Source organism: Lemur catta, chromosome 16 (genome assembly GCF_020740605.2).
Source record: "Lemur catta isolate mLemCat1 chromosome 16, mLemCat1.pri, whole genome shotgun sequence".
Classification (NCBI taxonomy): domain Eukaryota; kingdom Metazoa; phylum Chordata; class Mammalia; order Primates; family Lemuridae; genus Lemur; species Lemur catta.
The window spans coordinates 41,298,203-41,828,374 of NC_059143.1; the positions used below are offsets into that span (position 1 = coordinate 41,298,203).

Consider the following 530,172-nt stretch of genomic DNA (forward strand, 5'->3'; position numbering starts at 1 on the left):
CCTGCTAGTGATTTTATTTTTCTTTTAGATATCACAGATGTTGTTTAGGGGAATGGTACAACACTGACAATCTAAAAACCTGAACTTTTAGAAATGTATACAAATTGGAACCGGTCACCACATAGAAAATATGTGAGTCAACTTACGTACCCACAAAACCTAAATGGAGAAAATAGTTACTAAAATCCAACTGGTCTTCAACATGGATGTTAGTGATGTTGCTCCGCATCCATATTATAAGGGGGTATGAGAGACAGAGAGAGAGAAAGAAAGAAACTGAGAGCCAATAAATACACAAATTGCCTCTTGCGTATCTACTTGCAAAAAAAATAAAGAACAGATTGTTTCCACTGTGTTGCAGTGAAAAAACAAAGATGAAATGTGAGCTATACTTTCAATGTCTAGAGTATGTCCTTGGTACAGAATACAACCAAATTAATTTTTTGTCTCCATGGAGTTGGAGAACACACCACAGGTTTTTCAGATTTGGAAGAATATAGCTTCTGTCAGCTCGTCTCTCTTTAACAGAAAACTTCCTAAGGAACATGGAAGTCAGGCGTGGCTATAACTTCTATTTAAATACACATGTGGACTTTTGAATGAATATAAACATCTTCACTTCATTGTCAAAGGAAAAGAACCCAAACTGTGTAAAATAATTTAAAGAGGTTTATTCTGACCCAAATTTGAGGACCATAGCCCAGAGCCATGCCCAAGAATCCTTAAGCAATTGGACTCGCTGTGGTTGGGTTACAGTTTGATTTTATACATTTCAAGGAGACAGGAATTAGCTAGAACTGGCTGCAAGATCTCCAGGTAGCCTATAATTGGTGATACCATAAACAAGGAGTTTATCTCAACATCAGTAGAAAAAGTTAGCAGGTTTAGAGTAGGCAGAAAAGAGGGATAGAGAGCTTGAGAGTTTCAACATTTTAACTCTATAGTGGTAGGTTGACCATTTGAGCTCTGAATTTTCCTTGATGTAATTTGCTCTTCAGTAAAAACTTGTGCACAAGAATTGGCCATAACCAGCAGGAGTCATAGAAAACCTCTGCCTTTGAACCTTTCCATTTACAAATACTTGCAAGTAGAGGTGCCATAAACCAACTGGGTGCCTGAAAGGGATAATTCTCCTTGTCTTTCCTCATTTATAAAGGATTTGTTTCCCATTCTTCTTTAAAAGAAGCAACTGAACTGTAGTTGAGGGTTTAGTGTAGTGGATCAGAGAATGTGGATTGTGGGTGGGACTCCAGTGTTTCACCAATGAGTCATTCCCACCCTCTTACGTGTCTCAGTTTCTCGATTTGGGGGTCTACTACCTCGAAGAGGGTTCAAAACGCTGAGTGACCAGCTGTTATATGAGTTTCCTGGACAAGCCTTCTCTTAGTTAATTTTGTGGGAGGGGGGTGTCCCTCTAGGGCCACTCAAGCCACGGGGAATTGCCCTAGGCTACTCCCACTTGGCCCCCCAGTCACTCAGGGGTGCCTTTCAGCTGGGAGGAGTAAAATGCCCTTTCTCTTTGGAGCTGATGAGCTCAGTCTCTCATTTATCTACAAACAAGCCAGTTTGGTTTTCTCTTTCGCAAAAGCACAGAAAAGCCAATTGAGATTAATTTTGGGAGGAAGAGACAATGGAGAAGACCCATTAGAATGCACCTCCAAGTCAAAATTAGGATCCCAAACAACACATTCCCAGAAAAAGAACCAACAGTTCAGAATAAAACAAGGACCATCAACCAAGAATGGAGGTCTGGAGCTCAGGAAGACTTACCAGTTCCACCCCAGGAGAAGCTGGGAGTTGGGGGGCCCAAAGTAGCCATGCTGGTACCTGGTGGTGAGTTCAGTCTACTCCTTCAGGGGGTCCTGAGTCTTCTCTGAGCCCCATGTTGGGTGCCATCTTGTCAACAGAAAAAAAGCCAAACTCTATAAAATAATTTAAAGGGGTTTATTCTGAGCCAAATTTGAGGACCGTGGCCCAGAGCACACCCAAGAATCCTTGAGCAAGTGGACTCGCTGTAGTTGGGTTACAGTTTGGTTTTATACATTTCAGGGAGACAGGAATTACATGTAAAGTCATAAATCAATACATGGAAGGCATACATTGGTTTGGCCCAAAAAGGTGGGACATCTCAAAGGGGGAGGGGCTCATAGGTTATCAGTGGGTTTAAATACTCTTTGATTTGCAATTGGTTAAAGAAATGAAGCTGTGTCTAAAGGCTTGGGATGTTTTAAGTAAAATAAAGAAGTCTGTTAATCAGAAACAAGCCACTGGCCATATACCCAGACTCAAGTGATTTGTTGCATAAATTGAAGACCTGTAACCTGTTAACAGTTATACAAGGGATACCTACAAGAAGGGAGAGGGCATGATGAGGCATGTCTGACCTCCCTTCTCATGGCCAGTAACTCAGTTGTAGGGGTATTCCCTTGGCCAAGAGGGGTCCATTCAGTCAGTTGGGGGGAGCTTAAGATTTTATTTTACTTCACATTTTGTTTTCCTCTTTTATTCTAGCTACTTCCACTTTCGTTTCAGGCTTCTCAGTGCCCAGTTGTGGGCAATCATTTGCGAAGTTAGTTAAAAGGCCTTTAGATTAAGCAGTAATTGAGATTAGAATAGTCTGTGGTGGTTTCCCACTACAACGCTGGAGAAGGAAAGACAACACATCACTTCTATAAACATTGGCTTCTCTGTTTCAAAAACTCCAGTGCATTTTAGGTGCCTCAAACCATGAATGTCCCAGAACTATAAAAATTGGATGGAAAATTAGATTAATTCCTTTTTTATATATTGTTCCCATTTTGGAAAATGAATAACTTCCCTTTTCTAAGACGGAAAGTATGCAAAAATGAGACATTAATGCATTTGAAGTTAAAATGTTTAAGTTTCCTGAGTCTATTTAGATGTACAAATAAGAGTCAAAATTGCCACCACCAATTTGTTCTTTTAAAAATCCTTAAATGAAAACTTCTCTTCCTGGCCTACTTCCCTAATATAATATTCATTTCTTTTTAGAGAGGTGGGAGTTGGGAGAGGTGGGAATTATGAAGACTTAAAAATTCTAGTCTCCCAGAAATGACCATGCAGTGGTTTAGTAGCATTCAGGAAATTGAACCCATTTAACCAAACGATGAATTGAGGAGCACTGCATGCCTCAAGACTATGTTAGTTACTACAAGAAATTCAAAGCTGTTTAAAGAGACAAAATTAACACAAATGCAAAGATTGGAGAATGGTGCGAGATTTGGTTATGTACTACATTGTGAGATGCTATTATAAGGGAGAAAATGAGAGTTTACTCTTATAAAAATTCAAGATTTTGTGTTAGAATCCTGATTCAGAATTCTTCTCTTTTACTTGGCTGAGAACAAATGGAAAACAGCATCATAGCGTGGAAAGGGGATAAGTTTGACATCTCAGGCACTAGATAAGTGAACTTGACAGAAGAATTTCTTAACTTCTGTAAGCCTCAGTATTTTGACTCATTATATAGAGATCAGAATACCCACCTCATAGTGTAGTGAGGATTAAAGAACCTGGCTAAAACTCACAGTTTGTAGCTCATAACAGAACACAGAGGAAGCAGTAGCTGTTGCCATTATTACAACATGATACAATCCTTCTCATCACTTGGCCTCATTTGCTTTGGACAAAGAATATTTTACTGCTCCAGCCACTGCTGTGGGTATCCAGCATGGGTCTGACTTTCTCCAGACTTTCCATTTTGAACATACATTTAATTTTTAAAGGAAGAATAACCTCTTACCATTGAATGGGCTGCCTGAATTTTCAAGGTATTCATATGCCTCCTCCCATTTCTTTCTTATCAAACCTGGTGAGAGAAGACCAACCTGCAGGGTAAGAACAATAAGGCACAGAGAGGTTTTATAACTTGCCTAAGGTCACAGCGTGAGACTTTATCAGAGCCTGGATAACAACCCAGTTCTTCTCACCTATGGTTTTGTGTGATTTCCCCCAAAATGTTGGACCTAGAGCTTATTGCAGTATTTCATTACTTTGCCTGGAAACCCTTAATTAACATCATAGCCTAATGCTGTACAGAACATACTGAACTAGCTGGCATTCATTCATTTACTCCCTCAATATATATTTATTGAGTACTAACTATGCACCAAGCACTCTTTTAGGCACTAAAAACAGCAGTAAACAAGAGATGATAATTTCTATCCTCATGTTCACATTCTACTGGGGAAGACAGACATTAAACAAATAGGCAAAATATTTGGGTTCTTAGATATTGATGGGGGGTAGAGAAGAGGGGTGGAAAGTGCCCCCCTTTCCATTAGGAGGGAATTTGTGTTGGTGTTGGTTGAGCTCGTGGTGGGGAGAGGGGTGCTGCAATTTTAGATGGGGTGGCCAGGAAGATGGCAGGGAGGAGGTGACACTGAGTCAAGACTGTGGCAGGAGAGGGCGCGAGGCTTTGAGCTGTCTGGGAGCAACAACAGCAAGCTCAAAGGCCCAGGGTCGGCACTGAACCTGGACTGATGGAGAAACGGCAGGTCAGCCAGGGTGACTAGCTGGGTGAGCCCAGTGAGTTGAAGAAAGGAACAGGAGACAAAGTGGAGGAGTAGGGGGTGGGGCCGAGAGCCAGATCAGGTGGGGCCTCGTGGAATCATTGTAAGAACTTTGCTTTCACCTGAGTAAACTGCAGAGCCACCGCAGGGCTTGGAGTGTGGCGTGTTAAATAACTTTAACAGCTGCTCCCTTGAATACAGGCTCCACGGGGCAGGGCAGGGTGGGAGCAGGGAGACAGTGAAAAGGCCAATGCACTAACCCAGGTGCTGGATGATGGTGAGCTGTACCCTTGCCTCGCGCCTATTCCATGATGAACCACGGAAAACTCAGGATGTTAATGAAGTCAAGGCTAAGGAATCTTGTGAGTATCCTATGGGCCAGTGAGTGGCCTGGAAGCCAAGCTGAGCTTCCAGACCTTTGAAAGCCCTCAGCTGCCTCCTACATTTCAATACTCTTCAAGCAAATCATCTGGAAGCCTGCTCAGGCTAAAACACTATAACGCTTTGCTTTGGGCTGCGCCAGCATCAACTCCAGGCTGAAATACTGGCTTTCTGTACTGATCAGAAGATTGAGGTTGATAGCAATACCTACCTGTCTGCAAAGTTTTCAGTAGGGAAATGAGTGAATACTTAACAAACGGGACTTGTTTAGTAGATCTAATCTTTCAAAACACTGTAGGGGACAGTTAATACATTCAGTCCTTGGTAGTAAAATAGTAAGAACTATGGCAGGAGGTGATGGCAACAGATCATATTCCACTCTCACCAGGCATCTGCGTTCTCGATTCCCTGGAGGGGCAGGGGAAGATGGGTGCAGGGCCTGGCACAGACATTTCTCTACGCTTCAGGTGCACACCCTTGGGGAAGCAGACAGGGTGCCGGACGGACAGTGAGCTGCCAGCCCGAAAAAGTCACTCTGGGACTCAGTTTTCTCATCTGTGGAATGATCACCCTGGCTCTAAGCATCTATGACACTGTGGGTGGTTTTGTCCATGGGGAATAGAGGAGAAATTAAATCATTTAACATCTGGTCAGAAATCCAGGTAAACAGCCCAGCACTTAACTCTTTTGCACACCTAGAAAATACAGTCAAACTTTTCACCATTGGTATTAGAAGGAAATAGTAAACCCATCTTACAGGCTAATTATATGGTATTTTACCAAACTCTGAGTTTAGAAAGGTGTTATAAACCCTGGCATTTGTTGAACATATTTGGATAGATTTTATCAAGCCATACCCACTGATATATATATTAGGGTCAGACACTGTAACTCAAGGTCTTGGATGTCCTTAAGTCATATCTCAGCTGCAGTCCTTTTTCTAAGAGCAAAAAGTATGTGGAAATACTTTGTTTTGTTTTTATCAATCTCTGGAGCTCACGTGATACACTTCAAGAGCCAGCCGTGCTCTGGGGCTTATCGTCTTGGCAGAAAAAGCAACTGTTAGGAGGTCAAACAAGGGCCCACATCCTCCCCTCCAGGCCAGCTGAGACCTTCCATTCCCAGCCTGAGTTTCATGCCTTTAGTTTAGCCTTACAGCTTTGTTCCCTAATAAAATGCAACATGTTGGGAAGATTGTCACCTAAGTTGCTCTCAGATTTACTTTTGAAGGATTGAGTTGAGGTCAACTTTTGATTAGAAGAGGAGGGCCAAGTAGAACATGTGCCCTCGGGAGTGAAGAGCTGTGTCCCTGGAATGGGGAGCATCCGGGAACCAGAGGCTACAAGCACCAAAGCCAGATGGTCCCCTCTGACCAGTTTTTCCCAGGCAGAGTCCCACAAACAGCACAACCATCACAATTCCCCTGTGTGGCTTCTTTAAGAACCTCATCTTCCTTGGTTTAGATAAACTCAAATGTTTCGTTTGTATTTACCTAAGCACACATTCTCAGTTCTTGCTGCCTTCTTGGTTGTTATATACTCGTCGTCAGAACGTAGAATCACGGAGCTGAGAATCTTGGAGGTGGCTCAGTCCCAGTTTCTACCCCAAATGGAGACTCTCTGTAGGATATGGCCCCCACTGAGGGCCACTCTGGGTGTTTGAACCTGTCCAGTAACAAAGACGCTGGTGCTTCATAAAGCACTGTGCTAAATAATGGACTGTTTTATTTTTAGGAAGTTCTTTTTGATTTAATGAAATCAAATTCTATCCCTCTAAACTCCACTCTATCACTTCTAGTCTCCCACAATTACTTGGATTAATGGATCTCAAAGTCTAAATTCAAACATTCTCATCTGATCGTCAAAGTCGTCTGCTTTATTGTTCCTTTCGCTGGTCTAGTTGTGTGAAAAATCCTATCAAGTGATTGTACATTTGACAATCCCATACCTGCTTCAAAAGGAAAGGAGAGCTGGGGTATCCTGAGCTAAAGTTTGCCGAGCAGACTTTAGCACAATTCTAATACTGCACTCGGCATATGATATTCTCCCGGTAGATACTCCCATGTGTAATAGGTTCAATTCCCAGCATCTAATAATTGATCACATTTTCTGAGAGTTTCTAATATAGTACTTGAAATTGGTCCATAATGAATATTTTGACACAAAACCCCAAAGGAAATAGCTTCCAATTCAAATTAACTACAAAATCAGGAAAAACTTTAAAAGTTTCTGTGCTAGACTATACCCAGACTGCCTGCTGTATTTAACTGGGCTCTTCATGACATCTAGTGGTAAAATCTGGAAGAGCTGCCAGCGCACTAAAAGCTATTGAAGGTGGGGGGGATCTTAATCCTATTTGATATTTGCTCTTTGAATATTTTATTTTGTAAAATTGTAAATTGAATTCATTTATCAATGAAATGAATTATAAGTATAATTCATTATAATTATATAGCCCTCTTTATTTTAGGTGTCTTTGTTGCTTTATACTTAAATCTGGGCTTACTTTGAAATCAATTATATCTATTTTTTCACAGATGTCAGAAAGAAACACCACCGGCCTTTAGAAAAAAATAACATTTTGGATGAGCATAAATAACTATATTTTGATCTGGACGCATACTACAAAAGTGTTTTGCATAAATGTATTCATCTTCAAATGTGGTTTTAAAACTTTCGATTCCCCGTGAAATCTCAGTCATTTATAGTTAACCTTGCATGTATTGTTATTCACAATTAGAAGCAGATAAATTTCACAGGCAGAGAAGCTGACAAGTCTTTAAGACTTCACACTTAGTTTTGCAGGAAGAGCTGAAGTTAATTAGAAGTGATTATACATACATTGCATGTGTGTGTGTGTATTTGTGTTGTTGCACACAGACACCACAAAGGCCTTAGGAAGGTTGGTTTTTTTTTTTTTATGTTTTAAAAATAAACATAATCTCCTTCCCATGTGTTGCTATAAGCCCAGTAAATCTAGGAAGCTCAGCAGGGTTGAACAAGGTCATTTCTTGTCAGGACTCCAAGGGGGAGCAGGAAGCAACCCTGTGCATCAGATGCTGGCATCCTAATCCCTGCTCAGCATGAGCTTCCCAGGCACGCGGGGCGGGTCGTGCCAACGCGACACACTGGCAGAGCGAGGCTCTGACGCGAGCCACGTTCCATATCAGCACTGCGGCTGTCTACCTACAGTGCCCCTGTAAAACGAAAATACATCCTCATCCTCGAGATAACCGCAGAATTCCAACCGAGTTTGCTCACTTGGTTCTGCTAAACAGGAAAGGAGTCAAGAAAAGATACATCTAATCACTACCTCAAAATCAAGGGGGCTTTATTGATTTGTTCTGGGGTTTTGTTGAATTTAAATATATATTAAATGAATATGTAAAAATAAATTTAAATATAAATTATGTTGTTGAATTTAATATATATTTAAACATTTGTTTAAAGTCAACAAAACCCAAAACAAATGGAAAATTATATACATATACACACACACACATATATATAGTGCTATAAAGAATAAACAGAACATACCCTAAAAGACATTATAATAACAAGTAGGTAGACAATAATCTCCAGAAGGATCAAGAGAAACAGGAAGTAGTGGTTCCCTGTGGGACAGACCTGGAGACTAGGGAATGGGTGCAGTGATATGCAGATAAGGAAATTGCTTTTCTCTGTACACTCAGACTCTTTGATAACTACCTGTATTACCTAGTAAGAGCTGTATTCTAATTTTAAGAACTGTAAATAATTTTGCCTAAAAGAAGTTGCCATCTCTTTGCTGTGAGGCTCAGAGAATTGGGATGGATTTGGCAGGATGAATGCCCCCAAAAGTACATTTAGCATAATACATTCAAGCATCAGAAAATCAAAGATAAAGAAAAATATCTTGAAAGAAATCAGAGGGGGTAACATACCTTACCTTACAGAAGAGCAAAGATAAGAATTACATTTGACTTCTCTTCAGAAACCATGAGAGCACAAAGACAGTGAAGTGGAATATTTGAAGTGTTGAGAGGAAAAAAAAACACCAGCTTAAAATTCTATACCCTGTGAAATTATCCTTCAAAAGTGAAGGGTAAATGAAGACTTTCTCAGACAAACAAAATCTGAGGGAATTTGTTGCCAGTAGACCTGCCTTTCAAGAAATGTTAAAAGAAGTTCCTCAGATTAAAAGAAAGTATAATATAGATCAGAAGCTCAAATATAAATAAAGAGGCCAGGCGTGGTGGCTCATGCCTGTAATCCTAGCACTCTGGGAGGCCGAGGCGGGAGGATGGCTCAGGGTCAGGAGTTCAAGACCAGCCTGAGCAAGAGCGAGACCCCGTCTCTACTAAAAAAAAAAATAGAAAGAAATGATCTGGGCAGCTAAAAATACATATAGAAAAAAATTAGCCAGGCATGGTGGCACATGCCTGTAGTCCCAGCTACTCGGGAGGCTGAGGCAGAAGGATTGCTTGAGCCCAGGAGTTTGAGGTTGCTGTGAGCTAGGCTGATGCCACGGCACTCTAGCCTGGGCAACAAAGTGAGACTCTGTCTCAAAAAATAATAATAATAATAATTAGGTTGAATAAAAGATGTCAGAATAGAGGAGTTCATACTGTATAATTTCATTTATATAAAATTCTAAACATGAAAACTACTCCATAGTGACGGAAAGCTGATCCGTGGGTGGCTGAGAGGGAGAGTAGCAAGGATTCTATTGGGCACAGGGAAATACTGGGTGTGGTGAATAATTCACTCTCTTCATTGACATCATGGTTTCACAAGGCATATAGAGAGTCTAAAGCATATCCAATTGTATATTAAATTTAATTAGTTCATTGTGTAAATTATACCCAAGTAGTTATTTAAAAGACCATTAAAAAGGACAAAAACATGGATAAAAATGAAAAGAAACAACAATCCATAGAAACAGACTCACAAGGACTCCAGGTAATTGAATCTTCACACACCCCACACAAACTTTATAACAGCTATATTCAGACTGCTTTATCCAGCTATGAAAAAGTCATTTCTGGCAAGCCAACACTCCCATGCAGATAACTAGAAAACTAGATAAAATGTGATGGCATCCACTTGGAGAGCTCTTGAGGCCACCAAGACTGGAGGAGCTAATTTCACAGAGGGAAGGGGCTGTGGAAAGGTGAGTCAATATTCTGCAGATGCATTTTCTCTCGCTGCATAAGGCTGGGAACTAGACAAAGGTTCCGGGCAAATGGCCACTAATAGAAAGCAAAGAAACCAGAGCACTTTTGGCCATCTCCCAGAACCAGACAGACAAAAATTGGAGACTTGAGGATCCAGGACTCCAGTGAGAAGAGAGGAGCAGGGAACAAATCATGACACATGGCTGGTTTTTTTCCTCAAGACATTTGCCAAATTATGAAGCTATGTCAGACAAGAGGTAGGATATGAAGAAAACTCGGAAAAGCAGAGTTGGTCGTCAGTCTCAGAATGTCAAGGAGATAAGAATTGAAGTTCAGTCTTCCAGGGAAGGGGCCTTGGTATATGCATTAGGCTGCCTGGACTCAGTGTAGTTTCTCATTGGGTAAGGTAATCTGCCCTACCGTCTACCTCTCAGGCAGAGTAAACCCACTCTGTAGGAAGATTATATTGCCCAGAGACTTTACAACTTCTCATACACAATGTCTGGCATGCACTAGATCTTAAATAAGTATTAATAAACTATATCAGGCATACCAAGAGATAGGACCAAATGGCCAAAATCCAAAAGAAGAAAGAAAAATAGGCAGTAGAAACAAACCTATAAGTGATTCAGATATTAGAGTTAGCAGAAAAGGACTTTAAAATAAGTAAAATCGCTATGTTGAAATGGACATGGAGATTTCTTTTAATTATATAAAAAGATGGAGAAAATCATCAGAGAATTGTACTCTATTGAAAAGAATCCAATAAAAATTCTAGCTACAAAAAATATAAATATTGAAATTAAGAACTTGATAGATATGTTTAACAGAAGATAAGAACACCAGCAGAAAGGATAAGAGAACTGAAAGATGTGTCAATAGAAAATATGTAGACTGCAATGCAAAAAGTAAAAGGATAGAAAATACAGAAGAAACAGTAAGACACAGAGAAAAGGACAGGGATGCATATAATTGGAATTTAAGAAGAAAAGGAGAGAGAAAATGGACAAATAATTTTTCACAACTATCAAAAGACAATAAGTAAAAATTATAATACTATATTGTGGGGTTTATAACATGTAAATTATAATATCACGTGACAACATTAGCACAAATTATGGAGGCTAACCATAACTGTAATGTTGCAAGTTTCCTATATTTTATGTAAAGCAGCATAATATGCTAAATCTAAGTGATATATTAAAGATACATAATGCATTCCACAGAGCAACCACTAAAAAAAGAGAAATTTAAATGGAATTATGAAAATTTTTGATAAACACTTAAGGACACAAGTAGAAAGGAACAGAAAAACTCAACACAGATGGGACAACTAGAAAACAAATAGCAAAATGATAGGCATAAACAAATCCTATCAATAATTACTCTAAATGTAAATAGAATAATTCCAATTAAAAAGCAGAGATTGTCACACTGGGTTAAAAAAGAAAGACCCACCTAAATGCTTTCCACAAGAGAATATTGTAAATACAAAGACACAGATATATTGAAAGTAAAAATATGGAAAGCCAGGTGCAGTGGCGCACACCTGTAGTCCCAGCTACTCCGGAAGCTGAGGCAGGAGCATAGAGAGACCCTGTCTCTTAAAAAAAAAAAAAAAAAAATCCCAAATTAACTTCAAGATACTGAGTATTACCATAAAGAGATATTTATGATTAAAGGATCAATTCATCAGAAAGACATAAGGTATATGTGCTTAAGCCAAATGTATTATGCAATCATAGTTGGAGTTATAACATTATTCTCAGAATTTGAAAGAATAACAAACAATAAAGTAAGGGTGTAGATCTGAGCAACATCATCAACCACCCTGATCCCACTTGATCTCACTGACATTTATGAAAACTAAACTCAAGTATAGAAAATACATTCTTTTGAAGTGCACACAGGAACATTCATCAAGATAGGCTATTATGCTGGGACATAAAACAAGTCTCAAAAATTTCCAAAAGATTGAAATCTTAGCATATATTCTCTTACAGAAATGGAATTGAATTAAAAATCAACAAAAATACACTAGAAGGTATATGAAGATAGTTCAGTGAGCACAGTGAAAGTTCTAGTTTATCTCAAAAATCATTTTGAAATCTATCATTCCAATATTCAGTGAAAGCTTTTAAAAAATTGGGAAAGGACTTAACTTTAAGAAGTTTACACACAACTATATTTTGAAGGTGTGGCCAGTTTCAGGTAGCCAGGGAACAACAACAGAACGTTGGACATGTCCGTAGCAATCCAAGCTAGATCACAAGACCAGAAATTTATTAAAGAGACGATCTCTGCCAGGCAGAAAATTATCAGTCCCACATATATTTACTTAATATAAAAACTATCATCACTCACCTTTTTTTGTTAAGGGTGTGTGTGTGTGTGTGTGTGTTTGTCTCTGTCTGTCTGAATAGCTTCAGTGCTGGTTTTGAATGTTGACCAAACATCACAGGCTACAGATAAAGCATTTATCTAATGAAAAAAACTTTTTTTCTTTTTTTTGAGACAGGATGCAGTGGCATAATCATAGCTCACTGCAGCCTTGAACTCCTGGGCTCGAGTGATCCCCTTGCCTCAGACTCCTGAGTAGCTGGAACTGCAAGCCGCGCACCACAACACTTGGCTGATTTTTTAATTTTTTGTAGAGACAGGGTCTCACTGTGTTGTCCAGGCTGGTCTCCAGTTCCTGGCCTCAAGCAATCCTCCCAAAGGATCCTCCCACAAGCCTGCCAAAGAACTAAGATTATAGACGTGAGCCACTGCACTCAGCCCAAAAATAAAAAATAAAAAAATAAAACTTTTTAGAAAGTATTCAATCACTTCATTTTAAGTTATATAGCAATTTAGAATCTGTTGTGGTAAAGCTCAAGACTGATAATTTTCTTTATGCCATTAGATTGAAAACAAATTTAGACCTATGTTCAAGGGACTTAGTTGTTGATTTGTAACATGCACATGTTATGATCAGTAATTGTAAAAAATATCATTTGTAATGAATTATTACAGTCATCTTCAAAAATATCATGCAAAAAACTGCATTAAATCATGAGTCTGTAGCTCAGATCCTCTGACTCATTTTTTCTGCATTTTCTCCCTTTAAGCAAAGATGTAGTCAACAAATTCTCATTCCTGAACTCTGTCTTGAAATCATTCGATTTTTTTTTGTACAATTTGATGCCCAAAATCCTAGAAAAAGGGCAGCAGGGGTTTGAACTACTTCAGCTCTGAAATTTAAGCATGCAGATATAAGACTCTCATTCTTAGGAGAATCAGCAATCTTTCTCACATCTGGCATGAAAAATGTAGTATTTCAAGCCATTGGTGCTTCAACATCTGTCAAAGCCATGTGCTTTTCCTAATTGTAGTATGAAAAAAGTAGTAATAATTGCATATATAAACCCCCTCCTTTTTTGTTGACTGTTGTTTCTTTACTTTTTAACCCCAAAGAGTATCTGTTTTGAATTCCACAGTTTAGTGATATCAAGGTATTGTTTTTGGCTTTCGAAGTAGAGTTAGTAGGTGATTACCAATAATGAATGAAGATCAACTAAGCAGTTAGATCAATCAGAGAGATTAAGAGAAAAAAGAGTTACCTTTACTTGGTTAAGGTGCAGTCTGCCTAGTTTACCTGTGAAATTAACAAGTTATTTGTGGAGGTGTATTTTGAGTTGTATAAATATCCTGTTTTTCATCAAACGTTCACTCACTAGGCTTAGCATCCGTTAATGATTTTCTAACTCCATCATTCCTTATACATGTATTAGTCCTCACTCGAAGGACTGAGACCATCTTTTTTTCCAGTAGGCATGAGCTAATCTTTATAATTTTATAGATAAGACCAGCTTATAGGGGGAATGGCGACTCTCCATTAAGTTAAAGTTTTTGGAAAACTAATTATTAGCCTGGGCAATACCAACATCCCATCTCTATAAAAAATAAAAAATTAGCTGGGCATGGTGGCACACTCCTGTAGTCCCAGCTACTAGTGAGGCTGAGGCAAGAAGATCCCTTGAGCCCAGCAGTTTGAAGTTGCAGTGAGCTATGGTGACAACACTGCACTTTAGCCCAGGCAACACAGCAAGACCCTGTCTCAAACAAACAAACAAAAACACCCTAAGTATTAAGGTAATTTTCTATCTGTAAATGTATTCTCCAAAGGAAGAGTAAAATATTCATTTGGCATGTAAAAGTTTTGTTCGAGAATTATTAATACAGATACTGATCTTTCATGAATACGTTCTACGTATGTGAACACTTCTAAAAATACAAATGAATTATAAATTACCCTGTGTTTAAACTAATCATTTTTTCTCTAATATAATGCCGTTCTCCCCTTCAAAACCCTTTAAAAGCAAAGAGGAGAAGGAATCTCTCGTATTTCATTGATTCTGAGATTTTATAGACTGCAAGAAGCCTGTTTTACGAATAACTAAAGAAACAACCCTGTCGATTCAACTGTGGCCACAAAAAATTAAAAGATGTATCCCAATTTTAAAGATATTAAAAGAGGGGGAGAAATTGCATCTTACAATAGATGACAACTTTAAGTGGCTTCAGAGTCTCTGAGCCAAAATATAAAGAACAAAATACTGTAATGTTAACTGATAACAAGCTCGCTTACTAGTCCTTAAAAAGACGGGAAAAAAAAAAAGCCAGAAAACGCCCTAACCTCCTTTCTTTAGCTAAATTATTCTTTACAGAATCTATATAAAATTTAAAGATTTTCATTTAACTGAAATTTTTTAATGAAAAATTCAAGTCTTATAATAGTAGAGCAAATTAAACACAGTGGAATTTCTGATTTTGGTTTATACGTGCCTTTTATCCCTGTGGGGGGTTGTGTGTGATCACAGAAGTAAACTCCAATTAGTTGGTCATCCATTCATGTAATGTTCATTGAACAAAGATTAAATAAAGATAAAAATTTCTTACATTTGCCTTATTTAAAAAACTCTTAAGTATGTAAAATTTTTAATTGAGTGTACAAGTGAACATTGGTAAAGTAGTTTTTGGTTTTTAACTCAGATAACATTGCAGACTGTCTCCTCCAAACTGCCTGTTACATTAAGATATATTTCTCTCTCTAGTTTACTATGACATTAATCATATGGTATATTTCTATAGTTTTTGTTTTTAATAGCTTTATTGAGATATAATTCACATACCCTACAGTTCACCCATTTAAAGTGTACAGTTCAATAGTATTTAGTATATTCACAGATATGTGCAATGATCACCACAGTAAATTTTAAAAGGTTTTCATCACCTCATAAAGAAACCCTATACCTTTTAGTTATCACCCTTTAGCCCGTACCCATTACCCTGCAGTCCTAAGCAACTAGTGATCTATTTTGTATTTGAATAGATTTCCAAATTCTGGACTTTCACATAATTGGAATCATATAGCAATGGTCTTTTGTGGCTGGCTTAGCATAATGTTTTCATGGCTCTTCCATGTTGTTGTATGTATCCGTACTTCATTCCTTGTTATGGCTGAATAGTATTTCATTGTATGTATGTACCACATTTTATTCATTTGTCCATCGATGAACATTTGGGTTGTTTCCACCTTTTGGCTACTATGAATAAGGCTGCTATAAACATTCAGGTATAAGTTTTTGTGTGGACACATTTTTATTTCTCTTGGGCATATAACTAGAAATGGAATTGCTGGGCCATAGAGTAACTGTGTTTCACCATGTAAGGAACTGTCAGACTGTCTTCCAAAGTGGCTGCACCATTTTACATTCCCACTAGCAGTGTCTGAGGGTTCCAACTTCTCCACATCCTTGTCAACACTTGCTGTTATGTGACTTTTTGATTCTTTTGATTCTTTTTTATCATTGAGGCCAGGAGTTCAAGACCAGCATGGGCAACATGGTGAGACCCTGTCTTTACAAAAAATAGAAAAATAAGCCAGGCTTGGTGGCACACGCTTACAGTACCAGAGCTACTGAGGAGGCTGAGGCAGGAGGATCCCTTGAGCCCAGGAGTTTGAAGTCTCAGTGAGCTATGATGACATCACTGCACTCTTGCCTGGGCAATAGAGCAAGACCCCATCTCAAAAAAAAAAAAAAAAAAAAAAAAAACCAAAATTTTTCACATTGCTCTAGGTAATTCTGAAAAGCAAGTACATTGAGCCAATGTTTTTAACATTTTCCGAGTTCAGTGGATTTTATATTTTGATTGATAAGAGGAAGCAATGAAGCAATTACATAAAATATGGGTTAGGAATGTTTAAATTCCAGGAAAATTTTTTTAAACGGTAAGAACTCAAACAAAAATTGTGAACATGCAAGTATCTTCCCATTAAAATTGCTAGATTCAAATAAAAATCAGATGAAGTGACATTTTTAATGAACACCTATTCACTTCTTTACAAGCCTATCCCAGTGGTTCCAGTTGACCTATGCGTTTACTCCCAGGCTCTCTGCCATTTTCTGTTTTGAATTAGATACTCATTTTTAAACTTTAAGGTCACCTGCAGTCAAGGATAAACACATGCAGCAGCATTCCTAATGCTGTCAATGTGTCAGCCACTCTGAGAGAATTATGTGGCCAAGGAAATGAAACTGTGCTACTATTTCTACTATCCTTGGTCACAGGGAGATTACAGAGATCTAATGAAGAAGTTCCTTATTAATGGAAAACCCAACAGATCAAGTATTAACAACTTACGCACTTGATACTGCCCAATAAAATTAGAACCCTTATCATTACAGAACCTAAATGGCCCACTCAGGACTCTGACAGAAGAATCATCTTTGTGAAATTAGAAACTTTTAAGAGAACAAAAGCAGTCATGAAAAAATGTTCTAGAATGACAGGGCAAAATTTATAATTACTAACAAAATACCAGAGAAAAAGCATTTGATTATAAGACTAAAGCCTTTAATGACAACTTCAGAGCAGTGCTTCATATTCTCTTATGGTATGTTGCTGTCAATCTCCATGCCTTGCTAATTGTTATATGAAACTGTGTTCAATGGTAGACTATAAAATGTTCTCAATTTTTTTGCCTGAAGGGTTTCAGAATTATTCTGTCTGCTGCTGCTGCTTTTCAACCAAAAGATTAATATAATCAATGATTTTCAAAATTAAGCACTGGATTGTTTCCGTAATTTCCTGGACTGACAATGGATATTCCAGCTAATCTCAATTTCAATATTTCTATCACATTTGATGACTACTCCCCTTCTTGAATTCATTAACACTACTGCATCACTACCTCCTGTTTTTTCCCAATTTCTGATTTACTACTCTGCTTTCCAGGCTCGTCTTCTGCCAATTCCTTAATATTTCTTAATATTCCCTAGCATTGGTTCCCTAGTTTCATTCTCCCCTTTCATATTGCCTCTGTTAAGTTCCCATCCATACACCTATTTCAGCTTTCATCTAAATAACTCCTAGTTCCCTGTTTCTAGCTCTAAGCTCTAAAATTATTCCTGCTTTGTACCTACTAGACATCATCACCTGAATGCTAAAACCACATTTAAGATACATTGCTCAGGGCAATGTATCCAAAACCATATTCATCTTCCCCTCTGAACTTGCTGCTTCTCCTAAGAACCATTTCTCCATCCAACTGTAAACGTGAGAAATGTATGAGTCATTATGGACTCCTCAACCATACCTCCTCCTCCCATAAATTAAGGATAAATAAATTCTGATCTCTTTCATATGGCAAGAGGAGCTTCATCTCCTCCCTCACCTCAGTAAGAAATCTCTTGTATCTAATTCTAGTCATTCTTTGAACACACCAGGCACTTTTCCATTACATCAGTTAAATTCTCTTCCTTACCTTGCTGAACTGTAAATTCTTAATCTCACAGACTAACCTCAAACATCTCCTCTTGGACCCTCAGAATTTGTTCAACATTATATTTAATGATGATAGAAATCAAAGAAACTGGTTTGGTACTAGAGACAAAATCCGTGATGTAGAGTTCACAATCTAGTAGGGCAAACAAGACTATAAATAATTACAAGCAGTTTGATGAATATCAACATGAAATAACCACATGGTGTTATGGCAGGCGAGGAGGCATACACAATGTTACGAGTGTTCCCTGTATCAGTTTTGCTTGGACTGAGCCTTGAAGATAAGTAGGAATCTGTCAGATGGACAAGTTAGGTCAGAGGAAGGCATAAGATACAACAGCACATTCTAGTCCCTGCTAATACAGTGCAGCAGAGAGAGGAAATGAGCAGGGGGAAGCTGGAGGGAGGATTATGTTACGAAGATCTCATAAAGGAAAGATAACTAGCAGCCACGGGGAGGATACATGAGAGGCCAGAACAGAAGCCAGGAGACAATTAAGCTACTACAGTACGCTGAGCAAGAAATGATGGTCTAAAAAGCAGTGGCAGTGAGATGAGCGAGCAGGGTACAGATGACTACTTATCCTTGTTCCAGATACAAAATAAGGCAATTTGATCTTTAAAACAAGTCTACGAGATAGATGTTCCTATTTTTACACACAAAGAAATTCAAACTCCAAAGGATGTTACCTGTTCAAGATGACACAGCTAACAAGTGGAGAAGCAGGGATGCACACTTCAGAGATCTTGCTCCTAGGCAGCATCATGAATCAATATTGTTTTCACAACTAATTTTGGCCTGTTCAACTTATCAGAATTAATTCCTACATAAAATTCCTCTTCCCAAGAGAAGCATAGTAAGGAGAAATACTCTAGCAGTTTTAAGGTTACATATCCTAAGATTTTAATATTATTCCAAGCTGTGCACAACTGTAGTATTCTATCCAAATTCTAAAGGTATCTAATTGTGTTATAAAGTTTTCTAGTTACACATTCTCCAATTAATAATATTGCATGGGCCACAAAGTTTACAAGTGATCTTATTAGCCTATAAAATCTCCACTGTCCACTTATTCCTACAGTGCTGGGCATATAAATATTCAATATTTTAAAATGTATTTATCTATCTAACTTGCTATATGTATATTATAAAGCATACACACTATGTTTGGAAAACTTTGTAAAATGCACAACACCTCTAACAACGAAGTGCTGAAGCTAAATAAACACATTATTCCATTAAAGATTTTCTTTAGCAGTTCAGTGGATTTCTAAGTTACTTTTCTTAAAAAAAAATAAAGTATCTAAGATCAGAAATGATCACTTCCAAAAGAGAAATATACCTACACAAAAATGAACCTACCAAATTAACTATATAAATAGCAATACAAACAACATGAACAAGCCCTACATTTCTTTCATTTTTTAAAGCTTACAAAGAAGAGGGTGTAACTAATTTACTCAACTCTGCTGCTTTATTCTTATTATGAGAGTAAAGGTTTTAGACATTAAGAGGGACAAGGGATGGTCTGAACTGTTTTAGGTAAAAAAAAAAAAAAAAAAGCCCCCCATGTCAGATATACGAGGTCTGTCGGGAAAGTGTCCAGCCATTGTTAATATAACGAAAATGGTTTGCCTGACATCGATGCAACCTGGCAGCCAAGGAGAGTGGACGAGGATGCACATGTGAAAAACGACTTCACTGTACTAGTCAGTGGGGCACTAGGTGCCGTGGAGTGAGCATGTGTACTGTGTGAGCATTGTATTCAAAATGACTAGGCAGTAGAGCAACAAATCTGCATTAAATTTTGCATTAAGCATGAACATTCCTCCATGGAAACCATTTGGATGATTCAGGATTTCAGGGATGATACGATGAGTGCAGTGCAAATAAAAGTGTAGCACAAATGCTTCAAAGATGGTTGAAAATCTGTTGAAAGTGATCCACATTCTGGAAGGCCTGCAACAAGCACACCACCTGAGAATGCTGAACCTGTACGGGTTAAAAGATGCTGTGTGAGGGAGAACTGTGTTTGAGGTCCCAAGGTGCCTACTTTGAAGGAGACTGAGGTGTCATTGTCCCATGTACAATGTTTCTTGTATCTTCTTCAATAAATGTCTCTATTTTTCATATTATATGGCTGAATACTTTCTGGACAGACCTTGTATTTACGGCAGCTGTAAATAAAATGCTAAGTCCAAATATACATTAACAGTATACTTATGAACACTGCAAAAAACATTATACGCATCCTCAAACACTGAGACAAGGATGGCAGACATGTTTAAACACTAATAGATTAAGTGCTGCCTCCAACACAATACTAAGATTGGGGACAATCTGGGGCTTAATGTCAAAGAGGGCTCAAATGGATTATAAAGACTTACCTTGGGCACAACAGTGCCCCTGCGACTCTTGCCCTCAGCCTTAAGCTGACAGACTTTGTACTACTGTTTAGCAAAAACAATACTTTATTGTTTCTACTATGAATAGGGTATTTGTGGTTTCTCATCAGATATGCATCCTGATGTGAAACTTAAGAAAATATGCACATAATGGAAAAGATTTTTTGGCTATGTATGACAAAACGAACAATAAATCTAATACTAGTTTTCTAAAAAGTCCTATCGAATGGATGGCTTCAGTTAAAATAACTAGGATTTGGCTGGGTGCAGTGGCTCACTGCCTGTAATCCTAGCCCTCTGGAAGGCCCAGGCAGGAGGACTGCTTGAGTTCAGGAGCTCCAGACCAGCCTGACAAAAAGTGAGACCCTACTAAAAACAGAAAAATTAGCTGGGTGTGGTAGCAGATGCCTGTAGTCCCAGCTACTCAGGAGGCTGAGGCAAGAGGATCACTTGAGACCAGGAGTTTGAGGTTGCAGTGAGCTATGATGACACCACTGCACTCTACCTGGGGCGACAGAATGAGACTGTCCCCCTCCCCCCCAAAACCAAAAAACAAACAAAAACAAAAAAACAAAAAAAAAAAACCCTAGTATTACATTTTTTCAAATGATCTTACTCATCTTAAAAATTCAATGTTATATATATATGTATATATATACATATATACATACTGTTTTACGAGAAAACATCAGCATTTCAGCTTGATATTTTAAATGTCAATTATGCATATTTATTTGTAATAGTAAAACTTCCCATAAGTGAAACCTGTTACAGTTACCTATAAACATTAATTTTTCACTATTTACAATTTGAATACTTATGGAATGTCTGTATATTGCAACCAAGTGAGTTACAGAAAAGTCACATAAACAATATAAATCTGATGCTCAAGCCTTTACAAATATGAAATTACTTTCACTGGGTTTTCAAACTGTCAAGTATAAATAGGACGAGGTCAGTAATACTCAAGATGAGGCACTTTAACAATTACCCAAAAAGGTTAAGTGTACAAAAGTGTAAAACAAAACCCTTAATATTAATCTTATCCTTAATTTCAGACATGATTAATCTGAGATGGTCTATATAAGGAGTGTTATAAACTTTTATTTTTTGTCCTTCTGCCTCCACTTGATCCAAGGCAACACAACTGTGAAATACATAAGATAAAGACAACATCACAGACCAGTTAATGTGCTCACATACGAATGAACTAAACATTATCTAATGACATTTGGGTTTCAGAAAGTGACTATTTGAACACTAAAAGTTCTGCATAATTTTTTCACAGACATGTATAAACACATTGGTCTCCCAAAGGCAAATGGTATCTCTACTGTATTCCTATATAAGAATGCCCTCAAATGTATTAACTGAATCACAATTTTACAGTCTTATGTGCTCTTTTAAAATACTGAATTTTAAAAATACTCAGAAATTTAAAAAGTAAATCTACCAATACTTTCTAGATTACAATTTTAAGATCAAAAAAAGTAATAATGAACAGATGTTTTCTTTTACCAACCTTTTGTGAAAGACCTTTTAAACATATACATTTGACCAACTAATTTTCAACTTTAAATCATGTTCTCCATGTATTTACACGTTTGGGTAGTTCAGATAATAAATAGTTCAGATTAAAGACAATAATTCCTATTGTTTTATGAACTTACTGTGCTGTATTCTTCCCAACTGTGATTTCCACATTCTTCTATCAGTAAAGAAAATGGCTGCTGACTCAAATTTTAAAGTTCATCCAGAAGAGATTAAAATCTTGAGGAAAAAAATCTATGAACCCATTTAGTTTTAGGTAGAAGTAGTTAAATCTCATTCTATCTGTTTATTTCTGGTGGTTTATAATATTTCTATAGCACAGATATCCAAATGTCCTTTGATAAAAATACAAGTCAGTACTCATTTAAACGTGGTTAGCTGTTCCAAGTCCATTCATCAAAATCACTTGCTCTGTGTGTGCACGCACGCATTCCTTAACTCCCTAAAATAGCTTTGCACTCCAAAACAGAGAAACTGGCTTTCAATCATTATGCTACCAGACACTTAAGTCTCTTCTAAAACCAGTAGCTGGCCAATTTTCAAATAAATGTTAAGAAAAAATTCTTATTCAGAATGACAAAAATTAAGCTTGGCAAAAGTAATGACTTTTATTTACAATTGCATGTATCAAGATTACAATAGAAACACTAGTGATACCATCTGAACAAAAGCAATGATTTATTGGTAATGGCAATGAATGAAACATTGACAGTCTCTGGCGAGAATCAAGCAATTATCCAGGAGCTGTAGATCTGATTGCAACATGGTCTTCCAGTGTCTTTTGTACCTTAGTGGCTTTCTCCTTTTTTGCCAACTACCTAGAAAACAAAAATAACTTTATATGTATATCTTATTGATTTAAAATTATGGGTTATTTTTTAAAATTCTAATATGGTAATCAGTTTAAAAACCTGGTATTAATTGTTATCCTTGAAACTTTTTTGGCATGCAGTGTATTTTCATTGTTGAAGCAAACTGTGACTCCCCGTTCCTGTCCCTCTCAGACACAAGAAATTAAAAATAAAACACATGCAGGCTATTTTTGGGTTCCCATACTGTTTTAAGAAAAAGAAATGCAATTTTTCAAAACCAGGTTGACAGTTTAGAGAAGTTAATAAGAAAGATGATGCTATATGAGTAAAACATACTTGGCATACTATTTTTAGGCAATTAGAAATCAAATGTCGATCACAAAATAATCTGGAATTAGAAGAGTATGCTAAACTCATGTCTTCATGCTCAAAATAGCAGGTTTCTAGACTTTTTCCTCAATATGTAGACATGCAGTGAAAACAGATTAAAAATGACTAATTTTTCCTGGTTTCTATTTTAATAAAAACTCTGGTTGCTATAAACGTACTATAAAAAAGGTAAAGAATAAATCTTATTTCTGTCAATAATTAGAAAAATCCTCTTTTGGAGGGTTTTTTTAAATGTCCTCGTTGCTATATATGTGGCAGCATACAAACATAAAGAATAAACTGTTTTCCACCAACAATTCTAGAAAACAAATTCTCTATGGGAGGGTTCTAAAACTATGTTCTAACTGAGTAATTTATTTCATACCTGAAGTTTATCATTAGATAATGTATTCTCATAGCAGAAATGCCTCCCTCTAAAGAAACCTACTTGCAAGATATTGAATGTCCGTTTGTATAGAAAGATTTCTATATAAATTTATAAATGTAATTTTCACATTTTAAATTGATTCTGTCCTAAATGGCACTATCTATACCAAGCAAAGATCATAAATGTAATCAGTACATATCTGGTCTAAAATATAACATAGCTGGGTCAATGTCATTCAATGAGAAGATTTAAAAACTCTTTATACTGAATTCCCCATCCCACAATACTAGAAATGCTTTTTTCCTCAGCCTAGGGAAAAACCACTTTTATTACTTTAAAGGAACTCCCCTCTGGTCCAAAGAAACCATATCAGAAAGCACAACAAGCCAGAGAGATGATAAAAAGATAGTTTCATAAAAGAGAACGTGGATTAAGAATAGGGAAATTCAGGTTTTAAGAGCCACTAGAAGGAAGGGGAGGGGGCACTATTTTTTTTAATCACAAATGAATTTAAGTGGATAAACACTAAGCATTATTGATCATTATATTACTTGGGAAATACAAACCACAAACTATTAGATTAAGCAAAAGAAAAAAACAATATTAAAAATTAAAATTTTAGCAGATGTGATACAGAAGACACAAATCTGCATACTGTTTCACAGGTTGATAACTCTCAACTTGCCAATGTGTATTTTCTGTAAAAAAGAAGAAATTCAACATTCCAATATGGATTCTCACCCCAAACGTAAAACTCTTTTATTCATTCTTAAGTCTTTATATTACACCTCAGACAAACAAAAGTCTAGGTACATCAAAATTAGATGTCCAAGATATTTATTCAGTAAAGAGTCCATTGATCTTTTATGTTAATATTTTAACCAAGCCTAACATTCAGTCCATAAGTCCTTTAACTGGCCTTGAGCTCACTTGGGTAGGCAGGAGCAGAGGACATGCCCACAATCAATCTTCAAAAAGACTTTGGGGCTAAGGCTCCAGTAAGAAAAGAAAACCCACACACTTCAACTAAAACTAATCAATATATTATACTAGCACTAATTTACGAACTTGATGAAACTGTTATATTTAATTCCCAAAATGTTTCTATAGTTCCTAAAAAATAAAATTTAAACTTTAGAATGGATTAAAACATTATTCGACAACTAGTTAGATCTGAAAAGCATTTATAACAATTTTAAGTTTTACTGCAATATTACTTCTCAAAATGTAGTACAAAATTAAATATGAAACAGTAGAAAGTAAAAAAAAAATAACAGAAGGTCTGATGAGCAACACAGTATAACAATGAATTAAAGCACCTAGTTGCAAGCCCAAAACAAAAACCAAAAAAAACAAAAGGCCAATTGAGAAACATGACTAGGATGAGATTTGAAGAAAGAGATGGTTGAGGAAATCTAGGTAACAAGAAGGCTGATCCAGACGATAGAAGCTGTAGAAATCTTGCACCAGCAATGGCGAGAACATGGGAAGGGTGAGAGCAGACAGGTGCTAGATGAGCAGAGAAGCAAGGAGGGGAGTAGAGTGAGACAATGTCAATCTTTATATTACTTCATTTTAAAATATCTTCTGTTTTTAGTTCATTTGAGTTGGATTAAAAAAGCTGAAAAATAAACAGACAGAAATGTTACAAAAATAGCTGATATGGTGAATGGCCAGTTTAGAAAAGTCTATTTTTATTATAGTGATAAAAATCTGCTCTGCTTTTCACATGCGCCTCATTCTCTAAGAAGCAGAAGCCCCTACAGTCTCATTTTTAGATGCTTATATTTTAATACTTTTGTATTAAAATAAAGCAATCCATATAAAAAGCATGTTTTAGCAAAGAAAACATCTACTTCCAATTAAGATGGCAAGCTTTTCATGCTGCAACACAAAGAATCCCTTTAAAACAACAAATAACCGAAGTATATATTAAAATCTGTGCATGATGCCTATACGAACCAAAAACAGACAAGTAGAAGGTGTATTCTAGCCTAACAAATCTTAAAAGTATAACTGTACAAAGCTGTAATAGCATGCAAGGTGGTCTAAGATTTCTATCCACACCCAAAATTCAATAGCATTACCTTAGCTTCTGTCATCTTAGCGACATAAGGAGATGGTCAGTAACAGTCTGAAAACTAAAATTATCTAGAAATAACTCACACAACATAAAAATGTAAACTGAAAATGCTAAATATTTAATCTATTTTATCATTCATTAAACCATTTTCTATAGCTTTCTTCATTATACAAAGAGGTTACCAAATTTTTCTTCCCTGTGCCTATAAAATATATGCCAATCTATTTTGAAATCTGAAATTCTGTTTACTATATATAACCGCTTTTAAATGTAGGCTGAGCAAACGAGTAAAGGGAAGGAAGCATCACACGTGACTTGGCCTTGAATGAATCCTGCACCTTCCCACTTTCATGTCCAAGTCCCTATTTTTCATTCTATCTAGGGTGCCCATCGCTGCCTTTTCCTTTGTTCAAATTCTATTCTCAAAACTTAGTTCAAGGCCCTCTTTCTCCACAAAGTATTCTCAGACTTCCCCAGTCATTACTGGTTAGAAGGAATGTCACCAGGTTGGGAAAGTCTGAGAATGTTTTATGGAGGAAAAGACCCTTGAACTAATTAAGCTTTGATTAACTTTCCTAGAAGAATATATAAGCTTGCTATAGACAAGGAACATAATTGTACATTAGTCCCTCTTTGTGCACAGTTTCAGTTACCTGTGGTACAGTACTATAAGATATTCTGGGGTGGGAGGAAGGGAGGGGAAAGAAACACCATATTCACATAACTTTTATTACAATGTATTGTTACAATTTTTCTATTTTATTATGAGTTATTATTGTTAATCTCTTACTGTGCATAATTTATAAATTATACTTTGTCAGAGGCAAGTATGTAAGATGATCCTCATCTTATGATAGGGTGACATCCTGATAAACCCATCATAAGTTGAAAACACTGTAAGTCAAAAATGAGTAATTGACTAGGAGATGCAGCTTGCTGCCACTGCCCAGCATCATGAGAGAAGAACAGTTTCTACATTGACTGCATATCGATTATGCACCATTGTAAAGTAGAACTATCAGTACACTGGGGACCATACAGGAAAAAAACATAATATATATAGGGTTTGGTACTGTACACTATTTCAGGCATCTACTGGGTGTCTAGGAACATATCCTCCGCGGAAAAGGAGGAATTACTGTACTAGCACAGTACTATAGGGACAAAACATACCATCCCATACATCTATTATTTCCTTCAATAAAAGCCAAACTCATCTGAAGGAAGAAGATAGCAGGAAAAACAAAAAACAAAAAACCAAACTCATCTGTAATTTTTAATAAGCAACTCTATCTACACAAGGACTAAACTAGCCACTTTCAGTTAAATATGAACCCTCTAATTTTTTTACTACATTGAAGCTGATGATTGCATAATATAAAAACAATGAAATACTAGCTTACTTTTAAGGACTAACCCTACAAGACAATGAATGACTACATAACAAATCTCATTCAGAAATATTCCAAGCGGCCAGGCGCGGTGGCTCACGCCTGTAATCCTAGCCCTCTGGGAGGCCGAGGCGGGTGGATCGCTCGAGGTCAGGAGTTCAAGACCAGCCTGAGCGAGACCTCATCTCTACTAAAAATAGAAATAAATTATCTGGACAACTAAAAATATATATAGAAAAAATTAGCCGGGCATGGTGGCGCATGCCTGTAGTCCCAGCTACTCGGGAGGCTGAGGCAGTAGGATTGCTTAAGCCCAGGAGTTTGAGGTTGCTGTGAGCGAGGCTGACGCCACGGCACTCACTTTAGCCCGGGCAACAAAGTGACACTCTGTCTCAAAAAAAAAAAAAAAAAGACATATTCCAAGGAAATGTAACATAATATACATAAGAAAGTCACTCAACCAATTAAAATTTATCAAACATTAAAAGCAAAGAGATAAGAAGCCCAGAATACCAACAAGGGAGTCTATTATGGTATTCAAATTATTCTCTCAGGGAGTCTGAGAGGTCAAAGCTATTTTCATAACAATGATAAATTGTTATTTGCCTTTTTAACTCTCATTCTCTCACAAGTGTACAGGAGAGTTTTCCAGAGGTGTGACACCATAGCTGACTGAATGCAGAAACAGATACAAGAATGAGAGGACTGTTAGGCCACACAGTAAAGAAATGCATAAAATTTAAAACAATGCTCCTCTTCTTAAATTTTTTCTTTTGGGAAAAAAATGCTTATTTTTAATTTTAAAATATTATTTTTATTAACATGTAATGGGTTCATTATTTGTAGGTAAATCTTTTTTAAATTTCCCAGTTTTAACTTTTAGTATGATAAGCATTAGATAAATACATCCCAAATAAACAAAAGTTCTTTTTGGTCCTCAACCATATTTTGTAGTACAAAGGGGTCCTGAGACCAAAAAGTTTGAGAACTGCTGCTCTACATTTAAATAAGGTAAAAAGAAGTTAAATGAATAAACAGCAGTTATAAAACACACACAAATACTCTCAAGCAAGAAAAGGCTAACACCTTTGCTATCCTAAAGACAGCTTCAAAAAAAGTAGTTTGACAGTCAAAAAAGAATAAAGACTAGGACAGAAGGGGTGGGAAGGGGATGTTAAAAACAATCACATGAAGACAGACACTTAGATGTACAATTAGTACTGCAAATTAGAAAAACTATAACTAAATGGCAGGATGGTAAGAAAATGGACAAGATAGAAAAGTAGTTACTTATAGAAAAATGGAAATCAAATAGCATAACCTGAGGTGAGAAACAGGAAACTAGAATTAATGGTATGAGTCAATAATAGGACTTACAGTAATAGATCTTATGAAAGAACTAAGCTACGAACTACAAAAGGAATAGTTCAAGCCAAGTCCAATGGCATTTAATTCCAATGGGCAAAGCAGCAAAGCAGGCAGCCAAAATGTCTTTGTTGCTCACACATTTCGCAGTAAAACATATTTTGTTAACATAAAAATGTAGATGTTTAATCTCTGCTTCTTCTGACCTGTCATTATACATATGTAAAACATCTAGACATGACAGGTCTAAGTACATAATTATTCCTACAGCTCCCAAAATTTAATTATGCTATGAGACAGGAAGATAGTAGTTGGAAAATGACCAGTTAAAACATCTATTGTCAAGGTATTCAATTTTGTAAACACAGCATACAATTTTATAACATCATCCATTGTTACGCAATTTAATGAATTTTTCTGTAATTGAATCAAAATCAGACCTGTAGATACCACTAAAAAGAATGAGTTTTCAAAATATTCTACATCTCCAACTCCCCAAAGAGGGGTCTGCTGGAAGCCTCTCCCTCCAGTAATTGGCAGCCCTAGGGAAACTCTTTCTCTCTTACAATTACCTCAAGTCCTACACTGCCTGCCAGATGCAATCATTGGAAACATACATCTTCTGTGCTGCCACACACTTGAACTGTATATATAGCAACTGCGGCTTAGGACTGATAAAGCTCTCAGCAGCACATCTATGATATTTAGTTGTACATTTAACAGCCACCCTTGGGAACTGTTACTAATTAGAAGTTATTCCAGTAATATACGAAAGGGATCAGTCCTCATTCCTAAAGGTCTCCTGTATCTTATAAATTCTTTATAAACCTTGGGGTAGTGTCCTTTAAAAAAAATTATACCCCTCCCCAAAAAGATGTATAGAAATATGAGAAAACCTGCCTGTTCACTGTAAACTTATTTGCTGAAATGTGCTTTCAGCACACAAACATGGTTTGGAAGGTTAACATGTCAATGTATTAAAACAGTCCATTCTTTTTAAATAAAATTATTCAAGTCATTTTAAATATGTTTTAATCAGAAACAATGATAAACAAAACCTTAGTATCAGCAAAGTTCTTAAAAATCTCACTACTACTTCCAAATAATGATTTACCTTATTCCTACTTTTCCATTATTCCTAACCACTTTCTATAACCAAATTGTTATTTTTACTCTTACTGAAATGTCATTCATTACAAGATACTGTATCAGTTAAGACTTACCATTTTTATTAGACTCCTTTTAGTTAGAGATCTAAAAATGTGATTAGATATTTTTGTTCTAGTTTAACCTTATAAAATTTCATGACATGATACGATTTTTGATCTTTATGGTTAAAAAGTATGACTATTGAAATAGATAAAATTATTCCTTCAAAATTATACTTTTACTTTCTCTAAATGTCATTTAAACAAACTTACTCGTTTGAAGTCATTCATATTTGTTGCCTGGACTGGAGTACCAATAAAAGTAAAATATGAAATTCTTGTTGTTTCTTCTTCACCTTGATTGGACTGAACAAATATCTACAGAAAAAAATTTTTTTACATTTATTATCACAATCCTTCTTTTATAAACATGCTTTAATCAATTTCTTCAGATTATTCATAAAAATACCCTCCATTCATCTAAGGATTAATCTAAATTATATAACATTTAGACTAGTACTCCTATAGGACTTAATTCTACTGTTTGCCCTGCTATTCTCACCTTCTCCAGGGAAGCCATGGCAAAACACCCATTTTTACAAGTTCCTGATAATTTAGCCTGGTATGGAGAAGTCATAATTAAATTCTTTACAGAGAATGCTGAAAAAGTATGAGCTTCATGATTACAATGGGACAGACTGCTGTTGGAAATTTTAGCAAAAATCATAGTTTCTCACTGAGGAAAATCTCTGCAGTTATATTCTTTCTTATATACATGCATCCATTCTATTTCCTAGAATATTAAGAGAAAAAATAGTATTGGAAATCAGCTCCTAAACTATACACACTATGCTTTCCATATTTTTTTAAGCTTGACTCTATACTTTCTATTTAGAAACTCCACTCAGCATGTTAAGAGATAGCTTTACTCATAGATCCTTTTTCAATATATTGGATTTTTAAAATTTGTTCCATTTCTAAAAATACAATATTCTAGATGTTATCTACTTTAAAATATTGCCCCCCTCTTTCTCTCTCTCTTTTTAGGAGATGAGGTCTTGCTATGTTGCCTAGACTGGCCTCAAACTCCTGGGCTCAAATACTCCCACTTCAGCCTCCTAAGTAGTTGAGGCCATAGGCACATGTCTTTGTGACCAGCTAAAATACTGCCTTTCTTGATTAAAACAACACACTTCTTTCATTCTGAGACGGTGCTCACTGGTCAATTTTTGTTGTTTTCACAGGCAACCATAAATTTATTTAAAAATGAAATTATCAATAATTTAAAAGATCTACAATAAATAGACTATTAAAAAACCAGCTCTCAGTTTATTTATTTGGAATGTATTTGCGCCCTTTTTTTTTTTTTTTGACACAGAGTCTCGCGTCTCTTTCTCTGTCGCTCGGGCTAGAGTGCCGTGGTGTCAGCCTAGCTTACAGCAACCTCAAACTCCTGGGCTCAAACAATCCTCCTGCCTCAGCCTCCCAAGTAGCTGAGACTACAGATGTATACCACAAAGCCTCACTAACTTTTTCTATTTTTAGTAGAGACGGGGGTCTCACTCTTGCTCAGGCTGGTCTCGAACTCCTAACCTCAAACGATCCTTCTGCCTCAGCCTCCCAGAGTGCTAGGATTATAGGTGTGAGCCACCGCACCCAGCCTGTATTTGTTCTTTGAATGTAAAGCACAACAGTTTATATTCATGACTCTTAAAATTCATCTACTTGCTTTGATTAGACTGATTAAAACTGTCACTGTAATTCTAATTTTATAACCAAAAAAGGTGAAATGCATGCCTTCTGTGTCACTGACTAAACTTTTGATTAAAAAAGGACACAGTATTAATACATAAAGACTTGAGTCTATCACAAGATAAAGTATCTTTGATGATTCCCAGTGACAGAGTTTACATTAAGATCTCTAGGTTAAAAGGGCTTTTTTCCATTAAGCAAATTCTTTCCTTCCCATCAATGAGTAAAACATAAGGTAGTATTAATTGGTGATATGTTACAAACATGAGTGAGGTCAGAAAAACATTTGATAACCTATGTTCTAAGTTTAATATAACCATTTTCTTTAATTTCATTTGGGTAGGATATTTCAAATACTTAAAACTCAACTTGATTATAATTCTTCATATTACTATGAAGGATATCCTGTAAAACTCCATTAAAAACCATTTAAAATGAACACATACTATAGCATTCTTCTAATTTACAAAAATATAATCATTCCATTAAAACAAATTATATCAGTTTGGCACGACTTGTTCTCAGTGATTGTGTGCTGGTTCCTACTTTCTTATTCAGGGAACTCTGCTATTCTTTTCTAACCCTCCAACTTCCTCCTCTGAATGACTGGAGGCAGGGGGAAGAAGTGTATGCTGGGTTTCAATATTAAAATACTCAAAAGCAACTAATAACTGCTAAAAAGTAGCTAACTTTAAGTGGTATTTCATTTTTAAGTAACATTTAAAATATATCACTTAAAATCATCTCAGGCACTATTCAATATTCAGATATATCTTAGGCCATCTTATAAAATATAAAACTATCTATTTAGGAAGTCATTTTTAAGCCAAGCATAGTGGTGTATGCCTGTAGTACCAGCTATTCAGGAGGCTAAGCGGGGAGGATCGCTTGAACCCAGAAGTCCAAGTCCAACTTGGGCAATACGGTGAGACCCCATCTCTAAAAAAATAAAATAAAATGTCATCTTTACTAAGACCATGACTTCCACACTATTAAAAACTCTATATTCTAGAAAAGTAAACTGGATTTTACAAATGTATCATCACTCATCCCCAGGTTTAAAGAATAAAGCCTATTTACCTTCAGTTTAACCATAAATGTTCTAGAATAAACTTAACAAAAGTTGCAATATATATAAATAAAATAAACTGAAAAAATCCACAAATACTTAAAAATAAACCTGTTCTTTCTCTCTAGGGTACACAGATAAATTAAAAAGAAGAAAATTTAATTAGCCCATCATACATTTTTACTCATATCAAATTGAGCGGACAAATACCATCTTAAACATTTAGAATCACCTAAGATACTGAAAACAACATTGTTACCCACAAACCTGTTAAATATATTTGAATGGAATACTACTTACAGTTACACTGTTAACATTCTGAAACTTAACATAACGAAGCGGAACAATGCCATCTTCTTTAATATCATCCTCTGTGAGTTCCAGAGCTTGAGTTGGTTCACTTCTTTCTGCCTCTTCAAAATCCATAGATCGGGGTAGGTTGATAAAAATTTTTACATATTTAGGACCTTGACCTATAAAATGGTAGAATTAAAGGAAATGCTTAAAAACCTCAAACACACTATACTTTCTTCCCTGTATCATTACACCTCATACTATACACACAGACACACACATAAGCACATACCTACACCTTGTAGACCTTCATAATTAGGACTTGTAAGAAAGTCTGAGAATTTTGATAGCCAATCTTTTTATTTTTTTCCCAATACACATTTACTGGTACCCTCTTGGCCTTGTCAGAACCATATTAAATATTATGACTATGAGATTAAAACAAATACACACATATGCACACATACACAGAGTCCCTGCTCTCACCAACAAAAGACATACTATGATAAATGTAATAATACTGCTGGTGAGGAGGTATAAAGAAAGCAACAATGGAGTCTGTTAGTATATAACAGGTTAACAAAAAGTTTCATAAAAGAAATAGCATTTGAGCTAGGTCTTACAGTTGCCAATAGTTGGTACATTTTGTTATTTAGGAAGAAAGCATTATCAGTGACATTCTGCCAAAAAGGAATTAATAATAAAAATTGCCAAATTTCGCCTTAAGGATTATATTAGCATGCACTCAGTGGTAAGACCACATGCACAGAATGCCTTAGTTCCCTTAACTTCAGTGCACAATTTAAAATCCATATTTTATGGTTGGTTAAGGAATATTAGACTCATTTCTATAGCATTCGCTTACATACTTTATATTTTCACAATAAAAGTACAATTTTATTAATAAAAAATTATTAACATGAAAATTTAGAGTAACAAATGATAAGGAAATGCCATCTGATAAATAAGGACTTGGCTGTACCTCCCCAAAAATAAAAAAAAATAAAATAGAACTCTAGTCTCCATTCCCTTACTCTCCTCCCATCAAAAAAAAAAAGCATAGGAGAAACACAAAAAAGGGGAGAGTAGATAAGGAAAATTCTTTATTTTACAGAGGAGAAATTCTAAGTCTGTACAATTATGTTTACATGCATAGATATAAAGATGATGATACTATTAATTGAGCACAAATAGGAGGATCTGGAGCCTAAGTTTTATCATTTATAAATAGGAGGGGTTTGAAATAAATCTCTCTCAGTTTTAATTCTAAAAGATGGCTGCTTAGAACCTAGAGTTTTAGAGTAATAGTTGGAAGAAAGGATTCAGCAGTTTTCAAATTAAGAGGAAACAATCAAATTTTAAAATAAGAAAGTTTAGAAATAAAATAAAGTTCCTTTTTTCTTGCTCTACATATTTCCCAGAAAAAAAGCTCCCTTTCTTGTTTTCAGAATCTAATAGTCTCATATTATTTACCCATTTATTTACTCTCATTGCTTTGTTCCAATAACAATTTCACTCCTTCCCAAAACAGGGAATATCTACCTCTATTTAATAAAAAGTTGTAAATATATGCTAATAGTTCTACAAAGCAGAAAGTTAGTTTAAAGAAGAGTTATCCTTTACTCACCATTATCTGGCCCTTGAAACTTCATGGAATAAAGCTTAACAGGTTGATTAAATGCCACAGTAATAAGTAGCTGGGGAGAAAATAGTATCATTTTAAAATGGCTATTGAACACCTCGAATACACAAACCACCAAAGCAGAATTAAAATAGAGGCAAAAAAAAATCTAATCCATGTAACAAAATCAATGTGATATGGAAAATCAGTGAGTTGAAAGTACTTGTTAAATCGACATTTAAGAAATATCACCATCAATTATTTATATAAGGGGATAGCAAAAAATATTTTAATGTAGTAAATACCAAAACTATGCATAAGAACCTACGGTCTTGTGACCTATAAAATGGCAAGCAACCTACTTTCTAACAAACAAAATTCCCAAATTAAAATAAAATTTAAACCATATATTTTAGCATATAGCTAACGTTTTATAAGATGGTTTGTCAAGTATCTAGCCACATCACTCAACAATTTGAAAGCAATACAGAAGTTATACAGAGAGATTAGCCCTAAAATGGATTCTGATCCAAAACTCAAAAGAATAGGACGACTCTTACAGCTCTACAATAACCTCCAAAACTCCATCCTACGCTTATCTGACTAACTGAATCTGGAAGGCCACAAAAGGGAACTGGGATACAAAACACTGTTAGAATGCCTATCTTTCAGAAACTGAGTTATCTGCTCAACCTTCTTTCCAGCCAAAATTGAATTTGAGGTAAGTACCTATGCTTCTACCCTGGAAGGAAGATTTCCCTGGCTGGAAAATGTCAGGGAGGTTGTAGCCAGTCCTGCTGACATGCATCATCACATTATTTTTAGGGCCCCATTTATAAGGAACATAATAAAGCTGTACAGTAAGGTGACTCTGGTAGAGCAAAGAAATACAGGGGTTGGATTTCAGAATAATAGTGTGGTCTGCCTGCCTAAGAAAATAACAACATTATTTTCTTTGGTTACACCAATACTTTTTATACTTGATCCATAATAGTGTGTCAAAAAATAACAGACATGATGTTTAGGGAACTGAACCACAATTGAAGAGCAGGAGATGAGACTGGAAAGCTAGAAATAGATCAAGTCACCCTCTTCTTGAAGCCAGTGAAGAACCATTTCACTCTCTTAAGAAAGACAAACATTCAAATTTACATTTTAGAAAAATAACTTTTTGATCATGTAGAAGATGAACGAAAATAGGGTCAAACCAGAGACAATGGAATACAAACTAAATTATGGAAAATTAAAGTCAACATGAAAATAAAGATGGCTTAAATAAGAAGGTAAGAACCTACTTCCACTGTGACAAGGGCAATGCAGGGAAGCATAAGGAATACAACATAGGTTTATATCTGGGGGCAAGGAGCCCCCATACAGGGAGTGCTCATCTAATTAGTTTCTATTTCTCAGACATAAACTTATGTGGTAGGGAAAAAAGTAAGGAAGGCAGGTCAAGGATGAACAAAAGGATCAAACAGTAGTTAACAGCTCAACTCAGCAGTGGAGCTAATCCAAGAGTTCTACGATTTTCCTTAGTACGCTTGGCAGCCCACAAAGAAGAACAGAGAAAAGAGGTGAGTATATATATCCAAAGGACAGAAGTCAAAGAAACTGAAAGCTATAAAAAGAAAAGGAAGAAGTGATCATTGGGGAAGGAGAGACATAAACAATGAGATGGGAACGAGAAAAACAAACAAGAGCAGGCATAAATAGTGATAGTACCCACACGCTTTAACTTAAGCATTCAATTACCTGTTCATCACAGTCAGATTCCAAGAAGCTCAGGTCTTTTCGTAAACAGTTGTCAAATCCATGCTCATCACTTTCATTAAGACATTCACAACCAGCTTTGTTAATAAAAGGCATTAAATCCATCTGAAGAAAATTAAATCAAAATTTCAGGCAAAGCATTTAGAATTGGTAAAAAAATGTTAATAAAAATTTAACTCTGTGATCCTCTCTAAATTAGGCAATTTTAAAGAAAACTTTGCTTTTAAAATAGTTCCTAAAACTTTTGTAACTGTCTTTTCGTTTGACTTTCTGAACGTCCACCACTAATTATTAATTAAAGCCAAACCTAGTCTTGGCCTACTCGATAAGGCATCAGAAACAAGTCTTTAAGTGAGATTATAACATATTGACATATATTTTTTATAGCAGTGTTTTACAATAGAAAATATGCAAATTAATGTATCTGTAAGATCCAAAGAAGTGCTATTTCCCTCTTCTGGCAGCCATGGACTCTTTAAACCTATAACCATTGAAGAGGTTAGATTTAAGATGAGTAACAAATAGGAACTCAAAATTTTTTTATTATGAAAAATTTTAAACATACATAAATAGAATAATATAGTAAACCCCATGTACCCAGCACCCCCAGCTACAATCATTATCAACTCACAGCCAATCTTGTTTCACCTTTACCCAAACGTATCCTAACCCTCCTAATTATTCTAAAGCAGATCTTAGATAGCTTTTCATTTCATTTTTGAACATTTCAGTTTGAGTTTCTAAGACATAAGAATTTTCTTAAAAAAGAACACATGCTAAATATCATTATTAAAACTAAAACAATAACACTTTAATACTATTAAATATCAGTGTTCAAATTTCCTTAACTGTCTCATAAATGTTTTAGAGTTGAAATGGTAACTTAGAATAAAGATCTCACAAAAGCATAAAAGTATATGGCTAATACATCTCTTAAATCTCTTTTAATCTATAGTCACTTAAGCTTGTAGATTTCTTAATACTTTGGCTTATACTTCCATACTTGCAATACAATGTCAAAGAGTTGTGGTGTTAGTGGTCATGCTCGTCTTGTTTCTGACTTTAGTAGAAATGCCTGTAAGTGTTCCCTATTTAGATTTAATTGAATGCTTTAGGAGTAAATGGGTGCTGAATTTTGTGAAATGCCTTTTCTGCATATTTGGAGATCATGATTTTCCTCCTTAGCTCTACTGATGTGGCAGATTATATAAGTGAACTTTCTAACATTAAACATTTCTTGCATGCTTGAAATAAACCCAATTTTGTTCATGATGGTCTTTTAATGTACTACTGAATTACTGAATTTTTTTTAGTGAAACGATATTTAGAATGTTTACACCAATATTCATAATCAATACTAACCAGCTACTATCCAGTAGCTTTCTTTACTGGTGCATACTTTGTCAGATTCTGGGACCAATGTCATATTTATTTCAAAATGAAATTTAGAAGTTTTGTGTTTTATTTATGGTCTTAAGTAGTAAGTAGTTGCAGTAACACTATTACCCGATCTTTAAAGATTTGGCAATATTTACTTGTGCAGTCATATGGGCTTTTATGGAAGAAATCCTTTACTATTTCCTCTATTTCTTTATGGTGATTGGCCTATTTAGGTGTTCTGCTTCTAACGGGGGTTTGGTAAATTATAATTTTCTAGAAAAGTATCCATTTCATCTACTAAACAGGGATTATTTTTAAAGTTTACCAAGTATTAGATTATCAGACCCATGTCCTATCACAAAAGTTCTTCATTATTTTTATAAAGACACTAATACATATGTACATAGTTCTGAAAGACTGAAGAAAACATTTTTACATGTCAAATAAATATCAAAATGTTAATAATCATTAGTATACACTTCTAATTATTCACAGAATACCCTCAACGCTTTTCAAAGCCAAAATGTTATACTAAATGTATTATTTAGGGTACCATATTTAGCCAATTCAAAAAGAGAGGAGGGAAGAAACAAAGGCTACAGGAGCAAAGTTCTACTGTAGTAGAATCATTCTGAGCATCGTGAACATTTGCCTTAAAACAGCAGTTTTGACAAAATCTTTTAAGTGTTTATGTCTTCCATCTTACCTAGATGCCACTTCAATACTATATCTAAGATTAAGACCCCAGGGATGAAGACATTACAGTCAGACTTCCAGTACCTTAATGATGAAAATAAGCTAAGTGGATAAATTCTTTAAAAAAATTATTTTTATTAATTGCAGAGCACACAAAACAAGTACCACATTTAAACAGCTGCATTAAAGTATTTTTTTTTCTTTTTCTTTTTTTTTCTGTGCTGTGTCCTATAAAGTATTTTCTTATACAACACTGTCTGGGACAAACTGCCATTACATTGGATATTTGAGATAATTGTGAACTGCCATACTCTGCAAACATTTGGTAAGAACTAATTGTCACTACCTATGTAATCAACTTGCCAAATATGAGGAAAGAATCATAAGAAAGCAATCAGATAAATCCAAATTGTGTGAGTCTATAAAACAGTCCAGACAGACTTGCACTGTTCAATGAGATAGCCATTAGCTGCATGTGGCAATTTAAAATTAAATTAAAATTAGATAAAATTAAAAATTCAGTTCCTCAATTGCACTAGTCATATAACTAATGTTCAACAGACACATGTGCCTAGTAACTACCATATTATTAGACTGGCACTGGATTAGACTTTCAAAAAGCACAATCATAAAAGAAAAAAAAAGCAGAGAAAAGTTTCCAGACTAAACATGAAAGAGAGCTGACAACTTAATACAGTGCATGATTCTTAATTTGATCCTACTATATGGGGAAGGACATTTTGGTAATAATTAAGACAATCTGAATGTAGGAAATTAGAGATATTGTATCAGTATTCAATTTGTTGGAGTGATAACAGTATCTTGGTTATATAGGAAAATATTCTTGTCCTTAGGAACTATATGCTTAAATATTTAAAGATGAACTATCACAATATACATCATGTACTTATAAATGATTCTGCAAAAGATAAAAGTAAATAGAATAAAAACAGCCAAATATTTACAATCGATGACCACAGGTGAGGGGTATACATGGTCTGTTATACTATTCTGTGGACTTTTTTAAAAAAATAAGTTTCATTCTGTTTTGTTGGGAGGGAAGAAAATCCAACATAAGAAACATAGGAGTTAGCAAAACCTTTCCAAGTTCGTGGCTCAGGAAAGGTTTGTCTTCTTACTGCACAAATTCAGGTTATATAATAAAGTTTGATTTTATTTTGATGAATGTTGACAAATTTGTAGACTAAAACCCATAGTTCAGAGGTCTAGTATGTTGAAATACACTAACAAGCCTAAAGATTCAGAAGACAAACCAGCATAAGTTCATTTCAAGAGTGGCAAGGATTCAAACTTTTAGAGAGAGGAAGACTTGATTTAGTGGGCATGGGGATGGGGGGCAGCTATGTGAAGCTGTATTATGTATGATCTACTCTTAGCAAATGTGGGTGAGAAAAGATATAATGTTTTAAATTTTTCCAAACTTCAATAAACATTTTTAAAAACTAAAAGTTCTTATGCATAGTAGGGTGACTACAATTAATAATTTATTATTTATTTCAAAATAGCTAGAAGGAAATGTTCTCAACACCAAGAAATAATAAATGTCTGACATGATGGATATCCCAAATCACTTCTCCTGATTTGGTCATCACACAGCATATGCATGTTATCAAAATACATATGTACCCCATAAATATGCACAATTATTATCAACAAAAAGTCACAGGCTATCACACACTCACTTCTGAATAATAATCTATTATGATTTTCTACCTTTTCAGTATCATACCTACATCTTTTGCAATATCTTAAACCCCCTAAACAGATACACATAGTTCTCTTTTTAAATTAGAGTGAATTCAAATTACTCACTCTTAAGAATTTTTAAAAGATTTCTCATACTTTCTTAATTTGGCCCCAGTCAAATCAAGAGTTTTAAAACAAAAGGATGTATAAAATCAATAATTACATAGCCTCTGGGTGTTAAAAAAAATAATGACTGAAACTCTTTATTCCAAAAAATCCACAATTTTATAAAAGATTGTCAACATATTTCTGCAATGCTTATAGTTAAATCTACTTAAGGCAAAGGTTTTCATCAAGTGACTCTTACTCCCATCAGGCTTCTACCTGTGTTCTAAGAACAATGATATTCTTGGGAAGACCTTATCAGTTTTAAATACTTAATAATGCTATAAGATGTAAACAGTTCTAAACTTTAACGTCTTGATGGACACCAGATGGAAAAAAATGTAAATGTTTTTATAACAGCTTTTCATATTTTATCCATAACATTTGCATGAAAGCTAAATTTTTATTTCTTAAAACTTCACATTTTCCTGCTTGTTTCCTACCTGAGGCCAAAACATTGATATCATTCTTAGCTGATGTATAAAGTATCCCTGTAGCTAAGCATCAAGACTGCTGTGCTCGTAACACATTTTCATGCAAAGACCCTCAGTAATAAAGGAAAAAAATGCAAAGATGCAAATGCAATAGTTTACATGCTAAATAATTTCCAAAATTTTCCAAAAGGTGCCACAACCCTGACTTAAATGACATGTCCATTCTTTCTAGTTGGATATAACAACTTCTAATTATAGGTCTATTTTAAATAAATACTAATTGTACTTCCCTAACTTTAATTAATGCCAGTGTCACATTATGACACTTTTTGACACCCCACTACCTATATATAAAAAGAATCTATTAACTATACTGTCATTTCTCTTTATCCAACATGAATTTAAAGGACTTACAGAAAGGATTTGTAGCCCCAAGACACAGATCTGCTTAATATATTTGATATATAGTGTTTAATATATTAGCTTTAATGTGAGGTAACATTTTTAAAAAATTCATTCTTTGATCTGCCAGTGCAATAACTTTTTAACCAGAAAAATTAAGAAATATGTGTATTTTAGTATGCAGGATTTACCAATTTGTATAAACAAACCTGCTACCATGAAATACTACTTCTGGATTTTGATTCCTTCCTGAATAGCTCTCAAATGATAAAGATGCTGCATTATAACTATTCATACTATGTAGTTTTCAAACACTATTCTTTAAGTTCTTAAGTCCTCAGGTTGTTATTTAGAATGATAACTTACTCTTAAAACTTAGGATAACACATGTGACACTAAAGTCACATTTGATTCTAAAAAACAAAATAATTAGACCTTTTCTTAAACATAGAGTACCAGAAAAGAGGGATACATTTAAAAAGATAAGAGAAAACTATAGGAAGTGAGTGGCAGCAAAGGGAGTTCAGTATATAATGGTGGTAACTAAAATTTACAAGTCAGGCGGGGAGTGGTGTGGCTCATGCCCATAATCCCAGCACTTTGGGAGGCTGAGGTGGGAGGATCACTTGAGCCAGGAGTTCAAGACCAACCTGGGCAACATAGCAAGACCCCATCTCTACAAAAATTTTTTTAAAAAATAGCTGGGCATGGTGGCACAAGCCTGTAGTCCTTGTTACTCAGTAGGCTGGGCAAGAGGACTGCTTGAGCCCAGGAGTTCAAGGCTGCAGTGAGCTATGATCTTGCCACTGCACTCCAGCCTGGGCAATAGAGCCAGACTCTGTCTCAAAAAAATAAATAAATGAAATTTACAAAATAAAATAAAATTTATAAGTTATTTTACATAATTATCAAACAGCAGAAAATTTTTCCAATGCACATTTCTTCACTTTTTATGAAAAAAAGTATAAAACAAGCACTTAAAAATGGCTATCAAAATCGTTCAAAAAGCAGATAAAAAACAAATGGCAAAGAAAATTAGAAAAAATTTAGAAAAAATGGGTTATGATATTACGATTAACACATACACACAACAAAACTCAACAGTCAGCTAATAAATTCAGTTTGAAAGTTCTTATTTGAAAGCATTCTGAACTAATAAGAGAAAAAAACATGAAAACATAATCAATTTCATTTTAACCAAATAATGACAGGTATAAAATATCATGATTTCACTTTTTAGTCTACATACATAGCCTTTTGGAATGTCTGTGTCCTCATTGCTTCCAGGGTCATTTTCTAAGTGCTGCTTGATTTTTTCTTCTAATCCCACAGCATCTGCTCCTTGATATTGATCAATTCTTACTTTGTTTCGGAAAAACAAAAACGTAGGTGTTGCAGATATATTATTGGTGGCAGCTGTTCCCTAGAATTGGCAAGTTAGACAGTATTATGAATTAAATCTTAAACCATTCTGAATATTCATTCTATACCTTTATGGAAGTTAAATATCACAAGCATGAACTAAATACATAAAATACTGTATTCTCAATTGTTATTTAAGAAAAAGCAGGCCTATTCCTAAGAGAGTTCCTATTGAGGCATAGATATATTTCCTTTATACCCACAATGAATATCCCCTACATTTTTATCAGTTTTACTGGTAAATACTCCATCCCATATAACAACTAGCTTCCAATATAGAAACTGCGCTTTATACTAGACAGCTTTCTCACAATTACAGAGTATTTCTCAGGAGTAACCAAGAAGGGTATTGATAAGTCAACACAAACCACTGCAATTAGGAAAAAGCATACATCTGAAAAACAGTAGCCAGTCTGCCAGTGAAAACTAGGTAGTATTTTCTGTACTGCAACCCTCACCCAATTTTTACTCTTACAGAAATAACATCTGGTCATCCATCAAATTCTGCCCTAGATCCACAATTTAATGAGACTAACTACTGAATGGAAATTACCTAATAACCATTGAGTATTCTGGTTTAAACTTTTCATGACAAGTATAAACAATAAAGTAAATGTGTCACCTTACATATTCATATACTATGAAAAGGCACAGCTATCTTGTTTAAAGAAAAAGAATGTAAAGATAACACAAGAATGTCTTCTCTAAGCCTCATAATTGAAAAAACTATGATTGACCTTTTAGAAAAGTGTTATCCAAAAGAAATATAATGTAAGACACATGTGAGCTACACACGCAATTTTAAATTTTCTAGTATTTGGCCTGGCATGGCGGCTCACACCTGTAATCCCAGTACTTTGGGAGGTTGAGACAGGAGGACTGCTTGAGTTTTGGAGTTTGAGAACAGCCTGGGCAACAAATAAGACCCCATCTCTAAAAAAAATTAAAAAAATTAGCCAGGTGTGGTGGTACATGCCTATAGTCCTGGGTACTTGGGAGGCAAAGGAGGAAGATTGCTTGAGCCCAGGAGTTTGAGGCTGCAGTGAGCTATAATGACGCCACTGCATTCTAGCCCAGGCAACAGAGCAAGACACTGTCTCACACACACTGCTGCCCTCTTAAAAAAAAAAAGTTTCTAGTAAAAAGAATGATTAAAATCAATTTTAGTAATACTAATGAACCTAATACATGCATTTTCAACATAACCAACATAGAAAGATAATGCAATATTTTACATTTTTTCTTTCATATTAAGACCTTAAAATCTGATGTGTATTTTATACTTTCAGCCTATCTCAATTTGGATTTGCCACATTTACAGTGCTCAGTGACCACATGTAGCTCCTGGCTACCATAACAGCCAGCAAAGCTACAGAAGAAAGTATTTTCAGATAAGAGATAGTGAATTTAAACTAAGGGCTAGTGATGCAGTCCAATAACATGTGACATAAGTACTGAAACATAAACATGTAATGAAGGGTTCACACCAAATCACCAAACTACTAACAAACTACATAATATTTTAAAACTTTTTCCACATTCAGAAATGTAACAAAGATCACATTTCTACATATGCAAATATAAAACTGTGACATACCATTTCACCTAAGTAATCTGGGCAATTTACCTATAACAGTGTGGCTAATCAACATTTTAAAGTTTCTGCTCAGTATGTAGCTTTGGAGATAAGATTATAAACCAATCAATTCAAAACAAACTATTACCAAGAATTCCTTGCCATGGCTCTACAATCAGCCAATGGCTCAGTAATATAAGATATAATTCTAAAGTTGCAAAAGATAAACAAAGAAAGTAAAACACAGAACTGCCAGGTGACCTATTAGTTAAACGTCACATTAATTTTATATCAGAAGGATATTAATACAAACCTGAAGCAATTAATAATGTGCTACCCTTCTTAACTAATGTAGCCATGACATCTGTAATAATCATGTCAACATAACACCTTCCTATCTTCAAAGGAATAAATACTATGTGCATAAAGACATAAATGAAGGATATTAATGTTAGATTTCAAAATGATCTGAAAGTAAATTAAAAAGAAAAAAAGGACTCCTCTCCCTTACTTGACACTGATGTACATCTACTTCCAAGAAAACAGCCTGTGGATATTTATTACTCATAGAACTGAATGCTGGGGCAATCCTCAAACATGGTCCGCACCTGTGAAAATGAGAAAAGAGACATTAAGTAAAATAACACCAAAGATTACACTAATTTAAACTCTAAAACATTTTTCAATTAAAACATAAAACACACACTGATACTCCTGGCTTTCAATTGTCCAGTCTTTTCCACTGGGTTATTTATATACACTTGTATCAAAACCACACTGCATTAATAAGTACACATATTATTAACATATTAAGTCAGGCTGGGCGCAGTGGCTCATGCCTGTAATCCTAGCACTCTGGGAGGCCGAGGCAGGAGGATTGCTTGAGCTCAGGAGTTCGAGACCCGTCTCTACTTAAAATAGAAAAATTAGCCAGGCGTCATGGTATGTGCCTATAGTCCCAGCTACTCTAGAAGCTGAGGCAGGAGGATTGCTTGAGAGCAGGAGTTTGAGGCTGCAGTGACCTACGTTGCACTCTACCTAGGGTGATAGAGTCAAACTCTGTCTCCAAAAAAAAAAAAAAAACAAAAACCAACCAAACAAACAAAAAAAAAAACAGTAAAAAAATACATATAATTTTAATATATTTTAATTTTAATGTTATATATAATTTATATGTATATAAAGTCTTCATGTCTGATAGTGTTAAGTCTTCCATCCTTGTTCTCATTGAGAGAAATTAAAGAAAACCTAAACAAATGGCAGGAATATGCTATGCCTATGGATTGGAAAACTCAGTGCTGCCAAGATATCAGTTCTCAATTTGATCTTTAACATGGATATAAAATCCCAGCAGGTTTTATTGTATAAAGTTACAAATTTAAATTGTAAAATTAATAGGGAAATACCAAGGAGACCCCAAGCCATTTTGAGAATCAAAGCTGAAGAAAATACGTTACCAGATATTAAGAACTATTACAAAACTTTATTAATTAGGAGTACATAGTACTGGTACAAGGATAAACAAACATGTAAAAAGAACAGTCCAGAAACAGCCCCACCCCACATACAGTATGCTGATTTATGAAAAACTTGACACAGCAGTGCAGTGGGGAAAGGGCAGTCTTTTCAATAACTAGTGCTGGATCAAATGGATGGTCATATATGAAAAAAATGCATCTTGTCCCCTACCTTATACCATACCAAAAAAAACCAATTCCAGGTGGATTGTAGAGCTAAATGTAAAAGGTAAAACAATAAGGGTTTTAGGAAAAGATACAGAACACACTTTCAAATACTTGAACTATGCAAAAATTTATTAAACAGAACACAAAACGCACTAAACCAAATGAAAAGGATTATCATATTAGAATATATTTTATAAACTAGATGATATTAAAATCTTTTATTTGTCAAATAATGCCATTAAAAGAGTGGGAAAAAAACATTTACAAAACAAAACATATCAAAGGATTTACACCTCTAATATGTAAAGAACTCCTAGAAATCATTAACAAGACTGAGACCCAGGCCTGGCGCAGTGGCTCATGCCTGTAATCCTAGCACTCTGGGAGGCCAAGGTGGGAGGATCGCTCAAGGTCAGGAGTTTGAGACCAGCCTAAACAAGAGTGAGACCCCGTCTCTACTAAAAAATAGAAAGAAATTATCTAAACAACTAAAAATACATAGAAAAAGTGAGCTGGGCAAGGTGGCGTATTCCTGTAGTCCCAGCTACTTGGGAGGCTGAGGCAGGAGGATCAGTTGAGCCCAGGAGTTTGAGGTTGCTGTGAGCTAGGCTGATGCCATGGCACTCTAGCCTAGGCAACAGAGTGAGACTCTGTCTCAAAAAAAAAAAAAAAAAAAGATTGAGACCCAAAAGAAAAATGGATAAACTCTTGAATAGGTACTTGACAAATGAGGTTATCCAGTCAATAAATAAGTAAATAGTCAAAAACTTTCTATGAAGTAGAAAAGGCATTCTACTTCATTAGTCACTAAGGAAACCAGGGAAGTGCAAATTAAAACCAACTCTACCAAAATAGTTAAAATAAGAAAATAAGAATGAAGTATTGTCAAGAATGTGGAGCAACTAAACTTTTATATACTGTTAGTGACAGTACACGCTGGTATAACCATTTTGGGGGAAAAAAAACGAACTGTGGTAAAGCTAGATCTATAGGAATTCCTGGGAGATACACCCAACAGAAATGTTCAACTTAAGGCATTTGAAAAAATATTAGTAGTAGTAATATTTCTAATAGTCAAAAACTAGAAATTAACCAAATTCTTATCAATAGAATGGGTAAATTAATTATGGTCATTCACATAATGAAACTATGTAGAATAAGGAAGTTCAATGTAACATGTTTATAATAGTAAAAAGTTAGAGATAATCTCAATGGCAATCAATGAAAAAATAGTTTTAAAAGTTATAACACATCCACACCAGGGGATAATTTGTAGTGTTTGGGAAAAGAGATCTCCTGATAAAATATTCTCCATGATCACACTTTAAAACTATGTATATATGTAAATGTATACTAAAAAGTTAGGCAGAGCTGAGCATGTAGTCTCAGCTACTTGGGAGGCTGAGGCCAGAGGATCACTTGAGCTCAGGAATTCAAGGTTGCACTGACCTATGATCACGCCAGTGAATAGCTACTGCACTCCAGCCTGGGCAACATAGCAAGATCACATCTCAAAAAAGGGGGCAGGGGGGTGGAGGTGGGAAACACATAGAAAAAACAAACAAAAGAAAGTCTGGCAGGACATAATAAACAGTTACCATTAATTACTTCTGCAAAGTGGGACTGGAAAAGGAAGAGAGCTTAGGGAAGACTTTTAAGTATCCTAATTCTGCATCCTTTGCTTTTTCATGATGGCAGGTATTTTTATTTAAAAATATTTAAATAAGTTAACAGTAGAGAATTTAACACTAACTGCATTTAAACAGGTGTCACAAATGACACAGGTATTTATGCTGTAATACAACATACTCACTCCTGAAAACCACCCTTCTGCAAAAGCATTCACTCAAAATAAAAGGATTTATGGGAAAAATAAGATTGAGGCAAACCACTTGAAACCAATGTAACTGTAACAGGATCACTAAGGAAAAAAAACAGTAACTAGGACTCAGGAAATAGATGGACATCGAAGCAGGTGGTTCAGATCTGGAGGCTACCTTAGGGGATAATTTGAATGAACAAAAACCATCAAGTGGAAATTATGCTTACAGGTGTTCTGACAATGCAGATGGAAGTGGCAATCTGAGCCAGTGGAGCTGTCATTAAGGTAGGGACAGGAGGAAATGCAATGATGAAAATGAACCCTTCTGGGGAACAAGTGCTAGTTGCTGGTGCTGATACTTAATTTTAATAAACTTTCTGAAAATAAACACAAAAGGGAATTCATCTGTGTGGCTCAGAGCTTTTCTCCTTCCAGCCAAAGGTCTTATTTCTATTTTTGATCTTCACTACCTAGGAAAAATCACATATGAACCAACAAAACTTCCACGTTATAATGATATCAACTCTCTATTCACCAACCACGAATGCATTAATTGATGTTAAAGAAACACATCTTGTAGCTGAACAGACTAAAATAACGATTACCTTGCAAATAACTGTTTCCTTTCAAGACATAACCTTATTTAGATCCTTAGTTTAATTAGCCAATATAGGTTGAAACTTTAGTCAAAAGTCAAAATAAGTCATTGAGCAGAGAAGCACAAACATATACAGCAGCATATTTTCACAATACAATCATTCAAATAAATTGATGTTATTTAAATAAGATGTTTACATTCCTTAACATTAACATGCAAGGGTAAACAAATTTCCATTAGCTGAGATCATGAACAAGTCACCTGATTTCTCTGTATAAAATGAGGACTAGATTCTCCAAAGATCTTTCCCAGCTCTAAAGTATTATGCACCTAGTTTCACAATTATACTTTTTTGATTGGCAGCCCTTAGAACAATACAGGATTTTGACCTTGTTGTAAATGAGTTCAGAGATCATCTAGTTCAGAAGTTTAGAAATGAACAAAAACCTACTCTGAACATTCTCTTTGGCTGAAAGTTTATCTTTTCAGCCCAATATACAAAATGGATATGTAAGAAGGATTTTGACCTTATGCTTTTTGAGAGAAAGAGAATACAGCAGGCAAACCCTTAGCCTTCTACAATACATAAAGAACTAAACCCACAGAACTGAAAGTTTAAAACTGATGTAACCTAACACAATTACCTGGTAAGAACTGAAGAACAGAAAAGTTAAATAACATGCCCCAGACAAAAAACCCTAGTTAGTGACACGGCTACAACCAGAATAGTCAATTCCTAAAGCTTTCTTTGAAAGCACTACATTAGGTTCTTATTAATAAATAAGATTTTTCTTTACAGTCATCATATAAATTCTATTTCATGAACTTGCTAACTGTTCCTATTTGCTACAGTAGCCAGTGTTCTATCTTGAACAATAACTTATATAAACACATACAGCTGGTAAATGGATAAAGGAAATGTGTTTTCTAAAGCCATAGTTAAAAGATTTTTTTTTTCCTGCATAGTATAACTTTAAAATAAGCAATTTCAACAGTTCATTTCTCCATCAGCTAGGAAACACGTCCTGAGGTTGACATATCTATCAAGGACAGTAACTACCATGGCTTCCAGTGCTTTGATGAAACCTCAAATATGTGGCCTTCTAGAGCATTTGTTGTATCCCTGGGGGATGCAGCTCTCTATAAGTTCATTGTGGCTGAACCAAGATAGAAGGCATATGTAGATTTCTACAGAAATTATGATTCCATGAAAGATTTTGAGGAGATGAGGAAGACTGGTATCTTTCAGAGTGCCAAGTGATTCTGAAATATTAACACAAAGAGTTTCTTTGGGTTGAAATACATAGAAGTTTGTCACTGACCTGTGTTCCTGAGCTATGAAACATGAATATGTGGGTTAAGGAATAGTTCCTCTTGATAACAAAAAATTAACAAATACTGTGGGGAAAAAAAAACAAGCAATTTTGAAATACTGTATTTACTAGTGGGCAGACATAATTATTAATATAACTGGTCCTATTACTTACATAAAATAGCTAGCATTCACTGGGCACCTACTACATGTTATGCATGCACAAAATCCTTAAACTCACGTCACCATATTTAAGCTTTATAACTTCCAAGAACAACTGAGTACTAAGTTAGAATTTGATCTAACAGTGATCTACACAGTGCCTTTCATTGTTATTTCTAAATTAATCACCAAAATTAAACTATTTATATGCTTTTGAAGGGCAGCCAGACAGACTACAATACTGTATGATTCTATTTGTATAAAGTACAAATCTAGGCAAACCTAATCTGTAGTGTTTGAACTCAAGAGTAATGCGAAGAAGCCAGGAAGCTGAGGAGAGATTGGGGTGCTGGTAATGATCTTATTTCTTGCATATTTTTGTATACATGTTTATAGTTCAATAAAAAGTTTACTTAAACAAAAGCTTCAACATGCCTCTCTCTTACAGCTACCTACTTCATTCACTATCTGCCTGGTTCCCACAAACTACTGGGCCTGCTAACTCTGTAATTCCATAAACCACCTTCAGTCCATGGCAATCTTGCAATATGTAATTAATGTTATGCAATTAATGTATTATTTGGACAAGCTCTAATAACTATCAGAATTCAATATCCTAATATACACTGACATCCTTCCAGGATGGTAACAATAACACCTAACCAACTACAAATGCCCGCTTTAAGAAAACTGAGTATGTGGTAACCATTATCTACAAAAATAAAACATTCATTAATTCAAGATTAAAATCACTCATACTGTTTAATGGGGGAGAAATGTATATTCTTTTAACAGTTTACCCACAAACCTTAACAACAAAACTGTCAGTGCTTATAACAATCGAGACGTATCTGGGCATATTTAAGAAGAAACAATTTGGAGACTCCTGTTTTAAAAATATTACTACAATATATAATTCACATATGTATATAATTTCATTCTCTAAACAATATGGATAAGTTACAAGTTATTAGTCCCATTTTATAGGTAGGAATAATAATACCAGAGTGAAGGGAATTCCAAAGAGAGCTATAGTTAAATCATTCAAGGCAACATGTATAAAAAATGGTCAGGTTCTGTGCAGATACAGAGATGAACCTGCATTTTCTTTCTCCTTAGGCTGGAAAGAGCGAGAACAGCATTTTACAATTCAAACAGTGCATTCACCAATGAGACCTTAAACAAGTTATTTAACATCTCTGTGACTCCATTTCCTCAATTGTAAAATGGGGATAATTTTTAGGGTTATTCTGAGGATCGAATGAGTCAATCTAAGTGCTTAAACAAGCCCCTCACACAGACTAAGCAATATATAAGTGCTGATTATTTCAATCCTTAAACAATACTCTGAACGGGTGGGGTGGCTCATGCTTATGTTAGGTAGATAACAAGGGACTCCGGGATTCTGGGTCTCCTAGGGATGAAAAGTGGGTGTCTTGCCTTGTTGCAATTGCCCCACCTGGGAAGGTGGTCAAGGGTAGACCCCAGGCCCCCATCTTGGTCACCGCCCCACCTTAATCCCTTCCTGAGCAACTGCCATACCTAGGCAGGTCAGGGGATGGGGGATACCCTATGAATCTGTCAATCAGCTGCAAAACAATGCAGAGGACTCTAGCCCAGGGGCCAAGCAGCATACAGTCCAGAGAGTGACCTAGAACCCACATGTGTAGTAGTCACGCAAGCCCAACTGTCCAATCAAAGTGGTTCCCACAGGGAGGTCCCAATCCAGGCACTATAAAGTAAGGTGCAGACCATAACCAGGCATTTTTTTTTTTGTCCTTCTTTTGCTCTCCCTTTGCTGTCACAATGGGTCCAGTCATCATCTGTGGCATATGTATCACACTCCGTAAACCTATACCTTGCTCTTGCTCTATAATCCTGTATTTATCTCCTCAATAAACCTCATTTTCGTGCTTGCCTTACTTTGGTGCATCTGGTCATTCTTTGGCCACAAGCGCCAAGCGCCCTAACAACCGACATTTCAGGCTGAAACCTGACACTTATAATCCCAGCTACCTGAAAGGCTGAGGTGGGAGGATCCCTTGAGCCCAGGAGGCTATAGAGAGCTATGATCATAACACTGCACTCCAGCCTGGAGGAAAAAAAAATACCCTGGAGAAGGGTGCCAATACCATTCAACGGGGAAAACACAGTTGTCAACCAGTGGTGCTGGAATAACTGGATAACCACATGCCAGAGAATGAACTGGACCCTACCTCACACCATATAACAAAATCAACTGTATTAAAAGAGATCAAACATCTAAACTTAAGAGCTAAAATTATAAAACTCCTTTAGATGGAAACATAGGAGGAAATCTTCATTGGATCTCACAATTTCTTGAATATGATAACAAAAGCACAGGCAACAAAAGAATACATAAATTGGACTTCATCAAAATTTAAAAATAGTGCATCAAAGAACACCATCAAGAAAGTGAAAACGCAACTCACATAATGAAAAAAAAATTTGCAAATTATATATGCTAATGAATTAATATCCAGAATATATAAACAACTCCTACAACTGAACAACACAGAAACCAACCACCTAATTCAAAAATGGACAAAAGACTTGAATAGACATTTCTCCAAAGAAAACACACAAATGACCAATACGTACATGGAAAGATGCTCAACAACCTTAGAGAAATGCAAATCAAAAACACAATGAGATTGCTTGATAGCTATTCAGATGGCTATTATCAAAAAAAATGGAAGATAGGTGTTGGCTAGGATGTGGAGAAAGTGGAACCCTCCTACATTCCTGGTGGGAATGTAAAATGGTACAGCCACCATGAAAAACAGTCTGCTAGTTCCTCAAATAGTTAAACATAGAATTACGACACAATTCAGCAATTCCTCTCCTAGGTATGGACCCAAAAGAATTAAAAGCGGAAACTCAGAAAGAGATCCCAGTAAAGTAGTGTCCATAGCAGCATTATTCACAATAGCCAAGGGTGGACACAACCTGAGTGCTCATTCACACATGAATAAACAAAATATGGTATATACATACAAAGAAATATTTTACACAGCCATAAAGAGGAATGAAATTTTGATACATGATACAATAAGGATGAACCTTGAAAACATTATGCTAAATGAAATAAGTCAAAAACAAAAGTACAAATATTGTTATTATTTCACTTGTATGAGGTGCCTAAAATCGGCAAATTCATAGAGACAGAAAGTAGAGTAGTGGTTACCCAGGAGGCAGGTGGGAAGGGGCAAGTTATTGTTTAACGCTGTGGTCCCCAACCCCTGGTCCAAGGACTGGTACCAGTCTGTGGCCTGTTGGGAACCAGGCAGCACAAGAGGTCGGAGAGCAAGAGAAGCTTCAGCTGTATTTACAGCCTCTCTCTGTCACTTGCATCACCTCCTGAGCTTCACCACCTGTACAATCAGCGGCAGCATTAGATTCTGCCATTATGGTGAGTTATATAATTATTTCATTATATATTACAATGTAATAATAAATAAAGGGCACAATAAATGTAAAGTGTTTGAATCATCCTGAAACCATCTCTCCTCCCCCAATCTGTGGAAAAATCGTCTTCATGTCACCGGTCACTGGTGCCAAAAAGGTTGGGTGGGGACTGCTGGTTTAATGGGTACAGTTTTGGCCCTCTGGAGAAGTGGGGATAGGGAGATTGTGTATAATGGATGCAGAGTTTCTGTCTGGGATGATGAAAAAGTTCTAGGAAATAGTGGTGATGGTAGCACAACATAATGAATGTACAGTCATCTCTTGGTATCCAAGGAGGACTGGTTCCAGGACTTCCAATGCTACCAAATTGTGCATATGCCCACAATGGCATAGTATTTGGGATACTAGGCATAGTAGGCATTTAGCCTACTTTAAATACTCTCTAGAACACTTATAATACCTAATACAACGTAAATGCTATGTAAATAGTTGTTGTATTGTTTAGGTAATAACTACAAGATGCTATGTAAATAGTTGTTGTATGGTACTGTTTAGGTAATACAGGGAATAAAGACAAGGAAAAAAGTCTGTACATGGTCAGTACAAATGCAATTTTTTTCCCCCAAATATTTTCGATCCACAGTTGATTGAATCCATAGGCACAGAACTGAGGGATACAGAGAGCTGACTATACTTAATACTAATGATTTGTATACCTAAAAATGGTTAAAATGGTCAATTTTATGTTACATCTATTTTTCTGGAGAGCCACTGAAGAGTCTTAAAAAGGAGAATAACAATCTATTTAATACATATTGCTTTAACAAAATTAATTTAGACTGAGGGTAGATAAGGTATGGAGGTTGCAAATAAGAAATAAGGCTTGAAACAGGGTTGGAAAAGAAGTGAAATAGGTGCTGGCGAAAACTATGCCCCTAGCCTAAAATGGGACAGTATTAACTCTGATCTACCAGGTTTCTTACAGGATTTTACTGGATATAGTTGTTTGCGGGTCTAATGCTGACCCCCATATATGTAAATCTGGGGTCCTGTTGACAATGAGTTCAGATGGGAACACATTAATGCCTAACATGTTCAAGAAACTTTAAAGGCAAATACAATCTGACCAGATTTATAAATGTAACCTAAATATGCTTTTGAACTTACAAGTTCTCTAAATCCAAATGTTAATTTTCCGCAAGTTTTTACAAAAATACAATTTTCATTCCATTAGAGTATCTTTTTAAATGTAAATAACACAGTTCTTTATCAGTCAATGTCTGTGATTATACCTTAATGACATCACACCATTAATGGAAAAGAGTTTCCTTGGTAGCAAAGTTTCCCCACTTTTCTCACTTCAATCAATAAATTATTAATCATCTATCATCTCTCCCTCTGCTATGGTAAGGGGGAAAATATATCATAACAATATAATCATCTATCCTCTGCAATTTAATAAATGTGAAAGTTCACATATAATATCAATACACTAACCCACCCTATTAAATCCAATATACTGTCTTTTCAACTCTGTTTAAGAGAAACTAGGTCCAAGAATAAGTCCCAATTTGTTTTCACCTCTGTCTGCACCCCTGAATCTGCTAATATTATCCAATCCTAATGCCACCATTTATATACCCAAAATTTACTGAATCATGTGCTAGGATTTACATTTTTTGCTCTGAGATTCAAAATATTGCCTTAATTTCTACAGTTACTTGGACAACAGAGCATGTTACATAAACAGTCGTATCAGTAGTAGGCTGCTACAAGTTGGCATATACGTAAATAGCGCCAGGGAGTCATGGTAAATCAGGTGGAGACCTCCAATCCTTCTAACCAGGTACCTACATACACAAGGGGAGATCTGTAAAAACACACTCGCGGAAATTTTGGTTTTCAATGCTGAGTTCCAACATATCGCTCTCACAAAACGTATAGCTCTGCGACCTATACATTTTGTTGGTTTGTTGTACCAAAAACAGCTAACATGTTTCAAGATCCCTGTTCTCTTAAATCACCAAATGAAAAACGGGGTCTGGTCAAACTCAGACGTCTGTCTACCTGTCCACCTGTGATATACCGTATACGTACCGTAATTTGTGTAATCAGATACAATAGCATACACGGGGGAGCCTAAGCTACAAAATTACTAACCAAAGGAGGAACAAATAGGTTAAAAAAATTAAAAAGCATCCTGACCTAACTAACTTAATTCAAAATGCATTCGCAGAAATTTAGGACTAAGCATTACGCAAGTAAGTTGGACAGCCCCATCTGAATCATCTAAAAGCTTTACAAAGATGTAGGTGGTGAAAATAATCAAACTGTTCCCTAAATTGAGCTTTCAGAGATCCTAAGATGCAAATGACAGCAGGCTCCCAGAAAGAAGGGGTCAGGAGCAAACAGAGGAGTCTGTGGGAGACACCCACAGACAGGAAGGAATAGGGGGCAGGCCACCCCCAAGAGCAGAGTTCGTCTGAGAATTCAAGAAGGGCAGATGGGGATCTCCTGAACTGGGCGAAGGGAGCCGGTCAGGCCTCCGTGCCCGCGAGGGAGCCCCCTGTGCATAAATGGGGGCTCACAACCGAGAGCTGAGGCCTAATTCTGGCAGCGGCCTGGGAGTTCGGCCAGCGGCGGACACTCTGGAGCAGGAGAAAGCAAGGGAACCTGGACCGGGAGAGAGTGAAAGGAAAGCACGGAAAGGCAGACGGGGCCGCCGGGGCTCGGGCTTGGCCTCACCCTCTCATGGTGAACTTGACCACGGTGAGTCTCGAGCCCGCGCCGCTGAGCTCTGGCTGGAAATCCGGGTCGCTCCCGACCGGCTTCACTCCCACCATCCTCACAGAGAGCCAGGTAGGGCGGCTGAGACGCCACTGGCTTCGAAATTGAAGGCGAAGACGACCCGGGAGAGGAAGGAGAGAAGCTCAGGAATGCTAAGGCCTGCACAGAGGAGGTGGCGACAGCAGCGTCTCCTAACCCGGACTCTCAGTGCCGAGTCACGCCAGGGAGCGGAGCGGCCGAGGAGGCGGGGATGAGAGGGGGGAGGGGAAAGGCGAGGAAAAGGAAGATGAGCAGGACCCAGCAGCCACCGCGCGGCAGGGCCGCCGGCGCTTGCGCGCCTCGACGTCATTTCCGCGCCGTCCGCTTTTGCTCCCGTCGCCCAATCCTAAAACGCGAAGCGTAGTCCCACCCACGACTGAGTTTCCTCGCGCTACCTTGAGCGGCGCAGGCGCAGATGTATAGCGGTCACAAGTGCAGGCGCAGACTGCGCTTCAAACGTTTCTGTATTCCTCCGCGTTTGCTAGGCCGCCCGCCGCTCCACCTCCGGCTTTTACCGAGTTTTTTGGGTTAGGACAGCGAAAAGGGGCCTTCTTTTTCCCCGGGGTTGATGGTTGCTGCCTAAAGTCAGAAGGCCCGCTCGGGAAGTACTTTGAGGGTGGTCTTGTCCTGAATTCCGAGCGGGTCATTGCGCACAAGTAAAATAGACTTTAGGAACGTTTATTTACAGATCTCATTATATCTCTCTGTGCAGTCGTTCAGAAAGTATCGTGTACCTGTCTTTAGGTTTTGCCCAAAAAGATAAAGGCATCATCCCTAATTTAGGAAGTTCACAGTCTAGTGACAGACGCAAACAACAGTTACAGTAACAAAGAAGTTTGAATAGGAAGCGGTGGAGACAAATGAGATGGGAGCGTGGAGCCGGGTAAACTTGCTGGGAATGTGAGCCCGGAGTTCAACCTTGAAAAGGAAGGAGTTAGATAGATGGTGAGAGATAATAGGGAAATTCCAAGCAAAGGTGTTAGCAGGTGCAAATACATGGGTTGAGAGGGCAGATAATAAGAATAGGTGATATTTAACACATTATGTTCCAGGCAAGATACAAGCTCTCTTTATATACTACCGCATTTACTTCTCACAACAACCCTGTGAAGTAGGTTCTGTTAATTATTTCAAGTCGAAGCAGGCTTTTCAAAATATCAGGCTAGTTTACAAATTATTTGGACTTAGCTGGGGAGATGAAATTTGAGAGGACGGTAGAGGTCAGATCATGACTAAGGCATTTTGATTTTATCATGAAGGCAGTGGAAAAATCACAGCAAGGCAATTCTGTGATTATAAGTGTCTTTAGAAAAAGCTGTAAGGTAGCAATGAGGAGGATGGAAGGCAGTGAGATCAGTTAAGGGGGCTACGGTGGTACTCCAGGAACTAAATTAGGAGAGCAGCTGCAGTGGAAGTGAAGAGGAAGGAACGTATTTGAGAAACAATTAGAAGATTAAAACCACTAAACCGTTGGTTTAGTGACCAGTTGGACCAATTTAGTGAGATGACAGAGAAAGGAGGTCTAGGATAACTCAAATATTTCAATCATAGCTTTTTTTTAATGAGTTAAGCTGCCTGTAGGACATCTGCGTGAAGTGTACAGTAGATAGTGGGAAGGATGGGTCTGAAACTAAAGAAAAAGGAGTAGGATAAAGTTACAGATTTGGAAGTCATCAGATTGGGTGATAGTTGAAGCCCAAGAAGTGTGAAAAGAGAAGGCTAAAAGTGCTGCAGAAACAAAATAATTATTCTTAACTGTACCCAGCCAGACGAGAGGCACAGTAATTATATTCCTTTCTCATGTAATATCAGCATAATGTAATGGCTTTCATAGACAAATAAAAATTCCCATAATGAATCTTTGTTACTTATAATTTATGGCAGTAACCTCTCTGAACTTCAGCTTCCTTGTCTGTGAGAATTAGATTAATAACACCTGCTTTCTAGGATTATGAGGGTTAAAGGTTATAGTGGATAATGTACATAAAGAGCCAAAACAGAAGGTACTCAATAAAAGATGTTTATAAACAATGATGTATTACTCAGCTAGGGCTGCTGTAACAGCAGAACACCACACACTGGGTGGCTTAAACAGCAGAAGTTTATTTGTCACAGTTCCAGAAACGGGAAGTCCAAAATCAAGGTGCTGGCAGGTTGGTTTCTCTTGAGGCCCCTCTCTTGGACTTTTAATTGCATGCTTTCTCACTGTGTCTTCACATGGCCTTTTCTCTGTGCACACATGTATGGACACACACATACACAAAGTACTGGTGTCTTCCTCTTCTCATAAGGATGCCAGAGACTATCTTCTCTTGTCTCTTTAGGCTTGAGAGTAGAAATCATTGCTGGCTGTTGGTGGCATGAGGGTATTGAGAAACTCTGGCCTGGCCACCTAGTCTACTGATGCTAGTGCAGACCTCACCAGACAAGAGAATCCTGACTTGGGCACTTCACATATGTGGCAGAGACAGGGGCCACTATAATCCCAAGGCAGGTACCCATAGGAAGCAGAGGTACTTGGAAGTCATAATTCCTACATGGACTTCCATGCTTATAGCATGAACTACCTCCAGCCACCTAGCACTAACCTAACTGGTAAGCCCAGACACTATCAACTAATTAGGAACACCCAGAGACTTCACTTTCCTAATACTAATAGAACTCTTTTGGTTTGAAAAACACTACCATTTTTCTCCTCCCCTACTCTTACCACCCAGAGCATAGTTGTGTGGTGTATCCAGTTCCCATCTCTACAGTAAACCTTTTCTACTCACTACTCAATCCTTGATGTATTTGTCTTTATTTTCTCTTTAACATCATCATCACTTTTTGATTCTCCAAAACTTTATCCACAGGTTTATTAATAGTCCCCTTACTAAATTATCCTCAATTACCCACTTTGTGCTTTTTCCTTTTGTGACTTTGCCTGATACAAAAATTTGAAAAATGGTTCAACACCTGGGAAATTGGAGGTTGGAAGATTAATATAGCAAGCTGCAGATAAATACATGAGAGTTGCCAGCATAGAAGTCATAGTTGATACCACTAAAGTAGGTGAGTTCATCAGGAAATGTACAGAAAAGCAAAAAGTTACAACAGAAATTTAAAGACAACCACAAATAGGGAGTACAATGAGAAGAGTTAGAAAAGAAGTAGAGAGGCAGGAGGAAAATCACAAAAGTTAAGGGTCAAAGACCAAAAGGTTGAAGACTGAGAAACGCTTTGGAATGTAGGAAAAGAGTCATTGGTTATTACTCAAGCAACCACTACCATTCGATGAAGTAAGACTGGAATCAGCTCACTGACAACCACAACAAATTGTTCAGGGCCTCCAGTGTGTCTGGCACTGGGTGAATACTCAGAAGTTAAAGGTGATTATTACATGTTCCTGTCCTTGGGGACACACACTCTTGTGAGAACTCCTCACAACCTGGAGATACAAGCAAGGTGATGGTTATTGGCCCTACTCTACTGATGAAAAGGCTGACATTCAGGTAAGTGTGTAATTGATTCAGAGCTATACAATTAAGCATCTGTGTAGCCTTCTCTGGGTCGCACTCGGCATTTTATAGAAATGAACTTTATATATGTGCATGGAAACATTTAGCAGATGATATCACAAGGTCAGAAGGCACAGGTGGGGGAAAAATCCTACACAAAAATTCTATAAAGAAGGTTCAGATAGGTAAAACAAAAATAGGCTAGGCATGGTGGCACATGCCTGCAGTCCCAGCTACTCCAGAGGCTGAGACAGGAGGATCCTTTGAGACCAGGAGTTCAAGACCAGCCTGGGCAAAAAAAGCAAGACCCCACCTCTTAAAAAAAGAAAATATTCACAGTTAACTAGTTCCCCTATGTTATTTAACTAATGCTTAATTTCATTAACTAAATTAAACTTTTTGGTGGATGAGATTTTCCCAAAACCCCATTTCCTAGAATTTCCATGAAAATTTTAGAAAAATCTTGGAGACTCAAAAACCTCTGCAAGGATTACTTATGATTATTCTTAGCAGCATGGGAAACACTCTTTCCATTCCTGAGATTAACATATTCAGAGATGCCAAACATGCTGCATATATACAGTCACAAACTGCCCCCGCCCCACAACTCCTTACTTGTTCATGGCAGGAACTGGATGCCATGGTTTCCCAAGGCATCTAGCTTCAGCCTCAGAATTCCATTCAGCATCACTCACTATGAGGGTCAGCACTCTAGATGAAACCTATTTGCCATTCTCATGCTTTTCTATGAAATTCATAGTTCTTATACTGTAGTAAGTTCCTCAAAAATGTAGGTTCCCACTTTCATACCTAGAGATTCTGAGTCAGTAGAGAAGGAGTGTGGACCGGAAATCTGAATTTTAATAAGCACCCAGGGCAGCTGATGCGAGGGATCCACATTTTGAGGAACACTATTTGATGATAACTAGTCTAGCATACACATAACATTTAAAATGCATTTAATATACAGAAAGTACTGTGATAATGCTTTGAAACACCTCTCCTCTGAGAACATCTGAAGCGCAGTAAGACACTTCTACAAATATGAGTTAAAAATAAGTGCCATAGCAAAAGTTCAGATTTAGTCCTATTGTGAAAAGGAAAAACAAAGTCAGTTTCTGATTTTTGAAAAACAAAAGCAAGAAAACAATGAGGGAAAGAACATTTCTTCTACACTCATAAATTCCACTGAGATATAATATACCTCTTTAAATAACTGAATTTGTATTTGTAGAAGCATAAGGATACAGATTTATTGATACCAAACTCTTGAAGAAAATAACATTTTATATTATTTTATATTATACCAGTTATACCAGTTAGCTCTGCTTAAACTGGGTAATTTATTTCTTTAAAAAAATAGTGTCAGATAATATTGCCAAGTTTTGTCTCATTCTTAAAGTTGCAAGGACAAAAATATGTAATTTATGCAATATAAATTTTAAATAAAAAGGAAGTTCTGCATCATAATTTCCAAACCTTTTCTATAATAGTTTCATGCTTTGAATTTGAAAATTGAATACCATTTTCCCCAGGTATCTCTAAGTGGTGCAATATCTTTTTAGTCAAAAGGGTGTCATTTCCCCTTGGACATCAAATCTTTCTTTAGATAATGACGTCATGTCACCAGATGGACCATTTTTCCCACTAACACTATATTCTTCAGTTTTGGACACTAGGCAGTGTCTTTAAGGAGAAGGTTTCCTAGGAACCCATAGAGTGATTTATCACTGTCACAAATCTCTTCCTCCTGGGACATACTAAAGAAACTCACTGGCAATTCTAAGAGTCAGTTTAAGTGTTTCCCAGACATATAAAGTACTATTTTCTTCTGAAATTTATATCTGAGGTCCAGAAGTCATTAAACGGCTTACAATTTCTATTAAGAAGCCCAGATATTTAGAAAAATATTTCAGATACCTCAGCCTCTGCAATAAAAATGCATATTTTTATTCAATTTTTTTGAAGAGTATATTGGGAGTTTGTCTTAGTCAGTTTGGGATGCTATAACAGAATACCATGGGGGGGGGGCTTAAACAATAAACATTTATTTCTCACAGTTCTGGGGGCTGGAAAGTCCAAGATCAAAGTGCTGGCAGATCCGATATCTGGTGAGGGCTCTCCTCCTGGTTTGCAAATGGCCATCTTGTTGTATCCTCACATGGGGGTGGTGGGGACAGAGAGAGAGAGTGAAACTTTCTCTTCTGTGTCTTCTTATAAGGGCACTAATCCATCATGAACATCCTGCCCTCATGACCTAATTACTTCCCAAAGGCCCCATCTCCAAATACCATCACATTGAGCGTTAGGGTTTAACATATGATTTTGGAGGGGGTGCACAAACGTTCAATCTATAACATTGTTGGACTTAACTCTTTGGAACTGAAAAAAGTACGCATAACTAAAAATCTATACTTTTACTTAATCACTGGTTATAAAAGAACACTTTTTGCCTGTGGTGTTATAGATATTGTTTAACTAAGAAGGGCAACCAGGGAAGGAAATGATAAAATTTTTAATAGAGGCTTTCAGTGTATTCGAGGCCTTCTCTCAGGTGTGCCCTTGAGCAAACACACATACACACACACACGCCCCATGCATTCACACCCTCATCATTCATTCCATTTTTGTGTAGCAGATATCTAAATATCTGAATATATCTGAGGGCCAGGTACTAAAAAAATTGACAAAAGTAAAATGTATGCTCGTGGCTTCTGTATAGTAAGGAAGCCGTTATTCACACAATGTTAAAAAATAATATTCCCATAAAATTCAGAATATTAGTACTGGAAGGGAAGAAGGAGGATCATACCCATTGGTAGAAAGTACCAAAGTACATGACTTCTCACAGTGGAGGATATATCTGTCTACCCGCCAGACTGTGAGCAATTTGACCACAAGAACCAAGTCTTTGCATTTGCTGTGTGCCCAGTTCAACATGGTGGCTAATGCTACTAGACGTTGAATAAGCAACTCTTTCCATCCTGACAAATTAAATTTAGGACAAGTAAAAGAAACTACTATTTCATGAAGATGGAATAAAGTTAAGGTACTTATTGGCATTGTCTCCCTTACCACAGATAATTTCATCCATAAATTTTTCAGCCTGCACATCTAGAAGATGAGGGAGGAATCCTGTAAGAAATCATAACCAAAATATCATTATCACATCTAATATGTTAACAGTGCTTCCCTAACATCCGTAAATATCCACTTGGTGTTAAAAACTCCCCATTTTTCTCTTAATTTATTTTATAACTTATTTGAATCAATATAAAAATAAGGTATATGCATTGTATTGGTTGATATGTCTCTTAAATCTCTTTTATCAAAATTTTATTTAATCTTTATTTCTTTTTTCCAACTTTTTATTTGAAAACACTGAAACTAAAAGAACAGTTGCAAAAGAAAGTATAATAAAAGGTCTAGATTTATCAATTGTTAAAATTGTGCCATGGTGCAGGTTGGGTTCTCTAAAAAGCTGACACTGAGATAGAGAGAGGTGTCCAAAAAGTTTACTGTGGAATAACAGCTGTGAGAGAAAAAGGGAGGAAGCAGGATTGTGCAGAAGAAGGGGAAAAGCAGACCTGACACAGTCTCTACTAACCCAACCTGGAGCTCTGAGACAAAGATTGCTTATTAAAAGAGTCCTTCGTGGGGCAGAAATAGCTATGCGTTAACATTGACAGGGGGCCTCTCCAAGAAGAGTATGCGCTTGACTTCCTTCACTTTACTCAGTCATTTATCAGGGGCTGCCCCAAGAATTATGTAACCTCAGCTGGAAAGGTGGGGTAACGCTGAAGAAGCTAATAGCAAGAACAGTGAGCAAACCACTCTCCTTGCAGCTGGGGAGTGGTTCTCTCTTGAAGTGGAATTGGGGTAGTCCATCTTTGTGTCTCCCACAGTCCACTATATATACTACAATGGGTCCCCTTCTCCCCACAGGTTTGGGGAACAATTCTTCCAGGCTTCTGGTTGTCCTCTCTTCCTCGTGGGAAACTTCTTAGGGAGGGTTAGTAGGATGATCTACAGTCCCTGTTGCTGCAGTTGGTGACTCCTTTACTATCTATTCTAATATCCCCTCGCTAATCTTTGGTGAGGGGCTCCCAAATCCTCATTTGTGAGGAGTTTTAGCACGCTGCAACCATATCTCCTTCATTCCTTCCTAAAAGGCCTGAGTATGGAGCAACTAGAGATATTTCTAGGAAGACATCTTGTTACTCGGAAAGAAATGGTCTGATTTACTGGCAGTCATGAGATAGGTAAAAAAGAGAAGTCTCACCAGTTGACATTAGTATCACATGAGAAAGTGCAAAGGGAAGCTCTTATTTACACAAGGGAGTTTTAATTACGCAAACATCATGCAAAGAACACTTATTATACTTCTAGACCTCCATGAAATCTAGTATGATTATCCTTCCTTACCCCAACCTAGAAAGAATTCATCTCTTTTCTCCCCTGCTCCTTACTTGTGTATTTCTCATTCTGTGCTGTATTATAGCTTGTATGTCTTGGTGGGCATTTGTCATTTTTTTCAGCCACCCAGCATCCAACATACTTTCCAATGTGCATGGAGTTCCCTCCCTCCTGAGTCTCAGTGGGAAGCAGTGCCTGCCTTCCTCCATACAAGCTGAATATTCCAGATTCTGCTTTCTCAGCTTCACCTTCAGCTAAGGCTCAATAAATATATGTTGAACTGAGTTTTTTGATTATTTAACTGTTTTAAGATTTCTGTATAATTCATCTGGATGAGAGGAATAGATAAATTATTTATTCATCTTACTGAAGACACAAATCTTAACTTTCAGGAAGGTTCTATATAAAACAGATATATGTGTGTGTATAAAAATGTGTGAATATTTCTGAACCAGGAGCATTTTATTCATTAATATTTAAATATTTATTTTAGCCCTGTTGCTCAGGAGATGTCACATACGTATATCGGCTTTGACAATAAATTTTATAAACGTGGTTCAGAGTGACCAGAGTGGTGATAGTCTGAAAGTTCCTCGTTAATCTTCGTATTAACCTTCTTAGGAAGGTATTTGGAACGTATAGTAAGCATCCAATTAATATTTGTTGGATAGCAGAGTCTTCATCTAGGAAAGCTATCCTATAGATTTCCTTCACAAACCAAACAATGTAGCCTAAAATTATCCTATGATAACCACTCTGTGCTTCCTATATTTCCAAAAAGTTCTTATAAATTATAGAGGGGATTATGAACTTAATGGTATAAATGTATTCATCATCACAACACAGGGAATGAGTATATTGAAGCCAACTGGCCAAGGAATTAATTTCTTCTATTTAACATTATTTTTCCCTTCTCTCATGTGATCGCAAGGCAGTTAGTCAAAAGTAGAAGAAAATCATAGAATTCCAATTTGCAGTACAAGACAATTTCAGGATTATTGATTACCAAGTGTTCTGTTGATTTTCCTGGTCAACATTATGACTTAGTTTTTCTCGGTATGGTGGCAGCAGAGCTGGTCTCTACAAATAAACAGAAACAGCAGATAAGAAACAACACCTGAGACCTGAAGTACAGTGCAGTAGCTGGATGCTAAGTGAAGGCACAAGAGGTATGTCACCCAGGACACTGATGGGCCTGTAATGTGTTGCTGGGGGAGGGGGTGGTGTAGATGTCTGTGCTGGGAAGAAGGGGAGGAAGAGGTTTGCCACTAGCAGAAACAATAAATTGTGGACAGAAAGCCTTTTGACCAGACCAATACTCAGCACACTTTTGCCAAATTAACACAGAAACTATTCTCTCCAAAGGAGCTGATTCTACCCTGTTCTGGTCCCCTTATCCCATGCTCCAGGCCCTGCATCCAATAGGATTTTGCTACTTAAGGTGTGTTACAAGGACTAGCAGCAATAAATGTTACCTGGAAGCTAGTTAGAAATGGAGAATCTCAGAACCCACCCCAGACCTACTGAATCAAAAACTTATTTTAACAAGATTCCCAGGTGACTTGTATATGTACATAGTTGGAGGACTGCAATAGGATTCTAGTGTGAACTAAAATAAAATTTTAAGGCTCACCCCCCAACTGGCTGACTAAATGGACCCTCTGGTGGCCAAAGGAATATCCTAAAACTAAATTGCCTGCTGGGAGGAAAGAGGTCTGACACGCCTTATCATGCCCCCATCCCTTCTTAGGGACATCCTTTATAACCCATTAACAGGCCTAAGGGTATGCAAGACACACCTACAGGTTCTCAATTTACACAACAAATATATGTCTGGTGGCTTATCTCAGATAAACAGCAACTATGTTAAAACATTCCAAGCCTTTAGACAAAGCTTCATGTCTTTAACCAATTACAAGCCAAAGAATCTTTAAACCCACCTATAACCTGTAAGTTCCCCCCCCCCTTTGAGATGGCTCACCTTTTCGGGCCAAACCAATGTATGCCTCCTACGTATAGATTTATGACTTTACCTGTAACCCCTGTCTCCCTGAAATGTATAAAACCAAACTGTAACCCAACCATAGCAAGTCCACTTACTCAAGGCTTCTTGGGCGTGGCTCCGGGTCATGGTCCTCAAATTTGGCTCAGAGTAAATCTCCTTAAAGTTATTTTACAGAGTTCGGCTTTTTTTCCCGTAGACACTAGTGTATCCTATATACCCATCTGTAAACGGAAGCCTATAAAGTGAGATTATAAAGGAAAAAAAAGCCATAAAATGAGTATTTTTTTGTATCTTTTTAACAGAACTGACCATTGGCCACAAGCATGGCATTAGTTTTCCCCTTCCCCATTTATTCATACAACCAACATTTGAGAGGAAGATGGGCAAGTATAAGTCATTAACGTTTATAGAGCTCGTTCAATTTCCTAGACATCCATGAGGGTATTATCCCTATTTTGCAAATGGGGGAATTGAGAAGAGAGAGAGAGGAAGCAACGTGCCTAAGAAGACACTAACAGTGCGCAGTGGAGGAACCGGGATAGGAATCCATGCCTCTCTGAACGCAAAGCCCACGCTCCATCACTCTGCCGCCCACACGGAGAGTGTATATTCATTCCCTCTCCTCTGCAGGAGTGTTGCACAAGGTCAGATTTCCTCCCCTCGAGTAGCAGAGTTCCTTCTCTGTCTGGCCCTCTGTGTCCTGGGCAACAGCTAAGTTCCGAGAAAAAAGGATATGGTAACGGACATTTTCCAGTCATCTGGGCTGAGTCGTGGGGGTAGAAGTGTAAACATGCGACGTCCTGGTCCCTGAAAAGACCTACACTTGCCATTTCACGCGTCCCTCCATCTTGGTCCTCCTAACCTGGGCGGCAGAGGCGAGAAGAGAGCCTAGACCTCACTTCCCATAACCAAAATGGCGGCCGTACCCTCCTTGCCCATAGTTGACCCTGGAGCCAACCTTCGGTCTCCATGGTAACGTGGCCGGCTCTTTCGGCGCCGGCTTAAGCTCCGGGTGTGGGGAAATGATAAGCATTTCCCTCCCTCTCATTTTTGCGACAGTTGCTGCGAAAGTCACGGCAGTGGAGGTTGGAGTCAGCTGATTTACTGCGGCGGCGGCGGCAGCAGCGGCAGCACCAGCACCTTGTGGTGTTGGTAGGGAGACGGCGGCTTGCTGGTGCTTGCAGTCCCGTCGGTTTTTCCCACTCGGATTGCACACCCCGCATCCTCCTTAGATACGCCCTCGCCTTGTCCTCCTTTGCTGGGGCGCCCACGGCTGGTCTGATACATGACATCTCGCTCGGCATGAGATGAAGCTGTGACAGGTAAGGGAGCTTTCAAGCCTCCCCTGGGGAAACCCCAGCGCGGGATGTACCCGCACTGTGGAGATCAGGGGTCGGGGGTTAAGGGTCATATGCCTGTTCCAGCCGGGGGTGGTGCCAGCTGTCACATCGCTGCTGCTGGACGCTCTGTTCCATGCTTCGCCTGCAGGTTCAGGCCCACAGCTAGCGCCTTTCCCAGGAACGTGGGGTCCCGCCGGGGGATCTGGGGGCTACCTTGCCTGGTGAGTGACATTTGCTTCTGGCGACCGTGGCTTTAGTCTTCAGGTGGGACTGGGATGAACTGGTTAGTGATGATAATGGGTGGTTATTGACAGAGCTTTTGGGTGATGTGCTTGCTTTTGGGTTTCATCTGGTCTTTCCTTACCTGTTGGTACTACTCTTTAATTTGCCCTTGCCCAGGTGCTGAGACCACTGTTAGAGTTTCATCTTTGAGATAGCACCTGCCAGTTCTCATTTCCTTGCCCTAGGACTTGTCTGAGTGGATACCTCCCGCTCTCGTTCACTTACTAATGAGTCCCAGCATTCGGAAGCTATGTTTGGAGTTAGTACTACCTTGCTTTTGATTCAAAAATTGTGTTTTATGTTGTGACCCTCTTACTATGCCAGTTTCTCAGATCTTAGGGAAAATTTGCTGGTTCTTATAGTATGAAACTATGGAAGATACAGTTCCATCACAAACTGCATTGATATTGTTGATGCTGCTCATTTTGGGATTTAGTCAGTGGCAGCTACAGCTTTCTTTTTCCGTAACATTTGTCAGGAGACACAAAAGGCAAACTCGTTTTTTCAGTTGTCTATTTCTTAGGATTTTATGGACCAGATTGCAAGAATTGCCTGTTGTAAGAAAGAAGTTGACTGAGTTTTTGACATTTTGTTGCACAAAAATTTAAGTTTGGGTCTGCTGCTTACTTTGTAAGCAAACCCATGAATGTCTAAGGGGGAGGGCAGCTTACAAGTGATAACAATGTGATGAAAATGCCTTTAATATTACGAAGAATCCAAAACTGCCTTGGTTTCATCCAGAACAACAAATCTTAGTTATTTTAAATTGGGAAAACAAACCACTATAAATATAGCAAATGTTTCATTGTTAATGTCAATTAGTGATTATGGTAGAGAAATTCATTTGTTTAAATATCTTATCTTTATTTTAAAAATGTTCCAGGGCCCTACTTAACAGAAGAATGAGAGTATACACTTTATTTTTTCTTGTTGCCACCTGTAGCTACATTTTAAAAGATCTCAGTGGCTACATGAATCAGTGACTAGGCTTTGCCTTGCTTGAATACCACGGTGGGAATTTAACTTACATTTTGGGGTAATGACCGCTGTATCTTACAGTTTCCTTTTATCTTGGATATAAGTGTTGTTTTGAAGTTTAAGGCTTCCATGTAATAGATGTAGCATTGAGAACCTTTAGTGAGCTTATTTTGTGCCTTCCTCCTGAGAAGGGAAGGATGACATTTAACTTTAGTGATGTGTTGTATGTGAGTTCTTAAAGTTTGCCTTTGACCTCAGGTGCAGAGGATTGAGTTAATCTTACTCAATGCAATGATCATCATTGGGCTGTTCAAGGCATCTCCACTGTTTTATCATTCATTGCCTTGTATTTTCAATTCGGCTCCATTCTCTTGCTCATCAACCGATTGGCACCCATTCTGTGTGATGGGTATCCTTCATTTTGTATGTGTTATCAAATGTGTATTGTTTTGGGTGCCCACATTTTTAATTTATAGAGAGGACATCATGCCGTATATTTCATTACAATTTTTTCCTCTCCCTACTATGTTTTGAAGATCTTTTTGTGTTCCTGTTCATTGCTTCTAATTGCTGCATGATATTTCAGAAGGTATCTCTGTCTGCTCTCTTATTTGTGGGTACCCATATTATCTTCATTTTCTTACCACTATAGATGATACTATGACAAACATACCTTTTAGCCCTCTGTGATACTTTCTTTGAGATATATATCCAGGAATGTGGTTTGCAGATCATTGAATATTAATAAAATATTAATATATTGTAATTGAAGTACTGCCATATTGTGTTCCAGAACAAGCTGCGATGGTCTGTATGCCTGTAGGCAGTTTGTGAGAGTTTCTATATCTTTGTATTCCCACCAATGTTTGGTGTTATTAAGCGCCCTGATTTTTCCAGACAGTAGATATAAAATAAAATCTCATTTTATATCACATTTCACTGTTACTAATGAATTTGAATGTTTTTCATTTGAATTTTATCTTTTTGGGTTTTTTCTTTTGTAAAATTGCCTGTTCATCGTTTTACTCACTTTTATTTTGGGGTTTCAGTCCTTTCTTATATTCCTAAATATTAGTCCTTTAAGTATTACAAGTGTATCTGTTCCTAATCCATTATTTGTCTATAATCTTTTTCATGATGTCCTTCATTGAATAGAAATCTTCGATTCTGATATAATTAAATCAATTTTTTTTTTGGTCTTATGGTTTGTGTTTTGGGGATTTTATTTCAGAAGTCTTTACCTAATTCTATGTCACACAGTTCCTCTCCTATGTTATATACTACTAAGTTCATGGTTTTCTTTTAAACTTAAAGGTCTTTAAATACATTGAGAGTCTACCTTTTTATATGTCACAAGTTTGTGATCCAGTTTGTTTTCCATATAGTGTGCCAGTTTTCCTAGTGTCATTCTTTCCTTTTCCCATAGATTGTGGTGCCACACATTGTATATTACATTGTCGTATAAACTTTGAATAACGGATCCTGTTGCTTTGGTTTGTTCTTACTCTAATACCATGCTACTTTAATACTATGGTTTTGTAGTATGTATTTTTCCCCTAAATGAATAATTCTTCCCATTTATTTTGTTTTAGATTTATTTTGATGTCATTATATATTCACAGGAAGTTGCAAAAATAGTGCATAGAGGTCTTGTTTTCCCCCACAGTTACACTTTATCCAGCTTTACCCAATTTCCTTCAATGGTTACATTTTGTACAACTGTAGTACAATATCAACACCAAGAAATTGACTTTGTACAATGCCTGTGTGGTATAGTTCTGTGCCATTTTATCACCTGTGTAGATTTCTGTAACCACCTCTGCCATCAAGGTACAGAACTATGCTATCACCACAAAGATATAGTTCTTGTTACCCCTTTCTAGTTACAGCTACCTCCTTTCCCCTTACCATCTCTACCTCTGGTAATCACTGATCAGTTTTCTGTCGCTATGATTTTGTCATTATGAGAATGCTACGTAAATGGAATCATATAGTGTGTAATCTTTCATGATTGAGATATCCAAATTGTTGCACAAATCAATAGTTTCTTTTATTTAGTTGTTATTATTCCGTGGTATTTATGTATCACAGTTGAACCATTCATCTGGATATCTGGGCTATTTCTAGTTTTTTGCTATTACAAATAACGCCGCTGTGAAAATTCTTGTACAGTTGTTTGTATGGATATAAATTTTCACTTTTTCTGGGATAAATGCCGAGGAATGAGATTGCTGGAGTGTATGGTAAGTGTATGTTTAGTTTTTGAAGCAACTGCCAACCTGTTTCCCAGAGTTCCTGTACTATTTTACATTCCTACCAACAACGTAAAGAGATCCCGTTTCTTTGTACCCTCACCAGCATTTGGTATTGTCACTATTTTTTATTTTAGTTCCAATAGGTGTGTGGCAATATCACATTGTGGTCTTGATTTGCATTTCCCAAATGGCTAGTGATGTTAAATATCCAGTAGGAAAGGTTCTCTCATCTGTATTTATTTTCAAAGTTGGCTCAACTATTTGCGGATATTTATTCTTTCCTATATATTTTAGAGTTAGTTTGTTTGAGTTTCTAAAAACAATACCACTAGAATTTTGATTGAGGATGCATTGGATTTATAGATTTGTTTTGGAGAGAATTGACATCTTTATGTAATAACATTAGGGTATCTTACCTGAGAGTATGGAATAGTCTTCCATTCATGACTTTGAGTAAAATTTTTTGTAGTTTATAAAGATATTGCAAATGGTGTGCTATTTTTAAGTAAATTAGTGCTGATAGAAGAAAATGCTATTGGTTTTCATATATTTACATTCTACCTTTTTGTCTTTGTATTCTGTTAGATAGAGATAAAAATCCATAGTATAAGTCTTGAAGTAATTTTAGTGTTTATAGAGTTAGGTCTGGAAATATGTAGTGCCTTTATTCCTGGGTTTATCTGTACATCTTTCTGTGACACTTTATTTATTTGGACAGATAAACTCAATGATTAGAATAGGCAGTTAGTGAGGTTTTTAAGTTCTGTTGCCATTTTGTATATTTATTAATAATTGCTGCACTTTTTAAAAGAATTAATAGTCCTACTACATATGTGCATGCCATTGATTGTGGGCTAAATCAACTGAGAGCTCCTGTCTTCAATAAGAGGACACCTTATGGTTTCACTTACAGATACTGTGATAGTAATATTAACTTAGAATTTTAATTTCATACATATGATCATTTGTTTTGATCTGTATCTGATGCCTAAAGCTACTTTGCTGAACACAAAAGATGTTGGAAGAAGAAATCCTACATCTTGACTGCCTTCAGAAAGTCCTTAAGGGTCCAATTGGAATTTTTATTTCCTTTTTATTAAAGAATATATGTCATATATATATAATATTAACTATTTTAAATAGAATTAGGTATTTTTCCCAAAATTTGTTGGTGATATTTAATGAAATTGCAGGGTTTTTGGCTGATGGTTGTTTGGGTTAGTGAGAGCCATAAAATGTTTAAACAAGGAAATGTTAGGGCACTGGTCAGTTCAGGGGAGATAAAATTTCTAAAGTGCTAAGGGTGATTCTGTGGGCTCTTTTAGAATAGAAAATTTCTGGCATTTTGTTTTTATGCTCAAAAGGTTGGGAGAGGTGCTTTTGGTGCTCTGCTGACTCATCTCATTGCTGTGGGGCAGCAGCTGGGCCCAGGAACACCCCTAGGTCTCCAACTCCATGGCCAGCTTCCTTTTTTAACTGCCTACCCTGTAAACCTCAAGCTTCCACATCTGACGTGAAGACAACAGCCTTACAGAGAAATTTCCATTTCCAAAGTGACAGCATAGAAGCAAGCTGGCTTCTCTCTCCCCCGCAAAAAGCCAAAAAAAAAAAAAAAAAATACACAGTGCTGAGATCTTCACCAGTAACAACCCAGAGCTCAAGTATGAGGATGAGACAGTTTCCAGGGCCACAGGGAAGTGGAAAAATGCTGAGCAGCTGGCAGGAAACCAGACTTCCACATCTCTTATGCTCCTCCCCACCTTCTGAGAGTCGCCAACCTTACAGAACATCTCCCCTCAACTCAGTTTCTACGCTGAAAAAAGTGAAAATGTGGTTAAACAGCTTCCCCATCTTCTTGCGTTTCCTGGAAAGAGACCTGTTGTTGCCTTAACCCACAGGTGGCATCATGTCTGTCTGAGGGAGAAATATTCCTGAGGACAGGCAGAAACAAATGGGGGAGGCAGGACTACCATCCCCAGCCTGGAAACTCTGCATTATATCTCTGCCAAAGGTGATGCTAAATAAGAATGGCTGTAGGAGGTATGTTCCCCAGGGCACAAACCCCATGCCAGCCTTCCCACACTGTCTAGAGAAGCCTTTTGGTGCTTCCTACATTTGGGTCAGGCAGTGCTCTGATCATTTACTAGAGCCAATGTAAGCCTGGGCTTAAGGCATCACTTAGAGCTGAAAAGGAGGCAGTGACATAGCAGTGAAGATTCACTGGGCAAATATATTTAATAAAAACCAAAACAAGCTTGACAGAGAAAACTGGAATAAATAACTAATCCTTCAAGGAAAAACATAGATGTATACCGATAAGAAGCAACAGCAAATAGGGAACCATGATCTCCCCAAAAGAACAAAGCAAAAATCCATTGACTGACCCTAATGAGATGGTGATTTGTGAGTTCTCTGACCAAGACTGCCTATAAGATATAGAAACTTACCTCAAAAGACCAAATCTAAGAATTAGTGAGTTTCAAGAGGGGGCTGAACAAGAGCAAGGGGTAGAAAGCTTATTCAAAGAAATAATAACAGGAAACTTTCCAAAACTTGAGAAAGATATAAATATCCAGGTATAGGAAGGTCTTAGAACACCAAACAGAACCCTAACAAGACTACCTCAAAGCATTTAATAATCTTACTCTCAAAGTTCAAAGACAAAGATAAGATTCTAAAAGCAATAAAAGATAAGAAGCACATAACATATCAAGGAGCTCCAATTGACTGGCAACAGAGTCTGCAGCAGAAACCCTGCAGGCCAGGAGGGAGTGGAAGGCCATTTTCTTCCTTTCTTTCTTTTTTTTGAATTTTAATAAAATATTTTACCAATTCAAACTTATTTATAATATTAACAGTTCAATGTGTAATCAGTATAAAAGAATTATTAGCTGAGTGCAGCTACTCAAGAGGCTGAGGTGTAGGAGGATTGCTTGCTTAGGAGTTTGAGACTGGCAGGAAGGCCATTTTCAAAGTGCTCAAAGAAAAGAACTACATTGAGTTCAAGTGGCATGATCATTGACACTTGTAATGAACTTGTAGCCCTGGGTTCCTCCCAGAACTACAGAAAAAAATATATTAAAAAACAAGAAAGAAAAAACTACAATCCAAGATTATTATATCCCGCAAACTTGTCATTCAAATTTGAAGGAGAGATAGGCTTTCACAGACCAGAAAAGCTTAGGGAATTCATCATTGTCAAAATGTCTTGTAAGAAATGCCAAAGGGAGTTCTTCAGTCTGAAAGAAAAAAAACACTAACAGGGGATGTGGGGGGGGGGACCTTTTCAAGATATAAAATGCATGGGTAAAATTAAGTACATGGACAAACTCAGAATACCCTATTGCTGTATTTGTGGTATGTGAAAAATCCACTCATGAATCTAGTATGAAGCCTAAAAGGCAAATCTCAAAAACAGTAATAGCTACAGCAACCTGTTAAGAGATAGATAATTTAAAAATGTGTACATTGAGACAACTAAAAGTCAAAATGCAGGGGAGGATGGAGTTAAAGTGTAGAATGTTTTGGTGGTTTTTTGTTGGTTTTTTTTGCCTTTTTTTCTATTACCATTCCAAGATAACTTGTCATTTCTTTAAAGTAACTTTTTATAGCTATAAAATGTTTTTTGTAAGCCTCATGCAAAACCTATAATAGATTCATTAAAAATAAAAAGCAACATATTAAAACATACTACCAGAGGCTGGCACAGTGGCTCATGCTTGTCATTCGAGCACTTTGGGAGGCTGAGGTGGGAGGATTGCTTAAGGCCTAAAGTTTGAAACTAACTTGGGCAACACAGTGAGAGCCTATCTCTAAAAAAGAAAAAATTCTTCAGGTGTGGTGGTGATACCTATAGTCCCACCTACTTGGGAGGCTGATGTGGGAAGATTGCTTGAGCCCCAGAGTTCAAGGCTGCAGTGAGGTATTAACCATGCTATTGCATTCTAGCCTGGGTTACAGAGTGCTACCCTGTCTCTAGAAGAAGAAAAAAACAAAACAAACAAAAAACATATTACAAGAGATATTCACTTCACTTCACTACAAAGGAATACAGTAAGAAAGGAAAAGTGGAGTCTCCAAAAAACCAGAAAATAAACAACAAAATGACAGTGGTAAGTCCTTACCTATAATAATAACACTAAAGGTAAATGGTCTCAGTTCTCCAATTAAGAAGCACAGAGTGGCTGAATGGATATAGAAATAAGACCCAACTATATGCTGTCTTCAGAAACCCACTTCGCCTGTAAAGACACACATGGACTGAAAGTAAATAGGTAGAAAAAGATATTCCATGCAACTGGAAACCAAAACACAGCAGGATTAGCTATATTCATACCAGATAAATTAGACTATAAATCAAAGACTATAAAAAAGACAAGGAAGGTCATGTATAATGATAAAAGGGTCAATTCAATAAGATAATTTAGCAAATAAAAATATCTATGCATTCAATACCAGAGCCCCTAAATATGTAAAGCAAACATTGATAGACCTAAAGGGTGAGATAGACTGAGATACAATAATAGAAGGGGACTTCAACACCCCACTCTCAGTAACTGACAGATCATCCAGACAGAGAATTAACAAACAAGCAGTGGAGTTTACCTACCCACTAGATCTAATAGGCCTAACTGATGTTTGCAGAACATTTTACCCAGCCGCTGCAGAATACACATTCTTTTCATCAATACATAGAAGGTTTTCTGGAATAGACCATATCTGAGGCCACAAAACAAGTCTGTACAAGTTTTAAAAAATAGAAATCATGTCAAGTATCTTCTATGACCGTAATGGTATAAAACTAGAAGTCATTAATAAGAGGAACCTTGGAAAATACATAGACACATGGAAATTAACATGCTCCTGAATGACCAATGGGTCAATGAAGAAATTAAGAAGAAAATTACAAAAGTTTTTGAAACAAATGAAATACAACAGCATTGTTGTAGTGAAGATGTTGAGGGCTAGTTGGATTCTGGATGTACTTTGATAGTATAGCCACTAGAGTTTGCTGATGGATTGGGATGTGGAATGTGTGAGTGAGAGAGGACTTACAGGTAATTCTAGAGTTTTGGTTTGTGGAGCTACAAAAATGGAGTTGGCATTAACTGAGATGGGAATGATTGTGGGAAGGGCAGGTTTGGGGAAGACCAGGGGCTTACTTTTAAGACATACCAAGTTTGAGAAGTTTATTTATTAGCTACCCAAAAGGAGATGTCGAGTAGGAAGCTGGATATGTAAGCCTCAAGCTATAAATTGGGGAATTGTCAGTGTAAAATCCAAAATCTGAAATGCTCTAAAATCTGAAACTTTTTGAGTACTGACCTGATGCCCATAGGAAATGCTCATTGGAGCATTTCAGATTTCAAATTTTTTTGATTAGGGATGCTCAACCTATTAAGTATAATGCAAATATTCCAACATTTAAAACAATCCAAAATCCAAAACACTTTGGTCCCAAGCCTTTCAAATAAGGGATTCTCAACCTGGAGATGGTATTTATAGTAAAACTGTGAGACTTGATGAGATCATTGAGGGAGGGAGTGTTGCCAGAGAAAAGTTCAAGCATTATGTTCTAGGTTTGTCAACATTTAAAGGTTAAAAAACAAACAAACAAATGAAAAACACACAAAAAAACTAAAGCCCGAGAAGTAGAAACAAAGTCAGGAAAATATGAAGACTTAAAGGCCAGGTAAGGAAGTTTCAAGGAGGGAATATGAACTATGTCAAATGCTGCTGCTAGGTCAATCAAGTAAGATGAGGTTCAGTACTTTACATTAGATTTAGCAATGATGAGGTCATTTATGACCTTGTCAAGAGCAGTTTTTGTGACATGCAGGGAACTTTTCTGTAGTCGATAAGGGGAGTAATGCTGTAAATGAGGACACTCTAACTTGGAGAGGTCACATATTCTCTCATAATTTAGAACTAGGAAATGGGGGAGCTGGGTTCTTTCCCAGACACCTTCACACTCACCCAGCGTATCTTACTGATTCCCAGAATATTGTGGCAATTTAGTTTCTAATTGGGGGAAACATGTTTGTTTCTCCTTCTTCTGGGTAGTTTAATTCAATTTATATACAATGAGTAACTTCAGTGTTCATTTTAGAGTTTTGATGGCAGTGTGAAAGGAAGAAGTTGGAATGATTGGAGATACTAGTGAGAATAGAGATGGGTGGCAGGAGAAAGTTGAAGTTGGTTCAACGGCATGGAATCTCTGTCCTCTAAAAAGTAAGGATTTGGTGGGCATGGTTTGTTTTCAGCTTAGTCAGTGACTCATGAAATTGATGTAGGTTGGTGATGAATAGAGCATAAGTAGAATAGTTTAGACATCTTAATGGCAGCTACAGAAATTTAAAACATGATTTATATGCCTCAAAATCTATGAATCACTATTAAAATTGTGATGTATTTTTGACCAGATAACTCTACAGTTCTTCAAAACCTGTCTTTCATGTGCTCAGAGCTGTTGCCATCTGCTCATTCCACGTGTTCTTTTGAAACTAAATAGTGGAACTTCTTTAACAAAGCAGCCCTAAAATGCCAGGTTCATTGAGGATACAGTATAATTCTTGCCACTCAAATAAGAAAGTATAATCTTGTCAGCTGCTTAAGTGTAAGGGACACAAGGTTGTGTCCCTTACAACTCATAAATTCCAGAAACCCTTTGTTGTAAGGAAGCAGCTGAGTAATTTCTTTAGTGCATTTTTATGACCTAGCTATCTTATTGCACCACAGTAAACAAAGTCTTCATTATCTGCTTCAGTTTTTTTCAAGTCTTCAATAAATTGGTGGCAAAGGCATAAGCACAAAGAACATTCATAATCTTAACGATCACTTCCATCACACTGTGATCTTGACTTGGACATGCTCTTTCAACAAATGATGTAGGAATGTTCTCTGAAAATTTGCATAAACCTTTACAAGTTTTTCTTCTTTCATTGCAGCTGTGGCAAGTACATTTAGCTACTTATGGTTTAGTCCTTGCTTCTCATATTCCCTATCGGTTGGTAGGTAGCTGAGGCCTGCTCTGGTTCATGTGTACACGTTCTCATGAGGGAAAATTTAAATTTGTTTTTGTCTGCAAGTCACAGGGGGCCTGCCTGGGCACAGGAAGTACACAGATTGAGAAGATATTGACTCTCCCGTGACAGTGCCTGTGTTCCTAGGATAGAAATACGTCTTGTGTTTGCATTTGAGAGTTAGAAAATAATGTGGAGAAATTAACATTGATCAGATGCTAGATTTTTCACAAATAATCTTAACTGTTTTATACCTTTTAGAAATCACATGTGATATTCACCAATATAACATGGGATCTTATGGAACAGGATGATTTTATCTGAGTATTGCTCCATAGGTCATTGATGGGTTAAACTGGAAATAATCTGGCAGTCACTACCTTAATCAAATGGTCAGAGGTAGCTTTATTGATAGTAGGACAATGTGACATTATATGCTTCCTGTGGTGACGCAGTGTGACGTATACAAAATCACCTATGGAGTATTCTTGCCAAAAATGTTGACTTGAGCCAAATGATGCCTTTAGATCCAAATTCCAGTTTATAGGAAAACAAGTGATTGAGGAAAAAGGTTAATGACATAAAAAAAATCTAAGATGTAGAACTTTTTATAAGCAATTGATTTGGTTTCGTTTCTTAAAATTAATATGAAAAAAATGAGATAGGATTGTTCTGGAACTAAAGAGACCAAAGAGATATCAATATAATAGCTGCTTTAGTCCGTTCAGGCTGCTGTACAAAGTACCACAAACTGGATGGCTTAAACAGCAGAAATTTATTTTCTCACAGTTCTGGAGGCTGAAAGTCCCAGATCAAGGTCAGCTGGGTTTATTGCTTGTGAGGGCTCTCTTCCCTGGCTTGCAGATGGCCGCCTTCTCACTGTGTGCTCCCAGTTGTAGGGAGGGAGAGAGCTCTTCTGCCTCCTCCCCTTCTTAGTAAGGGCACCAGCCCTATCACATTAGGGTCCTCCCCTTATGACCACATTTATCATCTTCTCACAGGCCTTGTGTCCAAATATAGTCACAATGGAGGTTAGTGCTTCAATATATGAATTTTGGGAGGACATAAACATTCAATCCATAACAACAATCACATATAGTAGATAAAACTTGAATTTTTTTTACGTATTTGGAAAACAATTTGTAAAAGACATTTCGTAGATAAAGTAGATAAAACTTGAATTTTTTTTACGTATTTGGAAAACAATTTGTAAAAGACATTTCGTAGATAAAGTAATTTGGATTGTAGATGTAGGCATTTTCTACCATATACTCCTTAGTCCTGAATCTATCTATTTGTGTTCTCTTTAAGCTAAGCAGCATGTGTGTTCTTTAATGCTCTATACATACTTACTTGAGAGAAATCGTCTTTGGTGATGTAATTTAAAACTGAATCTTGTCACCATGGAAAAATAAATTCCTTCTAGATTCACTTTTTGAAAAAGTCATTGTTGGATATGAGAACACGCTGTTCCAAGTTTATTAAAATTGGCTTATTGCTTAGTTTTATTCTCTAATATCAAATAGGAATCTGGAAATAATTGTTAGTGTCATGGTAGTTTATGAAATTATCATGAGACAAATAGGGTTTTATTAATAGGAAGTGAACTTTGATCTTTTTCTTTAAATGTATACCTTTTAGCAAAAAAAAGATGAGCTTTTGGGGGAAACAAATTGATGAAAACTATGCATTCTAATACAAAATAAAAGATGTAATATAGATTCTTTTTAGTAAGCATTCCAGTGTCACTCATAGTTTTTTACATGCTTCATTTTCTTTTCAGTGATGAGTTCTTTTGATTGGCCATCTGTTAGGCTTCAGGTGACCACCGATGTCTAATAAGGCCTAGAAGTCCTCTCTTCTGTGGAGCCCACTTTGACTATCCCAGTCTTTCTTTCTCTCTAACTTATCGGAACTCCTATTATTTAGGGCTTTAACCACACAGTTTATAACGTTTAAATATTGTTTACCAACTAGATTTTAATTTTGTTATGTGAAGGAATAATTCCTTACATTTGTGCTCTCCTGCAAGAGGTACACCCCATTATACACTGATTAATTGATTATCATCTCAAATTTAAATCCCTTCACCAGAAGCTACGTTTTTATTATGGAGAAATGAGTTTGAAAAGGAATTCTTTTTTCCGTCAAGTTTCAGAGTTCACAACAAACATTCATGACCTTTAGGCATAATAGGTTTGGAGTAAATGTGGTTGAATGAGTTTCTCACTGAACATACTTTTTTTAATGTTGAGCGCCGTGTGACACAGTACAGAGATTTTCTTTGACATTGGTATATATTACTGGTTTGGAGACTTAATGCTGTTTGGAGACCTCACTTGTCATTGTGAGGAATAATTGATATTATATATGTATTTGTATTTATATACACACAAAATGTTCAGAATTCCCAGGACTTAAGCAGTTCTTCATAATTATTGTCTAGTAGTAGTAGTACAGTCTATGTATACTGGACTTTGTGAGAGTAATTTTTATGTTTGACCTGTCTTTTTTTATGGAGGCAGACAACTTTGGATCAGAAGGTCAGAATTTGCATTTGGGTTTTATGACTTGTTAGTTCTGTGTCCCAGCTTATACCTCAATTTCTACTCTGCCAACCTCAAAAGACTATTTTGAGAATCAAAATGAAATAGTGCACGTAAAAGTGCTTTGAAAACTGTAAAGTGCTAAATAAATAGGAGGTACTAAAGTCATTGGCCTTTCATTAGTAAATTTTAAAAATTGTGAATGCCTGGGGGTTAAGACCTGTATCTTATTTTCTAAGCACCTGAATGTGAAAGTAGTTATGAAAAAATTTCTCATTTTGTAGGGGGGAACAATAAATATTTAAGTAGCTAAAATGTACTACAGGAATATATGCTTATTTCCAAATTGTACAAGTTGGCTTCATATGTAAAAGTGTATAACATGTTTTAGAAACACTGTGATATCTGATATAATTTTTATAACATTTTCAGGTTTGAAAACACAATGGCAGGAAACAGCCTTGTTCTACCCATCGTTCTTTGGGGTCGCAAAGCACCAACACATTGCATCTCAGCAGTACTTTTAACAGATGATGGGGCCACAATTGTAACAGGATGCCATGATGGACAAATATGTCTCTGGGATCTTTCAGTGGAACTGGAAGTGAGTATTTTAAATGCCTATTGTATATTTTAAATATAAGAAACTACTTATTGGAAGATAACACAGCCCCAGAATAATACTTGGGCTCATAATATATTTTTGACAAAATATGTTTTCACTAAAGTTGGTAGTATACAGATTGATTATTTACATTTTCCATCAGAGTTGACTTCTGCTGGCTTTGGCTATTTTGAAATATAGTATCTACCCTAAGTGGCTTAATATGTGTTATGTTTTAACAAATTCAAAAAATATGTATATGTTACATTTAAGATTTTTCAAAAGATAATAACCCATACTGAAGGAGGTTTCCAAAGAGGTATTAAAAAGCAGTTTAAAACATTTAAACCTTCTATGATAAATGCTTTGAAGAGGACATAACTTATATAAAGTTTTGTTGTATTGATATTTGAAATCACTATGTGTTTATTGTCATTCCTTACTACTGTGGAGTGCTCAGTGTGCTCTGCTTCTAGGCCTCTCAGTGGACAGAGCTAGGAAAATATGATTTGGGGACATGCACACACACACACACACACATGAATTCACACTGATACCTTCAGTTCTAATATAATACCACTGGGTGTATCCTACTTTACTTCTTTCCATATTTGTAATGTTACCAAGCAATAAATGGGTTCCCTACCCAATGCACATAAATAAAAGCCAATACCATGGCACCAGCCTTTGATAAAAGAGAAGCTTTACTGCAAGTCAACTGGCAAGGAGACAGGAGGGTTGTTTCTATTTTTGGCCTTTATGAATAATGCTGCTGTGAACATTTGTATACAAGTTTTTTTGTGGACATATGTTTTCATCGCTCTTAGCTATACATCCCAGCATAGAATTGCCAGATCAAATGATAACTCTGGGTTTAACCATTTGAGGAACTGCCAGACTGTTTTCCAAAGTGACTGTACCATTTTACATTCCTATCAGCAGTATATGAGGGTTCCAGTTTTTTCACATCTTTGTCAACAGTTGTTATTGTCTTTTTGATTCTAGCTATACTAATGGGTATAAAGTCATATCTCACTGTGGTTTTGGTTTGCATTTACCTGATCGCTAATGATGTTGAACATCTTTTCATGTTCTCTTTGACCATTTGTATATTTTTTCTGGTGAACTGTCTATTCAGAATCTTTGCCCATTTAAAAATTTTTTTAATTAAAAATCTTTTCCTTTGCCCATTTTAAAATTGAATTATTTTTCTTTTCATTTATGAGGATCGTTTATATATTCTGCATACAAATTTCTTAACAAATAAATGATTTACAAATATTTTCCCCCATTCTGTGGGCTGTCTTTTCACTTTCTTGGTAGTGTCCTTTGAAGCACAAAATATTTTAATGTAGATGAAGTGTAATTTATCTAGTTTTCCTTTGTTTGCTTGTACTTTTGTTGTCATACCTAAGAAACCACTGTCAAATCTAAGGTCACGAACACTTATCCTTGTGTTTTTTTCTAAGAGTTTTATGGCATCACCTCCTACGGTTAGGTCTGTGATCCATGTAAGTTAATTTTTATATGTGATATGAGATAGGGGTCTGACTTCATTCTTTTTCATGTGACTATGAAGTGATCCCAGCACTATTTGTTGAAAGGACTACTTGTTCCCCATTGAATGGTGGGTATTCTTGCCAAAAATCATTTGACTGTAGGTGCATGGGTTTCATTCTGAACTCTCAATTCTACTCCATTGTTCTGTATGTCTATTCTTGTCTCATATCACACCGTCTTAATTACCGTTGTTTTATATTAACTTCTGAAATTGGGACTGTGAATCCTCCAATATTACTTTTCTTTTTACAGTCCTTCCCTGGCTGTTGTCCAATATTTAGATATAATTTTTCATATATTTTTGTTCCATTTTTCTGGATTTTATGGTAGGAGTAAAGTCCAGTTCAAGTTACTCTAGTATGACTGAAAATGGAATTTTCCAGCAGACTCATGTACGTTGGGAATAAACTATTGGCAAATTTTGTTTTTTGGGATAAATTAAAGAATTGATCAAGAGTATTTTTTTCCAGTGGAAGAATACTGAATCTCTGTATAGAGTTGGGGTTGGATGTATAAGAAAATTTTGGATGTGTGGGAAGATTTTGTAGGTCTTTTCCAACTATGAACAATGATTGAGATTGCAAAACTCAAACTGAAGATGAGTTTGTCTCATCTTGATGGACAAGATGAATTTGTTTGGAAATATTTTTTGATCATCACATACCAGAGTCACAGAACAATCTCAGTACTCTTCCCATGAAATATTTAATTTTGAACAATTTAGCTTTCCTAGTATATTAGGATCGGTGGTTTGTGAGGTGGACACCATGAAGGGCACAGACGAGATGTAAAGATATTTGTCATATTCTGTTTCTTAAAATGTGTATTGGGTTTGTGGCTATTCAATTTATTTTTTATATCTTATATATGTTATAAATATTATTAATATTTGTATATGTTAAATATTTATTTAAAAATGTAGCCTCAAGTAGCCTGCAGTAACAGCATGTCATTTGGAACAAGGTAGTAAGTTTAGGAGCTGATTGCCAGGCCATTTTAGAATAGTGGGTCTTTTAAGCCAGCCTTTCTGTTAAGCACTATGTCGCTAAATCAGTGGCCTGTGAAGGTTATTAGTTCCTGACGGTTAACATTGATACCATCATTTGGGAGGGTACTGTCTTCTATTTTCTGTCTTTGGAGATGTGAATCCAGAGACTCTAAAATTGCTTTCAGATCAATGAAGTCATCATTTAAAAAAGAAGTGAGGCCAATTACTGTGTTTTATATACTAATTCAAATTCTTAACCTGGTGTCCGAGTATGCTAGAGCTTAGTGCTTAAGACTGCCTTGGTTTGAATCCTGACTCGCTCTCTGTCTGATATTGGGCAAGTAATGTCATCTCTTGCTCCAATTTCGACTTCAGAACCACTTGGGAAGGTGATTTGTGAGCATTAAATGGATTAGAATTCACTGTTTTACAGCTCTTAGTTTTTGTTCTTAGGTTTTAGTGTTCTGAGCAATTCTTTTCAAATTTATTTCTGTATATTTATATTGAATATCTACCAGGATATCTAATTAAAAGGTAAATTTTTAAATTTGGTACTCACACCAACATATTTTTGCATTTCTAGATTAATCCTCGTGCGCTGTTATTTGGTCATACAGCTTCAATCACTTGTTTATCTAAAGCTTGTGCTTCTAGTGACAAACAGTATATTGTGAGTGCATCTGAAAGTGGGTAAGTATTTTCTTATTTACTTTTTTTCTTAGTAAGTCTTTATAACTAGTACCAGCGTATTGTAAGTAGGGGGATTTTTTTTTCTTCTGGAGTATCTGCTAAATAAATGCTTTTCATTGTCTAAACCTAAAGGAAGATATTTAAAAATATGGTTTTAAGGATGTAAATTTTACCTCTGTTAATCGTTTTTTAATACTTTTATTGTAATTTATGCTCATGTCTTTTTTTCCTCTTTGTTTTTTGAGGAACTCAGAATATTGTAAAAGTTAAAGCATGATTATTATCCCCCTGGTATTTTTCTTGAGTTGGCAGACCACTTTGAGATTTCTTTGAAAACCTGAATGATGCTAGGCCAGTGTAAATTTGGAAGATGAAGCCATGCAAAATTCCATACAATTATATTGATATATTTTAGTACATCGACGTAAGAATTTGTGTTTCTAAGTCTCAGAATGTAGCTTGCTTTTGGAGAGGTAGGTCATTGATCAGTAGTTATAGGATAGAGTGTGAGGAATTTTTAAAACATTTTGATGCGTAGAAAATTGTATATTTATACAATATGCTATTGAAGAGAACTGGGGAACTTAAAGAGAATTATATAAGAAATTGAAGAAATTTCTCTCTCTCAAAGAGAACCTTGTGTAATTTTTTGGAAAAAGAAGAGACAACATTGGGTAAAAATATAGTACCTTTTGGTCACTTAAAGGATAATTCACATTAGAATGCATATTCTAAATTGAGTGTTCGTTGAAAAATTGTTTTATATCATGTGAGATACGGAAACTAACATCTTAAAGAAAACCCAAGTAATTTTAGGACCATTACATTTTATTAGTTACCCTAGTTTTCTTCTGTTAAATAAATCTTATTTCTTCAAAAGACAAGGCATATTGACATTTCTGATTTTCAACATTATATCTTTAGTTTGTTATTTTTTTTGTATACATTCAATAAAATTGCAATAAATACAGTATCAAAACTGGAATATTGTATTTAATTTGCAGAGGTTTAGAATTCAATTGACTTTAACTTTTATTTGTTTTTTTCAGCACTAAATTTTCTAGCTACCTTGACAAATCTCAGTAGTTTAAATTAAAAGTTTATTTCTTGTTTTTGTTACTTGCCTCTTGTGTATCACTTGGGGGGTCTGCTCTGCTTTGTTGCTTTCCTTACTTTGAAGTTCAGGGTGAGGGAGCACCCACTATCTGAAACAGCCAGTCTCTGGAACAGAGGCATAGAAGAGAGTTCTGGAGGGCCTTACATCAGTTCTGCCCAGAACTGCTTATAAGAATATACGAACCAAAAGGAAACCAGGAAGTGCAGTCCTACTATGGGCCCAGAAAGGATGGGGGTTGAGGTGGGGGGTTAGCAGGCTGGAGAGGGATTTGATGGTGGATAGGAGGACTGGAAACTTTGATGAACAGCAATAATGACTATCTACCACTTTTTCTGAAATATGTTAGTTTTAAAGGAAGGTTAATTTTAAGCCACTGTGACAAAGTTGAACAGTGCTTTTAAAAATCAGATTCAAAGCTAGCTATTATTTTGTTTTATAGAGAGATGTGCCTCTGGGATGTGAATGATGGCAGATGTATTGAATTTACAAAATTAGCATGCACACATACTGGCATACAGGTTAGTATCTATTTCTGTGACCAAACACAAACTATTACAACTGTACAATTGAAAGATATTTTTAAATCATTGAGCCAATATTTTCATATGAAAAATGGTGAGGAAAGGTAATAGAATAAGAATAGAATTGGAGTGGTAAAAGTATTCCTCTTAAGATGGTCCAGTTGGGAAGCTAAGAAGGAAGAGAAGATTGATGGAGAAAGATGTAGGGTGAGCCAATTGCTGCTTCTGCTGTCTTGAGCTCTCCTGGTTATCCAAGTGAGAGCCCCTTTACTACTTGTTAAAGTGCTCTAGATCTCCATTCCCCAACCCCTGGGCTGTGGCTGGGTACTGGTCCATGGCTTGTTAGGAACCGGGCTGTGCATCACCGCCTGAGCTTCTCCCCAGCACCTTCCCCCCGGCGCTGTGCATGGAAAATTGTCTTCCATGAAACCCAGCCCTGGTGCCAAAAAGGGTGGGGACTGCTGCAGATCCTACATAATTGAAATTCTTTCTTGCAAAAGCCTTTGTGATTTGCACAAGTTGACGTGCTTTTTGGACCATATCTTTTTCTTGCTCGTGCAGTTGGTCTTTGGGCACATTTTAAGACTTCCTAACTCTTCAGAAGAAATGTCCATTTCATGTGCCTGGCTTAATATGTAGACTTTTTCACAGGAATTTGTAGGTTTTGACTTACATTCTTGATATTCTTTCTTACTTTTTCATAGTTGTCAAATTCTCTGTGCTTCAGTTTACTCATTGTTTACTATGATGAGTGTTGGGAAAATTATGAATTTTATAGAAAATGTGATCAATTATGTTCTCATTGGGAAAGGAAAGGGAAGAGAACTCACATTTATTGAGCAAACACTGTGTAGGCATTTCTTGTATTGTGTTTCATATGTCCTCCCTGCACCCTTACGAATTAAGTAGGAATATATCATTTTACATATAAGGAAGCTGAGGCCCTGATTATAATATGTTTGAACATCAATCATCCTTCCAAATTATTTGGTCATAACTAGTAATTATAAGCCTATATTCACCTATTCCCATTTGTTTAAAATTCATATTATTTTTGTGACCCACCTGAGCTTCTCTTTTGATTTGATTTTTGAAACTGATTTTATTAAGCTGTTTTATTCATTTATTCAACAGTCCTGTTTTAGAAGCTAGAAGGGGATAAAAAAATTACCATATTCTGCTCCAAAAAAAGTTCAAAAATAAGGATAAAAAGTTAGGACAAGAATAATTTTTGTTAGATATTTAAACATATTAATATAACTTGATGTATATGTATATACAAACACATATATGCTATGCACCATAGAGTGAAAACCTGAAAATATTACTGAAGAAATTGTGCATTTAGGAGAATATCATCATAAACTTGGTGAATACATAATTAGTTAAGTATCTAAACTAAAAGAGAACATTTAAAAATCTCTTTCCTTTTGACGTCAATTTAGTTCTACCAGTTCTCTGTGGGAAATCAGCGAGAAGGAAGGCTTTTATGCCATGGACATTACCCTGAAATCCTCGTTGTGGATGCCACCAGCCTTGAGGTGTTATACTCCTTAGTATCAAAGATATCACCAGACTGGATTAGCTCCATGAGTATTATTCGATCCCACCGAACACAAGGTCAGTGTATTATGCACTGTAGGATCTTCAGCACCATGACTCAAGGTTTAATTCACTGTAGAGTTATTTATCATAAATTAATAATTTTGACTATGTTTTATTTAAAAATAACTGCTCTAAGAATTTATGGTCTTTCTCCTCCGTCATAAAGTGGTCTTTGATTTAATTAAGATTTAAAGTATTAGATTATCTCCATTCCGTGGGTTAGATCAGCCAGTAGCTTTTGGGTGATTTTCTGAAGTGGAGGAAGGATATCTTAACCCTTGGGGAAATGGTGGGGGGAACTGTAGTTTTACCTGTATATTTCTGGAGCCTGGTTTTGTCACTTGCTTAAGAGGTGTAGGAAGTGTTTCCATTTCATACAGAGATAATGAAAAGGGAGGAGATTATACACAATTAAAGTTAATGAAAGTTCCTGGTAAATGCCTGGTGTATAGTTGGCACTCTATTACTATCTTTTCTTCATTTCTGTTAAAACCTTTCAGTAACGACCATTAGAGCAAAAGTAAAATGGTTCAGGAAAAGAACAATAATTAATGCTGAACATTGAATGTACATTTTTACAAGTCTTTTTAAGAGCATTCTTTTTCTCCCAAGTGGCTTCATGGTTATGTTATGTGCTGTCCGTAAAGGGTGACTTGTAACTACTACAGCCACTACCACCACCACAAGGACTTCACTTATTGAATGCTCACGGTATCAGTTGCCATGCTAAGCAGTTACGTATGATCAATTCTCACAATACCCTGTGGAGTGGGTGCTGTCGTTATCTATCATATAGATGAGGAGACTGATGAGGTTTAGGGTTGTGGAGTCTTTGCCTAAGATCACAGAGTACGTATGTGGCTGAGTGGTGGCCGGATGGACTCCAGAGTTGTTACTTTAACCGTTGTGTTACCATTGTTTCCCATTAGCGAATTTTCTTCAACTTTATGGGAATTTTCCTTTGAAACCTCTTAGGGTTGGAAATCAGCTCATAGCTTTTTATTCAGTAGCCATTCAGCAACTATTTATTGAGTGCCTGCTATCTTCCAGGTGCAGGGGATTGAAAATACTTATGGGACTCAAATTCTAGTAAGGGAGAATGATGTATAACATAAACAAGTGACAGTTGAGGGTGTAAAGTGTGCAAGGTGGAGAAATAGGACAGAGAGGAAAGCAGTGAAGGGGCTTGAGGGCAGTAGGAAGGCTGCCCAGATCAGATGAAGTCTGATCTAGGATTTGGAAGATGAGGAGGAGTTTGTCTGGCAGACATGGGGATCAGGATGTTTCTGCCAGAGGAAAGAGTTATACAAAGGTGCAAAAGCATTAAAAAGTATAGGTATGTGTGAGAAACTATAAATTATCTTTTTCTGGGGCAAGAAGTATGAGAAGAGTGGTAGGACACGAGGCTGGCAAAGTTGGCAGGGGACAGGTCAGAAAGGCTCTTGTGTGTCAGGGAATTCACCCTGTGGCAGACTTGTACTGTGAAGGGCCAGGTATGAGGTGTTTTAGGCACTGTAGGCCACATGGTCAATGTTTCAACTACTCAACTCTGCTGTTGTAGCATAGCACAAAAGCAGCCATAGACAGTATGTAAGTGAATGAGCCTGGCTGTGTTCTAATAAAACCTCATTTACAAAAACAGCCAGTGGACTGGAGTTGACCCATTAGCTATAGCATGCTGGCTCCCAGTGTGGATGATGGGTGGCGTCTGGTAAGAATGCTGGAAGGGGCTGAGCATGGTGGCTCATGCCTGTAATCTTAGGACTCTGGGAGGCCAAGGCGGGAGGGTTGCTTGAAGCCAGGAGTTCAAGACCAGAATGAGCAAGAGCAAGACACTGTTTCTACTAAAAATAGAAAGAAAATTAGCTGGGTGTCATGGTGTGCACCCGTAGTTCCAGCTACTCCAGAGACTGAGGCAGGAGGATTGTTTGAGCCCAGGGGTTTGAGGTTGCAGTGAGCTATGATGATGCCACTGCACTCTATGCGGGGCGACAGAGCGAGACTCTGTCTCAAAAAAAAAAAAAAAAAGTTGTTTGTTAACATAGAAAGGAAAACCATTTGAAATTATTAAAAACCTGTTGATTAGAAGAAATAAAAAAAATAAATTCAAAATAGCTAGAAATAACTTTCTTTGAATTTTAAATTGTTAGTAATCTTTATTAACCTGTGTTTCAAAATCTATTTTCTATTTTAGGAAATAGAGAATTATGATTGTATGCAAATTATAAAACATCCAATTGTTTAATTTCATTTAAGTGAGCCATCTTAATGTTTAGAAAGAAAGCATTGTGTTCATAACCTGGGCTGCTTTTCTCTTCTTGGTTTAGAGGACACCGTGGTAGCACTCTCTGCGACAGGCATCTTAAAGGTGTGGATAGTTACCTCTGAAATAAGTGGCATGCAGGTAAGACAGGAGACTGGGAATGATATCACTGTTTTTATTCTTATGCAATAAAGTCTGAAAGTTTAATAATGATATGCCCCTCCCTTTTTTTAAGCAGAAGGAAAAAGCTATTCTTTTTCAATAGTTTTCTTATAGACGTAGTATAGAAGATCCATTAGTATGCCGACTGTGTGAGTGAATTATTTTTTTCACTTTTGATGGCAACATCTGTTCTATCGAGGATATAAAATAGAGAAACATATTGGACAGGATATGAGGAGGAACAACATAAAAGAGGTGGGGTTTTCCTCTACTGCTTCTGTTTAAACTAACTCAAAGGAAAAAAAACAATAAAACAAACCACCATAAAAAATATACAGAGCCATTTTTAGTCCTCTGTCTCATTTCTTGAATGACTTGTTATTTTTTATGAGTAGGAAAGATCAAGTTTCTGAAAATGATGCTACCCTCTTCAACTGGGAATTTTTAGGCATCGAATCTGGGAGAAGCTAGATGAATTGATTAGTTTTTTTTTTTTTTAATTTAAACAAAAGCACAAATAGCTGCAAAAATTAGGATTAACACACACTTTTATCATCTTCCGTTGCCAGTGATGACACTCTAATTCTCATCAGGATTGAAATCTTGGGAATCTTTGTAGCTATGATATGTGTGCCCAGCTGTTTCTAGGGTGTATTTTTGCTTTTTACTACCTTGGCTCTTACCTGAGGGGCTAAAATGATGAACACATCAAATGGTGCCTTTATTGCATTTTGTTGTCTTTATCATTGTGTGATAATTTTAATTGACAATTGAGATATTCATAAAGTTTTACAAATCTTTCTCTTTTCAGGATACTGAGCCAATATTTGAGGAGGAATCCAAACCAATTTATTGTCAGAATTGCCAAAGCATCTCTTTTTGTGCATTCACACAAAGGTCACTTTTGGTTGTGTGTTCCAAATATTGGAGGGTAAGATAACTACATAAATAAGAAGCTGTACCTTTTACCCTTTAAGATAATTGGTTTATGAGACTTTCAAAGATAATCGTAAGGAAGTGCTTGATGCAAGACTATTTTAGCCATTTAGAATTCATATCTGGTTTTGATACCGTATTTCAAAGAGTTGGGATGTGGCTATACATAGTTGTCTTATTTTCATTCATGGAATGATTCAGTTTGTGACTATATTTTATTGATCTTAATTTCTACTTTTTGCTACTGTTTTAGTCATGATTTTATCAGTATAACATAAGCAGTGGTAGTAAGTTCTCTGAAGGTTGGATGTTTCTTTGTAGGGTGTTATGATACCCAGTTGTCATTTTTTTTCCTGGTTTCTTGGAGTTGGGAAGGTCTTCCTTTGTCACTTCAGAGGTAATGATGGGCGAAGTATATTACTTCCACATTGCGAGACTTTAATATTTCGATAATAGGAAAATAGCATGTTTTGAGCAATTGTTCTCTGCCTAGCACTTTTTTAAAAACTTTGCATGTATTATTTCTTTTAATCCTCACAACTCTCTGAGGATAGGTATATTAGTTATTTAATCCTGCATAACAAATTATTTTCAAACTTAGCGATTTAAAACAACAAACATGAATTATCACCTATTTTCTATGAGTTGGGAATCTGGACAGGGCTTAGTTGGGTACCTGTAGCTCAGGATGTCTAACAAGGCTGCAATCAAGGTGTCTGCTGGGATTGCAGTCTTGTCTCCAGGCTCAACTCAGGGAGGATCTGCTTCCAACCTCCCTTATGTGGCATTGGCAGGCCTTGGGACCCCACTGACTGTTGGCTGGAGACAGCAATTCCTTGCTGTTCTTCCGCCGGGTAAGCAAGCAAGAGAAGGTGGACCCAAGACCCACCTAATCTTAGAATTGAGATCTTGCCAAGTCTGCCACATTCTATACTCTAGAGACAGTCACAAAATCCAGCCTGCACTCAAGAGCCGGGGGGAGAATTACACAAGGGTATGAATACCAGGATTTGGGATAAGTGGGGCCATCTTAGAGACTGCTTACCACAGTAGGAATTGTTACTTTTCCCATCTTACAAATGGGGAAACTGAGGCAGAGGGGACAGATAACTTGACAAAGTTTGTACAAGTAGTAGTGGAGTGGCTGAGTTACAACTCTGGTAGTCTGACTACAGCAGCTGCTCTCATTATTGCTCTGCTACATTGCCTCGCTCCGTGCCTAGAACATGGAGTACACTGGTTTCTTGAGCCTGCAGGACAAGGGACTGGGCCATACAGTGGAAGGACTTGACTAGGGAATAAGCATCTTAACCTTATCCTTGTCCCTGCTACTATTTTAGAATAAGTTTGGAGAGGAAAAGCTAGCAGCTGCTTGGTTAGAATAGGCTACACGGGGTCCTTCCTTTGTCTTAAAATTTAAAATATGTGCAAATAGTAACAAAAGACAGTGCAAAAGGATACAGTGAAAAATGTGCCTCCTGCATACCTTTATCCCCTGGTACTTCCTTTTCCTTCTTAGAGGTAGTATCTAGTACCAGTTTCTTGTGTGTCCGTTATAAGCCTTTTATAATTATGTGGGTAGCCTTTTTTTTCTTTCTTTTCAAAATGCATGTATAAGAGTGAAAAGGCAACCCATAGTGAGAGAAGATAGTTACAATGTACACATATTATAAAGGATTGTTCAGTATTATTTAAAAAACCCCTACAAATCAAGAAGAAAAATACAGACAACCCAATAGGAAAATGGACAGAAATATTTTATAAAAGAGGAAAGCCAGATGGCCAGTAAATATATAGGAAGGTGCTTAGCTTCATTAATCATCATATTAAAACAATACTGAGATAGTAGTACAACCCACCAGAATGACTTTTTTAGGTATTTATTGTTGTAAAGAAGCTTTCAATTTTCATATAGTCAAATTATCATGTTTTATTTATGGTTTCTAAAACAATTGTGACATGTTTTAAAAGGGCTTACCATAAGCTAAAATTTTTTTAAAAATTTGTCCTTTCCCCATTTTGTGTGGTTTTATCTTATATAGCTTTGAATCTTTAATCTGGAATTTATTTTATATAAATTGTGAGATGTAGATCCCACTTTATTTTTATTCCAGGTAGACCCTCCAGTTCTTTTTTTTTTTTTTTTTTTGAGTCAAAGTCTCACTTTGTTGCCCGGGCTAGAGTGAGTGCCGTGGCGTCAGCCTAGCTCACAGCAACCTCAAACTCCTGGGCTTAAGTGATCCTACTGCCTCAGCCTCCCGAGTAGCTGGGACTACAGGCATGTGCCACCATGCCCGGCTAATTTTTTCTATATATATTTTTAGTTGGCCAGATAATTTCTTTCTATTTTTAGTAGAGACGGGGTCTCGCTCAGGCTGGTCTCGAACTCCTGACCTTGAGCAATCCACCCGCCTCGGCCTCCCAGAGTGCTAGGATTACAGGCGTGAGCCACCGCGCCCGGCCGACCCTCCAGTTCTTGATGCCATTTGTTGAATAATTCATTTGTTGTTGTGCCTTGATAATATACTATATTCCTATATTACTGGAATCTGTTTCCAAACTTCTTGATTTGTCTGTCCATTCATGGATTCATATTGTATTGTTTTAACTTATATAGCTTTAGTTTGTTTTAGTATAGATAATAGGACTGGAGGCTGGTCTCCATTGTTCTTTGTTAGACTTTTCTTGGCTATTACTGTAGTGCTAATGTTATATACTGCTAAATATTATAGCAAATTATGTTAAATTCAGATAGCATTTGCTCTAACTTCAAGGCTTGATACAAACAGCTTCATTGTTTTCTTCAAAGAAAAGTAAAATAAAAACCAAGCCATTGAGGAATGAGGAATTACTCCTTCCTCCTGGGTAGATTTTCTAACAATATAGGATGGACTTTTATCAAATATTGAAAGTAATAGAAAGAAAAATTCTGTTACAAATTATAAGACTGGGGCTTTTAGTCCTAGCTTTATCACTTCCTGGACACATGACCTTGAGCAGTTGATAAATCCTTATTGGTGTCAGATTCCTGTCCATTAAATAGAGTAATAATACTGGCTGTCTATCGCCTGCAGTAATTCTAAGGGTCATATAAGATAATGATTGTAAAGGAGCTTTGTAAACTTTGATGTGCCTTTCAAATGCAAGGCCTGATAAGGTCAGTAGCTTTTGTTGCTGGTGACATTATAGGGATTAGACCAGGCATGGTGGCTCATGCCTGTAATCTCAGCACTTTGGGGGCCAAGGCAGGAGGATTGCTTGAGACCAGGAGTTCAAGACCAGCCTGAGCAACATAGTGAGAACTCGTCTCTACAAAAGAAAAATATATATAAAAAAATTAGCCGAGCATGGTAGTGCTTGCCCGTAGTACTAGCTCCTCGGGAGACTGAGTCAGGAGAATCGCTTGAGCCCAGGAGTTTGAAGTTACAGTGGGCTATGATTGCACCACTGCACTCCAGCCTGGGCAACAGAGTGAGACCTTGTCTCTCAAAAAGAAAAAAGAAAAATTGAAAGAAAATTATAGGACTTGACTTTTACATGTGAGAATTACCAAATAATAAAAGTGAGTCTCTTAATTTCTATTTGTAGTATTTTAGAACATTGACAAGATAAGGTAAAGCAAAGTAATTCCCTTATTAATAAGAGTTATTTTGATGTCAGAGTTTATTGTTAGAAATGTTTTTCCTGGACATAGAAATAAAACAGGACTCATAAGCCTTCATTCCAGAGGTTGATTCCTTATTGCCTTTCTTTGATAGAGTAACTTCTTCCCTCTAGGTAAGAAAGTCTAAGGATTACTGTCCCTGTGTAGAAGGGCACTCCAGCTCCACTTGTCATAGTCTGTTGCTTGTCCGTAGGCAGTTTGCACATAGCTGGGGCCTAATTTTGTTTTCCTTATTTAAGGTGACCACGCCCCAGGGCTCACTGATAAACCGTCTTCATTCAAAGCTGTGAAACTTTAAAGACCTGAGTTTGCTAAATATATTTCTGAAAGCTTTTAAAAAAAAAAAATTGAAATGTCCCTGTATCTTACTTAAATTACAACAACACGTAGTAGATTGTGAATTCTTATTCTTTGTAGGTATTCGATGCTGGAGACTATTCCCTGTTGTGTTCAGGTCCTAGTGAAAATGGACAGACGTGGACTGGAGGGGACTTTGTATCAGCAGATAAAGTAATCATTTGGACTGAAAATGGACAAAGTTATATTTATAAACTACCTGCCAGGTATGCGATGTCATAAATTAGGGCTTTCATCAAAAGGAAAAGATTCAGAATTTGGGATGAAATTATGCAAATGTATGTAGTATAAATATTTAATTTAGGCAAAAAACTAGAACTTGTTAAGTTAAATTTGTAATTCCAATTTAACTTTTAAGTACAAAAATTAGGTAGATTTTTATTTGAAGGAGAATATTTTTATATCATTATTTAATTTAAATGTTTACATTAAATTGACTATAATTAAAAACCCATTTTTTGTCCATTGGCATAAAATGTTGTCATATGGAATGATAAAATATTTAATGTATTTTTTCTTTTTTTTTTTTTTTTTTAGCTCCTTGCTTGGAAGAATTTGTCAGTATTTTAATTGAATGTTTTATTTTTTCCATTTTCAGTTGCCTTCCAGCTAGTGATTCATTCCGCAGTGATGTGGGAAAAGCCGTTGAAAATTTAATTCCTCCAGTACAACATAGCCTCTTGGATCGAAAAGATAAAGAGGTAAAATTCTTCAGGTATCATTTATAATTGATGGTTACATTGAAAATGTTTCACAACTGTATTTACTTATGTCTTTTGGTATGTAAGCATTTGAAAGATTTAATACAATTCAAGGCACTGTGTTAGATGTTGTAAAACATTTTGATATGGTCAATTATAAGTACATTTTAAAATTTGCTTATTTAAAAATAAATAATATACCTATAAAGTAGCATTCACCTTTCTTAAGAGTACTAGTGATCATATGCTGATTGCATATTGGAATTGACTTTCTAATAACATTCCTACAGTGGTCTAAATTTATTTTACACAATTATGCAATTATAAACATAGTGACAGATGTAATTTTAGAAAGGTAGAGGTAATTGTATAATAATGCTGACTTACAATAGTTCATTACTTGAATAAGGCATTGCAGTATCTCCCCAAAATCATGTAGCAATTTATGTCATTAGATAGTAGAAATGAAGAATAAAACATTTTTCTCTATAAAAAACAGAAGTTTATTGTCATTTCTAAAAACCTGCTTAACATACCTTTAATGTTGAAATGTGACATCACTTAGTATTGGGTTTTCAAGTCTATATTGGGCAGTAAGAAAGTGGCTTTGGTTTTGAAAGTAAAGTTTTCTTTACTTTAGTGATGTTCTGAGTTTCCACAACTTTATCATTCTGAACATTGTGTCCCATCTTTATGTGGTGGGATGGTGAAAGCAAGGGAATTTTTTCCACGAATATTTTGAATACACAGAATTTATACATCTCTCTATAGTTAAGATCCTTGATAGCCTGCCTTACCCTTTACTTTCTTCACTTAAACTTCTGCTTACTGCTCTTCAACTTAGTTACGTCCGGTTTAACCTAAGGGATAATGGCTTATATAAAAAAAAAATACATGAAACAAAGCAAAAACAATACGTATCATTTTTATTTAAATATGAGCTAATACATTTTAAATTAAAAAATATATATTATGTGGTATGATAGATACATTGAAATGTAGAATATTGGTTATTACAGTTGCTGTAGCAAATTCTCCTTGTTAAATGTGTAGTTTATCAATTAAAATTTTCAATAATTTTTAGACTTTAAGTAAAATCAAGCAGTTGGTTATGCTTTAGATATAGTTTCCATAGGCTAGTGCTTTTCATGAAACAACTAATACCAAATATAGTAATTAGATTACTTATTTACTATAATTGTCAAAACTGAAGTCTATTACTGCTTTTCAGGGTAAGATTCCATGCTTTAATATTCCAGTATTTGTGAATTAATTCTCTGACCTTTAATTTTAGTAGTCCACCACTATTTACTTTTTTTTTTCTTTTCTTTTTTTTTTTTTTTTGAGACAGAGTCTCACTCTGTTGCCTGGGCTAGAGTGAGTGCCGTGGCGTCAGCCTAGCTCACAGAAACCTCAAACTCCTGGGCTCAAGCGATCCTACTGCCTCAGCCTCCCGTATTTACTATTTTTAAATAGTGCCTCACTGAAGGCACAAGGTCTTAAGCTGAAAAATAATGTTTCAAAAATGAAAGTACACATAAGACCCTAATAAATGGTTGTTCCTAGTAGTTTATAGCTAACATAGGCTATGTTCAAATGGTTTATGTAAATGTGACCAAGTAAAATTTAGGCTATTAGTTGAAAATGTACTAATTTTTAAAAAGTGGTCCTCTAGTTACACAAGCTTGATAGTTTAATTTTGTTGCTATTCTTAGTGACTAATCAGGAGTGGGCAAAAAAGCTAGATTAGTGAAGTCCTCTCTTTTTGACCTTTTAAGTGGAGACTTTTGAGTAAAGAGTGTCATATCTCTATTAATTGTTTAATAACAGGCAATTAAATAAATTGCATTATTTTGGCTAGTAAGTTTCTATAAAGCAGAGAAAAAGTATAAATACTGATTTTAGAGAAAGACTGTAAATATGGTTCTTATTTTCTTTAATGTTTAATATACTAGATCTGAGCATTAGTTGACATGTACGTTAATGCTACAAATTACATTAAAATATTGTTGAATAATCATACTGTAAACACATTTTTAACTTGGCTACTGAGGCAAATTACCTAACAACTTTATTTGAAAAAATGTTAATGTGTGAGATATTTTGATTAAAAATGTAGCTAAAGATATTTAAATACTTTTTTTTTTGGCAGTTGCTAATTTGTCCTCCTGTTACTCGGTTCTTCTATGGATGCAGGGAATATTTACATAAACTATTAATTCAGGGTGATTCTTCTGGAAGATTGAATATTTGGAACATATCAGACACACCTGATAAACAGGAAGGTGGTGAAGGTAATAGTAAATGATGTGTAGCCATTTCTTAATTCTTTTAATTTAACATCTTAAATACTAACTACTGAATAACAAATTTATACTGTACATACATCATTTTCTTCTAAGAATTATACTTGACTAAAGTTTTGATTTTTCAACATATTACTGAATTAACAAATATTATTTTAATGTTTTAAATTTTTTTTAACATGGACCAATGTTTTTCTTTTATACAAAACAAAACCTCCAGGGCTGAAAATGACAACTTCTGTTAGTTTGCAAGAGGCATTTGATAAACTGAATCCTTGTCCTGCTGGAATTATAGATCAACTGAGTGTGATTCCTAATAGTAATGAACCTCTTAAAGTAACTGCCAGTGTGTACATACCAGCACACGGAAGACTTGTTTGTGGGCGTGAAGATGGAAGCATAGTCATTGTACCTGCCACACAGACGGCCATAGTACAGCTGTTGCAAGGGGAACACATGCTTAGAAGAGGTATACCGAAGATCTACACTTGTCTAAAGTGTTTTGAGAACTCTGTAACCCTGATAATGAAAATGTATCTGCTCTTTGTTTTTTACAAATACAATGAATCAGTATAGTAGTTAGTGTGCTATGTAGTTGATAGTTTAATGTGAAAATAATATAATATTCAATGCCTATTACTGGAATTAATACCATGTAATGATTGTAAATAAGGAAGTATCCAACATTATCTCTTTGATATATGTTAATAGTTATATCTATTATTAGTTATTTCTATGGATTACTAAATAATTACTATATTACCAGTAGTAGCTATAGTCTTCTAGAATAGTGCTGTCTAGAAGAAATCTAATGTGAATCACATATGTAACCATATATATAATTTTCTAATAGCTATGTTAAATGGAAAATGAAACAAGTGAAATTAACTATAATAATGTATGTTATATAACTTAATAGAGCAAAACTATTTTCATTTCAGCTTGTAATCAAAATGAAAATTACTAATGGAATATTTTACCTTTTTTGTACTAAGTCTTTAAAATTTCATGACTATTTTAAATTTACAGTACAATTGAGTCTGGAATAGCCCCATTTCAAATGCTTAGTAGTCTCATGTGGCTAGTAGCTACTGTATTGGATAGAGTAGATTTAGAAGTAACATCGGAAGCCTTTTATGTGATAAAATTTATAGCTATTTTGAAAATTCATGTTTGCTTTTACTTGTCAAAACTTTGTAAGTCTTTAATCTTCCCATTTTAAATCCAAAACCTTATTTACAGGTTGGCCACCTCACAGAACACTCCGTGGTCATCGGAACAAAGTCACATGTTTGCTATATCCTCATCAGGTCTCAGCTCGGTATGATCAAAGATATCTGATATCTGGAGGTGTGGATTTTTCGGTCATAATTTGGGACATATTTTCTGGAGAAATGAAACATATCTTCTGTGTTCATGGTGGTGAGATTACTCAACTTCTAGTTCCACCTGAAAACTGTAGTGTAAGTTGATTTATATAAAAGATTATTTCACTGTGGTAGACCCAAGTTATGTTGCTATCAGGCATATACATGGAATCTAGAGTAACTTAAAATGTGACAAGAGAATGAACAAAACTGTTTCAATTTTAAAACTAAAACAATAGTAACGTAATATTTAGGCATAGTTACGATCATTTACTATTGGACACATCGAAGATGGATATAGTGTCTTTTTCCTGTTACTATCTCCTGAATGGTGTAGCTTGTTCCTGAAACGTAGTAGCAGGTTTTACTGAATGAAGTTTCAATTTTATGTTATAAAATAATTTAACTATCTCCAGAGACACTCTACAATCTTACTATTATCTGAGTAAAAAGATAATGAATGTGTACTTTGGTAAAGGCAAAATAACTTTTAAGTACTACCAATAGAGGTTGTTTAAATAAAAAATTATTGTGACAAGGGAGAGAAAGTGTAAGAGTCACTGATTATGATTTTGGAAAATTTTGTCTGTACCTTTGTAGAAGCAGATTGCTTTCCTTGTGATGTGCTTTAAGATAGGCCATGATGTCAAATAAATAGCTAATACTTTAGAAATATGAAATTTTAGGAGAGCTTAGAAATGCTAACTGACGGATCCAGTAAGTTCTTTCTTTCTTTTTCTTTTTCTTTTTTTTTTTTTGGAGACAGAGTCTCACTCTCTTGCCCAAGCTAGAGTGCAGTGGCATCATCATAGCTCACTACAACTTCAAACTCTTGGGCTTAAGCCATCCTCTTGCCTCAGCCTCCTGAGTAGCTGGGAATACAGGCATGTGCCACCATGCCCAGCTAATTTTTCTGTTTTTGGTAGAGACGGGGTCTTGCTCTTGCTCAAGCTGGTCTTGAACTCCTGACCTCAAGTGATCTTCCCATCTCGGCCTCCCAGGGTGCTAGGGTTAACAGGCATGAGCCACCACACCTGGCCCCAGTAATTTCTTTTACTGTTTGTTAATCATGGAATTTGGTCATGTGATTAGCCACTTTGCTTGCAAAATCCCCTCACACACATTTATGTGCACACACGCAAATACACTGTGTCTTCTTGTACACGTATTTCATGCTTATAATAATCCAGTGTCACTACTTCTAGGCTTACTGAAATTGAAAACAGTCTTACTGGTGTATCTGATGCAATGTTCACAAGATGTCTTATTTTAAAATCCAAGAAATTTTCCTTGGCTTTTCTGCTTATTTATTTAATGCTCTTGTTAATATATTTAGTCAGCCATGTTCTGCCAGTGCTATGTATTTTGTTTGATTTGCTGTTGGTGGCTTTGTATGAAATCCTAGTACTAATGTCTCTCATTATTTTTCCTGCCATATTTGCAATTTTTTTTTATTCTTTTTCTTTCTTCCATTTTGATTGTTTCTTATCTTAATCACTGTGAAAAATTGCTATGCATTTATTTAAATAACTAATTTTATGTCATATTTTAGTGAAATAGATATCATAATTGTACTCATAAGTTTGAAGTGTTGTTACAACCCCTCCCCTAAACTTCGTTTTATAGTAGTTATGTCATATAGTGAAATGTGAGAATTTTCATCTCTAAGTACACATTTGGTGAATTATCTAATATTTCAATGCCAAAAATTGATTATTTTGATAATTCTATGCCAGTTTAGAACAACCATTTTTTATTTGATTGACATTTGTTTTTAAATTACAAATGTGATTAAAAGGAACATTTCGGATGGTTTATATAAGGTCATGTTCTCTGTTTGAATTACATTAATTATACTTTTTTTAGCTCATATATTTCTATGTAAGTGTTTTACAGTTTCTTTTTAAAAAATTTCAAGTGTGTATTTAATATAATAAAATGGTTTTGACCAATTCTATTTAAAATAATTGTAGCAAACAAAAAACTATCTAATAGACATATATGCAACTAAATAGAGAATGTTCTTGCTACTAGACTTGGGTAAGCCAAAAGCAGTAGTTACCTGAGTAATATGAAGAAAAGAGATACGGACAAGAAAGTCTAGTACTTGGAAAATAATGTATTTTTAATTTGTAATTTAGTTTTGATAAGCTTAACAATAGAAAATTTCTTGTTTTTATTCAAAATTGAGTAAGACAAAGATACTTGATTTTAACTATGTGATAATTTAACAAGTAAGTAATTACTGCATGATTAATAATAACCTGTTCAAACTAGCTGGTGGTTTTAGGCACATCAGCAAGTGAGTTTAAAGGTCAAAGAGCCTAAATAATTAATAAAAAGTGAAGCAGAATTTGATATTTGCTAAATGTTTAGAAAATGACTGTTTTCCTGAGATTAGAGTTAACCACATATGCTTGAATTCTCCCTCTCATAAATTGATCCAATGTCATATTCTTTTTATCAAAATTATATTTTTATTTTTATTTGAAAGTTTGGATTGGGTAATAAGTTAACAGCTACTTTTGTAGTTGAAATATTATAAATATTTACTAAAAGTAATGATTAAATATAAATAATGAAAAGTTTGTCATCTGTTTTTTTATCTGAATAGAGTTTTGAGGCTAGGCACGGTGGCTCATGCCTGTAATCCCACCACTTTTGGAAGCCAAGGCTGGAGGATCACTTGGGGCCAGGAGTTTGAGACCAGTCTGAGCAACATAGCAAGAAATGTCTACAAAAAATAAGAAAAATTAGCCAGGTATGGTGCTGCATGCCTATAGTCTGGCAGGCTGGGGCAGGTTGAGGCAGGAGGAGCACTTGAGCCCAGGAGTTCGAGGCTGCAGTGAGTTCTGATCATACCACTGTACTGCAGCCTGGGCAACAGAGCAAGACCCTGTCTCTAAAATAATAATAACAATAGAGTTTTGGGTTTTATCTCAGTTAAATGCAGAAAGAAGTTAAGTTTTGACTGCTTACAATTATTTTTTCAGGAAAAGAATGTTATAAAACAGAAATGTTAGTTGTGTTTTTCTTTTCTTTTCTTTCCTTCCTTTTTTTTTTTGAAGTGGGTTCTCACTATGTTACCCAGGCTAGTCTCAAACTCCTGGGCTCAAGTGATCCTCCCTGCCTCAGCCTCCTGAGTAGCTGGGACTATAGGCATAGGCTACTGTGCCTAGCTCAGCTGTGCTTAAAAATTAAACTGAATAAGAATGTAGGGCTGATGATTTTTTCCTTTCTTATTTTATAATCACATTTCATGTTTCCTAAAACATAAAGTTAGGAAAAAGTACTAAGGAAAATAATTCATTGTCTCCTAGCTTAGACAGACAGTGAAGAAAAAATGAAACCCTATCTGCTAGGTAGAGTAGATACTATAGCTAGAGATGAGGTCTGAAGACAAGACTCTATACCCTCTTTCCCAATGCCACATACATGTCAGTAGACAAATAGGATGTACTTATTTTCCTACTGTTCTAGATGTTTCTTTATCATCCTTTTTTTCTCCTTCATTTATTGGCATCTTTTTACCTAAAATCTTTCCACATTCCTATGATAGATTAGCATTCATTTAGTGCCAGACTCAATGGTTCTATTCACTTGATTTTTAATGAACTTTTTTTTTAATTCATAGTGGGAGTTTTAATATTTTAAAAATTTGACATGTTCATATATGATAAATATGGCCTAAATATAGCATTATGTAGAGTACCTAAATTAAATAGATTTTACTTTTATTTCATTTTAAAGGTTTTTTGTTTTTGTTTTTGTTTTCTTTTTTGAGATAGAGTTTCCCTCTGTTGCCCTGGCTTGAGTGTAGTGGTGTCATCATAGCTTACTGCAACCTCAAACTCCTGAGTTCAAGCTCCTGCCTCAGCCTCCCAAATAGCTGGAACTACAGGTGCATGACACCACGCCCGGCTAATTTTTCTATTCTTTGTAGAGACAGGGTCTTGCTCTTGCTCAGGCTGGTCTTGAACTCCTGGCCTCAAGCAATCCTCCTGCCTCGGCCTCCCAGAGTGCTCCGATTAAAGGTGTGAGCCACCATGCTCGGCCATTGGTTTTCATTTGTTAAAGGAATTTCATTTAATATTATTTTCCAAAATAGTAAAAGTTCATTTAGGAAAAGTGCTTTGAAATTGAGTGTTAATTCATTGAATAGTCTGGTTAACTGATACTTCAGAACTACAGAATGTTAATTGTCAAATTCTTTTAAGAAATATAAGCTTTAAAAAAAATATTTCTCATAATAAACCAAACAGATATGATTGGTATGAATGAAAACTCAGAAATTAAAAAATAACGCTAGTGACCCAGTAGAGATTTTCTGTTTATAGAATTGTGTATCTTGTATGGAGCTATCCACATTTTCTCGGTTGATGTTCCGTTATAGCAGATGGTTGGATTTAGAAGTACAGCCTGTGGCATGGAACATTTGTATGTGTAATACACTATGATATCATTTTTTACATTTAATAAACACAAATCCATACTGAATATTTATGGATACATATGTAGGTAGTAAAAGTATTAAAACTGAACTGGAAAGTTAGGTGCCAAATTCAGATTTTGGTTTGCTTTGGGGAGTGAGGGGAATGAGTATAAAAGGAGCAGAAAATGTAACTTCTTTAAGTGTCTTGTTTTATTTGTGTATTTAATATTTATTTCCCTCATTTGCATTGATGATTTAATTGTTAGAGCTGTTTTTCTGTTGTTAGAACTATTCAGAACAGAATTTTTGGAAAATGTTTTAAAATATTAATAAATTATTTAGTACCAATAATATGTTTCTGCCTGTGAACATATAGGCTAAGTTTTTTAATATGTTAGCTAAAAAATGATTACTTTTCATATATTACATTTTATTAAACTTTTATTGTCACATAATCTCCAGAAATACCCAGAAGGGGGCAGCATGGATTTGTGAAAACAGGAATGTCAGGTATCTAACCTGAAAATTAGTGTTCATGCCTTCAAGATTTGACAATATTAGCCTATTTCCTACAGACAGGTATGATAATATGAATGGTACATGTGAGTGCATGTATAGTAGTGTGGCTAATGTTCACAGTCAATAAGAGCAATTAAGAAATTAGGTTTTCTTCTTAATATATTGTACTTTTATTCTGACAAGTACTGAAAGCTTTTGTTAGAATTTCCTCTCATCTCAAGTTTTTGAATCTGGATTTTTGTTACCAATTTAATTTGAATATTACACTTAAAAACCAATGTCTGTAATTATAGTGTCTGAAACCAAGCAGTATACTAAACTTTTTAAATACAAATTAAGCAAAAGCAGGAAGCAGAACTGACATATTTAAAATATATTATAATGTACCTAATGTTCTATGACATTCCTTTTTCCTTTAACACATAATTCTTTTAGATCTTGAGACCATTTTCATATGTTTTCATGTATTCACCATCTTTTTGAAATTTTTTTTTTAAAAATACATATTAATAGGCAATACAGATATTTGCTAAAGATGGCCTGGTCATCTTTCTGTGTCACTAAGCATATTCTTACAACATCATTTTTAATGATATTCTGTAATTTATTTAATTTTTTTTACAGAGCCCATGCCTCTTCTGATGTACTCAATTTAATTTTATTGGACATTTTAGAATGTTGCTTTTTAAAAATGTTTTCATCTTATCAACAGTGGGTGTGAGAATTAGTATAGCTAAATATTTTTGCAATTCCAGAATGGTTTCTTAGGATAAATTCTTAGAATTGCTGTAGGAAAGGACATATTACTTTCTAAAGGCTTTTGAATAGATAATGCCAAATTACCCTTCAAAATATTAGAAATAGGTTTGTACAGCCACCATTTTACCCCCATAATTTTCCACCATCCTGTTTATAATCTTTTAAGTCTTACTAATTTTCAGGGCTTGTAAGTACCTGTGTGTGAAGTATATTTAAGTATAGCTGTCATTCTCATTTTAAAAACACAAATGTATTAATATACTGGCACTATATTAGATATGCATTCTGATTAGTTTATATTTTTTATAATTTTATGTTTTCCAGAGTTTACTACTATCATATACTATTGTGTTCAAGATAAAAAATTTTTTTCCTGCTATGAATGTTATCGATGTATTCATATCATAACATACTCAGTCTTTTGTGTAGGAAGCCAAAAATGTCAGAGCTATGCCAAGGGTCTGTCAGTAAGAGGTCCTTTTAGTAGTAATGAGAAAGACTGCATCCTTATTCTGACTGTGCTGATATTATACTAAACATTTTAAAAATTTAGAAATCCTTCTGTTTTGGAATGGTTCCTTTAGACCTTGAGTCATGTCGTTGATAGTAGAGAAGATTCCACTGGGCATGAAATTTATTTTTAGTAGTGGTCAGAAGTGATTTGATGCTAAACCTTGTGAATGAAGTAGTTGATTAAATTGACTTTTTTATTTTGGGCTGAACAGAAAGTATGACACAAAGACTTAATTTTTCTTGAATAATTTGATCAGTTTTAAAATGAGTTAAAATTCATTTTAAAATGGTAGAAATTGTTAGGAAAAAATGAATGACTTTTTAATAAGGTTATTATTCAGTTGGGTGTTTTTGATTAGACATTCATTCAGCAAATATCTGAGTGCCAACCATATTTCAGGTGCCTTCTAGGACCAGAAGACATAATAGTGGATAAGATATAGTCCCTATCTGATAGAATTTAGTCTAATGAGGGAGCCGGACTAGCAAACAGGGAATTATAATGCAGTATGGTAAATCTTATGGAAGGGGTTTTTTCAAGGCCCTTAGGGAGCACACACAAGGGGCACTTAGGAGGTCAGCTTTGGGTCATTTTGGAAGACTTTCAGGAAGGGCAGTATCTATGGTATTTGAATATATTAGTTTTGTGGGTATATATAAAACCATACATGGTACAGGGAAAACCTGTGTTTGCAGATGCACTTAGTCTTAGGCATGTTATGTGGAGGAGTTTGGAGCACTTGATAAGTTGTCTTGACTAGTATCTGATGGATTTGTCTGTAACTGATAAAGACTTGGGTTTAGGCAAAAGCTGGCAAGAATTTGACATGTGTACATTACTTTGAAAATAACAACCAAGAGATCAGAGTAATAGTCTTATATGTGCTGTAAGCTAGCTGTATGTGAGCATTAGGACATTTTTTTTCATCCTACTTAGGAAGGATGTTTGGAAGAAAAATGTTAAGATAATAAAATATGAATTGTACTGAAAGGTAAAATATGCAAGGTATTTGTCTAAAGAAAGATTTGACAAGCTAGTGAAGTGAAATGAAAATGGATGAGAAAAGGTTAGAAAGGAAGAATGTATACTAAAAACAAAAAAAAAGTTAGTTTTTATATGATGATTCTCTTTTTGGAGTCGTTATCATGGTTTTTCTTAGTCATTGATGAAGACTTTCAAAAGGAGTTGGAGAAAACACCCTGCTGTAGGCATGTGGAGCCTGAAATAATGGTTGGTCAGGTCAGTGAGAACAGGGCCTTAGAACCCTACAGATCTGGAGTTGTGTCTTCATCTTGGGTGGGCGTTAGCTGGTTACTTAACATCTCTGAGCCCTACCAACACTTTCTGTGACATGTTCGGTTAACATTTGAAAGTAATGCCTGGCCTGTGACAAGAGCTTATGAAATTATTGTTATTGTTGTTATTACTTCTATTTTCAGTTATTTACGTCCTTATTTGGATGATAAAGGCCTAAATCTGGGCAGTTTGTACAATTGTTTTCAGTGCTCAAATGACTTTATTGTAGATACACTTTATTCCTGTATCAGGAACTACTTTTTATTTCCTGGTGTCTCAACTATGGCCAGGTGGTTTTAGAATCTGCCCAAATTAGGGATGAGCCCCCTTTTTCTGATAGTCTACCTTTGCATCTTTTTATTTCATGAGCTAGAAGTTTCAAGACACCAAGAAATGGCAACTAGATAAAAGGGTTTTACTGATTCCTTGGAAAGTATGGCACTAAGTATTGCACCTTCCTGTTCATTGCCTGAATATTGGGGTTTTCAACTGTCTGAGAGGCCCAAGCTGTTCATTTTTATCTGGACATTTGTGGGTAGATTACAGCCTTTGCCAGAATGACCCCAGATGATCAAGGGGGGAGTTTGACTCCATTTATTGCTCTTCTTAGGGCATAAATTATGGGCTAGGCATAGTATTCTTGCCTAATGTGGACACTGAAGGTTAGGTTTCTCTGTTTTTGTTTGTTTTTTTTGTGTTTGTTTTTGTTTTTTGACTCAGGGTCTTGCTTTGCTGCCCAGGTTAGAGTGCAGCATCATCATAGCTCACTACAACCTCAAACTCCTGGGCTCAAGCTATCCTTTTTGCCTCAGCCTCCTGAGTAGCTGAGACTATAGGCATGTGCCACCACCCCTGGCCTCTCTATGGTTTTTTTTTTTCTTATGTAGACTTAAAAAGCAAGCCAGAATCTTTTTGAAACAAAGAGGTACTTTTAGCATATATGTTCTATTTATTAATTCACCAGTAGGAAAGAGATAAACAGATCCTTTCAGCATCTCCAGTTAGAATAATGGAGACAGTGTCTATTAACCCATGTGTTTCCATAAGAAAGGAAAAAAAATGTATTTTGTGGTTATATCAGAGGTGTGTAAATTCAGTGTTTATTTCTTGTAAGGAGATAAGTGTGATTGAGATAAATAGGTTAAGGCCAAATGGGCAGATTAAAAAATCACTAGACAGATTTCTTCTTGTCTTTTGCTCTTTCTTATTTTCTTCTTGGGGATATTAGGTTTTGTATGAGTTCTAAACTAAAATATTAAGCTTACGTGGCTTCTGTTATGGTTGGAATTTTCTTCTGGTTTATTATTTACTTTTGAAATTTTTTTAACCTACATATATTTTTGGTTTTTATGTAATCCAGTTTATCTTTTTTTTGTCTAGCTTCTTTCATATTTTTGAAGCTTGAAATCCTACTGCACCCAGAAATTTGATAAGTCTTGATTAAAAACAATGGCTGTTATAAAAACAAACATAAAATACTTTATGTGAAATTTATTTATGTGTGTGGGATAAGATAAGAATAAAAATGATCTGTTCTTCCCTAAGCTAACAAATTATTGCAATGTCATTGTTTTAAAGAAATCTTTTTTCTCTGATAGGCAATATCTTCTTAATCTTATTAAACTTTTCATATTTTTTGCTGTTTCACTCATAAGGAAGCAGTTGAAGAAAGAAAGAATTCTAATTAGCCCACTATTTCTTCATTTTTATCATCTGTATACAAGTGAATAAAATGTTAAAACTAGTTCCTAAAAGTATTATTGTTCATATAGAATGTAATTAACCAATTAGTTGGTTAATCAGTGTTTTGGTTGGACCACATGGTCTTATTTTCTAAAATAACCATTAAAGAAACAGCCCTCTACTTTTTTTTCTACTTTTTTTTTTTTTTTTTTTTTTTAGGAAGAATCCATTTCTGAAACTTTTTTTTAAATCTAGTTTTGTGAAAGTGTAGAAATGAAGTTAACATTTAATTTTATTTTTTCCCCTTCAGGTAGAATATTTAAAAGTGATAAATGATGCATCTTATCTCTACATTTATGTTCCATAGAAAGAGTTCTGGGAAGTACGAGATATAATGATTAAGAGAACGGTGGGATTGATTTATGAGCAAAAGAAGCTGGTCATTTATAGCTTGTCTAATGATGGGCATATTTAAAAGGAGAGACAATAGACAATAGAGTGTTCAAATATTTATTTAGAGACTATTTAGACAAAGGGAAAAATTGTTTTGGGCAAATAAGAGATTACTCCTGAAATGATATGAAGAAAAAGAGTAATTTAGTTGAGAAAACAAATTAGCAAACATAGAAAATAAAAAATACATATTATTTGCATTGGGAACTGTTATAAAGTGGAGTCATCTCCCCAGAGAGCTAGTAGATGGGCTAAACTAGCTATCTCTAATTTCTGTAATTCATGGCAGATGCTTAGGAACAGGTTACATAAGAGGTTTCTGGGAATGGTTTAAAATGAAGTCTTGTAAAATGCGTAAGGTCAGACTGGATGACCTAGGTGGTATATTCTGACTCTATCAGATTCTGTGATAGCTTGTGGCATTCTGCTGTTCAGCACTAATGTACTGTGAGGATTATTTACTGGCAAATTCAGTGAGCCTTTATTTGGTTTAGGATTAGAATTCTTTGAAAAATAATAATGGACCTGGGAATATACTTGTTTGGGCCCAGTATCTTTCTCCCTTTTCTTGCCCCAGTTATCTTAGTTTTTTCATCAAATAAAAATAGAGTTTTTACTTATATATTCTGTTGCTTACAGTTAACCTTTACTTTTGATTGATACTTGATATCACTGGTGCATATTGCTTCAAGGGCATAATTAGTATGGTGTTTGGAACATGAATTTGAATAATTTTCACCTGTAAAATACTAGCCAAGTTGATGAGATGCTCCATCCATGCTGCACAAGTTCTGTCCCACAACAATAAAATTTTTTAAATGGAATTTGTTTATACTCTTTAAGTCAGTTGATAGCAGTGGTTATTGAAGTGGAATATGTGAGACAGTCAATTGGGGTATGGGAAGAAAATATTAGAACTTTTATTTATTCACTTATTTTATTAAGAAATTGAGCATTATGAACATTTACTATAGGGAGGGACACTGGTGCCCTCATTGGTTTCACACATCCGATGGGCATGTATTGCCTGGGGCAAGAGTGGGCATGCCTCAAGCAGGGTGCCAGAGTTGCTTTGACCCCCTGTGCTTTCAGTTAAAATGTGTTTGCTTTTGCAGATTATATTGTATAGTTCTAAATGTAGCTCTCACAAAAGGGGCAAAGAAAATATGAATGAATATATTTCTAATGAAAAATAAATATTTGTTCATCATCCACATTATGAGTTTCAATGATTGTTGTGCAGTCTTGCAGGAGGACAGCCAAAAAATTCATAATTATATAAAATATGTATTCACATACACTATCATTAACAATGAAACCTTCCTAAGGATATATATTGTGCCTTGAGGTTTTGACTGATCTAACATGAAGGTACTAATATTAGTGAGACATTTAAGACAATTTTTCGTTTCATCTTAAATTTATTTATTTAAACTTTGAGTCCTCCTTTTAACGTATATATTTGTGCATGTTTTACAATGTACATGATATATTGGCACAGAAGTACATATATCTAATTTATAAATATAAATACATTAAGAGCACATTCCAAAATTTTTTAAGTGAATGGATGTGTGATCAAAAAAGTTTGGAGCATAGATGCTTTTCAAATAAGTTTAGTTCAAGATATCAGGTTTACATTTTTAATTGTATTTTTAATTATACAGTTTAAATGTTTTATACATTATCTTGTTATAATACCCTTGGTGTTCAATTATGTTTAGGTGACTTTTCAAGGTTGAAATGGAAAAAAGTGAAGTAGAATAGAATTAATCAAATTATAGAATTAGTCATTGTAGGTGAAGTGGGTGTTCAGTAACCCAGATCTCTAGAATTTAATAATGAAGGAACTGTGCTGAATTCAACTCATCTGGAGGAAGCTGGGTCTAAAAAGAAGAAAGAGGAGTTATAAAATATTCTTTAAGAAGTGCTTCTTTAATAATTTTGAGGACAGATAAGAGGAAACAAAGTTAATTGTGTTTAGCAAATCTTTTAAGTGCTTTCATTTAATGAATAGCTGAGAATTATTTATCATTACTCTGTTCATTGTTTGAATTAAAATTAATACCAAAGTGGCGCTTGAATGGTCTTTTTTCCTTTTACATTTAAATAGGCTAGACATTTGCTTTGTTTATACCATTAATTTGTTTTCACACAGGCTGCAAAGGTAACCATCAACTCAGAATTAATTAGTAGAATCAAAATTAATGAGGTTTTACTGTATTGGACCATTTCCACTTTAGGCCAGTTTTCTTTATACGAGTTGGAAGAGCATTTTTTCGAAAGAAGAAAAATTAGATTTATTTTAATCTATATTTAAAAAGCAGAGAACCATCTTTTCTTGTGAGTTAAGTACCTCTAATAACTATGCTTTCTTGGGCTTAGTAATATTGATTTTTTTTTTTTGTTTTCATTCTCGATTATTTTGGTTATTTCCAGTCTATTTCTTATTACAGTAAAGCTAAAGTTAACTCTTCAGATACTTATGATCATTTACAGGGATGGTATATAATTTTTATTTTGGACCAAATATTGTATTGTTGGTGGAGCATGTCGTTTGCCGATTTTCATTATTATTGCACCATGTGAAAGAGGAATAAAACTGCTTTTAAAAACATTTAGGTAAATATATGTGTTTGAAGAAAATACATCATGTGGAAATGAAAAGCTAGAATTTTTGGAGTTAAAGGTCTTTTCTTTTAACCTTCAGAAAATTACATCTCAATCTACTTTTTAAAGCAGATGCTATGCTATTATTTAATATTTGTTTTTTATGACCTTTATTTTGCTATATAAGAGTAATAACATGATGTAGAGCTTTTAAGTGTTCTTACGAAGATGGATTGCATTTTCTTGAATCTTTGAAATTGTCTGCTTGCATATCTATGGGGAGGGTGAAAGTTCTGACAGTGAAATTTCCAGGAGGGGTTGATAATGCCCAAGATCAAGTTGTTTATAGGAAGGGGAAAGCTTTTTTTGGTTTGTTTGCTTAATGGCTCTAGTCCTCTCTCTGCTAAATTATAAACTACAGTAAGGAGATATTTGACAGAAAGAGAGAGTGCATAGCTCAGTGGTTGTCAGTAGCTTTGCATCACCTCAGATACTGAGATCTCCAACAGATCATAATTTTGGGAACACCTAACATAGTAAAGAATATTGGCAAAACTTCATATTGAGTCATGCTTTGTTTTTTTCTGCTTTTTGAAAGAGTAACTAGAGTGTATCTGAACATTAATGAAATGACTTCGGACTTGGGGACTAGTAAGTACAATGGTCCCCAACCTTTTTGGCACCAGGGACCTGTGTCAAAGACACCGAAGACAATTTTTCCATGGACCAGTGGGGGTAGAGGAGTGGGGGTGGAAGGGGGAGGGAGATGTGTGTGTGTGTGTGTGTGTGTGTGTGTGTGTGTGTTTGCAGGGGTTGAGGGGTGATGCGGAGCTCAGGAGGCAACGCATGGCCCGTTCCTAAGAGGCCATGGACCAGTACCTGGCTCTGTGTGTGTGTGTGTGTGTGTGTGTGTGTGTGTGTGTGTGTGTGTTTGCAGGGGTTGAGGGGTGATGCGGAGCTCAGGAGGCAACGCATGGCCCGTTCCTAAGAGGCCATGGACCAGTACCTGGCTGGGGGTTGGGGATCACAGAGCAAGTAGGCCAGTTAGGTGTTTGGCACTAATTAAGGATTAGCTATTTTTAAAGAAGAGTTTGGAGAGCTCATGAGTTGAAGTAGTAGAATCAAGAGTAGTGATGAATATATAAATACTGTGGCTGACCAGTGCCTGATGAAAATATGTGAATAGATTAAAAGGAATGCTGTTTACGAATCATTCTTCTTAGTTATTCACATCCATAGAAAAAGATCACTGTTTCTCTGATGAGAGACATAAATAAAATGACTACGTTTTGGTAGATTGATGTGGCAAAATAGAAAATTGTTGTTAACCAGTAATGTAGCAACCATCCCTTTTTATAAAATGAATAATGGATATATTTGACAAGTCAGTACTAATGATAATCTGTAGGAATGCAAAGCATCCATTCTATTAAACTATCTATTGTTTTAAGTTAGCAATGTATTCCTGGTGCAATTGATAAATATGGATTGTGAAATAATTCAAAATAAAGACCTCATGGGGGTGTGTGTGCATGTGTGTATATTTTTTTATATTTGTGTGTGTATATATATTTACCTAGTTTTATTTTAACATTCCTAAATGTAATTTTTTTAATAGTTTGCCACTTTGTTTTGATTTATTCATTCATTATAAAACTAATTTTTCTGTCCCAGAAGTCAACTGCCCCTTGGTTCTTAATATGTCTTTTTAAAGAAAGAAATCACTTCCCTGGTAAGATTCAGTTGAATGCTTACCAGGAAAATGAGATAAGTAAGCTTAACAAATGCTTTAGAAAATTCTATATAATGTTTTAATAAAGGTTTATAACATCATTTTTCTGAACTTAGTTTTCTTAACCCTTAAAATTAGTAAACACCTGCTGTGCTGATAGTGTTTAAATTATTATTAATATGATACAAAAAGCACAAATAAAGCTAACAAAGAATGAAAGAATAAAACGTGAATTTAAGAACAAAGTAAATAGTCAAATCTTGCTATTATTTTTGTTTTGTTAATGCCCTGCTTCATTCAAAAATTGATTTTAGGTTTACAAAAATAAACTTTATCCAGTAAGATAAAAATAGAGCTAAATCATGGTGAAGAGAAAAAAATGAAAGAAGAAAGCAAATGAGACCACTGAGAGTCCACATTCAGATACGGATTCTCAAGATCCTGCACTGTTATAAATAGAAAATTGAGTCCTGAGTTTCTTAGCAGCCAAAACATGAAAGGAACCAGTTATAGCAGCTTTCCCCAAAGTGTGTTCCTCTAAAACTAGGTCTAATAAAATTACCATGATCAAACAAATTTAGAGATGAATGATGTTGGATCTCCTTGTAGGATAATTATGATCACAGCATTATAAATGTTCTTGGAAGTTCTGTGATTAAAACCAACAACTACTTAGCATCTGTGTTTCTCATGCATGTTTGGCCACCACCCTTTCCCCCTTTTATTCACCTAATCCCTGTTAACATTTCCCATTTGGGGAATTAGTGAGATACTGAGCTTTAGTTAAAAATGGTCTGTTTGCTTACGAGAAGGCCAGAGGGTGAGGGTTGACAGGTTTCTACTTTAGATCCCATATAAGGAGAAGTATATATGTAGTGCAGTGGGCCTCATCATCAATAAATAGCCACAGTATTTATTGCAGATGGCTGTTTGCATATGATTTCCCCCCGGATGACCTGAAAGCATAATCTAATAAGTCACTAAATAGTTAAGTTTTAAATTGCCTACAAATTGTCTTACAAAAATTTAAAAACTTTAATTTTTAATTTTGTAGGTTGTAGATTCTGTTACTAGTGAAAATCTTTACTGTATTTGATTATTTATATTCCATCTGGTTCAAGAAAGGAATTAATTGAAGGGCAAAATCTAGAGATGAGCAGAAAATACATAGCAGAATGTGTAATTGGCTATTGTTTGGTTAGTTGAGGTGATGCACCTGCTGACATTATAGACTGAAGCTGTGAAGGAGACAGGGCTGTGTACGTAGAGGTAATGCAACTAACTGTGGCTTCTAAGAAATGATTATGGCAGAGGGACAGCGAGGGTATTGTTTTTGAGCAAAGATGCAGGGAAGAGCGTGGATCCAAACGACAGAGTCACAGAAGGAAGCACTGCAGAAAGCAGCTCCAGCTGCAAACAAAGGAAAGTTCATAGTGTAGAAAGAGAACACCTAATAACAGATCAATTTTTTTCCCAGCTTTGCCTGCACAGATAGAGCAATCATTTTAGTAAGGTCATCTTCCAGTTTGAACAGCAGATATTCCAGGGCGTCTTGTACAATCTATAATGTAGGGTCAATTTAGTATTTTTAGAAGTGTTTTGATGATCTAACTGGGTGTTACGTATGATGTAAAGCAACACATTTTTCAACACCACCTAAAATTGTGGTTGGTTTTCAGTGGTAGTGAATGTATAATTAATTTTGGTTTAAATTATTGAGGACAGGATCCATTTTATTCTAAATTTAATCTAAATATAATTGGGGTTTATTCTTTTCAGGCAAGAGTGCAGCACTGCATCTGCTCTGTAGCCAGTGACCATTCAGTAGGACTTCTAAGTTTGCGGGAGAAAAAATGCATCATGTTGGCGTCTCGGCACCTTTTCCCTATTCAAGTGATCAAATGGAGGCCTTCTGATGATTACTTGGTAGTAGGATGTTCAGACGGCTCTGTGTATGTCTGGCAGATGGATACTGGTAAGAACAAGTGAAAATCAAATGTGTATATTTGATTTTCTAGAAATTAAAAATCTTTTCTATGAGGAAAAAAGCCCTACAATGTAAGAAGGTTACTACTTTTATTTCTAATTACTGCTTTTTCCAAACATGGTACTCTTAATTGTGGTACTGTGCCAAGTACTTGTAGAATAGTTCAGCAACCTTTGAAGGCATATAATTGAAGACAATATACGGATGAGGACAGACACACAGACGGCAAAGATAAGTGATTTCTGTATAATTCATGAAGTAAACTGTGAGCAAGAGGAAGAAAACATTTTGCCTTAGATTCGGGAACAATGGGATGTATACAACCCTCTTTTCTTTGAACAGCAGAAAAGTAATGCTGGGCAGTTAATTGTAGGAGGTAATTGAAGTGAAGGTTTCAAGTTCTAGAGAGAACACTTAAAATTTCACATTTCAGAAATGTTATGTATGCGTGGGTGCAATGTAGGGCAAGTAACGCTTAGCATAAAAGCACAGGCAATGATGTAACACAGACTGCCATGGTTTTCCGAGGAAATCTTTAAGTACATAACTAAATGTTCATTAGTTTAGGCTTTGGGGAAATACATTCTATCCTACTTTTACAATCTTCAATAATTATCTATCAGTGATTAAAACTTTTCTTTAGATTCCTAGTTGTACTGTATAATATTTCTACTAAATTTTTTTCCATTTCTTCATCTTTGTTTTAAATAGTCTTTTTTGAAGTCAGACTGTACACATAACTCTACTTGTACTGTTGGGCAATAGGGAATTCTCATAAGCCTTTTTGGAATAAGTAGCCATAATCTTTAGTAATGTTTTATTTATTTTCCTCATTTAAACTGGTAGTGCATAGGCAATCTTGACAAGAAGCAGCATTCTTGAAGTCTGTCAAACTTCTTTGCTTTTGCACTTAACTGTTCTTTCTCTTATCTGGTTGTAAAAGAGATTCATACTCTGTCAAATTTTAAAAGCACAAGAGCATTAGACGAGAAGGATGAACCCAAATCCCATTGCTCAGTGGTAAATGTTAACATTTTTGGCGTGTTTCTTTCTAGTCTGTTTCTGGGCATTTTAAAAAACAGAATTGCTATCATGCTATATATATAATTTTATATCTTCCTTTTGTATTACTTTATGTTATATCTTTTCTGCTGAATAGGATAGTCTTGTGTTTGCCTGTTTGCTCCTCCTCACAAAGTAAATACAGAGTGTTTGTCTTCAGCTGTGGAGTCATACTAGTTTGAATTGAGGATCGACCACTTGCTATCACTGTGCCTGTCCCAAGTCACTGGAATTTTGTCCCTCAGTTTCCTCATTTGCAAAATTAGGATGATAATATTTCCTATGTTACAGTGGTGCTGAGAGAATAAACTGAGATAATATTTCCCTGATATGTGGTAAACAGAATTTAAGTGTATATACATGTATGTATGTGTATGTACTTGTACATTTGTAATTATGTGTACATGCATGTGTGTGTAATTCCTATTGTTATTAAAGAAACATACTGCTTAACATTACTTCATTGAACTTGGGAGTATGATTTTACCTACATTTATACATAGTTTCTTTGGGAATTAGTATTAAAGAAAGTTCTTTTAGCAATAATGACGTTCATAAAACATTGCATTAAAATATGAATATTAAGTTGGTGTATCTTAAATAGAAAAGTATAGTAAAATTGTCTAGGATTTGTTTAAATATGATGAAGATAGTATCATTTTTCTAAATTTTTTTGATACTTAAATATATGATACTTGAATATTTAGGATACTTTAAATGTATTTATAAACAATATAGAATCAAATATGAAATTATTCACAAATGAGGCCTTACTGAAAGACACAGTTACTTTTCCAGTAATTATTATACAAGAAAATGACAAATAGGCCCTAACTACAGGGATATTGGAGGGTGTTATTCTTATAATCACTTTGGTATAATTAAGCTCAATTTAGATTAAACACAATATGTAATATTGAAATTTTACAAATTACTTTCTAAAGATTTGGGTAAACAGTAAGTCAATATGACATTCTGAAATCAAGATAAATACAATAGAGAAACTGAATTTATTTTGGATTTCAACCATAATAGGAGGTATACATTTTTTTTCTCCTTGCTGTTCAGGTTGTAGCTAGTGATATAAAGGTCTCTGGGGAGTCAGTAAGGTACATCCTGAAGGTATTGACATTATTTATTTATAAAATTTATTTATTTATTAAATAAATAAAAAATGAAGCTAGATAAATCAGATTCGGCCAGGGTTTGATGTATGAAATGTATTTAAACTCTGAGGAGGTACTTGATCCCCCTTCTTAGTGTTTTAGGAAGGTATTTTTAACAAATGAAGCCGTATTACACCATTGGGCAATTTTCTGTTTGCTGTTTTAAGTTATACTAATGTTTCTAGCTTAAAAAATACTTAAAATGTCTTTCCTTTATATATTTGTGCAGCATTTTTTTTAGGGTTTTTTTCCCCCTTCACATGGATAGTTTGTGTTTTCAGTGTATATTTCCTAATGAAATGAAGTTGAAGCTAGTAATATAAAATTTAGAGAGCTAGAGGTCCAAAATCTTTTATTCTTTTATTTTGACATCCTTATTACATGCAATAGCAATTTAATAGTGATGTAGAGGCCATGAAAATTATTCTTTCACGTCTCTATATAGTAAAGATTTGGCCAGATGAACTTCCTGACTCCTACTTAATGAGCTTATTAAAGGTGGGACACTGAGCTAGGTGGTGGCTGCTTCTACATGGAGCCCTTTATGTGCTTCAGGGGCCAATTGTCTCATTCTTCACATTTGATATTCCCAGTAAGTGTGCAGTGTCATTCCCACAGGCCTTTGACAAGGTCAGAATCCCGTTTGATTGGGAAACAGGTATGCTGAAAGTAATGACTGATGTTACAAAATGTTCTTGTTATCTAACTATTACCAAGCATAAACAGCATTCTTATCTGCCCCTTTGCTATGTACCAAAAGTGATTCCCACATCATATTTCCATGCCTGTAGATATAATTGTTAGGTGTTCTTGGACAAATGCAGATATCAGTAATGCTTCACAAATATTATTAGAAATTAGTGTATGAAATCTTTTCAGTTTACTTTGTTCTGTTAGTTTTTTCCTTTGTATTTATTTTCTGCCCTCCATGATTTCCCAATATTTCTGTTTTTGCATATGCTTCATGAAATATGTATTTGAGTCATCTTTTTGAACTTAAGTATCTAATAAAATATAGCAGAGAATTATGAATTAATGTATATTTATATGTCTATTGAAAAACATACATAAAGCATGGATAACCAAAAATGTATGTCGGGGCTCAGATTTTCATACAAGTAAAGTCTTATTGACTATGTTATTTTTCCTTAAGACTAATTTTAAAAAAACATTTTTATGCTTTTATTTTGATGTATTTAATGTTTTTGCTATGTTACTAAAATTGCTGAAGAGAATCAAGAGATAGTGTAGTAGTTAGTCTTTTGTTATTAGTAGTGGAAGGTTTTCGTAGCAAGTATTTTCTTCACATATTTGACTCTTTGCTGGCAGCATTTAATACAGTGGAGATTTGATTTTACATTTCTAGTTCATAATATATTGCCATTACATCATCAACTTTTCTATATCTTCTACGTGTTTGCTTTTCATTCTATTACAAAACATGCTATATGACGGAGAAGACACAAAAATGAATAGGTTAAGTAGAAAAAGGTACTTGATTAAAACCTTGGTAAAACCAAGTATAATCAGAGAGTTTCTTTTTTCTCTTGTGATAATTGACTCTAGAATATGAAATCTTACATATAGACCTGTGTAGTTACAATTTCTGATGCTTCTCACTTTGAAGGAAGAGGTTGTTAGAGTAGAGATAGGACTGTGCTCACTACTCCCTCTTCCCACATTCCTGCTATGCAGTTAATCACCAAGTCTTTCCATTAGGTCTCCCTCACCTCTTTTTTTTTTTTTTTAATGTACCATTCTAATTTATAGACATATATTCTCATACCTAGACTTTTGTTATTGGGTACTCTACCTATTCTTTCTACCTTTTAATCCATCCTGTACTCTGCTGGGTAACTAATCTTAGGAAACAAAACAACAGCAGCATCTGGGTTCATGTTACTATCCTAATAAATAAACCATAAACAATTTTAATTCATGAAGTCTTCAAGACAAGGTCTTTTACAATGTGGAACCTTCCTACCTTTCTGTCTTTACCTCTTACAATTGTTTTACACAGATCAGTTGCTCTAGTCAAGCATAATTGGGTCACTTCTTATTGCTTGTATCATCCATATTGTTCTCATGGTTATCACTCATTTGAACATTATTTTCTTTCTTACTGTTTTTTTTTGTTTGTTTTTGTTGTTTAAACAGTCTATTATATTTTAAGGAAATTTGAATAATAACAATGAAATCTAATATATTTACCTGTATAGTTACCATTTTCTTTACTCTTTATTGCTTTGTATAAATGCAGATTTCTGTCTGGAATAATTTTCCTTTTGTCTAAAATTTAGTTTATCTTATAGTGTAGATCCATAGGTGATAAATTCTTTTACCTTTTGCATATCTGAAAGAACTCTTTATTTCATTTTTATTTTTAAAAGATACTTTCTCTGAGTATAGAATTATAGATCAACAGTTTTTTTTCCTTTCAGTACTCCACTGTCTTCTGATTTGCATTATTTCCAGTGAGAAATCTCCTGTTATCTTTATCTTTCTTCTATATATAATGTCTGTTTTCTCTGGCTTCTTTTAAAATTTTTTCTTTATTGCTGGTTTTGAGCAATTTGATTGTAGTTTACTTCACATTTCTTATGCTTGAGGTTTGTTATGATTCTCGGATCTGTGGGTGTATAGTTTTCATCAAATTTGGAAATCTTATGGTCAGAATTTATTCAAATATATTTTCTGTCCTCTATTGTTTTTTCTTTCTTTCTTTCTTTCTTTTTTTTTTTTGAGACAGAGTCTCACTCTCTTGCCTAGGCTAGAGTGCCGTGGTATCAGCCTAGCTCACAGTAACCTCAAACTCCTGGGCTCAAGCAATCCTCCTGCCTCAGCCTCCCAGGTAGCTGGGACTACAGGCACTCACCACCATGCCCAGCTAATTTTTTCTATTTTTAGTGATTTGGCTAATTTCTATTTTTAGCAGAGACAGGGTCTCACTCTTGCTCAGGCTGGTCTTGAACTCCTGAGCTCAACCAATCGTTCCGCCTCTGCCTCCCAGAGTGCTAGGATTACAGGCATGAGCCACTGTGCCCGGCCCCTCCATTCTCTTTATTTATTTTAGAGATTCAATTATGTGTCTTTAGTATAGTTCTCTGTGTGTAGTATATGTTAGTGTATGTGTTTAGTATATGGTTCTCTGGGTGCAGTATATTCTTGTTTGTGAATTAATGATTCTGTTTGGGAAAATGAGCAGGGAGAGTTTCCATTAAACTACCACATTTGATAAAGAAGAGCTAGAACAGTAAATTCTAAATTTATTTCTGCTAAATTTTGAGATATCTAAAAGAATATCATAAATATTATTTTCAAAATCTAATTAATTTTCATTCACTTAAATTCTTTTTCTATAATATTTAAAGCCATAATACAAAAAGATTCATAAAAATTTGATGTATTATAAATCTTTATGTACAAGAATATGAAATTCCCTAGTAATTCAACCATGTAAATATATCCTGCTAACCATTAGTGTACATCTATTGAGAATTTTTTCAGTGACTGTAATATCCCTTTTACCCCTTTATATTATGGATGCTGTTCTCTAACTTGTTTTTTTTTTCATTTAATAGTATGTTGTGGCTTTTATGCCATGTTAATATGCATAACTGAGCTTCATTATTTTATTGTCTTTGTAACTTCACAGTATTTTTTTTTTTGGTGAATATATCATACTTTATTGAACCAGTCTACTAATGATAGATATTTAGGTTTAAAATTTTTTTCTATTATAGTTAAGACAATAATAGCCACACATACACACGCACACACATATATTTGTATATGTTATGATTATTTAACATAAATTTTAGAATGGAAACTTCTGTGTTAAAGGAAATGTGAGTTTTAAATTTAATAGAATTTATCAAAAAAAAAGAATTACTAATTTGTAATTGTACTAAAAATATATTACCAGTTTTCTTATACCCTTAAGGATAAGAGATGAATGGTGTTTCATAGTTACTTCAATTTTATTTCTTTGATTATTGATGAGGCTCATATCTTTTTGTATGATTATTATCCATTTGTATTTTTTTCTGGTTCATATCCTTTGAACATTATTCTCTTGGCTTATAATTTTTCCTCATACATTTGCTAGAACTCTGTATTTTAAAGCTGTTAACTCTCTTTCCATTTAATCAACACATAGTTACTGAGTGCCTCCTATGTGCCAGGCACTGTTCACTGTGCCAGGGGTACAACAGTGAACAGAACACGTACAATTCTCTAGCTCTTGTGTAGTTTATGTTGTGGGTAGGGAAAGGCAGGTGAAAAATCACAAAAAACTTTAAATATATAATATGTTAGCTGGTGATTAGTGTTATAGAGAAAATATAGTAGAAAAGGGAGAAATTGGTAAGATGACCAGGGAACAACTCATTGAAAATGTATCATTAGAACATAGGCCTGAAAGGTGGTGATGAAGGAGGTGATGAAGCTCCTGTTATCCAGGAGGAAGAGGTTTATGCTCTAACTTAGACAAGAACTGCATAGATGGAGATAAATGGAAAGGATGGCCAACTGGGGAAGTTTTGAAGTAATTGTAAGTAGCTATTTTCACAAACTTGTGGGGAAACATTTAGCTGGGGTGGCGAGAATAAGAGTCAAGAAATTTGCAGACAGGATGGAGAAGTTATAATATTTTTTCTGTTTTGTGGAAAAAGAGAAACTTTAGGAATTATTCAAGGAGAAAAAATACATTTTAGTAAGTTTTTTTTTGTTTAAGATTGATACACAAGTCAGAGGAAGGTCAAGTCATAGAATTTGATATTTGTAATAGTGTAATGGTGAGGGAGTAGTCAAGGAAACTGTCTGGGGAGTAGGAACAGAGTGGAAAAGCCTGGAGGAGGGAGGTTGCTGGAATCTTGGCTGTGAACTTGACCTTTTTTTAAGTTATGTTAGGGGCTTTATGGGAGAGGAAGTGATTGAGGTGATGATGCTACATGGGCGATCATTAGAGGAAGGAAGTACAAGAAGATATATCCAGGACACATTGATAAAATATATTCCTATTAATATATAACAGATTTTCATGCCACTTTTCTTTACTTGAAAATAATTTAAAACTTTTACAGTGTTATGTAATATTTGTGAATATATTTGTCTTGCAGGTGCATTGGATCGCTGCGTGATGGGGATCACAGCAGTAGAGATACTGAATGCTTGTGACGAAGCCGTTCCTGCTGCTGTTGATTCACTGAGTCATCCAGCAGTCAACCTGAAACAAGCCATGACAAGACGCAGTCTTGCTGCCCTTAAAAATATGGCACATCATAAGCTGCAAACCCTTGCAACTAACCTGTTGGCGTCTGAGGCATCTGACAAGGTAAGTTTGTTATGTGGGCTCATGAAGTATGTAGGTCCTGTTTAACTTCGTTTGGGTATATCTTTGGTATACGTTGGTATATCTTACAGAATAATTTTTGAGAGGTGGCAGTGTTGAAAAATAAGCTTCTGATTCTTATTGAGGTTTATATAACATAGTTTGAGTATTTCAAGTATTTGGGCATTTTGAAAAAGTAAATTATTCTTACTATTCAAATATTTTAAAATTATCCCTATTGAATTAAGTGACTTCACTTTCTGAAATTAGAGCAAACATGGATATATGATCTGTCTTTTTAACTTTTTAATAGTCTTTCTTTTAAGAGATTAAGCACACGCTAATGTCCCCAGCAGGGGAAAAAAATAATTTAGGGACAATTAAGACATCTATAATTGTGACATATCATTTGTTTTAAAATTAGGTTCTGATTTTAGTAAGGGTAAGCCATTATAAGGATTTAAGAAAATATTTGAGAATAAGTGTGATGGAGTTGCAGAAGGACTGCATTTTTTCTGTGAGACCCAAGCTCAGTGACACTTTCCTAACTGACACTTATAATCAAGGTATAAGTTACTTCTTTAATTAATAGAAGATTATCCTATTTTAAAAAAAAAGAAACAATCTCAATTCATTAATTGATTACTTATCTTCAGTTTTCTAGAGGCTAGCCACTATTTGGTTTGTGGTATTTGTGTAATGTGGTATTCCTAGAACTACTTTGTCTCTAGTAATGGGTAAATGAAACCTAGAGACAATCCTAGTATTTCATCTAAATCACTACTTAAAATTCTACTTCCATCTAAATATTCATTAGAGTTATTAATGGGTATCATAAACATTTTCATTCTTATTCTTGATTTTCATTTTTTAAAAATGAGTAGACATGTGAATAAATAGCAAAGGGGTTGAAAGGCTCATCTACAAAGTTAAAAATTAGCCGTGAGTCAGTGAGTGCTGATGACATATGAAATACTTTAGGCAGTTCCACTGACCCACATCCTCCAGTAATTGGCAGTAATATCACCCTTTGATCATTCTTTCCCTCAGAATATAAATGTTTTATCTGCTGTATTGCATATTTCAAAAATTGGAATTGTGAAATCCTTCTGCACTTTTTTCCTCTACGCTTTCAGTCACATGCTTGAAAAGAAATCACAACTTAAATGAATTTGCCATGCCTATAATTTCTTTCAAGGAATCACATAGCTGTCCCTAGGAATTCAGTAGCACATTTTGACATGCTATATAATTTTAATTTGGGGCAAATTTATAAAACAATATGTTTAAGAGCACGTATGTAGGTTATATAATTCTCAAATATATTCTTTTTCTTGATGGAATCCCCTAGAAGTAAAAATTTAGAAAAATAATTATATAACTGGAAAATTAAAGAAAAATAAGTGGTACAGTAACAGTTATGAATGGCTTTTGTAAGTGGTCATGGTCCATTATGTGATTTTTACAATCTTGTTTGTCCCTGTTTTAATAGCGTATTTTATAGTGCAATTAGTGATAAAAGCACCAGATATCAGAGACACTACACTTATGTATTGTAAAATGTATTGCTTGTAAACCTCCTTAGTCTTGTAGCAGTGGTAATTGTTGCCTGGCCTACAAGGAAAACAATTATAGAGGGGAGGAAAAAGGCTTAGGAAGCTGAAGCTGCAGGAGGATAATCACTTTATGAAAAATGTATGTTGGCTGGACCATTAGGGATTTCTCCAACTATTTTCTCATGTTGAGTTTGAGGCTCCTTCTGCAGGGAATACTTAAAGAGCTGTCCTCTGGATGGCTTTCTAACCTCATGAGAAATAAACCCACCCTAAGTTTAAAAGAAAAACCCAAAACATAACTAAGAGCCTCTGAGTGGTATAGGACTTACTGTAGGGTGTTGGATCGAATTTTCTACATGGGTCTTTCAATGGAAAGTAAAGTCTCTATTGGGATATTCTTTAGAAAGTGCCCTGCTTTGGCCTTGTTCAAATAGTGTTAGCAAACACTGGGAAGTAACTTATATTTTTCCTACTATGTTAATTATACTGGGCATACAAAACTTTGGAAATAAGGATTACTATCCTATGATTTTTTCCCTCTAGAAGATATGAAGGTATTAAGTAAAATTAGGCTTTATTACTGCATTGAATCTTTGCAAGGTTGTGTGTATTTCAACTCCTGTATATTTTTCTTATGACATATATCTTATTTTCCCTTATATCATGTTAACTTACATACTTATCTAATCCTCCCTATTAAAATCTTGTCATTTTAAAGGCAGGGATTTTGACTTATTTCTGTTTTCCCTGTGACATCTATCTAGTAGCAGCTTTGCAATAAATATATGTTGAGATGGATGATGTGGAACAGAAAATGCTGACAGGCTTTGCTTCAACTTCTTTGTCCATGTTTTCTTCATTCCCTCATAGTTGATTGTCTTGAGACCCCTGCTTTGCAGTCTCAAGTCTATCTCTGTTCACTAATAACTTTTGCCCTCTGTTCAGTTTTGCATTCTCTGGTGAGTAAAGTTGTCCAGACAGAACTCATTCTCTTTCCTTGCTGTCTTTGTATTGTCAGTGGTCCAGTACATCCTGGAATTAGCTCGACTTTATCCTTTCCTTTACTTCTGTTCCTTGTGGCTCTAGACCATGGTTGCTCGTTGGGGAACTAGTGACATTTTGGGATGAATAATTCTTTGTTGTTGGAGGACTGTACTCTCTGTAGGAGGATATTGAGCAGCATTTCTCCTCTACCCACATTATGCCAGTAGCACCCCTCTTTCTACAGTCGTGACAATCAAAGTCTTTATATATTGCCAAATTTACCCAGGAGGGCAAAATTGCCTCTGGTTTACATTAACACCACTCTTTTCTTTGTAGCATGCAATGGTAAAACAAAAACAAATTAATACCACTCTGAGGGAAAAGAAGATTGAAATAGTAGGAATCCTATACCCTATCCCTCTTTTGCTTCCCCCACCCCTGTTTCTTTACTCCCTTTCCTTTTTAGGATAATGAAGCCATTCCCAACCCTTAAGGCCCTCTACCCGCTCTGGCAGAATTAGTTAGTTCTTACATTCTTTTTATGCTCACATTTTCCTGTTTGTACCTTTCCTAAAACACTTCACTTTGTATGGGGTATTTTTTTTCCATTTATTTCTGTCTTCCCTACTAGCTTTTAGCTTCTTCAGGACAAGAATTGGGTTTTTCATCTTTTTATTTCCAGTGCTCAATGTAGTATAACTACATTACATTGTAGTCTAAGTACATACAATATGGTATATACTAGTGAAAACATAGTAAGTGCTCAAGAAACTTAGTAGGAAGTTAGTTTGGAGGTGTAGGTTGGAATCATGTTGTGGAAGAACTTAATGCAAAGCTGAGGACTTAATGGGTAATGACGTGATGTCAAATAGTTTTAAAAGGAGATTGTTGTTTAAGAAATGTTTTATCATGTCTAACATTTGTATGTAGGGTATTTATAAATATTTGTATGGGAAATGAATTGTGAGGCTACTGGAATGATCTGGTGAGAGGTAATAGAGACTGGAAATAGGCAGGGGAAATGTAGAAGAGGGGATGGCACGTAAGCTATTGTGTAAGTTGAATAAACAGGATTCACAAATGAGCAACAGATGAGTTTGACATTCACGATTATTTCAGAGACCCAAACCTGGCTGAAAGGAGAATGGCAGTGCAGTTAGTGGAAATGTGCAGGCCATGAAATAGGCTTCGAGGATGATTGTAATAGGAGACATTTGCCTCTTCTAGGTGGTGTTAGGAGATGGGGTATGTGTGTGTGAGGGGAGCAAAACATCTTTGAGAAAGAAGTGACACGGTGAGATAGAGTAGGGATGGGATTATTTTTTTCCCAAATAGATGCTGGAGTGTAGAGCCTGAATTAGACTGAAGCTCACTTTTTGAGGTGCCTGTTGTCATCATATTTTTCCAGATATGCTATCTTCCCAGGTGAGTTAGTTATTATGCCCCCAATTTGCAGATGATGCACCTAAAAGACAGTTGGATAGAACAACGATTGGCAAACTCTTTCTGTAGATGGCTAAATAATAAATATTTTAGGCTTTGAGGATTGTCTCTGTAATAGCGACTTCTGCATTAGTGTGAACGCAGCCACAGACAATATGTGAAAAAATGAACATGGCTGGATTCCAATAAAACTATTTACAAAAGCAGGTGGTGGGCTGGACTGTGACCCATCGGCCATAGTTTGCCGACCCCTGCATCAGAAGATGGCATAGTTAATATCAGCATTGTGGGTACTGTTCCCCCATGGAATGGGAATGGCCTTTGCTTTATTTTTAAAAAGCAGTTCAGAGGACTGGTTAAGAACCTGGGTTCTGGTGACAGGTATGTCTATGTTCAAATTAGACCTCTGTAACTTGCTGGCTGTGGGTGACCTTGGGCAAGTAACCTCGAGTGGCCTGTCATTTTTAAAACAAAATTCATACTTCTAACAGTGGCCTGTGAGGCTCTGTGTGATTGGACATATGCCTACTTCATTTTATTTTATTCTTAAGCCCTTGATTATTCCAGTTCTAGCCAACTGTTTTTAAAAAATGGATATTTGTTGAATAGATTAATGAATGAGAAAAATGAATGAGTAAACTTAGTACTTTGGACTGTTGGTAATACATTGCAAAAGCTTGGAATAGAATTATAAGATTGCAATTGAAAGTTGTGTGTAATGTTATCCTTTAAGAAATGTTTTTTAAGTCGTATCTTTCGATAATGTCATTGAGGGACAGAGTATGGAAATGGAAAAAAATTGAAGATGAAATGCTTATGTAGGTGGCAGGAAGATGATGAGCCAATGAGAGACAGAGAAGGAGAAATCATAAAGGCAGATTTTAGATCACACATATAATTGAAAACAAACCTTTGTAAAGGAAGTAAGGCTGGCAGTTGATCACAGAGTAAAATAACATTAAGTATTAGAGAACAAAAAAGTATTTAGATTTAGTAATTAGGAAAATCATTGGTGATCGTTAAGAGAACTGTTTGGTAGAATTAATTGTGTCAGTAATCAGAGTACAATGATCTGGGAATGTGTGTGAGATGAAGTGGAAGGAGAGAATGTGGAAGGAGAGAATGTGGAAGAAATTTGCTTTTGATGGAAAAAGAGGGTAGTAGCTTCAGTGGCTGGAGAGTTAACAGCAGGGTTTATACTTTGTTTAGATCACTGCACATTTGTGTTGGTGGAGAAGATAATTGGTGGAACAATGTAGGAGGACATGGTGTTGAGAACAGAGTTGGAGAGTTCACCCTTACTAGAAATTGTTTCCTTGTAACTGGTAATAACGAAAGGGAGGGAGTTGACTATATCAAGTTATTTGCAGTGGAAGGGGGTAAAAGTAGGCTGTTAACATCTGTTAAAAGGAACGAAGTGGTTATGATCCCTTGAAGATAGAGCCATTTTCTTCTTTTTCAACCCCCACAACACCTAGCATAAGCAGGGTACGGCATTAGTAGTTAGAAGATTTGTAAAATCTAAATAACTAGTCAGTCATGGATTGCATGTGGTAATATTTGGTGAATGCATAAATGAATGTTTTAAGAAGGTGATCTGAGCATACCAGGTGATCTTTTTGACAAATTTTCTCATAAAGCATTTGCCACAGACACAGTTTTTGGTGAGGTGATCTTGGGGGATGTCTTGGGCCAAAGGCATTTTATAAGTGAACTAGATAGAGAGCCGTTACTGCCATGAAATTCATTTCTTAGCACTAGTGTGAGTAATTTTCTGTTTAGCACCTTTATGTCTTGGGTATTGTTGTACCAGTCAGAATCATCCTACTTGGATAAATGACAAGGTTGAAGAAATTGAAAAATGACCAGGATGATTTCTCTTTTACCTTGCATTTCTCTTTCTGTTGTCTAATTAGTCAAAAGCCTGAAAAAAAAAATGGGCTAAATTTGCAAAGGTCAGTAGCTTTGTATTCTGTGTAACTAGGTGAGAGAATGGAATTTAGAAGTCAAATGTAACCTACGAAGAACATATTCTATGTTTTTTGCTTGCAGAGTTCACTGTGTAAAAAAATTTTGCACTGATTGAATTGACTTTATGATTCACTGTGAAAAGGGCACTGTAAGGTACACAAGCCAATGACATTGTGTACAGGATACCAGGCCTTGTCCGTTGGACTGTTTTTGTCCTTGGAAGAATTCTTATGATATGTATGACCTTTGAAGAATCAATTAAACTTGCTTAACATTCTACCTCAAAACTTTAATGAATATTTTAATAGAAAATATGAATATGTCGATTGTATATTTATTATATAAGTATATAAATTCAGTTTGGGTTTTTTCAAATGGTTACTAGGAAAAAATTTTAAAATACACTAATTGTTGTCTAGTCTTTAACAAATAAAGGTAAGAAGCCTTGGCGAAGCTGTCTAGTCTTAGGAAAACAAAGGAGTAAATGTCCGTTTCATTTGTCTCTATGAGGAGAAATACATTTCCTCAATCAAATAAAGAAAACATTTGTCACCTTCATTCTGTGAGAAGTACTGAGAGATATTAGAAGGAATATTATATTCCAATAAAAAAATAATCATGATCTTCTAACATGCAGGTACTTGTTTGTTATTTGCTTTGGTCATTATGTAATATAGAGATATTTTAATATTACATAATATTAAATATTGTCAGTCTCTGACATAATAACAGATGTGATACCTTGAAAGAATAATGTTTTGGATATCATAATAATTATTATACTCAGAATTTTGATTACTTTCTGAATGTTGGCACTTGTATACTGAGAACAATAGGGAATTTTTTTCTCTTCAGTGATTATTGGCGTATTAAAATAAGGACTTTGTGGATTCTCTGAAATGCCCAGACCATGTTGATAGCATAAAATCCTTTTTTTTTTTTTAAGTTTTTAAAGTATAACTTTTTGAATGGGAAACGTTATGCATTCCTAGCTTATAAAATAGGAGTATTGAATGTTAATTAAAATCTCTTTTCTGGTAACTCAGCGTGAACATCAGTTATGATATTGTATTCTAGGTTTAGCTATAGATAAAATATTGTATGCACATTTTTCTTACAAACTTTCCTAGATTGCTGAGTTTCTTTCTAAATTGCTTCTTTATAAACCTCCTCTCTCTGTTATTCTGTTGGCTAAGTACTGTGGACATTGCCAATCCCTGCTACTCTATTTCTGCTTTTCTCTGAAAATTGATATATTTGGGTTTAGATCTACTATCTTAACATTGAAATGTCATTTAACTCACCTGTTTCTATATTTTTTGGCTCTCTTCTAATCCGCTTTCAGATTAAACAAATATTTTTAAATTTTATTTTCCCTTCCATATACTTGTTAGCAATAGATGCTGTTAGTATTCTTTTAGTTTTTACCCTAGAGATTACAAATGCATCTTCCTCTTACTACCATTTAAGACAAATTATTACTGTATAATTTCTCTGATAGTGCTAGAGCCTTAGAACACTGTAACTCCATTTGCCCCCTTCTTCTATTTACAAGTTAGTTGTCATGCATTGTAATTTTACATACATTTTAAATTCTGTAAGACATTATTATTGTTTAGTCAATATTATTTAATATTTATTCTCATATTTGACCTTTCTGTGTTCTTTTTATGTTTTATATTTCCATATTTTCATCTAAGATCATTTTCCTTCTGCCTGAAGAACCACTTATTCAGTTTTTGATTATCTGAAAACATTCTCTATTTTTTTTACTCCTTTTTTTTTTTTTTTTTTTTAAAGGAAGACGGGGTCTCACTCTTGCTCAGGCTGGTCTCGAACTCCTGAGGTCAAACGATCTGCCCGCCTCGGCCTCCCAGAGTGCTAGGATTACAGGCGTGAGCCACCACACCCAGCCACATTCTCTATTTTTGAAGGATATGTTGGCTGATTATAGATTTTAGATTGGTGGTTATTTTCTTTTAGTACTTTAAAGATTGCATTATCTTATTTCTTTTTTTTTTTTTAAGGTTCTCTCTCTCTTTAATTTTAGCATTTTAAATATGAAGTTCCTAAGTGTGGGTTTCCTTGTATTTAGACTGCTTGGAGTTTTCATAGCTTCTTGAATCTGTGGGTTTGTGTCTTTCACTAGTGTAGGAAAATTTTTGGCTATCATCTTTTCAAATGTTGCTTCTGTTCCATCTTTCTCATCTCTCTTTCAGAAACTCCAATTACTTGTAAATTAGACTGCCTCCTTTCTCCATTTTTTAAATTTTATTTTTTTCATTTTAAAGTTAACAATTTTAGTAATGGGAAAAACAGGTATTTTTCTTTTTTTTAATTTCAAAATATTCAGGGGATACAAATGTTTTGTTACATGGATACCTTTCTCCGTTTTTTAAAAACTATGTTTTACTAGTTTTATGTTCTTCTCTGTATTTTTTTCTCTGTGTTTCAGCATGTGTATTTTCTATGTTCTACATCACTAATGTTTTCTGCCGTTTTCCCACAAACATCTATTGAGTTTTTACTTTTAGTTATTACTGTGTTTATTTCTAGAGTACTTATTTGATCCTTTTATTTAATAGATCTCAATTGTCTGGTGAAATTCTTTATCTTTTCATCTTCTTTGTCTACCATTTCCTATATTTTCTTGAACATATTAATCCTAGTTATTTTAAAGTCCTTGTCTGTCAACTGTGTCACCACTTATCACTGGTGAGTCTCTTTTAGTTGCCTGTATTTTCAGTCATGTGCTCTAATCTCTTGGCATATCTAGTAATTTTGATTAAACACCAGAGATTGTGGATAAAAAAATTCTAGTGTGTTCAGATGATATCGTCTTCTAGAGAAAGTTCACCCTTTCCCTGTTGTTCAGATAGAATAAAGGCTGATTAACTTAATATAATCAGAGACTAACCTAGTCAAGTCCAGGTTGCAGTATTTTAAATCTCTGCATACCTATCATTTTACTTCTACTTCTCTAGTGTAGCCTTTCCAGGCTTCCAACTAAGAGCCTTGATTGTTGATTACTGAGTCTAATCCTTATCTTCTTAGCATGACAATCCTGCCAAAAATTCCACTTTGAGGCCGGGCGTGGTGGCTCACGCCTGTAATCCTAGCCCTCTGGGAGGCTGAGGCGGGTGGATCGCTCGAGGTTAAGAGTTCGAGACCAGCCTGAGCGAGACCTCGTCTCTACTAAAAATAGAAATAAATTATCTGGACAACTAAGAGTATGTATAGAAAAGATTAGCCGGGCATGGTGGCGCATGCCTGTAGTCCCAGCTACTTGGGAGGCTGAGGCAGTAGGATCGCTTAAGCCCAGGAGTTTGAGGTTGCTGTGAGCTAGGCTGACGCCACGGCACTCACTCTAGCCAGGACAACAAAGTGACACTGTCTCAAAAAAAAAAAAAATTCCACTTTGAGTTCTAGAGGCATTCTACCTAGCTTCTTAGTCTCCTCATACAACTTCAGTATTTGGCACATGACTTGAGGGGAATGGCTCTGTGTCAGCTTGTTTTCTTCCCCTTCCTTCTCACTAGGACCTTGGTCTCTTGGACATTTAATTTTCTCTTGCTCTGCAAGAGTTTCAAAAACTCTGTTGCTTACTTTATTCCCAGTGATGGTCCCACTGCTTGCTTGATCTCCACTTTGATTTAGCCAAGGTGCTTAAAAATCAACATGTCTAAGGTTGAACTCATAATCATCTCCCTTAGAACATCCCATTCTTTAATATTCTCTACTACCTAGGGTCTGCAAACTGTGGCCTACAGGTCAACAGGCCCTTGAGGTAAGAATAGTTTTTACATTTCAAAAGCTTCTTAAAACACACAAGAGTATGTACTAGAAACCTTCTGTGGCCCTCACAGCTTATAATATTTGCTATATGACTCTTTACAGAAAAAGTTTACCAACACTTTCTCTATCCTAGTAAATGTCACCACTGTTTGTCCCATTGTAGTTATTAAAAATCATAGGTATTATTCAGCCCCTCTCCCTTGAAATCCAATCCAAAATGAACTTTTATCATTTTATCTCCTTCTAAAAGCAGTCTTTCCTCTGCCTCTGCCACCCTTGTAGTTCATCATCTTTCTCCAGATAAAACCTTATAATTGATCATTCTGCAATTAGCTCCCCTGCCCCCACAAATCTGATACCTGCTCCAAATTCTCCATTAAAATAAAATCCACTTTTGTAGGACTCTGACACACAGAGACAAGTACACTATATGTAGGTTGTGAGTGCACTTGCTCCTTTATGTGTAAATGTGTGTGTGCCTCATGTGTGTATATTTCAAAGAGTTTGGGATAAATACTTTCAAAATTTCCAACTCAAGTTAACTTTACACCAACTTTTCTCCAGTTTGAAGGAAATGAGTTTTAGGTTACCATGATTGCAATACCAACTATTACATTAAGGAATGAAATTGAACTTTCAAAGCTAGATATTTAATTTATATTTACTAAATTTTTTCATGATTACAGGGTTTTTGGTTTTTTTTCCTTTTTAAAGGATCCTTGAATTAGACATGACTGGATTTATTGTGGTGATTGCATAACACCATCAAATAACGACATATACAGGGGAACCTACCCTTCCTGAAACTTAATAAACCCCGAGGTTTTAGTGCCTTATTGACCTAGTGTTTTGCACATGATAGGTGTTCAATGGATCTGTGAATGGAATTCATAGTTCATACTAAATATAATTCATCATATTCTGAGCTAAGGAAAAGCGGCCTTGTTCTATGTTGGTTTTAAATTCAGAACAGTTTTGTTTTTCCTTGGAAATACATTAACAAAAACACACTGTATTGAGAAGAAATTAGATCATTTTGGAATGTATGTGAGATGCAGCAAAGGAGAAATTTCTTTTGCTATCTCACATAATAAATCAAATAGCAGACTGCTGAGAGAATAGGAGCACTAGGTAGATTAAACCTTATGACCTCAGCAGCTAGATCCTTTTAGCCTTTAAGTGTGATACTTCATATTTAACTCTTATTTAGGAACTCGAAGGTATTGTGAAGTAATTTGATAGAGGCATAAAGATTTGTGGCTAACGATTAATATTTTAGTACTTTGGGGGAAGAAATAATTTCTTCTCTTCTAATACGCTTGAAAATCTGCTCTTTATTAGACCATATAAAGGATTTTCAAACTTCTTGACTTTTATGGCCTCCCTTAGAAGATAATTGAATCAGTCAAGTTCAGTTAAACATTTATCGACTACTAGGTACTGTGTTAGGCCCTGGAGAGCCAAATGAATAAGACATGATATTTACCTTTAGGAAATATAAACAGATAAATACAACACAGTACAGTAAGTGGGATGGCTGAGAAATGCAGAAGGTATTGCAGAAACCTATCCTAGGTTGAAGTGAGATTGGTACCGGCTTCTTGCAGGAGAGGACGTTAAAGGATGGGTAGAATACAGTGTGGTGGTGGGTTGAGATGGGTTGCAGTGTGTTCTGGGAGAAGTGAACAGCCTACACAGAGAGGGCAGTGGGAAATACCACGCGCATTCAGGATTGCTGGAGATCAGCTGGGAGACAGGTGGCAAATGAGGCGAGTCGATTTAAGCACCATGTGAAGGTGCTTAAACCTTTTCTTTTACCTCAGGGGCATTCAAACTTTAAAAAAAATAGCTTTCGAATCCTTTCCTCAGAAGGAATTTTATATGAAAGCCAGTATGTAAAACGGGTAAGAGGGAATACAGAGGAGAGTTGAAATTCAAGAATCGTTTGAATTAGATTGGTGGGACCTAATGATTGATTAGGTATAGGTAGAAAGGAAGGTTGACGCACAGGCTTTCTGATCGGGCGATTAACAGAAAGTGGCTCCATCATGTGTGATATTGAATGTACGAGCAGGTTTTGAGGGGATGATGAGTTGCTGTGTTTATAGTGAGTATGAGAGGTTGCGATGGGATATCCATGTTGCCATGTCTGTCAGTTTAATTTAAGGAAGTAAAACTTGAAGCCGGGGTGTGGTGATGGGTTGTATGAAGTGAGGAATCTGCAACATACAGATGGGACTGGATACCGTGGAAGTGGGTGAGGTCCTTCAGAGCTAGACTCTTGGGGATACTAACTTTAAGGAGGCAGGAAGAGGAAATGATTAGAGGAGAATGTACAGACCTGCAAACAGGGAATGAAGAGTTTCAAGAGTGCTCACTTGTGTCAAGGGCAGATGTTGAGTATTAGAAGAATTGAAATGTGTTTGTCAAGGAGGTCATTAGTCTTCTTTTTCAAAACTGTTTTCCCAAGACTTGGGGGGCAGAACCTTGATACCGGTGTGTTAAGAAGTGAATCGGAAGTGTGGGAATAGAAATAGCAAGTACAGAATACTTTTAAAAAGCTTGTATGAGAAAGGAAGGAAGGAGAAAGAGAGTTAGCTAGAGGGAGATGTAGTTTTGAAGACAGTTGAGAATATTTGGGGCTGAGGATGAAGAGTGAGTAGAGAGAGGAAGACTCAAGCTCAGTTAGGGAGGGATTACTGATTGATGAAGATAGGCTCTCCACGGGATAAGAGAATGAGAGATTTCAAAGGCAGAGGGAAGGCAGTCGGCTTTGATGTGGAGGAGGAAAACCTTATTTCTGAAACTAAAGGGAAAGAGAACAGGCTGGGTGTCTGGATGGGCATATTCCTGTGGGTAGTGAATGGGAATTGAGGAGAGAACATTCCTAAAGCCTCATTTCTCCCAGAAGTTGGAGGTAAGATTGTCTCTGGGGGGAGGGAGGGAGCAAACATGTGAGTAGGGGACTTGAGCCCGGCAGATGTTGGGGAGGGAGAGAGGGAGCTGAGAACAAGTAAAAGGATTCACTGTGAATTTTTAGTTATAACAGGCTGTAAGAAGCTGGGGAAAGATGTAGGAAAAAAAATAGAGGGTACATTTTATCATTGTTTGAGAATTGCAGTTTTGTAATGCAGGGTTAAAAAGGAATGGGGAGCAGTTGTGAAAGATTGATTGATAGGATTAACCATGGGGTCCAGGCTGGATGGGGGAGGGAAGGGGAGGATGAGGCTGATGGTGTTTGAAGAAATTGTGGAATCCCAGGACTGAATGCCCCTGTGATGCTGGGTCCAAACCGTGCTGCGTATCGAAATCACCTGCAGATCTTTAAGAACTACTGGCACCTGGTTCTACCAGCGCACTCTCTGATTTAATTGCTATGGGGTGCAACCTGTGCTTTGGGCGGTGTCAGGTGAGGTCCCCAGGTGATTCCAGTTTGCAGCAGTTTGTGAGGCACTGGTCTAGGCGGTTGAAGAGCAGGTGTGGGGGGAGGTCTGGAACTGTAGATGGTTGGGAAGGGCGGGGAATATTAGCATTTAAGGTTTCAGAGGTGAGGACAGGAGGACCCAGTGTGCTTAACAGGGCAGTGGCTGGCTGAGGGTAGAGTGGAGAGGAAGTTGACTGGAGTTGAGGTAATGAAGGAGTTGCGAAGGTCACTGTGGCTCTCAGCCTTTGGTGACGCACTTTCCCAGTCTTTTCCCTTCCCACTGGATAAAGAGCCTTGCGGTAAGAGTATTCTGCTGTGTTGTCTGACGAGCTAATTTGGGAGCGGGGATTGAGTATATGATTTAACAATAGAACTGATACTTGCCTTATTCTAGTGTCTTGGAAAAACTTCATAGTTTAAAATGTTGTTGATGCAAATTAGAACCCTCAAAGAAACTAAATCATGAAACTAATAGGAACCTTATAATTGAAAAGCAAGCATAACAGCATTTCAAAGCCAGCACTTACAATGCACTGGTCTCAAAACATCCCTTTTGTGGGATATTGGGATATTCCTTGTATGCAATAAAATCTTTGTACCATTACTCCGCATTTCCTAATAGTATGGCATCTAATTAGAATACTGAGAGTCTCTAGAAAAGTATAGTCACCTGCTAATTTAAGATTGTAAGTAGCAAAATATAAAAATATCACCTGCAGCATAATTAGCAAATATAACCTTAGTAACTCACTTTGTTACTGAATGACTAGATGTTTAACATCATGTCATCTTCCCTCTTACTTTGAATCCTTTTACATCCTATAAGGAGTCCCCTTGACCACAAAGGGACTTATGACCCTAAGTTGAAAATCACTCACCTGTATGGATGGTGAAATTTCCTAGGATGATGGATGGCCAGCAAGGCTGTGAGCTAGTGACAATGATTTTGAGGTTTTAAAATTTTTCCAATGTGAAACTCATAAGATGATTTATATGACATGGTATTGCAGGCCCTAAAATTAACCTTGAATGGAAATATATTTGTCAGTTTTCTCAAAGAGGCAGTTCATTGCAGCATCCAAGGATAGGAAGTATAATTGGTATGCCGTGGTTGTGGTTGGAATTCTGTACAGTGCCCTCAGTAGACTGGAATGGGCAGAATATATCCAAAGATCTTTCCATTAATGTCTTCTACTTATTTCTCTCTCCTTATTTTGTATAAAAATACTTATTTTTCTTAATTACATTCATATCTCAATCATAGTCACACCCAGCAGCAATCAGCCTTGGTAAAAAGGATATTTTCTTAGGCAAATGGTTGGGTAGAAAAGGAGAGGTGGAAAAAAGAAGGGCAAAAGGGAGGGGATTTATTGCCGTAAATCAGGATTTTAGTTTTTTCAGTGTAACATAGCTTGGTTCTCCAATCTTCTTCACTTATATTTCAGTAAATGTCTTGCTATTTGCTGTGCCTGGAATGCCCTTGTCCTCTTCTTCACCTGGCTAGCTCCTGCTCATCTCACGCTCCTGAATTCTGTGACCACCGTCCCTGCTAAGGCTCCCGGAATTTATCAAGTAATACAGCCAAATCGGGCAGAGTCGAGTGGATTTTCCTCTGATCCTCTGGCACTTGGTTTATGTTTCTATCCTAGTACTTATTCTATTGTACCAATATATGTAAGCATGTAGATACATTTGTTTCCATGTCTGTTTCTCTATATCAGAGTTTCTCAGCCTCAGCACTATTGACATTTTGGGCCGGATAATTCTTTGTTCTGGACTGTCCTGTGCACTGTAGGATTTTTAGCCTCTACCCACGAGATGCTGTTATTACTCCCTCCCAATTGTCACTAATAAAATGTCTCCAGATGCTGCCAAATGTCACTTGCAGCTGGGGGAAAAATCACCCCTGGCTGAGAACCACTGCTCTTTGTCAGCCTAGGAGCTCCTCCAAGGACCATACGGTATTCCTCCTCGTATTTCCAGTGCCCAGCACAGTGTCCATGTAGTCATTGTAAATAACCTAGTATTTGAAGGTTGACTCACGTGCAATGGTTTCACCCTTTCCCATCTCTTAACATCTCTGCAGAACTAATGCTGAGAACCTCTTGATAGCTAGAATTATTCAAAACATGTAGGAAATGTCAGGCAGATATAGGAGGAACCTGGCTTTCTCCTATATTGTCACCATTGACTTGCTTTGTGACCCTGGGTGACTGACTCTTAAAACTTCAATTTGTTTTTAGCTTTAGAATTGGGATAATAGGGTTGTAATTAAGTCAAATGGGATAACATGTTTGAAAATATTTATTATCACAACAGGTGTTCAACACACACTAGCCTAATATTCTTGATTGATCGATTGATTCATGCATTCATTCAGCACATACTATAAGCTAGGCCCCAAGCTGGAACCAGTTGGAGAGTGCATTAGTTACATCTGTGCCCAGCGGGCCCTGGCATTGAGGAGTTGCTGCTCTGATGGAGGAGACAAGTGTGCAGTTTATAGGGGTTAAGCTTTATACCACTGAAGGTATAAAGTGGGAGAAAGCCCCCAGGAGACAACTGACCTGAAGAGTTGTTGGGACGGCTTTTCTGAAGAGAGGGAGGCTTGGCATCTAGGAAGACAGTGCGGAAGAACGTCCCAGGCAAAGCTAACAACCTATGCAGGTGCAGGTGGGAATGGTGAACTCTCATAGAGAGAATAGTGAAATGTGGGCCAAGTTGGGCAATGTTGAGAGAAAAGGGTTTAAAATAGGTTAGAATCTGGCTGGACATGGTGGCTCACACCTGTAATCCTAGCACTTTGGGAGGCTGAGGCAGGAGGATCGCTTGAGCCCAGGAGTTTGAGGTTGCAGTGAGCTATGATGACACCACTGCACTCTAGTCCAGGTGACAGAGAGAGACCCTGCCTCAAAAGAAAAAAAAAAAGGCTAGCCTCATATGAGTGTGAATATTTCTGAAATTAGGGCTTGCTCACCACAGTAACTCAAGGTAGATTGGAGAAGTTCTTTTTTCTTCTATCATTTTGTCTTTATTAGTCTTATCCTATTCTTTACCAAGTTGGCCTCCCAGAATCTCACCTTGTTTCCGTTCATTTACAAATGTGTTAAGGGTTTTGGCATATCCTGAAGGGTATATTACTATAGGAGAGATTTGGATTTTTACAATTTCTTTCCTTCAGTTGGTTTAAACAATTTTCATGTGTATCTTTAATGCATTCATTTGAGATAAAATAATCTGGGTTTATCTCTTACACCTGAAAGGAATACTGCTTGTGTTATCTATTAGCTGTTTACAACACCTGTCTGAGGTGGGCAGTCTTTTCTTTATTTGGAAGATAGAAGAATTGATACTAGGGAGTTAAAGGTCTATATGTGTATAAAGGTCTGTACAATGGAGGATCACTCCTCGTCTTGTTACTTTGGTAACTTGCCCCTTTGGGAAGAGTTGAAAATCAATCTCCTCTGTACTACTGTGGATACCATTTGGGTATTATTATTCAAGCATTATTATCCAGTAAGACATGGCCTATAGAAATATCTTTGGAAGATTTTTTTTATAAAAGGAATGATCTAAACATTTATATTTAATATTTATAATTTTTATTGAGTGATTTGTATTTTATGTTGTATAAATTATAGTATAAACCTTAAAACCCCTCAGCAGGTTAAGTATCTCTTTTTGTTAATGAAAACACATGAAAGGGAGATAACATGAACTCTGACTATATCCTCATTCATACATAATCATGAAATTTCATCCTATGCAAAATCCTATATTTAAGATAAGTAGATAGTATATTTTGTCTAATTCCAACATAAATGGATTCTCTGAAAAAAGAACTTATCTCACTTTGTTACCCTAACCATTAGTGTTAAGTAACAGCAAGACAACAGCAGGGGGCACCAAATATCCATGTCAGTCTTATACATTTTCTTGATATTTTCTAGTTTTTGTGCCTCCCTTTCCACTTCCCCCCCTCTCTCTTGCTTTCTCCTTAACCTTTTGTCCTTTTTCTTAACATTGCAAATAGTTCATATCGAAACTATATTGTGAATACTTTTTAGTAGGCAGTGAGATTTTCCCTTACCTAACTTTAGAATGTTTCAAAAGTACATTATGTCATCAATTTGTTTTTATTCAGTGAACCTTTTACATTTAACACTGTGCATCAGAATTTCAGAAATTCCTTTAAAGATTTTTATGCAATAACATATCCTATACAAAGTCAAGAGTAAAATTATTCTTTTAATTTATTTTGCCTACCAAATACTATTAGGTAATAAACCAGTTTTTTACACCATATTTAGGAAATTAAAAATTATTTAGAACATACAATGTAAATATGATACCCACATAATTTTGTAAAGCAGAATGTTAAGATTTTTCACATAAAAATTTTTTCTTCTATTTTAGTACTCAATTTTGATATTTATAGAAACGTGTGTGTGTGTATGGGCTAGATGTATAACATGTCCTAGCTTTGTTCTTAGTATCCTTAATCTGGTTTCAAAGCAGATTCTGCTTTTTTTCTTTTTAAATCATCAACTCTTCAGCTTTACACTTTAGCATGAAAATCAGCTGATGTTTATAATCGCTGTTATAAACTATTTTTAGGTAGAAATCTGAACCATCTGATATCACTGTGGGTTACACTCAGTGCTCACTCAAGAAAAATGATGTTAAATTATTTTATGAGAGTATTTAAAAATAGTCTTAAACTGTGATATTAAAACGCAATTCAGAAATAAGCTTTTAAATCAGGACTGTTGAAGTGAATAGTGTAAGAATAAAATTATTGCCAGTGTTTTAAATTTCTCTTAGTCATAAGATGAAATATACTTAAAATATCATTATAATACTGTTTTTAGGGAAAAAAGCTATCAGGTAACTTAGAATACATTCAAATATATAATAATGATAAATGTTAAAACATGGATACATCAACATTTTTTCCTCTGTAGATTCTAAGTTATTGCTTTTTTGTTGCTGGGGGCTACTGCATATAGTGTGTGTGTGTGTGTGTGTGTGTGTGTGTGTGTGTGTGTGTGTGTGTGCTGAAAAATATCCATGCTTAAATAAAGATTAATTTCATGATCATAGTTCTGTTATTTTCCTTGGGTTTTCACTGGAGACAATTTTACCTGCTCCCCTTAACATGATTGCCACAGGTTCACTTTCAGTGATGAGCAAGGAATCCAATAATTTTTTCCTGTGGTTGCATTTCTGTAATATTTTAAGTCAGGTTTCTTTTTTAAAATCTGAAATGGCTAAATATGTATTTTCCCTCACACAGAAAATACAAAGTTATAATAAGCTTGGTACTTACAATGAAAATGTCAAATGTATCTGTCTTACTAGCCCTTTTAAGTAAGTGTGTGTGTGTATGTATGTATTCTGCATTTTCGTTGAGTTTTACTAGCAAATTTGAGACCATTTCACTTGTATATACCTTATGATTTAACTTTCCTTGTTGGCCTTTTTCAAATACGGTTTTTAGCTATTGCTTCAAGGATAGAGGCTTTATTTTCTCCCAAGCATCTTGCACATAATAGGCACTCCACAAATATTTGTTGAATTGAATTTAATCTTCCTCCATGATAAGATAAAGGTGAGTTTGTGAGCACACATTTCAGATGTTCTTAATAAAGGTGGCAGAGGCTGCATACTAAGGTTGCTGTTAAAGTTTTCCTTGATCAGATAGCCTGTATTTGAAATTGTCAAGAATATAAGAAGATTTGAATGAGTGAGTTTGCTCTGGATATGTATATCTTATGATTAAGCCAAGAGACCCTTGGGTTTGATAGATGTTTTTGTTCCTTTTACTGTAGCTAATCTTAGTGTAACATACTAGAATATTAGACATGTTGGTGATTAACTCAGCAATCTCCATACATTTAGCCAAAATATTTTCCTCACAACTTTGCTGAATGTCTTATTTTGTTATAACAGGACTTGGTTAGGTTAAAGTAAAATCCATTGTCAAGGTATTATAGGTTATGCAGGACTTTGTGTGATGTCAAATTATAGCTCATTGACAGGACTTGGGGATGAGTCATTTTCTCTTTCATTCTCCCCGTTATCTTCTCATCTGTGTTTTTTTTTTTTTAATGTTTCATTTCTTTTTTTTTTTTTCTTCTGTGGATTGCTGTTAGGTACTATTTTTGTCACAATGACACAATCAGTGGCACTGAAGAGGTTGTGATAAGAGGAGTCACACACAGTCGCATCCAGATATCATAATACCAGACACTAGATGACCTTTCAGTTGTCCAAGCACGTGGGCTGTCTGCTGGTACACCTCCCAGGAAGAGACAGAAATATGGGCAGATCTGGGGGTGCTCAAAGGGGCACATGTGTGCTTGCCATCAGTTGAGAGAGCTTAAAAGTCTACCTTGTATCCCCTCACTTTTGCTTTCTTTTTTCTATCAGCCACTCTTGTTGCTTTAATAATTTCTTTATTAAACATGTCTGATTTTATAGTCTTTGGTAATAATGGTCTCTTTCTCCTAAAAGAATTTTGCACATCTTCGCTGGAAAGACAGTATCTGCTAAAGTACCATGGTGGGTGTTTAATATTGTTATTACCTATTCTGTCATACCTGGGGTCAGGTTTGCCTACCTACTATTGATATAAGATGATATTTTATCTTTTGCTGTGACATAACCAAGCCTAATACCTAGCATAGTGCCTGGGCCATAGCAACAGCTTTGTATGTGGTAGCTATCATTATTTATAATTTTCATATCAATAACATTACATATAATGTTATGTATCATTTACCCAAATTAGTGTTGATAGGTACAAAGCAGTAAACTTAGTGTCTGGCATTACACGTGCCATGTTTGAGAAAGCAAATATAATGCACAGTGCTGTGACAAATAAATGGGTAGTTTACACACATTCTTTAATTCATCCTATCTTCTATAATACATTCATGGTGCAATTGCATACTTTCATCTTCCCTCATCTGGGTGACTTCTCTTGCCTTCCGTCTCATATTCATGACTCTGCTCTTGCTCCTTTTCAGCCAACATTGCTGATGGGTAAGTGTTTATATGATTAAGTTTGATCATGTAACTCCCCTCATTAAAGTCTTTTAGACAGTAGTTCTCAAACTTTACTTGCAGAAGTCATCTGGGGCACTCATTAGACAGATTCTGGCACATTCCCAGAGATACTGATTCGGGTCTGATATCAGACCCAGGAACTTATATTTAACAAGCACCCCTGATGATTCTGAGAAAAGTACCGCTTTAGTGCTCCCAAGCCTGTAGGAGAAAGTTCAAAAGCCTTAGTGTGGCCCTCAGTGCTCTCCATGAACCATGACATTCTTCATCTTAGTCACCTGTGATTTCATCAACCTCCATCCTGTGGTGTTTCCTGCCTTTGTCCATTTTCACATCCTGCCATCTATCTGCCAGGAATGCTTTTTCATAGCTCAAGTTACACCTTCCATGAGGCTCTCTCTGGTCACCCAAGACAGAGTTGGTACTTTCTTTGTTGTGTCCCTTTGTAGTACCTTGCAGTCTCCCTTTATTTATAGCACTGTTCATATTATAATGACTGTTTTACACATCATTTATCTGTTAGTTTTGAGTTCCGTGGCTAGAAAAATCATTTTTTATTCACCATTGTATCTGTATCCTCAGTGCTTTGCACAAGGGACATAATAGGGGTTAGGTTAATGGTGGAATGATGAATGAAGTATAGGAATGAAACAAACACTCCCATGTACCCCATAAGTATATAAATTATTATATATCAATGAAAGAGTAAATGTAGGAATGATTTGTAACTTCATGTTTACTATTGTATAGTATAAATTTATATTATGCACCTGAGATTGTTTAACTCTGGAAATATTTAGAGTTTATACATAGGAAATAGTGATAAGATCTGCTTGAAGAAGTCTAAGTAATTTTTGAAAAAGGAGCCACTTGAGATAACTTCCTGAAGGATGGGGGTTTACATTTTATTCTAAAGTTTTATTTTCTAATTATGAAAATAATATATATTGATTATATACAACTTAACTATATAGAAATTCGAACAAAATGTTTTATAATTCTGTCACGAAAATGTAATTACTATTTTCATGTATTTTTTTCAGCCTTTTTGCCATGCTCATATATATATGTTTAAGCATTAAATAAATAAAATTGGAACCATGCCCAGGTGTGTGTGTGTGTGTGTGTGTGTGTGCATACGCATGTGTGTGTAATTTTACCTTAAAGTTGGAACATAAGCATTTTGCTATATGGTTAATTGTGCCCCAAAATCATGATTTGTAATGACTGCAATACTTTATTATATGGCTGTTCTGCAATTATTTGCCTATTTCTTTACTGTTAGATATTTAAGTTTTCTTTTAAAATAATTTATTTTTATTTATTGATTGAGTGAGTGAGTCAGGGTCTCGCTCTGTCACCTAGGCTGGAGTGCGGTGGTGCAATCATAGTGCAACTGCACTGGAACTCCTAGGCTGAAGTGATTCTCCTGCCTCAGCCTTCCGAGCAGGTGGGACTATAGGTGTGCCACAGTGCCAGGCTTATTCCTCATTCTTACTTGCTGTTTAACATTTTTTTTTTTACAGTAGTGAATTTTAAGTATAGTTAGGAAGTCTTTTCTCATCTCAAGATCAGATAGTCACCTATATTGTGATTTAGTGAAGAATTTTATATTTTCTATTTCTCTTAATAATCCACGATAATGGAAGTCTTTTGGTAGAAGAGTGACATGGTTACATTTGTGGTTTACATTAGAAATTAGTCTGGCTCTGTGGATGTCACACATGTTGGAGTAAGATGAGACTAGGGCGGTGAAAGCTGTCTTGAGGAATAAAGATAAGGATCCGAATTTCTGTCGTGACAGTGGGATAGAAAGGAAGAGGAATGATTTCCAACTGATTCAGGAGGTACTGCAGGTTAGTGAGAGGGCAGAGATGAGGACATGTTAAATGTAAGGTGGTGCTATGGGACATCCAGCTACAAAGAATTGGAAATACAGGATGACGGAAATTAAGGAGCCATCCACATATATGTGATAGTTTCTGTGTGGGAGGAAGAAGTTAGCACAGCTAAGAGAGAGGATGGTCAGAATTAGAGTACTCACCAGGAGGGTGTTTCCAGGATTCTGGAGAGGGGGCTTTTTATTCTTTTTGTTCCCCACCCCACTACCACCACTGTCTCTCAGCTAAAACAACAATGTCAGATACTGCAAAGAGATTAAGGAGGAGGGACTGAAGAGTTTCCATTGGCTTAGTCTACTGCTCTCAGTAACTTTGGCAATAGCGATAAAGGACGGTAGAGGCAGAGAGCAATAGAAAAGGGGACATGGTCAAAGGATAACACTTTTTTGGGGGCAGGGGAGAGATGAAGGTAAAATAGAATAAGGAGAGATTTGACAGTGCAAAACTTAAAAGAATCAGTAGCCATGATAAACAGATTATTCTTTCAGGTGGAACAGTAATTCATTCTCAGAGATAGAATTTGCTGATAAGTTACTGAAACAAATTTTAATCTGTTCTATGAATAAAAGACCCCTGCTTCAATAATAAACATTTTTTCCCTTGGTTTTTTAATTAATTGGCAATTTTTGATTGTTTCAGCATAAAGTTCTTCTAACTGTATATGCTTATGTTTTACATGCTGTTGATTGGCAAAGTTAATGTGTTACTTTTAATGCTATAGGTCCCTGAAAAGACAGCTTAATAAGCATTTGAATTGCTCTATTTATTGTTCATTAATGAGCATATGAAATTAAACACTTTGAATTATAACTATCTTTTTTAAAAATATTTATTTCAGGGGAATTTACCTAAATATTCTCATAACTCCCTGATGGTTCAAGCAATAAAGACAAACCTAACAGACCCGGACATACATGTGCTTTTCTTTGATGTGGAAGCGTTGATTATTCAACTCCTGACTGAAGAAGCCTCTAGGCCGAATACTGCGCTTATTTCCCCAGAGAATTTGCAAAAAGCATCTGGCAGTTCAGACAAAGGGGGATCTTTTCTAACTGGAAAACGAGCTGCAGTTCTCTTCCAACAAGTGAAAGAAACTATCAAAGAGAACATAAAGGAACACCTCCTTGATGATGAAGAGGAGGATGAGGAGATGATGAGGCAGAGAAGGGAAGAAAGTGATCCTGAATATCGGGCCAGCAAATCCAAGCCACTGACCCTGCTAGAATATAATTTAACTATGGACACTGCAAAGTTATTCATGTCCTGCCTTCACGCCTGGGGTTTGAATGAAGTCCTGGATGAAGTTTGCCTCGATCGCCTTGGAATGCTGAAACCCCATTGCACGGTGTCGTTTGGTCTCTTATCGAGGGGAGGCCATATGTCACTGATGCTTCCTGGTTATAATCAACCTGCTTGTAAACTGTCACATGGGAGAACAGAAGTAGGAAGGAAGCTGCCAGCAACTGAAGGAATAGGAAAGGGAACTTACGGAGTGTCCCGAGCCGTCACGACACAGCATCTCCTGTCTGTCATTTCTTTGGCAAATACCTTAATGAGTATGACCAATGCAACTTTTATTGGTGATCATATGAAGAAGGGCCCTACCAGGTGTGACCATGATAGTTTGATTTTTATTGTTAAGTTTCAAAAGAGAAATCTGTTTTATTTTTGAGGTTGTTTATCTTTTTTTTTTTTATTCTATGCACTTTAGCCTTTTCATGTCATCTCAGCGTTTTCTCTTTAAACTTTAAAAGGCAAGTCTTTAAAATGCCTGGTTTAAAACATCATAAAATTAAATGGTTTTATTGTATGTACATTGACATACTTAGTAGCTATTAAAAAATTTGGAATGAGGGAATTGGTCATATAGACTAGCTCTTGAGTAAGTATCATGGTAAAATTGGATCTACTTGAAGTTTGCATTAACATTCAACTCAAGATATGTGGTTAAAGTGCTGCTTCTTCTTGCTACTATATGTAATGAATGATATGTGTTCAGTGATTTGTCTTCAGAATTTTGTGAGAAGTATTGTCAGAATTTTTCAATAGGGAAAGAGAAAATAATTTTTAAATGCAGGAGAATATTATTTTAATATTTCTAGAATACTTAGCCTGAATTGCTATTTCCTATTTCCCAAAGTTATGAAGACATTTTTTTATTATATTCTCTATTGAGAGTGGGCCATATCAATAATTTTTTTTATCTGACAACTACTTATGTAGCTAGCATTTGCTTCATGTCAGTCTCTGTTGTAAGCACTTCACAAAAACTAACTCATTAGTGCTCTTAACCTTGTAAGGTAGACACTTTTATTATCCCTTCATTACGGATAAGAAAACTGCAACACAGAGAGATGAAGTAATTTGTCCAGCGTCACACAGTAGTTAGTAAATGGTAGAGCCAGAATTCAAAACTTAGACATTTGCCTCTAGTGTCCAAGATTTATTAATGCCTCATTAACTTTGTCAGGCTTTAGGGATGAATACTTTTAAACTCAGTGTGTCTTTGTGTGAATTCATTTGGACCGATGATATTTGGTAGGTAGGCTGAAATCCCAGCATGCTAATATTGAAGAATGAAGGACTAAGTATGATATTTATCTGTCAATGTAGTACATTGGAGTGTTCATAAATCTTTCTTAAACTACTATAAAGCATATAGTGTAGATGTAAAACTTTTAATTGCTACTTGTTAATCATTTACTTATTTTACCATATTCAAATTTGAAATGGAGAATGTTAATAGTTACGAAACCAAAAACCCCATCTTTTTAGAACAGTAAATTAAAAATGTTCTGTATGTGTTTCTTTTGTTATTCATTTGGAACAAGAAAATTTAATATTTTAAATAATTCTGGATATATGAAAATGTGAAAGTATATATACATGTGTTTTTTTTCTTCTTTTTGAAGGCCACCTAGACCAAGCACCCCAGACCTTTCTAAGGCAAGGGGTTCCCCTCCAACTGCCAGTAATATTGTGCAAGGACAGATTAAACAAGGTAAAACTAAATCTTATTAAGTAATTGACATGACATTTCGGTTCTAGAAACTGAGGAACCATAGCTAATGTATAATTATAACATTTTGTTTGTCTCAGATTATTAAAAGAGAGAAAAGTTGTTATATTCCAGATGTAAATATGGATAATTAAGATGTCAGTTAAAAATAAATCAGATTTATTTAGAAATTGATAAATGAGCATATTTCATATAATTTTATTGTGCTGTCTTTGGCCTAATCTTTTTGCATTAGAGGCACCTTAACTTGACAGCGCTAGTGTTTTAATTGTATGTCTCTTCAGTGTAAAAATTATACCTATCTTTTAACTACATTTAGGAATGTTTAAATTCATAGTTACATACCTTAGTTCGTCTCCTGCCATTTGCCAGCAGTTTATACATTGTGATTCACAAGTGGAAATCCTTGTTAAACAGTTTTTTTATCTTTTCTTTTTATTTAAATCATTATATACCTTAACTTTCATCTCTAGCTTTGTTTTTCATTAAAGGATAGAAGAGAATTTTTGTCTTATTTTATTTTTCTTAATTATTTACATATATTCCCAAGTGTAATTAGTATACTCAGGTATTTCTGCATATATCTTTTATACTCCTTTCAGACTGGCAAATGAGCTAATCACGAGAGTTGGGGAGTCTTGTCTGCTTAGAAAACTTTCCTTTAGGCCAAGAATTAATGCTGACTCTTACAGAATATGATAGACATAAAGAAGCAAGAGATGTGTTGGTGAAGGTTCTGCTTATAAGTGGTAACATCTTAGAGTTTTCCTTTTCCCTTTGTTTTTGTGTAAGTTTAAAAGAGTCAAAGAATAGTTCTACAACACTTGTTAGAAAAAATAGGCTCCCAACTTCATAGCTATAATTTTACCCTTCCCTAGGGATGAGTACTTTTATCTTTCATAGCTGATTATTTGGTTCTTACTTTAACATCCTCATTCGATATGCCTGATTTTCTGTGTTTGATGCTGTCTGTTTTCATCCTGGAAGATAAGCTCCCACACTGTGTGCCATTCCCATCCTTCATTTCCCACCCTCCATGGTCAGCCTTCTCATTTCCCTGTCCTCTAATTAAAGTTATATAATCATTATATAATATTTTATGTTAAACTATATAAAAGTTTTATAATAGTTTTGGTTAGATAACTTTCTATACTTATATGTGTAAAATACACAGAAAATTGCACAAAACAGAAATGTAGAGGGCGTTTATAAGCTGAACACCCTTGTAACTATGTCCCTGGACAAGGAATACAACATTATCAGCACTTCAGAAACATCCTGCATGTTCCTTCCCAGTCATCATAACTTCTCCTCCCAAAGGTAACTACTATCTATGGGTAATTTAGTAATGAGTTATTTAAATTTCCAAACATTCAGAGATTTTCCAAGGATCTTTCTGCTATTGATTTCTGTTTTATGGTCAGATATCATATTTTGCATGGTTTGAATCCTTTTGAATTTTTTCAGTTGATTGTATTTTATTTATTGACAAAATTGCATATAGTTATGGTGTCCAACATGATGTTTTGATATATGTATACATTGTGGAATGGCTAAATGAAGCTAACATATCCATTGCCTCACATGTATCTTTTTTGTATGTGTTAAGAACACTTAAAATCTCTTAGCAGTTTTCAAGAACATAATATATTGTTATAATTATGGTCACCATATTGTACAATATAAATCCATTTATATTTATCAAGACATATTTTATGGTCCAGAATATGGTATATCTTGGCAAATACACTATGTGTACTTCAGAAGAATGTGTATTCTTTTGTTGGGTGGGATATTTCATGAATGTCAGCTCAAGTTACTTGGCAGTGTTCAAGTTTAGTTGTATGCTTGCTGATTTTTCTGCTCACTTGGCTCTATCAATTAGGTGAGGGAATTGAAATCAGCAGCTATAATTATGGGTTTGTTTATTTGTTCTTGCATTTCTGTCAGTTTTTCTTCATGTATTTTAAGCTCTCTTAATAGGTGCATAAACTTTTGTAATTATTTTTTCCTTGATTATTTGACTTTTATTATTGTGAAATGACCTTCATCTTTGCTAATATCCTTTGCTTCGAAATCTACTTTGTTTATAATAATATAGTCAATTCAGCATTTTTGGCTACGTTATCATGATACATCTTTTCTCAGCCTTTTGTCTTTTCACTATTTGGGTCTTTATATAAGGTGTGTTACTTGTAGACAGCATATAGTTGGGTCTTGCTTTTCAATCCAATCTAACTTTTTAATTGGGGTATTTAAACCATTTACAGTTAATGTATTTGTTGATATGGTTAGGTTTGAGTCAGTCATCCTGATACTTTATTTTCTTTTTCTCATTTGTTCTTTGTTCTTCTCTTCCTTTTTCTGTTGTCTTTCAGATTAATAAAATATTTTTTATGATTCCATTTATCTCCTTTGTGGAGATATTATAAGTTAATTATTTGGTTATTTTATTGGTTATTTGAGAGTTTATAGTCTACATCTTTGACTTATTACAGTATACCTGCAAATGTTACTATACCATTTAACATTTAATGTAAAAACCTTACAATATTATACTTGTATTTCTCTCCTCCTCATTTTTATGCTATTGTTGTCCTGCATTTTATTTTTACATGATATAAACCTCACAAATCATTATGATTTGTGTTTAATAGTCAGTTATATTTTAATGAGATTTAAATCAGAAAAAACATACTTATGTACCCACATAGTTACCATTTTTGGTGCTCTTTATTTCTTTGTATAGATCCAGATTTCTATCTGGTATAGCTTTCCTTCTGCCTAAAGGACTTCCTTTAACACTTCTTGTACTGCGGATCTGCTGTTCTTTAAGTTTTTTTTTTTATGTCTGAAAACATTTTGTTTTTGAGATGGGATCTTGCTGTGTTGCCAAGGCTGGTCTCAAACTCCTGAGCTCAAGTAGTCCTCTTACCTCATCCTCCCAAGTAGCTGGAACTACAGGCGTGTGCCACTGTCTCCAGCCTGAAAACATATTTATTTGCCTTTGTTTGTGAAAGATATTTTTGTCTGGTATATAACTCTAAATTGACCGTTTTTATTTTTTAATACTTTAAAGATGATACTCCGTTGTCTTCTTTCTTGTCTTTCTAACAAGAAATCATATATAACAAGATGTTCTTATCTTTGTTCTTCTGTATGTAACATTATTACTCTTGCTGCTTTTAAGATTTTGGCTCAACTTAGGTTGTTTAAACTTGGAAGTAACAGATAGTCATCGTTAAATTATCTCAGGTAATATTTACATAAATTAACCAATAGTTTATCAACATCCTTTTCCAGGATCTGTAGCAAAAAAAAAAAAACCTAGACTTAACCTGGAGTACGTATGTCAGGTGAATGAATGAATTTGAGAATTCCCTAAAATTTTGTGTTTGAACTTATGTGCCTCTCTTTTTGTAAATTGGCTTATATAATAACTTTGATCTGCTGTGGAAGCTTATAGAACCGGGACACTTTTTCTGTTTTGTTCACTTATTTATTGCAAATTCTTGGAACAATGGCAGATACAGAGAAGGAGCTCGGTAAATATTTGTTAAATAAATGAATCTGTAGATACCCTCTCTTTATGCTTCTTTTTTTATTTTTTACTTTTTAAGTAATTAACATTTATTATATGAAAATTATACTTCAAATAAAGATGTTTAAAAATGAAAGAAAAAAATAACACCAATCTTACAAAAACTCTTCTAAAGAATAGAAAAAGACAAGCATAATCTTGATTATAATACTTGACAAAAATATTACAAGAAAGGAAAATCACTGGGCAGTGATCCTTATTAATATAAGTACAAATATCCAACACACAATATTAGCAACTAAATCAATTGAACACACAAAAAAATGTACCTCGACCAAGTTGGGTTTATTCCAGAAATGCAAGGCTAGTGTAACATTCTCAGGTTTCAATTGATATAATTCACCACACTTAGAACAAAAGAATAAAATCATATGATCTTTTTGATGCCAAAAGGTACATATATGATAAAATTCATCACTTATTCATGGTAGAAATTCTTAGCAAACTAGAAGTAGAAAGGAACTTCTTTGATAAAGAGTATCTTGTACACTGAAGGGTAAAATATTCATAACAGAAAGAATGTTCTCTCTCTCCACTTTAATATTGTATTGGAGATCCTAATCAGTATAATATAGTATAAGATACAATGAAACTGTCATATGCAGGCAACATGACTTAAGTGAAAATTAAAAAACAGATAAATTCATTTCTTAATTCTAATATTTTATCTATACGTTCAGTATAAGAGAAATATAGAGAAACTTCTTGTAATAATAAAGAATTATAATTTCCCAGATAAAACTTTCATGTGTGTAAGATGTGCTTCTTAGGGTTTATGGAGTTAGAGTTTCTTTTCATGGACTTCTTTCAGTTCTACTGTTTACCTCACACGTGCCTGATTGACATTATGATGCATTCGTGTGGAAATTATGAAAAAGTTGTTTTCATGCAGCTGTCCTGTCATCACAAAAGAACTTCACTGCATGAAAAGCAAACATATCATTCAGCAGACAATGCTTAATCTGTTCAGGAGCCCAAACCTATTGCTGTTCAATGACAGAAGAAAGGAGAGGGATTAATTTGAAGATGCTTGTGCATGACATATGGTAATTTCTCCATAGGAAGGAAGTGTCAAATGGTGACCTCTAAATCTTAACATTGACCTCCAGTTGTAGAATGTGTGTGCCATACGGTCCTTTTGCTTTTTCATATGATAATTTAAGCTGAAACATTTTCCTGGCAACATAACTTTTTTGGGGGGAGGGGAGAGAATTAGTGCATCTATTCTATAAGAATTATAAAATTCACAATAATTACTTTTAATATATAAAGCATTTGTATAATAATTTCTTAGACTTCAGTCAATGAAACAATGTAGGATTCTTTTAACAAGAGTTAAGCAAAGTATACATATTCTTTACAAGTTGGTATCTTTTAAATTGAATTTTTAATAAAATAGTGTGGAAAATTAAAATGATTTCAGTGAATATTGGTTTGTGATATTTAAAAATAATTTACACATAATGTCAGAAGAAATTATTAGAAAATGTAATTGACAAAATGAAGACCAGCATAAACTTTTTCATTATGAGAAATTTAAAAAATTGAATGACACTCTTGCTAATTTTTAATGTCATCAGTTTTTCATTATTGCCTTAGATGTTTTAGAGTTGTGTGTTGTGTTAGTCAACACATCACCCATCTATAATATTAAATAGATTTTGACTTTAAGAGGAATTTGAATTACACTGTGATTGCTATTCAATAAAATATATCATTTCCCTGCTGTAATCTTTAATGATCATGCCCTTCTGATTAAAACATCATGTTTCCGTTCTGCATTCACTATATTTTGCCAACTTTGTTTTTCATTCTTCACTAATACTAGGCTTTTTTTCAGAAACTGCTGTACCTCAATTCTCTCCTCCTCCTCTCTTCTCTTTTCCTCTGCAAGTCGCCGCACCTGTCGTTTCTGCGCGGTCTGCCGCTGACCACTCTGGTTCTGACCCTGCTTCTGCTCCTGCTTTACATACCTGTTTCTTAGTAAATGAAGGTATTCTCTCTCTACTTTCTAACCACTTCCTTTCAATCTGTGCTTTATTCTAACAGACATGTTCTTTTTATCTGATTTATACATCCATCTGCTTTGTTATATATGAGATCTAAAGTCTCTATAACTTTTTTGCTAATGTCAATGACAAGAGCCAGTTATAAAAATGTAATGTTACCGCTGGCTGGTATCAACCATGTTTCTTATGATCTAGAATGTTGTTAAACCAGTACAAAGATGCTAATCTTTGATGCGAAGTTGACGTTAAAGGTGGTTGGTTGGTTTTCATAATAACGTTTGCCATGCGATCTCTGACATTAAAGCTAATGAATTTATTTTATATGTGTCATTACTTTGATAGACACATTTTTGCTGTCTTTACACGACTGTGCCCTGGTTAGGGGGGAATATAAGAAAGTCCCTTAATTTACATTGTCATTTGGAAAGTCTTTAAATTGGTAGTTGGTACCAGTGATTATAGACTGATAGGAATTTACCCATTTATCCTCCTTACTATTTCTGTTTCAGGCTGAGGCAAAAATCTATAATTTCAATTTTTAAGATGTAGTTGGGCTACCATATTATCCCTGTGGAGTTACACAAATGGAAAGTGTTTTTGGAGCTCTGAAAATGTGCATGGGGTCTACAAAACTTTATTCCGTAAGACCTCTTTAGGATTATTTGTACTTCCTGGAAGCTTAATGGAATTTGTGAGCTCTGAGCTGTATCCAGTCTTTGTTGCAGCGTCAGTCTTTAGCAGTTTGTATAATATAAAAAGGAGGACATTTACGAAACCTGAACTATAACTCAGAATGATTCTGGTTCTTCACTAAAAAGTAATATCACTAGTCATTCAAACAGAAGGAATGTTGCAATGTCTGTGAGGTACAGAACATGGGTTGCAAGTTCCACTTCTTTGGAAAGAAGACATAGGAACTGAAAAGTGTAACTTCGTTTTTGGTTTCTCTCTCATAAAGCTATACTAAGATTTGTAAAGAATGGATTTTAGGAAGAATAATTACAGTCATATTTATTAAGCTGTAGTGAAAGATAGTCATTTGGTAATTTAAAAATAAACTATTAGTCTTCAGGCCTTGGTGAGAATTATACTAAAATTTAGTTCACAAATTTACTTCATATTTCTATGAAACATTAAAATTCTTTAAGAAATTAGGTAATTTGTACACACGTATATGTATATACATATATAAATAATAAATTATGTCTTCCTCTATTGTAAATTATCTAAAATGCATGTTCCTATCACCTTAATTAATGTAATTACATATATATTATCAGTTGGTGAGAATTTCCTTATTGAAAGGATGAATCTTTAGATAGGTGACTTGTCTGTCTGTCTCTCTCCCCCTCTTAATTCCAGTGATCATTTTGAATTTTATGGTAGGGTTTTGTCATTATTTTAGAAGACTACAGTTTAGATTATTTCAAAACATTGATTTGCAAAAATTCTATGTTCATAAATAACTCACCTTGTAACATGGTGTTAGACTTTTTTTTTGCGTGTATTCTTAATTATTTATATTTAAATGTTATCCCCGGGAAGTAATGTTAATTATTGTGGGTTAATAGTGGCCTCATACATCATTTGGCAAGAATGAGGCATTTATAGTGTATATGTTTTTCAGACACTTTTAAAATAGGGTTGAAATGATTATTCAAAAATGTCTGTATACTAGTACTTTTATGTATTACAGTGGTATACAATGTTTGTCTTTTTCATATAATCAAATTTCATATTGTGAATTCGAACTTTGGAAAAAGTAACTTTTATTCCCATAGATTAGAGTTAATGATGTTTTAAGATTTTGTAAATTTTTTCTAAGGTTTTTATTTTGTGGAACGTCTGCATTCATTTTTTTATCTCAAAATTGGTGTTATGTTACTTACAACAGTTATGATTGTGATTAAATATATGATGCATTTTGTAAGGAAAGGAATCAATAAATACCTTAATTAAAGGCCCTCTGACAGAAAAGGGAAGACATCTCTTTTGGCTTGATACAATGGCAACACAGATGGCCATGCTTTAAGTGACATGAACCTATTTTTAGATATCTGTGTGAATGCCCTTTTAACTGGCAGTGGTTTCAAATCTGTAGTTCTAGTACAGCTTTATTTTTATGCTTTACCATCCCTTAATATATGTTTTATTTTGGAGAGACTGTTTAGAATGTATTTTCCTTGTCAATCTGGATATACTTTATGTGGAAATTTATTTGTTTTAAAATATTGAGTTCTTATAGGTATCAAATACATTATTTAGGGATGAAATACATTGGGTGTAATTCTTTGTACAAAATGTCTCATATTAAGTTAAAATCATTGTTAACATAACTTAGCAGATCTGTCCTTTTTTTGGTTTGTTTTTGGTATACTTACATAAAGAAAAACTTGTGACTTTGGGAATGCCACAATATTTAAAGTATTTGTAATCTATTACATTTTAACAGGATGGAGCCAGTTAGCTGCTATGCACTGTGTTATGCTACCAGACCTGCTGGGATTGGATAAATTTAGGCCTCCACTTCTGGAGATGCTGGCCCGAAGATGGCAAGATCGATGCTTGGAGGTAATGTCAAGCTAAAAAAAATATATATTATAAAGGCATTGGTCAAATGTAAATTTGAAACAAAAATGGTTAATGTTTATCTAACTTATCACCTGTTTATTATGTCATAGAAAATTATGGATTCATGATTTCTATGTTTTTCTTTTTCAGTTTGTATACTAACCAGTAATGTTCCAGCTTGTTTATTCATCTTTTTTAATCCAGTGACTGTTTGATTAAAAAAAGTTTTATATACTTTATGGAACTGTGACATTTTGGTTTCTATACAGATCATACACACACGCACAAAGAAATACATAAACCCACCTCCCCTAAAATCAAACACTCAGTATAATCAGAACCATCAAATTCTAAGTGAATAGCTATAGTCCAGTGGAAGATACTGTGTTATTGTAAAAGAAAAAGATCTTAGAATTAGAAGAGACCTGAGTTTAAATAACGGTCCCACTAATTATTAACTTTGTGACCCTGGGCAATTTACTTAACCTATTTGAAGCTCATTTGTAAAGTGGGGATAATAATATATTCCTCATGGGATTGCTGTCAGGATCAAATAAGATAATGCAAGTGAAACAGTAAGTACAGAGTCTGACACGTGGTAGAAGCTCAATAAATGATAGTCATTATTTTGTGTTAATGGACTAATGCTATATTAGATATTACTCAGGATATAATATCACCAGGGATGAGGAAATGTTTTATAGAGATTTTCCTTATGATGGCATTTGCTCTGCGTAGCTATAGCAATTCTTATTATTTAAGATTTTAAATTTTTTAAATAATAATTTTCCAGTAAATACTAGTAACATATTTGCCCCTTTCCTGGTCTCTCTTTCCTCAACTCCAAGTGAGACTGCAGAATACTAAAATTTTCATGGGTTTGCATTGAGTAACATTTTGAATTCACTTCAAAAGTTATTTATGCTTAAAAACAACATTTTTACTCAAACATTTATTCAGATGCTACTGAGTTATCTTTTCAGCTAATAAATTGGTTAGTGTATCGCTCAGTATTGACTACCTTTGTTGACCTCATGCCTGTGGCACTTCTGCCAAAATCAAAATAAAACTAAACTAAAACTGCAAAATAAAAGGTATATGCCTCATTGAAAAAAATGGATATAATTTAGAAAAATGATTTCCTCCATAGAACTAAAATAGGTTATGCCATTACACAGGAATATATTCACCTATTTGTCAAAAACAAATTGTTTAAGCATGTCTTAGGTATGCATGAATCATATGAATTTATACATATTTGTGTAAATAATACCTATTTAGCATATATAGTATAAAGAAATTCAGTAGATAAGGTTGAATTTCTTCAGGCTAAAGGAGAAAATTTTAACAGTAATAGTGACAATTATATATTATTATAATAATAAAAATGTGGAAATTTTAAAATTCAAATGCTGCATTAAAGCTCAAGAATACTTAGGAAAATGAAGTTTTAAACCCAAAGCTGATTAAATATCCAAACATAATTCCATCTATTAATGTTAAAATATTTTTTAGTGAGATCATTAATTAAAATGCCCTTGATAATTTGCTAGCATTCAGTTTATTCCTCTTTAAGTACTTAATTCATTATTTGGTTAGTAGTTTTTCTCATGTAAATAAATACAGTTCTTATTTTTTCTAGCTTTATTTCATTATGAACTTTCTAGTTTATAAACACTCACCTCATCAACTGATCTGTTTTCTGTTTATACATTTGGATCTGTGATTTTCTCAGGTAAGAGAAGCCGCACAGGCCCTGCTTCTAGCAGAACTGAGAAGAATTGAACAGGCAGGACGGAAGGAAACCATCGATGCTTGGGCTCCTTATTTACCTCAATACATGGACCACGTCATATCACGTAAGAGTTCTCATGCTTTTCTACAACGTTTTTTTTGCAAGCATATGTGGAAAAATACCCAAACTCACAGATATGTATGCTACCACCTATCAACAAAAATGAGTGGTTAACCTTAAAGTGAATAGAAAAGATCCTCAAGTTCTGCCTTTTTATTTTCTGACTCTCTATAGTTTGGCATTTGGTAAAAAAAAAGAAAAGCAAAAGCTATCTAATATCAAAATACTCATTAACAAACTGACCCCTTATAAAATTAATTCCCAATCAAAAATCCTGTATTTAACACTAACATCTGTCTCTGCCCATTGCATTATTATACTTATGGATGCCAACTTGTTAGATATTGATCTGATGATATGCAAGTGCAAATATACGATCCCTTGCAAGTTGAAGCTGGAATTGTGAATTCTTTAAAAACAAAGATCTGGTACGGCTAGATCTGTGCATTATTGAAAAAGAGAAAAGTAGCAAGGATTTTAACTGATGGGTCTTCCAAAAGAGCATAATTTAAATATATTGGGAAAATTGTTGAAGTTTTTGAATATTTCTTGCAAAATAAAATCTTTGTAATCATACTGCTAGGTCAAATGTGCATTGGAAAAAAGTTATATTGTGTAATCAGTTTTTTTCTTCTCAGAAAAAGTGTGCCCATTCCCAATTCAGCATTTGACTAATTCTTTCTTCTATAAAATGTTTAGAAGTAAAATTTTAACCTAAGTTATATTGATTATAAGATAAATTAGTTTCAGTTTTTAAAGATTAAGTCTCAACAATATGTTTAAAAAAATGTTTACTGTGAAATTTAGCCTGGGTCTTAGGTGGATTCATTTTAAATGACCTTTTGCCAATACTGGTTATTCTTGGTAGTGAAATACTCATTACACATGTCAAGATAGACAGTATATGATTGTACAAGAAGGAAAATGGAAACAAAATTCAGAAAGGGTCATAACTGTTATAACTGGTCTGACTCTACCAGATGTTTGCCAGTGGTGACTATAGTGAATATTTATATAGGCATGTGACCTTGGGCACTTAAGTTTTCTTAGCCTTAGTTTTGTCACAGTAAAATGAAGATGATAGTAGGACTTTATAGGGTTATTATGCGTATGGAAAGAGTTAATCTTTGTAAGTACACAGGGCAATACCTAGCCCATAGTAAGCACTGTATTTGTTAAATAAACACTGTATAATCTATAAAAATTCAAATATATATTTAACATATAAAGATCACACATTAACAACTCTAGTTAAAATTCTTAACTGTTTGAGTAATAGAATGTGTACTCAGTGAATATTAGTTTTCCTTTGCTTACCAAGAATGTTTCTGTTTTAATAATATAAATAATTTTGAAAACCAGGCCTGTAGACATATGGACTCTATGTAAGGTATTAGGCTTATAATTCTTTTTTAAATATGTGCAGGTTTTAAAATAAATTTCCAGAATGTAAAAAAAATTTGAGGCCGGGCGCGGTGGCTCACGCCTGTAATCCTAGCACTCTGGGAGGCCGAGGTGGGCGGATTGTTTGAGCTCAGGAGTTCGAGACCAGCCTGAGCAAGAGCGAGACCCCGTCTCTACTAAAAATAGAAAAGAAATTATACGGAAAGCTAAAAACATATATATACACATATATATATATATATGTATATATATATATATATATGTGTATATATATAGAAAAAATTAGCCGGGCATGGTGGTACATGCCTGTAGTCCCAGCTACTCGGGAGGCTGAGGCAGGAGGATCGCTTGAGCCCCCAGCAGTTTGAGGTTGCTGTAAGCTAGGCTGATGCCACGGCACTCTAGCCCGGGCAATAGAGACTCTGTCTCAAGTGAGACTCTGTCTCAAAAAAAAAAAAAAAAAAAAAAATTGAAAACTAAGATTGGGGAAAAAGATCTGCTTGTGAGTATTTGACTAGATAGTCTGAAACAGTGTTTTTTGTTTATGACTTGTGGGCATCTGCTTTATAATATTTGAGAAAATATTACAGAGTTAGATGATCAGCTCATCATAAACCAGAGTTAAGTACAAACGATGAGTATGGTACTTTAGAGTTGGTTGAAGGTGAAACTAGAAAATTGCAAATCACTAGAGATTCTTTTAAAAGGAAAATGTTATTATGAAAATATTGAGAAACATTTTTTAAGACATCTTCATTTAGAGTGGTGGACTAGTGTGAAGTGAGTGAATGGATTAAAGTAAAATAAGTAGCTGGGGGGCTATTACAGAAGGGGATACGGGATCCAGACCTAAATGTAGATAAGGTAGAATTAAAGATAATTTCTAACCCTTGATTACTGATTGCATATAAAGGTCTAAGAAAAACACCACAGATTAGTACAGTGTTGTATTCTTGACAGTTTGGGAAGAGAGGGGCCATTAGCATTTGTAATGGATGCCATTTTATTTTGTTCCTGGAAAGGAGAGTATGAGTTAGTTAAGGGCATAATATAGCCACGAATTACTCCCTGAAGTAATGATAGAAAGGCCTCTGTTGCTAAGCAAGAGACCTGTTAGTGGGTATAGAGAGGATAAAGTATAAGTAAAATAATGATAATACCTACCATTAATTGGATACTTTCTCTGTGTCAGGCTTTTGCTAAGTACCTCGTCTTTGTTATTTCATTTAACCATTACAATAAACTTGGAAAGTAGGTGCTGTTGTCATCACCCTCCTCTATCTCCTACCTTTTTTGTTTTCTTTCAGGTGAGTTAACTGAGGTCAGGGGAGATTAAGAAACTTTCTGAAGGCCCCTTGGTTACTAAGTGGCTGTCAGACTCAAAACACTCATTCTCTTAACCACTATTTATTCTATCCTGCTTGCTCCGCCATCCTTAGAACTTAATTGGGTGTGGAAGAATGATTAGATATTGGGCTTAACTAATATTACTTTCAGACAGTGTCCTTTCCAGCCTTATTACATTTAACAACAACAAAATGGAGCAGAAAAATAATTGTTAGAATATTACTCTTTAATGGTTCTCATCATCACCGTTTAAACATAAGCTGGGTTGTTCTTAGGCCAAATTTAAACCTTTCTATTTATATAATTAAGTCCTTTGTATTTAATTATAGTATCTTGGAGTACTTCATTATTAACTAAATGCTGGCTTACTTAAGTATTAATCCTGTCAGTTACTGTAATTATTTTTTTAGCAAAAGAATAAACAAACATGCATTGCACATGTAACTAAAACATCACACACTAACAACTCTTGATATAATATGTTAATCTTTTCTGGAACTTTTGTACTGACTGAGTGTAAAATTAGTTTCAGTTTGCTTTACTGGGAGCTTTCTATTTTAATAAAAGGGTGTCAAGCTAAAGGAGTAGGGATTCTGAATGTATGAAAGGAAAAGAAAGCATACAACAAATGAGGAATGACCACATAGGGCTGTTGAACAGATTTGCTGTCCGAAGGGATCAAAAGGTTATGGAGCCAGCTGGTAGACAGCCCACACCTGCCACCCACATGCTTGTACTGAAATCCCCTCCACCATTGTCGTTAATGTTTGAGGAGATGATCATTGTAGCAAGTTACGTTATAAAGCATTGTTTTAGAAACTTAAAACCTGTTTCTAGCATAGGAATCTTCTTAATCACAAAGTAGGGAAAATATTTAAGCAATAGATCTGGTAAATATACCATTCATCAGATATTTTCTTATAATTTAATCTTTTGAAACATTTAAAAACTGCTGTAATTTCCTAAGAAATATTGGAAGCTCCTAATTTATGACTGAGCTTTGTCTCAGAGTGCCTTTATTAGATATTTGCCTAAAATTCAGAAAATGCTCTTACCCGAAAAGCAGAATGTCATAGAGGGCTGGTGGACTGTGATAGACCTTCATCTTAGAGACCTGGAGTCGGAGGTTTAAAGTGGGTAGTAACTTTCTCTGAGTTCGCAGTCAGTAAGTGTTTGGGTTAGGACTAAATGACAATTCAAGTCAACTCATCTTACTGACTGAGATCTTCTTCCATAGTTTATTTAGGTACATTATACAATAAAAAGCCTTTCACAGGTTTGAGAACCTAAGAAAAGTAATGAGTCAAAGCCAGTTGCTTCTCTCTCTCTTTCTCTCTTTAAAGAGATGGGGATCTTGCTATGTTGCCCAGGCTGGACTCAAACTCCTGGGCTCAAGGGATATTCCTGCCTTAGCCTCCTGAGTAGCTAAGACTACAAGTGTGTCACTGTGCCCTGGCTCTCAGGACTCTTGAGAGCATTAAATGAGAAACTTTGTAAAACTTCCAGCACAGTGCATAGTGCAAGCAGTGAATGTTGGTTAGCTGCCCCCCTTCTCTTTCCTATACTGGTTTCAATAGTTTTGTTCTCCTTATTGCTGCTGCCTCAGAATTCACTTTAATTTATGTGGCCCAGGGATTCTGGCAGTAGCCTGGAGATTACTAGGAAGAAAAAGGAGCAATGGTCTGCCTTAACTGAAAAGCCAATTCACAGATTTTTGTAAGTATCAAGTCCTAACTGAGTGATGTAAGAATTTTGCCTCAAGTAATGGAGCTCTGTCCTTGACCTAGTCAGGAAACATTTTATCCTGTAAAAATGTGAGTATATAAACTTTTGATGCCTAATTTCTGATAGAAAATTTGAGGATAAGTGCATTGTGATTCCTATTCTAATGGTAATAGGACACAAACAATACATACTACATACATTTTCGTAATACTGACTCATATAAATATTTCAGATCTTGCCTGAGTCCTCTTTAGCATGTATGTGTAATCACTTCTATGTTCCAAAACACTTTTTAAAAATTCTATTGATTATTCTTACTAAATAGGGATTAATGTTATTTTGTGAAACTGTTGTATTACAATTTGGATAAAGATAAATGTTATCAGTTGTCTCAGATTTACTTTGAAGTACAGATGTTGTACAGAACCCAATTTTATATATTTCTTATTTGTGACATTCTACATGTAGCATTTTGATAATTGACTTTTTTATGAGGTCAAGCACCTGCTGGTTTATGAAATACACTCGCACTTGCCCTTCATTTCTGTCAGTGACTACTCGGAGGTAAATGCTGATGGTTCCTGATTTCCTTTGGCCTGCGATGCAGAGTGACCTTATAGGGCATGAGGTCACAAGCGTAATTATTTCTCTCACATTGCATTCTGCTTGCTCACAGTGGCTCATCTCCTCTTTTAGTTTCAGAAACATTAAACACATAAAAGTCACTACCATTATATAAATCAAAATCTCTTCTGAAACGGGTGCCATTATAATTTTATGCAGTTATGGCCAATGTAGTATTAATTTGCAAATTTATCATCTCAGATATTGATAGAAGGATGTGTAACACATCGTGTTTAATACGTATTGATGTCATCAGAAAGCACAATCCTTTGTTCTTATCGAGTCCCTGCCTTTTTAGCTTCCTTTTGTGTTAAGGTTACCAGGGTTAGGCTCGTCTTTTTATTCCCCTTGGAAACAGAATAGGATTTCTTTGTTCAATGAAAGACCCTCCTAGTAAATGTTTTGGGTTTGACTTTCAACAAGCCACACTGTAGTACCTATTTTAACCTGGAATTGAAGTCACTTTTCTGATGATTATAAAGTAGTGGTCATTCTGAGCACAAATGTGGATGGACCAACAATATACAAGAAGGTAAGGAGGAACTATATATTATAGAGGTAGTGGAAAAGTATACTGTAGCTGGTAAAAATAATTTAAATATTAGTGCAGTCTTTGGTAGGCAGATATTTTCAGGGTTTATTGGTGGGAGGAGGATGGGGGGAACGGATAGGGAGCGGGTTTGATAAATATGATTTAAGTGAGTCTCCCTCCCCCCACAAAGGCCTTAAACTACACCACATTCTTCCTTCTTTCTTTTTTTATGTATGCCCCGGTTACTTGGAACTCTCTGAGGTGGTTGTTTTTAAGGAATGATTTTCTGGATAAGTAAGGGTTTGAAAAATCACTAGATGTTCAGATTATTTAAAAAAAATGTATCCAGTTTTTGTTGAAATATTTCAAAAAGTCTCTGGCTTTTTAAACTTCTCAGAAACCAGCGGTGTTGTTTTGGCCCATGCTGTAAAATTACCACCACTTGCTTGTGGAAGAGAGTGTACCTCTTCATCTGAATGAAAAAGCCCCCAGATTGATATGCCTCTTTCATTTCATATTGTATTTTTTATAATTTTCCGTCCTCCTCTTTTTATTGTCTAGTAATTGTTATCAATTTTTATTGCTCTTGGGCTATTTTGTCTCACCCCTGGTAGCTTCTGCCCTGATTTCTAGTTTGCTGTTTTCAGTGTCGTGGGAATGTAGACACCAGGTAACCATGTTTATTTGAATTAAATGTAAAATAAGAGTAAATTGGCTAAAAATAAGACTTTTCTGATGAAAAAATGCCTAAGCTTTCGTGTAAGCACTTTGCAGCGTCCCTGCTGGCTCCTCACTTTCTGCTTACTCCACTACTTGCTCGGGACTTTTGTGGCATTCTGGGTGTCTTTTCTTTTTGAGCAAGAACATTATAATTGCGGAAAGAAAGGGAAAGTCATTTGGTTGCTCACAAAGAACTGATAATTCTAAAATACCCCTTTTGTAAGGCCTGTTTTGTGAATCAGCTGAAATTAAAGCGTGAGGTTTCCTCCGAAATACTTGTAATAGTTGTCTTACGGTGTTCACAAAGCCAACTGGCAACGATTCTGCATTGTGATCAGAAAGGGAAAGTATTAAATTATGACTGAGTGATACAGTTTGAAAACTACTACTGTTCTTTGTGAATTTTAATATTGTGAGGCAGAAAGGGTTTGTCTTAAGACAAACGATATTATGCAAAACACACTGTATCTGTATCGTATCTGTTTGCAGTGTTTCATTGGGACCTAAGGGATTTGTTCCTCTTTTTTCTTCGGGAGTGTCAGAGATATTGAGCTTAATTTTAAGCACTCTAGACTGATCATGTATTTAACAGCATTGAACTGTTCTACTTATCTATATTTGGCCACTAACCTAATGGAATAACAATGAAATTTCGTAATCAGTCACAACTATCTAAAAGGAAAACCTGTTCCATGTGACTTGAGTTCTTTGAGGTCACATTTAATATTCTTGTGATTTTTCCTTATATCTTTTTAATAAGTCTTGGAAATTAGAATAGTAAAGTAGCAAATTAAAAATGAAAGCATTACTGGATAGATTGGTTATTTGGACTTTTATTTCTAAGTAATAAACAGAAAACTCTGTCATCAAGTAATGCTATAGGTTAGGAACTCCACTGGGGTAGGTCACTTCCTGCTGCCTGCGAACTCCTCCATATACCGGGTACTCTGACAATAGAGTCAACAGTCTGCTTTCACGTTGTCAACAGGAGCCCCATGACAGGTTGCCACTTTGTGGGACAAAGCAAGGAGTGAAGCATAAGGAAGTTCAGTCACTTGTTCCTTGTATAGCAGTGAGGACATGGGGTGATTCCATCAAGTGTGGCACTTGTCACCTGCTTCTCTCCATCTCTACCCTCTTAGGGGACGCTGGTAACATCTGGCCCCTGTAGGAAAGCTGTTGGGGCTGAAAGGCTTTGATATAATTTTAGTTATTTCTCTGTGTCCCCGTTTTCTCTTTCACGAGTCTCTTCCTGTCTCCATACTTTTAATGCAGAAATTTGTTATGTCTCATATAGTTGTAGTTGGTGGCAAGGCCCCTAGGAGGCATAACTGACATTCTTTGAGGTGTTTGTTCACTTACTGTCTGCTTTAAGAAGCTGAAGGTACTTAAGCCTATGCAGACTATTTTATAAAAGAAAAACACTCATTCAAGCTGTGACTCGTTCTTTTAAAAAAAATGGTGTTCAAATGGAAATGCCTGATATACCTTTAGCTGAGATTCTAGTGGCCTTTGCTATAATAAATGACCTAATATTAGTTGCTATGAAGAGTATGATATTGATTTGTGCCATTATTCTCTTGCTGATTTGCTGAAGAACAAAAATTTGTAATGCTAATGGAAATAAAGTACTTTACAAAACACTGCACATGAATACCGGAACATGTTTTTGTAATAGAACAAGTGTCTAGTAAGCTTTTAAATATAAATTTTCTTTATTCTGGTACAGATTATTCCAGTACAGATACTCAGAGTCCTGTTCAATTTGTTTTTACAGAACAAAAAGCCAAGTTGATAATCTTCTGGTGTCTTAACTCTTAGACACTGAATTTGCATGCAGAGATCCAATTATTTTTTTGGATTGTGAAGCATTTATAATTTTATGCTGTATTTCTGATTCTCTTATTTTTATGATTAATTGCATATTATATATATTTGCAGTGTTGTCTTATTTTAGTTTGGCCTTGTGATCTGCATGTGTCAGACTAGATCATGCGGTTTGGAAGGAAAACAGTGATTTAAAGTTATGGTAAGAAAATTATGTGAACCTATTTTACCTGTAATATTTTGATTATAATAGCTAGTGGTAGATTTTGTTCTAGTGTCATTTATAAATTCTGGGATTACAATGATCAAATTAAACCTAAACATCTTGCTTAATCCATTCTTCCTCTTGCTGCTTTTATTTGAAATATGGCATTTTATATTTTATTTTTCCCTAGTGATACCATCTTAATGATTTATTACATCAGCTATCTGTTTTTATTAAGCAGACTTTGATACAAATATATATTTTAAATATGTTTTAATATTTATAAATGGTTTCATTGTGCATGACATTTGCAGACTTGGTTAATATTTTAGCACCTCTAGTACACAAACATAAAGAAAAAAATTTGTTTTATTTGTTTGAGCACCCGAATTGACCCCAGCAAGATTGAGATTGATCTGGTTTCTTTCAGCCTGTTAAATGCCAATGCAGTCATCTGTAACAGTACTTAGTATTTTTGTAATTTTTCTGTACATATTTTCTGTGTTCTATAAAACTTACCTATCACTGGCAAAGATTTTCCTTGCTTGATTTAGAGATGAAAACAACCACAACCACCTATTTTATTGCTTGTTGTTTTAAAAAATTTTTTTCTACAGTCAACATCAGTGCTATATTCACTGTTCTTTTTTATAATTGTTATGAAAGGACTTTACATTTTACCAGGAAAAGATGAGACTTAAATTTGAAATGTGCATTTGGACGAAAGAATACACAGCTTTGGGGAATGAAAGTGGGAGAAGAGGAGCAGGGATAGTTCTTATTTTAAAATATATAATTAAATTACATCCTTGTCTAATAATTAAACATTACTAGACAAGTAGTGGCATAGCTTATAAGTACAAAGATATAAAGTAGCTTATTTTTGAGATACCTTTATATCTCAGGCATGAAGTAAAGGAGGCTTTTTCTTTACTCCCTGCTAGGGAGTGGCTAATGTCTTACTCAGGTTTTGTTTTGATTTTTATTTGTTTGGGTTTTTATTCCTTAAGCAAGGGTCAGACTTGAATGCAAATAGTATCAAGGTCAGAGAAACTAAACTAGAACCGAACCTCTGAATTTTGGGTATTGGATGGAGAATGGAGCATCAGTAGTCTTAATCTAAAGAGTTGTGGTGCTTTTCATAAAATATTAGGTTTTAAAGTGACCACTTAATATCAGATATCACCCATTTTTAAGGTGTGGTCAGGATTCTGAGATCATCCCGAGACCATCCCGAGCTTTTCCCATGCAGAACTGGATGGGTACTTGGGGCCAGGAGCCTTTGCTACTTCATTTCATCAATACCCAAGGAACTTTAGCACGGTGGTTCTCAAAGGTAAAGGTGAGAGGCAGGTGGGATGAGTTTCAGAACTCACCTCCACAACCAAGGCCCTGTATTTTTTCATTTCATAGTTTCCAAATCAGATGACAATAATTAGGGAGAAAAATATTATTTTGATTTAAAATATGCTAACCTGTCAGACATGGATTGACCACCTGTCTGGTTTTAGAACTTTGTTCTTTATGTAACTGTAATGTTGCATATGTATAATGTGAGTGTAGATTTCATATATACTCAGTCATCTTTTCATAGCCATGATCCATTTGGTAATCCTCCATAATAATCACTTTTTGCACATTTGACTTAATGAATTGCCGTTGGATGAGGTTAGATATGTTAATTTGGATATCCTTTTTCTTTTTTAAGGAATAATAAATACAGTGAAGTGTCTGTGACATGTTCTGTGTAGAATCAGTAAATCAATTTGTATGCCTTTCTAAAGCACACGCCTTGACTTTTGATTATTTTTCTTTTGCACTCAAAATTTAAAGCATATGCAAGACATTTTGTTTTAGATTAAATTTTTGGTTGAGGAATTCTAATGTAGTTAATTCTGCACATAACTTGCTACCTCTTTTTATCATTGGCTAAGCATGTGCTGTGCCCCTGTGGTTTGCATGAGATTATCATGGTGAACAGCAGAAGCTTTCATTCTTAAAGTTTATCATTCAAACACATGAATAGGATAACAGATATAAACTTTTTTTTTCTTTAACATTTGACCAATGCACATTTAAATGCTTCTTACAAAAGCAGACTTACCCCTTTCCTTTCTATTAATGTGCCAAACATCCTTAGTAGTGATTGGTGAGTTGGAGGGTAGGGTAGGGATTTGGGGAGAAAACATGTCAAACAGGGATCATTTCAAAGAAATTGTAATAACCTTTACTACTAATCAGTAAATCTTTATTTCTTATTCTGCTTAGAGTTGCTGCAGAGAGAATTTGGGATAGTTTGTTAAATGATCTGTTTGCCAAAGTATAACTTTATAGACTGGTTTTGGATTTAAAAAATATGTGCTTTTCTGTTCAGTTTTTAAAACTTTTTATCTTGGAATATTTCAGACATATTTAAAAGCAGAGTAATGTAATGACCTTCCACATACCTATTGCCTAGCTGGAATAGTTACTAACTGCTGGGCAGTCTTATGTTGTTAATACCCGTTCATCTTGTCCCCCACCCCATTATATTGGAGCAATTCTCAAACACAGTATTTCCTTCTCTATAAATATCTGTATCTTGAAAGGTAACCATCTTTAAAAAAAAACTTACAATACTCTTAGAATGCCAAAAAAATTAAAACCAAATTCTTAATATTATCTAATAACTCAGTGTTTATATTTTCCCAATAAGTCTCATAATTTTTTTAAAGTTTATTCAATTCAGAATTCAAAAAAAGTCCATATATTATTGTTGGTTGATATGTCTCTTAGATTTCTTTCAATCTATAGAATTTCTAGCCATCAATCAGTCAATCATCTACTTGTCTCCACCCCCTTCTTCCCCCTCCTTTTCTGTGTGATTTCTTTGTGGAATAAATTAGAAAGTTTGTACTGTGATGGTTTTTGCCAATTAGGGTAGGAAATCCTGATATTATAAATTCTAACATGCCTTCTTCATTTGTTAGCTAAACTACTTCTCTAAGGAGAATCTTACCCTCATTAACTATTTTATATCCTGAGTTGCACTTCAGAAAGGACAGAACAAAGACTCGAAGTTATTTTTTAAATATGAATTCTTTACTTAAGTATTAGTATGAATTCGTAGATTGAAACATGTTTAGATTTTGGTCTATTACAGTAATTGTTCTTATCATTGATTCAAATTGCCCCATCTGATCAGTGGGAGCCTCTTTAGTTGACTCCTGAATCCTTTTGGTAAGATGTCTTTGATGGCTTACTTGCTGACAAGATATTCTGTACTCACCTTGTACATTTCCTGACTTCAGCCTGATTCAATTCATGTAGGAGCCTTGGTCCTTTAGCGGGAAATGGTATTTTCAGATCACAAACTGACATGTTCCTTGCTATTTGGTTGCTCACTGGGAGATGTACCCTATAAAGATATACAACTATTATGTACCCATAATAATTAAAAAATTTAAAAAAAGCTACAGGGAGAACATGTTAAGGGGTTCATCCAATGTTTTGTTCATGGGACTGGTTACACCTCTTTCTCTTTCCCTTAGTTAAGGGCTTTCACGGTGGGGATATCTTTCTTCTTCACCTCCATTTGAAGATTTCTTCATCACCCCTCTCCCCACCTACTCACTCAGGTGGTCTCATGACTCTGGGGAAATTAATTTAGTTGATTTTGTGGAAATGAAGTGCCTTGAACAAGAGATCTATACTGATTATATATGTTTGTCGAGACTACTGATTTTAAACCCATCATTTTTAGAAAACTGAACAAAAAATCAACTGATATATAAAGATTTTTGCCTCAGTAACTATGATGGGATTTTACTTATAATGTGCTAATGTTTCTAAAAGTTAAATTTCCACCAAAAAAAACTTAATAGCATTTTACTACTAAAAATGAGGTATGATTATCTAACTGACCTGTCATTGAATTTGCAGGAGTTCAGTAATTATGTAAAATACAAAAGAAAAAAAATTTAATATCTCCTGAATCCACATACTGCAATAGGTTCTTTTACATTTTCTTTAATTTTATTAGATTAAGATGTGCTAATGAACAATGTAGAAGGGAATGCATGGAATGGAAAACAAAGGGGAAAGTCAAAAATCAAAATCATCTCCAAATTTTCTGCGATAGTACATTAAGCAGTTCAAAATGAGTTTTGTTCTGTTTTTGTTTTTTGATTAAAGAGGAAAGAAATCAAACTGCAATCCTAAGGACTGAAGAGTCTTCCCTTTGCTGGAACCTTAATAGTGGAACCCTATAAGGAGAAGAAAAAAATCATCTTGTAGTTCATTGAAGATAAATGGAAAATTTAGGAATTCATTCTCTGATTGATAGGTGATTAATTAGTTCCACACCACTGTTTGAAATATAAATGTCATAAAATAGATATAAGTAGGATATATAGGAAAAGGGGAAGAAGCAATTAATTCTGATTGAACACAAAGTTTGTTAAGATGTTCCAATTTCAGGTTGATGATCATGCTCGGAGTACCAGATCCCTTCATTAGAGTGATAGACTTCCCCATTCCCGAAGAAACAACCCCATCTTGTAGATTCATCAGAATAAACTTTTATCAATCTACCTAAAAAAAATGCCAGCTAAAACTTAAAAGCAACATTGTTGTTTAACCAAATTTTATTATGCACATACTTGGAACATAGCATTGTTCTAGATGCAAAATATGAACAGAAATGTGATCCCATTTAGTTCAGTCATCTTCACTTAGGTATTTGTAGGCACTTTAAACCTATCATCTTTACCTATAATGTTATATATATACCACTTTCTGTCACTACTGTCACTTTTATATATGCCCTAGGGAAATACTAATTTTGGAAATGTTTCTGTAATCTGTTATATGATTATTGATGATATATAAATGGACCAAAGACGATAATGTTTCCCTGGTTAAAAGCATTTTATTTTTAAAGGATATAATGGTTTTATATGCGTTTTATAATAGAACATTTAATCATAGTAACTAGATAATAATCACTATCTGCAGAAAGCATGTCGGTCTGCTTTGATGGGACAGCACATTTCTATCAATAATAGTGGTTACAGGGTGGGTGCAGAGGGAGTTGACTTTAATATGATCCCTTTGGGTAAAGTGTATCCCACCTTACTTGACTTGGAGAGTTTGCTTGTAGCTTTGAGACTTATCAGACCAGCTCAGTGTTTCTTAACCAGGCATGATTTTGCACACCATCCTGCCTAGACCCCAACCCCAACATTTGGCAATATCTGGAGACATTTTTGATTATCACAACTAGGGCAGAGTGTGCTGCTGGCATCTAGTGGATAGAGGCAGGGATGCTGCTAAACAGGACAGCCTGTGCCTCTGCCAACAAAGAATTATTCAACTCAAAATATCAGTGATGAGTTAAGAAACCTGGGTTACGGTAATTAAACATGATACATTTGTTGCCTTCTTTCCAATTACATTTCTAGGGGATAGTGTACTTATACTTATGTGATTGAGAGTGGGTTAAAAAATGAAAGTTTCTATTCTCTTTATACATTGTAGTATCTCTTCTATCTTGGTACTTGTCTGGCTCATTTTTCATTCTTTTTATAACTTTGTTTGCAAGTTAATTCTTTAAAAGCTCTGCCAGAGGCAATGATTGGTGCTCCCTTAGTTAATTCAACTTTTCATTCTCCTCTAAATCATTGGTTAGATATGAATAGTCTTTAAAATGAATTGTGAGATTTAATCAGTGTAATGTAGTGGAATAATGATGTGCTTCTATAGATGCATTGTGCTCATTACAGTGTATGAATGTTTGTATCTTCAGCAGTTTGATGCCACTTTGTCATGTTTCCAGGCTGAAGTAAATGTATTTCATGCACCTGCTTGCTTAGTTTTTTCTGAGGCTTACCATTTTACTTCTTTCTTTATATTCTATGTATAAATAATATATTTACATTTTGAGACATAGTTTGTATTTCGCTGTGATACTGAAGCCATGCAGTCTTCATAGAAAGAAATACATGTAGTAAGTACTCCTCTGAGATTTCCTCAGGGTCAAGATCCAGGACCTTATTTTTTTGTCACAAAGACCCAGCATTAAGCCCTTAGCAGGCTCATAATAACTATTTAAGGAATAGAACTTTTACAATGCTAATTTGTTGCTCAGATCATTCTAGCATTGGTCATAAGGAGCTCTTTAAGTTGGCTTCAGTGTCATTTTGATAGGGTCTCTTTTTTTTTTTTCTTAAAGCACTTCTTTATTTTCCAACACTTTCTTCCTGCTCATCTAGTGGTTTCTCTGCCCCAGTGCTAGAATTGGCCATTCTCTAGGGAGCCCTGGTTCCTTTTAACTAAGGCATTAGAAACTAAAATCTGGGTGCTAGGTGTGCTTGTTGCTACTGATGTTTCACTGCTTCTGGGTCCTCCTAGTGGACAGAACTGGGAAACGTGTAAGCATACTAACTTATGTTTACCCACATAGGTATAATTATTTCTGCGTCTGTCATTCTGTGTGTTTGCATATATATTAAAACAGGCATGAGTTTGTACTGATATCTCTCATTTTCATCCACCACCACAGATTTCATTCTAGTCTTCCTCTTTTGCTTGTTTGTAATTTTTCTCTGAATTTGAGAAACCTGAGTCTCACTATCTACAATAGATTTACTTGTATCTTCAAATCAACCCTAGTAGACATAAAAAGTAATTTAGAATTGCTAACTCATACCATGTGAAAAACCAGTTTACTGGCTATTAGTGTTTGTATACAGTCCTTTTTGTCTAGTGTTTCTTAGGTCAGCTCCTTTTTTCTTTACACCTTCAGTGAGGTTATGGTGTGCATTTGTAATACACTTAGATTCATTTGTCAGAATCTTCATTTCATCCTGGGTTTCCCTGGCATTATGGTTAATTCATTATTTTTTTAAAAATTTGCATATAATAAAATTTATTCTGTGTGGCATATAGATAGATCTTTGGGTTTTGAAAGATGAATAGAGTCAAGTATCCACCACCACAATACCATAGAAAACATTTTCAACACCTCACATATTTCCTTTCGTAGCCTCTTTTGTAATGAACTCCTCTCCCTCTAATCCTTGGCAACCACTGATCTGTTTTCCATCCTCCTCATGGCCTCAGCTCACATGGGAGCTTCTTAGAAGCTAAGGCTATGTCTTTTCTACCCTGGTGTCTCTAATACCTGGCACAGGGCTTGCTATTATTAATATATATAGTAGCCTGAGTGCTCCGTGAGTGTTGAAGATAATGAAGAGAACATTGCACAGTTAGGTTACCTATCTTCATCATTGCAGTGGCTTTGCTTTACTCTTGCTGGTGATGCCAGCCTTTCTCTTGTTCAGATCCATCCCATTCTTCAGGCCCAATCCAAATCTTAACTTCCTTATTTTAAAGCCATCAGCTTCAGTAGCCTTCATCAGTTTTCCTTTCTTTGATTTCCAAAGCAACTTTCTGCTATTATAAAGAAGAACATACTTAATGTACTGCATGTGTTTAGTGCACTGTTTTTGTTAGTATTTGATGCTGTTATCTCTGCCTATATAATCCTAGCAAAAATAAAAATAAATCCATGAAGAGCTTCAAAGGTACCTTCTTATTTAGGAGAACATACTTTGCACAGTTCTGAGATACATGATTCTGGTTACAATTTGGGTTTTTAATCACCCAGGGGTTATAATTTTATGTTTTAGTACAGGTGTGTATCAAGACAGTTTTGCCTTTGTTTCATAACACTTTGTATGTTGAACAATATAAATCTTTTTTTTATTTGTGTCTCTTCAAACCAAAATTGATATTAAGTCAGCTCATAGCCTGCAAATCAAACTGAAATCTTTGAAAAAGTACATAAAATGAATTAGAAGAATTAGGCATGATTTTTACCATGGATCATTTTCAGGTTCTTTTTGGGAAAGAGGTATAATAAAGCCTTATACATTCACATTAATATTCTGTTGATATAGTGTACTTCTTGTGTTTTCTATTTCTTGTGTGTTTTTTAGTAAATTTGTTCCTTTTGTTGCTTTCAGAATTCCTTATAATTAACGTTTTATATAAGAGCAGTTTTCCAAAAAAATCAAAACACTAGTTAGGAAAAAAATGTATTTCATGTCTTTAAAAATACAGATCAAAACTCATGTTACCAAATAATTATTATATTCTTATTCAAGCTTGAAGACATTTTGCTTATTTTATTTCTCTAATTGCTCTGTGGCGTTTAATAAACTAACTTGTTTTTGATAAATTGAAATGATCATTATTCAGAATAAGGGATAAATACCCACAACATTTCTTACAGGAAGACTTTTCTACAAGACAGCATTTATACTGTTGTATTTTATATTTTTGATGTTATTGCAGAAGGAAAAGTGGATACTGTGTCTTTAATGGAAAGCAAAAGGTTATCTTTCTATAGCCTTTGTGTGTGTGTGCTGATGTGGATGTAGGCAGCCAGACAGGCAATGTGTGCAGAGAGACTAGGGAACCGGCTGTGGATCGATAGAAGTGGTGTGAAGTGAATTAATGTGAGGCAGGCTGTCTGTCTGTCATAAGGATTGCGGGGAATGTGGGGCAGTGTTGGTCAGTCACTGCAGAGATCTGCTTCCAGTAAATTCAAGCTTTCTGCCTGAAAAGAAACTGTAGCTACTCACATACTCCCTTACTGTTAAATTTTACTTCATTCACAGTAAATGTTCATATCAAATTATTGCCTCCAGTGTACTTTAATTGGACCACTGGAAAACCATAGTTGTGAGAAACTGATAAAATAAAAATATCTGCTATTCTTTTGGATCCATTTTTCAATTTCAGTGGAAATCTATATTACCATGAGAATGAGAAATATAATTTTGGTTAATATTTATAAATATCCTTCTTCATTCTTAGTCCTAACAATATTGTTTATCACTTACATTTAATCTTCAATAAAATAACAAAATTGTAATGAACTGAAGTGATTTTATATTAATATTGGATAAAGTGCTGTATTTTAAATATTACTATATTAAAATTTAGTATTTAATTCTTGATTTTTCAAGTTAACCACATGACACTGTAGTCTTCCAAGTTAATATTATTTATCATTACTCAGATATTGTTAGCCAGTTGGGAAAAAATTTGTAAAGGTAATTTATAAGCTTATGAAAACATAAATTTTAGAATAATGTGTCTAATTTTATTGCTGGGGATAGTTGAGAGTAGTTTTATTCCATTGATTTTCAAGACTGCATTTCTATATTTACATTTTTAAAAACTTTTCTAAAGTGATTAAAAAGTGTTGCATACAAATGAGAAAGTTTTATGTACGTAGAGCTCTCACTATGAAGAGTGATCTATGAAAATCTCATAGTCGTCTTCCTTGTTCTTTAACTCTTCTGCTACTGGCCACAACGCTCCCCCTCCCTTTTACTGTCGTGTCCACACTTAAACCAGTTTTCTCCTCCATTCCATTTTTCGTATTTGACCCCTGATTTGCAGTGTAGAACCCATTTATAGAGAACTCTTGTCTGGTATAATGTACATTCATTTTTTTATTTTGTGAAATCTGGATTTGGGGATTCACTGATTTTTTTTAAATGTCTCACATCTTTCCATTAGTTTATTATATCCCTTTTTTATATATCTCTTTACTCTCTTCATTTATTACATTTTTTCCCCAAAGCACCCTTACTGTTATTGAAATAACATAATTTGTACCATGGAATAGAAAGTATTCAATTCTATTAAAGCTATATTTATTGAACTTTTATGAGATATTCATCACTGCCAAATACTTTGGAGATACTCAGAAAGTCTTTTTAGATTTCATGGTATAATTTGACAAATAAGCTCACTTACATCAAGTACATAAGAAAATACCAAAGTATCACCATATAATTAATTGACAACATTTGTAACCTTGATGATTAACAAACTGACATTTCCATATAAGTATTTCCTAACTGGACTCTTTTTCATATTTCCCAAAAATATTTCATCCTCTTTGATGGTGGATAGTGAGAAAATGATTTTTGTGTTTCAAAAAGCTGAGACTTTTACTGTCATGAAGAGAGTAAAGCATTTTTTCTAGTCCGTGTGTTTCATTGAAAATAGCATTGTATTCTGGCATAATCTTCAATTCTCTTTCGTGACAGTGATGTAGTACCTACTATTGTATCTTTTTTTAAAAGTTAAGTTTATTGAGGTATAATTGATGTATAGTAAAATTCACATTCTTAATATATAGTCCTGTGAGTTTTGAACACATGTAGATAGTCATGTATCCACTCCCACCCACAATTAAGATATAGATGACTTTCACTATTCTAAAAAATGTGCTCTACTTCTTTATACTCAATCCTTTTATCCCACCCCTAGCTCCTGGCAACCACAGATTTTTGATGTCTGTTTTGCCTGTTGCAGAAAGTCTACTATAATGTCTACCTGTTATAATAAGGTACTGATATAACATGTAATGTGTGTTGATTAGAAATAACCAAATTATGGTTGAGAATTTTAAAAAATGTTATTCCTTCTTTTATAGATACTGATTATCATGCTTAGAAGTATTAAATAATGATTTTTAATAATCTTTTACCATAACTGTGTGGTTCAGAAGTTCAAAATGAAAAGCATCTATCATTTCCTTAAGTAAACAGTTAAAATTAGTTTTAAATGAACACTGCCATTTGGATTTAAGAGTTGAGTGTAGCGATTTGGTTTGCCCATTCTCAGTATCTCTTAACTCTTTACTATCTTCCAGAAAAGGTTAAGAATATTAGGTAGTTTGTTACCATCACAATGCCCAGTCCTATGGAAATTAGGATATTTCACTGATCCTTAAAAATGAAATGTATATAATTTTGAAGTAAACAAATCAATCACTGTTTATTGGTTGTGTTATAACAAAATAATGCCGAAATTTTGACTGTGAGGATTAAGAGAAAGAATTACAAATGTCAAAATCAAGAATGTAGTTTAATTTTTTTTAATTAAAAACTGGAACATCATGTCTTTCTGACACAAGAAAGTATTCAGGGGAAATTTTGCTTTCTTTTGTATAAATGTTCTATGTAGCTCTTTTTCTTCCCTTTTTCTTTAGCTGTATTGCAGAAAAAGTACCAGGAGGGTATACAGAAGTAGCACAGATGCCTTGGTTGTTCTGGAATGTTAGAAAAGCAAGCTTCTTAAAAAGCAGCTTTACTGACATATAGTTCACTTGCTGTTAAATTCACCCTTGAAAGCTTATAATTCAGGGGTTTTTAGCTTATTTAAAGAGTTGGGCAACCATCACCACAATCAACTTCAGAACATTTTCATCACCCCAAAGTGAAACCCCCCATCCCCATTAGCATCACTCCCTATTCCCTCCACCCCTCTCAGCCCTAGGCTAATCTCATCTACTTTCTGTCTTCATAGATTTGCCTATTCTAGACATTTCATGTAAATGGAATTACACAACATGTTATGTGTTGCAGCTGACTTCTTTTACTTAGCATAATGTTTTTAATGTAAATCCATGTCATAGAATGTATCAGAACTTCATTTCATTGTATTTGCTATATAATATTTCATTGTGTGAATATATCACAATTTATGCATTCATCATTTGATGGACATTTAGATTGTTTGCACATTTTGGCTTTTATGTATATTGCTGCTGTGAACATGCACGTACGATTTTTTGTGGGGATACATGTTTTTATTCCCTAGTAGTGAAATTGCTGGGTCATATGATAACTGTATGTTTAACCTTTTGAAGAACTGCCAAATTGTTTACTGTTGAGTTTTGAGAGCTCCTTATATAGTCTAGTTGCTAGTCCTTGGATGTGTGATTTGTAAATCTTTTCTCCCAGTCTGGAGCTTGATTTTTCATCTTTTAATAGGGTCTTTGTAGAGCAAGAGTTTTTAAATTTTAATGAAGTCTACTTTGCCAATTTTCCCTTTTATGGATTATGCTTTTGGTGTCAATTCTAACCTTAGATCTCAAAGATTTTCTTCTAATTTTTTTCCTAAAAGTTTTATAATTTTGAGATTTACATTTAAGTCCATGATCCATTTTGAGTTTGTTTTTTGATAAGGTGTGAGCCTGTGGTCAAGATTCATTTTTTTTGCCTATGGATGTCCAGTTGCTCCAGCCACTGTTTTGAAGAGATTGTGTTTCTTCCATTGAGTTGTTTTTGCACCTCTCTCTAAAATCAGTTGGGCATATTGGTGTGTGTCTATTTCTGCGTTCTCTATTTTATTACATTAACCTACATGTTTATTGCTCTGTCAAAGCCATGTAGCTTTAATAACTTTATATTAAGTTTGAAATGGGGTAGACTGATTTTTTTTCCTGCTTTATTCTTTTTTGAAACTGTTTTATTCTAGTTCCTTTGGTATTTTTAATATACTTTTAGAATAATTTTGTCTATATTTACAAAAAATCTTGCTGGGATTTTGATAGGGACTGCATTAAACCCATATATCAATTTGGGGAGAATTGGTATCTTTTCCTATGTTGAATCTTCCAATCCATGAACATGTATATGGGAGGTTTTTGGTGATTTCTCTGGATTTCACATGTAGAATATTATTTTATCCTTGAAGAGGGTGTGTTAGGGTTCTCTGGAGAAACAGAACCAATACAATAGGTAGGTAAGTAAGTAGATAGGTAGGGGGAGAGAGAGAGAGAGACAGAACCAATACTATAGATGGATGGATGGATGGATGTGATGGGATTAGGGGAATTGGCTCACACAATAATGGAGGCTGGAAAGTCCCACGATAGGCCATCTACAAGTGGGAGACCTAGGGAAGCCAGTGGCGGGGCTCAGTCCAATCTGAAATCTTCAGAACTAGGGAAACCAATGCTTTGACTCTCAGTCTGAGGCTGAAGGCCTGAGAATCTGGGAGGGGCCACTGAGTACAAGTCCTGGAGTCCAAAGGCTGGAGAACCTGGAGTTCTGATGTCCAAGGCAGAAGAAGAAGGATGTTCCAGCCCTGGGAGAGAGAACGAATTCACCTTTCCTCTGACTTTTTGTTCCCCACCTGGCTTCTCAGCCCGTTGGTCGGTGCCCACCCACACCGAGGCAGATCGTTCCCACTCCACCGACTCACAAGCCAGTCTCCTCAGGAAACACCCTCACAGATACACCCAGAAATAATTCTTTACCAGCTATCTAGGTATCCTTTAATCCAATCAAGTCAACACCTAAAATTAACCATCACGTAGAGACAATTACATCATCCTTTCCAAACTGTATATGTTTTATAACATTTCCTTTTCTTTGTTGCATTAGCTAAAACTCATTAGGTAGAACTTCCAGTGTTATGTTAAGTGAGAATGGTGAATGTGGACATCTTTGCCTTATTCCTGATCGTACAGTAAAAGCATTCAGACGTTCATCATTAAGTATGATATTAACTGTAGGTTTTTTTTAGTAGATGCTCTTTATTAAGTTGAGGAGTTTGCCTCTATTCTTATTCATCTTAGAGTTTTTTGAATGGTTGTTGAATTATGTCAAATGATTGATATGATCATGTGGTAATTTTCTTCTTAGCCTGTTAATATTTTGGATTACATTGATTGATTTTGAAAAATTGGATCCCTTGGAATAAACCCCACTTGGTCATGGTGTATAATTCTTTTTATATGTTGCTGAATTCTATTTGCTTATATTTTATTATGAATTTTTGAGACAATATGAGAGAGACTGGTCTGTAGTTTTCTTTTCCTTTTTTGTATTTTCTTTTTTCTGCCAAGCATTTTATAACCTTTACTTTGTTTTGGAAAGGATCGTCAAAGAACCAGTTTCAGCATATTTCTTGGTCTTTCAACCTCTGTTACTTTGATATGTACATGTTTGCTCTTTAAGCTATCCCTAAATACTGAATGCCCTCAGTTAAATAGTTACCTGACACAACACAGGAACTCTACGGAGGGCTTGGTAATATTTATGATTAGTATTGTGTGATTCTGTGATTTCTCATGGTTATGCTGTGATGTTCTGTTATACCACCCACCCTGCCCCCAGGAACTCAGTCCCTGGAAGAACTTTCTGGTAAATCTGTGTTGGAGTAGTCAGAAGACCTACATCTCAATTGTGGTTTCTGAATTTAGTAGCTGTGTTATGTTGAGCAATTACTTAGTCTTTCTGATTAAATGAGAGGAATGTAAATGGATTCGTAAACTTGTTACTACCTAAATTCCAGCTTTATTTTTATTGAATTCCTTAATTTTACAGAAAAGGACAATACTGATTGTTACTATTCAGACTGTTTCTTAATATTTTCCCTGTTTCTCTATCATTTTCAGAATTATCAAATTTTAAGCAAGAAATGAGAATGGGAGATTTCAAAAGATTTATATTTTGATTTAATAATATGAAATCATTTTTTATTTTATATTTGAGGAATGTCCCTATTTAAGAACATGATGCTTCCCTTATCTCCTCTTTGTAATTATTTTACTGATAGCTATTAATATCTTTACTTAAGTAATTAATACTATTTTTCTAGTAAGTCCCCTCTTTTATGTTAAAATTTACCTTGTAAATCCAACAATAAAAATTCTTCTGTAAAGGGGTGGCTTTGTCATTTTCCATTCATCAGGGGTCATTCTTTAGCACGACTTTTTTTTAAGAGTGACTCTGAACAAGTGGTGGTACTATAATGGTGTGTCCTATTCCCCAAATATAAATAATTAGGGCTTGGAATTGCCTAGTGTTAGGTCCATTTCTCGATCCTTCATGGTGGTTAATAACTAAGAAGAGTCTTCCTTTTTTGATGCCTTTGGTAAACCTGAGACAGCAAGGCTGAATTTCACAGAGAAATGTTTAAATTAATACACTTTGGAAGAAAATAAGTACTTGAATGTTTATAGTTTTTGGTTTTTAAAATATTTGAATGGATCCTATATACACAGTTCTTAAAGTACTTATTTAGATTTGATTAGAAAGGTTTAACTCCGAAAGTAACTTCTAATGGTGAGATTTGTTGTTACCATGATTGAGCAATGCCTTTTGGTAACCCTATAAAAAATATTGATACACCCTACTATCCATTGACAAATTAAAAATAATGTGGTAGATGCAAATTGACAAAAAATGTAAAATCAAAGATGGAAAGATAGGTGTGTAAGGAAAACACATTTGTGTGAACTGCAAATCTCAAGTGATTCACAGAATGGAAAGTTTTGGCCTATGAACTACTCCGTCTGTCTGCTTTCAGTTAAGTTCTTTTAGTGTAATAATTATCTGACCTCATATTGAATTCCTGCATTGAGAGAGATGTTATACTTTTTGGGGGACAGTGAATTTCAGGTCTCTTACTCCTCTTGTCATTATCTTTCCTCCCAGCCCCCAAGGTATAAATAATATTAAAGATAAGGAACATTTTAAAATAGTCTTTCACTTTTAAGATTCGTTTTCCTCTTTGTAGCATAATTGTTTAAATCAGCTAAAGTAACTATAGCAAAAAACATTGAAAGGAATCAAGTAAAAATGCAATTTACTGTAGCATCCTGTTTGTTTTTCCCAGATCTTGGTTAAAACTAAATATAGTATGTACCCGTGCACATATATATATATATATACATAAAAATGAATGTTTTATTCATTGATTTGTGTCTCATCCTAGTTTGGGTGAATATATCTGTTTTTTAATGTATAGTATTTACATCTGGTAAGTAAAAAGCTTTAAAAGTTTTGGTTCACCTTAGTTTGCATTTTTTTTTTAAATGAAACCTTGTGATTCCCTTTTGTTTTAGCTGGAGTCACAGCAGAAGCCATGCAGACTATCACCACCACTTCTGAAGCCTCGGGGCCTGAAACCAAAGTCCAGGAGGAAGAGCATGACCTTGTTGACGATGACATCACCACGGGTAAGCCCGAGCACCTTTAGCATAATCTGCATGGAGCTTTGTTCAATAATGCAAAATGTTTTTTAGGTTATTTTTAGTGGCATTAAGTATTTTGATGGAAAGGATGGAAACTTGTATTGATGGTGTTTTTAGGTTTATGAGACACTTTAGTGTCCTTTTTGATCTTGAGGTGAAAAGAAGTGGAACTGTTTATTTGGTCCAGGTTCCCTCATTGTAGCTGTAACAGTGAATGTGCTAGCTGTGCACTCGTTTTCTGGAGACCTTTTAATTCAGAGGCTGGGATCATTACTAAAGTTTGGATCATGTAGAGGAATATATGCATTAGGTTATGAAAGATTTTGCAATTATAAGATAAACTAAAGAATACTAAAGTTATAATAGCAATATGTACAGTACAGCCTGCATAAGGAACTTACAGATACTCTTTATACTATAGAAATGAATGATGCTTTTTAAACTTGTTTACCTTGTTTGGATATTGAACATTATTATCTGTACTATTTATCACATAACCAGGCATAAAGTAATTTTTAGGAAACCCACACTCTATGTTTGGCCTACCTTTTTATACTCTCAAACCAGTTTCAATTACTGGATCTCAAAATGCATTCAGCTCAATTTCTTTGAATGCACAGAGGATAAAAACAGCCAAGTATAAATATTTTTATTGGTATTAAGGATGATAAACTTTCATTTTTAGTGTGGATGGTTAAAATTTAAAATCTGACCATAAAATCTATAATTATTGTGAAGCAATAAATATTAACTTAATAATAATCAATAATTTAAAAAGAAGCATGCCTAGGAAATATCAGTAAAATTTTCAACAAAAATTAAAAGGGAGAAAAAACATTAAAGATAGGTGGGGGGTTTTATTATTATTTAATATTTACTTTGTTTTAAAGCTCTATATGGCAGGTTCTTTGCTGTTAACTCCTGAATGCCTGTAAATTTTTTCACTGGGAAGACCTTAAGAGAACCTAATGATCTGCCTTGAAAATTTACACAGCCTATATTTAAAAACCTATAGCCCCCTGCCAAGTATTGGCAAAGCTGGGTAGCATTTGGTTTTTGGTAAAAGTGAGAGATGGTGGCTGTTACTTATTACTTTTTAATTCTTTTTAATTTATAAGTTCATTGATGAAAAATATCTTCCAACTTAAATATAAACAATTTCAGTGACTTCCAACCTTTCTGAAAGTCATTTAGCACTTTACAATTATGGAGTTTGTTTTCAGTAGCTACTAAAGGAAATCTGTTTTATTTGCAGATTTTAAAACTAGCTCTTGTTTTATTCAGTTTTATTGCTTTTTATGCTGTTACAGATATATTTTTTTGTTATATTTTAGTTCCCTGTAAAGTTTAAAAGCCTTCTGGTCTATAAACAGTAGTTGTTTAATTCATAACAAAAAAGAATTTGCCTTTACAATAGTGGGAATAACTCAATGTACATTCTAGAATAAAAGCTGAATTTTTGAGCAGGCAAGAAAACATTATTAAATCAGTACATTGAAATTTTGAATTATTCACTACGAAAGTCATTATAGCATATGACTTATTTTATGTTAACAAAATCAAGAAGCTTAAAAATGCAAATCTAGTTTGGAGAATCAATTAATACTACATATACTATATTTTAATCTGTAAAGAGTTTGGTCACATATGTGACGAATGGCTTTTATCAGTTGATTTATTTATTTCATGCCATGGATACTAGAGGCAAGAGTGTTCAATATCCAAAGGATTTAAATAACTAAAAAAGGCTTCCTTAACATGTTGTCAAAGCAACTAGCATGCTGCAGTCTGTAGATCGTTCAGGTTACCTTTAGATTGTGTGACTTGATTAAGCTGTGGTATAGATTTTTGTGAGGGTTTAGAAGAAAACCATATTTCTTTTTATTGACTAGAATCCTATATAAATTGCATTATGAAAAATGTGGTAGATGCATTGAGAGAAACCTGTTTTAAGCACAGTAATCTTATTTTGGGGTAACCAGCATTGTGGAGTACCAGTACTACATAAAGGAAAGCTGGCCAATATAGCCATTCAAATAATTTTTCCAGTTATTTTGAAGCAGTTGTTCTAATGTATCTTTATAAAATAAGGATAAATTATATCATGACAGATATTTACCTGTATTTTGAGCGAATTCTTATTTGGAAGCTATAGTTAGACTAATGTGTATAGTTGTATTAATTTTATTATTATAGTAGTCTGGTATAATTCTTAGAGACAATCTGAGCAAGATAACAACTGAAATGTGAAGTATAATTTAGTGCTTTCACAAAAGACAGCATAATCATTTTTGAAGTTTTTCTTTTGGGTGCAAATGAATGAGGTATGAATGCTGTCTTATGACACTAGAATCTGAGCCTAGCAGCCTTTGTTAGTGTTTGCCTTATAAAAGCAAAGAAGCATGGATAAAGCTGTGTAAGTGTTGGCTGTGATCAATTGGAACTAATTAAATTTATTTGAAATGAAGAGTCTTAACTGGAAGAGAACAGCTGGAAAAACTAGGAGAAAAAAATGGGTCTTGATTGAGACAATTTAAACCTTCACCCTGTCATTTAAGAAATATGCTGCAGCTTCTTTCTGTATCTCTCTTTTTAAAGCTGATATCTATTGATCCGCTCCACAAAGTAATGCCAATGTGCCTTGGTCAACACACATACTTGGTTTTACTTAGCATTCTAGCTTTAGGTTCATCAAATTCTTTCCTCTAACCACATGTTTTAAATTACATATCATAGCTATATTAGCCATTTTGGTGGGTTAATATTGTTTTTATGTAGAAAAATATTAAAACCTATTCCACATTTTTTATATTGTACAGTATGCAAAGGAAATGTATTTTGTTTTTCAAAGGAATTGTTTCGGGTTTTATAACACTCTGTATATTTAAATGCTGTATAATTAATATTCTATATTTACTTCAACAGTATTTTCTTTAAAGTAAAAATAATAGTGTTAAGATTGTTTCTAGATTATAATTTCAGAGTCACAAGAATATCACTCTATACATGTTTTTGCTTTTATATGTATACTTCTATTTTTAGGATTATAACTTAAAATCTATGTAGATATAATCAATATAAATAATGTATTTTTATTTTCTTATGATGTTAATTGATTAGAATCCTATTAATGGCATAAATCTCACTAAAACCCAACATACATAGGAAACATTTTTGTTGAATCATAATCTAATTTTTTAAAGGTAGACCTTTTGTGTGACTTATTTTCCTTTATTGTCTTTCATCATGGTAAAGTATGGAATTCTGATTGAGGATGAAGCAATATATCTTCTAAATATTGCATTTTAAAACAACCTTCCCCTAATTCCAGGCAGAAATGAATTTTGGAAGGGTTTCATTCACAAATGGGCATGTATGCCTGTAAGAAAGTCCCTCTATTATTCTGAAGGTCATACTTTGGTGTCCTGCCTCTTGTTCAATATAGCAAGGACACAAACTGACCACATATAACAGTGATAAAGGGTCAAGAGTCACTGACATTGTCAAAAAGGACAGCTTGATACTAGATCGGCAGCATGGTTGACAGATTCAACTACTTAGAACAAAAGCAACAATGATGTATAGATCCAAGTGGATTGACTAAATTTATTTTACTTTTTGATGTGTTTTTAATAAAATGATTATCTACATTTTAATTACCAATGCAGGGCAAATATATCTCTTCCTATTTCTGATTAATAGATGCTCAAAATAAATGCATTTTGCTGTTGCTATGTATTTAATGCTGACAGAACCTATGTGTGCCTGTTTCCCTCCTTGTCCCGCCCCCAGTTGCGTTCTGTAGACAGACATTTGAAGTTTAATTCTTTGCAGTTGTGCATTTTACTAATTTAAAGTTTTAAATTTCTGGAAGGACATCCTATTTTATGGAAAATTTATGTGTAATTTTCTGTAAATGTGCCTTTGTGTTTTCTTGGATTGTAGAATCAGTTGTTTTTGTTTTGTAGGTGGGACCTAAGAGACTATTTTATTTTACTCTCTCACTTTACAATCAAATAAATTAATATCATTCTTTCTTAAAGAACTTATATGATAGCCAGTGTCACAAAACATATATTTGACTTCTCAAAAGAGTCTATAGCGTGATTTAGCATGGAAAGATCTAGCAATAATTAAAATTAGTAGTAATATATGTATTATTAGTAGTATATATTTAAATAGCAATCCTCTTAGTACTCATCCAATCATTCATTCAATAAATATTTTTTGAGCAGTCCAGTGCCAGACACTGTTTAGGAGACATCATTGAATAAAACAGGCAATAACACTTGTCCTTGTGGAGCTTACGTTCTGGTGGGAAGAGGCAGACAATAATAATAGTAAGTAAATAGATATGCAGTATGTTAGAAGATGAGAAGTGCCATGAAAAGAAGAAAAAGTAGAGAAGAGTACGAGAAATTAAAAGTAATATCAATCAACAACTTTCCGTATATTAAACACTTCATACTTGACTCTTACAAAAGTGCTTAAAAGTAGATACTAGTATTTTTCCAGATGTTGTAGATGAAGAAACAAACTTTGAGAGGTAACTTTTATAAGGTCACACACTTAACCAAATAATAGATCTGGGATTGATGTGAGTCCTACCTGATTCCAAAGCTTATGGGTCTTAAGCACCACCTGGCACTTCTTCACATTCTCAAACTCATTAAACTTTGGAAGGTTTTCATTTACTTTTGAAATGTGAGATGATGTCACAGTCTGCCTTTATTGCTTATGTTAGGTAATTACTTTGCTGGATATCTAATCTCATTACTTAAAATGTGGACTTGTTGTTCTAAATTTAAACCAAGATATCTCCTTTAGAAAAATATCATTACATATTTGTTCTTTAAATTTGCAGACATTATTTAGGACTACTGTGACATAAGACTATAAATAGAAGTATGTTTTCATTACTAAACAGTCATTTTATTGCATACATGTAAAATGGAATGTTCATTGTTCTGTCTAGCTTTTTGAAGTCATCAATATAAAACTGATACTTTAACATATATTCATACACTGAAGTCAGCATCTTTAGTATATTAAGATATAGCTGAAAATGACTTCTAGTCTGAGACTATTGATTTATGCATTTTACTACTTACTAATGACCCTGTTCATAAGGTGCGTAAGATGTTTTTACATTTGTTCTGACTGAAAGATATGAAATTTACCCTGTTAAAAGTACAGATAAGCTCTGAAGAACAAAATATGGGACATTATATATTCAGGAATCAGAAGTGCTTTCCTAGCAAAGAGTCGGAGTCTTTATAATTAGTAAACTAGAATAAGATTTCCACCTGCACCCTTTGCCTTCCTCATTCTTTAGCTTATAACAGTCTAAAAAGTAATACTAGATTTATAAGGATTTTAAATCGCTTGTTCTAAATTTTTATCACTACCCTTGCTTTTGGCTTTAAAGTGTTAGCTTCTATAGGATATATGAGTTTACTATATTAAGGCTCTTGGATAATGATACATTACTAAAGCTATGGTTAATGTACTATGGAGTTTTTAAGAAAACAGATAAGAAAAATAAAAGTATGGGTTTTATAGTTTTCTGAGTGAAATATATCATTTCAAATAGTTTACCTTTTATCCTTTTTTTAATCTGAGGGAAGAAAATGTAAATTAAAATATTTTTTTTTTGTCTACTGTTTAATGCTTGGCTTTAGTTGTATGTTGATAGGTAAGTAGAATATTTCTAAATATGATATTTGAACATTTTTGATGTAAATATTAAAATACAGCAAAAATGATGCTGTATAAGACTGATACTCATTTTCTTGTCTCAGGTTTTCTCTTTTCCTGTTCTCTGGCTTTAACTACCACTTACATGCCAATGACTATATAATCTGTATCTTCAGCCTAGGCTTCTGAGTATCAGATTCACATGTCCTCCTTTTGACTGAATGCCCTATAGATACCTAAATACCAAATCTAAAAGGAGCTCATATTTCTTCCTAAAACTCATCTCCTTTTATATTTATGCCTCAGTTAAAGGCATCACTAATGGTACCATTAATCACCCAACATCCCAAACTAGAAACTAAGGAATAATCCTGGCTTTCCCGCTCTCCAGCGATACCCACATATGGTTGGTATGAGTTCTTGTGAAGTGAGCCTCGTAAATATCTCATAGTGATTTTCTTCTTTGTTTCCACGAAGAACACCTAGATCCAGACTTTCCTTTTTGCTTCTTTGGATCATTGTTATTCTCCTACCACCATCTCCCTGTCTTCATTCTCTTGCCCTCATCCAGATCTTGTCTGCCATTACTCTGAGAGTTTCAGAAGCCAGTTCATCACCCTCATTAACACCGCTTAATGGCTTCAATTGATTATAACACAAAATCTAAACACCTTAGCAAGATACCTAAGGTTCTTCAAGAACTGCGTCCATCAGCTGCTATAGCAACACTTTGTTTCCTCAGAGTACCCTGCTATTTCATGAGTCATACTTTGCATGTGCCCCTCCACATGGCCGGTATCCTCTTAACTCTCTCACATAGTGGGGTGAAATTCTTAGAGTTCCCCTTAAATCCAGCTTGAGTGTCACCGTCTTTATGAAGCCCTTCTGCACCCCGCTTATATAATGTCTTCCCAGTTGGTCGTTGTATGCTTCTGCTTTTGCAGAATAATATCATGTGGCAATAATATTTTCTGTAATATTGTTAAGTGATCATTTCACTTGCTCTCTGTGAGTCATATGTGGGCATGTGACTTACTTCTTTGTATTTCTAGCACTAGAATAGCGCTCTGGTACATAGCATCTTCTCAATAAATGTTGAATGAATGAATCTAGATGGTTACTCATATTCAAATAGCACTTCTTATATATTATATATTTATTTAAATATATTTACTATATACTCCCAAACTTATACAGTTTATGTCTCCTTAACCCTCTCCCCCTTATTCTTAGTGGGTATTCAGTGACTCAGAAAATGTTTGTAACCGATTGGTGAGGGAATATAGGCTTTTTTGCAGATAAATTGTCTCTTGATATTGTGAAAATGAGATTTGGAACAGATCTAAAAACATAACTAACTCTACTGAATTAGTCAGTGTCCCCCCCCCCCCATTTAAAAGTTTATCTTTTTCTTTTGGAAAAATATGTCTTCAAAATTAGGAGAAGGATGTGATCCATAGGATTCCAGTGAGAACAGAGAGGAAAAAAATACCTGGAACAAATGTGTTTTGTAACTTAAATCTTAATGAGTGGATAGAACATGGAATGTGCTATTGTGAGTTGCACAAGTAGAGAACCAGATTCTTAGGACTCTCGGAGAGTCTCCTTTCTGTGGTTTGCATTGACCCTTGCAGGTTTGGTAGACAGTGGAGATGTACTTATGGATGAAGGTCCTAGTTTCCTGAAAGTCTGGGAATCCCTATTTGGTTGCTGTCTCTTGTGTCATGCTTTTCTTCTTTGTGTACATGTCTCTCCCATTGCCCTGGTAGCTGTGCCACTTCATTTCTGGGTTCAGTTCTGTCAGTGGAAGCCAAAGTTTCTTGTGGTTTTCCTAGACCTAAAGATATCAGTGTAACCATTGTCCGAGATCCCCTGGGGCTTGGTGGCCCACTGCAGGAGAAGCAAGGTGGTTTATATGGAGGATACTCATAGGAAGGACAGACATGCACAGTTTCTCTAAGAGGCCTGACGTTTAAACACAGGCTACTTGTTAGGGTGTGGAATTTCAGAGATTGGCTGAGAAAGATTTCTCACACAGTGATTAGGATAGAAAGAAGTACCAGGTTTACTTGACTCTCTCTCTCTCTGAAGAGAGAGAGTGCACAGCACCAGAAAATAAAGAGAGGTGCTGGCCCTGAGACTGAACAACTCTCGCTCTTTATTAAGGCAGGCTGAAGAGGGGTAGGGGGAAATTTATAAGTGTAGCCCAATTAGCAGAAGACAGCTGAGAAACTGCTGAGTTTGTCTTTTCCTGTCTCTCACGTAGCAGGTTGATAACAGAAGCGGCAGCGAAGTTTTTGTATGTGTTCTTTATTTTTTCTTGGTGAGGCTGACTTTATCTGAGCCCTTTGGAATCTGGTTTTTTGGCAGAAACTGAAGCAGAGAGAGTTGGAGTGGGGAGCTCGCAACCCAGTGTCTGCTTAGGGCTCTTTGAGGCTATGAAAAGAAAAACTAAGTTAGAGTTAGGCCACAGGTATTTTATTCAAACTAAGGGTAGCTGTGCTGTGAGTTTTTTCTTCAAAGGGGCAATTATGTGCTGTGAATTTATGTCTCTTACTTTCTGTTGGATACTTTATTTTCCTTTGTTAGATAGGTTATTATAGTAAGACCACCTTTCACTACTGAAGAATGAGACTATGCACTTACATTGTGTTCCTGTGAGTGGATGCAGTCAGTTATTTAGCAGTGAGTCCACTGAAAACTTTAAGTTATACACAAAGATTTAATGTGTTCAAGTTTATTTGTTTAAAAGCCCGGCATGGGGGAACTTGCCTTAAAAGTTCAAAAGAAAAAAAAGAAAGAACAAGGACAAAAGATGGCTAATAAATACCAGTGGAATATTCAGTTTCTTTTTAAACAATTTTTTAGGGCTTAATAAATAAGGGCTCTATTTAATGTATTTTGACCAGGAAAGTCTGTGTATTTAAATTAATTAAATACCATGAAGTATCAGAGATGCTATAACAAATTACTTTAATCAACGTTGTTTTGGCACCAAATCTTTCATAATAATAATTTCCAATGAGGGCATAGTTATTATTTTTAATGTATATGTAAAGGCTGTTTCCATGTAATACTTTTGCAAGACGTTGAACAAATAAATAGCAATTGACACCATCTTAGCAAACTCACATTGAAAGTACATTTAAAAATCAGGGATGCTAACAACTCACTAGCATTTACTGAGTGCCTAGTATGTGTCAGGCTGTGCTCTGTGCTCTCTTTAAGCCTCACAGCAATTCATATGTAAGTCCTTTTTATCACTTCCATTTTACAAGAGAGGAAAATGAGGCACAGAAAGTTAACTTGCTACATAAAGCCCACAAATAGAAATGGCAAAGTCAGAATTGGATCTTGTGCTTGTAAATGGAAGTAATTTATTCAAAATTAGTTCATTTAAAACCCTTAAAATAGCCTTCCTAAATATGCACTCCAGTAAAAAAAACTTAGAATAAAAAAGAAACAAATATATTGATTATGACATATCATTTTCTTTTTGTGTGATATAGAAACTTCTATTTTAATTTTTGGTATAGTTTAACTTTTTATGTAGTAGAAGGAAATATTTAAAATGTGATGAAAAGACTTCTATTTTCTTAAAAGATAAACATAGATATTCAGTATATAAAGATAATTTTATATATTTTCTAGATAAATTAGAATTTCTATTTTATGTTCATATGAAACCACATAAATACACCAACACACAGTATTAGATCACAAAGCTTTAAGGTTTGATTTTCACATTTAATGTATATATTTCTTTAGCTAAATTTTGACCAAATAGGAAAAAGGCAGAAATGCTTAATTGGATAAGAATGTAGGAGCTGCATTTAAACAGTAGGGGGTGGGGGATGCTTCCCTGTGAGTGAATAACCTTCAGGATGAACTTAAAGTTTGGCCTTTTGTGAGCTGTGTGATAATACCTCATGGATAAGAATGAATTGCACTAGATTGTGGCACACTATTATATATCTGTATATTACATGAATTGCCCTTATAATTAATATCAAACTCATATGACCAAAAGTTGTAATTCACAAAAGTAATGACAACAATGTCTCATAATTCACAGACTTTCTGTCATACCTATGAATGATTTCTTTTACTGTGCAAACCATGTTAAAGGGGAAAAACAGGTTTTAAAATGGATGTCAGGTTTTGAAGAGTCCTTCTTCCTGATACTTTATGGTCATTTTTAATACACAAAAAGATAATTAAATTTACCAGTATCCTTAAGTTTTTCCAGATTAAAATCAATTGCCAAGCATAAAGCCTTTTACTCTTAACTTGTAATTTAAAATCACAAGTGAAAGGTAATATTTAGCATTTGAAGTGGAGATAATCATGAACCTGAATGTGTTTTCTTCTCATGTGATATACCAGAAAAAGGAGTCCTTCCTCCTATGTAGGATAAAAAAATTGAGAATATTTTCTCATTTTTTTGTTATAACTATCCTAAATAAAGATGGATTAAATTTAACTTAAAAGGATTCAGGGAATCTGAACCATGTACTCTCTGTTTGCCCTTTTTATGTATGTATTTTTTTTTAGTGTGGTTAGTACCACTGAAAAGTATAAAAAATGTTCAATTTTATTCAACAAAAACCTTAATAAGTACCTTATATCTTCTATCAGTGAATTTTATGGAGGATTTAATAAAACAAACCTCTAATTGAGAAGCTGATGGTCAAATTTTACATATAAGGTGTATATTCACACATGCCTGCATGCACATGCACACATGACATACATATGCACATGATAGACTTTAGATAGGAGAATTGAGAGCACCAGGACATTATATAAGCGGTAAGCTTGCATTTGTGGCAGAGGTGAAGAGACATGGGAAAAGCTTTTGGGCTAAAGCTGTTAGTTTACAGACTTGGAAATAAATGATCTGTGGAGGGAATGAGAATGGTCTTGCAGGAGCTGGCAGACTGGCTGTGTCATCAAGGAATGAGGGTCAACTATCAGGTCTGGCATGTTTGGACAGCAGCCGATTTTACCTTCTACACTGTGCATTACTTTAAAACAGGGTTTACTATTAAACAGAAGGGATAAAAAATGTTGAAGGGGAATGTATTGACTACATGCGTGATGTGCTTAATTCCCTTCTATGGTTTTTCTTTTCATTCAACAGACATTTTTGAGCACCTGCTAGATATTGAGTAGTTACTCAAAACTGAGTATAGAGTAGAGTTTATGCTCTAAAGGCCAAGACTGATGACTGGTTGAGTTTATTATTTGTTGGGACATTTATACCTGAAGAATTGCTATTCTTGGAGGTTTAATAAACTCATGGTACTGTGATATAAAACTTGTGTTATATGTATGTACACACATATCTATAAGTACATCTATAGATTTCTGATAGATTTCATAGAAATGGAAAATGAAATAGATTCAAATAAACTGGGTGGAAAGCTGGTCTGCAATAGTAAATATATAATTAGAATATTTTAAAATAAATCCATTAGAAGGCTGTAGCATCTCATTGTGTTCAAATCTCAGCTTCCCTCCTTGTTCATTGTAAGGCCTTATGTGAGTTGTTTGACCATCCTAAGCCTCAGTTATCTCACCTGAAGTAAGGGGATAATAAGATTGTTGTGAGTATTAGATGATGCATGGAATCTTCTTAGCAGAAAAACTGGCACATACTAAGTGTTCAGTAACTGTTATGCACCTCTTCCTTCCCTTCCCCTCTCCTCTTTGCCACCATCATCCTTAAGTGATTTGCTTTGATAAATAGAATAAATGGTTTGTAACTAACTTGTAATCATTTATAATAACTTGATGGTGTTCATTATAGGTAGTTTGACCCTTTCTTCTGAGAATACAAACTTGCTAGGAAAATTTATACTTTACAGATCAAGAAATAAGCTGCATCGAAACGTCGATCCAAATTTTCAGAAATTTCTAGAAGTAGGCTCATGAAATACTGATGAATTATATTTTCTTTTCTTTTTTTTTTTTTTTTTGAGACAGAGTCTTACTCTGTTGCCCAGGCTAGAGTGCCATGGCATCAGCCTAGCTCACAGCAATCTCAAACTCCTGGGCTCATGCAATCCTCCTACCTTGGCCTCCCGAATAGCTGGGATTACAGGCATGTGCCACCATGTCCGGCTAATTTTTTCTATATATATTTTTAGTTGTCCATATAATTTTCTATTTTTTAGTAGAGACGGGGTCTCGCTCTTGCTCAGGCTGGTCTCAAACTCCTGAGCTCAAACGACCCACCGTCTTGGCCTCCCAGAGTGCTAGGATTACAGGCATGAGCCACCATGCCCGGCCCAAATTATATTTTCTTAAACACTTTTGTATTGGCTTCTTTTATTACATTTATTATCTAAGCTTAACTTGATCAACAAGGATGAATCATTTGAAATAGGAATAATGACAGCCTTAAAAGAAAAAGTAGCTAAGGAAGAGTTAAGTTGTACCTTCAGACCTAAGTTCAGCCAGTGGTGATCAGTGAGGAGCGAGCAGGAAGGAGATAATAGAGACAAGCTTTCTGAATATTCTGATACGGCCATTTATTTGACAGTCACTGCTAGACTTAGGAAAACATGTTTAAAACATCATGGACGGGCCGGGCGCGGTGGCTCAAGCCTGTAATCCTAGCTCTGGGAGGCCGAGGCGGGTGGATCGCTCGAGGTCAGGAGTTCGAGACCAGCCTGAGCAAGAGTGAGACCCCGTCTCTACTAAAAATAGAAAGAAATTATCTGGCCAACTAAAAATATATATACAAAAAAATTAGCCGGGCATGGTTGCTCATGCCTGTAGTCCCAGCTACTCGGGAGGCTGAGGCAGTAGGATCGCTTAAGCCCAGGAGTCTGAGGTTGCTGTGAGCGAGGCTGACGCCACGGCACTCACTCTAGCCCGGGCAACAAAGTGAGACTCTGTCTCAAAAAAAAAAAAAAAAAAAAAAACATCATGGACAAGATGGATATGGTCCATAGAGGAAGACACCTTAAAAGACAGTCAAACCTGAAGGATAAAAGAGGATCTTCACCATACCATCCGTAATAGTCCTGCCAAGAAAGAAAAAGGGAACACATTTAGTGCAACTCTCATACTTGTGCAGAATGCCTTCTTATTAGCTCAGTCTTTAAAAGGACATGTTCAAAAGTAGAATATAAAATGTACCAAACCAAATATCAGCTAAGTGTGAGAGCAGACTTTAGACATTTTCAGAAATGCAAGATATCAAAAAACATAACTCCTACGTCTTAGCATCTAGCGGAGGATGTGCTCCACCAAAATAAGGGAGTAAACCAAGAAAGAGGAAGCCTGGGATCTAGTGATCCAGATAACTGAGCTTATATAATCTGGCTCACTCTTTGATGCTTTCAAATCCCATCACACTGTTGCGTTAGGCAGCACGTGTTAGGAGTATAACCCCCAGGAACCCAGCCACCCTGAGGTTTGCTTGGAAGAGGGAAATATGGGAGATAAGCATTTGTGCTGCCAAGTCCAGCAGCCAGGTGAAGAGTCTCAATGAATGACTGGATTGATTTACTAAGGTTTCTTCAAATGCATCAAACTGTATTCCAGATGTTTGGCAAGATCTAACTGCTTCACCTTCCAGACTGGGCTTGATTTCTGCTCCCTAGTCTGCTCCCCTACATTCCAGATTTACACCTCCCAGTGAGAATTTGGGGGTTATGGAAACACACACAAAAAAACCCCAAGTAAATAACAAGAAAAGACAGGTATTAACTGCAAAGAGGAAAAAAAAAAAGTAGTGCTGAAAAAGTTATCATCACAAATCACATGATTGAGCTGTGAATAGCAAACACATATCATGAAAATGGAAGCATTAATTATGATGTAATTTTAATAAGAACTGTGATGTAGTAAATTGAGAGGCAGAGGAAGAAGGCAGGAGACAAAAAGTGTGTACGTCACTGTGATATGTATATGTGTGATGTGTGCCAGTTGTATATATGTGAAAGAAAACCCAATTTTCATTGACATTAGTGCAGAATCATAAGTTTAGAGATAGATAAGCCTAAAACAAAAGAATTAGAAAATAACAACACAGGATTTTCTAACAATAGAAAGTGATGTTTTACAGAGTGGAAAATGGCTGTGGTATTGTGCGTCACATACAAGGGGTTCAAAGGGATTTTAAATTATTCTTGAAATGCATTGAGTTTCAGTAATATTGGGGATATGTAATTTTTAAATTAACAACCAACAGCAGTAATCATCCTCAGAATTTTCTGGGGTCACCTAGAGAGTTTATTGCCTGGATGAGTGTCATTGGTGGGGCAGATATAAGTAAGCATCTGCCCATGGGTATCAGGAAGTTACACATATCTCAACACTGTGTAAAGCTAATTTTGCTGACTTTGCATCTGCTAGGATTTTTTTTGTGACAAATATTACCGAAGTATTTATGCCAGAGTATAAATGCTTGATTAAAAACTTAAGTCCTGTGTTACTATGTTTTTAAAATCGACAAAAAGGTATAGCAAAACAAGTAGGTGTAGGATTATTAATTATACTATGCTGCTTTTAAATATCACTGTAAGAAAACTTAGTTTGGGACAGAAAAATAAGATTCATGTCCCTCCGGTATTAAAATTGTGATTTTTCTTGATATTTAGTTATTTGCAGCTGACTATATATGATTTGTGAAATAAGTGAAGGACCTTACATATTTAAAAATATACTTTATACTTTTCTGAGAATAATTTTGTTTTAAACATGAGATACTTCCTTTAAAGCTATACTTCCTTTAAAGCTTTAATTTTAATTTTAAAGACAATTAAAGTAGATAATGTGAAGATTAATTAAAAGCTTTGTATAGTCATATAAAATGGTCATATAGCCTACTGAAAATGTTTTATTGAGTGGCTAAAGTCAAACTTAACAGATTTTTCCATATTCTTTTGCAACTGGAGTTGATTCTTTTTGAAGTAAAAGTGACAGGTGCAGTCAGAGTACTTTCCTCTCATCTCTAGCCAGGATTCACCTAAATTTTGAAGAGTGAAAATATACAACAAATGAAACCATCTGCCACTCCCAACCAACTAGCCCCTAATGCACTGTTGGGACAATGCAGGGCCTTGGGAGTCAGCCCCTGGACAGGGACCCTGCTGGGTGTCATTTCAGAGGGTTAGGGCACATCCTGTCAGCACACATTTTGGGATGTGATTCCCTCACCATCCAGTCATACGGAGATCAAAGAAGCTTTTAATTTGCGTTTAATTACTCCTTGAAAAACCATCTACCATATCTTGCAATAGCTATTGTATAAAAATCAACCACCTACATGTGTACTTTTTTGAAATCTGAAACAGAATTAACCTCTTCAAATGCTAAATATAAAAATATTCTTTCTTGCATCTCTCTTCATCTTTTTTCCATAAAATTATCAGTAAAAGAAGATAATATAAACAAAAAGGATCATTTTATTTTACTTGAATGAATGCTTTGTAATGATTTTTGTTCTTTTGAAAGAAACCTTTCCACTAAACCTTCTAAGAAGATGATTTAGCCTATTAGTCAATGGGAATTTTTATATCAGTATATAACTTCAAATTAAAATAGTTTAATAGCATTTTTCAGTGAGACATTTTATTGGAATTTTAACAGAGTTTTTATTAGTGAATTAAATATTTTATGAATTTTTTTTTTAACAAAAAACAATTCCTAAGTATCTTATACTCAAAGGTGACTTCTCAGAGCTGTGACTGATAAACATCTGTCACACAACAAACTTGCATAAACAATTTTTCCTTTGTCAAGTTTATGAACTGACATCTGTTTGAATGACAGATGTCAGTGCAGTTAAGATGCAATTTAATTTGGGAGTGTTAATCTAAAAGAAGCTCACATTTTAATCATTTGCATTTGAAAAACAAATGTGACTATTGCCATTAATATAATTGGTTCCTTCCTCGGTGAGGAAGCCAGAGCACACAGACCTGGTAACTATTTGGATTAAGCTTTTTATGGGTATGGCCTGTAAAGAGATCTCAAAATTAGTCATTGTGACCATTTTGTGAGCCATTGTGACCAGTAAGAAAAGAAGTCTATCGATTAGCAATGGCTGACATTTCAAAATGGCCATGTAGAAAAATGTTATTGGATTTATTAATGTTTCTCATCAGCTGTAATCACCAACAAATTTAAGTAAAAATGTCACAAGCTGAATCTGTTTAACAATTTACTATTGTAAAATTTTAAACAAGTTTTATAACCTCTAATTTTGATTAGTATATTAAAAATACCACTTTATCAAATCATTATTAGTGGACTTAAGAAAAAACATAGGGGAAAAATAAGTGAGAAAATAGCTTGAGAATTGGTTTAGATATTGAGGGCTTTTGATTTTTTTTTATTGAGGTAAAATTCACCTAACATAAAGTTAATCATTTTGAAGTGAATGATTTATTTTTAAGAATAGAAGGACATTAAGAGCAGACATACTACTCGTCTATGACCGACACATGTATATCAATGTAAAATGAAGAAACTAGTAAATTTCTATTCAGAAAAAATTCTGAGAGATATTTAAGCATCTTCATCTTAATAAGCAACATTATGAACAAAAATAGAAGTGTTTCAATATTATGATAATGTATAAAAGAAAAGTCTAGGTCTGCATGAATTCTAAGGAACTCAAACACTCAGCATAGGAATATGTGCTAAAATTTCTGTATCATTATGGCTTTATCTTGTTGCCTTTTACTTTTTTATACCTGAACGCATGTTCTATGATCATTAATTAAGTTCTTAGGTATTTCATGCTAAAACAGGGGTATATCAGAAAATTCTAAGTCTAGATTCTCCGCTATTTATTGAACTGTATGGACTGATTATACAAAACTGGACCTACCACCTTTGAATGATTAAATAGTATGAGAAAGTTAACCATAGTTTTCCTTAACATTTTTGGATATCCGCTGATAGAATATGAATGCAAGAACTTTAAAGACTATATTTTTACCTTTTTATAAATTTGTATATTTATTTAATTTTGATCCCAGGGCACCCAAGAATGTGAACATCAAAATTTTCCCCATAGCAGAATGTTTTTAAGAAGTGTTTACTGATGTAATTATTTGGCACTAATATTAATTTTGATGTACATACTCAAAATTGAAAAGAAGACACAGTCTATGCTTTGAGGTCAGACATATAGATTCTCATGAATTGGAGTTAAAACTGAGTGATATTTATATATCATACTCCATCTTAAGGAACTTAAGCCAAATGTGACATAAAATGTTTTGTATATTCAATATGTAGAACACATTAACCATAAACATTACTTTTAAGGGTTTGAAATTTTATTTCATTAGTTTTAAGTTGTTGTTATTTTATAGTTAAGTAGTAAATGAACCAGGATTAAATGAATAAGCTAGAAATGTATAAAATGTGAAATACGTTAAAGCAAGAATTTTATTACTTTCAAACAAAAACTGTATATGTTTAATTTAAAGATTAGGCTTCTCTATAACTGGCCTGCATTTATTCACATAAAAACTTTAACTCCTTTACCATTCTCCATCTTGTTTATACTCTCTACTTGTGTATTTCACAAAGCTAAAACACAAAAGAAACCCAATTTGATTCAGCATAGTATTATTATTTTAATTCATGTATTTTCATTGATATATAAAAGTTGTATATATTTTGTGGTACATGTGATATTTTGATACCTGCTTACAATGTGTAATGATCAAATAAGGGTCAGCATAAATTTTTTTATTGTGGAAATTTAGAAGCACACACAAAAAGAAAATAATATAATGAGCACCCATTTATTAATTACCTACTTCAACAGCTGTCAACATATAATCAGTTGTTTCACTATTTTCCCCTCCTCTGGATTATTTTAAAGCAAACTCCAGACATCATATTATTTTGTCATTAATGCTTCAGTATTCTACTTTTTATCTGATTAATAAATTGACAACTATGATCCAACTATAATGTTATGATTTGAAATTAGTATATTCTTTAATATTATCTAACCTGTGGTCAATGAATTGGCATAAATTCTGTTATTAGTTAAGCTAGAATAATCTAGGTTCTTCTATACTCAAAAATTTCATTAGAGAAGAAAACAGTATGAAGCAGAAAGCTATGGCAGTCAGCCACTTATCCTTTGAGTTGACAGACTGTTTATGGTGTATAACTGGATATACCTGATATGGTTTTGTTCAGGTAGAGTATTTTTAAATGATAGGGTGAACATATGGCAATATAAAACCCAAAGGGCTCATCATGGGAAAGGAAGCTGTGTACCTTTTTATTAAGTCACGGAGTCAGGAGAGAAAGAGGGGTTACCCTGAGACAGAGACAAAGGGAAAAGGGAAGAGATTGTGAGGAGAGCTGTCTGTGACATTGACTTAGAGGATTTCTCCAGAAAATAAAGAATTCTAAAATGGAAGAGCAGTGGAGAAATACAGAAAATAATGAGTGTGCCAAAATGATCAAGAGATGTGAAAGTAGAAAGGAAGAATAAAATACAAAGTACATAAGAAATACTAACTGAACATTAAGTGTTCAGAAATATTTTGGGGAAACTTCGTACTTATAAATGACCATATTTCCCAGGTTTCTACAATTTTATTATATTTAATAAAATATGCATGTTAGCAAACTATAAAGTGGAAAAGACACATTGTAATTTACAGTTAGAAACAATGGGGATGTTATATCATGTACCTAATGTAGATTGATGGGTCCTAATAGAAAATGTAAATTTAAAAATATTTTTCCCTTCACAAGTTACATAAATCAGTTGAATTATAATACTGTCACTAAACTGATGTTGTATATGTGGATTTTGTTACTTCATAACAAGAATCATTTGAGGTACTCAGTTGACTGGCTCTATTCCTGACTTAAACAGTTGGAGAGTATAATGTCATCATTAAGAGCACAGATTCCAAAGTTAGGATGATTTTAATTGTGGATTTTTACATTTCTCTGTGTGTGCGTGTGCTTTTTTGTTTTTTTAAAGTCAATAGCATTATGTGAAGATAAAGGAATATTAGAATTTCCTCCCTTTTCAATAAAAATGTTTTGTTACAGATTCAATAATTAGGTATGCTTCTACAATTAAATGTTTTTTTTTTTAATTTCAAAATATTAAGGGGGTACAAATGTTTTTGTTACATGGATACTTTTTTACAATGCTTAAGTCGGGGCTTTTAGTGTGCCCTTCACCCAAATAGTGTTCATTGTACCTGATGGGTAGGTTTTTCCCCCTCCCCTTTTCCCCCTCCCCACTTCTTGGTTTCCAGTGACCTTTATTATTTCTTTGTGCCCACCTGTGCCCATTGATTAGCTCCCAATTATTAGTACATGTGGTGTTTATTTTTCCATTCCTGAGATACTTCACTTACTATAATGGTCTCCAGTTCCATCCAAGTTGCTGCAAAAGACATTATTTCATTCCTTTTTATGGCTGAAAAATATTGATCACTCACCTCTTTTTCACAAGTCTGTGTTATGGAAGGAACATGTAATCATACCCAGTGCTTTGTATTTCTTGTGGAATAGCTATTTTTCCTCACTGATTCATCTTCCCTGGCCGCATGCTAGTCATCATCAACATCTCTATCCTTTTCATTTTAACATTTAATTGAAGGCTGTCGTAGTCCATTTTGTGCTACTGTAGCCGAATACCTGAGCCTGGGTAATTTGTAAAAAATAGAGATTTATTTATTATAATTCTGGAGACTAGAAAGTCCAAGGTTAAGGAGGCTGCCTCTTGTGAGGCCTTCTTGCTGTGTTTTCCCATGGTAGAAGGCAGGAGGGTAAGAGAGTTCACATGCATGTGTGCAACACTAGGGGCCAAACTCATCCTTTTATGAGGAACCCACTGCTGGGATCACCTACTCCTTTGGTAATGTATTAATTCATTCACGAGGGCAGAGCCCTCATGACCTAATTACCTCTTAAAGCTTCCACCTCTCAACACTGTTGCATTGGGGATGAAGCTTCCAACACATGAACTTTGGGGAACATATTCAAACCATATCAAGGGCTGACACTATGTTGCAAGGTTTGATTACAGTAGACAGAAAAGGTATTAGGTTGTTCCCTGATTCTAGGAACTTGAGAACTTGACAGTCTATTGCGGTCCCCAACCCCTAGGCCACGGCCCAGTGCAGGTCTGTGGCCTGTTAGGAAACGGGCCACCGCGTGTCACCTTCTGAGCTCTGCACCACCTTCCCTCTACCCACGGCACACCCCACCCCCTACCACCGTTGGTTCATGGAAAAGTTGTCTTCCATGAAACCGGTCCTTGGTGCCATTAGGTAAAGGATTTAATAGATACAGCCTATTCAAAGTTCCAATTGAAGTATGCTAAAGAGAACACCATGGAAATTTCATCCCCAAGCACTTTGCCTGTAAAATTCCTCTTCCTGGTTTAGTCTATTTGCTATAGCCACCATTTTCTTCTTTCTGCTGGTTACTAACTTAAAGTCAAGAATTCAGTTAATTTCTTAGTGATTGAGAACAATTTTTGCTTTACAGTGCTCTAAAAGTAGACACTATCAGAAGACTGGCTGCTAGATTAGATGCGCCATGACTCAGACACTATTAGGTCACATCCTATCTGTCAGTGTTTTGTTCATATTTTCTCTCTTAAACATCCCCAAAACACACACACACAGTGATTAATATCAAATGCACATAGGAAATTTCTAAATTACCATGGAAATATTTTAACATTTTAGAATAACTTTATTTGAAGATTTTTATAGTATTTAATTTGGTTATATACTTTTAGCTTTAGAGTCATGCTATCATAGAATTATGGAGAGGGAAGAGACGTTGAAGACCAAGTAACCTATTTCTGTGCTACTAGAAAACTACAGATATTTTAGACCAAAAAAGAATACCTGTTGCCTTCTGTTTCTCTTTTTTTTTTTGGAATTTGATGATGTTGCTATAAGATTGTCAATTTTAACCTGATGCTATAAGTAATCGGAAGCTTTGATTTTGAGGAGTCATCCTATTACCTCTGGACATATGAAGAGAAGTTCATGAGTTGTGATGTTGGAAGTTTGCTTTCTCAAAAAAGCCTTATTAGTAATGTCAACTAAATGAACAACGGCCTCTGTGAGCTGTTCAACTACTGAAACTTGGGTATTACATCATTTTTTTTTTAAACCATGAAAGATTTTTTTTTATTGTGGTAAAATATACGTAACATAAAATTTGCCATTTTAACCATTTTAAGTGTACATTTCATTGGTATTAAGTACGTACATGTTGTACAACCATTACCACCATCCTTCTCTGGAACTTTTTCATCTTCCCAAACTGAAACTTGATACCTATTAAACAATAATATCTCATTCCCTACCCTCCCTCCAGCCTCTGGCAACCACCATTCTACTTTCTGTCTTTATGGATTTGACTAATGTACCCCCACTTCTGATGCCAGTTGCAAGCCCTAGGTGGTTTTTACCCGTGCTTCTCATTTCCCAGCTATAAATTGGACTTGCAGTGACTCCTTCCCTTGGTTCTATTTATTTGCTAGAGTGGCTCACAGAATTCAGGGAAACATGTTCACTGGTTTATGATAAAGGCTATTACAAAAGATGCAGATGAAGAGATGCATGGGGTGAGGTATGGGGGAAGAGGTGTGGAGCTTCCATGCCTTCCCTGGGTGCCCCACCCTGGAAAACCTCCATGTGTTCAGCTATCCCAAAGCTCTCCATACCCCATCCTCTTGGACTGTTTATGGAGACTTCATTGGATAGGCTTGATCAAAGCATGGACAACCGTGTAGTAATATGATTGGACAAAAAGGCTATGATCTAATACTGAGAGACTGAATGGGGAAACCCAGCAAGGCCTATCTGTTCAGATTCTTTTTGGCTTCTCTGTGCAGCATTCCTTCCTCCCGAGTATGGTGGGGACCCCTTCTGAAAATGGGGGTCTTACAGACTACAATGGGATAAAGTAGGTCAGAGAATTTCTTTGTGGCCAGCTACAAGATAGAAAGGTGGGGGAAGATTCCTGCCTTGGGGAGAGATGGAGAAGGTGAAGGGAAGGAGAAGGGCAGAGAAAGAGTGTTTTCTGAGGCTGCTTCTGAAGCCTAAAGCACCCCCAAATTTTTTCTATAGCAAGATCTATGGGAGTTATGAGGCAGGAACCATGGTCAAAAGCCAGTATGTATGTGACATAATATCAAAAGTAGTGTATACTTAGGGCTGGAATTGCTGTCTTAGGGTATGCAAATGATCAACTTTTTAAAATAAGGTCAAATTCCTATCCAAGGTGTATGAGAGATGCTGTTGATCTACAGCCTGTCCAACACTTGACATTTAAAATTTTGCCAGTTAATATGGTTGAAAATGATATCTCATTGTGCCCTTGGTTTGCATTTCCTTGCTTAGTTTGAACATGTGTGTTTCCTGTTCTGTAAAATGCCTGTTCAAATCTTTTGCCCATTTTTTTATTGGATTGTGTTTACAATTGTAGAAGTTCTTTATATGATTTGAATACTAAGTTTGTCAGTTATACATTTGACAAATATCTTCTCAGTTTGTATCTCCTCTTTTCATTTTCTGTAAGGTGTTTTTGATGAAAATGAATTCTTAACTTTTATGTAGTTGAATTTATCCATCTTTTCTTTTAGGATAGTGCTTTTAGGATCTTAAGAAAGTCTTGTACCATCATCTATGTTTTATGTATGTATTAAGAGACAGGGTCTCACTATGTTGTCTAGGCTGGATTCAAACTGCTGGCTCAAGCGATCCTCCTGCCTCAGCCTCCTGAGTAGCTGGGATAACAGGCACACACCACTGTGCCCAACTTCCTGATCTATATTTTTATTCAGAAGTTTTGCTATAGACATATAAGATTTTAATTCACTTGAAGTTGCTTTTGTGTATGGTGTAGAGTTTCAGTTTTATTTTTATTCATATAAACAATTTTTACAAGATATATTTATATATGTATGTATATGTATCTGGATTCTTGGGTTTTCTGTGCCTTATTCTATTTGTGAATTTATTCCTGCAGCAGCACCATGCTGGTTGACTTACTGTAGCTTTATAATTAGTCTTTATATCCAGTAGGGCATATCTTTCCTTCTTTTCTTCAGAAGTATCTTACTCTTGAGCCCTTTGTTCTTCTCTGATACATTTTACAGTAAAATTAATTATTCATCACAGGCTGTGCTGGAAAACCACTGCCTTTCCACATGTGCACCTGTTTTCTGCCTTATTTTCTATGTTACTCTCCTGTTTGTCTCTTTTCACACTTTATAATTTGTGTTTGTGTGTGTGTTTGCCTTCCTTCCCTGAATGTGAGGTAGGGGAAGGCAGAGACCCTATCAGTCCTGTTCCCTCTTATATCCTCCCTCCCACTTTGAATGAGTGGATGTTTGTATGAGTAAAGTAAAAGTGTTGGAACACTTTGTATACTACATAAATATATAAAACAAATATAGTAGATGTGCAGTGAACATTTGTGACCGTTGAGCACAAAGAATTTTTTTGTTAATGCTTCTTAATGATGATGAAGAAGAACATCCCTTCTCCATGTGGTGTCCGCTTTGTTTTCTCCTGGGCAGGTAGCTCTGACACTTCATCCTCTTCCTTCCCATGTTTCCCTTGGAAGTCATGGAGGCATTCTCTACCGTGCCGTCTTTATATTTACTTTTTTAGTAGCATCGATTTTTGTGAGGATTATAAGATATTTTGTGAATATAAATGCAAGAGAAGTATTTTATGATAATGAATGAGAGACGAGGGAAGGAGAAAGGGTTTCCATACTCTTTCATTGAATTTCTGCCCCTGAATGTGTGGTAATTGCTGGAATGATGGCAGTCAGTACTGATTCCTCAGCTTGTCGCCTCTGACCGGAAATTCAAAGTGATGAGTCCAGGCTTCCAAGAATATGTGACTGTTCTTGAGGGAATACTAAAATTAACCCGTATGCTATCCAAATTCTTATAACCATTAATACTTTATAGCCATTAATCTCCACATGATTTCCCTATGTTACCATGAGTGCATGGTCCAATACATTTACTGTTGAAAGACTAACATGTAAAAATGTGAGAAGAACCATAGCTTATCCCAGCCAGAGCAAAATGGTTCAGTGTTACCATCCCCCAGATTTGACCTATGTTTACACTGGTTTACAAAATTGGAGCATTCCCTCTCCCCACCAATACTAATGCTTCAGTGCCCTCTTCTAATAAAAAAATCAATATACACATCCAGCACTCATGAGTAACCTCATAATAATACGCCAGATCACATGCAATTGAAAAAAAAATAATTTCAGGAAAAAACTGGTTAGGATGTGGCCAACCACAGTCTTTCTTAAAAATAAATATTATGCAGTATTAGGAATATAATAACCCCTTTAATTTGATAATGCCATTTCCTTGAGAAATCCTTAATTTTAGTTAAAAAAATATTAAAATGATGTGTTTTGTGTTCCTTTCCTTCATACATTCATTAATGATGCAGGTAATCTAAGGAATTCTAAATTAAGATGTCTTAAAAATCTCTTATTTAATTCAATTTTATAATTCCTTTTCTCTCTTTATTTGATGAACATTTATAATGTGAATATTTATAAAGGAGTATATGTACTCTAAATCATCAATTTTGTATCAAATAATACATAAAAATATTATATGGTAAAAAGTATATCATTTTTAAAAAGTTTATCTTTGTCATCCTAGAAATAATCCTGCTACTTCTATGCTGACTACTTTGTTTTGCTAACTTTCCATTTCACAATTTTTTTATGTTAAAAAATTAAGTCCACTTTAAAAATATGAAATTTTATACTTCTGCAAATACTTCAATTTCACATGCAAAGTAGTGAAAGTACAGTTTATATTATTCACTGTTTTTCTAATCTTTGATGGTTGCACTTTGATAAATAAATAGATCATCTAAGATTCAATAGGCCAATTGCAGCATATAATAGCTATTCAGAGGCAATTAAACTGCCTTTTTTCATGCCGGCATGTGAGCCGCCCTTTCACAACCTTCAACTTGATTCGTGGTGATTCAAAATTAACTTAAAAGTCTTGTTTGCTGACAGCTTAAAGCTTAATTGACTGAAAGCCAAATAGAGTGTGTTCTGTATTCAGCACTAAGGCTATTGATAAAGCCATGTGTAAATTGTGCATGGTGAAAGACAGCGATTGGGCCTCCTGTTCTTGTATTAGTCCACAACTTAGCATTGCTGCACAGTCAGAATTGCTTTGTCAAGTCTTTTATCACACCAGGTTAACTCTCTCTGGAGTTGTTCCAGCAGCAGAGCAGTCACGTATTGAGCTTCTACAATACTGTAGGGCCTGCTATAATTCTGTTACTTATTTGTGGTTTCATTTTTTTTCTTTAATATAGTATTGGCCTTTCATTCCTGAACAGGACTGTTGGTAGCATATTTCAAGAACCTACTGGTTTTCTGTATTTGTCACTCTAGGAATGAGCAGGGTGTTAAGGTTTAGGGGGTTTGAAAAAATATTTTAAGAAAAATAAGTATCATAATATTGATTGGTCACTCTTATGGAAATTAAACCTTGCCATTTTGAACACTTAATTAGGATAAGGAATGCATGCTTAATAGCCTTGGGTGTAATGTAGCTATTACATTCCAATAAGAATTAGACTGTTGGACCCTTTCAGTACTTTTGCATAAAAATATTTCAGTGATTAGTGCACCTTATGGATATTTCCCTTTCTTTTTCTAAATTGATGTTTCTAAATGAGATGGATTATTAACGTATGTAAGTATATTCTGTAAAATTTCACAGTTACATCTTTTTCCAAATAAGCCTAAGTATATCTAGTAGAATAGAAAGTAGAATAATATTTGCATTTAAATACAAATTAACAAAGAAAAATTTGGAAGCAAAGCTAAAATAATTTGCAGAAGCACTTTACGTTTGCCAACTATTATGTTTTATATCTTGGAAATCTGTGTACTTTATATTTTTAATGTGAAAATTTTGATCTGCTATTGCTTTAATAACTTACAAATGTTAAGTGTACCATGTAATACGTTTTAAAGAAGATCTTACATAAGTAAAGTTTATGTTGTAATTTCAGCCTTTTGGATTAACTGAATGTGAATGGTATTCAAATGTTTATGATGCACTATCCCGTTTTTTATTTATCTTAATTTTATACAATTGACTCTTAAATTCAGCATAGAAGTTTCAAATTTTTCTCATTTACATAATGTCTATATTAAAGAAACATTTTAAATGTGATAAAGCTTAAATTGACTATTTTATGTCCTTACATTTTAGTGTAGTTGTTTTAGGTTTTAGAACCTGCATATGAAAAATATAAAATAAAACCCAGTTTTGATCATTTTGATCATGAAATAATAATGAAAATGTTCATTATTGTATATTTCAGATTATATGATGGCACTAAAAATATAGTCTGCATCTTAAACATTTGCCTGCCAAAGATGTATATTTTAGTATCTTTTACTTATTTTTGCATAAGACTTGGAATTGGATATTGCTGTATCTCCTATTGATATTCTGGTAACCATGGCTATCTAATTTTACCTGCCTTCCAATTGATTTCCAATAAAAACCTAGTCTATTCATAAAGAATCAGGATAAGTTGCAACTTAGTTTCAAAATGACTATAATTTAAAATAGTGTGTTACTCCTATATGCTTTTCAATAAAATAGTAATCATGTTTCAAAATGTAAAATCCAGAAGTGTGCCAGTTTTATTGAAGTTTCACCTGTACCCAGTGAGATTTGAGAGTCAAGAATGAATTGTTTTTATTGATCATGTTTTTGTATTAACAGTTAATCTAACATATCTTTAAAGGCATGAATTATTTGAAAACAACATTTGTTTCTTTTCATAACATAGTTGTTTAGTATATACAAAGCAATTGTATTCTTAGGGCAAATAAAATTCTTTTTTTAATTTTTACCTTTAAGAAAAAGAGGCTAAATTTAATTATAGAGATATTAAATCAGTTCTTTAAAAAATTAATTAACCAGTTGTGATGATAAAGAAGCAAACCATTTCTTAAAATTTAGAGAAAATGATATAAATATTGATTTCATAGTCAGTAAGAGATTATCAGTAAGAGAGTCTTGGTACAGAATTTGAAAGGATTGAAATCACTTTGCCAGCACTGTATTATAGATTAAAAAATGAGAATTTACTGAGGTTCTGAAAGAGTTTATAAGGAGGACGAGACCAGAATCAGGTTCAGCTGTGCTAATTTTATAAATTATATATTTTTGAAAAAGTATTACATTTTCTGGCAAAGTATTATAATTGTAAAACTTTATTGCAAAAGTATATTTTTCAAAACTTTTGAGATTTTTGGCTCTTTTGGAAAGTGACTAATTTATATTTACAATATTGATGCTAACTTTGGATATTTCCCTTTTCTCTTGTTATCTGTATATTATACTTTTAGAAGTAGATGAGTTTTAATTTTACTATTTTTCTTGAATTTTTCCAAAGAAGTTTCTCTTTTTCATAATGTCTAGAGTGGTATTTTGCTTCTAGTTAACTGTTTGATCCATTCAGTATACCTATTGATGTACCTAAACTGGTGAAAAGGAATGGCCATTTTATATCCTGTACTATATTATAAGAGTTCTAAAAATCTCAATACTGTATGTAAAAGACAACTTTACCATTAAGAATGATCTGTGATGAGATTTGGTTTTATACTAGCTTCTATAATTTGAGGTTTAAAATGTTTTATAAATTGGAACATATGATGATATTACATTTACCAAGCTATCCAAGTAATATTTCACTTGCTCATATCTTAGCAATTGAAACTTTATGTTGGAGTATTGAGAAAAAGAAAAAAGTTGTAGACCAAATCGACTGATAATTTAAATACTAGAAAGCGTCTAAATATTGCAGTTTATATAATGTGTAGTTAAAGTACCAATAGCTAAAATAATACTTTTATTTTGTATTTAGTTATATAAATCCTCCTGGGAAAATATCAACTGTCATCTTGTTAAATAAAATGCTCATATAATGTCATGACTCTCATTTAGGTTGAAATCTATATTAAATAAATTGAAAGTGATGTTATAAAACTATAGATGAGATCATAAGTATCTGGCCATATATTTTTATTTGAGCTTTTAAAAATGAAGAACAAATTATTGTCTTGTAGAAATGACATTTTCATTAATATTACCTTGAAATTGAGAGGATTAGTATAGTGGGATTCAAAAATTAGCTTCTTATAAGTCCAGGGAAAATGACCTGGTCATCAAATTTATGCATATTGTCCAATAACATTACTAAATAAAGACCATGCTATGTTATTTAGCCTTTTGGGTAAGAGAAAGAAAATAAATATATCTTAATTTTCTCTTAGTATTTCATGATATCTAAAATAATGTAGGATCCATTTTAGCAGATATTCAGCCATTGAGATGATTGTGTATTGAAACTGAGGTATGAATAGCATTGGTAAAGGAAGTATTATTTTAAAATACATTCAGGATCAAAGCCAACATTACCTCCTGATGAATTCTCTATCATGATTAACTTAATTTTGCTTGACTTATATGCAATGCTGAATAATATATGATGCTGAAAACATTGGGTTTTATTTGGGTAGACCAGGCAGGAAAGAGTTGATTGTAGTTCTGTGAGGTTATACTATGTTATCCAAATGAGACTGATCATTACATTGATATCCTTTTTATTAATCATTTGTATTCATTGCACTGTAATCCAGTGGCAAATATGTATTAATATTTTGTAATTTTTTTTAAAAAGATGATGCATGGTTAAACAGAGTGGTTGAAACATCTCTAAGTGCTAATGAGTACTTACTTGGTAGTCTATACTAATGCTTTAGTGGATGTTGAACAAGTTTAGATGTTAAGCTTTTTAGGAAGAGTGAATGATGGCTAATGATTATTTAATGACAGATCTCTGGACTGAAAGGCATTTAGCACTCAAAGTATACTGCAAAGCCTATTTCTCAAAGCTTCAGACAGGTTTATTTGGTCTCACCTTGAATAGAACAGTGCTGTATTGATTTCATTGGTGTGGATTTAAACACACTATCGGCTTAGAATAGCACTAGTATGCAGAAGAAAATGATTGTCTTAACCCTTGTGGTGACTCTTAACTATTCTCTGATATTACAATGTGAACTTCAGAAATGATAGTGAATTTATTTGCAGTATTTAGAGTTTAACATGTGTACTTATTTGTCCATGTGCACTTATAATAGACATTAACTTATAGGAAGGTTTGTGTAGAATAATTAAGACTTGAATTTATATTTTCAATTACTGTTTTTCACCATGTATTATATTTGAAGAAATTTTTCTTCTGTAGGAATGGTTAATGTTTCTGTGGATGGCATGCTGATTTTTATCACTCTGTTAAATTATTTAAGTATTTGGTCTCTGAATGGTAATGATGCTTATGCTCAGTACTTTGTATATGTTTTGATGTTTCAATATTCCATATATAGCTTCCATAAAAACCAATATAATATAGTTACTTCATGTGCTTAATAGAATATCTCCCCCAAATTTTTTACATATTTTAGAGAGCCCAGTAGGAAATATAAATAACATTATTAGATACTATAGAGCAAAACTGAAGACTTTTTCTAATTATATTTTTTTCTTATTTTTTAAAGAAACATTTCAAATTATACAAGATTTGAAGATACCTAATAGAGAATCATCTTAAAATGGATATCAAATACTAACGAGTTTCTATGCAACAAACACTGAAATATAGGCCAGTAAAAATTCTAGAGATCGATCTGAAATGATATTGCCATGAGTGTTCACTCTCTTTGTGGCCCTTCACCTTGTCACTTGAATACTTAACCTATTTAACCTTCCTTATCTATAAAATATAGGAATCAGTTTGGTTAGAAGAACGATTCTGTGATCTCCTTTTTCCTGTAAAATTCTGGAATTCACCAAAAGCAGTCATCTTATCTTGGACCTAGGAGATGTTTTGTGCACTCTACTTAGAATGTTTTTTTTTTTTCCTTTTAAAATCTTAATGATACTTCTGTTTTTGTAAAAGAATTTGGAAAGTTATGGTAGTAGGCATATAATTGTATCACTATAGCAAATACAATATTATTAGATATATAAAGCACCTTAGGTAAGCAGATGAAATTTGTATGGACTTAATATTTTTTAGATTATCCATAAGATGGACTTCAGTTTTTTATGTTGGTGTTTTTAAATGGGGAATCCTTTTATCTTTAACATATTCTGAGAGATTTTTTTTCCATAAGTAAATACTATTATTATTTGAATATTTTGTAGAAATCAAAAACATTGGATAAAGTATTAGAGAAATTATTTTTCTCTTTGGCTAATAAGAGAAGTTCTGTTTGAGAGAAATTGTAAGTACATATTAAGTTCTTTATTTGGATTGTTTTCATCTGCCTGTGTTGAACCCTTAAGGGCAATATGTGATATTACACCAGTGGTCGTGTGGCAGTGGTGGTGGTAGTAGTTCTCAGTAAGTTTTATCTTCTCTTTTATGTTTTTGATTTTATGTTCCTTTTTTTTTGCTGCCAAAAAGTCTTAGAGCAGTTAAGGTACAGTAAGAGCCATCCTGGGTATGTATGTTTATCCAACATCAGTACATGTGTATTTGTAGGTTTTTACATGTGGAAATATCTGTCTTAATAAAAGATAAGAGGAGGTTAGAAAGCTATTTCTTTCAAAACTCCTAGTTTGAGCTAGTCAGGGAGAATTTTGAGGAAATGATTATTTTATCATGTGGCAGAAAGAGATTGTTTTAAAACTAGTCTTTTAAAATATCATGGCATCTTACAAACCTGAGTATCTGACTACATGCATGTATAGATTATTAACTTCTTAGTGTTCATTTCAGGAGTGGTAGCTTTTCCAGATCCATAGCAAATCAATGAGTTAGATATCCAATATCTCTAGGCATATTTTATTAAGTTAAACATTGGAAGAACTGGGCGAAAATTTAAGCCCCAAAAGGCTGTTTTAGTTTGCTATGTGCAGGATGGGCAACTGAGATCCAAATTCTAAATTGAATTAACTAATTAATAGGAAATCCTACAAAATAATTACAAGAATGTTAGTAAATTTTAATATCTATATATGCTTATTTGAAAAAGTATATAGTAAAAGAAATCATATCTACAGAAAAAAAAGTCTTCTAAATATCCCAAGTAATTAGCATTAATGTGATACACTATCACAAAATGAGGAAATGTAAAATAATTTAAAGATCATCTATAATAATTTATAGGCACATAATTCATTTCTGTACATGTTGCTCAAAAATGGTGAAAACCCAAACATGTAACAAGATCAGAAATGAAAATTATGTGTTTATATCCAATAGTAATTCAAGCTTTTTATTTCTTTAAGCCCTCTGAAGCTACTTAGAAATCTCTGGAAAAATAGACATCAACCACTTACCAACATGCGTATTCCTTTGGCTGTCCTTGGGCTATTTTTTTGTTTTTAGATTGTGAGATAACAATGAGTTATATACTTAACAGTTTGAGGCTATGGTTTACTTTGTCAGTAGCTTTTAAACTTTTAGCATAAATGCTTAGTTTACTTTTGCTTAGTTGCCTTTTTCTTTTGCAAAGGTTTGCTTTCTTGATCATCTAGTAATGTGATTAGTGAATTAAAATTCAAAGTTGTCTTTGACCTTTTTATTTCTCCTTTAAATTTTTTTACTGATTTGGTTCTTGAGAATTGTTCGACATGTTAATATTTATCAGGTCTGAATAACTCACGAGATGCTTAAATAAAATAAGAAGATAAAGCCTCATGTATTTCTGCTATTTGTGGACTGGGTAATTAATGTCTTTACTATAAAACTTTGCTTTGGGCTTTACTGCCACAGTTTTTTCCCATATCTGCTATTACCACAAAGGTGTGGCCATTAACTTCCAAGATATCATGTTGCCCCTAACTGTGCGCCGTTATTTCTGCTTAACACCTCATTTACAGTGAAGAAAGCAGAAGAAAAAATAACACGTAAAATAAAGTGATCATTTTTCAGAATCAGACACAGCATTATAAAGTAATGTGCTGACAAAAATAAAAGGTAGAAATCCCTTTGAAGTTCTAATTTACTCTGAACAAACCTTTAAAAAATGGTAATTTTTAGTCACATTTCATTGTTTCATTATTGTGACCAGATGTAATTCAGACAAATGAGTACTACAAATACTCCTTATAAATGAACAGATATACTTGTTAACTCCTCAGAGGTAAGAACAAGGCAGTTATCCTCTTTGATCTCAGTTTTATATCATTGAGTTGATAGAGATAATTACTTAGGAGAAAATATTTTTAAGTAAATCCAATAAATGATTTGTCATTTTATGAATAAAAATGACCTCAGGTCTAACAATTTATTTCTCACTGCTGTGATGCACAGGTATAAAATCTTCATAGAATGTGTTCTAACAGTCCACCAAATGTTAAGTCTCTTGTGTTCTATTTGATCTTTTATGTAAACACATCATGTCTACTCTAGTATTTTTGTAAGTAAATCTCATTCAGTAGTTTTTTTTCTAAACAATAACTATGTAAGAAAATATTATCTATGAGAATGATTTGCTGTGTTCGGATTTATGTAACTTTACAAGCCACTAATTGCTGTGTTTCTGAAATATTCCTTTCCTTATGAAAAAGCTAATGATGGTCTTCTTCATTACAATTTGGACAGTTTTTAAAACTTGTCACATGTCTCAGATTCACCTTAGAAAGGTAAATTCAACCAAGAATTGAAATTTTGGAGATAATTATTACCTACAAGACTCTTGATTACATAAATGTCTTAGATATTTGGGATTGTTAAAAATCTCAATTTTCTCGGAAGCTGAGAATGTTTGTGCTAAAAATAAAGGCAAGGAAAAAATTGACTTTTGATGTCTAGGTAGAGAATAAAAGGAAAAATAAGATAATACAGATCATGGAGAAACATGTATAGAATAGTAACTGAAGAATAAGAAATTGTTATATGAATTACTTGAAAAACATGTAAGTTGCTCTCAAAGCTTAAGATTTATAATTATCAAAATAATTGACACACCTCCAGGGTAGCGATAATATTAATTTTTTTTCTTTGAAAAAGAAAATCATTTTAGAGGATCATATATTTTGCATTCATCTGATTTAGTGGGAAATGGCTTTGTGTTTTGTCAAATGCACACACATACACTTAATATATATGGGCAAGAGGCATTATTTCAAAATGGCTTAATCAGCAGCAGCAGAAAGAAATATGCATTTGCAGAACCTATTGTGTTCCAGCAGGGGGCTATCGTGCATGCATACAAATTAATAGCCTGTTTGCTTACTTCAGTTTTCAAGTGAAGGAGGAAATAGTGCAGCAGCAACAACAACAACAGTAAAAGTCTTGTGGATTTGGGGAGCAAATTCCATATGCTCTGTCAGGAGATATGAGGAAAACACTGGCAGATGTGTCACAAAGCAACTAAAATATGTGTTTAATGCAGTGAGGGACATTCCTATGCTGCTAACATTCCTCACACATACCGGCTTTGGTAATAATGTGAAAGTTTGAAAATATAAATGTTATTAGTATTCCATAACAGTCATTTTCAATCAGTTCATCTTTTTTTCTTAGGAGGTAGAGGGAAAGATGCAGAAAACTTGCATACTTGATTTACTTTAGGCACACAGGTAAAAATTTATGTATCAGCCATATAACCATCTATAATTTTATTTTTCATATCATCAAAATTTGGCATATTTTGTAAAAATTGCAGAGCTCTAAGTTATGCCAATAAATGCAATAATATGTAATATATAAAAGCACTCGGTTTAGAAAAAGGAACTTAATGACATATATGTGCAATGGCATGGATCCATAGACCCTCCACAGGAGCCTGTGAAATCTGGATTGACCACCAAGTCAGCAAGGTCTTTGAGTCCTTTCTCACACACTGTCTGTGTCACCAATCTATGCCTCTTTGTGTTCCCATTTAACAAATTCATCTTTAAAGTATGTGACCTCAAAGACTTGGGGAAGGCTGGATAACTGAAGTTTAATTAGTAGAATGCTATAGGATTTTAAACTCTTTTGAAACCAAATTCTTTTAAAAATGAATTAATATTAAAATATTTTTTGCTAATTTTTAAGACTTTTTTCCCCTATTAACAATCCTATTTGAAAGATTATGGTTACATATCTGGTAAAATTTGACATTTTTATGACATTGTTTTTTTGTCAGTCTTAACTCTAAGGAATAGCAAGTACATATGGGAAATGTTTGGGCCAAACATGTGGAAACTATTTATTTACACTGTGAGAACCCCATTGAGGGCCAACAATTTTCTCATGATTCTAGAACATGACAACATATTTTTAAAATCTCAAAAATATAGTTCCAGCTCCCTTAGGTATAGTGTCTTGGTACCCTCACTAAGAATGTTACATACTTAGGTATGTATGTATAATTATGTATATGTAATGTATTTACGTATGTGTATATACGGAGTTAACATTTGATTAGCAGCATATAGTGATTATTGAAAAGGCATATCTTAGAAATAAATTACTAATATTCCATTAGGTAACAAGATGTATCAATTTAGATAGCATTCAATCAGAAGGAATATGTTATTTTGATGAAAGTACTTCTAAAAAACAATTTGAATTTAACTCCCTTTTGAAGATCTAGTTTAAAATATATTTTCATTGGAGTAATTTCACTGTCATGTGTTATTTTAAATTCATCTTAGTACAGCATACAATTTTATATATACTTTTCATAGTATCTGCTGATAATGCCACATCACATTTAAAATATCCTCGGGGCTGAGAAAAGATAAATAGATAAAAATGAAAATTTTAGAAGAATATTTTACTGGTCTGAAAATAGAAAATTTTTTGTAACTTTATTAACATTTGTAGAGTTTTGAATAATATGCTAAGACTATCTAATGTATGGAGACGTTTTACATAGTAAATCATGTGTCTTAATTCTGAAAATTCTCTCATCCTCAAGATTGTCAGTAATAACAATTCACTTTGCTAAGTTTACTCTTGTGTAATTATTAATCAAAACCTAATATTAGCAAATACACTTCATTGCAAAAAAAGGCTGTAAAGAGCCATAATAGAAAGTATATTTTAGCTTAATCCAAATTTCTAAAACTAGTCTCTATATGCTGCCCCTTAGTCTTCTGCTGTGACATGTTGCAACTCACTGTTTTTCCTGTCGTTTATGTAAAGTATTACAAAGTCATGGTTATCTATTAATTTATAAAACACATGTTTTATTAAATACAAAATGTATTTTTCATTTTGCCAGGCGGTACATAAGAAAAACAATTTGTCTCTCCATACATATGATTCTCAAATATATTATTAAATACTAAAAGAGTAAAAAAAACATATATTTTTTATTTATCACAAACAGATAGACATTTCTGAATTTTTAAAGGGATGTTTTAGGGCATATTGAAATTTATATCAAATTCAGAAGACATTCACATCATCATGAGTGTTATTTGGATTCTATCTTGTACCAGAAATTTCTAGCATAAAATTGTATGCTAACACAAATCTTAATATAATGTCTTGGGTAAATAAAATCCTAATGATATATTTATGATATGGCTTATGTTTTAAATATAATTATAATCTTAAAGGAAATTCTGATTTAATTCAACCACATTATTTCATTCACTTTTACTAGAAGTTTACTTATTATAACATATATAAGTTAATTACAAAAAGTATTCTAATACTCAATTCTAAACAAAGAATTAAATTTTTGGAAATAGTTTTTCCAGGTCAAGCCACGTAGTTCTGAAAGTGTATTTTTCAGAGTGGTGTGAACTGATCTAAGGTTTTAATACCTAATACGATAATAGAGCTCCATCAATGTATGGCTAATAGCACATATAAAGTATCTGCTGGTAGTCCATCTCTCATAAAACCCCCTTTAGCCTTAACTCAAATCCATTGATTCTTATTCCAGTTAAAACTGAAGAACTTAATATGTCTTTTAATCCTTTTATTGTAAGCTAGGATAAAATTAATTTTACCCTAGAACTGCACAAAGCCAATTAACATGATCTTTAGAGTTATTTAGTAAAGTGCTTCAAACTGTTAAATTTATCTTGACCTCTTGGTTGCACTCTCTGACTGCTTTTTAAATGAAGTAATCAATATCTCATAGCCCTTTAAATAGCTTAAACTTCTCAAATATTTTACCTGTGTTCTAGTTAAGCTGTAAGTAAAATGTTTACTCCTGTTTGTGTAAATCTAGAGTCAATTATGCTAAATCTAAAGACAATTATGTACTTTTGAGGAACACTCTATGAAGTAAATGGTCGTTTTAATAGAATTAAAGCTTGGTATTTTGTTAAAAGTAACCCAATTAACGTAACGAGGAAACATTTTTACACAGAACATGTATTTTGTTTGCAACTTGAAATGCAGGACATTTATGTCCTTTACCATTGCATGTAGTTGCTGTTTTCCACACAGGGCTAGTTGAAGGTATTAATTTTCTTACTGTGATAGGGTGATCAACCGTCCTGTCAAGAAAATGGATCTCCATGTCACCCTTTAGCATGATTAAATGGAGGCATGTCTCTGTGAAAAAACACCAAATTTTCATGAGACAAATGAAACTGTAGAAAGGTTTACTTTTACAGAATTATTTTATTTTTAATATCTCAAAATCTCCTGTTTGAATGTCAGTTTATTTATAGGAAAACATTGTAGCTAATTACATACTTCTATTATTTAACCAAAAATACAGGCAAACCCAATAATTTAAAGATGTTTCTAAATTTGAAAAATTAAAGAATGAGAAATGACTGTGTTATTTTTTAGGTTAGTAATAGGGATGGGCCTCTGTACCTTATACTATCACTAATCAGTCAGTGTCTCTTTTAGGGGCTCCTCTTTCTTTTTTACCTTTTTTCTCATTAACAAAGAGCTATCATCTTTTCAGATCCAAATACTGCTAAAAATTACATAATGTAGAATTTCAGCATCAGTAGTGTTAATAGCCAGTTGGACAGTGTTCTTATGAGCCTATGCACATGCCAAACTTTAAATTACACCAAGTGATGTACTTGACAGCTAATTAAGATTTCATATTTTGGGCACTTAGCAGAGGGCACCTGTTAAGATTCTTCTGTTAGCTTAGGGATAAATTTTACAAATGGCTGCTGGAAAGTACATTATTAAAACTTCCCTAAAGTCTTAATTCCTTCCCGATGAGCTGGAGTTAAGACAAAATTGAGGCAATTAAACAAAAGGAACATAGACAAGGTGGGGGACCAGGGATGGAGGCGGAGCTCTCCAAAATGCCCTGTTGTTTAATTTCCTACTAGAAGCAGCCCATGTGTGCTTCTGTGGCCCCTCCCCCTTCGAGCAGTGGCCGTTGCAGAGGCTGAACGGCTGGGGTCAATGCCTTGCCTATTGATCAGTATCCCTGCAGTCCCTTGCTCCAGCAGCTGCTTCATTGGCTTCTTTCAGGGCCTGCTTCAGTACATTAGAATAGAAATCCATAACCAGAGCTGTGCTCATCCAAGCAGGGGAAGAAACTAAATTAAATGGTATAAAACAATCTTGGATCAGGAGTTTGTGCCAATTCATCTTGATCTAAGATGTCACACCGGGCTCTCTATCTGAGCACCTGGGCTAGAGGCAGCCATAGTGAAAATAGATGGAGCTGCGATCATTCATTTGTCAGCTAAGGAGCAAGGCAGTGGTTAGCAATTCCCTTCTGCAGAGGTCAGCTGACAGAACAATCAGTGCAACTGCAGAATAGAGCTTTCCTTTGAACTATTGTTATGGAGCATGCTCTTGCTGAGACATGGGGGGAGGGGAGCTTGGTTTGCTTCCTGTTTCAGAAATACTATGCAAAGAGTGAAATATATAGTACGTGAATCTAGATGCAATTGCACAGAGCTCTTACTCTTTGTGTCTGTTCTTATACATAAAGAAGCTGGTTTTAAATGCGTGTACTAAGATACAGATTATCAAACTGTTAAATATCACTTTGTCTAGAATTAGAGTTCTTCTAAACACGGAGGCAATGATTATTGATTTTTTTTCTTCTTACTATGGTTATGCTTTTAGGTGTTTTTCCCCCTTTAGTTACCAAAGCTATAGCAGACCAGTGTTATACTTTGAATCTGTAATAGTATGTACCTGCCAATACATCTTACTAATAACATTTCCCTCTGTCTTTAAAAAACTAAAAAATTCCCGTGAAGAGGGAAAAATACGTAGTATGACTATCAGATTAGAAGATATTTCTTAATATTAATTGAATAGTTTTAAACATTTAAATCTAGGGTTTTTATAAGAAATGTAATTCATGAAATATGATTTATCATGACTTTGGAAGTTCTGAAATAATTTTGTAATATTGGAGGAGCATCCTTATAAAGCAACCTGCATGTGATTTGAAATATACAAAATTAAAGAAATTAGAAAAATCAGTAATAACTAAAATTTTTCATGAATTAGAATATTTTTCAGAATGAATATTTTCTGTGGACACTACTTAAAAACTAATGGTACCCCCATAATAAGCTGAAATAAAAAAAAAACTCATGGTAAATTTCTAGAACTAACTTTTAAAAAATTATGATGTATGGAAGCTAAGAAACTATAACAACAGCAACAAATCTTTTTTATACTCACCAAACTTTTGTTGGAATCCAAGTAAGCAGTAACTACTCTTTGATGTTACCATCTTAGTTTTCTAGATAACCAATCCTCCTTTTTTCCTTTAGTATTTTAGTGCTACTTTCTCAGTCAATTATTCTTTTTCAATTATTGACTTCTTTATTATATCTCATCATTTCCATTTCTTAGACTCAACTAGGTCTTCTTGCCCACATCCAGATTTATCGTGCCTTTCAGCATAGCTAACAATGGAATTTAAACTGTATTCTAAGAAGTCATGTGCTCCAGGAATTTTTTTAATTCAGCTTCTGGAAAGGCCATATCTATTTCTCTTGCCAGGAGTTTGTTTTGTTTTGTTTTTGTTTCAATCAGGAATTTTTTTTTTTTTTTTTTTTTTTTGAGACAGAGTCTCTCTCTGTTGCTCAGGCTAGAGTGAGTGCTATGGCGTCAGCCTAGCTCACAGCAACCTCAAACTCCTGGGCTTAAGCGATCCTCCTGCCTCAGCCTCCCAAGTAACTGGGACTACAGGCATGTGCCACCATGCCCGGCTAATTTTTTCCTATATATATTTTTAGTTGGCCAGATAATTTCTTTCTATTTTTAGTAGAGACAAGGTCTGTCTCTTGCTCAGGCTGATCTCTAACTCCTGACCTCCCAGAGTGCTAGGATTACAGGCGTGAGCCACTGCGCCCAGCCTTCTATGTTTAACTTTTTAAGGAACTGCCAAACTATTTTCCAAAGTAGTTCTGTCATTTTAATTATTCCCACCAGCAATATACATCCTCAACAACACTTGTGGCCTGTCTTTTTTATTGCAGCCATTCTAGTGGATATGAAATGGTATCTCATTGTAGTTTTGATTTGCATTTTCCTAATGACTAGCGATGTTTGACATCTTTTCATGTGCATTTTGGCCATTTATACATCTTTGAAGAAATGTCTATTCAAATTGTTCTTATTATTGAGTGGTAAGAGTTCTTTTAGGTATTCAAAGCGTGGTATTGTAACATGCACCTGTAATCCCAGTTAATCGGGAGGTTGAGGCAGGAGGATCACTTGAGCTCAGAATCTGGATACAATCGTTGTTAGATATATGATTTGGTAATATATTGTGAGTCTGTGGGCTGTTTTTATACTTTCTTGAATCTGTATTTTCAAGCACAAACGTTTTTAATATTGATGAAGTCCTATTTAAATTTTTTTAAGATTATGCCTTTTGGTATTGTATTTAAGAAATTATTGTGTGACCCAAAGTCATGAAGATATGTATCTATGTTGTCCTCTGAGCATTCTTTAGTTTTAGCTCTTATATGTAGGACTGTGATCCATTTTGAGTTGATTTTTTTTTTTTTTTGTATGGTGAGAGTTAGGTGTTCAGATTCATTCTTTTGCATGTGAATAATCAGTTGTTCCAGAGCCATTTTTTGGTAATATTCTTTTTTCCTAAATGCACAATCTCTCCTAATCAGGTCTTCTTTTGTATTGATATGTTTAAAATATATATTGCTGTTTTGGTTTTCAGGTTGCTTATCAAGTGTCCCACAGATGAAAAAAATTTCCACATCTTATGAGGAAAGACGGAAGCAAGCTACTGCCATTGTTTTACTTGGAGTAATAGGAGCTGAATTTGGTGCTGAAATTGAACCTCCTAAACTATTGACCAGACCTCGAAGCTCTAGTCAAATTCCTGAGGGATTTGGTTTGACTAGTGGTGGATCCAACTACTCATTGGCCAGACATACTTGTAAGTTTTTAAATTTTTAATACAGATCTGTTGCTTCTTAATACATATTATTTGTCAACAAAATCTCAGAATATTGAATATATCCTGAGTTTTAGCTTATCTAGAATGCTTGAATGAAGTTAGAAAACAGTACAATCTTTTGGTATATGTCCCTTTATTTATTGTTACCTGAACTTCTTCTTAAAAGTTAAAACATGGTATTTTAAATGCTTTTCGTAAAATAATACATTTCTAAGCTTTGTCTTTTTGCATTTTTGGTCAAGGTTTTAGCCAGAATTTATGAAAGCTAGTTTCAAGTTAAAATTTCTGACTTCTAAAATAATTTCTGAAAAAACTATGCAATTAGTCCTGAACATGGTTTGAAAAGTAGGGGTTGGGATGGAACACCAAACTTCTCTTCTGAATATATTTATTGAAAAGAACATGGATGATGAATTATGAATTACCTCTATAATTTAAAAAATATTCCAGTAACACTTTTTAACTGACCAAACTATCACAATCTGAGTTCAAGGAGCTTGTGTCATATTGCTACCTTTGCTTCTATGCTTGGCTTGTTAATAACACGTAAGGGTATTTCATAATGAAGCCTTTTGGTATGTACGTTAGTGTTGGAACTCCTTTAGGTAAAGTCAAAGTGTTCCTACCATATCACAAAATAATTTTTAATAAATTGTGTCATCTTAAGGACCAATTGTCCTACTGAATACATCACAAAATATTCTTTGTAGAACAAAATGCAATATATTCTTTTGGGTTTTGTCTTTTAAGCAAGGAAAAAGATTTACGTTACTTTGTTAGTTATGACAGCAGTGAACTTCAGTAGACAATTGTCACATACTTTTGCTGGAAAACTGAGGAGCCATGTTAATGGCTTTTATTATAGATTTAACTATTTATCTTACACCTTTTTTTTTAAGACTCTTGATCTCTTGATCTCAATTTGACATTGAGAATCAGAGATTAATAATTAGCATAATAATAGTACCATCATCAACAACAGCAAAGCAAGTATTTGGAGTACTATTTTTAAGCTCTTTATATGCATTTACTTAATCCTTATGATAACCCTATAATATGGATACCTTTAGTTTCTCCATTTTATGCATAAAGATAGTGGGGCACAGAGAGGTTTAGCTAACCTGGCCAGGATCATATCTGTAGAAAATGGCAGTTTTTGTCTCCGTCTAATCTGTTGGTTCCAGAGCTCATGCTTTTGACCACCATGCAAAATTGCTATTGTTCAATGGCTCTCAGTTAGAAAGGGCTTAATGACTAACATTTGCTACAATTTTGTAACTTATAAAAGTGGTAAAACTTGAACTTGAACTCAGGCTTCTTACGACCTGAAAACCCATGTCCTTTCCATTCTTCACCTGGGCACATCTGCCTTCCCTCTGCTGCAAAGGATGGCACACTGCTGGACCCCACCGCTCACCTCTGGCCTGTGTGTCTTTTCTCAGATTCTTCAAGTTCCCTACTTTCCATTCACAAAACCCTGCTCGAATCTCACCATCTCTGCAAAGGGCTCTCTAATTAGGTCCATGTATCTGTGTCACTTCTGACAGCCCAGACTTACATATGTATAGTAGTTCCATATTTAGAATCTTGGCATTAGAATATTAGAGGTTAATGAAACTTTGACATCATTCAGTCTGGCAGCTTTCAAACTTTTTTGCTCACCATCTCCCCTAATGAGTATCAAAAAATGTGCAATTATATGCACATTTTTATGTTGACAGCTAAAACTTTTCAATTGTAAGTTTAAACATTTGCAAAAGATATAATTTTGAGGATATTGTGAATATTGATATTTAAAAATTAAACTTGTTGGTCTTTTTAACATATTCAATAGAATATTTACCTTGACTATTTGATATCCATCATCATCTGTTTTTTTTTTTTTTTTAAATATGTGAACAAACTTCTTTGAAAGTCAGAAATCTTAGATTCTTGATTGTTTTCCTTGAAGAGAGAAAATTTCTGTCCTCACAGTTTTAGGGAAGGAGTTCATTTGCAAATATGTCATCCAGAAATCAATTCCTTTAAACCATCTCTGCTTTTAAAACTGTCTGTTCTTTGAAAAGTCTTAGGATACTGCCGTTTGTAGGAGGTTACCTATTTTGAAGACCGCTGATTCAATATAACATATTTTGTATAATTTCTCAGCAGTATTCTTTTGTATTTTATATTTTCCTGCAAGGAAAGTTAACATAAATGTTGTTTCCTTTGGAGTTTTCCCATAGTTCAGTGTAAGTATCTGTTTATTAATGTAGGAACACTGTAAATTAATTAATTGCTGATTGGTTTCATCCAAGCCATTGGCTGAGTGCTGGGTAGATTAGTTTATACCACATTTCCCTAGTTATCTAGACTAGAACTGTTATCATTTTTCTCTCTGCAATTTCTCTTTATACAAAATTCTGATATTCATGCATTTGCTTCTGTATATTTTTTCTTTTAGCTGTAATAATTTCATTTGCAAATTATCCCTAGTGTAACTAGAAGAAGAGGAAAAAGGATAAAAGAGGAAATTTTAAAAGCTATGGCAGAGTAGAAATAGAGATTTTTCAAAGAGGTCTTGGTGTAATTGGTAAAAAGAATCAAAGAGCCTTAGTAGTATTGCTCTTTTGTTTTGTTAAAAGACAGGGAGCTGAACTACATTTAAAGGGGTGCCAAAACCTGTTTCTGGCAGGAGAAGAAACCCTGGGCCAAACTATGCTATGGGAAGGCACTTTTGCATGGTACCTTCTCAACTTTCCCAAGAAAGGTAAATAAAATTTACCCAAATATTTAAAATATTCAAGTAGTTCAGAACCAAGTTTGTTCTTTGAGCATTTTGGATAAGAGACTGGATATGAGAAAGGGAAGAAGTAATGCTTCTTAGCAAATTATTATTATTTCATTGAAACAAAAGATATAGAGATTCTGGGAGGTTTCTAGCAGGCGTAGAATAGTATGTCAAAATGAATGATGTAGTACCTATTAGAACCAATTTAAACTGTGTAAAATGTCCTTGATATTCTTTTCTTTATTATGCCTACCCTGTTTTATTTTAATAAAGTATTTTGAAGGTAATCATGGATTTGCATTTAGCTTCCACCCTATTACCCTTTTTTTTACTCAAAGTCTTAATTTCCTTGGTGGTAGAATTGCCTACCACAAGGATTTTCAAGACCTTTCTTATTTGAATTGGGATGTCTTGATTTATCAGTTTAAATCTTGCTCTCCTGGCTGGAAACAGTCAAATGTCTAAATGTTCCTGTGTCTTACTTAGGCTTTTTTTTGATCAGTCATGTATAATATAAACCTATTATAATTTTAACCTGCTAGAAGCTGCTATATATATTGCCGGGTTTGTTTATGTGGCATTTAGAATGCATTGCTACCATTAAATATTTACTCTTTTTGGCATTCTAGTGAGTAAGATAGTAATCATTATCCTCATTTTGAGATAAGGCCATTAAGATACAATATTTGATGAACTTTAATTGCTAATGCAGTTAGAAGTGTAGATAGTGAGTTCTAACCTTCCTTGTAAAGCCATTCTGTGAAAACTCATAAGATAGTCAAATCTCAATTATCCGTGTTGGTACAGGAAAGACCCTGAGTGAACTGATGCATAATTCGAAAGTCATACTTAGTTTTATAATACACTTTATATTTCTGTTTGAACACAGATGAATTTTTTGTGGGAGTTACACTTTACATATATTGAAATCATATATTGAAGAAAAAGCTGAAGGGCTCAGAAGATTAATAAGAGGCCTAGAGTAGGCCACTCTGTTACTTGTGCCCTTGGGTAAGCTAAGTATTCCTCTGGGTTGCAGTGGCCACTTGTATAAAATAAAAGGCAGGAGCTATTCTGACTTTAAAGCCCCTTTTGGTCCAATTAGTCTCTACTTCTGAAGTGAGATACACACCATCCCAGGAAATTCACCTTCTTCATCACCTTGCTGTTTTCCTCTCCATGTAGGGATGGATGTTCTCTTGTTTTATATCAACTTAATTCAATAGGGATCCTTTTATTCTAATCCACAAGGAACTGTTAGAATATTTTAGAGTATCATTTATAATATTACCTTATAGGTCTTGTGGTTCGTTCTTTCATTTGGTTTCTTCCACTCATTTTATAATTGTGGAATTATGCTGGCACATCTGTAGTAAATTCCATTTTGATCTCTCATTAGCTCTTTGACTTTGGGCAAGTGTCGTAAGTCATTTCCCCAGGCAGCAGCCTCTGAGACAGATTTGTGTGCAGGGGTGTTATTGGGATCAATATCTTCAGGGGAGTGAAAGAAGCAGGATTAGAGGGAGAAGCTGAATTGTGTTTCAGTTGCCTAGAAAGCCTCAGCTGATGTTGGGGAACTCTGGAGCTGGGATGGCCCTTCAGATCGTTCCTCAACTGGGGCTCAGGGCTCGACTTTACTATTCCCATGTCAGTTAGTCATCGGGTGGGGTAAGAGGTGGCTAGGAAGGGGATGTAACCTTGGATGAAGCAGCTTTCCTCATCCTAGGGCAGAACCCACAGAGGGACTCAACTGAGACTTGTCAGCCACTAATACCCCCCCAGACGTGGGGGAATAAGGACTTCAGTCATGGAGGGGAGGGGTTTGGCAGCCTCCCCCACTTCCTCTGCAGCATGTTTTAATACTAACTTACATGGGCCCCAGTTCTCCTTCTATTATAGCAAATGGAGAGAGGGAGGGACTCCTATTTATTAAATACCCTTTTTATTCCAACTCCATGCAAACCTCCTGTTACCCTACAAGACGGATATTTTTATCTGACACCTGGCACATAATGAAATACATTATACTAGCTGGTTATTGAGCATTTACTCTTTGCGAGGCATTTTGTTATGCACTTTACATGTATTATCTTATTTAATCTTTCAGTCTTATCAAATAAGTGCTATTACTATTCCCATGTGTCAGATGAGGAAACTGAAGCTTTGCCCAGTACCACCAAACACTCTCTAAAGAGTCTTGAAATCAGATTGAAATTTTTATTGCAGACAATACATTGAGGGCATAGGTTATATATATATATATTTTTTAAGATCATACTGCTAAAAAGTACCAAACCTGGGCTTGAACACCACCTGTGTTCTAACTGGAAAGCAGTGTGTTTTCCCCATTTCATACCATTTCAGCAAGTGCCAGGTCACCTGCAAATATGAATATCTATTGGATCTTTTGTTTAAGGATATACAGATGCTATGGATATACAAAAGAATACAAAACCCACAACTCTGTCCTTTGAAAATGGCTTTCTCTACGTATGTAAATATTTACATTAGAGAAAATTTATTTCTCCCCACAGTGGGTCTTTAGAAATACTATAATGTTAGGTAGAGTTCTTTGACTGGCCAGAGTACATGATCTCCCTGATGTTACATGGAAAATGCCACATTTATGTGCATTTGGGTGTTTGACCTGGGAAAAAGGTGCACAGATTCCATTAAGTTCTCCAAAGAAAGTCATTAAAATAAAAATGGATAAGAACTACTGCAAGAGTTTCTCCAAATAATTGCCCATCTGTTGTTATGATTTTAAAAAACAGCATAGTTATATCCCTCTTGATTAGTTCAGCCACAATATTGTACCACAAAATAGAAGCCTCAATTAAATGCTAAGGAATGTTTTAATTTTATGAACCTGTATTTAGGGTTTTATTTTGATCCGGAGCTGTGTTTGATTTTATTTTGTTGTAGTCTACTTTGTGAAAATGATCTCCCAAATATTCCCTGTGCTTTTTAATCACGTATATTTTATTTAATGAATAGGTTAATATAAGCCAAGATTGATTTTATAATGAACTTATTTCCTAAATTTTAAGAAAAGAAAGTTAAGTCAAATTTCAAATGTTTTATCAGCAAGATTAAGACAGTCATTGAATTGTAATTAATAACAAAACTAATGGTAGTTGCAAGTTATGTAAAAAAGTAGCAACAAGGATGTATTTGCAAGGATAAGCAATGGCAAAAGAATGTATATTTTCACCATTCACAGTCATCAGATTGTGTTGCGTTCTGCTACTGTGGCCATAGCGATTGCATTTCTGTTTGCTTTCCCTCATATTTCCAAGCTGGCCTTCCTGGCACTCAAGAAATCCAGCCTGCCCTCTGGTTCCTTACTCTGCTCTTTGCTCTCCGCCTTGTTCCTTCTCCGTGCACTAACTCAGCTTTCCATGTGCCATGCCAACACCTCTCGTTTGTAACTTTACCTTTGAAAATCATCCTAGTTCCAGATGCCACTTGACTTGCACTGCTGTTACATCTTCTGTGTTCAGACAGTGATTCTTCACCTGGCTAAGCATGCAAATGATGGTGTGGAATGTTTTAAAAATACAAGTATCTCAGCCTTACGTGCGGTTTCTGCTCAGAAAGTTAGGAATGGGATTTGGGTATCTGTTATTTTTAAAGCTTCATATGTAATATTGATGTGTAGCAAGAGTAGAGAAACCCAGTAGAATATGGAATCTTTTATAGTTATTGTAAATTGGGTGTTTTATGGTAATTTTGGTCATTAAACTATCTTACTGCACAAATTGTGCATTTTTTTAATATTTTCAAATGGAAGAGATAACAGGAACTAGTCAGAATGAATAAATGACATTTATACTACTCTCAGAGCTAATTCTTTAGCTAGTTCAGCTTTTTTATTGCTATTCCATTTTTCTGACACCAGATTGCTTGATTTTGAATCTTGGTATTGCTGGCTTTGTGGGCTTTAGTATTTTGTGACTCAGTTTCTTAACTAAGAAACAGGAATAATAATGGCATGAACCTCACAGAGTAATTGTGAGGATTAAGTGAATCACTGTGTATAAAGCACTTAGAAAAAGTACCTGACATAGAAGAGCTTTATAAATGTTAGTTGTTATCATTGCTAGAAATGTTTGTAGAAGAATAAGGAAAGGAAATAGTTCTTTAAAAATGTGTATTTACTACTTTTAAAAATCTTCCTAAGAACCTTATGAGGGAGGTAGCATTATCAGTTTTTTGTGCATGAGTGAACTGGTACTCATGCAGATGAAGTCTTCCTTAAGGTTATCTGTCTTTTGAAGCATTTGAATCCAGATACATCTTCCTCCCCAAAGCCCGTGATACTCTTTGCTATAACACATACTGATTCCCAGTGTTTATGGTAAAGCACATTAGTTCCCAGAGGGTTTATGTAAAAATATGCTTTCCTTTCACCACATTATTATATATATGTTCATATGTTTAAATAAAACACTAAGTATTTTTGTAATTGTTTATTTGTATTTGGATGAATTTCTACGTTTATTACCGTATTTCTCATTTTAACCACATCAGCATACTAAGCTCAGATCAAATGGAAGTTTTGACTACTCATTTTGTTTTTACTTGTAAATAATTTATGTTGTTTAACAGCTTTATCATTTTTAACTGTGATCTGACACTTGCATTATAGACCCTGTCTTGATGATGTAATCCCATCCTTGTTCTCCAAAAATAACTTTAATTTGCAACCATTTTTTATTAATTCACTACACTATGGGCTTTGGGTTTCTCTTCCATAAAACAACTAAGTTGGACAAGGTTATTTCTAAGGCCATTTCCATCTAAAATTACAGAATTCTATGAAATTATTAATGTGATGTATTATTCTTCTAACTATAGAGTGCTTGTATTTATTGCTGCCATTTGAACTTACCTATCTTACTTTGATTGTTCCATACCAGTTGTTCTCTCTGCCTCTATAGGTTCTAGTAGTCCACAGCTATGCATTGTGTTTGAAGCTGAGCATTTTTAAACTATTTTTCTGTTGTCTTTCCTCATGGGTATGTCCTCTTAGCTCACCAAGCAACAGTTGTTTCTCCATAACTCATTTTCCACAGCCTCATGGATTTGTGTTAAGTTGAATATAATTGTACTATAGGCCATAGATCAGCAAACTATGGCTGTGGACCAAACCTGGCCCCCCTGCCTATTTTTGCAAATAAAATTTTATTGGAACACAGTCATACTTTACATATTGTCTATGGCTATTTCATACTGCAGTGACAGAGTTAAGTAGTTGCTATAGAGATTGTATGGCCTGCAAAGCCAAAAACATTCACTAGCAGGCTATTTACAGAAAAAGACAAAGCAAAACAAAACAACACCCTACCAACCCCTGCTGTACATCATTTGGAAAATTTGGTAGTGGTCCTTTCTTAACCTTAATATACTACAAAAGCGTTACCAAAATTTTGGTACTTATCCCCACAGCCGAACAAAGAATGAGGACAAGTGGTTTGAGGAAGAGGAAAGAGCAGTTTATTAATTTGCCAGCAAATGAGGAGGATGGCAGACTCTCATCTTAAAGAAACATCATCCTCCCTTTAAGCAGAAATACAGGGTTTTTAAAGAGGGTTTTTAGCTTCGGGCTGTTGCTGTTCAACTATGGTTTGGGGTCCTGGTTGACCTCTCTGGTAAAGCTAATCCCATGACCTTTGTCTGGACAATCCTATTGAGCCATGTCCTGTGGTTTAAAACAAAGAACAAAAAACACTCTTCTGCCTCTCTGATTACTGGCATTGGGCAGGAATGTAGGTTTTAATTCTTCAAAAAGGGTGAGGGGTTTTAAAGAGTCAACTCATAAACATTTTGCCCTTTTCCAGGCCCTTAATTCTGTTACATATTCCCCACTGTCAGTTTTTTCCTTTGATATCTATGGGAAGAGGGGTGACATAGTCATCAAGCTATTTCTTGTTGAATTGGGGCGATGTTTTAGATGGAAGGTTTGTACTTATTTATATCATGGCTTGTTTTGGTTTGTCAAAGTTTTGGCAGTAAATTTACAAAAATAAAGAATGTAACAGATTATCAGGTGGAAAAGGGCATACACAATAACTACAGTGGTGAGGATTGACAAGGCAACCAAATGAAGTTCTGTAGCTAAGAGTAAACTTAAGAAATACAGAAGAATATGCTACTGAGGGAACTAAAATAATATTTGAGTAAATAAAAAAGGCATGCAGTTCTTGGATGAATAAAGTGATTCCATATGATAAACATCTCAGTTGTTTTCAGAAGAGTTATCTATAGCCAAAAAAAGAAAAAGATTTGTTATTCTCGAATTAATTTATAAATTTTATACAAATACAATCAAAATCTCAACACCATTCTTTTATTAACCAGACAAAATTATTCTAAAATTTCTATAGAGAGATAAATGGGATATGTGAAATTTTGTTTTATTCAGTAAACGCATACAGTGCTGAGATATATACCAGTTACTGTTTTAGGCACTTCATGATTATTAACTCATTTGATCCTCATTATAACCCTTTGAGGTATATAATAAAAGTGAACTATAAAATGCATTAAAAATAGGAAATACCTAGTCATTAACCTAACAAAGAGTGTGTAAGACTCATAGAAAAAAATTTAAAATCTTACTGAAAGACCTAAAATAAATAGGGGTCTAAATAATAGACATACAAAGTAGACCTTATTTGAAGGACTAAATAAATAGGGAGATGAATAGGAATACTCAATATCATAAGGATGTCAGTTTTCATAAATTTATTTATAGATTCAATACCATTCCAAACAAAACACCATTGGATCTTTGTCATTGTTGTCTTTGTTATTGAACTTGACATGCTGATTCTCAAATTTATCTGAGAGAGCAATGGGCTAAGAAAAGCCAGGATACTCCTAAAGAAGGTGGACAGGAAGGAAGGATTTCCCTCACCTTTTATGAGAAGCTGTTATGAATTTGTAATAAGTATTACAGTGTTACCTTGTTGCAGGAGAGACCAGCAGACCCATAGGACAAAATAGGACAGAAATGATTCTATACAGATATAGGAATTTGTATGTAATTTAGCATTGTAGACCAGTGAGATAAAGGATACAATTTTTAATAAATGGTCTAGTTACTATTGGCTACCCATAACAAAAAATAATGAAATCGGATCCCTAATGCCCATCATCACTAAAATCAATTCCATGTGGCTTTGAAGACTTAAATGTGAAAGAAAAATCCTTTGAAAACTTTTTCTTTTCTCTCTTTTTTTTTTTTTTGAGGTAGTGCTTTGCTCTGTTACCCAGGCTAGAGTGCAGTGGCATCATCATAGCCCATTGTAACCTCCAACTCTTGGGCTCAAATGATCCTCCTGCCTCAGCCTCCCAAGTAGCTGGGACTATACCATGCCCAGCTAATTTTTCTATTTTTTATAGAGATAAGGTCTTGCTATGTTCCCCAGGCTGGTCTCAAACTCCTGGCCTCTAAGTGAACTTCCCACCTCAGCCTCACAAAGTACAAGGATTACAGGCAGGAGCCACCATGCCTGGCCCTTTCAAAACTTTTAAAAGATGATATAGGAAAATATGACCTTGGAATGGGGAAGGATTCCATAAACATATGACGGAAAGCCCAACCAAATAATAAAGAAGACTAATAAATTTAACTACATTAAAATCACAAACTTCTGTTAATCAAAAATACCTTAAAGAAAGTCAAAAGTAAAGCTACAAACATGGAAAAAGTATTTATAACACAGGTAACTGACAAGAGATGGCTAAACATCTTTAGATTTAAAAAAAAGTAAGAAAAAGACACATAGGAAAATGGGTAAAAGTGGGAAAAGTACTTCTCAGAAAGGAAACAAGAATGGCTGATAAACATACAAGAAGGTGCTAATCCTTATGACCGGGAAAATGCAAATTAAAAGCACAGTGTACTGTCATTTCTCACCTATCAGACTGAAAGCTTAAAGTCCAACATTATCAAATTTTGCTGAGGATTTGGAGCAACCAGAACTCTTTTACACTTATTATAAGAGTGTAAATTGATTTAATCACTTTGGAAAGCAACTGGGTGAGTCCTCCCTTTACCATGTCTAGAGAAACATTTTCACATGTGACTCAGGAAACGTATACCAACATCTTTATAGCAAACATTTTGAAATAACAAAATAGAAAACAATGCAAATATGCATTAACTATTGAATAAATATAATGCTGAGCAAAAAAAAAAAAGTAAAAGTAAAAGGAATGAAACATTGATTTTATTTTTGTGAAGTTCACAAGCGTGTAAAATTAAATAATTTGTTAGGGATGCAAACATATGTGGTAAGAAAATAAAAGCTAGGGAATGAGAACAATTCACAGCAATGATTATTCTGAAGCATGCTAATAAAGGGGGTGAATTCAGGTAGAACTACCCAAGAGGCCTCATAAATGTTGTAGAGACATTCATAATTTTTCTGTAGACAAACATTCAGTCTTTACTTTTGTGTTGTTAAACCAAAAAAATGGGGGCCATGAAAATATGTACACTTTCATTCAATTTTGTAGTAAATGGTATGCATTTAAGGATCTAAAACACAGTAACGTAGATAATAAAAATGGCCCTCTCAGTTACAAATAAGGAAAGGGAAAAAGGGTAGAATGGACCTTGAGGGATCAGCATGAACTCATGGTTTTTAATATACATACAGTTAGAAAAATAAATACAGATATGTGTGTATACACTGGTTAGTATGTATGCATATGTTCCCTGGCTCTGGCCACTGAGAGGGCCCAGGAGCAATGGCACTCCAGTAGCAATGTCCATACCTAGAGCTTAGATAGTGGTTTCTAAGTATCACTCTAGTAAAAGAAACTAGGACTCCTTGGAGAAGTGGTTGGTTCCAGGCCTGAGGCAAGGAAAGTACAAAATGAGCCTGGAACATCTGTGATGTCCAAAGATAAGGAAGGGCTTACAAAGGATGGGGGTATGTCAAAAAGATATGGGGTCAACCTGCAGGTACTTCTAAAAGCCAAAACTGGAACAATTTGAGCAATAAAATGAGTGATATATCTTATGGAATTATAATCCAAATAATACAATACCCATGAGTCCATACTAATATAACACAATAAATAAATAATTGAGGGATAAGGGATAGCTCTTGCTGAAGAATTGTAGTTAATAAATATGGAATGAGGAAAATACAAAATTTCCATTAGATGAAGACCACAGTAATAATTGTTGCAGACAAGATCCTCTGGTGGATGCTAAAATCAGTATATTTAAACAACCTGAAAGTATCTCCTCCCAAGATATTTATCAATTACAAAGGGAAAGTTGATTTCTCCACTGTAGTTGGTTGCCTTAACCAAGTGATCAAGGTTAACATTGTGAGTAATAAGACATATCAGCATTAAATTCCCCCTGAAATGATACACTGAGAAGGACATATCATCACTTCTGTGGTATTCTAGCCAAAAATACACACCCTTAATCTAATCATGAGAAAACATCAGACAGAACCCAACTGAGCTGACCAGTTATTCATCAAAAGTGCTGATGTCATGGAAGACAAGACAGGCCAGGTGAGGAGCTGCCACAGAGGGGAGGAGACTAAAGAGACATGACAGCTAAGTGCAGTGTGGGGGCCTACAGTGGACACGGGAACTGGAAGGGGCACTGGTGAAGTTCAAATCAGGTCCATGGTCTAGTGAGTAGTGTTCTACCAATACTGACTTCCTACTTGTGCAATTTATGCAGTGGTTATATAAATTGATATTGGAAGAATCTGGGTGAAGGATTCTGTGAACTCTCCATATATATGCATGTTTTCTGTAAACAAAAGATTATTTCAGAATAAAAGGTTCTTAAAATGTGGTTCTTCCTAGGTGGTAGAATAAAGAGATTTCTATTTTATAATAGTATAAGTAATGCTATATTTTAAAGTAGCTGCTGATGTTCAGAATTGGAAATAGCAATTTAATTTTTCTATGGCTTCCTTCCCTGATATACCTTCCTTCCCAGTTTGCAAGTGTGCAAACTGGATAGAAAGTTTAGTACAATTTTATTTATAGATTTAAAAATAGAAGCATAATAATTAGAGATTCTTAGAATATATCATTGCATTGTTGGGTAGATTTTGCAGTATAAAGTACATTTTTCATATTCAGTTTTATTCCATGTCCATTAAGCTACCATGCTGCTTATCTATAATTCAGTATTTGAAATAGGTGTATTTTCCCTGGGGTATTACATGAAATAAAGCTGAAACAAAAGTTAGAATAAGTGTTTCTGTACTCTGAATTTTGTTTATTGCTAGTCATAGGAAAAAAAGATCTCTCATGCTATCCTTTTAATAAAGTTTTAACAATTCTTATATTAAAGATACAATAATATATTTCTAAGGTACTGCTCTAAATTTCTGAAATTTTTAAAGCCTCTTTTGTTTTATATTTCCTAGTTGTTTTTCTTCTGTACATGCCCACTGCAATTCATTCTTGTGTTCCTTGAACCTACACTAAGGAAATTTACCCATGGAAATTAGGTCCCTGTACAACATGTGTCTCATTTGTTAACTTTAATTTTTATATTTTACTGTTAAACCATTCTAGATTTTACAGGCCTGAAACTGATCTTGACCATACCTATTGTATAAGATATAAATGGTTTTTGGGTTAATAATTTCTGATCATCATGTAAACTTTAATAAAAGAGTTTTTCATTTCTGTTAAAAAGTGTTGACATGTTTATAAGTAATTTGAGAAATCTGAGAATTCAATATATGTTTTAAGTTCTGCATTGTGTGTGTGTGTGTGTGTGTGTGTATGCACGCATCTAAGTGACAGCTATCTGATTCATGCCCCCAAACCTGTAGGTTTTCTCGTTTAAGCAAATAGGATTAACTTCATGATTAATAGTGACCTCTGAGTTGAACACACTGAAGAGACAGATGTAGATATAGATATAAAAATAAACATTAATTTTATGAATGGCATTTTAATTTAAGGCATTTTAGTAAATTTTCACTGTCATCAGAAATTTCATCTTATCATCCATAGATTAAATTGGGCGGAACACTTTTGGAAAACCCTCATAATGTCTGAAATGTACTACTTCACTATTTTGTGAAGAAAGGAGGAAGTAGGATTTTCTGGAAGACTGTAAAAGCTGTGTAGTATTCTCTTCCCAGAGCAGTGAAAGCAGTTACTTTGGGATAGTGTGGTGTTGGTCCCTGGCAATTGTGGAAAGGAGGTGAGGAGGAAGAGTGGTTTATCAGTCTGGAGACAGAAACCACATTGATTATCCAAACAGGGAAATTTTAGCATAAAGAATGTCTAGAGTCTCTTAGGGGCCTAGAAATAGCACATGCAAAATATTAGCCATTACCAAGTCAAAGGTGAGGAAGAGTAGATAGTAAAGGGACTAAGGACTGGGAGAGACCCTCCTCCAAGGCTAGCTAAGGTTAGACTTCTTTAGAGAGTCGGTGGCTACTAGGGGAAAGAAACTTGCCAAAGAGCACAGGCCGAAGTGGCTATTGTTGCTGAAAATGTGGGCAGCTTTGGCACTGGTCAGGAAGTTCCTGGAGGGAGGAGGGTTAGAATTGCTCAGAAGCAGCCTACTGTTGTTGAATGGTGTGCGCCGGTCCAAGCTGGTCTATAGATAAGGTCCGCCATTTTCCAAGGGTTGGGCCTTCCAGAGCTGCTTGAGACGGAAGTGTCTTTCCCCTTGCAGGATCACTCCATGGACCTCTGTTGTCAAAACTTAACATTCTGCCAGCTGCAAAGGAGAAGTTTACAGAGTCCAGCTGCAGTACTGAAAAGCAGGGGAAACAGCAATGGATTTGGAGCTGAGATACTATAATTTGTTAACTGGCCCAGAAGGAATAATTTACCATTATAATTCTAATACACAGTCTCATAAGTCAAAACTATCAGATCACTAAAATTTCATTCTCTGCTTGGTTCTTTATAATGCTAATTATGTTCTCCATAAATATATTTTGAATTATTGTAATAGTATTGTCTTAAGTTGTGAGAGGACAAACAAGAAATTGTTCTCCGTTTCTTCTGAGACATTCCCTTATCATAGCTGTGTAGATCTCAAGGCAATAGAATCATGTAGCTACTAAAAGAGGTAGGTTTAAAACAGAGAGAACTAGTCCATGCCTCAAAAAAAAATGAATTCTGCCTGTGTGTGTAAGCACAACTAACCCCATTTTGCATTTACAGATAAATAAATGATGGTTGGCAACTGTTGCCCCCAAATTTGCATTTCAATGGCCTAGTAATATCCCATCACTTACCTACTACTTCACAGGGATGTTAGAGATTAGGAATAATTAATGATTTGTTAACAAGATCACGTCTTTGATTATAATGTACAAATTCTATATTTAACTTTTATTTGCCTTTTAATTGCTATGGATTTCTGGGCCTGCTACTAGGTACTTTATCAGACTGGAGAAATGGTTCCTATAATCTCTTATCCTCAGTCCCAGTGGACATTACAATGTATTTTCTCCAAAATAGAAAAGGCAGTCCAGTTCCGTTATATGCTGTAAAATGTTGCAGTGCCATCCATTTCAGCTGCAGTTGTCAGTTCACTGGGACAGCACTCTGGGAGTTAAGAAAGGATAAAAATGGCAAGCAGAGGATTTACTAGCGTTTCTGTGTTGAATGGTTTAAAGGGAGAATACTACTATTGGCAGGTGGAGAATTCTTTGGACTTTCAAGCACGAGAAAAGAGTTTCGGGGTAAGGGAAGGTAATGTATTAAGCTCGAGCTCATTTAAAATTCTACTTTGTCTGACTGACTGTCACATTACAAAGCAGTCTGCTGAGAATGTCTCCAGTGTTGGTTCTGTGACCTCTCAGAGCCTCATACAGCAGTTGGCTTCAGTGGAGCAGGCCACTCTGCTTCTGGGAAGAGAAGAGTTCTGGGCAGTTACACAAGTCCTAAAATATTGATGGGGCCACTCCTAAAGTATAGCAGTATTGTACCGTTATTAATATATGCAGCATGTCATTCAGGCTGTTTGCATTGCCCAGAAATCATAGTGCTGAACCTGTAAGTTGTCAGTCAGGTTAATTTTGGTAACTACAAAGTAGAGTTTGCCTTTGTGGACATTTATATAGGATGTGCATATATAATTATATGATATGCTTATTCAAAAGATGTAATATTTTTTAAATGCTAAGCAAAGACTGAAATGGTATTGTCTTTCTTATTTAGTACCTCTCTTAAGACATGTATATGTAGTCATCCAGGTGCACACAGATGGAAGCCCCAGGCTGTTATTCTCTTTGAATGCATATGCATGTGTAACGATAAGAAGGACTATGAAATGCCAAGGAATAGCTTGTGCCATATGAAATCGCCATTTTTGAAAGTCAAAGATGGTCCAATATGGACAATTTCACACGGTTCAATCTAATATCAACTGTGCTAGGATGTGGAAGTACGCCACTTCATTAAAGCAAATTATATAAACCAGAGCCCAAATTAACAACTGGACAAGAGACAGACAGAAATGATGTTAAGGGAAGTAAAAAGTAATGAGTGATTTATGACTCAATCCTTTACTGCAGCAGCATAAGTGTGAATGATGCTTATCACCGAATTGACAGAAAATATTTTGGTCAACAGATTTTTCACTCTCTGAACAATATGTTTTATGTCTAGGATTATATAAATCCTTGCAGGTTAGTTCTTTCAAATTTGCTTACGTGGTTGCCTTCCTGGCATGCTACACAGCAGATTTTTGTTTCTGAACTCTGCTGCCTTTCTGGCTTTAAAGTATCAGGGTGACTGTTCCTTGGTGGCATTGTGTACCTTGAATGGTAGTTTCTTGCTTTTGTTTTATACTTAATGACAACCTTGCCTAAAAAAGATACTAGAAAGTACCTCATCTACCATTGAAATTATACATCTTTTAATGAATGGTCTCCCTTTATGTTCTGATATTTTCTAACAATGGTGTTTCACTGAAGCCTTCCAAATCCGTGAAGAAAATTGTAATTAGTATTATTTTAATAATCTTCATGAGTATGGTAAGATAAACTTGTTCTTTTGAGAGTTGAGCTGTGCACATTGAATATCCATTAATGAAACAAAACACTGGCCAGTTGGTATATTTGTTTTTCCTCTTTTAATGGAAGCTGGATTTTGGGTTGTTCTTTCAACTTGAAGACAAGGACTATGGACAGCAGGTGGATCCCAGTGCATCTCACTGGCGATAAGCAGTCATTTTGTTCTATTATCTAGAAATGAAGTTATTTAAAAATTTTGATTGTGGCCTAGTCTGACTCCACCTTACTGTGGTTCACAATACATCTAAATTATAACGTGCCATCTGGAGAATTTTTTGTTTACTGATTCACAACTTAAACTTTAAAGTACAGTTAATGCACTGTTTATGAAGTTGATAGGTTGAAAATTTGCCGGACTCTTTTATCTTGAATATGAAAGTACTCAATCTAATTTTTAATGCAATGTATTCTTCAAAATCTCAGCTATTAATATGGCTATTAATTAGAAGTATTTTGGACTTAAATTTAATTACTTCCAAACTTGGTAACAACATCCTTTTTGGGCAAGGATGTCTTTTTTATAGCCTTTTGATTCCAAGACACTCAGATGATTTTTATTGGGACGTTATCAGGTTTGTATGGTTCATGCCCGCGTGCAGAGTAGAGATTGGCAGCTGTTTTTGCTTTTCACATGTGGAAACCAAGGTAAGTTATGTACTTTATTCTTGACAGAAAGGAAGAATCCACTGTGCACCGTTGTTTGCTCTCTCTTAGGATTATTAAGTGACTATGTGTAAGTTCATGTTTCAATGTGTTATCTTGCTAAGGAAACTTCACTTTCTTTTTTTTTCTTTTTGTTTTGTTTTGATTTTTCTTTTTGAGATAGGGTCTTGCTCTGTCACCTAGGCTAGAGTACCTTGGTATCATCATAGCTCACAGCAACCTTCAACTCCTGGGTTCAAGCAATCCTCCTGCCTCAGCCTCCCAAGTAGCTGGGATTATAGGCACATGGTACCACACCTGGCTAATTTTTCTATTTTTTGTGGTGGAAGGGGTGAACGAGCTCCCTCATGTCTCTTCTATAAGAGCACTAATCCCATTGGTGCCCATGACCTAATCACTCCCCGAAGGCCCCACCTGTTAGTACCATCACCTTGAGGGTTACGTTCTACATAGGAAATTTGAAGGGAACACAAACACTCAGTCTGTAGCACCTATCTGTGTGGGTGGTGTGGTATGTGGGACCAAATGTTTTTTTGGGGGTGTAGGGAGTGTATTTTCTCTTTTTCCTGCCTCGGTAATATAGTTCTATAAACATGCATTTAAGCTCGTATAGCTAGAGTCTCTCCATAAACTGAAACAAGTCTGATCTTAAGCTCATTTACTGTCTTAGAGCAGAATTGATCTCGCTTTCGCATTTGATTCGCCGACTACAGAGTTTGATAGGAAAAAAAATAGCATTGCTAGCTCAGTTTAACTAGACTAGAGTTAACAGGGGAAAGGCTGGGAAGCCAGTTGTTATAGTATTTGTTTGCCTTTCTCCGACTTATTTTTATGTGTTAATACATGTGAATCATTCAAACTAACAATTTCTGCCTTCCTTGAGGAGCCTTGCCAGTTAGGCTTTTCACTTTTCATACATGTTAAAATGGTTCAGCACTTACTTGATTGTTGCAAATCCTTTTTATAATTGCTAGGATTATCAGGAGAAAACATATGACATATTGTATTTGCAATATTAAAAATAAAATCCCTTTGCAAATAATATCTTACGTGTGGAATATGGCAGACTATTACTTTTAGGTAAATATTATACATAATATGGTGATCAGGTAGAGGATTTCAAGTCAGGTAAACTTTATTTTGGCAACTCCAACAGAATGATCTAGAATAATTTAAGGTTTCTGAAAAGCAATTTTTCTCATCTTCAAAATTGAAACTAATATCATATTCCTCACCAGGTTGTTTTAGAATTAAATGAAATGCTACTTGTGACTATCCAGCACTGAACCTACCAGGTGGACTGCCACTTACCAGGCAGTCAGCAGATATAATTTCCTTTTTTTCCTTTTTCCTTCCCTTCATTCAGTTATTTCACTGTTTTTTCTTAGTTTTTGGTAAGATGCTTTATGATATTTTTAAAGGAATGAAGTTCAAGAAGTTATCCTCTTTTAAAAAAGCCTGTTTTTCAAATTTAAGTATGATTTACAGATAAATATTCATGACTGCAGAAAATAAGAAACAGTTTCTCTATAAATATATACAGCGAGATGAAGGAAGAGGAGTATGATATATCAAGAGCCTACATTGTGTCAGGCATGGTGCACACTGTCTCACTTAATATTCCTGTCAACTCGAGAAATAGATCTTATTCCCATCTCATTTTATCTCATTGGATGAAGAAACTTATACCCAGTTGAAATTACCCAAGATCAAAGTGTTATCAAATGTAGGCTTGGGATTAGAATTCAGATCTTACTTCATAGTGCTCTGCTATTCATAGACTCTTTGGTTACTGGAGAGAGAAAAATAGCTTTTGCCTCCCATCTGGAAAGGGGTAGGGGCAAGGTGTGGAGTGAGGAAATATATCTGAATTGTCTGGAGGATTTTTAAAAATTATACTCGAGGCACTGTACTCGCTTCCAATTTTGATATCCTCATCCTGCCATTTTAAGACATGATTTGGGAATATGTCATACTCTTCAAATATAGTATTGTGATAGAAATAAAGATTGAGGGCTATTTTCTGTGATACACTGCCTAGACATGAAATTATTTTATAAATAACTATATCAAATTAAATCCATACGTGGATGTAAAGTCTTAAAAATATTTTGGCAATCCTATTTTTTTTTATTGTTTCCAGGCAGTTTGGAAGTATTTGGACATTTTTATATGTTCTATATATAATGTAAGAAATAAATGCTGTAGGATATTATTGCAGGTTATGCTTAGCTATCAATGACAGTAGGATAATAGAAAATATATTTATTTCAGTTTATTCTTTCATCTTTTATTGAAAATGAAGGCTGTTATAGTGCTTTTCAATCTAAATTTGATTATATAAAAGAATTAACCGATGAAAATTAAGGCATATACAACCACTTTGCAAATTTAGTAAGAAGGAGCTATATTGGAGGGAAAATTTTAAAAAATATTAAAACCGTACACTAGCCAATAAGGTATGAGACAGCTAATTGCTTCCTTTCCCTTTCGAAATTACTCAGCCTGAAAAAAGATAGCACATATTGATTTACTGTATAGTAAATGTCCCATTGTCTCTCCTCCTTTAACATCCAGGCACACACACGCACACACACGTACACATATGTACGTGGCAGTGGTGTCAGGGAGCTGCATATCTAATCATTTGTTTAATCACACTTATGTAATAACAAAATTAGGATGGAATATTTTTTTCCTTTGCAAAAGAAGGTGGCATATAATTACTAAAACGCACAAAATGAATGGCAGAGTAGTGTTTCCTTAAACATTTTACATGCTTGCTTTTATGCTCAAAAAAAAAGTTTCCAAAGAAAAAAGAAATATTTCCTGATAATGTAGTATCAATTAATCTATTTGTATGCATGTACTAGTAGTATCTTTTAAATATATGCATATAGGTATGTATATATGATATTAGAAGCAGTGTCAAAACTTAACATATGTTTGATAGTTTTTTGGGAAGTCAGTATGAAGATGGTACAAATTCAAATTATATTCTCCAATATGGCCTTTTGCTTTATTTCAGGAATGATCTGTTCATCTAGAGAATAGGAATTTTATTCATGTAATATGATGCGTTTTAAACTCCTGTATAGATTTTTGGCCTGCTACTTGTGATTTTTCTACAAGCATCTGATTTTTTTTTTTTTACAACATAGTCTTTGAAATGCTACTTCTAATTGTCCTAAATCCAAATCAGTAAAATTACTGAGAAATTCCAAAAGGGACAGATTTTATAGAGCAAACTGCTCTGAAGTATAATCTCATGTAAACATACAGATTTCGTAAGTATAGTAGCATGTGCTCACTTCTTTTTCATCTTAAGTATAAATTATTTGCAGTTTTTAGTTGTACATGAGTTCAGTTTCTTCTCTAGCTCTAATAGGAATTCGTCATATTATAGTATCTTGTGCCTTGTCTTGAAAGGATCAGAGTCATCTTTATTTGTGGAAAAGAATTTTGTAATTGAAGTGGCTTTTGCTTGGTCACATTCTATGTTACCTCATCATTGCTGTGTATCCTTTCATCAAAAAATACATATTTCCCCAGATATTTATTTGGAAATGTATTTGCCTTCTCTCTTTGTTTGATGTTAACTATTCCTGCAAGAGCCCTGTTGCAGATTTTTGTGGAGCTTTGTTTAGGGCTCTCTTGTGAATGCACCAGCACCCCTTTCATCCCAGAATTCTGAGTGGGGACTTGCTGCTGCAGTAAGGCCACTGTTTACTGGCGAGTTCCCATTAGCATAGCCACCACCGCTGGGTTAGATAATGGACTCAAAGGTTAAGAGCAGAGGATCTCAACAGCTCCAATCAGCAGGGCTTTTCCAGGGCTAATTACCTCTTTACTGCGCTGACTCTAATGTGACATGTTTATTGCCTTAACTAACAACTCATTAGCTTAGTTGATGTTTTTGTCAATATTAATTCGTTCATTTAAGCCAAGTCAAAGCTTAAACAAAGATGTCCAGACTGAGAAACAGGCAGCAGAGTGACTTTTGTTTGCTCATCTTTTTTTCCCTCTTACTCAACTTCAATAAAATAAATGTGTAGAAAGGAAACATTTAAAGTGCTTGTATTGAAAATGTTGGTATTTGTCCATTTACCATCATGTAAAACAATTCTGAAGTTATTTCTCCTGCACTTACTCTAGTCTCCATATCACAATGCACTTAATATTCAGTGTCTACTAAGGGCATACTATTTTGGTTCTTTGACTATATATCTTTAAAGGGTTAACATTCAGCAGCAGTTCCTTGTTCCACTTGAATGCCTTACTGTGGATATTAGAAAAGAAATCAAGTAATTTTTCATACGACTTTCATTTCCACTGGATTACTTATAAAATTACTCTGAGAGTTATCTTGTAATGATAGCTTACTTAATTAGCTTGTGTGAATTATTTAACAGGAAAGGCAATTATGAAGTTTCAATGAAATATTTCTTTTCCATTTCTTGCCATACTTACGTTTACCATTAATGATATTTCTTGGAGAATGTCATTGTTTTGGTTTCATGTACTTTTTAATAATAATTAAATTCTTAACACTGTAGTGCAGATAGATAAAATAACTGAGCATGAGCCTTTGACTGAGCAGTAAGTTGGTTACTCTAAGGAGGCATGTCAGAGTCTTCAGAGCCCTGGAATCCCTTGGCACGTGCTCTCTCTCACGATGCTTAGTGGTGACCAGATGGCCAGAAAGGGTTAAGTTGCATTCCTGGAGAAATCAGAGATGAGCGAAGCTGCAGCAAGAGGGGAGTTCATCCCTGCAAAGGCCAGCCTCTGCGTTGAAGGCCAGAGACTCGCTCTGATTGGCTCATTCCTGGACGTGATCAGGCCCAGAGAAGGCTGATAGAAGCAATGTACTGAACACGGAATACTGCTGTATTTTTGGTGAGAAATATGTGTCACATAAACCAAAGAGATATCTATTTCATCCATCATTCTCTACCTATAGAAGGTTACATGGACACCAAATTATTATCAGTAGCCATTAGAAATCATTGTCACGGGAAATATAATTTGTATAATTGTATACATTCTATACTAAATACTCTGACTATATTTACCTTCCCTACTGTCTCAGCTACCATTTTTTCCTAAATTTGCTTCCATCAGACTTTTCTGCCCTTCACTCTACTGAAAACCTTTTCAATGGAGTCACCAGTGACTTCTACATTGCCGAATCTGATAAACAATTCTCAGCCCTTGTAGCTGGTAGCATATGATAATTTCATCTCTTTGTAGCATATGATAATTCCAGCTATGCTGGTTTCTGTGACATTGTCCTCTCCTGCTTTTCACCCACCTCATTGGCCACTTGTACTCCACCTTGATATTTCTCTTCTTTCCGGCTTGTAAAAGTTCTTTTGAATCCGTATGCATTCTGTACATATCACATCCAATCCCATGGCTTCAGTGCCATCTGTACATGTATGATTTCCAAATTTTTAACTCTAGCCCAGGTTTCTATACCAGGCTCCAGATTCATGTATCCAGTGACTTCACTGACATCCACCCATAGATGTTTGTATGTATCTCAAGTCTGAAATGTCCAAAACTAAACTTTGGATTACTGTCCCCTACTTCAGAAAACAAAACAAAAACAACCCTCCTTCTCTCCTGTTGCCTGTTGTTACTCATCTTGGTAAATATCACCACCATTCACCTAGCTCTTCATACTAGAATTCTTGGAATCATAGAATCTCAGAATCTCTCTTTCTGTCATGACCACATCAATCCCTAAACAAATCTTGTCTGTTCTGTCTTTAATTTTTAAAAGAAAAAATCCAGACTCCAGCCAGTTCTCACTACTCCATCTCTACCGTTGTAGTCCAAGCCGCCACTGTCTCTTGCCTGAACTATTGCAAGAGCCCCAGCAGGCCTCCCCGCTTTCACTCTTGCCCTCCTGCAGTCTAGTCTGCACCCGGTGCCCAGCTGCTTTCTGGGTTGAAAGCAGACCCTGTCACTCTCTCCACATAACCTTTCACAAGTTTCTCTTAACATTTAAAATAAAACCCCACATTTAAAAGGCCCAGCCCAAAACGATCCATCCCACACCTCCCTCTGTTGCTTCATGTGCTACCACTCTCCCCCCGCCAGCCACGCTGGACTTCTTGCTGTCCCTTAGATGTCCCAGGCAGGCTCCTGCCTCAGGGCTTTCTGTGCTTCTCCCACAGGTAACCCACATGCCTCTCTTTCATTTCACTCAGGTGTCTGTTCAAATGTCACTTTCTGCAGAGTCCTTCCCTCTCTACTACTTTCTAGGCTCTTACTCTGCTTTATTTTTCTTCGCAGCCCTTAGTACCACTTGACATACCTGTTTGTTTCTTTGGTTTGTATGTCCCTACTAGAATGTAAGCTTCGTAAGAGCATAGGCATTTGTGGACCTGCACTTAAAATAGTGTCTGGTACGTAGCAGGCACAAAGTAAATACTGAACAAATAAAAGGGTCATTCAGCTAACTGATGCCTGAGCTAGAACTTAAACCCTGGTGTTCTCTTGTCTCTCTCTCCCTCTTTTTTCCCACCCTGCCACCCTCCCACTCTTCCTCTGTCCCTCTCTTTCATTCATGCCATTCAACAGTCCTCCACCTTTGGGGACAAGGATATAGAAGTATTTGGACTATTCAATTAAAGATTTAGTAGATTAATGGATTTTTCAACACCTCTTTGACCTCATAAGCATCTGCTTCTGTTATTTTACTTCTTTATTACTGACCCCTAGACTGTCAAACAATTGGCACTTTTCCCCTCTAGGCTAGGCAGAAAAAGGCTATATGCATTAAGTAATAGCGTTTTGTGTGTTTATAGGAAGATAAGACTATCTCTTATTTTAGTCTGCCACCCAAAATACCTTATACCAAAAGGAAAATGAGATTCAATTTCACTATATGATATAACTTAGGTAATTTGAAATTCCATAGAACAGGAAAAATATACTTTGAATCAAAGAAAATTTGAATTTTATACTGTGCTGATTATAAGATAGAAAAAAGCTAATTACTTTGATTTAGGACTGTTTTAACTGATATTAATAAGTTTTAAAATATCTTCATTAATTTCCTAATTTGACAAAGTTATTTTATACTTTTTTATTAAAAGAAATGACTTTTTATGCAGTACAGGGTATGAGAAGTTTTAATAATTGCATTAACACAAAGCATCTAGCTATGGAAACATTCCTTAATTATTCCGTATCCATGAATAATGCATACTACATTGGAATTATTTTTAATCAAATCAAGGATCTGTATAAAGCAGAGGAATAGGATTCTAGATGGCACTCTGCCATCCTTGTTCTTTGATGGACATTAGCAAGTGGGAAAAGGCTTCATTCACTTGGTTACACTTTGAAATAAGTGGCCAATCATTATTAATTCATTTTGCACTCATTGTAATGGCATAAATCATCATAAATTCATTTGGTTTAAAGTGCATATAATATGTTCTCCCACAGGAATTTCCTTGTAATTGAGCTATTAATTAAAGTATTTTTTTAATATGACCTTTTTTCCCTTCTCTACTACTCAGAGCGAAGAATCGGTAGTGGCTGTTTCTTCATTCAGGATTTTCTTTTAAGTATGAGTAATGAGATTGTCTTAACCAGGCCAGTTAACTGACCCAGGAATGGCCAAGGCCCAAGAAAGTGGTTATGTGTATTTCCTACCAGCAATACAGCAGTAATAGTCATGATTGATCTCTCAGGGCTCTTTGAAAACTTCTCTGAAATACTATGGTTTTGTAATAATTCCAATAAGAAAATTTTATTCTCCCTGATAAATATGGTTTGGCTCTGGCTTCTGTTTTAGTTTCTAATCTAAAACAGTCCTCTCTCTGGGCTGGTTTCAGACAGCATTGGTTGCCATGAAATCCAAGTTCCCTTGCCACTAGCAAGGAGGTGCTCCTTAATTGAAGAATTCTTCCCTTCCTTTCCTGTCGTTTGCTCCATCCTTCCACATGTCCCTCCTTTAGCCTCCTCGGTCATCAGTGCCTGTTGCCTCCTTCTATCAGGTGTACTGGTTGCTAGAGGGCTTAAAACAGCTGGTTCTAGAATCTGCCTTTGGGGTAACCACAGGATTCCTATGAGGTTTTCAAGCTTAAGGGAAGCATGAGCAAGAAAACTCAGACAAAAATTTTTTTTTGAAAAGTAAATAAAAATTACAAATCAAAGGCTGGAAAAAAGGTCACTGATTTGACCACTCTTAAATGATTCTTATGTGTCATTTCTGCACAAATAGGAAAACTGGATAAAAAATACTGCATGAGTCATGTCTCAGTAGAATATGTGGTTGTAAGAAAATAAAGGTGTGAGACAACTCTGATGTTCTATTAGTGTACATCACTGGCAGTTGACTGTGTGTGTGTAAGTGTGTGTGTGTTTTAAGTGAAGAAAAGAAGTCTATGTTCGGTGCATTTATTGTTGTGTCTGATAGAGAACTAAAGGTACTACTCTCAGCTTCAGTCCCTACCCTTGCACTGGAAATGCAAGAAGGGGGGAAAAGTGAAATAGCAATATGAAAGTGTTGTTTATTATCAGACAAATGATGCTGAAAATAATTTGTGATGCTTATAGAAATATATAACTATAGTTCTTTATAGTTAATAAAGTGTTTTCATATAATAGGCATTCAATAAATGTAGGGTACATTAATAAATTGAGTCTGAGCTATGTGATAAGGATAAATAAATGCTCCAGAAAACAAATTCAACAAATTCATTAAGTAATAACATTAGAGCACAAGTGTGTGTGTGTGTGTGTGTGTGTGTGTGTGTGTTGTGGCTTGTATCTTAATCTTTTAAAAGGGCTAGCCATCATAAATAGACAATTTAAACATTGTCATTTTTTATTGGTCAGTTCATGATTACACAACATTCATCTTGCTAAAGCAACAAGTTAGCCATAGTATAATATTGTCAGCTTTTTAACCACAGCTCACACAGGCTTTGTTTTGCTATCTTTGTCTCAATCCTTTTCTCATTCTTAGCATTATACGGTTACAGCAAAGGCTAGATATTTTCTTGCATCTTTGATCTTTTGTAGCACTTTTAAAAAACAGTAAGATCAAAGTTGGGACCCTTAAAAAAATAAAAAACTTGAGATAAAAAGCTTGAGATAAAATAGCACTAAAATCTGAGCTATTATTATTACTCTTAATTACAGGACAACAGAATTAGTTTCTCAGCAGCTAGAGAGTAAGTTAATTGTGCTTTAACCAATACTGGACTATAGTGCTTTCTGCTTTTTAAAGGATTTTGTTTTGTTTTGATTTGCTTTCTAGTGTTCTGAGTCTGTCTGCATTTTAGTAGTTCATTTGTACATTTGACTAGACATACAGGGATGCCAGTAGTGAGGTTCTACACACTAAATTCTCACTATGAAAATGCCACAATATCTGTACTATTCACTTAGAGGTAAGAAAGACTAGTAATTTGATAACCTTGAATATGGCCCCAGATTGGCATGAATAATGCCAAATTCCATCGCATAACAAGTTGAATTAGGAGTCTCCTAGCATTCTCAGACAAGAGCCAGTGACTGGTATGAATAAAACCTCCGTTTTGTTGAAAATGGCAGTATGCCTAGCTAACAAACTACATTTCCCATCCTTCCTTGAAACTAGGAGAATTATTATATAAATGATTATGTAAATATATCAATCAATACACATATACACATGATATATTCTGGCCAGTGAAGCGTAATTAGACTTTAATGGGGAACATGACTTAACTGGCACATGTCCTTTTGCCTCTATGCCAAAACCTATTTCCTCTTCCTGCCTGGAAGTGGATGCTGTGCTGGGTGTGTAATTAAGCGTTTTGTGGCCATGGTGCAACTAATTCAGAGCCAAGACAATTACAGGGACCTTGGTGTGGTTATCTTTAGCTGTTGCACCAGTGACGGCAACCTTCTCATTGGGTGAGAAAAGATGAAACACATAATTTATATGATCTTCTGTTTTTGGAGATGTTGATAACTGCAGCTGAAATTAATTCAGAAGGAGAAGGAGATGGACTTGACCTAGGTCATAGAAGATGTAGTTCTGAATCCGTAGTTGGGTAGAGTGTTGTGAATACAACATGGTTGCAGAGATGCAAGTTGTGTTCAGAGATGTGTACTGGTCATCACACATGGTCTGGGCCACAGAGGCCTGGACTGCTTTCCCAGGGCTGCAGCTTAGCCACTTGCCTTCTGTGGTTCTCAGTTATCTCATTGCAAACAGAGAAATGTACCAGATTTTTCTAAAGTCCTTTTCAGTTCAGAAATTGTATACTTCTAATTAATCCCATTTGGCTGATGATGAGAAGATCAGAATTAAAAAGGCACTAGGTCTTGCCCTTTTCTAATCACAGGACAGCTCAAGTATTGATCTTTCTAAAATGAAATCTGATCAAATCTCTTCTTTGCTTTTTTGTTCCAGTGGTTTCCTATTATCACCAGGATAAACAAACTCCTTGGCATGGCATCTAAGATCCTTTGTGATCTGGCTCTACTAACCTGTCCTGCCTCAAGACTCACTGTTGTACTTCATCCCCCTTTCCCTCTACCACTGCCCTTTAGCCCCTGACCCATACACAAAATTTCCAGCCATGTCGAACTACGTGTAATTCCTTGATCTTGCTGTGTTCTCTCTTATTTCCTGGTTTTTACACATGCTGTTCCCTATGCCTAGAATGCTTTCTTTCCATTCTCCTTCCCTTTGATTGCTAGTTCATACTTATTTTTTAGGTTTTGGCATAGAGGTCACCTTCCCCTGGAACCCTTCTTATACCCCCCAAGATGGAGTTAAGTGCCTATGTCAAGTTCTGTCTTGATAGCTTGTGCTTATAAAAATTGTAACACCATTCATAATATATTCAAATTACCTGTTTGCTCACCTGTCTTCTGAATTCGAATGAATTTCCTTAAGAGAAGGAACTTTTATTCCCTTTTGTTTCTCCAACCTTAGTACAGTATGGTAATACTAAATAAATAGTTATTTTATAAATTTTTAGATAGATGAGTTGGGACCAAATTGTGGAAAGCCTTTAATGAATATCAGGCCAGTTGAACTTCTTAATACTGTCATGGGAGAGGCTTCTATGAAGGGTAGATGACAGCATCATTCTCTACCTTGCTTACTCAATGAGGCACTGTGGAATCGTGGTGCATTTTACATAAAATAAGTAAATATATATTTTTGTACAAAATTATATTCCATCATATACAGGTTAAAATATACAACTTGTACTGGGTACCAAAGGTTTAAGAAAAATTATGGGAGATAAACTTAAAATGCATAAAATTCTGTCAGACTTTTTCTATCAGTAAGGAAGATACTATCATTATCTTAATTTTAGTATCTGATTCTCTCTGATTCATCTTGCAGAGCACCTATGTTACGTGGAATTATAAGTTAGAAAAACCTTAGGTTGGAGAATACAATATAAGTTAAGAAAGGAATAAATTTAGCCATACCTTTCTATTATCATACAACCATTTTTAAAGGTTTATTTCGTAGTATCAGCAGGCAGAATAGATGGTTAGGAAGTTTGAAGTCTTAGGCATCCTAGATTACTGCTTCAGAACATCAGTGTTATTGCTGGTAGCAATAAAGTCATGAGCTTCCTATTAATCAACAAGGCTGGAAATCAGAAGGTTTAACTTGAAAATCCTTTTTACCTTGTGTTATTTACATAATTTGGAATAAGTTGTCTGAGACAGATGTGGAATTTTAACATTGATATGTCTTTATAATTCCAGAACAACTCGTTGGGGGGAAAAAAATCATTTACTAGTAGATTTAAAATATGTATGAAATGGACCATTTTTCTCTCTTCTTTTGATACCCCGCATATGGCCTGCCAGAGCTGTAAAAACTGCTGTGCCACAACTGTAGGGATCTTTGCTTTATGTTACCCGGAGACTATAATTTGAACTAAAGGTGAGACACTGTAGGGGAATTTTACTTATGAGATCATTGAGTGAAATAGAAAATGATTTAAGAGAAGGGGTGGCGGTGCTCTAGGGACCCTGTATCTCCTGCCGAGCCGCGCAGCCTCATGCAGGCATGGGTCCCACTTGGCAGAGCAGCAGCAAGCCCTCTGGCGGGCCATTGCAGGGCCAGGAGTCTTCTGGAAAACCCTTACTGATTCTCCCTTTTCTGTCATTTCATCGGAGGGCAAGTGATCACATCCTCTATGCTGTCCTTCCTACTTTGTCAGAACAGTGACAGAAAATATCAAGAAGTCAGCCACTAAACTGTTTATTTTCACTCTTAGGATTAAATTATCAGAGCACTGAGGAAGCTGCCTCTAGAGGTACCAGCACCATAGGCCCTTAGAAACCAGCAACATCCCTAGTATTGTCCGAGTGCTCCTGCCTGTAATGAATACAGGAATGCTAGAGTGCAGTGAAGGGAAATGGAGATTGAAATGCCATGAAACTTTGTATATAGGAAACTTTACTTCCCCTTTGCAATATTACTTACCAAGGAAACACCTGCAGGGAGTCTTACTGCTGAGATTGGAAGCCATTGCTACTGGTATTTCAGGATGTCTGCACAGAATAGCAGTTGGAGTTTATCTGTACCTCTTACAACTTCCTGGAAGTAAAAAACAGGAAAGTGGTAGATTTTCTAGACATTTTGAAATATCATCCTGACAAACTGGAGAAGAGAGCTGGGTTAGAAACGTACGTACAATAAAGGCAGATCTATTTTTCATTTTAGGTAAATAATGTGTGCAAAGGACTGGCTTGGTGGTTTGGAAGATGCAAAGTTATGTAAAGCACAGTTCCTACCCTCAAGGAACTGACAGACTTGCTGAGGAAAATAAAATGGAAATGCACAGAAATGTTCGTATTTTAAAATATCATGTGATAAGGAACACATAAGTGCTGGCAGAAAATATAAAACTGTGGATCACTTTTTTATTAAAGGAGTTTATTATTTTTCCAATCTAAAAGCAAAACATGAAGCTTTGCATATTATGTTTTACATGGTTAAATATGAAAGTAAAATTTATAAATATACATATAGTTTGAATTTGGGGTTGTTTTCTCAAGGAGACTTTATATACATGTACCTTTTTAGTTCAGTGCAGGAGTTGTTAACCCAAGGCTATGGCCTCTTTGAAATTTTTCTGCAAAATTGGTGAATATGTAGTTTTCTAAGGAAAGGACAGATGGTTTTCAACAGATTCTTAAAGGGTCCTATGACTGAGAAGAAATTCAGAAGCACTCATTTACAGAATGCCTTGACAGACTCTTATCTTGGCTTCACAAGACCCTTCACTTCTCTTTACCTCCATTTCAATCCATTTAACAATTGGCTATAACATGAAAAGATTACATGCTTTTATTGGTTGGATGTATTACATTATAGTTTATATGCCATGTTCTTAATCTGCAAAACAGATAAGCTTAACCTGTTAAACTAGATTCATTCATCAGAGAGCACTGCACTATTATTATATAAAATGGTATATTATTACATCATTTTACAGACAAGAAAACTGAGGCTCAGTGAGTACCTTTCTAAGCCTGCCACCTAATAAGTCATGAAACTGTGGTCAATTCCCTGTCTTAACTCTGAAGCTTGTGCTCCCCTTTAATCAGTATGCCATATTGTTCTATGATTTGTAAACTATTTTGTCTCCTCAAAAAACAAACAAAAAAGCTATCTCTTAAATTACAATGTGTTTTCCATAATCCCTGGTGTTTTCTTTTTTAAACATTTAAATGCCTTTTGGAGTAGATGGGGTTTTATGACTTAGTAGCCATTAGGCTGAAGTATACAAACTATCAGCATCATCTTCAATATAAAGTAATAAATGTTAATTAAAATGTTAATTAAACCATTTCATCAGATTTAGAAATAATAATGAGCTATTATTTAATTTGTTTAACAAACCTGTATGAAGAACTTACCGCATACTTGACGTCATTGTGCTGTATCAGTACATACCCCATAACATGGAGGAAAATGGATTCTTCGGGAGGGAGGCTTTTCCAGACTCCATGTTCTACCTTTTCTGTCCTTTATCCCAAAATTACCTGTTATGAGAGGTGTTAGTGATGGGAAGTATTTTACATATGAACTGTGTTAGATGCAGAAGAAAGGTTAAGAAATACAATATTACATTATTTGAAACCATCTCCATTTTCCAAAATGCTGAGTAGGGAGAAACATTGTTTGGAATTTAGGATCATCAATATGTGTTTTGAAGTTGCATATACTTATTTATATATATTTATTAATATTATGTAATTAAAACACTTTAGTCTGTGGTATAAAATGTTGTAGTCTAACTTTTCCCTTAAAAGAATGTGGCTGGGCAAACTATAAACTCATGATCTTTTATAGTGGAGGTTCAAAACCTTTTTCAGTTAAAAAAAAAAATCCAAAATTGTTTATATTTTGAAAGTATGCTTCAATGAAAACATCACAAAGGCAAAATTACTTTATTGCTCTGTGTTTTATGTTGTAATTTTAGGCAAGGCGTTGACATTTCTCCTGCTACAGCCGCCAAGCCCCAAACTTCCTCCACACAGCACGATCCGAAGAACAGCCATTGATTTGATTGGACGAGGTTTCACAGTTTGGGAGCCTTACATGGATGTGTCCGCTGTCCTTATGGGGCTTCTCGAACTTTGTGCTGATGCCGAGAAACAACTTGCCAAGTATGTGCTGGATTTCAGTTAATTTAATTTGTTTTTTTTTTTTGCTTTGGGTATTTTTTGTTTTTGGTGAGGTCATCGTTTACTCTTTATACTTTGTGTATTTCTAGTAGACAAACATCTAAATGTATGAAATTTTGGATGTGAACAATGAAAGGGAAACATGTTTCTGTAATTTTAACACAATTGAGATTTAGCACTGAGCCAGTGAATGATCTGTGACATAGATTTCAAATTGTGTTTATTGTACCTTGAGATATTACCAGTTGATAATATAATAGTACAATTATGTTGTTTATAAGGAAAATGATATATATACTTGATACTTGATCAAAAATGATTTACTGGTGGAATACATAGCCAAATTGGGGAATTACTCATCTGCACTCATATTAATTTTTAAATCAACTGTATTGAGATTTCATTTGCACATAGTAAAAGACCAGCCATATGGCGGTTGCAGTGATCTGGGGAAGCAATGATGAGAGAGTAATGCAAGAGGAAGATGAACTGAGGGAGTTGCTAAAGTGCAGTAAGTGGGAAACACACGTGGTAATCAACTGGCTAGGATTGTCAGGCTGGTGGTGGTGGTAGAGACAAGTGTTGGCTTGAGAACTCAGCTGCCTCATTCCTGGAAGAGTTCTTTTTTTTTCCCCCTCCTTTTTTGGTGTATAATACACATAACATGAGCTTTATCATTGTAACCATCTTAAAGTATACAATTCTGTGGCATAAGTACGTTCACGATGTTGTACAGCCATCACCACTATGTAGTTCTACACAGTGGTCTCTCCGAATAGAAGCCCCATACCCATTAAGTAGTCCCTTCCTATTCCCCCTCCCACCAGCCCCTGAAACCACTAATCTGCTTTGTGTCTCTATAAATTTGCTTATTCTGGATATTTCATAGAAGTAGAATCATACAATATGTGTTTCTTTGTGACTGGCTTTTTTCACTAGCATAATGTTTACAAGGTTCATCCATATTGTAGTATATATCACTGCTTCATTTCTTTGCTTAGCTGAATAACATTTCATTTCATGGTGATATCACATATGGTTAATCCATTTATCTGTTGATGAACATTTGAGTTGTTTCTACCTTTTGGCTGCTGTGAATAGAGCTGCTGTGAACATTCATGTGTAAGTATTTGTTTGAACACCCGTTTACATTTTTTTGAGTAGATACCTAAGAGTGGAATTACTAGGTCAGATACTGATTCCATGTTTGACTTATTGAGGAACCCCAAACTGTCTTCCACAGTGGCTGTACCATTGTACATACATTCCCACCAGCTATGTGCAAGAGTTCCATTTTCTTACATCCTCGCCAACACTTGTTTTTTCTCTTTGTTTTGCTATAGTCATCCTAGTGGGTATGAAATGGTAGGAATTCTTGAACTGTCCCATGATGCCTCCCTTAATGAAAATGTTACCACCACTTTGATTTTTCTCAATGACATTTCATTCTTGTCATTGTTAACCTTTTAAAAGACTGGAATTCTTTACTCTTTTCTTCATGGTTGCCTTTCCCATGCCCCCCAGTTCCCTTAGGTTCCAGCATACTTTGGGCCCCTGTAGTCTTTCTGCTGATTGCTGTGTGCTCAGGAGTGGAGACCAGAGAAGCCACTGAAGGCTAGAATGGAATGCTGTGGCTTTGTCTACAGACTGGGCATTCCCAGACCAAAGTCCCAAGATTGGTTGGTAGGAGGCAGGTATTCATTTCTAATGTAGGCAGCTGCCCTCTCCTGTTACCTCCTGTCATACCACCACAGTCCTATGCCTCACCTCTGTGTCTCCCTAGCTGTATGTTTTCCAGCAAATTACCTCACCTCTCTGCATCTACAAGTTGGGGCTAATTAAAGTGCCTGTCTTGTAAGGTTAATGTTAGATGAGTTTATATTTGAAAAGTGCTTACCTTAGAAGAATGGTTAGCACACATTAAGAGATTAAATGGCTATTACCTGTGTGGTGGTAGTACTGTTGTTGATGACATTGTTATGGTTCTTGTGTTCAGCAGATCAAGAGATGCCCATTTTCTAGAATGAGCAGTTTGGCATAGTGGTGCCCAGCATAGTTTATGGATACAGGAGGCTTGAAGGTTCTTGACTGAATTGAAGGATTAGGAGGGAATGTGAGCTCATGAGTTTGCACCAGGAAAATGAGGCATCTGGCTTTTGTGCAAAGTCCTGGAACAAATATTCAACCTTGGTCCTCGGATTGACTGCAGCTGGCATGTACACCCTCCCAAGAGTCAACAGTGCTGGCTTCTGTTACTGTAGCTCTCCTGGTTTATTTTGAGAAGCCTTCAACATTTTTTGATTGTCTAAAATTTTGCTTTGACCTAATTTTGTACTTATTTTCAAATCTGATCTAAACACAATTTGAACAGTATGCACTCCGTTTTGTTGCCTGGGAGGAGAGGCGATAGGTTTTTATTTTAAGTTCAATGTTTAATATTTTGTTTTGTTTTAAAATAAATTTACATTAAGCTTATATCAGCAAACTAAAGGTACACTTATGTTTTATCTACATGGTGTATGTCGACAGACACAAATACTATAGTTTTCAGTAAGCAATTTAAATCTTGCTATTACATCCTTTTCTGTCATGAAGATTAGTATGACTTTCTGTACACAGCTCTGAATAAATGAATGGATCAGCATGTAGCCTTGAGGAGTCCAATGTAATTTTCATCATGATAAATTGCATAATAAGCAAGAAAATGTTTGCTTATTAATCTATAACAAGATTTAGATTGAAAATGGCCTGTTACATCCATGACACACTCGGTCGGGGCTGCAGAGGACTGAGGTGGGGAGAGGAGGTGCAGCGGTGTGTGCAGGGGTTAAGTGTGCATCTTACCCTTGCGCTGCCCTGCTGGGCTGCCCCTCTCTGTGCCTGATTTACTGTGTACACAGTAACGGTGCTCAGCTGCCTTGCTTCTCTCGGTGGTGTTAAGCTTGCTTTATGAAGAAGCTTTTACGTTAGGCTTGTGCTTTTTAAAATTTCAGTTCACATTTTTTGAAAAAGGAAAAGTGTAGGCAGTGTTTCCTACTTTATTCCCATTCCTGTGAGTTTACAAGGGACAGGGATTTGTGGAGGGGGTCTGAGCTAGTTCTGGAGATCACGTATCACGGCAGAATTCCTTTCTGCCTCTCTTCTGTGGAACGACATCCCCTGTCAGAGCTGCTTCCTAAGAGGTCTCCTGAAAACCGTATATGCCTCAAGGTTAAGAGGCTATTTTTCCAGAATTGGTTACACCTTTATTTTAGAAATATGACTTACAGTTTTACATCTTTGAAATCAAAATATCAATGGTTGTTTTCCAATGTTTTCAGGTATTTTAACAAATTTTAAACCATATTTATTAATTAAGCAAGTATTTATTGAGTAACCAATATGTGAAAGGGACATCAGGTATTATCTGTGGTGACTAAGTTGGGCCAAACAAAGATCCTGTTTGCAAGGCACTTGCGGTCTTATAGGAAAGATAAGATCTGCAGGAAGATAACCATGACACAAAGTAAGGAGGCGTGTAAAAGGTGTGGGCATTCAGGGCACAGTGAAATGAAGCACACTGGGTAACCAGAGGGAAGGAAGAGTTTCAGCTGAATCTTTCTTTTGAATGATTATGAGGGAGAAGCACAGGCTCACAGAAGAACAGAGGTGGGACGGCACAGCATGCCTAAAAGATGTTGACTAGTCCCTTAAAACATATGGTGAATGGAAGTAAATACTGGTTTTAACTAATTTTATTTATTAATTCCTTGCAGAATTTAAACTGGGATTAGCCCATCTAAAACTCCAGCATAATTTCTTTCCCAGGTTTCTCTGGGGAATAAAATTAGGGACAGAAAAAGGATTGGCATACCTTTTACTTCATAACAATATTGCCACGGTGCAGGGGATACAGAGGTGTGGGCTGCCGTCCTATTGAATGCTCGCTATCTATGAGTTTCTGTGCTACACACATCACTGATGTTCTCATCTAGTTATAGAGAAGCTCAAGAAATAGGCTTTGGCATCCCCATTTTGCAGATGAGAAAAAATGAATACGAGAGAGATGCTGTCTCTTATCCACAGTAACATTATAGTCAGTGAAAAAAATAGGATTCAAACCCAGGTCAAGCTGACTCTAAAAGCCAGAGTTCCCAATGCTGTGCCATTTGGCATTTAGAATCTTAACACTCACAGAATTGAAACAACTTATTAAAAGAGCATAAATGGATCAACTCAGAATTTTCAGTGTAATTTCAGATTTTTTAAATATTTAATCATTTCATCAAAGATTGTGTAGCTTACAGAATTTTAAAGCCTTATTTACATATCAGTACACTCAAGTGCTTGTGCTATGCATTGTGTGTTTATTCTTATTTATTCATAACACCTGACAAATGATTTGCATGCAGTAAATGTTTAATAAAGTCATGGAATTTTAGAGATGAAAATCTTCAACAGTATCTGATCCAGTGCCCTCAGTATGCTATCGTATTAAGTAAAAATAAACTTTAGAGAGGTTAAACAACTTGTCTGAAGTCACACCAGTACTCTAGGGGCTAAGACTATCAGGTTTTCTGATTCCTATTTTGCAGCTCTTGTACCATATGATTATAAGGTTAGTTATCCACAGGTAAAATCTTTTGTGAGGAAAGTTTTAAATGAATGAGGATGGGCCACTCATTCAGGATCAACTCTTGAATAGAAAATTGAGGGTGTACTTTATTGAAATCATAGATTGAGCCATCCCTGCTAATTGTAAGAGAAATAGAAACATATATGAAGTACTGTCTTGGGTAGATTAAAAAAATTTTTTTTCAGAAAAATATTAATAGAAACATATAAGATCATCTTTTTTATAAATCCATAATTTTGTTCAATCAGCATGGTCATGTACATATTGATTTATAAAATGTTAGAAACAGTAGAAAATCATACTTTATAAAGGATTAGAAAAATTCTTGTGCCCTTGCAAGGCTAGACTTACATCTGTCTTTGTTGTGGTCCATGATTTGATTCCGTTTGCCTGGTTCATATTGCAGAGCCTATACTCTGAGAGAGAGCAGGACTGGCCCGGCTGCTGAAGGGGGCGGGGGGGGGGGGGGGGGGGGGGGAGGGGTGCGTGCAGGCTGCCATCACAGCTGAAGGACATTAGTGAATTACAGCAAGCCTACTGCTTTTCTGGGGTGGTCACAGCTTACCAAACATTAAAAGAGAAATATATAGTCCTTGGAAACCACACATGCTTTGACAACATGCAGATAATCCATACGTTAGATTCTTTTTGAACTATACAGAGTTGGAGGAAAAAAATTGATATTTTCACTCAAATCTCAACCATATTTCTTAAATTTGGGGGTTGGGGAGGGAAGAAAGAAATACAGCATACAAACACTAAGATGATTTAGGATTCTATATTTAAACTATTTGTCCTGTTCCCATGAAATTTAGTTTTAGTAGAAAATTCATAATCTGAGGAAGCCTTATTAGTTTCCTGTTGACACAGGTTTTTATTCATTGTAAATGTGTACAGCATATAGGAAATGGGTCTAAAAGATACATATTTGGAGGAGGAATTGCCACCTATGAGTTATAAAATTAAGGTACAGTATGACAGAGAGGTATTGAAAGATTCCTCATTAAATTGAGGACAAATATTAACACACTTGTTTAACCAGAAAGGGGGAGGATGGAAATCCCAGGTGCTATATAATTAAGTGAGCATTTTCAAAATAATTTTAGTCTTCTTTGTTTTTGATAGAGATTGTTTTCAGTACAACATTACTGTTGGCCAAGATTTGAGGCTATTCAATGAAAGTTTATTTTCCCCCCTGAATATTCGCTTACAGTATTCCTTAATTTGACAGATGGTGAAATCTGACAGTTTTAGATGTTGACATTTAACTGAAATGTTCTTACCTGTAACTTTTAAAATGCTTTTACCACAGTGGAGGACGCCTTAGAGCAGAATTAATGAGTAGTCACGTAAAGAGTGAGCTCAGCCTGAGTGAACTATTTTTCTATTCATATTTTTTATTTATAATATCTGTCACCTCTAGTATTTGGGATTGCATGTGTATACTGAAATGCTGAGTAAAATAGAGAGTCCATGTCCTATTTTTTTTTTTTTTTAGAATAAAGACTGAAACCAAGACCCAGCCTGTAAGCCTGTGTAGCAAACGATCCGCATAGCAGGCAGATAAGCAAGATCAGATGGAAGGAGTGAGTTCTGTGTTTACATGCAGGTTCCAAAATAAGACAGACACCCCTTTAATTTCAAGCCTCTGATAGTATGATCCTTCTTTATTCAGGTAGAATCCCACATTAAAATATATCACACACAATGCACTCTTGACTTTAAAGATAAGTACATGTAGAATTAGACTTTGTCTGCTGGGACTACCGAATCAATTACTTTGACTTCATTGCCAGGTCAATTCAGTCCAATAACTGGCTTAAGTGATTTTTTTCCTTCTCCTGAATTTGCCAGCTAACTTCGTTTAGTACATAACTATTGAGCTACTACTATGTCCAACAGCTCTACTAGATACTTTGTGGGGGGATATGGGGGACACACATGATGAGAAGGCATGGCCCAAATATGCACAGAGTTCACAATATAAAACTAATTCATAAGGCCTGGCAGAATGTAATTCAGTATTAGGGGTCCGGATTGAGTGGGTTTGTTGTCAGTTGCTTTTGTTTCAATAGAAGGTAGTTGAGTGCTATAGCAATTGCAGAATACTATGTGAGAAAGACAAGAATTGAATAGAGAGGAGGGAGGAGAGGGTGCCAGTGGAGAAATGGGTAGAGGAGAAGCATTAGCAGCATCCTGGAATGAAAAAAAGGAACAGAATTTTAGGGCCCAACTTTGAAATTGGCTCCTGGCCTTAAGAGCATTGATGTTAAAAAAAAAACCGGAGTTAAAAATTGGTGGAACTAGATTACGGAGGGCCTAGTCTCAAGTCAGGGAGTTTAAGATTTTGTCTCAGAAGTGGTAGGAAGCCACTGGAGGATTTTAAGCAGGGTAACCATGAAGTAAAGTCGATGCTTTTGAAAGACTGTTCTGATGGTGATGCCTTGAGTAGACTAGAGGAGAGACACAGGTTTCTCTTCTTCCTCTGGGCCTTGGCCACCTTTCAGCCGTCACACTTGGAACCCTTCCACTTTTGCCCTGTGGATGCCCTGCAGGTCACTGCAGAGCCTTGAGCTCAGCGCAGTAGAACTACCCACCTTCCCAGACTGCCAGACACCAAAGAAGGGAATCACTTGAATGCACCCTCTACAAATTGTCGGGTTTTCCAGCTTCCTCTGAGCCCAGTGGGCAGTACGTTTACGTGTCTTTGGTTCCCTTCCTTCCCCATTGCCCCACAGCTTCTCTTCCAGATCCCACCACCCAGCACCAAACTTTACCACTTGTCTTCCTGTACAAAGTTTAGTTGCTGAAATGACAGAAGGGTGATGTGTGCCTAGGGCTTCAACTTGAAGCCAGTGACCCGCTGGTAGTTGATCTCATTTTCCTTTCACTTTGCTTCTGTTTGTGAGAGGCATCCTTGGTCAGAATAGTCCTTTATTGTACATATAATATAGGTCAGAGGCAGGGTTAGATGTTTTTTCACCTGTTACCTCATGCAGTCTTCTCATGAATACTGTGAAGTAGGTATTTGAATATACCCATTTTACAGACATTATGCTCATTCAGTCTAGGGTGGCCGTGGGGCACAGCATAAGGGTAGGAAAAAGGTATCTACTTGCCATTGTGGCATGAGCCTTGAAAATTGGTCAATTGACCACCTACACCCTCAGGTGCGCACGTACACGTTTGCATTCATTCATTCTCATCGTCTCTGTGTGTGTGTCTCTCTCTGTCAGCTTCTCACTAAACATTTCTTCTCCATGCAAAGAACATACAGGGGGGTGGACGGAAGGACCTGGAGGTGGGCAGTGATTTTGCTAGGATCCTGTTTATGTGAGTAGAACTCTGGTTTCCAGTGGCAAAGTGTCCCAGCAGCACACAGCTGGGGATGGACTGGACTCTCTGGACTCCAGGAGGAGACTGTGTAACTCTTGTCCTGCAGGGGCCAGGCCCTTTCCCTTAGCACCTAGGGAGCAGAACAGGCATCTAGCCATGAAGTGCAGCCAGAGTAACCTTTTTCCCTAGTATTACATTTCTCTCCATACAACCCAGCTCTTTGGGCAGCTGTATCACTTACATACATATTTATGTTTCAGACACACAACCCTCAGCAGTTCACAGCTCGTTCCAGCAGCATATCATCGCCTGTCCCACACCTATAAAGTTGGTCGTTCTTGGAACCATACATTTATTTAGCTGAATTTGATCTTTGTGAGGACTTATAGATCCCAGTACTTAATATGATTTCTCTCCCTTACAATTTTTTATCCACACCAATTGATACCTGTGCATCCTGTACCTTTATTCAAACCACTATTAATATTGAATAAAACAACAAAAGTCCAACTATTTAAAAGATACCACTAGAAACCTTTCAAGAATGCAATCTAACTATTCATCTAAAGCCACCGAGTTTAGTCCTATCACCAATTCACTAATCCAGTTAACCACAATATCTTCGTACCCCTCCCCGTTTATTTTCTACAAAGGCCGGCTTTCCTGAAAGACTTTACAGGACTACCTTGGCTCCTCACTTAACTTCTCTGGACCGAATTTCTCATTTGTACAAAGCCAGTATCACCTACCTTATTGGGATGTTCGGGGGTAGATGCAACAGGACATGAAATAGCACAAGAAGGCCTGGCATCCAACCTAGACCTTGGTTCTACGTCTAGTTCTTTCTGTTCTATATCTTGCCTTCCAGAGGCAGGATGGGCTGCCCAGGAGATGGACATTCCCTTCCCCTAGCTGACTGCTTGTCAGGACTGTTGCCTGGGAAATCTTTTCCAGCTCCAGTGTTCTGCGATTTTATTGATCAAACCAAATTTGATTTAGGTTTGTTCAGAATTATTCATTACCATTTCGGTTTGGTTCAGCCTTTTAATATCATCAACCGCTGTTCATTCACATTGATGAAAGAAGGTAACATCACAGGGTATCTAAAAAGTTTAATTAGCTTTTGAATGTTTTAAAACTTGATTTAAATATGGGTCTATAATCTAAATTTTACAATAATTATTAAGCAGTCCAACCCCAGCACTACTCAGATAGTAAACATTTCATTTGCTGAATTTTCGATAGTAAATTTTAATCCAGAAAGAAACTGCCTAAGTGCCTGTCCTGCCTTCCTGCTGAACATCTCCTTCCAGCCCCTAATGGAACCCAAGGCCACCAGGCTCTTCTGTGGGGGTTGCCCCCACCCACCAATGGCCGCTGTTTGTGTGATGTTCAGTGTGTGTTCTCTCGGCCTCACATCTTTCTTTTTTCGTGGTAAACATGAAAGAAAAATTCTCCACATTCCTCTCCTCTGGGTTCCTGCATTGTATCTATACTCAACATGGAAAAAAGAAGAGAGACAGTTATATTATCAGTCAAAAGATTTAAGCAGTGTAACAGTCAAAAAGAAATTATAAGCAGCCTTTTCTATAAATAATTTATCTCCTTTAACGATAATGAAAATGCCTGTGAAATCTTTACACATGAAGCACATAGACTTATTTAACTGGAGTGAGATAAATCTTAATGTATCTTCATATGCATATTTAAATATAAAAAATATTTAACTAGAGAAACTATAATTGAATCCCATACTAAGTGACAGAATACTCCTTGTATACTACAGTTAATGGGCAGATCACATGACACATTTTAATTAAAAGTCTTAATATTTTTCACAGTGCTTTATATATAATATAAAGGAGGCTTGGAAACAAGAATATTTATCATTTTATGTAGTAGAAGTGAAGAATGAATATAGCATTATTATCCTATCAGGCCGCTTGTATTCTCACAGTTTGGAAAGATTTATTTCATTGTGTACATAGTCTTACAAATAGCCTGGACAATGTCATGCTGTCTCTTCTTTATAAAAAGAGAATTAGTATCAATTAATATAGTTTTTGCATCAATACTAAATAACCACTGGCAGAGCATGCTGATTAGTAGATTGGTTCTAAAAGTCGAAGTAGCGATACTGAGAATATTTCAGGCTAAAAGTAATATGCAAACTAAAAATAATTTTGTCATTTTCAGTACTTTTGATAATTTTTTAGACAGGAATGAATTTTGCTTCCTTTTAGATATACAGCCTTAAATACAGTCTTTTAATGTGGCCTTATAAACAAACAATTAACTTTTTTAAGGAAAAAATTTGAAAATACCCAACATGATACTCATTCTTGCTTTTTTTCTGAGCTTTGTGATATGTATTCAATACTAGTTCTTGATAATTTGTTAACAAGGCGTTTTTAACACTTTGGACAGATGCACATACTGTTTTCAATCTTCACGGTTAATTATTCGATTTTGTATTTGATGCCAGAACACCCTGACTCCTAATCACTGCTCATTGTTGCAAGTCCATTATATTCTAACTGTGTGAGTGCTCCCATTGACCTTGAACTGACATTATAAGCTGTGTCTAATCTTTTCAGTCTATATTTCTAATGCTTCTTTTCTTTTTTTTCCTTTTTTCTGATCCCTGTTTAGCATCACAATGGGGCTGCCTCTGAGCCCGGCAGCTGACTCCGCCCGCTCCGCGAGGCATGCCCTCTCGCTCATTGCCACGGCCAGACCACCCGCCTTCATCACCACCATAGCCAAAGAGGTGAGCGGGACTTCCGCAGTGTGCTCTGTCTTCTCATTTAGAGGAATTTATTTGATACTGTAGGCTGTGGGTTTGTATCCACAAATTATCTTTCCAGTTTGTTCTAGAACAATGCAAGCTAATAATTCAGTGCTGAAATGAATGCATAAGGTCTGTGTGCTTGCACACTGAATTTCACACCGGTGCATTCATTACTTGTGCTTCTGTATTCATTTCTGAGCTCAAAGTTAATTCACTTGTAAATATTTGACAGTAATTTTTCACCCTGAAATCTAGCAGGCTTATGCAAATTCAGATGTGTTAAAAGTGTTCACATTTTTCAAGAGTAAGTACCTACTTGTAATCAAAACTAAACTTCTTATTTAGCACTGACTCTCCAACTGTAAACAAAAAATGTAAGTCATAAACTTGCTAATTGTTTTTCCTATTACATGCCACAGATAAAGACTTGAATGCCAATTGATTCCCACATTCTTAGTGTTCTAACTAATTGCCCACATCTAACTGAAAAACTAGTAAAGAACAATGAACCAATTATAGGATCTTTCCTATAGGTCTTAGTAGTGGGAGAAAAAGGAAAGGATGATAAGCTCCTAAATTTTTTTTTAAAGATTTGTTCCATTTCAGCTTGAATAATGTGCAGACTCGGTGTCCGTAGGGTATGGGCTCTGTCTGAGTTGTTTTTCCTGTAGCTATGATGAATTTTTAAAATACTAAATAAATACCTCTGAGCCTACTCTGATAACCTGAAACCTATTGGGCCCGTGTCTGCCCCAGAGCCATCCTTAATAGGCATGCTGGAAATATTTGTGACCTGAAGGTAGCTAGAAGGAGAGGAAGGAAGGTCCTCTTGTAGCAGCTTGTATAGGATTATGTGAGGCAGTGGGGCTTTGAATTCATATCTGAAATAAATTTGTAGACTAAGGGTATGTGTATTTTCTAATAGTGCGTAGTGTTATAAGAAGGTTCCACTATATTTAACATATATATGTTAATATATTTAAAATATATATTTTACAGGTATTATATATTTATATATTTATATGTATATTTTATATTTATATGTAATGTGTATATATGTGTGTATGTAAAATGAACAGTTTTATTAGCTGTAGAAACTTTTGCCAGTTTTTCCCAGCATTAGAATATGCACAGGTGGTAATATTAAATATACTGAGTAAGCCTTACATTAGTCTGACAGTTCCTTATATCAATTGTGTTTTTGAACTTAGTTTGTGCCATTTACATATGAGTATTTTTTTAATGAATGGTTAGAATACCCATGGCTTGGATTCATTCCACTCCAGCTTTTGGTTGGAAAGATAATTTTAAAATATTTTAATGTAACACTCCACATTTATTACCTTTTAAAAACAAGTTTTCAGCCGGGTGTGGTGGCACACATCTTTGCTCCCAGCTACTCCAGAGGCTAAGACAGAAGGATCGCCTGAGCCCAGGAATTCCAGTCCAACCTGGGCAACATAGCAAGACCCTGTCTCTAAGTATTTAAACAAACAGACAAACAAAAACATGTTTTCCGCTTCACTTTTTAATCCTAGAGTGTTAGAGTGAAATACTAAAGTGTTTCTTATTATTATTACTGGTCCCTGCCCCATCCCCATGCCAACTACTCCACGGCTAGTCCAGGGCCTATTAATGTCCTTTCTCTTCTGAGATGTAAAGATTACAATTGCATGGGAAGAATCACACTGAATGTATATTATTTACCATGCTCATTATTTTTGGAGACATGTTCATTTGTATTTCCCAGCTTGATTACAAAGCACTTAGAAAATAATGTGTGGGACACAGTAAGTGTTATATAAATATTATTTACAGTTGATGAGTGGTATAAGGGCACCTACCCACATGCAGCTGAAAACCTGTGTGTGATGTTTGACTCCTCAAGAACTTAACTACAAATAGCCGAGTGTTGACTGGAAGCCCTACTAATAATATACACAGCTGATTAACACATTATATATATGTATTATATACTGTATTCTTACAATAAACTAGAGAAAAGAAAATGTTAAAGAAATCATAAGGAAGAAAAAGATGTATTTACTGTGCATTAAGTGGAAATGGATCATCATAAAGATCTTTATCCTTGTCATCTTCACGTTGAATAGGCTGAGGAGGAGGAGGAAGAGGGAGGGGTAGGTGTTGCTGTCTCAGGGATGCAACTGTTATCTACCTCAGTACCAAATGTACCAAATTCATAAATCTTCAATCTGTTTCTTTTTAAAAATGTTATGGTAATATTGTATTAAGGTCTCATATAATATTGAGGAACTTAACAGAATTTTGTTAGACAGTACCAATTGAGTTTTTATGATATTAAATACTTTCTTTGCAATCAAAAGTATTTCCTGACCCACCCCAAGAGGTTTGTTTTCATTAATTCTTTTTTTTCCCTATTATATTAGTAAGTGAAAAATAAACCAGTGGCTAGAAAAGTACAACTGTATCAAGTGTCAGTCCTATCTACAGCATGGAAATGTTTTTATAGGTACACAGGCATACGGCTCTTGCAGCAAATACCCAATCGCAACAGAATATGCACACTACAACTCTTGCACGAGCTAAAGGGGAAATTCTGAGAGTCATTGAAATTCTTATTGAAAAGATGCCCACAGATGTTGTGGATCTTCTTGTGGAGGTAAGAATATCCTGTTTTAAATAACCTAAATTAAATACTCCAATGCGGTAATACAGATCAGCATCTTTACGTCCAGTATCTCTAAGACAGATGGATATATAGAGACTGAGAGAGAGAGAGAGAGAGAGATAACTAAAGTCAATTAACTTTTGTGCCATTTCTGGAGACCTTATTTGAATTTTCTCAAAGTCAAAATGATTTCTGTGTCCACTCACCATTCACATTAAATTGGTCTGTACTAGAGTAATTTTTAAAGGTTATGTTCTCTTTAACACGTTTCATTATATAGTAAATAACACAAAATGTATAGTGTGCTTGAATAAAAGCTACCTATACTATACATAAATATGAATTGACTTTAAACAAGTCTATTCTCTTTATTTTACTACACTGTCCTTAAAATTTTTTTCACAGATAAGAGAAAGGAAAGCCTATAGTATACACATGTTTAAAATTGCTTTTGCTTTGTTTTAAAGTAAATGCTAAATCCTCTTGGGCAAATGAAGCCTAAGTTAATCATTTAAATTTTGGAAAATTGAGTATTTGAAATTAATTTTAGATATGTGTCTTTTCTGTCAAAGGTTATGGACATCATTATGTACTGCCTTGAAGGATCTTTAGTTAAAAAGAAAGGTCTTCAAGAATGTTTCCCGGCCATCTGCAGGTAAAGAAGCCTTTAATAGCATGCAAAATAAATAATTTTTAGTAACAAATAATTTTTAAAATTTTTTGGTGTTGTTAGTATTATAGTATTGCTCAGTTGGAAATCTAATCATGAATTCCATACTTTCTAAAGTGATTTAGGCAGTGTATAGGCAAAAGCACAAATAGAGTAGAATCAGCTATTTGTAATTGAGTCATGAAGATATTTTGCTCAAAACTTAAGAAGTGAATAAGAGATAGAATACATTAAATACATCTGTATTCTTGTGTTCATTACTCAAATTTTTATTTACATTACAAAAGGGAGTTGGGAAGCTTCTGACTTAGGGAAGATGTACTTCTCTGCCAACAGAAATCTTTGTGCCACATTTTCACTGGTAAATTGTATTTTTAATCTAAAGACTAGTATTTGCATTATGTCTTATTAAGAATAGGTGTTTTCTGTATGAGAAAACACGAAGCCAAGAAAAGTTAAAACTTTTATGAAAAATGTTGCATATGTTAAATATAACTCTAAGAATTATGTTTTGTATGACGTATAATTAAGAAATGAAGTTTTTAATATTGAACGTAGTAGCATTTATTTTTCTTATTTATATTCTTTTATTGATGTATCAGTACACTTTTGAAATACCAGGAAATACAGAAGACAGAAAGGTACATAATGTAACATCACTGCTCTCAGGAAACTTATAATCTAAAATACAGTTTTACAATGTATTCATTCAGCAAGTATTTCACTGATACTTTGATACATGTATACACTGTGTGATGATTAAATCTGGATAATTGGGGTATCATCACTTCAAACATTTATATATTTTTTAAAAACTAGTTTTAAATTTGGGTTTCAAAATGTTTATAGCTTGAGGCACATTTTGTTAAAAAAGATTTTACCTTCATGTAGACAATAGAAGTTTAACTCTGTTGAAGGGAATGGTTTTTGTAGTAAACAGTATAACCAGTTACTCATAGTTACATAACATTTTTCTTTTAAAGACAAGTTTGTTGATATCCATACTTTTGCTCATTTCTGTTAATACATTGCAGTGTGAAGCTTTATTTTAGACTATAAGTTTCCTGCAGCCAGTGACATTACATTATGTATCTTTCTGTCTTCTGTATTTCCTGGAATTTCAGCAAATGTTTTCTGAATTGATCATACTCTGTGGACCTTCCCGTAACTTTCTCTATATTTACAATAAGCCTTTATATCCTAGTCTCTTTATTTTGCAGTTTTTGACTTATACAACACAGAAGTTAAAACATGAACGCAGATTAAAGAAAGATTGTGCTGTAGCATATGTGAATGCAGATGCGTATTTCCTAGTGATATACATTAAGCAAATTAGAATATAGTAGTTTTGTGTTAACATTGTATCACACTAATTCTGGTTTATGTTCTTATTAAAAATTATATATATCAAATCTTTCATGCAGTTAATTGATTTTAAGAATACAAGTAGCTAAATTATTTTTTCCAGTTGATTGTTCTCTATGGAAATGTTACTGGAGGTCAAGTGGAAGCAGTTGTATTAGGGCTTATTTTAGTGAATATTAACAGCGTATCCTTGTAACACCAGCCACTGCTACATACGTAAGCTTCCTGGAGTTAATGGGAGTGGACTGCTCAGTGTTTTAAGGCCAATCTGTTTTCCCCTTTCCTGGAAGGAAGCCTGCCTCCTCCACAAGCAGCATCCTCAGTTCCTTGAGCCACCTTTGCCTGCTGCATATCCACTCTTATTTGCTCTTGTGGATCCCTGAAGAGCAAGGATTCTCTTCAGTGAATCCATTCAGTTAAGACACACGCTAAGGAGACATGTGTCTTAACAGAATGCTCAGTATAAATTTTTTTCTGAGTTGGCAGAAAGCAATTGTATTTTGTTTATTAATTTAGTAATATTTATTGAACACCTCCTGTGTATCAAGTACTGGCTAGGCCCTGGGAAAATGGTGAATAAGATGATAATCCTCAAGGATTATCGGGGGAGGTAATTATTCGCCCAAATGATTGTGGGTTCTGTGTTATGTGCTGGAGTAGAATTACATACCAGGGACAGAGGTGGGCAATAAGTGGAGTGCTTAACTCGGGGTGTGGGAGTCTGAGAAAGTTTCATAAAGGAGTAGGCAGGCAAATAACAATATCTGTGAGAAATGCTTTAATAAAAGTGGCTGCCAAGTGGAGAGAGAGGTTTGCCTTCTGAGGGAGTAGGGGTGTGGTGGTGGGAATGGTAGTGGGTTCTGAGGAAGCGTCACAGAAGAAAGAACTGGTGGGGTGGACTTTGCAGAATAATTAGGTGTGCACCATCTTGAATTGCACAGGGAACCAGACCAGCAAACGTCTGAAGGCATGAAAGTATACAGTGAATTTGGTAAATGCTGTGTAGTGGCTAGAATGTAGGTTAAGGACGGAAGTCTAGTACAGTACCAGAGTATAAGGCTATGAATTTCATGAGGGAGTTTAACTATTAGAGCAGCTCCTCAAACAAATAATGTAATTTTGTTTAATGGTATTTTATTATGACCTTGATGAAAAAAAATAATCGATTCTTTCTGAGGCCACCATCTGTGTGGAGTCTGTTCCATGAAAGATTTTAAGCAGTTTTGAAAGTTAATATAAGATGTAAAATAGTGAAGAATTTGAGGCAAAGCGAAAATAAGAGTAGGAAAGCAAGACAAGGCCAAGGCGAGGTTAGAGTCCTACATATTTGCCAGAGGTGAGCCATAAATTTGTCTCTAAGCTTCCTAGGAGCCAGTGTGTTAAGAGAGGCAGATCTGAGTCACTGTTCAAAGGAAAAAAATAGAAAAGTTGAGTAAGAGAAACAGAACAACCTATAGAACTGAGCATGAAATTACAGGTTTTCATATATAAGACATAAAATATGTGTGTAGTTTATAAACCAGGTAGTTTTAGAGGTTCTATAACTCTCATGAACATGCTAGGAAGGAACTCACAGAACCAAGTATTAAAGTACCTTCAGTGCCTGTTACTCGAGAGAAGTGAAGGCAGAGATAGGAAAGTGAAATTTAAAAAATATCTATTGAGTGCTTGCTCCCTGTTAGGCACTATGTTGAGTGATGATGCCCAAGCGTTGTCCCTGGAATTACCTGATTTCTAGGTTTCACCTGAGAGCCACTACCTCAGGCTATCATGAAGTCTGGGAAGCTGCATTTTATAGCCTTCCCTGGTGACTGTTAGGAACACTAAATTTAGAAAACAAGCACTTTATTAATCCGAAATTGAGAAAAACAAAACCTGAATCATTGTTCTTTATGCCCATGTTCTGTTGTGTAAAACCTTGGATCCTTGAGTGCTTATTCATTTACATATTGAATAAACTTAGAATTTCTAAAGAAACACCTAAATACACTCCTTCAGTCCACACATTCCAGCAATGCACCATTGGTTTTTAAAGACTCGCCGTTAGTGCCACGGAATGCCTGCTGAAGACTTTAACCACAAACTGTTAATCAGCTTTTATCTAAAACTCAGTTGAGAAACACAGAGCACATAGTTTAAAAAACATGTGGTCCATTTATTCCTCTAAATATTCTAGCTTATATCCTTAGATTGAGTGAAACCATTCAAGAGGAGCATGTTTGGACCAGGCTGTCTGGTCCCCTTCAGCATCATGCCTGCAGTTTTCATTGAGGAATGTTCCAGTAAGAATGTGTAAGAAAACTGCCAGTGCCTTTACTGCAGGGCTGTCACGTTGATGTCATTCGGTACATTGTTTAGTGTCCCTTCTGTGAAGATTTAGTCAAGATATTTCTTTTAGGCCGGGCGCGGTGGCTCACGCCTGTAATCCTAGCTCTGGGAGGCCGAGGCGGGTGGATCGCTCGAGGTCAGGAGTTCGAGACCAGCCTGAGCAAGAGTGAGACCCCGTCTCTACTAAAAATAGAAAGAAATTATCTGGCCAACTAAAGTATATATACAAAAAAATTAGCCGGGCATGGTGGCTCATGCCTGTAGTCCCAGCTACTAGGGAGGCTGAGGCAGTAGGATCGCTTAAGCCCAGGAGTCTGAGGTTGCTGTGAGCTAGGCTGATGCCACGGCACTCACTCTAGCCCGGGCAACAAAGTGACACTCTGTCTCAAAAAAAAAAAAAAAAAAAAAAAAAAGATATTTCTTTTAAATCTGATGACAGTCATTTTTTTGCTTGTTTTGTCTTAAGGAACCTAGAATATGTTTTGGTTTTATTTTTTGTTTTTGTTTTCCTATATAACCAGTGTTAATTTTAAAATTTGCCTTAGCCATCAGACAGCTCAAAGCCAAATTCCCTGCTTAACTTTAGTAAGTCATGGCTTATGGCTTTCATAATCCATACCTAATCCATAATCATCATACCCCCAGTCCTGTTTTCCTTATCTGTCTTTTTACCATCTTATATTCTATAAGCTTCCCTAAGTCCTTTATATGGTATGTGTATATATGTGTATGTTTGTATATATGTATATGAAAGACAGTTTTAATTTTTATTTCAAAAGCCATGAAAGCAAAAATAATCATTGTAAGGATAATATCAGCTATTATTTTCTAAAAATAAAAAAAAAGACTTTTTGTATTAACTGAAATACCCTACATCTTCTGGAATAGTTTATGTACCTGTAGATATTTTTCTATAATGTATCTAGTAAAAGATATAAAAACACATAATATTAACTCCTGTATAAACTTTATAGTCATAGATTTAAATATTTCCTAATAATTCACATTTTATTTCCAGGGATGATATTAATAATATAGTGGCATCCATTAATAATACAAGAAAATTACTTAGATTTCAATGCTCTTGAGAATATAGCACATCTGTCCTCCAAAAACAGTTATGCAAAATAGTTCTACTGTCAGATTTTTCATCAGTGTAACAAATAAGGCCATATTGTTATACAGGAATTAAACTGCATCCTTTTTAGAACACAGATATATTAGCAACAAGATTGTAATAACCCTGAATTAGTTTTATGTTTATGAAGAAGCCGAGTAAGAAGCACAATAAGGTAACATTTAAAAAACAAATTCCTGGAGATTCTCTCCCACCTCGTTGGCCTTTGCATTGCTTTCCTCGGTCTCTTAGGTGATCGTCAAAAAGGCATCATCCAGCACTCTAGGTAATTATTGTTAGAGGCAGAAGTACAGCGGCTTCTGAGTAATTTACATTTAATTGCCTGGAATGTAAATAAGACAGCATCCTCAGTTAAAAATACCCTGGACACTTAGAAAGTAGAACTGCCTCCTTTCGAGGCCTGGGAGGATAAACACCCCTGAAGTTTCCTCAGAATTCATTGTTAAAGTTTGGTTACAAGTTGCTGCATTGCTGAACTTGAATCCACTTGTGAAGTCCCTCACACAGAAGACCAGTCAACACAGAATGTGCCATGCTTTATTCAGTGTGATTATTTATTCCTCTTTTGGTCACCGTATCAATGCTGACTCACTTGATACTACTCTATTTGATACAGTAGCATAAAACAAGAAGTGTAGAGCCTTACTGTTGGTGTATAATGCACAGATGTTACTGAAGTGAGAGAAAAGCACTTTATAACCTACATGTGTGATATGTACGTGTTCCAGAAGGAATACTTGTTATTCATTTGGCAAAAGTTTTTTTCTTTCCTTTGAGACAGGGTCTCGCTCTGTCACCCAGGCTGGAGTACAGCAGCACAATAATAGCTCACTGCAGCCTCCAATGCCTAGGCTCAAGTGATCCTCCCACCTTAGCCTCCCAAGTAGCTGGGACTACAGGAGTGTGCCACCACACCTGGCTAATTTTTTTTAGTTTTTATGCAAACAGGGACTCACTATGTTGGCCAAGCTGCATTTGGCAAACATATTCTGTTCCTAATGTCAGAATAGAGAGATTTAGGCTTTTATAAACTACTATCAAAGCTCAATTAGAAATGAAGATAACACTTCTCCAAATATAATGTAATTTTAAAGCTTTAGTCTATTTTATTATGTTCTTGAGTACTGGTAGTGGCATAATGCACAAGAAAAAAGGATTAGGGATTTATTTTCAATGAAATTGTAAATTGATGGGAAAATATGATTACATTTGGAGGTTAAAAAGGTTTCAGGATTTTTTCACAGCAAAGATTAGATATGCCCCTAGATGTGATTTTTGGTCACTTACAACTGTGCAATCACGCACATTATAAGTAGCTTGCGGAAAGGGGCTTTTGCCTTTATTCTCTTACAGTGCTTTATAGCAGCTCGTGGAGGGCCCCATCTGGCCAAAGACCATATGTCCCAGAGTTCCCAGATAGGTCCTTATTTCATGTACTTTTACTGTTTTAAGTTGAAGCAATTTATTTGATGTATAAGTAAGAGTAATTTAATTTTTCTGCTTTTTAAAGACTTGTCAAATAAGTAAATTCATATATTCAAAAGCAATCCTTTGTTGGGCTCTGTCCCAATTCCTAGTTTAGAAAATGTGAACACTCAATATAGACACTCAATGACTATGGTTGAATAATGATACCAGCTACGCCGCTTCATGTGTTTAGTCCTTAATTTCGTCAAAACAAATGGCACCAGTTATTTCACTTCAGTAATGACCTTGCTGCATTATTTTTATAGAATTACAAATTGTAAAGTTTTGAATCTGAAAAGGACCTTCTGTTTTAATTACCTACTCCTGTCCTTCATTTTACAAATGAGTAAACTGAAGAGCTTTTATTGTGCTTACAGTCAGATCAAAGTGAAACCCAGCTTTGCTGAAGGGGTCTCACACCTGCCACGTGTTCCGTAGGGTGCAGTGAGCACCACTGCACAGGCACACACGTCAGGGGCACACACAGTTGTGGCATCTCATCAGCGGACAAGATGGCTAAGGATGGGTTCCAGGCCCAGGCCTCTTCCTCTCTGCATCCTTCATCCCATCCTCTCTCTCCTCCTCTTGAATCTTGCTCTTCTCTCACTTTTATCCTCGACTTCTCCTTCTCTATAGCTTTCCTTTCTCAGCCAAGAAGCATGCTTTATTCTCTCTCATTTAAAAACCCTTCCTTCCCTCTGTACCTGCTCTAGCTACTGTCCAGTCTCTCATCTCCCCTTATCCAAGAAAAGGAGTCAGCATTCTCTCCAGTTTGTCACCTCTCCTGCCCTCTTATTCTACTGGAGTCTGATTTTTGCCCCTGCTATTTTGCTATTCCCTCTCTCTCTCTCTCTCTCTCTCTCTCTCTCCCCCCCTCCGCCCTCCCCTCATAACAGTTTTTGATTTCCAAATGCTTTTCAGTTTTTTAGGTAGTGGTTCTTAAACTTTTTGATCTCAGGACCTCATAAAAATTGAAGATGTAAGTTTTTGTTTGTGAAGGTTTTATCTATAGATTTTTAGTGTATTAGAAATTAAAAATTAACAATTTTAAAAAATTTATGGATTTATTTTAAACGATTATAAACTCATTTCATGTTGACATGTAAAGAAATTTTCTTTGAGACAGCGTCTCTGTTGCCCTGGCTAGAGTGCAGTGGCATCATCATAGCTCACTGCAGCCTCCAGCTCCTGGGCCCAAGCAATTCTTCTTCAGCCATCCGAGTACCTGAGACATGTGCGGCCACACCCAGCTAATTTTTCAACTGACCTTTGTTGGAAGTCATCTTTGCATGTTTTTATATAGAAAAATGTGCTTTATATTAAGACATTTACTTGTGTCCTCTAAATGAATTTATTATTAACAGTTGTTTCCATTAAAATCTGCTAGAACTGTGGCATACCATATAGTCATTAAAAAGATTGAAGTCAATCCATTTCTACTGATGAGGAAAGATGTTAGTAAAAGAAAAATGTAAAGAGAAATTAGCAATGGTGCAGAAGTGTAGGAAATATAAAATCATTTTTTAAAAAACTTTATGTGAAGATTGATATTTCATGCCTGTGCATGCATACATATGAAGAGAAAAAAATCTGGAAAGACACACCCCACGAGGTTCCTGGTGGATATCTGGGGTGGTGGGAGAGAATTAGTGGTAGAGGGTAACTTTCACTTCTTAATTGTTTTCCTGAATCATCTGTCTCTCTTTTCAATGAGTGCATAATCCTTTAAAATTGGATATATATTAGAATAATGCAAATGAGAGAAATAATAAAAAGTAACCATTAGGAAACCACTAAAGTTATAACACACATAAGAAACAAAAAATTCAAGGTGAGATAAGTATTTAAATTTTTTAACTGAATGGGAAAAAACTAGACAGAAGAGTTAGAAGTCTGTATTCTCAGAGATAGTTTACTTTTTCTTAAACTTTGTTATTATGCAGACAGACTGATTGATTTTACTTTTCAAGTGAAAAGCTGAATCAGCTCTGTTCACCCTAAATGGGCACTTAAAATCCAGTGAGGAAATGAACACTATCTACTTTAGAACAGTGCATGAGCTCATTTTTTAAGAAACTCCTCCAAACCTGTGGTTTGTTCTTATCCCGCGTGGCGATTACAATAATAGGATGTAAAGCAGCTTCAGTCCTAACTTCCTGTAAAATTCTTAAATTAGTTACCATTTTATAGTATACCTTTGAAGATAAATAATTGTAGATATTACTCCTATACTCACAAGTAATTACTCCTATACTCACGAATAGAAATCCCTCTAAAATCATTCGAGTCCAGTTCTCTATTCCTAGAAGCTCCCCAACAGATGACTGTCTTTCAGTATCCAAGTTCTTCATATTAAAATAAAACACAACTCTAGACCTTCCAGCAATATTCCACCTTACTATATAACAGGAAGAATATTTAATTTTTAGGCTGTTTGAAATGTGAAGAAGTGTTTCAAACCCAAATCTATGTTATTTGTATTAGCAAACATAGAAACAAACACAGCTCACTCTGAGCTGATGCCTTTGCCAAACCACTTACATGTCTGCAAATCTTTCAAGCATATTAGCAGCATGGAGGCATGGAATTCTAGGGGGAGGGGCGATACAAACGTGTTCTATAAAATGCCTTCTATGCAAAGCTCTCCTCCTTGATTGTAGCTGTGGCATCTTTGAGGGTTGTTGACTAGTGTGCTAAGAACCTACTCCTGAACCTTTTAGGCTAGGCTTCTCACAGGAGTGGCCCTTAGACAAGCTCTTTGGCATCTCGCACTGTCTAGCCAAGGAGATTGGGGTGGTTGGTTGTCACTGCTACCTCCAGAGTGACCTGTACATTGCTCCACTACAGAAGTCCTGTCATTCTTTCCTGCAGAACCAGCTTGCCTGTGTTTGGGGCTCAAATCTTTTCCCATGGTTTATGGGGAAACATGAGGAATATTTCCCTCCCCATCTAGTATGCATGGTAAATAAATGGATACAATGTGTTTTTTATTAGGTTTTTAAATAATTTTTCTTTACATTAATAGTGAAAACAACATGCATATCTTGCAGAGTATGTCCAAGAGAATCAATCTAAAAAGTCATTTCATGAAAATTAAAATGTGATACCATTTCTTCCTCTTATTGGCAAAAATGTATGAAGTTTGGTAATACCAAGTGGGGACACACTTTTAGTGAGAATTGAAGGCAATTTGGCATTGTATCTCAAAATTTAAAATGTATGTATGCTTTGATCCAGCTTTGGTGAATCTGTCCTACAACAATACTCACCTAGGTATGCAAGGATCCATGTACAGCAGCAGTCCCCAACTTCTTTGGCACCAGGGACCAGTTTCATAGAAGACACTTTTTCCATGGATGGAAGGTGGCCCATGAAGTCCTTCTTCATCAAGATAACTTCACAACAGGGCCCCAAACAAAGTGAGGGCACAAGCAATGGGCAGAGCAGGCTGATGAGATAGATTTTCAAGCAGAAGGAATAGCAAGTATCACGGTTCCAAGTGGGAACCTTCTTAGCATATTCAAGACAGCTCACCGTCAAATTGGTTTTAACTGATCAACACTTAAGTGCACATATAGCAATAACATTCATCGAGTGTCGGGCATATGGGATGGGGGAGGAGGGGATGGGTGTCTACACACATAATGAGTGCAATGCACACTGTCTGGGGGATGGACACAATTGAAGCTCAGACTCAGGTGGGGCAAGGGCAATATACGTAAACTAAACATCTGTCCCCCATAATAGGCTGAAATAGAAAAAAAAATGACAGTTCAAGGAGATCACTATGACTAGAATAGAATGAACAAAGGGGAGGGGAGATGGAGTCTGAAAGGTGTCAGGGCCTTGAAGGACAGTTATGAACAAAGCAAGGTGACTTGATTTATGGGTGAAAAGGATCACTCTGTGGCATGTGGGCAATAACGAAAGCATGGAAATCAGTGTCTTTAAACTTTCTGGGTAATGACCACCTCAGCCTCAGCAGGAAAAGCATTTTACATCATTGCTCAATTCCAGTTTATCCTTCTTTCACTCACTTAAGAGGTAATGTTCTCTCTGACTTAACAGAGTTTCCCTCTGGTTCACCTAGAAGAGGACCGTTCTAATGTGAATGTAGCAAAAGAGTTCTTGCCAAATTATTGCCCAAGAAATACTGTCCAGGTAACATGTTATCAACACAGTAAACCGGAGACTGAGCTACCATTTCCAGAAGGCTCAGCACACATGAAGCCTTCCTCTGAGCCCCCCAAATTTTAGAGGAATTCAAGACTTTCGTGAATGATCTGGTCAAGACTAGACTAGTATAGCATTAAAAGATGTGATGGACCCTCCTCTTCAATCCATTGATACCTTCAGGGATGGGGACAAGTAATGCTCATCTTACCATCCTTAATCTTGACAGCTTCCAAAAGGAGAACTGGTTCCAGAAAGAAAGAGGAGTCTGGCGGGGTGGGCTCTGAAAGCTTCAGCAGTGATTGGCTCACTGAAGCCAGTTCCCATAGTGTATATATAGATACACACCACTGATTTCTTCTCTTAAGAGAACCACTATTAAAGGTATAAAAAATTTAACAAAGAAATCCTATGACAAAAACATGCCATAAGACTTTCATTGTACAGAATTCTTTGAGATATTGTTTAGAAGTATTAATCCAGTAGTAAATTGCAAAGAATGAAAAATGCAGACCTGTAATATATGGTCCTTTCAAGCAGACTAAAGATTTGATACCAAGAATAGATTTGATCTTTGTTTCTCCCATAAATAATGGTGTTTGTAGATGATATAGAAGGATGAGGTTGATATCTAGAGCATAGAATCTTTAGATTCTAGTTTCACTAAGGTTTTGGCAACATGTGTATTTTATCTATGTTTTATTTTGAAGAGAGTTATTTTGGGGGTAATTACATTCAATTTTGCACAAGGATTTTGGCAATAGTTGTTAAATCTGTGCAAATAATAGGTAAAACAAAATACTACTGCATTTTCCCCCTGTGGCCATTAACCTATACAGAATAAATATTTGTTGAAACATTTGTCAGCTATTATATTCTGGGTCACTCTCCTAGGACATAAACGATATGTGGGTATAGATATAGATGTAATTATAGGTGTATACAGTGATGGCCAATACTTAGGCCACTGGAATTACTGAATAACAAAACAGTAAATGTTTTTAAAGTCTTCTAAGTCATTTTCATTTTCAAGTGTAGGAATGGCAGGTTTTGGATGCTGATTCCACCCTCTCTGCTGAAGTAGAATAATATGATGCTTTGGACAGAAAAAGCTTTGAGAAAGTAACTTTTTACTTGCCACTTAATAGTGAGGGAAGATGCATATTGCAGGAGCTTTCTGTATCTTCCTTTCCCTCAACCAATATACAAAGAGGACAGCGCCATTCCTGAGCTCAGCAAAACCACCCAGCAGGACATTCTAAAGTGGTTTCTTCCGTGTTAGTAAAATTGAAGCATTAATCTTCCACTAAAGGAGAAGTGGTTGGTCAGTGGGTAAACCTTACAGATGGGACAAAAATACTGTTTAATCTATTACTTGGTAATAAGTAACAAACAAAAAGTTTTAAAACTTAATAGTTCATACTCTAGATTTAGGAGATATGTATAAATGTCATACTGTCTGCTAATGCCAAAATGACTTTGTCAAAATGACCCTAATTTCAGAATGCTCCTACATACATTTTGTCTCTCTCAGGCTCTCTTACTAGAATTTCAGAAATGCTGCCCCATGCCCTAGTAGTTTTTTACTCTATATCTGCCTCAAGAAAGCATGAGATGAGATTTTTTTCTGTCATGTCTTATACTTCCCCTTCCCCGTTTTAACGGAAAGCTTAGTAGTATGGAACCAAAGGGGGAAGGGGCAGAGAATGTATAGTAGAATTGATGCAAAATCCTCATGACTATTTAGGGTAGGCCATTTGTTATCTGGGCAACTCACACTGAGACAATAGAACTAGATAATGGGAAGCATCCAGCCATTGTTAACATAAGGAGAACGGTTTGTGCAATGTAACCTGGCAGCCAAGGCGAGTGGACTGGAATGCGCATGCGTGAACAATGATGCCATCACTGTACTAGTCAGTGGGGCACTAGACACCTTGAGTGAGCATGTGTACTGTGTGGTCGTCACATTCAAAATGACTGAGCGAGTAGAGCAATGAATCTGCATCAAATTTTGCGTTAAGCTTGAATGTTCCTCCAAGGAAACTATTTGGATGATTCAGAAGGCTTTGGGGGACAATGCGATGAGTGCAGTGCAAATGAAAGTGTGGCACAAACACTTCAAAGATGGTCCAGAATCTGTTGAAAGTGAGCCACGTTCTAGAAGCCCTGCAGCAAGCAAACACCTGAGTATGCTGAACGTGTACGGGTTAGGTTAAGAGACACAGGGAAAACTGTATGGGGCCCCAAGATGCCTGCTTTGAAGGGGACTGAGATGTCATTGTCCTATGTACAGTGTTTCTTGCATCTTGTATCTTCTTCAATGAATGTCTCTATTGTTCATATTATTAGCTGACTGGATACTTTCTGGATACACCTCGTATTTGAAGCTCTTTGCAGATATAGATCATACTTTATTTACACTTCCAATAATTTTTATTCTTGCCTCAGGCCCTAGCCATATGGATCTGAAATCAGTATGACAGAGCATAGATCAGGAATTCAAAAACTTAATCCAGTCATGAAAATTAATCTAGAAAAAAAGAAAAAACAATAAATCAACCTCTTATAACCTTCAAACTATCCTCCCTAAATCCTATTTTTATGCAATGCAAAATAAGTACCAAATATGTTTATTCATACTGCCTATAGCCACAGCTATCATTTAGATAAACTAGTAAATATAGAAAATTAAGTGAATTTGCAGGATAACTTTTTTCTGGTGGATAGCTTTCTAATTTCATTCTAAGTTACTGATACGAACTGAAACATAAATTTATGTAGCCTTTTTATGATTGTTCTGCGAGAAAGTATATTTCACTCCTTAATGCTATAATAAACCATGAGAACATAGTTAGATTGATTATGTAAGCCTTTTCATCTTTTCCATTTCTGTTCAAATAGAAATATTTGCATAACAGTCATTGTAGCAAAACTGGGTTTTTGTATTTAATCTTTGTGTATTTGACCCTATTTCTTTTTCCAGAAATTCAAGCATGTTTGTGATTATAAGTTATTTTCTGTTGAAAATAATTATTAAGAGGCCTAAGTGATAATCTACATCATTTTTCTTTCAGTTGATATTTAAGAATTACTGAAACATTTTTGAAAGGTCTTAGTATGTTTATTATCGGTATATTTATTTAGAAATTTCTATCAGAGCTGGCTTTAATCTTTGAAACATGTTGCTGTCCACTTTCATGTGCAGGTCATCTCACCTGGCTTTTTGTTTTTGTTGTTGTTGTTAAAATGTTCAATGCAGGTTCTACATGGTCAGCTATTATGAGCGGAATCACAGAATAGCAGTTGGAGCTCGCCATGGTTCAGTGGCCCTGTACGACATCCGGACTGGAAAATGTCAGGTAAATAAATCATTGTGACTTCCTCTCCATAAAGTGTGGAAGTTATTGAAAGCAGAGAGAGACTAGCACTTTACCAGTTGACGTGCTGAGCTGCTGGAACATTATGGATAATGCTAAAGGGATCAATAGTTTAATGAAGGACTCAAAGAATATAGAGCCCTACTGTCTTTATTCACTGGGCCTGAAGGGCTGCCACAGATGAGCTCAGAATAGAGTCCAGATTAAGGTAGCATTGCTCGCAAACTACTTTGTAATGTGTCTTTTTTAAAACGTTTTCTGATTTTCTTATTTTTATGCTGCATTTTCCAAAAAGTTTGATGATACATTATTATGATGTGATGGTTGAACAAAAATTAATTTTCAGTCTGATATTTAGTAATTGTAAGACAGTAATCTAGTAATCTAGAGAGTTCATAAAAAGAAGAAATCACAGCATTTGTACTTCTAAAAAGGAAATCGATGCTCTATTTGAAATAATGTATTTTTATAATACTTTTTATACTTTTATAACACTGTACTATGAAAAATTCTTTTTTTGATGCTGATCTTGATCACCTGATTCTCAAAATATACCAGTTGGGTAGAAAGAGCAAGTCTGGGCAGGGGACAGTGGCTCACGCCTGTAATCCTAGCACTCTGGGAGGCCCAGGCAGGTGGATTGTTTGAGCTCAGGAGTTCGAGACCAGCCTGAGCAAGAGCGAGGCCCCGTCTCTACTAAAAATAGGAAGAAATTATATGGACAACTAAAATATATATAGAAAAAATTAGCCGGGCATGGTGGCACATGCCTATAGTCCCAGCTACTCGGGAGGCTGAGGCAGAAGGATTGCTTGAGCCCAGGAATTTGAGGGTGCTCTAGCCCCGGCAACAAAGTGAGACTCTGTCTCAAAAAAAAAAAGAAAGAAAGAAAGAACAAGTCTGGCCCCCTGTAGATATAAGAGAAGTGAAGCTCAGAATTTTAAATCGCTTTATCCCACTCAGAATCACACTGTTAGTGACAAAACCAGGGGGAGGCTCTACCATGATCATGGTAAATTTATAATGTTCACTGATGAATAGTTTCAAATCACAGCTTCTTATATTTCATCATGGCATTTATTAATGCTGATATATTCGGTTGTATTAACATTACCATATTAGGAATTCTCGAAAGCAAATATGAAGAAATTCATAAGGATGTGGCTAAAATTTTAAATTTAATAAACTATTAAGTAATTCTCCAAAAGCTTTCCTGGCTTCTTTCCACAAAATAGTTATAAGAGATGGTAATAGGTGTTGGGAATAAAAGTTTCAAAGGTCAATCAGATAAGTTTAAGGGGTACTGTTTGAAAGTTAAATACATTTCTTTGTGCAGGTCTTCTCAGAGTCTCTAATGTGTGACTGTGCATTGTGCATTTCCTGGGAGTGTGTGGAGTGTGCACCATTTGCCATATTTATTTAGCTATCAAATTTTTTGTGTTTGTGATTTTTTTTAAAGACATTAACTCCCACTGGTGACCATATACTTTTACTCAGTGCTCTCACTAAGAGCAATGAAACCACTCCCAGTGCTTGTTTAAAATTAACTTACATGTTGTTGACAATATTCTTTCATAAGAGAGACAGTTTCTTCAAATAGCATTTTCAGATTTTCTTTCGTTAAGACACTTTTTTAAAAATTGAAGTATATTACTACTAGCTGACTTGAAAGAAATAAATCACAAACATCTACAACGTAAAGACAAAAAAAATAATAGAACTAAGGGACCTTGTCAAGCTTCTTTAAAAATAAAGGGAGGAAGTCATAGCAAGGACTCTTTGTTTATCAGATAAGATACAAGTGCCACCACTGGAGAGAAGAGGGAGGCAATGGGAACACAGTGAGGTGACACTAGATGAGTGGGAGAAGAAAAGCACTTAAGAATTAATGAAAAAGTACCAAATTGTACTTAAGGATCCATTTCTTTCTGTTTTTCTTCCTACTAAGTGTCTCAGTAAAGATCTTGGTAACATGCAAAAAAATTAATATTTTGAATATCTTATTCTTTTCCATTAAATTACTTGTGATACACTTATCAAAGACATTCTTTCTTAACAAGAATATGTAATAGCATTCATATTCCATTTTATTTTCTGTACATCATTTTAGTACGTTTAGACATTTTACTGCCCCCCCCCCAATTTTTTCTACCTTTTCTTCTTCATTTTGATACCCAAAGTTATTAGCATTATGTTGGTTGAATAACCTTTACCCTCCAGTTCTGTCTGAGAGGGAAGATTACCCTTTCCTCTCATCATTCAGAACACGAAAACAAAGGTAAATCTCTAAAATCAGTCTTCACCTTTGCCAATTTCCAGTTAGATCCAGTGACAAGGGCTGAATTCTTAAGCGATTCTCTTCTTAATTCTTTTATTACTGTTGTAATATTTAAAATAGGTGAGTCAACAGCTGAAGCAGAATATACAAGTATAGGTGGCGTGTTTAGAAATTATGTTTCATAGGGCAAATCAAAGGATCATTTTGAACAAGGAATGCAGTAAAGCATTTCTTGGAGCATCTGTTGGAATCAGTTAACAGAGAGAGTGGTACAATTTTTCAAGCATGAGTAAAGACAGAGGTATGATTTAAAAAATATAGAAGGGATAATTAGAAATTTCACTTGGCTATGAGGTTAGGATCCCAGCTGGGTGGAAAGATAAGGCCTAACCACCTAGATGGGGAAGTCAGGCCAAAGGAAGAGAAGGATGGCGAAGACTGAGAGGGGTCCAAAGAGAAGATCCATGGGGCCCAGTAAAGCCAGAGAACCCACAACTGAGACTGAAGGGGGTTACATATGTCCCCTCTTGTTGTTATTATATTGGTTGGTAAGGAATAAAAGAAAAATTAAGCCCTTTTCCTTACTTTTTGGTATTGGCTTCTTTTTTTTTTTTTCTTCTGTTTTCTTTAGACCTGTTCTTCCCAAACTAGAGTAGGAGATTATGCAAAGCCACAAGATACTACATATCTGTCTGGAACATGAATTTTAGTTGTATCAAGGGTTGGAAAACTATAGCCCCAATTTGGGTTGCCACCTGTTTTAGTAAATAAAGTTTTATTGGAACACAGGTAAGCTCATTTGGTTATGTATTGTCTACTGCAAAGGCAGAATTGAGTAGTTGCAGCTGGCCAAGACTATAGGTGGTCCTCAAGCCTAAAATATTTGCTATCTGGCCCTTTATAGAAAAGATTTGCTGACCCCCAACTAAGGTAATTGAAGAGGAAGAGTTAACTAATTTAACTAAAAGTGATTTAAAACATTATAGTGTAATATGGTAGATAAAGATAATTAGAAAGTTATGTGATCTTGAATCTCATCTCCACCACTGATTAATTCTATAACCTTGGGAAAGTTTCTTAACTTCTCTGAGCTGAAGTTTCCTCATTTGTAAAATGGTGATATTAATAGAAATAGTGCCTGTTATTAAGAAGTGGTAAGAAAAATGTATCAAAACGCTGTTAAAAATGGTAAGGCAGGGCCGGGTGCAGTGGCTCAGGCCTGTAATCCTAGCACTCTGGGAGACCAAGGCAGGAGGATTGCCTGAGCTCAGGACTTCGAAACCAGCCTGAACAAGTGTGAGACCCCATCTCTACTAAAAAAGAAAAATTAGCTGGGTGTGGTGGTGTGCACCTGTAGTCCCAGCTACTCCGGAGGCAGAGGCAGGAGGATCCCTTGAGCCCAGGAGTTGGAGGTTGCAGTGAGCTATGATAAAGCCACTGCACTCTACCCAGGGCGACAGAGTGAGACTCTCTCAACAACAACAACAAAGAAAAACCACAAGGAAACTGACCACCCCTCCTCACTACTCACTCCCTTTAAAAAAAAAAAAGTTAAAAGGAAAAAAAAGAGATGGTAAGGCAGACTTTATTCAAGGGGGGCCCATGGTGGTAGACATAGGGACCACTACAACAAGGTCTTGCAGAGGGGAAGACACTCCGACTTCATCAAGAACAACTGGGGATTTATAACCAAGGAGCAGGGTGGGGTCAGGGGAAGGAAAATTACTAAGAGGAAGCCTTCCTGGCTAAACTGACTTGACGGGATTCTTGCTAGGTTTTAAGATATTGGAGGGTGGTGAGGTGGGGACTTTTGCTAAACTGATACAGCAAGATTCTTGCTCAAACTGGATTCAACAGGGACAGAGAAGCCCAAGGTCAGGCCTAGTGAGGCAGAGAAGCCTGACTAAAGTTTTGGTCAAAGGAGAGAGTCTTTGTCAGAAGTAAATAAGATAATTTAAGTAAAATTCTTAGCACAATGCCTGCCAAGTAGTTACCATTTGAGTAAATGGTGACTGCTATCATATTAAAATAAACTTGGGAATATATTATATTACAATTAAATTACATTAATTTTAGGGAATTTTAAAAATAAAACTTGAGACATCAGGGTGTTTGTAGACCCTAGGGCTAGGAGTTTGCACTGCTCAGTTGGGAGCATTTTGGTGGAAAAGTTGAAGCAGTGCTGCCTCGGGCCATGTGTAGATTTCTTTTCTGAAGGCAGCTCTTGCCTGTGGTGGTCGCTGAGTCTCTACTGGTTGTGGAGATCAGAAACTTTGATGCAATTTAATAAAGTCCTGCTGTGCTGCTGACTTTGCTTTTATTTGGCAAGCACTAGCAATTTAAGAATATACCTGACTCGAATTTTGCTTAATTAAAAAAAAAATATCTAAGTCCCTATGAAGTGCTTAAATTTTGATGATAGGCAGCAGTCCTGCTAAGCAGGTGAATTAGGGTCCCTGACTCCTTAGAGCTTGGCGTATCTGGTTAAATCGGCAATGAAAATCTTTCATCTAGCAATGCTGCCTTTGGTTTGGCAGACTTGATAGCATCTCTCACTGATTTCATTCTTTGTAGTAGCTGCTGGCTCTGTGCAGGGTTCTCTTAGGCTCATGTTAGCTAGCTAGTTTTCCTTATGAAGTTTGTACTTCATCTCTCAGCATCTGGGGAATTGGTTCCAGGACCCCTACAGACACCAAAATCTACAAATGCTCAAGTCCATGATATAAAATGACACGGTATTTACATATAACCTAGGTATATCTTCCTATGTGCTTTAAATCATCTCTAGATTGCTTATGACATTTAATATAATGTCAATACTATGTAAATAGTTGGGGGTATAAAGACCAAAAAATAGCCTGTACATGTTCAGTACAGACACACCCTTCCACTTTTTTTTCCTGAATATTTTCGATCCGTGGTTGGTTGAATCCAAGGATGCAGAAACCGCAGAGCCAGCTGTACTATGTCACTTGGAGGCATCTGATCTACCTTGGTAAATCTAGGCACTGACCTTTTTCTCATGCTTTGGTGAAGAACTACAAAAAAAGCAATGATGTATGAGAGAAAGCAAATGGCTAAAGAGTCTATATCTCAAATTATTAAAAGAAGCTTATTATTGAAAAGTTTAAGTTTCTTAAAGAGCATATTCTTTTTTTTTTTTTTTTTTTTTTTATGAGACAGAGTCTCGCTCTGTTGCCCGGGCTAGAGTGAGTGCTGTGGCGTCAGCCTAGCTCACAGAAACCTCAAACTCCTGGGCTTAAGCAATCCTACTGCTTCAGCCTCCCGAGTAGCTGGGACTACAGGCATGTGCCACCATGCCCGGCTAATTTTTTCTATATATATATTTTAGTTGGCCACATAATTTGTTTCTATTTTTAGTAGAGACGGAGTCTTGCTATTGCTCAGGCTGGTCTCGAACTCCTGACCTCGAGTGATCCACCTGCCTTGGCCTCCCAGAGTGCTAGGATTACAGGTGTGAGCCACCGTGCCCAGCCCTTAAAGACATATTCTTGAAGCCTCATATAAGTCTAGTGTCTGGTACATAATAGATGCACAATAAAATATATGTTGCCCAAATAACCCTGAGTCTTTGGAGTAAAAAATGTGTTAAGAAATATGATGCAGTAAATGAAAACAAAATATACTATAATTATATCAAAAATATTAATTTGGATATAGTTACATTTCAGTATGATAAGATATCTTTTCAGAAATAGCATAGAAAATCTTTCTTACGAGTCATGAAAGATATACCTGTATTTCTGTAGTGGAGCGTGATCAGGCCTGCTATAGGCCAGATAATGAAGGGAAAAAAATAGTAGCGAAGATTGATTATATCTATACACCTGTGGCTACTGTGCTCTAGCTATTATAATCCTTTGTGGAGCGGGAGATAAATTCTGGATTATTAACATGTGCCACATCACACAGCCTAATGGTATAAAAAGCAGTGAGCCTACAGTTTGAGCTCCTCTGGCCTTGCAGATTTCTTTACTGCATGTGGGATAGATGCATTGACCTCTGAACTTCAGCTACACCTCCCTGATTAAAGAAGAGGGCAGCAGGATACCGCATCCACGTACTTGTACCCTTATCTCCTTGAATATCCTCTGCCCTGCCCCTTTGCTAATTTGAAAGTATGGAAGTGAAAACAACCCTGCACTCTGTCCAAATCTATTTTTACCAGCCTTTGAACCCTGACTTATCATTGTCCAACCTGGCGTACTTTCATTCTTCAGCCAACAAAGGACTTCACCAACTAGTCCAGCAATATTATATACAAGCATCTGCACATACAAACTAATGAGAAAACCAGTATAAGTACAACCACCTTAAAGTGTATATGGAAGATGAGGGAGATTGCCTCATTGTTCTAATAAGCTTTCTACCATCTTTCCCATTTTTTCTCAAATGCAAAGTAATTTTGAGGGCTAGTCGTATCAGCTTGTGGAATGCATCTATTCCTACTTCATTCCTTATAGCTCCAGGGGCCAGTCCAGGTTTTATAGGACCTGGAGTTCATATAATTTGGGAGAGTTCCCTTTAAGAAAAAGAAATTGAGGCCTGTGCAAATCAAAAACATAAAAAATAAAGTTCATTAGCTTCATGGTATTCCCATCTTTAATGGCTCCTTTAAAGTGGTATTTTATAATCCTTTCTGTAGCTACCATTCTACTTCTGTCCTTTCTTTAACTAGTGTATGTAGTGAATGAGTGCTCTACAGCATTCTCTCTGCCCCATACCTTCTGGCCTCCACCTCGATAGTGCCACTGGCATCAGACGCTCCCTTGGCGTGGCTTAATATAATTGATTTCCCTTTCCTGCAAATTCTGTCTGCCTTTGACTTGCGTAGCACTGTCACCTGTCTTGGTTTTCATTTCACTATCTCATTTGCTGGATTTTTTAATTTGTTGGAGTACCTTCAGGTTCATTCTTATCACTCCACTGTCCAGAGTACAAATTTCTTCTTCTATCATTCTTTTTCCTGACTTTGGCTGAAAATCCATACATTAGTATGGACTCTGACTATTCCCTGTAAGCAGGTAAAACAAATCGGGTCTACAGCCAGGGCTCTGCCTTAACTCCAGCTCCTTGACTTTTAATGATTTGCTAGACATTTCCATTTAGATATCTTATTGTCTCAAATTTAGTGTGTTGGGAAATCTCCCCAGCCCCTACTTTGTATCAGCATCCTTTCTAACCTACCTTTTATTGTTAATGGCATAATAATATGATGACACCACAGTCCATCCTGCATCTTCATCCTGATCCAGTTACTGAGTTAACTTTTCCTTAGTAGTATTGGTGGAATCTACCTTTTCCGTCTGTTAAACAGCCTAATTTGGGCTCTTGACCTGTTCTTAAGGCCTTGAGATTCTAGTTTTGATCGTTGTACACAATCGCCTCCTCCTTTGAGCCATGTTTCATTCGATAGCGCTATCCTCTATCATCCCCCTTCCTCGTCCTCTCGCAGGTTACATAGGAAGCATTCAGAAATATCTGTTGGGTGATTTCTCACAAGGATTTCAGGAGATGCCCCTTTCTGGCTACATTTGTCTTTATATTATATTGAAATGTCTCACCTCTCCCAGAATATACATTACTGTATACTAACAGGTGAGGCAGTCCTGGCAAACAAAAATGCTGAAGACAGTCCACATCAAAATAATGAATGTTGTCTCTGTTTTCGTTAATGTTTTCATTAATGTTTCCATTGAAATGTATTTATTTGTTGGTGTTTATAATATGCCAAATTCAAGCTATTTATTTCCTCTTACTAGAAAATGCAGTGTAGTAGAGTAGTTAGTGTAGTACATTCTGAAACTACAGCTGCCTGGATTCTCACTAGCTTTGTGGCTTTGAGCAAAATACTTACACTCTCTGTACTTAAGTCTCTTCATCTATAAAATGGATATAATAATGCTTGTAGCATTGTGTTATAATGATTAGAAGAATAAATATATATAAAGCAAATGTCACCCAACAGTCAGTGCTCAAAAAAATTAGCCATCATAATTATTATTTAACCATTGCTTTAAATAGGACAAAATCAGTCAACCCCACCCTATCCATTCCTGCTACAATATATACTACTTCATACCAGCTAGATCTGTTATCATTGCTTTCTTATGATTTTTTTCTGCTGTTCTTTTTTCCTAGGACTATTTGAATTCATCTTATAAGTAGGATAAATAACATATCAACCAAGTAATTAGCAAATTTCAAAATTATACTTATGGATCTGTCCTTATTCGTGTGTTTAATCCTATCGTGATTTTTCCATAGCATTAATCTGTCATCCTATTGATATTTTTGTTCTTTGGTGATTTTTTGAAATTATTATAAATATTACTTTTAACATGACTGCATACTAGGCTCTGAGTAAAGTAATTAAAAATTTTTAATAGACTTTATTTTTTAGAGCAGTTTCAGGTTCATACCAAAATTGATCAAGAAGATATAGAGATTTTCCATATACCGCCTCTCCCCACACATGCATAGCCTCCCCAATTATTAGCAGCCCCCACCTGAGTGGGACATTTGTTACAACTGATGAACTTATGCTGACACATTGTCACCCAGAGTCAGTAGTTCACATTAGGGTTCACTCTTATTGTTGTATATGCTATGGGTTTGGGCAAATATATAATGACATATATCTACTATTATTGTATCATAGAGAGTAATTTCACTGCCCTAAAAATCCTTATTTGTATAATTTTTATGCATATTTTATGATTTTTAGGGTAAATTTCTGGATGTACAGTGCTAGGTCGAAAGATTTGTGCATTTGATTACCAGAATGCTCTGAAACTGTTTTCCCACAAATATTTTAAGACCATTAGTTCCTCCACACCCTCCCTGATATTTCTGTGAATAAGAGAGTGAGTTCTGAGCTGCAGTTATGCTCACAAAAAATGAACCCCTGCCCCACGATTGGCCTATTTTGCCTCCTGTGTTTGTCATCTTAGACAACAGACTGTTTCTCTATTTATTTGTGATTTATTATTCATTTTGTTTATAAAACAAACTTATGATGGCTCTCCTCTGTGCCAGACACTATATCGTATGCAGAAGATCAAAAATTAAATATGAATTGTTCTGGCCCTCAAGGAGCATACTGTGGTGTGGAAGACAGACACACACTCACAGTTGAAATCCTGTGCTAGCCTTTCCAGGAAGGCGGCCTGCAGTGTTCCGGAAGAACACAAGACTAGCACCGACGCAGATTTGTTTAGGAGTCTGGAGAGAATTGGTCAGGAAGGGCTCCCTAAAGGAAAGGACATCTGAACTGAGCCATTAATAATTAGGAGTTAGGCAAAGAAGGGGAAGAGCAAGGGACATTATTCCAGGCAGAAGGTACAACATATGCAAAGCGCAGAAGACCGGGAAAGCATCTGGAAAGCACACTTATCAAAAACTTCCGAAATGTTTTCCCCAATATATGTGAATATTTCATAATACAGCAGTTTTCAAATCAGTATTACACTGGAAATTGCACCAATCTTATGTGAGAAACAGGTATTCCAATAGATAAGTAGAGGCACTTCTTATCTGTGACTTATTAAGTGCTAAATCAGTAATGTAGTTTTTGTAAGTAAAGTTACGTAGCATTACCAAAATATTAAAGAAATAACTGAATGCTGACATTCTGTTAACTAAAATAATATTTTTAGGAGAAGAGGAGCCTGGCAAGATACGAAAATGTTTTCAGTATGGGATTTAAAGCATTTTATGAAAATAAGCTTGTGTTGTTTTCTGTAATATACTTAATTCTGGCCAGACTCTAAGGTCCTAGATATCAAAATAAAGCTGAGAGTCCACACTAAACAGAAATGTCAGCAAACACACCTATATTAATAGAAGTTTGGAAAACAATGTGTTCTTCTCTAAAAATAACAGAGATTTTACTTCTAGTTAGGAGGAGCAATGGACCTTAGGGATCTTGTGGACAGTAAGATTGATGTTTCTTTAAGGCACAGTTTTAAGCTTCAGGCACAGTTTTCACCAACCAGAAGTCTATAATGCTTATACATCAAGGGCACTTATGTGGTGATTGCAAAAATTGCAGGGAGAATTGACTACAGTACTTAGTCAGACAGTGGCATTTTAGGTATTTTCTTCCTGCTCTTTTCAGCAGCTGGTTTTATGGCAGGTGCTTCCTATGACATTCTGGAGCAACAGCCAGAAATATGGCATCAGGGGTGATAATAAGATGAATGGTTGGAGAAAACAATGGCTTCCTGACACTGTGTTGAAGAATTACCCAACAAGCTCCCAGTTTTAACAGAGAAATGCTATTTAGAGAAGAACCTCTAGGAAGAGAAACAGATATTTAGAACAATGCTTAAAATTAGACCATCATTTATTCTGAAAGTTTAAAATTTTGAGAAGAATATTTTTAACCATATAGGGGAGTATTTTTCCCGTTGTTTATCTCACTGCTCATTGAGTATTCCTTATATTTGTGTTATGCTTTGAATGGCAGTATTCAAGAGTTTTGCACTGAGAAAGTTAAATCCTTAGCAGCATCTATAATTGGAAATACATAAGGCAGAGAATTCTGTTTACAAACCTTGCAATTATTATAGGCATTTTGGCATCCTTGCAAAAGCATTAGGTAGGCTAAAATTTATTTTGATTCTCAAAATTCACATTATTTCATCTATATTTCTCAATGCCATTCAGTTTCCCAGCTAGCCATTCTCTTTTTCCCCTCAACACATAAAAAAATATAAATGTTCATATATATGTATTTATATATATTCCACATGTATATAGTCCACAAAATTAAGAAACATTAGATAGGCGAGCCATAATACATTAAATTCCTTCTGGATTCATTGCCTTGTATTCTTTATATCCATTCTCAATATGTAAGTTACTTAGAATAAGGCCTGGAATAATAGTAGTTATTCAATAAATATAACTCATTATATATATATATATATAAATATACATATGGTATATAATGAAGATACGGGTCTGTAGTTCATGACACATTGTAAAGAGATGTTGATGGCAATTTAAAAGACCTTGTCCAGATTTGGTAAGTCCTGTCCCAAGTAGAGCTCCTAATGGACCTCAAGTCTAGTGGCAGGAAGAGACACAGGCACCATGAAAGCCCTGAATTTAGTACATCAGCCCCAGAAGTTGCTCAGTTAATAAAAATATTGCTGAAGTATAGAAACATATAAAATAATGTATATCTTAAACATTTCATTTTGATTTAAATCTTATAAAGATAATTTTGTTTCCCATCTCTTTTAATGTGGCACCTAGGAGTTTGTTTCCATATTGGCCTATTGATTACAGCTTTAGAACATCTTTCTTGGTAAGCCACACTGTTTTCTGTTTCTTTAAGTGCGTTGACAAATTAAAGATACTTTCAAAGCAATCTCAGAGTATAATCCTAGATTTTTATGCATTTCCCAGTCTTTTACAGTTGTCTCGCTTCTAATTTTATATGTGTATATATGTGTTTTTTTAAAGCCCTCTTCCTACTATTACTGTATAAATTTTATATGTTATTAATATTTAAATCAACTACATATTTACAAGCACAACTAGCTTTTGCTTTGGTTAACTCTAGGTCATAGAGCTCAATAGGTGAGAGCAATCGTGAGTGGGCTCACCAGAGAGTAGCCTACAAAACACTGGCATTCCTCATGTGCTGGGCACCAGTTAGGGTATCGGACAGAGGGAATAGAGAGTCTTGGCCAACTCTAAAGTCAAGTGGAAGTCAGTTTAGAAAGGTTCTGTTATAATACCATCAACACATGATACCTAGAAGTATTTACATGGCACTGTGCAATGCAGAAGGGAATGACTACTTGAGTGGGCAAGGTATTTACAATCTGGAGAGAATGACAAAGATGAAATAAATAAGTACAATAAAGTGTTTCAATGCTACAATAGAACATGGCAGTTCACAAAGGATGACAGGGTATATCCTGTGGAGGCAGGAAACAAGAATGGGAGAAGATTCATAAGAAGGTGATGTTTGAGCTGAGCCTTGAGTAGGTGTTCTGTAGGCACAAATGGAGGAGGAAGAAGACATTTCAGGGAGAGAATGAAGTATTAACAGAATCTCAGAGACATCATGTAGCTCATGGTTCATTCCAAGAACTGTAAAGTTTTTGTTCTGCCTGGAGCAAAGTTTGCAAAGAAGTATGAAAATGTGAGAGAGGAAGAGAGGGATGAAGCCTAATACGAGGGTTGATGCCTTGTGCAATTTAGCATCGGAGTGTGTAACTGCTGACCTCTGAGACTCCAAACTAAGAAGCAATCTGTCCAAGGAAGACTTACCCAGCAGTGACACACTCCAATGCTACAGAGACCAAGCAGGTGGCGTAAATTAATAAACCATAAGCCCTCTTGGTTTTTCGTTTTTCCATTTTTGATAGTACCATCCAGGGAATATTTCCCTATTTAATTCTGTCTGCAAAACAACACTTAAAGCCTTTAATAAAATATCAACTGATATTCTGCTTCAGTGTTAGAGGATTGGGAGGGATGGAGACTGTGGCAAACTGGAGCGCACACGCTCTACGTAAAGGGACCAGCTATGTCTCACATCCCACCTGTTGATACCTTGTGCAGTTTTGAATCTAGTGTTGCCTAATATTCTGATTTCTAAAGATAAGCTGAGAATCTTGATTTTTATTTTGAAATCTCTCAATTTTTAAATGTTAGTGGCTGATTGCCAAAATTTTTAGAGTATATCAGTCAATACTGTGCTGAGTACATGGTATTACACTTGGAAAAACCATTTGAAGAGTTTGAAGCAGGGAAGCAAGAGGATCAGATCTTCAATTTTGGAAGGTCACTATCCACACTGTCAAGAATGAATTGAGGGTTTGCTCTTGGAGGCTTTGGGAAGTTCCAGGCAACAGTTGAGCAGGGCTCGATTAGCATCAGTGGTGGCTGGATGAAGAAAAGGAATAAAAGTCATGACAAATACCAAGTAGATTGTGATGAGCCTTAAAATACAGCATTTTAAATATATACACTAAGTAAAAATATAAATTGATCCTATAATGAAGGAGGAAAAGCAGTATTTTCTGAGAACAATGAAGAAAAATCTGGGCTATAAACTAGTAGGGAAGACAGACATGTAAAAGGAAAGATTTAATTTAGGTATAAAAAGGAATTTTTTAAATGGAAGAATTGTAGAATTATGGAAAAGATTTAATAATTAGGATATTTCATCTGCAAAGTAATAGAAGCCAAAAAAAAGGCTTTATATTAAAGAATTGTTATTTCATACAACAGACATCCAGAGGTAGCTAGTGAAGTGAGCAGCTTGGTCAGAGACCTGTCTTTCCGGTGGGACTTGGTTCGTCTGTATTCAGTGTCTTGGCCTTTTTGGCTAGACCACCTCGGGCACAGGGTGGCTGCTGCCACACCAGCAACCTCTGCAGAGGTACCAACCCGGAACAGAAAGGGGAAGTTTTAAAAGCAGATACATCCTTTGAGAAAGCCAGTTCTCTTGTCTCACTGACCAAAATTGTGTCACCCATTTTTCAACCTGTGGCTGGCAAAGAAAATGGAATTATCATGATTGACTAATTGAGATTCACTCCTGAAACAAGAAAGAGCCATAAACCTTCCGTGAGCACAAGGGGTTGGGCTAAGGAAGCAACCAGCATTTGCCTCCCCAAGGGAACTTGGTGCTCTGGAGTGTTCTGTGTTAGGTCAATGGGAAAACAAGGTTGATGGCAGAGGCTTTGGAATAGATCTGGGTTTGGGTACTTGCACTTCCACTTAATCCTGGAGACCTAGAACAAGTGACTAGCTCTCTTTAAGCTCGCTTCTTTGTCTATAAAATAGGAATAATCGTAGGTCCTCTTGAAGATTAATCAAGCTGATGTATATAAGATATTTACATTCATGACTGCTACATTTTAAGTGCTTGATAAACGGTGGTGGTGGGTTGATTAATAGTCATCTTTAAAGGGAAGTCCAGTTTTGAGTTTCTGAATTTGAAAGAGAGTTTTTGTCATGGTCCAAGAACAAAACTGTTACCAATAAGAAACATTTTAAAACTAAGTACATGTTAATAGTAACGCTACTTTAAAAGTCTCAGCTTTTCCCTTTATTTATACAGCAGCAGTGAGCTAAGATGGAGAAGTTGCAGGATAAGCCTCGTGAGATCTGGTTTTGCTCCCTTCCCATCCTGGGCACGGAGGCCGGGGGCCGTCCCCATCCCTTCGTTGCGAGAGGAGAGGCTTGCCCTTGCGACCGTGTCCTGCATCCCTCTGGGCTCCGCTGACCTGTGCTCCTGCTCCAGAGTCAGCAGTTAAGCAGCCACACTTGAAGACAAAGTAGGTGCTTAGAAATAGTTTGCATTCATTCCTTTGAATGTTTAACTACTTAAGCAATTCTGCTGATCCTTAAAGTAACATTTTAATCTAGAACAGTCATTAACATAGAGGAAGGTATTGAAAACATAGTTTACTTTCAAAGGAATGACAGAAACAAGAAAACATCTATATAAGGGCCACCACACCACATGAAATGTTGCTTTCTGATACATAGAGAGCGGCCCTTTATAGTAGTTAAGAAGCCAACTCCCTTAAGCCTCTTGAAAGTCCCGGCATATGGCATGGTTACTATGTTGCTGTAATTTATGTAAATGCATTGTCAGAGATGAATTAAAACTTTATAGTTGTAAATCTACACGGACACAGCTATAACTCACACAGATTTATTACTTGTAGACATGTATATCAAGCCTCTGGAATTACTGCCTCTACTGTAGACAGAGGTTAAAGAAGAAGGTAACAACTTACATGCCATTATACATATACAGCAGTTTGTCATTCATTGGTAGTGGTATGAATACCAAATACAAGCATGTGGACTGTCCTTCACCCAACACAGTCTGATCTGCAAATTTCAGCAAGAATGTTAGTATTAAAGAAAGAGCACCAAACAAGGAGTCCAGAAATTTCATCTTAGACCCATTTACTAACTTTGTTATTTAACATCTCTGAGCCCAAGTTTATTAGGTATAAGATGATATTTTAAAAAACCTGTTAGTAACCCTTAATACGCTATGCATGGCTTTTGTGAGGTCGCCATGCATGTATTCATTGATAGCCTACTGTATATCAGGCACAAAATTATTTTCTTAGGCCAAAAGAAATACTTTTGTCCAACATCCTTATTTTTCCAAAAAAGAAAAGTGAGCCCAGAAAGGTGAGGTGCCTTACAGAGGTGCGTATGTGAAGGGGTTTTTGAAAATTGCAAAGCCCATTTAAGGGGAAATAATCATTAATTGTAATACAAAGCCAGTATTTCCTTTGTATGATGATATATGTGTGTTTAGCTCTCCATGGATGTTTCCATCTGTCTAGGAGTTCCTTTTACATAAATTCACTGAGCATTGTCATTTAGCATTGTTCTTTCCAAACCAGGTGACATGTCAGAATCATATAGGAAATTTCAAAGTAGATTCTATCTTCCTCAGACCTTCTGAATAAGAATCTCCAAGGCAGGGATCCAGGACTTTTGTGATATGCCCCTAGGTAATTCTAAGGTACACTGGGGTTTAGAAACTCTGGGTTTACTAAATAAAATGACAGACTATATGAGAAGTAATGTGTGAATTATTGTGAATTAGTATTTAAGTCCCTAAAATCAAATAATTTTAAAAAAAGAAAAAATAACTTCCCCTAGATCTAAAATCATATAGACTGTGAAATGGAGCATTAGGGTGAGTAGAATTGTTTTTTTGTATTATCCTTGGAAAGGCAATGTAATAACAACATTAAAGAAAGATTTAGAGGGGGGAAAAACCCATCCTAATTCCCCCAACAGTTTTCTGTTTGTGTGTTACTTATTCACATGTAAAAGTATTCATAGATATTTGCAATCATAGGCTACATACACTGATATTTGCTTTGAAATATTACCTAAAATTATAAAATTTTTGTTAATAAGGATTTAGTTATTCCTTTCTATCCAGAAATTTCTCTCACCATCCTGAGCCAGGTTGGAGCTCAAATCCCTAGATTTTTGTATTGCATTTGAGCATTTTCCTGTTATGTTATGCTAACCCACCCTGCTAGAGCTTTAAGCCACTACTGTTGAGTACATATAGCCTCCTTTTCTCTCCACAATTTCCTTTTTGATGTCTTTTCAGTTCTTCAAATTACAACAGGAGGGAGCCTCTATCAGATAAAATCACTAATAGAAAATGTGCTTACAGAAGTCACCAATATCTTGTTAACCCCTTGTAGCTTTGTCCCTGATAGGGACTTTTTCTCTAACTACTTAGATACAACAGGATTCCCCTATCTCTGGATATCTCTCACAATTTGGTAGGATCTTTTCTCTTGCTGCAGTATCTATCCAATAATTTATTAATTTAAAAAATTATTAAATATTTACTGTATGCCAGCTACTGTGCTAGTGTAAATAGTGGTACACACTATTGAAATGATATGTTTCTATATAATTATTATGGGGAAACTAATGCTTCCTCTGTAGAGATAACTAGAGCATTTTTAGCTGGCCTTATTTTCCAAGTAAGTGAATCCAGTGAAACTCCCAGGATATAAGCCATTTCTATATTTTGGGAAAATACTAAGCATTTGGTTTGTTACTGTATCCTTAATATACTGTAAGAAATTAGGCACCAAGAAGATTTTATAGTACAGCAATAAGAAACACTTTCCTAACCAGCAGCCAGAGCGTTTTTTCTGCTGAAGCACCAGAGCATTCTGAAGTCTCCTTTACCCACAAGGGTGATTACACATGCTCCAAGGCAAACGTAAGGGTTCAGGTAAAGACCCTTTTTCTGGCTTAAGGTCATGATGAGACTTGGAGGAGGTTCAGTTTTGTTCTCAGGTATGCCCATTTCAGAGATGTACATGAGCTATCCTCTTTCCCTCAGCCATGTTTTTAATATAAAGGGGCATCTTAGAATGACCCCTACAGGGGGGCTATTGTGTCCCATCCACAAGTTGTGGCTAGCACTCCAGACTTCTTTAGCATACCAGAAGCTCTGTCGGTGGTATGGAACCCTGTGTAGAAGTCCAAGACATAACAGAGCGTAATTTTACAAGGCTGGGCTCATTTATCCACTGATTCATTTACTTAACACATGTTAGTGAGCAGGTGTATGTGCTGGGTTCTGTGCCAGGCACTGATGTGGAATGGTTAGCAAAACAGATAATGCTTACTACCTTCATGGAGCTTGCAGGCTAAAGAGTGAGGCAGGCAAGTAGTTACCCAATAAATATATGCATTTTGTGATAAATACTATGAAGAAAATTATAAAGTATGGTGAAAGGAGAACTAAAATGATGATGTCACACAGAAATGATATTTAATTCAAAGCTATGTATAATGAGGGAGAGTTAATGAGGCATCAAGTGGATAAGCAAAAAGAGCATGTGCAAGGGCCCTGGGGTAAGAAAGATGTTAGGGTGTTTGAGGAACTGAATGCAGTGAATGGGAGGACAGGGAGCCTGACACAAGATGGAGAGAGAGGCTGGAGCCAGGTCACAGAGGCCCTTGCAAGTCATGGTGAGAAATTTTAATATTATCCTAAATGCAGCAAGAAATCAATTAAAGGTTCTAAGTAAGTGACATGGTCTAGCCTACCTCTTTTAAAAGATCATCCTTGCTGCTATGTGGGGAATGGAGTGGAGGAGGACAAAAGTTGAAATGGGGAAACTAGCTACAGTGCTATTCCAGAAGTATTCCAGGCTGTAGATGATAATGGACTAGACTGGAATGGAGACAGTGACGATGAAGAAAATGGACCAATTTGAGTTAAGTTCAAGGATAAAATTGACTGAACTTGTGTTGAATTTAGTATGGTAATAGAGAACAAAGCACTGAGGATGATTCCTGGGTTTGTGGCATGGGGAACTGAATAGATAGAAAACATTAGAAGCAGAGCAGTTTGTGGAAAGGAATAGTAGAAAATTACTAGCTCGATTTTTGTTGTTAGCTTTGAAACAGCTAATAAGCATTCATGTGAAGATGTCAAGAATGTAGCTATATACATAGCTCTGGAGCACACATAAAAATTTAGACGGCATGTTGATGTATTTAGAGCCATAGCAGTGGATAAATATAGAATGAGAAGAAAAGAAGTCTGGGACAAAGCCCTAAAAAACTGAGAGATGAGAAGAAATACGTGTGGCAAAAATGGGAGAATGAGTAGTTTGAGGCATAAAGAAAATCAAAAGATGGTATTGTCTTAGATACCAAAGGAGGAGTGTCTCACGGAAGAAATGCTGCTGAAAGGTCAAGTAAGACAAAAATTAAGAGAAGCCCATCAGATTTGGCAACAGAAGGTCCCTGGGGACTTTACAACAGCAGCCTCCATGCAGTGATGGGGTTGGAAGCCTGGCAGCAGTGGAGCAAGTGGGGAGGCAGGCTTGCGGAGGCCACACTTGCAAGAAGCTTGCCTGGAAAAATAAAGGAAAAGAGGAGAGAGAGATGAGAGTTTTGTTTTTTAAGATGTATATTGTTAAATGTGCTGGAGGATATTTCACCACTGCAGGAGAACAACTGACCCACAGTTCACAAGGTAAAACTGTCAGCAATAACGGTTTAAAACAGATATAAAAGACATTATTTTGAATTTGCCATGAAAAAAATACACCTACATGTTGTCTATTTACTGATGGATATTAACACTATTGTTGTGAACCATTTTAATATCAATTTAATGTTAACCCAAAGAATCCAAGTGGCATCTAAGGTCTGTGCTAATGAGAGTAATGAAGAGACCATTCAGACACACCTAATATCCTAAGTTTGTGCCCAAAGCCCATACCTGACTTTAATAAGGGCCATTTGTTCAGGGGTTTCAAAGACATGTATTGCTTTAAAATTTGGTGATTTTCAAAAGCACTCAGCTTCTGACTATTCTTAAAAGAAATTACCCAGTAATCTTATGCCTGCAGGATTAATGGACATAATCTTTTTTGCCAAGGATGGAGCATTATTTGCTTCATGACAAAGGCATTCTTTTCATATTAGCAAAATGGTATCAGAATTCATGGGCACAATTTTTAGAGGCTTTTTCTTAATCTTTTGTGGACGAGAGATGTAGGTTCAGTTTGCATTTTGGAATTTCCAACAAGGAAATGCAGGCATCCTCGTGGGCTTGAAGTATTTTTGTATGGTTTAGGCATCTTACTAAAAGAAGAGCTTCATTCTGATTTTTCACCTTTTCCATAAAGCAAATAGGGAGCTGTTTACAACAGCCTTTGTCTGGCTTTGGCATTGATTTTAAATCACCTGGATTGATCGTGTGGTTATGGGACTTTTAAAAATCCCACCTAACACCAAAGCCTCGAAACACAATTAGAATTGAGGAGTTTTTCATCTGCTAGCATTATGTCCATAGGAGTGCATTCTAAATTATTCTTAACTTGTGCTCATGTTAAGTGGAAAAAAGCACCATCCTGTTGTATAGTGTCAGGGGTTCCGGAGATGCTCTCTAAACACATTCCTAGTTTTCAAAATGAGGAAGCATCTAAAATCTATGTCTGTCTTGGAGTGTTTCGCTGTCTAGGCTGTTTCTGCAGCCAATAAGAGAAAAATATGCAAATCAACCAGCTGTCCTGTCACACACTCATCAGTTGCAGGACAACAGCAGGATTTAGGCAGTCTGATCTCAAGCAGATTTGACAAAGAGGTGGAAGGTCTAAAATTAAATGGGTCAACACAAATTCTCTAATAATAGGTAGATGTGAATGGACAACAAGGGATCCCATAGGAAAACTGCTTTTTAAAGACTGCTGATATTATTGCTTTTCATTTCAGACTTCGCATCATTAGCGGCATCTAAGTCTGAACCGTCTTATTTGACAATGAAACAGTTCCTATATTTTACTCATTATTCATTAGATTATTTATATCACAGTGGTGTTTAATGAAGTAAATGTTTATAAAGCTTCAAACTACTTTAAGAAGCCAGCTTTTCTGTTTTAAAGGCAGTTATTTTTCTATGGCTTACTATAGTACTTCAATTTTGTTGTTATGGTGATTAGATAATATAACTTTTCAAAAATGGAAACCTGCTTTTAACTATATTGCACCAACCCACCAGTCATAAATGTAGAGTTCAGAGTAAACTCAGTTTATATTTAGTTTCTCTCCTAGTTAAAAATCTAAAGTGGTTACTGTATAGATAATAGGATTTCAATAAACATAAACACATACACGAAGTAAACTATCAGTCTCCTAATAGTAAAGCATAGTAAGCATCAATAAAGGAATTATTTTTAAATAATATTCTTACTAGTTGAAAAATGTGTCCCCAGAATAATTATAATTTTGGAGCATTCTTATGGTAATACCTTTCTAAACAATTTAGAACCATTTTCCCCAATACCTATAAATAATTGTCAGTGAATAAAAGAAAATAGAAAAAAGATAGTCTCTTACCACTAGACTGAACAAATGGATACCATTCCTTTAAAATACAATTAAAATGCTGTAAGGGATTGCTTTGTTCCCTAAATTCACTAACATGCCATTTTACACAATTACAATTTTTTTCTTTTTAAATATTCTTTTAATATTGTAACATTAGGAACATATTGAAATCCTTCCTATAACATTATGGTGGAGGAACAATTACAGTTATTTCAATCTTGAGCTCGAGTACATTTTAATACTTAAAGATATTATTTTTCTGTTTAAAAAAATAAACTTTAATTGTGAAAAATAAGAAATAAATATTAAAATGTTTTTCCTTAAAAACCTTAAAAAATCCTTTTTTTATTTGCAGCACATTTTCTTCATGCTTCAAAAAAGATGGCTTTACATGGTAACTTAGAAATAACACCTAATGATTAACAGAATGATGGATGTGATGAATCACCTTTTTCTTGAGAAATAATAAATCAACATATTCCTACCCATAAATTTTTACTGAAAAATGTGAAATATTAGCATCGTATATTTAACAAGGTGTCAGATACAAAAACTGTCAGCAAAATGTTGCCCTCAGAACCAGTAGAATACATTAAAATATTATGTTTCCTTTTTTGGAAACAATTAAAGTAATTCAAATTTACAATTTCTAAAATTTACTGTGGTTTTACTTCTTCTTTACCTTTCTGATGATAAGTATGGACACGATCTGTCTGAGTATCATCAATACTAGACCCCAAAGTTAAGAAAGTGAAATCTCCCAAGCTAGAATTTTTTTACTCACAAAAATTTTGGTTAAACTTCAATTTTAGGATTATAAACTGAAATATTTCATAAGACCATGTTTGCTTTTTTTGTATATAAATAATTATGCCCTAGTCTCTATTTATGCAGCACTTTTAAAATGAAACCTTACCCTGGTTTCATTTTTAGGCAGACTTTATATTGAATTCTGCCTGGATTTTTTGGAAGCCTATTTGAAGGCTGAATTTGTGTTTGCATTAAAAGGTTATTTGATTGCTAGTCGCACAGTAAGTTTGCAACATTTGGGGGGTGTTTTTCCTAGAGTAGCCATAGTGTACTGTGGGAAGTGGAGCAGGGCAGTGTCCTTCCCTGGCTTTATTGATTTGCCCTTCAGCTGTGTGCAGTGCTGAGAGAACCTCAGGCCTTGTTGATTATCTACACAATGTCTCTGGGAGCATTATTGACCCATTGCTGTTGACTGCTGTGGCTCTTGATTTTTCACACCGTCTCCATGACACTCATAATAAAACATACTATCTTATTGCTACTCAGCTCTGGGATCCAACTGATTCAGCTTTAGAACACAACGCTGTTTCTGCAGAGCATTTATTGTATGTGGAGTAAAGTGTTGTAGCAATTCTAGGATTCTGTCTTGTGTCGTTTTAATAGCTACCTCTATAGCAAGATTCCACATAATTGCATTTTTATTGTCTTAAAAAAGCCACTACTAGCTTTGCATATATTGTCAACATTTTTGCATGAGTAGTATAAAATTAATTTTTAAATATTGGGCTAATGAAAAGAACATTATTAACATTAGGCTTGACACGTTGATATAACATTCATTTTCAAAAGTAAATTTTAAAGTATGTCACAAGGATCATGCTATGATTTGTTACTATGCTATGTATTTGTTACAGTGAATAACAGGTTTGTTTTAAGTTTTTGATTATATTTGATTAGTATGTTTCTAATTTGCCATTGTCAAAATGCCCTCCAAGATACATTTTGACTTCCGTTAGTATATCAAGTTAAATTAAATCAAGCAAAATCTTTCCTCTTAGTTACCTTGAGAGATTTTTTTTTTCTATTTAAGCCGTAATTAGTGAAAAATGGATTTTTTGTAGCATATATCTTTTTGTATTATATTGGAGGTTTCATATATTAATATCAGATTAATTTTTATTATTTCTCATATATTTCCCAATCCACAATTAGCATTCATAATGCCTTTGTACTCTAAGTATTGATGGAATGTATAGCATTTCAAAAGGAGCTCAGAGATCCTTAGAAACAAGCTTTATTCTGTTGGTACAGAGAGAATAAAATGTACATGTTTCTCAAAGATACTTTAAATATTTTAATGCACCATAGCTACTATTACTGTAGCAAAGGTAGTATAGCTTAAAAAAGAGCAATTACTCTATTCTTGTGTCAGTCATTTTTATAAAAATACTAGGTCAAAACAGCATTGCAAGTTAGATTGATATTATTGGTTACTTTTTACTGAAGTTGTTTAGAGTGTTTTCGTTAGTCAGAACAAACAAAATTTTCTTTAACAAACTTGTTTTTAATAAATTCAGACTTTGGGAATTATAATAGAGCTAATTTGTGTTTATTAGTATGTATTAAACCTCATGAATTCCATGAACTAGGTTTTATTTCCAAAATGTCTCCTATAACACTGATAGCAATATGTGCAAATGAGGAGTTAGCTTACCACTTTAAGATGTTTAAAGTGTGACAGTTTATATCAATGAGCTTTGCCATTTAAAAGAAAAAGAATAAAAAAGGATCTTGCTTTTAAACTGTCATTGTCAAATTACCAACTTTTTTTTAAACATTTTGAAATAATAATTCTTTTGTGCTGATTTATGGATTTATTTTCATGTTTTGTCATATTTTAGTAGGTAGGTTTTATGTTTGAGGGATACATAGTTTTCTAAATGTATGTTTTTAAAAATATCCAACCGTCATAAAATAAGGATTTTTTAAATTAAAGCTTTTAGCAAGTATGGCTTCAGGGAGTGGAGTGATATATAGCACAGCCTTAGTGGGCTGCCTCTGTATGACAGATCTATGCACAACCTGAGCAACAAAGTTGCCCTTAACTTGAATCTAGTGGTTTCTCAGCTAATTTACTTTCTATTTATGTCCACTTGACATAAATAGAACCCAATGACAAAAAAGCCAGAGGAAAGGCATTCCACTTCTCTTCCCTCCAAATTAGTGGTGTTCTTTTAAATTAAAAAATTAAGTCTCCTCCCCTCATTTTTCATGCTAAACCCAAGATGTTTTAGGTCACACGTGTTGAGAGTAGATGCCGTAACCCTGTAACACTCACACAGAGCCCTTTTTCAAGTCTAGGCACACAGGCTTAGGCAACAGTTCTATAACCTTTAGGAAAACAACAGGGTATGTTTTACCTATTGTTATGCAAACATCGTTCTTTCAGAGCTGACCTTTACTTACAGGGATTTAACAGCCACAGCAAGTCAGGGTTTGAATTCTCTGTGTCTGAGTTGCAGATCAAGTTTACAATAACCATGTTCACAATTGTTTTGAGCCCTCCCGCCTGATGGTTTTTTGATAGCATGAGGTTTGTATTCCACTTAAGCCTAAGTATTTCAGTGTGTCTTTGGACATTCAGAACCACTTTAAAGTGTACACAAGGCTTCCTCTAACCGAGTCATAGTTATCAGGTATTGCAAAGGTTAAGCCTTATCATCTGCACCAAAAAGGAAAAAAAAAAAAGGTGAGGTTTCATCAAAAACTTCCATCCTCACAACCTTTCGACCACAATTTGATGATTATTATTGATTATTTCACAGCCTTTCACTCACGCTCTGCCACCGTGGCCAGCCCTGATATACAGATAGGGCTGCAGTCCAGCTAAAATAAGACTCCATCTTGATAATGGACTGAGATGAGATACTGTTATTTGATAAAGATAATTGATGTTTCACAGTGAATTGGAAAGCAGCTTCAAGTGCACCGTATCTGGAGCTATATTCTGTCCACAAATATGGGAGTTGTTTATAAAAATAGAACAAAAGAACTAAAGTTAAATATTCAGGCTTGGCTTTTTAAAGCATTTTGGTGCTCCAATTTTTTTTTTTCTTTTCATGCTTGATTATTTTAAGGTCCAGTGGTGAAAAAATAGGAAAGGGTATATGTCATTATTTTTTGTCTTTGGTTTCAGGTTACTTTGTCAAAATCTTACATGGCATGGGTGTTATTGATCAGCTCCCTTGCAGACTTAATACCCAAATCCTGTGTTTGGATTATGATGAATCACTGTCATGCATAAGCCGGATATCTTAGGTCAAAGTTAAATTTCATGTTGTCATTAATTTCTTGAACATTTTACATACCATGTGAAAACACAATTTAAATTACTGTCCTAAATATCATGTCTTTTGGCAAATGCAATTCAAATAATCTGGCAATGCAGATTGGGTTTCTCCTCAACACATTTCTCTAAAAATAACATGTAACTTACTGTATGTGTTTGCTCATCATGCTTCCTTCGGCCACCAGGTTTAAGTTGATTAAGGTATCATTCATCTTAGGTACTGTTAATCCGATTTCTTTTAGTCTTATCACCTTCGTAACCCCTAATTAAGCAATAAGGCTTGACAGGGAGTATGGTTATCATGAGATAATGACACCCCAAGTGTGTTGTGAGGCACCAGGTTCAGCTGAGTGCTTCTAAACCTCTAGGGGTGTGATTATCTCATGATAAACATGCCACGTTACCACTCATTGATATCATTGCTGCATGCATATACCACTCAAGTTGAGGTAAAATTGACATTCTCTTGTGCACTTTCTCACCCAGTCCAAGTTGTTGATTTTATAAAAGTATTGGTTCAGATCTCAGACTTATAAATCAAAGTTTGAACCCATGAGTTTCTATTTTATTGTTTAAATGGTATCCATTAAACTAGCAAGAACATCTTTGAAAAAAACATAAATTTACATATTTTTTAAAGGAAAGTTTCCTCAGAATAAAGACCTCATGGAAGACAAATATATGTTTTCAGCAGTTAATAGATACCACTCCAGTAAAGATCAGGTATTCTTATAGACGCAGAAGAACCATGGATGTGCTTTCACACAAATTAAGTTATTAAATAGTTGAAAGTTCTGTGGGGAATATTAACTGGATTTTTGGTTCAGGAAATTCTTTTTAATTTATCACTTGCAGCTATCACAGAAATAGTCCAGAGCGGTGGAGGGGGAGAAAATATTAGTTTTGTAACTATGGTTTTTGGTTTAGATTTATTGTGAATTGATATTTTAGGGGAGAATAATTTTTATTTTATTATTTCAGCTCTGATTTGCTATTTAAAAAGAAAAAAATTGAATTATCTGAAGTAATCTGGGCCTGTTAAAGGAAAAAAAGAGACCACCTTTTACATGATATACTTCTCCGGAGTGTGTGTGTGTGTTGTTTAAGGAATGGTGAGAATACCATGGTTAATTTTATAATGTTTTTAACATGAATTTATGTTAACTGTGCCTTATAAAGCAACAGTATTCATTAGAACTTTCTGTGATAATAAAAGTATTCTGTATCTTTACTGTCCAGTATGGTAGCCACTAGCCACATATAGCTAATCAGACTGAGGAATTGAATTTTTTATTTTATTTTAATGAATTTAAATAGCTACATGTGGCTAATGGCTAACACATTGGATGGCACAGTTCCAAAGAAAGAAAGAAAGTCCTTGAAAGTTAATTTTTCTCAAACTCCTGTTGCAAAATTACTGAGAAATGAATTACTTTATGGCTTAAAAGAATGATTTTTCCAAGTAATTAGTCTATTTTATGATCTTTTTATCTTTTGGTATTCAAATAAGAACTGGAAAATCTGTTAGTTTTATAAAGATTTCAAATTCTCCTTAATAGAACTTCACCAATTCTGTCTCTAATTCATACACAATTTTTCAGAAGGTCTTGTCAAGTAATTAGGTATTTGATATATGTTGAAACTATTAATTGAGTTATTAAATTAAAATAATAGCTTTTCTAGCAAAGTGAAACACTTTTTAAGGAAGAATTTCTATCAACCAAAAATTCCAGGACTTTTGGTGCCTGTTTATTAAATGACTTACAGTACTTGACCGTACCATGTAGTTTGACTTGTCTCAGAGAGAGAAAAATTTTTTTCTTAGTAAGAATTATAGTGCCCAAGCTTGCCTTTACTCTTATAGGTATAGTTTCTACTTTGGAAAGGTCTAGAATATTATTTAAACCTTGAATGCTCTCTTGGTACACCCAGCCTTCATCACTTAAACATGCCCCAGTTTATTTTAAAACAGCCTTTGGGTTTTAAGCTAAAACATTTACCCAACTCCAGTCCATAGTGAGTGTGCTCTAAATGAGCAGACAGGACCATGCACAACTAATGTCTTAAAGCATAAGCTGACTCATTACTATTTCTATTGCTGTTTTGTATTTTGTTCTTAAAATAGATTAGACTGTCCAGGCAGAAAACTGTAAATAAAACTACCAATGTATAAAAGCATAGAATTTAGACTCAAATCCATGAAACCAAAGGGTACTGGAGATGAAGACCCAGGGATTCCGCTTTCATTACATGAACTGCATCACCATTCATGGCAAATAAAACTGTTTAAAACAAAGTTCTACCAGGATCCTTAGGTGAGTAGTAGCAGAAGCTGCTGGTGTTTTCTGGAGGGAAAGGAACTTGTCCTCCTTTTGCCTGGAGCAGAGAGACAACCAGAGGTGCTGAGCTGTGGACCAGAAGCCCATTTGGAAATCCTTGTGCTTTTCTAGATCCCTAATGAGAGCCACCACACTCCAACACCTTTACCCTTAATTTTAAGCATTTTTTCCCACAATAGTAGGGAGTTACCTTAAAAGCAAATGTCCTATAGATGAGATCATACGATTTCTAAGATTTTCTTCAAAACAGTCGTGGAGAGAGGAGAAGATGACTCTGGGTGAAGCAAAACTATGTTCAAGCTGGGCACAGGGTACATAGAGGTTCGTTAGATGTACTAGTCTATTCTACTGTTGTACTATGTGAAATTTTCTGTCATGATTTGAAAATGCAAATATCATATAAATACTGGGTTAATATAAATATTAATGTTATAATAATACTTAGGATTAAAATTTACTAATGCTATAGTTATTCTACCTTCCTCTCGTACCTATTGCTCCAGCCGTATCTCACCAGGCTCCCCTGCAGTCTCCGTGCTCAGGCCACACTGACTGACTGACTTATTTATTTATTTATTTATTTATTTTACTCTAACCTCAGCTTTTCTCTTTCACCCCAGGACCTTTGCACCTGCTATTTCCCCATTCAGAATTTCTCTTCGGCCCACCTCACAGACCCCATTTCACTTTTCCACTTAAATTAACTACTATCCTCATGTGTTCTTAAGCCCAACAATTACTTACTACCTCACTCGTACACCAGTCTGTACTGGTGCATACTGGAATGACTCTCATTCACTTCCGTTCCCATTCCCCTCAGGTTGCTCACTTCCTGTCCTCCTCAGCTTTGGATACATGTGAAGATCACATCACCTCTCACTTGCTACCCTAGACCTTCTCCTCATCATAAACATCAGGGGAGAAACTGGTCCCATGAGATTTGGATTAATCTTGAGAGCGGTGAAGGACCATGGTAAAGGAGACTGCCTGCCCCACTCTAAGATTTTAGACATCATGTGGCCCAAACAAAACAGATTTGTGAGCCACACGGTGCCTGTGGGCACTATAGATGTGGATAGAAACATGAGTGATTACAGAGTGAGAAAGAAAAAGGAATCTGTGTTGAACCCTCAATATCTTATACTTTTATTTCAAATGTGGTTTATTGGCGGCAGCCCAAGATATTATTTAAAATGTGAATACCAATATCCTACTTTTAAAATGTGATTCCAGAGATCTCTAAGAGGAGCAGACTATTAGTGGAGAGAGATGATCCATCTTCCAGTTCATTCTCTCATTACGAGTTCATGAGTAATTTAATAAAATGTTCAGACTATTCATGCCTTTCAAAATTATTATTTTTCTTACAAATATATTTTGCCTGATTTTTAACATTCTCTACTCCTCCTAATTAATCATATTAATCAAATAAAATGGAAAACATGAGTCCTGCTCAGTGTAAAGTAACCTCAAGCCCATGGTGTTTAATTTTATAAAGCACTCATAATGAAAAAGAATAATTCAGCTAATCAAATAACAGCTTCCTTTTTCCTTACCTATCTTGATTAAGACAGCTGGCCTTCTGCAATCACTCCTTCAGCCTAAGAATCCATTCCAAGCTAGGCATGTCAGGAGCAAAATGTATTAATGTGAATGCTTTAGAGCTGGGAAGCTGGAGGTGCCTGCCGCCTTGGTGGAACTAGCAGCGGTACACAGCAACTTGGCATTTTGTGGATGTAAATCTATGGGAAGAAACTGAGATATCCTTATGAAGAGGAAGTTGTCTGTGTAAGATGTTTCTTAATGTTAGGGTGGAAACTTACTAGGTGCTCAGCAGGTTGGAGAAAGAATTCTCACATAGAGTTTAGGATAGAAAGAGGTACAAAGTTTATTTATTTTCCTGAGAAAGAGAGAGAAAGGAAGGAAGGGAGGGAGGAAGAGAGAGAGGGAAGGAGGGAGTGGCCACAGCACACAGAGAAAGGAGTGAAAATGCCAGGCAGTTGAGGAAAAGCAGCTGGTGTTTTAAGGGTAAAGATGGCTTTTTTCCCCTCTGCTTTACCAGACTGATAACAGGAGCAGCTGCAGAGCAGCAGTGTTTGCTTTTTGTAGTTTTTTTTTTTTTCCTTTTTCCTGTGAAGCCAGCTTCTCTGAGTCCTTGAAATGTGTTTCTTGCAGGAACTGAAGCAGAGAGTTGGAGCAGGGAGTTTATACTCCTACTGTCCGCTTAGGGCTCTTCAAAGCTGAGAATATGAAGTCTTGGAGAGAAGGAGTTAGACCAAAAGTGTTTTAATTAAACAAAACAAAGGAGGTAGTTGTGAGGGTTTTTTTTTCCAAAGGGCAATCATGTGCTGTGAGTTTATTTCTCATACTTTTTATTTGATAGTTTATTTTCCTCTGTTAGATAGGTTATTAGTAAGACCACCTTTCACTTAACAAACTAAGATCATCTGAAAAATGATGGAACCAGGCCAGCTGCAGTGGCTCGTGCCTGTAATTTTAGCACTTCGGCAGGCCAAGGTGGGAAGGTTGCTTGAGGCCAGGAGTTCAAGACCAGCCTGAGAAATATAACATAGCAAGACCCTGTCTCTGCAAAAAATTAAAAATAAAAAAGAACCAACATCAAGACAAATGTGGGATTATGTGGGACCTTTGCACATAGAGATTATTCCTAAAGGAGTGAACTTTCTTATGCTAATTTTAAAATTAAAATTAAAGCTTGAATTGTGTCCAAAAATAGAAAATAACACATTTCTAACAACATTGAGCATATTCATAGTTAACTCTGAAAAGATCTTGGGTTTTCATTAGGAGTATGAGTTAGAAGTTTAAGGTTAGGGCCACATGGAACATAGGATGGTAATGAAGAACTATTCCAGGAAATACGGAGTAATGATGTTGAAACACTATGCAGTGTGAACGTAAGGCATGGTGACCCAGACTTTCCCCTGCTGCATTTTTGTCCCCAATCCTGTCCTGGAACTTCTCTAAGCCAATCCAACCAATTCTCAAATATTTCACCAAACTAGGAGTTCAGGGATAGGATAGTTAAGAGAATGCACAGCATGCATTTTGTGGGATGTTCGATAAGAGACATGTTCCAAATTTGAATAGTTGTTTATCCTTGACTTGGGGCTTGAATGAGTGCAGCATTTAAACCATACCAGTGTTTTGATAGCTACAATCCTTGTGTTCTTTATGCAGATTCAAACTAGAAGCTAACTCACTACTATAATGGCCTAACATTTCCTGAAATTGTATATCTCTCAAACTCAAGACTATATTGTAGTAACATTGCTGGTTGACGATGTATTTTATCTGTTTTTACATATGTGGCAAATAGGTTGGAGGAAATAGAGTAATTTGGGGGAAGAAAGGAGTCTACCTAGTAGACTAATAAATTGACCTCCTAAGGAGGAAAGTAGAAAAGCCTCTTGAGTTATTCTGGAAATTCTCAGATTGTTTAAATATGTATCTGTGAGCTTCAGAAATTCTGATAGCAAGAATTCGGAATTCGGAAGACAATTTTTCTCAAATTTCTCCCTAATAGTTAGCTCATATCAAAAAACAATCTGGCATATGGATGCCAAGGTTGACATAGTAATCAATTTAATTTTTTTCTTTTCTTTTCTTTTGGAATGATGCCATCTGCTATAATGAGATGAGGCTGCCTGGAAAAATAGTAAAGTTGCTGACCACTCTCTGAAGCCACATCATCCAGTACTGTGATTTTAAATTTTTATTATCGTAAAAAGTGTGACGTCGTGTCTAGGGTAAAGGCTCTTAAAAAATTGAATTTGTATCAAAAGAAATGCAGAAATGTATCTAATTTACCTCTGACTCCCAGGATAGCCTTTTCAGCTTTTAACTCTGTGAATGCTCCGTTTTAAGTATGTTAGCAAAGCACTTTTGTTCAGGCTGTCAAAAGAGCTTTTGTCTGGAGAAGATAGTGGGGTGGGGGGTGGGTTGTGTGTTTTTCCTGTTCACCCTAATTTATAGGAAACTCTTTCACAGGGATGGTATTTTCCTGTAAAGTGATCAGTCATCTCCCAGGATAATCTTCAGATTACTGGATACATATTTGGCAGGAGTCAGGCAGATAAATTGTTGTCAGTCAACTGTATGGCAAGTGCTTGGGGAGAGACTCTTCCCTGCTAGTCTGTCACTTATTTTACATTGTTGTTGATTAAAATGGAACAACTGTGACTGCTCATCCATTACTGTTTGTTTATTTTTTTCATCCATTACTATTAAAAGGGGCATTTGTACTATCTTCTGTGTGTTTTATGTATGTTCTGTTGAAGTCAATGAAAATCCTTGGAAATGCACGCTTATAGCATTTCTGAGTTCCTTCTTTTTCCACTATTCTGTTACATTTTGATCATTAAATGTGGCATCTCAGCTTTTTAAGAATAGGAATTTGTTCACTTAAGCCCTAGGAATTTTTTTTCCTTTTTTGTGTTTTCTAAAGTTTTCCCTGAATAATTTAATTGTAAACTCTTATGATGCTGGCTGAATATGTTTACATTTAGAAGAGCATAATTTAATAGGCTCTGTGGTTTTAAAATAAGAAGTAGCAAGATTTTCAACATCCTATGTTGGTAGACTGTCTATCCATAAACTATACCCCATAGTGACCATTATGGAAAAAAAAAAACCCAATCGCATACTACTCTAGCACACATTAAATCTTCCAAATCCCATAGTGGCATAGCCTGTCTTCATTCTGGCATCCACAAAGTTCTAGGCTTCAGGAGTTTAAGAGAGGATTTTTTTAAAACTCACCAGAGCTAGATAGTAGTTAATCTCTTATTAATTTACAACAAATACTTCAGGAAGCAATGGTGAATTTCTCAGATGAAATTTAAACTGCTAAGACAATTGAGTTTTTTTAGCTGCTCATCAAATATTTGTTGTATTGAAATAATTTAAGGGATATGAAAGACAAAACTAACTTCCTTTTAAAACTCAGACTTCTGTATTTTTCAAGCATGGCACAAAGCTAAAGAAGGCGATGACTGATGTTCTTAGTATCTACCTATAGTTATAGGATAAATGAAAATAGAGGAGGACCTTGACAAAGTTCCTTTTGGTAAAATCCTGCCAGTTTCCTCAGAAACACATTTTACCTGAATTCAGAAGATGGGTTCCTCTTCAAAATGGTTATTCTCTGGTATTCCATTGCAAAAACAAGTTTAAGTGTATAAAACATGATTTCATTTAAGCATGCTATAAATGATTCCAGAATGTGTAGCATCCATTTTGGGGGTTAAAAAATCTGATTGATAGACAGAATTGCATACTACTGGAGCTAGATCTACCACATATTAAAAAAATATGTTCAAAGCATAGTTCATTCTGCCTACAATAAACACTGCTGGGGTTACTTGAAATTGCAGCTTTCTTCTAAGTCATGTCCATAATTGTCTATTTCTGAACCATGCCTAGTTCTTCCTAAACTCATAAATTTGCTCTTCTTTCATCTTCTACCTCTAATCATTCACCTAAACTTCTAAAATTTAGTCTTGTATATGAGAAAGCATTTCAGAGTTCTTTTCACATAAAAGTTCATGAGAACTACTAGAACCCACTTACATTTCTGACTTGGATTTCTCCCAATTTCTAACATTCCCCTGACCCCTCGCTTCTGTCTCTATGTCCTATACCCCCAGATGCAGTCCCCACGTCAGACCCTGAGCTTGATGTAATACATACATTTCTGCAGATTCCCTTCCCAAGGCATTGTTCTGGAGCTGAAGGTGGTGTGCAGGTGCAAGAGCATTTTGTCCAGTGTGCCATACGTATAGGGGCTTGGCTGCACAGAGCAGGCAGTTGGAATTAATGCACATTTGGTAGCTGGGTCACTCGCTGTTTTTGAGGCTTAATGATTTCAAATCAAAGAACAGAACAATAATTTGAGAGGACTGCCAAAAGAATTGGAGCATCAACATGTCCCACTTTTTAAAGTGAGTTCAGAAGTATTTAATAAGAAACTGACTGTGATTTCTTCCCACCCTCACTCATTTACCTATTTATTAAATATTTCCTGTCATTGATCGAAAATCTGTTTCTGCTCCTAATCTGGTTGCCAGGCATCTACTCTGCATGAGGGCTGGTCTCTGCCCCTTTCTCTTTTTCTTTTTTTTTTCTTTTTTAGGTGAACCTAACTGAAAGGAAAGATTAGATTCTATGTAAACCATAATCTTTTGTGCATATAATTATAGAGAGAAGTAAGAGCTTCTCCTCTTAGCTTCTGGGCCTTTGAAAGAGATTTTTTTATAGTTCACAAATTATTGAAAGCATTTAAAAATTAAATTTTCAGAAAGAAAATTAAACTACTGTTACGATCAGATTTATCAGATTTACGATCAGAGAGATTAAATTCCTTAACTTGGAAATGTAAAAAAATTATAGTAGTTTTGACAAACAGGTGCAACCAAGAAAATATCAGCTAGGATGGAAATAAAATCAGGCTCCTTGGTAGATTAGGAAATCATGCAGAATTAGAGGGTATGTGGTAAAAATTTTGTTTTCAACTTAGAGATGGTCCAGTAGGGAAGAAAGCCCCCAAGGGAGTCAGAAATGCCCAGAACTCTTAGGAAGGGGACAGGGGAGACAGCCTCATTTCTTCCTTCTGCTTTGCAACTAGTAGTAAATGGGGCTTAGAATCAGGCCTTCCACAAGCAGCAGGATGTTCTCTATCTATCCACCCATAAATATTCTTTATTCTTTTTTGGTGTCAGTGGTTGTGTAAGCATTTAAATTTATTTTTAAGGCTTCTCTAATATTTCTCTTGAAAAATAGAAAAGAGCATATAATGTTCCATAGAATTTGCTTGCAAATATATTAAGAGAAAAGAAATTGGGTCTTTTCTACACTTAGTACAGAGAGAATAACAAAGAACAACATTTCTTAACCAGAAACAGTGTCATATGAGTTTACTGTTCGTGAAAGTCACAGAATTTAAATCCTTGATTTTCTGAGCATTTTATAAGAAATTGTGACTTGAGTTGAAACCTGCAAAAAGTCAAATTTAAAACAAACCTGGATAAACAATGAATTGTTCAGAGGAAAGGAAGCAATTACTTTTCAGAAACAACATATATCCTTCTCCATGCTCTCTGGCAGAGTGTTTTCAAGTATGATTTGATCAATAACCTCACAGTAGTGGCAGATATAGAAAAAGAATAAATGTTTATCACACTTGTAAACATCTGAGGCAAAGCCAAAGTGTTTGCTAAGAAGACAACATCCATTCTTGAATTTCCCCGTGGGTCAGATGTGGGGGGGGATTTACTATTAGACTTGTAAGGTTGGGTATTCATGACTAAAACTGGAAGTTTAACAGTGCATTTTTATCATAAATATCTGTGGGTTGTTTCCTGGCAGAACGAAATAAGGAGTTATGCTGAATTGTCCAAAAGGTGTTTCATCTTTTTTTAGGCAGGTTAACGAAGACCTTGACAACCAAAGGGAAATAGGGAAAAGTTGCATATTTGGGGCTTCTTAAAAACAAACAAATAAACAAATATAACCAAGCCTTTAAAAATCCTTCTATTCCCTGTAAAAAAATTTCTTACTTAATTTATCTTGGGGCACTTGGGTTGAGCTCTAGATTCCTGCTTTCTGAGAAGAAAGGTGAATAATTAGTTAGATTATAAGCACAAGAGCAAATATCTGCCTACCAGTGTGGGATGTGAAGTGTCTGTAGCCACGGCTAAAAGAGCTGGAGAAGGTGATCAGTCATCTTCATTTGTAGTTTCTTTGTCCTTTTATTCCATCATGTGTCCCCTACTTAAATAATAAACTTACATGTGTTTATGTTTTAAAATTTACCTTCCTCTTGGAAGCCATTTTTCCTGATCATCTTTCCAGGAAGGAAAGAGCAGGGAAAGCCACCCATCTTACCATGTGCTGCTTTCCTTACATTCTGTGCACAGTGAAAACAAAGAGGGGAAGACAAATCAGGCGTACATTTGAGCATCATGAATCCTCTAAAGCCTGGGAGGAGAGTGCTGAGGTTATTTCTCAAAAAAAAGTTTGATATCAAAAATCCCCAAGGCACAAGCAGTGAAGACTTAGGTATCCTGGATTTTGTGTGGCTCCCTCCCCCTGTGGACCTGTGAAAGACTGGGCTTAAACTGCAGGTCTCTTGGGAGCTGTGCTTGTTCCCTGGGACTCTCACTGGGTATCAAGGTGGCAAAGGTCAATTGCTGCCATCTCTTCACACGTATATTTGACACTGCAATTGTAAGCATAATGTGGGTTTTTTTATGGTTCTATTTAATAAAATCAAGTTGAAGCAGACCCTCTTAAAACATGGAAGTGAGGGCCTACTTTACATGGGACAAAATGGTCTGCAGGGAAAGTATTGAATTCTATCGGCGGACCTGAAACCAATGGCCTTAGTGGATTTGAATTAATCATTTAATTTCTATGCTTCTTCACTATACTGTTTGCTTTTATGGCACATCCTGCATAGAATTCTATTAAGGAGTGCTGAGTTGAAGCTAGGAGGTCTGTTTCAATGAGTTAATCATCAAATGATGCAATAACTGTGAAAATCATTTTTAATTGTCATTGTACAAAAAGCAAGTCACTAAAAAATAAAATTTACTAAATTGTGCACATAGAAAGTCATCTTTCTTACCCAAGGAATAGTTGTTTTTGGTGTGGATTCAAATGTGATTTAAATAGCCATTTACAAAAAAGAAATAAATGAGATTATTCTGTTTATAAAATGAGAATATATTGTTGAAAATTTAGAAATACTGAATATTTGAGAAATTTCAGGCCCTATTCTTGATTGTTCCAAGTTCTTGATGGTACAAAACAGCATTTAATAGCTGAGGAAAACAAGCTCTTAGCAACAATTTTCCAACTACCAGTATGAATAATGTGTTGTATAGAAAGTATAATAATTTATCTTATGATTTCCCATATCTGGGGATGTCCTCTGCAGGAAGGAGTCAGAGTCATGAGACTCTTCATAGAGCTTTATATTAGAAAATACAGTATAAAGAGGTTTACAAAGAATGTCAGTGAAATAAAATTTCTGACAAATTAATCCTATAGTTTGATGTGAGACTTCATGGCAAATAATAACAATTCTAAGTCTTTACATAGTCTACGAAATCCATCTAGTTTCTTTGTATTATATGTATTAGAAGAAACCTAGTGAAGAATTTAGGGTTTAGGGAAATATTTTTGAATACAAAAGTTTAGAAATGGTAAATGTGTTGATTAGATATATTAGAGATAAATATTTTAAGAATAAATAAATTTTAGGAAATAATATATGAAATGATAATAGATCATTAAACTATTCATACAGACAGAAAGAAAAACCTACAGAACTCTTTTAAACTGCTTATTCTGAGTTGACTAAAATAATGGAAAAGAGAAGTAAAAATTCCTTTCAGCCTTTCTCTGTGACGTCAGCCCCTTTATTAGTCTCAGCCATCTACGTCCTCGAAAGATGTCTAGAGAAAAAAGTGTGGGGAGGTTACCAAGGAAAGATGTTGTTTGTGTTGACAGCAAGAAGAGGTAGAGATACATTGTGGTAGAGAAAATAATTAAGGCACAATAACCAAGACTAATGAGGAGAATTTAATGCTGTTATACTATCATCTTAAACAATAAATTCAGCAATACCAGAGGAACAGAAGGAAGGATGGCAAGAAAAATAGAAAACTGCAGATAGCCTCCTTCTAACCAGGGCAGAAGTAGGACTCCCAGAAACCCTTCCCAGAGATTGGACCACCCCGTGCCCTTGCCAGGGCTGTCCTCTGAACAGAAGGGATCGCTGTCTTCTGGCCACTACGAGCTCCTCTCTCTCCCACTGGCAAAATTCCTCCACTACAGTCACATTCGGTGCAGAATTCCCTGTGACAAATTCCTGTACTCTGGACCTGGAACAGTGCTGCAGCTGGCTGGCATATCACGATTTCCTGTGCCTGGGAGCAGACTGGACATGAAGAATTGGGAGTATCGAAATATTTATAGAGTCATATATTAGGAGATATAGTGTGGAAACATTTAGGGAGAATGTTGGTAAACTAAAATCCTGAAGTATAATCCTTTCCTTTATAAAGTAGTTTTAAAGAGATTTACGAATATTTGTATTAACTAAAATTATATTCATATTTTTAAAAGCCCATCATAAACCAAAATTAATTCAGAGGCCAAGGAGAGAAGAAGGCTTAATGAATAGTTATGTTCTATATCTGATTTTACCGATCCTATATTATTTTTCTGTTTTTCTTAATAAAGTGTCAGTTAAGGATGATATAAAAACATTGATGTTTTTATTCCTTCATTGACTATTATTTTTGCTTTCCATGTCCCTTTCATGGGTGTTGTTTTAATTATATATATCATATTCTTAGGACAGATTTATTTTTTCTAATGGGCAGTAATCACTTTGGTTTTTAGTGGCTTTGTAATCTTATTTTTTGGAAGAGAAGTAACTTATTGAAAATTGGTAAGCTCAAACAGCAGCTACTTGATTATATCACTCTATACTCACAAACCTGCAGAGAAAAGAAAAGCCCTTTTAGAACTGTACAGTGGCTCACACGTGAAGTGTGTGATTGAATTGTTTCCTTATAGCTTGATTGTTCTTCTGGAAAATGAAAGTTTTCTTCATGTAAAAGCTAGTCTGTAAGTTCCAGCATTGTGCTGTTTGTTAAATATAGATCTTAATAAATTTCTGGCATAGAATCTTTAGTGTGTAGAAGTTTGTATTTGCAGATTCTAGAATTTTAAAAATATTTTTCTAAATCCTTTACCTTGTGAATTGAATATAAATATTAGTGGACAATAAGAGATGTAAGTGTAGGTTTAGGGCTCAAAACTAAAAAGGTTAAGAATGATTTGGACAGGCAATCCTGAATCAATAGTCAGTATTATAAATTTAGCAAAAATGTATAGCTTATATTAAAAAGGAAGAAATGTTGCTTGTGGCATACACAAATCTACTAGAGAGTAATGAACAAGAATTCAAGGAAGAGAACACTTCTAGCAGATTTACAGGAAAGGTATCCTCACTGAGAAGTGGTAGGTTGTGGTTAAGGTTCCCCAAGGGAAATTGCGGGAGCGCTTTCCACTGAGACCTGATGAAAAACTCGAAAATGCATTCCAGGGAACAGCCTTAGCCTCTGCTCTCAGGAGTTAGCCTTTTGCATGTCCATTTCTCAGTGTGCTTCCAGGCAGGAGCCACAAAAGCTCAGTCTTTCTTAATATATCTATTTTTCTATGCATATGTATTTGTAACTGCTTTAATAAGGTATAATGTGCATATAATAAATCCACTCATAGTAAGTGCAGTTTGGTGAGTGATAGCAAATGTTTACAGTTGTGCACCACCACCACAATCAGGGTAAGAACATACCCATCACCCCAAACAGTGTCCTTCTGCCCCTTTGCAGTCACTCCTCTCCCCCTGGCAATCACTGATCTTTCTGGCACTATGGTTTTATCTGATTGAGAATTTTATATAAATGGAATCATACAATATGTAATTTTTGTACCTGGCTTATTTGATTTAGTATCATGTTTATGTTCATCCCCCTAACCTATATTTCAATCTGCTTCCTTACTAATAGCTGACATTAAACTTCTAGGTACAGAATTCCAAATATGAACCTTAACTAGGAAAATGTGCCCATCTACACTGGCATAGAAATTCTTTAGCCACATTAAATAAAAACAAAATAACAATGATTGGAACAGTCATTACTTTGGGAGTTTCTTTCCATACCTTATTATTGTTGGTTCAGGTTTTCATTCCCTTTGTCTTTCCCCTCTTAAGGTGCTTTCTAGTATCTATATTTTTTTTAATTAAAAAGAAAAGTTATCTTGGTTTTCAACATTTTGTGATAATATCGTTGCTCTTAAGAATATACTATGCCTTGAGTTGTCCTCAATCAGGACTCGAAATCATTGTGTCAGAAAATTCTTATACAAAAAATTAATTAACACAATTTAAACCTATATGTGATTTTATCATAGTTTTCTTTATTGATATGAACATATATATAGTACAGGTAAATTAAGTGAATGTACCTATTTTTGTATCCTAGAAAAAATGTAAACAGTGCATTGAGAGTGATTAATTATCATAAAAAAGTAAAACAGGAATTAGTTATTTCTATAGTCAGACTTTAGCTATATACATTTTTAGAAAATATCCAAGAACATGTTTTACAGTGTCTCTGAATTGAGTGTTTATCTATAATCCTACACTAGAAGTTATTTAATAAGAAAAATATATTGAATAGGATATAAGTCATCTTATAAGCAAAAAGTATTATATGTTTCTGAAACATTTCTTCCCACAAACGAAATAGACTAAGGAAGTGAGGTAACTTGTTGGCTGTCACATTTAGTGATATAATATTTTAGAATATATAATCATGCGTTTTACAAACATGTGTAAAATGTTCTGTAACACTTGAATGGCTGCAGCTGTCATCTCATTTTTTCTGGATTAAGTTTGGTCAAGAAAGAAACTGCCTCATTTTCTAGTTGTCATTTGCCCAGGAAGTAAAAGCAAATTGTAATGAGGGAATCACAGCAGGAGAACCTCCTAACAAATGAGAGGCATATATTGACTGGCAGCCAGCATGCCATTTCAGTGATAAATGTATTTTTATACACTGCTGTTCAAGGTCATTCACTGTTGTCCTTGAGTGTGCAACCATCAAAAGTCATGCAGTTCACATTCTAAACAGTTCTAATAATCAGTGCAAAGATGCCTTACTTAAAAAAAATCAATCATTAATTTTATACATCATTTATGTAAATTTAACATCTTTATATTTTTACTACAATTTTATCTTGCTATTGAAAATTGATGAGAAATCAAAGAAAATATAAATTTATTAGACATTTGTGAGGTGTATTTGTGTAGATTTATTATAGTGTTCACAGAAGCCAAACTTGAACGTGGACAAACTTGAGTAATTAACCCTTCTGTGTTGTGCGGTTCTTCAACGTTTAAAATTTATAAAGAACTTTTATAACCTAAGCATTTCAAAACAAAACTATTTTCAGTTGAAGACTTCTGCTATAGGTTTGAAATAGAATTTACACTAAAAACACAGAAAAGAACATTTTGCTTTTAGATCTGCCTCAATCCAAAGAAAGTGTTTTCACTCACTAACTTTTTTGCTAGTTAACTCTTTAATAATTACCCTGTAATTATTCAAAGAGAATGATCTAGTTATTCACCATTTATATTCAAAACTCAACCACACTTACCTAAACATAAAATGGCCAGGACCATGAGGTTACACAGTTTTTTAATCTCCATAAATGGCAAAATGTTTAGGGATTAATCTAATATTAAATAACTATTTTAAAAGTTAAAAATTTTATGGAAAACGTGATGGTCTGGATCACACAATATCTTTCAGGAATTTTTTTTAATATTATGATTGTCGGGTTTAAGAATCCTTCTCACATTATGTGCTCATAGTTAGTACCTATTTACTGAAAATCACAAGGTCCTTTAAAATGGTCTATCTTCAGCCTAATTTGCCATCCACCCTTCTCTCTCTCTCTACTTAGTCGCTTGCACCATAAATATTGGCCATTCTGGAGGTTTTTAGTTTTTCCAACAAGCTATACTCTCTTTCCTCTGGGCCTTTGGTTGTATCAGACCCTCCACATGGAATACTCTTTCCAACTTGGTATCCCCCACTTTGCCCCCAACACACACACACATGCACACATACACTACTGCATGGAATTATTCAACCCAGAAAATTTCTTAAGATTTCCCACCTGGCCTTTACAGTAATCCTTTCATTTCATTCTTTCCTGAGGGTATGTGTATAGGGGGAAGTGAATGGGTATCTCTCTGATTTTAACTTAGATCTCTGGGTGAATCCAATGTCTAGGGGCTCCAGATAAGTATTCTTATACTTTGCTCTGACATCCCACATGTATTCCCCTGGCCGAGTACCACACATACATGCCTCCTAATATATCCAGAGATGTTAGAAGTTATACGTTTCTAGTGTCTATAGTAGGTAATTAGGTTCCTAGTGTCTGACTTAGAACTTGAAGTGCTTTTCCCTATAGAAACTGTTATAAATAGTGCTTAGAAGATTGAATTGGCACTATAAATTCTGAAACATTAAGAATTCTATAGGCTTGTGGAAGCCGGCCCAGAAATTTCTTTGTTGCATTATTTCTATGGATAAATATATTCAGAGCTCCAAACAACTGAATTCCAAACAAACTTTAGGACTTCTTACTTGGTGACTGCCTATATGGAAACACCATAATATCCTGAATGTAAAAATGTCACTAGTGTGTGATGATAAAAAAAAAATTACCAAATTATATATGCAATAGCATGGAGTGATACAGCAAATATGCAAAATTGGCTGGACACAGTGGCTCATGCCTGTAATCCCAGCGCTCTTGGAGGCTGAGATGGGACGATCGCTTGAGCCCAGAAGTTCAAAGTTACAGGGAGCCAGGATCAGGCCACTGCACTCCCGCCTGACAGAACAAGACCTTGTCCCCCCGGCCACCCCCAGAAATATATATGTGTACACACACACACACACACACACACACACACACACACAGAACTACAAATAGATGGATTTCTTATATTTAAAGTTAATTACTAAAAACAAAAAAGAAAAATTCTTACAATCCTCACTCTTTTTTAACCTTACATGCAGAATTTGCCTTTTCATGAGCCAGTGGAAATAGGATTCTAAGTTTGAGTTCTGCCTTTTCCATATCTGGAACAGGAAATATGAGCCAGCATTCTGACTAGATTCTAAACTTTCCAAAGATGGGATCCAGAAATGGTATTCGCTGTTCCATATTAACTTGTACTCAAACCTTGAGTTGAAGGCCTGCAGTGGGTTTAAGTACTCTTAGGTTTACTGGTTGATTTGCTTCCTAGTTTACCATTTTTTCAAGCAGACATAAAGTCTGACACCTGAACAATCATAAATTATAAATCTGTAAGTGCAAGTATTTTTTAACACCATGTCAGACATCTTAATGTACAAATGCTGTATCTAAACACTAATGTCAACTGACCGTCAAGTGTTAATGTTTACCGTAACACTTAGAATATTACAAAATATGTTTCTTCAGCCGTCATATTTCTTTTTGAAAGAAATCCCTCCTTTAAAAGAGCACCTGCCTTTTATTGTTTTTAAAAAAATGATGTCTCTTATTTCCAAGCTATAAAAGCAATTAGATATGCGTTAAATGTTTCTTTGTTAAATAATTTTTTTTAAGTTTTGGGGAACATGTACTTACCATTTAATGTTATGTATTACCATGTAATAAAATAGTGCAGAGGAATATGAAATTGTTTCTATCAGGAAAAACTGATAAACTTTATGATTTCAAAGCCAAACTAATGGAAAGTCTAGAAAGATATAAGGCAGTGATTCATGGTGGTTTTTCGGGATGGGATTTGATGAGTCAGTGTAGGTAGATAGGGTTTCCAGTTTTATTATAGATACTTCAAAAAGAATGGTAAGATTAGAGGCAATATTTAGATTCCTTTTTGCGTGTGTTTTCCCTGTATTTTCCAAAGAAAAAAAATCTAAACAAAAATTATGCTTCTGCTAAAAATCATTTTTGCTGATATAAAATTTGTATATATGAATGCTTAAATCATCAGAAACGTGTCCAAACTGCTTTTCATACCCTTACACATAAAGGAAAATGTTACATTAAATGGAAAGCTTTTTGTTGAATTTTACATGCTTTGTCTCAAAAGTGAATAAAATTAGTATGCATAGTATTAAAGTATGCCTTCAATAGCATCTGTAGGAAAGCATAGAATGTTATTTTAAGTCACACGTCTGTGCGTTTCATATGTGATAGTAATTATAAGCAGATTATTAAAGTACATTCTGAGTTATAAACAAACACACAAACTGCACAGGATTCATATCTCCTTGGGAAGAACATAAGTTAAAATATCAAAACAGTTTGTTTCCCTTAAGGATTGTAGTTATTTGGATAGCTTGTCCTTGGTAGAGAGTGCAACAAGTGGGCTAGTGTTATTGATTTTCACTTTGTGTTACCAAAACATATTTCATTGACAAATATTAATTGCTTATTAAGTGCTAAAGAGTTTGGTGGTCCAAATATTGAATTTTATAATGAATTTGCCTTTTAGTTTTGCTTATCATTAGACAATATGATTGCATTAAAGATACAAAGGTTTAAGCTAGCATTATCTCCCACTTTAAGAACATTAAATAGATATTCCTCTAGAATTTAATCTCAGTGGTAGGATATTTAATTCACTTTCCTTTATAATCAAGTGAATTCTCTTTGCCCAAACTATAGGGAATGCTTGTTTCAATATAAAGTGTATAGCTAGCTATAATTAGTAGTAAAGTATCAAGTGTATGTTGCATTGATTCTAGTTCATGAATACAGTGTATCATTAAAATATGTATCAGAACAAAATTGGTGATTGTAAGTCATTAATTGGGTTAAAATATCTTTCCTTTTATTTTGGAGAAGAATCTGCATATCGAAGTGAGCAACCAAAGAAATATCTGTATACAGTCATACATATACAGAAATATATACAAATTCCATTTTAATTCCTTTTTGTTCTTTCCTAACTTTTAATAGTATATCTTTTTTATAATCATACTTGCAGAAGTCTTAATTATGTTAATATAATGGCCTTTCTGAAATATCATAATTTTTATATAACTGATGAAACTTAAAAATAAAAATATTAGCTAAAAACCAAGATTTCAAGTCTACAATTTGTAAAATAGACCCAGCTCTTTCTTTTCTGCCTGCGCCTTATATTGTTACAAAGGAGTCCCCTGTCATTTTATTCCCGTCGTTTTGGTCTTTTCACTCTGCCTGCTCTTGGTGGATTCTCTCAACCACTTACATTTGTCCCTTCAACAAAGATTCCTGGAAAGACTGCTGTGTACCAGGAACAGTGCTGAGTGCAGGGTTCATGGCTTCAACGTCGATATGTGCCAATAACTCCTAAATCTGTCTTTCCATAAACCTGAGCTCCAAATTCATCTTTCTTACTGACATATTTCTAACAGCATCTGCCCAGTGTGCCCTCTGTCTCACCCATGCCTACTTCCTCATCCAACTCCCAATTTATCTGCTACATCTGCTTCCCAAGCAGTCCTTCTTTTTCTCTAGTTTCTCTCTCCTCTACCCTCTGCCAGAATTTTCTGAAAACTAGTCTGATCTGACCATCATCTTATTTAAAAACTTGAGGAAACACCCTATAGACTATGAACTAAGTCCAGATTTCTAGCACCACAGAAAAGGCAGTTTATAGCCTGGCCGTGGCTGCCCTTTTGCCTCGTTTCCAAGCCTGTCTCTCTACCTCCCCCACCGCCTGGCACTTCCCTAGGCAGAGTGACACAGGAGTGCTGGCTGTTTCCTTGGACCTCTCTCACATCTGCACATTGGCTTAGACTCATCTCTCGTCCTTCTGACCAACTTCTGTTCATCCTTTAAAGCTCAGCTCAAATACCATTTTCTCTGTACCTTGTTCCGATATCTCCTACCCCTGGACAGAAATTACTGTCTCTTCTCCTGTGTTTCCATGACACCTTCCACATTGCTATTATGCCATTTTTGACACCATGCAATAGTTGCTTACTGGTGACTGTCTCCCCTCCTAGAGTCACCGGCAGAGGTCACATCTCATCTCTGTACTCTGATATCTAGCACTGGGCCTAGAACATAAACTTTCAATAAATACTTTTAACTACATTTGTCCTAAAAATATTTAATCCCATGAGGTAGGCATGACAGATCTTATTCTTATTTTGCAAATAAGCAAATCAGAAAATTTTGCCCATTCATAAAACCAGCAAAGACAAATTTTAATCCACTAGGTAAACGTGGGATCGTCTGAGAATAAGTCAAGAGACTGACAAGTAGTATCAGTGTTACTTTGGCACAGTAATTGCTCTGGAATATTTGCAAATGCAATTGATATGTGGGGGGAAAACTACATATATCATTGCATTGCTTATGAATATTATTATTTTAATATTAAGAAAACTTTCAGATGTTGTATCAAAGCTAGGAGGGTAATTTAATATTTTTCTAACTTGGCATTTCTTAACATAAGAAATGGACTTTGTGATACAGAACAGCATTAATTAGCTTATGTTCCAGACTAATCTGGTTTTCTGTTTTAATAAGTTGAAAAGGCATAATAAACTATACATAAAAATGTAAAATTTCTAAATCTATATTGTGTATTAGTGGATATATTCTATCATTATTCAAAATATAACATGGGTCAAAAGATATGGTAATGTTGGTTAATATATGTATAAATTTTAGAATTTTATGTGATGCCTTAATTTTCTTTTAACAAGTCATTTCTCTTTTTGGAATGGTGAAAATGTTAAATACTTTTGAGATGTGTTTTTGGAAAATATAAATTCTCAAGCTTTAGTAAAGTCTACATGAGACAATTTTGTGTCACCAGGGAAGTTATGATGTTTGGGATTTGGGCAAAGCTAACTTTCAAAGTTTGATTCTATAAAATTGATCATTTCAACATGCAAAGAAAGGACATATCAGTTATTGGATATTTTATAGTTTCTTCATCCTGAAAATATTTGGTATACTAAAGCAGAAAAAGGTATGTGAGGAGGGAGCAGGGTTCAGCTCCTGATTCTCTGTAGCAAGAAAAGGAGGAGGAAGGGATTAGACATTAATGTCTAATTAGTAGAAAATTATTTCTTTGAATCTGAGTTTCTCAGTTGAATAGAAAGGAAAATACTCCTAAAACAAGTACATATTTTTTGCAGAGGTTACTGTTATGATGACTACATAGTTTAAGTTTGGTAAACTATTGACTTAAGTGTTTATTCTCTATTCATTCACTCATAGACCTTCCTTTCATTAATAAATATTAATTTTGATAATTTATAGTCAATCTTAGTGAAAATATAAGCCTCAGTATTATAAAAAATCTGAAATTATTTATGACAAAATGACAATGGTAAAATTGTGTTGAGCATTTACCCTGATTCTCACTCTTCCTAGGGAAGGGTGTTGTGCATGTATAGGTGTGTGCACGTGCGTGTGGACATGTAACCTCCTACAGAAAAAATATCAAAAACTATTCGCTTGTGTGATAAGAATTATCCATATGTGGATATTGAAAAGCTCCTTTAATTCATCAATGTCAGTTAGTTTATCCCCAAATGAGATATAAGTAACTTTTAGTGACCGAAAATGGGCAATAAATGCTGCAGCTATTTTTAAGGAATAAAAAGAGTCTGTTTACTTGAGGCATTATATCTTATAATAAAACTTAAGATAGCTCACTTTATTATATTTATCCTTAAATCTATTTTCCATTAAGATGTTAAAATGATACCAAATCTACTTGTTTTTTCCCCTGAATGTATATTCTTTTCAATTAGATGGTGATAGAAAATAACTCAATTCATTGAATAATTCCAATACCTTAGATTGGAAAATGCCATAACAGGTTAACTGTGTAACACAGAGTTGGCATAATGTGAATAAAAAGCATCGCCTCAGCCCTCCATCAAGAAAAGAAATTATAGAGATAAACAACCCATTTTCAACCCTCAAATCTCTGTTTGAAATCATTGTAGAACCGCCAAAGGGCAGCATCTAGACTTATGTGCTTAGACTTTAGGAGATAGTACAGCCAATAAGAAAAGCTGGACTCTCTTCAGTACTGGAGAGTTTTAGGATTACGTTTACCATGTGCTTTCATTTTGGTCAATATTTTTAGCTTCTGTATTTTGTGTCCCAAGTGAGACAGAACCAGAGTCCTAATGTTATAATTATCCTTTCCTGAAGAAGTGCTTATGTATGGTGCTTACAGGTAGGTATCGCCTCTTTGGGGCACAGACAAGCTAATGGGGGGGGAACATTCTGGCACTGGGGACCAGGGAGGGAGGTGCTGATGGGAGAGGTGGGCCATCATCTTCCTCTGGCCTGCGGGGCTGGGAGAGCAACACGGGCATCTTCCTCCTTCCCAGCCAGTGGAGACGGTCAGGGCAGCTCTGTTTTAAGAGGTTTAAACTCCTGGAGATGGGTCAAGGAAAAGAGTTTTTCTCCATCTGCACTGTTGCCGTGGGCCAGGAGGAGGACTGCTTGGGTGTGCGAGCTCCCCTGGGAGACTGGGCTTCCTCTGTGCCCGGCAGTGCTGACTGGCATCCCAGCCACCCTCACAGGGATGGCAGGGCAGAGGGATTGCTGTGGACCAGGGCAGCACCAGGATGGGAAGGGAGGTTGGACCAATCTAACCTTCCCCTGTATGTGGAAGCCATGTCCACGCCACCTGGGGTTGGGAGTCTAGGGGTTCTGTGAGGACCCCTGGTATTGAGTAGACTCTGCAGATTGGTGACCAGCTGTTCTCCATCTCTGCTGAGGTTAGGACGAGAGGAAGCAGGCTTAAAACCACTGCATTTTGGATTTAGATTTGATATAAAGAAAAATTTCCTAACAGCATACATTGGTAAACACTGAAAAGGGTCCTCAAGGGAGATTTTGGAATCTTCTCTAGAGATATTTGAAAACAGAATAGATTCTCATCTGTCAAGGCAGCACTGTCCACATACAGAAAAGAATGGTTGACCTTTCAGTGTTCTTGGCAACATCGTGGGCTCCTAAGAGCCTATGCACAAAAAGGCTTGAGAAGGCTTAGTTCATAGTGATAATTAAATTGGACTTGAGCCTTCTAATCGGCCATAGATGAGATTATCTGTTTTTTAATGGTGTTATTATCTGCCTAAATTATTTGTTGAATCTATAATTTGTTTCCTTGAGGAGATGAACCTTAAATATCTAATAAAATTTTCACAAATTGGTTGCTTGGAGAAAGGGGGATTTTTTTCTTTTTCTTGAATGTAATTAATTCTTAACTTTTGAACTCTTTTGAAATGGCTCTTTTTTGATGAGCCTTTCCCTTGCCTGATGAACAAAACTGTCAGTCAGAAAGATGTCTTTGTTTTCTCTCTGCCCTGAGCAGTTACCTCCCTGCCAGCCAGCCATGAAATCTGTGGCCTCCTGCATTGGGATGTCAGAAGGGCTTGCAAATCAGACCCTGGTCCACCCTCCTCGTCTGCCCTTTTCTGACTTTGGCTGCTATTAATATGTAAGAGATCCCAAATGTGTGACTAGTGCTTTAAATAACAGAGATAAAAGCACACCCTGAACCTCACTTCAAGTTTTTGGTTATCATTAAAGTGAGAGCAGCATTGGGAAAATGCAGGTATTTGTGGCTGTTTGGTATTGCCTCTCCTTTTCTTTTCAGGGCTCCATCCTCACCTCCTAGGCACTCATTTCTCGAAATATCTAGCCTGTTCCCAGCCTATTTCTTGCCTCCGTACACAAACCGACACTTCATTCAGGCTCACCCTAAGCTCAAGGCATGTGCCCTGCTTGTACGTCACGGAAACAAGCTTCCCCTGTTTGCTCTCTGCCAGAGTAAATTCTAGGCAAAAATGCCTCAGATGAAGGCATATTTGTGTGTTTAGAGATTTCGGAGGCCATGTGCCGCCAACTGCGGATATATTTTCAGCTCAGCAGACCTTTCAGGCACCCCTCAAATTGCAACTGCCTAACTTCATCTGAAGTCAGCCATGCTGCTTCCGGGGAAGCGCACACCCAGGCGGCCCCTTCCCCCTCGGCCCCTGATGACCTTAGGGCTTCAAGGTTCCGTCCCCATTCTTTCATTTTATTTTAGTAAGTATTCTGCAAGATACATGGATTAGTACCTTATGAATCGATGGTATTTATGATAGCAAAATTTTACCTACTTTTGGGAATCTTTTCTTCGTGATTTACATTAAAAGTAAGAAAATGTTTTGTCTGAGTAGGCTTCCCCTTCCCCTTTAAAAAAAATGATGAGACCTGCAAATAAACATAAAATGTTCCCTTTGATTTTGTTCAGCCTCTAAAGTGGGTGTAATAGAGTCCTACTCTTTGGTTTCAAGCCTCAAACCTGTCATTTGGAAGTTGAATGTTAAGAACTCTAGGAAGACACAGACCATGTAAAGAGCAATTTTAAAGAAATATTCTAGATAGTCATGGGTTGTGTTGTTTGTTTTGAGACAGTGTTTCGCTCTGTCACCCCAGCTAGAGTGCAGTGGCATCATCATAGCTCACTGTAACCTCAAACTCCTGGGCTTGAGCAATTCTCCTGCCTCAGCCTCCTGAGTAGCTGGGACTACAGGCTCCCACCACCACGCCTGGCTAGTTTTTCTATTTTTTGTAGAGACAAGGTCTCGCTCTTGCTCAGGCTGGTTTCAAGCTCCTGTTCTCAAGCGATCCTCCTCCCCGGGCCTCCCAGAGCGCTAGGATTATAGGCATCTGTTGACACTGACCTAATCACTTTAGAGAATCTAATCTCCATTTCATTCTGATACAACGAGGTTACTTATATTTCTTTGCAGAGCACATTAAAAGTGTCTGTTAAAAACTGTTGGGTAAGTGTAAGTATTGCTCATTTTTAATCACGCCTCTAGTTCCTTTTCTTTCATAAGAAAAAGGGGTACAGGTGTTTAACAGTTCAACACTCTGTCCTCTGCCAGGGATAATTGCTTGATTTTTTTTTTTTAATTGTTCATAGAACTAGTTGAATTAGACTAACTTCTTTACATTTCTCTCTTTTCAAGATAGCAATTTCTTTGACTAAAAATATAACAAGGCATGATACTCATTCACACATAAAAAGTCGACCAAACCTCTTTTTATGTTGAAACCTGTTGTTTTAGAAAGTGTTCTTTAGGGTCTAGCGTTGCAGACCAGAGGGCCCGCCCTGTCGCAAAGCACTGAACGAGTTGGATGGGATCCCACAGCTGCATCTCTAAGGCCTGAGTAGACGTTAGAGTCAGATCAGGTGGTGCCTGCACAGATCTTACCAGTTCAGAGTCCGAGCAAAAGACAATGGCAACGTTTCCATTACAGCGAGGGCTGAAGCACCTCTCAGGCTGAGGTTGTAATGAACTCACCAGATGTACCAAACCATTTAAAATAGCGAGCTTCCCTGCACTGCCATGAGTGGTGCTTGCTTTCTTGTAAGACAGCAGGTCTGTCTGTCTACGAGCTGCAGTCAGTGCTCTGTGGTTTTTCCTTAGGTTATTTTAAAGGGCAGCTCTGTGGGGCACCTGGCAGTACTGTACTGTGTGTGTGTGTGTGTGTGTGTGTGTGTGTGTGTGGTGTGTGTGTTCATGTTCTGATCCAAAGTGGCGTCCCCTGTTGTCCAAAAAAGACTTTAAAGAAAGTAACAAAATTGAACTCAGTGTGTGACAGGATCTAAACAGCAGCAGCAAATGAAAACAGAACAGTGATTAGTGAACTGAGTAGGAAGTATTTATTACAAGACACATAGAATGAGCATAAATTTAGTTCTGAGTTTCTTGGCAGTACAGCAAGCACATGTTAGATTATGTAGTTATTGTTACATAATAAAAAGAAAGCAACTAATTTTATCTAGAAAGAGAAACATTTTCCTGGCAGAAAATTCCAGGATGAACCTATTTCACAGGAACTTCTATTAGAGACACTAGATAACATAATTGTGTCTTCAAATAACGTAGAAGTATTCTTCAAGTGGCTGTTTTAAATACCATCCCTCTGTAAAAGATGAAGACATAATATGAAATATTTAGAGAAGACTGCTCTAAAGAAGTGTGTTCCCAGTGTGTCTGGGTTCCTGCTTTCACAACAGGGCTAATTTGCCTCACCTCAAAGAAAGAGGCATTAACATGTCCATTGTGACATCCTTTGGACCTGCTGGTGCAACTCGCTGTTGCATTCTCTAATTGTCTGAAGTACCTGCTGGCTACTGATTAAGGAAGGATGCTAATCAGAAGGAGGCAGGCTTGACATTTTGTTTTGAAATTTGGGGGCCCAATCTCCAGGAGGATCAATCCACCTCTGCAGAGTTGGGTTTTGGGGGGCTTTCAAGAAGGGCCAGTTTTTCTTAGAAGAACTTCTAGTCTACTCACAGTTTTAGATGGCTGATAGGATCCCAGAGCATGGGAAAAATTATTTTCCATCAAATATTTATATTGGAAGGGTTACATTAAGGGGTCCCAGGCAGGACCTAAGTGAGCCAGGCAGCCTGGTCCACAGGTCTTCTTTTGTGTCAGGACTGGATTGGTGGAGTGAAGAGCCAACGCCCAGGCTGAAGTGGCCACCTCTACTCAGCCCTGGCCGACGTTGCCACATGTGAACAAAGGCCCAGTTTTTCAGGAGAGGCTAGAAATCTTGATTTTACACAATATCTGAGGAAGTAGAAATATGGGCTCAAAAAAAAAATTTTTTTTTAACATTTTTGCAGGCCAAACCAAACATACCTATAATCTGGTTTCAGTTTAAGCGTCTTTAGTTTGCATCCTATGTTATATGTCAAGGCCTTCCTAATCAACTATCTTGACCATAAAGTAGCCTCAGATTGGCCCAAGAGAATTTCATACTTTTAGCAGAACTGAATCTTGGTTTTAAAAAACAATTAAAAATGCTTTCCCAATGAGCTCATTAAACTGACCTAGTAAGTGGAAATGGCCAGTTTTTCCCACTTAATTGATTGAGGCTTATTTTTTCCTGCCTGAATAATTTTCATTCTTATATAGTTGATGTTAAGCTGGTTTCTTGCAATAATTATTCAGCAAGCACCATGGTAGTTACCATATCTGTTTAATAAAATGCCAGTCTGAAGTCTGTGTTTCTAGGCAAGCTGGTATGCTAAGTGATGCTGAATCTGGACTATATGGTCGGGGCATTTGGGGAGGGTGTTCATTAAATGATGCAGTCAAATAATTGAGTTATGTGATTATTTACATTTGCTCATCTCTAAGCCAGCCAATAGTATTTTAATACTAAAATATTAATAGTATTGAATTCTTATGTGCCATGCATTGTGCAGAGTACGTATTATCTCATTTAATCTTCACAAAGCTCTGTGATTTAGATATTGTCATTATCATCATCATCATCCCTACTATATAAACATCGGTGCTCAGGTGTTAAGTACCTTACATAATTTGGCCCTGGGTTCCACAGTTAGTAAATAGTGGAGCCCAAAAGCAAACCCAGACAGTCTGACTCAAATCAGCACTCTTTGCCTGCCCAAAGCCTGGTGCTATATTATCAATATGGCATTTTTTCTTTGAGTGTTGGGGAACAGGTGTTATTTTGGATCCCACAGTGCCTTGAAAATCTAATGACAGGAAAGAAAAGAATGCAAATGACACTGAGGAATGTGCTGTGTCCCCTACCCATTTTCTTTCTCCTCTTCCTCATTTTAGTCATTCAGAAATGAATTATTAAAGGTCTTACTGAAATTTACAGTATGTATGGGCTGAATCACGCAAGGAGCCTGTTGCTCTCACTGAGACTCAAGTCTCAAAATTCTCCATCAAAAATGACAGCTGAAAACAAACCTTTCTGGTACTTCATTAGTTGAAGGCACACATTTCCCACTCCTTTCTAGACAAAGGGAAGAGGCAGACCTATGGCTTGTGAGCTAGACTGAATGCTGGTTGATGTAGCAGAGGTATGGTTTTTAATAGTTGAGTGTGGGGAGATTAATACAATATGCTAACTTGCTTAGTATCCAGTGTTTTCTGTAATTATTAATATCATCAGACTTGAATGTATTTTTTTATTAGGAAGGACCTTTTATCAAAGACCTAGTCTAAAATACAACCTCCTTTTTATTATTCATGGTTAAATCAATGATAGCTATTTGGCAGAAGTTCAAAACTATTCCTGCTAACTTGTTTTTAATGATATTTGATTTATATGTGTGCCCAAACCTCCAACACGTGTATGTATGTATATTTACTAATTGCAGCTATATGCATTTAAACACAGTGTTATTGGGGAGAAATGAAGCATAAAACATGAAAAATGTGTAATTATTAAGGAGTTAAAATTATAGTCTTTAACTCCTTCCAGAGCACAGATTTTGTGATACAGCTTTGATTGGTTTTTGTTTCAGATAAGCCAGGTTCCTGGATAGTTTTGGTGATCAGTTTCTTACCTTTCTAATTAATTGTAAAATTCTGCTCTCTAATGGACATAAATGAATTACCGTATTGGTTTGCCCATTAATACATGCTTTTTCTTTGGGCTCCTGGTGTTCTCCCAACTAGGAGACAGGTGGACTCCTCAGAACAAGATTGAAGCCCTTGGAGAGTTCCTCAGCGAGAGAACTTTGGTTGCTTTTTTGAGTTTTCTTACCTAATTGTATAAACAAAGAACGTAACAGCATCTAGTATCCGTGACATGACTTGTTCCACATTGAATGCATTTGCATGCGTGCTTGTAGTAGTTCTTTGGAATGCATACCATTAATGATGTCTCAATTTTTATTTTAGACAATCCACGGACACAAGGGACCAATCACTGCAGTGGCCTTTGCTCCCGATGGACGGTATCTTGCCACCTACTCAAACACTGACAGCCACATTTCTTTCTGGCAGGTAAGGGTGGGTGCTACAGGGTCTTGACGTGTATACCGCATGGTACACTTTTAGTAGGTGGCAGGTAAGGCTTCTCGTCGAGCCTACCTGCCAGTCCTCCTTCCCACCACCGCCACCCCCTTCTTCGAACAAATATTAAGATTCACTAATTGCTGATCGTGAGCCAGGCCCTGGCATGCAGGGTGCTGAGAGTACAATTAGCAATCGGGAAAGGGGGCATGAGCTCTCACAGAGCTTTCCGTCTGGAGTAGACACAGATAAATAAGCAATTACAGTACGTGCAGCGCAGGGGGAACTGAGAACGTGGGCTTGGGAAGGCTTTCCAGAGGAAGTGACGCCTAAGCTGAGATGCGAGGGATTTTGAGGAAGCGCCGGTGTCCAGGGTCAGTCGGCAGGAGCAGGTGGTTAAGGACAGAGACCGTGTGTGCCCAGAGTCAGCAGGAAGCAAGGGTGTGGCCTGTGAGCGGCCTGCCCTGAAGGAGTCTGGCAGGAAGGCCTTGCTCGGGCCGTAATTCACACAAGCCATTCAGCAAGGTCCTCGGGTCTGCGACTCTAACAGGGCATAGGGCAATAGGTATTTTCCTAGTATTTACTTCTCATCTCCTTTGTAATTATCTCATTTTTGTTTGCATTCTGAATTTCCCACATAATGCTCTTAATTCCCAAACTATTCAGGCAAACATTTTTAAAAATCTGAGTATGTTTGGCTGACAGTTCATGAGAATGCCTGTGTTTAATTCTGATTAAAATAAATGTTAATTTTGAGCAGCTAATTTTTGCAATAGAACTTGTTTCATCCTCAGTGCTTAATCTTCATTCCATCTTCTGTTTAATTACCTTACTGTTTCAGTCCTGATAATTATAAAAAAAAAAAAGTAAATATTGCCACCCCCCTCAAAAAAAGTTAATTTAAAATTTTGTTGTTACTATTTTCCTAAGGTGTAAGTATGTTTTATGAGATTCAGTTTATTGCTTTGAAAGCTAAAACAAAATAAAAGTTTAAACAAGCCTTCAGCACAACTTGATGATAGGCTTAAAAAAAATCAATAGCTAATAAAATGTAAAACGGATACAATAAATTGCTTAATTAACAGCGTGCTATTAAAGCATGACAACGTCAAAATCTGTCACAGACTTTTTCTACTTTTATCTAATTTAGTTTTCTAGTTTATTTTCTCATTATCCTTTCTTCCAGAATATATCTCCAGCATCTTAATTAGCTCATACTAAACTCTTTCTGTCAGAGATCTCGCTCAGTCTTCATTTTTCCTCGTGGGTAAACACAGAACTGGTGTTTTCTACTACCAAAACCCCACGGTGAGTCCATTAGGTGTCCAAAAACTGGACTCTAGCACCAATGGTTATTTGAAGACTTCATCATTTTTTCCCACTCATGTCTGACACAATGATCTCTATTGTGCCAACTGTACTTTGATACAGTTTCCTTTATTTCCTGTTCTCTTGACATCTTGGAGATTCATTCCATATTTACTGCTCTCCCAAGTGGTAGGTACCAGCCTGTACTCTAGAGATTCAGAGATCAGTAAGTCACGGGGCCCTGCTTGCAAAGAGCTTGTGTTTTGTCCAGGCAAAAGCTCACTTTTTTTTTTTTTTGATCCAACTTTTTTTCTGCTAAGTAAATACAATTGGTTATATAAAGGAATACCCCAAAAGTTAGCCAGATTTGAAACTATTTCTAGTATTTCTCAGAATTTTTTAAGGGAAATTTTCTAAGTGGTCAATTTTCTTTTTCCCCTTGTCTAGATCTTCAAGTTGGATATGTTCATCCCTTCCTTGAATATTTTTCTGCTTCCATCCAAGTTTCTGGCCAGCTCATTGATGGGGTTGTGGGTAGCGTTCTTTCTTACCTTAGAGATCAAGCGCATGCATTAGATATCTTTTGGAGATACCTCTTTTCATCTTGCAGTCCCTCTCTGCAGGCTCCTGCTGTCGTCGCTGGGCTTTGCCAAGCACACTTCAACCTGTGTGCCTGTCCATGTGGCTTTGCGCACAGTGGGGCTGCAGCACATCTCTGTAGTCCACGAGCTCTCACCTACTCCCAGGCTGCCTCGTGTGACCTGCACATGCCAGAGCACCACAGCGACTCGGGCAACACTCAGCTCTCTCTTGCCTCGAAAACCAGTGTCAGAATTTCAAATGCAGCCCATCTTTTGGATGTTGAAATTATAATCAGCTCAGTCTTAAAATTTTAATGGAAGGCACAGAAACACATCATTTCAGCTTTCTCAAGAAAACACAATGAAACCTCTTCCAGAAGTGTAGTGCTCTTTTATTTGAATTAAAAAGAATCCAAAAAGCAGTGTTAGATCTACTGCTGCTCTCCCCAAATGGGCTTTGCTGATTTATTTAGATACTTCTTGTTTAGTTCTAATGATGTATGAGAATACTTTTATGTTATTCCAGTAAGTGTACTGTAATATATTTTGAAAACTTAATGAAGTCTTATTAATACAGAACCTTACTAAAGCTATCAGCTATTAAAATCTTTGCTGAGAAATGAGTGTTAATGAGAAATATTGCTTGGATAATTACTCAAGTGAGACTTAGTAAAAGGTTTGCGTGGAACATTACTTGCATTGAGGATAGCATTGAAGCATTTCCTGTCGTGATGAATTATATCTGCATGTGTTTCTGTGTATTCAGAAAGTAATCTTCACAGAGCTGGTTTTGTGAAGCATTATTTTTGAAGGGAAGGAAAAAGCCACAGTTGGGTTTTAGTTTACATACTTATCTATTGAATGAACTAATCTGGCAATCTTTCAAGCCCTTTGATTTTTCTAACATCATATTTCTATAATATTTCACTTCAGATTGGTATTTGAGCAAGAGGAGTTTGGCAATGAAATACATTCACAATTCTCTCACCTAAATCATATCACCACCATCCAACAAATAAATATCCTCTTTCAGAAATGCTAATAATAAATTAGATGGATATTGGTTTCATTTATTTTTATTTACTCTGTAATACAATAGAATACTATTCAACCATTTAAAAAGAATGATGTAAATCTATAGTCATTAACATGAGAAGATTGCCCTCAACATTTTGTTGAGTGAAAAAACAGATTGTGAAGCTGCCTTTTCATATGAGCCTGTTTATGTAAAATTCCTTAAATCTGCTTCTCCTCATCTGTGTATTTAACATGGAGGTCTGGAAAGTTGCTTACCAAAATACGAACAGCGATTGTCTCCAGGAAATGAGATTTCAGGGGATTTTTGCTTTCTTCTTTGCACTTCTCCTTATTATTTGACTTTTCCACAATGAGTATTTGCTATCTTTGTAGTCAGGAAAAAACTTAATGTTAGTAAATCTTACAATTCCATGTAATTTTCTTTCTTTTTTTGTTTTTTTCCATTTTTCACCTGTCCCACAACATGGGTTGCTTTCATCCGAGGTTCAGGTTGCCCTTACTTAAACATAGTTGTCGCCGTTGCTGGGCAAGAAAGCATTCATATTGAATAACAAAGTGGTTACTTGTTTCAGGGAGAGTCCTTTGGCTGGGCTTACTGGAAAAATCACTATTTCAGCTTCATGCCCAATTTGAAGAGGTGTTAGGGAAAGGGTGACGTGGAAAACAGTGAATTTTAGTGAACATGGGGGGCATCCTTGTTCCCGCTGTACGCAAATAGTTATTTAACTTACAGAATTTCACACTGCCCTGTTCTGAGGCGTGGTGTCTAATTTGACCCACCAAAGGGATTTGTCAGAATACGGATGGCTCAGGTTGTAATGGAAACTGAAATGTAATAATGGCCTTTTCTTAAAATCTTTCTATTCCCAGAAGATATTCTCTCCCTCTTTGCCTAGAGGCCTCAACCTATTTTTGTTTGTAGCTAAATTTGAAGGAGAGAATTAAAAATAGGGCAGTGTCTAAGCCCTGTATGCCCCTTGCATTTTGAGCCACCAGCAGAAATCAAGCTTCATACATATTTTCATAGAAAATCTATGAAGAATGAAAAATACTTTTTAGTTATTTATCAGCGGAGAAGTTAGGTTTCTTAAAAGCACGGTATGCCTGTTGATGCCAGTTAATGTTAACCAGCAGCTTTCTGAATCGTTTGACTGTGTTCTGTAAGAGGACTACATTATTATGTGCTGTTACTTTTTGTAGAATCGAGAACTATCATATCAAGCTCACCATCATTATTTATTTATTTAGAGACAGAGTTTCACTCTGTTGCCCGGGCTAGAGTGCTGTGGCATCAGCCTAGCTCATAGCAACCTCAAACTCCTGGGCTCAAGCAATCCTTCTGCCTCAGCCTCCCAAGTAGCAGGGACTACAGGCATGCACCACCATGCCCAGCTAATTTTTTCTATGTATTTTTTAGCTGTCCAGCTAGTTTTTCTTTCTATTTTTAGTAGAGACGGGGTCTTGCTCTTGCTCAGACTGGTCTCCAACTCCTGAGCTCAAATGATCCACCCGCCTCAGCCTCCCAGAGCACTAGGATTACAGGTGTGAGCCACCGCACCCGGCCACCATCATTATTTATATTTAAGCTATTTGGGACCCTCCAAGAAAGCAATAAAGCATTGATTTTTGTCTTCTGTGGAGTTTTGGGGCAAAGGGGGGAAAGAAACAAGGAAAGAGCCTTTTGGAAGGCTGACAGTAAGGAAATGCCTGGCTGTAAATGCGACCTGAAATTTAACAGAAAGAGTTAACAATAACCATACATTTGGTTTTAAAATGTGACCTCGTACACTAGTGATTTTTTTTCACCTCTGTGTTGTGTTCGGCACTATTATTAATGCAGGAAAATCAGTAACATTAGTCATCTTAAAAGGGTTATTACTCAAGATGATTTAAATTGTGAAAATGTCAGTGGAGCCTGCGCGCACTCTGCTAGAGATGCCATGATTTACGCCCTCTGACACCATCCTGCTGCCGAGAAGGGCTAGAAAAAGGAATGGCTTGTGTTTTGCACTGATCCAAATGCAGAGCATGATATCAGCAATAACATATCTTAAATGTCCTAGGATTTGCCAGGGTTTCATGGATCAACCATTTGTATATGTTGGATCATAATGTGCATGCTTCACGCAAATCCCTAGAATGTTACACATTTAGATGAAGATTTTGCTGGAGAGAAGAATTGGAAATGAGAATTAGTACAAAGAAAAAATATTATTTCCGAGGACTCTTTCTTGATTTCCAGTATGCTTTCCATGTGATTTATAATAGCAAAAACAATGCATATTGCAAACATTTTAAGGTAATATTTAGAATGTAAAGGAATCTTCAGACGCAGTTGCTCAAGAAACAGTTCACTTACATCTAAGTGCTATTCAGTATTTAGCACTTTGACCTGAATGCATAGTCGTTCATGAGTCATAATTTCCATGTTATTTTTAATTTATGTAAATGGATTAAGAAAACTTAAAATCTAAATCAAATCTGGAAAAAGTTCCAAAAAGCAGAAATCCTCAACTGATAAAAAAGAATTATCGATAAAGTATTAAGAAGATAATCTCTTGAGTGTGGTAGCAAAACAGTGAGCCACAGATACAGTGTTGGGATGAAATTGGTTTTTGTTTTTCCCTTCAAAATAAGCAAGAGCTTTCCAGAGATTGTGAGTTTTTAAAAAGCTAGAGAGGAGCGAAGGTGTTGGTAGATGGGAAGTGGAGTGGGGGGTAAGTTTTGAGCTTTGATCCCGTAACCTATCATGCTGTCTACTGCTTAACTCTGCTTCACTTTCTTGAACTGATTATAAATCCCAAAGCTTGTCTCCACTGACTCATCCTTCAGGGGACGCAGTTAGCATTGTTGTTAAAGAACAAAAAGGTCTGCAGTTTTAAATACCCACGATTCCCAAATACCTGTATTGTCTAATTGAACGGTTTTATTAACAGCTATAATTTAGCTCCCTTCCTAAAGATCAATGGACTCTCCTGCTGTCAGGCTCTTCCCACAAAGTAAAATTTCTCTAGATTTATGCATGTACTGTTACAGCACCAAAACCATTCCAAATACACTGAAAGGAACCCTTTAGAGGTTAAGAGTAAACTCTTAGGTGAACATGAATAACCATTATGGAGGAGAAAGTGACCTGCAGTGTGTGGCCAGAAGAGATGGAACCAGTCTCTGCGGTAGGGAGCAGGAAGGTTCCTCAAGTGACCTGTTTGCTCTCCTGTCCCCTGTCCCTCCAGATGAACACGTCCCTGTTGGGCAGCATCGGCATGTTGAATTCGGCGCCCCAGCTGCGCTGCATCAAAACCTACCAGGTGCCCCCCGTGCAACCCGCCTCCCCTGGCTCCCACAACACCCTCAGACTGGCCCGGCTCATCTGGACTTCCAACCGCAACGTCATCCTCATGGCCCACGATGGGAAGGAGCACCGCTTCATGGTCTAGGGCTGCTCTCTGCCACCACGCTGCGTTTTAGTTCTCTAACTTCTCTAAGCCGACGTCGCCCTGCCCGCACTCACACCGGATCATTCCTCGGTGCCTGCCCACCCCAGAGTCATCCAGGGCGCGCTGGGTCTGTGTCACTCGTGCATGCTTCTCAGGGGCAGACTCTGGCTCGTGCCACCTATCGATTCAGAGGCATGCACACACCACTGTACAGGATGTGGCCATCCTGTCACCAGGGAGTTTTTCCCTGCCAGAGATGGGAGGGGGAAGCCAGTAGTTCCGGGGACGCTCTTGTTGCTTGGTGCAACAGAAGCCCGAAAATCAATACACACTGTGATTGCGCTCCAGCCCGGGTCAGCATTTTCAGCCATCTAAACCCCATCTCTGAAGTGCTGCTTGAATCTGGTCGTCCTGACGCTGGGTGTGGAGGTCATGTGGCAGTCCTCATTACTGAAATTATTGCCCCTTGCATTTCCTAAAGCATACTGTTGTTTACCAAAAAGATTCTGTGTTTACATGTTTTTTTCTTCTGGTGATTGCTAGGAAATTACGCAATCCAATTTCCTGGGGTTTAGCCACTACTACGTTTCTTTATCAACACCTGCTTTGAGATTAATGAGAAATATAAAAAAAAAAAAATTTCCTTGTAAAAAATAGTTTTCCAGTCACCTAGCCTTCTCAAGTGCTCATGTCCTACTTAGATGATAGTGTAGTTAGTAGTTTAAAATAAAAACATCACTACTTATGATCTAGTTGATAGAATCATCCAGTCACCGTAGCGAATCTCTTAAAGGGACTTTTGTGAAAAAGAACTGCGTTTGAAAGCATAGCATATACCTAAAATGAAGACTTGCCTATCTATTGCTGTAGATCTTTTTGTTTAAGAAAGAGCTTATCCCTTTCCTCCAGAAACTTTACAAGCCTGCAGTTCCCATATGTGTGACACATGTCCATTATCATGTAATAAGTATAATTCAGCCTTCAAACTACTACTGATCAATTAAAAGCTAAGAAGGTATTTCTTTAAAATAAGTGTCCTAGAAAATTAATAACTATGGCACAAATGTTCAGGAGTGTATATAAGAATGTGAGGGCTCTAATTTGAGCAAATATTGCAATGAAGGTGTTCATTATGCTTTGAAGTAAGCTTTAGCTAGATTACCTTCTCTTTATGTCAGATTATGCTGGTTCTTGCTCATAATAATGGAAAAAGTCCATAAAATAATATTTTGTATGAATTGCTCCTAAAAACCTTGACCTGTATATAGTTGGGGGGGCTGGTTGGTTGGCTGATAGCTGATTGGTTGGTTCGTTGGGCATAATGGTTTATCAGATGCAAAAATAGAAAATGATTTGTTAAATTCAGAGAAAATGTGAAAGTTTACAGAGGAACCAAAATTATAATGGGAATATTTAATCTAAAAAGCATAGATGTAATAAACAGAAAAGCAGGATCAAGGTCCAGGAACAAATACGTCTGTTTTACTGAAACAGATTTTTAAAGAACATATTAAGAAATTAAGACCACTAGAACGTCTCTTTCATATTGATATGAAGCATATTATTTCTATTGATGGCAAATCTGTGCTATTCCTTGGTTTTAGATGTTGGGTGTTGTTTCAAAAGTGAATTTATGCACATGCATGTACATTGTATTATAAAGATTATATATGTAGTTTCCAAGGAAGAAACAACTATACAGTGTAGACTTTGTGTGGTGAACATGCTGTTGTATTCGGTATAGGTAGAGAAACGTGAGGTGAACTACAAGGTGCACTTTGTTTTTCTAGTGGGCTCCCAAGTCTTCTCTGTACCCAGCACATGTTTACTGTATGAACTTAAATGGGAATTAATTTATTCTAGACTATAGAACTATTTGGAATGATGAGGTAAACATATACCTTAGTGACCTTTTTTCTATTTTTTTTTAACAAAATGGTCTCTGGTTCGGGAAGAAGGTGTAGGAACGGTAGGCAGGCCCCACAAAGGCATGGATGGCCCCCACCTGCCATGGAGATTAAAAACAAAGCCAGGAGGGCCAGAGGAGCGAAGCCCCAGGGTGACGGGCGTGGGACCGCCTTTAATGCGTCCTGTCTGCACAGAAAGCCAAGCCAATTGGCCAGGAGAACATTATGGTCGTAAAATTCCGGATGGATGATGTTTGATGGTTAGACAGACATTTCTGACTTACTAAACTAATATCTGCATTCTTGTTAACGTAAATCTCCCCTTGGCTATGTTGACAACCACAGTCCCAAATTTCATCCCAGCCCAGATTTCTCAGCACTGAGGTAAACTCCGTATTGTCATCCTAGTGTACGCTTTTTGTGTTTTACTGATTCCATTGGCATTATATTTGGACCTGTCCTTGTATGTATAGAGACATATGTGGCTTGATTGGTGATTTACAAGCAACAGATGACATGACGTGACACCTGTATGAAAATGTAATGATTGAACTCACTGTACAGAGAGTGGATTAAAATGTCTGCCTCTCGAGACGTTTCTCAATGGTTCCACTAATAGATCTATACATGCTGAATGTCCCTGTGTACATACGTGTGTTAAATAAAACAGAACTGTACTGGAAACTGTTTTGCTCAGATGATTACTTTTTCCAATGTTCACTCTTCTTAAACACTCTCAGTTGAAATCCATATGCTCCCCTCGCCTCCCTGTTTCTAGTTATCCATTTTCCTGGAGAGCCGGCGTCAGGACGGCCAGGCTTGGTCCCGGAGGACAGTGGAGCCGTCAAGGAAGTCCCTGGCCTACACTGCAGACGCGTGAGGCAACTCAACAGCACCCTCCGTGGCTTGGGCAAGGGAACCGCGAGCCCGTCGCCTCATCTCCACCCTGACTTGTTCCTAACTAGACTGTTAATGGCACCAAATTACGTCTTGTCAGATTCGATGACATGGGTTGGCTGCCTCACGGGAGCCGGGCTGAGATCATTTAGTTCATTTCATTTAATACTCAGTTTGGAGTTGAATTTGAATCCCTGAGGTCAAGGTTGTAATTGGTTTTCAGAAAAAGCAAGAATAACAAAATAGGTCCTTACTGCTCACGGAAGGTTGTGTGTCAGTAGCAAATGTACTTGTTTTAATTCTTTCGGATAGGGACATAGACGAGCTTGAAGGGTGCCAGTCATCCTGTAACAGTATGATTTCCCACAGAAAGGAGCCAAGCGTTGCAGGTGTGGACTGTGGCACCTTTGGCCCTGTCAAATGCCAGTGTCGGCCCCAGGAACCGTCGTAACATCTCCTGACTTAAATGTATCCTTATAGGGAAAACAGGGGCAGTAACGGGCCTGTGTGATTGGCGGTCACATAAACGGATCAAGTGTGGAAAGGGTGTGACATTAATAGGAAGGTAAAGCCAGCGCAGAGCTGGGTGAACTTTCACCTTTCACCCCTTCGGCTGACTGACAGAGCTGAGCGTTGAAGAAAATCAATACTTTGGAGCCAAGAGGGAAATATTTCCACCCTCTAACTAGAGAATGTATTTTGACAAGGCCAAGATAATCCAAGCTGCACAGGAGAAAGAGAAAAGAAGACTCATTTTTAAAGCTTGACACTTCAAGGTGTTTTTGTGCAATGGTTTAGAGATCGTCAATACATACAAATACCAAAGGTCAAAAAGAAAAGCCAGAAGAATTTCAAAAATTAGATGTTCAGTTCTTGTTGCTGTTTACAAACCAAAAAAAAAAAGACCACAGAGAGGTTCGTTTTTGTAATTGTCGTTGAAATGAAACAAGCTCACCACTGTGTTTCGAGGTTAGCATCCCTCTTTAATCAAACCTTAAATTTTGTAGAAGCAGCTCTATGAATATTGAATTCCCAAAAGGTGTTCATGCTTCTTGCTTCTGTGTATCTTTTAGGATATGAATTCTTTTTTGAGTGGTTACCTCGTTTTGTGTTAACATCTCGATTTGGTTTTGAAATTCCTGTTGATTCTGCCATTACAGCACTGGAAAGCTTAGGCCTCGTTCACAGCTGGTTCAAGCATTTGCATGAGAAAAGAGCTCTTGTACCTTTAGGACTTAAATTGTTTCTGGTTTCCCAAATCCCTTTAAGCAAATTACTTATAAAGGTATTCTAATTAGTGCCCTTCTAAGTAAGAAGTTTATGCACCTCTAAGAAGGTAAGCAATTCACTCCATTCTCACCAGCAAGATTGGATCTATTCATTCTGTGGATAAATACCTCCATCAAACCGATATAGATTATTTTCTTTCCTACAGATAAGAAAGCTGAGAAGCCAGTGGTGCTCACACCTTCCAGACAAGCTCAGGAGGACAAAGGCGTCCTCAGTATGTAAAGTCACTCTCGGGGGTTTCCATCATCAGGCCTGCTGTACACTTATGCTAATTAGATCAGAATTAAAATTACAGTGAAAATATGGCTTCCATGTCTATACTTTCTCATTCATAAATTTCACTTTTCTAAGGAGATAGATCAGGCTGGAAATTTTTTGTTTTGTTTCAAAAAGAGAAAGCCAGCCAAGACTCCTCAGTATGCTGAGGTTTCCCGGAGGAGGCCAGGAATCTAGCACATGCCTGATTTGTAGCAGGAATCGCATAAATACGCGCTGCATTTGTTAAATCCGTGACATCGTGCCTGTGAAATGCTGGGGAGAGCGGCACACAGTCAGCACTTGGTAACTGCAAGCTCATGTTGTTAGACGTGTAGAAGCCCTTACTGGGCATGGATAGACAAGGTTACCTGTGTTTTTTGAGCACCTGTTGGATTTTTGTCCTGTGCTATGTTTTCATCTTTGAAAACAGCCTGGGGCTTCTACCGAGAAGCAGAGCTCCAGAGAAGGTTGGGCTTCTGGGCTCCAAAGGTCTGCTGTCCCGGGCTCAGAGCCCGGGTTGAGATGGGTGGGGCTCTCTGGGTTGATGCACTTGAACAATCCTGAATCCCCAGTTTCTGGTGAGCTGTCCCTGGGCCTAAGTGGCTAGCTCCTCCCTGTTAGAAGCTGGTGCACCGCCCCCCCAACTTTGCTTGAGGGTGATGCCCAGGCTGCTTCTGTGCAAGACAATGCAGCCCCCACCCCATTCCCGCCTCCCAGCGACTCAGGCTAAGTCAGGCCGCCCTAAGCTGGCTGCTAAAGTGCTGGGCCTGGTGGGAGAGGGGAAGAACTGTGTTCCAAAGGAGCTGTGGGACCTCACCCCGTGCACCTGCTGCAACTGGGAGAATCATGGGACTAGATTCAGGGGATGCTGGGTCGAGGGGAGACAGAATATTAAGTGAGACAAGGGAGAGTGCATCAGTGGACATTTAATAACCTGGCAAGGACCCGGGGATGAGGGGCTGGCCTGCTGCTAATAAGTGGCTCAGCGCGGAGAAAACAGCTGCTGACGCTGAGTCAAGGAGAAATGCCAGCACGGCCATGGCCGATGGCAGGGGAGAGCGCAGAAGCTCAGAGTGATGGGGCTGCTGAGGGGCACGTGCCGTGCTAGGTAAGATGCCTCTGCTGTGCGAGAGAGGCCGGGGGACATCCTGTTTCCTAAGCAATGAGGAAGGTGCTAGAAGGGCACCAGCAAGTCTGTAAGCCAGGACTGAGGGGAGAAGATGCCATAACAGAACTGGGCCCCCTGATAACAGTGAGGATGAGAAGGCCCCGAAATGCTGGAGAGCCGATGGGCGCAGCTATCGTAATGAGCAGCAAGGTTGGCATGGCAGCCAGAGGGGCCTGACCTGCACAGATCTTTGGAGATGATTAACAAAACATGTCATCCCTGGAGGCAAGATGGGAGGGCAGCCAACAAGGGCAGTGTCCATCTATGTGACCTAAAGTAGTAAAAAATGTGGAACAGGAGGCTAAAGGCAGCCGTTCCAGTAAAAAGTCAAAATCCCTTGCCCGGTTTGCAGCCCCTAACGATGTGGATGTCAGGAGCTCAGCACCCTCATGGATGAGGCTGTGGGTTAGGCCAACAGTGAGCCGCAAAGCTCAGCAGAGATTCTCGCCAGGGAGAGGGGAGTTCTGAATGCATAACGTGATGGAAGACAATGGGTACCAGTGGTGGCTTTGAGACCAACTACAACAGCAAGGGTTGCCGTTTGTTCCACTAATATTACTAAGTTTCTCCCGGAATCCCGGGAGAGCTGTTTCCAGACTTTTTTCAAAGCAAGTGGCTGTGAGTGGGGCCAAGGGTGACCATAGTGGATAGTGTGGTGCGCACTTACCCCACAGGTCCTGGGAGGTTGGCAGCTGCCGTCACCCAGTGGATGCGGAGTCCTTCTCTAGGAACTGCTTGGGTTTTTTTTTTTCCTTTCTTCAACCAGATCAAAGCACTCCCTTTTAGAAAGTGAACAGACTACAGGCCTAGATGGGGGTGGGGTGGGGGGGTCCTGCTCTTGCTCAGGCTGGTCTCGAACTCCTGTCCTCAAGCAATCCTCCCACCTCAGCCTACCAGAGTGCTAGGATTACAGGGGTGAGCCACCGTGCCAGGCCCAAAACTAAAGATTTTAAAAATGGAGTCAGAAACCAAAGTTTTAGGGTTTGCCTTACAGAAGATTTGAACAGAAATATTACAAAACTTATTTTCTCCACTTGGCCAGATGTGCCCAAGCACCCCCTTCCAGTACAGGGCCACTCCAATCCCCACTGTCACGTGCTGGGTTTACAAAGCCTTAGCTCCCCTATCCCAGATGCTATCGTTCCAGGAAATACTGGAACATGCCAGGACTTTCTACAGCAAACCAGAATACACCACCATACTCACTCATATCCCTTAGCCCTAGCTTTGGTGTTGCAGCATGTCCCAGGCTGTGGCTCTGTAATAAACATATCTTAGGTCTCTTTTCTGACAAGTGAAGGGGTCCCTCTTTGAGGGTCCCAGAGGTTCTTTGCAACCATGTTAGACTTTTGACACATGTAATTGAATTTAAGTCTCTCAGTGATCCTGGTAGTTAGCCCACCTTCTATGTATGGGTTAGAAAACCGGTACCCTGCCAGGTTAGGTAGCGGGCTAAGGTCGCACAGCTAGCCTGGTCAGGGAGCAGGACTAACATTCAAAGTGCTCTTTCCCCTCCACTGATGGACAATATCGCCAAGGCCAGCTTTATAATAGCTGGAGAGACATGCTTTATTCTCATATTGACCTCAATAAAAAACCAAGGACCTCAAAATTCAATCTTCATTTATTTATTCCACAATGACTTATTGAATGCCTATTATTTTCCAGGCTTTTCTAGAGAGGACTAAATTAATACAGCCCAGGCACTCACATCGTTTATGCATCCCAGAAGCTATCTAGCTAATGTGTATGTTGCGAAGCCCATTATACATATCGCGCATGCGCGCTCGCAGCCTGCCCTCCCCTGGCTCGGGCCGGGCTCTCCAGGCGCCCCGCAGTGTCCGCAGGCTCCGGGCCCTGGGCGGCCGCCCTGGATCCCAGCCGCCTGAGTCCCGCTGATCCCTGAGCCATGTTGTTTCCTCTGCCAGCCCTTGTCCCCAGAGCCACCAGTCTCAGGATCGTGACCCGAGCCTGAAGCACAAAGTGGGAGCCCAGAAGAGAAAGGGACAGAGGGAGGAAACAAGTGTCCAGCCATGGGAATGTCTCCTCTGGCTGCAGAGTGATGAGACGTGGGGGGAGACATTCACCGGGACATACACACTCTGGTGGAGCCGCGTTTGGTACATATCCAGTGGAGGTCCCCCGCGCGTCAGGCAGAGAACTAGGTGCTGGGGTCGCAGTGGGGATGCGACAACTGTGATGCCTGCCCCGGTGGCGCGCACAGCCTAGTGGGCTGGGACAGGGCTAAACCAGCCGCAAATTATAACAAGCAAGAAAGCGAACAAGGAGAGGGCTGAGGCCCAGTGACCCAGGGATGGGTGGGCAAGGTCCAGGGGAGGTCTCTGAAGGGACAGAAGGAGCTAATATCTGGAGAGCGCTTGGGGAAGAGAAGAGCTTCTAGAAAAGGAAATAGGGCGTGTGTGGTCTCAGAGGCAGAGGAGAGTCACTGCAGGTGCAAGCCGGGCGTTGCCACAACAGCGGGGCCTCGAATGGGGTAGAATCTCGCAGGCAATGATCAAGGGTGCTCTTGGGGGTCTCAGAAGCCATTGCAACTCACAGGTTGTAAGCTGGAAGGTGTGAGATGATGTAGCTAGAAAACACTGGGCTGCAACGTGGAGAATGGGTTAGGGGTGGGTTGGGGGAAACGGGGTGTGTTAATTATCTATTCTGTGTAACAGTATTACCACAAACTTCGTGGTTAAGAACAAAACACATGTGTGATACTACAGCTTCTGTGGGCCAGGAGTCCAGGCTCCGCTTAGCCAAGAGCCTCAGCCTCAAGGTTTTTCCCAGGCTGCGGTCAAGGTGTTGGCTGGGGCCATGGTCTCACCTGAGGCTTGTGTGGGAGAGAATTTGCTTCCAAGCTCATGCTGTCACTGGCAGAAGTCACTTGCTTCTGGCTGTGGGACTGAGAGCGTCCTTCTCCCGCTGGCTGTCACTGGAGGCCCTTGCAGGCTGTTGGCTGGAGCCCACCCTTGGCTCCTGCAGGCCACCCCTGGTTCTCTGCCAGGTGGAGTGTTTGCAGAGTCGCTTTGCAGAGATGGTGGCATTGTGTCTGGGTCTTGAAGGATGAATAGGAGTTTCCCAGGGTGGGAGAACATTCAGGGGAGATGTGACTGAAGGCACAGGCTGTGCCGATGGATGGTGTTTTCAAGGAACAGCAAACGCAGGCGACCGCTTACCCAGCGCCATTTTCCCCACCTCGTGGTGTAGGGGAGGCCTTGCGTGTCATTCTGGCCAATGAGATAAGAGAGGGTGCTCTTGGGAAAGGTTTTCCTCCCTGATAAAATGAGACATTCAAGTAGAAGTTTCTATGCGTGGCCATATTTGTATGAGTCTGCGATACCTAGGACCACATGAGCCATCTTGGGCCCACACTGGAACCCCGTAGGCCCAAGCCAACTCCCTGGGGTGACGTCGCAGGGCTTCTAGAGGTGCCAGCCCCGCAGGCGTCCACCTCCAACTCCTTGTTATGTGATTCAATCAGCTTCCCTACTAGATAAGCCACGTGCAGCCGACACTTGACAACAGCCTTGCAGTGTGCAGGGACATGGCACAAAATGGTGCCAGGCTTGTGAGCCAAGGCCGGTGTGCATCTTCGTAGCCAGTGGACGGAGTTAGGCTTCTTCCTGTGAGGTCTGGGGAGCTCTCAATGACTTTAAGGGAGACGAGGATCCCGTGTCTTGGCTAAACCTGGTGGCAGGGTGCATAGCAGTGTTTAAAATGGAGAGAATTGTGACAGGGAGGCAAGTGGGAGATGGCTGCAAGTCTAATCAAGAGATGCTGAGAACTCAAACTATTGTGGGTACAATGGACACCGACAGGAAGGGCCTGGGGACATTTGAAAGGCAGGAGCTGAAGAGTTAATGAGCTGAAGTGTCAAGGAGGAGGGAGAGACAGGCAGCCAACAGCTCCGCCAGCCTGGACCACTCGCATTCCTGGAACCTGCCATCCGTGTTCACACCTTGGCTCTTTCACTCCCGCTGTTCCCCTCACCTGCGGCATCCTTCCACGGTCACGCGATCCTACATCGCAGTGTTGCTGCTACGGGGAAATCAGATTCAATTTACACCTTGCAGTGCCTTGATCAGGAACATGACCCCCGGAGTGAGACCCACCTGTGCAGACTGCACTGACTGTGCCTCCTAACTCCGCACCCCACGTTTCAACCACAGGGCAAACTGTAGGCTGAATCACTTCAAACGGATGGTTTAAAAACCTGGCCCCAAAATATGAAGCTGCAGTGTCACATTGGACCTATTTCTTGAAGACAAAGGCTAAGTCTCATTGGCAGCTCAGAGCTGTACTTGAAACAATTCTTGTGTTTCATTTCCTGAGACTTCTATTTCTTGCCGTTTATAACAGATAGCATTAGATAACAAAGGGAGGCCTGGTAGAAGGGGGTAGAGTCTAAATTCCTCATGCTGCAAACCTGCTTAGAATGACTTTCCCCTTACTGAGGTCATTACTATCATCCTTCCCAAAAAAAGAATCCCAGTCTTTTCATTAGCAGACCTACATTACAAATATTAATAAAATTGAATTCGATTATTGTTATATTTTGAATTTCATGAATCAAAAATTTGAGTAAGATTGTTTTCTCTTTTGTTATATAAGTACTTATGTAATATTGTCAATTTTGCCTCTTGGCCCACAAAGCCTAAAATATATACTATCTGGGCCTTTACAGGGGACGATGGCAGTCTTAGTCCATTCAGCTGCTGTAACAAAATGCCATAGACTGGGTGGCTTGTTAAACAACAGGAATTGGTTTCTTATGGTCCTGGAGGCTGGGAAGGCCATGATCAAAGCTCCGGCAGATTTGGTGTCTGGCAAGGACGCCCTTCTTGGTCATAGATGGTGTCTCCTCACCGTGTCCTCGCATAGTGGAAGGGACGAGGGAGCTCCCTGGGCCTCGTTTCTAAGGGCGCTAATCTCATTTATGAGGCTCTGCCCTCATGACCTAATCACCTCCCAGTGGCTTCACCTCCTAATACCTCCTAATACGATGAATGGCATTGGTGATTAGTTCTAACATATGTGTTTTGGGGGAGCACAAACTTTCAGACCGTACCAGTGACTGCCCGTGACCTGGCGCGTACCACGCAAGTGTATTCTGGGCACCAGCAGCAGCCTCTGGGAGCTGGTTAGAAACGCAGACTCCCAGGCCCCACCCCAGACCTCCTGGGTCCCCATCTGCATTTTGACAGGCTCCTGGGATGATGTGTGTGCACCCCAGGTTTGAGCAGCATTTCGCTGGAGTCCGTGTGGAATCTCGCAGGAGTTGACCAGGTTGGGCTGGGGATGGGAACCACCATCCAGTGTGCTCTTAAGGTGGAAGCCCAGGGCCTCGCACTGGGGTGCGCTGGGCTATGTGGCCCCCCACCCAGGAAATGCCCCAGAGCTGGACATCAAAAGCTCAGCAGGCAGGAGGCCTGGAGCCCAAGGCCTGATCCCAAAGGCAACCTTGTACCCTCTCTGGGGGCTCAGTTTTCCCATCTGCATGATGAAGGGGTTTGAAGAGCTTTGGTCAAGAAAGCCACTGTGGTTGTATCTATGGTTTGTTTCTGTTTTTGTTTGAGGGGGCTTAACTGGATGATTAATTCCACGAACATGGTAGGTTGCAATAAAAAAAGGCAGGGTAAGAACCATTTAAAGTTGAGGGTAATATGCTAAGATGTGGGATTCAGGATGTTTCATTTGACATAAAACACATTCCATAAGGTTACTCTTTCCAGTGATATGTTTCTTCGCATCCTAGGCAAAAGTCTTGAGGAATCAGATTGGGGAACATTCTGTATCATTGGGCCCGGAGGGTTCGAGTGGTTTCCTCAGCTGTAGAATCAGAATGTCGAGACCACAAGGAATTCTCTAATTCATCCCATCTGTACTGATCGCCCTTGGTGCTTGACACTTAGGAGCACGCAGGATGCAACTGTGACCCCGACAGACCCGGCTCCTGCCCTGGTGGAGCTGACAAGCCAGTGGGTGAGACAGACATGAGCAGTAGTTATAAGCAAGAAGGGAAAAGGTGGAGGAATGTTTCAGGCCAAGGGGAAGCATGTGCAATGTCCTGGTGCCAGGAAGGAGCATGGCTCTGTTGAAGAAGGACAAGCAGAGCTAGCACGGCCAGGTGGCGTGGGTGGGATGAGAGGAGGGGGTTTGTAAGAGAAGTCAGGCCACGCGGGGCGTCCCAGGCTAGCAGAGACTGCCTTGGATGGGGTGGTTAGCAGGAAGAGGACGTGATGAAGTTTGTGTTCTGAGGAAACCGTGGGCTGACAAGTGAGATTGGAGAGGAGAAAGAATGAGCACGGGGAGATCAATCAGGAGGTCACTGCAGCCGTCCCGGAGGGAGATGACGGAGAGAAAGCAACTCCTTCCATTGCAAGGAGCGAGACCAAGCCCCAGAGAAATCAGCTGAGGGCCTAACGGAGAGCTAGGTGGGAAGGTACCACCACCAAAGCCCCAACCCAATGGCTAAAACTGGTCACCCCCAGGAATAGGACTGCAGCCTCTGGAGACACTGCTACTAAAGTGCTGTGTGGCCTTGGGCCAGTTACTTCACCTCTCTGGGCCTTCTTTTCTTTCCTTGAAAGACAAAGAGGTTCAACTAGATAATATGGTGACCATATAGTTTCTTGTCCTAACTGGGACACTTCTGAGAGTGAAAGTTGGAATAGTTAACAGTTACACCAGGACAGCAGGCATAAGCTAAGCCAATTCTGGGAAAAGGACTGAAATCCCTGAAAATCTGGGCTCAGAATCCACCTATCCTCACTCCAAGTTCAATGCTCTGTTTCTCAACAGTTCTTTTATATATTGGGAGCTGAAGTCAACTCATTCGTGACCAGAAATGAATGGATTCAAAGTTGCTGGTGAATTGAACTCCTGGCTGGCTAAGAACATTGCAGACATCTTTTTTTTTTTTTTTGGCTCAGTTTGTGGTCAAAGGAGGCCCCGTTTCAGCCTCAGAAAGGTGGACTCAGGTGAATGCAGGGCCATCAGGGCCTGGTGTCCCTCTGGTCACTGAGGAAGCCATGTGTACACATGGGGTCCTGGGCGGGTGGGGGCAGGTGGAACCAGAGTGCCCCAGAGCGGGATGTGAAATGGCTGCTTTAGCTCCTGTCCTCAGATCTGAATTCCAGACAGCAGGAAGATGGGAAGAAGATGAGAAGAAACACTTTCCTTCCTTTAAAGGCAAATTTGTATTTGGCACACATCAAGTCAGCTCACGTCCCTATTAGTCACATGGCTGCGCCTAGCTGCAAGGAACCCTGGGAAGTTAGTCTTTAGCGGGAGCCTCGTGTCTTGCTCGGATATTACTATGGAAGAATAAGGGAGAAGAATAGTCTCCTCTTGTCCCAGAGAGACAAGAGGGCACAGTGGTGCTTTTTGTCTGATTTGACGGTCAAGAGGGGCACACCAACCCCAGGGGTGAGGTACATGCTGTGACTTGGGCTCGTCTGGCAGGAAGGCTTCGGTTTACTCTGAGTGGGACCGACAGGCAGAGTGATCACGTCCCCTGGAATGAGCCTGCTGCAACGTGCTACCAGCTCAGCATGGAGAGTGCCAAGTGGAAGGAGTGTGCACTTTAGAGCCAGATGGAATTGGGCTTGTATTTGGGTTCTCCCACTTGATAGATGTGTGAACTTCTGTGGTTAGTTTCTTAAAAAGTAACAGTGGGAATGGCAATGCTGACCTCAGCGCTGTTGTGAAGATTCAACAAAACGATGTTTGCAAACAACCTGTTCCAGAGCCTGGCACACAGTAGGTGATCAAACAGTGCAGCTAGGTGTAACGTCCACCCACTCGTCAATTGCTGTTGGCAGCGATATCTCAAATCTTACCGGCAAACACAGATGATTGCTCCGCATTGCCAGGGCCCTCTGGAGCAGAAGGCCTTTGAGAAATGGTAAAATGATATGGCGCTATCTGTTATCCTGCTATAATTTTTGTGTTTGGAAATTCGTTAAGAATGCATTTTGATGAATCCCAAATGCAGGCACCATGAAAAACAATTAGCATTAATAGTGTAAAAGAAGGAGATCAATAAATAGATTCATTTTTAAACTGTAATAATTTATTTGCTTCCTGACTTTTGGGAAATACTGCATCTTCTGGTGTCACGTCGACCATTAAACAGCCAAACCTCGATGATTTGTGAAAGGAAGCTGCTTACCAGTAGAAAGATCCTGCTCTCGAGTCCGCAACCCCAGCAACCAGCCAGCGACAGCAGACAGGAAGGAAGCAGCCCTCTGTAGGAGACGCTGCGCATTTCTCATCCGTAGGCACTACCTGAATGCAACACGGGAGATGGTAAAAGACCCGTGGAGACCCGTGCACCAGAGACGGGGAGGAGAAATCTGGCTTTCATCAGACAATGAGCAGGGAGGGAGAACTATTGGGAGCTGAGCTGGTGAGGCTCTAAGATGCTACATGTTCTGCGCCACGCCCAGCCTGAAGCAGGAAGGCCCAGGAGAGAGAGGGTGAAAACGTAGGTGATCGTAGATTGTAAGGATTGTAGATTGTAAAGGAGGAGGGAGGAGGAAGGGAAGGGCCAAATGAATGAGAGAGCCCACGGCTGTGGAGGGGAAGAAGGCAAGAACAGCGTGCCCCCTCACCTGTCACTCACGGGGCCCAGAGGGTTGGCACCACCATCTTTTCTCCCCATGACAAATTGAAAGAGAATGACACCTAAGGAAGCGAGGTGGCTTAATGCAAAAGGGGCCGTGGGGGTGAAAGCAAAACAACAGCCCTGCTCTTTTGCAGCCACCTACAGGATGCCACAGGGGCAGAGGTGGGTGGAGAAATGTGCTTCCCTCTGCCTGGCAAGACAGCGGCACCAGGCCAGGGCTGGGGAGGATGGACAGACAGACCCCAAGGCCTGCGATCCCCGAAGGCCATCGGCCAGGCTGCGACGGAGAGCAGGGCTGGGGGCCGGCACAGATTACATTTTAAGGTGATAGTCATCGTGACCTTTGGGACCTCAGGGGCTACTGGTCATCCATCTTAGAGCCGCTGACCAGCAGCCTCTGGGCTGTTTTTATGGCCGGCAAACATTGCCCATTGATTGAATTGATTGAAATCTGCATCTGGTGCAGGAAAAAGGACACTGGTCCCAGCCCGGAACGCGCAGCCTCAGGTTCCACTGTCGTCTCTGCCTCTCTCCTCTCCCCCTCCTCCCACCCGCAGCGTGGGGTGGCTGTGGACACAGGGCACACACACACACACACCCCAAATTCTTTTCCAGCCGATTTCCTGCCTGAATTTCAAGGGATCCTCAAAGGAATTCAGTTGAGAAAAGCAGAGATGTGTTCAAATTCAGGTGGAGTCCACACACACACACACACACACACACACACACACACACGCGTGCGCACACACACACACACGCGCGTGCGCGCACACACGCACGCACACACACACACACAGGCGTGCACACACACACGCACACACACACGTGCGCACACACACGCACACACGCACACACCTATAGAAATACACTGTCAAGGGCCTGAAATGTAAAACCAAACCAAACCAAACAGTAGCTGGACTAAAAATCATATCTGGTGATTTTGTAATGTGTCAGCTTGGCTAAGCTGAACAGCGACTCCTGTGTCCTTCCCAGAATGGTTACGGTGAACTGTGTGTGACAAAGGTGAGGTGTGGGGGAGCCCAGCTTGCTTGTTCTGGAAGGTCCATGCAGGTGCGGCTCATGCCTGGCCCAAGCACTCCCGCTGCCTTTGCAGGGGGACAGACCCCACCTTCTCCTCCTCCTCCGGCCTCCTCTGGGTTCTATTTGGGTTATATTAATATGTGGCCCCACCTCGCCAAGGATCCCGTCCTTCAGCTGCTCCAAATCGTGGCCAGGTGCAAGTGCAGCTGTGGGGCAGGAGCACCCTCCTCCTGCAGGAAGTCCTCCAGGTAGCGAGGTTTGGGGCCTGGAGAGGGACAGCCCAGGCAGGCTCCAGTTCCAACGCTGGCCTGGGACTTCAGGCCCACGACCAGATTTGGAAGAAACAAGCCTGCCTCCTCGGTCAAATCCTTGCAATGGGCTCTTCATTCTATGTCACCCCAAGGGGTTCTGCTTCCCTGACGGAACCCAGCCATCGAGTTTCACAGACACATCAGCCTCACTGACCTTGTGGCATTTGGGCTGGGGGACGCAGGTCCCAGCTATGCCAGGCTGAGGTATGCAAACCCCAGCCCTCACTGGGCAGATGGGCCGAGTCTCTACCTCTCTGTCCTGCGCACTGGGCCATTGTAGTGTCCCCTCCCCTCCCAAGCACAGGAATGAGTCCCTTCTGGAAAGTCCCTGCTTCTGAGGCTTAGGGAAGGCTGCTCTGGGGGCAGGTCAGGGAGTCCTGGGAGTGGCACCTGTCTTCTCACTCGCAGCCCACGTGAGGGGAGGACAGTGAGGATAAAAGGGGCTGGAGTGTGGTGAGGGGAGGGACCCTGCGCCTCTGGGGAGAAGGCAGGAGCCTGCAGGCCTGTAAAGCGTAGCGTGTTCCCTGTCTCCTCCCCTCCTCCCTGTCCCCCACTGTGTCACCTGCTGTGTGGGGAGGAAGGTGGGTTGGCTTTGTCCACATCTGCGTTCCTGGGGAGTCAGCGGCACTCCCCAGCAGGTCCCTGGGGCCACCCCGCTCACAGCAGGTCTCGATAAATGTCTGCATGTAAATAAACCCTCCAAAGTGACGGATGAGCAGGTGCTACCAAACCGTCCCTGCAAGTGACTTTGCTGTAGGAATCCATTATTTCTGAATCAGGAGGAAATCTCTGCTCTCCCCCCCTCCTCCCTCCTGTCCCAGCTGTGCCTTGGAGGACAGCGGGATGTGGCCTGGAAGCCCTGTAATGGGACCAAGTGAGCTGGGTGGTTGGGAGGCTCCATGGGCCCTTGGCACAGGGGCTGGGGCTGGGGTGGTGGCCGCAGGGTGAGCAGCTGTGGCTGTCACACAAGATACCTGGAGACCCCCCTGGACTGAAGAGGCAAACTTCCAGCTTACGCCTTTATTCTAATGCCCGGCTGAGGACAGACTCCTGAGGATCAGCCCCTGCAAAAGAACCAAACACAACAACAACAAATGAGTTTCAAGGGAATTTCCTTAGCGGGAAATAAGGCACATTGGCCACTGGGAGGCTGGGCCACCTGGCACTGGGCAGGGCCCCATGGACAGCAGCAAGAAAAGGGCCCCACATACTGCTGGGGCTGGGGGTGCAGCGGCTCCATGCCAGGACCAGCCCACCGGCTGCACAGCCACCTCCTGTCCATCCCGATCCCAGTCTGCTGGCTCCAAGATGACCAGGTGTCTCTGGAGCAAAACTGTGGTGACGTGGAGCCAGACAGATGCCGGTTTAAATACCAGCTCCTCCTGGCTCTAGTTATGGGACCTTGGACATTGGGACCGTGGACATTGGCTGGGGAGGGTGTGTTTCTGAAAGTCGTGCTGCTGACTCCCTGGGAACGCAGATGTGGACAAAGCCAACCCACCTTCCTCCCCACACAGCAGGTGACAAAGTGGGGGACAGGGAGGAGGGGAGGAGACAGGGAACATGCTACGCTTTACAGGCCTGCAGACTCCTGCCTTCTCCCCAAAGGCGTGGGGTCCCTCCCCTCACCACACTCCAGCCCCTTTTACCCTCAGTTTCCCCTTCTGTACAGTGAAGATCATACTTATTTTCCATGGTGCAAGTAAGAACTATCGAAGCCAATGTGCTAAATCATATTCACCATGCCCTGCCTCCGTTCTCAACCACAGCACTGTTGACAGTGGGTAATTCTTTGCTGTGTGTTTTATAGGATCTTTAGCTGCATCCCCAGCCTCTACCCACTAGATGCCAGTAGCACCCCCCAGTTGTGGCCACCACAAGTGTCTCCAGGCATCGCCAAGTGTCCTTTGGGGGACAAAAGTGCCCCAGTAGAGAACCACTGCTCTGCAGAGGTGAGGCCCAGGAAGTCTGCATAGGACGGGTGGGGGCGGAAGGCCTCAATGATTTGCCGCCCTCCTACAAGGCCTCTGGCTCCCCTGCACCTGTTCCCTCCTCTGTAAATGGGTGTGACAAGAATATACCCAATGAAAGGCTGGTAGAATCACGGGGGTGTTCTGATGTGGCAGGATTTGTCTCGTGTTATTTGAATTTAAGGCATCATGGCCACCTGGAACAGTGGCTCCCTGAAGACAGGGACTCTGTCTGCCCCTCTCGCTGCGGAGTCCAGAGACGCAGGAGAACGGAGGGAAATGGACTCTGAAAAAGGGAGTGAATATTCAACGTTCTGCTGCCGGCCCGGAGGGCTGGGCTGGGCCCCACGACCCCTTCAGCTCTAAAAGTCAATGAAATTGATTCACCCGTCACCCTTTGACCCCTGCAGCAGGGCTGTCACCCGGAGGATGGTCTCCAACTGGAGTGTGCACGAATCGCTGGAGGTTTGTCAAAAACCCGGCTTCCCAGCCACACTGCTCAAGGCGTCCTTCAGAGGGTCTGGGAGGCCCAGGACTCTGCATTTGAACCGGTTCTGCCTCGTAATCTGACCCAGCTGCTCTGCCACTCTACCTGTCCCTGGGTGCCTGCAAGTGCCCTGAGAGGGCACCCCAAGGGATGACAGCCCTCCCTTGCAGGTTCGGGCTCAGCCACCTCCACTTCTCCCAAAGGGCTGATGGGCACCTGTGTGGAAACCACCTAAATCCCCCCACCCAGTAGACAGGGCGCCCTGGCGTCCTGCACCCCTGACTGGTGCCCAAGGCCGGCCATGTTTGCTCTGGCGCTTTCCTAGTGCCCAGGATTAGGTTCTGATTTGCTTTATTTGTTGCCTTGGTTTGGAGAAAACAGAGCTGCCAGGGCACAGTGTTCAGAGCATGGGCTGTGCTTTGGAGGCCACAAGAAGAGTGCCCCGAGTCTGAGTCTGTTGGGCCCTAGTGGCCCCTCAGGCTCTGTTGTCACTTCCTTGGACATCTTTGTAAATCAGGCTTTACCAGGGCAGGAACTTGGGCTAGAAGGTCCTTAGCAAATTGTGGTTTTAAATAATGCACAATTCTAGAAGCTTGTAAGCAATAGCTAAGCTTCCCCTATAGCCTCTGTTGTACGTAAAATCTTGGCTCACATTGACCTTGTGGCTGACCTCAGTCCCATGTCTTCTTTATACAAGTCCTGATGACCCCTGACACCCCTGACAAGCACTGGGCGGTCATTCAGGTGGACACGTCTCCCTTATGAAATATCTCCTGTTAGCTCAGTCCATAGGGCCAGGGGTCTAGACCTTTTTCAATCCTGACTTTATCTACCAAAGAATTTGTCATACAATTGTCCTTTATTTATTCATTCATTTATTCATTTTTTCTCTTTTTTAATGCCCAGCCTGTCCACAGAATATTTATTCATTTATTTAAATTGAGGTAAAATAAATATAACATAAATTTAAGTGTACAGTTCAGTAATGTTAGATACATTATCATTGTTGTACAACTAATCTGCAGAATTCTTTTCATTTCGCAGAACTGAAACTGTCCCCATTAAACAATAACTCCCATTCTCTCCTCTCCCCTGCCCCTGGCAACCACCATTCCACTTTCTGTCTCTATGAATTTAACTACTCTGTATCTCATACAGGTGGGATCATATAGTATTTGTCTTTTTGTGACTGGCTTATTTCATTTATCATAATGTCCTCCAGGTTCATCCATGTTGTAGCATGTGTCAGCATTTCTTTCTTTTTAAAGGCTGAATAATATTCAACTGTGTGTAGATACCATATTTTTTGCTTATCCAATTCATCCACAACAGACACTTGAGTTGCTTTCACCTTTTGGCCCGAACAAATAATGCTGCTATGAACATGGGTGTACAAGTAACTCCTTGAGACCCTGCTTTCAATTCTTTGGGGTATATACACAGAAATGGAACTGTTAGGTCATAGGTGTTTCTATTTTTAATTTTCTGAGGAACTGTTATACTGTTTTCCGTAGTGGCTACACCATTTTACATTCCCATGAACAGAGCACAAGGGCTCCAATTTCTCCACATCCTTGCCAACATTTCTTATTTTGTTTTCTGTTTGTTTAGTATTTTTTTATATAAGTCATCCTAACAAGTATGAAGTGGTATCTCATATTAGTTTTGATTTGCATTTCTCTAGTGATTAGCAATGTTGAACATCTTTTCATGTACTGTTAACCATTGTGTGTCTTCTTTGGGGAAATGTCCATTCAAGCCTTTTGTCCATTTTTTAATTGGGTTGTAGCTTTTTGTTGTATCCACCCTCTCTGTATTCATCCTAGTCATTGATAAAACGTAGGATAGCTGGGGCCCCCATGGCCCACTGCCCCAAACTCACTCCAGTGTGCATGGAGTTGGCCTGAATCAGCTCAGACATCTCATGGGGCTTGGGGTCCCACTCAAATTTCCACTCATCAGCCCAGCATGGAAGACTCCAACTTGCCAGTGCAGTGGACATCTCCCATGTCTCAGGCTTTCTCTTCTCTTGACTGTGTTTGGTTTGCTCTTGTCAGGCTACAGGAGGAGAAAAGGGGTTCGGCTTCCCCTGTGTCCTTAACCCCAAGGCAAGAGCATGGTTCTAATTAGGGGACCTCTAAGGATGATCTGGGTAAGGCTGAGAAAGATATTTCATCTTTCTAAGGCTCCGTTGCTTTCTATATAAAATGAGGATAACTGCCCTGGTTCCTGCCTTGTAGGATGATTGTGAGAACAGAGTGATTATTAGGGAATTGAAGGACGAGTATCACACCTGACACATAGTAGGTTGTCAGTCAACAGTAATCACTGACATTACACGTTCTTTCTTCAACATTCCTACAAGAGACTTTTGCTGTCCTGAGTGTTTTATTGTTTATTTTGAAGTCTCTTCCTTGGGGCTCTTTCCTTTCCACCACTAATTCTCTGAGCCTGAGCAGCCTGACCTACCAACTCACCTTTGCACACACGCTCCCAGATCTGAGAGTGGTCTGCACAGCTGGGGCTTTGCAGAAGCTTTCTTTTCCTTCCTCATGGACAGTGTGGTCACAATGGCATCTTTCAAAAGCTTCCCAGCTCTCTTCTGTCTGAGTCTCATGTCATGTGGGAAGCCAATGTTTTCTCTGACTCTGTAAAAAGAATTCTGCCTTTTCTAGAATTCTAGAAGCCAAGTGCACATGTCCTGCTCTGCCCAGTGATAGTAAAACTGAAATTGAAGACAGTCACACTCCTGCAGACCCTGTGGCTTTCACTGTGTCAGCACTTTCCTCCTTGTTGGGCAGAATTAGTTCCAGAAAAGAGAAAAGTCGGGAGAAGGTACTGGAAGGGACAGCTGGATATAGATGGGAGGGAACCCTGCTAGGTAATGAGGAGCTTTGGAAGTTCTAAGCAGAGTGGGGACGTGTTTGGGGCTGAGCCTTGGCGTGTGCAAGGGAGGTGACGGAGGAAGAGGTGACTGGAGGGCAAATGGGTGGACCACGCGTGACAACCAATTACAGGTGGTGGGCGAGAGAGAGCAGGGGAGGAGGGCAGCTCTGAGACCTGTGGTGCCCTTCCAGAGACCTGGGAGAACTGACGGGCCACCAGTAGAGACGTTTTTGGGGATGTCGAGTTGGAGGTGACAGTGGGATATGCAGGAGGAGAGGGGAGTGGGTAATATGGAGCTGACTTTTTTTTTTTGCAATTTTTAAAATTGAGATAAAATTCACATAACATAAAACTCACTATTTGAAAATGTACAATTCAGTGTTTTTTAGTGTATTTATAATATTGTACAACCATCACCACTATCTAGTTCCAGAATATTTTCATCACCCCCAAAATACCCTGTACCTGTTAGCAGTCACTCCCAATGCTCCCTCCGCCTACCCCGCCCCCCAGCTCCTGGCAATCACTAATCTACTTCCTGTCTCTACAGATTTGCCTATTCTGGAAGTTTCATGTAAATGGAGTCCACCTAGGGTAAAATTTTCAGGGTTCGTCCATGTTGTAGCATGTATCAGAATTTCATTTCTTTTTATGATTGAACAATAATATTCCATTATATGGGTATACCACATTTTGTTCATCTCTTTAGCAGTTAACAAACATCTGGGTTGTTTCCACTTTTATCTATTATAACTAATGCTGCTGTGAACATTTGTATACAAGTTTCTGTGTGGACATGTGTCTTCAACCGTCTTGGATATATACCTAGGAGTGGAATTGCTGGGTAAAATGGTAACTCTACATTTAACTTTTTGAGGAACTGCCAGATCCACTGTTTTCCAAAGAGGCTGCACCATTTTATATTCCCACCAGCAGTGCATAAAGATGCCACTTTTTCCACATTCTCAACAACAGTTATTTTTTTCTTTTAAAAAAAATGACAGCCATCCTGGGGAGTGTGAAGTGGTGTCTCACTGTGTTTTGGATCTGCCTTTCCTCATGACTAAGGGTGTTGAGCGTGGAGCTGAGATGTAGGGAGGGTACCACTCACCAGGAACTAGTCAGTGGTGGGGGAGGTTGAGTGCACAAATCCAGATATTCAAGCCATAAACTTTATGTTTCTGCAACACTGCCAATTTGCGTTTTGAACCTTCATTCTCCCAGGGTGGTATAACAGGAGCCCAAAATAGCAGTGCCTTTAACTAGATAAATGTTTATTTGTTCTTACGTAAGGGTCCAGAGGTCGGCAGTCCCTGCTTCTGGTGGCTCTGCTCCAGAGATCCCCCCCCCCCCCCCGCTAGAGCTGATGGAGCTGGGACCCGACCCCATGGGTCCACTCCACCCCACTGACTCCTCCGGGCCCCAAACCCAAATCTGATCTTCCCATCTCTCCCCCGGCTCCTAGCAGACCACGCTTCCTGTCCGAGTGATTGAAGTCAGTCTCAGGTCGACTGAGTCTGTTTCCTTCTACTGCTGAGATGGAAGAAGAGGGAAGGGAAAAATAGGGGAGAACCTGCTTATGCAATCCTAGCTACCCCTTTTCTCCGGGAATAGCACAATATGTTCAGATTTTTCCACATCTAGGGGACTTCAAATCTATCTCAGAGGGCTGGGCCATCAACTGGTACATGATGGTGCTCTTTAAAGAAAAATAAAATGCCGTGTGAATGCAAGGAAGAAAGCTGACTTCAGGCCAGGTCGCAGCTACTGCCTTGTCCTGGTGCCTGTCCTCCCGAGTCATATGGGGGGGGACTATATTTCCCAGAGGTAGAGGTGCCAGAGCGGGGAGGAAAGGGTGAGGCTTTGCAGCCAGAGCAGTCTGGGTTCCTGTGCTGTCTTCACCCCTGGTTTCTCAGGACTTCAGGCAGGTCAGTCTGAGCCTCGATCTGCTCATTTATGAAACAGCTAGTAATTATCCACCTTGCAGAGATGTAGGAGATTCAGTGAAACAACAACACAGAGTTCAGAAGCTTAGTAAATGCTAATGTTAATGTCATTAGAACTGGAACATTACGTGTCCAACCACTATGAAACCAACTCGCAAGCTGTAATTTAGTGGTCCCACCTTTCCGTTTCCCAGGGAGCAAAAGAACCCTCCACCCTAACCCTAGAAAAGCTCAAGGCAGGGGCCTGGCTTGCAAATCATCTGCCCTCCAGGTAAGGACTTCTAGTTCCCTTGCTGGGACTTAGCCCCGGACTCTTGCCTTCTCTGACAGTTGGGCCTGGGAGAGGGTCCGGAGGCATTGCCTGGGGGGACAGAGACACAGGTGGCACCAGGTTCACCGGCAACTGCCAGGCCTGGAGGCAGGACACAGCAGGAAGCAACAGAGACCCAGGAGGAAGGCTGACGCTGTGCTGTTACAGGTGGGCCAACTTACAGGGGCAGGTGGCCAGCGATGGCAGCCATCAGGGCCCTATGGCGTGAATATAATTTGGGGGTGAAATCGGACTTAGGTGGGTGTCTACTCACTGCCAGCCAGTTTTGGATGGGTTCTGACAACAGAGGAAGCAGCTTAGTGGGAGCCCAGGAAAACTAAAGCTGATGACACCTCTGTAAATTAAACCTCGGGGTGGCAGAGCTGTAAAAGACTCTTGTATCACCTCTTTCCACCTCTTCATTTTGTGGAGGAGAAAACCAGTGCCCACGGAGACCAGTGTCTCATCCCCCACAACAGATCGGCGGGTGGCACAGGGCCAGTCTGGGGCTCTTTCAGCTGCACCAGGGTTTCTCAGCACTGTCAACCTCAGTCTCCCTTTTACATGACAAATATTTTATAATGACTTCTTTACTATCTTGATATTGCATTTATAGATAATATAATCTGCCTATATACATAATAAAAATCAATATAATGCCCTACGTGTAACATAAGGGAGAAATAAAAGGAAAGTCATTTATAATAAAGTAGTTCAATAAGTAAATACACAAGCACAACTGTACTCAAACGAATGCCACAGCTCCAAATGCAGACTGATGGAGATTATGTGGGATTGTATTGGCGACATCGATACCCTAAGTGTGTTGCTGTTGATTGTGTGAGTTTTCTGAAATGAAAAACAATTCTTGGTAAAGTTCCACACGAGACGATCTCCCCCACAGTAGGGAACTTTGAGCCCAAGTTTTCTGGAATACAGCCCGAGGCAGGGATGAAGTGAAGATGCTTTCTCCAGGAGGTGCAGTCCCAGGGCAGCAAGAGGGATGGACGAGGACGTGTGGCAGGGAAGAGTGTGGCACAGCTGGGCTGCCCACGGCTTTGAGACATGCTGCTAGGTGAGTGTGCACACTCAGCCATGCAGGAGGTTTCCAGCCAGCTGTTATGGAGAAATCAAACTCCAGTCCACTGGGAGCAGGAAGGGAGTGGAAATCTGGACGCCCACTGGCCCATTGGCCAAAGTTCATTCCAAGGGGAGTTAGTGCTCCTGCACTTCCGGGTCATGACATCTGTTCCCTTAAGCAACAGCTCAGGAAGCCAGATTGCACCCTCTGGGGTTTGGCCTATTTTCTGACTCTAGAAGCAACAGGGGTATTCTGAGACTCACGGCACGTGGGCACATGGCTGGTTGGCCTCAGATGGCGGAACCATGATGCCTGCTGAGAGTCAGGTGGAGGGAGGCTGAGGGTCTAGGAGGCAGGTGCAGCCGCGAGATCCTAGGAGGTGAGTAAGCTGTGTGTGGTACAATGTAGTGCTCTCATTCCTGGGAGACCCTGTATCTTTAAACTTTTAGAAAAAATTTTGTGTTTATATATCAAGAAGAAGAATTATGTTTTAGGCTTAGATCAATATAAAGACATTTTTCAACCTATTCCAATGTTTAAAGGAACATTTGAAAGTCACGCAGAATGGCATGATTATTTGCTGTGTGGGATTGTCCCTTAGATTTTAAGAAAATGATAACTGATGTTTGTAATTTCTAAGCATTGTTCTAGGAGATTTCCGCAGATGAATTTACTGGATGTACACAACAATCTTAGAAAGTAGATACAATTCTTATCCTCATTTTATAGATGAGGAAACTGAGGCCAGAGAAGTTCACACAGCCAGTAAGTGGTAGAACTAACTGAGATTAGAACCCAGGGGTCTGGAGCTTCAGCAGTTGCAGCCCCCATACTCTAAATGCCAGTGGTGCCCCCCACCAATCACTGGGACAAACATTCCCGGGAATCTCCCTCTACCCCCATGGGAGCGTATGTTCTCCACAGACCTGCCGCTCTTCATGGACACTCAGCCTCCAGGCGGCCTGGCCTGCCGGGGTCACCACCTTGAGCCCCAGGTTCACTAATCCTGAGCAGGGTCAGGGCAGGCTGGAGTGGGAGGGCCCTGGAGGAAAGGAGTGGGCGAAGGGAAGAAGAATCCGGAACACCCTTGTAACATCCTTCCAACGTGCTTCTAGATAGCAAGACAGGCCGGGACGTTTGGTTGAAGTCCCAGCGGCTAAAGATTTTGAGGCGCTTCAACTGTCTTCACCCCGATTCTCGTCAGGCACTAGAGAAAATGAAAAAGAGAGAAACCCCAAACCTGAAGCCAGATCAATCTCCTATTTCTGTTTCAGCTGAAGCATCGCTCTTTGTGGCCAGAGCCAGCTGGCTTGTCCCAGGCCCACAGCACCCCCTGCGTGTCAGTTGGATCCCATCTGAACTTTGATGGGAAACAAGGTTTCCTGAACACTCGCTGCAGACGGAGCCTGGGGATCGTGGCTGTGCAGAGTGAGGCTGGGTCTCTCCCGCAGACCTTCTGCGGAGCATCTGCACTGAGCAGTCTAACTCGCAGCCTCCTTGCGGGTGGTCTCAGATCTGCCCAGGCACAGGGCACCCGGCCGTGGGGTCAGGGGCGGAGGGGAAGCTGCCACACAAGCTCTGGAATCCCGGCAGCTGACACGGCCTCTGGTTCTGGTGGAGGAGCCCAGCTTTGTTCTGGGGCCAAAGCTGCCTTCCGTTCTCTTGACCCACTGAGATGGCATCTGAGACTGCCCCTGTCACTCCTGTGATAAATAAAGGAGCCATAATAATGATGATAGTGGCTGACCCTCCCCTGGCACCTACTACATCCTGGACCCTGTTCCAACCACTTCGTATACATTAGCCCTTGCAACTACCCTGTGAGGTGTGTGCATTTATCAGCAGCTACGCCCATGTCACAGATAGGAAAACTAAGGCACAGTGAGTTCAAGGGATTTGCCTAGGGTCATGCCATCTGGGAAGTGGCTCCCAGGGCTGTGTTTCTAACCACTGCACCTTACTGCCCCTCTGCTGCAGCTGAGAGTCTCAGACTTGTGGCGTCCCTGCCCACACAGAGCGCAGCATGTCAAATCTGGCAGCCGCAGCTCGGGATCAGTGATCACAGCCCTGGTCAAACTGTGCTGCCTGTTGGCAGATGTGGCCTCCACGTGCCTCTCTCTGCCCCTGTGCCTGGGGCAGGCATTGCCCATGAACCCCGGGCGCTCTGTCTCCCACTGAGGCCAGCCTGGGTCTCAGGACTCCAGGGGATTTCAGAGGGTGCAAGAGCACATCCGAGTCCCCAGCTGACCTTCACCTCCTTCCACTCCACTCTGGCTCTTTGGGCCCCCCCCGATCTCCCTTACCCCTGAGCTCGCCCCTCATCCTCCACCTAGAGCGGCCCTGGCACCCGCCTCTCTCCCTCCTCCAGCTGTGAGAGTGCGCGAGGCTCCAGCGCTGTGCCCCTCGCCCTGGAATATCCCACCTCCTGGCCTGTCTTCAATTTCCTGGATGCTGGATGTACAAAGCCAGAGATGAGACGGTTGATGACATATAGCTAACAAAGGGTGCTGGTTCTCCTATTAAAATCAGCTGGTATTTATTTCATGCCAGCTCATGATGGCATTTTCTAGAACAGCAAAAAAAAAAAAAAAAAAAAAAAAACAAGAGAAGAGAAACAAAAGCCAAAATAAGTTGGGTTTCTATTTGGAATCAGATCTGTCCCTGTCTCTTTGCACCTGAGATTCTGGAGTCACAGGAGTTCCAGGGCTCCCTGGTGGACCTGGATCACTTCCTGCCCATAGTGGCCCCGGGGGCCCAGCTGTGAGAGGACCACTCAGACCTGGCCGTGGTCCGGGTGTGCTGTGCGGACGCACAGATGTGCTCTCTCCCCAGCTACTCCCAGCCCCGCAGCGCTCCGCGTGTGGCTGCCCAGGAGCCGGCAGAGCCCTTTGTCACTCGCTACCCAACGTGCATTCTCCAGTGGGCACAGCAGGCGACCTGCTCCGGGGGCCTCTGCCGAGCCAGGGATTACAGGACGGGCCTGCCTGCCGCGGCAGATGGTAGCGCTTAGAGCTAAACTGCGCCCGGGTGCTTTGAACATCTTGAAAAGATTTCTTTAGAAGTTAAACTTGGCTTGGGAGTGACAATATGGTTCAGTCTGTGGCTTTGAAAAGGCCTCAGGGTTTGGGGGGGGGGGGTGGCTGTTTCATGTTTCCCCACCTTGTGTGGCTCTTGTTCGAGGAGCCCTGTCTTTCATGGGTCCTGCGGTCACAGGGGCTCCTGAATTTTGGCTCCATTGTTTGGAAGTCACACTTGCCTCCCTCACCTGCGCTACCAGAAAGGACACGCTGGCTGTCCTTGGAGGGCACATTTAGATGCCCGTGGGCAGTGGGACAGACCCACATCCTCAGGGTACACAGCGAGGCAGGGGGCGTCGCATCAGGGCTGAGTTTTGCTGTCTCCCCTGCTTCAGCCCACTGAGGGGCCGACAGGCATCTGGGCAGGGGTTTGGGGCCCAAACCTTTCGGCACTAGCCAGGGCCAATTGACAGCTTCTTGAATCTGGAGCTTGTGGCTAATTGCACTGGAATAATACTCTCCAAATCCCCGTCCTGCTTGTCCTATTTAACGAATCCTTTGGGGGACAAAGGGTTTGATCATCTCTGAGCTCAGATAACATCTCCCCTCCCCTCCCCACAATTGTCTTGTCCTCAGTTTGGCCACTCTAAATTCTTTCAGTAAAGACTCAACCCTTCCCCGCGAGGAAGGCACCCAGAGCATCTTCTGGGGTGAGAGAAGCCTTTAAATTGGCAGAAAAGAAAGGCGAGGGTCCCGGCTCCAGCCCGTGCCAGCCACCGCGACTCTCAGAAGCTTCCGCAGCCAGAGCAGGCTCCATTGACCATTCATGAGATGTCAGGTGGTCTACAGATGGGAACACGGCGGTATTGATTTTCACTAGCCTGCTAAAATTGAAAGGAAAAAACCCTTCTTAAAAGCTCCCGGTTAAGCTTTGTTTCCTAAATGATGATTCCAGGGCTCTGAGTTTGTCAAAGGCAAATTTAAAATATCAAGGCTGTTGGAGATGGAATAAAATGAAATCTTCTTACAGCCATTAACTTCAGAGAGGAGGAGATCCCTGACTCAGGCTTGGGGGGGCAGGGAGGCGGGGAGAGACCCCCAGAGGGCGGCCAGGGGGAGAGAGGGAGCTGGAGGAGCAGAACCAGCAGCCCCTCCCCCCACGGCAGCCCCTTTGATAAGATCGGATGTGAATATAAAGAAATGAATTCCAACTGCTCTAAATTGACAACAGTTCCCTGGCTGAGCAAGGAGGACGGGATGCGATCAGGGAACGTCAGCTCGCCCGGCCCCCACCAAGTGCACTGACGTGGAAAATGGGGAAAGTTTGGGGTCAGGCAGATGAGCTCCCGGGGGAGGAAGGCGGGGAGTGAGGAGGCCCAGATCGCCCCACCCCCATGACTTATTTAGACATCGTTTTCTTGTTCATTTTCCTGGGAGCTCTCAGCTTCCCAGAAGTCGGAGGGGCCTCCCCCTTCCCTGGCACCCCCGAGGGCACAGTCCCGGCTGCAGAGGTGCCTGCACTTCCGGTCGGCTTGCCCGGACATGTGTGGTTCTCGGAGCCATCCTGCAGATTGCATGCTCCTAGAAATGGGGGTCCTGCCTTGTGACTCAGCCACGATGTCTGCTTACGTGTGTGCACAGGTGTGTGGTGTGTGTGTTCTTTATCTGCCTGTCGGATTGAGACTGGGACGCTATTGGGCTGGTGCCGACTTCCTTCTGAACTGCACAGTGGCTCTGCGGCACTGTAGAAAATCTATCGATCGATTGATTGACCTTTCTGAAATTAAAAGAGCAGGGAGCTATGAGTCATGAGACCCGGGATCTGACCAATGGATCGATCAGCAGATATCTGCTGTGTGCTGGGTGTTATGGAGGATCCCAAGAAGCCAGTGATGGTCTCCCTGTCCCAGGGTGACAAAAATGTGTGGGGCAGTAGCCAATTTCTATCAGGATCCTGAAATCACAGAACTTCAGACTTGGACAGAGGCTTGGGGATCTCCTTGCCCTGAGCTCTTACATTCTCAGAAGCTGGGACTTGGGGAGTCAAACTGACTCTGTCATGTTCCCCCAGAGTGTCCAGAACTCCGGTCCATAATTGTTGACCCACCAGCCTTTCCTAAAAGATAAGGCAAACTCCGTTCTCAGTTGCCAGTGGACCCAGCAAAAGTGAGACCTGCCCGTCTTCAGGATTTCTCTTCTATCGCACGGGCAGGGCAATCACTCGTGAGTGCTGGAAAGCTCAGCAGAAACGACCTTGGAAACCTCTTTCAGTCCATAGCAGGGGGATGGGAGCAACTTGGATTAAACCTACATTATTACAATGATTATGCAACACTTAACTTTCACCTAACAAAAATTAAAATCCAGGGGCTTTGCTGAGGGCTCAATATTTGTCATCTATTTTAATTCTCCAAATAGCATCATTAAGTGAGTACTATTATTATCCATGGTGGTTTACAAGCTGAGGACACAAAAGCTCACAGAAGCCACCTGACTTGCTCAAGGGTGGTGCCAGGATTTGCATGTGTCAAGCGTAAAAAAATTCAGCAAACTAACTTGTGTTTGTTTCTGTGATTCCCAAGGACTGTTCTAGTGTTTATTTATTGCTAAAAGACTTGCCACTTCTATGTTAATGTGGACAAAGTATGCGCCAGCACCCCCTTATAAAGCCGATGTGGAGTGATTGGACTGATGCATTTCTAGGGACAAGCCCTGTTTCATCAGGGTTGAAGCATCTTGTCAGACTTCACAGGCATGTGGAGGGAGGAGCTATAATTAAGTCTGTGCTGTAACAGATGAAAACAGAATGCTACGTTATTAGAGTCAGGTGTTTTGAGGGGCAATCCTCCTCCTACCCCCCAGAAAGACAAATGGTTTTCAAAATGATTATTGTTTTTACATTTTAGAAATTTTAAAAAATGAATTTAGGTTCTAATTGCCTATCATATGTCTTGCACACAATTTCAAGGTGAGAATCAAATTCCTTTCTTCTCTGGTGATGAAATCTGTTCATGTTCAGGGATAATCAACTTTCAGCTATCCTAGAGATAAGTAGAAAAACACAAGCCAGGTGCGGTGGCTCATGCCTGTAATCCTAGCACTTGGAAGGCTGAGGCGGGCAGATAGTTTGAGCTCAGGAGTTCAAGACCAGCCTGAGCAAGAGCAAGACCCCCCCCCCACCCCACCCCGTCTCTACTAAAAAAACAGAAAGAAATTATCTGGACAACTAAAAAATATATAGAAAAAATTAGCCGGGCATAGTGGCGCATGCCTGTAGTCCCAGCTACTGAGGATGCTGAGGCAGGAGGATCGCTTGAGCCCAGGAGTTTGAGGTTGCTGTGAGCTAGGCTGACGCCATGGCACTCTAGCCAGGGCAACAGAGTGAGACTCTGTCTCAAAAAAAAAAAAAAAAAAGAAAAGGAAAAACACAAACAATATGGCACAGTGTACATCCATATATTTAGCATTTCCCCCCATTATAATGTGGCAAGAAGCATAGCATGAAGACTGGGTTTGACGTTGGGCACGCTGGCTGTTTGTAGCAACGTCTTCAGGAACGATGGCATTGGCTACATACAAAGAAACAGCTGTGGAGGGAGCAAAAGGGAGAGACTCGTTCGTTGGTCTAGCAAGCTGGTAGTTTCACTCAGACTCGGTTTCGAAGGAAGCCTTATGGAGGTGATAGAAATTTCAAGGACAACCTTCCATCCACCCTTCTCTTTTCCACCCCTGCCCCTGCCCCCTTTAATCAGGTTGCTTGGTTTGTCATTGACTGTCACCAGGGTAACCAGGGCCTAAGCAGAAATGAGACTTCTTGGGCCCTGTCTCCAGCGAGAGGGTGGCTGCCCAGCAAGGGGTTAAACTCAGAGGGGACCCTGGTGACCAGCACTGCAGCATCTCCCTCCTGGGAGCCACTGTGGCTGAGTGACAGCTGAAAGGCTGGAAGTGTCACTGAGAGACAGAGGGGGACCCAGCACTCAGGATAGATTTTTATCACTTTCGTGAATACTTCAAATTACAGGCATTAGTTTCGAGGCTTTGTTTAGCAATTGGTGCCACAGCAATTGGTTTTTGTTCATTGATTTACATGAATGCATATTGTAGCTGGCTTCTCAGGGTACATAATTTGTGTCCAGGGGTTGCTTTTGTTCCTGGGAACTCTTAAGGGAATATGGGAAAAAGGAAATATCCCGGGAGTTCACCCCCTTCCCGCCGGGAGTCTCATAGGCTGGGGTGGGACATCATCCATGCTGTCACAGGTCAGGGGCCAGGACGAGGCAGTGACTGTCACCCTCCCTGTCCTGGCCCCGTTCTCACTTTGTCCCCACGCTCAGGGCAGGGACAACCACAATTGACATTTTGGGCTGAATAGTTCTTTGTTGGGGGGTGGGGCTGTCCTGTGCATTATAGGGGGTTAACAGTATCCCTGGACTCTACCCACTAGATGCCAGCAGCACCCCCTCCCCCAGTTTCAACAACAAAACATGTCCCCAGACATTGTCAAATGTCCCCTGGGAGCAAAATCACCCCAAGTTGAGAACTACCGGTTCAGGGTAACCGAAGACTCCACAGACATAGACTTGCCACATGCCCTTGTGTGGCCCGTAGAGCTTAGGGTTCTAGTGACATGTGGGGATTGGGAAAAAGGAAGAAATTGGGGCAGAGGCATCTGCTAGGAAGGAAAACTCTCTCCAGAAAAAATTATACAGTTAGGCAACTCTTACATAGACCTCACAGTGACCCGACGCTAGGCTACCTCACTTTTATAATCAAATTTAATTTTCTCAACAGCCCCATAAAAGAGGTTCTCTCATTCTTCTCATTTTGCAGATGAGGAAACTGAGGCAAAGAGAAATTAAGCAATTTGCCCAAGGGCAAAATCTAACTAGAAGCAAAACTGGGATTTGAATCTAGGAGTTGTTGGCACCTTCTGCCTCACCACTGGATTGTTTCAGAGCTTAGAGAAATCGGGGCCCAGGGACCCCACCCCTGTTCCCGCACATGGCCCCTGCTAGCTCCCTGGGGACGCTTTTATTGCATCTGCTGCAGCTGTGCCCACTGCCAGCTCTGGCCAGCTCTTTGCATAACAATGCTCAGAAAGAGAACAAAGAATGACCCTGCTTAGGGGCACTGTGACTTCGAGCAAATGCTCACTCTGTCCCAGAGGAGCACCAAGAACCTTACGTGGGGACACAGGGCAGAATCCGGTGAACAGCTCTTGGCACCAGTCCCTTTCTTCTCCGTTTGCCACGTACCCCGAAAAGCACGCGGCTTCCTGCCAAGGTGCCATCGGGTCCTGCGGTTCTCCTCCCCCACTCGGGAGCCTTGTTTACCAAACAAAGCTGCCTTGCAGAGGCGGCCTCTGGGGAAGGCCGGGAGGTGGAAGGGCAGAGGTCAAGAAGCAGGGTCAAAGGGCTGAGACCCTGGAGAAAACGGGAGATTAAACATCCTCCTTTTCAAATCGGGAGATTCAGGTAATTAATTGGTCCCGAACATGAAAGCTTTCAGGGATTGTCCTGGGCAGTGGCCGTTCCGGTCTTGCTCCCCGACCCTCCATGGCCAGGGGGTCGGATGGTTTGGCCTGAAGGGGGCCTTTGCCGGGGGCTGTCCCCACACTGTCCTCCCCTCACTGGTGCAGCAGCAGTGCATCTCCCACGCGGAGGCGGAGCTGGGCCTCTGAAGGGACCGGGCCACCCAGGGCAAGACAGCCGGGATGGGGGGCTGGATCGGCGCATGGAGAGCTCCACCTGGAGGGGAGGAAGCAGCAGAGGGACCTTCCTCCACGTGCCGCCCTGGCTCCTCCCAGGTCGCCTTTCTCCCACTGGGAGAACCGGAAACATCCGAGAGTCTTCTGTCCTCGCGGGGTGACTGTCTCCCCCGCAGCGCGCCGTGGCAAGGTGACAGATTTGCACCTTGAAGTCTTTTAAATTCCTCTCAATCCCCGCCCGCTCTTTGACAAGCATGATGATCATGAACGTGAACCGGGACCGACCCTGCGGGATGTTCACCTGGCGCACTCAGGGGTCTTGCCCTCAGTGTGACCCCATTCTGCAGATTCTGCAGGTGAGAAGACAGAGGCTTCTCAGGAACACGCTCTCGAGCCAGGGGCTCCTGGCTGCACAGCGGCCTCTCTGCAGGCCCGGAGCAGGCATCTCCTCCACACTGGAGAGCAAGTCGCCGCAGGACTGGTTGGCTAGAGGGGGTGACTGTGGAAATGAAAGCAGGGGCTAGTGACACAGGGCCCTGCTTTTCCCCTGGTGGCCCTGCCTGGTCCCCTGCAGGGATCCAGCCGGGCTTGGGAAGCGGGCAGCGAGGGGGGCCTGTCTCGGGTGCTAAGGAGCCAGGGCCCTTCTGGGTGCTCAGGCCAAGGCCAGCGCTGGTGGAGTCAGGATGCCGGTCGGAGAGCCCCAGAGGCTGAGGCGAAACGTAGCCGTGGGGACGGGGCAGGGCAGGCACAGGAGGCTGGAGGCCCCCAGGGAGCAGCCCAACCCTCCCTGGCAGATCCTGGGTTGTGGGCAGAGCAGAGGGAGAGGGTGGGGCGCCGGCTCCAGGTGGGGGTGGGCTGGGGGGCGTCCCAGGGGCTGCTAAGTGCCCTAGGAAGGGAGCTGAAGGGGCTCTCAGGCTCCCCATTCTTCTCTCCTGAAAGAATCAATCAGGAGCTCTCCCTTTGTGTGAGTGACAGCCCTGCTGTGAAGTACATACACTTAAGGAATCAAGTTTTCTGAAATTCCATAAATCATCATGCCAGCCTTCTCCCCGCCCCTCACCTGCTGAAATATTTAGGGTCAGGTGTGTCCGCGCCCTGTAGGCGGAGGCATGGGGAAGAGTGGCAGAGGTGTCCCCTTGGCCTGTGTCTCTGCTTGCTCTTCACCACGGTCTTAGCAGTGACCTAATCTCCGTGCAGGCGACGGAGGCCAACTGTGTGGTGTGGATTCCTCAGCCCCTCCTGTGGGCCCCAGAAGAGGACGTCTCTACCTGGGGTCCCGGGGTGTTGTGCTGGCAGCTCCCTCTGGGGTGAGGTGAGGCCGGGGTGTATGCACAGGGTGCAGGAGGACCCGTGGTCAGGTCGCTGGGGTTGGGGCGTGCTGAGCTTTGCAGAAGCAGCTCCTGGCTCCGGTCCATGCTCTTGGCCACTCTCAGCAGGGGTCTGGGCAGAGCAGGGGTGTGTTGCAGTCCTGAGTGTGGCCTGTGGGCTGTGAGCGGGGCAGGGGACAGTGGAGGTGCTGGCCCTTCGGTCCACTCGGTTCTGTGGGAATGAGGATTTGGGCCTGGTCCCTCTGCCCTCGCCAGGGCTGGAAGCTCTGACACCTTCCAGCATTTTCCACCCCTCACTCACCTGTACACACACACCCTGACACATGACAGGGCAAACCAGAGCCGCCACAGCCAAGGCCCCTGCAAGGCAGGGCAAGGCCTGATTGATTTGCGGCGGTTGATCTGCTTAATGTCCCTTCTCCCCGAGCGCCCATCTCACCCGCAGAGGTGCTACATTACCGCGCGGGCCTGGCTGCTGGCCCTGACACCCAAGCCCTGGAGGATGTTTGGCGAGGTTACAGGTGCAACAAGCAAAATGAAAATCCATAGTTTTTAAACCTTTATGAATTGAGAATGTAAACCTGGAAAATGGACCTGAAGTTCCTAATGGACAATTGGTCTGACTGACCCATCCATCGTCCGGGATGCTGGCAGAGGCCATTCACAGCCCAGCGGCCCCTGAGGATGGAGCCCTCCCCAACCCTCCTTCCCTCCCTCACCCTCCTTCCCTCCCGCCTCTCAGAGTCAGAGAACAGATGCAGCCATGGGAAACAGGCCCCGCCTCTGTGTGCCCAGGAGACGCCTCAGGCTGGCGCTGGCAGGAAGAATCAGCAGTGGTTTGGAGGAGGGGACTCAGGCCATGTGGGCTGGCCAGGGCATCAGCCAAGTGGCCATGAGTGGGCAAAACAGCGCCCCCGTCCCCACCTCCAGATGCAGATATAGATCTGGCCAGATGTCCTGCCCAGAAGGGCCCACTCGGGCCCTGCCTCCTGAGCACCTGAGACAAGTCCTCCACACTGCCCCCTTCACAAGCCCACCGGGATCTCTTCAGGGGATCAGGCAGGGCCACCTCGGGGAAAGCTGGGCCCTCTGCCCTGTAGCCACTGCCTTCAAGCATGAAACACCCCCGCTTATACCAAGGAAGACCGTATCCCAGCCATGCACGTGTGTGTTCTGAGTACACTGTCTCTCGGGCCTGCACACTCACTGCCCCTCTGCTGTGCCCACAAGTCACTCCCCTTCTTGATGAAGCCTTTGCTGGCAGCTCTACTAAATGTTACTCCGACTCGGAACTCCCTACACCCTGCCTACTTTATCTTCTCCATAGTGGTCACAGTTGGACATACTGGCTGGCTTAAAACCTGTTTCTTAATACCCTGTTTCTCCCCTCTAGGATGGGAGCTCTCAGAGGCCAGGACTTATTGTCTGTTTTGTTTGCCATTTTTTTCCAAGCGCCTAGAAAAGTGCCTGGCATGTATTGGGTGAATAATGAATATTTGTTGAGTGAATAAATGAATGACTGGGTTAAGGACATTTGTGCAGGAGTCACCGTGTGGCATACGGTGATGGTTTCAAAATCCAAAATGGAACATCACTCCTTCCTGTCACAATAAAATATTCACGGGGGATTTTGCTTTCTTGTCCCATGCATGTCCTATGTGGCTCCTTTTCTCCCTGTTCTTCAGTTACATGGCAGAAAAGTTACTAGGATGCTACACAGAAGTAAGGGAACCTTGGTTGATCTGGAATGTTAGAAAAGCAAACTTTTTTTTCTTATAAAATATCTGTATAGATACATAACTCATATTCTATGCAATTCACCTATTTAAAGTGTACAATTCAAGGGCTTTTATTCACAGAGTTGCACTTTCATTACCACGATCAATGTTAGAACGTTTTCTTTACCCCCAAAAGTAACCCTATACCTTGTAGCCGTCACTCCCCCTGTCTCCGTCTCCCCAGCCCAAGGAAACCACTAGTCTATTTTCTGTCTGTAGAGATTTATCTATTCTGGGCATTTTATATAAGCAGGATCATAAATATGTGGTCCTTTGTGAGTAATTTCTTTCATTTACCAGGATGTTTTCAAAGTCCATCCACACTGTAGCATGTGGCAGCACTTCATTTCTTTCTTTTTATTGACATGTAATATTCCATTGTGTGAACAGAAGCCACTTTAAATTACTGTAGTTCAAAAACCTAAGTATGTGACCGAGGAGAAAAGGGATCATAACAGGTGAAGGAAAGAAACCTACAGGCATTTTACTGCTAACCTGAAGTCCTCCAGTTGTAGGCAGACCGGACAAGATTATGGCCTCGAGAAGCAACTCATGGAAAATTTTTAAAAAAGTATTTGGACAGGACTTGTCGATAAGATCCAGGGAAGGTTATGTAAGAGAGGAGCCATAGAACTTTTAAAATACCATGTTTTATAAATATGCTTAGCATTGCTCATTTATTTGGAAAGGAAAGTAGGAAAAATAATTTTGGTTTCAACGTTAGTCATTGCTTTTCTTAGACCATGTGATTGGCCACGGTTTGGCTCCACCAGCCCCAGGGGGAGCGCAGCGCAGTGAGGAAGGGAAGGTTCTCTGGAGCGCTGAGACCCAAGGCTGCCGCTGTAAAGGGAAGGTCAATCCGCAGTCTCCGCACAGACTTTGCTGCTCCTGCTGTCTGCACATCACCTGCTGTCCGCGTTCCCCGTGTCTCATACATCCCGTCCCTGGATTTCTGATTTTCTCAGACCTCATCTAACAGTCTAGTTCCTTATGTGTTCTCTCCTCAAGTCCTCCTCTTTCCTGCTTTATATGCCAGTGGTTCATTATACTAATTTTCTCTCCTGATCTCTCATTTCTTCATGATACACTGTGAACAAGAGAGCCAGAAAATGAAAAAAAAAAAAAAAAAAAAAACCCAGAACTTCGGGGAATTGACTGTTCAACTGGAAGATTGAGATATGGGATGAATGAATGAACTAGAAAATGGAAAACATTGATTGCTTTACATTTTCATCCACTCCACGTTCATCATAGAATGCCCTCGCATTGTGGCAGGGCGATCATTAACCTGTCTTAACTATACCAGAAGAACTTTTCAGTGATCACTTTCATTAAAGGGTATTAGTACAAGCTGCTCAGGCTGGTGCAGGACATACAGGAGCAGAGACGTAAAGGAAGGGGCAGTGTGGCTTCCTGTCGCTGTCAGCCCAGGTCCTACTGGCATCTTTATAGATGAAACTGTAGACCCTGAAGGTCTGCACTCAAGTACAGAATGTCCCCAAGCAGTGATGACTGCATCGCATGAGATCAAATGTTTCTGAATAAACTTCTGCCTTAGGTTCTGAGGAGGAAAGAAAATAGAGACTGAACAAAGTAAACAGGAAAGGAAAGTGGTTGTAACTGTGATGCCAGAAAAGGGAAAACCGGCATCACCTAGCTGAGCCTTTGGTTTGGGAGAAGATGTGCATGAGAGCTTTTGAGATCTGGCCAGCCTCCTTCCACCTCCCCGAGACTTCTTGCCTGGCCATGGCTGGTGGAAAATCAGGACAGTCAAGTTCTTTTCTTCAGATATTTAGAATTGGGCTCAGGAGTCTCTGGTAGCCCCTGTACTGTGCACACGTGTAACGCTGAAAGCTGTGGAGTTGCTCTGCCACACGATCCATGCAGGGAAGTGGAGAACACTGGGAGGAAGAAACAAGAGAGGAATGCGTGTGCTGTGAGGAGAGAGTGTGACACTCTGCCTTGGTTCCTGTGTTGGACTCTAGTCCTCAGGGGAAGGGACCAGGGCTCCTTTTCACCCTTGGTTGGGTTCCGTGAAACATCCCATATCCTTATAACTACTTCCCTTCCCCCACGCCTAAGCCAGTTTGAGTTATTTCCTGTCACAACCAAAAGAGTCTTAACTCAGACAAAGGGCATAGGGAAACAATTCACACTCTATCTATGTTACTTTCTTCTTAGGTTCTTTTTTGCCTGTCTCCAACCCCAATTTCAGAGCTTAAGTCTCTGAGATCCCCCTCTCCCCTATGCCACATGGACGTTGAGTGGGTAGCGTTACTCAGAAGTGGAATATATTGTATTGGAGGAAGGAAAATATCATGGTGAATTAGTAAAAGTAATGTAAGTCTAGGCAGTGCCTGCAGGAAGGAGTGTGTGGGTTGATGCAAGCTAAGCACAGGTAGGTATAGAATGTTTTGTGTCCTTCCAACTGGAGGATTAGGGAGAACTAAAGACACTCCTAGAGTATGAGCATGTGGAGTTAAGGTTGGGCCAAAGGCTAGGGCAATGAGGTTCTAACTTTATGATAATGAAATTCACATGCAAATGAAGTAAAAAGTAATTATAGTACTCAGAGGCAAAGCAACATGCGATCCCACCAGCCCCATCTTGTGGGGAGGGATGGGTAAGAAGGATGGGGATTGCATTGCAGTAAAGACAAAGAAGGAAAGACAGAGTTATGTAGAAAAGAGAGAGTTATGTCTCACTGTGTGCTGGTGAGACAGACATGAAATGTACAAAAACATAAACAAGAAAAATACCTGCTAGTGAAGCTGTTTGTAGAGAATTAAAATAGGGCAATGTGATTTTGACAAGGTGGCTATTTGCTATTAGGTGCTTGCGGTAGCTGAATTAGCTTTAAAAGTTTTTATTTACAATACATTTATAATAGCAGTAGGAGCTCTGCCTCACGACCAAATTTGAGAAGCACTGAAGCAGGGACTACAAGGAAATACAAGAGCAAATCCAGCCACCTGCCAGGGGCACAGACAGACTCAGAAAGCTTGTAGAAAGTGCTTATTGAACACAGGACAGAGTAAATGCAGTAGGATGTCTCCGAAGATCCCATCTTTAAATGGATTTTCCAAACTTTCTGAGCCACACCCTTCTCAGTGTGCCAGTAGAATTTCCTATTTGTTGGAAGTAGCCCCTTGGTTCTGGGTGTCCTGCCAGTAATCGCTAACGGTCACCTGGCAATCAAACCTCCTTCCCTTGGAGTCCAGACGCATTCTTTCCTTCACCCCCATTTCCGGTGTGCTGAGTGACACAGGCAGTGAGGCAGGGGTGTACTAGGGCACTCACATTTGCATGACAATAGCCTCTAAACCCTGTAAAAAAATGGAAAATGACTCCCAGGAGTCAAGGCATGAAAGGAAACTCAGAACCATTTATTGGAAGATTTGGAGTCCCTGTCACTCCATCCTTCACTTGCATTCTTTTTTATATTTCCAGCATTTTCTTCACTTGGATTTAAAAAGCAAAGATGGCTTCTCTCCTCAACTCCCTTCTCACTAAAGATTTCCCTGGTGGAGGTAGAAGCAGCCTCCAAGGCTTCTCAGGAGACAGTGACATCAGTCCAGGATCATTCACTCTCCCTGGCCTGGGGGCGTTGATGGTGAGGGGTGGGGCCAGGTGTGAACCCCCCAGGAAGACCAGGGAAGGGAAGCTGAGGAGGTGGGAGAGGCTGGAATGGGCACATGGGAAGAAGTTGGGCTCTATGTGCCCCCTGCAGGGTCAACTAGCAACACGCCAACACCCAAGGTCTCCTTCATTATATTTTGCTGGGGTAGGGGAGGGGAGGAGAGGGAGCTAGTCAGACCCCTCCAAGTTCAAGTGGCCATGGGGCTATCTAGGGATGATGGAAAGTTTTCCTCAGAGCTGGAACCACCCGTTTCAGAGAGAACAGACTCGAAGGGCTCTCCAGGGACGTTTGACTGTCAGGCACTGGGTCCTGAAGGTTTGCACCTGGAGCTCAAGCGACGTGCAGAATCTCATCAGATTCGACCTCAGAGCTGCTGACTCCGAATCTGCATGTTGATGAGATTCCCAGGGGACTTGTGCGCACATTGGAGTTTGAGAAGAACTTCTGCAGGTGGTCTGCAATATCAGACTGAAGAAAGCAATAAAACCCCTCCAGATTTTAACCACTGGATGTTTATCTGCCCTGGGTGTGTGCGTGTCTGTTTAGTTGTGCCGGTGTGCACGGAGCCCAGATGCTGTTGCATGTGGTAGATGACTAGAGGATTAGATAAACCTTCAGTGTGAGGGAAACAGTTGTACAGATAGCTCATCCGTCTCTGCAGCACTCAGGACAGGGTCACTGATCCATTAGGGACCCACAGATCGTCTGCCTGCGACTTCTCCGCCTGCCCCTCCCATCCCTGTGCTTCCCAAAGCCCCCATCCAGCCCACCCTACTCTGCTCCTGACTTGCCTTCCTGGAAATGTGCTATTGCCCAATGATACACAACCAGGAAAGGGAAGAACGGGGCAAAGGTGAAGAGGGTAACCCAGATTAGTGACACACTGAGTGTCACTGCTTCAACCCCATCACCGGGGCTGGGTGGGGTGAGACCAGGTGCAGGAGGTTTTTGAGTTCGGTAGTCACAGCTCCCCAGGGAGAACCCAGCAGGGCCCCAGGAGGCAGAGGGTGTTGGTGAAGTCAAACCTTTTGCGTGGAGGTTGAGGGACTCCAAAAACGAGTGTTCCTACCCATGAAAGCAGAAGCTGTGGGGCTTTGTGACTGAAATTCTGAAGTCATGTAGTCACCCAAGTCTTTTGGTCTAAGCAGTCATAAGTCCCCTCCTCCAACTACAGATTCAAAGAGAGATTCTGGTTCTCCTTGGAGGGAATGTCAAAGACTTTGTAACCATGATTGAAAACCATCACCCTGTATTATAGAAAATGGGTGCCCAAAGAGGTCAGGCACCTTGCCCAAGGACAGAGTTTTACAGAGAGTATAAGAATATTAGACCGAATGGACGTAGAGTGTCGTGGCTTTCCATGACAGGCATCGGAAAGGTCTAAGAGAAAAGTTCAATTAAAAAGACTTCCCTGACCTCTTCTAGGAACCTAAACTTCAATTTCCTTCTCCTGACTGCCTCCTTCTGGCATTCAGAACCCACTGAACAGTGCAAGGAAGGGGGAGGATCATGAACTTTTGCTGTGATTAGTTGCTATAAAGGTCTCTCTGTTAACTTTAATTTAACCCCACACACTTGTATCGAGCGCCTACAAATAGGTATGATAGCACCATGGTTAAGAGTAGGAACCTCTGAATCTGATTGGCTGTTTGAAATCCTATCTCTGCCCCTATGCAAAGGCCACAGCCAAGTTACTTCTAGTGACTCGTTTTTACCAATTGTAAAATGAGAATAATATAGCAATCCCATAGCCCGTGGTGAGGATAGTATAGGTATAGGTAAAGTGCCTAGACCACAGCCTGGCACAGGGTGAGCGCTGTGTCGGTGTTTGCCAGTGTTGTTTCTGCATAAGTCCTGCTCCTCCTCACTCTCAAGGGCTGCAGAGCCCAGCCAGGTGGGAGAGAGATACACAGGTAACAATTCCACCAGATGGGCTGTGGCGAATGCTGAGAAAGAACCTCAGATGGCTGTGAATGCTGAAATAGAACCACAAAGCAAGGAAGCTAGAGAAATTGAATATTGACCAAATTGTAAAACTGCAAACCCATGTGTATTAGGCTGCTGGGGTTTTGCCTAAATCTCCAATCTTTGAAATCTACTTCCAATAGCCGCAACTCCAGAGTGGGAGCTTTATAATCATATTTGAGCTTCAGAGATTGCTAAATGTGTTTTTTCTTTTCCTTTTTTTTTTTTTTTTTTATAAAAGTGGAGATTCACTTAGAAATCCACCTGAGAACTGGAAGCTTTCTGGCTTTCTTTATGGCCAGGGCTCACCATACAGGATAGTGCTTAATTGGATGTCATTATCCAGCTTTGCCTGGCTCCGTAATTGATGCTTGTGTATCACGATTGCTTTCCCAGCTCGATGTGAGCTTCCAAGCAAGGAACTGTGGCATCCACTCTTACTGCCTCCAGCTAAGTTCTTGACTTACAGGGAGTTTTTGAGAGCTTCAGGCAAAAGTTCCGTAGCAATGACCTTATATAACCACAAACATTTCTATGGAGGAATTCATGGATAAAACACACTGGACATGTATAAATTACAAATGGGCTCAAGATGCTGTTTAGGGATAAAGTTCTTGATTTGCTTTCCTTCTCACTCTTAGTGGCCTGGCACATAACAAAGATTCCATAAGATTTCTTTGAGTGAGTGAAGAATGAATGAAAGAGTGAATGAATGAGGAGGGCCTGTGGTCGATGTTACTAAGCTGAAGTTTGAAACCTGAGACTTAGATCTGGGTGAAACCAGCCCAGCAAACAGGCAGTGGGGCCAAGAATGCAGATCCAAGACAGGTTGCCCATCCCAAGTAAGAGATTCAGACATCGCAGACATCTGTCAGATGTAGGGGAAACACCAGTATTCAGAATCAATGTATGAGTATGTTTTGGCTGCAAATAACAGAAACTCTCATTAAAACTGGCATAAAGTGACCATGTAGGCTCCCATAGCTAAAAGTTCCAGAGGTGGGTGGACTTCAGGAATGGTTTTATCCAGACTCAGTTGCACTTGGGTCCCTGTATCAGTGTCCTGGTTTCTTTGAGTCTCCTTCTCTGCCACTGATGGTTGATCTAAAGGCTGGCTTTCCTCTTGGTAGCCAGCAGCAACTGGGACCACAGGTGTCTTTGTTTAAGTCCAGCAATTGGTTGTCTACAACCATAGAACTAGAGCCCTGTGGTCTGGTCTGATTGGACCACCCTGAGCCAATCACCATGGGGCTACAGGTGCCTTTGTTTAGACGCCAAGTCTACCTCATTCCCAAATCCAAGCTCCTCCTACGTCAGAACTACATTGCTTGTCACAGGTTGTAGAGGGGTTTCACCTTAGTGGGTGCCAGGGCTGTAAACATTTGCCCACAACACTGGCAAAGGAAGCAGTGATTCCTTTTGAAGGAGAATAGACACAGATGCAGAAATGCCAGTAGTGTCTTAGGACAGTTTTCAGGGCTGGGCTGGTGGTCCTAGGCAAGGTGACAGAATGTGCAAAATTTTCTTTTACTGTTTTCTCTCCAGCTTGACCTTTGGTACTCACCTCTCAGCCCACCCTGTCCTCTGCCAGCTCTCCGGCCTCCACTGGGTCCCTAACTGCATTTCTGTCTCTGGAAGGCCTCTCTGTGCCCTGAAGCCCATTTCTTCAGGGCCTTGTTAGGGGACTGAAGCTAACAGTTGAATAAACGTAGGCGCTAAAAGGTTCTCATGGCACCTGTATCATACGTTTGCATTTCGCAAAGGCAGTGCAAGGAGAACAGCGTGATTGACTGCAGAGATATCAGTGGAGCTCCCTGGATGACAGAAGTGCAAGCACTCTCACCCTCCTGCTGTGAAGCTCTCCCATCCTGAACAGTCCCGCCAAGTCTGCGTGGGCAGGGAGTGGGGTGGAGAAGGAAGACTTCCCAGGAAGGGGACACTTTTGTCCAGACCAAAGCTGGGGAGGAGAAGGGGAAGGAAAACCAAGACTCCCTGAGGTGAACCGATAATAATATTCAAACCGACCTAAACACATACACACACATATACAGGAACACACACAAGTGGACATGTATACATACATATATGCACACATGTGCACATGCAACACACACATGGACACATACACATACACACGTGCATATACATACCTCCCTAAATATACACACATGAACATACACATGCACACATGTGCATACACACAGAAACACACAGCACACACACAAACACACATGCACACACACATGCACATGCACAAGCTGCAAATTGCTACCAGGCAGAGTCTGAAGCAGCCTTTTGTAGAAAGGTGCTAAAAATATTGGCCCCAGGAAACAGGGGCTTCTCCTGCCCCTTTTATACGTGTGCCAGGGAGTACAAGTGCTTGCAAAGGGAGACGATGGAGCTAGATGTTGACAGTGAGGACGTTGGAGATGGCGAAATGAGACACAGCTGTTCCAGGGTGGAACTGGTAAATGAGGGTGGGATGGAAGCGAAGGGAGGGAGGAAATAAGGAGAGAGGGAGAGGTGGAGGGAGAGAAGAGAATGCAAATATTGAGCATGGGAGAGGTTGGGGCTCTGTCCAGCTCCCCAAAGCCCTAACCTGGCCATCTGCTTTCAGAGCTCTGGTAGCGGAGCCTGCTTTCTCTCCCACTCTGTCCCTTTCTTCTCCGCACTGGCATGATGCTCTATTGATTGCTCTGGCCTTTGCAAAGCCTCGGGCTCTTCTCAGAATCCCTGGGCCCCAGGAGCCCTGTGCTGGGCTCAGCTTTGCTCCAGCAGGAACGTTGTCTCCCAGCAGCACCAGCGGGGGGCAGAGGAAGAGAGCCTGAGCCTCACCCTACATGCCCCTGTCCCCAGCCCATGGCCCTGAGGGTGGGGGTCATGCCTCCCAGTGCGAGCCCTGCAGGCCATGCCTGCTGCACGCCTGCACCTGGAGGGGGTCCACCGCCCCGCCCCAGCCATGTCTCCTCCCACTTGCACCCCAGCCACCCTCCCTGACCCCCATGCTGCCTGACACCCCACTCTCCAGAGGACTCCCCTAGCTCTCAGGTCCAGACTTTGGGCTCTGGCCAGTACCTGCTTCTGTACCTCCTCTCCTGCCCTCCCTTCCTCGAGGGGGTTCCCGTGAATCCTGCAGAGGTCCTGGGACCCAGAGGAGAAGGCCCTTATGGAGGGGCTCTAGCTCTTCCTCTACAGGCCCCTGTTCAGCAACTTCCAACTCTGGAAGGTTTTCACTAAAGCCTTCTTATCTTCCTGATTTTCAAAATGAGAAAACAGGAGGCGTGGTTGGAAAGATGGTGGCCTGGGAACCAGAGCCTGGGGCTCTAAAACAGGCTCTGCCACCAGCCTAGCTGGGTGGCCTCGGCAGCCTTTTTGTGAGGCGAGGGACCAGAGCTCTCGGCCCCTTCCAGAGCTGGCACCTATGATTCCGAGGAGCAGCAGAGTCCTCGGGAATCTAGCTTATTAGTAAGATCAAATTTTGATATGTGCTGTCTTACTGCATTTCCTGGGGGAAGCCAGTTAGTCCTTGTCCCTATTTCTTCTCCCTTCTTAAATTTTGGCACTGGGGAGCATTGCATGTTGAGACACTCAACCATGAGTATCTCTTTTTTAAAGTGCAAAGTGGCATTTTCTTCATAAATAAGGCACCTTGGGTCAAAATGGCAAAGCTGTGGGATGATCCCCTCTCAACTAGACAAAGGCGAAGCTTTTGGATGGATGTAAAATTCCGCAGCAGACGCAGGTGAACTTGCCACTTGGTGCAATGCAGCCAGTGACAAGGGACATCGTGCTGCCCACCCCCGCGCTCGGTTTCCCTTCTCTGAGTAGTTTCTGGTCCTGTCCAGGCTGGGACGCCCTTCAGGACGGCTGCTGACAAGCACATGTGCTGGAGGAAACTACAGTCCAAAGGGTTCTTGGATGCTCTGATGTGAGCTGAAAAGACTTCAGGCTTCAGTTGGAGGCGAAATCCGAGACTTCGGTTTCCTGCAGAGAGCAAAGGGAGAGGCAGAAGCCCCGAGGTAAGAAGCCAGGCAGTGGGAAGCCAGAGACAGTGATTCATGCGGGGGAAGAGAGCCTGGCTGTGGTGATAAGGGAAGGAACAAAACCAGACACACAGGCTGGGAAAGTAAAAAAAAAAAAAAAAAAAAATTTGTAAGATAGCTTGAGTCAGGGATGGACACATGCTTCAACCTTCTGGCCACAGCCCCCTGGGTGGATTTGGGACCTGGCTTGTTTTGCAGGGAGGCCCCAGCTCCTGATGGAGAAAGCCCACCGTATGGACAGACTGTTTGGAACATAATAAAAACACGTAGAATACATTTTGGAGGAGCTGGTCTCTTCCTCACATCTTGTCATCCTTAGCAGAGGCTTCTAGTTTTTTTCCTGATGTTCTCAGCGGCCGGAACAATTCCCTGCAGGAATCGACCAGATCTGGTCCAGAAGCCACGTTGTAAGATCAGAGAAGCTGGTCTTTGCTCTTCACCGTTCCTGTCTGAGACGATCTCCTCCCACCTTCCGTGCTGTCCGAGCCCCCTCCCCTCCCTTTGCTCTCATTGTCCTTTCTCTCCCGTAAGCCCTTGTAACTGCCTTAGTTTCATAATGGGAGTATGTCTAGTAAAGTCATTCATACTGTGAAGTCTTAGGGACTTAATGTGCTACTCCCTTCCAGGGATTAAATCCTTAATAGCAGCATTTTTGACACCGGGTGGAAAATATTTGGTCAGGTTGGGCTGGAAGGAGACATGGGTGCAGTTAGTGGTGTAGGCTCAGGTCTTTTAGGGACTGCTGTTGCCTATGTTGGTCTGCACTTCCTTCTAGTCCTTCTCAAATATAGCTTTATTGACTTAAAACTAAGTCCCTAAATCCTTTATCTGCAATTTGGAAACCCAAAAAGCTCTGAAAGATTTTTTGTAACTCATTTGGTGCCAGTGACCTGACTTGAATCTATTTGGTAGCTAAATCTGAGTGGAACTGACATGGGTTATGTACAATATTTTATTCATCCTACATGGTATAAATACTCACATATTTTGCTGTAGAAATATCAAAGTTTGATGACAGAGTGCTATCCTAGACTCTCTGGGTGTATTTCGTGAGATATAGCATAGAAAACTGTATTGCCTTTCTAACATTCAAAAAATTCTGAAACACATTTAGCCCTAAGGGTTTTAGAAAATATATGATGGTAATGCATTCTACCTGTTATGTAAAGGAGTAGTTACTTTATATGATCTAAACTTTTCTCTTCCCCTCTCCCACTTAAGGTTTTTTTAACTATCCCCTCTCATTTTCCCTGAGATCCTGATGCTCACATATTTAGAGGACAGAATTTGGATTTCCAAATGTTGATTGATGGACAGGTATTAGGCTGGTTGCACCAGAACCACTTGGGGAGCTTAAAAAACACATTTCTGGACCCACACTCAATTATTTTGAAGAAAAAGGACTAAAGGACTAAGGTAGGCTTTAGAGTTAGTATATTTTAAGAGCCCTTCACATGACTTTAACATCAAAATTTAGAAATAACTTATCTAGTGCCCAGTGGCAATACCTTTAAAAAGTCAGTGGGTTTCTACAGATATTTGGTCTTATGAGAGCCTCTATTTTTTATTGAGTACAGTTTGTTAAAAGTTGTATCAGGAGAGCTGTAGTTCTATAGACCAACCTTCTGATATGTAGCAATAGATAGCGCAGTTGACACCTGTTGGATTTCCTGCCTAAACAATATCCTTTGCCTAGGAACTCCTCCCTACCCTCCACCACATGGCTTCCATATGATCCTACCACACTGAACACAGTTGGCTGGCCCAAGGAGATGAATGTTACTTTGTCTGGAACAATGAATCTCTTCTTTGAGATTTTTGGATTTGAGACTGTATTAGTCTGCTTGGGCTGCTGTAACAAAATATCATAGACTAGGTGGCTTAAACAACAGAAATTTATCTCTCACAGTTCTAGAGGCTGGGAAGTCCAAGATCAAGGTGCCAGCTGATTTGGTTTCTGGTGAGGGTTCTGTTCTTGGTTTGCAGAAGGTCACTTTCTCACTGTGTCCTCACGTGGCCTTTTCTTTGTGTGTGCTCATGGAAAGAAAGAGAAAGATCCCTCTCTCTTTCTCTTCATATAAGGCCACACTTCTATTGGATTAGGTCACCACCCTTAGGACCTTATTTAACCTTAATTACCTCCTCAATGCTCTATCTCCAAATACAGTCACATTGGGGATTAGAACTTCAACATATGAATTTTGGGGGAACACAATTCAGTCCATAGCAGAGACTAATGGAGTCCAGTTATTTCTTCCTGTGGCTGCAAGGCTCAAACCTTGAAAGATGCCTTATTTCCTGGTGTAAGCTGTTTCTAAATCTCAGATGAATCCTTGCCCTTTTAGGATCTTAGTTGATCTGTAAGGTGCCTCCATTTTCCTCCCAATTAATGTCTTATTTTTTCAGGTTAAGTGGGTCTCTGTCATTTATAATCAAAAGATAGTCTTGACTATTATCATTTCCACAATATTGAAATAGATTTTTAATAAAAAAGGACTGAAAATAAAAAATAGCATTTAAAAATATGGAATTTTCTCTGTGATTGCAAAATGAACCTCAAAAGATATCCTGGAACTTTGATAACACTCTTCAGATCCATAGTTGAGAAAAGCATGTCACGGAACACACTGGGAATGTTTACCTTGGCCGTGTACCTTTAAGTCAATGTGATGTGTCCATACTCCACCCATCCACAGACAACGAGGACAGAACTCCAACTCTTACAATACCAAGATCATGTTTATCCTAATCCATTCCTGCTTTTTAAAAAAAATCCCCATAACATGTATCATATTTCCATTTTGAAGAACTGTGTCTGTCTTGTTGGGTTTGAGATGGACATTGTTCTCTTGGCTTTACAGTCAGATTTCATTAAAGGGCTTTACCTCAGAAACACTTTCTTTCAGACACTTTTGCTCTCAGTCACCTCAGGTATGTCATCCCTTGGGTAAATCCTGGTTTGGGTAACTTTGGATGCACTGTGGAGCTATGGCCAATGATGGGATAGAGGCAGCTTGCACTAGCTCATGAGAATTGATTATGCATGTCTTCTCCCAACTTTGTGTTTAGTGATACTCATAGGTAGCTTCAAATCAGTTGTTGTGAGAGTACTATTCATACCATGGAAGTTGGAAAACACTACAAGTTATGCGTTTTCTTTCTCCAAGAGCTATCCCCTCTCATTCTGAACATTTATCAGTACATCACAAGCTATCACCCATTTGACTTGACAGTCCCTTTCCTGGGGAGACTTTAAAGAAAATAACTGACTTTAATAAGTCAGGTTAAGTATATCTGAAGATTTATAATTTCTAACCATTATTTTGTCTGCCCAAATAGTCTACCCAAACAATCAGGCATGTTGTGGAGTCTCCTTAACTGCTTTTCCCACTCAGGCTGTACAGTGATGGCTTTTGCTAATATCAGCACCATGGACAGCGACAGGAAATCTATAAGTGGCCACAATTAGAAGAACCAAAAAAACCACAAAGTTAAGGGTCTGGACTTGGCAGTGGATGAAAATTAGAGAACAGTGAGGAATCTAGGATGAAGGAGGAGGTAAATTAATATATTAATATCTACTAATATCCAGGGTCTTTGTTAGGTGAGGTACCCAGGATTCAAGTGCAGAGTAAAAACAGACACCACGGATACAAGCCAAAGGGAGAGCATTACACTTGTACAACAATCCAGGAAGGCAATGAGTAAGGAATCAGGTAGAAAGTTAGTGTTCATGGTAAAATAGGTGGCCAAAAATATATAATAGGTGCTCAGGAAATAGCTGGATCACAGGAAGTGGGAGAATGAATCTCTCTAAGTGAGAGATTAGAATAAATAGGAGATTGTAGTAGCAAGACAGTCTATTTCCTGGGCAGAGAGCATGGTGTCATGAACACAGCACTGCTGGGGTCTTGCCCTGGCTCACCCACTAACTTGTTGAGCAACCTTGGTCAGATCACTTGACCTCTCTAAACATTGGTTTTTTCATCTGTGAAATGAGGATATTGAAGTATGTGATCACTGAAGTTCCCACCAGCTCTATGACTCTGTGGAGTATTTTGTCCAGGACAGGAAATTTGTTATAAGCCCTTAGAGAATTGGGGCAGAAGTCAATAAGTGGAATCCTTTGACTAGAGTAGAAATTAAAATGAGCTCTATCAAAATTTGGCTTTCACATCTTGTTCAGACAATGAATTGACATTGGCTTTTGGAAAGAAAAATAGCAAAACACCAGCATCCTAAAGAGCCCCAGACTCTTAACCCATGGCTATTCCTGATGGCTACTCATCAAATGAATTAAAGCTATGACATATTGTGATTTAACTGTCTACTCCTTAGTGCCTCATTATCATCCAGAAATTAACTCTACCTTTTTGATTATTTGGGGATAGGGCATCACTTAAGTGCCAATTTAAAAAATCTAAGATTTATCCAGTTACACAAAGGAAGAAAGGATATTCTTAACTATGCCTCCCCCTGCAACATACATACCCTATTCAGAAAATATGTGTAAAGAGAAATATCCTCAAAGCTGAAGATTAATGAACCATGAGTCAAGAAAACTGGTCTATCTTTTATCAGAATTAATGAAAAAATGAAGCTGAATTTCAGAAAACTTCATCTAAGTTTACATAATTGATGCTCATAAACACATTTAGGTGAAAAATGAACTATGTAGAATTCAACTCTTTCTTTTTAGAGTTGTCACACTGTCTATGAGTGATAGGTTAGAACCAAATACCACATTTTGTGAAGTTTGAAGTCCAGGGGCAGGTGATCTGTTATGATAAGATCATGCTTTGATGTATGATCTAACTGCTGGTCTGAAACATGAGCAGACGTTTAAGGAGCTTCTGCAAAGGCTCTTAGGACACTGTTTACAGCACAGAGATCTGCAGAAAGGATTATTCCACACACTGATAAATGAGAGTCCAACTGTGCCAAAGGAGAGGGACATATGTCTGGAGAATATAATCCCAGGTCCCTTGTTGACTGGCATACATAAATCAATCTTATACAAAATGTACAGATTTTTCCTCAAGTGTTTGTATAATTTAAAGTTGACTGCCTTGGGCATACAGAAATTCAGGGTGTAACATGGATATCAATGTCATTGTGCACAAATGGAACCATTGTTCTCCATTCTCCCCTCTTTTAAAGGCTATATCAGCTCAGCATCATGGGATTGTGTTGGCCCCAACTCACAGTATAAAATTACCAATAGGAAATGTTCCTGTTTTAAAAGGCATTTTTTTTGCCTTGTATAATCTGATCTTTAAATCATCATAAAACTTTAAATTCTTAGATCTTGAAGAAGCCTGGAAAGAGCATCTGCTTCAGCTGATGAAATAACTGAATTTAGCTGAAGTAGGTACAAGGGCTTGCACATGCTAAAAATGATTAACAAATTGCTGATCCCAGCGATCACGGTGCCAGATATGACTGCTCATCCAAACCTTCTACAAAGGCTGAGGCTTGCCCTTGGCCCTCACTGCACTAGACTCATACGATTGCGGGAGGGACTGACAAGTCAACAACTACCTAAAACACAGTGGGAGCCCAGCTGTCCTTCAGAGATCATATCGTCACCCTTTCTGGTTCTTCCACATATGTCCTAGACACACAAACTTTGAGGAAACTTTGGAGGTAGTGGAATTATCACTGAAAAAAAAAAAGCCAAAGACTGTACTCTCTAGAGATCATATTTTGAAATAACTGGAGCATTGAATTGAATAAAAATTTGCTAAGGTATTTTATAATTTCTAGGATTTTTAAAAATAATTTTTGTTTCACTTTCATTTTATGAAGATACAAATCCCATAGCTGCTAGTGGAACACATTCAAAAACCCTGCCCCAAAGCTCCCTTCCAGAAGATTCCCAGTCCAGCCACAGACACTAAATTACTTTAGCTTTTCTCCCTCACTTATGGTGAGTCAAGGATTGCCATTGGTCTTCTCTTTCCCATTGACCAGCACCCCATTGTGCTCTCTGCATCCCTCCCATCCTTCCAAATAGTTTCCAAAGACAGAGAACACATACCCTGATTTTTCTGTTTTATACTGTCCCACTAGGAGAGTACTTTACACCAAGAGATACTTGATCCATGCAGACATAGAGCTCCTTTCATCCTCAAAGCCTACACAACTAGGGATGCATGGTTACTGAACAATCTAGGCTGGGTGTAGTTCTTCTCATTCTTTTTTCTTCAAGACTTCAGGTTCCCTAATCAGACCTTCACCTTCAATTCTCCCATTGAACTTTTTGGATTTAGCAGATGCACTAACCAAGTGCAGACTTGCAGGTGCTAGTAAATCACTTAAAGAGCCTGTTGTGACTTTGGAGAAGTTCATCATTTGCTTGCCATGGTTACAAAAGGGAACTGATGGTAAACAGTGTGAGACAGGAAGTAATGAATTGTCCGTGACCATAAAATGTGGCTTTCACCAAGGTCTCTACTCAGCAGCTGCAGAATGAGGTAAGGGCGGGGGAGGAAGAGATTAAGGAAGGAAGGAGGGAGGAAGGAGGGAGGAAGAGATTGGTGCCAAAGAATAAGCCACTTTGGATAGTGACATTCATGTTATGGAGTCAATGGTACAGGGTTTTTCAGTGACTCATATGATGAAGAAAGAGCCATGATTCAAAAGCTGTCATCGCGCGAAGACTCAATACTGTCTCAATAGCACACTAGTCATGTGCTTTAATAGGATGCAAACAACCTTGTCAGACAGCAGATGAGCTGAGATGTGAGTCAAGCTGTCATAATCCAAGACAATTGAATTGATTTGTGTTTGTGTTCTCATTTTCTTTCTAACATATGAGAAAAATAAGAAGAATGCTTATCATTTTTCCTGTTGGCAAGCAACTACCACATTCTACAGTTTTCTGGCTACTCTTTGGGGATTTGTGTAGAATGGGGCTGTGAGCTTTGGCTGTGAGCTAAGTGTGGACCTGTCTGACCCGATATCCCTGTAAGATGTGGTCCGTTCTGGCTTCAGTGATTCCAGCAATCCGTGGTGTGCTGCTAAATACTTCACAGCCAGCTCCCTGGGAAAAAGAAAATTAAAGCCCACATTTGTAGCATTTCCTGATTTCCATGGTGTAAATACCCCCATCAATGCCAGTTTTAAGCTACCAAGATGACATCACTGAATGTGGAACTGGGCAGAGATGTGCCAGGTTGTGGGCTGGTACTGGCCAGTTCCAGCTCAGCACTGGCAGCAATCACATATATACCCACAGCTAGGTGTCCTTGGATACTGGGGACAGAAACGCCATCCTGATCCTCTGGTCACTGCGAGATCAGAATGAGAGTATCCATGTACAAGTTTTTCAATGCCTTTAGAGACAGGTATTATAATACTTACATTCATAGGCAGTAAGCTGGGACCTGAGAGGCCCCTTTAATAAGGTGACCATATACTTTATTATCTTAACAGGGACACCTTTGAGTTAAAAGAGGATGTTGTTAACACTAAGTCAAGTAGGGCTGTCCCTGGACAAACCAGGACAATGTGGTCACTCTCCTTGAAGGCACAGCATGAGCATAGTAGGAAACAAGCACTGTATCTATTTGAAGTCACTTCTGTGTTCTGTGTCCCTGCACTTTGTTCCCTGTCCATCTGGGAGAATGGTGCTGAAGTCCCCTTTCAGCCTGGGGCTGTGCCAGTCTGGCAGGGGTGGGGTCTGCATAGCTTATCAAACTGTGTGTTTTTAGGCTTATAGCATCCTTGATGCATATTTTCAACCACTGCAAGTGTCCCTTCCCATCCAAGCAATCGTGTCAGCAGCTAAATGCTTCTCTTGTTGGTCTCAGCCCAAACTTCTGTTCTTCTCATAAAAAATAAAAAATACGTAAGATTCTATGGGAGAAAAAAAGAATCCCATAAATAATCCTCTGTTTACACCACTCTAAATTTGCTTCTGGTCCTTACTTATGAGTGTGCAGACGTAATTATTGATGGAGTTGTAATCAGTGTGTGCAAACCATTGGGTGTTGCACTTGTTTCCATTTAACATTATTTCACATACTCATTTCCATATATTGACACAATCCACATGCTTATCATTTTTTATGGCAACATAATACTCCATCATGTTGACACACTCTAGTTTTACATCCCATTCTCCAAAGACAAAGTGTCCTGGCTTTGTGCGAACTGGTTGTCATGAATGCAGGCCAGCAGGGAGAGCTATGTCTGGCTGAATCTCTAACTGGTCACTGTGACATGTGCAGATGGGGGGAACTGAGACAACGGCAAACATTTTTTCAGGGTCAAATTCAATGTTAACATTCACCAGTCTTCTGCTTTTATAACCTTCAGCTCTTCAAAGTCCCAAACACCAAAACAAGCCACACATCAATAAGCACATTTAACAAAGGGGCAACTAACATTAATGTAGGCATTGGGGTGACTGCTAAGTAATGCCAGAGAAGAATATAGCTATTTTAATTATGCAGTAGCAGGATAAAGTCTGCCAGCTCTTCCATGGCTTCTGAGGGACATCTAGCTGCCTGGGTAGTTCCTCAAAGGGGCAGCAGAAGGTGGCTAAGTCTGTCCTGGAGGTACAAGCCCTAGCATGAGGGCTTGGCTTAGGACCCTGGTGTGACAGTTCACCTCCTGTTCATTCAGAGTCCAGGCCCAGATTGGGATATTGATTAGAATTAGAGTTGCTTTGGTTCCTGAGGAAGATCAATAAATAGTATAAGGGAAGAAGGTTACACTTAAGTGCAACCTTTGGCCTTGAACCTAAAACTGAGTTAGTTAAATTTGATTATCTTCTTGTTGGGGTTAAAGTCTCATCTTTGTGTAGTGAACTTGCTTTTGGGGGCATCTCCAGGGGAGGTTTGACTTACCCTGCCTTAGTGCTTACTATGTGCCAGCCTTTCTTCTAAGCACTTTAGGCATATTAGCTCATCAGTTCTCACAACAATTGTATAAGGTTTGTGCTATTACTATCCTCATTTTAGAAATAGGGAAATCAAGGCAGAGAGAGGTAAAGTAACTTGTTGAAGTCACAACAGTTAGGATGTGGCACATCTGGGCTTTAGACCCACATGGTTTTGTTCCAGAGTCCATGCCACACACATCTACCACACCCTCCCAATGAAATTCTAGTCCTTTCATCCAGAGGTGGGCCTGCCCTCCCTCCGTCCTCAGCCCTCCCTGCCCAGGGCCAGCCCAGGCCATGCCTAGCCTCAGAGGAAGAGCTACAGACGGAATGGGGTGATTGCATCCATCTGAGCCATGAGGGTGGAACAACAGAAAACACAGCTAAAATGATTAACCCCAATTTTTCCTCTAATTTCCTTCCTAAATAGATTTTTCCCCTGCTGATGAAATCTGTCTTAATTTGGTACTGGGTGGGTAGGTAGGGGAGTCTGGACTGATTTGGTATTAGAAAGTCTCACATATCTGAAGGGAAAAATATAGAGGCGATTATACTCCCCAAATATTGTAGGAAACCATAGCTCTTCTCGTGGTTTATTCATCCATCTATCCATCCATCCATTCATCCATCCATCTGACCATCCATTTGTCCATTATTCATTTGTTTGTCCATCTACTATCTATTATCTAAGTATCTATCATCTTTCAATGTATCTATCCATCTATTTGTGTATCTATTATCTATTTGTGTATCCATCTATCATCTATGTATCTATCTATTCACCTATCAATCATCTATCTATCCTTGTATCTACCTATCCATCATTTTTGCAGGCGGTGGTAATAACAGCATTGAGGCCGCCAATCAGGATGCCGCCTGGTAAGTCATCCCGCCACAGCCCTGTTTATGGCCATCATAAAATGTCTGTGGATAGTCCAATGGCTGATTTTCCAGGGTCTTTTTCTACTGTCTGAAGGATCAGGAAAAAAATCTATCAGCTGGAGAAATTAAGCCATTTTTCTTCAGGGGAGAGAAATGGAGTAGCAGGTTTTCCACATTAAAATGCTACAGTGGATTCCAGATGAATGAAAAATTGGTCTGCATAGTAATGAGACTAGAGAGAGATTTGGAAGGTTTGTAACTGGCTCTCGGCAGAGGCCCCGGGGTGGAACACTGCATCAAACCTGGTGGTATCAGGCAAGCTGGGCTCTTAGGGCTCCATTCTGGGGTGCTGGGTTCCAAGACATCATCCTCATTTTTTCTCCCTTTTATTTTTCCAAAAGGCTAGCTGTCAGTTGTGTAGGTGGTTTTATTAGAGAGGTACAAGTACGGGGCTCCTCTTCCCATTGTGGTGGTTTGTTCCTGATGGTGCCATGAACCAGTTGCCTGACAAAAACCCCACTGACCCTTGTGACTCACACAGGCCAAGTCTGTCTGAAAGAGGGGTTCAGACTTCAGAGGGTGCATTGCCTGGTTGAGAAAGAGGACATTAACACAGCTTCAGGCCATTAGCCCAAATGTGATCCAGGTAGAATCCAGCTGGAAAGCTAATCTCGGACCTCCTATGGATCTTAACAAATAGGAGAGTCTGCTTAGATGACAGTAAGCAGGTTTGTGGGAAGCCACAAAAGCAGAGAATTCACTTAATGATGCCACCCAGACCCTACCCTTGCCAGTGATGAGTCTCCCGCAGGTTGGTGCCCGACCTTCCTGATCTGCCCTCTGGAGTTCCTGGCTCAAGAAGGGTAATCGTCATCTCTGGGTGAGAAGCTGGAGGAACGGGGCGGTGGGAGCAGAGCCATGTGTAGAGCTCAGACGGGAGGGAGGAGGCTCACACTTAGTCAGACACAGAGGAGGGGCTGGGGGTGGGAGGCTGTGCAGACAGGCCTTTGGAAAGCAGTTTCTACACCTGAGTATTTTGCCTTAGAATCATTTGTACTTGTCTTAGTGCTTTCGGGCTGCTATAACAAAATACCTTAAACTGCATAATTTATAAACAACAGAAACTTATTTCTCCCAGGTATGAAGGCTGGGAAGTCCAACATCAAGGTGCCAACAGATTTGGTATCTGGTTAGGGCTCACTCTCTGCTCCCTAGGTGTCAACTTGTCATCTCGACATGTGGTCGAGTGTTGTCTTGCAAGAGGATTGGCCTATCTCTATTGACCAATCTCAGCTGCTTAATTCTAAGCATCCTCAATATTCCATCCAATTAGTTGTAGTAGGCATCCACTGTAATCCATTGACCAGGTTTCATGAAGCTGTAGTGAATAATACCAGTGCTGGACCACCTAACAGACACTATTAGCATTTTTTGATGAATATTTGGTTTTGGACTGTGTTTTGGCCCTTCATCTTTATCCAACAATTGTGCCCAAGTGCTTGCAATTGTCAGAAAGAATCATTTTTCATCACACCTAACAATACGGTATGGAAATGGTTTGCCTTTATGTTGTGACAGCAAAGAAAGGCGAGCTTCGAGATGATTTCTCTTCTGATGCTTGTTTAATTCATGTGAAACCCATCTATCCAGCTTCTTTACCTTGCTGATTTGTTTCAAATGATCCAATGTTGTTGGAATAGTAATGTCAAACCTTGCTGCTAATTCATGAGGTTGAGATGGATTCGCTTCCACTACAACTTTCAGCTCGTCATTATCTGCCTTGGTCTCAGGTCACCCACGTGGCTCATTTTCAAAAATATTTATATAATGGCCTAATCCCATTCATGGGGGCAGAGCCCTCTTGACTTAGTCACTTCCCCAAATGTTCCACCTCTTAATACTATCACATTGGAGATTAAGTTGCAACATAAGAATTTTGGGGGACACCAACATTCAGACCATAGCAGCACTGAAGGCTTTGCTTCTTAGGAACCTGTAGTCTGAATGTGAACATTGCTTAGGGGAGCAAAAGGCACCTGGGCTGGACTCTGACAGTGTCACTCAGCCCTGCCCACTGTGGCCTGATCGGAACTGGCATTTGAGCAGGTCCAGCATGGGTCAATCACCGAGCTGCGAGGACTACATGGCATTGTCCTCTGACCATTGCAGAAAGGGAGGAGGGGAACAGATGCCATTGTCCCTCAAGAGACAGAGTTCTGGAAGAGTTTCCAGACTCGGAATCCAGGACAGAACTTCTGATAATCTTGGCCGTGGCCTGGGGCTGCTCTGCTGGGAACTTCACCACCTCTGGCTCACCTACGGGTGCTCCCTCCTATTCCACAGCCTCCGCGAGGTAGCAGCCCTGTGCACTGGCCACCCCTTCTCCTGCCAGCCAGATGCAGGGGAGACGGCAGCTGCAGGCCGGCCGGCCACGAGCTTCCCACTTCAGGTTTTCCAGATTGCCGACCAGCCAGGCCCCAGGCCTGGATTTCTGCTGAGGCAGGTGAACCCCTGGGACCTGACCTCTGCCCCCCTGTCCCTCAGCAAGGCCAGTTGTCAAGGAGATGACAGGATTGAATTCCGAGTTAAGGGAACCAATCTTGTCTTTCTAATTTTATCTTCACTCTCTCTTCCTCCTGCATCCCCTTCCTCCCTCTCATCCTTCTTTGTTTTTTTTTTTTTTTTCTTAATCGCATGCAGCCAATAAAAGAATGGTGGTCATTTTCTAAATTGTGACCAAATAACTATTTTATTAAAGCAAGACCTTTTGCTGGCTTTTAGGAAATCTCTGCTGTACATTTTCTTCTGCATATAATGTACTCAGTGCTGCCTTATATTATTGACAGCTGCCAAGCATTTTGACAACTCACCTGTAATCATCACAACATCCTAGGAAGATTTTATTACCTCTAATTGTCTGATGCAAAAAATAGAAATGAAAAGGAAAGGCCCACAGATGTCCAGTGACTCATCGGGGCTTGGATCCCAGGTTTCCTGACTGTCTATTCAGAGGTGGCCAGGACTTAGGATGGGATGTCTTACTGTCCCTGGACTCCCCAAGGCATCACATCTCTGGGGACAGGGAAGATACATTCAGTAAGCTGCAAACAGCGGGGCTCTGAGCTGGTTTTCATGCCTCGCTTAGATGATGCTGATGTGGATACAGATGATGCCGAGTGCATGGGATGTGACATCATCCATATAATTTGTCAGAAGCTGCCAACTTTCCAGAACTAACCTGGATATGGGGGCTTCTTGTTTCTCCTTTCAACACCCACTTGCTCCAGTGCATTTTAGGACAATAAAAATATGTGACAATTCTAAAACTCCACTCATCGGGGGATCTTAGTAGTTAACTTAGAAACTTGTGAGGAAATGAAATAAAAACTCATTGGGGTAGACTGGCATTCTTCCTCTGGGCAGGTAACCAGGGGATCAAGTCCACATAACAGGAATCCTTTTCTGTTCACCTGGTACTTACAAAGAGTCTTCTAGAATGAACCCACCTTATTCATTATCTTCCCACCGTGTAACCCAGAAACATTTTCATTTGTTCTTATTTCAATTTTAGTAAAGGACAATCAGCTGGAAAGAGCCTGGCTGTCCCTCCATCTTTCCTGTCTCCACTCAAGCCCTCTGGCTAGAATTTCCCTCTCTGGGTGCCACCCCTGCTGTCCACCCAGGAGGCCCTCCCTCCTGCTCTGGAGGTACTTGGGATCCTCCCCCATATATGCAGAGTAGCCAAATGGCTTCTTTCTGCTTATGGAGACTTTTCTAACCTGTGTCTCCAGTTATTTTCAAGAGCATAACTTTTCTGTAGGAGTTGTCACAGGATGATTGTCACCCCAGCACAATCACGAATGGCATGTTCCTGTTGACTCAAATAAAGTATCCTGGTTTGGGCAAGTTGCATGGTCTCCCAATCCTTGGGGCTCTTGGGGCACAACACCTGCACTCGTGTTATGTGATGTGAGTGGCTCCTCGGATGAAGTCACAGCAAGCCATGGGGAGAGGGAGAGAGATTTCAGGAGAGAACTTCTCAGGTCTTTCACATGACTTGCCTCATTGAAGTTCAAGCTCGTTTATCCTCGTGTCCTCAATGCTTAGCACAGAGCCTGACACATGCTTTTTGGTCTCAGAACCCTTTTATAGTCTTAAAAATTATTGAGGACTTCAAAGAGCTTTTGTTTATGTGGCTTATATCTAACACATTTACTACATTAGAAATTAAAACTAAGAAAATTTTAAAATATGTATTAGTTTCTTTAAAACAAGAATAAAAACACATTAAGTGTTAAAATAAATGATTTTTTTAAGAAAAATAACTATATTTTCCAATATAAAGCAGCATAGCAAGGAGAGTGATTTAAATTTAGTGAGAAGAGTGGCATTGGTTTATATTTTTTATAAATCTCTTTAATGTCTAGCTGAATAGCAAATAGTTAGATTCCCATATCTGTTTCGGTGTTCTATCTGCATCAATACCCTCCATGCAGCCTCTGAAAAACTCCTGTATACTCGAGAGAGAATGAGAGAAAGAAAGGCAGATCAAGTCTAGTATTATTGTGAATATATCTCTGACCCTGTGGATCCCTGAAAGATCATACTTTGAAAACTGCTGCACTGGATGTTCAGTTAGTACCTACTGAAGAAAACAAATTTTAATGTGAAGAATATTTAAGAGAAGCGTGGAAGCTTTCAGCAGGTGGGAGAAGGTATTATCTGCACTTTCTGGATTGTTCACATGTGATTGAAGCAGCTGCCTTAGATGTCACATTATGGTTCAAATTTTGGGACATAGGGTGGGCATGGGGCCTATCATTAAAAAATTATTATTAAAAAATCTTTTCCATGGAAAAAGGTGAAACAAAGTCCAAGCAAAAAATTAGCAAAATTTCGAACATATTTGTGTTTGTGTGAAAGGGATGCATATAATTCTCAAGTCATTGGGGTGTGAGAAGAAGAGATACTCTTCTGATGAAATTATAGACTCCCCAAGGTTGGGGCTATATTTTCTCTCTCTCTCTCTTGTTTTTTTTTTTTTTTTTTTTTTTTTTTTTTGAGACAAAGTCTCTGTTGCCTGGGCTAGAGTGCTCAGGTTGCTGTCAGCCTAGCTCACAGCAACCTCAAACTCCTGGGCTTATGCGATCCTCCTGCCTCAGCCTCCTGAGTAGCTGGGGCTACAGGCATGTGCCACCATGCCCGGCTAATTTTTTCTATATATATTTTTAGTTGTCCAGATAATTTCTTTCTATTTTTAGTAGAGACGGGGTCTCGCTCTTGCTCAGGCTGGTCTCTAACTCCTGACCTTGAGCAATCCTTCCACCTCAGCCACCCAGAGTGCTAGGATTACTGGCATGAGCTACCACACCCAGCCTATTTTCTCTCTTTTTTTAGATAATATGATGTCCAATACAGTAGCCACCTGAGGCTATTGAGTACTTGAAATGTGGCAAACCAAGTTGAGATGTGCTAGCAATATAAAATACACACTGGATTTTAAGAGACTTAGTGTTAAATAATGTAAAATGTCTTAAAAATTTTTAAATATTGATTGAATGTTGAAGTGATATTATGAATATATTGAGTGAAATAAAATATATTATTAAAATTAATTTCACAGCCAAGATGTCCTTCAGTAGGTGAATGGATAAAAAACTTGGGTGCATTCATACAATAGAATATTATTCAGTGATAAAAAGAAATGAGCTATCAAGCCATGAAAAGACATGGAGGAACCTTAAATGCATATTGCTAAGTAAAAGAAGCCAATCTGAAAAAGCTACCTGCTGTAAGAGTCTGATTATTCAACATTCTGGAAAAGGCAAAACTATGGAGTAAAAGATCAGTGGTTGCCAGAGGGTGGAGGAGGGGAGGAAGGGCGGAGATTTTTTGGGAAGCTAAACTATTCTGTATAATACTGCAGTGGTAATACACGTCATTTATCCATTTGTCAAAACCTATAGAAGTGTACAACACAAAGAGTGAAACCTAATGTAAACTATGGGGTTTAGTTAACAACAGTGTATCAATATCAGTTATAACAAATATAACAATGTATCATCAGGTGCAACAAATATACCAATGTATCCTCAGTTGTAACAAATATAACAATGTATCATCAGTTGTAACAAATACAACAATGTATCATCAGTTGTAACGAATATAACAATGTATCCTCAGTTGCAACAAATATAACAATGTATCATCAGTTGTAACAAATACAACAATGTATCATCAGTTGTAGCGAATATAACAATGTATCCTCAGTTGTAACAAATATAACAATGTATCATCGGTTGTAACAAATACAACAATGTATCATCAGTTGTAACGAATATAACAATGTATCCTCAGTTGCAACAAATACAACAATATAGCATCAGTTGTAACAAATATAACAATGTAGCATCAGTTGTAATGAATATACCACACTGATACAAGATACTAACGGGGAAGTGTGTGTGTGGGGGGGGTGGCATATAGGAATCCTGCACTTCCTGCCAATTTTTCTGTAATCCAAAAACTGATTTTTTAAAAAGTCTATTAATGAAAAAATTAATTTTACTTGTTTCTTTATACGTTTGTTAATGCCGCTACTAGAAAAATTAAAAATGACATATGTGGCTCACAATTTGTGGCCTGAGTTTTGGATCTCTACTGGGCAGAGCTAGGTGCATCTCCTGGGCCAGGTGCTTAAGTGACGTAAGCACACAGCAAAGGTTTACTTGGCTCGCTCAACCAGCGGGCCTGCGATCGTTTGCAAGGTGAAAACCAGCACCATTAAGGCCCCGAGAGATCACCTGAGCGGATGGGCTCCATATTTCTTGTGGCCCAGTTTGAGGAGGGGAGGAGGGAATGGCCAGAGAGAAGGGGCGTCGGCTCCCCGCTTCCCGCCGGCTGCGGCTGCGCTGCTTGCGGTGCAGAGTGGAGCCAGACCCCACGAGGGTCCTGGGCCTCCGCCCACCCCGGCCCCCACCCCAGCTCACGGGGAGGGGGGACGCACCGCACCCCCAGCCCTCCGCTCCCAGCACTTCTGGAAGAGCCGGAGGGCAGCTGTGTGGGCCTGAGCTCAGGTCACTTGGCAAGCACGTCGCAGTCCCAGGCGACTCCGGCAACTCGGGCAACCCCGGCCCCTGGGAGGCGCCCGGCAGGGGGTGCGCTTTCCCCGCCCTCCTCGGGGGTCCCCGGGGCGGGATCCAGGGCCCGGCTCCACTCCGGACTGAATCCCTAGCTGGTTGCAAGGTGCGTTGGTAGCTGGTGTCTTTAACCGGACTCCTGCGGTTTTGCAGGGAGCTCTGTGAGGGGTGGTTTTTATACATCCCGAAGTAGGAGGGGACACAACCTCCCTCCTCCCCAGTCGCACGTGAGGCGCAGCCCGACGTTTCCGCTGAAGCCGCCATTCAGACTTGTCCGCCCTTGCTATGCACCTCTGCAATCAAAAGGCCTGAATGCAAACGGGCACCCCGTCCCTGGGGCTGCTGGACTTAATCAGGGCCGGGTCTGAATGCAGACACGGGATCAGGGCAGCCTCCAGGCCCCGTGGTGGGATCAGAGGCTCCTTCCTTCTGCAAATACCCTCCTTCCTTTATTGTTTTTTAAATTATTAAATACTCCAAACACACAGAAAAGCACAGAGAATAAGACTCCCTTGCACGCACCGCCCAGATATAACAAATGTCAATATTTTGCCATAAAGCTTCCGATCAGTATTTAAAGAAATAAACCTTTATAGAAAGAGCTGGAAGTGTCATCACCCGCTAACCCCATCTTTGCCTTCTGTCTCCTCCCAGAGGGAGCCTCTCTCCAGATATTACCCAGGTTTCATACGTTACCTATGACATCACCATAAACAATATGTATGACTGTTTTTTATCAATGTGCAATCAATATTTACTGGATGCCTAGTATGCACCTGCCACTGTTCTGGGCCTTGAGGATAGAGCAGTGACAAACAGGACCCCAGCACTGAGCTACGTGCGGGTGAGGAAGACAAATGGAAAACATACAACAGGAGCGTGCTGAAGAAAGAGCTGGGAATAGGAGCACCGGGAATGCTGTCTGCTGTCCCCCTGGGGTAGATCCTGTCCTCATATCATTTTAGGCTTTTGACTTCTCAGTGGTGGTTGTTTTTCCTATAGGTGTCCCTTTGTCCTGGGTGGTGGACATTTATAGACAAAGAGGTTTTGCATTAGCCTCTGCTGTGAGCACTGGGGCCCACTGTTTTGTGAATAGTTTGTATAAATACCTTAGCTTGGAGTTGGCCACCACATGGGTGGTTTACATTTGGACTTCACCTCTATGGGAAGTTCAGACTTGGGAGTGAAGACATGTGGAGACAGTTTTTCCGCTGGCACCCCAAGCACTTTTCCTAGCCACCATGGAGGAGGCAGCTTTGCAAAGGCCTGGGTAGAAGCCAGGTCTCAGGTCCACTCCTTCTATCAAGCAAATGGGGGCTGCAGGCCTCGTGAGTTGTTCTGTGCCAGCCATGGCGGCCAAAGTCCAGGACGAAGATCCCCCTGCTCTCTAAGGCACCTTTGGCCCCATTTGGTATTCTTTTTATGTCATGTCTCTGACACCTGGGGAGCTTGCCTTTTTTTTTTTTTTTTTCCAGCTTGGCTATAAATTTATAGTTATGTGTTATCCAATGCTTCTATGTGTTTGGAGTAGGAGGGAGTCCATGTCAGCTCTGACCACTATGCCATCAGGAATATAAGCTGTCTCTTTATTAGCTTATCTCAGCCCTCCAAGCCTCCCTCTGATCTCCAGCAGTGTGGTCAAAGCTCTGATTTCAGAGCCAGACCCTCTGGGCTCGAGTTCTGGCTCCGCCACTTATTCAACGTGGCCCTGTGGAAACCTAATTAACTTCAGTCTCCTCATCTGTAGAGTGAGGACAGTTGCTTGTGATACTGTGCACGGTATTACTGACCTCTTTGGGTTGTCGGGAAGATCAAATGGGTTAGTTTTGGTTAAGTGCCTAGAATTGTGCTTGGAAACTGGCAAGTGCCATGTAAGTATTGGCTACTCTTATTATTTTTTTTATTGGCTACTATTCGTTTTGGTGTAAGGTCTTTATTATATGTTTTCTCCTAATAAAACATTCAACTCTTGGAAAATATAAACCATCAGGTTATTACCTTGTATTCACCCATTAGTGTAGTTCATTCATTCATTTCTTACCTAGTTGTCATTTTGGAGAAAAGAAAGGAGTCCGTAGGAAGGCAAGTTCAGAGCCAGCAGGCTGTGGTGGGGATGGTGAGCCTAGATGCTGGAATGTCCATGTATGGTCCCCAAAGGGAATGATCTCACCAGCATGAAGGCGTATATTTCTTTGATAAAAATTTATAAATTAAAAAAATCTTTCTGATTTTGGCTCTTTCCTGTGATTTTTTGAGAAGGGAGTCTGTCTTGCTACTGGGATCTTTTCCTGTATTTCTTTTTACTGAAGAGAATATTACTTCCCATTAGATGGTGTCTAGGAAACATTTTAAGTATTCCTGTGGGATGCAAATGTGGCTGGTGAGTTTCTCCTCCTGGCATTATGGACTATGATAAGTGCTCCAGCTCCAGAAGCTGAGCTTCCTGTTGCTTTGGTATAACCCAGTTGGATGCATCAGTTAGCAAAGATGTTTGCTACACATGGACATTCACTCCATAAAGTCTGAGAATCTTCCCTTGGGCCCTGGGGTCAACGTTAGGGAATGAGAATAATTGGATACATAGACTTCTGGTTCCTGCTTGGTAGAAAGCCAGTGTTAGCTAGGGTGGACTTTGTCATTCCAATATTAAGTATTCATTGAGTACTGACTACATTTCAAACAATACCCTAAAGGCAACTGCTGTTTCCAGTGTCCTAGATATTCCCAGAATAGTCCTAGAATGGATTCTATATAAGGCAAACACACACACACGCACACACACACACATTGCAAAATTGGAAGCACATCACACACACTGTTGTGTATCTTGCTTCACATTGTATCTTTTAGGTTTTTCCTATCAGTACATACACTTCATTATATCCTTGCTTCAATCTTTTTAATAACTGTGTAGTAGTCTACTGCATGGATATACCACAACTTATATCAATAATCCCCTATTGTTGAACATTTAGGTTGTTTCCAATCATTAATTGTTGCAAAAAAAAAAAAGGCTGCAAAGTATAATCTCATACACATATTGTATCACATATGTGAGAATACAGCAGGGTAACATCCTAGAAGTGGAACTACTGGGTCACCCCCCCCCCCACTTTTCTTTAAACAATCTGCATACATCTTTTCTCAAGGTGGTAAGAAGCAGAAATAAATGCATGCTATGAAATGGAACCATGGGACGTGGGAGGACAGTGTGGCAGAGAACACTGGCCTGGGGGTGGGGTCCTAAGATCTTTATTTCAGTCAGATAATTAGCTGGGTGACCTCGGGCAAATCTTTTAACTTCTCTAAACCTTAGTTTCTTCATTTATAAAATGGATCATTGGATGAGTCAAGGCTGGAGAGAAAATGTTCATGAACATACGCACCTTTTTAGAGCATTTACTGTCCTAGGATCCAGTGTAGCTTTTCCCTACTACTCCTAAGCTTCTCCTTGCTGAGATAAGTGAGGTCTTGGTTTAAGGTTCTGCTGGTGTCTGAGGGGTCGCACGCTCTGTGGCCAGCTTCCATTTTGTAAGAACACGCAGTGTGGTGAAAACAGGCCTGCAGGGTTGACAAGTCCAAGCTGGGCTCTTGCCCCAGCTCCATGGCGTTGAGAAGTCCTCTTCTCTTATACAGGAGCCTCACTCCATTGTTAAGTGGATATACCCAGAGTGAGGCTTTGGAGTTCCAAAAAAGGGCAAAGCCCCATTTCCCATCTTTTGCACAGAAGACATTTGCAGGATAAACATCTTCTCTATGTTCAATTTTCAAACTTAAACGAGTCTCTCTAGGCTTCCTTCCTTCCTGTAGCCACTGTTTGCTCAGGAGGGTGGTGGGCTGCCTGGGAGAATCTGCAGGAGACAGAGGAGAGAGAATTGCTGGTGGGAAAGATTAGGCTAATCCCTGTAAACCAGCAGGGCCATTAGTGAAATCTTTTCTTAGGATTCCGTCTGTGGTGCTGCTGTGATAGAAACCATTTATTACCCAAGGTGAATCTTGAGCCCTCCCGAGAGTCAGGTTGTTAGAAAACACTGAGCTGAGTGTGGGCACCAATGCCAGACCCAAACAACCTGGGGCAACTCCAAGATTAAGGAAGCCCTTAATCTTTCAGCGATCGGCAGTGACGACTAGTGGCAAAAGAAGGAGAACTTAGTTAGTGGAAGACTACTATTGGTTGATAACAGAAGTGTAAATATAACCTTAATTAATAAACTTTGCTAATAGTACCTCTTTATAAATATTTTAGTTCAAGTTCATGCTTGAGCCTAAAGGGATGATTAGGGAAGTGGGAGGAGAGAGAAAGACAGGGTCTTAGGAAGGGGATTTGACTGGTGAAATTTTACAAAGTTGAGAAACTCTGATGAACAGAATTTATTGTTGTATAGAAGCTTCTTAAAAGTCTCACCTTTAACCTGAATCTTCCTCCATCTTTGAACTGATTTGTTGTCATGAGTGTGTTACCATTTTCCTTAATGTCCAGGCTAGGGAGAATCTCTCCACTCACACAGCCCTGGGATGGGAAGGAGCTTGGCTGGCTCCTTGAGTTGAGGGCTCCTTCTGCCTTCCTAATGGCCCAGCCCTGCTCTGCGGCATCTGTGAGAGGGAGGGGAGGCTTCAAGTTGCCACACGGTGGGGCAGTCCTGGAGGGAACCGTTGGTCTGAGCTCCACCTCCTCAAGGCTGTTTGTGGGATCAGCTGGAGCCTGGATGTGTGAGGTCACGTGTTCCAGAGGCAGGATCACACCATGGGAACATAAGCAATGTGGGCCTGTCTTTCTCATCCTCCCCTCACCCTTCCCATTCTCCACTACATCATGCCTTCTCCTCCAGTCCCCATAATCTCCACCCAGGCCTGGGAACATCAATTCAAACTTGGGTGGCAGGTAGGATGCCCTGCGGGGCTCTCTAGAGCAGCCTTCTCAGAGCCTCACACTCATCTCAATGCTTAGACCCTTTGTGGGTGAATTGGGTCTAGGTGGCAACGGGACAGAACCTGGAAGGGAGGGAGACCTAAGGAATAGGATCTCCCCGCTTCCAGGAAGTAGCAAGGAGTAAGATGTCACTGTTTGCTGTCTGCTCTGTTGCTAACCCCCAGAGCTTTGCTTGTTTATGCATTCTGATATCTTCCTGGCTGCAGCCACCAGAAAAATAACCACCGATTATAAGTCCTACTCCCCTCCTAAGGGCACCTTCTTGTACCCCTTTGGGCCAGGGACCACTCCCATTGGTGCTGGGTCATCTTTTGCAAGAGCACATAAACAACCCCTTCCTCCCTTCCATTTGCCTGTCCTTTCAGAGCAGAAAGCAGCAGCAAGCAGGCATACTCTGACAACAGGAGGCGTGCCGTGCCATCTGGACCCTGCAGTGCTGATTTCAGCACAATCAGTCTGGACTATGAAAATGTCTGGTACCTTCTGGGAATTCTATGTACTTGCAGGAGCAGGTGAATCAACCTGGGAAATCTTTGGCTGCCAGTGCCATCGGGCCACAGCCTGCCCTGTGGTGACCTTTCCCACCGCCTTCCTGCAGACACAAAGCAGGTCCCTGGAGGTGGCTGTCAATTGCAGCAGCCACCACATGAAACCAGGTTCCAGTTGTGCTGAAGAGCATCATGTCGCCTCAGTGCTGTGTCCAGGGGAAGGTTTGCCAGGACCGGACAATGCCTTCCTCTTTGTTCCCTTTCCAGCTCTATCTTTCTGCCTTTTCCTGACTTTGTTCTTTGTTAGAAAGGTCCAGAGTGGCGGAGCGGTGGCTGCCGTTGTGCAAGGCATGTAATTTTGACCCCTTCTGCTCCAAAAAAATCAATACTCCTTTTGAGTCTCTGTGAAGAGCATTTTATAGACTCCCTCCGAGTAGCTCCAATCTGTAAAAGCTGATATTATCTGGTGACCCTTCTCATACTTACACACTTTTTTAAAAAAATATATTTCTGGAATCTCACCTTCCTGCATAACTGAGACTCTGCTGCACATACGTGCTTTGTGATGTGCAAGTGTAGTACATCTTATCTGTCCGGTTTGGAAGGAAAAGCTCCTTATTTACATACCTGAAGGCACTGGGGTACGACAGAGGTCACTGGTGGCATGGTCACCCTCAGCGAGGTGGGAACAAGAGTAAGACAGCCGTGTTAAACATGACGGGGGAGCTCAGCCAAAGGCCCACTGTGGAGTTAGAGAAAAATCTGTTAGCTTGAGGACATCTGCCACCTGTTGTTGGTCCAGGCTTCAGAGTGTTGCCTTAAAAACAGAAAGCACCTAGGTTTGACCCTTCCTATTGTACCTGTCATGTCACAAGAGGAGAAACAAGCAACATTGTGAGACTTCCTCCCTCCCTCTCTCACCCCTGCCACCCTTTCCTCTTTGTAAACCCCAATACTCCACTAGAAGATGGGGGTGCTTGGCTTCTCACATCTCTGGGCAAAATGGAAGAACAAAAGGGCATATGCAGGTGGATGCACCTGGCTGGCAGGTTGCATTATGCCTGGAAAAGTGTGTTCAGCTCAACTTCGTTGATGAAGATCCCAGAATGAAGGTGCCCAGCTTCCTTTCCTTGGTCCACGTTGGTCCAAGGACCTAATTGCTTTGCCTGAGTTCACACCTCCCCCTTTATACCTGGGTTCTTGGGGGCAGGACAGTTGCTAGGAGCCCCTGAAGGAAGATTAGGAAGAGGTGAAAAGGTGAGGTCTGGGGCGGTGTTTACTCTCCCACGGCAGCCTGTGTGCCGAGAGCATGAGCGGGGAGGCCACAGATAAGGGGAATCAATGCGACAGGCTCATTGCTTCGGAGGGACGCTGGTTACAAACCCAGTAAACCCTAGGAATGTTTCTTGGTAAAGGGAAAAATCATGTGGTATTTTTCACTGTTGAATTCCATCATCATGTGGTATTTTTCACTGTTGAATTCCATCAGAAAGTCAAGCCTTTCCAGAAGATGGCTTGACATTGTCTGTAAACACAATTAGTCTGGGGTTCCTGCCACATGTTAGTAAAGACGCCTTCAAAAAAAATAAAAAGAAAAGCAGGAGGAGATTAAATGATTACATTAGTAGAGCAAATATATGTATGATAAAGTTTTATGAGCTCTTTTTCCAAGAAAAGGGCTCTCTGCAAAAGCAATATTTTATTAGCCTTGTTCCAAGGCTCAGGGAAATGTAGCCTCCCTTGTTCAACTTGGGAGTTCGTGACCAGATTTATCTATTCATGACTTCTCTTTTTAAAAATCATTATTATTTTTCCAGAAAATTCAAATGAGGCCCCATATTGGTGTTATTGCCATTATTTAGTGTGGAATCTTTAAATCTTATTTTATACCTTGTACCCTTCTTTTCAAGGAAGTAGCTCAAAAATTTCTCCTATCATATAGCAAAACCTTATTGTAGCAAAGCAAACATTAAAATATTAATCAAATGTGATCTCTTGCTGAGATCGTGAGATTCTCTTCTTTGTAGGATTTTAAGAGTTGGTTTGTTGACTCAGGGAACAGGATGAAAGCTGATGGATGGACCAAACAGTGCCCTGGGCACCACTGTTGCCTTTTCCATGAACACAAGTGAAACAGAAATTCTGTTCCAGGTGCCTTACTTCTCCTGCACCTAGGGGCTTACAGTCCAAGACAGGCAGATAGTGGCTGCAGGTAACATTATGCTATTCTCATTATATTGCTAAATTAATGTAATGCAAGCTCACTTTTGACGTTAGGTAAAGGAAGGTGTCTGCCTACATCCAGTGGATGGAAATGAAATTATGGGAGCCACATGCTAGTGCCAATCACCACTGGTCTTGCTGTTAGTTGAGGAAAACATCTCATGACCAGCAACCCAGTGCTGGCTGTAGGGAAGGACCTCAGCTCTTCATGACACATGGACCACCCGCCCCCCCCCCCATGGGGCTGCTTGAGCTTCTCCTGGCACAGCAGCCAGCTTCCCCCAGAGTTCATGATCCAAGGGAGAGCAAGGAAGAAGCTGAAATGTCTTTTATGAACAAGCCTCAAAATACCAAGAGGTGAGAATCATTGGGTGCCATCTTGGAGGTTGGCTATGATAGTAACTTATCTGAATCTTCACCCTGTCTTCTACTTGCTGTAGCAGTATTTTCCCAAACATTGTCTGTGGTTTCCCTCAAGATGTTAACAGACATTTGGCAAAAACTGACATTTAGCAAAACAATTTACCCTCAGTAAAGTGTTACACACACATACACCACGACAACCACTAACAACTTTCTGCAGTCAAAAGAAACATGGGAAACTACATTCAGAGTTTCATAATTCACTTAATGTCATAAAAGCTCTGAAGTGTACTCAAGGAAGGAAATGTGTTTAAACTTTGACCCAGTATTTCTTACACACATTTGACTTTGAATTCTCCTTCAAGGAATATATGACAATGTCTCCCAAATCATGTTCAGAAGGACATAATCTGAGAAATGCTTTTCTGGGATTGTTCCAAGTTAGGGCTGATCTGTCTTTAAGTTTGCCTGTCGGTCTCCAAGGAGGTTTCTATGGCTCTGTGACATATTGGGGGATTCCAGTGGGGTGGGAGGGGAGGTCTGCCTTGGAAGCCAGCCACTGTTCCCCCTCAGTGACTGCAGTTTCTATATTAATCCTTCGCTGGTCCTAGCAATCATAAGACTTCACGCAAAGTCATCCAAAACATAGTTAAGGATCATCTTACAACCCATTTTATGTTAGGAGGGGTGTTTCCTTCTTGATTGTCATATCCAGCGCAATTGTCCTTAATAAAGAAGAGGACATGGTGTTACCAATCTTCTGGAAATACCTCGGGTCTTAGGGAAGTGGAATAACATCATGGTCAAGAACAACATGGACTGTCAGACACAAACCTAGGCTCTGGGGGCTGAGCCCCAGGTCCTGGGCCATTTTATGCAAATAAAATATGTCTTACGTGAATTTTAATAATCTGTTGTCAAGGAAAAATTTTCCTGATACTGTAGGAACCAAGGCATTCTCTTGAATTGATGCTGTGTGCTATATCTGATAAATTCAGATTCTAACAAGTATCACAGGCCAACTGTGTCACAATAATTGATTGTTGGAGCAGCTATCTACTGAGGATGGGGTTAGAACCTCATAGTTGCCAAAACATGAGGGAAACCTGTTTTATGTCTTGTTATGATGACATTAGGGTTTTTTTTCTTAAATCAACTTTATCAAGGTATAATTTATATACAGTAAAACACAGATTTTGATTGTACAGTTTGGAGGGTTTAGAAAAATGTATGCAACCAGGTAATCATCACCTCAGTCAAGAAGTAGAACGTTTCCAACACCCCAGAAAATTCTCTCATGCACCTTTGCAGTCAATCACCTTCCTCTGCCCCATACACCCCCCCACCCCCCCCTCCCCAGCAAACACTGATCTTATTTGACATTAAGGTTTCGGTCAACCAAAGTCGGAAGAATTCTGGCTCGGCCCTAGCACTGCTCTGGGGCCCTGGGAAGAAAGGATAACTCTGCGATCTGCTTAGGAGACAGATGTGGCTGCAGTGGAGTTGCAAAGCCTCTGGTATGTCACTGAGGGCCAGATGACAAGGGATGAGGTGATCTGGCAGGTCCAGATGTCACTATAGGCTGGCACGGTCAGAGAGGTCTTGTGGGTCTGAGCAGGGTCTGTGGCAGATGGTGGTGTGGGTGGTTTGGCCCAGAAGAGAAGGATGAGGAGGTGGGCAGGCAGCCCAGCAGGGGACAGGGTGGCAAGGGGCTGCACTCCCACGTTTGCTGCCCTTTCGCGAACTCGAGCAGGACTCCTTGGCTGCAGGGGGAGGCAGTGTTCCTTCCTAGCAGCTGCACAAGACAAGTGAAGCCTAGAACAGGAGGATCAGGTTGTTTCCATAATTATTGCATAATACAGCATATGTTGCATTAACATACATTATTTACTAAATAAATGCAGGTTTTAAAAAATGTTGGACTATGATCCTCCTGCCCTTCTGCTTTTGAATATGGCCTTGGTGCCTCTCAGCCCTTGGCCAGCTCTCCAGGGCTTTGGGGAGCCCTGGAGTGTGAGCGTTTGCCAAGCCTCTAATGACAGGGCCCATTAGAGCACATGGCTGGTTTCCTGGAACCACTGGTTACATTAAGAAATGGAGCCAGAGAATTAGCTTGATGCACACTCTGCAGAGGAGGGACATGCGTCCCCACAATGGTGGCTCCCTGGAGGGCAAAGCAGTTGGGGAGGCTGTGTCCAGGCCATCATGGGGGGCCCCCAACAGCAGGCATCCCTCTACCCTGCCCCACCAGAGCCCACGCTGTCAGCAGCAAGGGGTGTTACAAAATAAAGAGGAGGAAGAGAGGGGACAGGCATGTGAAATCAGGGACAAAATTGAGAACCTACCCCGTGCCGGGCACTGGGGCTGGAGGGGGGATGGGACACTGCTCCTGCCCTCAGGGAGGGGGGGGAGGAGGCACGAGGCCAGGTGTGACTGGTAAGAGTCCTGTTATGGGCCAGATTGCTTCCCCCCAAATCCATCTGTTGATGTCTAACCCCCAGTACCTCATGGTGTGCCCTTGTTAGGGGACAGGGTCTTGACAGAGGTAATCAAGTTAAAGTGAGGTCGTTAGTGTGGGCCCTAATTCAATACGACTGCTGTGTTGATAAAAGGAGGAAATTTGGACACAGAGAGGCACAGGGAGGAGACAGCCATCGCAAGCCAAGGAGGGAGGACTGGGACAGATCACCCCTCAGAGCCCTCGGAACCAACCCCACCAACCTGGAGATCTGGGACTTCCAGCCTCCAGAACTGTGAGGCAATACGTTTCTGCCATTTAAGCCACCCTGTCTGTGGTACGAGCTACAACAGCCCTAGGAAATGAATACAGACCCTAACGGAGGACATCTGAGGTCTCCTTGAGCAGAAGGAGGGGTCGAAGAAGGTGGCCTGGACCAAGGAGTGTCTAGGCTGGGACTTGAATGACAGAAGAGGCATCCAGTGTGGGGGGGGTGGGGGGGGAAGGGGTGGCGTGGAGTGAGGGGGTATGAGGGGACTTCTGGACAGAGGCAATGGCCCTGCAGCCAGGGGGCCCTCTGGGCATTGTTAAGTCTGCGAGCTGGGGGCAGTATTGAGCCAGAAACATAAAGGAGCACAGCGAAGGCAACAGATCTGAGGGCAAGGAAGGGAAGGCCGGTTGTCCAGCATGGGCTTCTGGAAATCATATTCTCAGAAATGTCCCTGATCATCTACGGCAACTTCCTCCCCAAATTCTCACCTCAGATAGCAAAGTTGTAAACCTTGTCCACTGACCTTGTCTACACATTTATCACCGTAATTAAGAACTTTTTTTTTTTTTTTAGCTGTAGTGATTGATTTATATGGGTCTCCTGGATCGAGTTAATTGTCAACAATATCATGAGCTCCTACTGCAAGCTGGGCGTGGGGTTATCAGCACACCGTGTTACCCTCGGTTCTCCAGACTGAGAGCTGCACATGATGCAATCCTGTGTTGACTTGTGTCTGGCCCTGCAGGGCAGTTGGGCTCACCTGTTCACAGCCAAGGCACAATGACTGATTACCTGTCATCGGTAATCAGCTTGGCACGGAGCCAGCAAACTTCCAAAGTCAGATTAGGGGGTGAGGTCACTGGCTGAGGACTTTGGATTTTAGTTCATTAATGTCCAAACAATAGGAAAGCTTTCTGAATGGAAACAAGCCAGAATATTTGGCCTTAAAACTCCTTTCTGAGAGCACGTTGAGGTGGGGTCTGGTGGTGTAGAATGGGCCATTGGTTGGACAAAGCGAGTGGGTACAATTTAGCCCCAGTAAAATGCACAAGAAGTGACACATCTTGGATCACTGGGAAGACAATACAGTTCTTGCTTAGCAAATGAGTGGAAGTAGAAGAATGTTAAAGCCAAGAGTTTTGGCCTGCAGTTTTTGTTTCTCAGGAAGGTCACATGAGAATGAACGATGAACTTTCTCAGGGCCAATTTCTGGACTGTGGATCCTGTTTTATGGTCCAGAGAAAGGCAGGGACTATTCTCCAACGTTTTGTAGGCTGTCAAGAGGGAGGATAAATCTGAGACTGCCTTTAAATACTGGGTTTCAATTGCTCCCTTCCTTCCCTGGGCAGATATATAGTCCTCTTGTATGATTTAGTGTCCGAGCCCAAGGCACTGGTGCACTTCTGTAGGATGGAGACAGCGCTTTCCAATTATTTTTGTGTTCGCTGCCAAGGACCAGGTTCAGCCCCCAGTAGGGGGAACACTCAGGGCTGATGATTCTCCTAGGGAGGGAAAGTGAGAGACCACAACCACTGCTGGCCTGTCCTCCTGCTGCTTCTGGGTCTGGGGAGAGAGCCCTTGTAATCATCATCATCATTGCAACTGTTGTGCTTGAAGGGGTGGAGGTGCTAATTACTGTGCTTCTCCACTCTTGGTTTTAGCCAATTAAGGAATTAAATGGGATTGAAGGGTCACTCACATTACCCAAAGCATAGGTCTCTCTGGAAAATTGGACAGCCAGGTCTTCCACTTGGCTCTCCAGTCTGACTTCCACACCAGCCACATGTCGCCTAGAGAGAGGCAGATGTCCCCCATGCACGGGGCGCAGGAGGGAGGAAGGCAGCAAGCCCCAGATGGAGCCAGGCAGGTCTGAGTGAGAACTAGCGAGACACGTCCACCTTCCACTCAGGGACTCTGCTCCTGGCAAACGTGGCCCAGTGGACTCACCTGGTCCTCCTTGGTCTCGCCAGGCAGAGAAGCCACCCTTCCTCTGGTGGGAACTGTGCGTGACGGGGATGTGGGTGGGGGGTGGGGGGAGACATTGGAAATGTGTGTTCCAATATTCCTGTCTTCTGGGTGTGGGGCAAGGTGGAAACATGAGGAGTAGGGTTACAGGCATGTCCCTTTAATAACGACGACATTTGTGAGCACCTCCTGGGGGCCACATATTGTGATCAAGGGGGCCCAGCACATAGGCTGTTAAATTAAGGTGGTTTTGCTCCCTGACAAGGGACCAGACACCATGGGTCTTCCCAGTTCCTCTAAGTAGTCACTGGCCTCCCTCAGTCCAGCTTTGTGCTTTCGTTGCTGTAGGGTCAGCAGGGACTGGCTGTGACTGCCACAGGCTGAGTCAGCTCTGGGTATGAGGAGTCAGGGGCTTGGGAAGGAGAAGGGTCTTCTGGAATTCAGTGTTCCAGGATGAGGATTGACTCAAGTCAGACCAAGAGATACGATCTTGGGATTTTTGCTGGAATATCTCTTTCTCAGAACGAGCCGCTCCCTTGTCAGTGGAAGTCGTCAGTTGTGGGGAGTGTACACCTGCGGCTGCTGGGAGAGCCCTGTGGAGACATTGGTCTTGGAGGAAAGCTAACCCAGAGGAAACCAGAGATCAAGTTCTGACAACTTTGTTCAAGTACCTGCATCCCACTAGGACTGAGCCATGCTCTGTCACCCGGGCTGGATGCAGTGGCCTCATCACAGCTCACAGCAACCTCAAACTCCCAGGCTCATGTGATCCTCCTGCCTCAGCCTCCTGAGTAGCTGGGACTACAGGAGTGTGCCATGATGCCCGGCTAATTTTTCTATGTTTTTGTAGAGATGGGGGTCTCGCTCTTGCTCAGGCTGGTCTTGAACTCCTGGTCTTGTGACCCTCCTGCCTCATACCCCCAAAGTGCTAGGATTATGGGCGTGAGCCACCACACCTGGCCTTTCCTCCTTTTTTGAGCTTGGTTTCTGTTGCATACAATCAAAAAAGTCTTAGCTAATGCATTTGTGGATCTTTCCAATGGAATGAACAGTTTGTAAATAGTTGATGATGGAAATAAAGTAGGACACACATACACCTGGTGATATATGAGGGTTCTCAGAGCTTCTAGGTTTAAAAATAGCCCACTTCTGCCTCCAGCAGAACCAGAGTGAAGTTGCCACCATATTTACTCTTGTGAATTTAAGATTAACTGTAGGAGTGGGAACTAAAGATAGCAGCAGCCATGACTATCTCAGTTTGAATTGATCGGTCCAGCTTGGGGAGTGGTATTACATGGGGAGGTGCCAGAACAGGGGTAGGTTATGTGGCCGGGGGACTGGGGAGGATAAAGAATGCAGAGTGTTAGATGGAGGTAGAGGGAAGACATGACAGTGGAAAGTACCAAAGGTTCTTCCTGCAGAGATGTCATAGGAAGTACAGCAAAGACAAAGTCTTCCTGAGTTGTGCCTTTGCAATGGGCCACCTCTACTTACCCTTAGACAATGCTGGTAGGTGCTCATGTCACACACATCAGGAATTGATAGTGATAAGGACTATTGGTGTATCTGGGTCAGACACTAGTGTGACTGTGGGTGTGGGTGTAGTGGATGGGAAGATGGTGTGGTCTGTGTGATTGTGGGTGGGTGTGGTGACGGAATGGGTGTGGTCTGAGTTAGGTTCATGCATGTGCAGGCACGCACGCGTGTGTGTGTGTGTGTGTGTGTGTGTGTGTGTGTGTGTTTAGCTGGGGTGGGAGGTGCTGGTTACAATCAGCAGGGAGCTTGGCTTGGCCGACAGGCAGCTGTCAGCCAAGGGGCTCTTCCAGTTGTAATTGAGAAATGGCAGTGTGCTATCTCTCCTGGAGCGGGATGATAGTAATTAATTGTTCATTGATCCCCACAGGTCAGCTAGAGGTCAGTGGAGTTACTCCAGTAGGCTTCTAGTTTACCAGGCAGCCGGGAGCAGTGGTTTGAAACCTCGGTGAGAACTATCCTGTGCCCTAAACCCTGATGCAAGGTGACGGGATAATTATGGTAACCTTAATGTCCATTATTACAAATAATACACAAGTGAGCTGTTCAGAAAAACCATGCCAGCACACCACTGAAGACTTGGGGAGGAGGTGGAGGAAATATGTTTGACAGGGGACATTTTTCAGCACAGGAAGGAGCACTGCAATATGATTGCTATTATCATCAGTATAAAAAGCTTAGGTGAGTGTCTATCTGGGTACGAGGCCTGTGCCTGCAGAACCGCATAGATCTCATCTCTGATCCATAGAGGCAGTTGCAGTCTAAGATAGAGAACCCTTGCAGGATTCGAAGGGCATATGCACGGCGAGTGGACAAAATACCACTCAGTTCAGGCCCCAGCTCTTCAGCAAAGTCTTCTCCCATCGGCCACGTCCTCCCAGCCTCCAGCGATCTCCAACACATGATAGGGACACTCACCTTTCATCTAGGCAGACGCTTCATTCAAAGACGTTAATGGTGCCCTTCTTTGTGCCTGACACTGTACATCTATGTTCCCATGGGGCCCGTATACACCCTGAGTTATCTTCCCTGTCTATGTCTCCCCTGTCTAATTAGACTGTAAACATTCTGAAGGCTGGCCATGCTGTGTATCTTCAACAGCAGCCACAGCAAACCTTTATTGAGTGTTACGTTGGGCCAGGCACATAGAAAGCTCCACAATGCTTAGCACGGAGCCGCACATGTACTAGTCCCTCAATAAATATTGACTGATTTAAAAAATATGGAATCTCGTTGTTGTGCTGCTGGTGGGGGTGGTGAGGGGTAGGGATGGGGGTTGCTGTGGTGAAGCCTTGGTAGGTTCTCTGTTTCCTACAGTATAAGATCGAGAGTATTGGCCCTCCTAGGCACCCGTACTTGTATGTTAGAGCTCTGGGGTGAGATTATTGATGGAGTCTGTCGTGTAAATTTTCTTGGTGAAATATACTATCTCTGAGTTATGCAAAGGCTCATAGATCAATCTGGTGTCTGCATTTCACAGGCATAACCATTTTAACTCAGAGAAGAGAGTGTTGCGATAAAATGGAGCTGCTTTTCTTTTGAAATGCTGATAAGTTTTCTTTCTGTGCACCTGGACTTCTCTATTGGATGGAGCCGGATGTGGTCGCCCTGTTTCATGGCTCTTGGCTGCAATACAGTTGTCTGGTTGAAACGACCCCCCCTGTGAGTGATGCCTTCACCTGAGGTTCACCAATGACCACAGAATCTAAAGGACACCTTTTGGAACACAATGTGGCATCTGACGCCATAGCCTTCTTTTTTTTTTTTTTTCCTTTTCTTTTTTTTTTTTTTTTTGAGACAGAGTCTCTCTTTGTTGCCCAGGCTAGAGTGAGTGCCGTGGCGTCAGCCTAGCTCACAGCAACCTCAAACTCCTGGGCTTAAGCAATCCTACTGCCTCAGCCTCCCGAGTAGCTGGGACTACAGGCATGAGCCACCATGCCCGGCTAATTTTTTCTATATAGATTTTAGTCGTCCAGATAATTTCTTTCTATTTTTAGTAGAGACGGGGGTCTTGCTCTTGCTCAGGCTGGTTTCAAACTCCTGACCTCGAGCGATCCACCCGCCTCGGCCTCCCAGAGTGCTAGGATTACAGGCGTGAGCCACCACGCCCGGCCCCCCATAGCCTTCTTAAACGTGCTCTTTTGCAGGCTGCACCCCCAGGCTCCTGCGATTTACCTCCCACCTTTCAGCTGTTGTCCTCAGTCTGCTGCGTGGGCTCTCCAGGTGTTCCTCCATCTCCTCCGAGTTCCCCTTTACAATGGTTACCTATATCCTCTCTCTCCAGAGAGACAGGTGTCTCTCCCACACCCTGCTCCCTGTTTCTTCTGAATTTTCAGGCAGGCATCTCCACCTGAATGTCCCAGACCCATCTGAAACTCAGTAAGTAAAAACGGAATGCGTTTGCACGTCTCAGTTTCCCATCCTCACCTCCATACCTGTTCTCCACTTAGTAAATGGCCCCTCCGTGCACCTGCCCGAGTCAGAAACCTGGGGGTCTTCCTTGAGCCTCCCCTGTCCCTCACCCCTCCCTTCCAGTTGGTCCCAAGCCCTGGGAGAAGTCTGTGTCCTAAGTATCTTCTTCACCTGCCAGGCCACCAACATAACTCACTCCTCACCACTTCCTGGGTATGTTATTGAAATGGGTGCCTAAATTACCTCCCTGCCCCTTGGCCCACCTCCCATTCACTTCGCACCCCACTCCTAGAAATCTTTTAAGAAATGCAGATCATATCTCTGTCCTCTTTAAACTCTATCAGAGTTTTCTGATATCTCCAGAAGGTCAAACACCAGGCATAGGTTAAGAGGTCCATGAGAATTGGGCTCCTGGTCCCCTCTGCTGCCCTAAACACAGTCATTCCCCGTGTGATAGTGGTGCCAGAGGACTGTCCCGGACACCTCGTGCCCTGTCCATGCACTAAGGGAATGCCCTCAATCACTCGACAAAGTCCTACCAAGACTCCGCCCCTGGAGAGCCGCCCACACCACCCCCGATCTAAGCAGGGGTGACAGACTCTTGGTTCTGGGCTCCCAAAGCTCCCAAAAGGTGTGCCAATGCTCACAAGAATAGCTAGGACGTAGGGAGCGCGTGCTCGTGGCAGGCAATGAACTTGACTTCACTTAGCATGGTAAACCCATACAATCTAATGAAGGAATCCTACCTTTCTTCCCATTTTCCAAAATGCAGACACCAAAGCTCAGACACTGCCCAAGTAGCAGGGCTGGGCTTACGCCCATGTCTGAGCACAGGGCCCACGCTTTTAACCCTTTTAATACGCTTTTAGCCACATGGCCTTGCCACAGTGAACTGCCTTTGCTTAGAGACCTGTCACCCTCACTTAAATGTGCACTTCCTCCAGGGTAGGGCTTTGCTTCATTCATTTTTTTTCCCCTTAACCCCAGGGCCTGGCACATCACAGGGGCTCAGCAATTTATAGAAAGAAACTAGTTCTGGATCTGTCTTTTCCAGGAGTTATTTCATTTCTCAGATTGAGGTGTTTATAATCTAAAGAGTGAAAAAATAAATTTTGCATCTGGTATCTACATGTCTAAGCGAGAAGGACCTTTCTTATGCCTGGCTGTATTTATCTGTAATATTTACGTGTGAGCTATTTAAGATGGTTATCCAAAATTTAGAGTCCTCAAGGCAGAAGACTACATCTTTTGGAAAATGTCCCTTCCTCTCCCAGGTACCAGGCTCTCTTTAAAATTAGCTTCTGAATATGAACAACCCAGCTCTTTAAAGTTTAATGTCCCAGCCATTTTAATTGTTTCTTTCAAAGTACAAAAGAGCAGCTGGGCCACATCGGCACTAATCACTTGCCAACTTTCCTTTTTACAAAAACAGCTAAGCTCTTTCTGAGATTTAAAATCGCTCCATCTGAGACCCCAGCTTGGCACCTACCTTTGCTCTAACATAAAAGGAGCCTAATTTCTGCTCTTAAGAAATGTGTTTCAGAAGCGATTTTCGGTTTGTGATTTGTTCTTCTTCTCCTTTTTTAAAATAATGTAATAAAATTTTTATAAGTTTGTCTTTTTCCTCTACCAGTACCCCATCCCCTTCTCCACTTAAATTATCCTGAGATGGGGTTGCCAGATAAATACAGGAAACTCGGTAAACTTGAATTTCAGAATAACAATGGATACTTTCTTAGTGCAATATTTGGGATATACTTACACCTAAAAATTATTTGTTGTTTATTTGAAATTCAAAGGTATTGGCACCCCTTGCTTGGTTTTGCTAAATCTGCCAACCCTATCCTGAACACTTTCTGTTTCCATCACATGAATTTGGCAAATAAAAAATGCTAACCTCTATGGAGGACAATGCTGCATTATGAAAATAAATAAGTAAACAAACAAAGCTAATACTGTCACTGGAGACATCCCGCACATGCACAGCTACACGCTCACTGGTCCCAGATAAAAAATTCCTTTCTTGCAACCCAGAAGGATACATGAATGTAATTTCTGGAATCCTATATATTCTTATCAACGAACTAGAAGCACTGATCCAAAATATATATGTTTTTAGGGGACTTGGAGTCCAAAGGGGAAGGCTGCACAATGACTATCCCCAGGGTCACAATCTAGCTTTCATGAAGCAAGAAAGAAAATGATTTATTTTACTTGTAACCCTGGTGATGAGTGAGGACAGTTTCAGAGAAGGGATAGACAGAGATAGATAGAGACAGAGAGAGAGAGAGAGAGAGAGAGAGAGAGAGAGAGAGAGAGAGAGACGCTGCCCCCCCCAAACAGAGAGGGAGACAGAGAGGAAGGGAGGGAGAGGGACAGACAGAGACAAAGAGAGACAGAGACAGAGAGAGAGACAGAGAGAGGTGTGCACGTTCCCTTTTAGGCCTCAGGGTGCCCCTCCACCCTCCCCACCCAGATCCCAGGGCTGGGTGGGTCCCGGGGTCTGGGCGGAGTCGGCACCTGTCACGGGCACGCCCCCTGGGGCACCATTTGGCCCTGGGTCTGAAATTGATTCTTTCTGGGTTTCAGGGCAGCAGCAGCAGGCAAGAGCTCGGCTGTCACTTCTAAGACTTTTATAGACTCTGACAGCAACGCCGGCTCCCTGTCTTTTGTCTTTTGTATTCAGTTTGTGTTCAGCCTCTAATCCACGTGGGGAATCATGAGGGGGCTGTAGGGGGGGGCCTGCACGGGCCAAGTGCCAGCAGGACCATGCGAGGAGGAGGCTCAGAGGCCCCCTGCCCTCTGAGGTGTTCCTTTTTGATTTACTCACGTGCTCTGGGATTTCCTTTAGGGGAAAAGCTTCCTGGGCCCTCCTCCTGGGGGTGGTCCAGGGTAAGAGGTGGGAAACACAGCAGCCCCCAGGGCAGGGGCCCCGCGCCCAAGGCACGCCTAGCCTGCTTGGGAAAGTGAGTCTGTAAACTAGACAGGCCGGTGCAGAACGGGAGTCACAGATGTTAGTGCACCTGGCTTCAGAGCGGGGAGTGTTTGCCAGGAATGACGTGGCTCAGGGGTCTCAGAGGAGGAGAGATCTGAGTAGGACTTCGAAAGAAAGCTGGGGTGGGGAGGGCAGGAGGGACTGGCCGCAGGAAGCAGGGGTCAGAGAGTCTGCACACTCAGATTTGGATAGTCCCCCACGCAGGAAACTGGGGTGCACCTGCAGTGACAGCTTCTCAAACCTGAGTGAACACCAGCGTCAGCTGGAGGGGTGCTTGTTGAAATGCACAGTACGGGGCTGCTCCTAGAGTGTCAGATGCAGTGAGCCTGGGGTGAGGCCGAGACTCCACGTTTCTAGCAAGTTCCCAGTGATGCCGATCCAGGGAACCGCACTTCCAGAGCTGCCCTGTAGCAGGCGCTGCCGAGGCCCAGGACCACCTCCCCTCCCACCCATTCCCCCTGCCCCACTTCCCGAACCGGCTGTTTACTAAACGTAAGAGGTGATATGAGTTAATTACCTATTTTTGTCTCATTTGTATGGCAGGAGCAGTGGAGGAGGAAGAAAATGTTACCTACTTTCTTTTTTCCATCTACTCAATCTTTGGAATTTCAGTGATCATTTCTTGGGTACTGTTCCCTCCTCCGTCCCAATCCACAGGTGATTACAAATGTCCAGCAGATCTGAATCATTCACGCTCACCTTTCCTCTCCTCTGTCCCTCCGGTGAGGGCATCCACGATGGGCGGAGACAGCAGATGTGGGTAGTGTTCTTAACGGAGCCTGAGGGCTAAACACGTTCTATATCTGCTCCCACCCTTTCCATATTCTGGACAATGTGGAGGAGGAATTTTCCCTGCCTTCTACAGCAAAACTTTTGAACTGGAGCACTGTTGTATGGTCTGGAAACCAGCAGCTGGGGCTGAGCGCGGACACAGCGGATGTGGCCTATGTAAAGACAGACCTAGAAGAGGGAAGCAACGTTACTAGAAGCTGTACTAGAAGAGAGCTGGGAAGGTCCCTGGGAGGTGTCAGGGGTACCATGGGCCGAGAGGGGAAGCAGTTTGCAACCTATGGCATCTGGGCATGAAGGTCAGTACACCCAGCACTCTCCACTCTCAGGCCACATCCACAGCCCTCCCCAGGGCAAGACAGGACAGGCTTCTTGCCTCTGAAGGGTTGCCAGCAACTCCTCCATCCCATCCCACCAGGGAGAAAGAAATCCTAACACTACTAGGGCCAGTTATTTAATGTGCACAACGGCCAGTAGGCTGCAGCTCAGCTCTCTTTGCCCTCATTTTCCACCAGGATCTTTCTCTCCCTCATCCCCTCTTCCTCCTCCTTCCTCCCTTGTCCTTGATCTCGGTGGGCAGGCAGCCTCCTGCTGTCTGGTGGAGTTTTGGATTCCTAGGGCGCTGTTTGCTCGAGGACTGAAACGGATCATTCCTGGTTTCTGGATCTTGCTGCTGTCGCACAGTTCCCATTTTATATTCCCCGTGTGGCCTGCAGACGGGACGTGGATGGAATGCGAATGGCCGGGAGCCGCTGTCATTCTCGAGATGGCAAGAGCCCCAGGCTGGGAGGCTGGAGGCCTGGGTTCTGGTCACAGCCAGCTACACAGCCCTGCGTGTGACCTCAGGCAGCCCACATAGCCTCCCCAGGCCTCAGTTTCCTTATCTTCCTGCAATGCTCAGGTTTCTTCCTGAAACTGTCTCAAGATCGTACTACTGAAATCCCCCCTGTGACCTGGAAGGGTGAGGCGGGACCACACAGGGATTTCTTACGTTGGTTCCTTGTATCCTGATGCTAAAGAGATGAGACCATTAAAACCAGTGGTTGGGTTGTCATGTCTGCACATCTTCCTGGGAGACCTGAGGATGGAGGGGGTCGTGGTGGGGGCCAAGGAAGCCCCTGAGGCCGAGCTGAGCTGAGGAGGGGGCTGAGTGGCCAGTGGATTCAGCACCTTTCCCTCCTCCCACCAAATACCTCCCCCTGCCCCGTGAGAAGGCCGTCTACCCCATAAAATGCATTGATCCAGAAATACTCTATGGATGTTCCTAGTTTTTATTCGTCAGCATATAAAACTGACAACCTGAGTGTCTAGACAACCACACTGAATGGAGAAATGATTCCAGGCAAAGTTTTTAAAAAATTGGAAGGAGGGGGTTAGCCTGTGTGGCTCGTTGTGGATAAGGATATGATTTCCTTCTCTACTTTTCAAAGACTGGAATAGGCTGGGAACTCTGGCCTTCGGGCACCTCCAGGGGCTGGGAAGCTCAGATTGGGAGGATACACTCGGGCCACCACTCCGGGCGGTGGCTTCCAGGCAGCCAGCTCCGCTCGGCACTGCCGCCGTCAGCCTGGACCTGGCACGCAGCCCTTCTCCCCAGATCCCTGACACAGGCTAATTGCTTGTAACAAAACTTGGCCTTAGAAATGTCAGGCATGATGGGAAGGGGGAGGAGGAGGAGGAAGGGAATCAAAAACAACAAGAGGAATTTGGCAGAAGCCACCACAGAGGGTGCAGCCTCCGAGGCTCCCGGGGCTGGCAGGTTCATTAACGGATCTGGGTTTGGAAGATCACCACCTTGCACAGGCCGCGGCTCCAGCCGGGCGGCCCCCAGGTAGCAGCTGTCATGAGAACACCTTGGAAAGGGCAGGCAAGTGTCAATGGGCCCCACTCGGGGTCTGGCCGGAGCCTGCCCTCCTCCAAATGCCAAAGTGAAACATTTATTAGGCCAGTTCCTTCCTGTCCACTGGGCCCGCGGCTGACGGGAGGCAGGTTCCTTCGAAGGCCCGGCCTTGACTCGGGGAGGCCACGGGGCACTCTCCCGACCGCTCTCCTCCTGCTGCCGCAGCTCTGGGGGGCACAGGGCTGAAAGCTGAGAAATGGCAAGCGTGACCTTGGATTTGCCCCCCAGGAACGCTATTTTCAGTACCTTACTGATAGCTGTTTTTAGATCCCTTGTTTTCAGAGTCATCTGAAAACCGGATAAAGCCGATGTGCACTAAAGCATTAATAGCAGTGGGATTTGGCTCCTGGAGTATTTGCAGTTTTCAGCAGAAAGGTCTGGCCAAGGGCACTGCCCCAGGTGAGGGGGAGCCGGGCTTCCTGGCCCGGGCTCAGGGTCTCCCTGGCTTCCTGCCCCTCCTCCATGAGCCCAGCTCAGTGCCAGCCCTGTGGGCTGTGTGGGTCCCCAAACTGGGCCAGAGTGTGTGGGGAGGGAGTGTGGGGGCTCTCATCCTCCCCGTGCAAATGTCAAAGTCAATCATGTAGGAGGTCAGCTCCTTGCCTCTTTGCCGAGGTCCCCTTGTGTGTTCAGAGTCAGATCCTTGGCACACAGCTAAAGCCACAGAGCTTGTATTTGGGGGTCCCAGGCGGACAGTGTGGAGGTTAAAAGCCAGACTGCCTGGGTTCTCTTTCTACCTCTGCCACCTCCTAGCTGGGCCAATCACTTCACCTCTCTCTGTTTCAATTTCCTCATCTGTCATGTGGTGAGCACAGTACCTATCTCATGGGGTTATTGTGAGGATTAAATGAGTTCATACATGCAAAACACTGAAGAACAGTGCCTGGCGCCCAGTGAATTTGACCTTGCTGATTTTGTTTTTGTATCAGACCTTGCTGATTTTCTGTTTGACATCTTTGCACTCCAGCTGTTAAGGGTAGACCTCCATTCCCTAAAAACACACTCTTAGGAAAGGATCTGATTGAACAGCATCACCCAGAAGGATTTGTTGAGCATCTATTTCATGGTGTTATGTGCAGTGCATACAAAAATGAACACGACCACCGCAATGCCAGCCATTTGGGGGGTGGAAGCAGATTTCACACTCAGGCCTCCAGCCCCCATGTGTTCGCAGAGCTCCGTGGGTGGCAGATGGGGCTGAGGGCCACAGGGCAGGGCCAGGGGAAGGGCTCAGTCCTGGCTGCTGTCACAGGCTGGAGCCAGGCCCTCCTCACCACAAATGTGGTTGGGGGCTTGCTTTTTTATCAGTGAAAGAGACTTAAGAGACATATCAACTGAATCCAATATGTAGACCTTGTTTGGATCTTTCTTTGAACAAAACAACTGTAAAACCACATTTTTTAGACAATTGGGAAAATTTGATCACAGAGCAGTTGTTAGGTGTGACAACGGTATTGTACTTGTGTTTCAACAAGTCTTTCTTGATTAGAGGGGCACGCTTAAGTGTTTATAAGTGCAGTGACACCATGTTCTGAAGTTTGCTTTAAAATACTAAAGTGGGGTGAGGGGGGAAGAATGTGACCAGATTGACTGAACGTGGATAATCGCTGAAGCTTGGCGGTGCTACAGAGGGATTGGTACCGTAATTCTCTGCTTGAGATTTGAAAATTTCCATAATAAAAAGTTAAAATCAAAACACAATGGAGGTGCAGCTGCATCAGCCCAGGATGTGACCCACAAGCCTCACAGCTGGGCACAGTCACCTGTTCCTGGTACCCGTGGCCCCAGCCTGACCCCTTCCTCTGCATCCTTACAGTGGAGAGAGCACACGTCAGCCATGACACTGGGGTACTGGAGACCCCGCATTCAGACTTGAAGGAGATCTGCAGGGAAAACTCAGAAGCTGGGAGAGCCCATCCTTCAGTCAGAGCTACCCAGGCCGGCCGGCCCGAGGGAGGCCTTGACTGATCTGGCTACGGCAAAGACTTTCTGGGCCAAGGAATCGCTTTCCCCAGCCCCAGGCATGCGCGAGGGAAAGGATTCTGCAGCCTTGAAAGGCTGCTGGGTCCCTCCGCTCCTTTGCTGGGCCGTTCCCGGGAGAGCCTGGCGCTGCAGGAGAAAGCAGGCCAGCCGAGCCCGGGGAGGGCCAGGGGGCTGTGCTTGAGGGATGCGTCTCCTGAACGTCCGGGGGAGATCACTGCCACCTTCCAGGTGTTCACATGCAAGGCCTAGATGCCATGCACTCTCCCAGAACATCTCCAGAAAGCCACCAGAGTCGTTTTCTTCTCCCTCTCTCCTTCTCTGGGCCTGCTTCGTACCACACCGCCATTTTGGAGCTGGTAGGGGGAAGGGGGAGGGTTTGCCTTGTGTGTAAGCAACCTGTCCCCTACTGGGTGGTGGGAAAAGCACTGGAACAGAGGTCTGGGCTCTGGGATTCTGAGGCACTCTTCTGTGACCTGATTTGTGTCATCCTGGACAATTCTTTATGCCTCTTTTGAATGCAACTCTTTTCATTTAAAGGATTAGATTGAAAGGTGGGTCTAGCCCCCCAAATCACATGTTTCCTCCCTTTTAAGAGTAACCGGCACTTTCCATTTGAGCAAGAGTCCCTCAAATGGTTGCTAGTGGACACACCAGCCCACGCAGTTGCCACCTCTCCGTGCAGCACCCAGTGATGTAGGGCACAGTCTTGGTACCTCCCAACAGGGCAGGCTGCAGGCTCCTGTGGGCTCTGCCTGGGTCCCAGGAGTTCTCACCAACACAGTCCTTCGGGACTGAGAGTTGAGCATTGCCCCTCGTGTCCATCAGCGGAGGAGACTTGGTTTTGTCAGGTCTGCCAGAGTCTGCATTCTAGAAATTTCTGAGCAATCCTCACAATGTCAGCAAATCAATCAGCAAGACTCTGTTAAGCTGCCACTTCCCCATCAGCAAACTATATTTCTAGCTATTTAAAATCTTTTCCCATCTGCCTATAATTCTGGTTTCTCCCATCACTCTGGGTCCAAGTCGGGGAGGGGAGGGGGGTAGGAGAGAGTCTGGTGCTGTCTGGTCGGAGTCCTTCCGAAGGCTGCTGGTGCTCTGGTCCCGCCCCCCTGGCCTGGGTCATGGGGTCCCTTGGGTGTCTGGCATGGTCACCACCCAGAGGCAGTTTGGTGTGGTGGTGAAGAAGGTGGCTCTGGAGCCTCCTCAGCCGCTGACCAGTTCTATGTGCTAGGGCCTGTTGTTTCACCTTTCTGGGCCTCAGTTTCCCCACTTGCAAACTGGGGATAATAACATCCCCTACCTCAGAAAGTTTTTTGGTAAGAAGTAAACGAGCCAAGCCTTCAGGAAAGTCCCTCTTGTGACAGTTTAGCCTCCTCCTAGCCTGTGAATTCCCAGTTGCTGACTCTGGCAGGTGGGTCTGTGGTGGGGGTCGGAGGGCAGAGGTATTGCATGGTGGGGAAAAAGAGGAAGGAGTGTTCATTATTTTATTAGATCATAACACGGGGAGGAAGCCTGGGTCCTCAGTTCTATCCAGCACCCCTGGGAAGCAGCTCGGTTTGTGCTTTCTGAGGTCCACCCACCCCTCTCCTTGGCCGGCGTCCCAGGGCTGTGTTGAGGACAGGTCAGCTCTTTCTGCTGAGCTCTATGTTAGGCCCCTCACCTAGCGACTGCCCCCTGATTTTCACCTGCGGAAGTAACCCAGGCAAATTGCCCAGGAGGTGAATTATCTTCCTTGAATACCTTACTCCCTCAGTGTCTACACTGTGCTTCCACTGGGCCAGGTACTGGGGCAGGGGGCACCCACAGCTGCATAACACTGAGGCCCATGGTCTCCCCAGGCCTCAAGGCCTTCTGGACCTGGCTGCTGTCATTCTCCCCACCTCACACCCTCCACCCTAGACACACACCGTGCACCCTCAGAGCCTTCACCCTTGCTGTCCTCTGAGCTTGGAACCTTCTCTCCACCCACATATATACACACAACTGCTTCCTGCAGGTCCATGTGTGAATGTCACCTCTTCCGAGAGGCCTTCTCTGATTTCACTATTTAAATCATCCTACCACTCTCTAGACTGTTCCCAGCCCTTTGGTCTTCATTGCACTTACCACTCATTTCCTGACATTACATTATATATTCAGAATATATTCATATAATTTCTCTTGATCCATCTCTCCCAGACTTGAATGTACATCAGGTGTTCTAAAACTCTTTGGGTTCCATGACCCCACTGATAGTCTAGGGGAGCCTCCAGATCATCCCTTTTCAGACTAAGACTTTATAAATACATATAATACAACACATAGTATCACAAAAGAAACCAACTATATTGAAATATGGCTATCAAAATTCAAAAGACTCCTCAAATCTATGATACAGGGATATAAGAGCTTCTTCTTTTTTTTTTTTTTTTTAATTTTTGGGGCAACGGCAATATACGTAACCTAAACTTTTGTACCCCCACAATATGCTGAAATAATAATAAAAAAATAAAATTATAAGCGCTTCTTTATCAACACATAAAATTACAGTTTCTAAAAGTGGCCTACCAACTCCCTAATTTTGAAGTAAGCTATTTTTAATAAACATTTCTAGATATCTGAAATAACTGTAAATGATATGAAAATATTTATTTCTATTGGTGACAAAACCACAGGTTACTGCTATCAGTAGTGTGGTTTGTTGCCTACATTCGTAATTGAAGGAGACACTAAATTTTAGTTAGTTTAGTGAAAATAAAAATGCAATTTTTGCCCCACTCAAGTCCACACATTCCCTGGAGTTCTTAACATCAGGTTGAGCTCTTTAGGCCACGGGTATTGTTTTCTCTCCTACTAGCACCAGAAACCATACCTGGTCTATCACAGGTGCTCAATGAATATTTCTTGAATAAACAAATGCTTGTGTTACAATCTAGTAGTTAATGGGTTAAAATTTGTCCCCCAGTCTTTCACATCTGTTTTAATAATAAAATGGTAACAATAGCTGCTATTCAATTATTGCTCTGTACAAAGCACTGCTTTATAAACATTATCTATTTAATTCTTCCAATAACCCTGTGGCATGTACTATTAATACTCTCATTCTATGGACATGGAAACTGAGCCAGAGTTTAAGCAATCTGATCAAGGCCACACAGCTTGTATTAGAACTGAGATCTGTCTGAGTTCAGAGCCTGTGTTCTTACACTATTAAGGCAAGCTTTCTCTGGGTATCCCAGCCTCAGGGACTGGCTATCAGTTCCAACATGTCCTGCCTGCCTTGGTCAACTTCATTGGGCAGGGTCCTCACCAGCTTTCTCCCTCTCTCATCTTCTTAGGCTACCAATGGTACCACCTGGGGGCTCTTTACCTTCACCCATCTTTACACAACTACTCAAAACCAATGACCATCAGGCTGGTATCTCCAGGACCAACTTCTTTTCTGCTTTCTAAATCTTAATGTCCATCTTTTCCATTGAACTCTTTCCCCTAGATGTTCTTCAAGTCTGTCTAGGCTAATGTGAGTGTCACCTTCTCCAAGAGAACTTTCCTAACCCTTCCCCGGTATATCTGGCCACCTTAAGTCCCTGTTGTATTCTGTACACACCCTACCACTGCCCCAGTAATACAGCATTACCCAATTTGTTTACATGTCTGCCTTTACTTACTCTTCTGGTAGCTCCAGGAGGACAGAGACTATTTCTAGTTCATCTCTAAATCCCTAGGACTTAGAGCAGTGTCTTACACAGTAGGTGACCATGGACGCTTGTTGAATGGGTGAATAGATCAATGAATGAGTAAATGAATGCGTAAATTATATACACTGATCATACTCAATATTTTGCCTACTGTGTTTATTATTAATGACACATGACTAAGTGTCTAGTACCATTACATGACCCAAGAGAAACGGAGTCTGAAGATTCAAGGACAGGATCTCCCTTTATTTCCAAACTTGAAGTTAGTCTGCAGTAAAAGTATACAGAACTAGATCACAACAAGGTACAATATCTATTTGTTTCAGTTCTTCAAATCAATCCAAACCCCGTTAATACTTAATTTAATTCAATGGCTTTTTTTTTTAAAGAACATTAACAGATATGTTATTAAGCTCTGGGGTCATCTGTAATTGGTCATCTCTCTGTGAATTAAATTTTAAAAAGGAAAGGTAAAAATCAAAGAATAATCAGATTTCCTACTTATGCAGGGCAACTGAGTTAAATTATATTTACTTTCTAAAAATAGATTATTTTCTTAAGAATCAAACATTTATTTTGATCTCAAGCAATCTCAATATAGCTTATGTAGAGTGAACAAATAAATTCCAGGTAATAGTATTATATATTTAATAGCTTTAGTGTGTATTTAATGATGTTTCAGTGCAAAGCACTGAGCTGAGATGTGAAGGGGAAAGAAAAATGGATTGAACACCACCTCTTCCTTAAAAGGGGGCTTGTGAACAATGGAAGGATGTGAGCCTTGAGGGAAGGGCTGAGCAAAACCAACAATGGAACTTACATTTCAAGATAGGAAGTTGAAGTTTTGAGGCATTTTGAAGTCTTGGCCAAGAGAAATGGCTAATGGTTGCAAGGCCTGTTGGGTCTGAGGGTAATGCAGGATGTGGGTAAAAAGCTACTTTAAAACCACACTTTCCTTACTAATTCCCTGCAGTGATGGGTACCTGGTGTGTGCCCCAATTGCCAACTGTCACAAACAATACTGTGATGAGCATGCAATGACCCCAAGTCCAATGACCGGTGTCCTTACAAGAAGAGACTAGGACACAGAGATTCACAGGGAAGAAGGCCATGTGAAGATGGAGGCAGCGATTGGAGTGATGCTGCCACAAGCCAAGGAATGCCAGGAGCCACCCAAAGCTGGAAGAGGCAAGAAAGGAATCTCCTCTACAGCCTTGGAAGGGAGCATGGCCCGGCCAGCACCTTGATTTTGGACGTCTCCGGAACTGCGAGAGAATACATTTCTGTTGTTTTAAGCCACCCAGTTTATGATAATTTGTTACAACAGACCTCAGAAACTAATACAGCAGGTCCGTCTGTGTGGCATGTTTGTACGTTCTCCCCATGTTTGCGTGTATTTTCTCCGGATACTAGAGTTTCCTCTCACATCCTAAAGTCGTGCACTTCAGGTGAACTGGTGTGTCTACATGGTCCCCATCTGAGTGAGAGTGGGTGTGGGTGCGAGTGTGCCCTGAGACGGAATTGTGGCCCATCCTGGTGGGTTCCTGCCCGGTGCCCTGAGCTGCTGACAATCACCCTGTTAGAAAATGAATACAAACAACTGTCAAATAAAAATTTGTAAAATAGACAATAATCATACAAATATGTGACAATAAACTCTTAAATTTCATAACTTAACTTTTAACTTTGTCTTAAACTTTCCTGCATGTAAGCACTGAGAAATCCCCCCTCAACCTTTTTTTTTTTTGTTTTAAGCCAGGATGTGACGGGTTTCTGTAACCTAAAACTAACTGAAAGAGTCTGACAGATAAAGTCCCTTGTTTTCATTTAAATTGCAATAAAGTGACCCATAAATGTTTAGGAACTCCTAACCTTTTATATTACTGTTAGAAAGGTTTGTTGTTCTGTGCTTCAAAGGAGGATTGTATGGCTGTGGTCTTAACAGGTCATACTCAGACCCAGGATTAGAGTCTCTTTGGTTAATTGAATTGGGGGTTTTAAAAAGTTTTAACAAGTTCCTGGGTCTTAAAATATTAGAACTGAAGATGATATCAGAGATCAGCATCTCTTTGGGAATGGGAGATGGGAACAATGGTTAAAGTGCTACACCAGCGGCTCTCAATTTAACTGGATATTAGAAAGACCTGGGAAGCTCGTTAAAAATGCAAACCACCTGACAATTTCAGTAGATCCTGGGTAGGTCTGAGAACCTGCATTTTTAACACATGCCCCAGTTTGTTCAAGAACACTGTATGGTCATCAGTTAATTAAATTATGGTTACTCTAGTAAAAGAACAGGTTCACTGGCCAAAAATGCTTTGGGAAAATTACAGCTGTCCTTCTGGTCAACCTTCTCTTCCACCTTTATCATTTTGTAGCTTGAAAAAGACTGATAGTCAGTATTCTATAAAGAGGAACAAAATATTACTTTAATCCATTTAATCATATGAGCTAAAGCTCCATGAATCTGGAATTAAGAGACCAACTGCCTCAAAGTTCTCTCACTGAAATTCTGCGAGCTCAGAGCTGCCAGCCCACAGGTGTGTGTTTTCACAGGTGCCCTTCATTTACTGTGGGTGGTTTGTCATAGTGGTGAGAGCACATACCCTAGAGCCAGGCAAACCTGGGTTAGAAACCTGGGGGGCCTCTTACTAGGTGTGTGACCTTTAGCAAATTACTTCATCTTTCTAAGACTCTGTTTACTCATCTGTAAGATGATAAGCAGTTGCCTATCTTACAGGATTGCTGTGAGGATTAAATGGCTAAAACACATTAGGTGCTCAGTACGCCTGGCACCTGGAAAGGGCTTGGCAAAGACGTTCAGCAAAAGATATAGAGGAGGGGCTGTGATACATATCACTCATTGCCTGCGTTTATACGTGGAGACAGCAAAATTGGTGAAATCAGCGGTAACCACACATTGATGTGAGCCAGAGTCAAATCACTGGGGCATATTTTAAAAACGGATTCCTGGAGCCCGGTCTCCTGGATTCTGAGTCAGTGGATGTGCATGGATCCAAGAAACTGTGTTCGGAAGACCCTTCAGGTTTGGGACCCAGTAGAGCACTCAGAGTTTCTTGCCCCTGACATGCCAAATACCTTATACACTGAAATAACCTGCAAGATATTGCTCCATTCTAGCAGACTTTCATTCATGCATTTTGTGTACCCCACCTGCAAAAATGAGGCTACCATGTTCCTTAACAAATTTGGACAACACAGACCTCTCCGAGTTAGTCTAGTTTTTAGTTTCCAAAGAGGCTCAGCCTCCTTCCTCTGCTGTCCAGGGCGCAGCCTCGGAGTGAGGGAAGTTCTGGGCACTTCAGCTTTCCTAGCCTCTCCCAGAACTTTATGTTAGCCACCTCCACACCTGACCCAGCTCTCTGCCACCAGAATAAAAGTAGATGTCACTCTCAGAGATTTTAATTAATCGTCTTTTTATTTTTTTTTCCTTTTGGGTTAGACTTCTAAGTGTCTATCATGTTGATAGCACTCTAGGGAGTCTTTTGTTCTGAATAGGTGAAAAATTGTACCCACAAAAAGAGTTCCCTATCCGATCAATTCTCTCTAACAACTTTATTGATTAGCTGCAGGAACATTTTTCATTTATTAATTATGAAGAAGATGTTTCAGGGATTTCTTAAAGTTAACTATTGTGATTTTTTTTTTTTAATACTGAGTTAACATTGACTGACTGGACTCAAACTGCTTAACAGGGCACAGAGTCCTAAAGCCAGTGTTTGGAGACTCAGCACAGAAAGCTATTAAGTGCCTGTGAGCATAGGCAGTGGTCTGAATCTTCATTTGGGGCTGATTAATTGATTACTTGGGGAAAAACAACAACAACAACATAGCTTGTCTTTTTCAATAATGTGTTAGCATCAAAATATCATCCCATTATGATGTCCAGGCTAGTGATGGTTAATTAATTAATTGCTGCCAGTTAAAAGCAATGTTCGACCCAGGTAAATCTTTCATTTATTAAAATCAATTTTGGTAATGGCTCTGCAAAGGGATTTGGGAGTCGAGTCAAGAGTCTTGGTGGGCTCCTCCTTCCCTGCCTGCTCCTTCTCATCCTCTCTCCTCTTTCTCCCCTTCCTCCTCCTCCTCCCCTCCCCCTTCTTCCTCTTCTGACTGTGGTGGTGGCAGGTGTCTATTGGAGTCCTGTTCAGCAGAGGGGGTAGGTCGCAGGCTGGCTTCCTCCTCCTGATTTACTCAGCAGAAAGCAGTCTGACGGCAGACAGCCTTGCCAGCCCAATTCCCAAGGGCTGGGCTGCTTGGAAGAGAGGAAGAGAGGGGACCTGTACCGGGAAAGAAAATTCTTGCTCCCCAGCCCCTAGGAGTGACCCCAGCCCTGTCACTCACCACACTCCTGCTAGACAATGTTCGCAGCAAGTAACTCGAATCGTGGATGAAAGAAAAAAATGCATTCAGTCATGCGACTTTATTCCAGAACATTGAGCAGATTGGCCTGGGTACACTGGTCACTGTGCTGGGCACGACTGTGACTAGGGTCCATCCCTGTCCCCAGGGCAATTTCAGTCCACAGAAGTAGACTTCTCACAGTTCTGGCATCGCTGAGGAACATTCAGGAGGAAAACTGGGGGTGGGTGGGTGAGATCAGGACAAGAGGAGACGCCCACCTCACCCCAGGTGCTCCCGAGGAGAAATGGGCTTGATTCCAAGGTAAAAGATTATAAAAGGGAGTATTTCTCATGAGGAATAAGGGAAGATAAAAATGAATCGGGGCCAGGCGCAGTGGCTCACGCCTGTAATCCTAGTACTCTGGGAGGCCGAGGCGGGTGGATTGCTCGAGGTCAGGAGTTCGAGACCAACCTGAGCAAGAGTGAGACCCCGTCTCTACTAAAAATAGAAAGAAATTATCTGGTCAACTGAAAAAATATATATATAGAAAAAATTAGCCGGGCATGGTGGCACATGCCTGTAGTCCCAGCTACTTGGGAGGCTGAGGCAGTAGGATCGCTTAAGCCCAGGAGTTTGAGGTTGCTGTGAGCTAGGCTGACGCCATGGCACTCACTCTAGCCCAGGCAACAGAGCGAGACTCTGTCTCAAAAACAAAAAAAAAGAATCGGGTTATTGACTGTGAGTGATGCCAGTGAACACAAAAGGGGAGTGAGAGGCAAAGCAAAGCAAAACAAAACACAAGCAAGCCCATGTGGCTGCCCAGAGAGCTCAAGGCAGAGTCTGAGGAGTCGGGGAGTCAGGGAGTCTGAGCAGAGCAAGCCATGGGTGAGAGTGGAGCCTGGGTTCCAAAGGAGCTAAATAGAACATCAAAAGCTTTCGACCAGGTGTTTAATGGAAAAAGATAAATGAGGGAGGGAGGGAAACAGATTTGAGGAGATGGACATGGAATTTTGGGGCCATGGGGCCATTTGGGTTCTCTAGCAAGAATCAACCACCCCAGTGATGGGGGAGCTCAGCAGAGGTGGGGGGTACCTAAGGGAGCACATGACCACTTGAAATGGGTGGAAGTCTCCAGAAAACTCATAGGATTTTCAAAACCCAGAATTTTCAAAAAACTTGCCAATGTGACCTTAGTACTACTTTCTCTTGTTAGGAAATCAAGGAACAAGGAAGATACTATGAGTAAATGTCCCCATTCTCAAATAAAAGGAAAGAGTAGATTCTGGAAACCTTAAACTTGACCTTCCCCGACATGCATGCAGAACTCCCTGGGAAAATTTCAGAACAGATTATTAAAAGGAAGATTGGGGGCTTTTAGCAATAAATCCAGAGGTTCTTAGCAGTTAACATGAAATGGCTAATAACAAGCCAAACTACTCACCTTTCCTTTCTGTACGGGCAGTAGGAGGACAAGATAGGGAGCAGTGGGAGATGAGCAAGGCTTTATAACATGACTCAGAACTTACAAGTGATTCCATCTGCCCAAGGTCAGCAAGAAGAAATTGAAGAAAGAGAAATCAGGGGAAATTGTGTGTATGGGTGATTGGAATGGGGAAGGGAGAATATTGGAAAGAAATAAAATTGGAAGGAAATTTTAGGCTGTGATTGGAGTTTTTTGATTTCTTTGAGGGAAGAGTTCAACCATTTTATTTAATAAGTGCAGAGCATACAGTTAATTTACAAATCTAAAAGCTGACATGGAAAAGAGATCCCCAAAGACATACAGGTTGGGGGTCTTGGAGGAATAGTTGTGTGTATGTGTGTGGGTGTCTTGGAGCAGAAAATATCTTCTACACTAAAATATCTGCAGAATAAGTCAGGACAAGAATAGACAGATTCTAACTGCATATTAAAAGCAATTTAGTTTATCTTGATCCATTTCCTTAGAGGAGGAGAATTTGAGATTTAGAACTAGGAGCAAAACTCTATGATCTTAACCAGAAGTTGATAATGGAGTAGAAAGGAGAAGAGACTCAGAGAGGACCTTTAAAAAGCAAATTTCCGTAAACTGAAGGAATTCATAAGAAGTTTTTCACTACCTAACAGAGGTGGAATAGCAAATAGGTAAAGAAATCTGGGAGAAAACAGGTGTCCTATAAACAATCAGCTCAGGAGATGCAGGAATACGCTGGAACCTAGAAAAGATGGGAAGGCGAGGAAGACAGTGATGTATTCAAGGATCTGAAAAGAGGGGAGGTGAGAGCAGGTGGGGTGGGGGGAGGAGAGGGAGAGAAGGGAGGAAAACAGCACATCACAGGACCAAAGAAATGGCCTGATCAGGTAGGCACGGCAGCAGAAAGATTAGACAGGCTTTTATGAAATTTTACCAGAATTATTCTTCATTTACATTACATAAAAGAAAAACCAGGCAAATACCATTCCCTGTGGAGAACGAGGGCAAGCAGGTAACAGAAGGATTCAAAATAGCACAGGTTTTAATGTGTATTTTTACTTTTGCTTTTGCCAAAAGAGGTTACGTTTTGATGTAAGGTCTGTGGGTTACTCTCAGAAAGCAACCACAAGCAGACATGGTGTCTCGTACAGAACCAGTTCCCAATAACTCTCAAGATATCTGATCCCCTTTCTGCCCTGCTCGTAGCAGATGAGTACAGTAGAACGTTTCTGCTTTGAGCCTTCCTTTGTCTTTCACCCTTGGGCTTATTTTCCAGGGATGGAGTCCCCCCACCCACCCCATGTGACATGGCCAGGACCAGTGTACCTGAAATAGACCGAGGCATCCTTTGCAAAAAGCTGCCTGAAACTAACCCCACAGGGACTCATGACACTCAGTTGAATGGACGTGGGGAATTGACAGGGACTGTTGGGGAGGGACCAGCAATTATTGGGAGCCTTCACAGAGAAGGGGCGTTCCCACAGAAGCTTCACAAAGAGCAAACACGATGTCCATCTTTTAGGAAGCAGAAAAAGATGACCACATTCCTTTTAGCCCGATAAGCTTAACCTGGCTTCTAGGGAAGATGCTAGAACAAATCATCAAGCAATCAATGTGCAGTCAGCCAGAAGGGGGCAAGGCCTGGGAGCTTATGAACACAGCCGTGTAAAGAGTAAATCAAGTCGGACCAATTTAATTTCCTTCTATGATAGAGTGACAGGCCATGTAGATAAGGTGGAAGCAATAGATGTAATCGACCTGAGACCTCAGCAAGGCATTTGCTTCTGCCCCACGTGACAGGCTCGGTGACAAGCTGGCTTGCTGTGGTTCAGGCCAGGGGTCAGCAACCCCGGAGCTTACAAGATGGCAGTGGATCCCATCCCTGCCGCGTGTTCCTCCTCTTTGCACCATTGCCTCAATGAGTTGATGCTCTTTGTCACACAATTCTACTTAACCAATGTTTGTTTTGTGCCTCCTGGGTTTGTGCGCTGTTGTCCCTTAATAAATGTTTGTTAAATGAATGAATGAATGCTTAGACATACGAGCAGCAACATTAGGAGGCTGGTGCAAGGGGGCTTAACCTCAGCCCATCCTCTCCATTGCAAACAAAGAACCAGCAAGTGCTCAGCAGTTTGCTCCTCTATCCGTTCCAATGACAGAATCCAGTTTCGTATTTATACTGTGTTAAGATTGGGTGTGTGCAGTGCTGAAAGCAGGATCTGCCTCCCAATGTGTGCATTTTCTCAGAATCAACAGAGAGAGAGAGAGAGACCCAGAAAGGAAGAGATGTTCTTCAGATTACCCATCATTACCTGTAGCCTAGGATAGAATTTTAATAGTGCAAACTGTCCACAGGTCATAACAAAGCAAACTAAGTTGGCCGAGGCGCAGAAAACAGACTAGTGCAATGGGGACACATGAAACAAGACTCAAGAATGACACTGAACTACCAAGGCACAAGATTGGTCTTTGTCCAGGTTGCAGGTCAGGCGAGACCCCCAGAGGGCAGGTGAGGCCACACGGCTGCAACGAATGGCGTAAGGCGAATGCCATCGAGCTAGAAGCCGACAGTCCCCAGCGCCCCACAGAGTGGACCTTACGTGGTTCCTGGCCCCGTTTCTTAGGAAGGACGAGGAGAAACTGGAGTGAGTGCAGGAAAAAAATGACTGAAATCATTAAATGGGTGGGAAAATATCTGATATGCAAGAGAAATAGTGAAAGTTCAACTAGAGAGAAGGCTATCAGGTATGACAACTGTTGTCAAGGACAAAGGAGTGACAAGTGAGGCCCTGGTGAGTATTCTCCATCTCCCCTCTCCGTACGGAAAAAGGAAATGGAGGATTTTATTTTAAAAAGGTTTTTTTCCCCAAAATAAGACATGATCACACTTTAAAATTAAAGTGTGCTACATAACATATCAAAAACAGCAGTCCCTTGACCCTAATCCTTCCTGTCCTCAAGTCCTGCTCTGAGAGCAGGTATTTTTAAAAGCTCTTTTACTGTTTCTTCAGTTATTTACCTTAAATAATTTACTTATATTGTGTTTCTGGCTTTTATCAATTTTCTATATTGTCTATTGATTTTTATTATCCCTTACCCTTTCCCACCCTCCCAGTATAATCATATCACAATTTCGGGTTAAATCAATATTCGAGATATACATTGTTATGACTCACTGCTGAGCCACACTGAGTGCTATAATTACATTACTTCTTTGTGTTTATCCTTGTCTCCTTTCTTTTTGTTCTAGTTGGCTTAGTTTTCTGCGGACCTATCACTAATTCTTCCCAACTCTCCAACAGAGCTGTAAATCTTCTTCCCATATACCCTTCCACGTGGGAAAATAGAAAAAATAATATATTACTTTGGTTTTCCTACTGAAAATGCCATTTCTGGGCTCTCTGGCTTCCTGCTCCAAAATGGGTGGATTGTTCACTAGGCTTGCTGCCCAGCTGCCATTCTGGGGCATGTCCTTTCCCCTCTGTATTAGTTTGCCAGGTCTGCAAAGTACAACATATGAACGGCTTACACAATAGAAATTTATTGTCTCGCAGTTTCAGAGGCCAGAAGTCAGTGATTAAGGTGTCAGCAGTGCCGGCTCCCTCTGAAGGCTCTAGGGGAGGATCCGTGCCAGCCTGTGTCAGTGTCACTCCTGTCTTCACATGGCGCTCTCCCCGTGTGTGTGTCTGCCTCTTCACACGGTGCTCTTTTTATAAGGACGCCGGCCATCTTGGACCAGGGGCCCACCCTACTCCGGCATGACCTCATATTAACTCATCCCATCTGTAATAACCATTTTTACAAATAAGGTCACCTTCTGAGGTACTGGGGGTTAGGACTTCGGCATATGAATTTCGAGGGGACACAACTCAACTCAGGACTGCCTCTCTCCAGTATTTCTTGTCTCTCACATCTCATGTCCCATCTTCCTTGGCTTATTCCCTCACTGGGAAGTGGCACATTTGAGTGGCTTCCTTCTAAAGGATGAATGGGAGGATATTTCACATCTTATGTGTCTGAAATACTCTTTTTTTCCTATGATGGGCTTTTTTTTTTTTTTTTAAATTGGTGATTTGGCTAGACTGAAAGTCCTAAACTGAAAGTCAGAATTTCAATGGTTTTGTCCCAATGCCTGCCAGCTCTCGTGTTGCCGTTGAGAAGCCTGGTGCATTCTGATGTCTAACACTTGACATGTGAGCCTTATTTTTCCTCATGATAACTTTTAAGATCTTCTCCTCATCCCAAGTGTTCCGACACTGGTGTGTTTGATTGTATTAAGCACTTTTCCCTTTTAATTTGAAATTCATACCCTTCAATAGGGAGAAGTTTCCTTTTATTTCTTTAATTATTTTACCTCTTCCATTTTTGGTTTTAATTTACAGTAATTCCTATTAGTAGGATATTGGACCTACTAAAATTATTTCCTCATTTTCTGATCATTTTGTTTCTGTTTTCCTTTTCTTTGACTTTATGGTCTTTCTGGAATATTTCTTTAACCTGCTTTCAAATTTTTTCCTCACTTTTAAAAAATTTTGGTTATTCCATCTTAAAAGATCTGTTATTTTTTTATTGTTTTAAAAAAACATGCTGCTCCTTTTTTCATGAATAATATCTTTTCTCCTTTCCCTGAGAAGATTAACTACTCTTTTTTTAAAAAAAAGAGTTTTCTTCTGTTCTATTCATTGTCTGCTTCCTGAGTTCTTTTTTTCCTGATAGTTTGTTTTTCCTATTGAATACTTTCCCAAAATAATAGGTTCTCTATGTTAAATTTAAGCCTAAGATACTATAACAGAATCCCTCAAAACTGGAACTTCAATATAGAATTTTATTTTTCTGTCACATACTTGTTCAAGCATAAGTTGTTCTGGTTGGGTGAATCTGCCATCCTCAACAGATAGCTTTTGTCTCTGCGTCCAGGTTGGCTGCCTCAGTTCCCACCATCACAGCTGCATCCCACCCACAGAGAAAGAAGGAAAGAGGAAGGGAGCACAAGCCCTGCCTTTAAGGGCGTGACCCGGAAATGGCACACATCACTTTGATCGCACCCTATTGGCCAGAGTCACATGGCCACACCTGGCTGCCAGAGAGGGTAGGAAATAGTCTAATGTTAGATAGCCATATTTTTGGCTAAAATGCAGAAATTTTAGGATTAAAGAAAATAGATATTAGTAAAAAGCTAGCAGTTTTTGCCACAAGCCACCTAATACTGTATTGGTCATGGTTTAGGAGCAGGCCATAAAACAGAAATCACTCTAGATATTAAAGAAAAAGGGATTTAATGTAGGTCATTGAGTGCTTTCAAAATCAGTGGAAAGTCTGTGAAACTGGGCTCTAGGATTCCATGCTGGGCTCCCAACAACTGCAGAGAACTTCCTGCGAAGGGAGCTCCTCCCTTGGCCTCACACGGAGAGGTAGGGAGCCAGGAGGCTGCCGCCGGAAGGACTGAATTCAAGAACATTTTGCCAGGGATGCAATCCAAGAACCAGGAAGCTACCACAGCTCACTGCCGCCTCACAGTCACTCACTTTCCGCAAAGCTGGAGACTGGCCTGGAGAGACTGTTGCAGGAAACCTTCATCACCTTGCGTGCCAGCAGAAAGCTAGCCCCAAGCAGCAGGAAGATGGCCTCTACCTCCCTCCCACCTTGCAAAATTGTCAAACGCCTCTTACTGGTAGAACCAAATTCTTTTCTCACACCCCAGCTGCCAGGGAGTCTGGGAAATGTAGGTTTTAGCTTTCGGGGTTTTATTTAATTAAATTAATTAATTAATTAATTAATTAATTTTTTGAGACAGGTCTCGCTCTGTTGCCTGGGCAAGAGTGCCGTGGCATCACCCTAGCTCACAGCAACCTCCAACTCCTGGGCTCAAGCGATCCTCCTGCCTCAGCCTCCCGAGTAGCTGGGACTACAGGCCCACGCCACCACGCCCAGCTAATTGTTTCTATTTTTAGTAGAGATGGGGTCTAACTCTTGCTCAGGTTGGTCTCGAACTCCTGAGCTCAAATGATCCTCCCACCTTGGCCTCCCAGAGTGCTAGGATTGCAGGTGTGAGCCACCGCACCTGGCCAGCATTAAGGGTTTTAGAGTACAGGAAAACAGACTCCAAGCAGGCAGCAATGGAGCTGAGGGCCAATCCACCATATCCAAGACTCTGGAGACCCTGGCTTGCTCATTCATCTCTAACAGCATGGCAGAAAGAACAGATGAGGTGGAAATCCTGTCTTTTTATTTGGGGGTGGGTTCCCCAAATCATACTAAAGATTGTCTTTTCTCTGGGCCTTTCTCAAAAAAAGAAACCCTCAGTCTCCAGCCTGGGGTTGTAAATGGGTCACAAGCATTGCGGAAGCTGGAAAAGTCAACTCCTGACTTGCAGTCCAGCCTCACCCTGCCTTCCCTCTACCTGAAGTCTGAATTCAGAGTCTCAGTTTTTAACCTAAAAATTCATGTGACTTTTGCAATCAACTCCAAAATAAATCTTAGTTTGTTTCAATACAAAAATATTCTCTGCTAAATCTTTGGGTGAGCTGATGCTCCAGAAAGATGTTCCCTGTTTAATTTGTATTTTAACAATTACCCTCCGAGACAAGGCCACAGACCCCACCTCCCCAGGTGTGTATCTTGCAGTATGAGAAATACGAACCTGGATTATTTCTCTAATATTCTAGCATCTGGTGACTATTTTTCCCTTCTTAATAGGTAGGTCAAAATGAAAAACAGCAAAGGAAAGGAAGAGAAGCTTGAGGAGGAATGACCTGCCTCCTTTTTTAAAAAATAAATCATAACAGGTAAAAGCTGGAATAGAAAATTCTGAACAGTGATCAATACTTAGAGAAAAGAACCCAAAAGAATAGGTTTTATTGCATGATCCACGCACTGTGTGCACGAAAGCAGCTAACTGTGAACGCGGGTTTCCAGGGCTGGAGGAGAGAAAGATAAACCCTTTTTTCAATGAAAGGAGCCAGAGAGAATCTGCTGGAAGTAAATTCAGTGCTTCTGAGAAATGCCGCAGGAAGCCCCTGGCCTGCATTGTTTACTGCTCAGGCACCAGACAAAACAAAGCCTGCATTGTTTCCTCCCACCTTGCACGGGTTGATGGTGACATATCCCAGATACCACCCACCACCATGTTTGGGTGTCGGGCCAGGCAGAGTCTGTTGGCGTAGACTGGGCGAGAGAGAACGGGAGCAGCGTGTGGCACGGTGAAAACAGAAAGATGCACAACAGCACTTCTGAGAGGGAGCCAAAAGCGCAGAAAGGTAGGTGAGGAACAGAATGCTTGGGACTGTGTTGCACTCTGGGGGTTACAGCACTTCGATCTCTGTGGCCTCTTTCACCCCCTCTTGCCTCTGCCAAATGGCCCCATTTTCTAGATAAGTAAATGCAATCTGAGCAAAATCCATTACAAAGGTAGTAACTAGTAGACCCTGGATGCAAACGCAGGACTGTCAGATTACCAGCTGGATGATCTTTTACCTACACTCCTTCCACGTCTGAAAGGGAGAAGCCAGCAGGCTTGGAGTCTGTCCCGGCTGTGTGGCCTTGGGTGTGTTCCTTAACCTCTCAGGGCCCTCACCTCTCACTTCCTTCCTCTGCATAATAGAGATAATAAGGGCATCCAGCTCCCTGGGTAAGCAAGGGAATTAAATGAGATAATACAGTGCACAGGGCCCGGGGCATGGTAAGTGCTAGGAAGTGCTAGTAGCTACTCCTGCCTTGCAAGCCCCCGGGCACTGCAGGAGAAAGAGGCGCATCCAGAGAAATATCGAACAGAATGTTCTTCCAGGTAGAGACTGTGGGGGGCGGATTCCTTTCCCAGCCCTCCTCTATTCTGCGTGGAGTCGTGGAATGGCGAGGAGCTACATTTCTCCGGCTTCTTTTTCAGATGGCTTCGGCCCAGTTTGGGCCACTGGATTTCCGGACCCTTCCATAAGGGCTAAATGATCAGTGCTGTATACTGTGGAAGCAAGAGGGTTTAAGTCACCTGGAACACCCTCTTCAAGGGCACAGTTACCTCTGGGACAAGCACTGTGTGCCACGCTTCTCTTAAAGGAGGAGCTTCTCAAGGCTGTGAGTGTCAGTTGTTTTCCTCTTTGCCAAAGGAAAGAGTTCTTGTCTCATTCTAATCCTGTCCACGAAGTCTGCCAAAGCCTTTAAGAACATTCTGGAGTTCTGGATATTTTCTTGGAAATGCCAATAGAGCAGCTGGTAGGGCAAGTGTGCTGGGGGAGGATGTCACGAATTTTCTTTTGAAACTTGGGGAGGCAAGGATGACTCCCCTTCTGGTATCACAGCTCCCAGTAGATGCAGGCTCTGACCCAGACTCGTTTTTGCTAATGAGTGGGGTGTAGAAGGCAGATTATACCTTCTATTTCATTTGCTTGGCACCTTGGCTATATATTCAAATCATCTAGGGAAATGTAAAAATCTCTGAATGCATAGACTGCTCTCCAGACCAATTATATGGGAATAGCTGCAGGTGAATCCAGGTATCAGTATTTTTTAGAACTTCCAGTGTGATTTCTGTGTGCAGCAGCCAAGGTTGAGAACTGCTCCCAATGACTTGACATTGCCTCTGCCTTTGAGACCCTCCCTGCTTCTAGAGAGTTGGTACCTGAGCTCCAGGGACTAGATATCCCTCTTCTCCTGTATCTTCCTCAGTATCCACAACCAATGGGTGTGGATGTTGTCCCCCCAAAATACTTCACTTACTCAAGAAGTGTTCTTTGGACCTACTGTGTGTCCGATGTGGGGAATATGCCGTCATTCAGCATACACAGGCATGGCTGTGCAGAAACTTTCAATGAAGTTGGGGAGAGAGGACACGGCAACATAAAAGTTAAAATAGTAATGAAAGAATTAAATGGCAACTCAAGATATTTTGCTGCAGCTGCTTGTCATATGTGTACCTACTGAAGGATTTTAGAAAACAGAGCAGTTACTGGGATTATCCCAAGAAGCTATACCTAAGAGGTCTTGAGGATGTGGAAGATTTGGGTAGTGGAAAGAGAGATGAGGGCGGGATTGGGGGGGAGGAAGAGAAGACCTGGAGGTGAGCCCAGCTAGGCAGAGAGGCCCACGCTCAAGTCTCCATGCTGAGCTTCATGGTGTCAAGTTTTCCTTCCCTTCTGGAACATGCTGGCATTTTAGGGTATCTACTTTCCACTTCCTGACTGAGTATCCAGAAGGAACTACTGGAAAAAGGACAGTACTGTGAGTCAGGAAACCCAGTGAGGACAGGCACGTCTCAAGCCCTCTGGTCCTAGGTCTCTGGTAAATGAGAAGCAGGAACCCAGAGAGCTTTAAGGGTCTCTTTCCATCTGTGATTCTGTAATTCAGGTCCCAGGACCATGGGACACAGACTGTATTTTTTTTTTTTTTTTGAGACAGAGTGTTGCTCTGTTGCCTGGGCTAGAGTGCCGTGGCATCAAGCTCACAGCAACCTCAAACTCCCGGGCTCAAGCAATCCTTCTGCCTCAGCCTCCCAAGTAGCTGGGACTACAGGCATGTGCCACCATGCCTGGTTAATTTTTTTCTATATATATATTTAGCCGTCCAGATCATTTCTTTCTATTTTTAGTAGAGACGGGATCTCGCTATTGCTCAGGCTGGTCTCGAACTCCTGACCTCGAGCGATCCTCCCGCCTCGGCCTCCCAGAGTGCTAGGATTACAGGCCATAGACTGTATTTTTAAAATAAACTTTATTAAGACATAACTTATACACAGTCAAATGCACTTAAGTGTACATTTTGATGAGTTCTGACAAATTTATATACCCATGCCATCACCACTGCAATCAAGATAGAAGACATTTCCATCAGCCTCAAAAGGTCTTCTACGCCTTTTCCCAGTGAATTGCCACATCTCTCTACTCCAGCCCCAGGTAACCGCTGATTCACTTTCTGTCACTATAGATTAGATTTGTCTTTTCTAGCGTTTAATAAATGTGATTACACAGTCTTGTGTCTGGTTTTTTTCATTCGGCATAATGTTTCGAAATGCATCCATCAGTATATTTCAGTAGTCTGTTCCTTTATAATGCTGAAGAGCATTCCATTGAGTGAACATGCCACAGTTTGCTTACACACTCACCTGTTCAGGGATGTCTGGGCTGCTCCCAGTTTGGGGCTATTATGAATAAGCATTCTGTGACCTCTCACATACAAGTCTATGTGTGAACATGTATTTTCATTTCCCTTGAGCAAATACTAAGAGTGGACTTGTTTGTGTGGTTGCATGGTAAGAACATATTTAACTTTATAAAAAATTGCCAAAATGTTTTCCAAAGTGGCCATACCACTTTCCATTCCCACTATTAATATAGGAGTGGTCCATTTGCTCTACATCATTGCCAACACTTGGTATTGTAGGTCTTTTTAATTTTAGCCATACAGGTTCTGTCTTGATCTTAGATTTTAGGTTGTGCCTACCCAGAAAGCGACAGACGAGCTCTTAGAGCATTTTAGTGGGACCCCTGTAGTATGCTGGCTGGATCCAGGATTGGTTCAGCCTTGTTAAGTACAGGCGTCTTGGTGTTCTTTCAGGCCCAAATACACTGGTCAGTTTCACCGGAAGTAAAGAGCAAGTGAGTCTGATGAGTTGACCCATCTTAACCACCCAGAGATGGGTACAGCCTTGACTTCCTCTGCAGCATGATTTCACAGTCCTAGCACCAAAGCTAATGCCTCCCTGGGCTCTCCTTGGGGGGCTGCTGACACTTTTTTAATGAAGAGAGGCTGCCTCTGGGTAGCAGGATGTTTTTCTTCCCACTCCTGCCAACCTCTTCATCTTATGACATGCTTTAATGAGGGAGGACGAGGAGAGAAAATAAGTGCCAGACGTATCTGGAATGATACAATATCTAGTCTGAACAATATTTACATTTTGCAGCAAAATTACAGAAATGCTCCATTCAATATGCTTCGGGAAGAGCTGGCAGGAGAGAACTGTGTGTTCCTGAAAGCACAACAACAGGAACACAGTTTAAAGCTCTGTATAAGAGTCTAGCATAAAAAGATGTCTAAAACACTTGAAAAAAGCCAAATTTTAACATGCCTCTTCCCTTTTTCAAAAGAAAATATATGAATTGAAGCTCAGCAAAGAGTGAACATTCAGACCTGCCTTGTGATGGACTCCTCCCCGCCATGGACGCTGAAATAGCAAGGGAATGTGACGGGGTTTATCCAGCCTCCCAGCCTTGGGGGAGTTTAATAGAGTGGATGTTGGTCAGATACCTCCCCAGCATCCAGAGATTGGGGCGCTCGGGTCAGACAGGCAGCTGGCTCCTCCTCAGCCAGGTCACAATTTGTCTACAACTAAAGGCAAAGAGCTGGATCTCGGGGTCTTGAAGGGTGACCACCTGGTAGGACAGTGCTGTTGACACTCCCAAGGAGACTCGATGCACCCGTCTGGGGGTCCAGATACTCCCCTGAGAAGGCAAGGCCTCTGCTTTGAAAGTCCAATATTTTCTCTGTGCAGCTGAAAGGGGTGGGAGCCATGTCAGCCTTGTGTGTGGGCAGCAGAGACCAACTGCAAGTGTCCACGGGCCGCTGCCCTTACCTCTCCACACGGTCGTCTTCTCCCTGCCTTGACACTTTGTGTGCACAAAACTTCCCCTGAAACTCTGTGCACTCTGAGATGTTTTCTAAGCAGCTTTCAGGACCTGGGGCTTCTTAGAGGTGACCTGGAAATGTCCCAATCCCCTTAGAACTCTATGGAAATTCTAAAGTCTGTGCCTTCAACAAAATGCAGAAAGCAGACATTTTTAAGAATACATCCAGAATCATATTTTCTGGGTTCAAATTCTATGACTTCTGTATTAGTCAGGATTCTCCACAGAAATAGAACCACTGTGTATATTTATTATAAGAAATCGGTTCCCACAATTATGGCGGCTGAGAAATCCCAAGATCTTTAGTCCAAAGGCCTGAGAACCAGGAGGGCTGATGCCGTAAGTTCCGGTCAGAGTCTGAATTCAAGAGAAGACTGATGTCTGTGCTCAGAGACTGTTAGGCAGGGAATGAATCTCTCTTGCTCAGCCTTTCATTCTCTTCAGGACTTCAGTGGGTTGGATGAGGACTACCCCTATGCGGAGGGCAATCTGGTTTACTCGCTATGCAGATTCAAATGTTTCTCTCATCCAGAAACATCCAGAATAGTGTTTAACCAAATATGTGGGCACTCCATTACCCAGTCAAGTTGACACATAGAAATAACCATCCCAACCTTGAGCAAAGTTACCTCACTTCTCTGAGCCTCGATTTCCTCATCTGCAAAATGGGGGTGATCACAGCACCTTCCTTACCTGGTTGGTGAGAAGTTTAAGGGAAGCCAAATATATAAAATACTTAGCAGCGTGCTTGGAATGTAGTAAGTACTCCAGCTCCTGGGGAGGAGAGAAGTAGAAAAGGAGCAAGGAAGAATTAGACAGGCTTCCTGAGCTAACTGATCTCCAGCTTAACTATTTCTCCACCTCTGACGCCAGGGAACCTTTTCTCCTTATTTCTCTTCCTCCTTTTGTAGCATCTCTGATACCCACATTTGAAAAGGTTCTGATTCCCCTGAGTGACATTTCCCTTGCTTACTTTTTGTGGCAGCCTCCCTCCATTGAGAATCTAATTGTCCCACTCAGAGTTTCTGATGAAGACCAAGGCATTGATATTGCAGGATCCGAGTGGCTAACTCCCAGACCACCTAATTGCTGTTGACAAAACGCAAGAAGCCCAAAGGCATTTGCCCCATGCTTCTGGTGCTGCTCAGCTTATTCTAATGACCATGGCATAAAATATCGCCATGGAGACAGTTATGCGGTAATATTATAAGCCGGGGATTAAGCCTTACGACACAAGCCAAAGAGGCAAGAGGAGACAGTGTGGAAATTGTTTATGTGAAAGAAGTCTCCCCTTTACACAAAAATATCTAAAAACTATTAATTTTAGGCAGCAGCAAGGAAGAAATACATGAAAGGAAAATTGATTTCTATTTAAATGGTATGTTTTCATCACCTTTCTTCAGAGCCTAAGCATTCATCTTTGAGTACCTGTGCTAATTGATTTTGAATGCGATTCAACGCAATCGCTGTAGAATAATAAATCTCAGGGCAAAGAAGCTAAGGGGAACTTGAGCTGCACGGGAAGGGGGTGTAACATGTGGCATTTAAAAGTTGTGTCTGTGTCATCCTGGGGTGAGCTTGGGAACAGTACCCTGATGGGAGGTGGACAGGAGGTGGATGGTCCAGGCAGCAGGGGCTGCTTGGTTGTTTGTATAATAAATAATCCCTTGAACTTGAAATCCTCCAACTGATCCAGGGAGTGTCAACTTCTGGGGGTCAGGTGGCCTGTCCCCAGGCATGGCTGTGGCCCTCTCTGAAGGAGGAAGGCACTCTTGTGGCTACTCTTTGATTCTTCCTTGCAGTATCTGTTGTCTTTTTTCCCCAGGGGAAAAGTCTGGTTTCCCCTGTACAAGTCTGGTCTTCCTGGCAAGCCTCTTTCTTATGACCCTCTTCTTCCTAAACTTCCCCCTCAGTGGGCTGTCCCTTTGGAAGGCAGCTGACTGAGCTGGTCCCTGGAATATGACAGAGCCATGCTAGAGACCCAGAACCCTACCAGTGATGGAAGGATGAATCTCAAAATGATGAGAGTGTAAGCTCCGTGGCTGGCCACAAGGAGCAAGTGGACCCTTTGGGTTTCATCCAGGTGACCCCCTGTGGGTGCCTGGCCACCTGTGCTAGAGCCCTGCCATTGCTCATCCCCGGGAGAGTTGAGGGTGGAAGGGCATGGCAGGAGGTCAAGGCCACAGATCAGATAGGAAGAAAAGGAGTCCAGGAGGGCTTTTACTTCCTCAGTAGCCATGTGGCAGCTTTGATGTTCCTTTCTTAAGCAGGAATATAGCAGATAAAGAGAATCACGAATCTGCCAAAATGTTCTGTGCAAAACGCAGAACAATCACAAAAAAAATGATGTGTCTACTTCTGAACATGATTCATGGGAGCAAGGCCCGATCTCCAAGCCTTGGGTCAGCCCGGAAAGGAAGAGCAGATGGCGTGGTGAATGCGCAGGGCCCTGGAAGAGCTGAGGTTTGAGTCTCAGACCGTCCTGGAGACCAGCCATGCGTTGGGGGCTTGTGCAAGTCGCTAGCTGGCGTGTGTGTGCAGGGTCTGAGCCAATCGGAGTCAGCACCAGACCTTATGCCTACCCGCCTGGCATTCCCAGATCTCTGCTGCGGCAGGACTTTTCCGGAGCAGGGTAGAACTGACTCCATTGGTTTTTCTCTAAACGAGTGAGATCAGGAGTTTATCTATGAGAATAAACAGTCCTAGCCAGGATGTATCTACTTCACCCAGAAGCAGCATCTATATAAGATCAAAATATAAAGCCATTTCAGTCAGTTTGGGCACAAAGGCAGTTAATCCAAATTTCCAATGCACAGACAAATCATCTCAAGACATACTAAATTATTAATGGACTTGATGGTTTATGTTTTATATAGATATCACTTTATTCTTTATGGTAAGCATTTCAGGCGCCTTACAAGTATATTGAAATTAAAAATAATTATTTCTGTTTTGTACAACATGAAACAACTGGATCTCGTACCCTACATCTCTCCTCACTGCTATCTCATTCATTCGTTTGGTCACAGCCTCTATCCTCACTCAGTTTACCGCTTGGTGGGGGAGGCAAACAGTAAGTGGATAAGCATGTTTTCCTGTGTTGTGGGGCCATGATAAGGGAGATTTAAAGCAAAAAGGCCTGGCCCCGGGCAGAGCCGAGTGGGGCTTTCATTCCCCCCCAGCCTGCCAAGGCGTAGTCTCTGTTTCCATGGGTCTCCGCACCTGCCCACCGCCCAGGTGGCCTATTGATTTCTGACACGTCTGTGATGTAAAATGACATAGCGTGATGTCGCTTGGTACCATGCTGGCAAAGGTGAAAGGAAACTCATTCTGGCCCCTGCTGAGAATTCCTTCTCTCACACCCACCACCCACCGGAGCCGGTTCCTGGGTCACTTTATAGCGGGGAGGGGCACGGGAGCAAAGACACCCCATGGAGGGAGGAAGAGAGATAAAATTTCTCTCCACCCATTGATCTCCTGTCTGAGCAATTTACTAGTCAGGGAGGTGGGGAAGCAGCAGGAGAAGGCTTAGGGCTGCTCTTTATCTCACTGCTGAGGGGTGGGGACATCCCTAAGTAAGTGTGCTATTCGCTATGGCCACACTCTCTGCTGACAGTCCCCTGGTGACAAACCCCTGACTCTGAGCCTGAAAACAGAGAAATAGGAGGCAGAAATAATTTGGAATAGGAAAGAATAGGAATGAGCAAGCATGACTTAAAAACATGCAGTAGGTGATGGGGTTGGACAGGGAGAATGTGTGCAGGGCTTCTTCTGGGAGCTGGGAGGGGCTGGGACTCAGCCAGCTCTGCCTCCGATCTGGGTCGAAATGAGCAATGACTCATCTTCCTCCTAGCAGGGACCGGCTGGCACCGAGGGCCTGTCTGCCGGGCTTTCCTCTGACCTGGGCAAAGTACACATTCTCTTCAGGAAGAAAATCAACCTTCTCCCTGCCAGGAGCGGGTCCTGTGCCCTCATTCTTTCGCCCCAGGGGCTGTACTGTGAGAGGTGGCCCCGTGCTCTGAGCCTGTCTCTTTTGCTCCTACTTCAGAATTTTGTTATATCACACCTTACAGCCGGGGGACACCTACCTATGCCCCCATGGGAAAATCCTCCATCTTGGTGTACGGCATTCCGTAATATACTAAACACGAGAGGGAATTTGCGGGAGCTGGGGGTGGCAAGGGGGGAGTTCCATAATTACCTGAGGACAGGACGGAACCTGGACCAAATGTCACCAGGTTCAACAGAGGCACCTGTGAGTGGTCAGGACTGGACCTCATAGAGAAACAGAGGACTTTGACCTTGCTCCTTAAGTACCCCCACCCTAATCTGGACACTGTCCTCTCCTCACTCCTCCCTGGCCCTAGCAAAGGCTCCCAGCCTCTTCCCGTGGCGACAACCACACCCTCCTGGAGCTGATCTTGGATTTCTCTCTTGCCCCCCGCCAGGTAACTGTCCAAGAGGAAATCAGCATTTTCACTCTGACCCAAGCCTTGAGATGAAGGGAGGAAGCTCCAACGAAGGGCATAGGATGGAGTTTTGGGACATGAGGGGACGCTTTTAGAACCTGCGCTTGCTGGTGGTGCTAAACCACACAACATGGCTAGTCACCTGTCACCTGTCACCCGAATGCAGCTGGCCTGAGGGCCCTGATGCCGGTCAGATGGTCGGATGTTGCTGGAGCTGAAACCTGCAGAGCCCCCTGCTCCCTGTCCCTGATATGGCACGAGGAGAGTGACAGCGCTTGCAGCCAATGGGTACAGAGCTCCGGAATGGAGGCAGCACTGTAGGAGGCCCCTCCCGGGTGCCCAAAGCTCACTGCGGTTCAGGAGGCCCCAAGCTGAACTCTCTTCAGTGCAAACTTTAAATATTTGCACACAGCTCTCCTGTCCCCACTAAGCCTGCCCTTTCTCCCACTGGTCTTCAGGCTTTTTACTGTGCACTTCCAGGTTTGCTTCAGGTTGTCACATTTAGGGCCAAGTGTCCCTGGCATGCTAAGGGGACACTTGTTGGTGTCCCTTTCTGGTGTGAGTCCTTTTCCCTTTCTAGTGTGAGTCCAGAAACTCAAGGAGCTGATCTCTCCAACTCATTCATCTGGGGAGAAGATGGTTCCTATTTGTTGAGGGATGGGTAGCCATCCAAGTGGCACTTTTTTCCTTTAGGGCAATCATATCTTGAATATAACCCAATTCAGTTACTTCAACAGATATCCACTGGGCATCTATTGTATGTCAGGCTCTGAGATGACAGCTACAAAAAAGCTGACCTAGTCCTTTCTCTCATGGAACAATTAGCATAGAAGATGAAAGGAGATGCAGACAAGGAAACAGAACACGCTAATACCGTGTGATGAGGATACGGGCGTGGGAAGCCAGAGCTGCAGATGTGCTGCAGAGCTCCTGCTGGAGGGAGGTCCGTGAGCGAGAAGCGATGTCCAGGCTAAAACCTAGAGCAGGAGCTGGAGTCAGCAGGCAGAGGGGAGGGAGGAGAGAAATGCAAGAAGAAGGAAGAACACGTGCAAAGGATGGGAGGCGAGAGAGAGCTGAGAGAGAGCTGGGCACAGGAAGAAGTGCAGGAACTATAGCACGGCTGGTGCTTGGGCAGTGAATGATGGGAAAATGGGGTGAACTGAGGCTGCAGAATCCCTGATGGTGCAAATGCAAAGGGTATTGTAAGCCTGGCTGAGGGCTGAGCTTCACCTCTCCTAAGGACACTGGGAGACCAGCGGAAAGTTTTAAAACAGAGGAGTGATGGACTCAGATTTGTATTTGAGAAAGATCTTTCTGGCTGTGGTAAGGCAAGGCGGGTAGCAGGGGCTGGATGGGCAGGGAGATCTGGCTGAAACCTCCTGCCCAGAGCCGGCAAGAGATGCCCCAGGGAGCACGAGTGGAAACAGAGACGAGGAGGGCCGTGGAAAAAACAATTGAGGAGAACAATGGATTTTCTCACTGAGACTTGAAATAGGGACCCCAAGGAAAGGAAACGTGGAGTGAGATGAAGTCTCTCAACTGCAAGGCTAGATGCTGAAGTACCATGTGCCCTGTGCCATGCCAGGCACTGAGGACGTTACACACACACTGAACTTGTCATCAGTGATGCATCTTACTTTCCCTTTGTGTCCCCAGCACTTAGCACATAATAGGTGGTTGAAAGTGTTTTTTCAGAAGTATTCATGAATGAATGCATTAATAAATGAATTTAAGGCAGAGTCTCTAAACTTCAAAGTTCTTACCGTCTTACTGTAAGTCAAGATTATCCTACATCAAACAATTAAAGAACAGCACAAGATAGAACATAATTAAGTTCTAAATCATCTAGTTTAGGTTATAAGTGCTGGAGTTTCAGAGAAAGGTAAGATCGATGTGGGCTGGAGGAGTTAAGGATGGCTTAAATATAATTCCCTGACATCACAGTACCGTGGAAACAACAGTGCCTGTCTTAAAACTAAAGAGATGAAAGCCAACACATAGAGCCTCATTTGCCCTGAGTTGTAAAACAGACCACCATCATATGGGGGGACTGAATTAATAACGTTGGCCTTAGGGGTTAACGCTGTTCCAGTGGACTTATTCTTGTATAATTAATAATGAGCATGCACATAATTAATTCTCATTATATTCTTTTTTTAAAACAATTTCTCATTGAGGTTAAATTCACTAACATAAATTTAACTATTCTAAAGTATACAGCTCAGTAGTATTTAGTACATTCACATTGTTCTGGAACTACCACATCTAGACCAAAACATTCTCATCACTCCAAAAGAAAACCCTGTTCGTTGTGTTCTTGCATTAACAATGCAAGATGATAGACTGAGAAGAACCCTGGAGTATGGGACTTTAAGGTCTCCTATGAGGCCTAGGAGTACATTACTCAAATTTGACCCTGGCCAAGTTGCCAGTGATTTCTAGGCCTCAGTTCTATCATTTGTAAAATGGGAGAGTTTGACTAAGGTGATACCCAATCTCTCTTCTAGCTTTGAAACACTGTGATTCTAAATACATTAGATTCATTGACTATAAAATGCAAAAAATCATAGTGAGTGAGTGTGTGTGTGATTAGGGGCAGGGATGGAAGGAGGCAGGGACTAACTGAGGCTCAGATGGAACTGGAATGACGCATTGGTAAAGAACGTGGAGTTGCAGGCGATTATCTAACTGTCTATCCCATTCTCGTTCAATCATATGTGTTGGTGTTTAACTCCTTATTGGACTCTGGTCGAATTCAGCAATTGGAAGGCCTTGTTCTGGAGTTGCATTAGGTGCTATGAGGCAGCTGTGTTTGCATTCTGAATAAATCTCTTCTTATCTCTCTCACTGTATATATGGAAAACACTGACTAATACACTTGACAAAATTTGAAGCTCAGTACTGGATGGAGCTCAGGATGGGATTGCTTTTACATGCCGGTTTAGGTAGAGACATAAAAGATTGGTCTAAAATATTGGGCCTAGGCACCACAGGGTTATTGCAAGGGTCCTCAAAATCCTAACAGCAAATGCACAATCAAAAGACAGAATGAATATATACATAGCTGGCTAACTGGACACATTCTGGTGCAAGACTGGCTGGATTTCACCTCTAGCACATCTACCTAGTAGCTGGGTGATTGGGGGCAACTTACTTAACCTAGAAGCCTCGGCGTCAGGCTCATCTCTCTAGGCTTCCTCCTGCTGCTGGTTCTTGGCATCATGACTCTTCCATGCTCTGTGCAAACTGAAATATTTTAGGTTATGTCCAGCTTCTCTAGTTCTGAGTGAGAGTTTTAGTTTGAATTATCTAGTCTAGTAATATTTAGTATTGCTGAAGGCAATTACGTTGGGTCATTGCACAACTTCTGAATCATTAGATGCCAAGCATGACTTCTCTCTAATGAAGTGCAAACAAAATGTTTTGCTGCTGGCAAAGGGCCTCACGCAGGTGATGCCTGAGGCTCACTGGCCTAGGGTAGAGATGCCACGGAAACCAAGGCGGAAGCCTGGGGCCACACCTGGAGGTGGTGCCACCTGCACAGGCACTTGTGACATTCGCCCAGCCCAGACAAGTGAGGCAATATTAGTGCCACATGCTAAGAACTAAAGAGAGAGAAACAGCCGCACTGACTGCATTTTTCACTTTTCAAGGCACTTCTTTGAGCTATGTCAGAAGCACCTTAAATAGACATGCATGTCACTGCGAGGTCTTTGATGTTCTCATGAATAGGCTTTTGTATGCAGAAAAGACTTTTTGAGGTTTGGTTTTAGAAATGAGATTTTCAATTTTTTTTAGTAATAAATGCTAACATTTAATGAGTTCTATATGGCAGGAACTAATCTAAGAGGTGACATCTATTCACTAATTTAGTGCTCTGCGAATATTCTGTTAATGTCAGCACTCTCCTTTTACAGGCGAGGATGCTGAGGCCCACTCGGATATGTTACATACAGGATCATGCAGCAATTAAACGGCAACACTAGGTTTTAACCCTGGAAGTTTGGCTCCAGCAACCAACTTCTTAAACACTATATTCTACTGTTTCTCCCAAAGAGTCAAATTTAAACCTACTTAAGCTTTTACATTTAGCTTATACATCTCATTATTTCATGCCTAAGTCTAACAAATTTTCACAAGCACTTTAAAGGAGACTGATTCAGGGTTGACTCCATTTATAAACTTGGTTAATTAAACTCCTTTAAACATTTTAAACTGCAGTTATAAATTTAAAATGTTCTGTTTCCTTTTTAAGCACTTGTTTGACTGATAAGTAGATAAAATCCTCCCAAATACTTAGATTCATTAAACTTATGAATATAGTAAACCCTTAAGTCTCCTAAGTGTTCTAACACTGTATGTTAATTCTGTAAGATTTTCACTTAAAATCTTACAGTCTAATGAATCACTCAGTTCACATTTTAAACTAATATTACAAGACTGAACTGGTGCTACAGAGGGCAAGTTCTCTTAAACATTACAAACTTAAGACACCAAAAATGCACAGAATTCCCTAATACAAAAATACTAGTATTATTGGTTTGATTCTTTTAAACAATTATATTTTTGATTTTAAAAAGTTCTGGGATTAAAACATGTTTGCACTGTAAGGAAACAATTTTGTCATCCTGAACAAATTTGGGGCTTAGCTTCCCAGGTTTGTTTTTCTCTCACCAGCTGAGATTTCTTAAATGACCAGGGGTGTTAAGCACAATCTGACCAGATTCTTGTCTGTAACCCCAGCCCACATTCAGGCCAAAGCCACTTTTACAATCACTATGTCATGATTTTCAAAATCCAAAGAGTGGGAAGGTCGTATAGCCCTGGTCCTGACTGCCCCACCCACCCACTCTGGGTTATGATTTTAGCTAATTTTTAAGTCATACGGTGTCTACAACGTGTCCTCAGGTAACCAAATACTTGATGGGGTTCAATAATCTATTTGCCACTCCATTCCATTTTAATTTATTTTTTATTCTTCCTCTCTGTTAGGACTATCCAACTTGTATGGATATTAATTTAAGAACTGATTGCATTCTGCATGTCTCCCGTGGACTTGTCTGACTCTTAATTACGACTTCTCCCAGCAATGTGCATGTACGCATCACTCACCCACACACCCCACGGTATTTTGAGGCCTACCTAGTGTCATAGACAGTCTACTGACCAAATTTGAATATGCAAGAGAATCATAAATCTAAACCTTCGCTTAGGTGAGTTATAAGAGGGATAAATGAGAACATTTGCATAATTTAAATGTGGAAGTGCTTGCTGAAGAAACATGGATTTGACTGAAGATTTGAAATGAAATTTCAGACCAGCTTGGGGATTGCAAATCAGTTGGCGGCATGACGTCCACCTCTATCTCCACCTCACCAAGAAAATATTTCCTTTTTATTTTAAGACTTTTAAAAACAGTGTGAGGATTTCAGAAGTTCATTCTCTTTCCTGCAGACCCAGCACTTAAGCCCCTTGTACTTGAATTATCATAAAGCCTCCGTAATTGCCTGAACATGTTAATTTATCCCGCAACCTGCTGGTTTTATCTGACTGTATTTAAAGGATTTAAGGGGTGGCAGGGAACAGCTGGAGAGAGGGTGTTTGTTCTGAGAATGTGGAGCCTGAGCTCAGAGACAGATGCGCAAGGACTCAAGTCTGCTTGGAGCGAAGAAATGGAGTGGCTGGCTGCGTAGTTGGCACTGAGTCTCCCTGGCCTTTCTGCTTTCTCTCCTCCCTCCTCTCCCCTCCTCCCTTCTCCCAGAGCTCGATCTCCCCCTGCCCCCACCTCTCTGCTCCCTCACCTACCCGCCCTCAATCCAGAGATTATAACCTTGCCAGGGAGTGGTGGATCGCCCTCCCCGCTCCAATCGTATTGTTGCTACAATCAGAGCCAGGAGCGGTTTGAATGCACGTATTGATAATCACAGCTGGGACTGCATAAGCAAAATAAAACCAGTAAAATAAGAGCCAGTGGACAGTCAAAGACCATGGAAAACCCATCGATCTCTGCTGCGGCTTCTTTCCGTATGGCAGAATGAGTGCGGAAGAGCTGAACTCTGGGTAATTTCTAGCGAACAATGTGCTGTAGAGCGTTATTTGTAGGTCCTGAAAATCGAAGTGGAACCCCAGCTCCAGGTAGAACATGCTTCGTTAGTGTGGAACAAAGGGCTGTCGCTGGCTGGGTACAGCATTTCCCATTTTGCAGCATAGTAGGGGCTAGGGTGGGGGCAACAGGTACTAGGGAAGCTCAGGGAGGCTGGGCTGACCAAGTCCCTATATGGGACAGGGCCCCAGACCAAGGAGAACCGCCTTCTCCTCCGTGTAGGCCCTGTCATTAGTGAGATAGAAGACACCAGCCCCTGCACCAGCGACTCATCCCAGGGGCCTCCCTGGTAACTCCCAGGAGTTACTAGGTTAATTAGTTGCAAAATCACCGCTAAGTAACAAACCCCAAATAAGGATCCTTCTCTTCAGTCCTGCAAGGCATCAGGGGCCCAGTCCTGGTGTCTTGTTGGCCTGCCATTCCTAGCGTGTTTACTCTGTCCATAGACTCCAGAATGGTCACCAGCATGTCTGTATATCTGTCCATCATAATGGGGGGGGGAGGGGAAGCTACACCCCTTCTTTTAAGGCCCAATCTTAAGACTAGAGGATGTGCACACATTATTTCCACTCTTTATTCTATTGGCCACAGTTTAGTCACGTGACACCCTTAATTGCAAGGAAGACTGGGAAATGTAGTCTTTATTCTCAGTGGCCTTATTGCCCAGCTAACAATTATTTCCCGCTGGAAGGGGGAGAAAATATTTTTAGGGACAATTAGCAGTCCCTACTACAATTGTCAAAATATAAAAACTGGGATATTTCACAAAACAAACAAACAAACAAACAAACAAAAACCCACGGATTCTAAGCTTCTCTTTTAAAAGATGGAGGATCTGAAAATATGTGGAGCTTTTCCCGCAGGGTGAGAATCAGCCAGACTGAGCAGAAGCTGAGCTTTTTCCAACAAGACGGGTTCCCCCAGTCCCTGCCTGGAACTGAGAAGAGTGTGGAGCTGAATAATGCCTTTCAGTATCCCTCAGGGACAGCAAAGCATGAGAAAGTGATGGTCTGACTTAAACCCAGCCCCAAGAGATGAATCTTTTTCTAGCATGGCCTCCTCTCTTGCACGCTCCACCCTCACCGTCACCACCACAATCATCAGTGCTTGAAAGCAACATCGGTTCCCAGAATTCATTCATTCATTCATTCAGCTCACGTTACAAAACACCTGCCATGTCCTAGTTCTCCTACTAGATTTAATGAGACAAAGATGAATAAGACACTGATCTGGTCTTCAAAGAGCTTCTATTTCGTTGAAACATTTGGGTTTGTTTCCTTCTTTTTTGGACCCACAGGCTATTTTTAAAATTAAATGAGTTGCTATATTAATACCTGTGTATTAATCCTCCACTGTGAGCTCCGCACTGTAACTGGAGCTGTCAGGGAGGTATTTAAGTACTGAAGGTAAGAGCCAGTTCCTGCTGACAAACTAGAGAATAAATTAACACAACAGAAGCACTCAGTTATGAAGGGCTTCACTGTGGGGACTTTGGGGGAAGTTCTTTTTGCTATCCTTGGTCCCATTTTCTCTTTATGAGCTAAGAAACCAGGTTGGTTCCCAAAACATGTAGCATGTTTCTTCTTTTAAAAGACAAGACGACAAAATTTCCCTGGCAATTCCATTGGTTTCTATCTGCGGTTGAGTCATTGTCACTGGGGTCGGGTTAGCTGTAGCACACCAGTCTGTGGATCACCACAGGGCAAGCATTTGGGGCCAGAACTTCAATGTTGACTCTATCGCCAGGTTAAGTCTACTTCTGACCAATAAGTGAGCCTGGGTCCGGTGCAAGAGAAATGGTCCAGACCAGGTTTGTCGTGATTCTCTTCGCATGGACTTGGTGCGATGGAACAGTGGTGGCCTCTGGGTCTTACCTACCCCCCCAACCCCTGAGGTTTCCCGTGAGTTGTCTACTATTCAGTCACTCTGGGTAGCAGTTCTGAGCACTACTTTGGGGCCACACAGATCTGAGTTCAAATCTCAGCTTTACGACAAAAATGCTGGGAGACTTTGGATGAGCATTACTTCATCTTTCTAAAGTGCAGCCGGCTTCTCTTTAAAATGAAGATGATGATGATGAACAACATAAGATTGTTGGGAGGAATCATTCATTCATTTAACAGATACCTTGAGTGCCTACTGTGTCCTAGGGGCTATGTTCTAGCACTGGCAAAACTGTGGCAAATTCCTGCTATCGTGCAACTTATAGTCTAAAGGGTAAATGGGTTGATGCAAGCAAAGGGTTAAGCGCGGTGCCTGAAACATGGTTACAGTACTATTAAAACAGAAGCTAGCAGAAGTTTCCACTGTGCCCCAGGAGCCTCCAACACCCCTGAGGGTACAGGGAAGGGCCCAAGGAGGAAGTCCTGCTGTTCCAGGTCTCATCCTAGAACAGTCATCCTCCTTCAGGTTCCACTGACCCAATGGGTTGCCCTCCAGAGGGACTGCATCTTCCAAGAAGATGTCTAGGGGTCGCTTAAGAATGGGGACCCCAATAAATATATTTTGAAAAAAAGAAAGAATGAAAGAATAAAACAAAGAAAGGAAGTGAGCCACAGGCAAGTATATGCATAAAACACCTATGGTAAAACCTCAGGCAGGGAGATATCTGGGAAGTGAGATACTAGGTGGAAGAAAGTCCCAGCAGTCGTCCCCTCAGGTCACGATCAGAAAGATATCGACTCCCTCCTAAGGCTACACCTGCCTTGATGCCTTGTTATTCCAAACGGAACACAAGGCAGCTTCCCTCCCTCAGCTCTCAGAGAAGGTAGATTTCTCTCTAAATCCCGTAACTGCCCGAATGGGAAGGCAAACCCACTGCGTCGCAGCATTTTCGTTGCATTTAGGGCAATGTGCATGCTAAATTGGGTCAGAAACTATTGAAAATGGAAAACCACTCAGAAGAGATTCTCTTGACAGACTCCTGGGCTGCCTCCCCCACACGCGGGTGGGGGGCAGGTGGGAGAGGGGAGGGAGAGTTTTGTTCCAAACACCTCCTCTCTGCCAGGAAATGGAGAGAACATGAATAAACAGCATGTGCCTCGCATAGCAATGAAGGGAAAGGATGAACCCACTTTTGCCTGAGGCCCCATGTTCTGCTGGCCAAGGATTTCCAGGAAAATCAAACCTGCTCGGCTGGCTTCCCAGGACAAGCAGTGGGCAGAGGCTTTGCGACCCTAATCCACAGCAATAACCAAGGTCGGTAGCAGGTATCAGAGTGTCAAGTGGGTCTTTAAGTGTAAGCAGGGTAAAAGCCCATAGCCCTGTGGTTTATTAGTGCTCAGACACCCTGGCAGGCAGGAACTAGGGTCAAGAAAATTGAAATAACCAAACACAACTGACCAAGAAAAGGTGAAAACGAGTGGGCCATCGTGTCACCCCCCCCTTAGAGCCTTGTGGTTATTTCGAAGACCCCTCTTGTTGTTTTGTTTGTTTTGAGCTTAAATGTTTTTCTTTAATATATTAGTTTATGAGGGTTTCATTGATTATCATAAGATAAATGACGTCACTTTGGAAAACATTTTCTCTCTTTCATCATTTTAAATAAAGGGGACGATATATCAAATGGCAAAAACTCTCCTTGGGTTTGGGTTCTTTCTGGGCCCATATATTTTGCAAAATAGACTTTTCGGCTCACTGGAAAGAGACCCAGAATGAGAAAGAAAAATGGAAGGGTTCCCTCTGCTCTTCTTGCCAATTTCCTTGAAGTTGGAAATCCATCTTGCCCGGCCGATGTGGGCTAATTGCCATATAGGGTTTCTGTCTCCAGCTTTCCTACTTATTTAGCTTCTTGGACGGTCTCCAGACCTGGCTCACAAAGGGCCACAAAGGAGTTGAGATGAGCTTTTTCCTGGGCCTTAACCAGGGGGGGCCCGGGGCTGAGTTAGCTGTGTCCATGGCAACCATTTGCTCAGGGCAATAAGCCCCCCTCTCTGCCATCAGGCCTGCCTGACAGGGGTCTGCTCAACGTGGCCAGTGGTCTGCTCAGCTCCTGCCGACCACCCACCCGTCCCACACTGAGGCTCGTGGCCAAACATCAGCCTTGGGGGGGTGGGGAGGGGTCGAAGCCAACCTTTTCTTAGGTGCCTTGAAGAATCATTTCTTCTTTGAGTCATTTCCCAAATGCCTGTACACCACTTTGAAGACAAATATTGGGAAAATGACTTCTCTTCTGACTACGTAAAAGGCAGACTTGGGCTCATATCAGCTTTTTGTGTCCACTTTCAGGGCCAGGCCCTCCGCCAGGCAGCTGTGACGTAGGGGCTGGAGCCCTGGACTTGGAGTTGGGAAACCTGTTCGGGTATGAGCCCAGCTCTGCCCCAGATCCACTGCTAACTTAACATGTAAACCGGGCGAGTTGTCTTGCTCCTCACTCCGCACTGTTATGGGATCAAATGAAGCCATGATTTCTCAGCCACAGATTTCAGAAAACAGCCCCTGAGAAAACAGGACTTGGGGTTCAGTGAGCAGCAACCAGCTCCTGGTGGCCCTGGGGGTGCAGGAAGAGCCCCCAGTCAAGAACACCCCATGTCTTTCAGGTGTGGGTCTCATATCCTCAGTGGAAGTGTGAACACTCAGGAGGGACTTAAATGGCAGTTCTGGGAACGCCATATTCATTGTGTTACTTCCCTGCTCAAAAGCCTACTTGAGGTTTCCAGTATATTCCAAACTCCCCGGGTAGCAGCACAGGTCTGCCCAGCAGGGCTCTGGTCTGTCCCTCCCACGAACCCGCCTGTTCATCCGGACTGACCCACTCACTGTCCCCAGGACACAGCTGCCTTCGCCTCACTGCTCTCCCAAGAATCCCCCCTTTCTTGGGTCCAGATTCCATCTCAAACCTCTTTGTTTAGGGCATCTCCTCTCCCCAGCTTCTCCATCTGCCTCCCTTGCGCTGGGATGGAGGACTTATAACCACTCACTAGGCAAAAATCAGGTCCTGCCCCATGTTAGGATGTTTTGAGCTGTTAATTCAACCCTTGGATCAAACCTGAATTTTTTTTGAGTTTTTACCTTGTTTCTTTCTGCAAGTAGGTTGGGAACTCCTCAGGGGGCAGGAACTGTGTCTAATTCATCTTCGTATCCCCTGGCAGACAGTAGGTGTTCAGTCAATGTGCACAGAGTGATCAATATGAAAATCATTCTATCTCCAGAACTTTGTTAAGATCCGAAAAACAGAGAGAGCACCAAACATTCTCACTTGCTGACCTAGTTTAGAGCACTTATGTGCTGTGATTACAGGCCTGGAAAAGAACACTGTGCTTCAGTGTGCCCCGCCCCACTCTCAGAGCCCAAAATGACTCTAGGTGGTGCCTGACTACTGACATGTGTGTCACAGAATCAGGACGATGAAGCCCAGCAGCGAGTCTCACTCTCCATCCCCTCCCTTTCATCTATTCCAACATAGCTGCTCACTCCCAATTTGATGTAGCTTAATAACTGCTAACAGTTATTGAGTGCCTATTGTATCCTCAGCAATTTTGTTAGCACTTCCCATGTGCCAACGCTTTGAGGTGGGTTCTGTTCTCACTTTAAAGGTACAGAAAATAACAGTGACGTTGCTTAAATGCACGTAGCTGGTGGGAGAATGACTTAACCTCCCACCTCCATCTTATTCTAATATCCCCAATTTTAAAACTACTGCAAATTGCAAGGCAGATTCTTTATTTTGGGGGAATGAGGACCCTCCAGACTGCATGAACCTGTAACTTCATAAATTCCGGGAGCCAGGAGGCAAAGTTTCAATGTGGTTATCCCACAGAAGAGAGGGCAATCGATGCCAGCCCACTGACATGCACAAACAAGTCAGTCAATTCATTTAGGGGGTGCAGCATATCCTTATCCATGCCACACCGTAAGAGGGGAGTGACAGGATCATGTGGTGGTGTAGAAAATTCACTGTTTACCAACAGGACATACATAGTATTCATTCATTCAAAAAGCAAGTGTTTACTGTCTACTATAGTCCAGGCACTGCGCTAGGACCTGGGGAAAAGTAATCAATGCTGGCCTTGAGCTCACTACCTAGTGAGAAAACAGATATGCGGACACACAGTCACAGAGCTGAATCAAGGAGCGAGTGATGTTTGCAGGAGCCTGGGCGAGGCAGAAACCCGCTGTGCTCAGGCATGGATAGGAGGCTCCCCTGCAGCCCGTGGGGACCTGCTCTCTGTGCACACAGATTTTCCTGCACGTTCACATCTGACACCTGGTTGCTCTTCCCACCTCCCACCCCCTCCCATTACACTGACAGATTCCACCACGCTCTTTGAAGGAGAAGGGAAATTTGATTGACAGCTGAGCTTAGAAGCTCTGGGAGCTGCCACAGAAATATGATAGCAGCTCTGAGTCTTCTGGAGAGAGCAGAAGGTGTGGGCATGAGAACAAGAAGGGCAGGAGAAAACAGTGGAGAGGGGAGAGAGAGCAAAGACTAGATCACTTACCTGGGCACATCTTAGACCTTCTCTCCTTCCCTCTAGATCTCTGGAATATGCCCTACCTGGTCATTTCTGGAAACAAACAAACAGAATGCATTTATACACACATGCATTCACACATATATATGTACACAGACAAATATGTACACATGCACATATCAGAGCCTTATACTTCCCCACTAAGCTCAGTGTCCTTTATCTTGTCCTTCTCACTATACATTAACATAACCTGAAATGGTCCAAACCCCAGTTAGAGGTGGTTGGGGATCTTATCTGGCTTTAAGCCATCTGGAAACCCATTGGCAGGCTTGCCTCGTGTCTTGCCTAAGAAGCCATTATGGGAGAAGTTAATTCAGCATAGCTAAGTGTGTGATGATGGAGGAAAGAATAAATCAATCAAAACATTCATATATATTTGATGAACAAGAACCTTAAAGGATGAATAAATGAACCTTTACGGAGGCCCTCCTTTATGCCAGACCTGCGTCAGGGATGTTTAAGAGTAGCACTTAGTTTAATCCTCACAGTAACGTTTTGAGGTAAGGATTTCATCTCGACAGCAAAGATCCTGAGGGTCAGAGTGGACACGTGACTTTCGAAGCTAGTACAAAAATGCTATTAAGGGCTAAATTGGAATCCAATGGATTCTCCATTGTTGCAAGGCTGATTGCTGAAACCATGTGCTCTTCTGGATGGTAGTCACGTGGGAGCAGTGTCAAAAATAGAAGACGTGGCCTTTACTTGAAGAGCTCACGGATTGGTGGAGATAACACGCCCTCAGCTACGGTGGGTGTGGAGAGCGAGGAAACCCATCCCTGATAGGGCACATGGTGAGACAGGTTACAGGGACTCAGCGAGGAGGGCTCAGACCCAGCCCAGGGTCTCTGCAAAGGCTGTGGACAAAGCTCTGAGCTCAGAAGAACACAGTGGTTTCCCAAACGAGGGCCAGGCTGGTCTGGTGCAGCTCCAGGCACATTAGGTCAATGGAGGAACAAAACAGAAAGCTCAGAAACAGGCCCAAGCGCAAAAATAATTTACAATAAAGCTGGCATTTCAAGTGAGTGGGCATAGGATGACTTAGTCAATGAAGTTTGAGGACAACTGACTAGTTATTTGCTAAAAAGAAAAGCCATACTCTGGCTTCATACAGTACATAAAAACAAATTCCAAAAGAATCAAGGATTTGCATGAGAATAATTCTAAAAGAACTAGAAGAAAACACAGGTGAATATTAGAAAAGCTAGTCATTTTCTAATCATATTTGCAAAGAAAGGTTTACAAATAAAAGAACAGATAGATTTTACTCCATAAAAATTTTAAATTCCTATATATCGAATCAAGTACTGTTAACATTTAAATGGTAAACAAAAAACTGGGGAAAACATTTGGAATATATATGAGAGACAGAGGTTAGTATTCTTAATATATAAGATGCACTTACATTTAATAAGAAGCTTCAATTTTAAATAAAAACTTGGCAAAGGAGATGAATGATGTAGTAATAATTCCTGCATAAAGAATGCAGATGGCCAAAAGGCCTCTGAAAAAATGTTGAAACTTGACTAAGTATTTTCAAGGCAAAATAAAATTTTAAATTGAAAAAGTGAGTGTTTTAGATTAGTTTTTCATTTTATTTTTTGAATAAGAAATATATTTACTTAATTTCAAAATCATAAAACAAAGAATTCAGTGAACAGTCTTCCTCCCACCTCTGTCCGCCAGGTGCCCAGAACTCACTACATCTCAAACAGGTAACCACTGTTATATAATAAATACCTTGTGTATTCTTCCAGAGTTTCTTTTTATAAGTGCAAGTAAATATCACTGTGCATTATTATTTATAATTTTCATCCCTTTTAAATAAAATATAGCACACTACATATACACTTCATACTTTGCTTTTTCTTCTTTACAATATATATTAGAACATTTTTCATATGGGTGTAGTAAGAGCTTTTTTTATTTATTGCTAAATAATTTTTCATTCTGTAGATGTATAACAATTTACTTAGGTGGTTTCCAATCTTTTCCCTTGTAACCAGTACTGCAATGAATAACCCTGAACATACGTCATTTCTCAATTATGCCAGGATATCTATAGAATGAATTCCAAGAAGTGAAATCACTGGGACCGAGGATATATGCATTTTTAATTTTGAAAGCTGTTGCCAAATTACCTCCTACAAGGGTTTTATCAATTTACACTCCCACTCAAAATGTGTGAGTGTGACTGCTTTTTCTTTGCGGTAAGGATTTTTTATCTTCATCTTGACAGCAAAGATCCTGAGGGTCAGAGAGGACACGTGACTTTCGAAGCTAGTACAAAAATCCAATTAAGAGGCCAAACTGGACTCCAGTGGATTCTCCATTGTTCCACGGCTGATTGCTGAAACCATGTGCTCCTCTGGATGGTAGGAACATGGGAGCAGTGTCAAAAATAGAAGACATGGCCTTTACTTGGAATTGACCAAATGGATGGGTAAAGAGCAGGTACAACAGGATAATTTCAATTTGCATTTCTCCTATTATAAGTGAGTCTGGGCATCTTTCCATGTATTCAGCAGTCATTTTTATTTCCTTTCCTATGACACGTATGTTTATGTTATTCAAATGGCTCCCAGTTTTTTCTTTAAGGGATAATATCTAGGGAATACAAAAGCACAAGGACCCAAACACAGACTATAAGTAGGAGTAAAAATTGATATAAAAATTTTGCAAGGTTCATTTGGCAACACATATTCAAATCCTTAAGTTGTAAATATTTTTTACCCAGAAACTCCACTTGCAGAAATTCATCATTAAAAAAAGAATTCATCATAGATATGGAGAGATGTGTATGTGTAAGGATATTCATCAAAGCATTGTTTATAATGCCAAACAACTAGAATCTGCACCTCTCTGCATTCTTGGGTCTCACCTACGTTTCTTTCTGCACCTTTCTCCTGCTTCTTTCTTCAGATTGGCTTTTCTGATGCTTGTCAATGTCAGTCACTGATCGTTGCCTAGAAACGGCTGCCTCGGTGGTCAAGACAATCTGCACTGGCTAACAGTTTACACCAGAGTCAGTGTCGGCTCCCAACCCAAATTCCTGGGAGAGGGAGTATCATTGTCTCAGGAGGACTCTGGGGTCAGCTGTTTGTCTAGAAAATGCCAGTCTTTAGGGGAAATGGTGCCAAGCTTCCAAGTTGACAGTTGAATAAGAGACATTTGTTGTTATAATAACTTAAAATAGAGCAGTGCCTTGGCAGTTGTGGCAGTGGAGAATGAGAAAGATGCTTCTATTAATCGATTCCACCTAAGACCCTGCCAGGACCCCAGGGCTCATAAGAGGGGTCCAGATCCCAGAAGTTTAAGGAAGCAAAACTTACCCAGTGAGCTATAGACTTTATCATATTACAATTACTATTTCTTCAATTGGTTGGCATTTCAAAAACACAGCTTATCAAACTAAGCCATGATTTCTGTGATTTTAGTGGTTAAAACAGCAGCCTCTTCTTGTGAAGAGGGAAGAAAACATCTCAGGTATAGTATACATACTTGCAGAGAAAGAGCATTTCTCTCATGTTTTGAGAGCATTTTGCAACCTGCAAAATGTCCATGCTACTTTTGTGTGTGTGTGTGTGTGTGTGTGTGTGTGTGTGTGTGAATGCAAGGGAAATGCTTGCATGATTTCTTTGTTGGAGGAGAAAGGGTCTGTGGTGAGTTGAGGATTTTCTATCAATTTTCCTGAACCCTGGGGACAAGATTGGAGAGCTATTTCCAAGTTAAAAGACTTGAATAATTTGGTGTGGTGGGTAAAGTAAAAGAGAGGGATTTCTAGCTTGGGAACTTGGGTGGACTGTGCTAATATGGGTTGATCCAGAGTACAGAGAAGTAGAGGCAAAAAAGCAACATAATGGGTTCAAGATCACATTGATCCTGAAATGATATAGGTCTACAGGTGCTACAGGTCTGGAGATGAGATCTGAAGTGAGTCTGGCACTGAAAGTTCAACCTTAGAGTATTCCAGGTTGGGTTCCCCCCAAAGGAGGATCTGGGACACAGACACGAGTGCTGGTAGTTTAGTTGGGAGGTGATGGTACGAAACAGTGAGAAGAAAAGGGGAGATTGAAACAGGAATGAAGAAAAGCTAAGAGAGGGTGTGCTACTGAGTTCTCATCTCAGTAGGCACCTGAAGTCCAACCTCACTGGCCACTCTAAGAAGCTATGCAGACAGCATTTCGGAACTATCTCTCTAAAGGATGGGAGGCTGGACCATCTGTCCACCCACTCACGGCCCCTGCCGGTCAAGGGTTGCACCAGAGAGAGCTAAGTTCTCCACATTCCCTGCACCTTTCTCCTGCTTCTTTCTTCAGATTGGCCTTCCACCACTTCAGAAAAAGCCCGGAGGCAGGAGTCGTTCAGCGCGGCCACACTAAAATCCAGCATCCTGTGTAGATGCGATGTGCTGCACATAAACGCATCTGCTACAGGAGTCAAGAAGATTTGGGTCATATTTGACATAGTAGAGTAGATAAGATTGGTGAGTCTAGACAAAAGAGAAGCACAAGGATAGAACGCCAGGATCCAGAGGAAATGACGAAGGGTGATCAGAGAGGCAGGGGGACCAGGAGAGTGTCCCGTCAGCCACAGCAGACACGGTTATCAAGGGGGAGAGAGCCCCAGGTGCCGTGGAGTCCAGGTGGCTGAGGCCATTGCTGACTTTGGTGGCAAGAGCGGAGGCAAAGCTTCCTTGCTTTTGGAGATGAGTAGATGTGATCTGTGAAAGGGAGGTAGAGAAGGTACACGCCACAGAAAAGATAGGTTGGTAGTTGGGAATGTGAGGGTAAGAGCAGTGGTATGCTGGTAGATTTTTTTTTTTTCTTTTTTTTTCGACAGAGTCTCACTTTGTTGCCCAGGCTAGAGTGAGTGCCGTGGTGTCAGCCTAGCTCACAGCAACCTCAAACTCCTGGGCTTAAGTGATCCTCCTGCCTCAGCCTCCCGAGTAGCTGGGACTACAGGCATGCGCCACCACTCTTAAGGGTTAATGAGGTAAGTATGTGGTAGCGACTAGCTGTAAACAGTAGCAGCTACCATTTGTTGAGCCCTTAACTATGTGCCAGGCACAGACTAACACTTTCATGATAATCTTGTTCAATTGTCACAGTAATTCCAGGAGGTAAATTCTGTTACATCCCAATTTAACAGGTGAGAAAACGACCTCAGAGAGGCCCAGTAACTTTTTCGAGTGCATAGAGCTAGTACTCAGTAGAGCCAGACGTTGAACTTGAGCAGCCTGGCACCTCTGTTAACAACTGCACAAAACTGCTTCCCACAACACCTGGCACATGGAAGCCCGGGGCAGGACGATTTTGACCCTCGCAGAAGGTGACATAGCTGGGCTTGGAGGAGCTAACGAATGGCCCAGGAAAGGTGTTCAATTAGAGATGAATCAAAGAATCGCTTCACGGTATTTACAGGCAAGATCGGAAATCGTAAACTAGTCCTGGCGCCCATCAGCACGGTCTGTAAGTTTGGCGAGTTGCATGAGATACTAACCTCCTTCCTGTGAGTCAGTTTCGGTGGAAGCAGCTGGGGGGTTTTCAGGGGGCTCTGGGATCCTGAGGTGGGGAGGGCAGGGGGCACACAGAGAGGCAGGGCTGGAAGCTTTCACCTTCCTCCTCTTATAGGTAGATCGAGCCCTACCTATAAGATCGGCTGGAAGGAAAAGCAGAGGGTTCCATGGGAATTCAGCAGGTGCAGCCTGCCAGAGATGTTAGCAATAGTCGTGGCCAAACCTACCCCCACACCCGGGTCAGCATTACCAAGGTGAATTTCCAAAGAACCAATGGTCTTGGTACCTTTCCCCCTTATTCAGTTTGGAATGGAAAAAGAAAGACAATCCTTGAGTGTTCTGACAACCTGAAGCCAGGACACTGACCCTAAGTGGCTGTCACCTAGCACCACAAAGATAGCAATGGTGGCTGGGTTCCAGACACCTGGGCCTGCTTATTTCCTAAGTTGACACGAACCTCGGTAACATGACCGATTGGTCACTCTAGGCAGCTTCTTGTAAGACTTGAAAGCAAGAGAGATCCAGGCCACAGACGTGTGGCCTGGACTTTCTGCTTCCTTGACAAGCTCTCTGCTTCCCACATGAGAAGGCCAGAAGGGGACTCGAAAGTCCCTGATTTTCTGCACAGCTGCAGATGGCTTGGAGAGTGCAATTCCATTTACTTGCTCAAACATCTGGTAAACCGAGTCCAGTGCTTCACCTAAAAGCAGTTTTCTGAAGAGATGTCAAAGGCTGCGGCTTTGCACCGAGGACAAAACTCTCCCCTGGCCCATCTTCCATGAGGAGGCGGCTCAGGTGGGCTTCCCAGCCAGGGGATGGTGGGTGGTGGGAGTCACCTGCCATCTCCTCTAACAAAGAGATCGCAGGCAGGCCCGGCAGTTGTGCGTATGAGAAACTGTCTCATATTTTTTAATGAAAAAATGATACTTCATCTTTCTAATGACAGAGAACGAGGATGTGGCTTACAGTAATATATGCCTTTTTTAATATGTGTCTGGCCGTCTCGGGGCAACAGCAGCATGAAGGATGGAGCAGCAGACAAAAGGTTAATAGAGAGTTGGGCCTTTTTTAATTGAAAAAATGACTGAGGGACCCCACAGTAGACCAAGTGGTAATAGTATTACAGACTGTAAGTACCGTTCTGGAGACTGACTATTCATTTGGGGGTAGAGTAATGGGCATCAAACCACGTCCCTAAGTCTTAGCATGAGCAAGAGTCCATTCCCAAGGAGGTTAATCAGCGGTACACAGTATTTTTCAAAAAAAGACATACATATATATATATATACTTTTTAAAGATACACCTTTCTTTTTTCATTGTTCTTAATTTACTGTTACCTCTAAGAAATGAACACACCACATGTTGGCCCAATTCGTACCAATTCTCCTTGTCAACATGTCTGACCAAATTTAGTCAGATTTTCAGTTAGATCAGTCCTCATTCTGAACAAAGTTTTATTTTTTCCATTCAGGCAATAAGAAAAAAAATATTTTTAACTTCAAATAGTGCTGTCAGAAAGGATCCAGTGTGAAACAGAAAATGAGTCATTTTTGATCAGCTAAGGATATAAAAATGAGATAACGGGTGAGGAAGGGCTTTGAGGGTGTAAATACGTCAATAGGAACCTCTCCTTCAGCGTGAACGTCACGTACCTGCCTTTGTTCCCATGGGCATTTTCAAAATCTCCCAGAGTACCTTGGAATCTGCAGCCTTTGAGTCACGTGGCACGTAGGGCTGCACCCACGAATGGGTGAGTATGTGAGTGACTCAGCCCTAAATAACCGAGGCCACCACCTAACCCTAGGCCTTCCGTGTGTGGCCTCCTCGGCGTTTCGCAACCAGATAGGATGAGCCTATTCGGAGGAGGACTTGGCGAGCTGGCCAGGATTAGGAGGGTTAGCAGTGGAGCTGATGGGACACAAAGGGGCCTGACACAAAACCGGCCCCAACCCAGGCCCACCAGGCCTCTGCGCCACTCCTAGCTGACATGCTTTATGCTTTGCAAGGCTCAGGATAAGGCTCTGCTGCAGAGGACACAGGGTGAGTAGAGGGAGGCCTTCCCAGCAAAGAGCTTACAATCTAGCAACCACTGTCAGAATCCCTGTGATTCTTCTGGGACTCTTCCAGGTTCTGAATTACCAGAACATGTGCTTGCAGCAATTCTCTTGCACAGAGACAAACAGAAACCCTTCTAAGGGACACTCCTGCGGCTTAGAAGCCTAGTGAGAATTTATTTATACTCATGATAACTCAAAATTTGTCTGACAAACACTGCTCTAGAAAGGTGACTTTGTCAATGGGCTTTGCCGGTTCTGAAAGTGACACGGGGCTTCCAGGAAGGATTCTTGCCACCCAGCACCGGCTCCTTGGCACTCTCCTGGCAGGTCTTACAGACTACACAGCGGTTCTGCAGCTGTTCCACATTTATTTCACAGAAATATCATGATTTTCAAAGACAAAGTAAAATCAGTGTGCCTTTCCACTTTAAAACAATTATGGAGTTTTTATGCTCCAGTCTTCTCAGACTTTAAGTATCTCCAAAAGATAAATGGGTGCAGAAGAAGGGCATTTCAGCTCTCTGGGAAGTTAAAATTTCACATTTTGTCCACTTAAACCGTCCACTCTCCAGACCAGACAAGAATGGGGAGTAGAAGGTTTGACAACATCTGCATGGACGTTTTTGGGCCGGTTGATGAGGGGTTAATTGGGGCTAATTTTAAATGCTGAAGCTAGAAACCTTTTCCCTGGAGAACCTACGACAGCATCTTAGCTTCCAACTGCTGAGAGATGATGGCTCCCAGCTCACTGTCAGTTGCTCCGGGGATCTCAGAGAAATGATATGTACACGGACCCAATAGAAAACATAAAAATAATAAATGAAACTAATAATGCAAAAAGCGTTTGGGAAATAAGTAGTCCCTTCTGACGCAAGCAGTGCTGGAAGCCTTGGGGAAAGAAGGCTGGAATATTAAATGAAAGATGTAAATTGTAGAAATTGGAGTCATAAATTTTCCTTTGGAAGAAGAGGGAGCCTTTGACAGTTCTGTTCAGAGGGAACTGAGCTCTCAGGAGCTGGTTTTCCATCCAGATTCAATCCAAAAGGGGCAGCCTCCTACCCCTACTTCCCCAAAGAGGCTGGACTCAGGAACAGGGAGGTGTGGGGAGGGAGAGGGCGGTCGCTGATGTCCTCCTTAAATTGAATGTGCTGTTTCCTAGCGCTGCAGGGGGTGGCTGACAACGCAGGGCCAGCGACTCCTTGTTAAACCTTTCCTTTTCCAGCCACTGCCCGTGTCCCCCGAGATGGCTAACCAAGGAAATAATGCCATGGTAGTCAAGTGGGAAATCTTGATAAGGATGAACAGAAAAACCTAATGAGGCAAACCTGCTCAGATCTGATCGAAATGTATTTCCAGTGATCGCAGGGCCGCAGGATAGAAACATGAAGGTCTGTTTGGTCTGTTTTGCTCTAAAAGGAGAAGGAAAGAAGGGAGGCAGGTTGGCAGGACTGTCTCGTAGAGAGGAGACCGTCTTGCCATGTATTTGTCTCTGTGGGTGACGTTCTGATCTTAGTCCAGGTGTTGACTTCATTGCACTGGGTTGGTCATTTTCAGCTCAAAGATCTTTGGGACCACTCAGACATTCTCTAGGCTGCAGCAATCCAGACAAGCCAAATCTCACCAAATTCCATCCCATCCTTGGGGCAACTTTGCCACACCACCACCCTTGAACCCAGCCTGGCCTTGTCTCCCCCCAACCCTCCCCCTTCTCCTGTCAGCAGGTGGAAATGGAGACCCAGAGCCGTGAGGTCCATAGCAGAGGGCCCCCCTCGATCTGAGATGCAGTGGGTAAGAGAGATCTAGGGCTGAGAACACTCCCGTGGCCCAGTGTGCATCCTACGCCCACGTGAGTGTCAGGCGTGCACACAGGACAGCCCTGGGGATGCAGTCCTTGTGCTCACTAGCTCAGTATGTGGCCCTCATCTATTAATGCATCACCCCAAGTTTCAGTGAACCTTTACTGAGCCCCAAGTATGTGCCAGAACTGAGTCTGCAGTAGTAAGTGAAACAGACATGGCCAATGTCCTCCTGGGGCTTTGTGCAATACATGCTGAATGCACTCTGAGCACCTGGGCAGGTGGGCAGAGATAAGATTCCTGCCCACCCCACCTGAAGGTTTCTGTCCAGTTGGGGAGATCATGTCAAGCTCCACAAGTGAAGGAAAAATTCCAAGGCAGTGTGTCCCTATTTTACAGAGCAGAGAAGATGGCTTGGCCAAGAGAAGCGGTAGAGCTGGGGCCAGAAACTCGGTCTTCCAGCTCTAAGTCTGCCGCCCCACGTGGCTGCAGGGTGCGGGAAGCACAGTTTGAACTGCTTTCTCAGAGGCACCGGTCACTGCAGTGAGTCCGTCTTGGCCTGTGCCTCCTCTGTGCCCTCACAGCCGTGGTGCAGCCCAAAGAATCCTCCCTGGCCTGCACATAGCGTCCGCGTAAGTACCTCTGTCACCATCTCCACATAAACCAGCCATCTTAGTTTCCTGCAGCTGCAGTCACAGAAAACCAAACTGGAAAACAACATAAATTTATTTTCTCCCAGTTCTGAAGGCTAGAAGTCCAAAATCAAGTGTCCGAGAGGCCAAGCGTCCTCTGAGACTCTGATTTGACTCTTCCTTGTCCCTTCCTGGCTTCTGGTGACAGCTGTCAATCGTCAGCATCCCTTGGCTGGTGGCTGCATCTCTCCCATCTCTGCCTCTGTCATCACATGACAGTCACATGATAGCCTCGCTGTCTGTTTCAGTCTCTGGGCCCAAATTTCCCTCTTCTTATAAGGACGTAAGTCACATTGGATTAAGGGTCCATCTTACTTGGGTTAGGACATCAACATATCTTTTGGGGGGCCGAAATTTGACCCATAACACCAGACCACAGTGATAAGGTTGCCAAGAGTCCCTTGAGGAAGCTTCCAGAACTATTGCTCTGTAAAGGAGAAGAGAAGCAGCCTTCATCTCCCCTCCTGCACCGTGATGACTGTACACCAGAAGGCACCTTCGATCAATGTTTATTGAATGATACCTTCCAGTCTCCTGATATCCTCCCCTAAACATCATCTTCCTGTTTTTAAAACCATAGCGGCAGCTAAGTCCTTGAAAGCGCAGCTCAGTTTCGAGAAATCCCCACTCATTTCCTCCAACACTCACTGCACACACTCCTGGAAGACACTGTGCTAAGCACTGTAGGGGCTACAAGGTGTTTGTTTGTTTGTTTTAAATGTGTTTACCTGAAGTAATTGTGGTGAAGATAAAATAAGAAAGCAGTGACCTTTGGCATGCCAAGATTTGTAACTCCAACTTTCTCTTCTCAGGGCGGTAAGTTAAAATTTTGATGAGATATGTATTTGAATCATGTGCCTTTCAAAAATACGACTGCAAAAACAGGGTTTTTAGCCAGCGAGTCAGCCACGCCACCCCCTACCCGTGTGATTCTCATCTTATCAGTCTTGCCTGCGCTATCCCCGAAAGGAGGGTGCATCTGAATTGAAAAATAAACCCATTTTATTTCCAAGAAAGTGGCACTGAAGAAATAAAATAGGTTCACAATACAAATGATTTATACTGATCCATATATAAGGTGCGTAAGATCTATGACTGTTGATAAGATAAAGATTCTCAGGATCCATTTCTCAACAGCCCACCTTTGTAGATACCTGAACAGCCTTCAGTTCTACTAGTTCTTTCTCCAAGGCTGTAGGGGTTGGAAAACGGGAGACTCTGCTTCTCCAATCCTGGTTTTCTTCAGGAATCAATCTCCTGCACTAGCTCATCCAGACCAAGGGGATAATTCTAACATTTATCAAAGCAACCATTTACTGTGCATTTTACCAGAAGCCACATACTGTGCTAGACACCTGCTGGGGGATCCCTTGCATTGAAGGTGACATTTCCTTGGTCATCACTCCCCTCTCCCCTTTTGAAGGCCAAGTCCTTCCTGAAGACGTCCGTGATCTGCGAGAGTTACAGGCTCTCTCCGGGCCTGGGGCCTCCTGGATCCAAGGCTCCTAGCCCTTCACCAGTGTCCTGGCATTTCTTGAATGTTTCGAGTCTCTGGAAGATTTGGGGAAAGGTCACTGGGAAGGGTGCTTTGCACACCACTCCCCATTTTATTCACCCCTTCCTTCTCCCACCCCACCCCAGCCCTCAGTCCCTCCGTCTTTGCTTTGCGGTGCAGCCTCTGCCTTCCTCTGAAGCCTGGGCACAGTCCATACCCAGGCCCTGGGGGCTCAACCCCAAGTGAGCTAATCAAGGTATTCTTTCCACATCAGAGGTTCTCTCTTGTACCAGTTTCAAAGAAAATAAAATGTTCTCCATCTCAATTCATATTCAGTATGTCGCATCGTCTCAACAGCCCTGTGGGCAGCCACAGTGTTTGCTCTCGTTTTGCAAAGGAGGAAACTGAGGCTCAGAGGGGTTAAGTGACACGATTGAGGTTACACGGCAGGGAAGTGTACAGACAGGTCTGGCTGGTTCCAATGCCCTTAGCCTGACTCTTGCCCACTGCCTGATCCAGTCCCTTATCCTCGGGCTGCCGCAATCGGCAGGGGGCAAACCAGTCAAAATACAGCGGGGTTTAGGAAAGCTCTTCCCAAGCCGTTTACAGTGACTGGGAAGACAGGACCCTTTGGAAGACATGCAAGAAGTCTCTCGGCAAGAATTCTAACGTGTTTGCAGGCTCTGTCGTGCACGTCTGAACTGTGTCTGTTGTGGGCAAGGAATGAGGGGTTTATTCCATTCATGAATCAGAGAATAACTATTGTTATTATTTAGCATTGATTAATTGTTCCTCCAGCCCCCTAGGCCTCTCCACACAGTTCTCAGAAAATCATTAAGCGTCAGGACAATGATTTGCCAGGCCTGGGCCTTGACATTCTGGGTAAGGGGGCTGTACCATGAGCCTGGCAAGGGGACCATGCAAGCGAGATGGCCCGGCCCACAGCAGGACCCCCCACAGCCCCCTCGCCCCTGTCCTGGCCTGGCAGGAGGTCCCGGGAGGTCACCGTGGTGACTCACGCAGAGGGACAGAAATCACTGACCTCCACTTTCTTACAGAGATAAACCAAGCAGACTCTGACTGCCTTCCACACCGAAGACGATGGGAAATGCATAAATATTGTGTAATTACTAATACGGGGCGGGGGGAACCCTTCAGGGGTAATTACAGCGGCTGACGCCTCGGCCACATTGGCGAGGGCCTGATTAAATGTAACATTGCAAAGGAGCCCGAGCAGTGAATTTTCATCCTGACATCCAATAACACTCCCTGACCCTTTGGATATTGTCCTCCCCAGAGGTCAAAAATATGAATAAATTATGGCTCTGACAACCTTGACATGGAGTAGAGGTGGGATGAAAAGCTCTCTGGGAAAAAAAATCTGACATTACATTTGTGATCACAGAGAATAAAGGAAAATCCATATCCTAATTTTGCTAAATTTAAGCTTGACGAGAACAGAGGATAACCTTTGGTGCCATGTTTATTCAGAAGGCCAGGGCCTCTCGGAGCTCCAAGCCGAGAAGCATCCTCCGTCTTCCAACACGACGGCGAGGACTTACTAGCGCCCACTGACAACTGGTATTGATTAGAAATTATCAACCCAGGGACAATGCCATCCACAGGAGTTGGCCGAGAAACAGTGTTGTTAAATAGTTAGATGTGGTGCTTCCAGTTAGGCAAAATGTATGTCCAGAGCGTGGGGCCAACCGTCATGACAGAAGAGACTCATTTACAGAGACAGCCGAGCCAAGGCAAGCAGTCTGAGATCTGCTAAGCTGGGGATTTACAACAGCTCAGCAGAGGAAGGTTGTCTCTGTTTTAGGTTCTGTCAGTGGCCGGGGGAGGAGAGGAAGTCAAGGCATGGAAGGAGAGGTGTGAATTGCGCAGGTGGCCTTGGGGATGGAGTCTTTGGCATGAAGACAAGGGCCAACGTAAAGAGACCATCCATCCATCTCAGCCTGCAGCCCATCAGACTCAAGTTCAAAGACCCAGCACTGGGGACCTACCAGATTTGTCATTTAAGCAGCTGGGAACATGTCCAGGCAGGAGCTCTACATCACTCAGGAGGCTGGAGTGATGGCAAAAGAGGGACAAGCAAACACACTCGTCCTTGGACATCATTACCTTGATCTGACTGTGTCCCCAGCCGCACAGGATCCTGCCCAGCAGCCAATGCAGGTGCCTTCTCTCCTGATCAGAGCGCGGAGGGTCCCCACGCCCGCAGGTACAGGCCCTGGACACTGTGAGCCAGCTCCCAGCTGTTTGCAGCCCTGTTGGCATTTCCATGTCACAGAGCAATGAGTACATTTGAGTTTGCACCACGACGCTCCTTTCCCATGTTTCCTGAATGCTGGTCTCTGTTCTGTCTCTCTTCCCTGTCCCTCAAACTACTTCCTCTGATGCCTCCCGGCAGTAGAGGGCAGTGGTTAAGCATCCAGCTGCAGCGCTTGGCCTTCTGGTCCTGAACTTCGCTTGCCTTCCTGCTAAGTGTCGTGGGTGCCTTGGTGTGCCACCCAGATGCCCCCTTCCTGTCCTCTCCTTTCCCCAGCTACAGGGGATGCCCTGCCAAGCCATATTGCAGCCCACGGCAAAGGGAAACATCAATACTACTGCTCCTGTTTTATTTAAAATTGTGAGAGATGTTGGTTCATCATGAGTGGTTGCATTAATTTTAATTTTTTAAATCTTGCATTGAAATATTATTTATCTTGATTGCTGAGGCATGGCAGCCCCTGGAATTTTGCACCTGGGGTGAATGCCTCATTTCTCTCACCCTGGTCTCAGCCCTGGCCGGGAGTGCTGGTGGCCAATGGCGCACAGTTGAGCCCCTCCCCAGAAAGAACCCTTGACCAGAGGGAGCTGCCTCACCTGGTTTCTGCCCTTCAGAGCTATCGGGCTCCCCTCCCTGCAGCCGTCCCCGCTCTCCATGAAGGATGCTCTGAAAACCCCATCCCTTTCCCATGGCCATGGGGAGGAGGGAATCGCAGCATGTCCACTAGCCCAGTGAATCCCAGACTCCTACTGGTTCTTCTCCCTCCCTTGCGGCTCCCTGCTCAGCTGTGTGCTCCTGTTGACTGAGGGAGGGAGTAGAAAGGAGAGGGCTGTGGGTGGGGCTGGGCCAGCAGAGTCACTGGGCCATCTTTTGGTAGGACAGTGGGACGCACTGACACTCAACTGTTTCTTCAGAACCTTTGTCCTCACCTGTGGGTCCTCGTTGCTGTTTTTGATGCCACAGAAAAGTACCACTCAATATCCTGTTCCAGGATTCCCCAAGGGACCGGATTCCCAAGCCCCTGGAGATAGTCCCAGGGGGCAAGGAGTCTCCCTCCATGAAGACAGGCTGTCATTGTTGTCACTGTTGTCATGACCTCAGTGAGAAGTGATCTGCACTTTTACTCAGCCTGAGAGATACCTTGTCCCTGTCACTTCAGCATGGCTTCCAAGAGGAGACCTGGCACAGGCTCTGTTTTCTGCACATTCCATGCATTTTCAGAGGTTAAAATGCTGCTGGAAGTGGCCAGGACTTCCCAACCTGATCAGGGATTGATGACTGCCAGGTTGACGCTGAAGGCATCTCAGCCCCTGGGCCCACCCTGGCCTAGCCAGGGGACTCCCATCATCAGCTTGTTGTCTGGGGTCATTTTCAATGCAAAACCCAAGCACAAGCACCCAAGAACCCCAACTGTTGTTTCACAGAGGCCATGATAATTATGGTTGCTTCAATAAACATCATTACCACGTGCCAAGAACTTCATGTGCATTATTCCATTTCATTCTCATAACCACCCTAAGAGGGAGATATCATTTTCCTCATTTCACAGGTAAGGAAACTGATTCTGAGCAAGGTTAAATTACTTACCAGAGGTCAGACATCTAATAAGTGGTGCAGCCTGGATTTGAACTCAGTTCTCACTGACATGAAGGTCGGTGCTCATCCCTGCTGCCTCTCTGGTGCCTTTGGCTTGTGCCCCGTCCTCCAGGGGAGGCAGGAGGATGTGTCCTTGGGGCAGCACTCAGATCCTGCAGTCTCGGAACCTGGCCTGATGTCCTTAGGGAGGGCGGTTCTGTGGCTGCTGTTCCCGGGGCCCAGCCTGCACAATTCCTGCCCAGCCCCCTCAGTCAGATGCTCCCGGGTTCTTCTCCTCTTCAATCTTCAAACGGTAAGAAATCAATCCTCTGCACACTCTGTTTCCTTTGAATTCTGAGCACATATGTCAAAAAGGAATCTCGAATGCAGGGTGAGCGCTGTGGGCTCCAGCAGGGCTGGTGTGAGCGAGAGGCTCAGCAAGCAGATGTTCTGGGGACAGGAGGGCTTGTTTTGTGCTAAAGTAAATTTGGAGGCACACAGGGATGCTCACACCTACTCACCTCACCTCTCACGAACCTGAAAGGTGGAAATAGAGAAAGGAAAACCAGAGACTGGATTAATGTTTTGGCTCATTTATTCCTTTGGAAAATCCTATTCGGAGATCAAGAAAATGAACTTGACCTTGAAATCAGCATCCAAATTCTCCCCATCCCAATAGATCCCAAAGTTTCCAACCTTCTACCTCTCGGCTTTGTTCTCACTGCCTGTTCTGGGTCTGATCCAGCTGTCGGACTTTCTCCCTGTGCCTCAACTTCAAGTCAAGTTCTTGAATGGCTTTCTCTCCTTGGCACATTAGCCGAGATTAGAATGTTGGGATTCACAGGAACTAATTCCTGGAACTGATCTGTGGAGAAAATGTTGCCCCTCGAGCCCTTTTCAGTCACGCTCTCTCTGTCTGTGGAGTAGGATGACCTTCCCTGCCTTTTCAGGAAACTTTAAAACCCAAGAGAGAAGGAGGAATACAGGAGCCAGTCCCTCTATATGGTGAGTTCTCTCGGAACAAAGTGAGTTCGAATAAAGAACAAATATTCTCCCTTCTAGGGGGAAAACAGTTTCCCCAGATCCCACCTCAGCCTCTCCCCAGACTCCAGGAGCCTGGGTGGGAGGGGAAACAATCTCCTCTTGACTCAGTGGCAAACTATGGACAATAGCACACAGATATTGGAGTCCGTTAGGCCTGGACTCAAGGACAAAAGTCCAGCTCTGTCATGTAGCAGCTGCACGACCTTAAGGGAGAAACTTAATCCCTCTGAGTTTCTGGGGCCACCATTTTTATGCTGGGGACAACCAGTGGCGTTGCAGTTTTATCAGGGTTAGATCTAAAGTCAGTGCCTAAGGCGGGAATCACTACTGGTCAGAGCTACCCTTGAAAACCCCTTAAATCGACAGGGCTCAGTGGCGGAGCCTCCCTTCCCACTGGAGCTAACACAGCAGCAGCTCCTCCTCCCCCGGTCAGGGTTTCTTCAGGTCATCAGGAGAGGATATGGTTGTTTTGTCTTTGGGAGCCAGGCTATATGAAAAACAGCTCTCTTAAAATATTATAATCACACGCAGTGAGATGCTCACACTTTGGAAGGCACATGAGAACCAAATCCAAGGGGGGAGAAAAGGAAGTTTATGTCTCCTGTCTCACCCATGTAGGCAGTCTTCCAGGGAAAGCAGGGTGAACAGCCCTCACTACTTAATAAATCTCTCTCTCTCTCTGTTGAAATCCCGGCCTCAAGTGATCCTCCCACCTCGGCCTCCCAAAGTGCAAGGATTACAGGCATGAGCTGGGCCAAGTCTCCCTCTCTCTCTCTTACTGAGTGTATACACTTAGATATGGATTGAATTGTGTTTCCCCCCAAAAGATAAGTCAAAGTCCTATCCCTCAGTGCCTCAGCAAACAGCCTTTCTTAGAGATACACTCTTTACAGAGGCAATCAAGTTCAAATGAGGTCATTTTGGTGAGCCCTAATCCAACATGACTAGTGTCTTTACGAAAGGGAGAAATCTGGACACAGAGACACAGCCGGGGGAAGCTATCTGAGGACACAGAGAGAGGAGGGACGTCTGGAAGTTAAAGAGTGCCTGAGGCTACCAGAGCCAGGAGAGAGGTGTGGAGCAGATTCTCCGTCACAGCCCTCGGAAGAAAACAGTCCTGCTGCCACTTTGATTTCATACCTGCAGCCTCAGACTGCGAGAAAAAAAATTTCTGTTGCTGAAGCCACCCCGTTTGTGTGGCTTTGTTAGGTGCCTCTGGGAAGCTAATGCACAGTTGGATTTGCACAGGTCAAACGTGCTTTGGATGAGATTCCCCCAAAATATCTACCCTGTAGGGTTGGTGTGAGGATCAAAAGAGCTAAAGTCTATGAAGAGCCTAGTTCTGTGCCTGGGACATACTACATACTCAGTGTTAGCTGTTATTGTTATTGCCCCTTGAATTCAGGTAGACAGCGCTGGACAGGAAGCCGTGAGACCCTTGATGCTAGTCCTCAATTGGTGAGTAAGTGAGGGGCATCTTCCTGGGCCTCGGTTTTCTCCTGGACAAAAAGGAAGAAAGTGTGGCTGGGTGCCATTTCTTCCAGCCAGTACTCTGGAGTCCTACGACACAGGGAGCTGCAGGACATCAGGCAAGATGCCACGTCTAAACTTCAGGGTCCGCTTGACCTTAAACGGGGCACCAGGGCACTGTGCTCGGGGCCAGAGGGTAACATACGTTGGCCTCCTTGGGCTTGTTGTACAGAAACCAAACAATCGAAAGGGCACAATTCTGTGTCTTGGAACTGAAGCCTGGTGCCTCTCCCTATTTTGTCTGTTAACCACAATTGTTTCGCTTCTCTGGTTTGTGATGTTTGTAGGGAAGAGCTGCTTTTCTACTGATTTATATCTTTTTCCAAATAGAAAATGTGGATTCTACTGTATTTTAAAAAGTATTCAGCTGGGTGAAGCTGAGGCACTCCAGTCCTTTCCCCTAAGAAACCCTCACCCCAAAGCCCAAATCAGCACCGTATTCTATTTCCTGCTGCTGCTGTTCCCATGAATCCTAGGACCTGGGCAGAGCCGGCTTCATCATTAGCTGGGCCCAGGGCAAGGTGACAATCAGGTGCCCTGGCCAGGGGTGGGGAAGTCAGTCTCCCCTTCCCATAGGCCTGGCTCCCCAGCCCCCACAGATGGGCAACCCCCAAAGGATTGCAATTTCTGCACCTGGACAAGCTCAGTATCTGGATTAGGGGCAAACGAGAGGTCCCAGCTGAGCCATCTGCCAAACACAACATGGCCCTGCCAGCCAGGATGGGGACGGCCACCACCAACCTCAGATGCTGAAAGGCACAACCTGACCTCTACCCTCTCTGTGCCCACACTCAGGCCCTGCCAGAGGCCACACCCAGGTGGGGGGTGGCAGTGTTGAGAGGAGGGGAGAAGGCAAGGGAGACTGGGCAGGGCCTAAGATGGCAGGGGGCAGCTGAGAACCAGTCTAGGGGAGGGGGGGAGGTCACAGGATGTGGCCTCATGCTGGACCGACATTCCAAGTCCCCAGCACATGTACCATCATCCCATCAGATTCACTTACAAAACACAAACTCCAAGACAAAATGATTAATAATTTCAAGTCTCAGCACCCAAAGATCATCAAACCCCAAACCCGAGGTCTTTCCAAGCAGAGGTCCCTGTGGGATGCAGGGCCGAATGCCCTCATGTTCCCATGGTTCCGAACAAAGGCAGAGCACAAAGGCACGGGCTTTGGAGACGGGCCGGAGCTCAGTTCAAACTCTGCTTCTCCCACTTTCGCCCCTGGTGATCCAAAGCTGGAGACCAAGGGCATAGCGAGAGGGCTGGACCTCAGTAAGGGCTCAGGAAGTGTCGCTTCTGATGGAGTGATGGCTTCCAACAACAATGCTTCAGATGCCAGATCCAACCCTACTGGTGCTCCTGTGACAGCGGCATGAATGCAGGAAGAGGAGCGAAGAGGAATTCAGACAGACTCATGGCAAAGGCCGCACGCACAAAGGGAAGCTTATAAGGGGTTGGGTAGAGCAAAAGGAAGCAGTGAAGTCACAAAGCTGCGGGTATCACCAGTCAAAAGGACACTTTGGTCTCTAAAAACGAAAAAATAGACATCCGGTAGAGGTTGGGGGTGCGGGAAGGGACCATGACAAGAACTAATCAGTCATTTAGGGAAAATTAAGCTTGTTGTCTGTGAGTTTAAATATCCATTTGAATATAGTCAAAATGCTTTGGAATCTGGTGTTTCAAAGTCATTACAGTGATGGATGTTGCATTTTGTCACACAATGCAATTAAGGGGTAGGACTCAGCCAACATCTGAAGCCTATTAAGAGATCTGTATGGAAGCTGGCCATGTTTTCAACGGCTTGGATGAGATTACATCTCATCTGTGGTGCTCTCCTGCAAAATATACTTTGACCACCCAGCCCTGGTCTGGGCCCTGGGCCCCCCGGGTCCCCAGGCACACTGTCTTGAGCCACTCGCCAGAGGAAGCAGGTGACAGCAAAGGAGTGAGAGGAATCTGCCCAACCTGCACCCCCGTGACTCTGCAGCACTTTAATACATCACTATTGTGGCCTCTGTCACCTCTGACAGCAAATATGATTTTAGCTGTCAGGCAGCTGACAGAAAACAAAACATAATTTACAGCCAAATTCAGCCTGCAGAAGCGCACACCTGGCTTCCAGCAGCGCTCGCTGCACAAACACACCCAAGGGCAGGATTCGGCCGGCGGGCGGAGAGCGCGAGAAGCCCCCTCCCGGGGCTGGCTGTTGGAGGAAGGGGAAAATGGCAACGTGTTAATAGTTACTATTTCTTACAACTATAATTTCTGAAATACACTTTGAGAATTTTATTACTATTAATAATAATACATTCTGCAATAATTACATTGTTGGCAATAAATTGCCTACTGAAGTGAGACCCTTTTTTTTTTTTTTTGCTAATTCCAAGGGGAAAATGATACTTTATTCCTTTCACTGCCTGCTTTGCAGATTAAGTCTTCTAAAGTGACATTCAGGAATGCCCTGTGCCCTTGGAAAAGGACACAATTTAAAAGTCCTAAATTCTCATGCTGGCTTCACAGGTTGGAGGGGGTAAGAAGGGGTTGAGAGAAACATCTGGGAAGGGATTGAAACTCAGAGATGTCAAGGTCCCTTTTCAAGCTTAATAAGCTCTCAGAACGTGGGCCCTAATCTGATAAGACTGTGTCCCTACGAGAGATTTGGACAAACAGGTAAAGAGGGAAGACCGTGTGAAGACATGGGGAGATGACAGCCACCTACAAGGCAAGGAGGGGTCCCAGCGGAGAGGGGTGCAGAAACCTCAGGCATCTCTCTTCTAGCAGACAACCACACACGGCTACCGTGTGCTGGGCACTTGCCGGCTCTGGAGAAACAAGGAAGGTCAAGACGCTGTGCCCACCTCAGAGAACTGACAATTTAGTGAGGGGGCAACGACTTACAAACACAGTGTGGCCGATGCTGGCTGGAAGCCCTGCCAGGGAGCAATGGGGGCATAAAGAGAGCATGACTGCTCCATGTCGGGGTGGGGAGTGGGGCATAGAGGGCCCCCACCCAAATGATTCAGATCCAAAATTGCAATAGGACCCGACTCATTCCCCTGTCCCAGTTCTGTGTTGGCCGATCTTCAACGAATGAATCATGTCTCTTTGTGTAACAGGTAGGTTATTTACTTACTGGACTTGTCTTTTTTGGTGGTAAATATGCATTAAATTCATAGGACTGCAAGGTCCCTTAGAGTTTTTTAATGCCATTGGGCAGCCTGTGAGAGGCAAAGCCAGCTGCTGTTCCAGACAGCCAATCAATGAGATCAGGAGCATCCGTGTAGGGACAACAACAAGGTGGAAGGAAGGATGGAAGGAAGGAAGGAAGGAAGGAAGGAAGGAAGGAAGGAAGGAAGGAAGGAAGGAAGGAAGGAAGGAAGGAAGGAAGGAAGGAAGGGAGGGAGGGAGGAAGAAGGTAGTGGGGAGGACCTTTGTCCAAGTTTCATACAGCTGCACAGAATGTCCAACCGTCCAGACATCACATGAGTAAAGTCGACTGTTAGAATGCTTGGTCTACAGCAGCCAAACACCCAGAGGGTTGCCTGCAGTTTCTGCACTGCCCCTGGACATGCAGACTCACACAGACTCACCCAGAAGAAGCAGGCTGTGTGTCTCAGGGAAGTGAACATGGATGATGCAACCAGACATTGAGTCCCACTCGTCCCTGGTCATAGGCCAGAAGACTGTCCCTTTCTCCTGAAATAATCCCCCATCAAGCTACCTACTGTCCACTGACCCCAGACCCAACCACCAGCATGTACACCTGCACCAGCCACCCATGCTCTGTCCCCACTGGTAGCGTGGGTTTCAAGAACACAGGAAGCCTCAGGTTCATCCGGCCTGTGCTGCTCAGATTCTTGGACGCCTAAGTAGCACCTGCAGGCGAGTTGCACATGCACAGTCTCAGGCCCCCCAGCGATCAGGCGGTCTGTAGTGAAGCCAGAAGCCACATTCTTTAGTGAGCTTTAAGTGCGCTGATGGCCACATGTGGAAAGATACTCATCCAGCAGGATCCTTTGAAATACAGATGAGAAAATGAAGGCAAAAGGTGTGGCCACTTACCCAAGATCACAGGCTGCCAGTGGTAAAATGCACCAGAACCCTGTCATTTGGCCTAGAAGTCACAATGACAGCAACTCAAGACAGCCAGGTCAGCAGTCCACAGGGCTCTGCTATGTCCCCACTGCCCAGTACCTCACTCCACTCCCCAAACTCTTCCTTACAAAATGGAAGAAAGTCAGAGTCAGATTAAGATTTGGGGCAAGAATTCTCTGAATGAATATTAGGGGTGCTTGAAACCGTTAAACTAGCCATGTTGGTTTATTTTCTGTCTCCCTCCTCCCCTTTCCGTCCCCTGTCTATGCCACAGAGGATGTGCAACAGTGAAAAATACATGGCGGGTGTGGTTGTTGGAATAAACAAAAGGCTCTGAAACAAATAGTCAAATAGCAAAATAAGTCTCAAAATTCAAATTCAAATGAAAACTGGGATTTTAGCCCAAATTAATGAGTGTAATTAGTACTGGTCCTCCTATCAACTTCTATTTATGACCATGTAGTGCCATAAGCTTTACCTTACAAAAGACCATTTTATACCCATTTGTTTAAGGTCGAGAAAATAATCTTTTCAAGACTATCAAAGGGATCCAAGGGGGAGGTGATTTCCACCTCATGTGCTTGAACTTGAGAAGACTTTCAACATAATGGTTGACATATAAAAGACATTTATAATAATTACTTAGGCACTAAGGACAGTTTGGACAATAAGAAGCCTGGTTCCAAACTTCCTTGATCAGCAGTGTTTGCTGTGACTAAGGGCCCTGAAGACGGAAGGCATTGACTTTGCCTAACCTTTGCACTTGTAATAAAAATGCAATAAAGTAATTGGTTAAAATAGAGACATGTCTGATAAAGTGTATTTGCTTTTTAAGGTAACTGATTAAAATAGGAGCGTATCTGATAAATGAGTTTATGGGGGGGAGGCGGAAGGCCATGTCTTGCTAATTAGTCAAGATTTTGCTTCCTACATAGGTTCCTTCCTTAACTCTTTGAAGAGAAATGAAGCAGAAGAACGGGGAAAATTGTCTATAGTACTAACTGACAAATAACATGTGCACACATCAAGGAACAGACAATTGTTTACATGCTATAGCTCGTGTTTAAATTTCCCTTGCTTCCCAACACTACAGCATTCTACGGCATATTTAATCACGAAACTGCGGTTCCCATCCGGACACAAATATACTTTGACCTTCTTTGCCATAAAGCAGAAGACAGTGACAGGTAGGAAAAGAGACTCTCTAAATCCTCCCATCACTTAATTCATTGCGATCTACCCCAGAGTTGAAAATCCATGAATGTCTTGATCAACCTTATTTCCCTGGAGCATTTTCTCTACATTAGTTCCCTTTAAAAATGTTCCAATTTTTAATTAAAATTTTATTTCCTAACAATTAAATATATGAAGGATGACATTTGGTATAATTATGAGCAGACCAGAATACATTACACTTCGCAGTAGTAATAAGCATGACAAGAACAAGGGTATCATAAATAAGCATGCATTGATTGCTCACCTTTTTGTGTCCCCTAATAGCAATTAATGAAGCTGGAAGGCAGCCATATTGACTCTGGGCACTGTATAAAAAGGAGGCCACCAGTGCCCAGGAATTGATGCTCCCTGAGCTGCTATGGGCTTACCTCTAGGGACTAACTTTATTTAATGCAGGTGCCTGAGGTCACAGTCTTTTCCCACTGGGATAAACTATCTTTTCCATAGAGGCCACTGACCTTGGACCGATCTGGGCGGAGCTACTGCAAGTGAAACAATCTTCGGGGACCTGCAGTGATTGCAAAAGAGCTGTCCTTTACAGAAGCCAGCAAAGGGAGAGAGAAACTTCCTAAGTCACGGTGCAACCTGCCCTGGCACCCACGCCTGGGAGCATCAGATACCAGCTGCAGACAAGGTAAGCCCTTCACAACCAGTTGGCACTTAGGGCGGGCGTGTCTGCGTAGAGACAACACTCTTCTAGGAAGCAGCGTGTCACCCAGATGAAACCTTTGAAACGCCTGATGCTTCCAAACCCAACTGTGTAATGCGTTCTCTTTCTCTCACAGTTAGAAACGACTTATTTTTCAAGACTTGTCTGTTTACTGAGGATTCTCAATTAACCAGAACTCCTCTAATTAGAATCCTTGGTTAACTGGATAGTCCCCCCTTTGAATAAAAATTTTTAATAATTATAATAGCAAACATTTGCCTAGTACTTATCCTGTGCCAGGCACATGAACAGATTCTATTACCCCACTTTACAGATAGAGAAACTGAGGCACAAAATTGTTAAGTAACTCATCTACAGATAGTAGCTAATGGAGAATTCCATCTCAGGCAGCCTGAATCCAGAGCCTTCGATGAAATTAGGTGCTTAATAAATGAATATAGATTTGATGAATTGAGAGACCGCCATGCTTCGGTTAGTCACTCTCGTACCATAAGTGCAATGGACTGAATGTTTGTGTCTCCCCAAATTCATATGTTGAAATCCTAACCCCCAATATGATGGGATTGGAAGATGGGGCCGTTGGGAGGTAATTAGATCATGAAGGTGGCACCTTCATGAATGGGATTAGTGCCCTTATGAAAGTGATGTCAGAGAGCTTCCCCACTCTCTTTTCTACCAAGCGAGAATGCAATGAGACGATGGCAGTCTGCAACCCTGACGCGGGCCCTCACCAAAGCCCTACCATGCTGGCACCTTGATCTTAGACTTGCAGCCTCCAGAACTGTGAGAAATAAATTTCTGTTGTGTATACACCACCCAGTCTGTGGTTCTTTGTTCAGCAGCCCAAACAGACTAAGACAGTAAGTACCCTGTAAATGTGAAGTCCATAAAAGACAAACATGTGGCCACCTCTCTATAAGGCTGGAATGTCCAATTACAAAAACGTGAGGCCAACCTCTTCTGGGAGAAGTGAAGGAAGCTGAGAAGCAGGAGTTGCTAACAGCTGGGGGCAGAGCACGGCCCCCTGATGACCCTGCTCCAGGTCTTCTCAGCAGTCCCCGGGGCCCACTGGCATCCCACTTCGTCACAGACACAGATTCCTGGAGCACCCTTGGTCTGAGGAAAGCCCCTGTGTTCTCTCTGTGTGTGTCCACTGAGGGCTGAGGATAGTGTCCTCTCACCCTACTGCTTGTATCTGAAGCCAGGACATTTGGGGACCAGAAAAAGCCCTGCAGGTCCCAGGATACAAACGTGGAAGACAAATCTCAGAAACAGTCTTGCTCTCCTGAAGGTCTTATGATTTGATAGGCATATTTAACGGTATCAGAGTTCTGGCTCATAGTCATCGGAGACCAGAAACACATCCCTCACAGAGCCACCTTGAGATGTCCCCAGGTCACCCAATGTCCTCCAAAATGCCTCTTCCTCCTATGCGTTGTGCGCCAACTCCTGCTGTTTCAGGCTCTGTGGAATCCGTCCAGGCTGCTCTGGTGCACTCAGCATTGGCCACATCCTTCCTGTCTACAAGTCTGAGAGCGAGGGGAGTGCTGCCCCGGAGCACCGCCCCAGGCCTGGGCTCCTTTTCGGGCCCCCACACGCTACCTTCCAATCCAAGTGCTTTGTGGACGACTCCGCAGGAAAACAGCGATGGCAACTCGCCTGTGCTGCTGTCCCCTTTTTACCTACTTTCCTCGATTCGAATTGTGATCATCGAGCTAAGCTTTCGGAGCTGACATTTTAGTTAAATGTCAATTTCCCAAATTGTAAATCTGCACAAATGGTTAAAACCAAAAGAAAATAAATACATTAAAGATGGGCATACTCTACCCAGATGGTTAATTCCATGGGGGTTCCTTAGGAAAATGTTATTTCCAACACCTGTTGGAACTAAAATTACAGGGAGTATTTATCTTGGGTGACACACTCCATTCAAAGGTTTTTTCAATAGAGATTCCTAAATCTCTGAAGGGCAGATAACACACATCTCTGTCGTTATCTTCTCTGTAGTCCATTTTCCCCATTATGCCATTTCTCTGACCTCTTCCTCCCCGAGTATACAATTAATAACCAAGGATAAAGATACAAAGGCTCACAGGTGACCCCTGCATGATTCTAACTCAACTTGAGGAAAAGCAAAGAATTGAGTCAGCTAGGCCTCTGATTTGCCCCTATGCCATGGAATTACCAATTTGGTTGATACTATTTACTAAATTAAATTCTTTTCATGCTGAATTGAACAGCTCTAGCATCAACCAGGGCATGAACAGTGTATTAGGAGTAGTTCTTGTCAGTAACTAGGTTAGGTTCACTGTAAATTGTCAGGCCTTGGAATGGAACGGTCCCAGCCATAAAATGTTTGCTCCCAACCACTAAAAACCATGGCCCTCTGTGACTGCTTTGAGCGTATGAGCTTTTCGACAGCTCAACTGTTCCACTGACCTATTTATTTCTGGTTTTCAGCTCCTTTTGCAGCAAGAGAAGGAAGAAGGTATTTTAGCAATAGTGGCCTCAAAATCCCAAATCCTTCCTAAAAGGAAAGCACTAATAATTAAAATGCAATCTCATTAATGTTAATCTATTCATGGACACAGGGATAAGCTCACTGGGGAGTTAGTGGCAACCCACAAAGAAATGAACTGCGATTCTTCTTTCTTCGGTCCCTGAGTTTTTGACCTGCCTCGCTGGGATTCCCCAGGTTCTAAATGAGCCACACTGGGCTCCCCAGAGGTTTCCTGGAGTGCAGAAGCAGGTGAAGAACCGCAATTAAAGCTCAACTTAAGGTGCAAACACCAAGATAGTTTAAGTTCAAAGTGCTTCCCCACCCAGGCAATTGCTCAGGTGGGAGTAATTGAGGACAGGGAGAAAAGTGACAGGTGCTAGACACCGGCCTAACAAGAACAGGCTCGGACTCTGAGGATCGACAGGGAGGAGAGCGTTGCTCATGCTCTTTTCAGCCGAGTGTGAGGAGCTGCAGCGTGCTCGCCATGTAAAGCCAACCGATGGCACAACTGGACGTGGGGCTTCTGCGCAGAAACCTGGATGTGGGCCAGACAGCCCTCCCTCCGCCAACCCCTCTTGGATCCCCAGCAACACTCGACAGGCTAATTTAGAAAGACGATTTCCCCTACCCTGTGCCCAGTGTCCTCAGACATCAAAGGACATGGCCTTACGTGGGCGTTTAGACAAGGTTGGGAGAGTGACACCAAGGCCGTTCATTTTATACCTATAACCCAGCTGGCCTGGGTATTATGCTCTGTGTTTAAACTGAGCTGTGGGGAGGCCCTGACACTGGCCTGTGCTGGTGTACATGCAGGCAACGTACACCCCAAAGCTTATTCAAGAGCAAGAGAAAGCTGGGGCTGCAAAGTGACTCTTTCCCGTCATTTTCAAAGAGAGAGGGAGCTGAGCTGCTCATGAGAACCTCACTCGTCTGGGGTGGATAGAAGACCTCAAAGAGGAAGAGCCACAGAGTTGGGAAACCTGTGCCCCTCACCTCGCCTGCTTCTGCTACCTGTCTACCTCCCTCCTGTCACAATCCCATGCATTCATCTCTTTCAAACGAAGGAAATGGCGCTATTAACCTATTAGAAGTCCTTGATTGATTGATTGAGGAAAGCTAATTTCATTGAAAAAAGCTCGACCTCTGGAACCCAAACTGTGAGCAGCTCGATCCTTGGGAGCCAGTAACGGCTCCACCCCATGGACTCCCAGTGGCACGCTGCATGCACTGTCAGATATTCTCCTTCCATGTTGGTTGTGCGAATCGAATCCCATCATTATCCCCACCCTTCCTTGCTCTTCACACCTTTAAAGCTCCCTGAGGAGAAGAAGGATCTGTGAGCTTTCTTGGTTGGTAGCAGAACCCGGGGGCCTTGGCAAGCCGCCTTGTAAGAACTTGAATGGAAAGAGCCTATAAACAAGGAAGGAATCAGAAGAGATTATTTATAAAGTCCTTTCCCGTTTAGCATTTCCTAATTCCATGATGCTTTGGAAAGGAATAACCATTTCAAGTCTCCTGAGGGTTTAGAACTTGGGGATTCAGATGCTGCTTCTTGGGAATGGGATTTAGAACCAAGACCTGGGCTTCCAAAGCCGGCCAACGAGCCAAGGAATCGAAGCGAACTGACAGGCAGCAAACACCTTTTAGAGTAATTTGAAGCAATTATCATGTACCTTCTTATTCATCAGGGATCCAGCCCACCAGCAATAAGACTTTAAAAAGGAATTTTAGGCTGTTTTGCTGTTTAACATGAAATCCGAGAGAGAAATTGGTGTCACGGTCTATGTCCTTGTTACTACAAATTAGCAGGTACCTTTCACTCAAAATTTCCAAGGCTTTTGTTGTAGAGCCAAAATTGATCAAAGGTTACTGCAATCTAAAAACAAAAGAAAGAAAGGGAGAGAGAATTCTCTAGTTGCCTGGTTGCTAAGCAACCACGTCTGTTCTGGTAACTGCGTCTGGGGGTCTTTGCTTTCATTTTGCTGCTGACTTTCACTCCATATATAATATATACCAGCATGTTTATTCTCCTGTAAATGCCCAGAAAATAAAAAGTGATAAAGCCTTTTCACTGAAATTATTCATGTGCTAAAAGCTTTTATCCACATCACTGGTGTGACTGACAATGTCATACCAGCAAGCTTCCTGAATTAGTTCTTGTTCTGGTATTGTACTCCTGGGCTTTCTTTCTTTAATAAAAGAAAAAGAGCTACAGTTTTATTTAAGCTTTCTATAGTCTGGCATTATAGCTCCTCAGTACCAATGATTAAGATGTCATGTCTATTCCAGGCACGTTTATTCTCCCAGTTGCTGTCAACTTTCTAGAGAAATTACCTTTCACATGATTTTTTTTGCCCCCTTAAAAACTTTGGTTTGCCTTTAGAACTAAACTGCAGGAGAGAATTTGAATGAGTTATTTTTCCATTCTGGCAGCCTCTCAGGAAACCCAAATGGTATACAATACCTTTAACACTGTTTCTCAAAGGGTGTACCAAGGATCACGTATATCAAAATTAAAATTCAGGGGTCAGGACTGGGAATCTGCATTTTACCAACCATCCTGCCTTCCTCCTCATCAGGTAATTTTGGTACTTGCTTTGAAGTTTGGGTACCACTGCCTGAAAGAACCTAAATGGTTTTATTTGGATGAATTAATCAATCCTGGGCAAATCTGCATTTTAAAATCAGAGACGGGAGGCTGGTCACCTCTTGCCAGGGAAGGATGGCATCCCACTAGGTAGAAGCCACAGTCAAACATGTGGGGCTTGGCTGTGGACCCCACACACAGAAGGGGAAAGCTTGTTAGTGAATTGAGTTACTGACCAACCTCTTTCTCCTTTTCCTTTAACTGAAGAGTTTACCTTGACAGTAAAGATTAGCACCCAAAAGGATACATAGTGGGTACAAATTTCCTAAGTCACAAAGTCAAGGGTAAGAAAGTGTAACTTTTTCCCCCTCTAACAGGATTTAATTTCTCTCTCAATACCCCATTTCTTCATGATGGCCAAAAATGCGATCTTATTAATTCCAGGAAAACACTGTCAAATTTGGTAATGTCTCAACCACTTCAGGTTTAAAACCCAATCTCAGCCAGGATTTCCCACCCTTCCTTGTGCCTCCCTGGAGCTGACCCTAAATCCCAGGGGAGGAGAAGCAGGGCTTGTGCAGTGTTGTTATGGCCCTGGTGTGGGGCAGGGGGGCAGAGTTGCTGTCAGCCTTTGCAGCCATCATGGGTGGTCCACTCATCCTCCTTGGCTCTAGCCATGAAAAGACCCCTGCAGGCGGCCAGCTGTCATCCTCCTGCTGGAACCCAGAGACTGAGCCAGTCCACTCCTCTTCACACACCTCATCCCACGTAATTTCCACTCTACCACTACCTGCTCTGATGGTTTAGGGGACTTGTCTCTGAGCCATACTGGATCCCCAGGCTTCGCCACGGAAGTTAGTCACATGAGTCCTTTCCACTCCCAGATTTCTAAATTTTAAAAGGAGTTCCAAGAAGAAGGATGGGCCAGGCTCCCTGCCCTGAACCTAACTGCATGTCTCTTCTTCCTCATTGGTACATTTTCCCCTTCTCCACTCTAAAAGTTTCCATCTCTTTGTCTAGGGAACACAGGGGAGATACATGGCTCATGTCAGAACCTGAGCCCTTGGAAGTTTAAATCTAAGGAAGATGGAGATGGAAACCAGGGAGGGGTAAGTAAAGGAATGGCAGGAATAACAACAACCACCCACAAGAGATAACCCTTGCCATCTCATCACACCACATGTATGCTGTGTCCCTGGCACTACATTTATGGTGCAAAATGAAAATAGGCACATAGTATGTATGAAGACACTTTTAGGTTTACTAAGACTTTTGGTTAAGACAGAGCTCCTTAGTTAAATAGCCAGTCAAGTGCCTCTGCAGTACATTTCAAAGTCTCTCTTATCTTGCTGTCAAGTTGTAGCAGTCGTGGAGACTTTTGAAATCATCCCCTAATTGATTGTACTAGTCCAGACTGCCATGGTTACATGGGACAAATCTCTACCTCCCAGTGACTTCAGCTAAAGAGGGGAACTTAACAACTTGCATAATGGAGACTTGCAGGCACAGCTGGATCTGGGGCCACAAGTGATGTTGTCAGGGCTCAGTTTCTCCCTCTCTCAGCTCTGTGTGTGGCTGCTTGACTTCGGTCTGCCTACTGTGCTGTGCAAGGTAATGGCTGGTAAACTCCAAACTCACATCCCCCTTGCTGAACGATGCCAGTGGAAATAGACAGGAGCTGCCATATCTCTGGCAGAAAAGTCCCAGGGAAGGTTCTCATTGGCTTAGCTTGAGGGACACACCCAACTCTGTACCAATAACTGGGCCAGAGACATGGGTATTGGGGCAAAAAGGAGCAGGTTCTGCTCAAGAAGGACTTCCGTGGTCAGGTGAGAAGGAGTGTTCTGGCAACTAACACCTAATGTGCACCACCGTGGAGATGTCACTGCTTTTCTTTCACCCCTTTGCACAGAGTCGCTATTCTAAAGCATGAATAAAACCTCATAGCTCTTCACCTCAATAGTGATTTTTACGTTTAATAAATATTTATTGGACACCCACTCTGTGCCAGGTGCAAGGTAGATCCTGAAAACAGCCATGAGCAAACAGAATAGAAAATCTACTTTGCACTGCTAAATTTGACTGGCTTTTAAATTAATTTTTTTTAGAAGAATCTACTTTGTTCCAGGCACCAGGCTGAGCTCATGACATCCACTGTGGCTTATCCTTTCAACCCTGAGAAATAGAGAACACAATCTGTCCTTCATAGGTGAAGAAACCAAAGCTCAGAGCATTCAGCAATACACCCAAGGACTCCCAGCTAGGAGGTAGCAGGACTTCCCATGTTGAATCAAGATTGTTCTACTTCAAAGCCAACACCCGCTTGTGCCATCATTATGGGGGACAGTGCCTGAAACTTCTCCCTGTAGGCTATTCCTCTGGGTTGCATTCTTACCTGCAGAAGGTCACTGTTCAAATAAAAACCAGTTTCCCTAGAGGTAACACATAACACAGACAACTAGGGACGAGGAAGGCCTTGAGATGATGGGATGTTGGTCAGATGTTCTGTGATGGAGGAAAGAGGGTTGAGGGAAGGTGTGGGGGCTTAGTCAGGTATAAATAAGATTCCTCAGTGGGACCAGAACCCCCCAGCTATTTGAAAACAGGGCATAGTAGGGGGACAACCTGGGAAGGAACAGATGCAAGAAGCTTCCATTGGCTCAGGTTTGTCCTGGGCCAGCTTTTGTTCCCAGAATCCACCTTTAAGCAAATTGGAATCTGTGACTATCTCGTTGCTTCTGCTCCTTCTAACAGGCCCCCATATCACTAACTAAGGAGTAAAAGGAATCCTCTTCCTGAATGGGTCGCCATGACCAACGTCACCAAAGAAAGCCTCAGACACTTTGCAAGCTTCGAGTGGTTTAAATCATCATTGCATTGACATGTAACCCTCTTCCATCACCATCTTTTATGCAGCATTAATTATTTTTCATTTTCTTTCATTGAAAAAGCTTTCAACCAGAGAGAATCCTAATTAATTTGAGGCAAGAATAATTTTTCCTACATCTTCCTGCTTCCAGTCTGTGATTAAAAGGAACAATTTCAAAGTGGGCATCTTCAAACCTCGCATGCAATATTGAATGTTTCTGCTAAATAGCTTTTAAATGTGCTGTTCATGTGCTATTTTGATGAGAGCCGATGATGGTGTTAATTTCTGATAGACTCCTACAGAATGCCGGGTTCTCTTTCTAATAGACATCTTTGTGCAAAGGGAAGGACTCCAACACCTCATTTAGTCAGATTCAGTTATTTTTGCCACAATGTTGCTCACAGCCACTCCTAACAGGTTGCCTTGGGATGTATTCCTTTCACATACATATATTTTGCCTTTCCAACTAGATCATGGTCTTCAGAATAGAGCCAAGCTTTTTCCTAACATAAGAGATTGGATTATCTTGATTAAAAGTACCCTCTCGATTCTGCTAGCTGGAACAGAAAAAAGAGTCATTAATTTTATAAAGAACCGCGTATGTTTCCTGACCTTCATGGGGGACTGGCATGAGAAATAAAAAGCCATTCTGACCCCAAGAGGTGGCCATGCTGGGGTTCAGATCTAGGTGTCAGCAGCAGTCAGAGGGTTTGCAGAGCCGGGGTAGAAATGGCATTGCCCAGGGAGGGGGCATAAGGTGAGCCAGGAATGAGAGCCTGGGGTCCTTCTGAGCAATACTATTGGGTGGCTGGATAGAGGAGGATGACTGAGACAAGGGGACAGAAGACAACAGCCTATTGTGATGGGGAAGGTGTGATTCAGTGCAGGCTCGCTGCGCTCAGTGTTGCTGAGGGGTTAAGTGAGAGGAGGAGAGGCGTGTGTTGCACTGAGCTACACGGAGACTTCAGGGAGAAAGGTTTCTGTGGGGTGACGCAGGTGGAAACCAGGAGCAGGTGAGGTGTGAAAGTGAGGTAAAGAACTAGAGACCATGAGCAAGGCTCTCAAGCAGTTTGTCAACAAAGGGGAGGAAAGAACAAGGGTGGTAGACGAAAGGGATCAGGACCTGGGGAGGTTTCCCTCCCATGTTTAGCATGATCCCATGGTAGAGAGGGAAGGGCTCGAGAGATGCGGTTGGAGAGAGCATCCTCTTTCAACACGTACACTCCCCACTGCCACCCCCATGTAGACACGCAAGCTGTGTAGCACACCAGTACTTGGTGGAATTTTCCAGCAGAAAAAAATCTCCAGATGAAAGAGTAAAATCCAAAGCTATTGCTTTGGCATCAATATCCCACCCATCTATTGTGGTTGGGGGGCCAATGACGTTCAAAATGCCTCCCCTAAGAAGCACAGGGGCCTCTTTCCATATAGGGAATGATGGGCCCAATCTCCCGATGCAAGGATTCACAGCATTTATATGGCTCTTGTCCCATGGAAACTTGGAGGGCTGATTCTGCCAGACTCCTAAATCCTGTGCTTTTTGTCCCTTACAGAAAGACCCCACGGCACTCCCTGTGCATTTCTAAGCAGTAGTTTGCTCCATCTATTTTTAAGTCACACAGAGAGGCCTGGGTGGGGGGCCAGGTGGTTGTGACTTGCCACTGACAATGGCAGAAATGGGCCTGGACATCCCCTAAGGCAGGCCAGGTGCTCCCCTAGAAAGGATGGGCTGCTTCATCCCCCTCCTCACTTGGTGATACTGGCTTCATTCGTGACTCACAGAGAACTTGAACTTGAAAGGCTCTGTCTGATAGGTACTTTTCCACACGGCTGCTACACCCATTATTATACAGATGAGGAAAACTGAGGCCCAGAGAGGGTAAATAGTTTACCTAAGTGCGCCTAGCTAGATCTGAAGCCAAGACCTGCCACCCGCAGACAGCATGCTTTTGTCTGCCACATGCACCGACATGTATAACAGACAGGCCTGGGTGCATCCCAGCAGCTCGGCAGAAAGGAGTGAAGACCTACTTTTCTTAAAAACCTCAAAACCCGCCAGAGACTTGACATTATGCAACTTATTCCCTCTAGAAGAGCCCTAGGTTTCCTGAGCTATAAATATTGAGTCCTGTGAGGTTTCCTCTCTGAGCGGAGGTACAGCTAATAAGTCTCATGCCTGTGCTGAGTTTGACCTGAAAGAAGAGTGTGGACTTCCAGGCCCATCAAAATGAGGGGCTTTTTCTTGCCCCAACAAGGCCTCCCAAGAAAGAAAACTGCACAAGTGGAAACTACGGAGGCATGCACAGGTCACTTCTGATCACCATGGAAACCCCCAAACCCCCACACCCTTTATTGCCCCAGGGAAGGGCGGCCTCACCTTCACACCCACCGCCTTCTCCAAGGAGAAGGTGCCCTGAGCCCACCAGCTTTTACCAACTGCTCAGCAAAGTCCACACCCTGCACCTCCACCCCTGCTGGGCTCCTTCACGGCTTTCACTGCTGCTGAGATGCATTTTTCACCAACCTGGAAGACTTCAGTGGCTTCCGTTTCTCCTCTAATCCCAATTTCTCAGTGGCCTAGAGCCCTCTGTTTTCTGCCATGGATCCAGTGAGCTCCACGTCAACGTCTTGAAGCTCCCCCTGGTTTCTGGGGCAGGCACTCTGCAGGCACAGCCTCCCCCAGCACCTCACTCTCCAAGGGCACTTCCATGCCTAAGATCTTTGTCTAAAGCTGCTGGAGAAATTAAAGGAGGGGGTGTTCAGACATAGTAACGTGACTTGTGCCCTTTGGGCCCCTCACCTCGCCTGATGTGCTGCCCCTTCTCCCCTAAATCTTTGCAACCTGATCAATCTGATTGTCTGTCACCATCGCATTAACTGAAACTGTATTCCTTAAGGTCAGATCTCAAGTGCTTTGTCTAACCACCCTGCTCTCATTTCTGTGCAGCATTTGACACAGCTGACAACTCCTCCTGACCCTTCCCTCTACACAGACACACAGGTGCACACACATAGGCATATACACATGTATGCACATGCACACTTATATGCATACACATGCACACGTGCTTCCTAGAAATTTCTCTCCCTAGTTTCTGTGACTTTCTCTGCAACCTTTCTAATACCTCTGTCCTACAGTCTGATGACTTTCAGACCTTTCCTCTCAGATATTCTCAACCTCAACATACCTAAAACCAAACCCATGCTCTTTCCTTCAAACCTACTCCCCTGTGTCTTGAATGCCATTACCACCTCCCCGCCTGCCAGACTAGAAACCAGGGAGTCATCTTTGCCTCCTCCTTTTCTCAACCCCACATTCAATGAGTCCCCCTGTCCTAGCAATGCTTCCTTCAGAATGTCCCCCAGACTTAGGCCACCATCTTTGTTACCACTCCGTCCTCTCCTTTCTAACTTACCTTGCCCATCACCAACGGATTAACCTCCTAACACACTGATCCAGCCTCTCCTACTCCTGCTTCCCATATGAAATGAACTTAAGTCTAAATTTAAAATCCCTAAATATGCTGGCCCTATCCTGCTCAATCACTTAGATTTCCCATCATTCTATAGCATGAATTCTTTGCTGCATTCAAACTCTACTTGGTACATTTCTGCACTCATGCAGATGAACACTATTTGCTCCCTCCCAGCAGGTTGAGGATGGTGCTTCCCTCTGTGTTGGAAACACCCTGCCCCTCCATGCCGCTCTGCCTCATCTTGCCTGCAGGACCCTGTTCAATCCTCACTTCCTCCCTCATGGCACTCTGTTAACACCTGGTCACCCTGATTTCATCTCTAATTCTTCTTGCTCTCACTGCTGATGCTGCTTATATCAGTACATAATGCTAATTATTTTATGATGGGTGTAACTACTCAAGTCAACATATATTGAAGATTTGTTTTGACCAAGTCACTAAGCTAGAAAATACAAAATATGGAGAGGGGATAGAAAGATTATTTTTAAAGGTCTGTACCAGTAGCAAGCTTGGGAGTAAGGAGAAGGGTTTTAGTTTTCTCGTAATCCTCCTCAGCTACCCCTTCCATTCTTTAACACGGATACTTGACATTTCTTCCAATTTTAGGTAAAAGCTATCAAGCCAATAGAAGTGCAGTATTCCCTTCCAACTAGATGGAAATTCTAGAACCTGTCTTGTTCTGTTAAGAGACCAAAAAGGAAAAGTTGTTATTATGTAGAGTATTCACTAACCACAGTGTAATACAGTTGGAAATCTACAACAAAAATATAACCACACAAAAAATCTGCATCTGAAATCAAGCAGATTTTCAAATAGCTCCCAAGTTCAAGAAGAAACACTAGCAAATTATAAACTGTTTATAACTTAACAAGAGCATTACATGGCAAAACTTACTGGATGCAGCCAAGTGGTACTCAGAAGCCAATGAATAGCAATAAACAAGTTTATTGGCATGAAAGAAATATTGAAGTTAAATGACTCAACTTTCAAACCAGAAAGTGCAAAAAATTAACAATAATCCAAGGAAAGTAGAAGAAAAATAATTTACAAAGAAATTATAAATTAATCAATAAAAATGAAACTGGTCCTGTGATGAGATCAACCTTTGGCAAATTTGACCAAGAAAGAGATAAAGCACACAAACACATGGTACCTGAGAACGGCAGGAGGCTGAATTTCAGCCTGAATTTCAGTTACAAAGCAAGAGACAGTTTTTGTAGTCTCAGACAAGTTTCTTAACTTCTCTCAGCACAAACCCATCATCTACAAATTGTAGATAACAACAACAACAACAACAAAAATCCTGCTTTACAAGTTGGTGTCAGAATTAGAGGAGATAGCACATGCAAAGAACTTAGCACAATGCCTGCCTCACAGAAATAGTTGCTATCATAATGTCATTTTAATGTCATAAACTTAAACAAATAGAGCAGCAGATCTTAGTCCTGGCTTTGCATCAGAACTACCTGTGATAATTTTTAAAATTTATGTTGATTGATTATTTTTATGGGAAGTCTAATTGTCTCATCAGAAGAATTGTTTTTGTAATTCTCGAGACTATATTGTTAACACAGATATGCTTCATAGATGCTCCCAAACTTGGGGATTTCTGATTCTATAATCTTTTTCTCCCTACATATTTCTTTTTCTGGTTTCTTCCCATGCAAATTTCAAGGCTGAGAAAGTCTGACACTGGAAAAATTTTCAACTTTTTCTTTCATTTTCCTTTTTTATGTCTTATGAATAAGAGTCTATGTTCAACGGTTAGTTTGGGCAACAAAATAAATGAAACCACCCCAAAATAAAAAAAAAAAAAAGGCTGTTTTAGTTTGAGTTCCCCTAGAAGCAGTCCCTGAGACAAGGATTTTTGTACATGGAGTTTATTTGGAAGGTTGGGTGGGTGGGAAATTGAGCAAAGGAAGGAAAGAGTGTCAATAAGGTACATTGATGCCCAGGTTGCTACTGTGGGAAATTGGGGCTCAATGCCTTCAAGGACCTCTGGGACAGTGTGTAGAACACATCCCAGAATTGTCCTACTCAAAGAAGGAAGAAGCTTAACCACCAAGTCCATTTGGCCTGGGTTGGAGGTGAGAGAGATTTGCTCTTGAGCAATTCACAATAGTGGCAGAGAAAGCCCTTGTATACAAGTAATCTACAAGGTGAGAGGTTATCCTCCTTGGATTCAGATAGGGGGTGTCTGTCTCTTGAAATATAAGTTAGAAACAAAAGTAATAGTAATACTGTGCTTTGTAAGGTCCTTTTAACTTTTCAAAGGGTTGGCATAGCCACTTACTGCATTCATTCAATACCCATTACAGCGGAGTTACATTTCATAAGGAGCAATAGACTGTGAAGAAAGTGTGTAAGATAAACATTGCCCTTACAAATTCCTTAAACAATTGTATGGTGCACATGATCTGATCATTCACAAAGTGGTTGGCGTGCGTCTGGACACCACGTAGTGTTATAAACATGTATCTTTAAACACTAGGCTGATAATCACACTCAGGACAAGATGCACGCTCTCAGCGGGTGAGCAAACAGACTGACAAAAGAACAGCAAGTCAAGTCTCCCATCTCCTGCCGTCTTGCTAGAGCAGGGGTCAGCCAGCTTTTTCTGAAGAGGGCCAGAAAGCAAACATTTTAGGCTTTCTGGTCTTTGTCACAAGTGCTCAGCTCTGCCATTGTAACACGAAAGCAGCCATGGACAGTAAGTCAACAAATGGGCATGGCCATGTCCCAGTGAAACTTCATTTACAAAGGAGGGCAGTGGGCAGGGTTTGGCCCAGGGGCTGTTGTTTGCAGACCACTGTTCTAGACATACACCCATGGCCTGGGATTGGCAGGCAGAATTGCAGGCGCTATTGAGATTGTTTTCTTTCTCTCGCTTTCTTTGTGTGGCTAAATTTACAGAAACAAAATACACAGAGGATGCAAGTCCCCTGTGTTCAACATCTGTGTCAGGAACTACATACAGTGCTGAGACAGAGGGAGCACAATGCCTCGCCCTCCCAGGGATCTTAGCTGTGGAAGGGACCGCAAACTGTCCACCAAATGTTCATAGTTCTCCTTTTGTCTAAGGACTAGTATTAATATGTGGCCTCCTTTGCATTTAGGTGCAATTACATAACTTTGTTACCAGCGAAATGTGAGCAGAAGTAACTGGTAAGCCAAGATAGTTCAGAAGCATTAGTGTCACCTCCGCACATTCATCCACAGTTTTGGCTGCATATACACAACTCCAAGCATCTAGGGCAGGACAGAGCCACAAGATAGAAAGAACCTAGGTCTCTGAATTTCTACCTGGAGGTGCCCATCAACCAAGAGATTAATAAATATACTTCTATTGAGTTAAGGCTCTAAAACTTGGGGGTTTTAAGGGTCATGGCCACGAACATTACCCTAACTGGAGCAATAGTCCCACAGAGAATACAAACCACGTAAACTGTCATCCACCAGTGTCGTGAGAACTGTGTAGATGCTGTGCTGTGAGAGTACCAAGGAGGGAATGATGGGAGAGACAACTTCTACCTGACAATTCAGGTAAGACGTATCACAGAGTCAGTGGGTCTGGAAGGATTAGCCCACCAGATCTCCACAAACGACCCTGTCACCACCATTTAGCATATTAGGACTCTGAAGTTCAGGAAGGATAAATGACTTGGGCAAAGTCACCCTGCTGGTCATTGGCAGAGCCAGAATTCCCGAATCAACTCCAGCTCCCTTTCCCCTGCATGACACTGTCCCGAACCCATAATCTGAAGAGCTGACGGGACTGGCCAGGACAGGGTTTGACAGGAGCTGCAACCTCTGTGCTTCTCCCCCAGACAGCCAGTGCCCTGCTTTCAGGAGCAGTCTTGCTCAGAGACTCATGAGTAAGCCAACTCCCTTCCTTCCTCAGGGGCCAAGCAAATCAGGACATGTGACCTTAGGTGGCACCAAGGGTCTGGTCCGCAGGCAGAAGTTGCTCCCTGCAGGGAAGCGTCCGTGCCCATGGCAGGTGTGGCCTGACCCTCGCAGCGTCCCACAGCAAGCCAGGCAGCGTGGGAGTTGGAAGGCAGACAAGAAAATGGAGCACAGTGAGGGGTGGGGGGAGAGATTAATGGTTTCTATTTTTTACTATGAAAAAAGATTTTTGACACATTAAGTAGAAGAATTTTAATACATCTGCACACACCAAAAAGCCAGTTTCCCTAATGCAGCTCTTCCCTGCTCCAATATCCTCCCTGGCAAGATAAATGTCCCCTGCACCTCACCTTGCTTTTTCTTTCCCCTGAGCCTCTCAAAAGCAGAATTCTTCTTTTTTTCCTTTTGAAACAACGAGGCCTTGGCTCAAGGGGCCAGAAACCACAGGATGAATATGTACACACGCACACACACACACACACACCACTGCACACCACAACACACACAGTTTGCCAGAATACACTGCTTTTGCCCCTTTGAATTATGCTGAAAACAAACCCAGTTCCTTTCCACGCATGCAAGTGTACAAGGTAAGAGGTGCTGCAGCCTTGTGATCAGATAAAACCTGGATCTAAACCCACAAGTCTGTTTTAAAGAACAGCAGAATTTCAACCAGAGCAGATTGAATTAAGACACACAACTTTAAAATTACATTAACTATTTAAATTCTTTCTCCCCAGCCCACCTCTCCCCGTCTGCATACACATACATACAGACACGCACACACACACACACACACACACACACACACACACACACATTTCACTGAATAAACTTCAAACCAGCTGAAATGCTGGTGGGGGATAAATTGATGTCCCCTCCCTGGTCATAGGTATCATACAACTTTAAAATATAACAGCAAAACAAAACAAACAGAAAAACACTTAAATATCCAACGATAGGCAATAATAGTTTTCTGGACTATGGTACCTTTCTATAAAACGGAACAACATGAAGTCATTAAAAATGATAATGTTTATATTTAACATATAAAAGTGTCAAGTAAAAGCTAATTTACAGGCTGGGCATGGTGACAGGTTTATAATCCCAGCACTTTGGGAGGCAGGAGGGTTACTTGAGGCCAGGAGTTTGAGACCAGCCTGGGCAGCAAGACCTCATCTCTAGCAAAAAATTTAAAAACTGGCTGGGCATGGATGCATGTGACTGTAGTCCCAGCTACTCGGAGGGCTGAGGCAGGAGGATTGCTTGAGTCCAGGAGTTCGAAGTTGCAGTGAACTGTGATCCCATCACTGCACTCCAGCCTGGGCGAAGAGCAAGTCCCCATCTCCAGAAAAAAAAAAACTTACAAAACAATACATGTAGACTATGTATTAGACCAGAAATGCCTCTGTTGGCATTGAGAAAAGCCTAGAAGGATATACACCAAAATATTCATAGTGGGTTATCTTTCATTCCTGGAAATTCATGTGATGTTCATTTTTCTTTGCTTCATTTTCTTTGCTTATCCATATGTGATATTTATTTGCTTATACATAAGTAATATTTGTTTAATGAAAAAGAGCTTTTCATTAAACAAATATTACTTTCACTACAAGAAGTAATAAAACAATTAAAGTAAATGAATAAAACTAAGTATAGTGGCTCCAAGATACCTTTGATCACCATGATGCCAGTTACCTGGTACGGCTGAATTTGTCACTAACCTGTCAGTCGCTGCAGCATGGGAGCAGCGTTGCCTGGGTGGAAAGGCTTAGTTCAAGGCACGCTGCTAACTGATGTTCAAGGCCCCTAGCCCTGAGTCTAGGATTCCAGGGCCCCTTGTCACAACAGTTCTATGAGGCTTTAAAACATAAATATGTATGTGAAAATGCAGGTATAGTAATTGGAAGATACTTCTATTCTACTCTTCCATAGAGAGGCAGAGAGGAAAACAGGAACCCTAGAGAGAGGGGTCTACAGTGCTATTTTTTTGTTTTCTATTTTTTGTTTAAAGCAGAAGGATCAGAGAGAACAAAGAATAACCTTCGGGAAGCAGGTCATTTGATGGATGCCCTGTCCATTTCGGAGTGCCCCGGAGCGCCTTGGATCCTGGGAAGCCCCCCAGGACCTGGCAGGCAAGGAGGGCTCCCCAAGCCTGAGTCCCCAGGCTTCGGAGCAAAGGCTGGCTTGGTGGCATTCGAGAAAGGTTGCAAGATTCATCTGTTTAATCAGTGAGCTCCCAGATGATGCTTGCAGTTTGATATGGATCATTCCAGCCACTCTCAAATCGATCAACAAGTATTGATTGAGTGCCTACTGTTTGCTGGGCTTGACGCTAGGCATTTTGGGAGATGCAGAATAAGTATAGAACGAGGTCTCTGTCCTCTTCAATTAGTGCCACAAGCCCATGCGTAGCAAAGTGGGAACTGGCTGAGTGTGACAATGCGACGGAAATGAGGGTGACAGGGCACACTGAGATCAGTGAGGGCAGGAGGACTTCAGACAAGAGGTAGGATTTGAGCTGGGTTTGGGGGACAGGGAATATTACTGATCAAGGAAATACAAATATGTATTAGGGAAATGCTGGCTATAGTAACAAAATACCCTGACAAATTGGCACCTTAACACAATGGAAGTTCATTTTTGGCTCACATAAAGGCCATTTGGCAGTAGGGCTGGGAGACAAAACTCTTCTCCACACAGTCATTCAGGGCCCCGGGCTGCCAGGGCTTCTGCTGTCTTCAACACGTCTACTAAGGCTACCCAGGGCCTCAGATCCAGCCAGCAAATGGGAAAAGCGGGCAAGGACCAACCCTCTCACTCAGCGATGAGGAAGCAGGGGCAGGAGGCCTGGCTCAGGGCCACGTGGCGGCTAATGTGAGAGCCACCCCAGCTAGAAGTCTACTCCCCAGACTCCAGCCAGTGTGAGCTCCACAAAGCCACTCTTCCCTCTAGCAGGTCCAGACATTTCCTACTAATCTAGTTACAGAATTGTAACTAGACAGAAAATCACACAGCGCTAGCTTTACTTTTTCCATTTAAGTGTCCATCTAATCCCCAATGCAGGGACTTGATTTTACTGAGAACAAAAGAGACATGGAACGAAGTCTTCTGCAGTGGCTGCTGCCTCCCCAGAGGACGGTCTCTCTGACAGCCTCGCCGCTCCAGCCCTTGAGCTGCCTTAGGCAAAATGATACTGTCCGCCAGGAGCGCGGGGCACTTGCAGCCAGCAGCGGCTGGGGCAGCCACCTCTGTCCTCGCACTGCCCAGAGCACGCCCTGGGAGCTGGGTCCGCTCACCCCACCAAAAGGCGGGGAAAGGGAGAAGCAGGGAAATCATCTCCTGGGATCTTGGAGGGAAGCATTTTAGAAAATAGAAAGGATTAAATGTGACAAAGACCATAAATTGAAGGTGATACCAGACAGGAGTTAGGATAAAAATCAGCCTATTAGGATGATGTCCCTCCAATTTGTATGATTTCTTTGTGATGCTCTGTGCATCTCGCTACTCTGGTTTGTGCACCAGGAAGTGTGGGGGGGGGGGAGAAAGAGAGAAGTTAAGGGAGAGGAAGCAAGAAGGAGAGTGCAAGGGCGAGCACGAGAGAGACCTTGGGGCTTCTGCAGTTCTTCCCCTGGCCAAGCCACTGTTCCATCTGCTCCCAATGGTTTAGTTACACCTGCCTGTCTGCTTCAAAGTTCTGCTAGCAACGCCCAGCCTGCTGTCCCTTTTCCATCTTGACTGCCCATGAGAGAGCTCGTAAGTCCAGGTCAGCATCCTTCCTCCTGCACTCTGAGTATGATACACCTTCAGCCCCAGGTTATTGATTACTATTGACAACTTATCAGGTGCTGAGTCCGCTGAGCATCTCCCTGGACCAATGCTAGTGTGCATCATTTCCTCCTGGAGGCGGAAGACTCCACGGGGTCACTGTCTACCGCACGGCCACACGGACGGTCTGCAGACATTGGCTCAGTTAGAGGATTAGAGTTAATGGACGTCACAAATAAAGTCTGTGAGGTCTCCTCAGCACACACACAAGGGGGCCTTCAGGCTGCTGAGAAGGAAATATCTCTCTCAGGTCAGCCAACCAATAATCACAGCCCACAACCACCATGCAGCCTATATATTAATAGTGGCTGCTCCGTATGTACAAACTGACACAATTAACTAAGCATTTGCTGGGATCCTTCTCTTGAATCCAAGTAAAGTAGATTTTATTTTTTTTACTAAACAAAAAAATACTGAATATGTATATTCTATTAATTGTTTTCAACATACCCAGGAGTTTCTAACTGAATTAAGTAGTTTTACTGTTATCCTTCCTTTTATTATTTTATGCTATATGTAGATTCAGGGAGAGTTTGTACATGGATCAGAAAGACGAAAAACTGTCAAGACCCTCTCACCATGCCCAATGCAACTCTACATATCTGTTGAGTCCACTCATTACTCATCTCACCCAAGACCTGTGTTAGAATTGGCAGCATCTATTGCCCAGGTGATCACAGCTCAAACAGCCCAGGATCAGTTGCTTATGTAAAAAGTGTTTATTGAGTACTTACTACATGCCAGACACTGTGCTAGACACTAGGGGCCCAGCTACAAAGAAGAAGGATACAGTCCCTGATTTTGGAGTTCCCGTCAAAGGTGGGGGATCATAAGATCCCTCTCCCTAGTTAGATGGATGAGGACACTGAGACCCAGAGAGGAAAAAGGGCTTGCCCAAAGCCGCCTCACACTGAGTGCCTGAGCTGGACCTGAGAGCCAGGTCTGCCAGCGCCAGGCTGGGGTCCGAGGCAGCATGCTGCAACCCACCTCTCATGGATGGTGGCTTCCCTGTGCCTACAGTACATGGCTTGTCAGAGGGCCATGACAACTGGCATCCAAAGGAAGGTCATATTTGAAAACTACACTGTGGCTAAAGCTTCTGCTTTTTGTTTGCAATATGCACATGCGAAATAGATCACCAGCTTCCAAGGGGCAGCTACTTAGGCTTGTTAATTACACACAGAAAAATCTTTTTCTAGACTGAAAAAGACTGGCTCTTTTCGGATCCCAAAGAGCTTACATATGGAATAAGGAGTGAATTGTCCTGGGCTGGGGGTCAGGGTGGACCGCAGCACGGAAATCACTCTCCTCTTGTCGCCATCATTCCCCTGCAACTGAGATCTGGAAAATAGAGAGCCAGCAGAGGTGTGTCACAAGAAAAGAACTAATAGTGACACTAGCTAATATTTATTAAGCAACTTTGGTATGCCTGGAGAGTCATTACATGAAAATGTCCTTAAATCCCATTACAACCCTGTGAGGTGTTATTCCCCTGCATTATATAAGTTACCCAGCCAGTAGGTGGTGGGATTCGGCCCCACACCTGAGTCCATCTGATGCTAACGACCACTCCTCGTCTGTTACACAGCAATGGAATGGAGGCACTTTCCTGGGAAGAGGTGATGGGAAGAAGGAAGGGAACAGGACTAAAGTAAGGGGAAAGAGAGAAGGCTCAGGTGTTGAGGGAATCCAGAAAGGTTTAAAGAGCACGTGGTACACACGAGCATTCTGCGAGGCATCTGCTGTGAGGACAACAAGTAAACCAGTCTCTCCTGCCACCCCCAACCAGGCCCGGCATTCACCTACTTGCCAAGCCAGGAACCAGGGCAATGCCTGTGACTGCTCCCTATGTCTCACTCTCCACCTCCTGTGACTTCCACCCCATTTATCCTTCTGAGTGCCACCTGTCTACCTTGCTTATTTGTAAAACGGGGGCAGTCAGGTGCCTGCTTCATTAATGCAATAATGTATATATAGCAAGTAACACAGCACGTAGCACATAGCAAATTCTCAGCAAATGTTAGCTGTCATTATTGTATTTTCTTTACCAGCACGTTGAAATAACAGTAAAAGTGACACCCAAATCTTCAAAGGATAAGATCAAATAAAAGAAAAGCTAGGAGTGGGCTTATGGCCAACTGGTCTACCTTCTTTTGCTAAATACATCTTGTGATTTCAGATATGAGTATTTTTCTCATGGGCTATCCCATTCTCCTATTTATTCAGATCTTATCATTTCTTCTTGAGACCTAAACGAGTTATAAGCATTCTAAGAATGGCCTCTAAGACAGGGCATCTTTTAGAGTAGCACTCTCAAGTAGAAATATAACATGAGCCACATATGTAATTTTAAATTTTATGATAGCCACATTAAAAAAATTATCACTCAAAATGTTTATTTAACCTAATATTTCCAAAATATTATTTCAACATGTAATCAGTACAAAAATTACTAATGAGTCATATCATATTCTTTTGTGCATATAAGTCTTCAATACCTGATGGCTATTTTACACCAACAGCACATCTGAATTCAGACTAGCCATAGTACCAGTACTAATAGCCTCACATGGGTAAGGGATACACCATTTTGGACATCGCATCTTTAGGACAAAATGACACTGTTCCTTTAAAGACCAAAATATCTCCTGCATTAATTGCAGATGTGAGGGTGGATCAGTAGAGTAGCAGGTGGGCCTGTTGGTCTCTCTGTCCCCAGGGAACATGTGAAGAAGGAGCCTGTTTCTGGCCAAAGCAAATCACACAAACCCATCTAAGGCCCTGCTGATAATACATTCATAGAGTTTCACACCCCAGCACACAAACAGGCTCTGGCTAAATAGGCTTTTAAAAATACTTTCAGATCTGTAATCACCCCTCCCCAAAACTGACTTCACAGAGACAATACCTCTGCATCCCAACCCTGCCGCTTAAATGAGCACCAAGGGCCCCCACTTTCTCTAGTTTCCTAATAATGACACAGTACTGGATAATTCATTCATTCCTTACAGGTTTCCTGTGCACCCACTGTAGTCTGGGCATCATGCTAGACAAATAGGATATGGCTTCCAGCCTCAAAGCTTCAACAGGGAACCTGAGCAATATTAGGAAAAGCCTTTTCCTGGTCTTTTTTGGAGTTCCAGTCAGAATCATTATAAATATGTCCCGGAGTGGGAACTTTTATGACTGCCTGGCCTAGGAGCTGGTTTCTGCTCTTGGTTTTGATTTCATTTGTTCACTTTCTTTTATTATTATTTTTATTTCAAAATATCAAGGGGGTACAAATGTTTTAGGTTACACAGATCTTTTTTGTAATGTTTGAGTCCTGGGTATACGTATGCCTGTCACTCACATGGTTTTTTCATATTATATATTAGGTTGGTTTATTCCCGTCTCTTCCACCCCACTTCCCCTGGGTCATTTCTGATGAGTTTTACTTCCCTCTGGGCAGATGTGTGCTCTTTGGTTAGTTCCAATTTAATAGTGGGTACATGTGGTGTTTGTTTTTCCATTCTTGAGATACTTTAGAGAATGATCTCCAGTCCCATCCAGATTGTTGCAAAAGGTATTATTTCATCTTTTTGTATGGCTGAATAGTACTCCATGGTATACACATACCACATTTTATTAATCCACTGATGAATTGATGGGGACTTGGGTTGATTCCACATCTTTGCAATTGTGAATTGTGCTGCAATAAACATTCGAGTGCAGGCATCTTTTCCTTTGGGTAGATACCCAATAGTGGGATTGCTGGATCGAATGGTAGGTCTACTTTTAGTTCTTTGAGGAATCTCCATACTTTTTCACAGAGGTCATACTAATTTGCAGTCCTACCAAGAGTGAATAAGCATTCCTTTCTCTCTGCATCCCCACCAGCATCTATTGTTCTTAGACATTTTTTTTTTATTGTTTTCCACCTAATTTTCTTTCTGTTTTAGTAGAGACGGGGTCTCGCTCTTGCTCAGGCTGGTCTTGAACTCCTGAGCTCAAACAATCCACCCGCCTCGACCTTCCAGAGTGCTAGGATTACAGGCGTGAGCCACCGCACCCAGCCTGGACTTTTTAATAAAACCAATTCTAACTGGGATAAGGTGATATCTCATTGTGGTTTTAATTTGCATTTCTCTGATGATTAGTGTTGTTGAGCATGTTTACATATGTTTGTTGGCCATTTGTCTTTCTTGTTTTGAAAAGCTTCTGTTCATATCTTTTCCCCACTTTTTAATAGGGGCGTTTGTTTTTTTCTTGCTGATTTGCTTGAGGTATTAAAGATATTATGGTGACTACACTTAACCATGAGTTTCGGTTGTGGAGCTTCTCAGAGGGAGGGGCTGAATGGCAGGACCTGGCCACTGTGCCCCCAACTCACTCTCTTCATCCCTCTCTTCTGACACCAGTTTTCTCACTTCTGAGGCAAGGTTGGGGTGTGAAGGAAAGAAAATATCATTGGAATACATAACCAAAGGCTCAGCTAGGCTAAAATGAAGATTTGTCACTAGCACAGGGGAAGAAGATCACTTCTGTCTCAACACACTTCTCTACCCACCTCTGCTCGGTGCTAAGGGACCCGCAACAGAGCAGGATGAAAAAGCCCTTGGGGCGATGGGGTCAGGACAGGGAGGGAGGGAGTCTTGACTCAACAGTGGTGTTTCCCCCCACAGGGCTGTGCTGAGATGCATCTGAAAACAACAAACAGGCTCAGAGAGAATCAGGAGAGAAGAACCCCCCTCAGTGTGGCAACTGCAAGGAGTGGCTGGCTCTTTGCAGTGCCTGATGGGATTCTGGTGTCCCCCTATCCATGTTTCTGGCAAGGAGATTCTATTTCCTAACAAGAGACATTTGCCAAGGGGTTCACACAATGGGCCATTCCATGCTCCACTATGCCTGGATTCTGCCCACCACCCCTTGTTCAAGGAGAAGCCTGGACCCTGTAGGGCAACACCACACAGCTACTGGGAAAGTGAGAAATCTAACCATCCCCATGGACTACACGACTCAAACCGCTGTTTTATTGGATCACTGGACTAAGCAGTCAAATGCTTTTGTGGTAAAGCCCAAAATTCCTAACCCAGCCTGGCCCCTGGCCTGACTCTCCAACTTCATTTCTTACTATTCTCCCTACTCCTGGTGCTGGCCAACCAGCTGTGTCTTCTTTTAGTTCCTTGAGACCATCATGCCACTAGGCCTTTGCACGTGCCTGCCTTATTCTTAGACCTCTTCCATTTGCTTCCCCTGATTAAACTTGATTCATTCCTATTAACTCCTACTCTTCCCTCAGATTTCAGCTCCCAGCACTGAGTCACTCTCTTCTCAGAAAACTATTTTCTGACCTTCTTGACAAGCCAGTCCCCTCTGTTATTCATCCTGTGGCCCTAAAGTACCTCCCACAGTGGTAGTTGACATTTACTTGTAAGAGTTGTGGGTCAAAGTTCATGTCCCTCACGAAAGAGAACATTCCATCAGATTTGTTGCTGGCCATTGTACTCACAAAGTGACACGCAGTGCCTGGTACATAGCAAGAACTTTATAAATATGTGTTGAATGAGTGAATAGGCTTCCCAAAGGCAAATTTGGAGCCAACTCTAAACCAACAAACAAACAAAAACAAACAAAAAACCTTAGGTTCATTTTAATTTATGAACCTCTTCTGTGCCAAGACTAGCTTTTGTCCTAATGGAACATTCTTTATGCTAGAATGTCTGAAATGCTCTCCGATTCCTCTGAGCGCACTTAGGCAAGCATGTCTGGTACAAAGAGACATTATCAGACGATCTGCCTTCCCCAGCTCCAAATCCTGTTTTCCTCGGGCACGACCCAGCAGCTACTGATAAATCTGCAGATAGCCCTCCCCTCTGATTTCTTTCTCCCAGGCCTTATCACGGCAGCCTCAAGCTGGGAACAGCGCTCCACCTCGGCTATCGGGCTTGCCCTGCAGAGGGACCCGTTGCAGGGTGCTCTCCTGGAAGTTATCTGACTGACCTCTGCTTTCCCCCGCTGCAAAATCCATAACCAGCAGCGTGGCGTGGCAGGGACCAGGCTCTGCTCGCTGAGGCCGGGGGGCCGGGGGATGCTGCCCTGCAGGCGAGGAGCACTTCTTCCCCCTCCTGTGAGGTGGGCCCTGCGAGCCCCTGGGGAAGCCCAGGTCTTCTCTCTGCATCCTATTCCAGAAGGCAGTTCTCAGATCTGGCAACTGGGAGTGATAGATTTTTCCAGAAAAATACCGAGCTTCTGTCCAAATGAGATTTAAGCCAACATGAAAGATGAAATGTGCTATTTTTTTCTTTCCTAAGGTCCTCAATGTCATAGTCAGCTATTGTCTAAGCTCTTATTTTGAACAAAAAGGAAATGTGTGTGTACATGTGTGTGTGTGTGTGTGAGAGAGAGAGAGAGAGAGAGAGAAGGAAGGATGGAAGAAATGAAAGAAGCAGAAAGAGGGAGATAGCAGAGAGACAAAGGGGAATGGTGAAGGGAAAGGAAAGGAAGCTTATTCTGGGGAATTTTTGTTTTTACTAAATTCCAACACCAGGAAGCTCTGTGTACACGGGCTCCCCATTTTCTCCTCTGAAGCCCGAAGGCAAACCAAGATGCTGTGTCAATTACAGAAAAAATCAATGAAGATACTGTTCAGGAGTCCTTTTCACCATGCAGTGCGGATGGTATCCTTCACTTTCTAGCACTGATTCATTTACTTTCAGCCTCTCTGGGGGCTGCTGACATATTGCTATCTTTGAAGAATCTGAAGCAAAATCACCTTTGTTTCTTACTGCAACTTGTTCCTTTGGACAGTTTGGTAGAGGAGCCTCCACATGACCTCTCTAGGCTCATAGGACTGAAGGGCAGGACCCCGCTGGGCCAGCCACGGGCTTCGGTGGCTCCCTCCACCACCCTGGCACCTGCCCAGGGTGCTCAGGGCCCCATGAGGCCTCCAGCCTCTGGGCTGAGGACCTCATGAATTTTGAAACCCTGTTCCTGACTCTAAAGTGTCTGTCCTGACTCTAAAACTCTGATTCCTGCTCCAGTACGAGTACCCTCCTAGCACAGTAGCATTGCAGAAGGAACCTTCTAGAGACATAAAACCTATTCCAAAGCAAAAGCATTGATAAAGGGTGTCTTGGCACCATGACACGGAAGAACATCCCTGGAGCAGGCTTGGTAGGTGAGGATGTAGCTGCCTGCCCGGCTGAAACTCTGCCATCCCAGAGCCGTTCTCTGAGTTAAGTAACGCCCTTCCCTTTCGGTCCCATTGTAGATTCCAAACATTTCTGAGGTTAACTGAGGTTAACTCTTCAGTCCCTGTGCTAGTTTCTTATTGCTGTTCTAACAAATTACCAGAAACTTATAACTCAAAGCAACACAAACTTATTCTGAGGTTCTAGACGTCGGAAGTCTAAGGCGAGTGAGCAGGGCTGCATTCTTTCTGGAGGCTCTAGGACAGGATTCATTCCCTTGCTCTTTCTAGCTTCTGGAGGTTGCCTGCATTCCTGGCTCATGGCCTCCTTTCTCCAGCTGGGAGGGCAGTTTCCAACACCTCTGTCTCTCTCTGTCATCACGTCACCCGTTCTGACCCTGTCTCCCTGGCCACATCTCCTTCTCTGCCATTGAGCCTTTTGTGAGGAACCGTGTGATTACCTCTGGCCCACCCAGAGAATCTGGGCTAATATCCCCATCCCAAACGTCTCAGATGAATCATACCTGCAAAGTCCTTTTTGCATGTAAGGTGACAGATTCACAGGCTCTAGGAATTAAGACACGGGCGTTTGGAGGAGGCATTACTCTGTCTGCCACATTCCCCAGCTTTTTAGTATGAATGATACTGTCCAATTACTTGGACAGGGGAGATAGGTGGGGAGACAGGGGATCTGAGTAAGAGGGAACAGTGGATCCTAAAAAGGGGTAAAGACTATAGAATTGAGAGGTAGAGGTGACATAGTGGTTTTTGTTGTTGTTGTTTTAGACATGGTCTTGCTCTGTTTCTGGGCTAGAATGCAGTGATGTGATCACAGCTCACTGCAATCTCAGACTCCCAGACACAAGCGATTCTCCTGCCTCAGCCTCCCTAAGTTCTAGGATTACAGACATGAGCCACCACACCCAGCCTAGTTTTAATGACTTTTTTTTCCAGATTTTATGAGAAGTGTAAAAGGATTTTCTGCTAAAATCGTGCTGTAAATTCATGCTTTACTTTCTCCCCCACCCACCTCCATCCCAACACAGTGATGACAGAAAAGTGAAATCTAACAGAGAAAAGTAAAAAGACACAAAACAAGGCAAACACCCCCCTAGACCAGGAACAGAAAGGAGCAGACACAGGGCTGAAGCAGCAGGCTCGCTGGGCCTGGAGTCCAAAAGGAAGTACTCGGTCAGCTGAGGGCTGGGTCCCTGTGGAGTTAAAGGAACCCAAATGCCATGAAGCCAGGTTGACATGGAAACCGGTGGGGGGGGTGCTGGGGGTTGCCTGCTTGTGGAAGGAAATGGGCAAGCTTTCCACACACCCCGACCAGGGGCTGACGCTGAAATGAGGCTGTACACCCAGGGAGGCCGGGAGAAGCAGGCACAGCCTCACAGCAGGACCTCGGCCAAGCCACCACTGGCTGGGTGACCAGTTCTGACACGTCAGCAGTATTGCAGAGGGCTGGGACTCCCAAGCCAACAATCACTTAGTTCTGATAGGGTGTTCTAAGGGCAAACTCCTAGACAGAACAGTCACTGTGGTTATTATTATTGCATAACAAACCACGCAAAAATCCTGTAGGGTAAAATAAGTCATTTCACTTTGCGCATCGATTCCGTAGCTTAGAGATTCAGACAGGGCAGAGCAAGGATGTCTAGGGCCTCAGCTGGAGGTGACTCGATGGCGGGCATCACCTGGGGGCACCTTTGTTCACACGTCTGGAGGTTCATGCTGGCTGTAGTTTGGGACCTCAGCTGAGCTGTCAGCCTATCTGGACGTGTGTTCTCTCCATGTGGACTGTTTTGGGTTTCCGTATAGCATGGGAGCTGTCTTCCAAAATTGAGAGTCAGAGTCTCAAGAGAGCAATGTGGAAATGCATGGCACTTTTATGGTCTAGACTCAGAAGTCACACAGTGTCACCTCCATCATAATCTACTGGCTGAGGCAGTCACAAAGGTCTGTTTAGGATAAGGCAAGTAAACAGAGACCCCCATCTCTTGATGTGAGAACCTTTAGTAAGATTCTTAAAAAAGCATGTGGAGTGGGATATATTTTTTTGCCTGATAACTTGGTGAGCAGTTTGAGATAGAAATAGTATCATAGGTCAGGATCCCCAAGGCAATACTCCAATACTTAATTCTGCTTGAGATGCCCCAGGAGGCAGTACAGATACCCACGAAAGTACTAGATAGAGTTAGACAAAAATCCTCCACCTCACTCAAAACCAGTCTGTAAACTATTAATACTTCTGTGATAATAAACAATGAAAGAAACAATACCTATTAAAAATAATAAGAGATTATAAAATAAAAAGCAGAATTAATAATAGCAGGTGATTTTAAAAATAACTAGAAATCCTGGGGGCAAAAAAACCACAATAGATAACTCTAAACTTGATACGGTCAAAAAGAGAATTAGAAAATTGGAAAATAGAACAGAATAATTAACTTATCATATAACGCAAAGAAACAAAAAGATACAGATCTTTAAAAATGGTTAAGAAGAGAGTTTCAGTTCCAGGAATACTATTGTAGCTTGTTTCAAATTAACCCTCTCACACCACCTTTGCACCCTCTTTCCTCCTCACTCTGCTGCCCCTGCTCCCTGGGCATGGACTCCCATTTCCCTCCTCCTTTCCCAGATGGGCAGGAGATCTTTAGCCTATTGAGCTTGAAGCAAGAGGGAGCAGGGGCAGAGGAGGGGTACAGGGTGGTGAGGCGAGGAAGTGCCACTCCCAGCCATTACTATTGGAAAAACCTCTCTGCGGGCCCCAGGGGCATTGACCAGGGACCAGGTTTTTTAAAAATAAACCTCAGAGCTTAAACAATGTGACACAAGTGCTATGTCAGGATGCCTTCGGGCAAGTTAAACCCAGACTCAACTGGTTTGGACAATAAGAAAGATTTACTTTTTTCAGGTAACTAGAGGTCCAGGCAAAGGGAAGCTGCAGGATCACTTAGCTCAATAATTTACAACATCCTCAACAACCTAGTTCCTTCTGCCTTTCCACTGTGTCATCCTCAGTGTCAGTTTTGTCCTCATGGTCACAAAATGGCTGCCACCATTCCAGACCTCACAACAAACACAATGTCTGGGAGAAGAAGAGGGACTGCTTTCTCTTGGGTCTTATTTTAAAAACAAGATAATCTGTCTCAGAAATCCTCCCAGACACCTCCCTCCATACATCATTGGCCAGAAGGGACTCCTGCTCCCCCCACAAAGCAGTATGTGGCAAGACTATGGAGTTATCCTAATGGGATTAGACTCATCATGAATTGCTCTTGAGGAGGAGATGGGTGTTGGGGAGTCTGCCAAGAGTTCCTGTTACAGGTACCTATCAGGAGTCTCACTCTGTTCTGAGGTAATAGGTAGAAGGTACAAAGCTTTTGGATTAGCCAAGTTTCAATGAAATAATCCAACTGTGAGATTTAGTACACAAAAGATTGTATAGCCCAAAGATACAAAATCATGGGAAAATACATAATTGACGAGAGGAGACAAAAGAAGTGCCTAATTCTAACTCTTTGTTGGAGAGTGACGAATGAGGGGCTTGCTTAGAGGATATGACAATAAGAAAGCAAACATATCTGGAACGGTTAGTAAATGCCCGGCACAGGGCTAAGTGCATTACATACATTAAGTCAGTGCACCCCGCAATCGTCCTCTGACACAGTTACTACTGGTTCCCATTTTACGGTGAGGAAACTGAGGCACAGAGAGGTTAAGTAGCTTTTCTTAGGTCCTTGGAGTCAAGCCCAGGCAGGCTGACTCCAGACCCATTCTGTTATTAATACTTAATCACTGGACCATTCTTCCTCCCTCATCTCAAAAAAACAAACAACAAAAACAAAAAAGCTTTCCACAAGGACAAATATGAGCTCCCCAGATGATTAAGTTAGAGATAAAATGTCAGGAAATCCAGGCAGAAGGGATAGCTAATTATATGGGATGGAAGAGGTAAGGATGAAATACACCTGCTAGAAACTTATTAAATGGTTCAGGTAGGAGGTGGTTAGGACCTTAGTTAGATGCTACAAAAATAAATAAAGAGGCACATTGAAAAAAATGTATTAACATTACTTTCAAAGGAAGAAATATTAGTACTAACATTAATATAATGGATGATGGGTGGATGTTGCTAGAACAGAGTCTCATGCCAGTGACCTTAAGAAAAATCAGATTTCTATAAAGGATTCATGGACCTGGAACAGAATCTAGAAAGCCATTTGATGTCCAAGCAAATTGGCTCACAAGGTCACACTCATAGTTCCTCTATATATGCCATTCAATGTTCTCTGTGTTCTCCTTCCCTGTTCCAGAGGGGACTAGGAGCCTTTCTCCCTGGTCACCATATGGGCAATTGGCCAGTGGACGGGCAGACCCACTCCTGGCCAGTCAGTGCCCACAGCACAGCCTGGCACTGCTTCTCCACCAGGGACCACAGGCAGGGCAGCGTCAGCTAAAAGAAGAGACCATGATGCAAGGCAGGATGACAGAGAAGGGAGAGTCAGAGCTGACCCAAAGAACAGGAAGGATAAGCCTATTGGAAGGAACGAAGTGGATGGAGAACATTTAGAAGAACTACTGTATAGGAGGAAGGAAGGTGATGAGTTCAGTTTTGAAAGGGTTGGTTGTGAGAAGCTGGTGGCACATCCAAGAGATGGCATTACAGGGGCAGAACTAGAATGCAGTTGAGCACTGTAGACAAAGGGATGAGATTCAGTCATGCTGATGTGACCATCCAGGTATTGAGCACGTGGCTGGCACTCTCCTAGCTTCTAGAGCTGCAGCAATGATCAGAATAAAGCCCCTGCCCTTGCGTGGTGTACATTCCAACGTCTGTCTAAGCCCTCAAAAATAAATGACTCTTTGCACACACACCCCCACCACAAACCATCCCCTGTGTCCTGTGTGCAGAGGACTGTGCAGAGGAAAGAGTGAGGCTGTTTGGGGAGACAAAGCAAAGACAGTGAACAAGAAAATAAGACAGGAAGGTGCCACCAGAGAAGAACAGGGAACTGAGAGAGCGTCATTTTATGGAAGCCAAAAGAAGAGTGAGTTTAAAGAAGGAATTAGTGTCAAATGGCCCCAGGCTAGTAGCAAAGAAAAAGTCATTGAATTTGACAGCAAGGGTTGCCAGTGGTAAGCTTCTAGCAGTGTTTTTTGATCCTCACTGTGCATCACAATCACCTGAAGAGCTTTAAAGCACACAGGTACCTGGGAGCCATCCCCAAGATCCTGACTGTATTGGTCTTAGGTGGGGCCTGGGCATTGATATTATCTTTCAGTGGCTCAGATGATTCTAATATGCAGGTAGAATTAAGAAATACTGCTTTAAAGAAAGTGATTCTAGCATGTGTTCATTAGCTCCATTTAGCCATTCCATAATGTATACATATTTCAAAACATCATGTTGTACACTATACAAATCTACAATTTTTATTTGTCAATTTAAATAATTATTTAAAGGAAGCTTGACAATTAAGAAGAATAAGAAAGTGATTTCTGTAGAGTGGTAACAGAAGCTAGATTGCAGAGAATAAAAAGAGGGGTGTGTTTTCTCAGTAGAGAGACTAGGAGTCTTAACATCAGACACGGATGTGTAGCCTCAGTCTCCTGCCTTACTGTGTGATTTAACCTCTTTGTGTCTTATCTGTGAAATCAGGATAGAAATACTTGCTGTGCCCAACTCACAGTTTCCTTGGGAGGTCAAGATGGGATAATAGATGTGAGAGCACTTTGAAAAAAGATTGAAGTGCTATAAAAATGTAAGATTTATATGGTTGTCAAGTTTTTTCCCCCAAAGATGGCCCTAAAGATAGTGATTATCAACTGTAAAGACCTACGTGGAACCCGCATCCCTTTCCACACTGAGCTCACAAAGACGGCATCCTTTGATAAGTGCTCACAGCTACTATCTGAAGGTCTAATGCTGTTTGCAACTCTTGCTTTTTCACAGCTAGCCTTGCACTGGATCTATAAGAGATGCAGTTTCCATAGTCTTGCAAATCCTGCCTAAAATTGCTAAACAATACAGCCAACCAGCATAAAACTAGAGTTGAAGGATGCTGCTGTAAACATTAAAATGTAAGTTTAATGTTTTGAGGTCCCTGTTAGACTGTCAATCCTATGGCTACAGAGAAAAGGAAAGGCAGAGGACAGATAGAGAGACATTTGCGAGAGCAGGCAATGCTGCAGGATCAGAAAAGCCTGATTTCCCAGGCAGATGGGGGAGGACTGGCAAAGATCTGAGCCGAAACCAGCAGTAGAATTCAGTGACCATCTCCAGGTCGACTTGGGTACCTGGATATACCAACTTACATAAGAGATGTCATGCCAGGTCTCTGAGAAATGAAGCAATACTTCCCTCAATATTCCACAAACTCTGACTGCTTTCGAGGTAACACCTGCCCCCAGGTGAGCAACAATACCTGTTTGTGGTGACTAAGGTCCTATAGAGAGGCTTTCTTTAATCATAGATGATCATAGCTGTGAAGAGTAGTATTACAACATGCTTTCTACGCACTTTGGGGTTGATATTTTTCTTAGGTGAAAATACAAGAAATACAATTCATTGTCAAGATAATAGCATACTTAATAGTTGAGTTTCTTTTTTCCAATATGCAGCTTGAATTCAGAGCAAAAATAAAAAGATGGATCAACTCCTCACTAGGAGTCAAGCCAGGTGTCAGATAACCGGTATAAGCATCAGAGATATGGAGGGAAGATCAGTTACCTCTCTCTCTCCTCGGAGCCTGCCCTGGTTCCTTCTTCTCTGCTTGCTTATAGGGAGAAGGTGCTAATTACACTCTTGGTCTGCCTGCAACTCCTCTGCTACTCTTTACCTCACCTTTCCCACCTGCAGAAAAGCTTGCTTCAAAACTGCCCTCCTCAAAACAGAAGTGCAGACACCCAAAGCCAGCCACTCCCTCATTTAACACTACCTCCAACGGGACTTAGAAATTTTTGCATGTAAAACTGTAAAACCACAGGACAAAATGGGATTTGGAAATGAAGAGATAAAGGAGGCTTCACAAGTTTACATCAACGTTCTGATCCATTGAGAAGTCACTTTCCTTGTGTTCAAACATCCCTGAACAAAGCTTCAAGGATGGGGACAAAGGGGTACAGAAGCCAGCATAAGTACTATATCCTTAGCTCCTTTCTTAATGACAAACATCGACTTTGAAGAAGCATCTCTCATGCCGCAGTGGATAGAACCTAAGCTTTTGGCTTGGCAGGTAACAAGGTTTGGTGGAAGAAGAATAATTTTGTAGTCATTCACTCCTATATTAAAATCCCATATTTTAAAAAGCTGCTGTGATCTTGGCCAAGTTATTTAACCTCCCTGATTATCAATTCCCATATCAATCGTAAGGAATAAAAATATTATCATATAGTATTATTGTGAGCATGACTTGAGATAAAATATGAAACATGGTATAGCTCAATCTTTTTTTTTTTTTTTTTTTGCTCCTACTGAGACTTGAGTTTTTCGGGATATTAGGAAGTCCAGTGACCTCTTACCTCTGCGTAGTCCCTGTGAACAGAAGACAAGAAATCTCAGCTAGAGGTATGTGCTTATAATTGGGGCAGGGAGTCCAGAGAACAGGGAAGGGGATTCTTAGCAGTTCATTCTTCAACAATTCCTATCATTTCCTCTGTGGAAACAGTATTCATCAATAAATCAACAAGTGGCAGTGCATTTTCCAGAATTACATGGAAATGTGACCGTTTTATACTGTTATAATAATACACAAACAAAAGAGTGGGTTTTTCCCCTGCTCTTAAAGATATGTTGTTGACAATTATAGTTTCAAAGGCACAGGGCACAAAAACTGCCCAAAATCTCAAGATGAAAGCTAAAATTAGATTTCCTTTTCAAACACCTCTCCTGACAGTACCTGGTAATGTTATTGTGGCTGCTCTAACCGTGGGTGATTTCCTATCCCCACAGTCAGTACAATAAAAAGACACAATAGATGTAAGAATAGCTTAAAACTTAACCATAAGATTATTTTTCAAGTAGCTTCTCCAAGTATAATATCTTAGCTTCCAGAAAAAGTAATTGCTGCAACCATTTGAAAAGTCAAAATTCTATGCAAGGGCCTGAGAGATTAACACAATTGAACATAATAGCTCCTTCCAAACCATTTCCCAGGGACTAGACTGCAAAAAGCCTTAAGCCTTAAGATGGCTTTCCAAAGATGTTTTATTTGTTCAACAAAGAAAAAGACTATTTGAAGTTCCTGTATTCCTTTCACATGGAGACACTTCACTGAGCTTTAAGAGAAGCATGAGTCTGTAGATGCAAAATGAGTAATTCCTCAGCTTCTAGAAAATGTGATCATTGCAAACATCTGAAATGTTCAAATGCTATGCAAAATGTCTTTTGTAGAGATACAGTCAAAAACCTCGAGGTAAATATCATTTCAAACTGGTCTCAGCATTTATGTTTAAAAAATGAATACATACTTATTAACATGTGCTTAGTATGGGATGCACAGGGTATCTGGACAGCAACCACAGCTGCCTCTAGGAAGGGTAACTGAGAGATAAGGGCAAGAGGGGGTTTTACTGCTCAGAGTGCATCCTTCCTATGTTTTATATTTTATACTATGTACATGTATTAATATTAAGCTAACTTAATCTAACTACTAAATTTAATTAAAAATGGCCTCTTTAATATGCAAGCCAGTTTATCCACCCCAGTGGAGCAGAAGATCTTTCTCCACAGTCAGTACCGGAGCCTGGCCTCCTCCCTGGCCTGGACCTCTGGCATGCCGCCATGCAGAGAAGTTCACTGCCTTCTTTTCACACTGAGCACCATCTGTTCTGGGTGCTGCGCTGGCACTAACAGGATACAATAAAAATAAGATGCTGTCTCAAAGCTGTCCCCACAGGATGGCTCGTTCTGCCTTCCCAGACTCCAGCCCTACTCAGCCCTCTCCCAGCCCCGGGATAGGCCACGCATTTCAGATGTACCACTCTGGTCTTTTCCTTGTTGCCTGCACCCTTCCACCCTTGCTCTTGTGCACTCACTTCCTTAGAAACCTCGAGACACAATGACAAAGGGAGAAGGTTAAAGCCCCCGCCCCCCTTGAGCCCTGGAATGCCAGGGGAACACCATCAGGGCCAAATCCTCTTCTGGAACACACTAGCTATGTGACCTTGGCATGTTACTGAACATCTCTGAGCCTCAGTTTCTAAATTGTGAAATAGTGGTAGTCATTCTGTCCTCAGGGGAATGGAATAGAGATTGAATGAGAACAGTTATGCAAAATGCCTAGTATGATACCCAACACATAGTGGATGAGCAATAAGTGTTAGATGATGTCGTCATCGTCATCATCATCATCAGTAGCAGTAGTAGTAGTATTAACTGGTTCTCCCTACTAAATGGTGATGCTTTCAAATTCCCCAGGCCTGCACACATTTCCAGCTCTCTGTCTCAGGACTGGCTTATGAGGAGTGTGGATTCATGGGGAGGGTGGGCTTTATAGACAGAAGGGCTTTACTTTGAGCAGTGCTTAACCTCTTTTAACGTCTTTTTCTTCAACTATAAGTGAGGATAATTACATCTTCCTCATAGGAGCAGGGCAAAGATTACAGATAATGTATAGAAGCACCTGGCACATAATAAGTGCTCTATATTTGTGGTTATTTTAGTTTATTCCATGGGGGCTTCTCTAATCTATTCACTGGACCCTGCAAGCCTTTTCCTCTTTTGCCTCCACATCTTTGTTCAGCCCAGTTGCCCCTGCCTGCCTTGCCCTCTCTCACCATCTCTATTGCTGGAAGCTTCCATGTATCTTTCTAGCCTCTGTTCCATCTGAGAGCTTTGGGGACACCTTCTCTGACCACAGGGACTGCTACCGCCACTGAACTCACAGTGTTTATCTTCCGTAGGGAAATAGGAGGTGGAAACCCAGAGGAACCCAAGATCCTTCCTCTGTGGCCACCGTTAGACTTATTAGAAACCAAGATGTTGGCAATAACATGCAGAAAGAACTTCAGTCACATGTGACCAAAGAGTTGTTTCCCAGCGGACACTCCCTGAACTCTCTGCACTATGATCTCTGTGTTGTCTGGTGGGAAGGGTCACTTGCCCTCCCGAAAGTCAACTCCCTGATGCCTTATTCAGGAGTGTCTCATAACATAAGGTGGCAATTGGTTCACTGATAAATTAAGACACACGGGGGCTTCTAGCACGTGGACAGGCTGGAGGGCCATTGGACACATCAGCCTATATTCACACGATCAGTCAGTATTTCATCTCCCCATGGGCCTGGCTCCAGCTGCTTCTACATCCATTCAGTGCAAATCAGATGGAGCCATTCCTCTCCGGTTCTCAGCAGTGCTGATAGGGGACACTGGGCAACTCCTTCTCATGTCCTACAGGCCCATCACAATCTGACCTCAACTCCCTTTCTAGGCTATTCTTTTGCAGCAGTCCCTTCATACCTCTTGCTGTTCCCCAAGCTCACCATAATCTTGCCTGCTTCTAGTCTTCCTCTACCTGGAAAGTGCTTTTTTTTTTTTTTTGAGACAGGATATTGCTCTGTCACCTGGGCTAGAGTGCAGTGGCATCACCATAGCTCACTGCAACCTCAAACTCCTGGGCTCCAGTGATCCTCCTGCCTCAGCCTCCCAAGTAGCCAGGACTACAAGTGTGTACCACCATGCCCAGCTAATTTTTCTATTTTTTGTAGTGACAGGTCTCACTCTTGCTCAGGCTAGTCTCAAACTCCTGGACTTAAGTGATCCTCCTGCCTCAGTGGAATGTGCTCTTTTAACTTCTTTACCTAGTGAATCCTACTCATGTTTTAAAGTCCAGCTCAAATGTCCCGGTGAAGAACTCTGCTAACCTCTCCCAGGAATAGAGATTGAATGAGATAGAGTCTGCTAAACTCCCAGAAACAGTTTGTTGCCCAGTTTTCTCATCAGTCCTCCAGTGTCGAGCCTTTCACACAGTACTTCCATTGTATTTACATCCTTCTCCCCACAAGACGATAAGCACGATGAAGTCAAGGGGGATTTTATAACCCCTGGGGCTGCCCAGCATGTTTTCTGATAACTAACACTTTTTATTTCATAAACTGATGAACTATAACAAAAATAAGTGAATAAATGAATGAATGAATGAACAATGCTGTTTCTAACAAAAGACAACATCTGTCCATACCTTCCCATCCAAGTGGTGCCTGGAAATTAGTCTTGGTGGGGTTTGGTGAGGGACTACACAGGGTAACAGAGTCATCTTTGCAAATGGTAGCCACTCATGGGGATGGAAGAAAGGAAGTAAGTTCCTGTGTCCAAATTAACACTCTCCCAGAAAGCATTAAATCCAAGGGATATTTCCCTTCCATACTTCTGGTTTTTACCCTTCTATATTCTTGTGCAGGGCTGATTTCCAACGAAATTTGATAAGTGATATTTTGTTAAAAGGTTCTAATTATTTTTTGATTTATTAAATAGCTATAACCCCAAGCCTGAAAAATCCCTCATCCTGTAGCAGTAGTTGCTCTTGGAAGCAGAGTCACCAAAATTATTCCCCTGGTAATTATTCACCTATAGGTATGGCACGTGTAGTAAGGATGCCTGCCTGCCTGCCTGTTTATTTCTGGGTAATTTGGTCCCTTTACATCATGTGACCTTCAGTGACCCATATGCAATGTAGTCACCCTACAGTGCCATAGAGCACTAGAAATCATCTGACTAGGACTTTCTTTAGAAAATTCACAGAAGGATGCTAAGCAAAAGCAATACATCAATGTTTAAATCCAGGCAGAGTGCATCCATATCATACATGCCAGGAAAGCGTATAATACTGTTTGATAAAAGAAACTGAAGAGCTTCCTGATATTTGCCATTCTCTGTAAGAAAATGCCTCACACAAGTGCATCCTTTCCTGTGTATTCTGTAGAAGGACATTTATGGGGTCAGAGAAAGACACTAAAAATCTGCCCAAGCTGTTTAGCTCATATTTACTAACTGCTTAATACAGGCCAGAGTCCAAAGGCCTTTACATGCTTTGTTTAATCTTCCCCCAAATCCTGGTAGGTTTTTATCCTGGTTCTGCAAATGAGAAGCCTGAAACACAGAGAAGTTGATAACTTACTCAAGGTCACATGGCTCATAGATGCCAGAGTAAGCTTTTTCTTAATTGGCACAATAACTGTACATATTTATGGATGCATACTGATGTTTTGATACAGTACAATGTATAGTGATCAGATCAGGGTAATTAGCATATCCATCATCTCAAACATTTATCATTTCTTTGCATTGGAAACATTCAATATCCTCTCTTCTAGCAATTTGAAAATGTATAATATATTATTGTTAGCTAAAGTCATCCTACAGTGTAATAGAGTGAGCACTAGAACTTATTCCTCCTATCTAGCTGTACTTTGGTACCCTTTGACAAATCTCTCTTTATCCCCCCTTCCTCCTTCCATTTCTAGCCTCCACTAACCTCTGTTCTACTTTTTACTTCCATGAGACCAACTTTCTAGCTTTTGCATATGAGTAAGAGCACGCATGTTCAACTTTCTGTTACTGGCTTATTTCACTTAATATAATGTCCTCTAGTTCCATTCATGTTGCTGAGAATGACAGGATTTCATTCTTTTTTATAGCTGAATGGTATCCCATTGTGTGTGTGTGTATAAATATGTATATATATAATATTTTCTTTATGAATTCATCTGTTGTTGGATACTTGGGTTGATTCCATATTCTGGCTATTTTGAATAGCATCACAATAAACATGAGGGTGTAGATATCACTTCAATATACTGATTTCCTTTCCTTTGAATAAATGTCCAAAAGATCATAGAGTAGTTCTATTTGTAGGTTTTGAGGAATCTCCATACTGTTTTCCACAGTGCCTGTACTAGTTAACATACCCACCAATAGTGCATAAGATTTCCTTCTTCTCCACC

The 530,172-nt window shown here is 39.5% G+C and overlaps 2 protein-coding genes and 1 long non-coding RNA gene across 10 annotated transcripts; 1 reads left to right on the forward strand and 2 right to left on the reverse strand.

Moving 5' to 3' along the window:
• Positions 1–22,438: 22,438 nt before the first annotated feature.
• TXNL1 (thioredoxin like 1) lies at positions 22,439–60,007 on the reverse strand. Of its 3 annotated transcripts, none has more exons than XM_045527267.1 (9): positions 59,649–60,007; positions 44,211–44,307; positions 41,951–42,124; positions 35,900–36,022; positions 34,154–34,223; positions 32,533–32,705; positions 29,685–29,789; positions 24,080–24,122; positions 22,439–22,673 (listed from the first exon to the last, which is right to left on the reverse strand). In XM_045527267.1, the coding sequence occupies exons 1-8, from the start codon at positions 59,654–59,656 to the stop codon at positions 24,084–24,086; spliced, it is 789 nt and encodes a 262-aa protein (XP_045383223.1). In that variant the 5' UTR covers positions 59,657–60,007; the 3' UTR covers positions 22,439–22,673; positions 24,080–24,083. The 3 variants fall into 3 exon arrangements, with proteins under 3 accessions (XP_045383223.1, XP_045383221.1, XP_045383222.1); XM_045527265.1 differs by lacking the exon at positions 59,649–60,007 and adding an exon at positions 55,453–55,814; XM_045527266.1 differs by lacking the exons at positions 24,080–24,122; positions 59,649–60,007 and adding an exon at positions 55,453–55,802.
• A 1,072-nt stretch (positions 60,008–61,079) lies between these two features.
• On the reverse strand, positions 61,080–66,360 carry LOC123621513. 2 transcript variants are annotated; one of them, XR_006729169.1, is made up of 5 exons: positions 65,971–66,360; positions 65,550–65,689; positions 64,456–64,529; positions 62,109–62,168; positions 61,080–61,189 (listed from the first exon to the last, which is right to left on the reverse strand). It is a non-coding gene; the product is annotated as an uncharacterized LOC123621513 (long non-coding RNA). The 2 variants fall into 2 exon arrangements; XR_006729170.1 differs by having other exon boundaries at positions 66,276–66,353.
• Positions 66,361–66,548: 188 nt separating this feature from the next.
• Positions 66,549–344,463, forward strand: WDR7 (WD repeat domain 7). Of its 5 annotated transcripts, none has more exons than XM_045527973.1 (28): positions 66,572–66,776; positions 66,943–67,015; positions 80,310–80,481; positions 83,613–83,719; positions 85,276–85,354; positions 86,803–86,977; positions 89,290–89,366; positions 90,199–90,318; positions 94,405–94,550; positions 94,943–95,045; positions 97,198–97,339; positions 97,572–97,820; positions 98,594–98,814; positions 114,496–114,691; positions 122,052–122,266; positions 145,247–146,016; positions 147,321–147,409; positions 155,490–155,608; positions 157,344–157,467; positions 181,554–181,667; positions 221,562–221,783; positions 253,769–253,955; positions 264,577–264,694; positions 267,207–267,356; positions 267,938–268,020; positions 281,769–281,868; positions 335,395–335,499; positions 341,669–344,463. In XM_045527973.1, exons 3-28 carry the CDS (start codon positions 80,323–80,325, stop codon positions 341,870–341,872), a joined length of 4,374 nt encoding a protein of 1,457 aa, XP_045383929.1. In that variant the 5' UTR covers positions 66,572–66,776; positions 66,943–67,015; positions 80,310–80,322; the 3' UTR covers positions 341,873–344,463. The 5 variants fall into 5 exon arrangements, with proteins under 5 accessions (XP_045383930.1, XP_045383929.1, XP_045383933.1 ...); XM_045527977.1 differs by lacking the exon at positions 66,943–67,015 and adding an exon at positions 152,923–153,021; XM_045527974.1 differs by lacking the exon at positions 66,943–67,015 and having other exon boundaries at positions 66,549–66,776.
• The last annotated feature ends 185,709 nt before the right edge of the window (positions 344,464–530,172 follow it).

Excerpts from the sequence above, each read along its gene's own strand:
- TXNL1 (XM_045527265.1), bottom strand. The coding sequence starts at position 55,550 with ATGGTGGGAGTGAAGCCGGTCGGGAGCGACCCGGATTTCCAGCCAGAG. Across the intron at positions 44,308-55,452 it reads GTCAAGTTCACCATGAGAGG|GTGCGGACCATGTTTGAGGA; the intron begins GTGAGGCCAAGC and ends TCATTTTCACAG. Across the intron at positions 34,224-35,899 it reads AATCTGACTGTGATGAACAG|CTACTTATTACTGTGGCATT; the intron begins GTAATTGAATGC and ends TTTTCTCCCCAG.
- WDR7 (XM_045527977.1), top strand. The coding sequence starts at position 80,323 with ATGGCAGGAAACAGCCTTGTTCTACCCATCGTTCTTTGGGGTCGCAAA. Across the intron at positions 153,022-155,489 it reads CTGTTTCTTAGTAAATGAAG|GATGGAGCCAGTTAGCTGCT; the intron begins GTATTCTCTCTC and ends ACATTTTAACAG. Across the intron at positions 157,468-181,553 it reads CATGGACCACGTCATATCAC|CTGGAGTCACAGCAGAAGCC; the intron begins GTAAGAGTTCTC and ends CTTTTGTTTTAG.